At 41.8% G+C, this 531,780-nt stretch overlaps 4 protein-coding genes across 19 annotated transcripts; 1 reads left to right on the forward strand and 3 right to left on the reverse strand.

The window, feature by feature from the left end:
- Nucleotides 1-57,902: 57,902 nt before the first annotated feature.
- BLVRA (biliverdin reductase A) lies at nt 57,903-102,037 on the reverse strand. Of its 7 annotated transcripts, XM_064443837.1 has the most exons (9): nt 89,194-89,333; nt 76,461-76,558; nt 71,520-71,728; nt 71,277-71,404; nt 69,402-69,521; nt 68,710-68,807; nt 67,197-67,304; nt 66,289-66,460; nt 57,903-60,560 (listed from the first exon to the last, which is right to left on the reverse strand). In XM_064443837.1, the coding sequence occupies exons 4-9, from the start codon at nt 71,393-71,395 to the stop codon at nt 60,287-60,289; spliced, it is 891 nt and encodes a 296-aa protein (XP_064299907.1). In that variant the 5' UTR covers nt 71,396-71,404; nt 71,520-71,728; nt 76,461-76,558; nt 89,194-89,333; the 3' UTR covers nt 57,903-60,286. The 7 variants fall into 7 exon arrangements, with proteins under 7 accessions (XP_064299907.1, XP_064299905.1, XP_064299908.1 ...); XM_064443835.1 differs by lacking the exons at nt 71,520-71,728; nt 76,461-76,558; nt 89,194-89,333 and adding exons at nt 101,783-101,839; nt 101,940-102,037; XM_064443838.1 differs by lacking the exon at nt 71,520-71,728.
- On the forward strand, nt 93,226-148,536 carry LOC104050570 (cytochrome c oxidase assembly factor 1 homolog). Of its 7 annotated transcripts, none has more exons than XM_064443841.1 (7): nt 93,226-93,368; nt 124,104-124,303; nt 132,267-132,383; nt 140,379-140,481; nt 143,386-143,537; nt 145,450-145,526; nt 148,204-148,536. In XM_064443841.1, exons 3-7 carry the CDS (start codon nt 132,369-132,371, stop codon nt 148,298-148,300), a joined length of 444 nt encoding a protein of 147 aa, XP_064299911.1. In that variant the 5' UTR covers nt 93,226-93,368; nt 124,104-124,303; nt 132,267-132,368; the 3' UTR covers nt 148,301-148,536. The 7 variants fall into 7 exon arrangements, with proteins under 7 accessions (XP_064299911.1, XP_064299916.1, XP_064299912.1 ...); XM_064443842.1 differs by having other exon boundaries at nt 93,238-93,340; XM_064443843.1 differs by lacking the exon at nt 93,226-93,368 and adding an exon at nt 104,656-104,759.
- Nucleotides 148,537-156,038: 7,502 nt separating this feature from the next.
- On the reverse strand, nt 156,039-182,171 carry STK17A (serine/threonine kinase 17a). The gene is made up of 7 exons (XM_064443840.1): nt 181,818-182,171; nt 174,230-174,442; nt 167,717-167,861; nt 160,999-161,125; nt 160,198-160,246; nt 159,910-160,089; nt 156,039-157,838 (listed from the first exon to the last, which is right to left on the reverse strand). The coding sequence occupies exons 1-7, from the start codon at nt 182,006-182,008 to the stop codon at nt 157,505-157,507; spliced, it is 1,239 nt and encodes a 412-aa protein (XP_064299910.1). The 5' UTR covers nt 182,009-182,171; the 3' UTR covers nt 156,039-157,504.
- Nucleotides 182,172-189,910: 7,739 nt separating this feature from the next.
- Nucleotides 189,911-462,985, reverse strand: HECW1 (HECT, C2 and WW domain containing E3 ubiquitin protein ligase 1). Of its 4 annotated transcripts, XM_064443831.1 has the most exons (29): nt 462,762-462,985; nt 393,472-393,529; nt 372,409-372,733; nt 357,320-357,427; nt 324,113-324,207; nt 296,083-296,158; nt 287,318-287,487; nt 273,939-274,081; nt 271,826-271,926; nt 269,202-270,569; nt 265,683-265,784; nt 260,310-260,460; nt 255,030-255,160; nt 252,163-252,284; nt 249,146-249,331; nt 248,388-248,522; nt 241,389-241,494; nt 241,091-241,187; nt 238,993-239,076; nt 237,805-237,914; nt 235,504-235,624; nt 234,011-234,124; nt 231,251-231,403; nt 212,274-212,372; nt 210,723-210,852; nt 206,526-206,672; nt 205,050-205,164; nt 203,598-203,796; nt 189,911-195,061 (listed from the first exon to the last, which is right to left on the reverse strand). In XM_064443831.1, exons 2-29 carry the CDS (start codon nt 393,496-393,498, stop codon nt 194,950-194,952), a joined length of 4,827 nt encoding a protein of 1,608 aa, XP_064299901.1. In that variant the 5' UTR covers nt 393,499-393,529; nt 462,762-462,985; the 3' UTR covers nt 189,911-194,949. The 4 variants fall into 4 exon arrangements, with proteins under 4 accessions (XP_064299901.1, XP_064299903.1, XP_064299902.1 ...); XM_064443833.1 differs by lacking the exon at nt 393,472-393,529 and having other exon boundaries at nt 270,483-270,569; XM_064443832.1 differs by lacking the exon at nt 393,472-393,529 and having other exon boundaries at nt 269,592-270,569.
- Between the last annotated feature and the right edge of the window lie 68,795 nt (nt 462,986-531,780).

Below are 531,780 nucleotides of genomic sequence, written 5' to 3' on the forward strand. Positions count from 1 at the left end.
CCCTCTGCCCCACTCGTGACACCCCAGCCGAGTGCTGTGTCCAGCTCTGGGGTCCCCAAGCACAAGACAGACACGGGACTGTTGGAGTGGGTCCAGAGGAGGGCCACGAAAATGGTCGGAGGGCTGGAGCACCTCTCCTATGAGGACAGGCTGAGAGAGCTGGGGTTGTTCAGCCTGGAGAAGAGAAGGCTGCAGGCAGACCTTATTGCAGCCTTCCAGTACTTAAAGGGGGCCTGTAAGAAAGATGGGGACAGACTTTTTACCTGTAGTGACAGGACAAGGGACAGTGGTTTTCAACTTGAAGGATGTAGATTTAGATTGGACATAAGGAAGACTTTTTTTTTACAATGAGGGTGGTGAGACACTGCAACAGGTTGCCCAGAGAAGCTGTGGACACCCCATCCCTGCATGTGTTCAAGGTCAGGCTGGATGAAGCTTTGAGCAGCCTGATCTAGTGAAAGATGTCCCTGCCCACAGCAGGGGGATTGAACAGGATGATCTTTGAAGGTCCTTCCCAACCCAAACCATTCTGTGATTCTATGATGTCTCTGCCTCTGTCAGCCGGGCAGGCTTAGCCCCCCTCGCCTACAGGGTGAACCTTTGGCACTTCAGAGGAGAGGCTGTGGCCCCACCCTAGTCCTTCTTTTCCTCAGCATGCTTGGTAACAGCCCTTGGTCATCTTCTCATAAAGGTCTCAGGACTAGTCCTAGACCAGAGCTGGGGTGCTCGCCAACTCCAGCAGTGAGCCCTGTGACATGTTGGCTGGTGTAGTTATGCCCTGGCTATTTCCTTCACCACCACCTTGTCCTGGTGCTTTGAGCCTCCTTTTCCAAGCCTTTTCCCACCCTTTCCACAGCTAGACACCCCCTGTGTTCAGTGGGGGGGAAGCACAGCTGTTCTTTCAGTTTAGAAGGGACCAGAGTTTACTGAGGTCTCCTCCCCTTGCTTCATAGGAGAGCTAGCTAGTCAGTCCTTGGGAGAATATCAAAATAGATAGGGGGACAACCCTCTTCACCTTCTCCTTGTTTCCCTCTGAATGATAGACCTTTGCCAGCAGCATTTCTGAAGGAGGTATACCCTCCCACTGTCCTTTTGTGGGCTACCTATTTAGAAACATTCTTGTAACACACAGCTCCTTCGTTCAGCACTTCCTCGTTGTCATAGTCTTCAAGGAAGAAACTTGCCGTCTCCTGATGCCAAGTTTCCCAGTGAAATGTCATCAGGTGGTTATTATTTCCATACAGTGAACTTCAGGGGAGTTAAGGAGTGGCTTCCAGCTGGCACCATCAATCATACGTCCTCTCAGGTCCTGGGTTATATGCTCTGCCTAAGAAGTGACTGTAAACTTTAACAAATTCCCAAACGCCATGTGTCATGGTGTGCTCAGGGGTAGTGTGTACAAGTCCTTCCTGAATGACCACTGATTTTGATGCCTCTTTTTGTCTCAATTTGGTGCCAACCAATCTGAAGCTGTGAGGTGCGTTTTTCAGATGAACAGTCACATCTCTAACTGAATTTGCTAGAAGATGTCTAAGGAGATGTCACGGCCATCACTTTGTCCAAGTGTGAAGACCGAATGAGGCAACTGTATATAGAAACACACAAGTGTCTAGATATAGTTTGAGTTGAAAAATCATGCTTTCTTACATCTGGGGTGTAGAGAAAGACACATTGTACACTGGGTATCATCTGAGATGGGTCGGTTCATGTTGTCTCAACACACAAATACAAAGTCAGGCATCACTTCAAAAAGGCTCCAATTCATAGAGGTCGAAAAAGTAGTTTTCAGAGCCCTGTCCTGACGAAAGGCTTTAACACCAAACTCCCTTCCCATTCCTATTTTCTGTGTTGCATGACCCAGGAGATGGTGTTTTGGAGACACACCGAGGCACAGTGGGTCTTCATGGAGAAGCCAAATAGCCTGACCCGATTAGCGACACCACATGAATCTGAACATCAGTGCTGAGCACGGGTGCCCTGTGGCACTGCTGTATTTCCCTACAGGGGTGCTTTGGCAGCCCAGAGACAGGCAGAAACCCTGATAGCACAAATTCTGGGAGGACTGGGAAAGCACTAATGCATAAAGAAAAGGTAGGAGAGGAATCTGGAATCTTGCAACCTAAGACACTACCACGCTTGAAGGCCAACACTGCCTGCACTTTCAGCTGATGGCCCACTATCAAACAAGTGTAGGCAAGAGCCAGTTATCAGATACATTTCAGTTCATTAACACATACATTACTACTGAGTTTAAACTGAGAACCAAGGAAGAATTAGATATTTTCTTTCTCAAAAAAAGAAGGCTTCAGCTGGAGCAAGAAAGGGAAAAAAATATTAACACTCTTTATCCAATAGACAGATTAGCAAGAGTGAGATGGAAGCAGTGGCCTGGAGGGAAAGGAAACCACACAGTCTGGAGGCATATGCTTCCCAGTGCATGGTCTGTTATCCAGCCTAGATAAGGGTATGGATATCCTATGCTATAAAATTCTTTCCAGGCCAAGAGATAAGCTGAAAAAGGAAAACCAGTTCCTGATCCAGGAATAAATGGTTTCGTATTTCATTTCAGTCATATCTTGGCTCCCTTAAGTGATGTCTTCTTTCATTTCTGCCTAGCTTCAAGGAACCAAGCTTCTTCATCCCTGGGGAAAGCACATTAGCTTTAATGGAGTTAGAGTACAAATGAACTTAGCCCAGCATGTGGCATTTTCTCAGCAAAAGTGCAAGTTGCAGCAGAGCCCCTTAGAGCTTGTCTAGGCGGTAAATGAACACTTTCTATCCACCATGCTGCAGTTCATTGGTGAGGCAGGCAGGATGCACGCACCGTGCCGGTTTGACACAACAGTGAAATGAGATACGGCTTTTGTTTGAGGTGAGATCCCTAGGTAAACAACCAGCCTCCTCCTTCACATCCTGATTCCAGTTTTTCTTCAGATAGTGTTCAAAGAGCTTAATACTCCAGAGCACCCAGAATCTGCACATACAAACAAATATATATTAAAGAAAAAATAGTTCCAGGAGCAGTAGCATTAATGAAGCTTTATTTCATCTGATCGAGGCTTGCACTGCAGCTAGAATATTCACAATATCCCTCTCCTCCGTGGATTCTTAAGTGTTCCTCAATAATATTGCCATCGTTCTCTCAGTGGAGGTGCTAGTATTAACATTTCTTTTACTCGGCCATCTCTACTTCCTGAAACATAAAGCATAATTTTTGAGACTGCCACTCCTCTACCAAATTTTTTTCAAATTGAGTAAGAGGTACAACAATTCCTAGGATGGACTTACAGTACTTATGTGTACATGAGTGTATCTTTTAGGCCTTATTTCTTTTGAACCCAGACCGGTGAATATTTTTAAAGAACATAGTGGTTATAAACTGCTTTTTATTGAGTGTTTTCTTGTTTATGTTGAAACAGTCATGTCTAATACCATTGAGAAATACTCGATTCCACAAGGGCTGTGGAACACCTGTGTGTGAAGCAGGTAACAACTTTATTATAAACAAACAAATACAGTGTTCTCACTTGCCTCTCTGCATATATATATATGCATATATATAACTGTAAATAATTATTTACATTCACTATTTTGTTTTTATTAAAATATGCCACTACCTCCTTCACACATGCTATTAAATATTAGTCAAATTCTTCTTTGTTTTCCAAACTCTGTATTTTAAGGGTAGGATCACCTCAAATACATTTTGAAATTCTTTTTTCGTAATTATATAAACGGTAATAGCCTTTGTCAGTAAGTAAAAGAAAGCCCTTTTAAATTACATAAAATATTCAGTAAATGTCTCTGCCTTCCAAAATCATCACTGATATCTGTTGAGAAACTACATTAGCATTATTCATTTAAAAACAGATATAAAAAATATTCATGAATGCAGCAATACCCAGCCAAGGCAAACATAATATCGTATTTCTGCAGCTTCCACATCTTGTTCAAAGCACATTCTTTATCTATGGTGTGTTTTTTTAAAGATCCTATAACTCTTTTAAGGCATAGGAGACATTTTCTGAAAAACCATGACCATTTTTTCTAACTCTCTAGCAGTTTACACAAAGGTATAGTCTCTCAGCAGAATAATAGTTAAATTATAATCCAACTTCCCAGAATAAAGTCTAATTTTTTTTCATCACTTGCACCAATAACTATGCATCGCGACTGACTTTAAATGCAACTTTAAAGGAAATCTGACTCAGGACTTGCTTAAGTTTTAACAACCTACTCCAAATTCAATAGCATATTTCTCTCAGTACCTCCATCTTCAATAATTATATCTTCAGTAAGAGTCTGTGGAAGCTTAGAGAGGTGATCCAGACATAGCAGCCCTCCTTCAAATGTTAATGTAAATATTTATACCTCCTACAACTTAATTTTGTATGGAAGGATATTATTGAGCTGAGCAGCACCAGCCAAAAAAATATCTGATTTGTATTTTAGTATTCCATTACATCCAGATATTAATTTTTTTAATCTTCATTAATATCTGCAAAGCGCATGAAAAGGTCAGTTTTCCATAACTTCTGACATCAAATAAAAGTCACTGAACTGAAACAGAATGGCTGGATTGTACTTGGAGTCCTCCAAGTAAGAGTCCATAGTAGTCATAGTCACTATATACCACCACACTGGAAATCTGTGGCCATTTCTGACACCATTTCCAATAAAACGTAACATATTTAACAGATATGCTAAGAAATTAAGGGTGGAGTGATTATAAGCCACCCTGTCTGGGCTCCCAAACAACAGCCCTGCTGCTCACACTCTGTGACTTCCAGGCTTTCTTGGCAGAGTCAGATATTTGTCCATCATATTAAACAAATAATTCTATAGCAAACAGTATTTTGAGAAGGAGCAAGTATAAGATAAGCATTAGTATTCCAAAACAGAAAGCTTATTGATTAAATATGCTACCCAATACAACCAGAATAGCCGTGTCAATCAGATCAAATGCTTTTTTGTTCAGTTTTCTCAACAAGAATGAAGTTTTATCCTCTCGGCAAAGTTACTAATGGTTTGTGTTAGAGAACTCAGGAGCTCAGAGTTAATTCTTTGTTGTTTTTTTTTTTTTTTCCTGTGAGATGGATCAGTTGTAAATGCAAACTCTTTGTTCCCAGTCCACAGTGAAAGGTCAAACATTGGCTTGGTGGAAGGATTAAGGAAGGTTAAGTTCATTCAGAGAATTATTATAGGACCAAAGCTCAGTACCAAAGAAACTTTTAGGCTCTGAATTCCTATTTGGGCTACTATTATTGGTTCTAATGGATATTTAGAAATCTAAACACATGCTGTTGGAGCTAGATGTCATCTGCACTGCCTCAGACCTGTCAAATTAGAGCAGTAACTTTCCAAGCTGCCTTCAAATGGTTTGTACGGAGACAAAGACAAGGTCTGAGCAGATGATCACATCTACAAGGGGAGGAGGACAGGGCTGAGTTGCATCTGTAGGAGATAGGGAGATCAGATGAAACAGTCTAACTTTGTCCAAACAGAACTGGGGTCAGAAAATTAGTAAGATTTTGTCAGGAGGATCTGGAAGACAGGAGAGGACAAGGAGATAAAGAAGGGTGGGACTCCAAAGAGAAAGGCACAGTGCAACAGAGCGTGGTGAACATAAGCAGTATGGTGCACAAGGGTGGAAATGAACTGAAGCAGTGGTGATGTATACTGCTGATGGCCTGCAAGCCATGGAGTGGTAGCAGTATTGGCAGATAAATGCAGTTTGCCTCCTCCCTTGGGAAAGTGAGAGCCTGTGGTATAGAGGCAGGGTAGGGAAGAAGGGGTGGTAGTGCTTCTCCCCCTATGTCCAAGCACAGAACCAACAGCCACTGCCTGCTATCACTGAGGTTGAACAACCCAGCTGTAATTTATATATAAATATGTAATATACCAAACAATTTTTTTTGTTTCAGAGTCTTTATTAGGCAATACAGTAAACTGCAAACGGAAAAAATGATGCTCTGGCTGAATGTCTCTGCATCCCTGTGAGTGCTTGCTTGATCTCAGCTTTGCTCACCACTAATTTCTTCTACAGAGCAGCCACTTGATTCAAAAACATGGTTATTTTCCCTAAGTGTTGAAAGAAAAGGGATGAGGAGAAGAAACGGATGTTGGCAGAGACTAAGAGCTAGAACCAGTCATTTTCAGGAGTGTGTCGCATATTCAGACACTGTCAGTGAGCTCTCTTAGCACTCCGGAGAAAACGCCTGGGGAACGCGGTTCCAAGCACACACTGGCATAATGGAAATGCAAAGCTATCTCCTGTGGCCTCTGAGGACGAGCCCCCTGGAATCAAATAGTCTGAAGCACTTTATTTTTGCTTTGTCTTATCTCATTTTCCTGTCTGCGCTGTGAACAATCTCTCAACCCTTACAGCATCCTCCTAGCCAGAGAATAAAAAGCTCTACCAGGTCATTGGTTACAGTCTGGAATAATGAGACCTCCGTGATCCAATTCTTCTCATACCAATGTAAATTAACATTAATTTCATTGAAGTCAATGAGACAAATATAAAACCAGTGCAAGGGGAGAATCAGGTTTTAGATTTCAGCTTTGAGTCAAACAAAACAGATTAAGTTGCCTAATAGGGGTTTTCCTTCTTCATTTAAAGTAGTAACCATCTCCTGGGGTTTCTTTCCTTTAGTGTGAATTTATTTGTAGCACATTGAGAATTTCTTCACTGCTATAGCCTGGATATTTCAATGTGAGAAACAACATCCCATTAAATAAAGATGGGAAAATGCATCAGTTGTCTGGGAACTACAGGCAATGTGTTTATTAACTAATGTCCCACCAGCAGTCTCAATTTTTTCATATTGTAATGAGACAGGAGAAGGATCAAGCTGTTGCTGGACTGAAAAAAGTCAACACTAGATGTATTCTAGAAATAACAAGGGATAAAATGCAGCTGGTGTCAGAATGACAAGAAATCATAACAATACTAATGGGACATCTGATCTGTAAAACAAACCATTTTCAATAATGGAAAATATGTAGGGCTTTTAAAAGAACTATGCCACAACGCTGTTCACTCAGTCTGTTGTAGCAACCTTACAGAGCATCATGGGGTCTGTTATGAAAAGGAAGATTATTTAACCTTTAATCAATCTTCTTTGAGATGTTTTGTCTCCATCTACATTCACACACATGCAACACTTAGTCAGGGAATATTTGCCTTAACAGTACCGCCAATGGCATCTCCATCCACCTACTCTCCCAAGTTTCACTACTGATGCTACTGCCACCGCCACTGCCAGGGTTGCATACAAAACTAAAAGATGGGATCAAGCATATCTCCTGGCTTCCTGAAAATTCAACAGGGACTAAAACAGTGAACAGAAGGTCAGCGATGGTAGATGTGTAACCTTTCCTTCTCACTCAAGCAATGGTCTGCAAGTGTGCTCAGCCCTTCGATAATACAAAGTGTACTTACCAGCCAAGGTTGTGAAGCAGTCTTGATAGCATGGATAGCTTAGATAAAAATATAGGGCAGGCAGATCTGCAAAACTTGCTGGCACAGACAGCATGAGGTATAGCAGAGTCATGACTCATGTTGTTTAAACTCTGGACAGGGTTGTCTACCATACGCTTGTGTGAGGTAATGAACTGTCAGGCAAGGAAACTTTCAGGGGAGATGATGAGTCAAGGAAGGCAAATGGGGAATACAGGAGGTCAAATGTAGGTTTGGTCCCTCGGGCAGGGTTTCCAAGCACTTGTCTCAGAGTTAAGTTTCATAGCACTAAACCACTCAAGCACACACCACTGATATGAGCGCTGGCATCTGGATAGCTTTTGCTGTCTAAATGGATCCTAAGAGGCTGTGACAAGAAAACTTTAGTTTTGCTGGAATATGAATAGTGAGGTGATTCCTATATCAAGAGTGAAGAAAGAGTCCCAATGGACTGCAGATCCAATAGGTATTAAGATCTCTTCAGTGAAGATACTAGATAGTGGGGTTTTTCATCCTCAGAAGGAACATCTCCAGCCATCTGCTATACCTTCTTCAGGAAACTTGAGGACTGGAGCCAAGAATTTCTCCCTGGCAATAGTGCAAAAGGCGCGTGCATGCAGGCACTGAAGCATGTAAGGCCCTGCATGAGGAAACTACCTTGATTTTCTTTAAGCGTGCATACTGCTTATCATATAAATCAAGCCAACTCCTTCAGCTGAGGAGTATCAGTTCACTAACTCAAGATGCATTCTGGCAGTCCAGTTCGCTGTGTAAATCTAAATGTAAGGGCTTAGCAAATAGTAAAGGCTGTTGAAGCCAGTGATTTATTATTTGCTTGGCCTTAACAAGCCACTAATGCTATTCAGTGCGGACAAACATCTCATACCTACCTAAATTCCACTACAGCATTTATTTTCCAAGACTCTCCTTCTCAGCTGTTCTGAACCACTGCAGTGTGCTGTGCATTGCTAAATAACTTTCAAGCAGCTCTATTTTCAGCTATGCTAGATTTTCTACCAGCAAAACTTGCCTTATGTTAGCACATATTCGCCTGGCCCTCAGTCAATTTCAAGTCTGATCATTAAAATCTGTATTTGTGCTCCCATAGCCCATTTCTTGTGACGCTCCCTGTTCCCGCTAGTCCAGCCTTGAGAAACTACACTACGAGCACACTCCAGGGTGTCCTTATGTTTTAGGAAGTAAGACTTGGATTTTCTAGGCTTGCTGATACTGAAGAAGAGGCAGCGTGTGCCCAACTGTAGAAATAAAGCTGTTTCTTGAGCACACGGGCCAGGATGTGGTAGGGCTAAATAACACTGCTGGGATAAGAGGATGGAAACAAAACAGTCCTACCAAAAGCCGAGGGAAGCTGTTAATCTTACATGGCACTCTGTAGCTACTACTGCTACATAGCTGGATGCTATGAGTGGCAGGTATTTTCATTAATGATTCTCCCTGGTAGTAAAGACTACATGGCATTCAAATAGAGATATCCCTGGAGCATAAACTGGTGAAGCATTTGAGGTTGAAACCTAAGATTATGCAGACCCCATGGAGAAAGAGAAACTTTCTGCTGCAGCTACTCAGAAATGATACAAACACAAGATGGGTTCCTCCAAAAGAAAAACCGAGAAAAAAATGTTTCCCTGTTTATTGCCCCAAGTCTTTCCATCCTCAGTCACCCCATTCCTTTCTCCCTCCTCTCTTTTCAAAATAGCAACTGACTATGCAGAAGGAGGAAGAAAACAGCAGGTCTGAAGTCTTCCAATACCTTTAAGATGACAGCCATAATGCAGCTGTAGCCCAAAAAATAACAAAACCATTCTACAATCAATGCAAAAATCATTCCCAGGTGCATTTTTTGACAGATTGAATTCTTAGTAACAAACAGCAAAGCACACAAAAGAGCAGAAAATAAATTTTAAAAAATAACAGTTTCCACATTAAAAAATGGATCCAAAAGAGAGTCTCTTTGGGTTGCAGCTGTGTTAAAAATTGGCTTGAGAAGAAAGAGTTATAGTCTGATACAGAGTTGTGGGGAATCGCTCCCACATATAGAAGTGTTGATATCCTACAGCTTAAAGCAACAATCTTCACACACCCATGCATTAGGTAGTGGAGTGACAGACACATGGATATCAACAAGCCAAAAAGCAATACAGTGCTTTGGCCAGTGGAGCCAACCATTCAGCTTACCATGCACACAGCAGAGCACTACACAGCAGCAAATTGCAATGTCAACATCAATTATTTACTAATTATTATCTATGTATTATTATTAATAGACCTCCCTTTGACGTTTGCAGGGATTCTGCCTGCAAAGAGTAATGCAGTTCCCAAGGTGAAGTGCTTCTGGACTCCATTCAGGATAAAAATCCATTATCCTCTTGTCCTTTTTTAGTGGTGATGAGAGGTATTTACAGGAACAATAGGGCTGACAGGAGAAAATATCCTTCTTAAGGAGACATTAGTCCGCTTTTCACTGTACAAAACCCAACAGGTTTAAGGGCAAGCATAAGAAGACTGAGCCAGCCGTTATTCCAGCAGCAGCTAAGCCTCAGAGTTTCTACACTGTGCCTAGAAAGAGTCAGACTCAAGATGTTTATTGGCAGATGAGGCTGGTAACATGCATCACCCTCCTTATGTCTGCTGTATTCATACCTGATGAACAAGAGAACTTGGGCCTGTGCTAAGATATGGAGAGCAAAATATCTACTTCTTGCAATCTCCAAAGCTTGGGATAAGATGATCTTTTTATCTCAGGCTTGAGAGGTTCACAGTATAGATGGTCTTAAGAATGTAGAAATATCCACACTGTCAGTAAATTATATTACTTTATTACTAACTATATTCATATGCATTTCAAATGGAATATGAAATCTTATAGCTAAAAATAAAACAGTGGAATTATTATATTTCTGATTGAAATAACCAATCACTTGGTCTTGTTGCATCCTAATAAGGTAACATTAAACCTGTAATTATGACAGTGTAAACTGAGTACCTCTAATAGTTGTCTTTTCATCCAGCCATTCTTACTCATGAAAATAAAGACAAACACAGCATGTTACAGCGCTTTTTCAGATCACTAGGCCAACCTAATCTAATTTATGCTGGCAACCTTTAATTTTAACTAGGTCAATTCACTCTGTGAAACCACAGAGAAAACTACCTTGGCAGTGCGAAATTAAAAAGTATTGGAAACAAAGAGTCTGAAATTGCATGTAGGAGGACAGCAACGTCCGAATGAAGGTAGCCACGATGGAAAATATTGTGCAAAGCTGTCACAGAAAAAGAAACTCACTTTAGAAAAAAATTGTCATTTACTCACATTGGGTGAGGTCCAGCAAGCTATTGGAGTCAGCAGGGGATCTTTGTCTTGGTTTCAGTGGGCTTTGGCTCAGAGCCATTGTTTCTCACAGTTCACGGAATCAATTTAGTTCTTCGACTCTTGAGACTGAGTTGAACAAGTAATACTTATTTTGATAATGCAGAAGCCCTGCTTGACTAATTTGAGGATGTTTTGAAAAACTGTGTGCAGGTCACCTATATTGCTGGGCTTTACTGAGTCTGGACTCCAAGAACTCCTCGTGCCTGTCTGCTACTCCCTGCTCCATAAGAAGCACAGTGCATAGAGGGGTAAGGTATTGACTGGGCGATGCTGCTTTCAGAGACCTTCCACAGCTAATGCACGTTTTAATATTCCTAACTTACAGGTTTTAATTAAACCAAATGTCAGTGGAATCATATTATTTTCTGCTGGTTAGATTTTAATGAAGTTTTAAACTGATCCTTCACTTTAATGAAATAATTATATAACGCAGGGATGTGTGCTGCTGTTCATCTGAATTAATAACGTGATTGCTTTGTGTGCTGTCATTTTCTGCCAAGGAGGAAGAATATCAAGCAGCTTTTTCAGTCTGCAGATAAATGAAGCAGAATTCTCCCTGTTTGTGTTTACTGACACAAGATATGTGCTCTCCCTTATAGATCATGTCTTTCTTACAGTCACTGTTCTTCACCCTCTCTTACTCCCAAAACTCATGGAATCTGTTTTGTTTCTGGCTGAAGAAGCCAAGTGAGCATTGCCAGGGCAAGTGACCATTGCCTGTCTGCTTGAAGCAATGCAAGCAGAGTCCAGAAAGCTTACTCAGTTACAAAGAATGAAGCATTAAAGCTTTCTGTTGCAGGCAGTTAAAAAAATAAACAAGTTCAAGCAGCTCTGTGAATTAGGAGAGTTGGTTAGGATAAAAAGGTATTTAAAGGAAGTGGGCACTTAATGCTGAGATGAAAGGACAGGTCAATAGCAAAGAAGGAGGAGGTGGCAGCAGTGTTCGACCTGGTGGCATTTTTCAAGGGCCTCTGTACTTCATTTGGGCTTTCATCCTTCTTTTTCTATAATTATTCCATTTGCAGTGAAGTAATTAGAAGGATGTTTGGTGCTCTGGTGAGCTTTCATAAGCCATTCATTTCCTGCAATAGTTCGGTCTTTGTGAGGGACACCGATCTTCAGAGAAACAACGTAGAAACCCCATGAGTGCACCCCAGGGAAAATTCCTCCCTGTCCTGGCAGCTGCACACAGTATGCATTGCACTTTTTAAACTTTCATCTCTAACAATGAAACAAAGTCATCAGAAAAGAGACAATTCTACAGTCTAAGTACACATGGAAAACACTGTTGCCTCATTTCACCTGAATGTGGTTAGCAACTCGGTATGTAGGGTCTCACAAGGATATTCCTGAAGGATAAGATTTCTACATGACACTGAGCAGATGAATTCTCAATCTAGTCTTGTCTTATTACAGTGCTGTATGCAAAGATTGCTTTTCTGAGCAAAGCAGAAGAAATTGTCTCCTGTGGAGTGCTCAGAGCCACAACTGATTATCTCTCCAGCAATGCCAAATACAAGAAACTCCCTCCTCTCTCTCTCTCGAGGTCTTGACTTCCTCACACTTCATACTCCAACACACTCACCTGCAGCGGTCATCCTCAGCCCTGAGCAGCTTTGGTTTAGTCTGCTTTTAGCATAGTGCACATATTCTCCCAGTCCCTGGGCTCCCCAGTTCAAGAAAGACAGGGAACTACTGGAGAGAGGCCAGTGGAGAGCTACAAAGATGATCAGGGGACTTGAGCATCTCTCTTATGAGGAAAGGCTGAGAGACCTGGGTTTGTTTAGCCTGGAGAAGAGAAGACTGAGGGGGGATCTTATCCATGCTTAGAAATATCTGAAGGGTGGGTGTCAAGAGGATGGGGCAGGACTCTCTTCAGTGGTGCCTGATGACAGGACAAGGGGCAATGGGCACAAATCGGAACACAAGAAGTTCCACCTGAGTATGAGGGAAAACTTTACTTTGAGGGTGACAGAGCAGTGGCACAGGCTTCCCAGAGAGGTTGTGGAGTCTCCTTCCCTGGAAATATTCAAAGCCCACCTGGATGCATTCCTGTGCCCCCTGCTATAGGTGTCCCTGCTCAAGCAGGGGGGTTGGATGAGATGATCTCCAGAGGTCCCTTCCAGCCCCTATCATTCTGTGATTCTGTGAAAGAGAAAGAGTTTGGCCTCTGGATCTAAGGTCTCTCTCCCATTGCCACCTCTCCATACAACACCCACATTAGCACCAAAGGAGGCTAATGAAGTTGCAGATCCCACACTTTAAACATCGTCAGACCCACTGGCAGTCCTCCTAGGTTTTCATGGAGTATCATCCATCCAGATGAAGGTGCTTTCAACACAACTCACTGTCAGGTTTAGCATGGCTTCACACACCAGCCATAGTCATTTACCTATTCATGTACCATGGCTTATCAATATGTATGGACTGTATCCATTAGCCTAAAAGGGATCTCCTGAGTCATCAAGCCTAGTTTCTTGCTATCTCAGGAATCTCAGTCAATTCAACCATAAATTTACCAAAATACATATTTCCACTAATCAAATTCTGTTCAAAACCAAAGAAAAATTAGTAATTTTAAAGCCCTGTGCAAACTCATTACTCAATATTTGTCTTTAGGAAAGTCATCTCAAATCTAAAGTAGCTTCAAGTCAAATATCCTGCAACTTTTTTGCCATTTTGCCAGCCTGCCTTTCAGCCAAGGTGAGGACTAACGGGCCATGGTCCACAGTCCAGCATGTGCCTGCATTAGCATTACCCAGTATGCTACAGTAATAAAATAGCTGCATGTAACCTTGCTCAGATAACTGAAAGGAGATGCCTTTCCAGAGTTCCTCATACACATCAACTATTTTTGTGGGTTTAATACAATAATTCATTATTATCATGACTCCCAAGCTGCCATCACTGCATTATCAGTTTTCAGTTGCAGGAGACTGAAATGTTTTCCCTTCCCAGGTAGTAGTTATACTTTTGCATCAAGACTTCCCACAGCCTGTTAAGTACTTTTTTTTTTTTTTTCTAAAATCTTCCCCCAGGGGTTGGAAATGTGGGTAGGCTAAAATGGAAATGGTCTCGAGGCTTTTTTGCACTCTGGTAAATTCTGTGTTCCTCTTTTTCATATACAGTCACAATGGTTTTGTAATATTGGTAAAGCTCCTGTGATAAGATCTGAGCCCTGTATGTATCAGTTGTGAATAACTGGGGGCCCAGTTTGCAGTTTTGCATTTCTTTCTGATGGTGGAAATTCCCTCTTTACAGATTGTATGTGCTAGGCAACTTTTACTGTCACAACTCTCATATCTCTGATTTCATTTTCAGAACACCACCATTACTTTTTTCACAATTTGTAAATATATCTATTCCTACTCCCAGCCGTAGCATGTGCTAGAATAGGTAGAAAGATTTTTTTGGTTCTGCTGTGGAGCTGTTGGCAATGTGTCTTTAAGGACCATTCTTGGGTTTTTAGAAGCCCGTTCCAAGTGTTGAGCTTGGATCTTAGAGGAAGAACCTAAAACTTTTCTGGGTGCTGGAGGGAAGAAGAGACCCATCTGAAGTGCCAAAGCATCAGGAGATGGCAGACAAGAGTGGAGGAACTTGCAGAAGTTTCCTTAGAGAATGGAGAAAGGTAGATGAGCGATCAAGCTAGAGGAGGCCATGTTCCAGAAAGCCAAGAGTAGCCCTTGTAAGTGCATTTTGAATGTGGATATTGTACGATCCCAGATGAATATAGCCATCAAACCACTGTAGCAGAGAATAAGTGCCAAGGATTCCCATTGTCAAATAAGAAGTCAAAATAAAGGCAATCATTTACTGTCTGATATTCAGTTGTCAGGCATTTATTCTCTTGCCCACATTTGTCCAGCAGTGCTGTGAAAGGAAAGGCACAACTAGCTAAGAGGGTTTTTTTAAAACTGACTTTAGCTAACTAAAAAGGAAATAGGCATATGCATGAACACATGTCTGGTAAGAATCCAAAACTGAACTGCATGACACCTGGGTTGGAAAGTATAGAGGCTCAGTAATGTACTCTGCAATTACATACATTTCAAGAAGTACTAACAGTCAAAGAGCTCTCTGAAATTAAATTCTGTTCTTTCTCTTTCAGTTCCTGATGACCAGAAGTGGTAAGCAGCTACACAGATCATCCAGGCATCTGTCTGCCACACTTCTGACTGAGCAGCGTTTTTGTTGGTTCAGCAATTTTATGCCCTCAGCTCTAGGGAGAGGAGAAAGAGATTGACTTTAAGGGTTCAGCAACTCCAGAGACCTAGATATTGATGTTGTACTGGTATATACTGCTGTGCTCTGTGTTTGGGGCACATAAAAAGAGCTGTTGCCGTTTCTGAATAGTTTTCAGTTCACAGGTCTGCTTATTTCTGTTGACACCTCAGTGACAGAGCTGGTATGACACATTTCTGGCCTTAGCTGGAGATTTATGAAATTTCATTCTGTTCGGTTGGTACTCTAGGGTTAGCCTGAAACTGCCTCCTGATGGGGTTTTCCTCCTTTTAAAAGGCTGAAATACTCTTCTTGCTCCTAGTGCCCTACATCAGGTTGCACAGAGGGAAACTGTTATGTGGACAACTGGATGCCATTTCCCACATGGTAAAAACTAGTGGTTTGAAAGTGCCAGAGGGCTTGACCCCTGCCTGATTAGTCTTTTGAGTCACCCCACAAGTTAGTCCTTAAGCAGTTAATGTCATTGTCCCTCATTCCTAGGTGATAATCCAGAGCCAAGCAGGACAGAATAGCAAAGGTGGAAGACCAAGGGTCATCTATCCACAGAGAAATCATATCTTAACAACTTTCTTAAGCACTTGTGTTTAAATTAATGGCAAATTTTAATTATAATTCACCTGAGACACCTCCAAGATGTTTTTGTCTTCTATTGTTGTCAGAGCAGATGATTAATTTCTGCTTGTTACGTAGATGTGAATAAGGCATTTGTTTCCTGATTTGAGTAAGGAGGAAGAGAGCTATCATAACTTATGACAACCTGTGTGGTTCTCAAGCACATTCCTATTTCATACATTTTTTCACTTTTAATGAAGTCCAGATCAACTATTTGGCTATCAAATGTTCTTGCTCCCTGGACCCAGGTCTACAGTTTTAGTGCAATTTCCTCCTTTTTAAACAGATGCAAAATCCCCAGTCATCCTTTCCCTGTGCAGATGAATAGGTAGTTCATTTCTAGGTCCCTTAGTATTATCTCATTAATCTATGCATATAAGAGTCCAAAACTCCTGCACATTTCACAGCTTCAAGGGGTGGCCAGCTTGCTATCAAGTTTGTTAGCTGCCTCAGCCTAAGCAAAACTCTACTTTCTGTTTTTCTGTCCCATTTTCCACATTATTTGAAGGACTTTTCCCTAAAGGCTTGTGATGCTTATCCCAGGATTACCTGATATTTCAAATGATCCTCCTGACTGACTAATTTTGTCACAGTAGTGGTATTTATCTGAATTGCTTTTCTCTGCTTTTTCTGACTGTCACTTTCCTGGTTTAAACCAAGTTTAACACTTTTTCCCAACCACTCCAAGCACCATGAAGCAGATGGGAATCCCACTTCTCCACACAACTTGGCACAGTCCCAACGCTTACAGCATTGGCTGTGGTGGGGTCCCATACCCCTTGCTTCCACAGGAGTTTCGTCTTCTCTTGCCAGTGCAAGCACTGTGATGAATAGCACGGGCTCCTAAAACCAGACTTCTCAAGACTGTCTTGCTGAGCCCTACAGCCTGCCTCCAGCTATGTTTGCCTGTACACTACACTGCAATCCCTCTGTCACCCCCTGGTCCAATATAACAATATGCCTGACACACTCATCCCCATGCAGAGGAGAGCTGGCTGTGCCATGCTGTAACACGTAATGCTAAAGTCACAAACACATGAACAGGTCCCATCAGAGGACAAGCTCCCCAGCTGTTTCTACCTGACAGTGTGCTTGGCATCATGGGGCATATGTGCTGCTGCTCAATCAAACTTTGCAAGAAGCATCCCTTGAACCTGAGCTAGCTCCTCACAGATCGGGAAAGAATATGCTGCTGATGCTCAAACCCAGTGAGCATTTATTAATTGGCCCAACAAGAGATTCCCTGTATGGTCTGTATGTGGATACGTGAAGAGTGCAGGGCTGCTCACATCCTCTGCTGTTCTGGGTGGGTCACTTCTCTCTCGTCTACCAATACACTGAAGCTGCTCAGCATCGCAGGGACATAACCAATCTATCCTACCTTTGACATTCAGCCTGAACAGATGTGAATAAGCAAACATTTTCAAAGAATGAAAAGGAAGTGGCTTTGATTTTCTAATCAAGCATTGATTGCCTAATGTCACTTACATTGAACGTGAGGGTGTTTTTTCAAGCTTAACGCATTCTTTCTTTTTCAAGCAAGCAGTTCTAGTCAATAGGTGAAAAAACAAGGAATGGCAAGTTTATACCAGGAGCATACAAAAGACCATATCATGCTTAGTCTGCTAAAAACTTTTTTTTTTCCCCTATAAGTGGGGATTCAACTTGAAGATAGACTTCAGATTTTGTGCCTGTATTAATTAGAATTTACTTTCTTACCCACAGAGCCCTTTCCACACAGGGTTAAATAACTAACAACATAATTTGTCTTTTCTTTGATCAAAGTTTAATCAAACAGTAACCATGGGGATGCAGAGATGCACAGGCAGAAAAATCAAACACCATACATAATACCTCTTAATAGAGGTTCAGCAACCATAAAAATAGACAGACTGTCACTGTTTCTAGGTTTCTTGATCCAAACAGATGAAAACATGAGATTTTATCTGCACTGCTAATGTCACAAGATTGTAACTAGAAGAATACCTGGGCACATGATGTTCTATAGAAATTATTATCTTTGTCTAATTGCTGTGTTTTCCTGGAAGAGAGAAAGTCACTTCCCATTTTATCTTTCATCCCCCAGATCTGTCAAAAAATAAATACAATCCAGTATTAAGGACAGAGGTTTGACTTACACACTGAGGCCCAAATCCTGCAGTTCTTATTCAAAGAAAAACATCTCCTTGCTGCTTTAGGAGCTGAGACTAATAAGCTGCCCTTACTTGCACCACACAAACACACATAAACACAGAAATCTGCAGGCTTCATACTGAAAACAGAACCACAGACTCAGCAAACAGCACATAATTATTTGCTCAATTACTCCCAGAGCAAAACATCCCGTTATCCTTGAGCTGGCAAGGGAAGGACGGTGCTCAGTTCCAATTTTTTTTTTTAAATATATTTTTTTCCATAGGTTTATAATATTGCCAGATGTTGGCAGATGACCATGGGGACAGCAAATACCACCTTCCCACTTCAAACTATTAAACCAAAAAGTTAAATTTTAGCATGGACAAAATAACATGTATTCCCCAGGTAACGCCTCAAAAAAAAACAAACGTCAAACCACAATGGCTTGGAAGTTTTCCAAAACTACTCAGTCTCAGCCAGGTATCTGGTGTGGAAAATTACAGTCCAAATGGTTAAGAATCATTAGAAGTAATTCAAAACAGCTTTTTTCAAAGGAAAGTGTTGGGCAACCTTACTGATAGGCAGTGCAACAAGTTCTGCATAAAATAATAGTGAAAAATAGAATACCAAGTAAACAGTGCTTCTGTTTACATTGGTCTTATCTCCTGCTGAGATGATGAGTGGTAACTGCTTAATGACTTGCTATAGCCACTCAAGTAATAAATCAGAACTGATGGCTTTCTCTTAGAGAAGGTTGTGAGATTTTGTTGGTCCCCACTGATGCAGCCCACCATCTTTTACTTCACTCTCCTCCACCACAGCAGAGGGTACACTAAACATGCCACCGCATAGCTCAGTCTCATTAGCAGCCGTAGCTTGACAGCAATTTAGATCCTTGCTTTCTGAGGCAGGGGGAGAAGAGGTAATGGAGTCAAGCAATACAGTTTAATTGCGCAAGGTGCACAGCCGAGCTGCACCCTCCTGCCCTGGCTCTCATCTTCCCCTGCTCCAGCCTCACGCAGAAAGGAGCTGCTGCTCTGCAAAGTTCTGACAGGCATCACCCTCAGCCAGCTCTTTGCCTTTTATCCTGCTATTTATTAACTGATGCCCACAGATAATTCCAATGTACTCTGGCCTCATTACGAGAAGGCAGACTCTCAGTTCAGAAATCTCCCAAGATAAAAAAATCAAAGAAAGAAGAGGAGAAAGTCATTTGTGTACTTCAGGCACTGCATCAAGGCTCAAGAAACGTGGGCTCCTTTCACAACTACTACAAAAGGTGTCCATGGGCAGGAGAATGGCTAGTCTGTCTCAGTTAATGCCTTGGTGGTAGCATGCATGTAGTTTTCTCTCTTCCCTTCCAAGCTGGGCACTGTCTTTTAGGTGTGCTTGGCCATCCCACTGCTACAAAGGGATATTGGGCTGATTTAGTGCAACTGTAACATCAACAATTACAAAGAGATAGTATTATTATTGATTTAAAAGCTGGAGGTTTACTTTTGCCTTTGTTTTCTCTTGCCCACCCTATAAGCCTCGAGCCCAGCCTCCCCTGGGCAGCTGGCCAGAGGGTCAGAGCACAGACCCTTGCAGTTTCTCTGAGAGCTAAAACAGCCTTGGGGAGAAGAAAAGAAATAAAAAAATATATACCTTTTCCCAGTCTAGGAGTATTAAAAATAAAAAAGAAAAGTAGGGATACTCTTCCTTGAAAAGCTGCAGCCTTTAAACCTTTTTCAGTTCAAATCCAGAACAAGGACTTGTAAAAATAAAACCCCCAGAGCAGAGTGAGCCCTGCCATATATCCAGAAGCTAGGCTCACAGCAGAAGCTAAAAGCCATACCCCACAGCCCGACTTGAGGCAGCTGAGACCATACCCTGCCCTGCAGCATGCTTCTCTTCCACTTATACCTTCCTGACTTTGTAAGGCTCTCCTGTTAAGCATGAATAATGAACCGGTCCAGGCTAAAAATAACTTTCTTTTTCCCATCAGCTAATTTTTTTTTTTTAAAACCAGATCATCCTCACAAATCCAGTCCACAAAGTAGCTCTGCAAATCATTCATCTAGCAGAAGGGCTGCTGCCAAAGTGCAAGGTCAGAGCAAGCAGTCCTGGGCTTAACACAGCATTTGCTGGTGATCCTCTCTCAAGAAACCATTCCTGCATGCAAAAACCCACAGGTTAGCCTTATGAAAGAACTGTGGGGCACCTTGTCAAAGGAAAAACTGCTCTCCACTGCTCGTTGTTGCTTCTTTATTGAGGCCATTACCCCCAAATATCCTTGTCTTCATCTAATTCTGCATCTAAAGTGAAAGCTAGATTCCATGCATATGTTCAAACCCTTCTTGCATCCACATTACACGAGCACTGCTGCAGCTTTTGCAGAACACCTGGTCCCACAGCCACCATTAGGAAGGACCCAAGCCCATACCTTCCAGCCTGGCACTGCCCAGCAGATGGGCTGGCTGTATTTCTCTGTCCAAGCTACTCACCTGCATCCCACCTGCACTTCCTGTGATGGAGTGACCCTGGCTGGATGCCAGGTGCTCAAAGCCACTCACTCCATCGCTCCCCTTCCTCAGCTGGACAGGAGAGAGGAAATAAAACAAAGGGCTTGTGGGCCAAGATAAGGGCAGGGAGGGATCACTCACCAATTACTGTCACAGGCAAAACAGACTTGACTTGGGGAAATCAGTTTTATTTATTACCAATCAAATCAGAGCAGGGCAATGAGAAATAAAACCAAATCTTAAAAACACCTTCTGCCCACCCCTCCTTTCTTCCCAGGCTTAACTTAACTGCTGACTCCTCTACCTCCTCCCCACCAGCAGTGCAGGGGGAGAGGGAATGGGGATTGTGGTCAGTTCATCACACATTGTCTCTGCTACTCCTTCCTCCTCAGGGGGAGGACTCCTCACACTCTTCCCCTGCTCCAGCGCAGGGTCCCTCCCACGGGAGACAGTCCTCCACAGACTTCTCCAGTGTGAGTCTTTCTCACAGGCTGCAGTTCTTCACAAACCACTCCAGAGTGGGCCCTTCCCACAGGGTTCAGTCCTTCAGGAACAGACTGCTCAAGCATGGGTCCTCTGTGGGGTCACAAGTCCTGCCAGCAAACCTGCTCCAGCGTGGGCTCCTCTCTCTATGGGGCCACAGATCCTGCCAGGATCCTGCTCCAGCAGGGGCTCTCCATGGGGTCACAGCCTCCTTCTGGGTGATCCACTTGCTCTGGCATGGGGTCCTCCACAGGCTGCAGGTGGATATTTACTCCACCATTAACCTCCATGGGCTGCAGGGGGACAGCCTGCCTCACTGCAGTCTTCACCATGGGCTGCAGGGGAATCTCTGCTCCAGTGCCTGGAGCACCTCCTCCCCCTCCTTCTTCACTGATCTTGGTGTCTGCAGGGCTGTTTCTTTCACACATTCTCCTCTCCAGCTGTAATAGCTGTAGCACAGGGTCAGGGTTTTTTTCCCCCCCTTCTTAAATATGTTATACCAGAGGTGTTATCACTGTCGCTGATGGGCTTGGCCTTGGCCAGCCATGGGTCTAACTTTGGGCCATCTAGCACTGGCTCTATCAGACATAGGAGAAGCTTCTAGGAGCTTCTCACAGAATTCACCCCTCTTGCCTCCCTGCTACCAAAACCTTGCCACACAAGACCAATACAGCTTCCATTAGGCCTTCCCTAGGAAGGCTGAGGGGATTTATTTGCAGCCAGAGCCCTGCCTGCCCAGTGTGCCTGTGCTGAGTGTAGAAATCTGCAGAGCTGCACTGGGGGATGTGATAAGCATGATCCTGTGATCATTACAAATGTGGCTCCTCATTTCTTCATGCTTATTACCTCCCAGTACCACCTCCTGGTTTCCCCTTGCAGCTTATGAAAGCTTGCAACCATTTTTCATTAATGTCAGGGTGCATAATCTAGAACTATCCTTTGGTTTTATCTGCAGGCAATTATTAAACTGCCTCTTTCTTACCTCTCCTTTCCTCCACTGCTCTACCATACTGGTTTACTACCTCTCTCCTTCCTTTCAGTCAAGTATCAGTGCTATCTGCTCTATGTAGCAAAACTAGGGGAGATCCAGACTATGGGGCTTTTTTTTTTTTTCTCTATTTGCCATTTTCACCTTGAGTCCTTTGCTAAGTCTGCTTGCAGTAAATCAAACCATTTCCCTCTGTATAAGTATCTCTTTGCTGGAATAGTCTCTGGGACTGATGGATTCCCTATCACTTTTATATAATGCCCTTCTCTGAGCCTGTACAAAGTACTTTGTTATCCAACGTGAGGCCAATTTAAATATCTCCTGCTGCACAAATATCTGTCACACATCAAAGGTACGTTGTAGACCTTTATCCAAAAGCGGCTGTGCTGACAACCCGTAACTGATACTGCTTCAGCTAATTTTACAGGAGAGGTTGCTTTGTAGTATGTACCATTTCTGGCCAGAAATAATATCAAACAACAACCACCAGGTACAATTGCTTATTCTTCCCTACAACAGCACTGCTTCTTCAAAAATCCTATCTACACCCACTTTATATTTTCCAGAGGTGAGGCAGAATGCTGGACTCAGTTCTATAAATGTCCCACTGGTTTTTTTTGACTCTTTACTCCTATGCCATAAAACACCAGGCATCCTGGAAGTCATTAATCCATTATTGTTAAATATATAGCAAATGCACTAACTATGCTGTAGGGTAATTGCTCACACCAAAAATTACTTTCATGTACATTCATTGTTAGAAATGTATTCAGCTCTAGTTCCAATACTCACTCCTAAGACACACTAAGTGGGTATAGTTTAGTAAGCTTTACCCAGCCTCCAAGTTTTGCAAATGAAAAAATTTATGAACAAGATATTGATTCATTTCAGCTCAGATTTACAGTGGCTTTATTGCACCCACAGCTCCTTAAGCTGCCAACACTCTTTGGAGTACCTGCAGTCGGTACAGCCCTTCTCAAAAATTCGAAAGATGAAATTATTATGCTCTGCTTTTACAATTTATCCAAGTGCTGTTTGCCAGGCTTTTGCAGCACATCTACTACAGACCTAGATTTGAGAAATTCAGAAATGAGTTCATCAGTATGTGACTGTACTAAATACAGCTCAGCATTTTTCTTTTAAATGTTCCTCACATCCAGCATGTTTGGATCCAATTTCTACCTAATTACCATTACCTCTAAATACCTTTGGACAAGTTACCCTGCCAAGAAGGCTGCTTCAGCTTTGCTTGTTGCTGTGATGCTGTAAAAACACACTCATTTACCTTAAGCTCAACCTAGGGCATTTTCATTGCCCAGTGCCTCCTGGACCCTTGAAAGTCAAGAACTTGGCTGCTCCTACATCTACCTCCATTTTCAGTACCATACTGTGAGTCTTCACGTTAATGACATATAGACATACTGTCCCTCTTTGTACACATATAGTCCTGGGGAGCAACGCCATACCTTTTTAGCCAAGAAACACTTTTCTGCCGAGCATTTCTATTTTTGCATCTCGTCTGGGTGGCAAACAGGGTCAACCCAACCCTGGGCCAGCTGCTCTACGCTGCAGCTTTTCCTAAGAGTGCAACCAAAACTAGGAGTGCTAAGTGCTAAGCTCCAACTCCTAAATACCATGGCTTCACCCATTCTTCTGGATCCCCTAGAATATCCTGCCCCATATTGGGCCCCACCACCGCCTCTTTTTTTATTTTAAAGCCTCTTGCTGAGGCCTTCATTAAGCCAATGATGTTCCAGTATGGAACCTTCTGAGGGTAGCTTCAGCCAGAGCTGTCTCCCCACCTACTGCTAATGACAGCTCCTTTTTCTACACAGGACATTTAATTCTCTCCCAATTCCAAGCATTTTAGCCCAAACTCCAAATGTTATCTTCCTTAAAAAAAAAAAAAAAACAAAACAAAAACCAACACCACAAACCCACTAGGCTACTAGCAGGTGTTTGGTAAGCTTGTCAGAACAACTATCAGTTGTTTGTGACACTGACCTTAGGTTGCTCCATTAAAAGCTGTAGTAGGCACATAAAAGAGTACATCTTTATACTTCATTCCCCGCCAAACTCACTCTTCTTGAAGAAGGCATGAGAAACCTACTTTTTCTACTCCATGACCAGCTAGCGGCTCTTCCTCTGGCTGCATCTTCCATAACAGTTTTCTTCCATCTGCGTGCCAGGTCCACTCTCACAGCATTTAATTAATCAGCCACAATTACACTACATTCAAGCATAGGTATCTGCCTCTAATACCAGATACTGAATGTTCCCATCTCACCTTCTGTCCTTCCACCTTCTCCTGCTGCAATACAAGCCCTACCTACATCACAGGTGTATTTTCTTATCCTCTTCACACTCCTTGTCTTCTTATTAACAATTTCATGTGTTTCTATGAGATGCTACAAAGAATTTCACAGGTGTTTTGCTTGCGTTAAAAGAGAAAGTATTTCTGGTAAGCAATATTACTATTACATTATTCCTACTGGAATAATCATATAAGTATTTCAACCTTTTAAGCAATGCTTTTGCTATTTTTTTTTTTACTCAACAAAAGCAGGTGGAGTAAAGCCCTCAGTTTCTATACTGACTGCATCGCACATGGAAGCAAAAGTTTGGCCGAGCTTTTCCTCATATAGAATACATTTTGTGTGCAGATTATGGCATTACATCCCCCAAACCATGATCAGAAGAGACTGACGTAACCCACTCCTGGGTTGCCATAGAGAGGTATCCACTCTTTCCTTCATCTTCTCCATGCAAATACACATCTACATTTAAGAAGCTTGTTGTGGGCCCAGCTACTACCTACCCATCAATATATTTGTTATCAAACAGGAAAAAGCAGGATTCTGAAATCTTTACCACCACGATGGCAAGACAAACTCCTATGCTGGGCAGGAAGCTCTGCTGACCCCACTGCTGGGCATAACACTATTCTCTCAGCAGAAACAGGCATGACCTCCTCATTGAAACAAAACAATGCAGGTCACACTTGAATTCAAAGCCATGTCCACCAAAGTAATTTTTTTTCTTTTGCAATTGCAAATAGGACATACTTGCTTTTCTAGATGTTCACCAGGTTGCTCTCTCTGTATTGTTTAAGGCCATGTTAAATGTTAGCAAAACTCAGGGACAAACACTCAAGATCCTTTAACCAAAGAAGCCCTACAACTATCCATAGATAGAGCAGGCTCTGCTTTTATCAACTTCTGGCTCGTTATCAAGGGAAAAAAGCTGGAAGATCAAGGTTTAGGTATCACCTGATACAAAAATATCTTTAACGAGAATTGGCTGTGTTGTTGAAGACAACACTTGATGTAGGATGAACTTTTCAAAAGGTCTCAGCAGCAGCCTAACTCAGCTTCCCCTACCTGCCAGATTTAACTTCAAAAAGACTGATGCCAATCAATCCCAAACACTTGGAAGATCTCTGCTATAGGATTTCTAGCTAAACTGTTTAATACAAAATGTTGTATTGTCTTTTAGGAACCATAAGGAACAAACATCTTTTGATAAATAATTGCATACATGGTGACACAACGTTCCATATTTATTATGTTAGCAGTTTCACAGTTAAACGTCTCCATTTACACCTAAAAATGATTCCTTTGGCTGCCAGCATAACAAACGCAGTCTGTGATGCAAGAGCAAAGCTGGCTTTTGGTGATTCTCATGTCAACAGAATAAAAATTTAGCAGATGAGACTCTGCCTTCAGATGAACTTGTGCACGAGGGAGCGTACTTTCCTCCTGTAATTGGCTGCTAATTAGCTCTGCTATACTAAGTAGATCATAAGGCAGAAAAAAAACTTACAGAAATTTTGTAATTAATTAAGAAGTATATTTAAGTCCGCAGCTTGAATTAAAACATACACAGGAGAAGGAAAACCTACCTTTGATAAATTCCAGACTACTATGATAAGTATCTATTTTTAATGCGGTGGACCAAAGCATTTGAATGGTTAAGATCTGGATTTACATTTTGGGGCATAGATCCACCATTATTTGTAAACTTTGGTAGTATCTAAATGATTGAAAAATATTTTTGCTGCTGTTATATAGTGCTCGTAATAGCAAGGAAGAGCCTAAAATGATTTCAAAATAGCGCACTGCAACCGAGTGAGAGTGTTATACAAAATAAAACAACTTCAGAGAACATGGCATTTGTCTCCAGCACAGTAACACAGGATGGTCACAGGCTCTGAACAGTACCTTCACCGTGGCTTGAGTAGCTTGTCATTTCTACTTTCTACTGCAGGTCTCAAATGGGAACACTAAGTGAAGTATGATTGATTTTTTTATCACCTAAGACAAAGGGAAGAGTGCTGATGAAATCTGTTCTGGAGTTTATGGTAGACAGCACACTAGAAAGAAGGTACCTGCAAAGTATGGAGAGGCAAAATAGAGCAAAAGTCAAAGAAAATGGATAAGATAACAGAGGGGAGCATCAATACCCTTTAAAAAAAAAAGCATTCATATGTTTTAGGTATATAAATAGGTTCAGTTCACGACCATGATTCAGTTGTTGTTCCATTGTAAAACAGAAGCATTACGGTTTCTGCTAGGGTCTTAATACCACAAACAAGGAGCCCAAGTTGTTTATAAGTGCCAGCTTAGCAGATGTCAACTGAATATCCTGTATCATTTCCCACATCTTGTTCCCCACTAGTGAGGTTCTCTGTGCCATTACTGAGATGCACTCTCACCAGCTTCAGGCACAAGTTCAAACAGTCTGCTGATGCCAAAGCAGCGGTAAAACCCACCTCTCCAGCACAAATATAGCTCAAGTGTAGCCCAGCATTTTAGGAGGTAGAGTAAAACATTTAAAGGGGGGTATTTTTGAGAAGAAAAAATCTGATTAATGTAATAATTAGGTGGCATATATGTGAGACCAAAAATGAAGTCCCACTAAAATAAACAACCTAAACATGTCGTCTACATTGAAGTCAAGGTAAGGAATATATGGCAACTTGCCCATGGGATACGAACACATTATTACAAGGCATTGCAGCTTCTCTTGCTGTGGTGGTTTATAAGAACTCTGTAAATAAACACCAAGAGAAAATAACTGAAGGTCCTTGATTTGGATATTTCAGTACTTTACCAAAGACTCTGCAGGTGCCAAAGAGTTTTTAACGTGCCTTTCAACTACATAAATAAGATACATTTTTCCTGTGTGAGGAGGAAACTTAAATTCAAAATTATTACTTCAGGCTTCCAGAAGGAGAGTGCTCTGGCTTTCTTGTTCATAAACGCATTAAAAATGTCACATACTGAGGGGGGAAAAAAAAAGCCAACTTAAAGTCTGGAAGTACTTCCCCAGGTATCTTCAAGGACATCAGTGGGCCAAGCAGATTTCAGCATACATATTTTGAAATACTGAAATGCCACTTGCCATTGTGACCTGGATTCTCAGAGACCCTAAACTTATCTTTAAGGATTTTAGGGAACTGTCTAGTGTGCAAAGAGGTAATAGATGAAATATTTAGCTTATTTGCTGGGTGTCCTGTTATTCAAGCTAATAGAAGCTTTGTATAGCCCACACTTAAAAAAAAAAATCTCAGTGGAAACTAATTTCAACAACACAAAACTTTCCCTTTGTTTGTAAATATGATAGCCCCTCACCAACACAATACACCAAAATTACTGTATTGATTTCGGCAAATCTTTCATACGGGCTTAGATCTTCAGGTTACCAATTACTGCACCTATTGCTCCCTTCTTTGTTGCTGTCTTCAGTGTGCTTTGTTCCAGTGTGGCATTAAGGATTTAACTGGCACACTTACATGATATACAACCCCACGGTTTATCTGCTATATATATGTGACTCAGAGTTAACTTGTCCAAGGGAAAGGTTTAGCAAAGATCTCTACTACCGCAGGGCTTTGATGCCTGACAGAAGTCAGACCCAACCCAGTGTTTTTCCTTTTATGAACATTTTACTTTGCCCCTTCCAGCACTAGCAAAGCTCAGTGTCCATGCTTTCGTCTCTTCCTCTGCAGCCTCCTGGCCCCTGGCAACAGCACTGCTGCGTGGCTGCCTCCTGGCTGCCGGGAAGACCTGGGATTTATTCCCAGGCAGGAAAACCCATGTAGTGACTGGAGAATTAATTATTTCCTTTTACTCTAACTGTAAGAGAAAATTATGGCTTTCAGTCTTGTAAGTTGATCAGTTCTACCTGCATCGTATCTCTGTCTGCCTTGTATTTACCACCTGGTCAGTGCACCTCAAACTTCTTGTCAGGTGGCCTCTGATAGGGTTGCAGAGACTGATCCTCAAAGTTTCTGGGAACTTACAAGCACTCTTGCTTATAAAAAGCCTTGTCATTTTTTACAATTGTTTTGTGCTTCAGTCAAATCATACTGAAGGCCACAATCTTCTGTCTCAGCTTCTTACACTGAATTCCTCCTCTGGCCTTAAATGAGCTCACTTGATATCAGTGGTGTACAGCTGATGTGGCCAGACTCCCCTTCACTGTAGCCAGGTGCCAGGCTGCTAGAGAAGCCAGGACTGTACCAGGCTCCTGTTTTAAACCTCAGCCACCTACTTCACAGCTAGATCCTAAAACCCAATGTAAAAAAGCTGAGCATCACTGCACTAGCCCTGTGTGAGACAAGGGCTTCCCATTTCCCATGAGAGTAAAATGTTTTCCTGTTACCTGCCCTGTCCTGCCCCCGATTGTCATCCCCTTCTCTTGGATTGTATTGTTTTGTGGTTTTTTTATACTATATAAGCGAGGCACATTTCTTTCCTTATAAACTGGTGAAACCCTGTGACAGCCTCTTTGTCCTCCTGGATTCTGCATCCTTCATTTTCTCACTGAGCTTGTGCAATGTACCACCAGAGCCACTTTCACCTGCTCCAAAACCTGCAGGTGTTACTCATGCCTGAGGCCACAGAAAGGAGCCAGCAGCTCTGTCACTTCCCATGGCATTGATAGCTGCACTGTGTCTCCAAGTAAGCCATTAATATTCACAAAAGACAAAATGAGAGAGCAGCTGCTTACGCTTCCCCACACTAAGTGCTGTGGGCATGTCTTCCCAAAAGCATTACAACCCTGAAAAATAAATTAAAAACATGTTAATTCTCTCTGTTAAAAAAAAAACACAACACCCTAAATTAACCAGCAGGTTTATTTTCCTTCTGATTTTTGTTATTTCCAGACAGTTGGTATTTTTTCACAAATTAACATATTGCTCATGTGTATAGATTACTTTAAAACTCTGATCTTCTTAATACTGAAAATTCACATCTGCTAAAAATTATGAGAGCAGCTTTAACCCCACACAAAGCTTTAATTCTGCATTTAAAAAAATCTGAACTAATGAGTATGCCATCCTTTCTGTTATGAATTAAAATCCATGCAGTTATTTGGGACATAAATAACCAGTCTTGTTATTTTCAACACAGCAGGAAAATGACAACAACCTAGAGAGAACTCCAAAGACCATGATAGTGGGGCTTTTGCATCCCAGGACCTTTTTCCCCTTTGGAGGCTGCTGTAACTGGCATCCAAGCTTTGGACCCAACAAACCATTTAAGCTTAGGGGTAGCTAGGTGTGAAGTGGCACATGCAGCACCCTGCCAGTAGCTACGCTGAGGCACGGCAATCGTGTGTTGCTTCTTTGGCTCAGCCCTATTGGGCAGGAGGCCACTGCCTTTGGGTTGGATGCCTGCTCTGGTAAGAGTAAGCGCAGTCCATTGCAGTCTGCCAGCTACGTTCCCAATCCAACTCTTTACATGTTCTTGCACAAGCACAAATGTTTATCCCACATAGTTGCTATTCTTCTCCAGTTGGCAACTTCCTTCAAGAGGCCTACATGTTCTCCTAGATTTCCACTATAATGAGGAGAGCTGAGGAAGCTTCTTCTCTCACTGCTCATCAGTGAATACATCAGGGCATACCCAGCTCTCTGCTTAACCATATATCATCTCAGATGGTGCCAGCCTAGCACTTTTCAGCAACAATAACACTAATTTGTTGAGGAACATGCTTATCCGGGGATGAGCCGCTGCTTAGTGGTTCCTGGTAACCCTAATACTTTTGCAGGCCATTGACTCATTTCAATCACGTTTGAAAAAGGGAGGAAATAATTTCAGACCTATCTGGAGTCCTACAAGTTTTGGGGAAAAACAGGGAGCTAGAGAGAGACACTGCAGATCACAGCACACTTGGTCTCTCCTGTGGGAGGCATTTTACAACAGACTTTCCATGTGGAAATGGGAATTAAGGCAGAAAAGGCAAAAACCAACACGGCAAAGCAGGCTTCATTAGCTCTGCTGCTCACAGAACAACTTGTATTTGACTCTGGGCAATTATCTGGCCAATAATGACATCTCCAACTCAGCATAAAGTCTTAGATGAAGACAGGGGAGGTTTAGAGGCTGTTCAGTTACATGCCGTCCTACTCATATAATCATGCTCTAAAATAATCTAGCGTATTGGAAAATTTTTCTTTTGCTGATCCAAAAGAGAGCTTTGGTAAGAAAATCAGCTGTGAAAGTAAGGAATACAATTGTCTTCCAAAGCAGCTGAAAGAGAAAAGTACTGTAGTTTAAACACCTTGAACTGACCAGAGGAGTCAGTAATTTTTCCTTTTTTTTTCTTTTTTCAGGAATACTCACAGAATATGCCATAAAATTCTAATTCTCACAGCTTTCTTATTTTTAGGCCTCAATGCTATTTTGTTTGTTTGCTTGTTTTTAAATTTGATGGAAATAATTAAGGAGGCCGTTAAAAGACTTCTATTGCTTTTGGTTGATTTAATCCTTAGGCGTGTATTGAGAGAAAGACACTTGTTAAAAGCTACTAAAGGAATCTTTTTTTTCCAAAAATATAATAAGAAAAGAAAAACAAAAACAAAAACATGAGAATGTTCTAAGTTTAATCTTTTCTTTTGTGGTTGTTGTTAGAGGTCACTGGAATTTTGTAAGAGTGCTACCACAAGAATTGCTAGGCTGTTCTGCAGCACGGTCCTCAGCTTGCTATGGGGCACACACTCCTCTGTCAACCCCTAGCATGAAATTGAAGAAAGCCAGGTGCAATGAAGAGCAACATCCATGCATGAGCTTTGGCAGACATATTGTTTATAATGAATTTTTGTGTTGAATCTATATGGAACCTGTCCAAATGCCCGGAAGCAAGAAATGTCATTTATATTCATATCTCAGAAAGGAGGAGAAAAATATTTCAAAAGAATTACAGGCTGCTCAGCATGGATGAATGCCAGGCTTTTAGACAAAATCTGCATTGCTGTGCATAGGCACAAGACAGGTATTGTTCCTCTTTGGGAAGCCACTTATTTCTACATGGATGCTGTTTGTCATCAATAACTTTAGGTTTCAGGATGCTGCACTCCCATAGTAAAATAACATTTTCCTATAGGATAAGCAGTTACAATGACATGCTGCAGGGCATGGGAGGGGGAAGAACAATTGGCATGCTACTGGCTTTTTCTTACTATATCCCTTAGCAATGGCATTTGTCCGTATGTTCTGGACCATCAGGTGTTTTTTTCTGACTGGTGCATCAACCAGTTCTCCCTGACTGCCTGTGGCTGTGGCACAGTGTCCCTGAGAGACCTGATGTAGAGCTAGGTCAGGCCTCGGCAAGCCCACTGCTCTCTCAACCTTCCTCTTGTCTTAACAGAGATCTCCTTATGTGTTCTTTAAAGATTAACACACCAGATCTGTTCTTTTGGCCTAAATAATTTATGATTTGCATTATGCATGTCTTTCTCTCATCTGAGTTATACTGTTTGCCTGCAGAACCTCAAATAACTGTAAGTAAGCACTATCCTGCTGATAGGGTCAGGTGTATTTCATTTAAAACATGCAAAAATACACACCTCACCACTGTAAAGGGTTCAGGGTTGCCTTAATTTATACCTGGGAAGGGCACAGGCTGAGACAGACAGAAGCAAATCTCCAGCTGCACAGAAAAGTGAAGGCTTAGCATGCCGATATGATCTTGTCCAAATAACACAGCTGAGAGCTGAAGTCCTGGGCTTTGGCTGTCTCAGACAGGAATGCAGAGAGAAGGCCACCAAGATCAGCCCTACTGTGCTTGGCACCTTCGGAGTGCACAGAGGGCTGCAGACCATGTACATGATTCCCTGACATTCAGGCTGGTGTTCTGAATCAGCAGGACACAGAGGGACAGGCCTACATGTGTGTGCGAGATTAGGACAAATAGGGAGTTGATTTGTTTCAGTGATGTTACCACCTTCACTTAGATCCATTTTTCAAATGCTGACAAACTCTCTCTGCTGTTCCTGCCACTTCTAATCCCCCTTTTGCTGCTTTGGAGGAGCACCCAAGGTAATCCATATGCCAGAAGCAAGCCACATTAATGTGGGTATCTCTCAAGGGTACAGGTTACCGCAGAGCAAAGAAACTGTAATTGATGGGACTTAGGAGATTTGCTTATTTCAGTCAATTAACGCAAATGCACAGCAAGCCCTATTGAGCAATCCGCAAAACCAAACCCTAGAAAACAAATAAGCAGTAATATGAAAACATAATTGTTTGATTCTCAGTCAAGTTTGCCATAGACTATATATGCAAAGCAAGTTGAAAGACTTGGTTTTCTCTAATTACTCGGTCATTTCCCACATCGCCACATGCCGATGAGATCAAAGACCGATTTTGTTCGTTGCTGGGGTGTCTTTCCTGACCTGCAGGCTTGACAAGCCTGGGAAAGCAAAGGCACGCTCTCTTCTTCCAAACGTGCTGCTTCTGACTCCATCTGTAAGTGGCAATATGCGTTAGAGAGAAAAGGGGATGAGAGAGGCAGTGGAAGAGATGTGGGTAGTGGGAGCAGTAGGGGAAATGGGGACACCAGAGGACAAGGCAGGAGGGAGCAGGAAGGAGACCCTAGTTCATCAGTCATCCTTCCCTGAACTAAATGCAGGTATTCCTGGCAAATTTTTTTTTTAAATGGAGCAGGTTAGCCTGGATGTTGAAGAAGCAACGAACATCATAGCTCAGTCTTGGTCTGGCAGAACCAGCCGTAACTGCCTCTACATGCAGTGGGAAGCACACAGCTTCATGTCACCCTGACTACAGGGACTGAAGGAAGGGGAAATCTGAGGATGGAGGATAATTCCATGGTTGGGACTATGACAGAGATGATTCTCTCATCAGCCCAGTATTAGCCTCCCAAATTTCCTAGACCGTTGCTGATTTCAAAGCAGTTGGCCACACTTTGAAATGCCGCATTATATAGGCAAAAGCAAGGAAATACCTAAGCACTTCTTTGCATACAATTGGCTTTTCAAAAATGTTTTCTCACCACTTCTGAGACTCAGCTACTGAGCACAATGAGAGAAGAAAAAAATGCACCTGTGAAACCTTGCATATGACAGGAAGGAAGAAGCTGCTGGTTTTCTTGCATTGTCCAGTTCCTCTGATTCCCTCTCTCTTACCTTTCCCCAGGAAAAAGTGGAAGAGAAAAATCAAACGGGCAAGAGCGTCATATAAGCGGTGTCTGAAGTCAGCACCCATCCAAGGTACAGTCTGCTCTGCGTGTAAAGATACACAACATGTCCAGCTGAAACAACTAACTGAGCAGAACTGGCCCCCAGCATTTTTAGTGCTAATGAAAAGATTTCCATTCATCTCAACTATGAGTTGCAGAGAGATGGAGCCAGCTAGGCTCCACATTGCAGCACCTTTGTTTTGCTACATGCCAGCTCAACAAGTGTCATCTGCCAACCATAAAATCAGTCTGTTACTGGGTTTTGTGCCTCATGATCTGCATTTTGCAGGCTTAAGAGCAGATTCAGGGCCATGCTGGCCCATAGTGTCAACAGAGGATGCACAGCACAAGGCAGTGGGAAGAAATCATTACTAAAGGGCATTTCTATGTTCCCTTAGCCCTGCCAGTTCTCTTGGCATTGAATGCCAAAATGATGCCATTCCACAGGCCAGAAATTGTGGGGGCTGCTAAACTGGCCATTGCTATTTTTTGCAAAGAGAAGTCAAGCCACTGGCACTGTCATCAGTCCAGGGTTTGTGCTCTGTGGGAACTGCTAGATACCATGCTCCCGATTAATCATTTTCTATCTACAGAGGTACCAAGCTGGTAAATTAGCCCCCCATGGAGAGCAAAATAACAAAGTTTTCCAGGTTTGCCTTTCATCTGATCTTTCCCATAAATGCAGCCTCTCTGCTGAGTCTTTCATTCCCTGCTCCCTACTCTTCCAGTCTCCCCTCACTCTGGGCCTTTGCCCCTCTGGCCTATTTTAAACCTCACTGATGCAGAATAACAGTCAGAAGGAGGGATGTTTGCTGGGGGAAAAGAGCAGAAAAGGACATTTCCATCTTTTTCATGGGGACTGATGAGTGGAAGGGAGAATTCACAGCAGGTCCTCCAGCAACAGTCCTTTTTTCTGTCTCTCAGTAAAACAGGCATTAAGAAATAAACATAATAATTTGGATCCCTTGCCTATCTAAATCTTCTTCCTAGTACTTCAAAACCCTGTCTTACAGACATCAGGGTCAACAGCAGCCTACTTTTGCACCCGTCAAGCAAGAACTGCCCCTGGTAAATTTTTACTCTTCTATGTTTTTCCGTATTTTCGGGATAGATAAATAAGACCAGAAGTTTCTTGAGATCAAGAAAGAAACAGGGCACCAACATATAACAAAACTGCTGTTTTATTCAAACTGCTTTCTGTGGAAAAAAGAAACTGGCTACCAGAGTTACTTCTAAGCAACCAGAATGTCATGAGATTCAGAAATGCATGTCTGGGAAAAATATGCATCCCAAGTGCAGCTCAATAGGAGATGTCCAGATGTCATTTTTTTTCCATTCCAGGGAAGGGGAAAAGGTTTCCTACAAAAACATTTTTTTTTTCCCCCTGTCTCAGGAAAAGCTGCATATAAAAGCATCACAAAATGAATCTCTGCCCTGGCTCCATCTGTTAAGCCACTACAAGGCTCCAGAGAGAGTCTTCACACAAATAACTCTAAATATAAATTTCAGGCTGCTCTTCATTTCTCTCTCAGAACGACAAAATCAGGAAGAACAGCTAAGTCCATGCAGCCAGGGTCAAAGATGTGTCCTAAATGGTTACATTTGCCTAGGTTCCTTCATTGTTAGCTGCTAGTATACAGATCTCACTGAGCATTGGTCAGATTTTTTACTGATCAGGTCATGTTTTTTCCATTAATAGACTGTTTTTTTTCCCCCAAAAAAAGGATCCCTTTCAATCCTTTTCAAAAAGGATTTTTTTTCAGAAAATCTGGTCCTGGAGCAGGGAAGTGCCAGCCAGTTTCTGCTTGTCTCAGATAAGTAAAGAGGCTATCTTGAAGCATGTTTTCCCCCTGGAACATGGTTAACAACTTGCAGGACAGATAGCATGGAAGAGAACTAAGGCTGATAAAGCCCTTCTAGGGAAATTTCTCTCCAAACACTCTCCCAGCTGTGTTTTCTGTAGCACTGCCCTGATGCACTAAGGTGTTACACAGGTAGGTGTAGATGTTGCAGTTACAGGACAGGAGGATGATGAGGGATAATAAGCAGATACCAGCACACGGGACTTCTTTGGAGGTGAAATGGTCAACTGCAACTGGAGGATAAACTTGGGTGAACTTGGCCTTAGAGGCTAAACTATGCCTTGGCAGGGCTGTAGGTTGCTATTTCAAGAGCAGGAAGGGACAGTTTTTGGAATAAAGTTCACCACATAAATGAGTTATGGGTAATATTTTAACTGATTATATATAAAGTAACTCACAAGTACAATCTGACAGCAGGAGCACAGTCCTCTGGGATCAATGCCAGGGACTCTGTCTGAGATCGATACCTACTTGATTCCCAGCCCTTCATTATATTAACAATACCTGCTTTCCTTAATTTCCATAATTTTTCTACTCTTTTGTTAATAAAAATCCTAGCTAGTTCACATTAGTTTCAGCTAATGTGCCCCTTTTCCTCCTGAGTTTTCTAACTTTTCTGCATCCTCACTTCTATGGTCCACTTTCTATACATCAGCCTTCTGAAACTTTGCTAACATTCATTCGTTTTTTTTCATAACTGTCCAACAAGCTCTCATAAAAATTCTCCGTATTTTGGAACTTCCAAATCCTTTCAGGGATTCAAGATCTGTGCTTTCCAAACACTTCTTCAAGTTTCTTTCTAAGCCTTCAGCTTTTTGCATGAGAATGACCAGCTGTATTATAACGTCATTTTATTAGAAAAAGCTGACTAAATTCCTGTGCACAGTAGCTACCCTGATCACGTATGAGGTAGCTCTAACCAAGTAGAATTTCCTAGCAAATTTGCGTCTCTATGGAGACATGAACTCCTTAGGCTATCAACTCCTTTAGCTATCTGCTCATTAACTCATCACATCTAAACAGAGTGGAAGGAGGACTCCATTCTGCTGACCCACAGCTTCCAGAGTAGCAATAGCAAAAGGTCAACAGCTGAATATTGTGGGACTTCTGATCAAGGACTTGGTGTCACCTGCTTGTGTTACTTGTTCAATTGCTAAATAAAACCCCTGCCAGTCATGTCAGCGGGCTTCTGCCACACGCTGACATGCTTTATACCACAGGTTACCTCATTCTTGCCTTCTTCAACCTCCGTGGCCCAGGCATTACCGTGCCTCCATCAGCTGCCTTGGATGCGATGCACCATCCAGGGACTCTTCAGCCAACGAAAGTCACTTGCCAGCAATGCGCCCTCCAGTGCCTTAAAGCAGCATCTCCAGGTGCTACCCCTCTGTGAACACGGCATCCAAGGCTTCCCGAACTCCATCGTACATTCCTGCCCTTATCTGTGGAGGACATAGACTCCATGACACAGCCTGAAAAACACCTCCACGGTGTCTGCAAATATGCAGGCTATCCAGCACTGCCACAGGCATGGTGACGAGTGCTGTCCTTTTGAGCCCATGCTCCTCCTGAGCAGAGTGGACCCCTGAGGACTCCTTTTTCCTCCATCAGTTCACATTTATTATTTTGCCTTTTTCCAGTATCTTGTGGTTTATGAACCCAAAAACTTTCCTCCCTCCCCATCTCCATGCTGGGCTTCTCTACATCCTGCTTGTAACCTTGGTACTAAGAAAGATGCTGTATAATATGCAGGAACTTGTTTTCATGTATTTACCTGGCATACAATGCTCTTAACAGCAATTTTAATGCTTCTTAACTGGATGTCTTGCCACTCGCATTTTTAATGGCTTTTAAGTCTTTTTCTATGTCCTTGCACTGAGAACTATTAAAGTCCACCAATAACCTCTGCTCCTCGGCTGTCGCTCACTGCTTTTCCTCCCACCAGTCCCTCTAGCCCACAGAAGCCCCAGGCTGACATCCACCCCAGCATCCCAAATCTCTCTTTCCCTCTGTTTTGTAACATTTTTCCTTCTGGGATGCCAGATTCCCTCACTGCCTCCAATACCATCTCATCTACTGATTACTTAAAACTCATGCATCACTTCTGTCACCATTTCCCTATAAAAGCGTACACAGTTTTTGTGACAAAGCTGTCATGGCAACTTGAAGTTTGTCAGGTTTTCACATTATACATAATCTGCAAAACTGCACATTATTAAACATGTTCTGATGCTCCCAATTACTTACAAATTATTCCATTGCCAGATCCCACTGCTATATTCAGTCAACATTTGTCATCCTGAAGAAAACTTCCAGATTAAGTTGCCGTCGCTTCAGGGCATTGAGGAGGGAGGGTGCTCTTATGTCATGCCTGAAGCAGACTTAGAGGAGATCAAAGTCGCTAATACTTTTTTGGCTCAGCTGCTGGATGGACTTAAAAGCTGCAGTAGGGCAGCTGCTAGGGAGCATGATTACTTCTACACCCATCTAGTGAGCCTTAAAAATGTGATAGAGTAGCTGTTGCCATCCCTTTTCAAACACAGTCCGTGTTAACACTCACTTTTTTTGTCAACTAGTGTCAAATAAATGTATGCTGATAGAGCTAGACATAAGTTAGATAATCCATAACATTACACTGAAACTCTAGTAGGTACTAACGGTCCTGCGCTCCCCTGCTTGGAGCCCACAGAAGTGCTACGTGAGCCTGGCAGAGCCAGACATTTCATACACATCTGTGCTGCTGTAAAGGCATTTCATTCACTAATTTCATATCCCATTTCATTTGACTTTGAACACCTATTCTGAGTCTGGCTCAACCTTCATTTGGTGGCAGATGGATTCTCCTTATTTTTTATGAGGCGATGAGGCTTAGGTGTGGGGACACCATTTTATTTCCTTTCTGATCTTGACTTTAAGTGTAATTACATGCAAGTGTTTTTCCATCTGTTACCTGATTTTCTTCTTCATAGGCTTCAGATATTACCAGAACTACTTCATGTCACAAAAAATTATTGCTCTAAGAAAGAATACAAACACTCCTATGGCTTTTCCCTGTGAAAATCTAAAGGGTTTAATCAGGTAAAATTCATTGACTGATTATAATCTTTATTGGGAGTTAAAAAATTGGGAATTTAAACATTTTTACTGTGCAAAGCCTATATTAATAAATTAATAAATTAATGAAGCAGTTGTCAGGAATTACAACAACAAATTGCTTAATAATTAATTTAATAAAGTAATACATCAACATGCTTTTCCCCCTCTATATGCAGAGTGACTCTGGTTTATTCATTTCTTTGATGACAAACTACATTAGCTCCACCTTCTCTGAACAGCTTTAGCCATTATATTTCATATTTGGTCCCACTGGGACATCCTGGGATAAAAAGCTTGTGAGAAGGTTTAAAAACTCTGTTATTTGTCCATGTTTCTGGAACAAGAGCAGGCAGAATCACATATGTTGCCTTTCCACAGACATTCATTCTCCACCAAGCTTAGCAGCATCCTGAGGTCCTTCTTTGGCATTACTGAGGACAGTAATTACAGTTTTCTCCATCATTTCTCAGGAGCTGATACTATTTTGGAGTATCTGCAGGATGGCCATTGTGATGTGCTACAAATTCATTCCCCTGTTATTGGGTTCTGAATGCAAGAGTGACTATTGATAAATTACTTTCAAGTCAGGATTATCTAACTTGAAACCTACCACTCTAATGAAGTTAGAACTTCCATTTGTTCTTTGCACTCTGTTGAAACACTCCAGGTCATACTTCATGGCCTCATCGCCGTGACAATATCTCTCTAGTCCTTTTTTTCCCTCTCTGATTTTACCAAACAAGCAGGAGAAAAATGGTGTGAGTTCTGGCTTGCTATATAAAGGAATGCCTTTACCTTCTAGCATTTCTATCTTGTAGCAACCCCTATGAACTTTCCATCCTCCAGTAACTACCAAATCACCCATCTGCTTCTTTGGTATGTCACAGCATTTCTCAGCTTTTTCTGCCAGGGCATCAGAAGCAGTAGCATGCGTCAGCTTTCACTTCTGTGATCTTCTGCTCGAGTTTCTGATTTTCACCTTCATCTCTTTCTTTATCTGTACATTGAACTTTTCACATCCTCTTTCAAGGCCTCATTTGGCTCTTCTATAGCTGTAGTTGGTATCTGTCAAACCCTGAACAACTGCAGCTGTGCTCTATTCTTGTCAATATTCTGTTGTAACAAAACAAAATAAAACAGAACAAAAACCCAAACACACACACACAAAAAGAGATTCAGGGATTTCCAGCAGCTGTTTCAAATACATTCTGATTAATTTGTATAACAACCTTTTTGAGGAAGTCAATGCCAGGTGCTGCCAAATACTTACCTATGCATCTTCCCAAAACACCTTGTGTCCTGTATCTCTTACCTACTGCTCTCAATAACTCTAATTCATGTTTTCAAGATCAGTAAGAGCCCAATCTGCAAACTGGCTGCAAATAGCACTGTATTTGTCCCTCTGGGATCATCAGATTTTCAACCTCCTTGAATGTTGCTAACATTATAAACTCTCAAAATCCCTTCCTACATCTATGGTACTAACTGATAACTTTCCCTTTAACTCTTTCAATGTCAGGACAGGTCTCATTAATTTTAATCAGTTATGATTACTTTGCATTGTACAAGCTTTTCTAAGCAAAAGATATAGTAGGGTTTTCCAGTGTAAGTAGCATTCTCACTCAGTGGTCCACTTTAGCCTTTCCCCCTTCTTTCATGATATGGTTCCTCTTGCTTGCTACAATTGCATCCAGATTTATTGATCCTTGTACACAAATGATCTCTTTTTATTGCATTTTCCAGTGACCTGTGAGGATTCCCCAACACAGAAGGATTTCTAGCTGTTTGCAAATGTTGTAAAGAGCTGCTAACAAAAAGAACTCAAGAATCCAGCACTGTTTGGAAGATAAATACCTGTCTCAAATGAAAAGACAGAGACATTTACCAGGAACTAAACCATACAGTATGGTCAAAAGGAAAGCAGAGCACTTCATCTATAATTTACCGGGATTCAATCCTGCAACTAATCCTCTGGCTAAAACATCTGCTGAATTCAACCCAAGGTCAACGTGACACAGGGAAGGTGCTTTCTGAACTGCTTCCCGATATGGATGGATGGATAATATGGCAAAAGTAGAAACAGACATGGAAGATAACAGGAAAAACAGGCATCAAGGGGATGGAGGAAGAGAATAAAATGCTGGTGAGGAGTGTATCCTGTCCTCTCCCCTAAAAACTTATCTTCCTCTGAACTGTCCTACTTTGGTCTTCCTTTTATGCCTGGTTTATTACCCACTCAGGCTTTGCTTCTCCCATTCTCCTGCCTGTGTGATCCTGTATTGTGTAATCCTATCTTGCCTCTAAGCTGTAAGCCCCTTCCTCCTTCCCCTGTATTATTTTAATTCCCTAAAATTCATTGTCTCTCATCAGCACTTTCAAGCCCATTACATTTCCTATTATTTCCACAAGCCTCTCTCTTTCTCTATATATCAAAAGGTCTTCCGAGGACCACAAATATGCTTCTTCCCAACCCCTTCTCTTCATGAAAACATGTACTCTTTCCCATTTTTACCTGATTGCTACTTTTCTGCAAACTGCTCCAGCTTCAGTTCTTCTGCCTTAAAATTACTTGCTGTCTTCTTCCATTTCCTGAATACTTAACTCTCCTACCCAACCATCTCACTTATACTTCCCCTCCCTCAGGCTCCCTCTCAGCCCCAGATTCTCCTTCCTACAGGTCCCTTTCTTCTCTCATTTCTGAAACCTCCTCCAAGGCCTGCTTTCACCAGCTTTTCTTCCAGCTGTTTTTCTCACTGCCAAAACCCTATTTCTGCCGGTAAATCTCAACTTGCTTTAGGTCACTGAACCCTTCCTCGCTCACAGTCAGCTTTCTTAAAGTCTTTTGCTGGTGCAAGGGCAGTCAGAACATTTAGTAGCTCATATTGAGAATCATCCACTTCACGAATCTCAAAAGGATGTTGGCAAAGGCTTCTCAAAGGATGAGTCACTGTTTCTCTGCCATTATTTTACCCCTACCTACTCTAGGACAGCTGATTTAACAAACAAGCAACCATACCAGGGCTGATACCAACAGCGACCAGTAAAGCACAACCAACAGAAAAAGAAGGTAATATGATGGTAATATCAGCTCAATACAGCATTTTGCAGCCCTTTTCCTTTTGGTTTAGAAACCCCATATGTTCTAATAGCGTTGAATGTTTCATATGTTGTTTGTCTTGATTCATCTCTAAGCCCCGACAAACTTAAGTCCGGTCAAACCGTAAACTTTGTGCTTCAACAAACCACACTATGTGGTTTACTAAAAGTCATTTCTCTTAAATTTACATATTGCTACAGCAATTATAAAAGGATCTTGCACAAATTGAGTCAACAGACTGAATTTTATGGTAGGGCAAAGATAACAAGCAAAAAGACACCAGCAAGAGGCAGCAGTATGCCAATATAAACTATGAAGGATGTTTGGGTGACTTGCCATCTATATTAAAAAGAAACTGGTTTCGCAACTCAGAAAAAAAATCTGGTAAAAATAATCCTAATTCAGTGGATTAAAACAGACTACTTCTTTATACTGATCTAATAGCATTCATATGTTGTTTCCATTCAATGAAGAGGTTTAATCCAGTTGTGTTCTGTGTATGTACAAATACAGGTATTACCTGTTTGAAGTGATGGAGCAGAATCTGGTGCCCACAGCACTTAACACTAGCAATTACTAGTCAAAACTCAAGATGATTACTGGATTTGCATACAAGTTGAAACAGGATCAACAATTTCAGACTTACATACTGCAGGGGAAGCTTGCTGGACTGCAAGAAAAGTTTTCTTTTCATGTGTCAAGTGCAACAAATTGAATCTGCCAATACACAATGTCCTTGTTTTGCATGGAGCTTTGAGATACCATTTTTACAGCCAGTCAGGGTCAAGACGAACCTTACCTGTGCCTCTGGGGATGGAAGATCAGTCTGTGGGCTGCATTCCCAGTAAGGTCAATATAGTAAACGCAAATTAAGGCAGTAGGCAGGAAGCAGGGCTACTATGCCTCAATTCCTACATTGCTTATGGCCAAAATAGTACAGCTCAGGAGGCAAGGAGGATTTAGTAATGCTGGACACATCTCTTTTCCCAAGAAAAGTAATTTAGCACTTTCTAGGTTTACCTAGCTTTGGACAGTGCTTTTCTTGCTAATGATTTCTGGTGACATGCCGGTGATATCAGTCACAAGTACTGTGTTTCAAGAGGAAATTAATTCTTTTCTGGTCTCTGCTGCTGGAGGCTACATCTTCCCTGAGTGCCCACCGTGTTGCTCTTTGCTCTTCTAAATCTCTCCCCAGCCACAACCTCTTCCATTTCTCTGAAGCTCTGCTGATTTGGAGTACCAATGCAGAAAGAGGAATATCTTCCTGGGGAGAAAAGCCAGCTCCCGTTTTGGAAACAGTTAATTTTCAGATGTCCTTTTTCCCATACAAGGTAGGGGCATCCATTCTGCTCCTTCCTCCTCCCTCCAAGAATACATAATAAATACAAAAATAGATAAAGATAATCAAATTAATCCTTGTCCTAGATGAACCTTCTTGCAAAACACAGTGAAATAATGCCTCTCAGGGAGTGAAATCAATGGCAGACTTGTATTTCAAGTAATATAATAAATGTTAGTTCTCCTATGGGTTTTTTGTGTGTTGAGGGTTTTTTGTTATAAGAAGAAACAAAATGACCCTGAGATTTAGGAAGAACTATAACATGGTTTTGGACTTGTATTTTCAATAATAGCTCTTCCACAGAACCCACATGAGTGCCAGAGCTAACGATTAGAACAGTGTTTGAAGTCATCAATATATTTTTGGAGAAAAGTTATTTCCAAGTTGCTGTTGCACAGGGAGTTTATAGCAGTCATTCTTTTTGTTTTCTTTTTTTTTTTTTTTTCCTTTTCATTTAGGTGATTCTCCAGCTTTCCCTGTTCTTCCAACCCCCTCTCAGGAAAACTGCTCATAAATGAACATCTCAAAGATCCTAACATGAGCCTCTGTGCTGAATCTTGCTTCAAAACTAGGGACTCCTCCCATACAAAATCATTACAGCTGAGGCTTCTTTTTTCAACCCAACTCAAAACCACAAGTATGAGGAACTACAGGTATGTCAGCACCACTCCTCCATCTAACACATCTCCTTAAAAAACATCTGGAAGGTATTGCATAGCTCCAGCCAGCCCGAGTCTACAGAGGAAATGTTTTTCTCACAGGTCCCAGAGGACTTGTTTTCTGTCCTAAGTCTGCATCAGCTACAAACCTTGTCTACAAATGAAGCTTGATATGCTAAAAAAAAAAACCAACAAACCACACAAAAAACAACCAAAATTAATTAAAAAAAATCCCCCAACTCTCAGCATGTCTTCACCTCATATCCTCACCTCACCTCATATATTGGCTTGCTCAGGGTCAGAGGAAAGGGTCTGGGTGTTGGTAAATGAGGGCATCAAGGCAGCCCTGTGGCCTGCTGCCTTTCCCTTCAGCACAGCTTCGGCTCAAGAACCACTCCTTTACCAAGCAAGGGTTCAGAGAAAAGCACCCAAGCATTGCCTGAGCTGGGCTGGACTGGACTTACTGAAGAGGTGACAAACCTTTCCTTCATCTCCCAAGCCCTCTCCTGGCTTCTGGGCCTTTGGAGGAAAAAAGGTCTCTGGCACAGCTGGCCCATGTTAGCCACAGGCGGAGGGCACAGCCAGATGCAATCCCCAGGGTGCTGTCTGCAGTGACGGGCCAGGAGGGAAGCACCAGGCAGATGGTGTGAAAAGAGGCAGAAGTCTGAATGAAAGGCACAGACTTGATCTTAGAGAAGCAGAGGAGCAGGGAACTTGGAAATCCTTGACGCCACAGTCACTTTATGGAGTTGAAATGTGTTGTTAAAAGGGAATGTATCTTTAGGCACAAATAAATACACAAGTCACATATATATTTAAAAGCATGTAATGCCAATTTCCAAAACAAGACAAAGGGTCCCCCTGCTTTCTGCTTTTGGTTGGCCTGGGTGACATGGACAGGAACCAATTTTTAGGCCCTTCCTTCTGGCAAATTCTAGCTTCCATTTCTGTTTTCCATCAGATTCAGAAAGAGGTGGTGATGCCTCCTAAGAGCCCGTGCCTTCCCTGCATCCTGCCCACACTCACGGCTTGACTCCTCTCCTCGCACAGGTGAACAACAAGAAGGCTGTCATACTTCAAGAACAGCAACTCTTACAAAAAAGCAGGCTAACTGTGGTTCTCAGTCTACAAAATTAAACCCCTCACTTATCCTGTAAGCTTTCCCTCTGCATAAACCTGGACTGTGACCTTAGTCAAAGCCAGCTACATAAACAGGTCACAGGTCCTCACCAGGACCAAATTAACAGTCATGCCCCAATTCTGATTTGTATCAAGGCCTCTTTATGGTGCTGAAGGGATCTTGAAGTAAGTGTCAGCAGTGGCTAGGAGGCAATAGAAGAAAGTTATGTTTCAGCTGTGATGGTGCCTTTCTTGTGTGCCATGCTGCAGGGATGAATTCAACTTTTCCAGACAAGTAATTCCATGTGTTGGCTGTCAACATTCCTGGACACCTCACACAGAACATCCCAAGCTTTACAACTTTTCTTCTGGAGGCAATGGAAATATCCCAAATACACCAGACCCCAATACCTCACTGTGGGGTTCAGGGACACAGGGAAAAACACTTGGGGTCAAAATTCAGCATTCGGGCCATCCCTCAAAAGACTCTTCTGAAGAGTTTTCCATCTTTTTGCATAGCTGGAAGCCAACACATTTCAAATAGATACTAGACACATCACTGGCTACTATAACGAACCAATTTCTCACTGTTTTATTCCCTGCATTATTTGTACCATTCAAAACATGTATAAAAATACAATTTTGCTCTTTACAAGTGTGTTCCAACTTTCTAAAACTGTGACAGACCAAGTGCTAAAATACCAAAAAACAGTTTTCTGACTAAATTTATTACAGCAGAACTACAAATCACATTTCCAGATACAGTGGTTTGAAAATACTGGGAGGTATTTATTTAAAACATGAGAAAAAACAGAGCTCAGTGAAGTACAAGTATTAAAAATAGAACTCAGACTTTTAAACTCTTTGAACAAACTGTGTCAAGCAAACAGTGACCCCAAGAGCCACAAATATTGAAGAAAAATCTCATGATGGTCCTGCAAGATCAATTTGAGGACATTTATAGGGACGGGGAACACACACACAAAAAACCAAAAAATAACAAAAGAGCAGATCAGAAATCAATGTACATTTCTATTAAAAATCTGCTATTTTTTTTAAACTCTGTTGCTCATGGTTCAGATAGGCTCCTTGACTAACACAACAGAGCAGACCATAAGTCCATTTAAACTCATGGGAAATCAGGTGCTAATATTGCCTACCACTGAACAGTGAAACACACCCTCCTGAGGGTACTTCTGCAGCAATATTTTCCATCTCTTGCCCACAACCCCTGCTAGTAAGAGGATAATACCTACAATCTTCATTTTTCAAATACTGGTGGTCTCTTCATTACATTTATGAATGCATGTCACACCCTAGATCAAACATCACAACAAGTAAATCTGGACTTGAACTATACATGTGGCTGAGCCTGGTTTCTGTAATGAGCTCGCCCAAACCCAATTCTTCTCCAGAGGCTGCGTCATTTCCTGCTCATCTTGTCAGGATGCATACCCAAGTCTCAGGTAAATGGAGAAGTGGGAGATGATTGCCTAAATATGCCTGCTAGCCCCTCTCAAGACCTGAGGAACAGTTGGTTGCAGGGGTTGGTTTCTGGCATGGCCTGAGAGAAGAGGAACAGCATGAGGTTTGTCCTTGGGAGCCAAGTGGCAGGGGACATGGCAGGGACACCCAGCAGCTGTGCCCAGTGCATGGCCACCAAGGGCAGGGACAGCCCCCTGGGCCTCCTGGTCACAGGGACTGCCTCAGGGCCAGCACCCCAAAAGCCTTCCTCTGAAGGATGCTCGGCAGAGGGCTGGCGGGTGGGGCTGCACATCGAGGGCCCGGTCACCCCCATGTCACAGGGCCACCACCCGGCAATGCAGCAGTCACAATGCCCTGGGACAGGATAAAAGGGAGCAGCGTCCCAAGGCCTGCTTTTCTTGGAAGCCCCAGGAATGGCTCCAGGTGGAGGGAGAATAGGCTTGGGCATCTCCTGGGAGTCATGACCAGCCTGTGGGATGAGGAGGCAGGTCTTTCTCATGTACTCAGGGAATAGCCGATCACCAGTGCTGGGGTCAGGAAGGAATTTTCCCCCAGGGCAGATTGGCACTGGTCCCTGGGGGTTTTTTGCCTTCCTCTGCAGCATGATGGAGCATGACCACTTGTCAGGGCTCCTCTGGTCCCTTTTAGCTGGGTCACTGCCTGCTGCTCATGCACCATGAAGACATCCCCTGTAGCACTGAGCACAGACACTTGTCAGGGCTCCTCTGGGCCCTTTTTGCCCAGTTCTTGCCTGCTGTCCAAGGCACCACTCATGCCCTGGCTCTTTGGCTCTTTTGCCCATTGCAAGTTTGGAGTGGAAGTGAGCTCTGCCCTTCCCATTTCCCCAAGGGTTCTTGCTTGCGTCAAACAGCCTGTGCTTGGAAGGGTACCAGGCTTGCTGCACCACCAGGAGCTGCCCCTTTTGAGCTTTTCCTGCATGCAATACAAGCACTGGGCAGGCACGAGAGCGCTTTTCATGCATCACTGGTCAAGAAGGACAGCAGAGCAAGTTTTGGATGGCAAAAAGTGTGCTTGTCATCGCTACCTGCCATACTTTGGAAAATACACCATGGTGCCACACACTTCTCCTTTTCCTTCTTCTTCTTCTGTGTGTGGTCAGTCCTGACCCTCCTTGTTCAAGTTCTCACTCTTCAGGAGACATGGACTGCTTCGCCTGTATTCCTGCACCTGCTTTCCGTGGCTCTGTGGCTTTCCTCTGCCAGACTGCAAGGGATGTGTTTTCAGGCTAAACTGGAGAATGCATCAGCCTGCTCCTGGCTACACGTATGCATCGTGTTTATGCTTGTGACCACTGGCTCTGAAAAGGATTGACAGAACTCAAAGAAAATCCTGTTTCCATCTGTAAGTTTCATGATTTGTACCCTTGGAAGTGTTTTTGGAGCTGAAAAACCCCTGGCATTTCAGGCAAAGGAGTTTCATCCTTATTTGACTCAAGGTGAGCATAGACAGAAGAATAGAATAGAATAGAATAGAATAGAATAGAATAGAATAGAATAGAATAGAATAGAATAGAATAGAATAGAATAGAATAGAATAGAATAGAATAGAATAGAATAGAATAGAATAGCTATGCTACATTATGCCTCGGTTTCTTCATGACAAGCTCTGACCTAGGGCAGAGGGCTCCATCCAGGAGGGCAGGTCTCTGCAGTGCAGGGGCCAGGCCGATCCAGGAGGCAGGGGCAGAGATGGGCACACCTACAGCACGGCTCAGGCAGGGACTGAAGGCCCCAGGCTGAGCTGAGACACGTTCCCTGGGCCCTTGGCAGGAGGCGCTGGGGCTGGGGGTCCCAGGGGAGGCCAGTCCCAGCCACTGAGGCCTATGAGCACCCCCAGGGCCCTGGCACAAGGACACTTGCACTGCTCATATGCTCTCCTTTAGATGTTTATGCTTGGCCCCTTTGGAGACAAGAGTATGGGGCCAGGGGGACCTTTGCCTTGAGGGAGTACTCAGTTGTTCTGAGGCTCTTGTGTTTTTGCATGTTTTTCCAAGGGAAAACACCTCACCCAGGCACTTCTAAAAATGCCTACAAGGAGATGAAAAAAAAATCCACAGGGAAATGAAGAGGTATTGCTCACCTCAAAAAGATTTGCAACCCTTTAGTTAAAGTGCTGCTTCAGGCTGAGGGCTTGATCTGTGACCTCGCTAGGCTCAGAGGGATGGGGTTTTGCCATTCTGTGGAAACCCAACTAAACTGGGTGGACACAGAAGACTTTCAAAAACTGCACTTCACACTTACTTTTTGCAAATGTGTTCAGATGGTGAAATGATCTCAAGATGATCCACGGCTGTCAGCCCCAGCAGAAGGTACATGCCTCCTTCCACAATGTGATGGAGCCAACGCCTAGGATGGGACACGACTGCCCATTCAAAGCCTTCTGCTAGCACAGGGCTGGGGAGAAATGACCTCAGAGATTTCCTTGGCATGTACTGCTAGGGAAAGGAGGAGGTAGGAAGAAGAATGGAATGGAATGGAATGGAATGGAATGGAATGGAATGGAATGGAATGGAATGGAATGGAATGGAACGGAATGGAATGCAAGAGTTGAATTGGAAGGGACCTACAATAACCATCTTGTCCAGTGGTCTGACCACTCCAGGGCTGACCAAAAGGTCAAGCATATTATTAAGGGCATTGTCCAAATGCCTCTAAAACACTCACAGGCTTGAGGCATTGACCGCCCCTCCAGGAAGGCTCTTCCAGGTTTTTGCCAACCTCTTGGGAAAGAAATGTTTCCTCATTGCCAGGTCCAAACCTCCCCTGATGGATGCAGCTCTGAGCCATTCCCATGTGTCCTGGCAGTGGGTATCCAGGAGAAGAGATCAGCACCTCCCTCGCCACTTCCCCTCCTCAGGAAGCTGTAGAGAGCAGTGGGGTCACCCCTCAGCCTCCTTCTCCCCAAACTACACAAGCCCTGTGTCCTCAGCCACTCCTCAGAGGACATGCCTTCCAGCTCCTTCACTGGTTTTGTTGCCCTCCTCTGGAAGCATTCAAGTACCAACATCATAATATTTTTATATTTATTAATCAAGCACTGAAGTGATCATATATTGATATCAAAATGACTTAAAATTCTGAAAGTTTGGAATTAAGTCAGCAAGGAAAATCAGCTCAATTTAAACAGCAGACTTTAATCCTGTTGAATGTCTACTTCATACTTATTTTTGAAACCACAGTTGAACTGCATCAGTGAATAACACTGATAACAACACAATTAACTTTACATTTTACTCTTGCTTATCTTCTGCAACTCAGGAAGACAGATACAAATGCTTGTATAACCTATAGTGTATGCACTTAGATTCCCATTGATAACATTCTATTATCTTACAAAAAATGGCATTTTTTATTTACTGAGCTATTAATACTTCTCTCGTGATTTGCTTTGGATGGCAGACGGACTATTCTATTTTATAAGGGGAGTAATCTACACTATGTTGAATGAACTGAGTAGAGAAGAAATATTTACCTTGTACATACACAGAACACAACTGGATTAAACCTCTTCATTGAATGGAAACAACATATGAATGCTATTAGATCAGTATAAAGAAGTAGTCTGTTTTAATCCACTGAATTAAAACAGCTTTATTACAAAGGAAGTATGATTTGGGGTTTGAGCCTGAAGATTTAAAAACTGTTAGATAGACCCTCATACCTAGTTTGTAAGCACACTCCCAGAGAATGAAGCAAATATTTCTACTTTTTAAACTTCCAGCTATTTTGTTCGCTATTGCTTAGTTATTCTTCAGAGGGAACTGTACTGAAATAAATACAGTAAAATTAATAAAGGATTTTATGAGAAGTAAGGGCTACAGAAAGCTATTTTATCAGGTCAGAAAACTCTGGCCCCAGTCATTCTGCTAAGAGCTTCCCACAGTTTCAGCAACTTTATCTTAAACTTAGGTAGAAAACATGCATTGATTTTTTTGTTGGTTTTATCACGTTATTTTATTTTACTTATATAATAACTGCAGGTATTGCATTTAATTTCAAATGCCATTTTAATTAGATTTAGGTTTTAAGTTTGTTGGTTTTTTTTAACTAAAATCTTATTTAACTAATTTAACTATTTTTTTTGTCTACCATCCCTGAAATACACACATTGAGTGGCTTGGAAATATTAAACCTCTCATGGTGTTGCTCAATCCTGGAAAAGTAGCATTCACTTTCCAAATGGTGCTGTTTCCTATTTTCTGTTTCATTAAATAAGAATATTTTCTCATAGAGTCATAGAGTCTATACTGAATGGCAAAAACACTGGCCTGTGAAATGTTGGCTCTGCCTGACTTGGAATGATCTGAGAAAAAGAAGAAAAAAACAGCTCTGTACTGAATGAGGTAAAGCATTACTTCAGGTTTTACAGATCTCGATCACTGTTCAAACTCACTGTCTGTGTCCATAGAAATTGGTCAGAAATTCTGCTTTCTCCCAGTCTGGATAAAAATCAATTCTGGCGCCACAAAATGGAATTACCCTCCTGCCAGCTCTACCCAGATGTGCTCAGGTTGGCGTTTATCGCTGGGCATTTTTTCTGCAACAGCCAGGCAAATGACATGGTTCTATTTCTGCATCCGCACACTTCCACTGAACCCCTCCCTTGAATAGCTCCCACTCCTTTGCTCCTGGGAGCAGTTTTGTTGCATCTTCGATCAGCAGGTGTCCCCTCCAGCTTTGCTTTTCCCTTTTGCTGTCACGGGTTAGTGGTACAGCTTCTCTGAGAGGGTCTTAAATGGAATTCAAATAGGAAAGTAACTAACTCAAGAGGGTCTCCATTGTTTTGCACTTTGAAGAAAGCAGGTGAGATGTGGAATATTTTGATGTGGTTGCCTTTGTATTCTTTTGCACAGATAGGAATTACTTTGTGAGACTTAAGGTATGAGGACTGTTTGCTTTAATCTGAATGAACTGAACAGTCAAAAAGAAAATAGCTGTGAGACCTCATTTAGAACAAGTCTGTTCCCTGACGTGAATGGCTAAAAGCAGACAGGCAGATCAAACTGTGATTATTTAATGCATTAAGAATCAGTGGGATGTGTTTATGGGATAGTCTGAGTTGTTCATATATCTTAGTTTGTGTCCTGAATTTCTAAAAAATGAGAGCTGCATTGATAGCAAGACATTACACTGCCAGTAACAGCTACCTGACTGTGATTTACTGCAGATTTCTGCCTAATAAACAAGCCTTAACATACGCAGTGACCAGAGCATCGCAAGTGACATCTTATTATGAGCTGTTGCAAAATTAACATCAATGCACAAAAAAATCCTTTCAGCTAAATATGCAGAGGATACATCAACGTTGTAGAGTATTTTAATGACATGACTAGAAGTAGAGGTAAAAATCTCCCTATCCTTTCTTTACTGGAATGATTTTGTTTTCTCTCTTTTATCCTTTTCCCGTATACCTGTGTTGAAACAACTCCTCACCCTGCAGAAGAACTGGTCACAGTTTTGTACTGGGGCTGGCAACTTGAACCTGTACAAAATGCACATGAAGAGAGGAGAGAGTTCTACACACAGAGGAATAAGAAAATAGTCAGGTTTACATTCAGTACTTTTTAGTATTTGTGGTGCTACAGATCAAGCTCTAATTTACATTTTACTTGCAAAAACCAGATGCTTACCCAAAGGTGCTGTTAGAGTGTAGGTTTGCCTGACGTAGCAGCATGGCCATCTAAACCCACATAACCAGTCAAGGCACTGCTCCTTCCTTCAGAGGTTGACTTTAGCAAAGCTGTCAGAATGAGAAGCTACAAATCCTGCTGTTCAAAGGGTGATAAGCAGAAGGCAAAGTGATTGTGACCAGCACAATCCCATATTGAGTCCAGAGCTTCACCCTATGTGTAAATATTCAAGTTCTCCACTCCTGGCTTTCCAAAGCCAGAAGGCAAGCATTACAACTGCAGATCATCTGATAGGGATTTAGCAGGCAGAAAAACAGAGCTCAGCACCCCGGAAAAACTCTGCTCCTGGGTGGTTTTCCACCACCCACCTTGCTTTCACAGCGAGGTGTAACTCCCACTTACGGCACCGGAAAGCAGAGGTGGTGCTGGGCCCCACATTGTGCCACTCCTCCATCTTACCTCCTTTCCCAGAGTCAGACAGTGCTGTGGCCTGGCAAGGAGGAGCACCTTGAGGTGGCTGCTAAAATGAACGTGGCTCCTTGCTAAAAATCAAAAGAAAGCAAGGTACATCTGAGGAAGGTGTACGCAAGGTAAGGAACAAAGCCTCTCTCTATCAGGTTTCCCTTCATGACTGATGTCAACCACCTTCATGGACACTTGCCCCCTTCAAAACCACCTCTGGTAGGACACCAAAGAGGAGCTCAAGAGCTTGGGATGTGGCACTGGGTCCCTGAGCCCAGTCCCCCACAATGTTAGCTCACCATGTAGTTGATAGATGTCTAGAACAGAAGGAGCCATGGTACATCTCCTGTGTAAGCCCTTGCCCACTTCAAAGTGCAAAAAGAGTCTCCCAATACCTGACAACAGCTATAAGCCCAGACGTGACAACAACTGAGACAAGATGAGCTACCAGTCAAGGAAAGCAGGCTTGTCTGCAAGAGAAACTTGAGCTCATGAGCCTTTTTTGTCCTTTGTTTTCGCTTGTTTTAAACACCCTCCTGCCACTGGCTCTTTCTCAGCACAGGAAAGGGTGCCTTTGCACAGAGAAAACCTATCAATGCCGAGCAGCCAAATTACAGTGGGACTTTTTACCCATGGGCATTTTACACATGAGAAATCAAGGCATCACCTGCAGAGAGATGCACTCGGTGGGGTTTGGGTTCTTGCAACTCTCTTCAACAAAAAATTGGAGCAACTCTGGGTTTTTCATATACAAACACCAGGAAGAAAGGTGATCTGTGTTTTCTGACTTATTTTCCACCAAAAAAATTAATGTTTCTTACTGGATTTTTTCTTTCTCATTTTCTTTCTTCCTTGACATGGGAGTGCTGCTGAAGTGCTGACTGAGGGTTACAGCTGCTGGTCACTCTCTCTACACTAGACTCCATCTTCCAGCTGCTGCCCAGATTTTGGGTGGAGATTTGCTGCTGCCTGTTCCTCCCTTCACAGCCCTCCCCAGCCCTGTGGTGGTCCCCCCACCAATCACCTCAGGGATGCACCTTGAGGTATTGGAAAAGGGGCTGCAGGAGCAGCAGCAGTGCAGACATCTGGAGGAACCCCAACAGGTAGGGCAGGAGGGGTAGACGGAGGTGCTGCAGTCGCATAAATCCAGCTGGGTGCTTGATGGTTGTGTCTGAAGAAATGACTGTCAAATTGCACCCTAAAACACCACGGCTGAGCTCTGCCGTGTACAGGGCTGAATTTCTGAGAGCATAGTACCTGTGAGGGGATATGCAAACAACAAAAATAGACATTTTTGCTTTACCCTGTCCTTCCCTTCAAAATCCATGATGTTAGGAGACACTGAAAAAGGCCTTTTTATGTGAAGCATTGGAAGAAACATGCTGCCTGCCATAGTTTTTCAAACTGGAAGGACTGCAGAGAAACAGACTGCGTACAAGCACTTAACAAACTTAATCATCTCAGGGCTGTCGGCAGATATAGCCCACATAATGCTATGCAGCAGGGGAAAAGGTAGGGATATCTGCAGAGCCCCCCATCTCCAGTGACAAGTTCACTGAAGCAGAATAGAAAAAAAACCCAAAAAACCAAAACCCTAGCTGCACTGCTTGAGCTATACAAAACCTCATTATTTTCCAGTGAAAAACATCTCCATGCAAAGAGCTTCTCTGATGAGTGAAATCAAGGACATTCCAAAATGATTCATGACTGTGTAACCTGGCTAGAGCTGACAAGAAGATGACTGTGCCTTGACAGGCTGGGATGACAGGGTGAAAGATGAGCTTCTAATGAAATCAAGCTCAAAAGCAAAAGTAGGGAAAGCTGTAATGGCTGATAAATTAACACAGAAAAACTTAAGTTATAACAGCACATGGGAGTGTTCTGGTGTGCAGTCATGACCTGCACGGTCATGTAATAAAGGAGATATGAGCAACAGTCTCATGAGCACATACAAATGATGGTACAACAGCAGGACACAGTATTACAAGAGAAGCAAATGTTAAAACATGGCAGGTTTGCAGCAGAGGTGGCTTGCACTGTGCAAAGCAAAAACACATGCCCAGCAAGAGGCAAGATGTACATAAAAAACTCCATATAAACCCATTCTGCCTGAGTTCACTGCAGCTAGACTAGCAGACAAGATCAGGGCATACACAGTACAAACCGTGCCATAGATGGTTTGGGTCTCGTTGGCGTTTACCATAAGGCAAAATAAGATAAAGATGGTGATAAGGCATTTGTAACTCCCCATCTTAACAAGTCTTAAAGACATTTCCATAACATTTAAAATCTGGACACAAATAAATTTCAGCCTAGTAAAAGAAAAAGGTCTAAACATGAACACTGTCTATGTGAACGAGACTAGGAATTTAAACAGTCCCCATATGCAAAAATGCTATATTAAAATGCAGGTACAGTCAATGATACGAAAATGTCAGTATCCAGGCCTTTTCTATAATAAATGTGTATTTTGCATCAGTACTAGAAAGAAAAGTCTTAAAACTGTTGAACTTGATAACGAATCCACTGGCAGTGGAATTTATAAAATGAAATTTCACATCAGAGGAAACTGAGAAAAGGTGCCCTGATTCATTTAAAATCTTAGCAAGACTTTGCAAAGCCATGTTATCTACAGGTAATGCTAATAATAATGAGCAGGACAAAGGAGACATGTCAACTTACAGGACAATTGTATATTTTTGAAAAGGCAGAGCAGCCATTGGTGTTGGCGAGAGAGAGAGAGAGACAGATGTAAACAGCTCCTCAAGAACCACACAGAACAAGGATATTGCTGCCTACCCAGCCTAGGACACCAGCTATGAATCCCCGCATCAAATACAGGTTTTGGACAGTTTTAAAAATCCCCAGTGACAGATTATTCACAAAGGGACATTATTCCTGACATCATTATTATCATTATTATTGTTATTATTCTGTTGGGCTTTTTTCTTGTCTTTCTGCTAATATTTAACGTAGCATTTTAAAATTATTTTTACTTGTCTGTTACTTGAATAACACCCACGCACAAAACATCAGAAAGCCCTAATTCAGGGAATTAGTTATTCACTACATTGAGGCAATCTAGCTGTTTTAGAGACATGGTACTGGGCTTTTTGTAATTTAACCTTTATCAGGGAAAAGGGATGACTCACTGGAGATGAGGCAGGATGGCACGGTACACTAGGTGTGGTAGACAGGAACATTAGCAGGCAGGTTGTGACATTTACAGCAGCAGCAAAATCAGAAAGTCAGCTCACACTAAATGCGATCTTGGGTGCCCCGAGTATGACGTTTTAGAGAAGTTTCTAGAAGTAGTAAGTGGTTTTTATTAGACTGGGATGCATTTATTGTTGTAAGAGCTAGCCTGCATATCTGCGGGCTAGTATTTGGAACTTCTGATTATGGTATTTTTTACTTAAATGAGTAAAGTTTTCCTCCTTATTTATCTGCACACAGCTGAGCCCCAGTAAGGTGTCTTTATTGCCAAGACATGGAAGACAAGCACTAAGCCTGGTGCTCTGCTAGCTGTAACACTGGGATGATTCCTGCAGCTTTGTGGGCATCATCATACAGCAGCCCTGTACCTCCAGAGCATTATGTTTTGTTCAAGGGCAAGAAAAAAAATTGCCCATTTTAACCAGGCTGGGTCAGCAAGAAAGCAGAAGCTACAGGTTGGAAGCTGTGTTTGGGTTCCCTTTGCTGCCCAAAAGACAAGTGTAAACAGGAGAAAGATACTATCAATGCTGGCAGGCCAGGAGCCAAATGGGTACTTTGGGCTGAGCTCTGGGTATGTCTACACGATCTAATGAATTACCCAGTGCTCCACGCAGACCAGCTAGCTCTGCTGAGAAGCAGGACACATCTGGCCAGATGAAATTACACCACAGGCCAGCCCTTGTGGTACCAGAGGCATCTCAGCTGGAACTCGCTCCAGTGTTTTTGTACAGCACCATATTGTACTGCATGGACATCTCCTGTCTCCCCATTGCAAGGCTTGGTTCTTCTGGGTTAAGGCTGAAGTTTGCACTGATAATACCTGTGATACAACCCTTCTTTAAACAAAAATTCTAACACGCCTCTCAGTGTTCTTTAACCTCATTTAAATCAGTCTCTGTAGAAACCAGCCTGCAGCACTTAGGGCTAACCAAGTATCTTGCTATCTTTGTCAAGACTGGAGTACTATTTTACTGGAGAACCTTGGCTTCCTGGTATTATGTTTTATTACTATTGCACAAAGCATACCACATACAGTAAATGCTACTGCATGAAGCACATCAGCACCCAGTTTTGCAAGTCTCGCTGGAGACACCATTACAGAGCCAGACATCTGGCCAGAATCACCTTTGGTGGGCCACTCACCAGCAAACTGAGGGTGCCCAAGGCCCCAGATCACACTGCCAACCTGAAGGAATCAAACACCGTGAGTGAGAGCTGAAAATATATATACAGTTCAGTCTTTACAACCTTGACCCCTCTACAGACTGCTGGAGGACCTGCAATCCCTGGCACGCTTTCTGTAACTCAGCCTCACAGTTTTACTCAGATGTTATATATACTACTAATTTTAAAACAGCCAGTTTTGACATATTAGGACCATTTAAAAAACAGGCCCAGTCTACACAGCTGCCGCACCTTGCCTTCCTCCTTTCTTGTCTGCTTGATCTGCTCTGGGGGCTCCAGTGACATGCTCCTCTTCAATAATGCCAGCTCAAGCAGCTCCCGCAGTGTCCCCCAGTCCTCTTCGCTTTTCCCCTCATGCTACCTCCCATGTTCCCGTATGGGGACATTCCTGACAGTCCTCAGTAATCACACAGTTAAATCAGACCATTCCCAGCCCCCACAGAACAGGCTCTCAGCTAAACACTTGATCTCAAAATCACATTCACCTTCTTTCCCTCTTGGCCAGAGCTTCCCACACAGCTTTGCATGTTCTCATACTAATACCTAGTTTCTTTGCTCTCTGGAAATTTCCCATTCTCCTGATCTCCAGTCCTCTGAAAAGGCCTTCGGATCAAAGCACCCCTTCCAGGTTTCAGCTAGCATGTTGCAGTTAGTATCTCCATGCCTCTCATCTGCCAGATAAAAGCTTCAGCCTGTGTCAGTGAGCTGAACATCCCTCCTTCACGTAGGAGCATTTTGCATTACAGCAATTTCCATAAAACCCCACAGCATCAGACAGAGCTAATACAGTGTACTGCAGTGGAATTCCTACAGCATCCTACAGGAACAGGATGATTTCCAGCAGAAAGTGTAGAAAAACAGCTACCTCCAAAGAATGTGATATACCAACCTGCCCAGCTCACACCTTATACTTACCTTTTCATACCTCTGCATCTCTAAAACTGTCTGGGTTCAGGCTATGCCAAATACTATTTGAAAAACTCTTCTGATGGTAGTATTTCTGCTATGATAAAGCAGTTTATTAAAAACACAAAAAAACCCCATTTCAATACCTGTTTCAGATTCTACTTAGCAGATTCAAAAAGGTTGCTCAAATACACCAGCTGTTGAATGGGAAACTGGAAGTGTACAGCCAAGATTTAGGCTTGCCAGTACTCCTAGGCAGAAGTCAGATGGAACCGGAAGGGCAGGAATTTTGTGGGAGGGCTCATGAGTTGAGATAAACAAACCACCGAATTTGTATTCAAAATTTTGAAACAGGAGAGGGAGACAGCTGAGGGCTTTAGGATAGGATCACAGCCTGTAGTTGCTGGGAGGATTTTGCAGGGCTTGAGGTGTGAAAGGGGAGAGAAGAACCGGTTGGGACAGAGCCACTTTCAGCACAGGCAATGAGAACTGCTAATGAAGGATAACAGGAAGTAAAAGGAATGATTAAGAGCTCTGATATTTTATTGGTGAGTTTGACATCTGGTTAAACAATACATATGTTTGAAGCTTGACATCCAGTAGCTCTCATATACAAACCATCGCGGTACCTCAGCAAATTCACAGGGCTGAAGGAAAAGCCATATGAATGCTGTAGGCTCCCAGGAGCAGGGCAGACAGCAGTAGGCAAGCAGGTTAGCTGGGAGGAATGGGAGGAGGGTGGAGGAGAGTGTGGGATACCCAGCTTTAGGCATCTGCCTTCCTGAGCTCAAATGAACCAGCTGACTTCCCCAGGCGCCCTCCATAGAAACAAACTTCTCCAGAGGGTGGTTCATGGCACAATGTTATGCTGGGGCTCTACAGAGCTCCCATGAATTTATTTCCCATTTCTTAGAGGAATACTGCTTTTTCCAGCAACTGTACAGTGCACCCTGGGAGACAGGGTGGCTAATTTTGATGCCTATAGATGGGGAGTGTGTATCTCCCTTCCCTTTGCCCTCCCTCCCCAGCTACCCATTGTGAATTAGTTCATAAACAAGTGGTATTCACCCCATATTCACAGCTGAGGAGTTTGTCAAGAAACAGGACCTCTCATGCTGTCATTCATAGCAGATAGATATACACAGCAGATTCTAATTCCATTCTGATCCCAGATGGACTTTTTGCATTTTGCCACAAACCCACTTTTTCCCCTCATACAGCATCAGATCTGCCCAGGCAATGTCCATCACATTGGTAAAGAAGTCCCTGTGAATGCTCAGTAAGGTGTCCTCAGTAAGGTTCAGACAGATGCATGACCTGCCTGCACAAATCTGCTCCCAACCCACATGGATTTCAATCCACTGAAGTCAATAGGAGGGTTTTCACTGATTTTAACAGATAGAGTAGATTTAAACAAATTTCACATGCAGAATTCATTCATGTATCAAGCTCCAGTTGCTCCTAAAATCTGACTGATTTGGGAAAAAAATAGTCTTTCCTGCTCAATTAAATCATGTTCTGCATGAACATGATTTACCCAAAGGAAGACTGTTTTCCATCAATACTGACAGGCTGTCATTATGTATACATTCACAACATATATGCTCCCTCATTAAAAAATTGCCCAAGTAATAATGTGGAAAGGAAATGATGGTGTGTGGTTGAAAGAACAACTGCACAGACCGAAGTTTGCTGCTAATATAGCACCAACAGATGCTGTAATTAGAAAGTAAAAGACAAACAGAGGAATTGTTATTAGTTTTGTGCAGTGTTTAGGCTTCTCCTAAAGCTAAAATGCTTCTTTAGGGAAGTGATAATGTCTTCATACATGACCCTGGGACTACTGTAAAATGCTAAAGACCCATCCCCACAGGTGTCATACACCATAACTGCATGGCTATATTTGTAATTGCTCCATTTTCTACAGTTCTATTCTAATTTTATCACCCTTTATAATGAATTTCACTCTTTCCAGGAGCGCATTAGTTGTTTTTTTTTTTTAAAGACAGGTTTTATATTATTTTTAGCAGTGATCCATTCACATGCTGAATTAAATAACAAACACAAATGAAGGACAATAGTATGCTGCTTCCAGTACAAAAAAAGGAAAATATTTAGATTCAGTAGAAAGCAGGCAGGTGATGTGTTAATTTAATGTACTGTTCTAATCTCTGCTGGAAAAAGATTTCTATGTTGGCACAGGGCACCAGAGAAATTAAGTGAGTGAACTCAACGTGGCATCTATCAAGAGACAAGATATTTCTTCTATTCTGGTCTGATACCAGTATAGATTCTATTTGAAGGTAGATGATTTGCAATGTGAAAAAACCCACCACAAAAAAAAAAAAACCCAGAGAGGCACAACAACTAATTAGAGCAAGCACACAGAACAATTCAGGACATCTGGAAGAAAAGGTCAGGACTGTAGTGGTACAAGTTCTGCAGATCAAGTAAGAGGTGGAAAATTCACCTAGAACTTCATTCTAGCTAATACTTTCTAGATAACACTACATTAATACTACTAAGTAAGACACATCTCATTTTCAGATTTATCTAGAGGGGAAAAAAAATCCTTAGGAGGGAAAACCATATCTAGTATTTGCAGTCCTCCAGGATCTGCTCTCAGGTACGTTTCCAACTGTATCACAGGAAAGCTTGCTGCTGCTAGGTTCCTATCTGCCTGGAAGGACAACAATGCATTGGAGCAGAGTAATGTTGCTTTGTTCTGGTGTAAATCAGAAGGCTCAGGGTATAGTCCAGGCCCTCCAGCCCAACCGGAGAGCCTAGGAATCACAACTAGTCAAAAAGAAGGTAATGAAACAGAAATAGCAACACTGATGGCAACAGTGAGCTCTAAGCCTACAGCTTTCCTGTCTGCCATGTTCCTCCTTCCCAAAGAGCAGTCTCAGGAAGAGATTTTCTCTGGCTGTTCACAGTGCTGTTGGATCACCTCGGCAAGGTCAAGACACCGCAGAATTCGCCATTTCTCAGCAGCCAGCTCCTCCTTGGATACCTGGCCCAGGAGTTTTTTGGCAAAAAGGTTCTGATCCTGCATGAAAAGGCCCACAGCAGATCTTGGGGCTTGAGGGAAGTTCTCCAGGCAGCCACTTGTGAAACAGAAGTTGATTTTCTTTTCACGTCTCATTCCTGGTCCCCTTTCTTCAATCCAAGTCAGAGGTCTAGTGTGGAAGAGCAAAGAAAAAGATGACTATTTATGAAGAAATGGAATCAACAGTTCCAGTTTATGCTTTTTTTCTTGGCGAGTACAGAAAATGCCCTAATAAATGCACCATTTTTAAATTTCAGTCATTGCATATTCAGGTAACATGTTCTTACCCACATGCCTTGTTCTTAGAGTTGAACACCAGGTCATATTCTTAACTCTGCCACTGCTTCATGCCATGACTTTCAGCACACCATCTAAGCTCTCTCCAGCTTTGTTTTCCCTATGCACAAAGTGGAGCCAGCAAAGTCTAGCCATCTCACAGGGAAGAGGGAAGTTTAATCTGTTTCTTTGTGGACTTGGATGAAAAGCACAGTTAAACATCCAAATATTTTGTGCATGATTCAATCACAGCTAAACTCATAAGGCCCTCAATGTCTAGTTGTTCCTCCAGCAAGAATAAATTTACGTCACTCAGGTACACAATGATGACGCAGGTGCTACTGTGCAAGCTGAACACCACCACTTTAGGATGAGAAGGATAGATGGCAAGTTCACTCATGGAGACACTAGTGTCCATACTCTCTGAACATTTCAAATGTATTTCTTTCTCTTCACTGGGAGCACTGAGTTGATCCTAGAGATTACGCCAGAAGATGTCAGTTTTGCTTGTTTCAACTACATGGACTCTCAGGCAGGTCCTTCTCTAATCAGAGCAAAGTCCTGTCCTATGCCAATGTGATAGCCACAGTCTCCAGGCCAAAATTAGTGGTGCTGGCTATTGACTGGCATAGCTCACAGGTCCTCACACTTTCCTCTCCAACTTCCCAGTCTGGCTGAGGAAAGAGGAGCCATGGAACGTGCTGCAACGCTTCAGGGGTCTTAACAGACTCCCTGGCCCAACACTGCAAGTGCTTGCAGAGGCTTTGAGGAATGGTCCTCAACACCAGCCACAGCCATGATCTTCCCTTCCTGCTCTTTTGTCAGCTGCCTAAACCATGCCATTACCTTTCTGCAGCTCATTCATCAGGACTCACTACTGCTGGTGTTTAGAGGATGCACATTATTTTTCTTACTTCATTATTGATGGCCCTTCCACAGTCCTTTATAGCCCACTTTAGTCTGCCACTCACAAGTTATGAGGGCATTGACAGCATGGAAGAATAAATTCTGTCTTCAAGTACTGCCCATTAAATCTTCAGTATCGTTAGATCTAGAAAGAAAGTCCTTGTCAGTCTACCCTGAACACATTCTGCAGAGCACTCAGCTTAATGATTCTGCACCTCTCATCTTTTATGCTTTACAATCCAGTTTCCATATTCCCATAATTGTATCAATTATTCTTTGCTCACCTGTACTGCCACAAACACATCCCCTACAAATTAAGCATGGCCAGATGAACCTGACTGAACAGAATAAAACAACTGGAGGGGAAAAAAACAAAGAGGACATAAATCACAGCCTGCAAGAATGCACCAAAAAAATCCTCAGAGGACTCAAATTCAAAGACACCATGTGTTTCAGTAAGTCCCAAGGCTACGTATCACTGCAGGCCAGAAGGGTGCTTGACAGCCATACCACTCGGTATTTTCTGTATTCTCAGCCTCCTTCCCTGAGGTGCCGGCTGTTGACTTTGGTCAGAGGCAGACCGCTGAGCAAGCTGGGTTTTGCTCTGACTCGACAGAGTCAGTTTTATGTTCTCATGATAGCAACCAGCCACAGAAGTTTCCGGCCACTGTTATTCAAAGCTGCTTTATCTCAGGTAGGCAGGTATGAAGAAACCACTGGGCAAGCATAGGCAAAGATCTCCACCATGTAATAGCAGGGAGTAAACGGTATGATCCAAAACAGGCAGTGTCAATGCAAGGTCACCTCTCTGGGGTGCTCTAGAACAGATGCAAACCAATGATCAGGGTCAAGCACATGCTGGGTTCTGCCCTAGCTTGAAGAAGCCATTGAACCAGAAGCACAATCATGCAGAGGGGGCAGAATTTAATCAAAGTGATTCAAATGACCAAATTACATCAGTGAGCAGGGAAATGTTGGGTATAGTGATAGATTTATCTTCTTCTGCAATTGGATTTTTGGTTGTTTTCCCTAAGAGAGGTTGATTCTACTTGATTGGTAACCAAAATGTATTAATTTTTAATTAACAACAACTTCTATACTAAAATTAGTCCCTTCTTTGCTATAAAGGTATGTATGCCGCAAGTCTGCACACTATTTAAGCAAATTTGTAGCTTAAGAAACAGGTTTGTATTTTATGTCAGAAAATTGTGAAGGGCTGATGGTTTTTTAATAGATAATTTACCCATTTTCATTAAAGATTTGTATCAAACTATTATCTGGCTATGGATGTAGTTAGTTATTTAGAAGTCTTAGTAGTGTTACGTAGAAGCAACAAATCCAGTATTTTTGGTAGCTGAATAAAGCCACATTAAATATGTTAGACAGTTAAAAAAGAAAAAGAAAGTTTAACCAATCACTAACAAACCACTTTTATACTGACTTTTTACAAAGCAACTACTATCTGCAGTGAAGAAACCACCCCGACTTTCTATGGTCATTCTGTCTTTCCAGATTTCAGACTGGTAGAGCTCTCCTAGCTATGTTTTATTCAGAAATTAGAAGAGACTTTCTGCTTTTCTGATTCCCTGTTTCCTCAAATAATGAGTGGCCCTAGTTGGGCTTTGCTAGTCTTTGTACCTGCAGAAGAATTAAGGTTGTTTCATGCTTGAAAGAATGCTAGGTCCACTCAGCTTAATATTTTATGCAGCAACTTCTGCAGAAAGCATGTATTACATGGATTTTTTTATGGATGTTCAATTTGAAGCTATTTTATCAGATTTTGTAAGCTTAGATCTCAATAAAAACAACCTTTCAAATGTTTATTGTCAGAATATGTGTTCAGAAAATGTCTTCAATTTCTTTAAACATCTTCCTTTTCATGGTTTGAAAATGTCAATATTTTTTTACCATGCAATCAAAAGGGGGCTGCCTTACCTTGGATGGGAATTAGACCCTAACCCCTAGTTAACATCAAAAGAGACGTTGCCCAAATCATTCTCTCTTCAGCTTGCCCTAAAAATTAATTTTTGTTTTTTACTGAGTCCAAGCTCTGTGACCCTGGGACAGGAACTGCAGTCCCAAACCAGCCGTGCTGTCAGTAGAGGCTTGGCTTTTCCTGGATTGCTCAATGTTTTATCACAGAGAGGCTGTCAGCTCAACTGCCTTGGAAACACAACAGAGGCAGAGGTCATCTCTCAGATAGCTAGGCGTCAGGCTTTAACACACACCTCCAAAATCCACTCAGAGACACATGAGCAGCCAGCGCAGGCTGTGCAGCGGAGACAGACTATAGCCTTTGCACAAATCCCTGCTTAACAAGCAGAACACAGGCTCCTGCATTCTGCACCTGCTGTATTTTCCAAGGCAGAAAATAGGCTGAATTAACCTGATTTCTCAAGGTTAGTGTATTCATGTATTTTGAAAAAGGATGGGATAGCTCTCAGGAAAGGTGCAGACCTTTCCCATCCTTCAGCAAAATAAAGGTTGGGCAAATTAGAGTCATAACACTACCACCATTACTGCTGGGCCATAGCTTCACTTGACAGAGAGTGGGCCAAATTCTCTACTGTTGTAACTCCACTGACGTCAATGGGGGAAGGTCAGCGGGAAATATGGCCCCACCACCGAACAGAATACAGGAACACTATGTAACTTTCCAGCCGGTGTAAATTATCCCAGAGGCATAAAGCTGACTGTCCTCGAGGTCATTAAAAAGTTCATGGTGACAAAACACTTACTGACCCATAGAAACAGTTAGCACTAGGCTAAGAAAAGTGAGTATCTGTTAGCGGTGTAGAGCAGGAAAAAAACAGAAATCCAGATACGGTTCTGTATCTAGCAAACATCATACAGAGCAGCTAAGGACTACCTAGGAGACAGGACAGCCAGAGAAATCTTTAAGCCATCCACTAGTTCCACCTGCTGGAATTAGTTCAAAATCTCACTCTATATAGATCTTTACAGCTACTCGTGTTACTGGCAAATTGCTAAGAGGGTAAACAGAGTTTGTATACAAAGTTCTGTCCTCTCACAACTGCATTTTAAAAGGAATTGGAAATGATGTTTTATTTAAAGGCAGAGGAAGATTGCTAAGACAAGATGCTAATCCCACGATAAATTGCAGTCAGCTTTGTAGGACTGGCTGACAAAAAGCTTAACTAGACCCGCGGTGAAACTTACAGTTCAAATAAGCCCTGATTATTCACTCCCCAAATAGCTAGTCCTTCAGATAATTACTTTTTTAACTTCACACTTATCTCAAATTCTTGAAGAAGTAAGAATTAATGTTTGGTGTTTTTTCTTTTTTTTTTTTTCTTTTTTTTTTTTTTTAAGCTTTCTAGCAGTATAAGTGCAACAAAAAAAGGGTAATTTATTACAAATTAAGATAGGCCAGAATATTTTCCCATGGGGTCTTATTTTCCCCTGCTCTCCCTAGTCTTCTCATCTACCTCTTGTCAAATGCTTATGAGGGGGTCATCTGTCTCAAAGGCAGAGCATGCTATATGGAAAAAGAGGAAAATAGGAGTGAAGGGAAAGGAACAAATTGTTCCACCACCATTCCTACCTCCTAGGAAACATATAGAGCTTGGGTAATTTCTCTGTACCTTTTCACGTCAGACAATTCTCAGGTTGCATCTATAGCATGTGGCAAACTGTCATTGTAAGTAACTTCAACCTATCTGAAAGGACATGACCTCCATGCGGATGGTCCAGAATGGCCAAATCAGACAGTTTCCAGCAAAATACACCACCAGACTTTGGACCAAGTTGAGTTCTCAATCCACAGTATGAAACACTGATGACTTACTTCATGGTCATATAATATTTAAAGATATACTATTTTATAGCAAGGCCATTAAAAATATACTATTTGATAGCAAGGCTACTGTTATCATGTAATAGAAGGGAGATCAGACTCATTATTATGTAATTCATGATTGAAAGAGTTTTCTGCAAGAAAGTCATAGTGCAATGATCTGAAAAATTACAAGTAATCCTGGCTGCTAGATTCTCACTCAGCCTGACACACTCATGCAACAACAACAAAAAGACAAGAAATGGGAAACAGACTGTTGTCCTACTCAGAAAAAAATCAAGGAAACTTCAGGACTGCAGATTAGGCATTAGTCAAGAGCAAACTTTGCAGTTGGCCTTTCAGTAGTTTATTATACTTCTGCTCAAAATGTATCATTTTCTCTTAACCTCCAGCTAGTACTTCGTATTAACACAAACATTATAGTGTTATAAGCTAAGTATTATAACTAGTGCATTACCTTTTCAAGCAGTCATATATTTTCAGCCTTTAAAGAAATGTTAGATTTCAATGTACAGCTAGAACATCTGATGCTAAACAAAAAATATCCTGCCTCTGAACCATTTTTTGGAGTGCAGGAGAAGGGTCTTTCACTCTTGGGCATAGTAAAACGCATTATGGGCTTATTCCTACATTCAGACATCAGAAAAGAGCTTTTAAACCTCCTCATGCTCTTCAGCAGACATTGTCTGATGGTAGCTCTTTCTACTGTGATTACTATAGCAAGCATTTTCAGGTCTGTTTCTCTTGTACACTTTTCATGCCAGTGTCCACCCATTCTGTTTCCACAAGAGGAAGAGCAGAACTCCTGCAGATGATACCCGAGGAGCCTGGCTCACCTGCTCCCACAGCCATTACTCACTTCTTGTTTGCTGTCTGAAAGTGAACAGTCATTCTGGAATAATTCTTATCCTTCTGCTTTTCTCTGGTGGCAGAGGTAACAGTGAGGTCTCCAAAGAGGTCAATCAGCCAGGTCAGTCGGGCAATTCCACTGAAAGCTGGGAATCCTGTTTTGTTTTCATCGAGGACACTACCTGGTGCGACAGCAACAGAAAGGCCTGAGAAATGGGAAAGAGAATAATGCCCTCTGCACAGGAATGCTGAAGAAACTGCAGTGTTGCAGGCTTAGCAAACAGGTGTAGAAAGGCCATGAGTGGATGGATGGACTGAGTAGGAAAGCCGACAAACATGGTCAACCTTGAAATGGATCCGTTGGCGAGCTATGACAGAGAAGGCTGCACGAAGTACATACACAACAAACCCTTCACGATGTGATGAGGACAGGAGGGTGTATGTGGATTCAACAAGGGAATAAAGTAAGGAGAAAACAATGGCTTGAAAATCTCTCCCAGCTCTTCTGAGGCCGAACACCAGTATGGAAGACTAAAGGTCCCCACTAGAAACTGGAACACTTCCTCAGAGCACATCATCCTCTCTGAGGCCAATATGAATGAGAAACTGGTCACAACCATCAAAGTACAGAAGGGATGAAGAAGAGCTCTTTCCTCCACACAACAAGGCACTGCATTCTTCACCATAGAGCAGAAAGAGATCAGCAAAGCAACAGAAGACGATGACAACTGTTAAGGCAAAGGTGCTTTCCAGACAGTTCTGTAATTTCATGGAAATATCCAGAACTGATACCTGTGTCTAGTCAGTTTATATACAGACTCTCATCCAAAAGGACTGAATGAAGCCTGGAAGCACTGGCATCCCTGTGGAGCAGGCAGACAAATCCAGATGGACTTCCATTTCCTCACACCTACTGACCTGTGAAATGCAATGTTCCCTTCACCAGGTCTTTCCCAGCCACCTCTTTTTTCAGCTGCTTGTATTCTTCAGTCAGAAGCTCAATGTGCTCCACGTGGAGTACTTTACCTGCCATTAAAAGAAAACAAAATAAAACAAAAACACCACACCAAAAATGAGGACAGATTAAATAAGACCCCTCTGTGTGAATCAAAGTCATGTCTAAGCAGTAAAGGCTTCATCAGCCGCCAGTGGGAACTTACTTAGAAATGTTCTCACGCATGGCTGACAAAATGATGTCAGGAAGAAAACCAAACATGGGCCCTGCACTGAGGCATCAGTCTGGGTTAAGAATTTTCAGGAGACAGCCAATATAGAGACTACAGGAACAGTAGCCAATATGTTTAACAGAAACTCTGTAATGAAACCCAATACCCAACTAAGGCTGAAACATGAGTCTTCAAATTAAAAGACAGATTAATTCTTGGCCTCTTTCCCCTCACATCTCCTTGTTCTGCATTTTTCCTCCCAGGGTAGTAGGAAAGAAAAAGGAGGGGAAAAAAATAGCATAATGCTCAGACCCAGATTGTAACAATATGTTGAGGAGTACCTCCCTCCACTGCAATTAATTGGGCTACTTTGGAATAGAGGCTCTCGAATACACATTGAATGTGGCCCTCATTCAGTGTGTGTTTTCTGGAAGGCTTCCAGGAAAGTCAGTTTAGGATGCTGACAGTAACTGCTGCTGCTTCAAGAGAAAAGGCATCAATTCTGCTCAATGGGAAACCATCTGGTGAGCAACAAGGCAGTAAGTGGTGGTGGTACAAGAAAACAGCAAAGCAGAAATCCTATACCTCTGGTTTTTTAGGACAAAACTCATAAAGGAAATTTTTAAGCAGCAGTGGTGTAAATAGTGCAGCTTGCCCAAACAGTTTGCCCTCTACTTCTGCCCAGCACTATTTTGTTTCTTGCAGCCCCATACATCCCCACTGGCTTCAGCTGAACTGCCCACTTCTGACCCTTGGTGTGGATGGGACCACATGCTTTCCAGAAATAAAGAGATTTTGTTTAGAGACAAGCTGTCTTTCAGACAAGGATGCCTTGGTGGCCTACAACAGCATTAGCAGATGTGTGTGACCAGCACATCACAAATGCTAGAAGCAAGGAGAGCTGTTTCCAGTTTTATTTTAAGGGAAAGAGCGGACAGGGAAGTGCAGAAGCCAATGACTACGCTCATTAAGTGCTTTGCTATCACTGCAACAGAAGTTTCCTTCTCTAACTGCATTCTTAGTGTCATAAGCAAAGACCAGTGCTTTTGTAGGGGCAAACGTACCTTACACTTAGCCTTGACATCTGTGTGTTTATTTCCCCATTGGCACACATCTTAAATACTAGATTGACACATCTCCAAGACAGGCATATTCCCTTGTACGTCATGATTAATAGTAGACTGGAGCCCTGCCTTTGAGTTTGGTGCCTTTGGTGCTACCAGACAGGTGATGCTGTTTACATCCTTGAGAACAAATGCCATTACCTTTCTGTTCAGCCATCTCCCAGAGCTCATGGGCCGCCTTAGCAGACAAAGCCATGGGGTACTCAACAAGGACATGTTTCCCAGCTTCTAAAAACATTCTGAAAGGGATACAAGATCAGTCTTTAAAAAGTATACCATCGTAATCATCCTTCTCCACTGTGTAAGCTGCTTCTCACTCCCAGTCAGCCCCATATGGAGAAATGCATAATGCAGATTAACAGAAATAAATGGCAAGTTTCCTAGCAATGATGGTGTTGTGGCTACATCACATATTGAAACACCAGGAAACCTGGGGTTTAATTCTCCTTTTTCCCTCACTTACTTACAGCAAGTCACTGAAATGCCGCAGTATTGAGCACTGCAATTTCTAACTTCCAGACACTTGAGTGTCCTTCCTCTATATAATCCATGAGGAAAGGCTTGAATCCTGTTTTAAGCTGCCTGTCTATGAAACACAGGCCTAGATGTTTGCAATTGGAATTACTTGGGAAATGAATGTGTGTAAATCCTATTCTCTTCCAGATCTTATTGGGTGCTCTGTGGAACTTGCTGTCATTCACTTCAGGCTTCTGGTATGGCAGTTTCACCCAATGTCCACATCCTCTCCTGCAACAGCTTTACACAATTCCTCTATGCTTCTAAATTACAGAGGAAAGGATGGGAAAAGGGTAAAAAAAACCAACTCAAAATACCTAATGGTTTCTTCATGGCTTCTGTTCTCTGTGCTGATGAAGGCTGCATGGATCTCTTCACTTCTTAGAGCATCTTCCAGGCTAATCTGCTTGGCCTCATTAATATTGCCAAAACTTCTCCTGTGTATTTAGCATAAATACAATCAGAGCATAACAGTCACAGTCCATTCTTCCCAACCGCATGTTGTGCAGCAGCACTTAGAAATTGTTCCCATGGACCACTGTCTCACTGGGTTCAACCAGGGTTGAACTGCTGGTACAAAGGCAGGGAGTGGCGTGAGCACTTACAGACAGAACCGGAGTGCACAGAAGAAGAAAACAGATGGGTCAGTGTATAGGTGGTGGTATCAGTACATAAACTGTCCCACTATTGAAGTGTAAAGTGCTTTTTTGTTCTTGACGCTTTGTTTTTTAATAAGCACCACTATGAAAGAGCCATTTTAAGAGAGTGACGAGCCATTTTAAGAGAGTGACTTGGAAGGGGACAGTGGTCCTATGGGACAACTTCCCACCATGCTGGACAACATGAGCAAAAGCACTTGAGATGGCAGGGCCGCATGCAGCAACAGCAGGTACGGACAAGCAGAAGAGGGACAAAGCAGATGCTTGGCTATGATGGCTCATACCTTGCAGCATACACACCATGTCAGTGCTAAGGGGAAGGCTCTCTTGGCCACCACCCTAAGCACATCTTTACCTGAAAATGAAACGCTCACACTTCCCACAAAAGCCCTTTACATTAGGAAGGACTGGTGCAGACACCTTGACAGTGTTTGGATAGGTGACAGAAGGCATGAGGGTAGGTCACAAGCAGGACTTGAAAGCAAAGACAGGTAATGTTTGCATGTGATTGGAATGCAAAGAGCAAGGAAACATATCCAAGCAAGCTGCCTGTGAACCATGCATTTTGATAGCACTGTTTCTCAACAGAAGTAGTGGAAATCCTGTCTTCAGTGTTGCTCAAGGCTAGCTGTAGCACTAGCTAAGGCATCAAGGAACCAAGAGTGTATTTGGCAGGGATATAAACTGGATGACCTAATAGGTCCTTTCAGTCTCAAACAACCCTGACTGCATGATTTAAATATAGCTGGAAAAATATATTCACAGTCTGAGATGCATACATGTACTGCCCAACTATTTAAAACCTTTATGATCCACTGTTATGGGGCAGATGGTCTAGCAGGAATGCTTCAGACAGAGGTATATGTGTGACAGTCCTGCTAAATTACCATGGCTCCAAGCTAGTGAGAATAACCATAAAGTTGCTCTCTAAGAGGCAACCTTACTGTACGTAGTAAATTAGGAGATTTTCTTTAGAGACATCTACTGGTTCAGTATTTGGTTTAAGAAAAATAGAATTTTAGGATAAAGTTGCAATGTTAGAAGCTTTACAACACGAGTTTTTATAAAAAAATTTTTTTAAAACTTTGTAAAACCTCTTATGTTTTCTAAACATTTCTATAAATTTCATGTAGACACTAGCTCATTAGTGTAATTATTGTCTATACCATCCTAAACCTACAGGAAATTTCAGTCAGACAGAATTGCATTTCTTTTTATCACACAGATCCTACAGCTAGAACATATCTCAGCTTTTATTTTAGTAATTTCTGCAAGGTATCTCTCTAAGGTAACTTATTTGTTGCCTCTTGCAAAGCTTTCTGTGCTCATTTCCTAGCTGCCACTGAGAATGACAGGCATATTTGCATAAACTTTCCCTTTTCAGACAGCCTTAATTATAAGAGAAATACAAAACTTTGGATATTCATCCCCTGCCCCCCTCAAATAATAGTCCTCCATATGCAAAGGCACGTGCACCAGAAGAAAGAAACATTACAATATCCATACTAAACATGCTAAGATGAAATTTCTAACCTGGATACAAATCCAAGGAGTTTCAGGTGCTCAGAAGGGCTGGAAGGCATTGGATTCATCAAGTCTCGGATCCGTGCTAAGCCAGCAATTCCAACTCCAACCACCACGGTCCCAAACATTTTGTTATTCTGACCAAAGAAAAAAAAAAAGCAACATTTTTTTTCTTTTAGCAGGGAGAAGAGCAGCTGGGAGGAGAGATGGGAGCATTGATCACTCTTTAACCCTGCTTTCACACAGCCAAACCTTATTCGAGATGTGATGCTATAGGCTGCTGAGCTCACTTGCATCCCATTGAAATGTGGTCAAGCAGTTTAGCCTGTCATAGGACTGGTCTTGAGGCTTGTATTTAACAGCTATTATATCACAGCTCTGGCACAAAGTTCTTCCTTTCCATGAATAGAAGACAGACTTCAAAAGTGAGACATTCTTCTATTTATATCGCTGCTTCCATGCTGGAAAAGAGCCAAAAGGTTCTGCAAACCCAGCAGAGCTTTATATAAACCCTGCTGACTTCCTGAGCATCTGCAGCACAGCCTGCTTCGGGCTGCCACACGGACATTCACAGTGCACAGCAGCATAGCTGGAATACTTTGGGACAGGAAGCAAAGAACATCTTTTCTTCCCCCATGTAACCGCTAGCATGCCCTACAACGTTAGGATGCAGCCAACCATCTGATGATTTGGTCAAGATGCTTGCTTGCCATTTCCAAGCATGAAGAAAGCTCTGCCATCTCTTTGATGACAAGCAGGCATGTCCTCAAGATTTACATCTCTCAGAAGCACACTCCTGCCACAGTTGCATCATAGGAAGGATAAGCCAGGTATTGCACTCACTGGCCGGGCTACTGGGCCACTGGTAATAAATTATTCTGGTTTCCGATTTGCCATTGATTTGCGGAAGCACTGGGCAACTGGTGTAACCTTTCAAACATGCACTGTTCCACCACCCTGAGGACTAGCAACACTTTGTAAAGTAATTTTAAAATTTACAGGAAAAACTGCCTAAAACCAAGCCAAGTCAACCCCTCTGCATTTTTTTTCCTTTTATCCTACGACAGCATCCCTTCAAACTCTGTTTCTTCTGTTTCGGTGTTCTCCTTCCTGCTGCTGCCAATCCCTTCACCCCAGCAAACTCTTTCAGTTGCTACCACTACCTGGCTGCAGCCCTTCAAATCCTTCCAAAACTTAAATGGATAAATGGACAACCCTACTTCACTCCTCCTTGTGCCTCTTGTATGACAGGATCACGGTGCAGCAGCACAGCTGTGACTATTCTGACCAGGCTAGAGGTTGACAGCTACTAAGAAATTACATCAACTGGCATAAAGGAAAAAAAAAATAGCAGAAAGACCCTCTCCAATCACATGTCATGTCTGGATTTTGTTTTTCTCTAAGCTCCTGCCTAAGTATATATTCCTGTTGTTGATGAACTCTGTTTATTTTATACATGTCAAAAGGGTACAACAGTAAAACACACAGTGGTGTTTAATATAAAAGAAGAAATCTGTGATATTGGAAGAGTTCCCTAGGGGGATTACAGTGACATGTCATTACCAAATATTTGAGGTATAACATGATGACACTGCTCACCAGGGAAGAGAGATGTACAGGGCTGAGAAAGAGAGGGAGAAAAGGAGGGTAAGATAACCACACAACTCATTTTCAGTTCCACCCACAGGCAGAATCCTGGTCTGGGCTCTCAGTTACACTTGATTTTCTCTTTGTCCAAAGAGGAAAGAGACAGAGACTTGCAGAATTATGTCAGCTGGAAGGAGCCCCTGGAGGTCACCCAATCCAAACCCCACTTGGCCACACCAGGGCCACACCAAGTTCTGACTGTCCCCACGGATGGGAATCCAGCAACCTCCCAGGGTCCCTGCTGCAGCGTTTGACCACCCTCACAGCAAGAACTACCTCTTAGTATCTACTCAGAGTTTCCTGCATTGCCATTTGTCATTTCCCTGCACATCTTCCAAAACTGTGTGGTTCCAGCTCCTCTACACCCTCCCATCAGAAAGCTGTGGGCAGTAATAATATCCCCCTTTAGCATTTCTATCTGGAGGCTGGACAAGCCCAGTTCTCTAAGCCTCTCCTTGTTCATCATCTGCTCCAGCTCCCTGACCATCTTGGTGGCTCTCCACTGGACTCGCTCCTGTATTTAACTTATGTCTTGGACCAGGGTACACAAAACTGCAGGTGTAGCCAGGTCCTGCCTGCTACACTCTTGTTAATGCAGTCCAGGATATGGTTGGCCTTCTTTTCCAGAAGAGCACACTCTAGCCTGAGGTTCAACGTGTCTACCAGCACCTGCAGGGCACTTCCTGACTTTCCAACCAGGCAGCCCCCAACCTGTACTGGTGCACAGGGTTATGCCACCCTGGACAAGGGACTCTACATTTGCCTTTGCTGAACTTCATGATGTTCCTGTGTGATGTTTCTCCAGCCTACCCAGGCCCTTCTGGTGTTTTGACCACTCTCCCCAGTTTGATTTCATCCACAGACTTGCCAAAACTGCTATCCTCTCATCCGGGTGGTTAATAAAGACATTTAACAGTATTGAAGGTGAGTGCAATACTTGCCCTTTTCCATTTAATCCATTTAATCAAGGACAAATGTTCCTTTTGGAAGAAAATAAAGGAGAGCTGGCAAGAGAAAATAGCCTTGAACTGTCCTTAGGTGACACGCAACCATATATGGATAAAAAGGGTTAGGGTACTTCATCTGTAAAGACCACCAAGGATCCCCAAAGAGAGGAAGGTATGCGCAGAAGGATATGAAGTGGAGCCAAGAGGATTGACTTCATGCCATTTCGCAATCTATGTAGATTAGAATGAATATGTATTAGATAGGCAGAATATGTATGAACTTATTGTATAAATTTATTGAGGTAGCTGGCTTCAGTGTGCCTGATTTGTGGAAAACCCCTGACCACCCAGGCTTGCGCAACCCTGAAATAAATTAGCAGTGTCTCTCCTGAGTGTGTGATTATTGACTCATTGCACACTGGGCAACAAATCCGCTTTTCAGACACCATTTCCCATAGCTCGTTTCAGCTCCAGCTGAGCTTTGCCTTTCCCAGCTCTGTCCCTGCAAGCTTGGCCACTGTCTCTATGTCCCTCCCAGATAGTCCCTCCCAGCTTGTGAACTTTCTTTTTGTGTTTGAGGTCAGTCAGGAGGTCCCTGACGATCCATGCTGGCTTTCTGCCATGCTTGGCTCTGCTTGCAGCTCACTGGAGTGGGGTGCCTCTACTCGGGAGGTTGTCCCTGTAGATCGACCTCAGCCCCTCTGCTCCCCAGGACAGTCTCCCACAGGACCTTGCCAAGCAAAGCCATCAAAAAGCCAAAAAACCAGCTCTTCTGAAGTGTATGGTTGCAATTCTTTAAAACATAGCTTCATTATGAGCTCCAGTGTGAATCAGGACCAGGTCAGCAGAGCTTTAGAAGCAGTCCAGCTGGAGAGCAGCTGATCAGGGGTTTACTTTAAGTTCAGAAGTTTTCAAGGTTACTGGAGTGTTAAGCTGTTAATATTTGCCTACTGCCTTTAGCGGAATTGTGAGTGGGAGTCGCAGAGCAGACAAATTCCCCTGAAGCTCCTAGAATCATCTTGTTTCCAAGAACTGGGTTTTTTTCTGGTGAGCTGCTGACCTCCGCTTCAATGAAATGGAGAAGGTGGGGGAGCCAACTACGTTCTTTCACTGCCACAAACAAAGCACATCTCTTAGCAGACGCTCAGGTTGCTGAACATCAACGTTTTTGCCTCTCCTTTGAAAAACTTTCCTAGTTTCACCTGATGAGCAATTTCTGACCTCCCAAAAGTCACAGTTGAGTGAAGCAAGACGATTTCAACCTAGGAACAAAACCTGTTACTAAGCAACCTGTTGCCACAGCAACCAGCCATTCGGTCCAGGTCAAGGGTTTCCAGGCTGATACAGTATCCACACAGAAAGAGACAGCTACTAAATGTACATTAGAGACCCTTTGCTTATGCATATAGCTAAGAGAAAAATCACTACGTCTGTATCCCTGCTGCTGCTTTTTGTTACCCTCATTTTGCTCACACAAGAAATCCTGGAGCTGCTCAGGGAGAAAAGTAAATTAGATGTTTTTTGTAACTGTCATTAACCAGGCTAAAAGCAGAATAGAGAATATTCATCTCAGAGTCCAGATGAATACATGAATATTTACTCCTTATTTCAAACCTTTATACTAAGATAACAGCCACAGTTATCTTTCAAGAACAAAAATGATGAAAGAAGCAGCCCAAACCATAAACTGCTGTGCCTGCCTTCCATGCTTTTTTCTTAAGATAGATGACCTCAGTTAAAGCTTTGACAAACAGATTTCAGATGGATTTTCAAAGCTGCTGAACTTTAGCTCCTGTTGTACTGAAAACTTGTACAGTAAGTGATATGACAGTATATCAGCCAGCATCCAAAAATGGTTTTCTCCACCCTTTCCCTCACTGGCTGTATAAAACTAAAGGGGCTGGTGAGAAGATTAGGAAGGGATGTCCTTCATGCTCACAGCTTGTGACTGAAGCGTGCCTCCCACTATCCAGCAGCAACTGCCCTGGTCTGGTTGCAGGCAGTCATGCCAGCCCCACTAAAGGTCCCCTCTGAACAGGGGCGGGAGCATGGCGGCTGCTGACTGGTGCAGGAGCTCTTTCCCACTGACAGCCAGAAAAAGTAGCTCCTCTTACTGAGGGAGATGAGCCCTACATGGCAGTGAGAAGCAGACCCAAGAAAGGCATCTAGCTGAAGATAATTTATCCTACACCATTATATCATTGTCCCGTCACCCTTCTGCTCTCTGTTGAGTCTCTGTGCTTGTGCTGCTTATTTCCTCCATTGAATAGACTACTCTGTAGCAAAAGCAGTGCTCTACGCCCAAGTATTCTTGCAGAATTTAGCAGTAAAACAGGAATTCCCACAGGGATCAGTCACCCAGCAAACACATTCCTCCCCAGTGCAATCACATAGAACTGCAGTCCCTACATCTCAAAACTGCTAACGCTCAAAGGTAAGCTTTAGGGAAGTGAGGCTTACCTCCGTTTTGTGCAACATTGCTAAGGCCATGCAAAGCCAGTGCATAGGCAAGATAAAAGGCAGAACTTAAGAATTATCTCCCCTTCAAGACAATTTTTCATGGCATATCTAGACATTACAGGATGAGAAGAATAGGTACCTTCTCTCATGATATATAGAGAATTTCAGTCAGCTTTGTTCACTCTCCCTACAGTTTTCAAAGCCTTGTTCCCACTGGTATGAATGAGCGACTCACATCTGAAATAAAAATATTTTGCAGTTAATGTCACCTGCATTAGCATAACAGTCTTGTGGGAGTCTTTCCTGAAGCACTCCCAGCCTGGTCTTTTTAAGTGTGCTACTTCAAGTGACTACCACTTTACTGCCACACATATCTTAAGGTTAGCAAAAACCTCGCAGACGAGTACTCAATCTGAAAATACTGCTGTCAAGGTTAGTTTACTTTTGCATACTCAACTCAAGTTGAACCATTTCATTCCCACAGTAATTCTTCAGCAATTTTCACTCTCTCCCACACACTCTTCTATACCTGACCAATCTTTGCTTACATTAAATCTATAACTCTACCAAGCCTGAGTGCTGACATGTGTTGTAATTTCCCTCCTGTCACTTAAAAATAGGCAATACGATCCCTATTGACCTGGCAGCCACCTCCCAGTGCTCCTAAGAGTAAAGGAGGACTCATACAGCCAGGGGCCAGCAACTGGGGGAGACTGGGATTCAGGGGCAGCTGCTGGGCAGACAGAGTGTCTGAGCCTGGCTGCTGGAGGGATCCACCTTGTACATATATATATATGTATATATTCTCTCTAGTGGTCCTCCATCTTGCTCGGCCAGACAGGGTGTGGCTGCTGGTGCTGTCTGTGTTCATGTGAGTGCTCTGTGATCTGTGTGATCGTGTACAAGTGAATATACATGGTGTATACATGTGCTTTGTGTACACCTGCTGACTGGGAACACATTTTCAGCCTCACTACTAGTTGGCCATGGAGCTGTGCAGCCTTGCCCCTCTCAGGCTGTCAGATTCAATGTGGTATTTTCCTCTAACATAAACCAGGCTGGACTAAGGAAATTCTCCAAAGCTCCCTTTGCAGTGGACTTGTGGATTAGACATAATAGAAAAATGTTTACTCTGTTATGGCAGGAATGCCCTGAGATGGGGGAGTTGCAGCATCTTCCTCAACAGAAGATTTTAGGGGAACACTGGACAGACAGCAGCAGTCACTGTAAAATCAACAAGTTGAGACCTTGAGGTCTCTTCCAGCCCTACATCTCTGATTTCAAGTACCCAGAGCTCTGGCAGGTGCTGTAGTCTGGGTGTTGGTACATGTTACAGCCTATGCCACCACATCTTACTCTCATATTGTCAACTTGTAGCAAGACACATCTGCCTGGAAGAGAGAAAGCAGAAGCTGAACAGTATGGCTTTTGTTAGTGTTTTTTTAAAAGAGAAGAACTGCACAAATGCTCCAATTTACCAGCCTATTCAAAGGCATAAATATCCTTTGTTCTGCAGGAAACCACTTACGCACTTTAACCTCTGTACATGCTGAAGTATCTTTGGGAAGCAGACCCAACAGAGGCCTCACTAATCCTAACCAAAGGCAGAACTTGAAGAAAAAGAAAAAACAGAAATGGAGCTTTGAAAATAATGGTTTGAATGCTAATATGCTGGAGTGGAAGTCTGTGTTTTTTCTTTGCCTTTGCTGCAACCTAGAGATAATAGTAAAGTCCTTCTGCAAGAAATAGACAGTCAGGAAGGCAACCCCACCATTCTTTGTTTCTTCTCTTTAAAACATTAATTGAACATAAAATGAGAGTCAGAAATTTTATCAAAAACCTGTGAAGACCATTTACAGTCTCCACATTTCAGAGGAAAACAACAGCACCTAGAAGTTGTAGAGCAACCACATACATTTCCCTTGAGAGTTGTTTGTTATGGTCTTAAGTATCAACCCTCCCCAGCACCCCTCCATCTCTCACACCCATCTCTGCCTGTCACAGCCTAGGCCACAGTTCGCTGACAGGCATGCAGGCTCTGGTAGGTGAGTTATACCTTCCAGGCACTAACTCTAGCAGAGGTTTGCTGGCAGAAAACAGTCTCTCATCCCGACTGGCACCACTGTACCTTGGAAACAGCCAGAGCAGGCTTTTCTTCCTGGCTTTTAAACTCTATTTGAACAATACACCTGCACTGGTTTACATTTATATGCAGGCTTATTTGCCCAGGCTTTCTGATTAAATTCTGGTTTTCCAGCTGGCTGCCAAAGCTGAAGTTGATACAGCTATATTGAGATATGGCCAGATGCTGTGTTACAGCTGCCAAACAAGCACCTTTACTATATACAGTGATGGTTAATAATAAATGACTGCACTTCTAACAGACATACTGTCTCCAGCATTAATACTTAAGTAGAAAGGAAAACTTTTATTAAAACACACTTCTGCAACTTAACTCCACTAACTCCAGAATCTGCAACAGTCCAGACTCCTGTCACAGTGAGATTGCTCTCCACTGCCTGCAATTCCATACTTGCAGAAAAAACATTACACAAAACTAATATAAAACTGTGAGAGGTACTGGAAGAATCTGAAGATCTGTTTTTAACACATAACATATCCCACCCTGTGGAGGACTGAATTAGAAGTGCTATGACACGCATGCGTATGAATGACCATTTTGTCCTGTTCTCTGTCTGTAGCCACCCTTTGCGGTTCAGATTTGGTCGCTAGTCTGAAGGGGAAAACCAAAGGCAAATAAGACTTTTGAGATATAGCACCAGAGATGTGTAAAGAAGCTAAGTCCTCAGTCAGGCTCGTTTTGTTTGAAACTCTAAGAGCCAAATTACATTTGGATATCCCTACACTGCTAAGGCTGAAACTATCCAGGAAGGAACTGAGCCTGCTTTGGGGGACCTGAAAATAAAGAGGAAGACATGAAGGGCTCCATTTTTTACTTTATAAAAATATCCCTTTAAGAAAAAAAACCAAACTGTTACTTCTAATGTTAAGTTTCCAGGAGCTACTGTGGAGTGAATTACAGAGTCATGTGAAACTTCAGTGGGTCAATAAGCAATCCCACATAACTGCAGCCTCATCACTGCTATTCTTTTAACCAAAACCCCCTTGTATGTAGCTATTTAGTATATTACTAAAGCAAAGAGAGCCACAAACAGTTCCAAAAATTTCTTTCAGGCTTTAATGTGCTATAACAATTTTTGAAATTGAATTTGTCCAGGGTGGTAGAAGAAGAGTGTTTTAACAAGCGACTGTCAATTACTTTGGAGTAGAGTCCAATTTTAGACAGGCACTCAGGAGAATGAGCTATGGTATGGAGCTATCAGCAATTCACAGATCCTAATTTTCCATGGGATCAAACAATATTATTGCTACAGTACCAGTCTGTGCCTGAACACAGGCTGGAGAAAATAACCCTAAGTAAAGCTAAAAATGGTACTAACTCAAAGAAAAAAATGGCATGAGACACGTCCTCCATGATTTTTTTGATGTAACACATATGTAAACACTAAAGCTATCACAGAGTTGAACTCTGCCAGGTCCATGTGGACCGTGAACTGTGTCCCCTGGCTTCCCTGCAGAACAAAAGTAAAGTCTCTTCCCTGCCACCAAAGTAATGCCTCCACATGGCTAATCAGCTGAACACTAACTACCGAGACTCTGCTTAAACACCCATTTCATACAAAGACATTGTTGTTTTGTGCTGACTCTTACACTTTTTAAAATTGAGAGCTTTTCATGTTCCATTTAAAAAAAAATAGGAGGACTACTCATCCACACCTGTGTTTCTGGGGAAACTTTACTCAGAGCTAATCACAAGAGGTGTAGCTTACAGGGCAGGGAGCTGAGACATGCCAAATAATCTCAGCACATTCCCTTCCCTCCCTATGCTGCTCATTTTGTTTTCGCTGTGTCACCTACTTTTCTTCACCTCACTTGACAGATTCACAAGTGCTTTGCAGGAGTGACTTGCAAGCCTTTGCTGTAATACAAATGAAACTGATGACAAACAATCACAGAAGAATGTTCTGAAATATTTTCTCAGTTCCTATACCTGCCCCTAAGATTGCCTGCTAATTACTACAGTCCATTCTACAAGAATTTTCCTCTTCAGAGGGTGTCACAGATGCAAAACTGGGCTGGGCAGAAGCAGGGAAACTGTGTTTCCAGGCTGTATTCCTACTTTCTCCCATAAATTTACTGGCTTACCTATAGCAAGCAAATCACATCCCCTTTCGCTGTCAGGCTGCCCAGTTCCAGAACAGGGGAAATCTCTCCTGTAAAGCACTCTCAGACCTACCGATGATAAGTGCAATGTAAGAAGTAGGTATTATTACAAACATCTTTTCTTCACTGTAGGAAATCCCACACAGATCAAACATCTAGAAAACGTGGCTATAACAAATGTTTTTACTGAAATATCTCTATAAAACATTGCCATATAATGCATGACACAAAAATATCTTTTTTCTTTCCTTTCTCTTGCTGTTAAATTAATCTGAGACCCGAATCCTACAAGGAATTATATGCATGCTTAGCTTTAATCGCAAGTAATCCCATTGATATAAATGAGAATACTCCTACAAGTACATTAAAAAATAAGGGCTTTTGCTGTTTAATATTAGTAGGCACGAGAACAAAATGCATATCCATCCACAAGTATGGTCTTTCAATATCTTCATGGACTCAACCCAACAGATGATACCTATCTTCCGGTCCACTAAAGGTCACCCCGTGACAGGCTGACCTATTCTGAGAATTCCCAAAACAAAAAAGCATTCCTGCTACATGCTGGAGCCACCATAAAGATACTGCTTACCATGGCTGATGAAACCCTCTGCCTCCATCATCAGCATGATGGCACATCATAACACTCTTCAGAGCAAACAATATACACATAAATTGTAGCTGATCAGAGAAGTGTACTTAGTTTTAGCTGACTCTCTCTTCCCCTACCCCAGCAAAAATGTTTCACCCTTCTAAAATAAACTGAGAGTGATAGAAAGTTTTTTCAACAACTAGATTAAAATAACTTGGTAAGTAGATAAAAGTTTTGCATAATGTTGTAATCTTAGTAATGATGCACGCAATGGCTAACACCTCTGTCATTTTGTCAGTCTACCACTCCTCAGCAGGGCCTGAAAAATGCAATGGATGTTCTCTATTCCTATATTTTGGAAATCTACCAATAGTGGCAATTGCTTGAGAGTAGGAAAAAAAATAGCTCTTGAATGAAGATTAACAACTGAGGTTACTCAAATCCCTCCTAACTTCAGAGCTCAGTATTTTTCATGTTATTGGGCATTGCAAGACTCAAGAATTGTACAGTCCAGCCACTAGCCTGCTCTCTCATGAAAAGTCAATCTGCAATTCAGTGTGATTTAGCAGTCAAGTAGTCCTGACATGCTATTCATCTGTTGAAATTGTCCCAAGTAACTGAAAACATCTTTACCAAAATATCAGACACTAGAAGGGATGTTTGGTATCCTACTTAAATCAAACTGATAAGAAAATTAATTAAAAGAAAATGTAAAAGTTTTTCGCTGTAAAATCATATTTCCCACAGTACTTCAACTGCACATTAGGTCCCATGCAAAGTTTTAGAAAAAGCAATGCTTTCTTTTTGTGTAACCAGATACCTTGCAAAACCAAACTCAAGTCCTGTTCCAATTCTTACATCTAACCCCATCAAACCCTATGATTTCTACAAGCAGAGAGGTAGTTTTATATGCCAAGATGGCTAAACTACCCACTAGTTTTGATAGTTTTGATTAGCCTGTACAGTCATACAATTGAGCATGCCTAAACCTGAACCTTCAAGTGTGCCAACCTAGAGCCTGACACGCTTAGGCTTGACAAACAAAGAATGACCTATAAAATAGTTCCTATTTAAAATTGTCAGCCTCTTTACAGATCTGCCGTCACCAAAGATAGTGTTCCAAAAAGTCTCCAAAAGGACCTAAAAAACAGCCATCGAGTTGGGTCCAACTGCAAGCAAAGCAGAAGATCCTACTTGGCTCAAGCCACTCCAACAACTGCTAATATTAAGAACATGTCTAAAGAGAAACAAATACATATTGCAACTTCCACATCCAGTATTCCCATCTTGCACATAGATGTGTAATGAATACAAAACTCATTAAAAATGATAACCTGACTTGATGGTTGGTCCACGCAATAACATTAGCTGGCGAAGGATACAAGATGAATTGTGCCAGTGTTGTAGGTTCTACGTATTTTGGGACTGGTGAAGGTGCTGGCAGTGCCTAGGAAACTCATGACCTCCATGAAAATCTCTGTTAAAATAATAAAATAAATAAAATAATCTCTGTAAAAATTGGTGAATAGGCTTTAAAAAAGCCTTTACTTCTCATAATCTGCCTTCGGAGATGTGGAGCTTGAAGGTTTTAGCGAAGCTGAATGCCTGCCTAGATGAGTATTTTAAATATACAACCTATTCAGAACCAGCATGGCCATGTCATCAGGACAAAACAACCAAGTGCCACTCTCTTAATTTCCTCTGTGAAATGGATCTACTTAATGTGGGCCAGTATTTTATTTACAACAACTGTGGCTGAACAAACAGATAAAATCCCATCAAAGGCAGGATCGGCACAACCGCTTAACTAAAGCTGCTGCTACAAAGGTTCAGGAGCAGACTATACTCAGTCCACTGGATTTTTTCTGCAATATTTTGGTGAAGTGATTTAACAGTTACTGTTATAAGATAAGAACTTTGCCCCCTCCTCAAGTTCATGCCCTTAACTGTAACATCCCTTTAAGTAACCACAGAAGTCACTGAGTTCTGAAGAGACTGACTGTACTGAACCATCACCATCGTATGTTACCAATGGTAATATTAAAGATATTTCAAAATATAACAGCAATCCTGCTCATTACTTTATTCAGCCTTACAGGCTTTTAAAATACTGTGTAAATCCCTTCTTTCCTCCTTACTTTCTGATAGCATAACTCAAAGTATCTGAGGTTCTGGGAAAGAAACCCACTGTATAAGACTGATTTCTATTATTTAAGTCATTCACATCACAGGCATGACTGTGGCCTCAACACAAATGGGGTTTCGGACAAATATATCTTTTTTTTGTCATTAGAAATGAAAAACACAAAGCATCCTACATTAGTAGGATATTTCTAAGTTGTCACTATTTTATAGAAGCCTGCTTTAGCTATCGGACAATATATCTCTTGTTCTTCCCTCCTATGGTCACACTTGTGTAGATAAAGGCAGCAGTGGAGCCTCAGCAGCTCAGAATACCTAACTGATGACTGTCTGCAATGATCTGTCCTCTGAGTCCACTTGCATCTATTGGCTTTGGTTAGGATTAAATTGAGTCCGAGAAAGAGCATAACAGTGTGGCTAAACGATGGCTTGTGAGCCAGACTTACAGGTCACAAGCCATTTGACTACACTTGCTTTCAGGCTGGATGGTTTTTCCTCCTGACCACACAGATTATAGTTCTGCAGTCTGGAATAGGAAAGTTTATTCCTGATAGGCATATAAGCAAAAATCAGGTGATGTAGGTGCTGGAAATTAAAAATAATAATAATGAGCACACTGTAAAGGAATGTACTTTGAACTTCTTTTTGGTAGAATGACAGAATAGTTTGGGTAGGAAGGGACCTTTAATGATCATCTAGTCCACCCTCCCCCGCCATGGGTGTGATGGTTCCCTTTTTCCAGTCCCTGGGAACTTTGCCTGATTGTCATGACTCTTCAAATATGACGGAGAGTGACTTGGCGACTGCATCAGTTCTCCCTGTTCGTGATGATTCTCTTGATGAAAAAGGCCATCTCTGTCAGCACGGCAGTATTAGATCCCAAAGGCAAAAGATGAAGAGCGGAAGCCTCATTTAGTAGTCATTTAACCAAAAGAAACTTTATCTCCAGGGTATCAGCACCTTTATGCTTCCTTAGGAATTTATAACTTAGCAGCATCTAGGATAGAAGGACTTCCCCTCACATGTTTTAAAAACAGCAACATTATGTTTCTGATATTGCAGGACATTTGATGCTGGGAAGGTACCAGCCAGTTGATGGGCATGGTGGTAAGCTGCAGTGGACCAGCAGTTTTTCTGAAAGGTGCTCTTTCAACCTGAGTATATGAACATAAGAAAACTTCTGATCTTGCATCTGAAAAAAACCAACTGCAACATGCATTTCCCTGGTGCAAAATTAGGCCTTCTTCAGAGACAGCAGGTAATAAAGACTCTGTTCTCCACCTCTGCCCTCTTGAGAAAGCTGCATCCTTTCTGGTGGAATCTTAACAGAAAAACTGGGCTCAGAGCAGCCAAAGAATCACATTGACACATTACCTGCTTGGAGGGCAAGAGGATAAAGGACGTGAAGCTTTTCTCTCTCCTAAAACAGAGGACCAGCTGCCATCAATCCACTTAAGTCCTGTTTATATTATCATATAATACAGATATTTTTATGGTTCTTTTGCTGTGTTTTCATTGTGTCTATATTGCAAATATTACTAGATCAGGTTGTAACCAGGACGTATCCATGAAGGACTGGGTTGGAAACACCTGTCAGAATACTGTTATTTTTAAGCAGTAAGCAGGGTCAGGCAAATGATGTGCTCATTTTAAAAAGATTTATTCAACAGCCCTTAGTCTTAAGGCCTCATTACAGATGCCAGGCGTGTAAGAATATACAGTATGTCTTACCTTTCTAAATACTGGGGTAAGTACAAGGGCAGCTATTCCACTTTACTATGCAAGTAAGTAAATGTAAAATACATTTCATAATCAAAGTTTTGCTCTGCTGTTGCCATTTGAGAAGACTACAAAGTCCAAACAAAAAATGTCCTTCCCAGAGCAAACATTTCCAGCAGCCACCTGTACTGGTTATCTTGCCTTCTGGATGATGAACTTAAGACATCTTGGGGCTCTTTCTAACAGACTCCAGGTTACTCAGACTGCAAATTCAAATACTCCATACTACTGCAAAAAATAGGCCTACTCTGTCTTACCTTAGATGCCAAGAATGAAAGCAGATGAAGACCATGGTCATCTCCAAAGCCAGCAGTTTACTGCTCTAGTTTATAGCCTTATCACTTAACAGTGAATTGTCACCAGTACAGAACCTATCTTTATCCTTTCCTGCAAGTTCCTCACAGACTTTTGCCACTAGAGAATCATAGCTTTAGAATACACAGAAGTCAGGACTTAATTTTGCTACTCCATCCAAACTTTATGAACCTGATTTAATGGGGACAAAAAAATCTCAGCCCTTCGTATATTTTTATCTGCCACCAAGACTAAACCTAAAGAGATCTATACCAACACACCAATCCCACTTCCAGCCATACACAGGTGTGCTATTCCTGAGACAAATTGGCAGATTACTCCAAAGAGAAGTATAAGCAACCACCACGGTCTCCAAATTCATCACCAAATAAGACTAACCAGTCTCCTGCTGCTAATCTGTGTCAGAGCCTGTAAAAGACAGTAAGTACTGACTAAGGGCTGTTCTCCCTAGCAACAGAAAGGTTCACAAAGCTTTATAGCTTGTAGCATAGCTAAAAAACATCCATGGCTTTTCAGCTAGAATGACTGTGGTCTCAACTTTTCCCCTCACATCCTGTACTGCTTCTTTCTCTTATTTAGGGATTATGGGATTTTTTAATAACTCCATATTCTTTCTGGCAGCTTTCCCCTCCTCTCATTCACAGAACAAAGCTAATGAGAAGACAGCAAAGTTCCCTTTCTGCCTACACGTTTTACTAAGGGGGAAAGCTTATAAACACAGTAACATTACTTGAGCCATGAGAACGGCTTGCTTTATTAACCAGTGTACTGCAGCCTTTAGTTTATCATCTAGGATAGTTACTATAATATAACAGGAATGCTAGTTGCCCCAAACAGGGTCTTTCTAACTGGTTTATAATGCTATACTAAGAAGAAAGAAGGAGGAGAATAAAAGGAGAAACTTCTTTTATGCTAACTGTTGAACTCATGTTGTTAAAGTGGTAGATTGCACTCATCTGGAATAACAGGATTAGCAAATGCATTTCATTATCTTTCCCAGTCAGGTGTGTTTTCTGCAATGCTTTCTCATTAGCACAGCAGAGCTCTGTCTAGGTTGCAAACATTAGGGAAGGCTTAAGTTCAGTTAAACAAAATGCTAAAGCTCTTTTTGCGTAGTTAGAGAAGAAACAGGACAAAATAGATTTACATTTTTATCACAGTTGCACTTAAAGTTTCAAGAGGTAGTCCCAAGAGTTTGGCCTTACATGCCTAAGAACACTTTTCATGGTTCAAGGCTAACTTCAGAGGGAAGGGACAGGCCCCCAGCAACCTTTGTTTTAATAAGTTACAAGAGGGCGCGTACATATTTTTTTTTTTTTTTCACTACAGGATGAAGCTGCTAAACGCCCTGGCTTTCAGACTGTTTTTCTTCCCTAAGCTCCATTCCCTCCCCTGTCAGTGTAGTAACCTTTTTGATGCCTTGCTTAATGAAGTGCAGTACAAGCATAGTATAAGATCTTCTACTACACTGTTCACTACTCGCAAGCTTCAGAAAGATCTACCTTTGCCTGAAAATTAGAGGTGAATGAGTTATTCCCAGTCCTGCATATGTTGATGTTGCTGTACCACCATGTCAAACACAGGAACTCTTTTCCTGGAGAGTTATTCTCCCACAGCAAACACCACTTTATCACATCTATGCAAGCTCTTTCTGTTAGTTTCTCTACTTCTTTCCAGTTTTCATTTGTTTTTATCTCCTGTTGCGTGGCTGGTGCTTAGCTAGTCAAGGATGGCAGCACAGACAGAGCTTCAATGGACCACACCAGTGGTAATGGAAAACACCCACTGAAGCTTCCTACAACAAATTTGCACAACATACAGTGCAATATCCTCTCTACAAGCCATATGAAGCTGAGGTGACTTCAGAGTCATCATTAAAAAGCAAAAATGCCAATGTGCATTCCACTCCTGCATGTTACTTAAGTCCTGACACCCAAGTGCAAGATGGGAAGTGAGTCCAGTTTTAATTAAAAAACTGATCAGTTAATTTTTCCATTCATCTTCACTGGTTTTGACAAGGATGGTTCATTTTTTAGTGCAGGGATCAAAGCGGCCCTTTTCTCATCCTGTTATCATCTGCTGAGCTTCTTTTTCAAAGTCTGTGGATGCAGCAGACATTCTTAATTTAAAAAAAAAGTTTGGCTCTTTGATGCTTAAAATAGAGTCTCTCAGAGCTGAATGTGTTGGTCTTTTGGGGTTCCTGGGGGTTTTTTTTGGGGGGGTGGGGCATGGGTGTTGAAACATCCAGTTAGAACTACAATTTGGACAATAATGAGGACACTAAAAATAAGGAGTTTTAAACTACAAAGATTGATTCTCCTTTTTAGCTCTACAAAATAAGCACTGCCATTCCCTTAAGGATAATACAAACCATACTTCATTGACTTAAACTCCAGTTGCTCTAAAAGAGTACTCAATTCACTGCCTAAAGAAACTGTGGGGTTGGTATTAGAAAAAAAATGTTGACAATGTGCATGTAAACTAGGAGGACAAGTCCAGAATCATCAGCCTTCCTCTGTAAGAGAAGTTCCCTGATCCAACAGTAAGAATCATATTAATGATTAATATTTTACTATCAATCATTGAATATAAGTTGTGTGCACTGCTTGTGACAATAGTTTTTAGTAAGACTTTAGCTAAGGCTTTCTTATACATGCTGAAAATAATTTTAAATATTTACCTATTCCTCTATTTTGTGAAGATTAAACTTCAAGTTGGATTTATATTATTGAAACAGATTTGTCTTTATTTTCCCATTCATCAACACAAATGACAGAAAGATGCTCAAACACTATGTCATTGATTTTTGGCACAATGTCATTCTGTGTTCACATCTGTAATAAGAGAACCAACAGCTGAACGACTATCGTCACTCCAAGAAAATTAATTTGGCAAGCCAATGCAAGGAGTGTGATAAAAATGATTTCACACAAAATCACTTCAATAAACTGTTACCCTAATTAACACTAGCTTGATTTTTTTGAACAAGCTCCAACAAGCTCTGCACGATGCCAGGAGAGTTATATAAAAGCTGAGCATGGCTTTTCTCTGGGTGTAGTCTGAGCCTTGATGCATATTTTTTTAAGATAGTTAGAGATGAATGGTAGCTGTGACCAGAGCATAAAGTAATTATTAATAGTGGGTGTGTTTTACACATGGATTCTGTACTGTATCTGAGAACATAAGAACCACCTTTCTCCCACTAAAGGCTGACTGGAATATGGCCCCAGCACGTTCCTTTACAGAAAGAAAATATACTCATCTCCACTTTACACACGAGTAAACTGAGGTTCAGCAAGGTTAATGGTTTGCTGTTTCAGAAGTCGGTGTCAAACACCTGCAGTAAACATGGATTTTAAAAAGATTTGGAGGAAGCTCAGCACTTCTAAAAAATAAGCCCAGAAGCCACTTTGTAGGCAAGGTTTTAAATGACCTCTCACACCCTCACCTTGCAGTTATCTGGCCACCCGATGATGCTACTTGGCTACTTCCACATCATTTACAAGCTAATACTCTGTTTCGCTGCACCTTAGGCATTCTTCCAAACAAAGGGCTCTTCTCTTTCTTCTTTCTCTCTGTCCCCCCCCTCCCGGAGTGTTGGTCTCTCCCCTCTAGTGTGGTGGGTGTCTTTGGGGCAGATAGGGCAACGTGACTTGCAGGACTCCCCCACTCCTTCGCAACCGAGGGGGAAGGCTGGTGGCAAGCAGTCTCGGGACGGGTGGAGATGGGGGTCAGAAGACGAAAGCGGTGCTTCCAAATCCTAGTTACAGTTAGCAGGGATTAAGTAATAGTCACTAACCTCTTCAGCTCACAGAGGAGAAACGTGATCCTGTTTAGTTCTTCGCTCCCTGCAGCTCCTTCTTATACAACACTCTGCAGCTCCGGCACATCAATGCACCGCTCGCCCTGTTGCTATCATTGCAGCAACACCCCCTTGGCCAGGAATCCAATAAGGACACTATAGGGGCGGGCTATAACCAGAAGCAGCTGCAGCAGGAGAAAGGCTGGCAGAGGCACTGAGGCTGGGAGCTTTCACCTAGAAAACACCAAGAAGGCTGCACGTGGCTAGCAAGGGGCTGACAGCTCCCTGGGCACCTGTGCAAGACCCCGGTTAAGCCCACGCAGCGGTCACCCCCGTCAGGCACTACCCAGTGCCTAGTCATGCAGTGGCTTGCAGATGCTGGTACATCAGCAGCGTTCACGTCTGTGCAGCTGCATCCGCAGGGTGCGGGCTGCAGGCTGAGTCCTTGCTCAGGAAATTGGGAGTTTCAGCAGTACCATGCAGAAAATAAATCATTCCGTGCCTAACTTCCCCCAAGCAGAGAGTGTACAGAAAGCAGCCACTAGGACAGCCCAGGCCAGGTGTGACACAAGTTCATACTCAAGGCTTTGTCTCTCTACGTGCAGAAATTGCTTCCTGGCTCACTACATACTGTGCTTAAGTGCCAGCTTTTCCTTGGAGAGCCACTTTTTACCCAGATCTTACTCCCAGCCTCTTTACTTGCTGTGGCTTGTCTACACACAACAGGACTTTCAGCTGCTTGGATAAAAGCCTAGGAGGGTGTAGCTATTTTCCCCCAGGCCAGTAGGCAATAAACAGCCTCATGGTCTGAATTCCACAGATCATTCTATACCATGCTAATGTTGGCCATTCACAGACTATGATAGAACCTAAAACTGTGTCACATTGGGACTACAAGTACAAAGGATCAAATGCTGTACTCATTCACCTCAGATGTAAAGTAGAAATAACTCCGCAGAAATCACTTTTTTTTTTTTTTACACCCAAGTGGGTTCAATTCAACCTGTTTCTGGCAAATCTTGGGGCATGCTATGTGTAAGCAGTTATACTGTAAGTAGTCTGTCTTCTTCCTATAAAACTTAAAAATTCAATGCAGCTCTAGATTCCTTAAATTTTTTATTCTGAAATTCTGCAGGTTGGAACTGTAAGAGTGACACACCTTTCCTTCCTTCTTTCCCCACTCATTTCTTCTGACCAGTTAACTTACTCACCAGCAAGACTTCAGGAACTCGCTTGGCCTCCTCCCACTACATCTGCTTTTCCAGAGTCACATTTTCTGAGCCAGTTATGGAGTTTTAACTTGTACAAAACTTCCGTGGTCTAACATGACCTTGTCTGGACATGGGGTGTATACTGATATTGTTATGCTGGATGTTGCGAATACGTCACAGGATGTTTCAAAATTCTTTCCTACCCTTCTAAAACCCTTCTAAAACATGTATTACCACAGGCTAAAGCACAGATCCACGTATCAGCAGCTCTAATTACAGTCATTATGTAACTGCAATAGGAGGAGCTCCAGAGAGTAACTTAAGAGTTACATACCAGACTATTGAGCAGGAAGTTTCAAGTCCATCAAAGAATGAATGAAGGTCTGCAACATGCATATGGCATTGCACAAAGGAAGATTGGCAGACCAGGAGGTGCAGCATTTAAAGATATACATCATGAGTTCAACATATGGGACTACTAATGACTGGCACGGGCCTGTATGCTTAGCATAAAGTAATGAATCAATTAGTACATGATAGGAAACCATAATGAATAGCAGAACAGATGAAAGAATGCATATGGGAGTGATCAGAGGCAGATGTAACTCAGAGTCTTTGGATTCAGTAACAGTGCTCACATTTGTACAGCCACGTGTTCTACAGGATGCAGGACCAGTCCAACCTCATAAGTAACCTTGTAAAAAAGTTGAAAAAACCCTACTTTCCAGATGGATCAGCTCCCAAAACCAGGTGGGAGTGGCAACATGCAGCCAAAGAGGAGGGCACAACTGCCTCTTTCCACCATACTGTGGAGTTAGGTTTTCTTAAACCAGTCAGGTAACTACTTGCTGTTTGATCCCGGTATACAGCCTCCAACTCGCTCTGCCATAGGTTTGTTTATTTATTCAGGTAGCTAGATAACAAACCCAATGTTTAACTGAACTCCAGACCTGGTCAAGATTGAGGGGGCAGGGGTAGTGGTTCCTCCAGAGGTGGAATGAGACATGGCCTCTGGAGCAGCTGTTTGTGGCCATGAGATGAGTCGCTGGCATGGCAAGAGAAGCTAGGGTCCCTAGGGTGGTGACAGTGGGCAGGGGGAAACACCAGCCTTGGATGAAGCAGCAGCAAACAGTCCCCAGTGGGGACGTAGCTCTCTTGGTGTATCAATGTCTTACACAGTCTGTTTCTCCTTCCATGTGGAAATAGCAGAGAGGGTATCTATAAATAACGAGTACCTTTCAATACCAATAAAACTTCACCAAAATTGGATGGATATTATATAGCTTTCATCATTGCAAAATTACAAGGAGAAGGCCTGCAGGAATAATTAGGCCGACACAGGCATAGCTGAGAACTGTAGACAAGCTTTTGGCACAAAAGCTTCTTTAGGTCTGAAGCGTATGAAATAAGATTTTTCAGAGAGTAATTAGGTATGTAGGAGTCAGACCACCCCTGAAGGTAAAGGCAACCGATTCCCACAAAGAAGGGATGTTAGTGGAAAGGCAGGAGGGGAAAAAGAGAAGTTAAAAAACCTGCTGCTTTGCATACAAAACAGCCTCTTAACAGGACTTCTTAGGAGCATAGGAAGAGTTCCCACTAGGCTGGGCCACCCACTCCCTTTTTTGTCCTGTATTTCTCATTGTTTACTTTCTAGTCATATCTGCACATCATTTTGTTCTGCTTGTTGTCTTTCCACGCCACGTTTGTCCCCACTCTCACCTTCCACAGTCCCACAAGTGTTACAAGTCCTAGCAAGCAGATGTATTAATTAACTTCAGCTACAACCTAGCAACCTTTCACTTCTCAATTATTTCATCAGGAACAACTTAGCAATGCAAAACGATGTAATCATCATTCTGATGATAGGACCACTAGAAGCCCTCCATGGGATCAAACAGTTTTATTTGGGAGAATTCAATAGCAGATAATATTCCACTAAATCACAATGGTAAGCCAAAAAGTGTAAGTATGAAGCTGAAAATTACTTGGATAAGAGAACAAACTGACTTGGCAACATCCGTAAGAAGAATGCTTGGTTCAACTCCTCAGCCAGGAAGTGCATACCATAAATATCAAAGCAGGTATGATGCACTAAGAAACAGCAGCAGAACGCACTATGAAATTATTGGTACACTCATCATTTCATTTCAGATGAATCAAAACTGTGAGCCAAGGCTCAGGATCCTGCAATCTAGCAGTGCTCACACATGCTTTGTGAATGCTACAGCCTAAGTGCTGAGCTCAGTGAGAGCTCTGGACATCCTGCTTAAAAAAACTCTGAGGGGCATCAGCTTACGTAGTATAATGATGAGGGATAAATTTGGAAAGATAAGCTAAAGACAGAAGTAATTAGGTTGAATATGCATATCAGTGTATGGAACCAGGTCATCAGATTAGATCCAGAGGGTTTCATTTGGGAATTGCTGGAAAGACGCTTAAAGAAATTGTTGGGTTTTTCAATTTTATTTTAATGCATAAGGGTGTTTTTATGGCGTCCCTCGGTTTGGGACTTGAGCTGGAAAAATAATAAAGCACTCCAAAAGAGAGCGGACCTCAGGACAAGGCAGCAAGGTCAGGTGTTTTGGATTTCCAGTACGGAGCGGACGGGAATTGGGTCACGGGGAGGCCGCACTGTGGCGGGCCAGCGGGCTGGAGACCCCGGCTGTCTCTTCACAGCTTTCCTCCCAACCCATCCCCGCAGCCGGGGCCGCCGTTGCCGGACACCCGCCACCTCCGGCGAAGAGGAGGCGGCGCAGACCGAGCAAACCCCCAACCCTGCTCCCGAGGAGGGGGACCCTCACAAAACACCCCGGGCTTTAAGCACGGGCGGGCCCAGCGCCGCCGCGACCGCTCGCAGCGCCGCCCGGCAGCGCCCCCTGCCGCGCCCCGCCGGCACCGCAGGCCGCAGCAATGGCGGCCCCCACGGCCCACGCGTGAGTCCTTCTGGCGACCGCCACTGCCGTGAGTGGGGAGGGGCAGCCAAGCCTGGGGCGCGGTTACGGCCCTTAGGACGGGGCCCCGCCGCCCCCCTCCCCGCGCCGGGCGGGCGGCGCGGCACCGCAGCGAACCCGCGTCCGTCCGTCCGTCCAGCGGCGGGCTCGGCGCTGCACAAAATGGCTGCCGCCGGGCGGGAGGGGGCTGTGGGGCAGTCGGGGCCCCACGGGGGCGCGGGGAGGGGTTGCACCAGGGGAGATCGCGCGGGGCTCCGGCGGCTCTGTGAAGGGCCGCGTGACTGTGGAGAGCAGCAGGCACTTACGGAGGTGCTAGGGGTGTCAACAGAGGCGCTAACCGGGCGGCATCGCGGTGGGGAAGCCATGCAGCAGGGTGGCCACAGGCCTGCTAAGCGAGCCGTCTTAGACCCGTAAGAGGATGGAGTGCAGTAATTATACACACATCATCTCGCAGTGTGATCACCAGGACTGTGTTGATGGTAATTGCACTTTAAATATACCTCACCAAATGATGTGAGGCAAATTTATCTAGCAAGCTACAAAGCCTGATACACAGAAAATATTCAAGCTGCTGTAAAGACCTGCTCCTCTAACACTGGTTTCACCCACTTAAATATAATTTCCAGGGGTGATGCTGCCCAAGGGAGCACTGCCAGCTCCCATGCGGGTGGGTTTGAGATGGAGGAGGCATGGGGTGCCATCGCGTCTGCCCTGTGGCCAACAGGCACAGAGGGCTGTGGCAGATAACATCCCTGGGGCTGAGGTACAGTTTAAAACAGGCCCACACCCACAGTACTCTGCACTGTGGAAAACCCAGTGGCAGAAGCACAGCTAGCAGAAATTGGAAGAAGGGGAAGTCAGTTGCAGAAGCTCATCCACAGAGTAAGAAAACTACAGTCAGATTTGCTTCAGGTGCAACTTGAGAAGTGATCAAGTTGTCCAGAGCATGTTTAATATTCTTACACTGCAAAGAAGAGGGATTGCTATGTTTCTTTCTCGAAAAATTGAAACTATCCATTTTAAGACTAATCACTAAAGCAGGCAAGCTTTTCCCTGTCCCTTCTTATTGGTGAGGCTAGTTCCGCCTGCTTCCCAGCCTTGTTGGTTTTGACTCAAAACAATTTCTGCTGATTCGCATGAGCTCTTGAAGTGCAAGGAGAGAGCACGTAGCATGAGGTATAACAGTGGGCTGGATTGCTCCTTTTAGACCCAGTTTCTGATAAACTGAAGTGTAGAAACAACAAAAAAAAAACCAAACAAAAAAACCCAAACCAAATAAAACCAAACAAAAACAAACAAAAAAAAAAACCCAAAGAAAAAACCCCAAACGAATTAAAAAAAAGAGCCTCCCCGTTAGGCCAGCCTCTCTGGCTGGAGTAATAGCAGGCTGTGACAGCAAGATGGCCCTGTTCCACTGCTCAGCTGTACATCGTCCTGTACCTCTTACATCAGGTTTAGGCATCAGTTGGCTTTTTGAAAGTTGGTTTTCCAGTGCACCACAGCTTTCTGGACATGGCATGCACTGCACCTGCACAGCCCTGCAGAAGGGAGGGAAAAGGGGCATGACCACCCTTTCCAGCAGCAACTCACAGCTGCACTTAAATGCAGTGTTAAACAGCTCCTGCTCTTTGTTCTGAGTCTAAGTTTTGACTCAAATTTGAGCAGTAAACTGATGTTTCATATCATCAGTAGCCCATGTTAAGGGTTCTCATGTTGACTGGGGGTGTGGAAGAGAAAGATGTGTGCATACTGACAGATAACAAAATATTGCCATTCTGGCAGCTTAGAGCCTAGAGACTGTTGTTAAGACTTGACAATAATTGCTGCCCTCACTATCTCAACATAATAATTTAAGGTGCTGAAGTATGCAAAATAAGCCAAATTCCATTGACATAAAGTGCAAATAAAAGTTATCTTAAACAAGCAATATAGCAATTTTAAAGTTGTTGCATTTATTCCCCTGAGGAGGAAAGGATTCTCATCAAGAGGGAGGTGAAGAGGTTAGTCAAATGTAATGTGTCATTTTTTTGTTAAATGAGCTTTAATGTAGACTACTGTAAATTAAATGAAAGAACATGGAGAATGGAGATAAGGAGCTTTTGGGATTAAAATAAAAAAATAAGACCCAAACCCTTCATTACTATCTTACAGCTTTTTCTAAGTAGTACTTTGCTGTTGCAGTTCTGAAATTAATGAAGCACGCATGGATTATTGCTGCATGTATTTTACTTCAGAGCTGTTTATTCCTCAGAAGTCAGAGGCTTTGCATGTCTGTTAATATAGTACTTTCCCGGCCACTTTTCTCATACAAGCTCCAGAGGAGCAAAAGGAGCAAAATAACATCCTTACTTCCACAGCTGTGACCACAACATAAAATCAAACAGGAGGAAGAGATGACGCTGGGGTTGTTTTCACTACACTTAAGGCACCTTAAGTGTTGGAGCTTACACAAAAAGACAGGCCTACACACACCCTCTCTAACAACATGGCATTTGACCTTTCTTTTATACCTGCCACAGTTTAGCCAGCACAGGTGAATACAACTTATCTGTTGAACAACATAGCCCCACGCAAGCATTACTGTTGCACGCAGGTTTCTCTTACTTGCCTGTACTACCTTACCTAGTCTGCAGCACAGCCCTCAGAGCAGCTCTGAGGACAGTTTGGTGGCAGCCCAACTTGTGGTTGTTCTGAGAATTAGGAGGGAGCTCTAGATACAGATCTGAAGGCTGCATCAGCTCTAGCCTACTTTTGTAGGCTAGACACCTCATCGCTTGTCCAACACCCAACTGCACAAGTGCTACAGAAACAGAAGTCAACAACTGATCTGAGTGAACACTTGATCTTGAACGCTTGCATATTGAAGTGAGGGGAGGGAAAAGGGAAAAAGGAGACTTAGCTGGATTTTTCTATTTGTCTATAATGCTGTGACTCAGTCTACAGTTTTGAGCTGTGATTTTGCATAACTGAGGAGGTAGCAGAAAAAGGCTGTATTGTTTCTCAGTTTCTGGAAGTAAGCAGCAGTTAGATGACCATAAAGGTAGCGTGGGAGCTGACCACTTGAAGATGCTGTCTTACTTTTTCCTACTGATTATATCATAAGGAATAGAAACTATTTGAGAGTGTACTTCTTAAAAGTTACCTGTTACACAAGAAAACTTGAAATTTTACTAACATGGTTCCAGTTGTCAGTTCAGCATTGTATCTTAGTCTTTTCCCTGCTGTGAGCAACTTGAAAAGCATCACCAGCTACTTATACTGACATTTGCTTTTAAACATGTTTTAGGGATGCTTTCTGGTATTAGACTGTTTTTAGTTAAGTGATAGAATACTTTCATCTGGTGGGGTGGCATGGTTTTTTCTTGTTTAACAACTGCACAGCAGTAATAACAGTTATATTTACACACACACACCCTTCCCCCAGGGCAGAGTAATTTGCTTTTCTTGGTATTTACATATTTTCATTAAGTGTGTGCACAGCATACCACCAGCTAAAATACATAGTTCCTGTTTCTGGAGCTGCCTCAGAGTACTCTGCATATCCTCAGTACACAGCAGATGATTTGGAGGGTTTTGCCCTGCCTTTCTCACCCCTCCCTACACCAAACAAAAAGTAATTCCTGCTATTAATTTGATCACTACACTAAACATAGTAAGCCCAATTATCCATTACCTAAAAATGGATTCTGCCATCATATTATTAGACCTCTCATAGATCAAACTGGAGGCACGTGAACAAGGGATGTTTTCCTTTTTCATATCTGTAGCTGTATCTGCTTTGAAGAATGGCTTTGTAAGCTTCTCCCATTAACTAACAAAGAGATAGAAGTCTTCCACATCCTTGTGTGCCTTCTCCAGATGCGGATCAACTTCATTAATGGCAGCAGTAATCTCCCAGTCTGTCTGGCAGGTGTTGATCTACGCTCCAGCACTTGTGAAGATTCTCACTTTTTTGATTTTAAATGAGTTAGAGCCAAGAGTGTGCTTTTGAAGCCGATTGTCTCCATGTACTGCACTGTGACTTAAAGTTTTCAGATGGACCACCAGAGGCTGCACCATGGGAGAATGCCTAACACACTCCACAACTCATAGGTGGGAAAGTCCATGAGAGCAGCCAAGAGCTATTCTAAATAAACTACACTCACAAAACCCACATGGTGGGAACACAGCCCTCGGCATCAGGTATGTTAATTTACAGACCTGTACTTACTCCTGATGTAGGTATAGCCAGCAGTAAATATAAGAGAGATCAATCTAGCATTAAAATAATTAGAAATTGATGTGTTGAACTCCCCCAGAAGGAAGACCCATAAGGAATGGGAATATTCATAGGGAAGTTTGATCCAACAGAATTCTAACAGTCCCAAAGACAGCCCAATGCTGTCCAGTCTTTTAGCACACTACAGGAGTCTCTACACTGGTTGTGTGGTGTGGATGAAAACAATAAATCGAAGGTGTAAACACAGGGTAGTACACAGAGATCTGGACTACTTGAAAAGAGATGCTCATCTGAAAAACGTTCATTTTAATATGGCATGAAAAAACATTCACCTGAGGCTGGGAAATGCATCTAGGGTCCTTAGGAGATAGGAGAAAATAAGAAGGTACTCATAATGAATGCAGTGACTTTTGTAGATACAAGGTGACTAGACTACTTAACAAGTGTTCACTTTTTGGCAGGTTGTAAGTAGAAGGAACGCAAGTCTTGCCAGAGACACAAATTAACAGAAAAGCAGGGTTTTGTGTCCTGTTCATGGCATAAGAGAACCATGAAAGTAGTGTTAACATTAAAACCAGGCACAGAAATGTAAATTAGAGAACTGCAAGAACCTACTCTGGAAAACATGCTAAGTAAGAGTGATTAAGCTTGATTAGATGCCCTTAGAGGCAATTCAGATGCTTTCCACTTAGGTATGGTTTTTTAGAGATTGCTGCTGGGCTGCTCTTCAGCCTACTGGGGAAATAACTATAAGCCAGTAGGAGAAAGCCAGAGCTAGCCAGGTAAAAAGTCAAGGATAATGTAGCTGGACACACAGTGAGGGGAAAAAGCCATGAAATACCTTATTTAGCAGGACCGTGTTTTTTCTGAAGTCTTAAAATGATGAACAGTATTGTCTTAAAAAGTCCTTCAGGTCTTGTCAGCTCAATGCAGACATCACTAAGTAAAGGGCTTTGACTTATGTACAGCGTTGCATACTCTGATCTCCTATATCATTTTCTTCTGGCCCCTCCACAAAAACAGACCTCTTGAAAACACATAGTAAGCATCTTTTCAGTGGCCTTCCCTGAAAGCAGCCTTGCCAAGCAGTAGACAGAATAATTTTTCCTCTATGCTGCCTGCCCACCATTATCTCTGGCCATAATAAAGGTGGACTCTAAAGAAACATTTGCTATGTTTGATGGGACTGGGTGTCCAGTAAGTATGTTATTAATGAGTATTCAGAGGAAGGAGACACAGCCTATTTATGTAAACAAGTGACATGGCACTGTTTTCACATGACTTCAAGTATCAGGTATTTAACTTTTAGTCAATAAAAGCTTTAGGCATTAATTTTTGCCTTGGCCCCTTGGCATATCTCCGTGGAATCCGGAGAGCTGCAACATGATGTAGGTCATACACCAGCCCATTTTGACTACTGAGTTTAGATGGAAGAATGATGTTGCTTATTCCACCAGGACTGGAAAGCAACTGTCAGCACTTAGAACTACAGCATGAGCTGCTGCAAGAAATACATGAAAATCCCCCATTAAATAGAAAGCAGAGAACTGCATGTGAGTACTTAGAGCTGCCACTACCTAAGCTTAATCCTAGCATCCAGAAACATTTCCTTGGGTTTTACTGGATATGTACATTTGTGGACACAGCTGTGCAAGCACTAAGAGAGAAAACTCCGTACAGCTAGAAAGATAGAGCATACTAGCACAAGAGGGGAAGTTGCTATGTGTGACTTTATCTTTACATTTAGTTTAGGCAATTGCATAGACACAAAGCTGCTTTAGAAGTGCTGGCTTGCTGTCGTACAACATTCCTACATGTAGTGTAGTTGGAAAGCCTACCTTAAGAGATGGTTTACAATAAATAGTATCTCTAAGATTCCCTACACTGTATAGGAGTACATTAAGAGATACTCAGGGGAAGCCATCACACACCACTTGGAAAAAGACAATAGTTTGCCAAGAGTCCCATATAACAGACTTCAATCCTTTAAAAAAAAAAAATCAAAACTTTTATCCTAGCACATTTTCACTTAGTTTCCTATCTAAAGTAGCTGTAGACTCCTTCTGTAAACTGACTCCTCTTAATACTGGAATCTCACAGGTACTTTCTCTCAAATTTTGATGTCTATCACCTGCTACTCTTTATAGCCTTTCTCCTTCAAGCCTTCCAGGTGCAAAGGTTCCGGTTGAAAAATATGCTTTTTAAATCTGTCTTACCCAGAAGTGCTGAGGAGCATGTTTTTCTCAATCTTTATCCTGCTAGATATGGAGGACTGATTCTGAAAAAAGTTAGTTGTCTAAATTTCTGTTGCTTCCTTTTTTTCCTGTCAGGAGTTAGTTACAAATTCCACAGGCTTCTGAGTAAACGTATATGAGTTACAACCACAGTTAAAACACAGGGTGTTTTCTTCCCATCTTTATTACAAAATCTACAGTGATCTCCACACTGCTTCCATTTAATTGGTGTTTTGCCACCAACATAAATAGGTAGCTCAGGTCCAAATTAATTAACAGAATGGAAAGATTTACTCCAAATGTGGGATGTAGTAGAAAGATGATTAGAAGCCGAGCAGTTGTTTTTACATGATGAGCGTGTCCTAGCTTGATGAGGTTATTTCCTGAACCTAAACTGTAAACAAGCAACCATGCAAAGTCGCAAACCTATGTATGGGATGCTGGATGCATCTCTTGGAAATTATGACAAAAGCTACCGATCTTCACCTCACTGAAGTTGGTGAAACATTTTCCGTGTACTTGACTTGAGCCAGGATTTTGCTGTAGGTGTTTACTCTCTGACTTTGCAGGAGTTAATGTACACTGTACAATAAATTAATCTTAAAACTGTTTTAGCTCCTCTCCTTCCAAGTTCTCCCTTTTCCTTTAGGATAACTGAGTTTTTAAAAGCTTTCCTAAACCTTCTTCATCTCTATCCCCCTTTTTAAATGAGAAACTGAATATATGTCCTTTCAGGATTCTGCTTGAGCAACACCATTGGCATCGCTTTTACACTGTATTAGTCATAATGCACACTAGTATGATGTCTTCCATCAGAATTTCAAAGCACTTAACAAATATTAATTAAGTATTGCGTCTCTGTGTGGTATGTAAGTAATTAATTTTATAAGCCAATGCCATATAAAGGAGAGGGAAGGGTGGATTCTCACATTAGTGCATCGCCTCTTATTCATTTACAGTTATTTTCTTCACAGGTATCTAGACCTCAAGTAAGTTCCTTGTGCAGCTTTTGTAATGGCCACAGTAACAGGAGCATTTTTGAAGCTGAACTGCAAGACACCTCTCATATTTCCATTATATGAAAGCCTGTCCTTTCAAATTTGTTGTAAAAAGGGGTTATGGTAAATCAAGTCAGTAGAGAAAATGGGTGAAGAAGTTGAGACTTGAGCTCCAGTCCTGCCTTCAGTTCGTCAGAACAGGTGTTCCTAAACTTCTGTTGTCCTATGTTTGCTTTTCTACAGGTAGCAAAGGATTTTCTGGATGTTGCAGGCTTGCTTTTCTCAGACACATTTACTCTTTCTGCCTGGAAATCACATTTAGGCAGACTTTTGAGGACTTCATAAATTTCATAAATTTGTCTGGGCTTTCCGTATGTCTGGTAGCTGTAAGGAGCAGACACTTCTGAACTAGCTGCTGCATGTCTGGAAACTCTGGGCATTAACACTGTGAGAATGCACTGCAGTTATAGAACATGAGGCAGCCTAGCAGGAGCAGCTCTGTGTGTGTGCTCAGCTGTCCAGCCATGCATAGTCAGTGCAAGCAGACTTAATGTAGACATATTGTGCAGCTACTAAGACTCTGTGTAGTCAGCCCATGCTTTTGTGGGGAAACTATGCAGTTATTTGCACATAGCTTATACATTTCGTGGCTTCTGGGTGTGCTGCAGCTGCTGCCTATGCACATGCTCTTTTCTACCCATGAAATCCTCTGCAGACATATGGGAATCCTACCCCTCTAGTTTGCATCCTTATATCCACACTCCTCCAAAGCAACAATGATCAGGACCCATACCTGCTCCACTTCTCCCTTTGATTCCCCCTTCCCTTCTGATAATATCCTTGCACTAAGACAATGCTTCCATGAGAGACCCTGAGACAACTTCACAGTTTGCTACTGCCAGAAGAGCAAGGTGGCAGTCCCCAGTCCTTTGCCCCCCCAGCAGTTCTTGCTTTTGATCATCCTGCTGCTTACCTTGTGCTGGTTCTGGCATGTGCTGGATCCCTCCATTAGCCGCTTTGACCTATTAGCCTGGAAGAAAAGTAGCAGAAAGGTGGATAGCTTTCTCTGGAATATCAAGGTAAAACAGCTGACTAAATGGCAGATACAAGGTAAAGGATCAGAGGAGTACCTGAGCCGCTGCAAGTCCACAAGTCCAGGTGCAAGGCTGGGAGATTGAGAGACTTGACCTTGTGCTTTTGCAACAGTGGCTTCTTAGATCAGCTTAGCTGCCTGTGAAACAGTATTTTGATTTCTTTTTTTTTTACATAATTCCTATTTTGCCTCTTTTTCGCTTCCCCTTGTCATTATAGCTGTGTCATTCAATCTGGGGAAGTTTGGATGGGTTCACAGTTTTTGTCACACCACCACATAAGAATCATATTTTTGGAAGGGTTATCAGGATTTGCCAAGTCGTGGTCTTACAGACAATTGCATATAAATGTTCTTTAATACACTTCTGTGGCCTCAAACCAGTTGGGTTATTTGTTTTTCCCCAGCTATTCACATGTTGGAAGCTAAAAACATTGCTATCATGATGTTCAGAAACCTCTGTGCTTTTTAAACATGCTTGTTCTGATTCTAAGGTAGTCTCAAAAGAAAACTTTCAATCCCTTGTCTTTCTCCCTTGAACTAGTTTCAGAATTGTACCTAAAGCTAAATACAGCTCACATGTTGTGTGGAAACTGCTTTGAAATTAAACAGAAATTTGAGAAGCTTCTGTTGGCTGCCTCAGTGAGTGTCAAGCACATGATATATTCATTGCAACCCCTTGGAAAATTAATAAAAGTAATCAGGTTTTTTTTCCTACTGCATTACATCCAGCTAGATTTGAACTGGAAAAGCAGAAAATCAAAACACAATGAAATTCTGATTATTCCTTCAGTATTGTTTGACAAATGATGGAAGACTTAAGTACATTAATAAAGCAATTTAGACATCCATCTGCCATAGTGGTGGAGTGTAAAAGATCAAAAGAACATTCTCATCTGCTAGACACACACACACACACAGAGAGTCAGTGTTCATTCATTAATGGCATACTTTTAGCGTAGGTTATAACTGTACACATCGTACAACAAAGCAGTGCCAAGAAGTCCCCTTGTCCATAGGGAACAGAGGGAGCAGAAAAAGAAGTCTGGTTGATTAAAGCATTCTCAGTAGCTGAGAACATCACTAACTCCGACACGGTTTGCTGTGAACTTTGAAAGGGTGGGAAGAATAGCTGCGCACTACCGTCTTTGTTTGATTGTATTGTTCAGAATGAATCCCCCACTGATAAAATAATTCCTGATAAAAGGCGTTCTAGCTTTCAGAAGTTGTGCACTCAAAGCATACATAGTGGGTGTGTGCTAAGGTATCAGTGCTCTGTAAAATACGCACAAACCAGCAGTTTGGGGCTGCCCATCTGTTTTGATGATAGAAAGTGAAGGTCTAAGTAAATGTATTTTAAACCAAATATGACCCATTTCAGGTTCTGAAGAAGAAAGAGGGCCCATCCTTTCCTGACTGAGGAAAGACAAAACCCATTGTGTTTGTCCTGATACTCCTTCTATAGGGGTCTCTCTAAAGACCTAAACTTCAGCTGGAAAGCAGACAGTATTTGCTTATTATTTCTGCATTTTTAGAAAACAAATTTCCTCATCTCCAGTTTAGGAAAATCCCAGTTGTAATGAGGCTAACTGGGCAGACTCCAGATCAAATTTGCTCCTGGCATGGTGGTGTTGACTTAGTGGCAGCATATCAGGAACGAACCTGGCCCTTTCTCTCTGTGAAAGTGAAAGTGTGTTAGCCAGTTGTTTCAGAAGCATGCAGAGTAATATGCCTTTGGATTGTACACAGCTAATCCTCTTTATACTTTGCTGACTGTAACCTGCTTAGACTTACATGAAATATATTCACTGTCTTTTCGTGAGCCTCATCCAAAGCCTGCTGAAGTCAGTGGAAAGAGTCCAGATTTTTTCAGTAGTTTTGGAGCTAGCTCTATATGAACAGCTGGTCTAGCACTGAGTCTTCCAGTTGAAAGACAAGGAAAATAAGCAGCACCAAACCGCATTGGACTCAGCACTGTATTAAAGATATAAATGAAAGTAATGTAAAACTTGTAAAACCAGACTGGACAAAACACACTGAAACATGCTGCAGGGAGCAGCCTAGTGCTAGCAGGGGAATAAGTTAGCTATTTAATGATTTCTTTTCCATAGCTTTTACTTTTCCACATATTCTGTAATGTAACAGTACTTTTTTTTCCTTGGGCAAATAGCTGCCAGACAGCAGCACTGGAATGAGAACATATGTAGTGTTTGCTTTTATCTTACATTACAAAAGAAGTATGAATACCTTGTGTTATTCCAAGTATAAAATTACAGGTGTCAAATCATTTGGTGCTTTAAGTGCTGTGCCAGAAAAGTAATCCAGTAAAAATAGCTATGTCCTGTCGAAGCTGAGCAGTTAGTATTGTTATTGCAGTTCCTTACTTGCATGGCCCCAGCAGTGTAAGATGGCACAAAACAAGTGTAAGAGACCAGCAAGAAACTTGCCTGGAGTGGCCCAGAGCATAGAAAGACAGGAGGGTGGAAACCAGATAAACCTAAGGGCTTGAAGTGAGAATCTGCCTGATCTGCTTTACAGTTGGTTTGAACTTTAAAAATGCTGTTAGACAAAAGCTGTTTAACATCTTAGGGGGTGATTCTTATCCATAGATCCCAAAGAATTAAAGCAAAGGGTGATTTGTGTTTGGTTCTGGATAAGTATGTGATTCACCCTCTGTCCTAAGGGGTGTACCATTTAAAAAGTAGAAAAATAATTAGCTGGAAAGGTAAAATAATTTTTTAATCTCCATGTTACAGGTGAGAGTGCAAAACAGGGATTAAGACAGCTTGGCTGGGTTGGATGATCAGCGACTGTGTTGCATGTGGCAGAGAACCCCTAGTTGCTGTCAAGTGCTTTACAAGTAAGCCATCCTTATTGAGCCGAATAAGCCTTGAGGAAGAAGCTTGCTATGGGCCTGAACTAAGGCAGGAGGTGTGAGAACAGGACATCGAAGAGCACAAAATGGGCTTTTGGTATGTGAATTTCTCCTCAGTAGAGCATGAAGAGCCACACATTTTGTGCGGCTCCTGGAAATTAAGTTAATACTTCTATTGTCTGTTCCACAAAAACTGGTTCTGAAGAAAACCTATTTAGTAGATTATTTCTGTAAAGGGGACAGAAGACTCACTGCATTTAATACTTTTTCCAGGCCTCCAGAGCTGCAGTGAAACCTGAACAGAGATAGTCTGGTTTGCTAAATTGGGGACACGCTGCTTCTGTCAGTATAGATGTTAAGAAGCTTATTAAAGGACACAGTAGCTAACAAATGAATCTTTAATCCCTGTCAAATCCCTTAAGTTTATGATCAGTGTAAAGCAGTTCATGTAAAAAAGAAACTTCTGCTCATCAATTCTTGTGTGTTTCCAGATGAGATGTATTTACTTGCATGGTGATAATCAGAACACATTTTACTTGTAATTTTCAGGATGAATTTTGGATGCCTAAAAAAACTCCCCCAAAACCAGCTCTCTTCCCCTACTTCTTGAAAACCATGGGAGTCATCTTCATTGTCCACACTGGTATTTTAAGTGGCATGTAGGGCGTGGCGGGCTACATAGTATGGCACTGAACAGCAGGCCAAATCCTGATGCTGAGAGGCTGCAGTTGCGTTAGAAGGGCAGAAACAACAACGACATGTAGTGCACCGAAGCTTGCCTGTCCTGATGGAGATAGGACTAAAGGGTTTAAAAGTCACATGTGTCAGTTTACAGAAAAACTTTTAATTTGGTTGCTCTTTTTTTCTTTGCAAACAGCGTGCTCACACTAAATGTAAATAAGCTGCAATCACTAAGTCCATTTTAGGTTCCTTTTTCATATAAGTTTTGTTCCTATTATGTGTGAACAGACTCTGTATCAAAGAAACAGAATCAGCTATGAAGGATAAATTGTTTTTTTTTTTTATTTCTGAAAAAAAAAGAACGCCACAGTAGGTCTGTTAGTAGATCAAAGGATGCATCTAGTGTACCTCGGTATGCTGTAACGTGAGCTATTTGTTCAGGTAGTTAGCTCTAGTTAACTAACATGACTATTCATTTTAAAATAAGCACTCTGGCAGTGTTTGCTCCCAGGCAAATACTTGTTCTGCTACAGTTCTTTCTCAGCTCAGCTGCCTCTGATCCCCTTTGCAAGTGCCGAAGTTGTTAGCCTTTGTAGTCATGAGAGTTAATTACTGCTCATTTTGTTCACTTTTCTGCATGGTCAAAAGCTTTTATGTCCTTTACATGGTTCAGGAGTGGAAAGACTAGCCTGCATTAAGGGACTGTTTCTTATGCAATATATGATTAATAGTTGCCAAGAAGTGGTCTGCCACATGCGTGCTGGCAAGTTGGTGGCTGTGCAGCTGCACACCTAATGACATCGCTGGGCTGGTTGAGCACGGTGCATCTGACAGTGGAGATAGGTTCTGGGGCCCAGCAGGAGATCAAGGTTAGGTACACTGGGCCACCTGGGAAGCGGTGGCTAGATGTGGCATCTGGGGAGGGATGGGATGGATCTGTTGGTGATGGAGGCTGGACATGCGGAGAGGACAGCTACTAGCCGGAATACAGGGCAGTGAGTAAGGAGCAGAGGAAGAAGTCAATAGCAGGCTAAAGCAATTTGTGTAGCAACCAGCTGTGCTCAGCATGGCCCTTTGGTATTGGGTTGGACTCCCTTAGCTTTGGGAGTGGTTGCAGTAGTAGGAGAGGAGCGTTCAGCCTTCATATCAGCCTATTATTGTTCAGCCTTCATATCAGTCCAAGAAAACTAGGTTTATCTCCCAGCCCAAAAGCGTTGTCCCCACCAAAGCAGATATTCAAACACAGTGCTCTTTAAGGTTGTGGCCTGCAGTAGCAGGAAGCTTAGCAGAGACCACCTACTTTTAGCATCTCTAATCTCTGGGGTTTTTTACTTGTATTATGTTTTTCCTTTTCAGCTAAATAAACCATAGCGAAAAGCCTTTCACTGTGTGCTAAAATATTCTCAAGTGCTCTTGTTTCCAAGGGTGACTTTACTGGGGGCAGCGATGCAGTCTCAGAACAGAGTTCTTATGTGTTCCAGTTACAGATTTACTTCCCATGCTGCTGACAGCTTGATTTGTGAAAGAAAAAAGAACAAAATAGCAAAACAAAACTCAACCCACAGCCCGTGCAAGAGAGAAAACCACAGACTTGCTGTGCTACAGAGGAAGTGTCAAACACAAAGATTTCAAAGGAGGAAAGCTTCTAGTCTTCATGTAAATGATAAAAATCAAAACTCCTTTTACAAGAATAAGTCACATAACTGTAACTGGTTTTAAGCTTTAAAAGTTTCCTGTTTAATACCTGTGGGATAAGTCTGTGCAGCTAGCTGGAGGCCAATTTTAACCTTGGACTATTGAAATCTATTGACCTGTGGTTTCGTACAGAGCTGGCCATTGTTTTTTTTTTCCTGCTTTGAAATAAGGGATATCTGGGAAACCTCTGGCACCCCATGCCACCACCACCCCCCCCAAAAAAAAATCACATGACTGACTCTGCGCTAGACCTGTTTTACTTAGCTGCCTAGTTTTGCAGAGTAGCCAGGTATTGAAAATGTTGCATAATTAAGCAGATGTCAGACATCAGCACCATGATGCTTTTATACTGAATCTGGTAGGATGCTAAGAGGATGTTAAGTGCATGTGTAATTGCAGAGCTGTTTCGTTCTGGTTTGAGACTATGCAGCAGTTGTAGAAAGAGGCAGCTGAACTGGGGTGTTCTGCTGCTGAACAAACAATTTTATTTGTAAAGCAAAGTCTCATGTCAGTGCACTGCAGGGCTCATGATTCATAAAGCCAGTCCAGTGCTGAAGGGAGCTGTGTCTTGATCTGCGGCTTATAAAAACAGGAGTTCGCTAATAAATGTGTTCTTCAGAATTACAGCCCAGCACATTCTTAAAAGTAGAGTTCATGGCTTTGTCTTGAAGAGTAGCCTCCTATGATTACTGCATACTGTGCTTTTATGATAGGTGAGACAGCGTCGTCCTGGCCTCTTAGTTATGTCACCATTAAATGAAGAAAAAGAATTAGGATGACCCAGTCTAAAAGGGGTAAAACCAACAGCGGAGCACTGCTGTTGACGGAACAAACTTGCTTTAAGTGCATTCTCTAGTTAGTCTGAGTCATCGGTTTTCAAATATGTTTATTCTCTTCTTCCTCCTCTGTCTTTCCCTAAGCTGTATTAGAAAGCAGTGCTTTGTCTGGAAGCTGGGGTGCATCACTAAATACTAAAAAATACTAAACTAGGAAGCATTGCTTAGTTGTTCACAGTGCACAATTTTTCTGAAAGTCAGCCAAATACACAGTTTTGGGGATGTACTTCTAGTATGTGTTGAGCTGAGGAATCTGCCTTGGCCAATTTAATTCTCTTATCAGAACTTGTCAGAAATGTTTTCTTCTCTTAGCTTGTCTGTATGTGCATGTGTGTTTGTATACGTATCTCTGTGTGTACTACATTATTAACCGTTAGCATTAACTGTAGGCATCAGGGATGAAATGGACCGTAAAATTTCCATGCCATCTGCCCAAACAGCAGACTGGCTTCAGAAGGAATACTCAGATGTTTATGGAAGCTAGCCTGGATGATGAGGATGATGAAGTCTCTGTGTGAGGGAAAAGACTAATTTCACAACTGGCAAACTTTTTTGAAAATCAGAAATTTGTCCTATCTGATATGCTATCTTTCAAGTGCAGGATTCTAGTTTTCTGCTTCGTAAGAACTGTGTTAGAACACCGTGTGGACTGAGCAAAACAAAGTTAATGGTATCACAAAATGTTTTGATATGTTGTCCTAATTCAGGAGAGGATTTCTCACCCCTCCATGGAAGAGAGCTGCCTGTCAGCATGGGTTGAGGCTGCAGTGAGCCCAGTTTTGGTGGCAGCAGCTGTGTTGCTGGATTTGCTCTTCCTCCAGAACCACGGGGCAACAGCAGCACCAGGGGCAGCATTAGGGTGGCAAATCTGTAGATGAAAGAATACAAACTTGATTACAGTATTGGTTATGCTGTTAGTCAAGTTCAGCCAATTGTATTTGTTGAGCAACATTCAGAGCCTGCTGGAGCCAGTGGGAGTTTTGCCATCAGCTTCCCTGGGGGGTAGGATTTTGCTCATTGTTTAAATTAGCTGTATCTTCATGGAAGCATATGGGAGCAAATGTGGAGGTTTTGAAATGAAGGAGCCAGTAAGCAGCTTTATGCATTTACTTTACACAGGTAAAAGCTGAGATAGCAAAACCCATCTGCTAGACCTTCAGCACATCTCTGTAAACCCTGTGTTAGAATCAGAGCATTCTTTTCTACTTTATTTATGGCCCTTGCTGCCTGAATGAGTGCATCTGGAGCTCAGATGCCTTATGCCCTTATTGTAAATTAGTTAACTTGAAAAACTGCACATGCTGTCAGATCTTTGCTGTGGAAATGCCAGGCTCTGTGGTTGAGGTGCTTTTGTGTGTGCGTATGTTTTTTACGTGAAAAGGCTGTTGAACTTTATGCATAAACACTGTTCTCTGTCTTTTTTTTTTTTTTTTCTCCTTCTTTTGTTACAGACTGTGGACTAGCATTGAATATTCAGGGAAGGCTCCCCAGAGAGATTAGGGACATGGACAGATTTTAAACAGGGCCTTAATGCATGGACACGAAAGGACAAATGTTCTAGTGGGAATACTAATGCAAATGCCCTGCTTTGGGGTCAAAATGCATTAAACAGCTGCTTGCATACTAAAGATGCTTTTAAAATCAATAGAGACCGGAAATTATAAAGTTTATAAATAGAGGTCTGGCTATTTCCTCAGTGTAGTAGCCAAAGAGAGTAAAAGTACTTCACTGACCCCCTTTGTTATAAAGCATACAAAACTGCCAAGCACCAGTGCTAGAGAGACGCACATCTATAAATCCCTTTCTGCAGGGCTCAGAATCCCAGATCCTGCTGAAACTTACTTCAGTTGTGAGTTGTCCGTGTCCTTCCTGGAGAGCCATGGGAACTGAGACTTAACAGCAGTTAGAATGAGATGCTTTGACATGAGTAAACTGCCGTTATCATCAGGGAAGTCCGATTACACCATTGTGGAATGTAGCCTATTGCTGTTTTTAATAAATCAATGTTAAAAGAAATGCAGTGAAGCCGTTGCACAAGCAAGCAGTAACGGTACATATATTGGGCCAGCTATGCAGCAGCTAAACTGCAGTCCAGCTGTCAAAGCCGACAACCTAGATGGATCAGCATCTGAAACTGGGTTGCATAATAGCAACAGAGCAATATCAAGCTGCGGTGCAGCTTTAATCACCACACAGTTGGTATTTATCATTAAGCTATGTGAGTATTAAAGGAAGGCTTGACAGATTTAAAATAAATGTAATGAAAAAATATTTCAGGTACCTTATATTTCTGAAACAAATATATTGCCCTACCATTGCTGTATGTTTGCCTTATGGGTCCTTCTGAGCCCCTGTCTCTGAAATGGAAAATCGTAGCATTTGCAGTAGAGGAGTGCAGCAGTGTCTGTATAATACTTAGATCATTTAAGTTCCCATTGTGGACCACATTTCATTACCTGTGCACTTCATATGACCCATTGCTTCTCTTGCCACCACCTCATGTTACAGGAATCCCTAAAAAAGCTGCCACTAAATTGAGGCCCCTTGCTTTAGATGCTGCATGCTTGCAGCTGTGGCAAGCATTTGACATATTTGAACTCCCCATTTCTTAAGCCCCATCTTAGTTTGGGGCAGAAGAAGTCTTCAGTGAGGAGCCCTGCAGTGCTGCGCTCTACAGCCTGCAACTTTTCATTGCTGCCTGCCTTCTGCACCATCCCTGTAGCTCTTTTGGCTCCTTTTTGCTTTCTGCCGATTCAGACATTTCTTTCCAACCTCACAGCTTTTCCTGGTCTGCCACTCCTAATTGTGCTCTTTAAACCATTCCATGGAGACATCTTTGCACTAAAAGTTGTTCCCAAGCTTATTCTGTGAGCTCCTTTTGAGGCTGTCTTGGGTGTATGCATCCTGTTTGCCACTTGGAAGACAGTGGTCGGGACCCACTCTGCAGCTATAAGAAATAGGTAGAACTGCAGATGCTGTCCACGGGAGATGTATTTTGGATTCTTTCAGAATGAGGTGGCCTCTCCAACCTTAGCCTTGCTCTCAGTAATGCCTGTGGTGTAACCACGCTCAACAGTTTGTGGTTTGGATGTTAAAGAGGACAATTCCCTTGGAGAACATGACTGCCGTTGACATAAATGGCAAGACTTCGTGATATCTGCATTCACACATGGCCATTAAAGCTAATTGGACAGCAAGACCAGTCAGACCCCTCTCCACAGACTAGTCCTTGTTGAAATTAATACTCTGTGAGTGCCTGAGATGGTGCCACTAGTGTTAACTAGGGTGCCCTTGCATGCCCCCTGCTCTTCCTCTGTGGCCTAAAACGCACAGATGTCTCTTAAGATGAGCACCACTGTCTTGTCTCTACTTCTCCCATGCTTGGCTGTTTCTCAGAGGTGCTTGGAGAACAGGAAATGCTAAAGGGAGGAGACACTTTTTCAAGCTTGCAGTACATACTTTCCCGCAGAAGGCGGGATGTGCTGTGCAGCCGTCTCGGTTCCTGATGGGGCTGTGCCCCCCGAGTTACATGCTTCACGATGATGGATTAAAAAGGGGGGCGGGGGAGTGGTGGTGGAGGCGGACAAAAAAGCAGGAGTAAGTAGTGGAACGAACTTTCCTTAGTGTTCTTCCCTCCCAAGGGGAAGGTGAATAACACTTGCACATGTGTCCAGAAGGTGGCACCGGCAGCCCGATCCTGCCGGCAGCTCTCCATGCCCGGCCTGCCCTGCCCAGCCCCAGCCAGGCAGTCAGGCACCACCGCACCGGCTGGAAACAGCCTCGCTAATCCGGGGTGTCAGCCTCCTTACAGGCTCTCAGCCCTTTACGACTGCAACCAAGCCTGTGCGCTCCTTGCCTGGCTCCAGGAACTCTGAGCCCACGGGAGACCGGCATGGGGGTGACCAGTAATCATAGGTGTGACTGGGATCTTGTGACTTGGATAAGCAACGGAGCCTCAGGAGGAGCAAAAGCTTTAAGCAGCGGGATCTTTACCTCCTTATTACAAAATTAGTTTTGCTGCTGAAGTGGGGAAAAACCCATCTGAATACACCGTTGAGGGTTTGTTTTAATTTTTTAAAGGATGCCTTTAAAATACACAAGCAGCTGCTAGTGTTGTGTGGGCACTGCTGCTCAGTTGGTAGATGTGCATTTATTGGTGCGAGTTATCACATGTGCTGGCAAGTGTTTCTCAGGTGACTTAATTCTAAATACTAAAAGAAGAGGCAGTGTGTTGTCTTCTCTGTTTGGGGGGAATCTCTGTGGCTGTGAAAGGCAGACCTGGAGCAGGGCTTTGGCAGTGTAATCTGAGGCTTTCAGCCAAGGTATGGGGTGAGGAGACACCTTGGTGCTGGAGAGCCCTCAGCTCAGCACCCCTGGGCAGTGAAACTGGTTTGCTGCAAAGGAGGGGGGATAAAATTTTCAAGCACGCTTGAGAAGCCAGATGAGTTAGGCTTTTATGCAAGAGCGGTTCTGGCTTTTACGTTTCCTTTTTTGAGATGGAACATAGCTTTCTTAATTTAGGCAATGGTTTTCCAACCTCAGAAACCACAGGGATCCATGTTGGGTTTTGGGGATATCCTGCTCTCCATGTTGGCCAGCCTATCCCCATTTTCCCTTACTAGCATTATTGCTCTTGGTTACGAAAAAAATCCTTTCTCCCTCTTTCTTCACCCCATCTCACCTCAGCAGGAGCCAAAAACAGTCTCCCGTGCCTGCCACACAGAGCCAGTTGCTGCAGTGGGAAGGGGAAGACAGCTGGGGAAGGTGCCAGCTGCAGCACCACTGCCAGTCCTCATCCTCTAGCCACTGCCCTCTCCTCCCTCCATGGCAGCCATTCAGTCGTGAACACAAGCAGGCGGGACAAGATACTTGAGGGAAGGCAGCAGGCTGTCTGCTCATCGTGTTCATCACTTTTGAAAAAAAAAACAACCAACAAAACAACAATCCAAAATAACCCCCAAACTCCCAAATCTGTCTTCTGTGCTGGTTCTTAGGCACAGTTTCTATTCTATTAGTTTCTATATAGTGGCATAAAATTGAAAAGCGGGCTGGAATAGACGCCAGTTATCTGGGCACAGTGTGTTTAGTGTGTGCTTTTAGTTTAACAGTGTCCTGAAAGGACCCTTGCTCTTTATAACTCTACACTGAGCAGCTAAAAGTAACTGGTTTTAAAATACAGATAATTAATTCTCTTTAAATTTTAAAAAGGTTTTACCACTAAGGAGGAAACGTGTATGTTGAAAATAAGGAGTAGAGGAGAAATTATTCCAAGCTGTGCAATTGACTTTGCGCTGGAACAGCCTGCTTTTTCCCCAGAGCTTGTGTGCTGTTGATGACTCTTGGCATTATGCATATACAGGAAGGCAGAACATGCAGCTGGACAAGAGGGCTGCATATGGAAAGAAGATTTTTGACCTTGCAGCAGCTTCAGATGTTGCTGTTCCTTCTTATTTCTGTCCATGGGCTTTGTTTCTCATATAGTCCCTTTGCTAGACAATGTTAGGGGCTGGGCCTCTCAGTTTTTTCCCTTTTTTTGTTATTGGTGTATACCACTTCTGATAGCTTCTTTATTATCTGCTCCCTGCAAGGCAAACTGCAGGGCTGCTTCCCTTCTGTAGCAGCTGTGCTGGAGAAGTGCTGATGAGGAACAAAATGGGAGCTACTGAGCAATCATTTGGAGACTGGCTATTAAAAAAAAAAAAAGCCAGCTAATTAGAGCTTAGAGGAAGAGGCAGCACTTTGTGCAAAAACACCAGAAGGTAGGCCCTCCAAATCCCATACACTCCCTGTAAATAGCTATAATTAACCCCACAGTATTCAATTTATTAATTAAAATTTAATTAATATTTTCTGTCCTTGACAGTCATCTTAGAGGCGGTCAGGAGAACATAGTGGCAGCTGGGTTTCCGTAGAACAGCAGTGACATTCAAGAGGGCAGAGGCACAGGAGACTCCTCTCAGTCTCCCAATTGTACCTGTGATAAAACAGAACTGAAGCGGGTCACTGGATTGCTGGCAAAGGAGGGAAGGATGTGAGTGCAGGCCCCAGTCTTTTCCTGTACACTTCCAAGCATCACCCTACAAATGCAGGTTATTTGGAAGTGTGAGAGGGAAGAAGAGTGAGAAAATGAATGTTGTCATTACTTATTTGATGACACCAACAAAGGTCTGCTGTACAGCACTGTGTTTCACTTTGTTTTGATGTTCTACTTGGTGCTTTGTCTGACTAGAGTGAGCTCAGCAGAGGTACCTCTCTTGAACTTCATGGGCCCCATCAAAGCAGAACAGCTATTGCTTAAAAATGCTGTGTCTGCTTTAGTAGCTTGGCACACTCCTGCTTTGCTCCAGGGATGGGTTTCCTGGTCATTCGTACTACCCATGGTCAGTATGTCAGACACCCGTCAGTGTCTGAGCTTTCTTCTGGAACAAATCCATTGGTATCCCCAAGGGGAAACGTGAGTGTCATCAACCATGTAGTTCACTCCAGGGTTTGTTCCAGACAGACAGGGTAGATGTGGAAGGCACCAAATGTATTTCCTTCAACGAGGACAGTGCTTCAGCACTATTTCAGGTTAGGCAATAGCATAATTTGTGCCCTCACCCATCCTTTTCCTAGAGCATGCAACAATTTTTTCTGGCACTGTAATGTTTTTGATGCAGCACTGCTCTGCTGGCCTGCAGCATACACCTGTTAGTATTTTCCATGCTTTGAACTGAAAAAAAAAAAACCACTAAGCCCATGCATAGAAAATAACAACTGTTAGCTACGGTGTCAAGAGAGAAGGTGTGAGCATAGCACTATGCAGCATGGCTGCAGCCAGCCCACTCAGTAGGGAGCAAACCCTTAACAGTGTGGTCATGAGGCATCTGCAAAAACTGGTCCGTGGGCAAGGGTCTGCAGCATAGGCCTAGTGAGAACGGCCATGAGGTAAAGAAGGTCTTTTATTCCCAGGTTAACAGAAGGGTACAGACTGACTCAGCAAGAGAACCTACTTGGAGCATGTTGAAACCAGATCTCCCAGGTCATGGGGAAAAAGCTTTCAGTACAGAACTGTTAGACAGAAACAAGTGGGGAGAGGAGATGGGACACAAGCACTATCATTACCACCATTTTCTTGTCTTTTCTCCACTCCTCTGAAAGCAACATGATGGGTTAGGCAGTTTTTGATAGACCTAGTGGATCAGGCCCTTCTGGTACTGAAGTGGCATGCCATTCCCAATCCTAGGGAGGCAGGTACCAAGCTGTTCAGCGCTATGAGGTCAGAAGTGCTTCTGAGCACACCCAGGAGCAGAACTGGAGGTTCCTGGTTGAACATCAGCATTAGGAAAGATGAGCGTCACAATTTGGAGTCTCTTTGGCCTTCAGGCTTTGGTGCATAACTGCAACTTTAGGACCATCACAGACCCTGCCCTTATGGTCTCTCCTATGGTCACACAAGAAACCAGCCTCACATCTCCCATCCGCTCTGTGCTCCCAGGCATGGCCAACACTGAGGGGCAATGCAAGGCTAGAATGAACAAGTTCTCTACCCTTGTGGGAAAAGAAGTGCCTCTGATGCCCTGCAAAGGTGGTCATGCAAGGCTGGCCCCAGTCTGCCAGCAGCAAGGCCAGAAGGGGAGAGATGAAGATACCATTGCTATTGCAATGGTTCTGTTGGATTCAGGCTGGGGCACCCCGTATGGCAATGTAGAGTCACAGGAGCATTTAATCTGGTGTTGCCATTCAGGGTGAAATGGGCTCAATCCATTGTTATACTGTTGGTAAATCCAGGTAGATTTCAGTAGAACTGAGGGAGATGGAGATAGGTGCTGAGAATCACTGCAGCCTTAATCCTGAAATGAAGCTCCAAATGAGTACAGTAATTGTCCAACAACTATTGCAACTATTGCCTGACTTTGCATGCATCATTTAGCCTTTTCTTACCTTCTTTCTTTCTTCCAATCTAGTAAAAGATTTTAATTGAATTTTTAGAAATGTACTTCCTACACCTCTCCAAAATTCACCAGCCTCTCTGACTTTCACAGAAAGAAGACTGGGGGGAAAACAAACCCCAGGCAACTCACTGCTAAGTTTTGAATTCAACATGCAGAACAACAAATACATCGAAACCATTTTTGCTTTACTGTTAGTCATTTGTACTAACCTGCAAATAAAAGGCTCAGCATTTGTTCTCATTTCTTTCCAAAATTACATTTTCCAATTCCTAGGCCCTGGCCTCAGGCAGTGGATTTTTGAGGCAATCATGCCTTGATAATTAATGTTTAAAGATGAATGTTGCAACTTTTAAAACAGTGTGTTGCTGAGTAAACATCCAGCAATGCCTGGTACCAAAAAAAGAATACAAAAAATACAAGGCTTTTACTGGAACCTGCAGGTTTTGAGGACATTATCCGTAGAGCTCCCAGCTGCAGTAAGTTTGATTACCCCTTCCTCTATGCTTGTGGATGGGGAAGACTGCCATGCTTAAAAAAAGCAGAAGAAAATAAATACCACATCTAACCTGTCAGTTATTTGTGCCACTGACTCATCACCCCAGAAAGCTTGCTGGGAATGATTAGCTCATACAGAGAGGGAGGAGACAAATCTTTGACAAATGGTCTGTAGTTGTAACACAACCAGTGCCATTTTGGATTTTTGCAAATGGGCCAGAGGACAAGGGATGGAGTGGGAGCAGAAGAAGGGGTAAAAATGGAAGATGGGGGGGGCAAAGTATGGTCAGAAGTTCCCTTTCTATTTCATGTCACTTCATTTATCCCAAGTCTACCTTTCCTCTGTAGAAGCCACAGCTTCCAGTCTGTTACTAAGCCAGTTGGTTTTACCTGTGATAGCAGCACATCCTACACGCGGCCTCTGTATGTGACACCAAGTGCTCCTCAGTAGTGTTATCTGAATCTCTCGTTGCAGCACTTTTTGGTGCTTTAGAAATTAAGTTACAGTATCATCCCTTTCTAACAGAAACCCGTAGCAACTGAAAAGTGGGAAAATCAGCAATTTCAGCATTTCAGGAAGGGGGAGGGGTAGTCTGCATTGAGACTGCCTCCTTAATTTAGGCATCTGACTTGGGCATTGCAATCCTGATTCAGACCTTTTGGAAGACACACCTCATACCTAACATTTCCCAATCGGTTGGCACGAGGCAGCTGTCTCTTCATCTGAGACTCCTAAGACAGGAAAAGTGGGAAAGTACTGATGTGGTCTTGTGAGTGGTTTCTGGCAGGGTGGTCACACTCTGCCACCTCTAGAGGGGTCTGGCCATGCCAGGGACACCATACTGCATCCACTGGTTTGGTACAACCCCTTCCAATCTGATCTCTTAGTGCTGTTTCTCATACACTGAAGCCTTTCCTGGTCTGGCAGAGGCCAGTAACGAAATCCTATACAGATCAACTGGAACAGAATACTTATTTGGGCTAGTTTTCCTTTTTATTTTTTCCTTTCCTCTTCTATTCTACCTTCCAGAAAAGTGAAGGAAATTCCCAATCCAACACACAACTGGCAGGTTGGCAAACCAAGTTCAGAGCAGGTGCTTTGGTCTTTGTTACTCTTCAGTGTCCTTCCTGCTCAGAAGAAACCAAAACCCAAAGAGCTCCTGGAAGAAGGGCTCCAGGTGTCTGATTCTGCAATTAAGTGTGAAAATGGAACCTCCCAAATAATCTTGCTTTTCTGGAAGTGAAATTCAGGCTCTAAGAAAGATTAGTAAGAGAAACATTCAGCACTAGTCATGCTCATTTGGGTAACAGGCAAGTTTCTGCCTGCGCTCACTTCTAGTATTCATTACGAATGTGTATTAGTGACTTCCTGAGCAGTAATCCCAGCTGAATAATAAATGAAATATTGCCTTCTGCTTTAATAATTTCCTGTTCTTTTAGCATTGTTACATTAACTGGGTACCCAGTGGTTGGCTTTTTATTATCCATTGCTTTAGTTATCTGCCCAGACTGCTGATCCTAAAAGTATTAAGCTAATTTTTAGACTATTTTGCTGTTGAAGCATAGTGGTTTTTAATTCTTTGGGTTTTTTTGCTCCCTTAAAAGTTTTCCAGTAAAGATGAGGACCTATTTGTACTAAAATTAAGCTTGTTCAAAATAGCTTGCTTGTGTGTTTTCTGTTGATTTTTCACAGATCCTTTGAAAAACAGAGGTCCAGGGAGCACTACTGCAGGCTACAGGGTGCTTCAGTTACACTTCATGGCACAGATCATTCAGCATTTTGCTAAATTGAAGCTTAGAGTCCTATGGAATGGAAAATACTTTGGGAGTAAAAGCAGTGTGTTTTTCAAGGAATGTTTAATCCTAAACAGATCATTAAAATGGAGTGAAATAAAGACTGTGCTACAGCTAATGAAAAGATTTTGTTCAGCTCAGTGGGCTCCCAAACAGACAGAGATAATATGCTTGCCCTTGCTAACAGTATTCATTTAGCTGCGTTTCCTTTCCTAATCTGGGAATTAGATTTCCTTCTCCATTGTTTGTATAGAAATACTAAAACTACTCAAGAAGATCATGTAGGAGCCACTGTGTTTAGAAGAAGGAGCTGCATTTGAATAGAAGATACCTCCAAGCTTCATGTTCAGCCATTTACCTTTAGTCAAAATGAACATCTTTACCATGCTTTTGAGCTGATGCCCTACAACCGACCATACCATTCTACTGCACACACTGCCTTGCTGCAGCGAGCATCTGTAGAAGAGCCCACATTAACGAACAACAACCAGCTGTCTTACGTGCCAGTTCACACAGAATTACAGAATGGTAGAAGTTGGAAAGAACCTGTGGAGATCATCTCATCCAAGCCCTTTGCCTGAGCAGGGACGCCTACAGCAGGGGGCACAGGACTATGTCCAGACAGGTTTTGAATATATCCAGGGAAGGAGACTCCACAATCTCTCTGGGAAGCCTGTTTCAGTGCTCTGTCACCCTCACAGTAAAGTTTTTCCTCATATTCAGGTGGAACTTCCTGTGTTCCAATTTGTGCCCATTGCCCCTTGTCCTGTTGTTGGGCACCACTGGAAAGAGTCCTGCCCCATCCTCTTGACACCCACCCTTCAGGTATTTCTAAGCATGGATAAGATCCCCCCTCAGTCTTCTCTTCTCAGGCTAAACAAACCCAGGTCTCTGAGCCTTTCCTCATAAGAGAGATGCTCAAGTCCCCTGATCATCTTTGTAGCTCCCCCCCTGGACTCTCTCCAGTAGTTCCATGTCTTTCTTGAACTGGGGAGCCCAGAACTGGATGCAGTACTCCGGATGAGGCCTCACTAGGGCAGAGTAGAGGGGGAGGATAACCTCCCTCAACCTGCTGGCCACACTCCTTTTAATGCACCCCAGGATACCGTTGGCCTTTTTGGCCACAAGGGCACAGTGCTGGCTCATGGTCAATTTGCCACGAATGTCCACCAGCACTCCCATGTCCTTCCCAGCAGAGCTCCTTTCCAGCAGGTCAACCCCCAGCCTGTACCGGTGCATGGGGTTGTTCCTCCCCAGGTGCAGGACCTTACACTTGCTCTTGTTGAATTTCATTAGGTTCCACTTGGCCCAGCTCTCCAGTCTGTCCAGGTCTCACTGAATGGCACAGCCTTCTGGTGTGTCAGCCACTCCTCCCAGCTTGGTATTGTCAGCAAACTTGCTGAGGGTACACTCTATGTATTTGTCCAGGTCACTGATGAATATGTTGAACAGGCTGGACCCAGCACAGACCCCTGGAGAGCACTGGTAGTTACAGGCCTCCAATGAGACCCTGCACTGTTGATCATGACCCTCTGAGCTCTGTTGTTGAGCAAGTTCTCAATCCACTTCACTGTCCTTTCATCTAACCCACACTTCCTAAGCTTACCTATGAGGTTGTTAAGGGAGATGGTGTTGAATGCCTTGCTGAAGTCGAGACATACAACATCCACTGCTGTCCCTTCATCTTCCCAGCCAGTCACACCATCATAGAAGGCTATCAGGTTGGTGAAGCATGATCTCCCCTTGGTGAATATATGCTGCTTCTGATAACCTTGTTTTCCTCTACATGCCTGGAGATGACCTCCAGGGTGAACTGTTCCATCACCTTTCCGGGGCTGGAGGTGAGGCTGACTGGCCTATAGTTTCCCCAGGTCCTCCTCTTGCCCTTTTTGAAGATTGGAGTGACATTGGCTACCTTCCAGTCCTCGGGCACCTCTCCTGTCATCCATGACCTTTCAAAGATGATGGAGAGTGGCTTGGCAAGAGCATCAGACAGCTCCCTCAGCACTCATGGGTGCATCCTATCAGGGCCCATGGATTTGTGAGGATCCAGTTTGCCTAAATGATCTCCAACCCAATCCTCCTCAACCAAGAGGAAGTCTTCCTTTTTCCAGATTTTCCCTCCCTCCTCTGGGGGCTGGGATGCCTGAGGGCCAGCCTTAGCAGTAATGACTGAAGCAAGAAAGGCATTCAGTAACTCTGCCTTGTCTGCATTCTGCGTCACCAATGCCCTACCTCGTTTAGCAGCGGGCCCACAGTTTCCCCACTGAAACAGCGAGGATTATTTAATTTTTCAAGAATTTTCACTTTCAATTAACATTCTAATGAATCTGATATAATATAATTATATCATATAATATATTATATAATTAATCTATCTATGTAGATATATATATCACATATACCATATAATAGTAAAATGGCTGGTCAATACTGAACACTGAACGGTACTGAAATACTACTGATGTATTTGAAGAAGACCTTCTTGTTATCCTTGACATCCCTTGCCAGATTTAGATCCAAGAGAGGGCCTTGGCCTTCCTTGTTGCATGTCTGTATACCCTGACAACATTCCTATGTTCCTCCCAAGTGCCCGGTCCCTTTTTCCACATACTGTAAAGCTCCTCCTTCCATTTCAGTTTCTCTAGAAGCTCTTTGCTCATCCATGCGGACCTCCTGGCTCCTTTGCTTGACTTCTTCCTCATAGGGATGCACCGATCTTGAGTTTGGAGGAAGTGCTCCTTGAATACTGACCAGCTCTCTTGGACGCCCCCTACCTTCTAGAGCCCTAGCCCATGGGATTCCTCCAAGCAGGTCTTTGAAGAGGCCAAAGTTGGCTTTCTTGGAGTCCAGGGTTCTAATCCTACTTGTTGCCCTGCTTTTACCACGCAGGATCCTGAACTGCACCATCTCATGGTCACTGCAGCCAAGGCTACCCCGAACCCTCACATCCTCAACCAGACCTTCTTTGTTTAAGGTCTAGCAGCACATCTCGCCTCGTTGGCTCTTCCACCACCTGTGTCAAAAGTTATCCTTGATGCTTTGCAGGAACCTCCTGGATTGTGCACACCTCGCCATGTTGCTTTTCCAACAAATATCAGGGTGATTGAAGTCCACCACGAGAACCAGGGCCTGAAATTGTGAGGCTACTTCCAGCTGCCTGTAGAAGGCCTCATCAACTTCCTCTTCCTGATAAGGTGGCCTGTAATAAAAGCCCACAACAGTGTCACCCATATTTGCCTGCCCCTTGATTTTTACCCATAAACTCTCAACTTGTTCTTCCTCCACCCCTAGGCAGAGCTCGATGCATTCCAGTTGTTCCCTCATATAAAGAGCAACTCCCCCACCTTGCCTTGCTGGCCTGTCTTTCCTAAAAAGTATGTAGCCATCCCTTACAGCATTCCAGTTGTGCATGCTATCCCACCATGTCTCTGTAATTGCAGTGAGATCGTGGCCCTGCAACTGCACACCGATCTCTAGTTCCTCCTGTTTATTCCCCATGCTGTGTGCGTTGGTGTACAGGCGTTTCAGGGAGGTACTTGAGCACGCAGGTTTCCCTGGAGGGGTGCACGAGGATCCACTAGAGCCATACACACCCTTGAGGTGGTTGGTCTTCTGACTGCCATCTCATGAGGCAGCTAAGGCACCTTGGTCGCTGCTCTGTTTGGCCTGGCTTATTCCCCCATTGGATATGATGGCTTTAGCATTGCCACTTTGGACCCTGCCATGCATGTGTTCACACAGGTGAGCATGCATGTTAAGCCATCCAAGTTTATAAACAAGGCTCCATTCCCAGCTTATTCCAAACACTTTCCCCACACTTAACATTGTTCTTACATTGCCTGCTTGGAAGTCTATGGACCTGAATTGGACAGGCTCCCAGCACCTTCAGGTGTCTCTGGACCAGACTTCAATTGGTACATTTTATCTAGAGGACGTTTTGAAAGACATATGACTGTTGACTTCCAAGGCCATTTCATAAGGACCAGGACTTGTAAAGAAGCAAGCAGAGGCACAGAGCCATTTGATCAGGGGTACAGTCACTTAAGTATCAGGGATGAGGGTAAAATTTATGGATCTGGCTTTCTACTTGTGCCAGAGCATAACTTGCTGTCTTTTTTTTGTTTTCTCTTTTGCTCTTTCTCCTTACTTCTTCACTGTTAGAATTAAAATGGCCAAGGTGATTTATGCTCCAAATTCCTTTTCTTGTTCTGAAACCAGCAATGAACACTGTAGGTTTTTCTGAAGGAAAACCTTTCACTAAAGGTGCCACATGCTACAGTTTTCTTTCTAGGAGCATGGGATAGGAAGAAAAAAAGCTCCATTAGTGACCCTTGTGCTATGTAACCTTTCCTTAAAATGCCAGCAACTGAGCTTCCACAGATAGACACAACAAATATTGAAAGAGGAATGTGAAGGACATTATGAAAGAAGAAAGCAAGAAAAGGGATCTGCTCAGACAAGTTTCTCAGGAAAGGTGATGTAATATGTACTGTAGAAAATCCTAGTGGTTGACATAACTTACTCTCTTTCTGAGTAGCTGTGACTGCCAGCAGGCTGGGAGAAACAAAAAATACAGCTGGGAATACAACTGAGCAGAATATTCTGTCCGAAAGAAATATAGTAGGTGTAAAACTTGTTTTCAAAAGATGTCATTGAAGTTTAATTGAAAAGTGTCCTATTAATTAAGGCTGAACAACCAGTGAATGAAAGTCTCATTTCTGTTGGGGCTGTTCACGGTGATACTGTAACATTAACGCCTGCATGCTGGGGGTACTCAAGGGGCTGCTGTTGGGATGCCATGGTATGCAGTTCTGTTAGAAGCACACAGTCCCATTCCTAGACTTTAGCAGATGTTTAGCAAGCTTTTTAACAGGTGTCTTGAAAATTGCCTGGCTTTGTATTGACTGACTTACACATATTTCAGCCTGGATTCCCACAGAAATGACTGTTCTTGGCATGTGTGTTGTGCATGTGTCTGCGTCCATGTACATACAGTTTGGGAACCTCCCTCCCTGTTATAACAGACCTGACAGAGAGGCACAGGGTCCTTGAGATACTGAAGATATTAGAATTTTGTGGAAGCAGGTGGCTGGGTACTGAAGAGGGTCCGGACCTTCTCTGCAGGAGAGGCTGCAGGGAACTGTGCTCTCAGTTGGCCTTAGAGACTCCAAGAGGCCCAAATCTGGAGGATTCTAGGTTTTCTTATTCCAATTCTTGCAGAGCTTACTATTTTAAAGATCTTGGCTGCAGCCTGAAATGTTTCATCTTTAAAAACACTGGCTCCTGTACATTGTTCCTCCTGGTACATGTACAGAGCAAAATGCTGCACATGCAGAGACTGGTAAACACAAAGTGTCATTAGAAGAAGGAATGTATCTCTTTTCAGGTAGGCTAGTTCATAAGAATTGGATAAGCTGGTAAACCAAAAGCCCCAGCACATGGACTGTTGTGGATTTATTAATAATTACCAATAGAGGAAGAGCTGTACAGGAGGAATGTCTATTATGAAAATTATATTTAGCTGTAGGACTGTTCCCTCCTTTTTACAAATACTGCTAGCAGTGTTCAGACAGCCAGCAGCCATGGTTCATGCAAAAGAATGCATGGTTATTTTCATAAGATTTTTGTGAATAAGGTCAGACAAAGCTGCAGGAGATCCCTAATGTTTTTGGTGGGACTGCTGTCATGTGAAAATGTCATGTGCTAACTTCTCGCTTTACTGTAAATTGGTTATAAGGAAAACAGAGGCAGTAGGACTGACAGTACTAGATGTTGTCTTGGAGTGGGAGGTTGAGGAATGAGGGATGCTGTTGAATTCTTAGGAATGTCTGAATATTATTCCTCTGCCTCTGATGCATACCCACTCCTTTGCATTTTCTCTTTTGTTCTAGGTGGAGTCTGGATAAGAGCCGTCAGGAGAGGTTTTTAGCTGGATTGAGGCTACCAAGTGATAGCGATCTGGAACCACCGTTTTAGAGGAGTGGCACCAAAAAACCTGTTATGCCTAGTGCTTTACAGGACAAATAAGACTCCCTGCTTCCTCAGCTGTCTAAAAATCAAGCCATAGATACTGAGCTTCAATCTGAAAACGGTAAGTCAGGCCTCAGAAGCCTGCATCATTGCACAATTGAATTTAAAATAGTTACAGTTATCAGCCTATCATACAACTGTTTTAAACCAAGCCAGGGGAAAAATCACTAGAGCACATTGCTGTGTAGCTGACGCTCACATTTCCAGATCTCTTCCTGTTGTACTAAAACTACAGTTGATGGGGTCTCGTTAGTACACCCTAGCACTGTGCTGACAAAGGGTTGTAAGAACTCCCTCAGTTACAGCAGTGCTGAGGCTGGAAAACTGCAGTGGATCACTGGAAAAGCACTGCCCACTGCCAAAACCAGTCTTGCTTCGTGGCCATGACAAAAGCTCAAGATTTCTTGCTACAACTTCAGCGTAATTCCTAAACTGGAAAATACAGAAGCTGGCCAGTTACTTAACCAAATAAAGTGGCAGTTTACTTTTTCTACTATGGTAATAAAACAAGGATCAGAAAGAGCTTACAGATCAAAGCAACATATCTCTAAAGATACAGTATCCCCAAAGGTTACTATATCCCTAAAAAGACAGTAACCTTTCCAAAACCTCTTTATTCAGGATACAGTATCCTAAAGTATCCCTTCAGGTTACTGTATTCCTAAAGATACAGCAACCTTTCACAAACCTTATCTTGGTTTTTTGTTGCAATTTGCTGGGCTCCATTTAAGAGAAAGTTTCCCCCAACTAAAACCTCGGTGGCTAGAGAGATGGGAGAGGAAGGGCAGTGTAACTGGCTGCTCTCCTTTTGCATGGCGATGAAAACCAGCTGGTTGTTCCATTTGGCCTTTAGGCCAGGATTTGATAAAAATTTGTTCCTCTGCTGTTCCCACTAAATCCTTTCTGGTGTCACACTCCCATATGGAGCCCTTTCCCATTCCCACATAACCCCCATGCATACTCTTGCTTCTTTGTAAAAGTCTGTTTGTGGCTTGAAAAGCTCATATCAAAACCAAAGCTATTTAAATCTCTTGTGATTTCTTATATTTATTCTTTTGGCATCTGAGCACAGTTGCTAAAAGTCTGAGAATTGTTGCTGCTTCCATTTGAATTTCTTCCCCTCCTCACCCCTAAACCAGGTGACATTTTTAGCTTCAAATTGTGTAGCAGGGATCATGTTAAACATCAGGTCTGAGAGAAATAGGAAACATCACGATGGGGCTGCAGCTTTAGGTGCTGCAAACAGCCCAACTCTCCCTATTAAAAATCAATCACTTTTTTGGTTTAAAGTGTGAACAGTCCATCCAAGAGCTACAAGAAGTCCTTTTTCTGGGTGATGGAATGTATGCCTGCCTAGTTTGCTTCCTATTAGGTTATTAATGCTTACTGCATCTGTAACTGCTGGTTATTGAAGGAAGGACTTAACTTTCTACCAGAATCATGGGACTAATTAAAACATTGCCATTAACATTTAATGAGAAAGTTGTTACTTTCCCCAATAAACTGACTTAGGCTTTTAGTCCCATAAAGCACAAATGGCACATACTGAATCATAGTTAACAAGCGGATTTTGGGGAAAACACAGTTAGAGGTGTGCAGCTTGTTGCATGTTAAAAGTGGTTGGTTGCTTTCTTACTTTCCCCACCAGTACTGGATATTATATATGCTAAATAGTATTAATCTCTCAGCAAGGCATTCAGACCTTGTAGGACCAGTTCTTTCTTCCAGTAAGACCTTTGCATCATAAAATGGCCCAGACAAAACATCCCCAGGGGAAAATCCCATGCTTATAGGAACTTCCGAGCCAGGGAAGAGCACCATTGCTTGTCTAACTGCTTGTCTTGTGTAGAGGAGAATGGCCTTTTTTGAAAGGAAAGGCCAACACATGAAGAACAAATAGAACACTTGAGGTTGTGTCTAATGGATCCAAATATTAAGGGCAGGAAAGGAGGAAGTTTTGCTTCTCTTCTGTGCCATCCTCAGTCAGAGCAGCAGATCTGGTAAATTTTAGCTCTGTATATCAGCCGATTCTGCAGTCTTATTGTTGGTACATACACGCAGTAAGCTACCCAATTCTGTCTTCTCTGGTACCAAGTTATACCTCATTTAAAGTGATTGGATTTACGCTGAAGAAACGTCACATGAGCAGAGTAAGATTTTGAGACTATGGGTCCTCATTACTAATGTTATGAAAGTTAGAAAAAATATCCCAAGCCATTTCACAGTGCATTTACAGAGAGAATGGTAAGAGCAGTGAATAGTGCATTTTATTCCAAATGTTTCATTTAACAAAGATTAAATATGCATCTGAATACTGCCACTTTGAGGTACATTCCTAATCTGGCTTTGCTCTTTTTTATAGCTGCATAAATCAAGACTTATTCTACTGAAGTCAGCAAAGTCATTACCCTGTATTAAGCTCAAAAGAGAGCGAATCTGCTTTTCACCTCTACAGCAAATCCCATTCAATTCAGTATGAATACAACAGAACGTTTAAGTGCAATGCAAGAACAGAGCCAATTGGTAAATCTGTGCCCTAAATTCAGTACAGAGTTCTTAGGCTGAATTTTCATCTGACTGCTCTTGAACATTGCAGCACTAAATCTCCTTTTCCTGCAGTGTAATCTAGTTTCTTTTCCCCAGAAAGAATTATATTTTTCTTTCTGTAAACAGAGGCCACTTGAAACACATGGTTGTCTTGTGAGCAAAAACCTCAAACACTGTAGCTTGTATATATATATTAAAAAATAACAACCCACAAACTTCTGTTTTGAAGATAAATGCAGTTTTTAAGTCTATCAGCATTTTTTATTCCATACCAGTTTTCTGCATAGTGGAACATACACACCCTTAGGAGGGTAACAACAATGATAAGTCGTTAAAAAACAAATTATCTAGGAATGTAATTTTTTCCATTATGAAAGTGGCTTGTCATATATTAGTGAAATGAGTTAGTCACATAGCACACCTTTCACAACCTCAAAATAATTATATTATGGCCCATACGTTCCCATGTGTAACAGGAGCAGCTCTCCTCTTTGTACATACACCACTATCACTCCACAGTTTCTGATTATGTTTTATTCATATGTAATCATAAATCAGTCCAAAGCCTAAAACTAACCAAACCAGTTCATATTTCTGGCATGACCTATTCTATTTGCACGTCTTTCCAGATTAAAAAATTTCTTGTTGTGATATGGAAAGATTCCAGGTACGTAGTGTTCAACAGGAAAAGGTGACAGGATGACATTTAGGAGATGTATGTGTGGGGAAGGGAGGAAAAGCAACAGGGAGAGAAAGGCACATTTGCTTTTGACCCACTCAGTAGAAGGAAATAAACTGAGCAAGAGCTACCCAGTTCATCCTTTGATTTAGCACTCTGCTTTCTGGGACTGTTCAGAGCAGAGAAGGCTCAAGGGGGATCCCATCAATGTATGTAAATACCTGAAGGGAGAGTGTGAAGAAGAGGGAGCCAGGCACTTTCCAGTGGTGCCCAGTGACAGGACCAGCGGCAACGGGCACAAACTGAAATACAGGAGGTGCCGTTTGAACACCAGGAAACACTTTTTCACTGTGAGGGTGATTAAGTGATGGCACAGGTTGCACGGGGAGGTTGTGGAGTCTCCATCCTTGGAGATACTCAAAAGCCATCTAGACATTGTCCTTGGCAACTGGCTGTAGGCGACCCTGTTTGAGCAGGGGTGTTGAACAAAGTGACCTCCAGGGGTCCCTTCAGGCCTCAATCCTTCTGTGATACAGTGATGCTACTTTGGTCTCTTGTCAGTGAGAAAGTGAAGTACCTCATTTCCTTGGCGACTCCCTTCAATCAGGAACAGAAAATTTTAGAAATGCAAAGGGCGCTCCAGCAGCCAGGAGCTCTGGAAGAACCCCAACAAGCATGTAGAGTTTGCAGTGGGGAGGAATGAAATGCCTGGGGGGTAAAGATGGGCAACATCTGGCAAATTAACAGAAACAAAGCAGGAGTGCAAGAATTACATATTACTTCCACTTCAGTCACTCCCAGCAACATTCCTATCCTTTTTGTTTCGGGGAAGGAGAGCTGTGACGTAACTAGTAAATATACTTCCAGTGTCACCTGATGACTACAGCTTTGTGCCAGTGGCATTGGGAGCATAGGAGGGATACTGAGAACTACTGTGAAAGGACTTGTCATGTGCAAAAGCAAAGCAGAGAAATCTGGATGCCTGAATTTTATTACATTTAATTTCAGTGCAGGCTACTGAAGCCTTGGTGGTTTCTGGAGTTATAATCATGTATTTCAGACTGATTTACCATGTCATTCTCCTGCACAGGATGAAGATAAGCACATCAAGGGGTCCTTAGGTCCAGGAGCTTTGCAGTGCCAGTTGCCAGTGCTGGAAGCTGCAAGACTTAGCTCTGGCCATAGACAAGAATACCAGGCTTTGGGGCTGCACTGGGGGAAACATAGAAAAAAGGATCACACACCTTCTTCATCCCCTGTGACTAGCTTGCCTTCTTTTATGCCAGCTCTCCTGTACGCTGAGGAGTAGCTGAGCTGGACTTAACGCAGTGGTGAGCAGCAGAAAATATTAGAATGCAAGTTCAGTACCAGGCTCAACACTGCCTTTTCTCAGAACATCCCTTACTGGAACGGCTTCCTGTCAGCATGGCAAGACAAGGTGCATTTAAGTATTAATTAAGTACACTTAGCAAAAGGGCAGGATAGAGGAGGCCAAAACTTTCATAAACATGAAGTCTGTAATGCTAAGCTGAATTCAAGCAAAAGTGCAGAACTTTCAAACCATACTTTGCACATTGGGGCAACCCTGACAAGCAAGATACAAAAGTGCAACTGCAGCCTTAATGTAGAAGTAGCAAGTTTCTGTCTGTCATATTGAAAATACAACATCCTGCCAAGTTACGAAAAAAGGCATTTTTTCATACTCTGCAGTAGACAGCCCTGTTAAATAATAATGCTTTCATCTTTTGGTGGTGCTGTTGGAAGTGGAGAAGGAGCTCTTTTCACATTTTGCTCTATTATGCCTCCACTTCTAATAAATACAAGAGCCTGCAGCTCAAAAGCTCTGTGCTGAAGTGCCTGGGATTCTCTAACGGAGACCTCAAAGAAGCAGTACTGGGGTTAACATATTGTTTTGCCCAGACATATACAAGTGTATTGCAGAAGGCACTATGCAAATAGTGTTCACAGAGTTTATAATTTCCTGTTGGAACAGCAAAGAAAAGAAGGTCATTGATTTAAACCAGAGAATACAAATGATTTCCTGCCCACAAAGCTGCCAAATGCTTGGAGTTATTGATTTTTTTATCCTCCCTGCTGCTAACCAAACACTTATGGTCCTGTCATGGGCATCATCAGCTTATTGACTAAGTAAACATAACCCATTAAGCTGAACATTTTAAAAATAATAGAAAATTACAGTGGCTATAGTAAAAAAACCTGCATTACAAAAAAATAAAAATAAAAATAAAAAGGAAAGAAAAAACAGTTCCTGAAGTTAATTAACTTTTATGTAGATTCCAGTTTCTGGAATTTAGGTTTGCATCCAAAAGAGAGAGAAAGGAATAAATTGAAAGAGGACTGGGGGAAAAAAAAACCTTTCCTAAAGAAGCCAAAAAGGAAGGGGTGCAGGAGAGTCAGTACTTCAAATTTTAAGACCCCCAGGAAAAGAATAAATTAGTGCAAAATTGAGATTGAAAGGGTAGGAAGGTGTGGCAGCAGCATGGTAAAGGCATGCTTTTATTTATTTATTTGCTTATTAGCAGCAGGAGGTCTGTACTGTTGTCTGAACATTTTTTTTAAGCCAGAGCTGAGCACAGCTGATGCCTGGTCTCGGAACATGTCGGTTTGAAGATAGCACGTACGGTATTAATAAATGTAGAACAATACTTGCTGTCAAGTTGGTTACAAGGCAGTAGTTCACTGAAGGGGGCCTGACAATGTCAAAAAGCATTAGACCAGAGCCAGCAAATGCTTTATACACTACAGCTGAACCCAAAAGATGAATTGATGCCCTGGATCTGACTTTAAGGCATCTGTCTGCTCTGGAGATCGTGTGTTTGTCTGAAGAAACAAGGGAACAAGTTGCTTTTCTCTCCTCCAGCCACCTGCCTACACATGGAAAGCAAGGAACAAGACGCAAGGGACCAAATTGTAGTGTGTTGTAAATGGACAGGGTTGCCTTGCAGACAAAATAATCTTCAAAAGTAAGAGCACATGCTCAGGAGAGGTGTTTAGAGGCAACTTGGAACAGCAGGGAGACAGCTACCAGGCTGGGACACTGCAGAGAGGACTGGCTTTCCCCTGGGACTGGCTGGTGCAGGTGCAGCTGCTGGCTTCCCTGGCCAAGAGCCTCGTGGCCCTTTGGCGTGAGAGCTAGCAGTGAGAGAAGAGCCAGCTGGAAGAGACACCGGAAGGGAAGTAAACAAGCAGATTACAAAGTGATGAAAAATAAGGGTATCAGCCTTCTACAGTGACTTAGAAGAAGGTGTGACCATTTCCTCCACCCCCTCACCCTCATACCTGTAGACTGAAGAATACTATTAAGGCAGGTAGTCACAGATTATTAATGACCTGTTAACAGCTTCTTTAATTTTCTAATAAGTGCCAATTGCAGCTGCTGTAATTATTCTGCCGGTCCTACAACACACCCTGTGCCAGGCTGCAAAATACTTTTTTTTTTTTTTTTCTGGAAGACATTGTCGTGCCTCTTAACATGCGTGTACTGCACATGGGCAATTTCGCACCTAAGTCAAATTACATCTTAGGCTGTCAGAGCATTTTGCATCCACTAAATGTCTAACTTCCAGCAAAGTAGGAACCAGGAAGTGCTTAGTCACTTATTTTAACATGTGTGAATTGAGACACCTGAAGTTTATGGTTTTAGCCACAGTGATACAGTGAGTCAGTGCCTGAGCTGCTTGTGAAACCTGGGAGCACCATCTTTTGTTGTCTGTGCTGGTGTTGTATGAACTACAAAAGCCACAGGTAAATTGGAAGTAACACTGAGTAGGGGCTTTTTCTGTCTAAGTAGAGGTCCCTGGGAGTAACACTGTACAGAAGTAACGGTATCTCTTTAGCACTCTTCCTGATTCCCATAAAGAGAGGGCTGCGTAGCATGTGATGAGAAAAGAAACAAAAAACAAATGGAAAAAATGTGTGTGTTTTGGTCCAAGGCAAAAATCTTTCCTCTGCAGCCTCCAGTTTAAGAAGTCTGTGGGCATGGATCCCTGCCAGTGTCCTTAGTAGCAGTGATTTCCCGCTAACTGCTCCTGTTTCCTTTTCTAATGGATCACAGCACACCTATGTGTCTCTTGCATGCCACATTTGTCAAATTTCATTGTATTTAGCCCGTGGTAACCTAGCATTTGATCAACAAACCCCACAAACAACTATTTGAAGATTACAGTAGCAATAAGTTTATGAGGAAACAATGTATGTTGTTAGCAGTCCTGTTTGAAAGCTACTAGTGAGGGTGTCTTGAAAATGCCATAAAGCAGCCTGATTTTCAAAGATCCCAGCACTTTTAGGAAACAATGATCCTGTAAAGGTATCACCTGTTGAGCAAACACAAAGCACCTGATGTTTTGAAAAATCTCACCCATCAACAGTACATAGAAGCGTGGTTTGTGCTTTTGTCTGGCTCTTGGTCTGTCACACCTTCTTGGGCAAAGCCCTGTGCTGTAGCTCCATAGGAAAAGCTTGTTCCCATATCCCTACAGGGAGGTTTGCTGTAGGAAACAGCCCTGGAGTTGTGCTGAACCTGTCTAGGCTGGTATGTTTTAGCCTAAGCGAGGGAACGGTGCATGGGCAGGGACACAGCGCAGGTCTCTGGAGATGCCAGTGCTCAATCTGGCACAGACTTCCTGTGAAGTCATTCCTTTTTTTTCTGCCACAGGTCTGCAAAATTTAAAAAATCCCTGCCTTCCCTAACGGGAGCTATAGAAGGTCCTAAGATTTGGACGATAAACTAGAGACATTATTTAAAGCATTAAACACAGAGATTTTTTTTTTCCCTCAGATCTTTTCGCACACATGTTCTCAGGAGGAAAATATGGATTGCAATCAGCTGTTCTCTGAAATTCCTCTTGCCCTGACTCATTTTTGGAAGTGAAGCTGATTCATGTCCAACTGTCTTGTGAGCATCTTTTCCTTTTTCCAAGGGTGCATGGATAAATCGGTAACTACTCCTCAGATCAAGTTAAAGATCTGACTTAAGATGCTGCGCATGCAAACCATGTGGCAGGTTCCACTATTTCTTTCACCCTTTTGCTCTCTCCGTCTCCATCTTGCATGGCATAGTTAACAAGCTGGCTCTGAATGGAAACCTTCAAGTGTTATAGGAGTTTAATTTCTTTCTTTTTTTTTAATGGTTCCCATCATAACTTTTTTCTCCCCTTTTTGTCTTTCTGAGAATAGTGTTTCTAGGTCAGAATCCCTGTTGGTCTTGTGCTGGTTTTGGTGTACAATGCTTATTAAAAAGTCATGAGTCTTTGAGGTTATTTTTTCCCCAGACCTTAATTTGAGTTAACAGATTTAGCTGATACTGAACCAGTTCTGCTCATATGGGCAAGGACCGACTTCTGGAAATGATCCAGGTATCCAAGATGTTCGAAAGTAATTAGTTTTCCTCAAAGCCTTAGGCTTTAAGTGTTGATCTGATGTATTTCAAAGGGACTTGACTTTCAGAAGAAGGATAGGGTCAGCATTTTCTGAAGCAGGGGCCCTTCTAGGGAGGGAGTAAAGATGGGCACTTGAATTAAACTTACCACATCTGAGAATCTGGGGGGATTTAGTTTATTTATTTTTTGGTTTTCAGTAGGAAGTATGAATAAGACCAAGGTGTTTGTGAAGTGCCAAAAATATGTGCTGCTATAATACTATATAATAATATCAGCAAGATGTTTGGGCTTAGGGCTGCAAACCTTCCTGTCTCTGCTGATAGTTTTAAAGGCTTTGTAAATGGGGCTCCATGCCGATAACAGCAGAGTAGATCACATATTTTACCCCCTCATTTCTGGAAGCAGATGCATTACAAGGGAACAAGCATCATATGATTTACGCTATGTTCCTGCTTTAAACATTTTTTCCCTGTGACTGCCTCCCCTGGCATTCAGTTCCTTTAGGTCACTGTCTACTGTGTGCCTATTTAATGCATGCACGTGGATCGTATTATTGAAGTTACTAAGACTACAAACAGGCATGAGCCTTATCAGGACTGGAGTTAGAAACTGTAAACTTCCAGTCAGGTACTAACTTTTAACATAGCCACATGCAGTTCCTAGCCCAATGACATCTGCAGTACTTCTGTGAACTTTTGTGAGCATTTTATTTTCCCTTTACAAGGTAAAATGTGACCTGTTAGCCAAGAAGGTTATTATAGACCCCCTGTGTTTCTTGATAGTTCTTCCCCATCTCAGGACTTAGTAAGTTGATTCAAGCTAGATAGGTCATTGGTCTTGGCTTTGAGAACTTGTCAGTGTCTTTGGCATAATTGATGTATTGGACACAGATAAACGCCCACAGACTGGCAAGAGAGCTAAGTCGTTACCAATGCATGGAAAGCATTGTACGCTCTTTGATCTTTTCATGAGAAATGGTTTGGTACTCTTTGCTGATCACTTACCTTGCAGGTTCAGTGAACCTATTCTGGGAAACTATATACAGAAAATACACATCACACTATGAAAACCTCCCTGGCTTGACAGTCCACTTCTGCTAAGCTCCTGCTAAGCTCAGAGTGCTACTTCCTCTCATCCTGACAGCAAGAGACGGTCAAAGGACTATATTTGCCATTGCTTTATGTGATTCTTTTGTTTTAATGTGCCCATTTGGAACCTGGGCTGTGACGCATGCTGTGGGGTGGCACAGGTACAGTGTAGAGCAATTCTTTTGAACTTTGGATTGCAGCGCTCGTGACCTCACTTCCAGCGGCAGGGAAGCCAAGAAGCTGTCCTATAGTATTCTCAGGTAAACCAGTCACTGGTAAAACCATAAACACCTCTAGTCTTTTCTTCCTGCACCTCGGATGCAACTTTTTCATTTACCCTACTTATGAATTCTTACTCTTAAATCCTTTGCAGTTCACCTCTAAAACACAAAAGGTGAACATCCACACCTTCCTCCCCCCTTCATGGTGTCCAATTACAGAAACATACAATTAGGGATGTTAATGACAGATTATTAGGCATTAACCTATAATGCCATGCTCCAATAACAGCAAAAAATGGGTCACACTGTAGGTATAATTATCCTGCTTCTCCAATAACACTCCCTAGCCATGCCTCTTTCCTGCAATATCCCTCATATTCCAGTACAAAGCATGGGCAGTTGTAGTTGTCTTGAAGGAAGATCTGGAGTGGGTTGTTGATCTGGCTGGCACACGAGCCTGGCCTTCAAAAAGACTGAACAAACTAGGCTGAAGCATCTTTGCAACTTAGGAGAAAAGCAAAAAAGGCACCTGCCTTCGTTACCTGCAGCTAGGAAAACAGACTCAATTTCACAGAGGGATAAACCGAGGGATGGCGGGGGAGAAGGTTCCTTGGAAAAAGGGAATGCTGGCCCCACTGTTTCTGTCTGCCCAGCACTGGGATGGTGCAGTAGTCTTCAGGGAGAGGCAGCACACAGAGGGGTGAAGGTGGGCAGGCAGGAGGAAAAGAAATGCAATACAGGCGAGCCCACCGGATGAAGTTATATAAATATATAGAAATGTGCAAATGAGAGTGGCCAAGAGAGGGGAAAAAGGAACTGAAACTAAAATATCTGTGGGCACCATGTCAGACTTTGTACCAACTGAGCAAGCCACCTGCATTGTATGTAGCATCTGCCCCAGGAGATGTATACAACTACAAGAAGTCCTTAATCACTCTATTGACTATTTTCACTTTCCTTGTTAATTAGCTAGCAGCAAAGGCAAAAATAAACTTAATACAGTTTTCTGGCTTGCCAGTAATCTTCCTCACACATAAAGTTGCTCCTTTAAAGCATTTTAACCAGGGTAAGTTACACGTTTCTAGGTACTGATCCACAAGGAGACCCTGGAAGGGACCATTTCAAAGCTGGCTGAAAAGGTGTTTTACATCCCTAAATGCCAAAATACCCCTTTTCAGTGCATCTGGAGAAGAACCACTGAGGGGGAAAAAAATACAACTCCTACTTTTGGTTTGACTGTGAATTAAGCAAACTTCTTTCCTACAAGTTGCTGAGGTTTTGATGGAGGCAGATCATCCATGCAAACTCTTCAGTATTTCTGAACATGCTGGTAGGGGGCACAGTTTGTGCTTGTTACTTCTCAGAAATGAGGTAAATAGTATGTTGAGTCTATTTCTGTGAAAAAAGGGGTAAATAATATGCTGAAATTATCACAGAATCACAGAATCACACAGGTTGGAAGGGACCTCAGGGATCATCTAGTCCAACCTTTCTAGGAAGAGCAGAGTCTAAACAAGATGGCCCAGCACCCTGTCCAGACGACTCTTAAAATTATGATCCTGTCGAAACACTTCTGCTGTACTGTCCTCTCTTTGGTGGCAGTACCGATAATGAAGGTATTTTTTAGACAGTGAGTGTCAAGAAGCTGTTTCTAAAGTGTTGTCCTGGTGTGTTATTAATACAGAAATTGGTTCACACCCAGATGCCTTATGGATCTTAGAAGATCAATGGCTGGGGAAGAGAGCATGAAAGTGAAACACAACTGTGTGCTTGTGCTTGTGTGTGGTTTGCCTCATCTCCTGTGACTTCCATGACTACCTGGGTGGCTTGCAGAAAAGCTGGACCTGGGGCTGACTCAAATCCCACCAGTCGAAGGAAGAGCTTCATTGAAGAAGGGTTAGGCAACAGTTCCAGCCTTGAAGTTAGATGCTCAGGTCCTTTTTCAGGCCTATTGCTAAGTTTTAATATAATTATTAGTAGTCTTTTACCACACACAATTAGTGTGTCGTGCCGACACCTCAGGACTACAGTGGTTCAAAGTGGTTTGAGGCTCCCAGCTGCTTGTATTGGTAGCCTGGCAGTATATTTTCTTGGCCAGGTGAGTAGGCAGTGGCCCAGATTGAGATAGCCAGCAGTGATCACACAGAGTTTGCATGGATCAAGCTGCTTCTCTCTGATTTCAGAGCAATATTACTATTTAATGTTTGGTCTGTGATAGCACCCAAAAGCTGGATGTACTGATGGAGCTTGGTAGTGGCATGAAGAGGAGAAGGAGGAGGAGATGCCTTCCCCACAGAATCTGCAGCCCCAGCTCCCTCGCTTGGGTTTGAAGCAAATAAAATTAATGTTTATGACTTGGTGACAATGCCCTTGCTTCATCATTACCTACCTTCGGTGGAGATGCCTGAGACCAACCTCTGCCACCCAAGTTTCAAAGACCAAAACAGAAAATCTGAATTTACTGAAATAAAGGAGAATCTCTTAAGCCCAGTCTGGTTTTAGAAGATCCTTTGTGGTGAGAACAAAGTCTAATTAAAACCAGACTTTATTGTTGCAGTAACCCACCATTTCACATGTGACCCTGGGAGTCTTCCACCTCTCTGGTTTTGTTAAATCTTGTTAACAGCCTGAGTCTAAGTTTCAAAGTCAAGCCTGAATGCTACCTTCTCCACCATATCTTACTATTTTCAAGTCACAAAATGAGCACTGACCTTATTAGGAAGCTCCACTCTTTAATATTTATTTTTAGAGAACAGTTCGTATAACGATTTAATGGCTTGTCTTTTGGTAACTGTAGGCTCGGTGGTTTTGTGTGTGCTAATCTCCACTTAATCTTTCTTACTGCTGCAAATAGCACAGGGGAAAAGATGTTTTTGCAGAACACTGTAGCTTGGAAAGTGTGCTTTTTTAATTACCGGCTGTGAAGAAATCTGTTTTTCCACCAGCTGACTTGCATACTTTTTAGTGGTACAACAGGTTCTGAGGGGAGATCACCACAGATAGCAACATGAACTTCCCTCCTTAGAAGGCAATTGCATATTGTATCTATAAAATTCTCCTAAATGCATTGGCTTACAGTTACTCCCTTTGTGGCAAATGAAGTCGAGGGAGTTTGATCCTTCCCTTTCATAGCCTCTACGCTTCACAGGCTGTAAGTAATTTTGATAAAGGCTCAGGACAGAAGGCATGCCTCTGGGCATGCCTTCCCTTCCCTAGCGAGCCACCTCCACAGCACTTCAGCAGAGCAGCAGATGGGAGCAGCAAACACAGTTGGCCAGAGGGCAGAAATCCTAGTGATGAGTCCTCACAGACAACAGCCCCTTACTACGTTTCAGTCTTCCACAAGCTGACACCACTGGTATCTCCAGCGTCATCATTCAGAAGTCATCAGCAGCTGCATGCTGAGGGATGCTCAAGGACTTGGATGCAATATCCAGACATCCATGCCACTAGGGACCGTGATGGCAGGGAATTGTGGGATCAAAGAGAAGGTTTGCTAGGTCTTGAGAGGCTTGTTAAAATGCATAGCTTGCCCTCTTCCCACAATGTGCTGTCATAGGGCTGGCTTGGGACAGCTGAGAAACAAGTGGGGGGAGATCATCAAGGCTAGCCTGAGGATGGGGTGGTCCAGCCTGCAGGCTTCCTACTGCAACCCAGACCAACCAACAGAGATATTCTCCCTGTTACACCAATGAGGACCTTCACAAAGCCAGTGTGGTCTGCACAACTTAGGTGTACCTCAGCCCCCCACATCCCTGCCTCACCAGGACCAGTAACAGGCAACAGCTGCAGGCAGGGACAGCACATCAGGAGCAGGCAGGGCGGCTGCATGGGGCAGCCATGCTTGCTGGGATCACCGTTTCTCAGCTGCCAAGCTCCCTTGCCAGATGGCACTGCCTTGGCACAGCACTATCCAGGTACCTGTGGCTGCTGACCTGCTGTGAGCAGAGGCAGAGATGAGAGTGTGTGCGAGCATGTGACCGATCAGCACAAAGTTCCTCTTACTTTCCATCCCCCTTGTTTAGGTGCAAGCAGACCGTGAGACCTAACAAACCTCAAACACGCTGACAGCAAGTTTCAGAGCCTCTAATTTCCACCCGTTGCTAGGCAGGTTACCTCCTTGCTGGTGCAAGAGCTCTGCATCTTCCCAATTTACTCAGCAAAGTGCTGGGGCAGCACCCCCTACCCCCAGGCACTTGCGGTCAGTTACCCTGAATTTCATCACAGAAAGCAAATTTTGCCCAGCCACGGGTGACAGCCTGTTATATCCGATCCGCTGTCCAGGTTTACCACCTTTTTTTTTTCCCCTGTTATGTGGTGTTGGTGTCTGATCCTCCCCCTGGCCAACCAGATCTTATGGGAAGCTCTTGGTTATTAATCAGATTTTGCAGTTGTGGGGCGGGGGCGGAGCAGGGGGCAGTGGGAGAGAATGATATTATAGAACACAGTTGAAGGAACACTGCAAACACAAGCAGGCAAGCAGAAAGCTCTCACTGTTCTTGTGAAATGACTGCTGCTGTTCCGTTTCTCTGTAAAAACACACTCGTACTTCCTTCTGCTGCAACTTCTCACGCCACTCAAGTTCCCCAGGGGAAGTGAAGAAGAAAACTTGTCAGAGAAACAGATCAGGAGTGAGAGAGATGATGACAGACTGTACCAATAGCACAATCTGGGGATTTTGGGGCATAAAATAGACATAATACCCACATGCTTCTCTGGGTTGCTACCATTACTAGTTATCCATAAATGTGAAGTAAATTAAACTGTAAACTTAAATATTAGGCGCTCTTAAAATCAAGGGAACTAGTTAACAAGGAAAGCCTTTGACTAAGGGATAGCATGCAGTATGACTGAACGCTAGTTCAATGTGTACCTAGGTTGCATCCACAGTTTCCCTCCAGGCTAGAGGATGCAAGAGGTGGCGTATGGGCATGTCAGCAGAGGGAGTCTGCCTGTGTCACCCTGACCCGGCCACGACAGGAAGGAGTCCTGACATTTGCCTCTCCACCCTCTCTAAACTGTGGTTGTCAGCTGAGCAATACCTGACTAACGCATACCTGAGGTGGTTTTTCACAACAGGACTCAAACAGCCTTGCCCAGGTCACATTTCTGTAACTGGTTTGGGCCTTGGTTTATTAACCAGCTCTCCCAAGTGTAACACTTAAGTCACACCATTGTGGCAAAAGGATCGAGGTGTCGAGCCTTTGGGATTAGAAAGCCCATAAAGCTTCCCCAACTATTCGGATGTCTGTGTGCCTACATCAAAAAAGGCAGCCTTATGCTAATTTTTTTTTCCCGTGTCAAGACCATTCCTCCCTACTATCCCAACTGCGAGAGAAGCAAGAGCATAAGCTCGGATGCTTGGTCAAGTCCCATCCTGCCACAGCCTGAAACAATGTGCTACTCTCCCACTGACGACTCAGCTTGACTCCTACTAACCTGCTGTGGGCAGGAGCGTTAGCTCAGGCTCTTCAGGCTACATGGTCCCCCTTTTACTGAAACCATGGAAGTGTTTAACAGATTGACTTTCTTAGAGGTGTTTCTTATTCTGCTAGGTCATTCATTCAAATGCCAAAATTGTGACTCATTAAAAGGGCAAGCTTGGGCTGGGGGGGCACAGGAAGGAAGAAAAATAGCTTGCAAGGGCCTTCCTGTTTATCCATGGCTTGGGAGAAAAGCAACACATCAGAATACACACACCCTGACTCCATTATCTTTGCTGGCACAAGCGCTGGCTTGGCTCTGTCCCTTACCACTCCAGGCCAAATCCAGCCTTGCCACAAGCATGTTTACTTTAGAGGAGTTTACTCGAGAGAGAAATCCGGCTCCCAGAGCCTGAATGCTTGCAGTGTGCGAGTGAACGCACAGGCACTGGGAGCCCCCATGACAATGTGCTACGGCGCTGGCTGGCCCCCGGCCACACCGGGGAGGTCATTTTCTTCTCGGCAATTAGCAAAGTGGTGGCATCGCTAAAAGAAGTTGAATAAACACATTCAACCCGGCTGGGTCCCTGGTTTGCTCTGTTCTCACCACCCTTCCTTCTGGTAACACCGTGGGGCCCCAGTGAGCAAGAGCCCGATGCCGGTGCACTGTGCTTTCATTCAGGCCTGGTTGGAAAGGGCTTTTAGAATAGAGGAGGAGGGGGGATATAACCCTTTAGCTTTCTTCTTTTACAACAAATGTCTTCCCTTTTTCTTTTCAGGGAGGAAAGATGCCAGCTTCTTTAAGAAAACTGCAGCAAATGGCTGTTTTCATGGGACTGTTCAGCGGTGGGGGATGCATCGTGATGTATAATCTTATGCAAAGTAAGTGCTGGTGCTGTTAGCAACCTTATTTCTCCTCTGCCCCTTTCATTTGCTTTTGTGTAGCAGGGAAAATAGCAGCATGCAAGATGTGAAAAGCAGATGAAGTTAAGGGAAGTGTGGCTGAGCCTCTGGGTTCTGCCTCTGTGGGCTCTGCTTTGTTCAGGCCCAGGGCTGCTGCTCCCCAGGCACTGCTGCACACATGTCCAGAGGTGGGTGTTGCATAGGAAGCAGGCTGCTGCAGTCAGGAGAAAGTCTGGTTTCTGGAGGGATTCCTGAGGGTGAGGCTGAAGTGAAAGCTTAGGCAGGTTTCATTTCTTACTGAGATTTTACAACTGGGCAGGAAAAGAGGACCGTCTGTGAGAAAGTACTAAAGTCTAGTGATTTTATCTGTAAATCTGTCTGTGGTGCTGGCCCTTAAACACAACATGTCTGTGAAATGCTAAGACATCATTAGTTTCTCCTGAATGAAGGGCAAATAAGAGCTCTCAGCATTGAGAAGACCAGGACAAGGAGAAAAAAGCTAGGCAGGTGCCGTTGCTGTTTATAGACAGCTCCAGTTGCTACATGTATTTGGCCAAGAATCCAGATTGTTAGTCCAAATGATAGACATTTATTGTTTTCTAGAATTGTTTCTAGATACTTAGATCAGACCAGAAATAGGCTTTGCCCCTCTCTCGGGGGTGCTATAGGCCTCTTGGCCCTATGCCTCTCCCTTGCTGGTGCTGTCAAATGATATTGCTTTTCACCTACCCTTATATCAGCGGATGCTGCCAGAAAAGTGTAGCCAGGCCTGTTTCTCCAGCCCTCAGATAAACTCTGAAACCTCCCCTTCATTTTACACGTATTAATAACAAATCAGACAAGCTGGAAAGCAGGCTTTAATTGTAGGCAGCTCATGCCCTCAAGGTTTGGAATGCATGACAGATATATGATCCTCTTACGCTTTAAAATATGGAATCTGGCTTTAACAAGGACATTAGCATTTTTTAATTTTCAGCTTCAGCATTGTTATCTAGAAATCTCTGGGGAAAAAAAAAAGTCACCCCCCCTGTGCTATACAGAAAGTCAAAGGACTCATTCCCTGCATCACTTAGCTGTGCAATCAAGTGGCACAACGCGATGGCTACTTCTTGCTCTGTTGCAATATTTGTGGCCACCAAGTAGCTGTCTGATCGCTCAGTGACAAGCCAACTGGGCTGTTGAAAGGCCACTTTCTGCTGCGGAATGTGTCCTTCTGTAGCCTCCAACAGACAGGGGAGCCACACTGGGACCTATCCTCCCTTGGCCATGCCCGGAGTTATCCCAGTTCCTTCTGCTATCCCAGTGCATGGAACAGACACATATTGGGACCTGAGAGGAGCAAGTGGCTTTGGTAGGGGTGGGAGCAGGGGGGAGGGGTGCTTCCTTCCCTTTCTTTCAGGCTGAAGGGAAGTTTACATGTGCGAGGTTTCTGTGAAAGCTTGCACGAACACTCAGGTGATCTTTTTTATACTCAGTCTCTTCACCTCCACACCCTCCTCATGGGAGCAGTCTCCCCAGCTGACCCCAGCATCCTTTCAGCTCTCCTACTGAAAACTCATGGACAAACAAATCAGTCAGGCATTTTATGTCCAAAACATGAGATCCTAACAAGGAACAGCTGAGAAGGAGCACCAGGAAACTCAAACCCGTTTCCCCTACAACCTGCAGGATGAACACAACATACTTTTAATGCGGTCTGGGTGGCTGCTTGCCATGATCCGTAAGAAATAAAGGGCTGGCATGCTGCAATCCCTTTCGCTAGAGCTCCTTGGGATGGCCCAGGGGGGCGGGGAGGACCAGCACAGGCTGCAGCCTAGCAAAGCTGTTTCTATGCCAACTGGATGCTGCCTGCTCACAGGGGATGCCGCTAATTAGAAAGAGAGGGCAGCGTCCTTCTGTCTCACACTCCAAGAGTAATACCAACAGGCAAGAGACTGGGAAGCAAACCTTACACCTTGTTTTAAACTCTTTAGAAGGCGAGAGCGAAGTTGCCAGAGTAGGATTTTCACACATGCACACTCTTAGCTTAACTCTGCCCTTCGTGATGTCAAGAGAGTGAAGTTAGGCAGGCATGGCGCACATCTAGAAATCTCATCAGGCGGCCTTAGAACTGTTTATAAGCAAGTCTCTGCCTCTATAAGGAGGGTCGGCACATTTCCAGGCTCACAGCTCTGCACTGTGCAGTGGTCACCAATGGACAGCATTTCCCAGCTATGCATGGTGACCAGACATTGAGAAGTAACAATTTGCTACATTTGTCCTCCATATGCCAACATTGCAGCATCCAGCCTACAGAGCTATTGTTGCTGCTTGGCCATTAACTCTAATGGCGCTTCTTTGTGCCGCCTTTTTAACGCATCTGTCGGTAGAGTCGCAGCTTCATGGCTGCCACTTGAAAAGCTTTATCAAGACCACAGCAAGTTTCCCAGCAGCAGCTGTTCCTGTCTCACACCAACGTCTGCAAAATATTCTTCATTCTTAAAGTATTTTCTGTACCTTCTTTAAAAAAAATTCAATTACATTCAGAACATTTTCAGATAGTCATCATTATGCTATTTTTTGTTGTTGTTCCTTAAATGTGATATACAAACATATGAAAGGCAGGGAGACACAGCCATAAGCCGAACTGTATATCAGTGTGGAACAGGCTATATTCAGAGCCCTCTTCACTTAAGTGAGCTGAATAACGTTACAAGTCAGCACTGTTTTTCTGATGTAAGGGTGTGTTTCCTCCTTTAGCCAGATTTCTCCTAATTAATAGTTTCAGAGTGTTTTTCAGGGGGGGTGTGGTAGTTTGCAGGAAATGTCTCTTTCTTTTTTTTTTTTAACTTATGTTTTGATTTTAAGTGACAGTCTCCTCACTACCCTGTTTCTCTCACCTAGAGAGTTTTGCCAGGACCCAGTATTATCAGCAGGGTTTGGAGCAATTGAACAGCAACCCTGATGCCCTGGAAGCCCTGGGTGCCCCACCTCTTAAGGTTCACAACATCCGACTGACAGATGGGAGTAATCGTGTGGACACAGAAAGAGCACAGGTAATACTGGGGAGGTGGTGCCACAAGGTGGCTTCCCAAGGCACCAGGTGACAAGAGATTAGCTCAGAAATTTTCAGCAGGTCATGAGTGACTTGGGGCACTGGAAGGCAGTAGGGTGGGATGCCAGTTGATTTGGAAGAGGAATGGATTTCCAGAGCATAAATCTATGCTCTAATGTAAGGGACTAGAAAGAGCAAGAGTGGCATCTTCATGTTGTGCTGTATGGGCACATCACAGAATGCCAAGGGACCTCCCAAGTCAGTTGATCCCCCTCCTGCTACTGTAAGCCACAAAATTATTTTCGGAAACGTATCAAGATCCATCTTTAAAATAGCAGCTGCCTCCCTTTTCTCTCCAGATACATCCCACGGTAGTATTTAAAGCTTTATTCAGAACAGAGGTCTATAGCTGCTCACCAGCTATGCTGTGGTACAACACAAATGGTGGGGTTTTTAAAAGCACCTGTAAGTCTGTGCCACGGAGGACAGCTGCCTGGTATGGGGCTGAGCACTGGGGTTACGCAGCGAATGGAGAATGCCACGCTGGGTGCTGAAGTATTGCACAAGGCTGCCTTGCATCAGTCCAGGGCTGGGGCATGGCAAACCTCGCAAACACAAGTCCACTTCAGCTCTGGGGTGCTGCCTGAAGAGGACTTTCCAGCAGTGTTCTTACCCCTTAATCCAGGTTGTTTTGCTCTGGTTTTGCTGGTGACGTAAAATGTCCCTTGTGACCTCTCTGGGCAACTCACTGAGAGATCTCATCACATTTGAATCATCTTGTTTGTCCTGGTGACTAGTTTTGAGTCCTGTGGACCAAGCAAGGGCAGTGAGGAATGGGGCAGATGGTGCAGTGAAGGAGCGGGGCTGTCAGGGCAAGAGGAAAAAAATCAACCTTTAACCAACTGTCATAAAATTCCACTTTCCATCTTACTCCAGCCAGGCTTCATCCATGTGATACCCCGGGCCAAATAATTTCCCCGTTTCCCAGATTTTAGAGATCCTGCAAGGCAACATGACTAAGGTCAAAAATGTGGGAAAAAAAGCACAACCTCTTATGCTGATTGAAAAGGAGAAGAGAACCTGTCCCACTGATGTTTTCATGTATCATCTTTTAAGAATGCTGATTACTTGGGTGACTTAGGGTGAAGTCAAACCCTGCCTTCTGCTGACCTAACCTAGGACACAAACCACCAACTTTCTTCTCCGCTTTTTCATGCTTATGAGCATTCATGTTCTCATGAAATAAAGTAGTTAATCATCATTAATGTTTATATCAGAGGTCACTTTACTGACTCCACAACATCCCCGGCTCCTGCCTACTGAGCCAGTAGGAGAACCCCTGGCATTTTCCCTTTGTGATTGCAGTACCACCAGCAAATGCTATACTTGAGACATTTCTTTCATTCAAATGTTAGACCGAGTGCAATTAGCTGTGGTCAATGCTGCAGCTCCTAGCTTTGTCTGTTAAACAACTGAGTGGTAGAATTTGTGACACAGAAAAATCATTGAGCATCTCATTGCCTCAGTGCATGTTAACGGACTGATTTGTAGAGGATCTCAACCTACAGCCTTGTTATGGCCATGGGAAGTTCTAGCATGGTGCAGGTCACCTCTGGATTGCCATGCATTCTGGTGAAAAAAGGTGTTTGCTCATAAATATTTCAGAGTGGTTTTCCCTGGGGGCTGCAGCTGTAAAACAGTACATTCTTTCAGCAGAAAAAGATTAATGTGTGGCACAGCAGGCATACTTGTATAGCCATGCACATTAGCCATTTGAAAAGCTTCGTGAAACTCTGAAATATGTTTTAAAAAAAAGTGTTTAAAAGGAGGTGTTGTGTCTTCAATTGTAGAAGGAGTAAATGTCCATTTCAGTAACGTTTCACTGAATCTTTAACATACTTTTACATCGGCAGATAAAATTACCAGTATCTGGAACAAAATCAGCGGGGTACCTCTACATTAACTCAGAGATGGACCACTCCCGTCAATGGTGCGTACTGGCAGAAACATATAGATGCAGGGAGAGAAGTGGTAGGAGGAAAGAGTGGAGCAGGATATTTGCTTTAGTCACCCGTGTTGCTGAGATCATGCACACAAAGGAAGAGAAAATTCATGTCTAAAAGTCTTGTGAATGAAAGGTTATTACCGTCATTATGACAAAGATGTAAATTAGTTGAGAAATGTATTGAATTCATCCCTATGAATACAAACAGAACAACAGGAGCCATTCATTTGTGTGAAATGTATTCTACCAACTATAGCTCAGTATGTATACAAATACTGTGAGCCAAGGCAACATATTGTCCCCTCCCACCTCTCTTCCCCAGGAAGGTGCAAGGCTGTTGAAGAGCGGTCATAGCAGTAGTCTAGTATGTATTGCAGTAGGGGGAATTATCTTACACATTACAGCAGAGCCTATCAAAGTGAGCTAAAAATTATGTAGGATTTTTTTCAAGCTATCCAATAAACACAGTCTTTATTGTTAAAAAAGTGCTAGAATAGATATATTATGGTAGAAGGATGCTCTGACTTCACATCATATAGCAACAACTTTATATTTTTGTATTCCTGAAGCCTGAGGGCCTCTCTTGTCAAGGGTAAACCAATTCCTAGAACTGAGCAAAGAATTACTACGTGAATTCAAAGGCCATCTTCCATTGCAAAAGAGGAAATTTCATTAGATGCAAACTTCCTCACATGTACTTGTTTGCAGAGTTTGTTAGGCACGTCTGTTAGCTCTATTTAGAAATCCAAAGCTACACTATTTTTGCTTGGCTGCCACCAGCCATATGGTAATGTTTACTTTTCATAATTAGATGAGCATGACTTACTATATTTCTCTTCTGAACAGCTATAGGAAGTAAGGTGAAAAATGATGGGAGGAAGGCACTATGCTGGGACTTGAGAGGCTCAGGGCCAGACCTGGCCTCCTCCCTAGTGACCAGAGATACCCCCAGAGGCCACCAGCCACCTTCCTTGCACACCTATGCTTCCCTGAGCACCTGGGCTCTGATCTCCTCATTCCTCATCCCCTCCTCACAAATGGAGGGAAATAACAGCTCCCTCCTGTTTCACTGAGTTACTGTGAGGATAACTGAAGATTGCAAGATGTTAAACTATGGCAGTAATTGAAATGCATACACCTGTCTTGGAGTTTTGTTTTAAAATGAGCTTTCCATGCGGTTCAATCTGCAAGCTTAAGAGGGGAAGAAGGAAAAAAAAGCATCTTCTGCAAAGGGTTTGTGGCAGACAGATCTGCCAGACTCAACCCTCTTGGCTTACGTGTGGGGTCCTGCGCACAGCTCCACTCAGGGCTAGGCAGGACTTAGTGTCCTTGTACCCAGCTGAGGAACTAAAAGGGGTTGTTCCCATCTGCTCCATAAAGAGGAGCTCCTGAAAACTCTGAGAGAAATAACAAAAGTGTAAGCAGGCCATCCTGGAGGGGCTCTGCAGAGCATGCCTGTGGGCGCTTGCTTGCAGTGGAGACCTACAGGCAACCAGACCTATACAGACCCAGTAAAACGGCACCAGGAGGTGAGCTCTCTCTGCAAAAGGACTTGAGGCTCCCAAGCTACTGAACTGCTTCAGACTCGGAGTGAGCAGTCGGTCCATCAGGGGTTATTTATTTATGTAGTTATTAAAAAAAGAGGGCAACTGAAAAGAAGGGAAATTGGGAGCGTGTGAGATGGTTTGGACCTGGGAGGAAGCACTCGCTCAGGTGCAGGCAGCGCAGGGGTGGGGAGGGTGCCCAGAGGCAAGGGTGGCCAAGGCACCAGTCGTGCACAGTGATGCTTGCCTGCCCTGAAGCAAACAGAGGGAAGGGCTGAGGCCCCAGGCCATGCTGAGGGGAGAGACCAGTTGCTCCTTCAAGCACTGTTTTAAATGAGGCAGTTGCTTGTCCTGGGTTGGATGGAGGCAGAAGACTGATGAGGGACGAGCCCTGCTGCAGATCCATCGCACAGAGTTGCGGCAGCCTAATTACCTAATTGTATGTACTCAGCACTGACTCCAGGAAAAGCAGAGCGGGGCGAGTGCTAGGAGCTTTTGGAAAAAATCCTGTCTTAGGATCCTGAAATAACAGCCCTTACCAGCTGTAAGAGCAGCACGACCAGTCTCAGAGAAGTGGGTTTGGAGCAGAGCTTAGAGGAAGGAAAAGGCTTCCTCTCAGACTCCAGTAAATGCAGTTTTCCCTCTCCTTTGAGTAACCACCTTCGTACCCCGTGAGGGTTTCGGCAGTCACATTGAGTGATCGCACAGTGCTCAAACTCCTCCAAGCCAGGATAATTCCTTAGCAACACACTCTGGCTCCAAGGCTGGAGAGGAGCAGAGCAAGGAATGCACCCACAGGATGGAGAGGAAGAAAGGCATTGGGTCATGCCAGGGGGAGGAATGTCCTGTCTAAAAATAGCTGGCAGGATTTTATTTGGTTGCAACAAATAGGAACACACATCCCATATCTTTAAATCTGGGCTGCACTACGCTATTAGGGAAAACAGCTTTCAGAAGCTGGCACTCGCAAACCAAGCTTTAAAACACTTGAGAGTATTTTTAAGAGCAATGAATGCATGGAATTATTTGTTTCTCTGTGCCAGCTGTTTCTACACTGACTTTACTACTATATTAAAAGTGATTGAAACAAGTTAAAAATATCTTTTGGTTTGTGTCAGCTGGTGCCTTCAGGATGTCACCCTGAAACTGCGGGATGGTCAGAATATTCCAGTTTACCACTCCCCGGTGGAAAGCATTGGTGTGCAAGAAGGCTAAAAATCAAAGGCAGCTGTTTCTCCACCTCCCACTGAGCCGAAGGAGCCATTAATCGATTGCATCCTGCTGTGTCTGTGAATGTATGGAGTTGTCACAAGTGACAATTTCACTTAAGTGGGTGCTCTCAAGACAATTTTCTAAGATTGACCTCATCATTGTCATAATTGTAATTTTTTTTCTTTTGCTGGTTTATTCATGCGTTCAGCAGAAGCCAAAAATAAATAACTTGCAAAAGACTTGCTGTTCCAGAGAAGTCATGTGTTATGCCCTGTGTGTGCTGGTATTATGAATTTGAAATAAATATACAAACTGCCAGGAAATTGAACTTTTCTACAATTGCAGACCAAAGTCAGGAGAGTTGGGCTGCTCTCTCATGGCTAGGAGGATTAAGTCAGCTTCTCAAAGTGATTCCCTTGCTGCTTTGGTTTTCCCCCATGTCTCAACAATGTGTTACCTAAAGCAGGAGGGACAAAGCAGTGAAGGTGACGCTCAGCAGCAACCCCCTCCACTGCTAATCAATAAGTTGCACATTAGGTAGATTTGCACCCTCACCGTTATCATTAAAAAGCTCATGAGGTAGTGGAGGCCACCCATCATAACTTATGAATTCCAGGAAGAGGGGCTTGCTGGTCTCATTGCTTATGTGGAAGGTCAGTAGAACAGAAGAAGCCACTGCTTCACACGAGCACTGCCTGACACAAGTTCGGGAGAACAACCTCACTCTCCCACTTCTGCCTAGGGAAGAAAACACTCAGGAGATGCAGGACAGGCAAAATACTGCCCTGGTTCAGTCAGACTGCAACAAGAGATTTGATTGTGCCTTGTTTCTGTCAGTGCAGCAAGCTCAACCAACAGAGGTAGAGAACTGCCTGTCACCAGGAGCAAGTTGAGGACTAAGCAAAAATCCCAATTCCCTCCTGCCCCCAATTGCACGTTCTACCAAACTGCAAAGCCTAAGGCGCAGTCTGAGATGCTGAAGTGACAAAAGTAACTGTCCTGCCTTCGTGCCTTGAAGTAATACGCAAGCCACTAAGAACATCTGGAAGAAAGAGTATCTTGGATTTATCGTAACGGAGCAGGTTAATCAAGATGCAGCTAGTGAAAGGCCAACTCGATTCCCTTTTTTAACACCCTCTATGTCAACATCCAATTCTGGCAACACAAAGCTTTTACAGAGCAATGCGTATTAAATAGAGAAGGGAGAGCCGGAGCAAAGAATTGCTTTTAAACTAGCAAGCATTTTCCTGCTCAGCAGTGGCCCAGCAAACTGCGTGAGGTGGCTTCTGAAGAAGTCTGAAGAGCAAATGCCAAAGCAAATGGAATATTGAAATCACTGCTATCTGTTTTCACAAAACAGTATAGAAACTGTGTGATTTAAAACCATGAGTCTTACACTACTGCAGCCCACCTAGCAAGAAAGCCACCTGGGAGGTGTGGAGATCTCCTGGCCACCCAGTGGCTCAGAGTTTGGTCAACTCTGGCTTTTGGTCACTGAAGAAGTTTGGTGGGGGATCAAACAGTTGACAAGGACAAGCTGAATCAAGCATTTCACATCCACCAATTACCACTTCCCTGGCTGCAGCTTTGACTCATTACCAATCTCCAAAGAAGCTGTGGTGAGCCACCCCAGCCCATTCAGTCCCTCCCTCTGTCTGTGCTGGGAGTATCTAGCACACAGTGCTGTACACATCCCCTTTGTCACTGCTGTGTGCTTAGTAAGCCTGGGGCCTGCAGCAACTGCAAGGTGTGCAAGGTTCTGGGAAACCTAGCCACAGCCAGTCCAGCCTGCGGCACAATGCGTGCTCACCACCCTCCGGTCTCTTGAGCCAGCACACACAGTGTCCCTGGTCGGGCTTCACAAATTGCTGCACCACAATACCACTGCCTGGCCTGGCTCTAACCCTGGTTATCCAAAGCCCGATGGAGATATCGCCATGCAAACTTTACCAGCAACACCAGAGGTTTTATTACCTTGCTTGTGGGAAGCAGAGCTTGTGAGGAGATTCCATCTCTCACTTTGACACAACAGACCTAGCAGAGCACCCCTTTAACTGTAGGCACTCCTGATCATCGTACCCACCCTGTGAGAACGGGCAGTATCATTGTATCATACCAATGTTTCTCTAAGTCAAATCTTTAAAACGTGAAGGAGGAGGAAAGCAGCAGCTGGAAGCCAGCAGACCACTGCGGTGGGACAAGAGAAAAGTCACATTAAAATCCCTACTTTTGTTTTACTACTTAATAATCAGTGAACACAGAATTTCTTACTTCTTGACCTTGAAGAGCCTCAGAAGCCACTTCCTTTCTGTGTTTGAGCTCTTATAAGATGCACCTATTCAAAGAGAGAAAAAAGCAGCAAGCTGGTGTGTTCAGTGCCAAGCTACTTTGGCCATGTGGCTCCTATTAAATACACCCCAGCGGCTGCTTTCAGGGAGGACACAGGTGCAGCCAAGAGAGCTGGAGCATGCCAGGAAAACGGGGAATGCAAAGGTCTCAAAACCACTAGCAGCTGCTGAAAGCCCAAATAACTTCAAGAGGGCACTTGGGCACCCAGGCTCCCCTCTTCCCCTTGCAGTCTTTTCCACTAAAGTATGCTGGAGCAGATTAGGTTGCATTTAACTTCATTAGGTCATTGAAGCACTAACTAATTGTAATTTTATTATGTTGCATGTCACTAAACACCAGTCTGGAGAACCATTTAATTTTTATTGAGAAAATATTAATGTTTTGATAAAAGACTCTAAAAAACCAGCTAAACTCCTTTAGATAGTCATTCTTTTCTAATCACAGAACAGTTAAGGTCAGGAGGAGCCTCTGGAGACTGTCTGGTCCAGCTGCCTCACTCACAACAGGGTCAACTAGAGTGGATTGCCTGGCGCTGCATCCGGTCAGGTTTTGAAGATCACCAAGGACAGAGACTCCACAACCTATGGGCAAGCTATACCACTGTTCAACCACTCTCATAATAATAATAAAAGCAGCTTTTTTTTATGCTTAAACAAAGTTTCCTGTGTTTCACTGTGTGCCCATGGCCTCTTGTCCTGCCACTGGGCACCACTGACAAGAACCTGGCTCTTCCCCCACAGGTATTTATACACACTAAGATCCCTCCCAAGCCACCTCTTCTCCAGGCTGACAGTCCCCAGTCTCTCAGCCTTGTTGACAGGTGCTGCAATCCTTTAATCATCTTAATCATTCTCAGTATGTTAAATAATTTATTTTAAATTGGCTTGAAAATTTGCATAGTTCCATTTCCAGGTGTTGGTGTGGTTAAAACAGCCATCATCTTCATGACCTTTGCTGGATTGCATGTTTGTTTCTTACTCTCTAGTTTGACTTTAATAGCTTCTGCCAGGCAGGCATCACCCTCAAGGAAACTGTCAGGCTGTTTAGGGCAAGAACTTAATTTACAACTGAAGAACAACAAATATTGCTTAGCAGACTCTTACAATGCTTGCACCTATTTGAGTTAGATTCGGCTAGCACACAAGGGCTACATAAAACCAGTTGTCTTAAAAGGATTAGCTTCATAAAGGCTGAGCAGGCTGATGTGTTCCCTTTTGAGTATGTTTCTCTAGGTACTAATACGTTTTTGTCCAATGTAGTTCGCTTCCTAGCTTGGGCAAATGTCTTGCATTGGACAGGGAACATTAGTCATTGGGATTCACCTCCCATTTAGAAATGAGGATGCATCCACTTCTCTTCCCACCATTCGCCTGCGTCTTGTCTCCTTGTCAAAGCAAAATCATTTTCCTGCATGTTTTCTGCAAAATTTGCTACACAGTTCCCTGCAGCATGGCCCAGGCAGACTTGTAACACCAGCAGCGATGGAGACCTGTCACATTCTTGGTGTTACTTTGGAAGACGCATGACACCTGGCTGAACACCTTTTATGCAGCACCAAGTACATAAAAACACTAGAATCCTGTCATTTCTTGACCAATCTAATGCAGTTTCTGTTAATTTGCTTTCCTAGAGGATTTAGAAGCAGGCGCCTTTATTCAATACCTTCTGAGAGACAGCCTTTGCCTCTCGTGGCTTAATAAGGCCCATGACAAGACCTTCCATCCAGCACCCAGACAAGCTGGATCTCACAGGGTGCTACTGGAAGGTGGTGGTCGGTAAGGTGACCCCCCAACACCTCAGGAGATTTTCCAGTAAGGTTTAGTTAAAAGGCACCTGTGTAATTCAGTCTGGACACGGGTTACAAAGTAACTGAAGGGATGGGGTACATTGATTTCAACACACCACCAGCTCAGCTGCGATTCTGATTGCACAAGCAAGCAAAGACTCAATGCAATTACATGCTGTGTTTACAGGAAAAAAGATGATCCCTTCAAGTGGTCAAGTTCCCTTTCCTCTCCTGCTTCTGCAGTAACTGTTGTCCTAACTCTCTGCTTCACTTTGGCAAATCCTAACCTTTTCCTAATTGAGAGATTTTCATCACACTCATATGAACTTTTTCTTCCTGCTTCCAGGCTGTATTTTTATGGAACCAAAATATTTTACTTTTACAGAGCTATACAGTTGTCAGCTCTCTCGTGACAGGAACAATTAATGAAATTAAACAGTGTTAGAAGAGGAAATACTTTTCTCACCCAGCATCTGGTTGATGCTCTGACTTCCCCCACAGGAAGTCACATCAGGCAAATAACACCATTCCGGACACAGCACACCTTGGAGGGGATATTCAAGTTTCACAGCTTTGAAGCAAATGTTTCAGCATGATTTGTCGAACCTGGATTAATGCTGATTTGCCTCTGCTCCACCCTGTCCTGCATACACAGCTGTCCTACATTGCACACCGTTCACTGGCATTCAAATACCATCCTTCCAACCCCACATCTTTAGGAAGGTCATTTCCCACCTGCCAGACTTCTAAAATAACAATCCTAAGTTTAATGGCAATATATTTCTAGGTTCAGTGTACACCAAGGAAAAAACCCAGCCAGATTTACGTAGATAATGTGAGTTTAATCCCAATGACAGCTTAATCCAACATCTGTAAATGCTGTATTGTGAAGATCTCTACAGTGTGAGCATATTGCTTTAGAGTGGAAAAGACTGGCTGAATTTTGTATTTGGTGCACTAATTGAACAAATGTGTAATTCAGAAAACTACAAGATCCGTAATCCTGTTATATGGGTGTTGAGAAAAGTAACTTTACCGAAGTCCTTGGAGAAAAGCAAGGGCCTTTGAACAGGAGACTCCATCTAGCATATTGCAACCCAGTTCCAGCAATGTATTTCCAGCTCATATTCAAAGCCAAGCATGAAGGCGTACAGTCACCGGCCACAGAAGAGGTTAAGTTGCAGTAGTTTGCAATACAGCGCTGCCCTTCCCCTTTGCAGTTGATTCCAGTCATCACACAGTCACCCTGCACTGGACAAACTAGCATAGCTTTTGGAATTCTGTTTCAAACCAGTAATCCTGCCCTGAACAAAGATTATGGTTTCTTTTTTAAAAAAAAATTCTGTTTTAAAGTGTTTCCCAATGTGTGAAGAACGAAAGACCCATCAGCTGTTCAGAAAACAATTTCATTTATTGTAAAGTTCCTGAAACAATAAACACCTTATCAGAAGTACAATGAACTGGCACTATTTCTTTGAAGTGTTGAACTGTCTTCCAGGAACAGCACCTGGAACATCCAAGAGAGATCTGAAGCCATGGCATCACCTGGTGCAAGGCCCACCTTCCCCCACCCCCTGCCAGCACAACCAGGAGAATGGGCAGTTAATTTTTATTTGCATTTTGTACCTAACCGGACCTACCCCGCCCATAGGTGTAGTTCGTGTTGCATCAGAACCCTAGAAAAGACATAGAACTAACTTCTCCAGCCATTTCTGAGACCACCATCACTCCCATTCCTTTCAGCTTCCTGCATTCAAGCAGAGAGCAGCCACACTCCCAGTGTTATGAAGGCAGCCAGCAGGGGCCCAGCCTGGAGAGCGGGGACTGAGAGCATTGCCTACAAGGTCCAAGGAGTTGATTCCTTCTCTGCAACCACCCCTTCCCCACAAACACTTTAAGGCATAAGCAGCTTTTTTCAGACAAACTGCACATGTACATGCAGTCCTCTATTCATGGAGCTGCAGAAAACCAGCTCTTCTTCCCAAGCTGGTGGTTTGTTCCCAGTCTTAACATGTTACTTCACTAGTAAGTCTCAAAAACCATCAACCTCGATAGCCCCTTTCTGCAGTGTAGGGTAAGAACACCTCATTTACAGTTTTACCCACACTTAGAGCAGAACAGAAATAGCTTCAAGTGTGTGGCACTGGCTGATAGTCCTGCAGTTAAACATCATAGAAAATTTTTCCTATTATAGGGCCAATCTAAGATGCCTTGTTTTTAACTTATACTATAAAACTTTCACGACTTTATACAAATTCTTAACGATGTTAGAAAACACTCTACAAAACCACCTTAAGGCACAAAAAGTTAAACAGAAATGCAGCCCGCTTGAAGCCTCAAAGCAGCCAATTGAAGAGAAACTGGCCTTGTAGTAAGTATAGTTCATTTATACATGTTAAGCTTCATTGCCATACATTAAAATCAGTAAATATAGGACAAAATATGTGCTGCTCAGCATCTATTCTTTCTCTAGTACCAACTCCCATCTGAGACATGATGTCTGTGGTTACAAATAGGAATTGAAACTGCTTATAGGTCCCTCCAATGATTTGCTTTGAGCAACCATGAGCTATTACACATTTAGGTATGCAGATATGGCAACATAAATTTGTTTTGCAAGGGTGGGATGTGAGCAGGCTTCAACCTCAGTGCTTTGCTCAACCTCATAAAAGCAAGGAAGTATGGATATGAAAAAAAGAAGTCAAAATGGCAGTGATAGAAGGTGGGAGAGTTTTTATCTTGCAGAAATGAATTTCATAAGTTAATGTCCCTCCCCCAAGCAAACTGTCTTGGGCAAATGACTGAGCAGTAAAAGATGCCCATGAAGAGTACTGTCATGCTTAAAAACTCTGAAACAGATCATTGTAGCATTGTAGGGTCAGCAAACACGCAGTAATGCAGCTACCGTCCACCTCCAGAAATGCCCAGGTAACACAACTACCCTGTTGGCTCAAAGGTTCTTGTTTGACTTCTACAAACGGCCAACCAGAGCTATCCAAGATCTGGCACGGCGGCTTCTCAGGAGGAGTCTGTAGATTACGTCTCAGGAGGGGAAAACCAGGAAATGACCCATTTCTCCAGACTCCAAAAGGCATCTCTGCATTACAATATGACACAGGTCCAAATTCAATTATGCAAGCACTATTGGATGTTTTCTTCTATGAACATATTCAAGGAGTGAGAAGTTGCCCTACCTACATCAGTATTCAACATGTAATTCCATGGGGGAAAGAAGCCTGGTAGAATGGTTTGATTTAGGTGCAATTTTTCTGATACGGCTTCAAGCGAAGGCAACTGGACCACAGGCAATGAAGCCTGATGGAGAAACACTCATTGCCCCACTCAGCATCACACTGCTTTTTGTTCAGTTTTCTTCTCTACCAGCCCTTTTTCACACGTCTTTATGGCAACGCAGGTCACATCACCCCAGTACTGCTTGTGTTATTATAAATTATTTACCTTTTGTGTGAAGGAGGAGCTGTAATATTAGCACAGAGCACTGAACGCTTGTTCACTAAGAAGAATAAGAAGGTTCTCAGTACATTTGAAATTAGGAAAGTCTGTAGCAACATAGAGAGGAAAAACTAGCTTAAGAGTTTCTATTCATTGTTTTATAGCAAGAAAACTTTTGTCAGCGTTTATTATAAAGGAACAGCATAAGGAAACCAAATAAATAGTTGAATAGTTAACAGTATGCAATATAATAGTACTAAACTTCAATTACATAAAAATTAAACTTTGGAACAGCATCAATATGAAAGATTTCTCAGAAAACTAGGACTCAGTCCAAGATCTGTACATTGCAAAAACCAGTCGCTTTTGATGCCCATTGGTCCCAGCTTTGTTCTCTGAGGGACCGTGTCCACTGAGAACTATGACCCATCCATACAGCTCCCTAATCCCTCTCTGCCCCCATCATACACATGCTGTTTTTCCAAGCGTCTAAGGGAGAGTGATCAGGAAGCATGAGGTATGAGTTGTGCTTCATTGTTTCAGAGGAAGCGGTACCTTCTTCCTCATCTGATAGCTATATTGAACAAGGTTACTCAATTTAGCCTAAGGATGCTTCTTTCTTCCTTAAAGCAGCAGTTAGAGGAACAGAAAGAAGGCAGCAATGACCTCATGCTCCCAGTAAAACCCCAGCTGGGTTCTGGGGGAGTTGGAATCGAAGGCTGATTTGTCATTTGTTGGACAAACTGTCTGATCTACCATGGTGAAGTCAGTGGAGAGAACTTCAGTAGAGCTACACCAGACCCTCTGTCATTCTTTTTTCCACTCACCAACGCTGTGCAGTCACACTGAGCTGGATTCTATTAGCACATCTCACCCAGCACAGGAGGGGAAGGGAGCGATCTGTGCTGGCTCTCAGGAGTGACTGACTTAAGCAAATCCATCACCCATGGAGCAGGATTTTACTGTGCTCCCAAATAAAGAGCTATCACCACTGTGACCTGGAATCATTCCCCAGTATAGATTTCCTTACCTGTGGGACACGTGCATCTCTTCCTAGAGAAGCACAGCTCACTGTTTGGCTATATGCCAGGTGAGTCTGTGTCTTTGACTTGATGTAAACAAATATATACACAGCATAACTGTAAAATCTTTATGTCAAAGCAGTTGGATCAAATTCTCCTCATAATTTTTAGATCAGTAGATAGTTCCACTGAAGTCAGGAGTGCTAAAAGGTATGTGAGGAAAACCCAGCATTATATATTTGCATTAAATGCCAGAACATATTCTAAAATATTCTTGACATCTGTCACTGAAACACTTCCAATGTCACCTTCTCCATAACACTGGAACAATTAACAAAAACTCTGCCATCAAGCAACAAAATAAAAATTACAAACAAAAATAAGCTTTTCATCTTTGTTAAATTCCTGTCAGCCACTTGAAATCTTGTTTATCTGTTCCATGAAATTAAAAACTTGGCACATTTTCCTTTTATGCCATTTATCAACATTTTCTTTTATCTAGAACATGTATTGCATATCAGAAATTCACTTGGCTAGGATATATTTGTTTAGTAGAAAACACTGCCTTCAAGTTATAGCTATAAAGCTCCACACAGTTCAGTAAATGAATTCTCCTGGTATTTCTTGCAGCAACGGTTCCTCAAATTTAAATCGTTTGGAAATGGCTTTCTGCTCAGTTACTTTTTCTTTTTCTGACTGCCTACATTGTCCCAGTGTATATGAAGCCACTACAATTAGTTCTTCTGTCACTATTGATTCTTCCTCTTCAGTCTTCTCAGCATCTACTGATTTTTCAGAGGCTGAATCTGCATCTTTCTGGGTGACATCACTGGTCTCCCCTCCTGCACTCTTATGCCAGGCCCTGCAAGCAGGATTATCGCTTTGTTCTAACCATGGATGCTGAAGACATTCTTCAGCAGTTGCCCGGTCCCTGCAGAGGAAGGAAAGCATTAAAAAAAAGTCCAAATGAATTTGTAATTCAATACCTTGCAGGAGAGATCCATACAAATTATTCCAAAGATATGACTGTTTTAAAGACAGACTAATAGAACTTAAGGCCCTGATAGCAGCTACTTTTTACCAAAAACAACCAACAGCAGCCCAAGGAGATGAACTGCTGACACTTAAAATGAAGCGCATAGGTCCTTAAATATCAGTTTCTGCTCCCACACTGCCAACCAACTTCCAAAGTTTACAAAGATTTTTTTTTTCTTTTTCTATAGGAAAATTATCCAATCCTTATGTTCTTAAAGTATTGCCATAGACACACAGTAGGCAATTTCAATAGTTGACATGCCCCATGAAGAACTGGTTAAGTTCCACAGAAAACACCTCTTCTATTTTGAGACCTGGAATTTCCAATTTGCTGCCCACTGAGAAAAGCATGCTAATGAACCAGAAAAAAGTAAGGTACACTACCAACTCATCAAGAAAAAAAGGCTTAAAGCACAGATCATTTAAAAGACATCAGCACACAGCAAGGTACCTGTAAAGAAAGTCAGTATCCTGTACTGCGTGCTACAATTCATTTACAGTCTTCTGTAACGAATCTGAGTTTTAATTACTAATATTTGGACACATTCAGAATATGCAGGTTTGGAAGGAAATGGAGAACTTCTCCCTTCATGTACTTGAAAAGTAATAGCACAATCAGAAAATGAATAATCAAAGTTCCCTTATACTTTAGAAATGAAAATGCCAGCACTTGCTCCATTTAAAATGAATCCAGTCAGACATATTAGCATATCATAGAATCACAGAATGTCCTGAGTTGGAAGGGACCCGCAAGGATCATCAAGTCCAACTCCCATCCCTGCACAGGACAACGCCAAAATTCACACCATGTGTCTCAGGGCATTGTCCAAGTGTTTCTTGAATATGGTCAGGCTTGGCACCATGACCACCCCCTGGGGAGCCTGTTCCAGTGCTCCACCACCCTCTGGGTGAAGAACCTTTTCCTAATAGCCAACCTAAACCTCCCCTGGCACATCTTCCTGCCATTCCCTTGGGTCCTGTCACTGGTTACCAGAGAGAAGAGATCAGTGCCTGCCCCTCCTCCCCCTCCCCTTGTGAGGAAGCTGCAGACCACGATGAGGTCTCCCCTCAGTCTCCTCTTCTCCAGGCTGAAGAAACCAAGTGACTTTAGCTGCTCCTCATATGGTTTCTCCTCTAAACCCTTCACCGACTCTGTGGCCCTCCTCTGGACACTCTCTAGTAGCTTTATATCCTTAATGTATTGTGGCACCCAAAACCTTACACAGTACTCAAGGTGAGGCCACACCAGCCCAGAATAGAGGGGGACAATCCCCCTCTCTCAACCGGCTGCAATACAGCACTTGATGCACCCCAGGACACAGTTGGCCCTCTTGGCTGCCAGGGCACACTGTTGGCTCATGTTCCACTTGCCGTCGACCAGAACCCCCAGGTCCCTCTCTGCAGAGCTGCTCTCCAGCCTCTTGTTCCCCAGTGTGTATGTACATCCAGGGTTGCCGTGTCCCAGGTGCAAAATCCAGCACTTGCCCTTGTTAAACTTCATATGGTTGGTGATTGCCCAGCTCTGTAATTTGTCTAGATCCCTCTGCAGGGCCTCTCTGCCCTCGAGAGTGTCAACAGCTCCTCCTAATTTTGTGTCATGAGCAAACTGAATTAGTATTCCTTCCAGTCCTGCATCCAAGTCATTTATGAAGCCATTAAAGAGTACTGGCCCTGAGACGGATCCCTGCAGAACCCCGCTAGTGACTGGCCACCAGCCCGATGCAACCCCATTTACTATGACCCTTTGAGCCCGACCCACCAGCCAGTTGCTCACCCACTGCATTACAGGTTTATCCAGCTGTGTGCTGGGCATTTTGTCCAGGAGGCTACTGTGAGAGGCAGTATGGAAAGCTTTACTGAAATCCAAAAGCATCACATCGACTGGCTTCCCTTGGTCAACTAGGTGGGTGACCTTGTCATAGAAGGAAATTAAGTTTGTTTAGTATGCAATTGTGTATTTTACTTACTCGGGTTTCTTAACCAGCAGAGTTTTGATGAAATCCACAGCGGACTCTGATATGAGGTCAAAGTCTTCTCCAGAGTAAGTTACATTCATTTGAGATATATTTAAGAATGTTTCTTGTTTATCATCCCCTAAGAAAGGTGATATCCCTGTTAGCATAACATATGCCAGTACTCCAATGCTCCTGAATTAAAAGTAAAAAACAAAGGCAGTTTTTTAGTTTTTTTTTTTTTTAAAACCCACACCTTTTCAGTAAACTAAGTTATGATAATCAATAATTTGTTCAACTTACCACATGTCGGTTGCTGTACTGATTGGGTCATAACTCAGAATTTCAGGAGCTATTCAGGGGAAAAAGAAAACCCAAATTCTATTTTTTTTTGTCATATGCAGATATTGTATTGCAGTTCTGTAGTGCAATAATTGGCATGTGGTAAAATTTAATATAAGCCATTTGAAGCATGACAGCCTTTTTGAAACAGATATTTCTACTGAAGTTACTTAAGTGATTACTATTATTCATTGGTTTTAAAACATTCTTTTCCTTTTATTGTCCTCTTCAGAAGCCAGGCCAGACTCCTTCCCAATTAAGGAAGCTGTAAACAAATTTCTTATGGAAAAAAATGAGAAGTATCCAACATTCCTTATTGCAGCACTGAAACCCATACCAATAAAAATATACTATACAACTTAAAGATATTTTCAAGTACATTTTCAAGGCCTGGAATTATTTCCTTTAAAAAAAAATGAAATGGATACAAACCTCCACAAGCTACAATATTATATACAGAAACTGAATATGTAATTCTGAACTTCTAATCCAAGTAACACTTGTTATCACTGCTGGTAAGAATCATTTAAAGCATGTACTCATCTTCAACACAAGCACACAATTATCACTCATTAGACTGGCAAAGCTTACCAGTTCTAGCTTTTACAACAGTACCACATCCAAGTAATACCCTGATCTTTCAACACAGTAATTATGCAGCCAGCCTAGCAGTCACCAAATTGAAATAGTTTCTCTTTTCACTTCCCCAAAGCCTGGATAGCTCCCTCCTCAGGGTATGTCTCTCATATAGTAGCAACTTACCTACATATTCTGGAGTTCCCATAATTTCTCTTAGTTCCTCGCTGCTTTTCATTATTCTGGAAAGGCCAAAATCTACTATCTTAATGTCTCCCAAAGGGGACTTACTGGTTAGAAGAATATTTTGGGGCTGAAAAACAAAAGGAGACTTTCAGTATCACCCAAATCTACTACGTCACCATAATATTGCAGAATTATTTCAGATTGTGACTAGCAATAATGCGTTCCATAACAAGCAGGATACCCAGGATCATTTATTTGGGTGATCCCCCCTGCAAGGTGAGCTTGAAGAGACATAGTCTAAAAGGAGTGGCAGGATTTTCTGTTACAACTGAGAATCAAACACCTACCTTTTTTTAGCTTAGAACGCATACAGATGACATGCCAGTAGCTATTATTTGACAATAGCATATAAATACCTCCACATTTGTACCTTTAGCCCTTCATATCACCTTTTTAACTCCCCTTCCCTCCTTGCTTCCATCCAGTAGATGGTGTAAAATACATCCTGTTGAAGGACGTACCTTTTTTAAAACCTGAACACCTAAAACAATTTTGACTACACCTGTTTAAAGAAAGGCTGTTGCAACCGACCTCAATCTTGTTCAAAGTACAATTGTATTACAGAATACTAACTGAAGAATGGTTTAAAAAAATACAGCAGCCTGAAAAACAGGTTTTTAAGAGCATCACCTTTGGATAAACTTGTTTGCTCTGACGTCACTAGATCTTGGCTGTCACCCTTCAAAGCAGCTTTGTGGTCATTAAGAAGTTCCTTACCATCTACTTTGAATGGTAGCTCAGTTTAAAAAAAAACCCTGAAAACTAACTTCAGACAACAAGTCTTAAGAGATGTTTTTGTAACAGAAGCACATCTTTGCCAAAAAAAGGTGTGACCCTCCCTGCCCCCAGGCCAGTGATCACATTGGACATTGGGTTCTAGCATTTACTTCTCTGAATGGTATCACTGACAGTTGACACTGTGTTCATGCCTCTGGTGAGCAGAAGTTCTATGTAAGTGAAGAAGCCTTTATTTATTGAGAACCCGGATCATCTTGCATCGGGGCGATTGCAAAGAGAGAAGGGCAAAAGAGTAAGAACATCGAAGCAACCACTAACTGATAATCCAACTGGATTAACACCAACATTTATACTTTCCCCTAATCACTGAGCCATTCTCTCTTCAACCCCTAGTCAATCATAAAGGCATGCTTTCATATGAACAGCCTCGCTTTTGAACACAGAAATATAACCGTGCAAGAACACTTTAAAACCTTGGGCCAGTTCTCCTTGCTGCAAGACCTAAATATATTCATTCCTGCAAAGTTAAGCCATTGTATTTCAAACTAATTCTGTGACGTTGTCACTCTATTTTCTGTTTGTAGATCTACAAATTAAGAACAGTGGTGTGCTTTTTTTTTTGCTTACAAACTGGGAGCTGGTGGCTTTTGGAGCTGTGCATTACCATATGCTTTATAGTTCACATTTGTTATTCTGTATTTGTATTAGAAAAGCAAACATCCAAAAACGCTGACCATGCCTCCCTAATTAGCCTCTCAGATGTTCTTCCCAGTGGGAAATTTAGTTACTTTCTGAAGAGGCAAATAGAAAGCATGAGAAAAAGCATTTGTTCTCTATATTTAAATGAGGAAAAGTTTTTAATGGAAGCGTTTTGTGAAACCCTTAAGCCCTGTATAATATTTTAGTAGATAATGTAGTTGCCAGAAGTCTTTGTCTTTTTTTTAAAGACAACCTCATTATTCAAAATGTACCTATGCAGAAAAAACCCTGTCTACAGAACGAATTGAGGCATAAACCTAAATTAATTCTAATGAAATACCAGTAATTTTCTTCTTTTAGGGAATCTTATGGGGTTCAAGTAAAGTGACAGTCTAAACACAAGCATGAAACCTTAAGAAGCTGTAGCTTTGAATTTACCATAGTCTTCAGCTCAACACAATTACTCTAAAGTTTTAAGAAAAGGCAGATAATTTTCCCACATATGTAAAAGCTGTTTCTTTTTTCGTTTTCCACTATAATACATCTAAGGTTTGCCTAATGCTGATTAGCCCACAAAGGCAAGAGAGACACAGGCCAGAGGCTCCCCCAGTAGCCATTCTAAAAAGGGCCTTTCACTCTTACCTTCAAGCAGTAATGAAACGGCTAACGCAAACTGTCAAATGGCAACATTTAAAAACCTTCCCCTCTACTGCAGTAAGGCTTAAAGGTTCCAGTTTAGATCCTCTCACCTTGTGCACTGAACAAAAACATAAAAAATCCCTGACAATGAACAATCTCAATGGATGTACTTTACTACAAGACTGACATGTACACAGAAACTGCATGATGTGGCCACATGAGTCTAGCCCAGAAACAGGTACCTTTGGACAGATAAAAACAAGACAAGTTGTATTTTTCCAAGCATAGTATCAGCAATCAGAAACTTGGGCTTTAGGAATTTGAGATGTTGGTTATACCTGTATCATCATGTTAGAGTAATAGCACTGAAAAGCATTGTTTGTCATTGCAAACATTAATTAGTCTTACATTTTCACTTAAATTGGATTAAACTACTGTCACGTGAAAAAGCATAGCTTTCCTGACGCTATGAACATCAGTGCAAAGGCCAAACTAAGGCAATATATACAAAGATCTGGTCTTATCTAGAAACTTATTCTGCAAGTCACTCAAACTGTTTGTAATAAGTGTACTTAGTAAAATAGCATACCCTTCAACCCTGCCTTGCCAGCAGGTTTTGGAATCTTGTAAACTCACTATATAATGATAAAGTCCATACATTGCAAATTTGCCATTATTCCAGAAGTTTTTATGAGCCTCTAGCCCTGATATTTCTTGTATCTTTAGTTGCTAGTCACTAAGGGCACATATTAAAGGTCACATTTTTAAACTAATCAGTGCCTCACCTTAACCTGCAACATTGATGAAGTTAGGTATCTAATTTTGATACTACTAAAAAAATCAGACCCCTAGAAGAAGAGACAGGAATTATCCAAGGAATAATGGCAGAAACAAGAAAAACACACTAGCTGGGATACCCCACTTATGCTGTGTCTAAAGCTACTAGAGTAGACTAACCAGTCTGCCCTAAAGAAAAAGTTAAAGGACTCCCATATCTTTAAACAGTTGAAATACAAGAGCAGCATTTGCTTGGGGTTGGGTTGTTTTGGTCAATTTGTACAAGTGGAATAAAAAAATGCAAGTCACTAAAAGAGTAGACATATTAGATTGGCGTCACACTTTACTTCCCAAAATAAGCAATGCAAGTCCCATAAATTAAAAACAAAAAGACTAATCAAAATAGGTTCTGTAGAACCTGGATACTCTATACCTGCCCATTAACAAACAGCTTTTCTTTAATTGCTATAAAGGTTTGAACTCCAGATGAACCTGTTCTTTTGCCTTGAAAAAGTGATATTTAATTTTTAACTCTTTTCTTAATATCCTGGGTGTTCCTTTAGACAAGCAGTACTACACTTCCATTAATACTACACTTCAGCATAGTAAACATTCCACCTTAATCCACCTGGAAAACTCAGTTGAGAAAAATAATCTGTAATGTTCTTGTAACAGGCCACTTCTGTAATTGCATTAGTTTGCTTTCTGAATATTGAATTCTGAATACCCAAACCAATTTCAAATAATGATTTTGCTGGTTGTCCTAACTGAGCACAACATCTTGAAAACATTACAGAGGAGGAAGGGAAAAGTTGTCTGTTGGATAACCACAGTAATATATATTATAGAAGAGTGCTGCTTGGAGCAGTCATTCTCCCAGACCTCAGGGCTATGTAAGGCTCTTTACTTATCTCCCGCTGCAGACAAGAGGCAGCTAGTCCTTCCTCAAGCCCCACGCCTTTTAAAATTCTCCTCCATTCCCAAGTACTTTAAGCTTTTACCAAACACCAATTCAAGTCAAACAGCAAATGAAAACACAGAGAAAGGAGTCTTCCCTTACTCTGCAGCTTTTATGCACCATTAAGAGGAGATGAAAGACTCCTGACTACAATCTATGCACACCCTGCAAATTAAATAGCATCAACACAATACTGTCAAGTGATACTTAATTTGCACTCAGTGGCATTATATTTGCTCTTTCTCCAAGTCAAAACTGGATTACATGACTGTTCTGCTACTAGAAACAAGCCATATTTCAACCACCTTTCAGGAGAACAATGCTTTTGGAAAGAAGTTATCAGGTGGCAACCTTGTTAAGCCACATCAAAACACCCCATTTTTTTCTGCAGCGTTCAGTCTCACAGGAAAAAATCTATTAAGGGGGCAGACAGACACTAAAGCAAGCTAGCTGTCAGTGTCAGATCTGGTTGATTATATTTATAATATAAAACTTAAACAAGCTGAAAATCACATACTGACAGCCATTTTTGACTTAAATTCTTCCTGATATAGAGCCTGACTTCTTTGAAGGTACAACATAGAACATCAGATGGAATATACCTTTCCAATGATATTTGTACCAAACAAATGGAAGGGAAACCTTTAGAGACCCAAAGGTGAAACTAATAGCAGAAGGAAAACATTTTAGCAAGAATTTGTAAACTTTTTGATATTGCCAAACACATTGCTTAACAGCAGTCACTTTTCACAAGTCTTCCAAACATCACCCCAGAAAACCAAGTATTTAGTAAATTCCATGGTGCTGTAAGCCACTAGGTAAAGCAGCATGAGCCATACTATACAGCAGATGGTTTGAGGCCAGTGGGTTAATGAACTTGCAGCTAAAACCAGCACCCAACTTCAATTTTTGTTTGTTGAAAAATGGGTTTTTTAAGTCTTACAAGGCTTGTGGGTCAATCAATCTTTGCAAGTCATGTTTTTTAATCCTACAGTTTCCCATCATCTTTGTTTGCCAATATTCTGAAGACTTCCCTAAACCTTATTTTGCAAAAGACCGAGTCTTATATATCATGAAAGTAATCACATTGCAAAAGGACTCCTATTAATAACCACTTTCCAAAAACACATTGCACAACACAGTAGCATATAAACACATTAAACTCAAACACTAGACAATTTGCCCTGCTAATTAATTTTTATAAACAGCAAAGCAATGCTGGATCTTTCAATGAGAACTGGATATGCTCAGTTTTATAACATAAGTCTTCTGATCAGTTGGAAAGTTAAGTAAGCTTTTTCTGAACTTTGAAACAGCTACCTGTTTGCAAGCTGTAATCAACACCTCAGTCTACTTTCACCATTAAGTACTGTAGTCAAAGCACAAAGCATTTCTGATTACAGATACCCAGCTGATAGTGCTAAGGAACACCACAGCTTTAACTACAAGCATGTATGAGTATATACGGTCCACAAAAGAGATGTTTTAATTTTACAAGCTTTCCTTTAAGGCAATTCAATGGGCAGTCATAGTAGAGATACTGAGTATCTTATACAAGTGTACTGGAAGTTTAAGGAATTCTAACTGCTGATTTTTAGTCCTTCTGAACACTTATTCTCACATCATTTAAGAAAAAATTTCCATTAATTATTTTAGTACAATTATTAATATTCTGTGTATGACTAAATCAATAAGCTACAGAAAGTTTTTAAGGATTCCACAAATAATTTGAATAAACGGTTGGAAAACCAGGCAGGTGAGATATTTGTGTGCAAATATTAGTCATCATCTGCTTTAGCTGATGAATGGTGCATGATGTGCTAGGTTATGTATTAAGTATGCACAGCTTGATACTGGAATCTGTTGGTAGCTTTGTACTACTGCCAAAATGCAATTAAGTATAAGTAAGGATGTCAGCAGCAGAACAGAAGAAACATGTAGCAGCTTACTACGTACTCAGTAAATATGGGAGTTGGACATGTAAAAAAGAATTTGGAAATTTTAATGCAAGATACCTTTTATACTCCTTGCTCAGTAATAATGAAGTAGCTCAAACTCAAAATGAGACAAAATTGCATCTTCCATATGAGTGTATAGATGGAAGCTAAATAAAATTAATTGTAGTTTTCTACCAATGGGAGATTATATTTGTCTGGATCCCTGTTGCAACTCTTCTTAACCATAAGCAATACTCTGGATGTCGTATGGATGGCAACCGTACTTATCTCTTGATTTGGGTCAAAACTATTTTTCAGTAAGAAAAAATATTTACTCCAGTAAATAATGATAATTGATATACCAAGAAGGTGGAGGCCAACTGTTTGGCAGTAAATGACAAACACTGAAATTAAAGTTTTACAGTAATCACAAAAATACTGAAGTGTTACAAATATATTTAACACTGTCTACCAGTCCTGTATGAACACTTCATTTTGAAACATTACACTTTATAATACTAGTGTCTCTGCCAGCCTTCTGCTTATTAAAACTCAAAAGTCAATACAAAAACCCAACCTTTTTTAATGGCCATGTAACACCCAGACATTTCTACTGCACCTTAAAAATGAGCCAGGTCTTACCCAAAGTACTCATTTGCAATTTAAGATGCAACGCAAACCCACTTTTGACTTCATTACATTTCACTTAATCAGATGAAGTTTATATTTGACATAATCATAGAAACTCCCCAAAAGGCTTGCAACTCTGGTGCCTACTGCATCTCAAAGGCTGAATTTTACCATTGGAGGAATAACTAGATAAAAATTACGTTAATTACAAATTAGGGTTAGTATGACATATGACTAATAAGAAAGGCAGCAGATAAGAAATATACAGCAACATTCTTACCTTTAAGTCGAGATGAACCACATTGTTTCTGTGCAAGAATGAAACTCCTTCTAAGATCTGCTTCATAAGTCGTTTAACATCTTTTTCTTTGAAGGCTTCCTCCCTTTCAGCCACACACTGGTCAAAGATTTCACCTCCAGCAGCACTATGGAATGACATGAATTTTACTTTTTCGAAGACTAAGTTGTAGCACAAGCAAGATCAGTAGCATCCAATAGCAATACTTTCAGTTATTAAACACGTGGCAAGCTTTTACAGCCTAGGAAGCTTTTACATACCTCTACAGTATGGCAGCCTTGGAGAGAAGCAAAGATCATAGTCATTTAGGTTAGAGAATACGAGTACTACAGAAACCTTTGGGGCTATTTTAGAAACACTACTGACTATGCTTTAAGATGGATGCCATATTTGAGGGTAGTGTTTACATAAAAGATATGCCTTTTGCCATTCCTATGAAGCTACATGGAAATTTGGCCAAGGTTTTGTAAACAAAGCAAAACAGCCCCACCTCCAATCCTCCTCAAAACACTTCACACATACTCAGAAGACTAAACGTAAAGTTTATAGTTGAATTGTTTGTGAAGTCTTTGGTATGTAGGGACGCATTAAGTTTCTAAATGGCTTTCATCTAAAAATAATTTTGAAAATTTTAGCTCTCAGCTTGCTTTATCTATTTAAACATATACAAACAAAAAAGTAACAAAGAATATAAAAATAACTACAGATTAATGTTTTTAAAGCACTCCAAGGCCATGTACAGTACCACCTCTGTATAGCAGTGACTCTAGAGAACTAAAATTGTTTTACAACATAACCACATAGCATCATATGTAAAATAAGCAGAGCAGAGGCTCCATCTTAAAACAATAGGCACACAAACATTAGAATGGAACCATTTTACATATGGATCGTTGAATTACTATTTGGCAACATAAAAGTGAAATGAACACATACACACTTTGTTCTGCATGAAATTCTACATATCAACCCTTAGCAAAAAATGGTGAAACCCCCGAGGTCAGTATCTTCTCCAGTTACCCTGAACTGTGACATGCCAAACCTGGCTTGGCACAAGCATTAATCTTTATTGATGCATAGCCATCTATTCTGCTTTTACTTGCTCTTTTCTAATAAATTATACTACCTAGGCAATCCAGAAGAGAGGCATATTCAACAAGGATGTAACAGCAAATGAGAGTTCTACAAAAATGGTGCATTTGGATTATATGCCCCAGAAAAAGAACACAAATATACTCCATTATTTATCTTGTCAATACTAACTTTGCTGCTACGGTCCTCATGGTTTATAAAAACCTTCTGCCTTCCCAGATATTCTCATTACTGTTACTTAAAATTCTCCCTGTGGATTGTCTTCCAAGCAAAAAGAATTTAAAAGAGGGTATGTCTTAACTTTAGAAAAAGAGTTTTATATTTCTGTCCTATATGCTGACATAGTGGTACAGAATTAGAATTTGATTTTTTTAAACTAAAATTTTTTCTTTTAAAAAAGAGACGTCCATCAAATAATTACTTTTCTTCATCCTATATCAATGATAGAACTCAAGAATAAAATGAGTTTTCAAAGGAATATTAATACTTTGGTTCCTCTAGAGAAAACTGCATATACCTGACTTTTACCAATCTTTCTTCAGTACTTTTTTTAATTCAAGGAAAAAGTTAGTATTTCAGATTTGAACAGGATTCAGGCATTAATGACATTTTAAAAATTGACACTGGATAGTGTCTTCTAATATTTTAAAACAAGTTCTTTTAAAAAGCAGTATCAATTGGATCTTCAAGGTAGGGATAGAAAAACATCCACTATGATCAATAAATTAAACTTTCTACTTTAAAATGCCATAATTTCGTTCCTTGTAGCAGTAAATTATAATGCACACACAGTGATAAGATCTACTACCAAAATTACTAACACGATGTATTTTACAGCAACAACCCTGGGATTTTGCTGGTATAGGTCTGCCACTTAATGTAAGTAAACCAGTACTTCTGCTATTTAATTCTATGTGAAATAGGATTTCCACCCTAAAATTGCTTTTGTCAACCAGGGATCACCCTTAATTTTTAACAGGCCCAGCTGAAAAATCAGCAAAGGGCACCCTTATAAAGCCATGGTTGCTATATGTCTATTTGGTAGACATTTGTTACAATTAAGTCACACCAATAAACAATTTAACATTGAAGCAGGCACCAAGCTAAATTGTAAGCTACCTAGAGTTTTAATTCTACACTTAAAGAACTTTGAATTAAATGTGTTAAAATGCAAAGCAATAAAAGTTGAAGCACAGTGTCCCATCACTGAAATCGAGACAGCACTACCATATGAGAGGAGAAAACCCTCAATCCAGAAAAATGCTTTTTTTAAAAAAGGTACTTAAGTACCTCCCAGTACTTCTGAAGAAACCGAGGTATATCGGCATTTTAACAGCGAGACAAGCAAATACAGCCCTTACATACACACCCACTTCATGATATGAAGCAGCTATCCTCAGCTGCCACAGACAAATATGCTTAGCTTTACCAAAAAGTTTCACATGGAAAGGTGGTTTCCACATGCAATGTTTCATATTTTTTATCAACTTCACTATGCAGGATGCAGACAGAACAACTTATTCCAGACAATTCATTCTATCCAAAAATTACCGCATTCAAACAAGTAACCCTTTACAAGAAAACAGGGAAATTTGTTACTGCAAGACTGTTTCATGTATTGTTGCTGGGAAGCAAGCTTAACTGATTCCCTTCAGCAAAACAGTCAACTAGCTGCGAGCCAACCCAGTCACAAGCGGTTGGAAGTACAATGTCAAAATAACTCCAAATTGATTCTCCTGCATGTCTATGCCAAATTTTGCCAAGCTCCTCAACAACACTTTCAACACAGTTATTTTGCATTCCCTAGCTACAGTTCAGGGGAAAAAAATTAATCAAAACACAGAAGGGATTAAAATACCTGCTGGAAAATTATTACGGGCATGTAATTGATATGATTTCTGTATACATGCAGACCAGGAATTCTCTGGTGTTTATAACATTTACCTATTTTTCCTCTAAGAGCTCATCCTCCATTAAGCTGTAGCTTTTCTAATGGTCATTATGAAATAACAACTTTGTAAACCACTAGGTACCCCCACCCACCTCCACAGAAAACGTTCCTAGGGGATAAAAGCAAAAAATTGTCCTTAAGACAAGAAAGTCTTTAGGAAAACAAGCCATCTTAATCTGGAAAAAATGGGTAAGGAAATATTTAAGAGCATGTTTTGAAACCCAGTGTTACTTAGAATGTGTTATTTCTCTAGTACACACTCCTTTAGCTAGGTGTACAAAAAAAAGCAAGACAAAAATTCTTTCCAAACTTAAAAGCTACGGCAACCAGAATTCTTTAGCTATTTTAATTTGTTCGTGAAAGTACTGTTGTACTATTAACTTCTCTATAGCTTCAAGTGAAATCCAACTGCTCTTCAATGAAAAGCATGCTAATGTTTTATTACTGCTTATCAGCATAAGTGACCTAAAAGTTGGTTGGAAATCTGGAGCATTAATCTTGGTTACAATTATGTTGACTTTAAATTCAGTGGAGACTGCTTATCTTCCTTCAAACATATCTTAATGCACTGCATGGAATTCAGCATCCTACTTCTTTCAAGTGCACTTACAATATACTACCACACTCATTTAGCACACCATTAGAAAAATATTGAACCAATCAATTTCAGTGCATCTGAAAAAATTAAACATTCCCCCAGCTTTAACAGATCAGACATTAAGATAGTCTTCTGAAAGACTAAAGTACAAATCCTCGGAGTACAGAGAGTAGATAACGAGTTCCTAGAATACACTTAATTTCAAATGCCAAGTGAGAACATACACAGTCTGCAAGGGCTGAAAATTTACTTCCTGAGTCTTATGCTCTGTCAAGTAGGACAATAAATAATGTCCAAGGCAATAAAGGTAGTAACATTATCCAGGTCCAAAAAACTAAGTGAAAGAAAGCACTTCATCCGGCATATCAAATAAACCCTGACTAGGTCTTCAAGATGATAAAGACAACTGTTTTCTTTTTTTAAAGTAAGCATATCAAAAGTCTACTATATCTATGCAAGACCTTAGCAGGTAATTACTCAGTTCAGAAGCTCTTCACAGACAAATATGTAATGGCTTAGATTTTGAAGTTACCCATACAGGTTTCTTTAATAGCTGACCCACTAATATAATCTATCCCTTCCATAGATGTGTAAACATATAGTGAAGAACACTTCTAAAAGTGCCAGTCATTAAGCATCAGGTGCTCTGTTGCTCACTCTTTCAAAAGAAATTGGAAAAAGCCAGGTAGGTTGCAGACAAATATTGAGCCCACAAGTTATAAAAGGGACAAAAAGCAAGTTTGGTAGCTGATGGGTTAGGTTTTCCAGACTGTATCTCTACCCTTTCCAGCAAAAGTCCAGTTTTCTTTTTCATTCATTCCATTTTCACTGATACATAGAAACATGACTGACCTGCAGATTAATTCCAGGTGTTACATACTACCCCTTCAGACTTACCCCTTCAACTCCTACTTCAATCCTCTGAGGTCCTGTGTCAACAAACAGAACTCAGACTGTTGTCAGGGTAGATGCAGACAGCCACCAATTTGGTGTCCTACAGTTGAAGCCGACACTGTAATGCCTCATTGCTTGCCATTGCTCAGAACTTAATATTAACAGTAAGCAGCCAATTAAGTTTGTTTTATGTCAAAAATTGATACTGCTTGAAAGGCAACCCTCCATGTAAGTATTTTTCTTCATGAAGGCAAAGCACTAGCTGTCCCCCTGCCTTGACAGATTTATCAAGACAAACTTTAAAACCTTAGCAGATAAAAGTTAGTGGCCAACAATTAAGTATTTATCTCCTTCCCAAGATAATCTGCCACAGAGACCAAGCTTAATAGAAACTGAAAGGCCCTAGAGAAGCTTTCAGTCTAGGTATGTTCTTTAATCCTCTGCATGCAGAATGTCAGAACTTTACTAACGTTCATACCTGTTTTGTTGCAACATGTCTCTGGAACATGCTGACATTAAAGCAGCATCCAGACATAGTTGCTGAAATCAGGGAAAGACTGTTTTTGTAATTTACAACTCTAACACACAGCTATTTATCTGAAACAAGGTATGACTGTTCAATGCATATAAAAACATGTTGCTAATTACTGAACAACATGGTGACTACTGAGCAACTTATTAACTACTTTGGATCAAAAATGTTTTGCAATTTTAAGAGAATCAAGTTCTAAGAGAAAACTAGCAATTTTGCATTAAAATTATCACAAAACCCACTGCTCATATCGAGCTTTGGATTCTATCGCTCATGTTCTACCCCTATGGGATCCAGGAATTTAAGCTCTATTCTAGTTAGATCTGTGCTGCTAGTGTTTAAAGTGTGTATTTATGAATGTTTCATAACAGCAGTTAAAACTCTAGAAGCTGTCACGCCTTTACATTATAAAGATACCTGCATATTTCGTAAGTCATTAATTCCATAGGGGCACAATGAAGTTGAAAAAGTGTATTCTAGAAGTAATTTTGCCTTAGCAGACATGGTCTCATTCCATGAACTTTAAGATGCAGTTTCTTTCGACTTCTAAACAAGCTCAGATTAGGACACAAGATTTCTCACTGTTCATTTTTGTTAGCGAGGAAGAAAACTGTACTAACTAGATTTATCTTAGACAGGTTAAGTCACTTCTGAACTATTAAGCCTCACTGTTCCTCTCCTAATTACTTAAAATCCATAGAGCCTGAACAGGATCTTAACAGAGTTCGATGGCAACAAACATTTGGCTGCCTCTTAGAACCTAGACACCAAATATCTAAGCCACTGGAGGTATTAGATGAACAGTCAACAGCTGCAGAAACTCTCATCTGGACAAATTCAAGGGGGTAAAACCACACAGACAAATGTACAGTCACAAGTTAAATGTCATTTGAAAGAAACTATTCTAGGTCTGAATCATCCTACTCTTTCTTCCCAAAAAAGGTAATGATTTAGAGAGCTTTTCATTGTAGATTATAGGGGTTTTGATAATTTCTTTAACAATGACATTGCTTTCAATACCTTTTTCATAACTGGTAAAAATCCCAAACAGATTTTACCCCATCTTTGTCACTGTCAAGGAAATAACAGCAGTTTTTGAACAGATACTCATTGCTTTTTTCTTCTTCTTTTACAATTAGGGAATGTACACAGTTCATATTTCACTAAAGATTTTTTTAACTAAATAAATTACAGTTCAGCTTTGAAAGATACTATATAACTGGAAAATTTATTATAATCTGTAGTAGTTACAAGACTCCACATAACTTCTAATACTGATTTTATTAGCAATTCTTTTTGAACTCAAGCAAGTGTAATAGGCAAGCAATAAAATCTTTTCACGTTATTCATATTGACACACCACACTTTTACATTACTAGTTTTAAGCAAACTGCAGAATGTTATTCAGGAATTATTACTAGTACTTACTATTCCAGGACTAAAATCATCTCTGTTGCAGTTTCATAAACTTCATGCAAGTTAATGACCCAAAGGTTGCATTGTGCCAGCTCCAGGACTGCAATTTCATGAATTATTTCCATACGACAGTCTTGGCCCTTTCTTCTTTTTCTCATGAATTTTGCTGCAAACTCTTTTTCAGTGTCTTTCTGGATACACTTCTTCACCACTGCAAATTTTCCTCTGAAATTAAAGAAGAATTTTAAGTTAATACTAAGTCCCTTAGTGATAGCATTAGTATGGATCTTATAAATTCACATTACAGGAAACTTAACTAAATCACTATTAATGAATACATTTAAAATACACTCTAAATTTAGAAAGATGCCTTGCTGAGTGATAATCCTTACACTTAAGTTAGGCACACCACAAGCCAGAATGTAATTTAACCTCCATTAAAAATAAGGACTTAAACCCTTTCAATTCAAGGAACATGTATTTCAGAAATATAGAATAAACAAGCTGTGCTAGTTTGCAAGTTTAAGGTACCCTCAAACCTTTCATTAAAAAAGCTGGCAAAACCCGAAGGGTACAAACAGGCAATTTATGCTTTCTGTGACTACATTACAATAACCTAAGTAATTGCCCAGCTACTGTTTTCTGAAGTATCCCACCATGTTCAAGGCAGCAGCAACCAGCACTCTTATTGAGTTACTGCTCAAAATCTTGTTCCATTTGCCATGCAATATCCAGACTCCACTCTGCATTTTCAAAGATGGCACTTCATTTTCACTAGTATGTGGCTCAAATGATAACAGCCAGAGTTTCTGGATTGTTTAACAGTCCTCAAAATCCCTTATATTCTTAGTCTGACTTTGTAAGAAACATGGATCTTTTAAAAAATTAAGCAGCTTGGCCAACATAAAGCTTTAACAATTTTTTTGCAACTATAATGTGAATACAAACACACACAGAGCAGAACTGAACATGATGCTTCACCCACATTAATGAGCGTCATTTCTGACACAACTCAACCAGTGAGTTACACCAAGCCAGCCAGAGAGCTAAAACCACACTGCAGCACTTACGTCAGAAGACTTCCCCCACAGCATTTTGGCCTGAAGTGTCTGCTCTAAACTTCCTTGCAGTGAGTCCCAGGTCACCTGCTCCGCTCTGTTCCATTCATACAGTACAGATTTTTAGACAGGAAAAAGCCTATTATTTAATAACTCATCTAACGCAATGATGATTTCTCATACTTTGAGGTATAGGAATCTTTTTTTAGATCTTACCATAGAGGCATAATGTTCAACACAACTATATTTTTATTTATACATATAAATTTTCTTATAAAGCTGCAGGTATAGCTTGGAGATCTTTATTTTGGTTTCAGCAACCCTGCAATAAGAGTCCTCATCTGGGTTTTGCCTCTCCTACCTCCAAGCTGAAGTTCACAGAATTAACTAATTCAGCTCAAAGTTTCCAGTCTCACAGCTCCTAACCTATTGGCAGACTTACATTTCCATGAATTGCAACTGCTAAAAGAAGTTGTGGTCAGCCTGCTTTTAATAGGCATTTGTTTCAAAATTACCCAGTCTAAATGAATTAAGTCAAATAAGCATCCACAAAGTGGGTATTTGCTAGGCAATCTCACTAAAATAATCTGATTTCTAACCACTGATACAGCCACAGTTATTCCTCTAGGAACAATATTTTGGAAAAGCACACATTATCTACAGCACAATAGGTATTAAGAGTGGATCAGAGCACAGCCCAGATGGCTGTGAAGGTAGACAAACAGTTAAAATACACTTTCAGTGCCTTGAATCCACTTTTAAGGGAGAAAGTTCTTAATTACTAATATATACATGAAAACAAATTTTGCTTTGCAAATGCTTGAAAATAATATAGGATTTTGTAGCACTAGGAAGGTGTGGTCAAAAGACCACTATAAAATGTGGTAATCACTACGGAGTTACCAGAGAACACCACAGGAGGAATAGACACCTAAAGCCTCAAATAAAGCCTAACAACCCGCTAGGTGCTTGGTACACACCTATCAAAAACCACGTTGGAATAAACAAGTGTGTATAGAAGAGACAGCTCATCAGGGAACATTGAACACACTAACAATGCTCCTGATCCCAAAAATATTTCAAGGACTGTTTCTTTTAGGTGGATTTCTAGGAAGTTTGCGACATTAATGTTGCACCTACAAGTATAAACATCCCTATGATACTGCAATCCTAACCACGACTGCAGAGCAACACTCCTTATGTAGCCAGTGAAAAGGATCTTAAGTTATTCCAAATGAAGACATGCATCTGTATGATTCATGTACACTCTACATACATTCACATACAACATAAGGCTATGCATTTATCAAAATGTGTTAAAATCCTTACTGCAGTTTCTAGCACCAAAACGAGCACAGGAAAAAACCTTAGCGACTATGCTGGTAAGAAGAAAACCCAACAGACAAAACTAAACCGGGACTAACAGATAAACTCTTTAATAGCAAGTTATTTTAATACCTGGTAGAGTCTAAGCCTTTATATCAAAAAACCCTACACCCCCAGGTTCAGTCTTTTTCTTAAATAGTCTCTGAATGCACCATTTTCTTCTAGTTGAATGTCACCTTAGTGCAGTCAAAAGCTTTTAATTCTACCACCAGTGAAGGACCTAGAGAAAGTAGTTTAGAAAAGTTTGAAATCTCTATGACACAGCCTTCAGGAAGGACAGTGTTTCACATTACATAGAAAATCTGTCTGGAAGCAAGTTAATTAGCCTAATGAGTACCAATGTTGCCGATTCATTGCACATTAGTCACTCTGAAAATAAAACAGCATTCACCGGGCAGCAAGAAACATTAAGAGCCACCACTGTGTGTGGCCACGCATGTCCTGTTTAGCTGAGCTGGCCAGAAGCCTGATAGGTGATGTAATTAAAAGGACAGGTTACACAGGAGGTCAGCAGGCTGACAAATACTAGTTCTTAGTTGTTTAAGACCAAGAATCCTGCCTAGATTCTTTATGGTTATACCTACAATTAGAGCTGTTATAACTACACTCTGTAGAACTCATCTTTTCTGAATACCATCCCCAAAAAGATCAAACTTGACAAACCTGATGCTAAAGCTAATAGAACTAATTACTGTGCAGTGATCCAGGATCCAATGATACCATCCACTGCGTGGCTAAGCCAAGGATAAATTTGTGAAGAATTTCTTTTTGATAGTGACAGAACAGTAGATAAGACATATATAAACAAGCTTTCCCATAAAGTACACACTACATATGCCTCATCTTTTGTTTTCTTAAAATCCCAATTTTCAGAGCTCCTTATTAAAAATATCTATTAAATAGTGAAAATAGTATTAGATCAGAGCACTGTTAGTTTAGCTGTATTAAGAGCTAGCAGCAAGAAAACTGCATTGAAGGAAGAACAATTTTGAGAGGAAATACTTAACATGCATTTCCAAAGTTAGAAACTGACTACCAGTCATCCAAACACAAACAAAAATGCTTTGAAGGGAGACAAGAATAGGAAACTAGTAGTTCTCAGCCCTCACAAGAGTCTCATTGAAGAATTATGATTTAAGATAAATCATATCTGATTACAAAGAGGCTCAATGTCATCTTTTCAGACTGCCAACAGAATTAGCATTGTTTCATCTGGCATACATCGTGGCTTAAAGCAAAAGCCTCAAATCACAAATCAAATGTCAAATCAGTAAGCAGGAACATTTGTCACACCAGTTAATTTTGGTTGTCATAGGCTAAGAACAACAGAGAACTAACCTTACTTTAATAATTATTTTTAAAGTGACCTATAAAACCCTGTTGCTGTAACAAATGCAGGAATAACAGCAATTCCTGTGAAGATATTTACTTTTTTTATAAAGTTCAGAAAACTTCTCTGACATCCACAAAACTATATGAAATTTATTACATAACTTATATAAATTTTTTTTCCTGAAGTGTGGGGTTTATCCCTACAATTTTTGATTTCCAAACAGAAAGGTGCGAGGACTCAATTTCTGATGCTCATGAATAACTTACTCAAATTTATTCTCAAATGGTGGAAACAACTACTTGCAACTCTTCATTTTCACCTCTTTTCCACTTTCACTTAGTTCCACAACAGTTTCATCCTAGTTGTACTACTGTAGAGAGCAGTCGAGGACAAAAGTGAGACAGCATATACATTCTCACAGACACACAAAATTGTGTAAGTGATGCACAGTACTGAAAGCCATCTGAGAAATAAGCAAGTTCATGTCAGAGTTGGGGGGGCAGGGGAATTAAGACATGGGTTATCTGCACTGGAAACTACAGCCAGGACACTAGAGACAAAGAATATTTGTTTACTTTGTTCAGCCCCCTCAGATGATTAAAATACTTGTTATTCCTAGCTCTGGGCAGAGAATGAGCTTGTCTGCTTTAACAAAAAGCTGGGAATGAGGAGAATCAACTGAATTGCACTTGATCTACATTTACATATATGTGCTGTATACATTTTGCTACAAGAAGTTTGCCTATTTTAGAGCAATTGTTTAAGGTAACCGTTATCTTCCAGTGAGAAAAGCACCTTGGAATAATTTCCTTACCAGAGTAGCCATTATAACCAAGTTTTTAGTATTTTTCCTATGTTAACCTGGTTTTCCTAGCAGCTGTATTTCAATAGACTTGCAAATGCTTGTTCAGCTACTGAATAAGGTAGCAGCTTTTTGAAGCTCAAACTTTACATTCTCAAAGCAGGTTTTTTCCCCATGAGCAGAACTAATGAAGCGTGATTTCCAATGGCTTTGCACCCAGATCCTTCCAGTGACACTGACCAGGTTCCTCCCAGGCGCACCTATGATTTCCAGCAGTATTTCCCCAGGACTTTCACCTCTAACACACCACCAGGGGCCAGCAGCCCCAGTACCTCCCTTCCCTGCATTGCTACAACTCCTCAACCTTTTCCCATGTTGCCCCCTCTTCCCACCTCCCCCACACATAGGTGACAAAGGAACAGAGGCCCCAAGTGCTATGGCGAGTTCAACATAAGTGTGTTGACTGACTAGACTGGAGGCCAAAGAGTACACAAACCTGCTGGGTTCATGCAGCAGCCTTACTCTCAGCAACACTGCTAAACCTGCTTTCTTTTCACTCCCTGCTGTCAGTTTTAAACTCAATTTATACAAATTATGTTATTCTCAAAACCTTTATTTAAGGTTCAGCTTTCAAATTGTTTCCTCAATTCTGGGACATGGGATGGACAGAGCATCTTTTCATTAGCAAATTCAGCCCAAATTAGAATTAAAGTGGACTATGTTGCGTGCACAAAAACTGCTTTTCATCTGAGACAAAAACCTGTCATACCTGCGTGCTAATTTGTCCAAGTCCTTTGTAAAGATAATCTCTACACCTAAGTAGAGACTCACACACTTTATGAACAGATAAAAGCGAAAGAATTTCTGCTAAGCATACATTATCAATAAAATGATAGAGACAGTTACAAGTGGCAGAGAGACTTTTCATTTGCCACCTATGCTTTGTCATGAGTTACCAAAAAAAACCTGTTTTTAATGGGAGTACTTGAGCTGAAGTATCTACTTGTTTAATCAAAATGTAGTGAAAAAGTAAGCATTCAAAAACTGTTGAATAAAACCCCAATCATATACATTCAAATGTATTGATTTCTATATTCTAAGAGAGAAGATAGTAAAAACATTCGTCAAGTTGAGGAGAGAAAAATGTAGTTTGAACCAAATTATGTGCAACAGTTGCACATAATTTGACAGTCACGTAGCTCACTTTAACATAACTACAGGTGTAAAATCACAACCTGCATGCAAAAGTCATCTTTAAACATAGTTCTGCTCAAAAATTACTCCACACAAAAAGCCATGCTGAGATTACTTGTTTAAACTGCAGACTAAGATTTGCTGTAGTACTTAATTCTTGTTCATAGTGTAAAGCTAATCATTTCAGTTGTACTTTTGTGTGCCAGAAGGAAGCTTCACCTAGTCTATTTTCTGATTAGGCCAATGAATATCACCCAGCTCTAAGAGAAACTCTTACTCTGTGGCAGAAGAGCAAAATTTTTTCTGAAAAGTCATCTGATCTTCAATTAAAAAAACCTGAGCAGCAGTGATACCAGGACATCCTGCACTACACTGCTCCTACACCTTCTTGACTGTTGGTTAGAATTTAGGCTGGTTTGTAGCCGGCATTTAGTTGGCTTCAGTTTCCTGGCCATAAACACTGTGGTCACATCATGCTAAAAAAGCTTTCTCACTTTATGGGATGTTTCTCCCACCTGCTTCCCATGTGAATGCTTTAGGCCACTATGTTTAAACAGGTATTATTCTATTAGTACCTCAGAGTTACTAAGTGAGCATTAAGCTGGCATCTAGGCAACCTAAAAATTTGTAGAGGTACTTAGAGCAGCTACATTTGCTTTGAAGCTCCTCTTTCCTCTTTAGCTCCAAAGGGGTTGTTTTTGCTGCTGTGTAAACTGAGCTACACAGCTAGCATAACTTGCAAAATAACATACATTAAGGAGGTATCTTGCCATGTGTCCTGTGGTATTTCGTCTTTTTTATCTGAATGCTCTTTAGATAAAGCACATGTGATTCTCAGTAAGAACACGATCATTCTTTTCGTAAGTGGCAATTTCAGTCAAAAATATTGGTTTAGTGGTGCTGAAATACCATATATATAGTTCCTGAGAGGCAAAAACCTTTTAATGATATTTTCTGCCTCAAACCTTGCCTGCTATCAGTCAGGTATTGAAATTATACATGGACTAAACTTTACAAGTGGAGTCACTTTCAGAACCAAGTTTATTAACCAGCTTTTTAACTCTTCGAAAAGTTCCACCATTAGATTATTCTCAAGCATATCGACAACAAACTAGTCTCCTCTAGACTTGTTTCTCCCCATGTGACACCTTACAAAGCTCAAGGGGAAAAAAAAGGGGTAGGTTTCCATCTCCTATGGAAATCTAGAGCAATACTCCGTACTCCACACCGGCTGCCAGGGAAGAGCTCAGTATCTTCTCAAGGTTGAGGGCGATTTGTTGGCTAGGAGGGACAACCAGCCGCGGCCAGCGAGCAGCTGGGGTGCAGCTGCACTGACAGCTGCCTGCCAGCACCCCTTCCAGCCAAGCCAAACACTGCTCGGCCAGCGCGACGGGCACGTCCTCCGAGCTGACCCTAAGCAAGGCCAGGCCGGCGAAGGATGCCACTGAAGGCGGCTCTGGCACTGGCAGGGCAGCGAACCCCCTCGCTCCCCGCTCCCACGAGCGCCTAGCTCGGCTCAAGCGGGGCTGCGGGGGGACGGGGCGGCCGGTGAAAACGCCTGGCGTCGGCCTGCCGGCCCCACACTGCGGTGGGCAGCGAGACGAACGCGGAGCCGCAGAAAGACACCGGCTTCGCCCCTGGCCCGCCGGTAGCCGAGCGGCGGGCTCCGCCGCGGGCACACGCCTGTGCTCGGTACTTGGGGCCAGCTGAGCTGAGCCGACAGGGCGGCCGGGGGTACACGCAGGGGTCCCCGCTCCCGCCGCCCCCGCACTCCGGAGAGGGAGTGGCAGCGCCCGCCGCCCGCGCGCCTCCCCGCAGCGGGCTCACCTGCCGAGCTCCCTGCCGGGGCTGAGGCTGTACCGCTCCTGGAAGGGCTCGGTGCGGATAGGCGTGCGGATCTCCGTCAGGAAGCCGCCCCGCCGCCGGCCTCGGCCGGGAGCGGACTGGGACGGCGGCGGTGGCGGCGGCGGCCGGTCATCGCGGGAACGGCTGGATGGCGGCTTCTCCTCGGGGCTCATGGCGCTGGGCTTCTCCCTCAGGAGGGGGAACCCTTTCCCCTTCTCCTCCTTCCGCTCTCGGCCGGGCGGGCGGGCGGGCAGGGCTCCCCGCAGGCTCCGGAGCGGGCTGCCTGCCGCTACCGCCGCTGCTGCTCGAGGAGGGCGGTGGGCAGCACGCGGTGGCAGAGGCGGAGCCCCGCGGCGTCGCCCCGCCCTTTAACGCCTCACCTTGGTGGGAGGGAGGGAGGGGAGCGAGGGGCGGGGCGCCGCGCGGCGGGACGGTTGGGCAGCGCCACCTGCTGGCGGCCCTGGGGAGCGGGGGGAGGTGGGTGGCCGAGGGCGGGAGGCGGGCGCGGTGGCGGCGGGGCCTCCCGCAAAATGACGACGGTTAAATACTAATAAACCTGAGATGAGGATTTGAGTGACGTGTGGCTGGCTGGCGCGGCACCACCTCTCGGACCTTTCCTGCGCGACTCAGGAACTCACTTTGTGGGCGCCCAGGTGTGCCCTGAGGGAGCCTTACCTCAGAATCATGGAATCATTAGGGTTGGAAAAGACCACTACGATCAAGTCCAATCATCAACTTAACACCACCATGCATCCTAAATCATGTCCCGAAGTGCCACATCTACGGTTTTTTAACACCTCGAGGGATGGTGACTCCACCACCTCTCTGGGCAGCCTGTTCCAATGCCTGACCACTCTTTCAGTAAATAAATTTTTCCTAATCATAGAATGCCCAGAGTTGGAAGGAACCCACAAGGATCATCGAGTCCAACTCCTGTCCCTGCACAGGACAATCCTAAATTTACACCATATCTCTGAGGGCATTGTCCAAGTGCTTCCTGAATAGCGTCAGGCTTGGCACCATGACCACCCCCTGGGGAGCCTGTTCCAGTGCTCCACCACCCTCTGGGTGAAGAACCTTTTCCTAATAGCCAACCTGAACCTCCCCTGGCACACCTTCCTGCCATTCCCTCGGGTCCTGCCATTGGTCACCAGAGAGAAGAGATCAGCGCCTGCCCCTCCTCCTCCTCCCCTTGTGAGGAAGCTGCAGACCACGATGAGGTCTCCCCTCAGTCTCCTCTTCTCCAGGCTGAAGAAACCAAGTGACTTTAGCTGCTCCTCATACGGTTTCTCCTCTAAACCCTTCACCGACTTTGTGGCCCTCCTCTGGACATTCTCTAGTAGCTTTATATTCTTAATGTATTGTGGCACCCAAAACTGCACACTGTACTCAAGGTAAGGCCACACCAGAGCAGAGTAGAGCAGTAACATCCAATCTAACTACAAGAGCTGGTCCTGAAGTGGGAAACAGATGCCCTCATGGAGAAGCAGGGCTCAGGCCCGTAGTGGACATGCTGGGACACAAGGCTAAAGGAAGGCAAGGACAAAAGGGGCAGCAGCAGCTCTGAAGGGGACTAGTACACCTGAGCCCACCTAATGAAGCCATGGCATCTAGGGTGTCGAAGGTACAAGCTGCAATTAAGGCTTTCTCACAGCTGGGGCGTACTTGGCTCCTCTCCTCTGTTCGTGCCTGACCTCCAAATATTTTTACAAGGTGTGTTTAGGAAGTGCCTCCCAGACATCCATTTGTCCAGGCTGGTGGAAATTGTCTAATGGGTTGAGGCTGTGCTCCTCTCACTTCACTGTCCGGCTTACTTAATGCACATGTTTAAGAGACCTGTTCTGTGTGGCAGTCATTTATTGAGGCGATGCTGTGGCATTTGTCTCCATTGAGGGCACAGATCTTCTCTGCCATTGCCTGCCAATATCCAGAGCATGAGGGCGAAGAGAATAATGAGGAAACAGGTCAAAATACAGGAAAGGATTCAGCCCAAACCCTGGTCATTGATCAGGGATAGGAGCACAATTGCTGACAAGGTTTTTTTCTGGAAGCCCCTCATTCACTCAACACAAATCCAATTTGCAGAAATAATTAGTTTAGGAATAAATTCCAGAGCCAGTATATAGAGTAATGGAGAGTTCAAGACTTACAGTATCAATGTGCTTTCCACTCAAAGCGTTGTTTATGCTGTAGCAGGGCCAGATTGTTCCTGCTGAACAATAAAATTTGGATTAAACAAGGGTTAAGAAATTGTTACATCTGAAAGAACAGGTCAGAGGCACTTACTACTGGGAAAAGGCTGTTGCCTGAAAAATAGATTGTATCTTAAAAGCATGTTAATCCTAAATGAAGATTTCAGATTCTTAATTCTTGTAATATTTTCTGCTTCTTCACTTACTTTCACAATCATATTTTCCTAGGGTGGAGGGAACCTGCAAAAAACTTATGGAAAGGAGTGCAATTACTGATTCTGGAATATGAATAGACCTTCCTTTGGGATATTTAAGGTTCTCTGGCCATATTTTAAAATATATCATAAGTTTTATATTCTTAAATGCTTTTAAAAATCTAGCAGTTCTGTATAAAACAAAACATGGACATGTATTTTCCCACATATGGTTATTTTATTCATTCATATTTTTATTCAGATAAAATTAAGATACATTTTAACCTAACTTACTGAGACTTCTGAGCATATTGCTTCTTACTACCTGGAAAGAATTTTACTCCATATAGTATGTATCTATTTTTCTTCCACAGGGTAGAAAATACCACCAAAGACATCAGAAGTTCAGTGTCTTAATAAAACAGGAAGATGGATTTGTTGTGTTCTTAAAAAGAATTATCCACAGAGTAAGAAGATGATGACAAAAAGAAAAATTGAGCTTTACTCTCTTGAAAACTGACCGAAATTAAATCTTTTCCAACTTTACTATGCACTAGCATGGCACAGACTATGATTTGCTCTGTTGTACCAGAGTATTATGGAGCTGATATATGTTACATTAATTTAAATCTTCCCTGTAGAAAGAATAAACATAAGTATTATGACTCCCCTGTGTATTAAACCAGCACTGATCTTGGTCTTAAATACTGCAGCATAAGCTTATATATGCTATCCACACAGGGAGAAAGAGATGTGGATACGAACAATGCTTGATTTATTTAGAGATAAACTAACAGATACATCCAGGCTGATTACTCTCATACATTACCTACTGAAAAATAATATGTATTTTTTTCTGTTGTTTGAATATTTGGCTTCAATCACTGAAATATTATTAGCTGCTGTATGCTCAATTGCACTCAGATGACATAACAAACATTGATTTCTGCTTGTACAGATAACTTTAACTGGTTTATACTTCAATATTTCTTTTTTCTTTTCTGCCAGTAGCATCCAAGGAATTCATTCTCATGAGCTGTGTTTGGCCTGCAAGCTCAGGAGAGGAGGTGAGGTGGAAAACGTTACCATAAGTACTCTCTTTAAAAGACTGTCCTTTTTAATTTATGTCTGCGTGCACGGGAGTGAAAGAGCAATTTCAGTTCTGCCCTGAAGAGGTGGATCAGACTTGTTGTGTAGGGACATAAGCTTTGCTCAGTTATATCAGCCTGACTCTAGCTTGATCTTCACAGGACATTCCTCTCCCCAGTATCAATGCATTAAGGCAACTTGTACATGATGGAAGAGTTACCCTAAAGAAGCATCATTGACATGGTCCATTTATAACAGAAATATGAAATCTAATGATCTGTAGCTCAGCACGCATAACTTAAGATTGTTTTTCAGGCACTAAATTAATCATTTCAACCTTTATAATGATAGAAAAACATCATCTTCTGTGGCTGGAATTTCTTCAGGCTGCTTAAGTTTCATATGAAGCTATAATTTTTGCATTGAAGAGCTACTTATTTCTTGATGTGATTGTTTTACATATGAGGCAGCAGGAAGAGTACACATTCCTCACCTGAGGTGTTTCACTTCTGTATTCCTCAAGTGCTTCTTGTCATCACATAAAGGCACTTACACAAGAGCTCCAAGTACGCAGCACCGCTGAAAAACAGTCCCACTTTCGTACAAACAGGTTTCTTACTAGCTAAAACAAAATCAATCTTCACGTTTCCAATTTAAGGAAGGTCAGCACAGCTCCACTAAGTGGCAGCACTAGGCGTCATTAGTGCCAGCTTTGTTGGATTATTTTTGTGCTTGTGAGAGATTTAATATAAACTACTGCTCATGTGGCAATAATATGTATGCCTCTTTTTTGCTCATAGCTTTTGATTTCATAATTTCCAGTCCAGATGAATAAACTTGTGCTCGGAGAATCTAAAAGTAACCTTTCCAAACACTTTTACAAGTTCATATTTTGCAGACATTTCCATTTGTCCTGGTTTTCGCTGAGATAGAGATAGTTTTCTTCCTAGCACCTAGCGTGGGGCTATGTTTTCGATTTGTTCTGAAAACAGCGTTGGTAATGCAGAGATATTTTAGTTGTTGCTAAGTAATGCTTACACTAGTCAGGGACTTTTTCAGCTCCCCATGCTCTGCCAGGTGCACAAGAAGCCAGGAGGGGGCACAGCCGGGACAGCTGACCCCAACTGACCAAAGGGATATTCCTTTGCTGCCATATGACGTCATGCTTATCATGCTTATGAGCATTCCATATGACATCATGCTCAGCATATAAAACTGGGGGAAGAAGAAGGAAGCGGAGGACATTTTGAGTGATGGTGTTTGTCTTCCCAAGTAACCGTTAAGCGTGATGGAGCCCTGCTTTCCTGGAGATGGCTGAATGCCTGCCTGCCTATGGGAAGGAGTGAATGAAGTCCTTGTTTTGCTTTGCTTGCGTGTGTGGCTTTTGCTTTTCCTGTTAAACTGTCTTTATCTCAACCCATGAGTTTTCTCACTTTTACCCTTCTGATTCTCTCCCCCATCCCACCGAGGGGGGTAGTGAGCAAGGGGCTGGGTGGTTCTTGGTTGCTGGCTGGGGCTAAACCACGACACCATTTGAATATGAGTTTTACTTATATTGTAACAATATTCAATTACAAGTTGGAAAACATATTGGAAAACACAATGCATGGGTCCCCATGCATTTTCCTGTGGTTTCTCAGACCACTTTCACAGCTTTTCTGCAGTGCCAAGGTGGTCTCAAAGACTGATTAATCTTTCACAAATTAGGTGGACTACATTTTATGAAATCGGGATGCATCACTTCTTATTTTATGTCCGCATCCAGAGCATAATGATAACCTGTTTTGGTTTGTACGTTAAAAGGACTGAAATATGTAGTTGAAGCACAACTATGATGTTCAAAAGCAGTGTTGTAAAAGCTTTACATACCATAGTGGTAGGGGTTAAACTCTAAGGTCCCAGTTCTATTAATCAATGCGCAAATTGCTAAAGCTGTTAACTTACATGCCAAAAGCAGGGAAGCTTATATTCAAATGCTAAAGATGCCAAATCTGTCAGTAAACATATCCTCACACACTGTAGGTATAATCTTATACAGTAATCTGTATTACTAATTTCAGTCATTCTTAAAAAGTCACTGATCGGATTTAATACAAAGACATACCTAAGAAGCACTGAAGTCAAATCACAGCTTGTAACAAAGTTCCAAAGCAGATTCCAGTGCTGCCCCAGCTGCATTCCTGGAAAGCTGTTACCTAAATACAGTGACTCCATGCGGCATGCTGGCTAGGTACCCGTACTGCTTTGTCTACAGCCTGAAGCACATTAAGTGCTGAAAACAGAAAAATAGGAGCATGTGCAATTTATTTTTTTGTGATGTTTTGATTCTGGAAAACCAGCATTAGGAGATCACACCCAACAATAGTTCTTCAGCTGCCCTCTGTGGTCCATTTCGAAACAGACTGAACAGATTTTCAGTGTCACACTGCAGAGTATTCACAGCAATTTTTTTCTTATGACTGATTAATTTTGTAACTGGGAAAGAAAATAACTGAAACCAGTCTTTTATTTTCATACCGAAAAATTCAAAAGGTGAAGGTACGTCCATGAAGTCCATTACTCTTCACCCAAGGAAAGGCAAGTGACTTTAGTACTACTATTGTTACTCATCGACACAGAAAACTCTCCCATACAGCTCCACTCTCTTCTTATACCATAGGAGTTAAGTATATGACATCCTACATGCCATCAATTCAGGAAAAAACATCATTAGTTTTACATATATTAAAAAAACCCCTACCGTTCTGTGATTCTGTGATTAGTTGCAGTTTTTATGCTCTCCAGTGACTTCTGTTCTATTCAACCTCAAAAAGCTGCCACACAGCACTGTGAGAATGAGCTTCATTTACACTAGAGCTAAAACAATATAAATGTGCTTTGCACCAAAGCCTAATACAAATAAGAATCAAGGCTTGTGCTTCAGATGGAATAATGTATCCTTTTTTTCTTCAAAACTTAATTTGCGGAGGGTAGGAACTAAACAAAGCCACACACTCTTTTGATATATCCATGAAAGGTATTTTCAGGGAAATTTGATTTTGAAGGCTATCAGAATTAAATTAAAAAATAATAGAAGAGCGTGGCTTTGCAGCTCAAGAAGGATTTACGATTGGAGGAGACACAGCGGATCCTTTGTGGCTTTATTCTCCATTTTTCTCCAGGAATGATGGCTATTGTCCAGTCTGGCCTCTTATGCAAGAATGAACGTCAGGCCACGAGTGGATTTATTGTCCATGGTAGCAAAAAACTATGACTTTCCTACGACGGGGTGGGAAGGGATTATTATTGAATTGTAATATCCTATATGTTTATGGAGTTCTGTTAGGCACACCATGTACGTATGGAGGCTTCAGGCAGACTGCCACTGTATATGAACAGAAATTCAGTAACATATATCAGAGAATGGGTTCTGGTAAAAGGTGTAGTTCCAGCCACAGAAACAGATCACTGCTGCAGAAACTGACACCTCTGATACAGCCTAATGATCAGCAGCTCATCTCACTGCTTTTTAGTAAATATTCATTTTTCCTTTCTCAATACATGACAAATTCAGAGAAACGTAGCTTAGTATCATGAATACCCTCTCCCCCCACTTCCTCCTCACACACATGCACAACCACACAAGTTTTGAATAAAGGCTGCGCTATGAGACCCGGATTTCTTGAGCACGTGCATGGGTGTGTGCTATTCTTGCCACCCTTTCATTCCTGCCACAGGAGACCCAGTGCTGGCCTTGGGCTTGCAGACCTGTGCTCCTCCACACATGGTGAAACACACCGCCAGCTGTAGGTCTCTTAAGAGTTGTCACATTCACATGGTTTCACATTTGCTACTGATTTGTCTTGCGCAAGATATGCTTACCATTTCTGTTGGGAGTGCCTTCCACAAGTTTAAATTCTTCCTTATAAACACTGCTCCTCATATTTAAGCTTTCCCATCCTTCATATTGTGCCATGATCCCTCTTGAGGCACCATTTATGTGAGAAAACAGGTATGGTCAGCAAGGTGTCTGCTGACTGTGTATCTGAGGCATGTTAATCTATCCTGGAATGCGCTAATGAAACATGCCTGAGATATTAGTGACGAGCAGTAGAGAAATGGGTGTGACATACTGAGAATGCCAGAGCACCTTGCTATTTATTTGCTGTCAACACTTAATGCAGACCCAGCATACACTATTAAGAAATCATCTTTGCACTTGCATTTCATACCTATAATGCAGTAATTATACCTAGAAGCGAGGTATGCATAAGCAGTATATAGGTCCCTCTGTTTGTCTGGACATTTTCCATAGTGAGGAACAAGCTCACATGCTTTCAAGGCAGGGCTGGCTTTTGGGTAGTCTAGGAGAGCACAAGGGCTTTGGTTATGCACACTTATGTAGAGAACCTCAAGTTTTAGATGTGTACCCTGTTGAGAAATCAAACAAAAGCAGTGGAAGGGCCTGAATGCAATGGTCAGAAAGGGTAAGACCCTGGAAGAGCAATTCCTTAAATCAATGGACTTTCACTAGCGCCAGTTTCCACCCCCTCTAGTAACATACAACCTCTATGAAATAAATTATTTGTAATAGACAGTCCACACAATGCCATTACAAAGTGATTTTATTGACATTCCTCTATAGTGATATGGTTGAATAGAAAGCACAGCCTGAGTATCATGTGACATTTTTCTGTCAATATAAGCAAAATCAGTCCAATAATGAGGACCTTTCCTGCCATTGACTTTATGTAGTCTTTAACAAAAACCATAACAGACATTTCTGTTAGATAAATCGGAAGCTGCAGGGAATTTGGCTAATGGTTCAATATTTACTATACCTAGTATCTACTATCTACAGGCATCTGTTTTTCTACTAGAACAAAGGTACTACATGACTCACTAGAGAGAAAGTAACAATCCAATCTTTTGGACCTTGTGATAACTGGAAAACCTATCCCAGATTTAGTATATTGCAGTCATTGTTTTTCTTTTAATAACGAACACTGAGGTACAGCAAGAATAATAATAAAAAAGCACCGCGTTTGTTGTAGAAAGATCTGTTGGTCTGCGTTTGACTGAAAGTGTTTAATCTTGACTGGGAAGCCTTATTAATATTACTATGGCGACACGGCAAATAATTACTATTTCAACAGAAATTAAACAAATCTCCAGTCAAATTTGTCCCTCTGGAATTCCATAGACTGTCACAGGATTAATAGCGAAAGACGAGTTTATCCCGTCCTCTGTGCGTGTATATATTAGCTTATTTCTTATTTGATTTCCATGTCCAAATTCGGTATCCTGCTGCTTTCAACTAGAGATATGTCCTCGCTTTCTTACAGTGAAACTAGAACAACAAAACACAAAACCAACGAACACCCTCCTCCTCACAGGCTGTCTCTCAGACTAGACTATGAACTCAAACCTTAGCTACATTTCATTGAAAAGTTTATGGGCACTTGAGCAAACTGGGCAAAAGAAGTCCTCTGTCAGACCTGTACAAAACTCATGATTTCTCCGTTATGTGTTAGACGTAGTTTGGCTCACTCCTTGCCTTGTGATAGCCACGATCGCCCTCGAACATAAAAGTCAAATTCTGAATATGCACAGCCACATGATTGAAACTGGACGCTCATGTAACTGCATACTGACGCACAGCATTTGTAAGGTTTAGACCTGATGCAATTAACAGTAAGGTACGGTTGTTTGTACTGGGTCAAATCCTGCATAGCTTATGTGGTTGAACAGTCGGTGAGACTACTTCAAGGTGGAAGACGTACCGATGATTTAAAATACCTATTTTCATTCTCATAACTTCTGCTTAATGATAGTATGGCAAGAGGACTTCATAAACAGAAATATCCCTTTCCCTCACTCTACTATTAATACCATCACAACAGATACTTTGAGAAAGATACGTGCCCTCTGAAACCAAATGTACAAATTACCAATATTCATTGCTCCTATCAAAAACTGCAGTCCACAAAAGCTGTCAGATTGCCTATTCCATTTTTCACTTACATTTTAAAATCTATTGATGTTGGTGTCATATCTTAATCTAGCCACCACCATGTTTAAAGGGAACTGAGGTGAAGGAGCTGAACAGATTGTTTCACTGCAAATCTGCCCTATGGAATATCTTCTAGTTTTTCCTGTGGGAAAACAATGAAACCAGAAATTTTGTAATTAACAGTCAGTGTTTTACAAATGAAAATGCAGACCTGGGGAGAGCACAGATGAGTGAGTAACAGCATTTGAATCAAGAGGTGAACAAGGAAAGATAGATGCCTTGCATATGCATAACTACAACAACAAAGTCAATTAATTGCATAATGCACAGGTTAAATAACAGGGCAAGGGAGATGGGTTCCTCCCTCTCTCCTGTTGGCACCAGTCACTGCCTCACTCTAACACTACGGTGCCACTTGGATGCATGGCTTCCCCTTCACTCTCGAGTGGGGCCGGATTCAGCCCATGGTATGATGCAATGAATGGAGAAATACACTGTGAAGCGTTGATCCAGCTATCCTAGAGGTGATGTCAGGGTTTGAAAACCTATTGGGGTAGGGCATTTGGGACGAGAGAGGGATAGGACTGGAATGACAGAATGCAAGAAAAGCAGAGTATGGCATTTTCTTTTTCTCTGTTTTATGAAAATAGTCAACTGTCTTCCTCTATTCCTCTATTCACATCCAAAAAAACTTTCAAGGAAATCTGCATGACCTTCTTACTTGGATGGCATCGCAGTCACCTAAGAAAGCAACCTTTTAAAAATACTAGGCTGTGTGCTTGGAAGACAGCTTGGACCAAGGAATTTGATGGGAAGTAGCTGGCTATGCTATGTGTTTCCCGGAGCAGGAACCTGCAAGGTGCTTGAGATGGCATCTGCCAAACATGGAGATGCGTAACACCTAATTGAGCTTAGTGCATGGCAAGTGCCAGAACGCGTTGTGAAGAATTTCAGGACAAAGCCTTCCTTGTTTCAATCAGTGGGGTTTGATGCTGTCTCTGAAATACAAACATCTTTTATTATGCTACAAAAAATAGTTTCACTTTTTCTTAATAAAATATAGTTTTTAAATACTTAAAAAAATTTAACTATACAGTATTGTAAAGACTGGATTTTTTTTTTTTTTACTTTTTTTACTATCTTAATGAGACAGCTCTTGATGCACTATTTTCCTTGGCCAAACATCGACCAACAAGTTGGATACTTCTCTTTCTTTTCTTCTACTGTTAGAAGACATCCAACATTTGACATAGTGCAGGTAACGTTGTAACATCTCCAGGAATAAAACAGGAACGATACAGGAATCACTGGATTTTGGGGCCCAGTGGTGAAGAGGCAGCAGTTACGTACATTGGAAGATTTTGTTATTCAGTCTCTCCTGGTGTGACTTGCTCTGTTGTATTTCAGGTGCATGTGACAGATGCACTCAGAAAAAAGTTAAGGTTTCTGTCTCTACTGTGCAGTGGGGCTGGTCATGTGAAAGAGATGCCTGAGAGCTCGTTTGTGGAAATAATTTTCAGTGCCTGGTACAATGAAACTGGCCGGTAGCTGCAGCCTCTGTATGCAACTGTAAGATGAGTACTCAATAAGAATAATAACATGTACTATGAAATAGATTCTCAGTAAAAAACATAAAGTAAATTACTACAAAAGTGGCTGAAAAGTCACAGAAATGAAACAAATGGGGCAATTTCATATATCATTAACGAAAGCTACTATTTCTGCTTAGAAACATGTGTTTGGGTCCATCACCTTTCAAATACCTATTGACCTAAGAATCAAAGCAGGAAAACAATCTAAAACTCTCAGAATGCAGTTTTTCAAGTGTGATGACTTTCTGTATAGCAACCAGAAAAATACATGGGAAAGCAGGGTCCAATCCTTTTCTCTAGAGAGAAAACTTACGGGACTTAGATGTGTCAGACATTGAACTGATCTCCTGATTTTCCAGTTTTCTGAAGCATACCTAACATAAAACTACCAGTACCAAGCCCCCAAGGGGTGTGGTATTTCATGTGAGCTGCTAGACACTATGATGTTACCTTCTCACTTACCTTCAATTACCCTTCACCAGTCTCTCACTTCATATTTTATGCATCCTTTAACATATTTAGTGTCAGAAGTAAAGATACTCTGTATTTCCTTTTCCCAGTTAAGACAAACACTTTCAATCTGAGATTAGTCTTGGAAAACAAGGGCAGCAAAGAGTAATAAATAGGAAACAATCAGTGTGGTTGATTTTAACAGCCTCAGTGTTTCCTCAGAATTTGCCTCAGCAAAATCCATCTGAAGACAAGCCTCCGGCTGTTTTCCTTTCATTCCCTGTCTTCATAGTTGGAAAGCAAAGTACACCAAACTGAAGAGGGTTAATGTCTGCCATAATAAGAGCTAGAACTTTAGTTTAGTGGCACCTAACATGACTGGAGGGCCTTTGGGCTTACTACAAGAGGAAGTACAACAAATTCTTAACCTAAAGAGAGTTACAATCCCCTTCATCCCTGACAAGCACCCTCATTCACTGCAGCTTCTCATTTAATAGACCCTAGACGAAAACCTTCTGTCTACAACCACTCTTGAGGTTATGGAGATTCGCACTGAACAGGAAAAGAAATATGACAGAACCGAAAACCGCCCCCAGCAACCATAGATTAGCCCAGTGTGACGGAAAATAAATGGCTTCTGACACAGGGGATGGGATTGTCTAGACTTCTCATTTGGAAAGGAGCATTTTAAACACCAGAAGACAAAGATCTGGTAAACAGACCCAAGGGTATTCATAAGAGTAGAACATTCTTCTTATTTCCCCTTTTCCTTGTCATACACAATACTAAGGTAAGGGAGCCTTGTCCTTTATGCTACATAAGACATCCTTCTTGAGTGTGCACAGCCTTGTGCTTCTTGTGTGGTAAACATTACAATGGAGATGCCCCTCCCATTATCTCTGAAGTGCAAGTTCTCTCCAGTACTGGCAAGTAACAATCATAACAATTGCTGTTATGCTTTGCATTGCGTTACAGGTTGGTTTTTTTTAGTTTTTGAAGGTCTTATCTGCACCATGTATCTGGGCCAGTTCCAGCTGATGCAACTGATGTGGATCATGAGTTCGTATATAAAAATTTCAGTTTTGCTCATAGGTGTCTCTCAGATGGACAATACATACAGGGAAAACAAGGATGGATGAAGACATATTTGATCAGCTCCTAGTACTGGATTCAACAGTTAAGAAGTAAATGGGCTGTGAATTGGTTTAGAAGATGTGGGCATATAAAAGCTTGGAATGCTTGATGAGGTTTTTTTATTTTTTAATCAACGTAGGTGGAAGTAAACATTTATTAACATTTGGTCAAGTGTAGTGTAACTTGCATTTGTATTTTCATTGTTATTAATGGAGGTATGTAGAGATATACAGAAACCTTGAGACAGTTGTTTTTCTATTGCATACAGACTAGCAGTCCATTTGAAACAGGATGAAAGCATGAAGGTTAGATCTTAGAGGGCGGCAGTTCTTCATGCACAGCTTTTGTCGATCTTGATTTTGTTTTTGTTTTGTTTTCAAAAATAAAAACATGGGAAACCGAGATCAAATGACAGTGGACAGGAAAGGTGACATCATCAGCCAGAAAAACACCAGAAGTGCTTCAACCCCCTCATTCAAGTCCAAAGGTGCTAGTTTCTTCAACAGCTGTCAGCAGCTTTTCATACAGCATAGAATATGAGGGGTAAGGTGGAAGATCCAAACGGTTGAAACATGTGTGTGCCCTGCAAAAGGAAAATATCCTACATGTTAAGTTTAATCTAAATAAATTGAGAAAATAAGAGTTGAGAAAACAAGTTCCTACTGAGACTCAAAACATTCAAGTTCACTCAAAAGAGATAAAAATAAATTCTATTGAAGTAAAACTCTCAAATTCCACCAAAATCTGAGGTACTGAAATGTATATGCACACACACATGAATATTTCAAATAGAAGACACAAGCTAAGTATCATCATCATTCTCTGCTATCCTTGCATTAGATGTTGCAGAGATCTTGCAGGGATCTTCACAGAGAAGAACACTGGGGCCACTGAGGAGCTGGGGTATAGGCCCTCATGGAGAGAAATCTCCACTACTATAATTTCGGTTGCTTTGAGTTTTTCCAAAACAAAAAAGCAACTCAGCTGTACATCCAACATGAGCACCTAGTAACTTTTGCACCAATGGACAAGCATAACACGATGAACTATACTGACAGAATGGGCTCAGCATGTGTTTATAGTGAGACAGGGCTGACTGGTAAAAGACCATTCAGGGATCTGCTCACTGAAGAAGGAAGGTTGCTGAAAATGTTCCTGTAAGTCAGCTGTTGGCCATCTGCTGCAAGTCTGGTCTTTAAATGTTATTTATTTGTAGTAGCCAAGGCAAAAGCTAAATATTTTGTGCAGAGCAAACTGCCAACTTGATGACCCTCTCTTCCCCCAGTTTTATCATTATATTTACCCCCAATTGGCAGCACCCTCAAAAGAAGCTGTGGAACGGGTTCCATATGTGCCTCCACCTTGTTGCAGCTTTTCTGGTAGCAGCAATTAGACCCAGATGCAGACTGCACTTCACTGTGTGAGGTGCTATACAAATGTGGAACAAAGAAACAGTCCCTGCCCCACCAGTTCATCTGTTTCAACTGACCGAAAAAATGTAGAACTCATTTGACAAACAGAGGGGGCACATTTTCATTAAAATAGTTTCATTTTTTTGAGTTAGCTTGGAGCTTTACACGGTGCTAGAAATCCTTTTGTTTCCTCTTGCCCCTCCAGTAAATGTGAATTGACAAAACCCTACAGAAACAAACGTAGCCTCAAAGGCTAACAATGTCTAAGCTCCCGGCCCCTAGTATTTTTAGAAGCCGTGAAGTTATTTTACTTTTAGCTTTTCTATCTCATACTTTAATTCAATGTTATTTCTTCAAAACTGAAGTGAAGAGCTACCTTGGAGAAACTATTTGAAACCATGCTAGTCATCTTTTAGGCCACCCACCAAGTGAGAAAAACATGATACTTGTTGATGGGCTGGCCTGAGACTTGCAGATTCAGAGGGAGAGTTTTATCAAGCACCAATGGTGAATCATTAAAAGCAATCAGGCAACTGAAATAGCCAGAGGCACGTAATCTTCACTGCATCGCATAATTTCAGTTAGGAGAGCTTTTACCATCCTTTTCCCCTTCTGAATGAAGATTTGTTAGCTGGTCACTCTCAGAAAGTGTACAATAAACACAGAATTTGTGGAAATGAGCTGGGAACACATGTGAGTTAGTGAAAAAGAAACATTAATAAAGTCATTATTTAATACATCTCTTGAAATTAAACATGGCAGCTCATGTATATTATCCATGAGTAGCCCTGCACTGCTTATTGTTATCTCAGCAATCTTTGGCAGCGTAAGTTGTTTCTACAATCTGTTGCCAATACGTATCTACCACTGGGAATTAATTAACTGAAGGGTTCTTGTAGTCCATTCAGAATGTGTTTATCATTTATCAGAGCACCATTCAGAGACAGCCAGTCTTGAGGAGCTCAGCTGCCTGGCTCCAGGACTGGAAGAAGCATAGTCATGGTGGCTCAGGTGTGGATTCTCCTAATATAACTTTGCTGAACCTAAAGTAATATCTTGGTATGGTACTTAACCGTGGCACATTTAACCGTATGAGACCATAGCATCTCAGACATCGCTGTCTTGCATCCTAGCAGACATATCCACAGCCACTGACTCCAGTGTTAACTTTCTTGCAGACATTCATCTTGACTGATCATCATCCACCTCATTTCATACTGGTTATGAAACAACCTTGCAATGCTGTTGACTTTTAGTCATTCTTGACCTAGCCAAACTCAGCAAAAAGATCCATTCCTTTTCCTATTATGAGATTTATAGAAGTGGACTCTTCTGTAGAAGGTCTCAAGAAATTTATTGTGGGGAGAAACTATTATAAAGAAAGGAAGAAAAAGTTACAGTGTCTAGAAACACTGAAGCATTTTGCCAAGCAACACTCTCGTGTTCTCCAGTTCAACAACTTTATAGAAAAAAAGCCTTTCGCTCCAAAACCCAACATCACATAAAAAATGAAAAGTAATTTTCAGGAGCCCTATGCTGGTTAGGTTTACACTTCTACCTACTTACGGTGCAAACCACAATACATTGCTAAGGGCAAAACCTCAGTTCAAATACTGATCTGTGAAGCTAATGTGGATCAACTGCAACTCCAATGATGCCAGTGAAGCCCACTCAACCTTAAAACAAGATAATTATGTGCAGAATTGGCTGGTATACATTCAGCAATGGCTCTGATCGGTTCTTTGCTGCAAAGATCAGACATAGTGCCTACTTGTTTAACTGAAGAACATATTCTGCCTCACCTGAAATAAGAGAGAGGGTTGATTGGGACTCATTCTCATTCAGTGATCCCTCTCTCCTCAGTATTGCTGTGCATAGCGCCTTTGCCTCTCACAACTGTAACATAAAACCTTTATTTTCCAAACCAGACTAAAGACAAATTGCTCAGCCTCTAGTCTGTTATACCACATTGCTGTGTGATGCTGCAGTACAGAGGGCAAGTCAGAGGCAAGGATATTTTTCATAACATCCACTGTTGCCTAACTCCATGCCTTGTCCTCCAAAGGGGTAAGTTCCTCCCGAATAGTGTTGACCCCTCACTACTGATCCCAGTGAGAGTGACTACAGTAAGCATAGTCCAGGAGACGCTACTTTGTAGTACTGGGCTTGCTGCACATATTGCGGTGAAAACAGTACATCAGCAGTGCAAGAAACAGTCACTGCAATGAGAAAAGTCTTTCTTCCCTTGATTAAGCCTCCTACCACATAAGCCTGCTGACATTTGAGAGGGTGTTCAAGGAGTGAGAGATCTGGAATAAGAATTAGACTGGTAAGAGCTTTTATGGAAAGTATTCTGGCTTCTGTAGAAGGAAATGCAAGACAAAGTCATGTAAACCAACTCTGACCCTCATGTGCCCTAATCCTCCAGTAAGTAAAGCAGTAAATAGACCACTTAACATTTCATTCTTCCTGTGTGCTGGTTTTGGCTGGGTAATTTTCTTCATAGCAGCTGTTATGGGGCTATAATTTGGATTTGAGCTGGAAACAGTGTTGATAACATGGAGATGTTTTAGTTACTGCTGAGAAGCACTTACTCAGAGTCAAGGCCTTTCTTGCTTCTCACCCCACCCCACCAGCGAGGACGCTGGGGGTGCACAAGAAGCCGGGAGGGGACACAGCCAGGACAGATGACCTCAACTGACCAAAGGGATATTCTATACCATATGACGTCATGCTCAGCATATAAAGCTGGGGGAAGAAGAAGGAAGCGGAGGACATTTTGAGTGATGGTGTTTGTCTTCCCAAGTAACCATTAAGCGTGATGGAGCCCTGCTTTCCTGGAGACGGCTGAGCACCTGCCTGCCTATGGGAAGGAGTGAATGAATTCCATGTTTTGCTTTGCTTGCATGCATGGCTTTTGCTTTTCCTGTTAAACTGTCTTTATCGCAACCCATGAGTTTTCTCTCTTTTACCCTTCTGGTTCTCTCTCCCATCCCACCGAGGGGGGAGAGAGCGAGCAGCTGCGTGGTGCTTAGCTGGTGGCTGGAGTTAAACCACAGCATCCTGGCAGTCTGTCTGTATTGCTCAGGGTAGTTTTGGTGGGTCTGAACCGTTTATCCTGCTCACTGTTCACAGTGCCGTGCTATTTCTTTTATGAATTCTCTTTAAATATTATAAGTGTAAGCTTTTAGGATTTTTGCACTCTTTTCTTCGTCACTTCCTTGTTTTCACCTTGTTTTCTGGAGAAGAACCCACAAACCCCTGTTTGATCAACCTCAGAACCCACAGGTATCAACTTTTGTTCCTTTTGTAAGAAGGAACACTTATATGCTGTCTGGGAACCACTGCTTAATAGATTAATGTAGATTTGTAGATGGTTTTTCTGTTGTATGTGAGAAAAGAGGAAAGAGAAGACGGATGGGAGATAAGGAATGATAAAAGGCAGCAAAGCACACACACAGAGTCCACTGGGAAAGACGGAAATTATGAGAACAGAGTTCTTTGTAGTCATACACAGTCTTTGTTTAATTGCTATATGGGATTCTGGGGTGATTAAATACTTGATCATCTAATAGAGAGGAAGAGAATTCTCTTACAAAACATCAGATATTTGCTAGCACTGGTAATCTTTATCATACATAAACCACAGACAGTATGGCGGTAATCACTAATATTACTCTGCTGAATTAAAATCTCTTTTGATGAAAGGGTAGTTGCAGCTCAGCACTGACAAGGCAAGTGACCTCATTGCATCAAATGTGATTATTTGAATCGCTGGGTTATACGCTGAGGTCCTTACTTAACCGATACTCAGACAGAAATAACCTTGGAGCTGACAGGAGTGGAGCACAACCTGAAGATGGGGCAGTGGCATTTGTAGGCACTGAGCACTTTTTCAGGCTGAGGTTTTAAGAAATGGGAACTGTTGTCTCCTCTAGCTATAGTAGAAAACACTGCTAGTTCTTTGCACAGGTTTGTTTTGAGCCAGGAGTTCTGCTCCCACAATATCAGATGAAGCTATGTTAATCCAGGTAGAATGCCAGTGTCTGTTCACTAATGTTTAGTAGAGAACAAAGAATAAGTTCTTGCAAAACTACTGCTAAAGCTGGTTCCACAGTAAATATCTGCATGACCCAGGAAAGGTGAAGAGGGGCTTCCTGCTTCAGAAGAGGCTATAGCTGGAAGAAGTCTCCATCAATCCCTACTCAAGTAACCTGCTAAAGGAAGTAAATTTTGTAACTGCTTTATTTTGGGAGAAAGTTCTGCATATTAGATAGGGAGAGTAAAACTCAACCTTGATGAACAAGTGGTTGAAGCTGTTACCTATTTAGTGTTATTTCATCTGACAAGCTACCTCAGTTAGGAAGAAACCACACTGTAGATGTACGCTGCCAGATAAGTAAATCTGGCAGTCTCTTTGGAACCTGCTTTAGGGTCATCATCTACAGATGTGGAATTAGAGCAGCATCGCTGAGCTGTATGCACTTTGACTTTCTAACGTGTGTGGACTCAAAGTAAATATAGATAGGAATAATGTGTCTGGTACACACTCACACTCCAGAAACAATCCACTGGTGTAATCTAACTCTTATTTGCCTCACATGAACATACTACACCACCATTACCCTGCTCATGTAAGGGAACTGGTACTGATGAACAAGTGCACCAATTTAGAATGAAGTTACTGGATTCTCAACCTTCCTGAAGAAGCTTTGCTTATCCTCAGTGCTTTCAAGAAGCACTCTAGGCATTATGTATTAGTGATTTTTCTTCAAAAAGTGTTGTGTTTTAGAAATTCACACCATGTCTCTTTTCTGGGAGTGCCATGTTGCTGTCACCAGTGCAAAAGCATGGCTGGTTTAGGTATTACCGCATCTTTGCTCACTGTAAGCAAATGGCAGTTGCATGCTCCATTGCCAAAGTGTAAGAACAAGATGAAAGGGAGAGTCACCTAACTACTTCAGCCGTCTGGAGCAGGACTGAGAGAATACAGAAAGTGTCCTGGACTCTCCTGATACAGCTAAAAGTTATCCCAATACTTTTTAAAGCAGCTGAAAACCCAAAGGTGAGACTAACCAATTCCAGTGACCCACCATCTACCTGGATGTCAGGAAAGCCAAATGCATCAGCTTTATGCAAGCCTCCATAACACCTCTCACAGCACCACGTTTATTGGGTCAGGGCTTAAGAACTAACGCCAGTAATTAAGAGGTGCAATCCACACCTATGGACATAAACAACTAAATGTGATGATTGTTAAGACATGAGAAAGCTGGTTTTTTTTTTTTTCCCTAGGACTTTGAAAATGTGGAGCAAGGGTAACTCTCACTGTGGAATTGTAGGAATTTTTAGAAGGACAAGGGAATTTGTTGTGTGTGGTTTGTTTTAAACAGCTAAAGTTAGTTACACTCATATCACAGGGGCCAAAAGGCCTACAGGATATGACATATGACCTGTTTTAGCCTCTAAGGCTAAGTAAATATGGAAGTAAATCTAAATAAACACAAGCAAACCATAATCAGGCATTTAAAAAAAGCTTAAAATAACATTTATTTAGTTGCTTAACTAAGGATTTAGGGAGCCTCCAGGTTTAGCCTGTGTGTTTTATGTATTTCTTAACACTGTGTATACTTGGCAGCACCCCATAATTTTATAAAAATGCAGGTAATAATTCATGGTGATCAAGCTGTGTTTATTCCCCATGAGCAAGTGTTGTTTCTCTTTCCCCTGGCTAAAATGAATGCAAAGCTCTAAGACTTCTAAAAGGTGCTAACAACTTTCACCTGGAAAAGAGGCCTCTTTGAGGGAGAGCAACAAGTTCGGTGATCAGCAGACAAACATAAAGTCGTTAATGTGAATATCTTGGGGCTAACTGAATCTAGGTCATAAGTAATGCCTAGGTTCACAAAGAAAGTTAAGCAGAGCAGAAAGAGGCCAATTACCTTTTCAGAACTTGATGGGTCAGCCCAGGGCATTTTCTGTGCACACGCCAAGGTCCACCCTCCCCTCTCGCCCCCTTCCATCCCAGAAGGAGTGGAAGCGAGCTCTGCAGAAATGCTGCACAAGTCTGTGACTCCCATTTGCTGCCTGTTTACAGGCAGAAATGCCCTTGGTCAGCTCTGAAAACCTTACATAGAACCAGACTATATATATAGGAAAAGGACGATCAGGCCTACGCATAGCAAACTGTAGCTCTCAGGCTTTCTTTCGCCATTACTGGCTGAAGCTCAGAGGGCATGAGTCATCTCATGACCTTACATGTTTTAATCTGTTTTAAATCTCAGTGCCTACATCTAGGTTTCAGGTAGACTCTAGCTATCCGTATAGTCTCCATAGAGTCTTTATGGTCATTGGACATAAATCAGAACGTACCAGGTGTGATTCAACTGAGCTATTTTAAAATTCTGTGTTCAGGTGAGATGAATTGTGCCTTAAAATCACTTTCCTTTTCCTGACTTTAGAGGGAGTCAGTGTAAGATGCCAGTTTAGAATGTCTGCAGATGTAGTGCCCTAGTCCAGCTCCTGTTCTCCCCACCGCATAAGCATGGACTTTAGCAGGCTTGTACTAAGAAGGTGACCATATTTGGACTTTCCCTCTCCAGAGGACTCTGGAGGTCTGCTCAAATCCATGCCTTATAGTATCCTTCTTGGTAAATGACATGCATGTCAAGTAACTAGAAAACTGGACCAGACCCATTGTTAATTGATTGTCTGAATATATCTGCAAGGTCTGTGAGAAGACATTTTTTTTCTGTGTCATGAAGGTAGCCTATTTTGGACTGTAGCTGAGAGCAAATGATAAGAGCAGGAAGAAAGCATGCTTTGGAGGGAAAATGTTATGTAAAAGGGTCACGTAGCAAAAGATCTCAGGTGCTGAGATGTGGCCCCATGAAAAATGCTCTGTAATCTCAGTGGGGCAGAGCCTTGGGCAAATGTAAGGACATTCAATAGAAGGTACCTCACTTCACTGAGGAGGGATGAGTGCTGGTCGTGGATAAAGTTCTGGAGCAGAACTCAAAGCTGGCTGTGCCATGACTCTCTTGGGTGGCCTTTGGCAAGTCAGACCACCCCGCTGTGCCCCAGTCTCTTTGTTCCGGAAAGGAAGACGACCCCTCCTTTGGGAAGCACTGTGAAGCCTGTTGACTCTGTATGACATTATGGCTCATTTGCTCCTAGCTGGCTGACTGAACTAGATGTAACAAATTGGGTATTATCACCACATGGTCTGAAGACCCTTTACTAAGCTTCCTCATGATTTAAAACTGGAGCCATCAGAACAAATGAAGGGATTACACTCAGGTCTCTGGCCAAAACTCAGAGACAGGTTCTGGCTTTCATGGCTCTGTAAACTCACAAGTATTTTTACTAGTATTTTGGAAGTAAAGGGAAGAGTGTCAGCTTACAGGCTCCTGCTGGTCTGGATCTGTTCAAGAATCAAGGGAACTAGGTTTGGACCTATGGAAATCTTTATCTTAACCATTTCCCAAGATTCAAAGCAGCTTAAATTGAGCTTGCAAATCCAAAAGGCAGCAAAAGAAAACACTTTTCTCTGAATGTAATTACAGAACAAACTGATAATTGATTCTTTGCTGTTTTAGGATGTCCTTACTGTATTCATTGTCTTTCACTGGCAGAGATATGCAAAAAAAAGTACCAGGCTCACCTTTCTCACAGAACTTCTGTTTTTGTATCCTAGTTAGGACATACCTTGGGAGGGAGGTTATTTTCCCCCATTTCTCTATACAGAAGCGCCGTAGCCCATTGCTCCCTCGGAGAGCTGCAAAGCCCTCGTATGGCACGCTTGATGTTCCAGTGACAAACTGCAACAACCGGAGTCTCTGCTCATTGTTAAATCTCTCCACTGCTGCCCAGAACCACCGTATTACTATGTGTCCATCATGGTAACCTAAACCAAGAAGCAAGAGAGAGAAATTAAAATCACTCCCTCCAAGTGGGAAGTGTAACATCAAAATATGTTCCCTCTAGCATGGGGCAGCAGATCTTCTGCTGAAAAGATCCTAACCTAACAATAAAGCTTGTTCTTGATAAGCAGTAGGTCCCAGCCCCCATCTTGTCCTAGTGGTGGATACTATAATATTACTAACTCATTTGAAACCCTGAAACTCAAATATATGTATTTGAGGTACACTGGCCTCTGACAAATCCCTTGGCAAGAACTGGGGCTACCTGCATGAGATGTAAAAGACCAACTGCCATATGCCACACAGTGCGAGTCCTAACGACTTAACAATTTCTGGTTCCCAAATAAATTTTGCTTTGGACAGCAATAGTGTTCAACATATGGAGAGGAGTTTGTTGCCGCAAGCTCTTCCCTGGCAAACTTCCCACCTGAGGGGCTCTGTGCCTTGGTTTGTGCTAGTGAAAGCCAGCATAAACCCAGGCTGAATCTGTTTCAATAGCTAAACAGAAAAAAGGGGGAGGAGGGTAACTTGGGATACCAGCTGTGCTTGTGGTAAGCTGTGTATTTCAAGGTAACGCAAGGGCTGGGCAGGGAGCAGCAAAGACTTAAACCTTGTATTTCAGGGGAGGATATGTGACCCTCAGGGACTTTCCTTTTGTACTGCAGGACAGGTGAATTTCACATTTATCCATCTTCCAAGACAGCCTGGATAAATCATGCTCAGCATTTAAAGCAAAACCAGGCCAAACATTACAGGAGAAGGGAAAATATCCGACTTGACGCATTTTAGGCTTAGGGGATGGTCTGTAGTTTGATCTGTAGTTTGTCGAAGTGTAACTGGGAACCATGAAATTCAGCTCTTGAATTCAGCTCCCTGCTGAAGCCAAGAGGACTTGTCATACTACATTCAGCAAGGCCAGGAGTTCCTTTACAGTCATCTGAGTAGTAACTTTTAGATCTAATACTGCAAATCCTTTTCAGTCCTTAATGGCCAAAACTCCTGTTAGGAGTTGAGTGGGTAAAATCCGGATAGAAGTAACAGAAGCAATTTCAGTATTATTACATCTGTTGATCCAGACCTGAGATCTTACTTATTTAATGAGTTATTCTTCACAAAAACTTCCTGAACAAAATGGGGTATTTCCCTCAGGAAAGACAGAAGGAAAAGATGGACCAAGTCTTCCACGTTTTGGACTGAAAACAGTCAAGATACTAGTAAGCATCAGCAGGCAGTTTACCTCCACGATATTCTGTGTTGTTACGCCAGTCATTGAGATCTATTTCTGCAGTGCCAGCTATAACCAGCTCCAGTTCTCTGGCATCAAAAACAGAGACAAGCCTGGAGTCTACAACCTGGAACAAAAACCACTTGTAAGCACAGTTTCAGAGTGGAAATAAAGCAGCTGCAATGTCTCATAAACCTATGGCTCTGATAGCCAGGTCTTTATTCTGACGAAGTCTGCATGCTGACAGCTAACTTCCACTCCTCTGCTGATAAATCTGTGCTCTTCTACGGGGAGTCTGCTGATGTTTTGAGCTGCAAACAACAATGACAAATGAGATTTGACCAGAATGAAACAATGCAAGTGGCAGGGCATAATCTGTGCAGAACATTCTTCATTGTTACATTCATTCTGACAAGTGATTTTGATTTATAATATGGACAATATATTTTATATGTTTTGCATTGGAATTTGATTACAGTTGTGTAGAAGTGCCCTCAGGTCTTCATCCACTGAAGATGCAGCTGAGGTTCACTTTCTTCTCTATGTGAAACCAAAAACCTGCAGGATTCACTGGGAGAAAAACCTAGGTAACCATATGAACACTTTAGTAAACTGTATGGACTCACTTAGCCAACCCCTTTCTACAGGAAAGGGCTGATCAAGTCTATTCAGCTACAAAGCCACCCTCACTGGCTTCCACCCCAAGTAAATGTCAGTGCACGACTGCTTGGAGCCATCAGTTACCAGCACTATTCTGTGTGTCCGTATCTACTGTTTCATTTTCCAGGGTTGCCATTCTTTCAGTTTACTTCCCTCTGCGAGACAGCCCATAACTTTTACTTATATTACAGAACTGCCAGGGCAAGATACATGTCTGAATATGATTAATAAGGGGGGCAAGAACAGGTGACTACAAGATTTGGTCTGCAAAGCCACAGGTTTTCATCCAGTCTTTGGCAGTCCTTGTAGCAGCACTGCCAGAAGGATGTTCTCAGATCCAGGTCTTAAGCAAAGCAAAATTAGCAAAATCCAGGGACAACAATGGAGCATCATCCATGATAATAAGATAATAGCTGACTGCATCCTAGGACCAACTTTACTGGAATGAGTCCCTAACTACACAGTGTGTCACACCAGCTCTGCAGTGAAGTGTACAATTCTTCACCATCTTCCTTCTATCATAGCAGGGTAAAACAAAATTTGCAAACGCCTACTTCTCTTACTGCTTGAAATGGAAAGCAGTGTCTTTCTTGACTCTTGATCATTATGCTTTACCATATTCAGAACACACGTTTCTTTTCTTTCTCCCTTAATGATAAGCATGTCATATCCAAGGTCCCTGTCTCTACAGATCCAGGCACTCAAATTCCTTGCCATCTGTGTCTGTTTAGCTATTTCCTAGGGTACCGATGAAGCATAGCTTAACCACGGGTATATCTCATTCAGATGAGGAACGGAAGACTCTGCGAGCATCTTTTTGTTACTTACTTCGTAGAAGCCTCGGACCAGGGCCTCTGTTTGCTGAACCACTCCTCGTTCCACTCTCCACTTAACCATTCTCTCAATGTACTCTTTTTTGTTCTTCTCTGTCACTGCTGTATTTGCCCCTCCAGATTTCAACTCTCTTTCTGTCACCTACAGAACAAAGATAAATAGTGGCGTAACAACATATGGATCATAAGTTGTATTTTGAAAATGTAAGTGAAAAAATAGAACAGTCATATTTCTAGTTCTGGACTTTCGACCTCTTGTCCATTGCCAGTAGAAACAAAAAGGATAATGAGGGATACCCCCTCAGCCCTGGCGCTAGCCTTATCCCTAGCTGAAGCTGGACCTACCAGCAAAAATTGATTTGGAGAGCACCATCCATAAGCCATGTACGATGTGCTGTTCTGGCCCATCTTTTCAACCTTCTCCTCTCCCTTCCCTTCCAGGAGCTGCAGAGAGGGTGACAACCACACCAGCTTGCTACTTACTGTAGATTACCCAAGCGACGGTATGGGAAACAACAGTAGGGAGAGGCAGTCACAGTACTGGAATAGGCAGACTGTTTCGCCAAACAGAAGGGATACCTACTTGCCTCTAAGGAAAAATTGTTACCCTTTCCCAAGTGCTAATAAAAGTGTTTACTCAGAAATGCCAAAAGCCAAAGAAATTATCACAAAATTAATATTCCTAATACACTACCTAAATAAGAACTGTACAGCACCCTGCACAGATGAACAAATATAGTCACGGGGGGGATTCACAGTTTTGTATCAGCCATCCAAACCTGAGAAGTGTTTATACTGTGAATAACATTTTTTTAAAAAACAAGACCTACAGCATTTCATTGCATTTTAATGGTTAATTTAGTCTGCTTGAGTTACTAAGGCTTAAGATTGAGAAGGCATTTAAGGAATCAATCTAGATTCTACCCAGCAAGTGCATACTCCTCACATGTGACAGAAAATAATATTTATCTTGCAATTATTTTCACATTCAATCTAGTGGATTTAAAAGGAAGAATGTTTTGCTCTCTTCAGTTTTCTGCTGCTGCAACAATGTGTCTAACAGAGGTAGTAAATGAGCTGCATGAATACATATTCATTATTTGTATTATTTACATATTATTTATATTATTATCTATTTATTAGCCCAACAGACAGCAGACAGCATATATAGTATTTAGGTCACTTTGCTTGAGGGACCTGTTGTAACATCATGAATTATGGAAACACTCAATGAGTCATCTAATCTGTAGCTTTGTTGAGAAACAGCAAGAACAAGTAAGGTTGGTTGTAATGAGTTAGGAATTCTCAGCTGGTTCAGGTCAAATTCCCAAATGTACATCAGTGCATCACCATTATATAAGCAATGCTGCATCGTCCAGAGGGTAAGACTCTGGCCCAGTTGCCATGCTTCTTCAACACTGTGCAGCATTAAGATATATCTGTCAAAACCAATGACTAAACACTGTCTAGCTTTAAGAACAACTGTAAGTCCAGGTGTTCTAAATCTCCTGCAAGACTTCCCACAAACACCTAGACATGCTGGTGATTTCTTCAACTTCTCATTATCCATATAATTTCAAAAACAGTTATCTAGAATTGGAGGCAAGCAATCAATAGCAATGTACCCCTATTTTTTCTTTCTTGTTCATAGAGGCATTAACCACAGCTGCAAGCTAGAATTCAGAGTCAGGTATTGGTGTTAGCAAGGAGACTTTTCAACCGATCTAGCCCATTCATTTTACCTGACTAGAGCAATTGCCAGGGCTCAGGAGACAGGCCCTATCCACATATAGAGATCTAGAGCTCGAAGACAGGCCTGGAAGAACACTTTCTACTGGGTAAAAGCATGAGAAAGTACTTAGGGTCACAAGCAAATGACACCTCTCTGTCTTACAAGCAAAATTCTCAAATTGGCATCCAGTCCCCACCAGCAAAAATGTGTGATGCTTGATTTGACATGGTATCTTCGCTATTACAATAATGCTCTGGCCTCCAGTATGCAAGAGGGCTAGAGCTTCTCAGTAGTAAACTCTAATAAAAAAGGTACCAAGAAAGAGGATTTGGCCAAAAAGGTCTAAAAGCTAAATACACATCAGCGATGAGATAAGAAAGAAAAAATGAAAGTAGTAGTGAGTGGTCCATAATTGTGGAAGCAGGACAAAAGGGCTGTAACCGATCTACCACACAGCTTCTCAAACAGTCACTACTTCTTGTTTCCCTTACCCAAACCTTAAAATCCAGCTTCCCAAATATTAGCAGAGCTCCCACTGTGACCTACACTTGCACATGTATGCAGCAAAGCAATGTTCAGGTGGCATTTAAGTGGTCAGATACTCTTGGCATGCAAGAATTTCCAACTGAGACCCATCTGTGAGCATAAAATGTGATCGTGATTTCTTCGTTATTTTGTTGTCAACACTCAGCAAATTTCAGAAGGGGGAAAATCTCACTTTCATTTAGGACTCCTGGTTTTTGACTGTTGTAATGCACAGCAAGAACCACTTTTTCCCCTATGACTAGATCTAGCAAGGTTAGTGTCTAGTGTCTATGAAATAAAGTACTAGACAACATGTGAACTGGGATAAAAATCTGGCTTTTGCTGTTCTTTTGCTTTCATATAACAGCACTTACAACAAATTGTGATTTTGTTTCTGTTCTCTTTGGAGCCATCTCTTATCTTCCACAACAGACTCCTATGTAATTGTCCAGCTCTTTCCTTTGGGGAGAGTATAACAGGTAACCAGTGTGCCAAATGTTACCTTCAGATGCATCACAGTTATTAGGCTAAGATTCTTATTCAACTTTGTAGTCTTCCAATATAAATACAAAGCCTCATCTGTCTTTGTGAATATGTCTATATGTTCCTGTCTGTCTTTGTGCATTAGTCTTACATAGCCATACCTTCCAGGGAAACTGCTGTACTGTCAATTGAATGTCATGGAAGCTCTCAGCTCAAAGCCAGTGAAAAAACCCTGCATTTAAGTCTGTGGAAAAGCAGTGGTTCCTTTCCTACAGATGCTTCTTACATCAATTATTCTGTCCCATCCTTTTCATTTCATCCACTTTTGACTCTGCTCATCTGTCATGACCTTGTAATATAAGCAGACTAAATTCAGTTTTGAAAATATCCCCTGAAGTCTTGCTTGCTTTCTGTTACTTTCAAGCATATAGCGGAGCAGCCCTTTTACTCTCAGGGCCAGAATTCCTCCCCATAGAAACTAGTCTAACTCTCCCATAGCTTGCAGAGCTACCCTAGCATTGCCCAAACTCCTCCTGTCAACTTTATTTTCAAGGGCTATGGGCCACTCTGTATATTCCACCTGGTCCCTCTGCTCCTTTTGACACTGTGTGCCTGCTCCACTTCCATCCCTTGAGCTTCTGCATTATTTGTTGAGCTTGATTCTTCAGTCTCTCTAGTTTTCAGTATCTCTGTAGAGGTCCTTAATCTTCATCTGATTATTGCTTTGGGTCCCTTCAAGGCTTTCCAGAGACAGTTATAATCTAGCATGGGTAACAACAGCAAAGAGTACCAGGGCTTCAGTGCAAGCTGAAGAATCCTACAGGAGATGCTTGTTCTGGTTACCAGACTGCACTTAAGCCAGGGTTGTGCCCTATTTAAGGCTATAGTTATTCAGATGAGCTAGGTTAAAGAGAATTGTCTGACTAAGTTAGAGTTGAGTGGTAGAAAGCATAATAAATGGATGTACACACATATAGATAAAAGTTGTTAAGTAGGTGCAAGGTAAGAAAGAGACACAGAATCTAACAGGGAGATATCAGACAAAATAATGGTGAGAGTTGCCAAGTTTTATACCACCTGCGAAATGTTCTTCTTCCCTCCTAACGCCCCTATCCTTTCAGTCATATCAGCTTTAAGTTACATTGCTTGCATTCACCAAATGCCACATCTGTTGAACTACACCCTGGAGAGAAGAGCTGCACTCCACTTCAGAGAATTCCTCATGCTCATCAGCGTGTGGCTCAATAGGCCTGTAGGGGGGCTGGTATTTTATATTATACACCCTAAGAATAAACATCTGCATTCAGACAGGTGGCTTGAAAGAAACAGAAAGTAGGAGAAGAAAATGTTATTGAAAGGCTAAAGGATCTGTTCTGACAGAAAGATGTTCATCATGCTCAACCTTGTCAGCTTCAAATTTGCTTTTCAGATGTTTTGCATAGCTGTGCTCACCTGTCCAAACACCTCCTCATTCACTGTGAAAGTGAGATCCAGGATATCTGTGATGTTGTTGTCCTTCATCCACTGCAAGCTCTGGTGGAACTCTTCATCCAGGTACTCTAAGTCGCTTAAATCACACGGCCTGATTGCGAGGCAAAAAAACCCCCCATGTATATGACCCCATGACTATTGGCAGAATGACTTTCTACTAAGAATGTGAACAAATTTATGCCAGAGATCCAGCATAAAGCTGGTATTCTTTTGTTTCTTTGGTTTTTTTTTTCACATCAAAGCATGTTACACAGACCCTCTTAAAGCAGTTCTACAACTGTCTGCTTTGCATGGCTGGGCTCAAGGCCAAATCTGTTGGCTGCCTGTACGATTTGCTGTCGGAAGGCACCCCTGGGGCTCGATTTTATGTGAATCTTCAGGATGCCGTGCATTTCAGAGCACATGCTTACCTTCAGTCCGGATGGGCCCCACCACATTGTGCCTGGCTGCTTCCATGTATCTATCATCCTCAAGGTGAGCACACAAGACTGACATAAGGCAGACCAGGCAGCCTAAATTTCTGCTAATAAGGAGCTGGCCTTGTTTGCTGAAAGGGCAGGTGGATGTTACAAGCAGTCTGGTTTCAATCCCCTAAGGGGCAGTAAGGATGCAGGGAACACTCTAGGTTTCAAGATATTTCCAGGCTAGCTCAGATACAATATAGATATGAGTGTTTGGACCCCAGCAATACTAATTTTTCTTTTTTAAAAAAATTGAATACAGTTAAAGAACTTGAAGGACTGTTATGAAAAAATGTCTTTGCTGGTTTGGAAATATCCTAAATGATAAACTATTTTAGCTAAGTTTTATTCTGCTCTTTGTCATTTAATTGCAGTCCTGACTTAATACTTACGGCTTTTCTTATTGCTGCAAATTTTATGTACCTTGTCTTATTGCAGTCTATTAATGAAAGAGGGACAGATTGTCAATTAAAGTTAACCTTATAAACTTGACATTGAAAGTAATATATTACTGGTAGCTTCTGCTTAGTAGTATAGAAGACAGTAGAATACCAACAAGAAATATTCATTGCTTATATCTATATTAGCATTCCTAATTAATACAAGTTGTGTTTAGAATGAAAACCTACTCTACCAGTGAAGCATGAGAAATTCTGGTTTTTTTCTTAGTATGACCCTCCCTCCTTTTTTTGTTGTTTTGTTTTGTTCCATCAAAGATGCTTTTTAATATTCCAGGTAGTTGAAGTTTGATAACTCTTCATCAGCAGTAAACTCTGGAATTATGGGTCAGTACTTTCATATGTGTGTTCCTAAATGTCATACTTATTATGCACTTTTATCAACATAGTCAATATTTATGAAGGGCATGTTCTTGGAGAAAATAAAGACAAATTAAAACACATTTGTTTTCTATCACAGACCAATCAGCAGCGGAAAGCACTTGAAGGTCAGAGTGCTCAAAGCAACTCTTCAAGGGTCTGTGTCTCTGTAGGACTCACTGTGGGATCACAGTTTCTGCCTGGTGTCTGCATGGTCGCCTGCTTGTACTTACAGCCTTAGTAGTGCTTTGTAGAACGGCCTCGTGAAGAAAGCATCAAGAAGGTACTGATGAATGAGAGCAAGGCCAAGAATACGACCGCTGAACCTGAACCTGGGACATAAAAATGCGGAGTAAACAAAGTGTAACTCAAGACATTCAGCATAAAAACTTACACAGGTAGGCCCTGTTCTTTGTTTCTGACTTAATTTCTTAATTATTCATTAATTAATTACTCATGACTTATTCATTTATTTCTTTTTTTCCGAGCAGATACCTAACACCACCCCTTGCAGCTCTGATCAATATTGGATCTCTTCTTGCTCCATCTCCTACAGTACCCATACATGCAGCTAGCATGTTAGATGCTTTCCTGTGTCAAACCAATGACACACTGGAGACTCACAATCTGTGATCTTTAGTTGAATGTTCTGATACAAACTGACTCCATCACACGCAATATTTAGCTAGTGAAACACTGTAATACTCTACCTCAGCAGAAAACATACTATCAAAACAGCTGCAAAGGATATCTGGTGAATCAGTATATCCAGTTCCTGACTGGTTACAACCCTTTCAAAGGTGATGCTTTAAAGTACTTTAAAAGGTTAATGAGTTGACTTCATAGTGGGGAAACTGAAGTTCAAATAAGGTAACTGTTGTGACCAAGGACATATATTAAAAGCAATATCGAAAGCTCAGGCAAGCTGTCTCCAGACCACTTTCTTAATGGTGATGCTCAGCTGTCTTCAGTATTTACATACTCTTGTGTTTGTTTCTGTTTTCTAAGAACAGTCTCTAGTACAGCTCCAAGTACACTCAGATAGTGCCCTGTGATGACAAGGTATTAAATTTTTCTTTCTATTATTTCTTCTATGACTTATTAGATATTCTTCCATGAAATGTGGCTTTAAATCAGTAATCTCAGATAGAAAAATATAGAACTGGTGTGAGTCCGGGTCAGTCTGTTTTTTGTAAAAACAACCCCCATCACCCATCCAAAACTTGCTTATTTGTTAAAAAAGGAAAAGAAAAACCGCCGACATCCCAAGTGTGAGCACACCAAGCCTGAGCTGACTGACGTCATAGTAAACAGATCAAAAAGCCAAGAAACCATTCCTTCCACTACGGGAACCAGTGCAAGGACCCCTCCCACATATGAATGGAACATGAGACTCGTTGTAATAAAAGCAGCTCAGAATATCTTTTCATTCAACTTTATCCTCATGGGACAGAGCAACAAGTGCTCAGTATGTCAAATGGGGCACAAAATAGCATGCTATGGGCCCAATTAGCATTTACATCACCACAGGAGCTGCCTCTGGGTCCCCTGCATCCAAGAAAGGTGCTTATGATATGCAGCTGACTGGTAACAGAAGAGTGATTATATTACCCCCTTACAGCTGTTTCCACAGCAGCAACAAAAGGCAGCTGTTTGGTCTAGTTAGGATCTGCTTCACTTCACTTGTGCTCCAGTGCAATGTTTCCAGCAAAAAGCAATGAAAAAAGAGGGAGCTGACACAATGAAAGCACAGTGGAAGCCAGACAGCTCAAATCCCAGAAATCCTGAGCCTGTAATCCATCAGTTTTATAGCACCTTCAGGATCTATAATCAAGTCCGTTTGTCCTAAATAATGCATGTCGGCTTTTTTGGTTTTGTTTTTCACCACCCTGCTCCCCCATCCATCCCTATACATTTTGAAAACTAACGCTGAATGAAAATACTATGAGCACTGGGTGTTCCTCACCACAGCCCTCACCCCATGGCTATGTGACTGTGCAGGGCTGGGCAGGCAGGAGCCATTTGGAATAAAGTGAAGCTGAAAGTAAACTGCCAAGAAAAGTCTCATGGATTTGGGAATGCTGTTTCTGCTAAGTAGTTCCTTGAATGTGTGAACAGCATTGGTTTTCTCCTTGCTGCTTGTATCACTTCTGTACCTCTATGTGGCTTTGAGGGCATTAATGCAAAGCTGACATGAAAGGGCAGTGCATCTAGATCAAGGTGTTTACAATCACGAGCACACGTTATGATAGCTGTTAACGGCAAGTTTAATTTGAATCCTTACGGCAGAACTGCATCAAACCATCCAAAGGCCATGGGCATTGTTTCTGTGTGAAATGACTAAGTCCATTGGGTCAGCCTAAGCAAACATGGACACAGCAACTCCACATTGTGTGGTTCATCAGTCTGGCCTTGCACTTGCAGCCCTCTCGGTGTTCTGGTTTTGGCTGGGATAGAGTTAATTTTCTTAATAGAAGCTAGTATGTTTTGTATTTGTGCTAGAAAGAGTGCTGATAATACATGGGTGTTTTTCTTATTGCTGAGCAGTGCTTACATAGAGTCAAAGCCTTTTGTGCTTCTCACCCCACCCCACCAGCAAGGACACTGGGGGTGCACAAGAAGCCGGGAGGGGACACAGCCAGGACAGATGACCTCAACTGACCAAAGGGATATTCTATACCATATGACGTCATGCTCAGCATATAAAGCTGGGGGAAGAAGAAGGAAGGGGGGAATGTTCAGAGTAATGGTGTTTGTCTTCCCAAGTAACTGTTAAGCGTGATGGAGCCCTGCTTTCCTGGAGACGGCTGAGCACCTGCCTGCCTATGGGAAGGAGTGAATGAATTCCATGTTTTGCTTTGCTTGCATGCGTGGCTTTTGCTTTTCCTGTTAAACTGTCTTTATCTCAACCCATGAGTTTTATCACTTTTACCCTTCTGATTCTGTCCCCCATCCCACCGAGGGGGTAGTGAGCAAGGGGCTGGGTGGTTCTTGGTTGCTGGCTGGGGCTAAACCATGACAGGCCTTTTTGGCACCCAATATGGTGCTTGAAGGGTTCAAGATAACGATAGATTTAATTGGAATGTGCTGGATCAAATTTATGGCTGTTGTTGCTGTTTTGTTATTAATTGGCAGGCTCCTGTGCTTGCCATGGGGCTTGCTTGCCTTACTGTATATTAGAGTCTAGTGCTCGTTAGTAGCTGCTTTTTGCTTTCACTGCTTGCTTGCTGTACTGCTGGTCATCTTAACTCTGCTGTGCCTGGGAACATTTTAATAACAGCAATGGCCAGGTGCCTGGGCTGGCAGATGGCCAGGACATCGCTGTTGTTTCTGTGCTGCTGGACTGTATAGGCTGGAACTCCAGTGTTAACTTGATTCAAAGGGACTGTCACCTGTGGATGAGTCCACATGGGAGCAGGACACCCTGAAATGTCTGTGGCTGTGGTTACGTCTGTGCTGCAGCAGGTATGCCTCTGAAGGGATTGTGGCCCAAAGGTAAGTCCATGCTGGAGAAGGTACACCTTAAATCACCTGTGGCTGTAGATAAGTCCCTACTGCAGCAGGTACACCTTGAAGCACCAGTGGTTGTGCATGAGGTCATGCTGGAGCACCTCAAAACATGTGGCCATGGACAAGCTCACGACAGAGCAGGTACAACCCTGGAGGGACTGCAGCTGTGGGTGAGGCCATGCTGGAGCAGGTATTATCTCTGAAGGCATTGTAGCACATGGAGAAGGCCGTGCTCAAACATGTGTACCTCTAAGCAACTGTGGCTGTGGATAAGTCTGTGCCACAGCAGGTGTACCCCTGGAGAGACTGTGGCTCATAGATAAGGCTCCACTTGGAGCAGGTACAACCCTAAGGGTCTGTAGTCTGTGGAGAAGTCCAAGCCGGAGCAGGAGTGAGGGAAGGAGTTCATTGCAATATTAAACTGTATAGTCTGGGCCAAAGAGACCAGGGGTGGAGATTGTAATGGAAATACCTTTAAGTTGTTGTAACCCTTGATTTGAGTTGCATGTTATGGGAATTACTATAGCAGGAACCACCTGAACCAGTGGAGGACAAGCCTTACAAGCAGTGCAAGTGCAGCAGAGACCTGACCTGAGCTGGCTTTGGTGCCCGCAAAACACACCACTTCTCCTGTTCTGAGTGACCACCATAACAGATGGAGCCCAAAGTCATGGACTAAATGAACTCAATGGACATTTATGCATGGACTCAATTTTCCTGGAGATGGCTGAGCACCTGCCTGCCAATGGGAAGTAGTGAATGAATTCCTTGTTTTGCTTTGCTTGCATGCACGGCTTTTGCTTTACCTGTTAAACTGTCTTTATCTCAACCAATGAGTTTATGAGTTTTATCACTTTTACCCTTCTGATTCTGTCCCCCATCTCACTGAGGGGGAGTGACCGAGCAGCTGAGTGGTGCTTGGTTGCTGGCTGGGGTTAAACCATGACACTAGGACACACCAGGGCTTGCTCAAGCTGGGGGCCTGACTGTAGTTCCACAGTCCCAGCCCTTGCAATGGTACTGTGTATGGAAAACAAGTCCAGCACTAACTAGTCTGGGTAAAGGAGATGAAATAATTAACAAGAAATTGCCGCTCCTGACCCATACCAACATAATGGATAAAAAAAGCTATGTTGCAAACTCTATTTCTTGGCAGCTCCGTATCATCCCAGCAGACACAGGGCTTTGTGGCCAAAGTGTGTGAGCTCTCTGGCCCACAAACCCTTCCTCCCCTGCACATGGTTTTGTTTGTCTCAGCAGAGACTCACTATACCTGAGCCCCTGATCTGAAGAGTGGTGTAAGAGAAGGTCCTCTGGCGTCTGGTCCATTCTGGAAAGAGCCTGGGACCACAGGCAACACCTCTATGGTACAGCAGTGCACTGAGAAACATGGACTGTGGTAAGACAGTGGACACCTATCAAAAGGGAGGTGTTTGCTACTTACTCTCCTCAGAGGACAACTACACAGTCTATCTGCGTGTATGTCCATACAGTCCATCAAGCTGCCACCACAATCATCCAAGCATAACAGTCCCACTTAAAATATATCAACACTTACAAAAAGCAAGAAGAAATAAATTATGCTCCTTACAAAAGCCAGTTAAAACAAAACCAGACTTTCGTGTTTGAAGGATTTAAAGCACGGGTGAGATTGAGAGGTGGGTGAGAAAGTCCCTTCAGAAAAAAACAAGTTTTCTTGACAGAATAAGCAGCACAAAGGTAAATCCTGGCTGGAGGGCACATACCTTCCTTAAATCTGGCTTACATTTATCTTTCCAAGGAAGTGTAAAATGCTTGTTCAATTTCTTTCTAGCAGGAAAGATAGCTTGGGAGAGGTGGGGAATGCAAGGTCTTGCTCTGGCTCCTTCTTTCAACACCCTTCCCTTTCAGAGACAATGATTGAGTCTGAGTAATGTGCTCCGGTGGAGAGGGGAAACACAGGAGGGAGTTAATGAACAGGAAATGGTGAAATGAGGGAGGGAATTAATGAGCAGGAGAGCTGCTCTGGTTTGCCTGCCTATTGACACTGTTCGTCCACTCAAAAAGGACATTGTGTGCACCTGCTTTCTGGTTTTTAACAACACTACTCTTTGACCCATTTGCAGAAGTTTCCACACTACCCAGCTAACTCCCTTTCCTTCTGGAGGCTGCAGGTGCCCCTGAAACAGCCTGTTTTCACAACAGCCCTCAGTGAGACTCTGCATACTTACTGCATGTCTGTGTACACAGGGAGAGGCAAATCCATATGCTGTAGCAGCGACTAAGCAATAAATTTTCTTCCAATTGCAGGTGAGTCACAGGAAATTTAATTTACTCTGGTCCTTATCATATAGCAGCAGAGCAAGGCACGACCCATAATGACCCTTTGTTGCAGGGCTCTCTCTTAACTGGTTGAACTAACGCAGCTCTACTTTATATGACAGCCCTTCCTTGGATTCAGATGGATAATGATGTACCTCGACAAAATTGCATACAGGGGAAGAATGTTTTTTATCACTCTAAAGGGAATGCTTTGGTAACCATGTCTTGTGGGCTAAATTGGCTATGGTAAGAGAAACTTTAAATTCCAAACAGAGGAAGCACCTGATGGGATTAAAAAGATTGAAAATCTTGCAAACCTTATCTCAGTCAAACACATCAGCTACGTTTAAGTGCGTCCTTCTGGATGCAGTAGCTTGTAAAAAATATTGAAAGAAGGGCTCAAGAGGGGTGAATATAATATGGTTCACATCCAATTTGAAAGTCATTTTCCTTTCACAAGACTACTGAAAACTTGCTCTCATCTATAAGACAAACTTACACCTTCTGTTGCATCAGTTTTAAAGCTTTTGGCTGTTTAACCATGCAGATGAACTTTTGGCCACCAGAAAGACAAGCTGAACAAATGAGGCCACATTGCCATACAGGATTTCTGCCCTTGGCAGCTTTTCTAAGGGAGAAGGATATTTGGCAGGTGGATGCAGCTGGAGAACCTATTAGTCCTTCCACAGTGGGAGAGATTGGACCTAATCTCAACCATTATTAGATACCAGAGAATCTAAAATGGGGAAGGTGTTTAGAAGGGCCCAGTCATGGGAAAGGCTTCACTTTGAACACACATCTTATTAGACAACAGAGAATTCAGTTATGAAACCCAGGTTTCTAAGACAGAGAGCAGGCATCATGGGTTTCAGAGGTTGCTACATTGCTACAAATGTCTACATTTGTAGACATTGCTACAAATCCATTGCTACAAAGACACTTGTGAGCATCCTGAAGGCCAGAAACTAGTGATTAAATGAACTAAAAATCCATTCCTATAGCCTAAAATATTGTGATTTGCAATCTTGTGATTTGGAGGGGGGGAGGACAACGAGCAGAGGAAAATGTACTGATTCGTGATTTCTGGATTTTGGTGGAATCACCAGCATTAGCACTTTTTAAATGAACAATTTTTTTTTTTTTTGAAATTCAAGAAAGTTCTAAGAATGTGTATTTTGCAAAAAAAGGCTGACCAGATGGTTACAGCAACTCTGCCTGGCCTCCTACACTATGAATTTTAAGCTAAACTGGCAGTGTGCCAGGCGTATGCACCAGAGGTGTGTGTGTCTATATGCTAGTAGCACATATCCTTGTGTTGGCCCAGTGCAGGCCATGATCAACATGCCCTGTAATGAGCTACATCTACAGAGCAATAACTTAGCAGTAGATCAGATCATCTTTACAGAACCTTGGCAGTGGATCAAATTCACACCTCTATCAGCCTTCATTAACAAATGTCTGTCTTTAGGTTGGTGTGCACATTCAAACCCTACTCACATAAATGACAGAACATTTGAACGGACTAATGTGATGATGTGAAGCGACCTATTGTCAGAAAGGTTAGCCATGCAGGTTGGGATATCTAACACTGTTCTGTTTACCTGATGTGTATCTGCAAACTTTGCAGACTGCCTCATTGCCACCGTGTCATTTGGTGTTGTGACAGATTTGCTCTGCATATCTGCAGACTCGGAGGTGGACACTGTGGCATTCCAGCACAATGTCTCTTCAGTTCAGGAAATCTGATGAGCTCATTAATAAGAGCTCATTAATAAGAAAGGAATGGCTCTTACAAAGGCAATAGTTATGGACTACAGGGATTTACCCCTGCAAACGTTATTGGAACTTAATGGAGGATACATTCCAGTTAGAGCTAAGGCATTTCATTCAGGCATCAAAAGATGAAGGAGCGTATTCCACAAGTCCCTCTTTGAAAATACTCTGTCTGCTTACTATTCCTGTAAAACTTATGAGATTTAATTTTATTTTAAAGGAAACTTGTAACACTCATTTAAGAAAGCACTGGCCTTTCTTAAGTAGCCCTGATTGTAAAGTGGCCGGAAAGAGGAACAGTCCAGCAGGCCTGCTTACAGATTGTCATTAAATATATAAAAAGAGTGTTCAGAGATGCGTGAAATATATGCGTAACACCCAAGAACTGAAATTGAACAAGGAAAAACAAGAAAGGATGAAAACTGATTTTCAGAGGGAAAAGGAACATGGTACAAATAAACCTCTATTAGGCCTCAAATCCTGAACTGGTAGTTTTATTCAGGTGAAGACCTATAGGAGTGAGCCGTCTCTTGCCAGCCTTCCTTTAGATATTTTTACTTTTCCTGAGCACCTGAGTTTCATATGCTGAAGGTGTTTATGTCAGTCAACCTCTCAGTTTATTGCTAAATTGTGTATAGATTTTCTGCTGCAAAAGGCCAGTGCAATACTGACATTCCAGTAAGTGCTTCCTCTACTTTTATTTTCTGGATCTATCAGCAAACAGAACACAACATTTCTGTTTCTCAGTGCTAAACAGTAACCACATCAAAAAGAGCTATTGCTTACACATGATGAAATTGTGAACTATCCATGTCCTTCTAAATCTCTGGATCTCATGTACCCTGAATTAGCAACTAAACCTCAAACCATTCCTGAAGCTTAATTTACCAGTAACTGAAAAACAATGAGATAATGCAAACCTTATTGCTTCTTTATTTAACATAATCAAATTGTTCAAGTCTTTTACTTGTCTCTAACTTAGCTATGTTGCATTTTCACTCAAAATGTCTTTTCATCTTCCTAATATCCTGGCTACACCCACCATAAAAGAACTGTCAGGAAAGGTTAAAAGACTAAAAGCATGCTTTTATCAGGAAAGCTGCAGGCTGTTCTGCTTTATCCAGAAAAATGAGGGGCAAAGATAATGTAGATAAGGGAAATTCACAGCATCCCCTCAGGTTTCCCTAAACACAATCTATCAAACAGCTACTTTCAGGAGGACTCCTTAGTTTAAGCTCACAGTGGCTCCAGGTAAATGCTCACACAGAGAAACAGTTACAGCTGCATTTGCACAGCACTGCATCCAAGTTAATAAGGCCCTCACTGAGGTAGCTGCCTTGGCTCCTGCACATCAGCTGAACTGTGTCAGAGGTTGTTACTGCAGATACAGAACTGACAAAATCCAGCTCTGGGACTTCCACTGCGTGGAGTCATCGCAGGCAGCCCAGCCTTGGTGTCATGGGTTGTCTGAGCACCAGACACTCAGGCACAGGAAAAGGAGAACTGATTTCCAGTTCTGTCTTTAAACTAATAGGAAGATTAATAAAGTAGATGGTCTCTCTATAACAAGAAATCTGTGCTATCTGTCATTTACCAGTAACAAAGACGTTCCATGAATGTAGTGTTTTGGAGAAGGAGTGTGGCCGAGTGCGGGAGTGGTCATCTCTGCTTGCAGAGCTATCAGCCTCATGGACCATAATGTACAATCACCCTCCTCTGGGAGAACCCCTGGCAAAATACAGCAGCACAAATATGACTAACCTTCAACAGAAACTGGGCTGCTTGCAGCATTTAGCTTCTCTTGCTGGTACAATGGAAAAAACACTAGCGTGTAGGAGTGTTGGAAAAGTCTCCTCCAGTTCTGCCCAGTAACTACAGAGAAGATGCAGACTGAGGTATGAACTATTGGCTAGAGGATTACAGACCTCTACGTTTTGTGATTCCCATATCCTAGACTGTATTTTTGACTGGCAGATATCAAAGCAGCTTACAGAGGAGATCACTGCCAATATTTCTTTTGACAAATGAGAAAACTTAAGTCCAGAAGTGAAATGACTTACCTAATGTTATCCATAAAACACAGAGGCAGCAGTGGACTCATAGTCCTCTGAGCCCCAGGCCCATTTAAATTGTTTATTCTATTTGGCATTTTTTACTTTCTTGCCTTCTATGAAATAATATGTAATTTTGTGAATCAGCTCTAGTTTATGATCAGCCCCTTATGGATCAACTCAGTCTGATGCATATGGGTTGTTTTTTTTAAGCCAGCAAAAGACCATTTTTATCAAGAGATTTTGATTTCTCAGTCAAACCTTTTGGAAAAGCTGAGGGGAGGCACTTTGTAAACCTGTGAATTGGTAAAGTTTTATACATTGCATGAGTTATGTTTTCTTTCCATAGCTTTGCCATGTGTTGAAACAAACTAGTCAAGCTACATGGGAAAATCCATAGTTTTAGTCATCTGCTAGATGAGAGGGCTGTAAAAGCACAAGCCAAATGACTGCAAATTTCCATCAATGGCTAGCTACGAACACCGAAGCCACAATAACTGACTTATTCTCAGTCAAAGGAGGCACCTCCTTTCCAGCCTGTCTGGGGTATTCAAGCACAAGAGAGACTGCTCATCATAAACTCACTGGTAAGCACCCAGGAATGTTTACACCATGTGATGAAGCACGATGCAGATATCCTTGAGCTAACTGCAAGCAGGTTATCTGCAGTGCAGAGCCATGTGGACTTACCACCTGTGCTCCAGGAGACATACACTTGGGTTTGCGCTGTGCTGCAATTCAGCTAATGATCCCTGCCTCTTGGGATGAGGTTCCTCAATTGTGTAAACTCAGAAATCTGTGTGCTAAAATCCAGACATGCTACTAATTGTTTGACAGTCTATTTTAGGTCTTGTTTTGCAAATCATTGAACACCTGCAACTTTTATTAATACCACTGCAAACTGACATCTCCGATCCTGTCCTGGGAACATAGGGAATGCAGCAGACCCGGACCTTTGCATTGCTGTTCCGAAGTCCAAGAAAATTTTTGACTTTTCCTTTATGAATCCTTCCAACACAATTACATGATTCCGGTTTCTAGTCTGTCTTTTCCAGAATGCAAGTCATAAGTCACAATTGAAAAAGCTTCCTTCAATCAGACACAAGACACTGAATTTACAGTTCTGTATTCTTATTATTAAAGACATTTTTTTTTTTCAGAGAGGGTAGATAGGTTAGGATTTTTCTCATCCTCCATAATTTTATTGAGATTTTGAAAAATATTCCTGTCCCAGGTTGGGGCAAATTGACAAACTTGATATTGCCCTTCTTCCTTTAAATAAATTGATCTGATTTGAATGTAGATCTTTAATCTTCCCTTCTTCTGCATTTTAATGTAACACTGAGGTAACATACTGAAATTAAGAATAATTTTCAATGGATAAATAAAACTTCTAACTTCAAAAATACCCCAGGGAGAGACCTACACAAAGAGAAACGCCTTTCCTACTCAAAAATACCCAAAATGAATTTGGGTGTGTTACTGAAAACAATTCTGCTCTGCAAGCGGTCTTTCTTTTGAGGTATGAATTGTGTTTACTGAAAAAAAAGGTTAGCTTGGGAATTTCTGCACCTGCTCTAATTGACTTTTCTTTACCTTACCAAAGTCTGAATAAAATGCAGTGAGAAATAAGGAGGGGCAAAGATGACTGAGCAATACTTCATAGTGACAGCTCAGCCTTGCCATTCCAGTGTGGCTGGAACAAGAGATATGAGGACATTCATCACTCCCTGGGAGTTTTTTGCCACTACAAATAAACACACAATCACTGCCCACCCTGATGCTTCCCTGCAGGCCCACATGCTCAGAGACAGCATGCATTTTACCCTTTTCTCCTCTACCACATGCAAGGTGGAGACACTACAGAGATCTTCATGCGAAGGCTCTCATCTCTGGGAAAATTTAATCTGCAGTGTTGCAAAAGACTAAATAGCCTTAAGCAAGGGAAAAAACCATAAAGATGACTTTTGTGAAAACACAACAAAATAGAACACCCGCCTTTCCCTCAAACCAAACTCTAATTATGGAAGCAGTGCTGGACAATATGAGAGTCAGAGAAGAGAAAAGGAGGAGAGAGTGAGAGACATCTCTTCTTTCAACCTGTGTTATATGGCCACTCAAATCCTCAAAAGAACTTGAAAAAAATCCTCCAGTAGGAGACAAAGTCAAGGATAAGGTAAATATAAAGCAGAAATTTCTTTGCTTTTTTTAAAAATAGTTGCTGTAGAAGCTCAGTTAGGGAGAATGTTTTTTTTTCTCCTTCACTTTGGTTTGCCTTTAATCTTCCAGTTCCTCCTGACCCTTAATAAATAATTAACCAGATTTTGAGACAGGCTTTATGTGATATAGTTAGTTATACATCAAACTTAATAGGAAAATCAAAGTTTACTTAAGTACAGAAGGCATTGAGAGAGATCACAGTGCAGCAGCAAGAAGGCATTTCAGTAAGGTACCTTTTTCACATAGTGAAAAGTTCTTATAAAATGATTTCAGCTGCATATTTATTTTAATATCATTCTTGTCCAGAAGATTTACAACAGTGCTTGAAAATTTCTCATGCAAGTGTAATTTATTTAAAATAAGATATTGCTAGTAATTAAAATTTATAGTGCAATGTAACATTAAATGCTTCAGTTTTCTACGGTGCCTTTCATCTGAGAATTTCAAAGCAGATCAGAGCATTAGTGTACATCAAGTTGATTACATAGTAGGAAATCTCTTCAGATGGAAACTGAGGCAAAGAGGTAATCATCTAATTTAAAAAAGAACTGGATTGTCAGTGGATGCCTGCTCTGGGGTGCTACATCTGATCTGATTCTTAAGAGCATGATTTTTCAGTGTTTAGCATAAACATGCTCCTTCAAGGTGGTTGCAAAATTGGTCTTCTTAATTAATTCCTCCCCCAAACACAGACATGCACAACTGGCCCGTTTGAGCCCAAAACCAAACTCAGTGTTCCTGACTCCCTTAATAAAACAGGTATTGGGCCATATGTAGGTTGCCTGCCACAACAGTTGAAACATTAAAGTTATAAATGAGTAATTTGGGCCACATATTCCCCAGGGCTGCTTTCAGTCAGGGGAGAGAAGTAATGGTGATTTGCAGACCTCCTGCTTAGATGCTGTGACTACATTTCTCCACTGTTTCTATAAAGAGCCACAGAATGTGCCTAAATCCATCCTGTGAGCTGGTCAGCACCGGAATACAACCCATTAGGTCATGAGGCAATTTGTCACTTTCTTTAAAAAGACTTTAATTGAAATAAGTAATTATCTGTGTAGCAGGATTAATGGAGCTTTGTTTCCTATAGATCTGCCTTTGATGGCCCTACATTACCATACTGCAACAGCTTCAGTTCCTCCTACACATCTCTGCAGCACTTCCCACACTTTGGAGTATCTCCAGTTACTCCCGTCTGCCTCCCATGAGCTTTCACAGCTCTCCCTCACATCCTCAAGCTACCAAGTGAGATGATACAGCTGGTTCACAGCCTGCACCTGTGATGGACCTGTCAGCTTGCTTGTGCGAACTGGGCAGCTGAGAGGCCAAACGGAACATGTAACTGTTGAGCTCACCAACCCGCCCTCACTTCTGCATATCTATCCTTTACCCAGCCACAAGTTTTGCAAAGCTTTTAGGAAATTAGTATCTTTGAGACATTTACCTTCCTGTCAAACAGGTCTCAAACTGATTAGGAAACTGTCTGACAGATAGGCAGGGCAATTGCAAAAGGCACAACTCCTAAGGAAATTTTGTTAAGAGAACCAACCAAGCTCTCTAAGGAGAAAGGACAGCTGAGGTTGCAACATTCTTGGTTCTTCTTGGGTTTATTAAAACAAAAAAAAGGGAAAACCAACACCCTGCATTCTTTGGCATGCCTGAGATGGATAGTGATGGCTATGTGGTTTCTCATTTACACGAAATAAAGAAAAGGGAATGTCAGAGTTTGGCTGGGGGTATACCCACACAGCATTGTGCAGGCAAAGGGAGCTTGCTTTACCCATGTACCAAGCTTGCCAGAGCACGTAAAAGCAATCGAGGCAGTGCCAAGCCCGAAGTAATCAGCCCTGATGGGAGGCAGCATATATTTTCTCAGCAAAATGTTGCAGTAACTGTGTCAGTTGGCTTGGAGCACAGAGAAAGCAAGTTCGTGTCTGCACAGAGAGTGGGCGCAACAGGCTGGCATCTGCCTGCAGAATACGATGTAGAAATACTTAAAAATTTTCTCTTTGACTCCATTCAGCAGCACGGACTAGGCACAAGGGGTATTGGAGGGCAGAAAGAATGGTTAACTATGGGAACTGAATGAAGAAACTCCTGCCCCAAAGCCGTTCTAAATTAGCATTAAGTTAATGGAGTTCATTAGGACACTGCAGCTGGAAATCAATCTATGGCTTCTGGGGACCTGGCCCCTGGGTCTGACTATCTTTGTGGTCATCAGCAGGGTTCTGCACAAAAACATTTTACTCACAAATCTTAAACTTTCTAATAAGGTTCTGCTAACTAAACATATTAAATTTCATTTAAAGAAAAACAAACAAACAAAACACAACAGGACTTTTCTGAGATGGATACAGCACACTAAGTATGATTAGCAAGCTGTAAATACCTCTAAGATAACTGCGACACTGGGGTACTGCTCTCTGGCTGCATAAATGTCACAGCAAGGTCTGCAAATGGCTAATTGTTAAAAAAAAAACATGCTGTCATTAATTCTCTATGAAAACACAGCAAAAGATGTTTCAAGTTAGCATCCCTCAGATCTCCAAATGAATGTCTGTGAATGATTTTATCTGTCTAGGCCATCTGGTCTTCTATGCAAAGACTGGGCTTTTCACATTTCTGGCTGTGGTCCTACATTTACAAACATGCAATGAACTGAAAATTCAAAACTAGATGATGTGAAAAGGATTGCTGGGGGGAGTCAGACAAAAGACCAGGCAAGTGATCTGGGGACAAAATGTCTGGTGTAGATGAGCGTGCTGTGAGTACAGAGCTGTCTCCTGAAGAAGAGTGCATTACATTATCATACTGGATTACTTCTTGGGGCAGGACTGCTGTGAAGGAAAACTCTGGCCTGCTCAGAAGGCATGAAAAAGAGAGGCTGGATTTCTACCTGACAGCAGTTTGTGAACACAGTGTTTCATGAACTGAAAAGGCAACAGTACTTTTGTTGGCACTGTCAGATTAAGTACTCGGAGCAAGGAGGGAAAGTTCACAAGAAAACACTAAGAATTGGTTTATTCTAAGAAGTAGAACTTCTTACGTGATATTATGATGACAGCCAAATCATAAACATCTGAAATTGATAGCTACATGAACAATGAAACAGCACAGAGATAATACTCTTCAAGTTTGGTGAAAATGATACAGAAATCACCACAGAAACAAGCATCCAAATTACCATTTTGTGTAGCTAGAGGTGAGTAGGGAACTACTACGGAAAACGATAGACAAAAAAGACCTGAGGAAAACTACAGTGTATCACAGTATGATTAGACAAATCATTACGTTAAAATCCAGAATAAATAAGATGCAGTGAAAAGATGCCAGCAACTTTTTAGACCTCTTGAAAATGCACCATGAAGAAGACAGGGAGAGTAACCAGTGACAAAGATTTAAGGTTATGCAAACTCTGGAGCTAGATGTTTTGTTCCCAGAATTTAGAAACACATTTCCTCCGTCTATTATGCATCAGGATTTTTTTTCTCTCAGGATTGATATACGCATCCAACCTTTTATTATTTACTTATTTTTGGTGAAAAGGAGAACTACAATCTCCAGTCAAACCTTCGTCATTCAAATCAGAGACAGAAACCTTTTTCACCCCAGTGTAAAAGTATCTTTGTATACCCTCTAATACTGGGCATCCTGGACCTCAGTGCTTCAATGCTGCAGGGAACTGAAAGTCAGTTTAAAATCTTTCAAAGGACTGTTTGCAGGGAGAAAAGTGAGAAGCTAATGTGGTAAGCTGTTGGGAGCCATTTATTAGTATGTAAGAACTCAGCATTATTTAGCTGTACTGAATATTTCACCTCTAACTTCATGTAAGTTTGTGACAGAAACATTTAATATTCCCGCTACTCTGCCTCCCAGCATATTGAGCAACACTTGAGAAGGATTATTCAGTGACACAACCTATTTCAGTTGCCCAAAATACCTGACCAAGAGCAAAGACAGGAATTTTGTCTCTGGGCTAAACCATATTCTTTTCACTGAAATAATATGTAGTAGCTGCCACCACTTTCTGCCCACTTACCTGGAGAAGGGCAAACCACCTTAAGTGGGGGTGTAAACAGTATTTTAGAAGATGTTTTTGAACATCGAGGCAAAGAACTAGACACCTTACCTAGATCAGATAGAACAGCTCGTTACTGGCATGGATTAAAAGCAGCTGTTCTGTCTATGAGCTTCAGGTACATCCTGTAGCATGCAGATAAAAATGTGTATCATGAAACTTCCTATGTCTAGAGAGATATAACTGTCTCCTTCCAGATACAGGGGGATTTAAAATAAATTTTTTAAACTTTGAGAATGTGTGATATCTTATATTTTGTGTGCTCAGCATGCACATATGTTAACTGAAGGAAAAAGTCTTATTCAATGGAAGCTTGCAGGAAAGGTGTTAAATCTCAGTTTCTCCATAAATGAGAAATATTTTCCAGTCATTATGTCTCTTTTTAAACTTGGCATACATACAACTTCTCTGTGCTTTGATGTGCTCATTTTGGACTCAGAATGCTGTTTGTACAAAGAGCAAGACATTAAATAAGCCATTAACGGGCAGAACTGTAACTTTTAGACTGGGGAAAAAGCAGTGTGTTTCTCAATTCTGCCAATATGAACAAAACTTCACATCTTTGCATTTTGTTGTATTTATCTCAAACTCACCACTGTTTGCTTAAGGAAGAGAAAATGTAAAATAATTTTGAGGGAACTTTTTGCTAGCCCTGTTTCTTAACATAGCCGTGTCTGGATAGGTCTTGCAGGATTGCTATACAGAAAAACATGTCAAGGGAAGATTCCATATAAATGATAAGCCCCACAGCACCAAGAGGCATACAGTTCAAGAAATCTGCAAATCTAAACCAACTGTAGCTGTTTTCAGGACTGACATCAAACTTCAAGTGTTGAAAAGACTGTGAATGTTAATTATCTGTGACTCTGTGACTCTATAACTGATTCATCCATCTATGTTAACTGATGCCTCAACAGATTTGGGAACAGGAAAATAATCTTTGTTTCTTGCATGTCAGAGGGAGGAGGCTCTGTTGGAATCATATCAACAAGTAAACCTGAGGAAAAGAAATTTTAGCACTTTGATGAGAACAAAGTTGGAGAAAGACAGAGAACTTCAGAAAACCCCATTCCTCATGAACACATAATGACAAGCAAGTTAGTACAGTGCCCTCAGAGAAGTTAGACTATAAAGCCTTTATGGGAGAATTGTACTCTGAGTTTTAAAAAGCTTGGTCCAAATCCTATCTTAGCTGGCTGCACAGACTTGTGAATACAGTACTCCAAGTTTACACATGAATAGCTGAGATCAGTCAACATAGACAGCATAAAAACATTTAGAATGTCTAGATACCTACAAGCCAATCATGAAACCTATCGGGCTTAATTGTAAACTGCTGGTCTCAGCCGGTTATTTCCATAACAGGTTCAAGAAGTAATTCCAAGCACTTACTGGAATCCTTATCTTTCCCTTGGGTTTTGTAATCTTGCCCTATTTACACTACTTTATGTACAAACCTCTTCATTCATAGCATTTATTTCCTTCTGCAGGCCAAGGGACTTCATTTCTTTTTCCTAAAAAAAGAAAACCAAAAATGCCCAAAGCCCAAATAACATTCTGTATACAAGAAGCCTGTACGGATATGTGTAGTCGGAGGAATATTATCCTGTCTAACGGCTACTGATTTCTGAGTTAAATGCTAGCTGCCACAGAAAATCATATTAGGTGTCTTTCTGCTGTTCTATATGCCCAGGATACCTTTTGAAATCTGCCTCTTCCATGCTGAAATTTCTCAATGAACAGAAAAGCAAAATGGGGGCATCAAACAAAGCATATATTTTTTGCAGCAGAATTTATCCTTGAGAAAACTCCAGCTGAACAGTTCCCAACAACAGTATTTGTAACAGGTAAGAGTCAGAGCCTATTTTAAATACTACTGAGATAACATGGCAACACCATTTCTGAAGAAAGAGGCCCGCATCCTGTTTGCTCACAGTAGTGGGCAGAACGATCTTAGGTTTGCCCCTGCCTAAGTAGTCCTGTGCTCTGAAATCAAAATGCATCTTCACAAACACAGCCTCCTAAATCAAAACTTTATCCATGCTGCCTGTTAAGCCAAACAAAGGACAGACTATATTTCTTCTTGAAAACTGGGAAGCCACTGGATAATGTTTAAGGGTTGCAGTGGGAGGACAAGCTGTATAGAACTAAGCTGCTCTCTTCCTGCTAATGTCAGCAGAGAAACAGTCTAACACCAGGATCATTGTTAGCATAATGCTCTACTGCTGGAAGTGATAATTAAAAAAAAAAAAAAGTTCAGAGACCATGCTAAGTGCCAGCAACATCCCTTTTTTTCCACTGCAACCTTAATAGAGGTGATGGTACAACCATTTAGTTGTTCTTGATCTCCTGCCCACTGTAAGCCAAAGCAAAGGAGGACCTGTTTACAAGAATAGAAGGGCATGTGCTATTTGCAATTTAAAAGGGGCCTTAGCTGCCTTCCATTTTAAAAAAGGAAGGAAAGGAGCCAGTGAGATTGGTTAGACAAAGAAAAACATCATAGGAACAAACCCATGTGGCAGTATTACTTTGACAAAATGAAATCCCACAAGGGATCAAATGATGCCCAGGGCTGGCAGCCCATGCTTCACCGAACCACATCTGAAACTATCAAAGTAAAAACAACTCCCAAAGATGGACAGATCTGGAGGCAGATAGAAAAATTAGGAGATCACAGTATGCATTCCGAATTTTTCATAGAGAAACAAGATCAGCAGTTTGTCTGTTTGCACACACCCTTGGTAAGGTGAGGTACCTGCTTGCTCTGTTGTCCTTGCCACACACAAGCAGGGACACTGTCACAGGAGAAAAGGGAAACAGCTCTCACTGGGCCTTTTTTAAGGCCTGTGGTATGTACAGAGCAGCAATGTGGCTCTTAGATAACACTATATAGCTTCCAAGGACAATACTACTTGATGTACAGAAAGACCACACTTGTTATTCTTAGAAAGGAACCTAGGAGACAAGGCCTGGATTAAGCAGAGCTCTTCTCCCTGTCCTTTTCACATTCGCACAGAAGTATACAAACATGAAGTCCCAAGAAATGCGAGCGGGACATTTTAACAGTAGTACCTTATCACAGCTCCCTTCTCCTAGCTGGCTGTTGTATTTACACTTACTCCCTCGCTTCCTTCCCCCAGCCTACTTCCCGCTACTTCCCAGCAGAAGCGATGATATTTGTAAGTAGTCTAGTCTAAACTGGCAGCTTCTGTGTTTTGCACTTCCATTTCTGTATTACTCTAAAAGGGTTTTTTAATTCTGCATAAAATGGCCTTACCATTCCAGGTGATTTTCAACAAAGGCGGACATGGGGCTGATCTGTACAGTGTAAGTGTCATTGGCTGAATACTCAAACAGCCCGTAATAGGGATTGAAGAGCTCCTGAGACAGAAGGAAGAAGAATTCTCGGGAGGGGCCACTGTAGTCCAACCTGGAAAGGAAAAGGTAAAAAAGATAAAATGAGGCTCATTCCCATTATTTCAGTGAATTTCCTGGGTTTTGCCTACATTGGCTGCTGTCTAACACCTACCCCTGGGCAGTCAAGTGTTTCTAACATGGTGTATCTCCCCTCTCAAAACTTGATTCTGAGCCCTATACAAGTGACGATGCTGAAACCTCACCAGCATCCAGGTTGATCTGGGAGGAATCATAACTCGAACACATCCCTTAGTAAGCTGCTTTTCCTTTTTGCCAAAGGCTTAGTAAATCGGAGGTACAAAGCTCAGTCTTGCCTTAGCTGGCTGGCTAGCAGAGGGCTAGCTTTTCAGTGAGTGGGTTTGAACTGCCTATGAATACCTGGGTTCACAGCCCAGACTGAAGTAGAAGTTGCTCTTACTCTCCTACACTGAGATGTAACCAAAGATACAATCTAGCCATAAGGATGCTTTCTTAGCTATGGGTATAACCTAGAGGTCAATGCTGAACAAGACCAAGTCCCAATAGAACCACGTTTCTTACGATAGAATACTGATTCCTCAGTTGCTCCATCCAAGCTCTTCTACTTTTCTGATAGTTTCAAATACATGTGGTACACCTTAAGCTTAAGCTGTGCTTTGCTGTTGCATGCTTTTGCTCTGTAGAGTCACCTTTTTCCTTGGTTTTGTTTTTTTTTTTTTTTTAATTAAACTTATAAATCAAGCTGTTTCCAATTATCTCAACTTGAAAAAAAAAAACAACAAACCAGAACCAAAAAAGCTTCATGAATGCATTAAACCCAACTGTGATGGATTTATTAAAAACAATTCATCCTCTAATAAAGGTAGCTTGGTTTTTCAATCTAAAATAAATCTACACATAGCATTATGAACAAATGATTTGTAGCCATATATCGTGTGAGCCAAAAGATGTTCTGAGGTGGGCGCTATTCCTTCTACTTAACAAATGTAAAGTATGTAGAAAACTCTGCAGCTGGATCAGAATGCTCTGTATTATGTTTGAATTTATGGAAGCATAACCACAAGGGGTTGGATGATTGATTTGTGCAAATAGATGATAAAGGGCAGGCTGGCCCATCCTCTTTTGTTTTACATCTGGAGATTCAGTACTTTTCTTTTTGAGCAGCTTTAACTCCAGGATCATGCAGTGAGACTAAAGCCGCAACAGCAAAAGGGGGTGGTAATCAACCCACATGAACCACTAGTGCTAATCATGTAACAGATCTGGTTCAGTGGACGTTATAATACTGGGCTAAGCCTGATGATGGCTTGTGTAAAGAACTACAAACAACACCTGCCTACATTCAAAAACCTCCAAGGAGAGACTAGGTATTGGATTTCTGGGCAACACACTAACTCGTCATTAAGCCTTCATAGTTCATGTTCAATGTCATTTTAGCTTTGAAACACGTGGGAAGCTGTGCCCATACAGCATCATGTGGCCATAGAGCATCAACTCTTCTTTTCAGTAGAGAGTTGGTATCTTGGAGTCCCTCCAGCAGAACCTATATTAGCATTAAACAGGAGAAACCCTGGGGTAATGTAAGAGTTAAGAAAACCCCCGATACTGAAGCCACTGAGTGACTCTCTTTGAGATTGGTGACTTCTGTTTTCCACTGGACCTAACATATCCCAGGCAAGCTCAGCTCAGCAGAAGCTCTTTACTTGACGTGCCACCTCAGAGCTGATAGTGTCAGCAGTTGCTGGACATGCCAAGAGCTGCCCTAGAGCCTTACTGCTCTGGTACCTTTGGAACTGAAATCCTGTCCATGTGGTTGTTTTTTTTTAAAGAAACTTTATATACAAAGCTATTAAAATATGATTTCAAGCCTTTGTTATATGGAACACTGGAAATACACACGATGGTCTTTCCATTATAAAAGCATGTGGATTAAGCCTCAGTTGCAACGTAGCTCTTGAGGTGAGCCAGGATGGCTTTGAAAGGTTCTGTTTAGATTTAGAAACAAAAGGTCAGGGGCTGGCTTTAATCATACAAGAATGGCTTATGGATTTGTAAGGCTGGCAGAAAGTCTCCTGGGAAAAGGCCTTCTCAAGAGACTTCTAAAACTTTCAGCTTCCAGCTGGGTGAACTAAACTCTAAGGACTGAACGGTATTCATGTTTTTCACTTCAGCCAGAAACAAGAAGTCAACATATGGATAGCAAATGATCATTAGATGGCATGCAAAGCAAAAATTTTCGAAGCAAAATCAGATCCATTTTGAAGGGCTAGATTAACAAAAGAGTCAAAGTCCTGGTCTTTAATTATAGCCCCGAGACTGATTCAGTGTGTAAACATGGGCCTGTAGTTCAGTTTTGCCTTCCAGCCAGTCAAAATACCTATGGCAACAAGATGACATTAGATTTAACCACTTAAATTGTCTCTTTGAGACATCTAAATAGAAGGTGCTACAGGAAAATGGAAGCATTATTGCTATTGTTATCTTTAACAAATGTTTGAGCTGAATAAGACAAATCACTTACTCAGAGGTAAAATAAAACCAAAGAAACATTACATAACAAAAAGAAGCTCAGCCTTAGTCAACTTTGTGTTTTGCAATTTAACAGCTACTTCAAAACTGATAGCATTTAGTGGTTCCCTACCCTTCCTCGCCAACAAACGTGACGTAGAGTTTGTTCCGCTGGAGCTCCTTGCGTGAATATGCCATTACCTGGTTGAAGGTGCCTTCCAGCAAGTGGTCACGTCGTATAATTAACCTGCAAAGGGAGGCAGAAATAGAGATCTAATGATTTGGTCTTGTGCTAGCCTGTGAGGCTGAAGGTAAAAAAGAGCTGGTAAAGAGACATTCATTCTCAGAGAAGTTAATAACGTTGCATCCACTGGTGCACATGCTACTTGACCATTATGGGTTTTGAGTGAGTTGTTTCATTAGGCTTTTCTGTATGCCTCAAAGGTGAATGTCTTCACAATGCTGTGATTAGGTTCAAAGTGTTGCTCTACTTAAGACTCTCTGTAACACCCTCTGTGTACAAATTTGTATGGGCTGTGAGCTTCCTGTGTACCTGAGGTGACAGCTTTCTGGGATTGGCCCCAAACTCTTCCTGGATTTAATCCAGTGAATGTCCATGGAATTACTGCTTCTGTAGCAGGGTAAGCAAAGGGAGTATCAGCCTCTGTTTATACAACACACCTCTCACTCCCCTGCCAACCTCTAAAAATGCTTAATGAATAGTATATTTAAACACTATCTATGCAACAAATCCTTCTTGTTCATGTTCATGGACATTTTGGGACAGACTGTCTAAAATGTATTTCATGTCTGCCTTGGACCCACTTAGCAGGACACCAGAAGGTCTAACCAATGGCTAGGACTCCCCAGCTCTGTAAGAATATTTTGATGATGATGTTTGCCTGGATTAAATTGCTTGATTTCATACTTCTTTTTTCCACAACAAATGCGATTTGGTAGGAAGCCAACCCGATGCATAAACTCAACCAGATGCCCATGAAACACCTTAGAAACATATAGTCCTTTGGCCAAGTTGGATAACTAGATCAAGCACAAGTAGGTACAGACTCAAAAGCCAGCTAACAAGGTGTTTGGAAAGCAAATGCCACAACCAAGTGACCCATCCCCCAGATATATGAAAAGAGGCAGAAATCTCTCTAGTTCAAATCCAGGAGGGCTACCAACACAAAAAACTACTGGAAGTTAAACCTGCATGTACAGGCTAACTTCTGTAGGGTCATACTGATACATAGATCTAAAGGATTTGGAGTCAATCCATCAATACAATGATGTAACTGTTAATAATCTCTGGTGGGTGTTTGCCTGAATGGATGACTTTTCTACTAGCAAATGATAGGTAGGAATACCAACATCCCTGTTAAATAGGTAGGGAATGGGAGTGTAAGAGAATATGAATCTATAGGAAATAAAACGTCCACAAAAAACCTCTTTAAGGTTGCTCTTTTGCAGGATATATTAAGATCTTATCTCGCCCTGCTGGTTCATGTACAAAATGCAATTCCTGGTGTGTTTCCCACTCCCTATCCGTGTCTCCATTCATGGATAATGATAAAAGACAAAGCTATACCATGTTAGACTATTTGAGTGACTTGTCATAATACTCACTTAATTTTACCCGGACCTTGCCCATACCCTTTGGCTTCAAGTTTTCGATAGAAATTGCGCAGCTTGGCTTCAAAGTCCCTCCTGTATGGAGAAGGTGCTCTTGCACTTGCTCGCTGCAGTCCTGGTGGGAAAATGAACAGCATCCTAAAGTGCAAGCGACTTTAAACTTTTCCAAATTATGCAGCTGATGTTTCCAGACAGAACTGGCTAACTAATGCATTAGGAACTTTTTACAGCTATACAGTGCACTCAGTATTATTTTTGTTCTACCTGGCATTAATGGGGTTGTAAGTTCCTATAATTCAGTGATTGCAATGACTTCCAGGGCCTATGTCTTCTTCACCAAAAGAATTGTTAAACTTGCCTTGTGTGTGCCTTTGTGTTACCTCAGCTTTAACTGTGATTGATCTGAACGGAAATTCAAGGATCAGAAAGGCATGAAAAAGACTGACATGCATAACTCCCACTCGCAGTAATTGGTATTTAGGTTTTCTTTCCCTTTTGTACTTTTAAGAGATATCTCTCCTCTGCACTGCATAGGACATCTCCTTACTTGGCAGGGTTAAACCTCTGGAGCTCAAAGCAACGCTTCTCACTGGAGCCTAGCACCCTAGCCAAGCTTGGAATAGTTTCCCTGCATTCATCCAACTGCATATTAAACACTTCCAACTATCAAGAAAAAACACCTTTATGGCATCAAGATGCATTTCTGTTATCAAGAAATGCTACATTTTCCTATTATGATTCACACATACAGCAGATTTTTAGCAATTTGGGACCTGCTTTGTCTTGAAGTCTGCATTCTCAGAGTAGCTGATTACTCCTTTTGTATAAACAAGTGCCGTGCCGTAAAGGGTCAAAGAATGGATCCATGAAATCCCATTTCCATATCTCATTACAGAAGACAGTAAAAACAACCCCTTTTATGAGAAATCTGGCAGAAAATCCTCCACAGGAAGAAAAAAAAAAAAATCATATTTAGTGGGAGCACAAAATATTGTGGTTGCCAAGAGGCAAGGACATTACTAATTGTCTCTGCTGGTAAAACAGAAAGGCATATTTACATGCAGTGCAGAGAATACCTTGCAACACTTCTTTTCATCTGTTAGACTTTTTTCACCCAGGACATAAGAGAATGGGTGTTCTCATGGGCTATGTAAGCAGTAGCAGAAATAAGCAAGCAGACAGTATGTTGCCGGAAATGAGTATTTGCCCTTCTTGTGTTTTCACAGGAACAGGTAAAAACCAGTGGGTTTTTTTTAACATTCTCCTAAGTCATGTTATCACGAAATACTTATATTTTTGTCTTGCAGGAGACTTGTTTTTGATCTGTCCCAGTGTAGGGGTGGGGAACTACATTAACAATGGTGTTAAAACTCATTAATGAAAACAGGACATTCTGACAAAACACTGTCCTATAGACAAGGGTTCAGCATTTAACTTCTTCACTTCAAAAAAACTTCCAATTTTCCACAGCTACCTCTGAGTTTTTAATGTCTCTGGTCCATTAATTTTGTTTGAAACCAGGTAATTTAAATGAATGTGTAAAAAGCTCTGCCAAAAATGGATTTCTTCAGATCACATTTCTGTCAATTTTCTCAAAATGGCCACTGGACACAGCCATGCAGTGAGACTGTGGTGAGGGTTGTATATCTTGGCAAAAGGGAGACATTAGCTCCTCAAATTTCTATAGCATAAACAATAACTGCAGAGACATACCACAGCTGGAAATAACCTTCTCAGACAGCATGTCTTTCTGGAAAATATGTTTCCCGTCAAACCTAAGTTAATGGGCTCAACACGGGAGGTCAGACTAGATGATCAAGATGATCCCCTCAGCTCTTAAAATAGGTGAGTCTTGGGAAGAAGAGGTCTTTGGAACACTAAGTGAAGGAGACTGAACCTTAAAGGAGTACTGGAAGTATTGCAACACACCTTTGATTTGGAGGCCGCTCTCTGCTCCTGTCACATAACATGAATGTGCTTCCATGTCAGTGAGTTATGTTTGGAGTGTACCATTCTCTTATTCTAATCCTTTCTAACCATATAAAAAACAGGAAAATACCTTCTTCTATATGGGCAATTTCTGATCTCTGTGCTTCATCTACTATTAAACATTTCAACAGATAACTAACAGCAATGACAACTGAGGCAGCAAAAAATAGGTTGAGGTCAGATTTGGAGCAGGCACTGGAATTATTAAGCTGACAACTAATGCTGGCTCTGAATCTGCCCCTTTGTATGTATTAGGCGAAATACCACAAATGCAAGATTTTTTTATTATTTTCCCCATCCCCTTACCTGGAGAATTTTGGGGTGATGAACAGGGTGAGCAGCGAGGAGAGAAACTGTAACCAGGATGGAAGGCAGCCTGAAGTGGTATGTAGGACATAATATCCTCTTCAAAAAGGCTGCATGGAAAAAGTGATAGGGAGAGGTTTGGTTCACATTCATCACATGAAGGAATGTAAATATGCAGTATGGTGCAAGTCTGCTGTGGTCGTAAGTTTAAATACATCTCTGAACTCATGGATTCATAAAATCCACAAGTTTCCCAAATCAGGCATGGTCACCAGTAACAAAGAACAACAAAATGAATTTTGTTAGACATTTCATGCTAACACAGTGCCTCAATCTACTGATAGAGAGTAAAGATCTGAGGCTATGTAGTAAACAGGGACAATTCAACATGTTAGAAGTGAGAAGCAAAGATGCACGCATCTGTCTCCCAGGCTGTTTTTCTTGGGTCATACAGTTTCATATAGCTCAGCTCTTTGACCATTTGGATTAAGTTGACAGGAATAAGCTGTAAATTTCTTGCATTAGGCAGTGCTATATAGCATACCAAAACCACCTGGGCAATGTGTTGTTTTCCATCTAAGACCAAGACGATAAAATAAGTCCTTATCTGTGCTAAACAAAAGTAGCTAGGACCTAAAGACCAAGCTCTCTGGTCCCAGTAAAAATTAATGCCTCATCTACATTACCCAAACAATGCTCAATGTACTGTACATTGAGGTTTCATTAGTGTGACATGACCCTGAGCATGTGGGGAGCACCGCTGCAGTAAAACTAGCAAGTTAAAGAGCAGTTACGTTATTTACTTGTACTGAGAAAGACAATTTCTTTCCTCTTTTTGTTTTTTTAAAAAAAAGAAGAACAAATGGAAACAGGAATTCTTCAATTAAAAGGAAACATTTCGTCCTGATTCTTTTTTTATCTGCTACTTGATGGTAACAGCTATATTGATTGAACCGGCTGGGGATGGAGTTTACTGCACTGATAGAGGCTGCCTTCCAGGAAGTAAGAATTGACAGATATATACTCTGGCTGAATTATTTTGTGTGACTATCAGTAACAATGAATCCTATTCTAATTGCAAATTACCTGGAAGATTTAACAAAATCTTGTCAATTATGCTAAGAAAGAGCTGGCCAGCTTCTCTGGTACTGTAAGTAATCACATTATACTTTTGATCAAATTGATTACCTCAGCAGAATGACTAAATCTGCATCACAGGACAACTTTTCAAGCCCATGTGTACCCTCTGTCCGAATGTAATGGATCTTCTCCCTGAAACATAAATGATATTATTGAGGAGAAACAAAAGAAAGAAGAAAACATGCCATTATCAAGGCATGAACTAGGCACAGAGTTATTATTCATTGGTATTTTGCCAGTTCCTGTTCCTCTCCTTACAAAAATGGCAAATATCTTAACTGCCTAATCTAACTAATAAATTTGCAAAAAAGAATCTATTTATATCACTCAGTTTCCTGATTCAAAGGCAAGAGATTTCATACCATATGCAGAATGACGCTTAGTCCTACAAGCTCACGTGTAGCCTATAGCTAAGTTCACTGACAGATTTTTTTATTTTTTAAAGCTACAACTAATCTACCACCTTTCATTAACAGAATTTCACATAATACCACTTCCTTTACCCTGTCAATTCTATCTGGCAAATAACACTCTAACATATACTTAATATTAACTGGTCACACAGAGGTTATATAGTACATGTGTAAAATCATACATTTTGTTGTTTAAATGAATGCTAATAGGAAGTAGGAAACATAGGATAGGATCCTATCAGCAGATTAAGACCATAGAAGACACAGATCTACACCCCAATCCATCAGTGTGTTTCTAAAGTATTGCAGCATCCAACAATATTTATTCTAGTATCAAGTCAAAGGATTCTACCTCAAGTCAAGGATGTGCTTTAGTACCTTGCTGGGTCGGGCTGCAATATATTGCAGAATCAAACCCTGTAAAAGATGGATTTTTGTCTCCTACAGGTTTGCTTCATACCTGCTGCATAAGCATTAGACAGTTGCTTGGGATCACTCCTGACCTAAGGTATAATTAAATCAATGACCTGGAGACGAAGGGCTCAATATCCTGTTGCAAATCTTATTACGCACTGGCTAAGCTGTCTAGTCCCTATCATAGTCAATTTTGTTCTCTGCTCAAAAGGAGATAAAAGCATCATCTGTTCTCTGAGAAATGAGAATTCAAATTACAGCTGAGAAAAAAAAATTCTGGAATAATTTGATGGTGAAGATAAAAAATTCTCACTTACAGAAATGTACATCTTGAATACTGGGAGCATTTTTCATTCTGTCTCCCTCATTTTATTTGAATGTATTAATTCCTTCAGGAAGGAAGTCTAATCCTTACACCCAAAGAACTATTTGTCTGGCCCTCACAGGTAAACAACAAGTCAGTAAGGCTATCAGCAGACACTGCACTGCAGGAGCTTGAAGGTCCTTCCCTTGCTCTTCCTTCCCCTCTTTGCCAGTCCCCCAGCCACACATTTTACTGCACAGTACAAACTAAATCCTTGGTCAGACTCTTAGCTGGTGCAAACTGGCATTGCTGAGACTGACTAATGGTAGCTTAGGTTCTTGGCCAAAACCATTAATTTAACCTTTGGAATTTGAACAAGTTTAAATTGTACTGGCTTTTGGTTCTGTTTTTTTCTTTTTTTTTTTTTTTTTTTTTTTTTAAACCTAATAGGAAAGGAATGGGCACAAGAAAAAAAAAAGATACAATTTAATTACTTTGGAAAGGACTACCATTAAGTCATAAGTGAGAAAGATTAAAGACAGGAGTACAATCTACTTCAGAATGTTCTTATTTCTTTATAAAATCTAGGGTGACTATGTCCATGGCATGGGTGTAAATCCAACTATGAGGTAAAAAAAATCCTGGTTCTGCTGAAGTGACTGGGGTTTTGCTGCTGACTCCTATCCAAACACAATTTTAAACCTCTCTTCTGAAAAGCAAAATGATAACTGTAGGTTAAGACAGAGTTTCTGCTGTTCAGTAATACTTAGAATGGAAATTAGATATGTCATTATTTGTCCATAGTTATTTTGCTGCTTCTTACTTCTTGAGTGTCTGTGGAAAATAACTATAGTAACTACATAGATTCTAGTGGTTCACACCAACTCTTTAATGGTGACAGTTCCACATGGGGCCCAAGCTCATCTTTTGTACTACAGTTACTAAAATTTGTTTTTCCCGACTATAAGAAGTCCTTCCAGGAACTTGGTTTCAGCAGTCTGGAAAAAAGCGGTACCTGAGTGCATGGTTTCTGGCCAAGCTGGGCTGCCGCTCCTGCAGCATCTCGAAAATGTTGGGTTGGCGTAAAAATGCAACAATCTTGTCATTGTAAGCTAGAAAAGGAAAAGAAAAATACAGAGGCTTTATTTACCACTGAGGGGGCCTGGTCACGTCACCGTGACTGTGCAGGGGCACACTGACTGCACTGCTAGTGAGGCACAGGGCAACATGAAGCAGTGCATGTGGTTGATGAGAAGTTCTTAAAAGCATCTTTGTGAGCACTGCTTGGAAAAGAAAAGAGAAACTTGGCTTACCCAGAGGTAACGTCTCGTGATGGTGCTGGTTTCGAATAGCTGTTACGAGACTATTGCCTGGTCTGGCCAACAGAGTAACTCCTCTGTTTCGAGAAACTTCAGAGGCCTACACCATCAAAGGAAAGGGAAAGAATGATCAAAACTGACCGTTGGTAGCACATCAGTCACTAAAAAGGTTTCTCATCTTCTGAGCTCTTCAGAATGGTGTATGATGCTGACTGACTGAAGGACAGAAAGCTTGCATGAAAATGATAGCTTTATATTTCAGCCAACTTAAAAAAGGCAGGTAATTCTGTGCTTCCAAATGGAGGGACTCCATTATCCACAGCTATTACACCTCTTTAATGCTGCAGTGAAGGCACCAGAATCCACGAGTAAACGCAAGTCAGTAAAGGTATTGCAGTGGCGGACTTCTCTGGTTCAGTGAAAATAAACCTCTGTAATATCATACAGTCTCTTGCTCTAGCATAACTGCATTTACTTCAAGGTTTTTACAGCAATGTTAGTTAAAAAAAGAAAAAGCCCACAACACTGCACCATGTTCACTCAGCATTGTTGAAGGGAAATTTAATATTGGAAATAACATGACAAAGGTATATCTGTACATCACAGGACAGAAAAAGGCTACATCATCGCAAAAGGGGGTTACTTAACTTGCATAACCAGAAACAGAAGTTAAATTGTACACACTGAAAAAAGAACATAATCCAAATAGCTGATAAAAAGAGTAGAAAGAAGGAGATTTGTAACTACTACTTAACTGAGGCACTTAAAGAATTCCATTGTCCTAAACACAGTATCTAGTGAATTATGTCAGGAAGGCAGTTACAATAAAAGGTAGGAAAACACTTATGTATGAGGATATTAAAAGCCATACAATGAGGTCTGGCAATCTGTCTTCAGTAAGTCATTACTTGCTGGGTAACTCTTTGGGGACTTGTGCAAGGTGAGGGGAACCCACCTCTCTCTCATATGTGTTCCTCCAGAATATGGCCACGGTGAAGCCAACAGAGGAGCACTGCTACAAAATCAGTGTGAGGACACCCTGTATCAGGACAAGATTCATTAGGAATTCCAATTGCCATTCGACTGGGCTAATAGCTGCTGCTTTCTCACTGCACAAATTCTGGTACTTGGCAACCACTTCAGGAAGAAATTGCCCCTACTCCAATATTTTAAATGCTTAGCTCTGCATCCAAGCAAATGGTGCCAACGCACTTTCAGTGGTATGGCCAAATGCCAAGCCTTCCAACTGGATATAAATGAAAAACAAGAAGCTAAATGTGACTGGCAAGTTGCCTTTGGAGCACATAAAGCATAAAATGTTTATATTTAACAAGATACCAGTCAATGCACTTGATACGTGTCAATACATAGGTTAAACAAAGAAAAATCTTAATTATTCTAATTAAACATACTGAATTGAAAACACAAAACTGCTGTGAAACTGATGTGTGTTTTGTGACGATGTGATTCATAGAAAGCGGTGAATATTTCACTCCATCATTCAATTATTATTTCACTTGCACCCATTTTGTATTGGTATGCATCTGCTGACTACAAAAGAGTTATCCCAGTGTCAGGCAGAACAGTCAAGCCTGCAGTATTTAATTGACTGATGTACTAACCTTGGACCTTCTTACCTTTAAAACAGGAAGAACTTTCAAGCAGGGCATACACAATTCACTAAGTCCCTCTTTGCTGTGCTAAATCTTCTGCCTTTGTCTCCTTCTCACATGCCCATGGGTCAACTGACGCAGCAAGTTTAGCTCAGGCTTAGGCAGCTTTTACCCTGTGACCCAGGCATCCACCCTGACAGGCACCATGTAGCCTTTATGGCATCCGATCTATGCCATAGGAGGAAGCTTAGGTGCAAGAGATGCCCTATAATCCATTGCCACAGTGGGCATGAAGCCCTTATGGGAACAGCCATTTCTTGGGCTGCCTGTGGGCAGCACAGTTGAGATCCACTCTGGCCTGCGATCATAGAATCATAAAATGTTCTGAGCTGGAAGGGACCCACAAGGATCATTGAGTCCAACTCCTGCCCCTGCACAGGACAGCCCTAAAATTCACACAATGTGTCTGAGGGCATTGTCCCAGTGTTTCTTGAATAGTGTCAGGCTTGGTGCCATGACTGCCTTCCCTGGGGAGCCTGTTCCAGCACTCTACCACCCTCTGAGTGAAGAACCTTTTCCTAATAGCCAACCTAAACCTCCCCTGGCACATCTTCCTGCCATTCCCATGGGTCCTATCATTGGTCACCAGAAAGAAGAGATCAGTGCCTGCCCCTCCTCCTCCTCCCCTTGTGAGGAAGCTGTAGACTGCAATGAGGTCTTCCCTCAGCCTCCTCTTCTCCAGGCTGAACAAACCAAGTGACTTTAGCCACTCCTCATACAATTTCTCCTCTAAACCCTTCACCAACTTTGTGACCCTTCTCTGATCGGTTGTATTAGCAAGGATGTGTGGGACAGTCCTAAGGCACTGTGTTGTGCTCAGCTTCTTCACTTCCAGGGAGCTCTGGAGATCAGGTGAGGATGCCTCTTCCCCAGCTCCTTGTAGAATTGACTTGCATGGGAGTGTGGATGGTGGGTGAGCCTGGTTTAAAGGTGGTCTCTGACTCATCCTTGACAAAGACAAATCCTAAGCCCTTGTTGTTACACAAAGATTTACTGACTAGAAGATAGGAAGGGGGAAAGGGAGCAGTAACAGAGGAGTTAAACACCTGTTGCCCACAAAAATTAGTGCCAGTTGGTATTTGCTTGACACTTGGGAACTGCATGGTACTTCTGCCCAGCCTGGGGCTGGATCCTCCCCTTGCTCATGTCACCTGATCTTTTTTTTTCTTTTGGCCAGCTTTTCAGTGCTGCTGAGTTGTTTGCCTAAACATATTTGTCCTGAAGCAAGAATTCTGAAAGGAGATGTGTCTGGAGACCATGAAGAGAAACTTTCACTTCCCCCCTTCCCTTCTTCCCAGTTCTGGTTTAACAGCTAAAACAATCTAGATTGTAAGAATCCAGTTTTGTACACACATTAACATAATAAATTGCACACTCTGTGGTGCTGTATTTCTCTTCATCACCATCATCTGGCATCGCTAATGCTGTGTTTTGATCATGGTCTTTACACATTTACACCTCTAAACAATTCTTCTCTGGCAACACAACAGGAAAATTCCCAGCTGTCTAATTAACTTCCTTTTTGCTAACACTCCTCTTTCCAATCTTTTAGCTAATATAGTACAATTGATGGCTCCAATTCAGTGTTTGATCACAATTGCCGTGTCTACTTTGACTTTCTAACTGAATAATTTAATTTAGATTAGCACATTATTCTCTAATTAAAGGAAAAAGAGTGACCTCTCTAATGATTTAGTGACCTGGTTCATCTAGTGCAGGATAATCTGACAGATTTATAGCAGGGTTTAACAGCTTTGCAATTGATACTGGGATGTTGCAACCAGCACGGAGAGTCCAGACTATCACAGGAGCCTTTCAATGATATAACATCCTTTCCTGGGTTTCATATCACTGCTGGATTTGAGAGGCTTCTGACTGATTGAATCCTGCTACTTGCTTGTTGTGGTTTGGGTCAATAAGGAGATTTATATATTGCTATATTCCAGTATGTCCTCTGCTTTCCTTGCTAGCCAGAAACTCTTGCTTCTCCATTATGGATACCTGATTCTTTCTTCTTTTTATTTTTAAAATCTCTACCTTGTAATCATACATGTTGATTTCCATTGCAGATGAAAAGTCTCTTAGAGGGAATGGAAAGTGCTTCTGACCTGTTCTGTTTATAGCAGTGGCAGAAGGAAATTAAGCACTTAGTGACCTATGCTCTTTTAGTTACTGATAGCCAGTAAAGCTACCTGAACTTTTCTTTCAAAAATCAGGTAATCAAGAGTAGCATCAACCACTTTTTTCCTCTAAAAGATTGATACCCTTCATCTGTAGCATTTTTGTAAAATTTATATATAATAACATTTAATATCAAGAATCTACTCAGGTGGATATCAAAAGTTTTTGCAGATGTCCTTCATTTAGGAGAATACTTCAACATGAAGAAAACCATAAATATTACAGATTACTTTATGAAATGGATGCTTTCTTTCTTGGAAGAGGGAAATGGAGTACTATTATATGCACAGATATTTTTTTTAAAAACACAGCCCACCATATAGAGGTTAAGGGAAAAATGGCAGTTTTAATCTCCGCTTGGCCTGTTAAGAGTTGGGGTAGGCCTTGAATAAAGTTACTTGGAAGCTACAGCCAGCCTTCTATAGAAGCTGTGTAATTGCTGTTCCTACTCTTTACTGAGAATGTATTTTAAATGTTATGAAGCAAAGAAAACTGCCATATTTGAGAAAGCATATTTTTATGTTCCAATTTCATAAGGAAGTTTTAAATGTACATTTGAAATACTAAAAATAAATTCTTTATTAGTATTGCAAGGTATTCTGTTCCACACCGCAGATTATTAGACAGGAATCAAGGCCACATTTTGACGGGCCAAAAGGATTTAGAAGATTCATGGATGTCAAGGAATGGAGGACAGGAGATCACTGTTTTTACTTCAACACCACAGCCTATTCACTGCACTGCCCCTGCCCCAGGGAGCTTGTAAGCTTGTTGGTGACTAAGAAAACACTGGCTTTTGCACTATGTTTTGGCCTGAAAGTATGAAGGGATGGAGAGCCAATGCCCATGTAATCATTAGTTCCTACAGTTAACTATTCTCACCGAATTTCAACCCTGCCTTATTTTGATTGAATTCGTTTGGCTTTTACTACCAAAACTTAGTTCTGGTAATGCCTGTCCTGTCCTAAATTAAACAGACCGTTCTATTACTTTTCTAAGAATTCCAGACATTACATTTTCTTTTTTGTCTGCTGTTGAATACTGAGATCACAATTTATTAGAATGATAATTTCTTTATGGTGACTCAGATAAGAGCCATCGCTGAGTATGTAAAGCCAGGGTATTTCTTTTTTTCCCACTTTGGGCTCATCTGCCCATGATTTTTGTCTGCTTTTTTCTCAGCTGACCACTCAGTGTCACAAAGTCCCTGGGAAGTCTGCATGACACACTGGCAACTCATTTTGGCATGTGGGCAGGATGTCAGGTGTGCATGCCAAGGCAGGGGGTAGAGTTTTTCCTCTCATTACCCTGCATCTTTTCTATATCCTCTCTGGTACCCACAAGCAATCACGACCGAAGCTGCACTGTTCTGCTCTCCTTCAGGCTGTTTGACATCTGTACAGAACCTTCAAAACTGGTGACTGTCTTTCTTGGTGCTTCATACTGTCCTGGTGACTGATTCCAGAGGCCACACCACCTGCTCAGCAAAGAAACCAACTAGACTGCAGACAGCTGACACATGGCCAGGACAAAGCCCCAGGTGTGCCCCTACAGACATGATTTATAGGACAAAAGCACATCCAAATATACTTGGAAGAAACGGCACGGAACATGCGGCTCTTAAAAAAAATGGGCTGAGTTGCAAAGGGTTGAATCTTTTCCTTGAAAATAGTGGGCTTTTAGGCACCGACCTGAATTCCTTGGAAATCAATGGGAGTCCTTCTAGCAGATACTTCCAGAGGGGAACCTACTAACTACGACAAGGGTGCAGAAGCACTGTGGGAGCCAGGCCACTGAGACTGTGAGATGAAGGTGCCAGCACTGATGGCTCCCAAGACAGAAGGCCCTGTTTCATTGGCTGATCACGCCAAATCAGTGGCCTCAATTTGCAGTTTCCCCAGAGAATCATCAGCCTAAAGCATTCAGTGCTTTTCACTCCCTTCCCTGTACTTGGTATTTTCGGTTTATTGCAAATTGTTCTTTGCCAGCCTTGCCAGCATTTGCAAAACCAAGCGTATTTTTTGGGCTAGGTTATCTGACTTGCTCAGTGGTCTTTCTGTTCCTGACATGGTGAATTTGTAAGCAAGCCCCAGGCAAGCATGGGCCCAAATATGAATCATCATGCAGGTGACTTTCACATTCACGTCAATAATTCAGTCACAATAGCAAGACTGAACTGCAGGCTGTTGGCAGAGGGAATTTGCTAAGTTGGTCAGAAGATATGATTGAATCAAATCCATTGATATACTTCTACCTTCAGAAAATATGCTGCCGTATTCACCTAAGATGATGACAATGTACCTAAGCTACTCATGCCTGGTCTGCCTTTGGTCTTGAAGTACTGACCTCACACCCTAGCCAGCTCCTCATCCCAACCCCATTTGGCTGTGGGAGGTGTTCAGACTGGTCCCGCTGCAATAAATTTTAATGTTAATTTCACAAGCATTTCTCCAGATGTTTTTCTGGAAGAGGAAGATCCTTTGGCCATAATTAATCTCTACTACTATTCAGCTTCAATCTTTACAAATCTTCAACTGTATAGATTTGCTATATGAAGAATCTGATTGCTGGTACTTTCTCCTCCTTAAATCCACAATACAAACCCCAGATTTATGCTTCTATCAATCCTGCCCATGACCCTCATGATAAAAATCATCCCTATGAAACACAGGAAAGACTTAATGTGGTTGAAAGCTAGGGAAGCAAACCTCAATATACATTACTATGTTACTGCTAGGGAATATATCTTTTCAGAGCACAGTGTCACAGTGGGGAATGAAGAAACATATGAGGCTGCTGAAGTATCAGGCTATAAAAATAATGAATGAGTTGACTTTACTACAGCAACACTAGGATGTCAAATATGGATTCTTCTTTTAAAATCTATTTGGTCGTTATTTCATTTCGGTTATTTAGTTTTACTTGTTTATTATTTTATGCTGAAAATGGTCAAAATATAAACCTTCATTACTAGCAAGTTCTGAAATAAACCCCTCAGAAAGAAAAAAAATCCCTTATTTCTTTTGGAAGATAAAAATCCTTAAGACAGTCTGCTTAAATCTATTTCAAAGATAAGAAGTGCCTTCAATTCTATGAAGATTGCTGTCAAAAGTAACTGTATTGATACTAGCACAGTTACCTCTCCAGCACTGTAGCTACGAAGTCGCTGAAGATGTTGCCTGTGAGTCAGATGATTAGGGAGACGACCATTCTGCAGCGGGATCCTGGGATCTATGAAGGTGGTGGCACGGCTATTGTGGTCAACGAAGAAAGACTGAAACACACAGGAAGAATGGGGTGTTTTTTAAGACAACTGCCAACACTGTGATAGTATTGTGGAATCATAAAGTGAAACACCCTGGCAATTAATTGTGTGTCAGAAATATCCTTTTTTAGGTACAGTCCATGGAAGGTATCTGCCAATGACAGGACTTTTTTAGTTGAAGCTAGAATTGCTCTTGGAAAGTACCTTAAGCTACATAGGTCAAAATCACATGTAATGGCCATGAAGGAAACAAGAGAGAACAGAATAAAATTACTGGGGAACATTTCTTTAGCCTATCTGGTGGTTCCAGAAGTCACTCAGCAAAGCTTCACTGGAGGCAGAGACACTAAGCCAAATTTTGCAGTCATGACAGATCTAAACTCTGGCTTAAACTTTTTTTTTAGTTCAGTGCTGCCTTGGCTATAGTGTGAAAATCCACAAAAACCTAGACAGTCACCACTATGCTTTGAAACATTTGTTCTTGAAGCTTTTTTCTGCTTCTATACTCTGCTTGCTGCTTGTGTTGTTTAAACCAAACCTTCACCACTTTCATGTCAAGGACGAAATCTTTAGTAATCATGTAGCCTGATGTGCTGTGTTAAACAAGTGATTAGTTTTGTTGGCATCCTTACCTTGCCCTGCTGGTCAGTTTTAATCTCCCAGCCACGAGGAAGCTCCAGTCGGGTATCAGCAAACATGTTGATAAAATTCACCAGGTCTCTGTTGTGCTGATAACGCTCAAAATTACGAGCATCTCTACGGATCTTCAGAATCATATGCTTCAGGCAGGTACTGTTAGTGAAGACTCGATAGGCACTCTATGAGATGGAAAACAGAAGTGAGGAAAACCAGTTCTGATATCAAAACAACGTATTTCATTATTTCATGGGAAATATGCCCAAAGAACTTGAAACAAATCCTGTTAGAGTCAAGAATAATTTCCATCTCATCATTTTGATTTGAATAACTACTTTACATGAACACCTAGAATTAAGAAATACAATCTGGAAAGTGAAACATCCCCCACACTATGCACAGTTAGCTTGTGCATAAACTGCTTTTCTAATGCACTCCGAAAAGATGGTCAGCTAAAACACCACACACTCAAGATGCATGCAGTGTGCCTATTCACTACTTTCATTGGTCAAGAGAAGCCTGGCTTGTGTGACTGGGTGATGCCAGGGAGATGCAAAGACAGCTGTGAACATGTATGTATGCTATAACACAAATCAAGATGCATGTGATAGGATCAATGAACTTAAGAAGACTGCAGTGCAGATGCCTACATCTAAGCTTGCTACCTTATTTATGGTCACTTTATAGCTACGTGACAGAAACAGACACTTTCAATTGTCTGTTTTTGGAAGATATGAATCATTTCCAGGAACTGTATATTTGTTTCTGCAATGACTACAAAGGATGTCAGATGGAGATGTTTTCATGAGTCAGATGAACGCCACCCCTCAGGCAGCTAGCTGTATCTCACAATAAGCATTAAATACACCTCTTAGAGGAACATGCCCTGATGCAGTTCTGAGCGAGTTAGTGCTGATTTGTTTGCAGAAGAGGGGCCAAAGTGAACTATATTTGTTGCCACAGTGTATTCAATAATAGAGCACCACAAAATACACATGTGGTGACAACACTTTTTCTCATCTGCAGGCTACTCTTGGGTTCTTTTACTCTAGGGGAAAAGCTCCTCAAGACAGGGTAGGAAACTTTACAAAAATCTGCAACCCTTCTGAGCATTTCACTAGAGAGAAAATTAGTGCATCGGTTCTGCTGGTCAGCCCAAAGAATTTAGTTGCTCACTAGAGTAATAAAGGATGACTGGAGGACTCGTGTCTTCAGTGAAGTAAGCCCTAGTGTGTGCACCTGTAATCTGTCCAGAGAATCTGACCCAACAGCTTTAATTCTCAATTTCTGTGTACTTTTAATGCATTTTGACCACTGTAATGCAATAAAACATTTACAAGTATCTTTATTATGTGGTGGTAGCACTGAGAAAAGAATACTCCCTGCAGCACAGGGTCCCTAATTATGGCAAGGGTTGGTAAATGTTATGAAATCACTGAGATATGATCTCTGCCCTGAAGATATGACCTGGTTTTAACCCAGGAAACCTTCATGGTCACAAATTGCTAAGATCCCAACCTACTCCATGACAAAAGTTGTATTTTGAGCTAATGTGCAATCAATGACTGTCTGAGTATTTCTCAGCTGCATTAGGGAAACAAAAAATGTAATGTAGTTTTATCCCTCCTTGGAAATGAAATATCTGAAAAATGAGATCCTTTCCCTTTTAATTCTAACTGCTGGATAATATTTTCCAACCCCAACTTCACTGGCATAATTAATAGCTTGAAATTTTAATAGGGGCTTGTGGTTAAAATATTACAACGGTGTTAAGCCAAAAGTTATGTGGGCCATTATTTCTGTACAAGTGGAATCTGTATGACCATTTGACAGATTTTTCAAGAGATTATTCTGGCTCTCCTATTACACACAACTTTATAAGCTCAAACTGAAGGCCTCTCTTGGCTTTTTTTATTTCAGTGAGAAATAAAATTGGGATTCAGTCTCTTGTGAGTTGTTCCTTAACACTATGCAATCAGTTGCTCATTTTGCAAACAACTATGCAGAATGAAAATGATATTGCTCCCATTTATAAATCATCATATATCACCCTGTCAGTGGAAGAAATTATGTACACTCCATAACCTAGTCCAGGTAATGTCAGATGAGCTAATACATCCCTTCCTCTGCAGGATTTCATGGGCAATAATCTCTGGCATGTCCTTGGAGATGGACAACTGGCTTCAGCCCGCAAAGCACCACAGCCAAAACTTAATGTTTGTAGTTATCTAAAGACCTGTACTGCAGCAACTCCTGAAGTGTTTTAATTTTTTTCCTTTCAAAAAGAAAGGCCACCCCTACCCAGACATGGATGACTTTCCAAATGTTCAGAAGTCATGTGTAGATAGTAGTTGAACTACATTCAAGATGGAGAAAACTAAGACTGCATCTCCTTGTGAGATTTCCCTATGTGCTTCCTCTGGTTGACCTATTACATTTTTTCCACTCCACACCAGGTTTGCAAGAAAACATGCAGATTTATTGCATTAATGGAAAAGAATTATTTGAATTTTGAAAATTCAGTATCATTCCTGTTTTTCCAAAATAGCTACACTGACTCAAGTCAGTATTTCTTTCACTGCATTATGCCCACCTGCTTCTTGGGAGTGCAAACTGCATGAGTTAATAACTTTTTCCCTCTATTTCTCTGAGACTTAGTGGTATCTGAGTAAGATTTTTCAGGAACATGGCTCATAAAGCAACAACCTCACTCCCTGCAGCAACAGACACCAGAATCAACCAAGCTGAAACCAAGGGTTCCTGCTCATTCTGGAAGGATAACATTAATGAGCTTCTCTGTACCAGGGAATTCCTTGTGTGAGGCAGAATCCCAGCAAGAGTCTCCTTGCAGCAGCCTGCCTGTATTGTCTCCAACCTGGTCTGGTGCTCAGAAAGGACAATTGAGCACCGAGTCATGCAATTCAAATTCACTACGCATTCTCCCCAAAGGCCTGGGGCTCAGCATTTGGATTCAGAAATCAGTAGTGTGAGAGAGCAAATCATAATTACTCACATAGTTTGCATGCAGCACAGTGAAGAACTCGGGATTAGTGATGAACTTCACAGCTGGAGACTGCAGCAACAAGGTGATTTTTTGAGAATTCACAGGAGAAAGGGAACCTTCCCTCCTAATCTCTGGACAAAACAAAAAAGCAGTACAATCTTACTCATGTAGTGGCAAGCACGGTTTATTATTTAACCTTTAATGAATGGCTGCAAAATTTATGCTATAAAACAGTCACCATCCTGCCCAATGCACCTACCTTCTTTTTGTTTCCAAGCCAAGCCTGCTGGCAAACTGGTAGATGTTCTCCTCGTAGTTAGTGGTGCAGTGCTTACAGTAGCAGGGCAGGAGCTGGATGCCTTTCTATACTGTATGTTATAAAACTCTTGTGTCATACCTACTGCTGTCTCTAAATATCAATGTGACCACAAGAGTTTTTATCAACTGATGGTTTGGTTCAATACTGTCACCCAGGTCCTGATGCCTGCCCCTCCTCTCCTCTCCTCTCCTCCCCCCCCCCCGCTTATTTTAGGGAGATCTTATTTCCCAATCCAGCCTGAGGGGTTCACCAGCAGAAAGCATTTGGTAGCAAGACTGGGTTAAGGAAGCCCCCTGTTCAGTCACTCACATCCATGTTGGTGCTGCAAAGCACTACTCTTTACTTGTAATTGCATTATTTTTGGCAAGTCCATGGTTTTGGGGACTCGTATGGTAAAGGAAACAAAAACAAATACAAAGGGATTACTTTTAATGTGTATTGATTCATGAAGCACAGGAGCAGAACTGAGCGTTTGAGAATGTAAACTCTCAGAGGTGGCAACTCCTTGACCTACAGCAACCAGAAAAGTGCTTCCTACCATGGAATTATGGTATAATATATATACCATATATAATATATGATATATATAATATGAGCCAACTTTTATTTGCAGTCCAAGGAAATTGATTGCAGACATCAACAGAGTAAATATAGGTTCCCATTTTTTTCTTATCAACTATAACTTCTTTTTTCTTCCTGCTAGACACATCATATTACTCTATCCACTTAAAACTGCAGACTAGATCCATTGCTGGAGCTAAATTGATTTATACTGGCTTACAATCTAGATTAATGTGCCTAAATTGTATTCCTTCTGTCATTTTTCATTTAAATTAATAGGCAAATAGCAAATGTATCATACTGCAGCTTTCACTTATTCTAGTGTGGTTTACATCACCTTTGATCTTTTAATTCTTGGCATTTTATACAATATTGACTTTTTCTCCTAAAAGCAAAACAATTATCTATAGCAGAAACCATTTCCTAATCACTTAAGATGACATATATTATAATCATTAGCTCTTCAGGGTTAAAGCAGAAAAGTTAATGTTACGTAATAAACTGACCTAAATACTTACTGGTAGCAATTCCTATTAGATTACTATTTTATTATGTAGGCTATGATAGTAAATGATTACGCATATTACAAGTAATGACTACATTACTTATAATTTAAGTACTAAAAATACAATGTGTACCTCATTTCCATTTCAGCTAGTAAAAGAGAGGACTGCGCTCTCCCTATAACATCCAGTGTAGGTAAAAGACTCCCATAAATTGCAGTACAAAGGAATGCAAAGAAGCTTTGAATAGCAAACATTAAACTTTCCTGGTCAAAATTGATTTTCAGCCTAAAAACACCTAATGGATCAGGAAAACAAAGAGGCAAAATTTAGTATTTTTCTAAAATTATTTTAAAAAAGAAGTAAGTTTACTATTTCTCTGCAATTCTTCCTATTCAACATGGAACATTAAGAAAATTCAAGCAGACACTGTATTGGTTCTTCCCCTTCGCCAATGCTATTTAGAGAGGGATGGCAAAAGGATGGCAAGAAGTCAGATTTACTTCTAGTAGACAACATAGAACACAATGTTAGGTGGAGGTGAGAATTATCCAAAGGAAGAGAACTGGCTGTTCATTTTGGTCGTGCAAGTTCTCAGACAAAGCAGATGATAGTTATTTTTGTGTGTCCACAAGTTGTATAGTGGCCACTAGTCTGATTGCTGGTGTTTCTTACCTGAAACAAACACTGAGGCTATGGTTTCACAAATGTTTTAAGAAAATATGAATATGACTACCACCAAAAAGCATAGAACAGCTCCCTGTCCATCCCATCCTGCCCTGGGTACACATTCTCCTCTTCTCCTTTGTAGTGACACTCACTCTTGTCTGATTATCTAATGAGCCAGATGAAAGATCTGGTCTGGCTGTAAACAACATTAAGTTCAAGAAACAAAGTTATTTTTCAGACAGATCAGTTCTCTGTTCTGGTATGGGGTGTTGTCATATGAGTTAGCAAAAAGACAGCTATGCCTCCTTCAGTGACAGCCTACACTTAGATCATATCATAGCTATCACAAAACTGAAGCTTTAAAAACATAAGCATTTCATACTTGGTGCCAGGGCCACTGCAGGTGTGACCACAGGGGCAAATGTGGCAGCACAGAAGCCATGCCCAGAGAAAACAAACTGCAATGCCCCAAGATCAAAATCACACTGCATCAAAAATAAGCATCGTTTTTGCAACTACTAAGCTGAATTAAAACCAGATGCCTTTTCCATTCTAATTTCAAATAGCCCTTTACTAAAGTAGAAATGCTTTGCCTGTCCTAGCAGTTGTTAAAAAAGAACTGAGGCCCTTTGTATTTAGCTTTGTGCCTGTAGCTTCAGGTCTAAAACCTGTAGCTTCAAGACGAAACCTCTTTTCTTTTAATTAGCTTTTGCACCCCAGTATAATGAAGTTCCAGTCCCCCATGGAAATGCAGATTTCCCCAGAACTGAATGCCGTCAGTGAGTGGCACTGAACATGCCATTCAGTAGCTTTTTTTCCCTTACCTGAGCTTGGCTGGGAAGGCTCTGCCTCAGAGTCACTTCCTCCTCCGGTGGGAACTCTCTCCATCCTGTTATTTACTACAGCATCGTCTTCAGTCCGCTCTGTTGCAATAGTTCGCTGGATATTTTGGTATCTACATATATTCAGAGAAAGGAACAACATGCTTTAGTTAACAGAATAGCTTTCTGGTTCTTTCTACCTTAAAAATCAGAAGCGTTTTTGAATTATTCCAATACTTGTGTCTTCAGCATACGACAGAGTAAGAGCACACCTGACTATTCTCCTTTAACTGATGCAGTGACTCACATATGGGCCAATCATTACTCTGCAAATATGGCATTTTGCACTGAATAACAAAGAGCTACAGGTCAAATTTAGACACGTATGTAGGCTACAGGTTGCTACTAGGCTTCCCTTTAAAACATCTGGACGTCTAGAACCTAAAGCTACTGGTGGATCAGGGTTCCCCCTCTCATTTAGTCTTATGGTAGCATAACCCATGAAATAAGGATCAATCCTATGATGCCCTGAGTACCTTTCAGTCTTTCTTATGACAATACTGGATACACATGCTCAACCCTAAACAGGTAAAGGCTATTAGGAGTGTTTACAAAATGTTTATTACAATACCATATGGCCAGCAGTTGGGAACACTTCCATTTTGGTAGGCAATATGGAATGTAAACTGGTAGGCAGTGTGACCTCAGAGAGCTACAATCTAATTGATATGACAGCCACAGAAAAATAGAATAGGATGTAACACATGAGCTGAGCGAACAGCGTGAGGATGTGATACGTCCCTTTTTGGAAATCAGTAGGACTGGGCATCTAGCTTGGCTGGTGACTAGTTGTAGAACAAGGAAGAGGAAACAATTGTAGAGATAAGCAAAGTGAAGAGGACGACAGAAGAAAATTTTCAATAAAAACCTGCAAATGCCTTAAAAAACTATAATGTCATTTCCATAATAATCATGGAACTAATTGCTGCATTAGTTGATGTCAATGGTACTGATCACATCTTAGGGATGAGCCCCATCCTAAATACTTTACAAGATCAGGAACAAAGTATATACCTGGCTGTGGGAATACCCTGGAGTGTTCTGAATTCCCACTACACAAAACACATTCTAGTTAACTTGTTCATTCACATAGACAGATGAATAAGATGAGAGATCAAGATGTCTTTGGTTCTACTGGCAAGCTATGAAAAAGTCTTATATATTGAATAAGAAAATATATTTTATACACAGAGAAAGAAAACAAAAATAAAGCAGAAAGGGAAAGAGAAAGAAAGAAGCAGAAAGAGAGAAAAGGAAAGGAAAGAAAATAGGCTCTCTTAATTATTTTAATTAGCTTTTACTCCACTCCAAAATTTTTAATCCCTATTTCTGGATTGCATTTCCATATGTATATAAAACAGGATGGCTTTACTACCTGCATTTAATCTGATCCAGCATTGTTTGTCTCTCATTTTCCTGACTTATACCCTTTTTTCTTTCCTCAGCTCAAGTTCTGACTTACAAATTACTTACTTACTTTCTCCCTCTTCATTTGTTAATGCATACTTTATTCCAAATGAGGAATTAGTCAGGAGTTAGTTCCTCAAAGTGACACTGGACCATTAAAGACAAGCAATTAGGATTTGGCTTTTACATCTCTCAACAGACGTAATCTCCAGTAGCTCCCTGCAACCCAATCTTGTGCAGAAGGGCTGGAGATAATTAACAAAAATAGTTAAGGTTTTAATAGATTTATACTAAACTTTCGCAGTACTATGTGTGTCCCCCAGTACTCAAAGTCATTTCAAGCTACATTTATTTGTATATTTTGACAGCTCAATAAACAGACTTTTTAGCAGTTTTTTTTTTTAAATGGGGATTCTGTGTGTAAGTAAACATCCACTTTTACAAGGAAATTCTGATAGCAGGTTTTGTAACAGCATGAATTTACTGCAGTTTTAAACCCTCTGTTTTAGACCCACATTTTAAATTTTTATTCACTTAACTGCAGGCAATTGAATGAACTTTCCATTCCAGTACTGAAGGAGATTTACAACACCCACATGCAACAGAAAAGGGGGGGGGGGGAAGAAGTTCATATAATCAAGGGATATAAGCACACTTATAAAAAAAAAAAACATGTAGCTTCAATTTAATTAGATGGCAGAAAATCCCCATTGGCAAACCTTAAAGAGTAACACTAGCTGTAGGCCAACAAAAGGCTACACTTTTCTTTTGGGTCTCAATATTATAAAATCATCTTATATAAATACCAGAAAATGCCAAAGTAATTGGAGAAAACATTGAAAGTGCAAAAGTTATGGGAATGCCTCTGGAAATTTCAGTCTCCTTTCAAAGTGATTTGTCAAAGAAATGGACGTTTAGAAATACCACACTGTGGCTGTCTTAGCTATTATGGTTATAATTTCTTATGTTCTTATGTTACTCATTACCTTTTAAATTAGTGCAAAGACAAATCTAGATATACATATGCAACAAAGCATCTTTCCAACAGAGCTTGAACAACAAGAGCTGTTATCTGCTTTGCTAACAAGTAAGCAAATCAGGTAGTGTGGTAGAAAATGAGCAAGAGCCTTTAAAATAAGAACTATGCATGTCTCTTTAGAGTTTGCCCAACACCTGGATTCTCGTTTTGCATGCCCTGTATCCTCAAGTGGCTAGTACAGCTAATGGGAAGCTTGGAGCACAGAAGGAAAGCAGGTCTAGGCTCAATCACAGCTATGGGGTTTTTTTCAAGCTGAATTTCCAAAGCTTTGTGGTTTTGGCTAGGCTGAAAATACCAAGCTTCCTTGTAATATTTAGGTCTTTCAATTCCCTTCCACAAATAAAACCAGGAAGCCGAAAAGTGAATAGATTGGTTTAAAAAGAAAAGTTGCCAAGTTTTTTCAAGCTGTGAAGTGATTTTGAGTCCAGATTTCGTTTGAGGTTACAGCAAAAGTTCAGGCTGTTGCTAATTCTATCAGCAAGGTCTATGTTTGCTGTTGCCTCACCTAAGACGATTCTCAGGTGTCTTTGCTGAAGAACATTTCAAATAATGAAGCTCGAAATACAACAAAACAGTCTTTCTAAAATGGGTGCTTAAAACAAAGCCCGATCCTCCACAGTGCTGATAATAACCATTTATGAAAAGTGTTTTTCCTCGCAATCCTGAAATCTGGAGACAGGAAATATTTGAAATTGGCTTTAGGACAACAATAATTAAAAAAATTATAACAGCCAGTTTGAAAATACAGAAATGACTTGACATTGGACAAACACTCAAAGACTCAGTATGAATCTCTTTTACTAGAACTGTAGGGAATGCTCCCAAACTTGGGAACAACAGGAGATGTCTGTATTCCAGTTCTCAAAACACTAGCGATCTTTGGCAGAGAGTAGGGAGTCATCAGCTTTTTTCCTCTGTCCCAAGAAGCCATGACAGTTCACTTTTAATAAGTTGCAAAGTGCTTAGTCTCCAGTGGGATTCTGGTGAGGAGAGAGAGGCCATTGCTGAAAACCCTCTATACTTCTCATTTTGTAATTAGGTACGTGAATACTAAAAATAGAGAGTTTCAAAGAATGTCGGTCCTATTAACTGTCAATTCCCAACCCGAACCAGTGATAATCAAGTCCTAGTCAAGAAAGCCAGGCAGCCTGCATAAAAACATGGAATAATAAAGTTTGAAGCAAGGAGGTCACAATGACAATGCCTACCCTTCAGTTTCTGCTGAGATAGCTGGTTTAACGATTAACCTGCATTAACTAATAGCATGGTAAATTCCTACACAGACTCTCACAAGCACCTATTCCTTCTTATGCCTTTCCTGGTTGTGCTGCACTTAAATGAGTTCAACCTCAAAAAAAAAAGAAAAAAAAATGGCTGGTGTATGCCCACAACAGAGCCTTCTGCTTTCTGTGGCAGATAACGTGCTCAAGAGGCAGCCAAATGGTCTCAGCTTTGACATGGCCAAAATCCCTCTTAAAGACAAATGCTAAATGGAGGACAAGTCATGTAAATCCCTTGGAATAATCTACATTAAACATTCACTTTCTTTAGTTCTTTTTTTAAATACTAACATGGTAGCTTGACAAATTCTGAGGAAAGCTAAAATGAAAACAAATACTGAGCAGGTTCTTTCACCTCTGCAAGATATAACACATTATGAAATGCTATCCAAGATAATGAATTTTGGTGAAACAAAGGAGAAATTCTTCAAGAGTGTGTTGATGGTGTCAACTTACACGGCAAAACAACCACTTTAAGAAGCCTGGCTTGCTCTCCACAAGCCACATTAACTTTCTAGTCATTGTCATTCAGGGCCCAGTTCTCTTTACACACAGTAACTCCCAAACTATTCTGTGCCCTGAAAAGAGTGCTTTGAAACTCTGCATCCTTTTCTCAGCTGCAGATCTTTCTCTTAGCACAAAGACCGAAAAACTTCAGTGGCATTGTGCATGCTATGATTAGAATATAATTTCAGTTTTGCTTGTATTTTTCTAGAAACCATATCATTACAGTAAGCAGGGAATAAAAAAATACCCTTCTCTGAAGTAAAAAGGGAGGATTTTTGACAAACTGTTTATTTTCTCTCTTTCCTCTTAAATTGAGTCCAAAAAGCAAGCATGAGAAGGAAATGATACACAAATCTATGTGTGGACTAGTCAAAGAAGGAAAATGTGCACCATGTTAAGAGATATCTCAGCCAGCTCAGAATGAACTGACAGATTTACAGGGCCCAATGCAACATTAAGCAGATCTGTCTATGTCTAGAAATGTGTACAGTCCTATTAGAGCAGTGCTCTGCCCTGGAAAAGGAGACAGACCTTTCAACAGGCCTAATTAGCTTGAGTAGAAATGCCACACTGATATGGCAACACACTTTCAATAACAGCTCAGAAAGCTCCACAGTGTAGCACTAGGTGCCAACCCATCAATACCACTCTTACAGTTAAACAGCCCAAATGATTCCATCTTTTGAGAGAACAGTCCCTTCTCTTCTGGTAGTCATTTCAAAGTTTTCCAAAATCCTCTTTTGCAACATCTTTCACTCAACAATGCTTCTAATGTGGGCAAGTTTGGGTACTGGACACCCACAGCAGGCACAACAGCAGGCTGAAAGACATCATCAGCAGGGACAGGGACGTGTACATTGGACTTGGACAAGAAGGAAAGTTAAATCCTTAGGGAATGAATGTGTTGCACTGGGGAAGGAAGGAAGGCAGTAGGGCAGCGTGGAAAAAAGGGAGAGCATATCTTAAGGGAATATAGGTGCAAGTACTCACCGCCGGTTCAGCTGCTCCATTTGCTGGATGGAGCCAGACCTGTGGATCCCGTCTGGTGTTGCTGCAGCTGTGGGGCGCTGCCACGTAGTGGTTCGGTTGACGTGATCAACGTAGAATACCCTGCCGTGGCTGTCTATCCGAGCTTCCCAATCTAGGGTTAGAAAAAAAGGAAGGGGTGATGCTGTCAGTGTGATGCCTTCCACAAAACCTATATGCGGGAGATAGATATATACACACACATACATATTCACAGACAGGGTATATACACATGAGAGATACTATATAGTCTACATGCATTTAATATATATTATGTGTGTATATTGAAAGTATACATTCAAATGTGTATATATACTATGTGCTTGTCTATATATATGTATATGCAGTATATGCACATACATAAACATTTCACACACAACACATAGGTAGCCTATGGAGTTCACTACCATAGACTATGAAAAACAAGTGACTTAGTGGCTACATTTTTTAAAGGGCTGGATAATTTTACAATTAGTAATACTAATTGGTTGGATTCATTGCAGGTCAGGGTTGCCACACAGAACCGACCCTTAGTAGAAAAGGATTAAGTCTGAAATAATATGTCAAATCCTATGTTTTCTTTTTTGTTATGTTTCAGAACAAACATGTTTCATTTATCTGTTTTTTGTAAAATGGCTTCGAAGGCTACCATACAGCAATTAAAGGCTCCCCTGAAAACTGATCACAGCCTGGTTGGATATATCCTTAGAAATATCTGTAAACAGATGAGTATCATAAATTTACTGCTCTGATGAATGCCAACTAGACTGAAAGTTTGCAGCATAATATCAAGCCTTCCATCACTATTGTTTCCTAGTAATGTTAAGTTGTCCCATGATTGAAAACTAAAAGTTATTTGACATATGATGGCTTGTGGAAAATGGTAATGTTGATAAAAAAAGTGTTTGGAACAGGAGAAATTCAGAAGTGAGTTACCTAGCAAAGCCACGTATTAAATTGGTTTGAATGTATGGAGTAGTGATGTAAATTAGACTTGCCAGCTTCTTATTTCTACATGATCCATCAACTGATGACATATCTATGTAAATATATGCACATACTTTCTACACGTTTATATACCATCCTCACTCACATTCACACATAAATCCACATACGGTGATTACCTTTGGGGGCAAACACTTCCTCTTATTCCCATACTCTTACTATGATACACTTCTCCCTGATGAGTCCATTCCTTCTTCTATGGTTTTCTAAGATCAAATTCAGGATCAGGTGGATTTCATACTTCATGTATTTTTATCTCCTACTCTCTAAGAGGAGGACTGAAGTTGTACCTCTTCCTGCTGTGCCTGGAAACTTCATGGCCAGTTCCCGTCCCCTGAATGCTGGCCCTGGCTAAACTCTATTCCCATACCTGTCCTGATCCCAGCCAAGTGCAGGCTGTCTTCAGTCTATGTCTGCTACTCCTGACACATTAATCCCACAAACCTTAAAAGACAGACACAGGGAGTCCTTGGTGGAATTTTCTGTAAGACTCTGAAACAACAGCCATATGCACATGAATTATTTCTTTTAAAGCTGACTGTAAGTACCTCAGTCCTTATAGACGCAAAACCTACAGTCACACCACAGGTACACACACAGTGTCTCTCACTGTGAACATCACTATATAATTTTAAGGGGAGGATTCTCTCTTCCTCCCACCAGGTAAAGTCTCCCAAGATGTTGTAGCTGTTTCAAGAACAATATCGCAGCTTTGTGAAAACAATGCCTGAAACACAAGACGGTGAAAAACAGCACATCAAGTACAAAAGATGCACATTGAAGGAAATCAGACTGACACATAAGGCAGGTCGAAGGCCAGAGCCTTGGTGAGCGCACTGTCACTGGTGGCAGGTGTACCACTGTGGGTCGGGAATGGTCTTTCTGGAGCTATGCATTATCTGCAATATCCTCAAGGAAATAATCTTGGCCAGATCAAAGGTGACATGATGCATCTTAACATCATGAAGATATTTGTTTTCTTTGCTGTTGTCTGACAAAGGACAAATCCTAGCACTCACCCCACACTACTGTAGTACACATGTAACAAGTTGAGAATAATGAAGGTCAATGGATGATTAGAAGCTTGTAGGCAATGCTGTAGATCCACACTCCAGATAGCCTACAGAAGGCACCAGCTAGTCATATTGGTCTGAAGCCTGCTGATGAGAATGATGAGAATAATACTACCCCACTACACAGTCAGACAAGGGCTTCTCATAATCCAGCCCTGTGCACTACCAGCTCTAGAGGCTATGTTGCGGTGTCGCTCTAATAAAATGCAACTCAGAGTTCCTAAGCTCCTAAATTTAATACTTTAAATCTAGGAGCAACAAAACTTGTCCAGAGCTTGGAGGTCACAGTGAAAACATCAGGTCAGGATCATGCAGACTGGATTGGAACTTCAGGAAGGCTACCTCTGTTGGATGTATCAGACATCCAGCAGCAGTATGTACAGATGTACATACTGTGTGTCCCATGGCTTTTGAGAAACCTGTAGCAGTACTGCTCCTTCCAACAGCGTTTCTAATCAGCTGAATGACTCTTCTTTTGGTCACCTGGGAAGGATGTCAGAGGGTGGCAGGGGCCGATACTTTTGATGTACATAGGTGGCAGGTGCACTTTCTGCCTTCCCACAAGACAACCTGTAAGTCACACAAGTCACTGAAGCTGCATATGATACCAGATTTGTGGACAGATGGATGGATACCTGCACAGAGAGACGAACAGGCTGACAGGTGAACTGACAGACAGAACTCTGCTTCTGAGCTGTGCTCAAGTACTTTCATGCTACTTCAGGGGCATACGTGATCTAGGAAGCAGCCAAACCTCCTCAGGGTCTTTTGTTAGTTTTTCAGGCAAAATAAGACTGTGACTACAACAGAGACTAACCTCCATCTAACCTTCACAGTAAGAGCATGCTGGAGCACAGGCTGGGCACGGGGCAGTACTGGTTCTGTTCTCCAGCGATCTCCCTCCATCAGCCGAGTCATATTTCACAGCAGCCTCTGAAACTGCTGTGATTTATACCAGAAGACACAACTTTTTCTGGCAGGACCAGAATCCTGGCAGGGCACAGTAAATATGCTGTCTTTTCCTTTCCAAGCCATACCTTCGGCAAAGAGCAGCTCTGAACCGGGCACATCTATTTTTCTTGGCTTCAGTTCTGAGGGTGTCCAGCAGTACTAGCAAACACGTGCATAATAAGGGGTGACTATTAACGCTGTCATGAGGCCATACAAGCTCTGTAAATCTTCTGTCAATCTTGTATAGGCCTTAACATTCAGACTGGTCTTTATGACATTCCTACAAAAATAATGAATCTGTTCTACCTTACTTTCCTAAATAAAACTGTCTGAAATTAAATTTTCTCCCTGAGACCAACTGTTGTGGGGTTATGATGAAACAGCTATTCAGATAGCTATTGGAAAGAGAAAGACGACTGTCCAGAAGATTCTCCATGACCGAAGTAAAACCAGTCAATGCTGAACTTGCAGCACTGGCAAATTATCTTCTACCTTACTTATGGACAGAAGCTATTAGCTGCAGGTGAGAAGTAAGCCAGGTTTGATCATATAACTCAGGTTTAAAATCAAAGTTTCCTCCTTGCACATGATTGCAGAACTATTTACCTAGGATTAAGAGGCATTGAAAACACTGAGATAGTGATACTGAATGCTAGAAGAAGAAACATTTCTAGATCAAGTCTATAGTTTTCATTCTGAAATGAACTAAAAATTTAATGGAAAGTTTGTGGAAACAGGTTTTTTCCCCCCAAAATTAACTTAGTACAGTGTATTCCTATTAAGATCAATATATTTAAGCCCACAGTGTCAGCCTTTATTGTAAAAATGATGTTATATGCAAATGCTAAATTAAAATCCTACAAAGGGATATCTCTTCTGTACTGTATCATCACACATTGCATTTCATGTCCTTAAACCCTGCTGTGAAAGCACTTGTGAAAACCAGTCGTAGAAATACTTGCCTTTTGAGGATAATTACAGAGAAAAATGTATTAAATTGAGGATGGAAGAATATGGAACAAATTGACAGTATGTTTTGTTTACCAGAGCTGGTGTCAGTGTCCTATCATTAAGTCATCTAATGGGGAATGTGCTCTATTCACAAAGTGTTGAGGTAAGAGTGGGAGGAAGAGAAATATTTGCCTGTTACAGAGGTAACCATTCGCATTTCAATATTCACTGGCAAGCCACAGTGGGACTCCAATAAGACCACATTGGGCTAAAGGCATTTGAATAATTCATGCTACTGTGCAGCTGATGCCAGCATCGGGACTATTTCCGGCTTAGGGAATACTGACAGCATGGTTGGTAAATGATGAATTATTTGTCAAGGGCATCATAGGCCAAATAAGTGTGTTCCTAACTTGGGCTTTGAAAAAAATAGGGTGCTTTGTTTATATGCCTGGTTGTCTTTCTGAGGCACTGCACATATTGGGTTGTTAAATCATGATGAAGTTGAAAGGTGATCAGCAGCATGTTGCACGGCATAGAGTGCACTCTGCTGGGCACTTAATGCCAATGCAAAAAGCAGGGTAATCCTCCAGGAATAAACAAGGGTAAGGCTACGAAGACAAGTGAAAAATCTCTAGTAGTTGATTTGGTGGTAAAAATCCAGTATTATCAGCCTGCTAATCGATAACACTACTTAAAACCCTCTCAGTTTTATCCAACGCAACTGCAGACGCCATTGCAGTCCATAATGAACATAAAATTCACTGATTATCAAATCCAAAGACAGTACACAGGACCACTCTATGAGAGCTGCCTTTTCCCAGCTTCTGCTGGTTTTGCTCAGATTTGGACCCATCTATCCCAGGAGCATCCTGACTGTGAAAGGGTTCTTGCTGGACCTGCAAGCAGAGCTGAAAGACCACAGGGACTGCCGTCCCAAATCATCTTTGAAGTTGGTTATGGAAAGCCTGGAGACAAATGTTCTAGAAAAATCAGAGTACTTTGCTTATACACCACCCAGAAAGCTTTATAGTAAGGCTTCTGAAACACCTGGCAGATACCCACTCACTCCAGTCTAAACACACTGACTGGAAACATGGAAATACTATTTTCATTTTATGGTAGCTAAGGAAGAAGACGGACCAAGGCAGAAGGAGGTTATGGAGCTTGTCCAAAATAGCATGACAACACTTGGAGTTAGGATCAAATAAGGGAAACAAAAGGGCATATTGCTTGGGTTCTGGAGAATGTACATACAGAACAGGTGGGGTTATTTAGAAAGACATACTGACCTCTACACTGTTTGAGTTAACAGGAAAAGCTGAAAAATGCAATAAATTAAAAAACTAAAGCTTACTTGGTGGAAGAGGCTCATCGATAGTTGGGTAGTGATGATGGTCAGGCCTCAGAGAAGGAAGCTGGCTGACTGGCTGAGAATTATGGAGTAAAGGACAATCACCTATGGACAAGATATTCAAGACATTGACAATCATTCACTGTTTTTGCAATGTGGTTCAAAAAATGTGCTACTGTAACACAAGTGTTTATTTTTTAAATAGGTTAGCCTGGTGTACTAGCTCTGGTTATTCCTATTTTCAGGCACTATTTTAATAACAACTCATATGCCAAAGAATTATTAAAATAATGCAGTCAAGGCTCTGATCTCAGGTTTCAGTCAATGTTAAATTATTATGGGCCAGATTCTGGACTCATAGACACACAAGTGTAAGCGAGAGAAGAATCAGGCTTGATCTCTGAGAAATACTGTGCATGTACAACCAAACTCAAGCTTCTGCAGAAATTGGCAGGAACATGCAAAATCCTTTTAAAAAAGTTTTAATTCATTCCATCAGTGAAATACAAGGCTAAAAGCTGCCTTGGGTCTTCCTCTGCTTTTCCAAAAGATCATTGGCTGTATAAGTGGACCAGAATGGCAGGATTTTGCAGACCCCGCAAAGCAGAAGATCATCCCCTCCTTTAGGTATTCTTCAAAATTCAAAGAGTCCATCTTTGGGTGGAAGGAGGGAGAATGAGAGAAGGACCAGAAACAGGTAGGAGACAGGTGGTAGAAGAGGAGGATGAAAGATAGTGAGACATAGTCAGGATCCGAGATAAAGAAGGAAGACCTGAGAAATAGAAGAGGCAAAGAAGAAGAGAGAGACACACAGTAGACAGTGCAGAGGAAGTTTTTAAACACTAACATTGTATATATGTCTATATATCCAAATATGAAATAAATGAAACCTAAGCAAATGTCCAAACTCATGTCCTGTTGAAAGGAACAAGTAGCTTAAAGATCTAGTTGATTTATAGAATCCTTTAAGAAACTAAGAAGTTATAGTAGGGATGAAAAAGCATTCCTTATCTTAGACTTAACTGTGAGAATAAGGCATATGCATGTTAAAACTTCACAGGTTCCAGAATTGAGATTCCTTCTTGGTCTGTCCTTAAAACCTTAGAAACCAGGACTATTTATCCTACTAAGGGACACATTTTCTTATTGTTTGGTAACAGTTTTTCACTATAACCTCCAGCTCCAGGTGGGCCTGTTAATACAGATACAATCTGAATTGCATACATATAACGTTTAAATGCATCAGAAAGATGCAGCTTAGGCAAAAAAAAAAAAATATATTTAGTGCTTCCAACATCACTAGATAATTACACAAAGATACCTCAAAATTAAAAACCAGACCATCCAGCTAAGCCAAACTCACTCTGTGCAGGCTGGTTTAGCTGTCTTTAACATCAGAATCTTAATAGCCTAAGAATGAACATTTTGTAGAAGAACCACATAGCTATCAAATGTAAAAAAAAAATTTAGCAAAAAGTATGTTTTTTCTTTAAACAACCAACAGCTAGAAGGCAGCAGCCAATTTTGTATAAAACTGTTAAGAAAACCTCACACCATCCAGAAGAGAGAAAAATTGCTTAGACAAATGTACTCCCTTTTCTAGGTGCTCTGATGATACCGTATGGCCTGTTAAATGTCTTCATTAAACCACTTGTGTATAGGCGTATCTCATAGTTGCATCTGCTGCATGTTTTGAACAGACAGCAGAGTTATGTAAGTTATTACTCACTGCTAAAACTCCATGTCTCATAGCCTTAAAAACTGTGCTGTTACTACAGGTATTGTAGCACCAACTACCAGATCATCCATTTTTTTTATTTACTTACCTCACCATAATTGACTCTCCCCTAGTCAAGATAGTTACGCCAAGCCAGCAGAAGCATGGTAGTATCAGTCACCTGGAGTGGATGGAGGTGACCACATCTAGAGTATTTGTAACAGCTGCCAAGTCATGAAGCAATGTGCACATTTACTGAAGCACCCCCAGTGATATCAAGAGTGCTAAGAGCCGGGCTGCCCTTCAGACATACTCTCTCTCAGCTAATCAAAGCAAAGCCACTGTGAACACTGCAGTGCCCTTTATACAGGCTCAAGGGGCACAATATTGGAGCTGTACCGAATCCATATGCAGAAGATACCCTCTCCCCCCACATCCCCTCTCAAAAGTACACACAGTCCAAAATAACCATCAAATCTGTAAGCACGGTCTCACACACGCTCGTGCCCCCTTAGGTACACTTGCACATAAGTGCTATCCACACACAAAGACCCTCGCCTGCAAGGAAGGAAACTGGGTTTCTATACCTCTGCGTACTTCTGAGAATTTAATTATTTGGGCTAGATTCTGCTCTGCAGAGCAAATAATTTCCTAGGTCCAGCTGTCTAGAAAGTCTTTACACAGTTCAGTGTGTAAGGCCATCCTTACACCTTCCTTTCTGCTGGGGTAGGGTCTGTGGAGTGGTAAGGTGGGGGTAAATAAATTGGGAATAGAGAAAGAAATGGTAAAAGGATGTTTCCCAGTGATCCCTAAACATGTTATCCTTTTGGTGCCATTTTAATTTGGTGTCACTGACAGTGGGATAGACAGATGACTCAGGACTTGGGAATGCAAAGACTACCTCTTGACCTTGCTGCATACTCCTTAGCTGCTGCTGAGGCCTTTACTTCTTTAGCTGGAGAAAAACTATACACTAGCTGAAGAAAAGATGAGCGATCAAACCCACCCTTCATGTAACTCCATATGACATAAAATAAGTTACCAAGGGGAGGAATTTAATGTAATGTTTTGGAGGGATTGGGAAAAAACAGTACCTAAATTATGAAGACAAAAAATTTCTTAAGAATGTTTTGTCTCTAGAGAAGCGTAAGGAGATGAGAATTTTGTTCGATATAGTTCAATTTTCAAGGTGTCTAAGAAAAAAAAAATCTCTTTTGAGTTGGCCTACAGTCTGTGAAATCTGAGGTACATTTGTTTGATAACTGGGGAAATGGAACAAACAAGGCTAGAAAACTGGGTTGGTAAGAGACAAATATTTGCATTCCTTCATGCTTATGACTGTGCATGGCTACCAATTGTATACAGACACTGGCCCAGATCTTTATCTGGCGTACATCAGCATATCTGACCCTTGACAAGCACAAGGTGGTCCTCTCTCTGACTATCAGAGACATGGCATCACATCAGATATGTGAAATGGAACAACCCCAGGAAATAAGGAATGAGTTGGTGGATGTGATAATGTTGATCTGCCACATAACCACGGTAGCTAATCTTGATTTTATAATGATGCATGTATATCTACAGGAATCCATAAGTACAGATCCCCATCTGATTTATTTGGTTTTGCTGGGATTTTTAAGGACAGGCTCAATTATCCAACCCTCCCTGATATCTGGCCCAGCTTGCAGCCCCCAGATTTGTATGAAATAAACCGTGAGCTATTTGAAACCTTGATTATCTGATGCCTTCTGTGACATCCAGATAATCAGGGTTGCTCATCGCATTGATTCTCAGGATCTAACCTTCTCTTCTGCTGCTTGGACCTGCTATTGGGGTGTCTAGACTCTCTGTGGCTCTTTGTGGACTCCCACCATGAGCTACTAGTTCATCTGGCCACTGGGAGGAGCCATCCACTTGCTCCCTGTCCAGCTCAGGGCTCTGTACTGAATCTGGCACTGACTCAAATGCACTGTTCTCCTCCTCATCATCATCCTGTGAGGAAAAGACTGTGCTCTCAGAAATCTTTGCACTGTCGACGGAGGAGAAGCGAGTATGGCTGGAGAAGCGATTGTTACTGTCATAACAGGAGGTGCTGTAGCAAGAAGTGCTGTAGCAGGAGGTACTATAGCATGAAGTGCTGTAGCAAGAGGGACTGTAGCAAGAGGTGTCACACGCCTCGCATTCATTGTCACCATTGAGCCTGGAGCTCGACTCGCTTTCGCTTCCTGTCCTGGGGTGTTCCCCATCCAACAGCCCATCATTTAAGTCAGAGAGTTGCTCATCCAATGTCCCTGGAGGCGCTGTGCTCTGGCTGAAGTTCTCTTCAGCCTCATTTTCCAGAGGAGGCTCTGCTGCCACTGTCTCACTCTCACTGACCACCTCCTTCTCCAACACCTCCTTGACCGTAGACGACTCATCATTCTCCCCACCATTGCCACCATCTTGCTCTTCTTCCCCATCGCTGCTCATCTGTGCCGAGGGCAGGCTGTGGAGCAGGTTGTGGATTCGTATGTAGTGTGTGCGAGGGGTCTCTGGCTCACCACAAGCTGAAGCTATGACTGTCTCAAGTTCAGACACAGGCAGGGAGCATGGCCTGTTTTTCCTCTTTGCTGTGGTCCTCAGTTGAAGCTTGTTGTCTTCCTCCTCCTGGGCTGAAGCCCCTTCTTCTTCCTGACTCTTCTCTAGGTCCTTGCCAGCATGCACATCTGCACTCACCTCATCAATATCTAATGTTTCTATGCTGGACAAGACTCCACCATCTCCCTGAGTACCAGAATTGACTTTGTTATTTTCCCTAACTTCAGTCTCAGGAGGAGACATGCAAGCCAGCAAAGCCAGCTGCTCCGTGAGGTCCGTAGCACTCAAAGAAGGCAGCACTTCTCCTGGGATGGATTCCAAGGGCTCAGGAACTGGCACCGCATCAACCTCCCCATCTCCTGCTAGCTCTTCATTTAAGCTGTTCTGGTTGACTTCCCCAGGTGGTTTGACAGCCCCTGGGCTATCGACACTGTTCACACTGTATCCATTTAGCTGTTCTGGAGCTGTACTTTCTGAGGTCACTGTGTTGATGCATGGAGGCTCACCGAGGCTTTCTTCTGTGGGGTTGTTCACAGGGCTTTCCTGGAGGTCAGCTGGCTCAGGATCTGCACTAATGGAGACCTCTTCATCATCTGTATGAGACAGGAAAAGAAATTACTTACTCCTTTAGCAAGAAGTGTTGACTGAACCAGAAGCTTGGCTGTGGAGGCACAGGCATCCACAGCAATCTGAGAAAATTAAAAGCATAAATTACAGTGTGAAATGAGCGGGCAACTGAGCAACTATCAAAAAATGCTGCTTTTTTTTGCTAGGCAGTCTTTGTACAGTGGATTTAACAACCATGGGTCTTACTCATGGTGATAATCTGTATGCAGCACCCTGCCTCCTTGCAACGCAACCTGAAAGTAACGCCTTCTTGAAACTCCTCTTTGAGCCAAACCGGCATTGGAGGAGTATAATGGGAATGAGAAGGAAGTCTGTCCTGAGGTTTTAATGACACTTTTCTTGTCATGCTGAAACTGACAGGACTCCACAACAGAGAACTTAAAAAACTGGTTTTCACACCCCTGAAAGGCAGAAACTTTTCCCAAAACATGGTTTGGTGTGATCCTCATCTGTACCACTTCCTCCTGGATGCCAGACAACCTAGGGTCTTTCATGCTATCCGAAGAGTTAAAAGGCAGAAGTCAGGGTTCTACAGCAAGGGGCAGGTCATGATTTCCAACCACTAATGCAGCTGCTGTTGGCTTGACAAAGTGTACCTGAGAAGGTACTACCATAAAGAGGCAAAACGTCCCTGAGCAACACTGTTGAGAGTTTGACATGAAAACCAACGTTCAAACTTTCACCGTCATGACGGTGACTTTCTAGTAACTACAAGAGAATGTGAACCAAAAGGGAGGGAAGGAGGGGAACATTGAATTATTTTTTGTTTTACTTTTTCCATTAAGAATACTCAAAATGAGAAAGTTTCTAATAATGTCTACTATTACATTCTTTGTTTTTACTTATGAAGTGCTCAAATGCAGAATCTACATGATGAATCTACAAATAACAGCCCATCTAGCACTTCTCCAGGACAGGTGACAGAGAAGCAGATGAGACTTTAGTTTTCCACCGTCATCTTCTCCAGTGATGTGGCAGAGTACTTGAAGCAGCCAAGAACAGGGGGATACAAGACACCAGTAGCCCTAAGCTGGGGGGAAACAGGGAAGAAGTTGTGACTCATGATGCACCCTCTGACAAGGGACTTTATGCACTTTCCTTTGTTCATGACTGTATCTAAAGTCCCAGAGCAGCCAAGAATGAATTCAGATTTCTGAGGAGAAAGAATGTAAAACTAAAAAATCAAGTTCTAGATAAATGATGGGTTAAGGCCGGGAATTACCTGGATGGATGGAAGAAGTTATCTCAAATCGAAACTGCAGCTGGCCACTGACATGATCTGTAGGAAGCCTGCGACCCAGAGTGTAGCTTACAACCCTGTCCCTGAAAGAAAACAAATATTGTCACAATAGACTATAACCTACCCAATGTCTACTGTGCATAGATAAAGTTGCTGAGTCCTACAAAATACATTTTCAAAAGGCTATTCAACCCAGCCATGAGGGCATGTTGACTTGCATACAAGAGAACGAATGGCAGAGAAGGAGAGGACAATGTCTTCAATTACAATGGAACAGCTGAGTCAGTGAATAAGACAGGCTTCTGGGATACACAAGCACGTATGTATATATAGAGAGAGAACGGTGGGAATGGAACTTCTGCAGTATGGGTATGAAAATACTGACATGGGAAGCAAACAACTCCCACTTCAGCTACTGTAACAAGACTTCACTTCCCTGCTGATCTGACCATAGCTACTCTTCTGTAGAACCTTGCGTTTCTGTATGTCCTTTCCTTCATCATCTGCATAAAGCTCAGCTTTCCTCTCCTTTCTTCCAAAATCCTGTACAGGCCAGTCCCCACTTACCACCTTCTTTTTTCAAACTGGCTGAATGACTGCTCTTCTTCTATTTCCACCCCTCTTACCTCTATGAAGCTGAAATATCAGGAGAACACCTTCCTGACAAGGTTGATCAATGACTCCATTCTGTCCTTGTGCAGGTCCCTCCCTTTGCCACACTTCATCCACCCCTCAGAACAGAATGAAACTACAGAAGAGATTAACTTCCCAGCTGCCCAAAATGAGGCTGAATCAATGTTTGCAAAGCATTTTTTGAGTGTAAAGTGTTCACTAAATAGTAATATTTATACATCTTTTGAAGAAACATAGTTCACTTCCAGTTGGGCCCAATATATTTGCTAGGATAGTTTCACATGCATCAGAAACTCATATAAGTGAGATGATCTCAAGATTTGTGTATGATCTTTCTGAACTTGTGTGTACATTTCTCATTGAGCCTGAGATTTAAAAACCACTACGGTATTAAGACAAAGCCAGATCTAGGTGTAGGTTGGAGGCACTGCTCTTGGCAAAATATATCCTTAGATAGACAGTGTGTACAATAAGGAAGTAAAATAGGAAGACGTAATCAGATTATGAGAAATCTTCTCATACAGAGGGAAGCCAGTGACATCAGTTACAGGCCTCTACCTTCCCCAAGCTGTTCTTTTCCATCTGGTTTCTAAAAAGCTACTCTATCTTCCCTACTTGAGAAACAGGGAGGTAGCTTAGTCCCTTCTGGTAGTATCAGCTGTCAATATCACAGCCAGTTTCTGAACCAGCTGTTGAAAAACACTTCCTACAAGCTCAGCCTCCTGCTTTTCTGCTGAATTGAGATCCAATTTTCAAAAACGCCTTCTGGGGAACTGCATTGCCTGTGCTCTCAATACACAACTCTTTCTCTCCCTGCTCCGCAAGGTCTGAACCTTAAAGTTTAGAGCTAACTTTTTGGCTTTGTCTGCATGTTATCCAGCTTCCTAAAATTGGTTTTGTTACTTCGGCAGCGTACAACTTCCCAGGACTTTCATGCAAAGGGGAAGCAGGGCAGGGCTGGTGAGCTCAAGTGAACTGGTTATTCCTTGGCAGCAGGGTAGGATCGAAAGATTTAGTTACGTTACAACATGCCACATATATTTTTTTATAACATTTCCACTGTCCAGAAATTAAAGGGAGGAGGAACAGATCTGGCATGATTTTAGCCCATAGGTAATTCCCTGAAACATGAACACAGCCTGCTGATAAGATTAAAATAATATCCAAATTGAAAATATTGCACTCTCCAGATTCACAGCCATGATATACACAAAACAATTTTCTTTCCTAAATGCCACCTCTCACTTTTCAAAATGCAGTGGATAGGGTTATAGAGGGAATTCTTTGTTGGGCCCATAGTCCTATAAATTCCAATTAAGACCAACATCGTTCGTCAGACAACTGTCAGTTTAATAACTCCCCCTTAAAATCATTATATCAAATATAATGAAATATCACCAGAGACTTGAAAACAGCAATACGCTTGTTAAACAATGGAAAGTAACATAAGCAGCAAATTTACCCTATGGCATGTCTTTCCAAGAGGCGTTGAACCGGCATAGACAGTTTTCCCAGGAAACGTTTGATGATTGGTCGGCTCTTTGCAAATTTGTCTTTAACTTCTATTTCCAGGACATCCGTGGGCAGGGAGACAAAGCTGAATTGCTGCAATAAAGGAATAGCACAGAACATGAAGCTGGTGGCTGGGGCAACAACAACATACAGCTGGTAGTGGCTTATCAACCTCGGTAAATATCTAGCTTTTTCACAGGACAGAAACAGTCCTCGGATTCCAAGGCATGGGCCTGCAAAATAAAAAGAGCTTGGCCTCAAAGGAGGCAATTGAAAGCACCCTACAGATACTGTGTAATGTTGCAGAATCAGGCTTGGGGAATGCAGGAATTTCATTTATTCATGTCATGGCAGCATCCAAACACTCTAAACAAGGCTCACCAATGGTAAGAACAATACACCTGCAGAAATATAATGAACTCTGCCCTAAGAATGATTACTGATCTAAATGCAATTGCACAGCTCATTTTTTTTTCCTTCCCCCCCAAAAAAAATCTAAAAACTTTAAATAGCTGCATGTAAGTACAACTGAACTAGCAGCCTGGAGAGATTTTGAGTCAGCATTTCTGTCCAAGTAAAATTAGTCCTTTTTGCATTTCACTGGCTATTTGAGGTACTTCAGCTGTGAAGTACACCTCAGCTATTAAGAAGGGAGGATCTAGTGAGATGAAGGATACATGATCAGCTTCCAAGCATGGGAGCATTAGGGCACCTAGAGATGTCAGGATTTCCCCCCAGGGAAAGCAAAGCTCTATTTAAGAATAATAGTGAAAAGCAAATATATTAGATAACTTGGCCTTGCTTGCTCCTAGACTGGCTAAATTCAGTACAGAGTTGGAGCTGGTAACACAGGTCACTGAATCATTTTTCCAAACAGATCTGCCACTACTAGAATATCATCAATCAAAAATAGCATATCTCTGCTGTGGTGCGCAATAGTAGGGAAACTGTAGGACTGCTGTTCACCTAACTGAAAGGTCAGTATTGAACTGGAAGACAACTTCTGTAGTAAGTGAATATTGAGATGGATGAAAGGATTTTCTAGCTTTCCTGCTGCCAAAACTAATCTTCACAACAGAATCATGCTCTGGGTTATCAAGGCCTGGAGTTAAGCCATAAATTGCTTGCTCTACTGAATCAAGATCTAATTTTCAGAAGCGCTTAGTTCAAACAGCTTCAAGTGAAACCAATGTGAGTGGGATATCTGTTAATCAGGCCCTGCAAAAATGAAAATAATCAGAGAAATACAATTCAAATAACAGCTAAAGTGTTGTTTTCTTCTCATTTTCTTCTACATGTTTGTAACAGGTTACCAAAGAAGATAAACCCAAAGAAGGGGAGAACATTAATGCCCCATGTATATTGAAAGTTGCCTTATAAAAATAAGTTGCCTTTACTGTTTGACCTGCTAAAAACCTTGGGTAACTGCCACTTCATGACACTTATAAGGAAAGCAAAAGAAAGGAATAGCTTTTAACTGAATGAGGTTATTTTAATGTACAGCAATTTACCATTTAATGAATTCTCCATTATTATGCTGTTGACACCTATACTGTAAAAAAGCAGAGCATGCACACACATAGGTGGAGACTGACCTGATCATAAGTGGAAAGTAAACCACTGTTTAATGATCTGCACCTTCCTATGTTATTAATATTTTGTCTTGTGGTACAACTCTGAAGCAAATCAGAATCTTCACAGACATTTGTTTCCATATGATATGGCTTAGGTGGAACCAAGCCTGACAGTTCCTTTCTTGCACAAGAAACACACTGATGTTTTCCAGAGTAATTATCAGCACCTGAGCAGAGAGTTTGGATGCATGGAGCAAGGCGTGGTGGAATCAACCAAAGGAAATGTCCTTTTTTCCTTGAACAGCTATGCCTCTCAGATGTACAAACATCGGGATATTCCATACAATTTGTAAAATCAAATTGTATTCTGATTTCATCACCTGCCAACCACGTTGCATTTGGGGTAACACGACACTGCCCTGGGACCAGCCCGTGGTCCATGATCACAGTTCCCCAATGCTTCTTCTGGGAGAATGTTCTCATGCATAAAAATAGCAGCATCCTGGAAACACAGTTAAGCCTTTAAGACCAGAAGAGTCCTGTGGCAGAGCTCAAAGGTTTTGCCATTTAGAAACAACTGCAGTTTGAGATCAAAAGTGAACTCAGTGAAATGGGTTTGGAGACAGCTTGTGAAACAATGGTAATTTTACATAATTCAGTTTTCCGTTATCTAAGGACTTGCTCCTGCTGTTGCTCTCATCTAGTTTAACCCTTAATGGACAAGATTTTTCTAAGGCAATCCCTGACTGCAGATGCCTCAGGCTCAGGCCATCCACACTGAAAAGCCTGCAGGAATCCTTGTTTGTAGAACACACTTGGCCTCTGGCCCTTTGAAAAATGGATCCCAGGAAAACACCTAGGTTTGAGAACTCACATACTTTTAAATTAATTTTTTAAAAGTCACCAATCACTTTTGAAAACATGCAGGTTCTTGTGATTTTTAAAGATGAGACTGTCTTCTTTGGATGCGAAAGCAAATCACCATCAAACCCTAATTTCTCTCTTCCTTCACCTTCTCTTCTGACAAGTGCTACCCCTGTACCTTAGCCACAAAACACTGGCTGCATGTACACCATTCAAGCCTTGGCCTTTACTATCCTATCTATCTGGAAGAGAAAGGACCCTGCATTTCATGGTCTTCTCCAATGTAACTAGCATAACACATTAGTATTGTATTACTGCTGTAATAAATTATATCCTTTCCTTGCCTAATATTTGCTAATTCTCATAAAGCAACGGCCAGTTTGTGAAGATGACAGTGTAAGCTTCATATCTAAGTTGCGGAAAAAAAAAAAGATACCTATTATAAATTCTGCAGTACCATTGGGTTCACACTATGTGATGTTGTGATTAATAATTCATCCCAAGGAGGGGCGAGAAAAGGAGGCTATAAGATCACAACAGAGATACAAATTTACTCTCTTCAGGACGAGGAAAGCTTGATGGGGCTTCCTACATGTGCCCAGAAACTACACCACTGATAACCAAAAGTGCTGCATTTTAAGAATAAGTCTGCTGCCATTTTTTGATGTTATTATCACAATTTTTACTGTAAGTCTTCCATTATTTGGAACTTTTCTCATCACAACTCTTACTATTACAGAATTAACTGGGGAGTTAAGCTTTCACATTAAAAAGAAGTATAACATCATGGTCGCAGAGAAAAACAAGAATACAAAAACTTCAGTACAATAAGCCCAAATATATTATTTTAAAAAGATTTCTGATTTTTCTGACAGTCGCTCCTTGAATTCAGATTCTTGTATGTTTTGCAGCTAGCATTGGCCACAGTGTATTTTCTTTCACAGTCTAAGACAGCAATCTTTGAGCTGTATATTTTCATTGGGGTCACAGCTCATTTTGTGGGCTTGTTCATTGGTTGGAGTTTTTTCCACAAAAATTTAAGTTCCTTGAATTACAACCACTAGTGCAAACTCTGCAAGACTGGACAAGAACTTCATGGAAGCTACTGGAATCCAAAGTCACTAAACTAAAGTTTACACTGACACTAACTGTAGAAGGGTGGACTGAAGTTTACATAAATAGGCTTTTTTTCACAGTCAAAGAACAAAGTGGAAATAAAATTTCTGGCAGTTTTAAAATTTTGATGTCCTGACTTAACTTTTTCAAAAGGTTTAGCTTCTCCACCTGTCCAGAGGTCCACTAAACTTGACAATGGCTGCATGGATGTGGTTTGTGACTTCGTCTGAGGCTTTCTTTGTACTTTAATACAAAAAGTCTCAAAGGAAGTAATGGATTTCAACACAGGTGCAAACCCATCTACCAAAACAGCTAAAGTTTCAAGGCTAAAGCCTCACCCAGGGAAAAGACTTTGTCTAATGACTGGTTATGCATTTGTTTGGATAAGAGCAGAAAACAGGACACTTGGGAAGAACAATCCAAAACAATTGTAAGTAATGGCTAGAACTTGATATTTTTAGTTGATCCCTAAACAAAATTCAAGTAAAATGCATTATATAAAATGTGGGGAAAAAAACCTCTTACAGGTTATCACTGGACCCAAAATATATAGTTGATCTACAGCAGTCAGTGGATGAATCGATAACAAACAAGAAGTTAAATCTCTATTCTCTGATTAGCCCAAACCAGTAATTACCTACAATGTTGCATTAGTCACAGTGCGTTACCCTGCATATCACATCAACTATTGCTTCGTACAAAATGACTCTTGGAACTTAAGATGACACATGACACAGCACACTTCACAGAGGCAGATTGCCTCAACAAAACTGCCAAGAAATTACCATTAGGAACAACCTGTTTCTCACAGGCCCTAGAAACAGTCTCAGACCCCATCTGGTCCATGTAGTGTATCAGCTGTCCCCTTGTCTGATCCTTACCAGCTAGGGATGAGATGGCTCCTGTTTATAGGTTAGATTTAGATGAGTGGAGATCATGGACACTCTCACAGTGAGGAGCACTACTGGAAGGCGGAGGTGGTCAACCAGCTGCTCCTATGTCCGGTCTGGAAGAATCCCAGACTGGAAAACCCCCAGAGTTAGGGGCTTTGGAAGAGAGTGCAGGGAAGCTCTGAGTGCTGAGCTCCAGAGGGGGAGAAGATCTTTTCATTTTCCTCTAGAAATGTATCAGGACCGTTACAAGAAATGGATATCTACCAGGTGTATTCCTAAAACAAACCTATGTGCAGAAAGTCTGAACACAAGGAGTGACTGAAGATCCCTGGCATACTGGGGAAAAATAGCACATGTCATGAGTAGTGGTAAGGAGGCCCTGTGGAGACCGATGTTTCCTGATCCCTGGAATACATCGGCCATGTCTGCATTAGGAAGACATGTGGTACAATAGAAGCGGATCTGGAGAGCACAGGGACATCCAGACATGTTACAAGGGTTTTACCATGAAGTAACTCCAGGATGGTGCCCTGGCCTGAACTCCCATTATTGTCTGAAAAGTGTCAGGTGCACTCCTGAAGCACAACTCTTGGCTTACTTTCTGCTGAGAGTAATTAATGCACTTTAACACTGCCAAGCGGTGTCTTTAGTGGGAAGATCAGATTTGCTTTGAAACTGCTCTCTTGAATGGAATGAAAATACTATTGTAGATGGGCCCCCTGAATCATTAAAAACCATGACCTACAGAACAAGTTAGTATTTGTATTATTTTCTCAGTGTTGTCTTCAATTATTTCATTTCTGGGATGTTCTTGCATCCCTTATTATGAGGGCTAGGAGGAAACAGACTTGCTCCAGAAGCAAAGCCACTGCGTGTCTCTACTTTCCCGACTTTAGCCATTTGCCAATGCCCATTCCACTTAGAGCGGCAGGAGATCCAATGATGGCTTTGTTCCTACATGTTTAATGCTAAGAGGCAGTAGGATAGGAGAGTGAGACCCTGTTAATTTCTCACTATGAGAAAAGCTGCAGGATTATAGCACATCTTATTAGACACTACAGAATCTGTACCAGACACAGCCTTAAAATGCCCAAGCCGCAGGAAAAGCTTTAGTTGATATTTTCTCAGGCACCAAAAATCAGCAAGCCATAATTAATTATTTCCATAGAAATACAGAGAAAGTAGGCAGAGGGTAGAGCAAAAGTGATATGATAGAGAGAACCACATCAACATATTAAGTCTTCTCAGGCTAAGCAGTTTATCATCAGTTTTGGCTCTGGTCAGAAGTCAGTCATTAGGATTCTCTTCTCATTTACAAAGATTTTGCAAAGCTGCCTCCTGCAGATTCACTCTCACGGAGACACAAAACAGATTCAAAGCTACCTAGGAACAGCTGACATATTCATACTCTCACACCACCTCAACGACCTAAATCTAAATCTGATTTTACTTTATTGCTGCCCTCTTCAAGCAAGATCCAAAAAACACTGTAGTAAACTCCTTTGAAGGAGTTTCAGACAGTAATCTATTTTTCAGTACCTATTTGCTTCCAGACCCAACAATGTTTTTACATACACAGATGATTAATTTTCTCAATGTGAATAGATTTTGTCAGGGTTTAATGCATGACCTATATGGTAAAGAATGAAGGCATATGCCAACGCTGACCCAGCAGAATACATCTGTATCCATTTATAAGATAACAGAACCATTTCCAGAGCTTAAGAATAGTTTTCATAGAAAGCCAACTAATGATGATGACTAATTCCCATGTTTTATTTTTACCAATATTATTTGCATCCCTGAATAGGGATATATCACAGTGAGCAGCTCTCAGCAATGCTATCAAGGAAGCTGTTGAAATGAACAGAATATGTCCATTAGCACCAATTAGATAAGTTAAGTGCAAGTCAAGTTCTTTAAAAACCGTCAGTATAATAACTGGTGAAAGGCAGGTAAATTAATACATTGGTGACAGGAAGAATTAGGCTCTTGATTTGGAGTTTGTCATGGTTTCAGCTGGGATAGAGTTAATTTTCTTCACTTTAGCTGGTATAGTGCTGTGCTTTGAAATTAGCATGGAAAAAAAACCTGTTGAGATAACACACAGATGTTTAGGCTGTTGCTGGGTAGCGCTTATACTAGTCAAGGACATGTCTAGCCTCCCATGCTCTGCTGGGTGCACAAGAAGCCGGGAGGGGAGGGGGCACAGCTAAGAGAGCTGATTCAAACTGACCAAAGGGATATTCCATATCATGTAACGTCATGCCCAGTATGCTAGCTGGGAGGGGCTGGCCGGGGGTGGGGGGAAGCAATCGCGGCTCGGGGACGGGCAGCGTCGGTCAGCGGGTGGTGAGCGGTTGTATCGTTCGTGTTTCTGCATTTTTTTTTTCCTGTTTTCCCTTTCCCTTCCTTTTCCCTTTTATTATATTAACATTATTGTCATTATTATCATAATCATTTATCATTATCATTTTATTGTAATCATTAAACTGTGCTTATCTCAACCCACAAGTTCTTCTGCTTGTCTGATTCTCTTCCCCATCCCACAGGGTGGGGGGGGGGGGGGGGTGAGCGAGCGGCTGTGTGGTGTTCAGTTGCCAGCTGAGGCTGAACCACGACAGAGTTGAATAAGAAACAGAATTAAAAAGAAAATTTGTGATATCCATCATGCCACAGGGGCACTACAAGCAGAAGTAAATCTTAAAGGGCTGTAAATCACATTTGATGGATGAAGACAGATTTAGTCTTTCAGCTAAATATTTCATTAGTGGGTTTTTCATTTCAAATACTTCAGTGAAACAATTACACTCTTAATGCACTCGTCACTCCCCATCTGTATTATACTGCTCCCCATTCAGAAACTTCCTCTACATATCACTACTATCACATACAAACTACTCAAAAGAACAAGTGGATAAACTCGTGGGGAATTCCAGTTTCTTAAACATACTACAGTACTCCTCAGTGACAATATAAAATATTGCAGAGTCAGTAGGATCAAGCACAAAGCTCCATGGCTGTCAAAGGCTGGAACATGCCTACATGTCCTCTGAGAGAGTCCTGGAATTCAGCAGTGACCACAGGGTACCAGAACCAGTGTGGTACCTTATTCTGGCATGGCACAATAGGTTTTCTTCTACAGTAAAAGGGGTGCACATAAATATGTGTTGCTGTTCTAAGGTCTGATTCAATCCTTCTACTGAACTCCTTCAAAGTTGGATAGGGCCTTTGGCAAATTGCCTTCCTAGATTTCTCCCTCAGATTCTCTACCTCTCTGTATTGGAAACAAGGAATAAAAAACGCCCTTCTGTCTATTTCATGTATTCTACAACATTTAGAGTTACTAGGCTCATCATGAATAGTTTTGCAAGATATCTCTTATTTTATTAAAGGCAAATTTCAGCCGTAAGACATTAGAAATTTAGAAGAACTTCTGGGTAAATCAAGAGCAAACACCGCTTAAAGAGTCAGGGTTTTTCATCATCCTTCACACATTTTCTACAAATTTATTAGCACAGCACAGACTGAAAATATTTGAGGACACTCATGAGCACTAATATACAAGATTAGCAAGGCCATTTGTCTTCTAGATGCAGAAATTGGAATTAAATAAAAAGATCTAAACAATTTTTTCACACCATAGCCCATTCCTGAAGAAACTGAAGTCTTGGGCTTTCACACTTCAACCATCACCAGTTATTAAAAAAAAAACTGCAGCTGTAAAATCACAGCTTTTCTGTGTAGTCAAACTATGTGTTACACTTAACTCCGGCTATGTATGCCAAAATGTTATATACTGAAACTACCACCCACAAGGCTTTACTCAGTCCTGGTGACACCTTTGGCAAAATCATACTGATTCAGGATCTGGATTTCACTGCACCTATACTGGATTTACGCCTCTAAGTTTCTGCAGCAGATTCTTTTGTGTTTGCCAGTAGAAGGGTGAAAAGGTTAAGTTAACAATAAATACATAGTTCAATCGGTGTGATGTTCTTGGGTTTTTTTCTTTCATTTTGGACTTCTGGTGAAATCACGCAATGATTCTGTGAGGTAGGACTGTCAGTATCCAGTGCTCTGAATTTAACATCAAAATCAGGACAAATATAACCTGCCTTAGTTTAAATTCATACTCTTGATTCAAATTTATTAAAGCCTGTTTAATGGTTTAACTTTGTTCTGGAAAGATTCATCTTTGATCAGGTGTCCCCTGCTTGCATCACTCTAGGTTTGTGCTACATCAGGTAGCACCCATCATATCAGCCACAATAAAGCCTCAAGAGAAGCAAAGAGCTAACATAAACACCATGTTGCATGGTCTGGCTACTTTGACAAAGGTCTTTCAGTCCCAGGACTGCTGGGTGGTCCATCATGCACCAGTCCAGCATTCGTGATCACAGAATCAGTGCCTGAGTTATAAACCTGCATCATAAGAAAAGCAGTTGCAAACCAGCAGTCAGTCAGTTGCATTTGTGTCATCTTGGCATTCTTGCAGGCAGCATCGAAACTCCATCTTTCTATCACTGATGATGGTCTGCATTATAGAAGCCCTCTCTCCCCAAACCACCTCTCTCTGACATTTGAGCCCCTGACTGTTTCCTCCTTCTGATTTTGTGTTAGTAATCTGAAGAGACAGGTTATGTGACAATTTATTCAAGTACAGATTTTTGAAAGGTTGTGGGTTATCTGAGGTACTGAGAGTACAAGTTACACGTGTGAAAATTCTGTAATTCTATTTATCAGATCTGACACATTAACTACTATTTGTTAAGTGCTCTTGCAACAGAGTACTGAACACCTCTGCTTATACACACCAATTAATTCATCAGTAAAATGCAGCTATCTTCAGAGCAACCAAGCAACCACCCAAAACACTATTTTGTGTCTCAGCCCTAATTTAACAATATTTGTAAAGGTTGAGGCAAAGAAACAAACAGCAAAGCTGCAGGGAGTTGAGATGGTTTTTATCCTAGTACTGGGCTCCCACTTCAAGGCAACCTACTCTTCCAGAGCTAGAATTATCAGGGTTGAAATTCAACGTGTCATTTAACAGATGACACTTCCTACTACTTTAAATATGATGGATGGTTGCAACAGCCAATTTTCATAGTCACTTCACTGCCCATTCCTTGAGGCTTTGTACCCACTCACTAGTAAATGAACAAAAAGTGAAAAAGCAGTTAGCTCAAACTGCCACAGTTAAGAAAGAAATGCCATAAATACATTTAAGGGAAAGTCTAGAGGCCTGAAGTACTTTATCTGCAAAACCATTGAATGAATTTGCTAACCGGCTGGAGGTATGTGAACTACTTTTTAAACCACTTTTTTTTGTTGCTTATGATCCTCAATGATGTCTATTGCTTGCCTGAATTCCCATCACCTTACTGCTTGCTGACAAATTAAATCTTCTTAAAGGAGCTTTTTTCTAAAGAATGTGACAGCAGACACATTGTCTTAATATGAAACAATATGGGAATAGTGTCATTATTTTTCTAACATCAGTATTAGAAGAGATAAGATCAACATTCTCCCTTCTCAATTCTACTAGATGTACAGAAGATTTGGGAAGTGGGCACTTCTTTCTGAGATTTCCTCTGCATTTTACATCAGATCAGCATGGTAGGACAACTCACCTGCTATGCTCTTGCAACTGTGTGGAATGTGAGCACAATGTCTGCCTAACCTGGGAGTTTACAGTCAAGCTGGCCAGTGGCATATGGTTTCCAGGAATTCACTTATTTCATTTAATAGTACAGATGTTGCTGAAGAATGCACCAGTTTGAAAGTAAAGCCAGGAATAAGAGAACAAGCAGGACCATGTAATAAGAAGTTCCCTGTCTGAAGACACTTCTTTTTATTTTGTGCAGCTGCCTACTTCTCATTGACCCTGTAGAAGCCTAGGCACCATCAGTAGCTCATCTGGATCTCCCCCAAAACACTTACTATTTGTCATTATTACACATGGCAATATTCAGCACTTTGGCTTAGCAGAATCTGATCTTCTGTGAGCATGTGAAAACATACAGAGATATCACAAAATGATCCCTCTCTACCAGCAGAGCATACCACCTGGGCTTTAACCTGTCTCAGTGAACAATTCTCAATGTGAGGGCTCTTTCGCCTCATGCAGAGCCCTACTACAAGTGTAAAAATGTCATATATTACTCTTCTTAGTAAGAAATTTCCATTTCCTTATGTACTATTGTACAAAGTACTGCAAAACAGAGCAATGGAAGTATAGCTTTAAGTTAGGATAACTCATGTGAACGGGATTCAAGCTGTCTGTGAAATGAAGACGATCATCCATATTACATGATACAGATGAAAAATTGCCTGAGGCATCATGGTGCTCCCAGAGTGTTCTTATAATGCAAGTGGTTACTATGCAAATAGAACAACCCGGTAATACCAGAAGGAATTAATATAAGTAAATGAATTATCTCTCAGTCTGTAGGACTTTATTTTGGTGTTGAGGCCCTACAAAACTGAGTCAATTCTTTCACTTATGAATTTGCTCAAGGGTAATCAAGAACATATATAAAGATCCCAGTCTGCAGCTATTTATATAGTTTTATTTCCCTATTCCATTTTTTTTCAAGTTTAGCAGCCAAAACAAGTTAGGTATGTCATTCAACTGGAAAAAAAAAAAAAAAAAAAAAAAAAAAAAAGAACATCTGGCTTCTATTTACATGTGGTAACAGAGAAGCTTAGGAAAGAATCACCTTCTGAAATAATATATTGCCTCTTTCTTCTGGATCTTTCCAAAATCCTTCTTTTGGAAAACAACTAGTGACTGATGCATTTAATGAAACAGTTATGATTCTCCAATATTTTTCACTTCATATATTCACATCCATCAACGAAAAGGGTGGACAGAAGAATGGCTACCACTGTGATTCAGCAACAGTTTGCAGTTTTCCTTCTCCCCTTGTCCCATAAAGGGGCAAAGTTGAAGAAAATCAGGCCTAGGATCTTCTGTGCAATAGAAACCAATGTGGGTTTTCAGTATGAAAACAGACTTCAGACCAGCTGATGTGCATAGACTGCAACACAAATGCATGCAGTTAAACGTCTCTATATCAGCTGAAGAGAACTCAGAAGAACATGTTGAATGAGATCTCTGCTGTTTTACACTCCTTAGCCACTAACAGGCTAACAACAGAAGGGGAGAAGCAGTGTGTTTGCATGCAATCAGGAAACCCAGGGGGCTGAACAGAGAAGCTGGAAGCCAGCTGTGCTCTTTTGCTTTCCAATGTCCATAATTAGTCTATTTCATTGTTTCATTGTTTGTCCTTTTCTCACTGCCAAACTCCACTGGCAAAGAAATGTCAGCCCAAAACCTCAGCCATCCCACATGGCCTAAGAAGAAGACACCCTTGACATTTTATCAGGGCCAGATTCTTACTCTTTGGTTATTTTATCCTCTAGCAGTGCAGAAGGTGCTTGAAGTGAGAACAAATTACGTTGGCTGGTGGTTGCCTTTGTCCAGAGAAGACTTCTGACTAGTATTGAGTGCCTCTAAAAAGCCTATTTTCAGACTCCATCAGCACAGCTACTACATCCCTCTTTGGATAAGGACAGCCTTGTGTCGCCTCAGCAGTTAACTGGCTGATACAGAATGGTGGGACCACATTCATATCTTGTGCCTTCCCTTTGAGTGTCAGCTCCTGGCATCCACACTTGCTGCCAGCTCCCACAATCACACGTACTGTGACACACATACAGCAAGTTTCCTCTTCATGCCTGCCTACCTCTAGGCCTGTCTCTTATGCACTTTACCGAAAGATTTCTGTCAGCTCCCTTATCCTCCATGTCAGTTCCAGTTCCTCAGCTTGACCTGGGACCCCTCAGCCAGATATATCTGATGCTTGGAGCCACAGAGAAGTTACGACTTGGTGGATTCCTCATGTCAGGGCCTTCTATTTAATTAAGTCCTATTATAAGGCATTTTTCTCAGACTAGGTTCAAGATCCCCCATGTAGGCTCACCTGTTGCACAACCTGATATGGTACTTACTTTCCTGACTATTCTCCTCCAGGTAGGAGTATTCAGTGATATTTCTGCTGTCTGTTTTTCCCACTCACATTTCCATGCCTATACAGTTTGACCTAATTATCCCTAAACTACTTTACAATTTTCATTTTAATTTTAATAAATCTATTTAGTCCATTTATTTACTTTTACCGTTTTCTGTAGTGGAAATATTGGTCTGACAGGGACGACCAGTAAATCACACCCATTATGTCAGGCTCCTTTAATTCCAAAGATATCCCTTATTCTCCGCTTTCTGTTGCCATTTCGGGTATACATATATATATATATGGGTATATGTATATAAAAACAGCAGGCAGCAATTGAACTCTCAGATCTCATTAATACCTACTAAGTCCTTCCAACAAGAAATAACAGACTGTAGAGTATTTCTTCAAGGTGATGGGCAAATGTGCCAAAATTGCCTTTAATTTATATTGCCACTGACAGTTTTCATTAACATAGACTCTTTTTATTTGCATACTGTACTTGTTCCGCTTTATATAATGTCTCCTCTCTGTGTAAGAACACTATGACAATCTAGCAGCAGCCTTTCATGCTATCCAAGTTTATTTTTCAATTCTGGGTTATGCCTGCCTTCAGTAAATAACAACTTCATAAATTACATCCCCAAAGTACAACCCACACTGAAAGTTTTAAGGTATCATTCATCTTTGTAGCTAATTAAGCCTCTTGCATTGAGACAAGAAGTCATGAAATACATCAAGCACAGTGAGGTCACAACTACTTAGCCAAGAAAGGAATTTTTTTTTAAAAAAAGGAGGGATATTCCTAGAGTCATTTCCATGTTTTAAGAAAAGTCTCAGCACAACACTCAAAATACTTACCTCTCCTTGCCAGATTGGGTTAACAGTATTACACATGATCTTAGATCTCTTCTCCTGTCCATGATGAGGAAGCGCTGGGAAGATGCTATGTTTTCCAGGCTGGATGGAAATCTTCAGATAAGGATCTGGATTGAAGAACATTCCCTTCTTCAGACCAAAAGCCTGGAAATCTGAAGGAAGGTAAATAACCTGATTATTTTTCACATTCTAGGTAGCTCTCTGGGATGTTGGGAAAAGCATAGAGGAAACTGGTAAGGAATTCAAATAATACAGCAGGAATATGAAAAAACTCACTATGTTTCTTGTGAGGTAATGTAAAGCCAAATGATAACGATCTTGTGATTTAGGATTTACAAATGATTACATAAAGAAACTGCAAATTTTACAAACTGATTGTGCAGATTGTGATCTGGTTTCTGAATCAATATTTATGTAGCGTAATTTAAGCGATCTGCTGATTTTTCTAAGGAGCTAAGCACTTGCTCAGCCTGATTCCAGTGGCAGGAGTACTCTAAAAAAGAGATCCATTCATCTAATTACATAGACATGGCATTCAGTACCCACTGGATGTCACTTCCCCTAGGTATCAATTTTATCTTTCTATCAGTCTTAGCTTTTAGACCACTTTTTTCTACACAAGAAGTCATTTTACATTTTTTCCACTTTAAAACATTTCCTTCTCTGCATGGGTTAACTTTACCTGTTGTAACTTAGGAAAACTCTTGTATATTATGTCCAAATTTTAAGCAGGGCTTTCTAGCTGCAGAACTGCCAGGGAGCATAATATGAGTCATGCAGACAAAAAATCCCCAGGCACTTATTTCAAAATTTACTCATGATGTTCTGAAGAAAGACACAAAGTCCATTACAATTTGTCCCTGTGAAGCCAATGAAATGCAAACCAACCTACAGGTATATTATTAATTTTGGTTCAACAGCTACAAACTAAAGCCTCTGGCCTTCTTTTTTTTTCCAGATGCATTTCTAAGCGTTCTTTGGAAAATATAAGCACTTATTCCTATTAGTGAGTTCAGAAGCTAATTTATTTTTCACCACTCTTTGCATGGAGATTCTCCTCTGTTTAAAGTTTTATTTCACATAAGGCTATAAACACTGAGTCTGGCTACTTTCTCTTGCTGTATTGAAGAGATATAAAGCATCAGCTGAGATAGTTTCCAAAACTGCAGATGTATACATAAATATTTGATTTAAACTTATATTTTTTCTTTCAGGCAGATTTTGAAACCATTAATTTTCACAGCCTTTTAATTCTCTTCTGGTTAAAAACCCAATGGTTCTGGTAGATTGCAGGAGACCATGTAAAACCCTCCAGGCAGGTATTTTGGATGAATCTGAAAATCATACACATTCCACACCAACATCAGCATTTCCTCCAGAAAACAGCTATATCGAGAACAGGGATATTATTCACCGGGTTGTATTTTGCTTCCTTAACATATGGTAATAGCCAACACAATAAAATGTGCAAGTTAAAAAGAACTGGTTTTGCTCAGGTTGGTTTTAATCATCTATTCCAGCACACAATTCATGTTGCAGATATTTAAAAGCTGTTGGGCAGATGGTCCTGAAACAGATTGTATTTTAAGAATCTCATTCTTGTGACATTCTCTAACAATTAACAAAAAATACAGCATACCACTACTAATGGCCTTTTTGAAAGTACTTCTGACAGTATGCACTGCCACAGTCCTAGCAACACTATTACACAAAGAAAATTATCTGGTTCAAAGTGATAACACTGATTTTTTTTTCTGAGTGTACAATCCCTATGTAACCAGCACGTATCTCATCTATCAGCCCTGCTGAAATCCTATATGGCAAACTCTTTTGCTTTGGAAGTTGTACTGTTAGAAATAGAAACCAAGATTGCAAAAGCAGTATGAATGACAAGGCTCAGCAGTGTAATAGTGTGAGGCTGCTAACATATGAGAGAAGAGAAAGACCTTTGGGATCTTATTTTCTTTCTCTCTGATGTTTCCTCAAAAGATTCTGAAACTGAAATATTTATTGCTGTATATGTTTCTGATTTTTTTTTCCTTCAAAGACAGACCGCACTATCTTTGGGTACCACTGTGCAAAGAAATGGTCTATTGATAGACAGAGAAGAAAATAACTACTGCTCAATTATATATACTTATATATTATGTATCATAAAGAACATACATATTATGATGACATACCAGCCTCTTTCCAGTTATGGGAATTAAGCAAAGTCATTAAGGTGACCTTAGTTAGTAGTCTAATTTTTGTATTTGGAAGAGAAAAAAAAATTAGCTAAGCACACAACAGGAAATTTTATTTGTGCCATTTTCTTGCTTAAATTTCATAATACAATAAATTTTTGTTAAAACGTCAGTTAGATACTTCGTTTTCTAATGTCCAAAGCACGCATACGGATAGCAGAAATAGATTTCTCAAGGACAGATATCCCAGTTATACTTGCGTATTTCACCACAAATTCTCAGCACCATGAAAAACAGAGCATCAAAACCACAAAAGCTCTGAATAAAGCTACATGGGTATCTCCAGATATCCAGAAGTCATCCATTTAATTTGAAGTGGAACCTATGGATGCTGTAACTTCTTGTAACCAAAGGCTCAGGTACTCTCTTACCACTGCTGTGTAACTTCCCAACAGAAGAATCCCAGCTATTCTGCTTCCCCATATTAAAGTATTTATCTCTTATCTGTACTGTCTTCAGAAAAAGGTTCTGAAGACATGAAATAGTTAAGTGATGGTTTAAGGTTAACTGAATTTAAATTTTTGCTGAAAACAATGATTTCCAGAAGGCTTGGATGTGTCTTGCTTTACACTGTAGTTTGACAGTGTATTTCTTGGAGGCATATGAAGAAATGCTACTAAGATAACTCATCTATGCTTTGCAAAGATGTATTTTCATCCAGTCTTTTTTTAATAACTTAAAAAATGTTATTGATATACCATATGTCAGTTTCCCATTTACTCATAAATCACACTTCAGCGTGAAAGAGGTAACCTCTTACATCCATCAGTTTAATAATATCAGGCCATCTCTCATGAAAGATGACAGAAGGAAGGAATCCAGGTGGAGGTACAGCAATCACAGGTTCTTTCACTGCTGCAGACTTCCAGTAATTGTAAGTACACACATCCTAATCCACCTAGGTTCACTTCCTGCTCCCTGCTGCTGCCCCCAAGTGAATTATGAATTTATTGCAACTTCAGGGCTTCCTTACCATATATGCTGATCTCTGGGTGTCTGGATGAGACCTAAGGAAGCTCTGCTGTAGGTCACTTGCATGTACATAGCCTCTGTCCCTAAGGTGAGCCATAGACTTCCCTGTCTGCCTTGTAAAGGATCATTCTGCATTTTCCATGCAGCAACACAAACTTTGGGGCACTGATGACTGGATAGTGATGGAGATTATTTTTGTGACAGTCTGGAAACAAGCATGTATTTATTTTCAGAACATAGAAGCAGGTGGGAAGATCAATTCTGACAGACACAGCTCGAACACAATTGTGCTTTACCATGTTTGATTTTGCCTCAGTAAAAGTAACTGAGCTTTCAGAAGATCAGGGGAGAGGCATGATTTGGGTTTGCAAGTCACATTTTGTCATGGTCAGCAAGGAGATTCTTTGATGGTAATGATCAGCAAAACTATTATGAAGACGGTATTTCAGTTCCCTGCAGACATAGTAAGGTACTGGTCCAGACCCCTGCTTGTAGAAGCATGACAGAAAAAGATGGAGAATTAGAGCAAGAACCAGAGTCTGGAGCAGTCTGTTTCTAAATTAATTCCTTTTAGTCTGGACATCAATCTATCAATTCCAAGTTAAAGAATTTAGAAGCTGTTCTCCCCAAGGGATGAGAAGCTTTCATGAAAAGCTTTGCAAGAGCTTTTATAGAAATAATACACAAGGATATTCTGTGCAGTTTATAAATGTGTCCCAAGAAGACTGAGTCCACCTAGTCTCCTGATGCTGCATAGTTTACTTCACTGAAGTAGACACAGTCTACAAACCAGCAGATGGGTAAAAGACCAATAAGTAGCAGAGCTACTAGTTTTGAGAAACTGATACTGATATTCTAACACAGTTAGCAAACTCTTTCCAACAAAGGACAACAAGTACTTAATGTCCTTCATGTTTCTAAGCACCATCCCACTGATTTCAACAGATGACTTGCATCTAGCTGTGGGAGAGATCATTAAGCCCCAGCAATCCTATGGTCAACTCACTGAATTAACATTTTTCCTATTTAGTGTACTAGCCATGTGTTTTCAGAATGAGGAAATGATATGTGAGTCATCTGACTCTCTGAGAAGATGAAGACATATTGAGTTAGGCCAAACTTGCCCAGAACATATCTAAAAGCATAACGCATGAGGGGTAACAGTTTTAAACTGAAAGACAGTAGATTTAGATTAGATACTAGGAAAAAATGCTTTAACTGTGAGGGTGGTGAGACACTGGAAAAGGTTGCCCAGAGAAGCTGTGGATGCCCCCTCCCTGGACATGTTCAAGGCCAGGCTGGATGAGGCTTTGAGCGATCTGATCTAGTTGAAGGTGTTCCTGCCTATGGCAGGGGGGTTGGAACTAGATGATCTTTAAGGTAATTTCCAACCCAAACCATTCAGTGGGTCTAGGATTCTACTGTTTAAAGATCTGAGATTTAAAAAAAAACAAACTTAAGTGGAGCAGATAAGCCAAAACATTTCTGTCACATAAGGCTCCCAGGCAAAATATTAAAGACAGTAGAAACGAGGAGAAAAGACTTTTTTCCAGCTGGAAATGCTACAAGGGAAAATTAAAGAGATTTTCATTTGTGTAAGGAAGGGGCAGCAGAGGTATCAGGAAGGAAATAGGTCTATTAATAAATAAAAAGGAGCAGAGAAATTAATTATTCAAAAATGGCTGAAAGACAGGCTACTTTTTAAATTGTCTTCATCAAGAAGGAAAACACAAAAAAAGTCTGAAGAGCTAATGTGAACTGCTTGGCACAGCAAGGGGGAGTTTTTATCACTGCAAGCAATTAAACACTGGAGCAAAGTACGATCTCTTGGTATCCTCAGATCTAGACTACATGCCTGTCTGTAAGATACTGCTGAGCCAAACTCATACAAAACTCCACATGATGGAGCAAATTGGCCTGTGTTATACAGGATAATGGAGTAGTTGAATTCAAAGACTTCTGAGGCCTTTAAATCTGTTAGTCTAGTGCACTGAAGTACCTCATAGGCACAGGTGTACTGGAGGTGGTAGAAAGTCACCTCACCTTCACACAAGCTCTGAGAGGTAAGAAAAAGTCGAGTGATGAGTAACTCCGGCTTATAAAGAAAACATCTGGGCAAGTTAGCTTGAGTTGGGGAGGGCAGAAGAAGAGGCATGTTTACAGCAATACTAAATAAACAAAATTTAGTGGCTAGAACTCCTGTTATAAAGTCAGTCACTAGGATTTAAAAAAATGGTTGGAAGATAATATGTATTATATATCTGCATTCTGATCAAGCATTTCATGGTAACTACTATTGTCAAAATGACCCTTAGCAGACCTAATACTATTTTCAGTTTTGATTTATACTCTGACTTCCATGAACTGACAACGGATGTTACCTGAATGTTTGGCCTGAAAGCCACACCAAAATAACTAACAATATTTCTAAGAGAGGCATGATGAGGATAAATGCCTGAATGTTTGGGAAACATTTAGATCTTCTGCTCTTTTCTTCCACAAGAACACTTGTAAATAAAGAGTGTGCAAATACATAAGATATGTGAAATATTGAAGCTTGAAAAAGTTATTTGATGCAACATACAGCTAGGAGGCATATCATGCAAACCTCATGATAACAGTTTCTAAATATACCAGCCAACAGAACGGTTTCAAGGGCTATCAGAGAATGCGTTATACTGTTGCTAAACCATGAAGGTCCAGTGAAGTGGCTGGTACATCTTGGGAGGCTTAGCACATTTCTTCCTTCTGTACTTCATGTGAGAGCTCTGACACTTTCAGCCACCTTATCAGAAGTGTGACGTTCACTGGTAACAGCAGAAAAGTCATGTTGGAAAGTAAATGCAAAGTGCCTGCATAGCTTTCCTTAAAGACTGTATTTAATCTAGCTCCATTAGGCTTACAATAGTTCTCTTGGTATTTTAAATAATGAAAGCAGTAATACTATAGCCATCATATAAATGACAAAGAAGCTTCATCATGGGAAATTATCTTCTTTGAGATCAGTGTTGCTAACGAACCTATTAATCTGAACTAACCTTTCACAGGACCAACTTCCAGTCTCCAAAGAAGCAAATATGAGGAAAACAAACCTCACACTGATGTAATGCAAACTCTCAGCTACTCAAGTTACTCAAGAAACTAGTGATCTCCTTTTGCCCTGAAGCATCAATTTATCCTATTTTATTTGTTTGACTTTTTAATTCAATCCAGAAATCTTTTCTCAGACAAAACTTCCAGTGAAATCAGTTGGATTTTGTCCAAGAAAATACTCAGTAAAACTGCAGAAATAAAGCACTTTGTCACCAAGTTTTAGAAATAAACTGTTTCTGCACATTTCATTTTAACTGAGTCTTACTGGAGTGTCTAGGCAGTAGAGCAAGTAATACAAGTCAGCTGAAATGGACTGCTGTTGTACAGCATTTCTAGGGATTTGGCCTACTTTGAGACTTTTCTCTCCCATTCTAATAATTTTTCATTTTTAAAAATTGATATGGTAGAAGGCATAGCTCTTCTCACATTCTTTAGATGATAAATTGTTTAGGGCATGATGGCTCTATGTTGGTGCAGCGCCTAATGCAATGGTCCCCAGTCAGACTAATGATCTCATACTCTTTTTTTTTTTTTTTTATTACAATAAATCAACCATAATTTGGAAACTTAACTTTTAAGTAATGACATAGAAGGTGACGGTATACCATAATACAGGTATTGAAAAGGACAAGTCTATATGAGCTGAAAGGACTCATGACAATAGAGAGGTTATTGCTGTAATAGAAGTGCAAACAGAAAGGAATCCCAGTTCCTTCTGATGCCTCCGGAGGCCTGGCTTGATCTGCATTTTATTAGCTAGCATAACAGGTATAGGAATAGCAATAACTTTACTTTGAGAGAGACAACAACATTTTGTTGTTGCTGTTGACTAAAGAGGAAGGTGATAAATAAATCTTTGTGATGTGTTACTATGTTAATTTCAGAAAGACTGAAATTGAGCTATTTGGGTACCAAAGATTTTTGATAAAATAATTGTGACCTCAAAGCCTTTCAAATACCTGGCTGTAATGATGCGGTTAATATGGATGTGATATAAATGTAAATGAATTGCTTGTGAAACACTAGAATAAGATATCCCAAATGTATTATGTGGTATGGTCTTTGTATACTTTGAATCAAGCTGTAAATTAGTTTAGTTTATAAAAGGGCCCACTGAGACAACATTATTTAGCAGTCTCACAAATTATTACTCTTGACATCTCTTGGTCTACTAGGCCAAAGAATCTAAGAGAAGGGAAAAAATGTTACTAGTTCTGGACAACATTTTCTGTGTAAAATTATTTAAGAACATTAAAAAATATTAACCCTACTTCTTCATTTCTGTTATGCTAAATCGATAATTTTATCAATTTAATGTGACTGGGTGGGTTCCCAGTGTCCAACCCAGCAAAAAGTAAATGATGTGTTAAAAGAGCCCCAATGTGTTAAAAGAGCCCTGTCTAACCTGCCAAATAGCATACGTAACCTCTCAAGAATGACACTAGCCACCTAATTTGGCAAAGCGCTGACTTGCATGCTTAATATTAAAGAAATATGGAAGTCCTAGTTGACTTCAACACAACTTAGAGGGAAGCTTGAAATAAATCATACAGTCAAACCAATCATGTAACGCGATGTTTGTCCGAGTATAGAACTTCATACAGAAAGGCTTACGCTTGTAAGAATTTTGAGCTAGAGTAACTCTCTTGTTCTCTGTACTACTTCCTCAAAGAATTTCCAAGTCAAGTTCAGCATCTTGCTCTTTTTCTTCCAGGAACTAAAAACATGGAAACCAAGAAGCAAGCATGAAACTCCAAAAAGAGAACCTTGCTCACAATTACTCTCTTTTGACAAACTGAATTTTTCTCTGCAGAAGTGATTTACAGTTTTTTTTTTACCAAAGCCAGATCAAATGGGCTGTAGCTGCTTCATGGAGCCATATTAAGCCTTTAAAACCTGCAGTGACATGCCAAGTAATGAGGCTGAATATTCTTCAGAAAATTTAGAAGAGTGAATGCAGTCTTCTGGCTCAAGAAGTCTGAGAATCACTGTTGAGCAATACAGACAAGCTTGTACACCATGGCGCATGGATCTGCCTCAGGTCCAGACCAAGACTGTGGAACATGGTCTCCAAGAAACAGAGGACTACCACAAATCACATTTTGCTCTGTAAGTAAAGTTCATGCCTTTGGTCTTGCTTTCCCTGACCTACATATAAAGAACCACATTTAATCGTGAACAGGAAAACCTAACATGGCCCCAAAATTCTATTTGAACAAGACATTTCACCACAAAACTCTTGTTGAAGGAAGAGTTTTACAATTATAATAGATACTAATTCTCTGTCTCAGCGTCATTTCTAGAGCAACAGGCAAAAAAAAGTGCATAAATATATACCTCAGTACATATATATTCATACTCATGTACATGAAAGGGTTTAGTAACTTCAGTTTCCCCCCCTGTGGGTTTAAAACCTTCACATCAGCAGTAACTTACCTGACAATGAAAAACTTATCAGTCTCCGACTTCCTTGTCCCTGGATTGAATCTTCATTGGTGATGCTTTTAAAGATCTGCTAGAATAAAAATAATGGTGAGAGAGAATAGACTCCAATAACTCTTGAACAGACAAATTGCTTAGTAGCTGTCTTTTTTAAAATTAGAGGACCATTAATCACGAACAACATTTTTATCCAGGTAATAATTTAACCACTAGTGGCCTAAGTCATCCCTTCCTAGAGGTTTTTCCTTAAGAAAACAGAATGATACAAAAATACTACTCTAATTTTAATGTAGCAGTTCCTCACCCAGAAAGGAGGAGATAAAAGTAGTGCATAAGAATGGAGGCGTGGTCTCACCTCTGGAAACAACGCCTGTCTTTATAACGACTTATTATTAGTGTAGAAAATCTTGTTCCAGAAAGTTTATTGCATACATGTATGAAAGACTTTTGAGAGTCTACTAATACCCTGTGCAAAAATACAACTGTGGATTATAATAACAATAAGCATTGAGCGTGATCTGGGGGGTGGGGTGGGGGAAATCAATAAATGACCCTTTATACTCCACAGTTTAGGTTTTAATGTCAGTCTTTGGTTAGCAAGTTTATTGGTGGGCTGCTGTTATGCAAATTAGAACCCAGGCTACCTTCTGGCCATAATCAGAACTGGGAAGCAAGAACGCCTTTGAGCCAGTGTCTGGGGCATCAGCAGGAACCCACCATCAGCAATTTTCACAGCTGTTTCCCTGAACAAAGCAGAGGAGATCCCATCAGGATTCAAGCTCCAAGTTCAGCAGGGAGGTGGTGCTACTATTACTACCTCCCACTGACTTTGGAGACAAACCAAGTGCTGCTCTGCTCCGGGGAAGCCGCAGCTCCTCACCACTCTTGCCATTCAGCTTTCAGGCGAAAAAGAAAAAGAGCATTTATGCAGTGAAGTTCCAATTTCTGCCAGGAAACAGTAATTGAAGTCCCACTCAACTGTGACTCATCACTCAGTATATTAAATATTGTGTATTCAAGCTTAACTTAGAAAACAAGCTGCTCTTTGCCCCAAGAGAGTTAAAAACCTGGGCAAGAGGGCACTGCTGCCCAGCTAGAAATGACAAGCACAGCTAGCAGGTCAGGACACAGATGAGGCCTAGATCATAAATATACAGGTTGAATTTAGACACCATTATGAAAAAAATATGGGCTCTGCTGGACTTGGCTTTTTGTCATAATCATTTTGTTTCTTACAGACTATTTAAATGGGAAAAAGGGTACTGAGTACAGCTGGACTACGGGCAAATTCCAGTAGAAATATCCCTGTTGGATCTTGGCTAAGCAGTTACAATTGCACTTTTGGACTTCTCATCTAACCAGGTTTCAATCTATTCATTAAAGCCACCACTCGTTTCTGGATAGAGTCACGCTGAATTCAAAACATCTTATGTAACTATGAGAATTTTATGACAAGAACTCAGTAACCTTTACCAGCCAAAGTTGTAATCCCACCAAGAAACAACAGTGTTTCCTTGTCAAGATGTATTTTTGTACTTCACTACCTGGCATTTATTACACATTATCCTACTACTTATGGTCTCATTCGTGATTTTGTCCAGGACAGTAACTGGGCAAACTGACCTAGATATGCGCACATCAGTAAAACATGTGCTTTTTTTTCCAGTACTTAAACATTTCTCTGGGGTTTTCAGATCTGCGATGAATCAGTATGAATAGTTTAACAGTTTGTGCTTTGAACAGACTGGGGTGGATCTGACGGTGTCCTGTAAATACTGCCTGTTCAAAACTTAAAATATGTTGCTATTAAATGACTCTTTTTGTGCCACATTTACATTAGTGAAATTGTATTGAGACAGTTATACTGGAGTATTACACTGGCAAAGCATCCCCAGGAGGGCGAAACCTGCACTGGCAAAGCTTGGCATTATACAAAGAGACACATATAACATATCCAGCCCCGTAAGTGAAACAACAACAAAAACATTTATTTGCTCCTAAAGGATCCACCTATTGTGTAAAGCAGGTATACCCCACACCGTACTGTCAGGTGTTCACCCCTCAGTCATACAATCGCAGGGCCACTGGTAGTGCTCCCCCAATTTCTGCGTGCCCCATGCTTTTCCATGGAAATCAAGGCAGAGGAAGGCTGGAGTGGTGTGAAAAAGCAGGGTACATCCCAGGTCTCAGCCCAGTGATAAGCTGAGAGGAGACCGGGGTGCACATCTGCACCCAGGAGCTGGGAGGTACTCCTGCTTTTTTACTCCATTTGTGTGTTATATCAGGGTCACATTTTTAAATGACCTGAGTGCTAATAAATGTTCCCCCAGCTTTCATTGGAAAACAGCTCAGGTGATTTAATGCTTTGGAAATCTTGACATAATTTTCCTAATCCCAGATTTCCTGATCTCAACTCAGTCAGAGGTTTGAGAAGGATGCATCCACAGCTTCCCCTACAGCGCTTCCCCCAGTGAAGACCAAAAGGCTACTGGAGCCAGCTAGGACTGTCTGTGTTTAGTACAGGGCAGCCCTGGCCTCTCCTTTCATCTAGCTCCTGTTTTCACAAAACCAAGAGATTTACTTGCAACACCCTTAAGGATTTTTTCAGAGACCAGAAAGTCAGACAGTGTCGTAAAAGCAAATCAAACCTGACGAGTACCTCCTGCTGAGAAGAGTTTTGCACACCAAATTACTCCCGCAGACACCAGCGGGGTGCACCAGGCAGGTGGCTGCTTGCAGAAGCAGGCACTTGCTGCATCGGCAATGTCTGAAGTTGTGACACAAAAGTATGGCCTAAAAACCAGCCCTGCTGTGTAAATGAATTATATACTCCCTACTTTATCTCAGCATAACTCTCTGAGATGCAACGCTACATCAAAATGCTAGGCATTTTGATAATGCCTAGCACTTAACCTTAGTAATCTGAAATGCATCACAACACTTCTTTGAAGCTTTTCCAATTTTCTTCCTGTCCAGGCTGCCAAGAAAGGGAATGCATGGCAGAAAAGCTGAGCAAGAGAGGCACTTACCGTTGGGCTGAGACCTGGGATGCACCATCAAAGACTGTGCAACTGAGCCAAACGCCTCCTGTATAGCTCTCATCCCAAACCTGCGCTCCTTTGTCCTCCACTGGTCTGGTGGCACTGGTCTGCTGCTCCCCCCACACGTATGCTGCACCTTCTCACCCCTGATACAGGTCCTCAGGCAAGGCAGGACATGTGCCAGAGGGGGTCATGAGCAGGTAGATGTCCTCTTTCAAAGGAAGGAGTGACTATGCATGGATATACCCAGGCAAGAATATTAGGAAGGCTGGGAAAGCGATTTTACTTTAATATTGGTGTTTCAATGAGTCAGAAGGTATGGCGGGAGAGGAAAGGAAGCTACATAAGGAACACGCTGTGATTTAGCTTGCTGTGCCAAGCAAGCGGAGCACATAAGGCTTCTCCCCTCAGTGCCCTGACTAGTCAAGGTCACTACATTTGCTCTGCTCTCCATCTGAAGGGAAGTTTTTGGGACCAAACTGAACATCACAGGGAATTAAAAACAATGAGAAAAGTTTATTGACATTAAGTCTGGTTTTCTGAAAAGAAAAAAGCTTTTTGCTGCAGTTTGGATTCACCATTTTCTAACGCAATACCAGACTGTACTCAGTAGTGAGGACAAGGCTAAGAATGCTTTGTGCAGGGCAGATGGCATGGTCACCAACGCTCGCCAGCCACCGCGCCGACCAGCGTTCATTGTGTCTTGAGGCCTGGGATGGGGAAATGCATGGGTCATGCTCTTCCTGCTTGCCGTTTATCATGAAAGAAATCGAGACTGGTTTTAGTGGCTACAATATAATTACATTGAGAGTTTCATCACTGTAAGTAAACCTTGAATTTAGTAATCGGGACGTAAAAAAAATGCCCTATCTTCTCAACTGCCACTTAAAACATATTTGGTTGGCAGAAAGACAACATTCATCTCGTCACTTGACATCCTATGGTCTGAAGTCCTTGGTATGAAAAGGAACAAATGTGATTTTCCCTCAATAACTTTGGTGCTCTTTTATGTCCTTGAAGTGAGAGATCAGTCCGAATTAGTTTAATATTTTTATTTTATAATATCATGTTTGCACATTGTGCAGCCCAGCCTAATTATTTTACAAGTCCTGCTGATACAAAACAGGATGAATATGCTTTTATTATATGGTTCTGTCATATCCTGACATGAAGAGATGAGACATGGGCTGCAACTTCAAGCCTAAATGAATCTCTCAGAAAACCAAAGGCTTCCTGAACCACATTGAAACTCCTTTTCACTTTCCTTGCTTGTAATCAGAGCCGGTGTAATTGTCACTGATGGGAGTGCATGCACTAAAGCAGTAAGAGAAGTTTTGGTACTTCCTTTAAAATATTCTCCAGTAAACACACACTGTAAAATATTATTGTCTGGTACAGAGTTTCCCAACCTCTGAAGCATGGCAAAAGACAACCACCAGAGCCCATGATGGCTATCCGCAAAACATGGGGAGGTACTTGAGGCCAAATTCAAGCCTCTCGGGACTTGCAGAGCTCAGGAAAAGGTCCACATTTGGTAGTGCTTTTCATTTTTTCAGTAGACAGAAAAAAGAAGACAGAAGAAGATGACTGAAAGCTAAAACTAATACAGTCTTGTCCTAGTATCACTTTTCCTTGTGAGTAGTTCCTGCAAATGCTGGAGGGAAGTTATGTGACCCTGAATGAGAAAGGAGGCAGGCTTCACACTAGCAAATGGAGCCCTTGAGACTCCCTCCCTCTTTAGCCACGGTATGTGTTATGAAAAAAAAATAAATCCTTAGAAATTCGAGAGTACTACGGATCATCAGCTCTTGCTGAGGCAAAACGCCAAGTGCATCACTAAAAATTTTTCTAAGCAGAAGCAAAGAAACAGAGACTCTCACAGCTAATTAAAAACATCTCGTAAAATACCTTATCCTTCACCAGTCTACCTAGATACGTGGAAGAGTAATAAAGACAACACTCTTGCTCCTGAAAGTAAAGTCGCCTACAGAGCATACCTCAGATGCTCCTATTCAGCCTCCTTATACCTCTAGCTTATGATGACGCAAATACTTTTGGACACACGTATAGTGTAAACTCAGGTCTGGAAGAAGCTGCAACCATGTTTGTCTAGTGCTGCACTACAAAATCTGCATTTGGGCACCAGTGACCAGTAATAGAGGAGAGTGCTGATAAAGCATTGTATTGGGTTTGCATGGCAAGGTTTGGTAGCAGGAGGGCTACAGGGGTGGCTTCTGTGAGAAGCTGCTAGAAGATCCCCCATGTCTGATAGGGCCAGTTGCAGCCGGCTCCAAGATGGACCTGCCGCTGGCCAAGGCTGAGCCCATCAATCACGGTGATAGCACCTCTAGGGTAACAGATTTAAGAAGGGGAAAAATACTGCTGTGCAACAGCAGCCAGAAGAGAGGAACATGTGAGAGAAACAGCCCTGCAGACACCAAGGTCAGTGGAGAAGGAAGGGGAGGAGGTGCTCCAGGCACCAGAGCAGAGATTGCCCAGCAGCCTGTGGTGAAGACCATGGTTGGGCAGGCTGTCCCCTGCAGCCTATGGAGGTTAATGGTGGAGCAGATATCCACCTGCAGCCCATGGAGGATCCCATGCCGGAGCAGGTGGATGTGCCCAAAGGAGGCTGTGACCCTGTGGGAAGCCTGCACTGGAGCGGGCTCCTGGCAGGACCTGTGGCCCCATAGAGAGAGGAGCCCACGCTGGAGCAGGTTTGCTGGCAGGACTGCACCCTGTGGGAAGGGCCCACGCTGGAGTGGTTTGTGAAGAACTGTAGCCTGTGGGAAAGACTCACACTGGAGAAGTCTGTGGAGGACTGTCTCCTGTGGGAGGGACCCTGCGCTGGAGCAGGGGAAGAGTGTGAGGATTCCTCCCCCTGAGAAGGAAGAAGTGGCAGAAACAACGTGTGATGAACTGACCACAACCCCCTTCCCTCTCCCCCTGCACTGCTGGTGGGGAGGAGGTAGAGTAGTCAGGAGTTAAGTTGAGCCCAGGAAGAAGGGAGGGGTGGGGAGAAGGTGTTTTTAAGATTTGGTTTTATTTCTCATTACCCTGCTCTGATTTGATTAGTAATAAATAAAACTGATTTCCCCAAGTCAAGTCTGGTTTGCCCGTGACAGTAATTGGTGAGTGATCCCTCGCTGCCCTTATCTTGGCCCACAAGCCCTTTGTTTTATTTCCTCTCTCCTGTCCAGCTGAAGGAGGGGCATGACAGAGCAGCTTGGTGGGCACCTGGCATCGGCGAGGGTCAACCCACCACAAGTGTGTTTTGCATCACTAAGTCACTTTCAGCATGTTTGTATATTGTGCAGCCCAACTTCATTATTTTAAAAGTCTTGCTGATATAACACAGGATTACTATGATTTTATTACATGCTTCTACCACAGCTAGACATGCCCAGATGACAAATACAAGCACATACTCCTTTTCCCACACACAGTACAGAAAAACATGGCTATGCCTTAGACTTATCATTCTGTAACACACTTTCCTCTGCAGAAAGGCATTTTTTGGCCCCTACAACCATACAAAGAGATTCAACAAGGCTAAGAAAATCTTCCTTTCCTGTAAGTAGAAGCACATCCAGTTCAAGAAACCTTACTCTTCACTGACAGCCAAAGCACTTCTGTAACAGTAGCTTCTGTCGCAAAAGAATGATAATATTTAATGATCATAACATAAATTATCCAGCATAGGCCAGTATTTCTTACATTTAAAATAGAGGAAACTGCAGTGACATTAGAAACAATGCTATATTAGCTGTTTGTATTTGCTGACTTTTTATACGATGAACATTATTGGCATGACCTAATACTCAATCCAATCAAGTTCCAGTTTTAAAAGGTGCTAATTAAAACCTAGAATACTTTACACGGGCAGCACAGATTGTAACTACAGTAAAATTCAATGCAAATTAAATAGTCAGGTACTGTAAACTGGCAAAGCTCTAGCCTGGACCATGATATCTATCAACAAGAGCTTCTCTTTAAAAAAGCAGGTCTAAGAACTTATCAAAGAATTCAGAGGGGCTCATGCTTCCAAGCAGTACTAAACCTGTATGGAAGATGGAAGTCTACAATGAAAGAAAAATAGAAATAACAAAAGTAAATCAACAAAGTATTTTCTGTTTGTATACACCAGCTCTGAGGATGAAAAGCAGATGAGAGCATTGCAAAAAGGGAAGGCTGTAACCTGTGCTTGATTCAAACCACAAGTGAAAAAGAGCTTCAACCCAGTCCCAAACTGTGCATCAGCAAACAGAAAAAATATTGCTAGATGTGTCAGAGCTAAAGACGTGGGGTTGCACAGCTCGAGGAAAAGGCAGGCTATCCAGGAACTGCCTGCACTGTGCTTGCTTCAAGCGCCAGTTGTCTGTTCTCTGCTTTTCAAGAGCATTAAACTTGCCTGCAGATTTAAGGCAAAATACAGTTAATAGCCTTAATTCAACAGTCTAGTGCAAAAGAGGAAGCAGATGCTTTGTCCCACGTCCCCTTTCATCTGTTTGTATCCCTTAGTTCATCTGAGATGTAAGACGGGTCCAAAACCCAGCCCGACGCAGGGGCAGAGTACCAGTATTCACTCTGCACAGCTTTGCTAATGTCAGTTTACATCAGTTTGGAGCTATTGTTTTAACAGACCTGTGTTTACATAGCACAGGTGTCAAGAAGAGTTCCTCAAAAAATTATGCTCCCCTAACCTAGTTCTGTTGGCTTTCACTCTTGCCCTCCTGATTTCACCAAACTCTTAACATTAGGACAAGTTTTTAAACAAGTGGAGAATGGTTTACATTTGCCATAGCTCAGCAGTGAAGGGTCTTTACACATTAAAAGAATATAAGACATCGTCCCAAGTTCATGCTTCATATTCTACTATCCTCTCTAGAGAGGGAATAGTCCTCAGGAAATCTGCAAATGGGTGAATACTCCCATTTTCTCCCAAGTGTTGAATTTAAAAAGAAACTATCTGGGGAAAAAAATTGACTAAATAAACAGAGGTGGAGTGAGTACTTCCTTTTTCCTCATCACTTGACTTCTTACACATCTTGGGAACACAGGGCGCACTGAGACATAAGGGGTGAACTGTGAAAGGAACAGAGACCTGAGCTCCATGACTGTCACTGACAGAATTATGGCTATAATCCCAGGCACCACTTTGAAAATCTAGCCCTAATTAATGGCAGTGCTTCAGCTACAACCCTCACTGTTAACAGAATTATCCAGCTCTTGAATGCAATACATTCCACTTATCCTGTTAGCTAGTTAAGCTACAGTGCTGGCACCATAGTATTGTTCTATCAGGTACTCCCAAACAGCAGCCAGTTTCTCCGGCAGCAGCCTAACTCCCTACTGGGCTCTCCTCAGCCAGATCACATCCCTGAAGGACTGTGACCACACACACAGAGTCTTCCCTGTGTGTCACGGTCAGTGCCATTCTAGCCTTGCAATACATCACCTTCTCAATGCCATTCCCTAATTAAGGGGAGAATTTGCCTTTTGCGGGCATATGGCAATTGCCCTGTCTGCAGAAAGCTCCTGTTTTCTCATCTTGCAGAAGAGTTTATCGGTTACTTCATTTATTCCCAGGAGACAGAAGTTTTTAATTCCAAAAACTTGTCTCCCAGAAACCCTTAAAAAAGGTAGCAAAAAAGCGAGTAAACGTTTTCTTCCCATTGAAAATATTACAAATCCTTTCAGCAGATTCTAGATAACGAACCTTGGAAGCCAAACTAAATTACTGGAAAAAATTGCTGTTTAGTATCATCAGTAAAGTCCTCAAAAGGCAACTATCAACAGGCTTATGACAAGAGGACATTCAATAATAGCACATACCAAGTGTATGAGGTCTCGGTCTTGGCATGAAGATATTTCATATCTACCCTACATGGGTAGAATGCTATTTCAGCATAACCAGCAGCTAGAATAGGGATGTTAAGTGCAATCATTTCAATTAAAACAAAATCTAGGATTGAGGCAACAATTCAGTATCTCTCACAGAGTCCAGTATCTTTTTCTTCCAAAATTTTATTAGATTCAGCCTTTTCATTGTTTCAACAGTTCTGCCTAATAAACTTCAGCTATCCTTTGGCAGCGGAGGAAAAGCTTTGATTAGAGATTCTGACCTTCCTTCACTCTTCGAAACTTTCTTTAAATAAACTAGATTTTCAGATACTTAAACACAATCACACATTCATGTGGATAGGCTTTGGCTTGTGCTTTCTGGATCGATGGCTGGACTACATCTAAGCAGCAGCCATTTTTTCTTTGTATGTAGCAAACTTCTGGGCAGACTGCTTTGTGCAGCACCTTTCACCAACTGCTCACACATTGGCTCTGAGGCTGCATGCTATTTGGTGCCAGTGAGCCTTTGAGCGCTAAAAAGTCTTTCAGCAAGTTTTAAGTGGTCCAAAGGATGAAAGTCGTTTGCAACTCCAATGGGCAAAACAAACTCTGGTCGAGTTTGCAGGGAAGAAGGCTCCTTCCAGTTGCTAAACAGCTTTGTGCTTCCCAGAGCTACCATCATCCAGAAAAAAAGCCTCTAAGAAAATCTGGGTTTATGATCAGATTTACATCAGGCAGCTGCCTAATGCAGGACAGGATCAGCCCTGTAAACCTGACAGATCCATACACAGAGTATTAATGTGCTTAAACACTCTGACAGCAAGAACTGCTTGTAAATATTATCCTCTCAGGAACAGCTAAGCAAGACCCTGCAACCCAGAGAAATAACTGGGAGGTTTGCCATTGACAGGTGAGATAGGCCCATCAGGCACTGTTTGGATCCTGTAATTCTGCACAAAATTTTCTCCTGTAGTCTCCAAATTCAAACTTTTCAAGAAAACATTTCGTTTGTATGGAGAACAACAAAAAAATGCTGCTAACACCTTTTCCCTATTTGTACTATGAAATGACGGGTGATGAAAATGTAGGGCACATATAGCAGAAATACTCTAAACTCTTACATATCCACAATGTCTTTGGAAGGGAGGAAATTGCGTTAGACAGCAGTTCATGCCTCCAAGCAGCCTTCATTAGAGCTTCAGAAACTCTTCGCTTTTCTAATGTAGTTTGGTTGGGACAAGTACGTAGATGAGTAATGCTCACACATGAGAGAGACAACCATATCCTTCAGCTAAGCTGTATTTGAAGAATAACTCAATGCCTTAGTCTTGCTGTCAACAAGTCTGGATGAGGGATTCGAGTCAATGACCCTTTACGCCATAAAAGAAGCAGCAAGGCAGCGAACAATGCCCTTTCTTCTAAATGAATGCCACAAGTATCAATTCACTACGAATATCATTCTTTCCCGAAGTGAATTACAGACCCTTTACTTTCAACCTTGGATCCTACTTTAAGCAGAAATGAGGTGACTACAGAGATTTATAGTCTGACTTTAAAAATGGAGAAATATCCCTGGTACTTCAACTGCCCCTCAATCTTGCTGAATTACTAATGAGACATTCACACTGCACAGAACATTTTTCTAGTTATGATGGCACAGAAAGGGAAAATACCCCAAACCTTCTCCTTTTGCAGTATCTACAGTCACTTAGTTAATGCAGCCCCATTCATACTCAGTGTATTTCCTGTGTATCTTTTGGGAGATCCATCAGACCCAGGAGAAACTGCTTATCCTAACTCAGTAAACTCATGGGGGGGGGGGGGGGCGGAGAGGGGAGGAATATGGTTTGCTTGTTTGTGTGGTTGCATTTTTTTGATTTTTCTTTTTCAGAATTGCCTTCATCTTCCTATTTGGCTACTCCTGGCTACAGCATTCACAGTTTTGTTTTTCTTAGTTTGCTGCTCTCTAGAGCAGTGGGCTTGAAAAAGTCAACAGCCTCCTCCAGTGAAGTGGGCTCGGGGAATACTGATTGTAATCAAACCGCCATAGAATAACCAATGTTGGAAGAGATCTGAAGTCATCTGACCCTTCAGTCAAAGCAGGACCAACACAGAGCGGGCTACTCAGGGTCCTGTTGAGCTTTGAGTATCTCCAGGGATGGAGATCCCACAAGCTCTCTGGGCAACCTGTTCTAAAGTTTGACTACTGTCTTGAGAAAAAAAAAAGATAATCCTGAGGTCTAATCAGAATGTTCCTTGTTGCAACTTGTGTCTACAGCCTGCTGTCATTTCACTGCACACAGTGAGAAGGGTCTGCCTCCTTCTTCCATTCAACTTCTCATTAGGTAAAGGCATCAGTAACATCCCACCGAAGACTCCTCTTAAGCCTGAATAAATCCAGCTCTATCTCTGCTACTCCTCATATGTAATGTCAATGACCAATCTGCAGGATGAAGAAAACAGGGGCTAGACTCATCCTGAAAATGGCTGTGGTGCGTGTTACAGCAAATTGAGGTATGGCAAAGACTTCGGGAGGGGGAAGCAGCATTCATGAAATCTGATCTCCAATAACAGCTGAATTGACTACAGCAATTTGGTCATCACAGAAAGCCTCATGAAGGATTCAGCCTGTTGCATATTGGATGCAAAAGACTTCCAAACATAAAGTTATTAAATACAACAGCAGGGGAAAGGGATGTCAACTAAATGCAGGAGTGCTGTTACTGCAGAGAAATCATTAACTACAGTGTGTTTAATGATATAATTCTTGTAGATCTTAATAAATAAATCACATCTTATCAGCAACAGAGGTGTTTTCTGTCATATGTGTCAGTTCTGATGAAAATCAGTGCACAATTAATCTCAAAAACTTCAGTCAACCCTGGGAAAGCGTTCTATGGAACAGAGCAAGGCAACACAGAGGTTCACACCCCACACTACACACACCACCCATATCATCCTCATCCAGTGTGCATACAGGAGAGAAGTGGCTCCCATTCCCAGGCAAACTTTGTCCCCTGCTCCCCATACTCCTCCCCTTGCCAAGCACATGTGCGTGAAAGCAGGTGTCTTCTGCACAAACCATCTCCCCCTTATCCCCACCAGGAACATTTCTGTCTTCTGCCAGGCAAACAGCACACCCCTTCCTTCCTGCCCTGTGCAGGCAGCCCCCATGATCAGTTATCTGCATCTGTATGAGCAGCGATGAGCAAGGAGAGGAGAGCAGAGCTGGGCTGTTGCTGCGGCCTTTGCTGGAGCTGGAAGCCATGGTGAGCAGAGGCTGGTGCTCTGCCACGAGACTACTCTTCCAGAAGCAGATCTCACTCTGCTCTTCTCTTTCCTGCAGTAGCAGGAATAAAACTTTCTTGGTCAGTGTCTAAAACTTTGGGCTACATGGAAGCAGGTCTGATCCAAGCCACCTCCTTTGACCATTCCTCCCCCTTAACCAGTTGGAAAGAGAAGAATGAGACGATGTTTTTCCTCCCATCTTGGGCACACTGTGTTGCCAGTCTACAATGAGACACAAAGGATGACTGTTGAATCTGGAAGTCAATTTCGACCCCTCTGAAAGTGGTAAGAGTTTGGCCACTGGCTTCACAGCATTGATATTTTATTTTCTTCTGCTGCTGAAGCATTATATATCCCTGAACTGCAGGACACTGAAGCAGCCTGTGCTGACTCCCTGTCAATGATGCATCGCTCATAGTAGAAAGCAAGGACATCATTAGACAGACTTGGCAGTTTCCCCCTCTGTTCCTCACCCTCAAAGGCACAACTGAAAAATAAACATGCAAACCCTGAGCATCCTCTCACGGTGCTGCTGCACGGTGTAGGGACACAGCTGCAAAAACAGTGGGCCTGTAAGCTGAGCCTCAGGCGTAGCCATGGCTCGCCCTCACAGCAAAGCAGGTCTCACATGCTTGGGCATGCCTGGCAGCTTCATCCACCCCACTCTGAGGCTCACAGTGACTGCTACCAGCCAGCTGTGGCAGTCAAGTGGTCCTAAAGGCTCTTTGGGGCCAGAGGACAGCATGCTTTTCAGGCAACCTGGACGCCCTCGTCAAGAAGCTCTTCAAAACTGTGAGAGCAAGCAGCCAACAAAAATGTGAAAGGGATGAACTGGAAAAGGAAAGAAAAAGTGTAAAAAGAAAAGGGGAAAAGAGGAAAGGCAAGGCTTTATGGAAGAGTGGAAAACAAAAAGGGTAGTTGAGGACGCTATGAGGAAAGAAAGCAATTAATTTCTAAAATGCCACATCTTCTACATCCTAAAAAATTCCCTCCCTCCCCTTCAGACACAACTCAAAACAACCAAACCAAGCAACAACAACAAAAAAACCTCAACAGTGATCAGTACAGCTTTGTTAGAACTCAGAACTGATGACAGCAACTTACAAACTGGACTGCTAGCAAGGCTAAGTTAGATCCTTTTGGGAACAACAAGAGAAATAAATAGGCTGCTATTAAAACCAGGGTTTCCTGACAACTAGTGGCACATCCTGACTTTTGCCATATTAGGCTTAACTATTCCCATACAGCTGAATTGGCTTTAAGGTAACAAATATCAGTTGTCCTCAAATACTTCACCTGTGCAATCATAGTCCATAAATGTGTTGGTACCTCAAATAATATAGTCTATTATATTTTTTGTGAACTCAATTTTAATAATTGCCCATAGTTAGGTAGTATGAGCAATGTTGGTGGTCCTTTGCTAAGAATATCAACATATGGTCTAATTAATGTGGTTCATACTTACATTCACCATAAAATCCTACTGCATTGCCATAAGGGCAAAAAGGACCTCAGTGTAAACATAAATCAGACCCTTTGAGTTAAAAAGGGAGCTGTGTAGGAACAATTTAGTTGCTTTCCATCAGACTTTAGAGATATAAGAATTTAAACCTGCTTTTAAACTGGAGATATTGAGTGGTGAGGGGCTGCATGCTTTCAGTATGGATAGAAACATGCTTGTCTGAGAACTCAGCTAGCTAGCTAGCTGGGAAAAAATCCAGATATTTAATGGAAGTGGAAAACATTTCTCAGGAGAGTCAAGGATTAACAACAAACAAAGGGTCCAAAATTCTATTAAAAAAATATTCTTCTGCACATCTGCAGATATATAACATACTGACCTACATTGGTTTCCCCACTTGAACATCTTTTGTTCTTAATCTTTCATACAAGTAATAATTATAGCAGAAATTATTTAGAAAAGTATGCAATATTATATAACTGTATTCCATCAGCAAAAGTACGTTAAGGGAACATGATTATCCTGTCGAGCTCTTAGAAACCAGGAAATGTAAACCTAAAATATAACTGAAGCATTAAGTCTGCTTCTTGATGAATATAAATTGTAATGCTTCTTTCTTTTTTTAGCTGTCTCTGATCATAACCTTTTCTCAATATAATGTTATAGATATATTTTTGGATCACCTGGATTTTGTGAGAAGTCAAGTACAGACAATCCAAGCTCTACTCACGATTGAGATAAAACATAAACCTAAAAGCTGAATCACTGGCAGAAAAAATGGGAAATAGACAACTGAAAAGTAGTAGTAGAAAACATATGAAGCAAAAAAAACCCCAAACCAACCAGCTAGGTAGAAAGGATGACATGATCATGATAGGGCTTGCATGCACGTACAAACAGACATTCACACACAAGCACATACATGCACACTACACTTGAAAGGCAGATATCCGCAGGCACTGATGTGTGCTGCTTTTTAGCTTTCAGTCACCACCTGCTCTTCTCTTTCACCTATTTAGGTTGTTTCCACTGAAACAACCTGTGAGTTGTGCCACAAACACTCAAAATGACCTACATATCCTCAAGTTACAAATGTGTGAAAGTTCACCTCAAAGTCATGTCCGCAGTAATGTCTACTGATTTTATATAGGTCATTTGAGGGTACAGGCTATTTCAGGACAGATTTTAAGTACTGGTTACTTTTATAGAGGGTCATGCATTGTGAAGTTACACTAATGTTCTTCTGTCCCCAAATCTTCCTACCATCCCCCTTCTTCCCTAAACTAAGGAAAGCAGACAAGGAAACAAAAGGAAGATATTTCAACAAAAGTTATTTTTCTCCTTTACACTGGCTGCTGGAAAAGACTTGGTTATTGAAAATCCAGTCAGCACTAAAGTCGATGGCATCTATCAGCTCCAGTAGAGATGAAACTTCATTGCAGGATTGCAGTGAAGGTTCAGTGAGGCTGCAATGAGGTTCAGTGCAGGCTCTAGATCTGGCGTTGTTGAGTTTTACAACCTCTTTCTTTCCCTCTGCGTTTCTGACTCTTTGTCTGGCTGCTGTTCTGAGGTAAAGAAATCCTCCCAATCCTTGAAACAGTCACTCTAGGGAATGCTAGTTGCTGAAATTTGCTGAAGGATGCTGAGTGAGAGACTGGGTGTGCAATTGCCCACCTCAGCTTAAGTTCATACCTTGGCTTCAGACACAAGTGATACGGATGTGCGGACACAAGAAGAGGACTTGTACCTATTTCCCTCCCATTGTGTCAGCTTTCCAGCTGGCCACAGGGAACATGGCACCCTTTATCTTAGGAATATGTGGTTCCAATAAAACTTTTCATTTGTGGGTGGGTCAGAGACGTTACAATCTGTACATCTACCCAAGAATTTTTCAGTGTTTTCAACAATGCATCAAAGCTTTGTAAAATTATACTTTGTATTTGCACAGCAAATTCACCAGTGATATAGTAAGTTCATTTCTAATCTGTCTGTCCCAAACATTACCCTCCCATCTGTAAACCTGCAGTCTACAGCTCTGACTGCAACACAGCACAAAGCAGCTTGGTCAGTGCATCAGGAGTCCCCAGACAGAGACCCAGATAAGTCTCCACCACCTTTTCCGAAAAAAAACCTGCAAATTTTACTCAATTCTTATCAGTTATTTGCATTATACTCCAAAGCAGCTGTCCAAAGCATCATGCTTTAAGGCAAAGTAATTAATTTAAAATAGCCAGGCAAAGAATGATAGAATCATAGAATGATAGAATGTCCTGAATTGGAAGGGACCTACAAGGATCATCAAGTCCAACTCCTGACCCTGCACAGGACAACCCCAAAATTCACATCATGCGTCTGAGGGCGCTGTCCAAGTGCTTCCTGAATAGGGTCAGGCTTGGCGCTGTGATTGCCTCCCTGGGGAGCCTGTTCCAGTGCTCCACCACCCTCTGGGTGAAGAACCTTTTCCTAATAGCCAACATAGAATCGTAGAATGATAAGAAATGCAATTGTTGTGTTGTATACTATCTTGTAAAGGACAAACAAATTGCTTCTAGCTTATATTTGTGCAATAGTTCACCTAGGCTTTGAAAGAAAGTCCCACGGAATAGGCAGGAAAATCTCAATTGCTTCAGTGGATCTGGCTTTCACATTACCATGATCTACACCAACAGACTTAAAAACCACAGCCACACCTTTTTTAAGCATCTCTTCCTGCAGATTAAGCTTTCTTTTCCCTTTTCACTTGGCAGCGTGTCTGAGACCCAGCAGCAAATACCATTGCACAAAACACCATCTTCAACAAATAAGATGAGCCTCTGACATCCTAATGTTGTTTTAGAAATCACCAATCTCTTACAAACATCACAGGCATTTAAAAAATAAACCCATAAGCTGGTAATGCTGCTGTATTTACCAAGTTTTCCTGATGTCCTATTTTAATATCATGACAGAGCTATTGCAAGGGTTTTATAGAACACGTTCCTTCACTGCCCCAGCTCCATCTGCTTATTTTCCCTTGTTCATTGTAAACTCTTAAAAAGTAATTTGGGATTTTATTCATTGCTTTAAACAAGCAGTGAGTTGATGTTTTTCCCTGTACACCTTTTAAAATTTGTTCAAGTTCTTTGGAAGGCTTATCCACACAAACAGTTGTCTCTCAGCTAATATTTGCATTCCTTCCTCAGCATAAGTCATTTCTACTTAATTCTCATCTAATGCCCATGGCTTAGTATGCTAATTATCTTGATGAAAATTCAATGACCTCCCAGAAACACTGGGCTCAAAATTACTTCCTGGGTCATGCACTCTAACAGCTGCAGCAGTTGGTACATCTCACCCCAACTTATTCAGATTTCTTAACTAATTAATACCATTCCTGCCTCAAAAGTCTTCTACCTCAGCTGCAATTCTACACAAAACCACATGGCTGTCATTCACACTCAAAAGTTCCTATCTCTTCCTACCTTGTTATATGAAGACATGAAGAATTTCCTCAGCTCATGAGTACCAGAGGCTATCAGAGGTCCTGAAAATGCTTGCTTATGCCTTCGAGAAGAATTTAATTTTGTATTAAAAATTGTGTGAGAGAAGATGCAGATCAGAGTCATCCATCACCTGATAAACATGCTTTTAAAGGACCCTAGAATAACTTGAGTAAAAGGAAACATGGTGAAGTTATAAGCAATGCTAACTGGTACACAGAGGGAGATCAAGAGGTTATCTCCATCTTCACTAATCCTGGAACCTGGGAGAAGGCAAGAAAATTGGACAACAGTAAATGAAAAATTGAGGAAAGCAAGGATTTTTTTCTTGCAAGGCCTAACTAAAGGGAAAAAACTGTTACTGTGGGGACACAGCAAGTGTACAACTGATAAGCCCCAAATTATTTCCCTGCTGCAATGACTTGTAGTCATCAAGGACCCACTTGCAACAGGGACACAAGTTTTTCCAACAGCTAGCCCCCTACACCTATCCAGTGCACACGAAGAAAGATCAGCTGGTGAAAATGTTATCGGCCAGTAAAGTCATGATGTAGATAAGCACTCCTGGAAACACAACAGAGCACAGAAAAACAAACCCTGGATGTTTCCTCTTTATGCCTCAAGAGGTAGTACTGCAGAAGTACCCTGTTGGACCTAAAGGATTTCATGCCCATGCACTGCAGGATTCTTGTAGCTTCCATGGTCCTGAGTGTTGGACTAGCTGGACACTGGAGAGGAGCCACCCTGGCAGCATTCCTACTCCTTTTTTTCCCCCCTCATTGAAAAGTGTATTTTTAAAAAAAAATCAAGGTTGTTCCATGTATAAATGGTGCTTTCACTAAATAATAGTCAAACACACACAAAAAATGGCTAGAACACAACGTTCTCTTTTTTAATCAATTAGCAGGCTTGTAGAGCACCCAGTGAGAGTTATGTGAGGTCAGTGTGTAGAAAACTGGCAATAACAAATCAAACTGGTAAATGCAGGGGGAAAGGGCTGAAATAATCTATTTTGTAGAGCAACATCAAAGCAAATCTTTTTGCAACTTCTGAACTGATACGTCCTGGAAAGGTGTGTCATGTAGCCTAAGCTACCTCTAGTAATTTATCTGGAGTTCATCCACAATCAGATTCATGCCCTGTCACAGCAGGAACTCTTAGAACGGAGGAAGCAAGAGGTGCTTCATTCAGAAGTCTATCAACTTCACCTCTGAAGTTCACTCCACAGGTCTAAATCCTTCCTTCCTTTCTCCTTCAACAACACAAAAATATCTGCCCTCACACCCACTGTAAAATTTCAGGAATGGCACAGTTTTTCATTAATCTGACCAGATGCAGGAGGGAGTATGTACGAATGTAAAAGGCCAAAGCACAGACCATTATATTAGTGCAGTGTGCTGATCTTTCCATAATTTACTAAACTACAGAAGGGAGTAATATGATGTGCAGACTATTAGTACAGCTATTATGTGACCATAACAAGATACATTCAGAAAGCAAGTGGCTGGGAAATACCAGACATGTATTGAACCCATTAACAAATAAATGGCTTGTGTAATGATCTTGGTGTTGCTGAAATAAAATCACGCCGGTTCCCATCTGTCATGTTTTTTATTTCTTCACTTCAACTCTGTGCTGCACTACAAGTCCGCTAATTAAACCACTCTAAAGCTACATTTAGAAGTTCATATAGGATGAGATGCCTGGTAAGGTTAAATTTGACTCAAGTGTTTTCTTTGAAACAACATGTGCAAAGAAACTAGGGCAACAGGGAGAAGCCCAAAATTGGTGCAGCTGATCTGCAAAGTGAAGGGTAGGCTGTGGCCAGTGATACCTAGGGATGGCTCAGCAGCTCCAGAATTACTGCTGCTTAATTAGAGTCCATGAGAGGACAAGAAGTTGACAACATTGTAATGGGACATGTGCAAATGGTGACCCTAATCCTACTTTTTATTCTGTCCCTACTTTGCTTTTCTGACTGCACAATGGCACATTCAGGCTAGCACAGTAGGAAGAAGTCTGATGGATGAACACTAAAGAGTATTTTTGCTTAATAATTTAACAGATGGCAGCTTTTTTGTATGTCATCTCTTCCCTGTTTAAAAACATTGCAGCTACGCCTACAGCAGTGTATTATGTGTGAAGCTACCAGGTGCTTAAGCATGCCTGCACTGGTAAAAGAGGACTAAAGAAGACAACGTCAGGACCTCTGGAACTTCCACTTCAGATCACTTACGTTCCACTCTTCAGTGCACAGAACAGGACACCTGCCCCAGCTACCCTGCCTGTACAGGCACACAGCCTTTCTCTGGTTCAGGTGTTCGGTACTCTGCCAGGGATACATTACATTTGATATATAGGACTGATTCTTTCATGCTCTAGTATACTACCTGGATTTATCACAGGATGCAAAATGGCACTGGATTTCAATGCATCAGCAACACGTGCAGAGTCGCTGCTTGACACACCGCTCTGCGTTGGCTGCTTCAAAGTGGCACGGCCAGCGTGCTGAATGTCCTCCTCAGGGACAAGTACCGCGTTCGAGAGGAGTGCTGTGCTGAGCTGTGCTGACTTGCTGCCCTGCATTGCACTCACACTCCACAGATGGCTCTTTTCCCTTCTTTTCTAGATGTGCAGTCCTTGAAGATGCATGTGAAATACGCATGTGATTTAGTGCAGAAAAAGCACTGAAGAGTATTTTGAGTGCATTTCTTGCATAAAGTCTTTCCCAAGCCGTTCTGATTTTTGGCACCAAGCCTAATTATAGGTGCTTGTATTTGAAATTCCATTACGATGATCAAATACACTACATGCCCATCTTTCATACAGATGGATCAGGAAATTATGAAGACTGCAATATTAAGGAACGTTTAAATATGCAAACAGCTGTGTGCTGGAAAGCAGAGACATTACTCCCGGGTTGGAACAATAAAAAAAGAAGATACCTGTATGTTGAGAGTTACGGACTGCTGCTTGGGAAATCAATGCTGATGCTCACAAAGAAAATTGTTTGTACCTTCCCTACTAATTTGTCCTTGTTAGATAATAAATTCTGAGCACTTACCTCTCATAAGTAGTGTAAATCTATGAATGGGTGGTGACTGGAGTTTGAACCACATCAAGCTGAAAAAGTTGATATCAAGAAAAAAGCCACCAGACGCACAGAACTGGATCATTTGTCACTTCAGCTATTGACATATCTGAAATCTGTCACGAGGAAAATGCTGCTTGAAGTGACTCTACTTGCTAGTTCTATTCCATTTTGAAAGATACTGCCAATTTGGAGGAAAATTGTTAAATATTTCCAAGTTAAATCAGTGGGGTTTCAGCATGTGCTCTGCACCTTTCCTGGGTATGGACTGTAGAAGCCAGTATTACTGGACTGCATTCAGAAGAGGCCTTTGGTGCAAAGAAGTTTTCTTAATATTTAAAGAAAATCTCTTGGCAACTATCCCAATTTTAAATGTGAGTAGAGAAAGAAAAAAAAAGGTAGGAAAGGGTTATTATTTATAACACAGTGACTACAGTTATGCTACAGTCAGAGACCAATTAGACCCTGGTTACACTTTCAGACTCCACTAATTCATACAAATGGAGTGCTTGCTACATGACAGGCTAATTGCACTGTAAAGACAATAGTCTTTATGTATCTGGATACTGAAAAGCACCCATGTTACTGAGGTGGCAATAAGAAATAATTTGGACATGTCATTAACCTTCAAATTCTTTGAATTGGTGCTAATTAGGATCTAGAAAAGCATAACCAAAAATGTAATTACACTGAACTAAGGGCTCAACAGTGCAACTATTAGGAGGCTGCTCACATGAGTGAGTATGCTTGAATATAACTGAGTGTCACCAAATCAGGCTGTAAAAGACTACCATGGTTTTATAATGAAGCAAAATGGAAGTGAAAAAAATGAATTAGTTACTTTTTTCAGCTGTAACAAATGTGCTAAAGGCTGTTCTCACACTGAAAATAATTCCTTTGTATTTTGTAGCTAGGGGGGTCAAATTCGGTCAGGAAATCCTCCATTCCCTCTAAATGCATGTTAGCTGTAGCTTGTGTAACGGTTAGTCTATCCATTCAGCGCATACTGCCCTGAAGCTCAATCTTAGATTAAGGCTTTAGGTAATACTACAATATAAAGTGTTGAAAACAAAAAAGTATTAATGAAAACCTTTCTGTATTACTCCCGGTCTTTTCCTTGCTCTCTTTTTTAACTTCACCTCTCTAGAACATTTCAAAACAAGTGAACAATGAGTGCAGACAGAACTTCGCAACATGAATGTGCTAATGTTTCCTAGGCACGTAGCAAAGTCTTTGCCAATTCCCTACTGGAAGGTACTACTACATTTCTTTCTTCTACCTCTGATGAGCTTGCTGTGAGCCGTTACACCTTCTTAACCGCAGACACCATAATTTCTTATGTACTCAAATGACCAAATTGCTCCTTGCATGCTTACAGAAAACCAATGATGTACAGAACTTTCTGTTAAAATGCTGAAGCAACTCCTCGGTCAATGTAATAGTTTCTTTAAATTCAAAGACTTATGTTCTCATGTTAGAGCACTTCATCATGTTAGCCTACACCAGTGGCAACGTATGAGCACATAAGGCAAGCGGGATGTGAACAGCATTGCTGCTATTGTGAAAGAAGTATCACATGACGAGAAAACCAAAAATGCACAGAGATTTCCAATAGATCAGAAGCCTACACAGATCACCTTCCTCCCACAGTTTATGTATGGATCAGCTACTTTTTTCCGGAATTAGTCACCTCGAATGATTAATCAGTGGAATCCACTCTCTTTCAGCAATTATTCCTTAGCACATACATTTTTTGTTAGATGCCCTTTTATATTGCAAAGGGACTGTACCCTGGCAGAGAGCACTTTGTATTTGACTGCTGAAGTCTTCGCTTCCTTCCAGCTGAGTGAGTATTTCCAGTCATTTCCCCTGCTCATTTTGCCTCACCTTTTTCATTCCTGAATGCCTCCATCTCCTTTGCAGGTAATAGGGGGAGGCATATATGGGGACGGGTAGAATATAGGTGGTACTAACAATGCTACTCCTTACCTTGCATTCGAAGGCAACTGCAAGTTGGGGGAGCTCCATCTACTTCTCATCTCAAGATAAGGAAAAGGGATCCTCTTACTCACTCCTGACAAATACCCAGTCACCTAAGCATACCCATAGCATCCAGAGAAGTGCTGCTTCCCTCCCTGGAAATGCTGAGCCTTTCAAGGTACACCACTTAGACTTGTTAAAGATGTACCTGGCTTGCATTCTTTGCCATGATTAATTGCAGCAGCCTAATGTTGTGTTTTCCATGAACTATTTTTTTTTTAACCTCAATTGCTGAACAGCACAGAGGGCCATAGAAATTTCTGCTCCCTCTTTACCTTGTTTCTTGAAGTATAATTATTCTTACACTCTCAAAATCAGACTGTTAGATTTATTACATAGCAATGCCCCAGAAACACAGAAGACAGTTTTAAAACTCACCTGTCACAGAATAAGACACAAAGTGAAGAAGAACACACAGCTGAGATTTTTAAATCCAGCCTTTGGAAAGAATGAGAGATACAGCTGCTTGTACATGCACAATGTCATAAAATCACGGCTTGCAGCACATACATGGAAATGAGGCAGAATGCTTCATTATCAAACATCCCTCAGCAGCCCACGCTCTGACGTGACAGCACATAATGCAAATATTTACAGCAGGAAGTCCTCAGGAATGATCAGTCACCACCAAATGGCAGCAGCTTATCAAGCAGTAATTCCTGCTGTGGGAAACCCAGCTGAGGCAGCATTTCCACACAAACACAACACAGAGAAGGTCTCTTTCAATCATTAGCTCCAATTTACATAGATTTCCCCACGATGCTAAGTGTATTTGACGAGTGCCACCATGATCTACGAGACAGGAACTGTGGCACGAAAGCTCTAGAGGTTCGATCAGCCGTGGTTCTTTGCATCTAATACACAGTGAGTGAATGCACCCAATTTAGTGAAGACATTTGCCCTGAGGCTAAAACATTGATTCTCCACTTACTGTCTTTTAATTGTGATGTATCCAATTTATCTTTTTAGGCTATAAACTCCTAGGGGAAAAGGTTCTTCTTTTTCATTCCGTATGCTGTTCTCATGCCAGCTTTATTTTACTGCAAAAGAGCCACATTCAGGTTAAATCATTTTCACACTAGCAAGATAACACTTCCCCATTGCTAGAGTTAATTGCTGTAACTTGTATTGTTTTTCTGCAACAACATCTGATGTAAAGATGAATTAGTGGTGACAACATTATGAATAAGTGAAGAGTAGCAGAGGAACATTGCAGATGTTGTGAAAAATGTTCTTTTCTACTGAGAAAACTGTTTGCTCATCCATACCACTCTAATGCTTATGCTTTAGTAGTATAAACTACGGTGTATAAGCAACCCAGCTTTCAGAGTACCACCAGTCCAGAAAAAAAGAAGCCAGCCATGATGTTCCTTTTTTCCAGAATTGCAGGTGCTCCACTTTACTGCCATTGCCTGCAGGCCTATCTGCTGCCCCCAAATTCACATTTATGCTCCTGCCATGTATGAATTGGCCAAAGTGCACAGCCCTTCTTACCCAGATACTCAAGCTTGATGATTCACAGGTGATAAAATGTGACAGGACTTTTCACTGACAACGAACCACAGGGCATCCTAATCAGCAGGCGAGGCAGCTCTAATAACAGGGTTACAGTGTAAGGAGATAAACTCAAATGGAGCAGAACATTCATAATACAAGAAATGCGAGATGCTACTCAGCCTAAAGCACTATTGGTGCTATATAAAGACATCCAACTTACACAGCAACTTTTTTTCCCCTTTGGAAGCAGGATTCCTTTTAACTGCCAGTTAAATACGGTCTCAGCAGTGCCTGAACAAAAATGGCAACTGCTTACAGTCCCCAGCATGACTACCTCCAGCTTCTTTTCCCTTTTCAATTGCAGTGAACTCCAGTCAGACAAAAAAATGAAGTGTTTGTTGTTGTTGTTGTTTTTTCAGATTGTGGTGTTAGGCTACTGCTGGTTATTGGTGTTTGCAGGTCTCATTGACAGACAGGACAGGACACGGTCCGAGCAGCCAATATACCAGCTGCTGCCCCCACTGCGGGAGGTGCCACACAACTGGAGGCTTGGACAGAATCTGCTTGGGTGGCTCTGGCATCAGCTGCAGATGAGTCTGTGCTAGCAGTGAAAACACTGTCCCAGAAGGTCACCTGTCCCCAAAGGACACCTGCTCCCGATCTTTTTCCCAAGCTGTACCAAACAAAAAGGTTTGCTTGTGTCAAGTACACAAAGCCTCAGTCCCTCTGTGCCCCTACTGACAGCCTAAGCTTCAGGGTGAATTTGTGACGCCATCACTACAATGGCAAAATTCCCTTTGGTTCAAGGCAACCAGCTCGTCAAAAAACTTCAGCCCCTATAGCCACAGCAAGATGCCTATTGACATTTTCTCCCTGCAAAGCTATTATTTCTAACACACTAAGGTCCCACAGGCACTGCTAAACCTCCTACTGACTGCAAAAGAAGGTAAATTTCTAAGCACAGACTACAGGATTTCCTCTTCCAGCAGAAAGGATGTGCAAAAACCTGCCTCAGGATCTGAAGAAGGTTCCCTCTGAGCAGAGCCCCTCTCTGCACCCAGGCCACAGCAGTCAGAGAACTGTGGCTTTTGCTGGTACTGTGAGAAATGGCATCCTGGGACCCTGGGGCAATGCTCTGAATCACTGGAGCAGTAAAAACAGCTGAGGAGTTTGCTGCATCCAATTCAATCACAGAGTGCCCCGGTGCATCAAGTCTCACTAGGTTAAGAAATCTCAGGGCTCACAGATGAGCTATAGGTGTGGCGCTAGACTGTCACGGCCCCTAACTGATCATACAGAGGAACAGGGGAAAATAAAATAATCCTCCTTGCTCAGCCATGCTCAGATTATGATTCAAGACACAGGAAAAAGAGATAGGACTGCCCACACAGTATATTTCACTGTGGAGTCACTGCAAAGGGATGGGGAGGGACGTGGCAACATGGATAAGGAAAGCTGTGCATTTACTCTCTGGCTGCTGATGGATGAGCATAGCAAAGTACAAACCAGAATATCTGCTGCTTCTTTTGGATAACAATTTTCTGATCATTGTTCCAAGCCATTATTTAGAAAAAATATGCTTTAAAATAGATATAATGGTTTATTTTGGGATTTCTTTAACACTTTCTCCCCCTTTCCTTCCACTAAAAAAACCCCCTGAGTCTGGAATTTACCATTAGTGAAATTAGTGAGGTCACAGTGCTTCTGTGTGTTTGCAGTTCTAAGCATAATGTCTGCATTTTGCACGGTGTTACCCATACCCCAGCAACAGCCAGTGAAGAGGCACACAAGAACCCAGGAAAAGGCAAGGGCTGAGGAAATCCCTTGTTATGCCCTTCTCCATCTGTGCAGTGAGGGTAACACCACTTTCCAAAGGCACAGCATGCTGTGAAATATTCAACAAATTTAGTAGTAAAGGTTGGACATGTACGGCAGAGAGGCAGATGGGGAAAGCCATCTGACGGTTTCAGCTGGGACTGGAGTTCAGAGGATCATACTTAGCTGACAGCCTTCACATATGCAAGAAACAGTCCATTATTTTTCTCTAAACTCTAAAGGAATTTTCAAATCTTCACCATTTTTTTTCTCTTGCACTCTTACAGGGGCGTCCATCCAGGTTTATATTGCATAACCTTTGTTGCTATTCCTTTGCTTTTGTTGTCTTCACTGCTTAGTACTTGCCTTACAATGCACCAAATATTTCTGTCATGCAGCGAATAATTAAGAGAAGACAACAGAGACATTGATGCTGCACCTACAACACTGCTGGCCTCCATGGTCTGCAAAAGAAACTGCCAAAACCACACAGACTATTCTGTAACCCAGAAAGGCAGGAAAAAATAGATGATATGAAGAGAATGCTATTTCCAAGGACACTGGTTTGGCCCTCAAACTGAAAACTGTTATCTGATACCACTTTTTATTATATTTTATTTTTCATCCATGTACAGTATACTCAGCTGAAGGTCATAATAGGTGTTTCTTTTTCTCATCTGATCTCTATGAAGACCATGAATACTGCACAAAGAGGACTTTCTTTTAAACGTGAGTCCTGCTCAGCTGAAAGCGAATGGCTGCTTAAGGCACTTTATTTCCTCATATATATACGTATATATGTAAAGGCCTCAACCAAACAACTTGGAGGGATTACCTATTTGCATATCACAAAGGCACAGGTCCTCATACATTCTTCTATTAAGTTAAAGCATACTGTTGATACTTAATAATGATAGAGTAACCCTTCCACACTAGACCTGAAAAATTTGCTTAACTGGTTCAAACTCAGGTCTATGACATGGATATGAATTGTGAAGAAAGATTATTCTTATCTCTCAGCCTACTAGTATTTATTGCCTTGGCTTACCTTTCAGAGAAGACTAGGACTAAATCAATGCACAGATTGTCTCCACAAATTGATGATAACCAGGAAATGAACAGTAAGTCCTGAGTCAACAAGACACCACTCACTACAGACTTAAAAAAAACCTTTCAGCGTCCCACAAAATGAAGATATCCAAGGCCACATCATAATGTTACTCTGAAGACACGTGAAAGAAACTCTCCAGGCTTCCAAACTGTCAAATGAATTCACCGTGAGCGTGTAAGAAGGGCTTATCAAGACATGAATCCCTTTTATTCTTAAAAGACACACCATCAGGCCCTACCCAGCATCCAGTTTGCAGCTATTGTGCACATCAAAACAAGGCAAAGAAAAACCATCAAATGTCTCTGTATCTGTTAAGGGTGAAAAAAAAAATCCTTCCTGGCCCTGGTACAACCAGACACCATCAACACAGCATGTGAGACTTTTCAGTGGTTTTAGAAGTATCAACTGTTAAAAAAACCAAACACCAACCCCCACCCCCCCCCCCCCCAAACCCAAACTTTCAAAATTTAAGCTTCAGTGATGTCCACTGAAACCTGCATACACCCACAGCTAAGACAGACCTTTCCTGAACAGATTAATTTCCAGATTAAACAACATCTGAGCTAGTCTTTTTCTAATGCTGGTTGGACTAAAACTCTGCAGCTCATGCAGATCTCTGCCAATATGAGCCTAGCAGGCAATGAAACTCTGTCAGCAAGGCCTGGAGGTCAAGTTCCCCTGCAGGCTTCTAAAAAGTATCTCACTCTCAGGGTGACCAAATTTTCCAAAACCATGCAACATATATAGCTGTTTAGAGCCATTTGAGCCCCAGAGCTTGCTAAGCTCTAGCAAACCAAAATTGCTGTCAATGAAGCCTCGGTCTGTCAAAAATGATCCTCAGTACTTTGATGGATCAGGACCCAAATGCCCACTTCTTACCACTGACGGAGCATGTCACAGCATAGCTTTTCCTGGAACTTAGAAGTACTGCCATGAAAATGCTCATGCCTTGATTTTGAGTAAAAGCACCTTAAAGCAGGAAAATCTTACTCCTTTTCTGGACATTTGTTGTATTTACAGCCCAAGAATCCCAAATCCTCCAGAGGTATCACCTAAGTCTCGCAACACTCAGCCCAGAGAAGATAACTTTACAGAATGGGATACAGCTAGGACATGAGACTTTCTCCAGATCAGAGAAGGTATTTGTGACAGATTGAAAGCTGAATCTACATTCCCTTGGCATACAAGCCCACATCTTAACTGAAAGACTACCCATTTCTCTGTACCACAATGCACTGAAGAGCAAATATTATGTTCAGTTGTCATATAAAAGTATATAAAGCCAGCAGTGAAAGCAAGGCATAGCATAGTGACAGCAGGGAACAAACATGTGAAAAATAAAAGGCCAGCATAACTTACGGGAGCTGCATTATTTTTCACTGTGACACTCGGAGTTGTGGCTCGTAGCGCCCCACTCACGCCATGGTAGTATTTGAAGCAGATCTTTGTTTCAGCTAAAAAAAGAGAATTATTTTAGATTAGAATAACTGCCAGGAAGAAGCTGAACAATTGGTTGCAGCTCACAGGCATGAGGCTGGCAAGCAATTAAATTGCATGTGGTTTGTTCCAGGTTGGTTGGCACAACAGAATACCTCCTGCCTCCAATCCTCCCCTTTGCCAGAGTGAAATTTAGAGTTCAGTTCCTGCAACTTAAAACAGTTAAAACCCCATGCTCTTTTGAGCAGCAGTTATGACAGACAGACCTTAGAGTACCTGATCAGCATCCTTTATCTATACTCATAAGAAGAAAGTAGGGACGGAGGAACCCTCCCTTTTCAGACACACCAAACACTAATGTGCAGAGAAAGTGAGAAACTTCCTTAGGACAAGATTGCATAGTTGCTCACTGTCAGGTTTCACTGAACCAATTTGTTCTGGCCTTTGTCAGGGCAAGGATGTAGCTAGACAGATTAACCACTATGACAGTTACTGCATTTAAACATTTTTCAGAAACAGCATGGTACCACGAGACTCCATCTTAGTGTATTTCCACTGACTTCCAAAGATTTGGTTTAGGTGAGGAACACAAGCAAGACCATGATTTTGGAGTCACAGCGCTGCTTTTTACCACATGCATTGATATTCAGACAAATGTATTAAGTGAGGGAAACCCATTTGAATAACCGTATCAAGGCACAGAAGAAGTGAAATCAGCTTCTTGTTCAATGATTCTCTTATGATCCACCTTCTTGTCTGCTGCAAGGAGGAGACATTCTCTGTTGGTCTGTAACTCCAAATGGATAAAAGTTGCTAATATGCATCATAACCCCACTCACTCACTTGCCTAGACCTGGTGACTTGCTGGAGCACATCCTGCAGGCAGGAGTTTTCTTCCATAGTAAACTGGCATGTGAACTGGGTTGATATTTGCCTACATGCGGCCAGGACACAGCAGGTATGCACCATATGTATGTAACAGGCATGTTTGTGGGATCTGAAAAATGCATGCTTAAATAAAAGCTGTATTCACATCTTGCAGTTCTAACTGGATAATGCCATGGAACTTTTCAGCTGCTCCATAATATACTTGAAAGTACTTCTCATAATCAAGTTTTTCCATAACACCTTGCTTTGCAGCTGCTGCTGATGCCCAGGGAAAGCACCAACCTTTGCCTCCAGAGCTACAACACCACTCACTGTAACTACAGTGCCTATGTAAAAAAACTAATACAGACATGCCAATCTTTTAATGTACAAATTGCATTGCTCTTTTAATACCAGTAACAAAATAAGCGAAAGTAGTGCAGCTATGACAGAAGATTATGCAACGTTAAGAGCTGGGACCTTGGCCATAGATTATGGTGTTGTGATGTGCCATTTGGTAGATCCAAAAAAACAACTCTGCAGTGCCCCTGGTGGAAGCAAAATGTGGGGACATGAAAAGCAGTGGAGACCCTCAAAAATGCAGGCCTGAATTGCTTACCCTGACACATACAGATATACAGGAGGAAAAACAAATCCTGATTTGTTTTTTGAAAGACAAAATAGTTTTAGGAATGTAAAGCCTTCCCAATTTTCAAATGTGACTTAGGAAATGAAAACCAAAGAGCTTATGTTCCCAAGTAGTTTGAGCGCTTCTCATTTCCAGGTGGCCTCTGAGCACTCCTCCCTGAGGAGGCAGCAGGGACAGGCAGAGAAGCGCTGTGCCAGCGCAGTTAATCTGCCACCATATTTTCCATCCCCACAGCTCATTCTTCATCAGGCAACCAGGTGCACATTTCTGCTCACACAGTGAAAACACACACCTCTCCCACTATAGGCACAGATGCGTACATGTGTCCTTTTTACTACACAGCACTCTACAAGAAGTGGAACAGGCTCCAAGTCCTTCAGCACCTCCACAGAGGACTTTGTTGCCCATCCTGGGGTTTAATTTGCATCTATGCCCCAAACAAACTTCTGCAAATTCAAGAGAATTACTTGAGATGTCAGTGCAGCTGAGCAAGAGACCCTGTTGTTGCACCTGGGAGCAGAAGTTGTTTCCTTTTGGCAGCAAAAAAGCTGGATGAACCTGTGGGACTGAAAAACTGCAAGTCCAGATTGAATTTTCACATTGCAATTTTCTCAACAGGACTTTTAACAGCTCAGCAGCTAACTCATTTCCTCACTGAGAACACAGCAAAAGCTGATGATACCACAATAGCTAAAACATGCAGTTCTCACCAATTATTCAAATCTTAATTTTCCTCTCCTGAGATTTTTGCTACAGTTTGCATGGAACATTGAGAGCTAGAATAAAGAGAAACTTTTTTTTTTTTTTAATTTTTATTAACTCATGTAGTTAATAAAATATAACTCCAGCTACTAGCCTGTATGACAACCTTCAGACCTCACAGCAGGAAACCTCGCTGTAGGTTGACAGAAGGAAATCAGTTACCACATACATTGGGAAACTATGGCTTAAAAGAATCAATTAAACTAAGAGTATTAGACAGAGAGAACAGAAAAGGAAAGAGCATATCCTTATGTAGGTATTCTGGATATTAGTATTGCTTTCAAGGACAAAGGATTACTAAGATGATCGAATATGTAGTTGGGAAGAACCATGTGGGTATTGAAGATTTCTCTCAGTCTCACACAACTATTTCTAATTTAATTTTCAATGAAGCGCCCACATACAGATGCAAACTGATATGAAGGCAACCCAGAGAGATGCAGGTGTCAAACCCAACTCAAAACAGTGGCAGATGTAGAGCCATTCATCATGCAGTATTTGAGGTGGTGATTAATGAATGTCAAAGGTTTCATTCAGAGAGCAGATCTGATAGCAAAAGGTCTTATGGGGCCTTCCCAGCTTAAGAAATTGCTCCAGAAACATCAGGGGAACAGCATTTTCTTTTTTCTTGATTCCCCCTCTCCCCCTTTTTCCCAGATCTTTTTCAGCTTGAAAATATTAGGAAAATGGCTATTGTCAACAGACAGATAAGACTTTAACAAGTATAAAGCTTGCAGAATTACATAAGGTATCCTTATGTGCAAAAATGGCACTTACACCCTAGCTGGGCTCTTTTTGACTAGAAGCCATTCTTTCCAAATAACATCATTGGTGCCATGTTTTTCACTTCAATAGAGTCCTAACATTTTAATCCGCCTGAAGATTGTTCTTGTATTCCTGAATCACCTCTAAGACATTTCGAAAAGGGATGCAGACGTTCACTGGCTTGGTACCACTGCCTCTGCAGAGGAACAGAAAGCACTGTATAGATAAGGCAGTGATATTTATTAACCTATTATCCAGTTGGCATTCATATGTAATATGTATTTATAAGGGCTATTTGCATTGTAGCCTTGTAGATGAGCTTGTTGTGGAATAAAGGAGACCATTTAACTCTGTCCTGCTGCCCTAGCTACATGGCACAGCGCACAGGTCAGGAGTAGGTGTTCCCTAGTTAATCCCCAGTTATAAATAAATATGTGCCATTGTTATTTTCATCTCAGTAATTATGAGTAGCAGCTCACTGGATCAGGTAATGAAGTTATGATGTTAAAGTCAGGAAGTAATGAGGTTAAATTCTCCTTTCAATTAGCATAAATGGCAGTTAGACTGGTAAATCTTCCAGAGATGAGATGTCCAAAGATGCTCAGAAATATTTGTGCCCATGACAATTACCAAACTACTCAGCAATTTTCACGGATCAAGAACAAAACAGCATTGTATTCCCTTTACACCACGCTCGGTATCTCCATTATACTATGCCTGTGTTACAGCCTTCCACTGCATTGATATAAACAAGACAGTTCCCAGTTGTGTGTTCAGACCCACTGCTGTAACCATCACGGGTGCAGAAAATACAGCTGCCTGAAAGCAAGCCCCCCCAAGGCAAGGCAAGGCAGGGTAATCAGAGCCAGGCAACAGGAGAGGTGATTCAATTTTGCTCCTTGCACCACAGCCTGCAAGCACCTCTGTGGTCCCCATAGGAGGGATGCACACAGGGAAGGGAGAGGAGCCAGGATGTAGCCCATCCCTGGACAACAGAGAGACCACTCCTTGTTCAGAGGAAAACTCTGAGAAGTTTGAGTTTTGCCAGAAAGCAACTCTGCAACAGAGCTTCATCCCTCTCACAAGAAAAAAATCCAGTCTGCAGAAAATTGTTTCTCTATCAAAGCCCCAAGTTATCTCAATTACCAAATCAGTTTTGCAAATTAACTGGAAAATTAATTTACCAGCTGAACATTACTCTTCTTGGCAATATTCTATACTGCCTCCACAACCACCCAAGCCCTTGAAAACACCCTACCTCCTTACTAAACTGAAGTGAGAGAAGATAAAATCTAGTAGGGTCTGCTGATGAAGTTCAGCTGTAGGTATTGAAGGTTGAAATCCTCTAAGAGGTGTCCTAGTTTCCATCATCCACCCATTCTTCTTTTCTGTCTGTGTTATTGCTCCTGTTGGTTTATTTGATAACCCTTCCCTGTAAAATACCTCCATTCCTACTCATCTTCCTCATTCCTTCAGAGTTGTCAAAATTGCCCCAAATCTCTCCTCAAAAGGTCACTTGCTCTTACAGTCCTCTGCTTCACACTTACTAAGGCTAGTCTGGTCTCAGGCTTAGCTTTCATTAAGCAGTTTGCCTTGTTAAACTAAAAACAAACAAACAAACAAACAACCCCCAAACACCACCACCACCACCCCCCTCAAAAAACTAAACCCAACCATTCTAATGGGTATTTCAAGGAAAGACTAAATTATATTATTTGGGGGGTGCAAGAAGCATCAGTTGGTGTTTAATGCGAGTGTGTGATGCACCTGAGGCACTTCCACAATCTAGTTGTGATTTACTCCCGTGACACTTTTTGTTTCAGTTAAATAGTTGAGGTGACTGGGTATTAGCTAAGCATTTCTCAGCACTGAACAACCTCTCAGGGAAGTAATGCCCATCTTAAAAACTGAGTCTTTTGTGATCAATTCAGTCTATTACTAAAAGAGCTGTTGCTCTTTTGGGCAAAAATTGTGCATAAAAATGAGAAGTGTCAAAAATCAGTAATGAAAAGGTAGCTGCCTTTGGTAAGTGGGTGGAAACGAAGTGAACCAAATTAGAGCACGAGGCAATTAAATCACAAGTCCATGTTCTCCCTAGAGAAGACCCACAAGTGGAATACACAAACATAGGATACTGTGCTAGAATCGTATTGCTATGGGACCATCTTGAATTAAAGTAGCCATAGTGACCTCTGGAAGCAGAGAAAGAAGGTATCAATAAGGAGTCAGTGGAGGGGAGAACTGATTGAATACAATGGGGAAACTGGGAGAGGCATAAAAAAAAAAAAAAATGGACAAGGAATTACAGTGGGAAGCCAAAACAGAGAGAGATTAATGACAGTTTATATGAGGTGTTGCAGCACTCAAATTGAGTAAGCAACGGCACTGATGTGGAAATTGAGGGAAGGAGAGGACTGAGATTAGAAGGGAATCACTGTGCAGAGAGAGTGGGACGGGGAGAGGGGGGAAAGACTAGGACTGTCTAAATGAGACTAAATTAGAAAAAAGCAGGGAAAAAGAAAGAAGGCAAGGAAAGGCAGAGAGGGAGAGAGTAAGAAAGTCAAACCTGAAGAAGAATGAGGAAAGAAGTGCCCTCTGCATCTGCAGCTACATGTGAAACCCAGTGTGCAAGGCAATGTCCTGTCCACCTCTCATGCCTGACCACCCATCTCTACCTGCATCTGCCTCCAGCACCCATCACCTGCTTTTGAATACTGCTGGATGTGTAGATAGCAGGAAAACTGTACAACCCAAAGAGCCGAAACCCAGTGCTCCAGGGTGAGCCTTTCCCTAAGCATCAACGGTTTTTAGATAAATTTAGGTAGTTTCACCCAATACTATACCTGCCCTGTCAGCAAAGAAGGCACAGAACAAAGATAAAAGGTAAGGTTGTTACTGGCAGATCTAATTTGTACTTATAGCATCAATACATGGTGCCGTTTATTTTCATCGTGTATGCGTGCTGCTGCTCCATGCAAACAATGGCTCTTACTTCTTGTGCTGTAATCAGAAAAAACTGCCTGTTCCAGGAATTGCCTGTCCAATATCCAATGGTGACACTACAGCCATCAAGCTGCTCTGCTACTCAGCCAGCTATGGACTGTGTATTTCCTTAAGATGTAAAATGCATCTACTCACAGTATTTGTTTAGTATCACAACCGCACCTACAGTTTTCCGTAAGGCACCTCAGTTTTTAGACAGCTAATGGTTTAAAACCAAATGAGGCCTAAACAGATGTGTTTCTTTAACCCCAGTTGCAGAATTTCCTCCGATTTTCTGATTACTTTTTCCCTGCCCTGCTCTAAAATGTGCACAAACACATGTGAACAGACTGTTGAAAGACTGGTGAGAAACTGCGAGATGTGAGATTTTAAGATCTCACCTTTCAGATTATTAGAATGCTTCCAGGCAAGAAAGGAAAAGGCACCTGGGGACAGAATTAAGGCTGACCAGTACATATCAACTATTTCAAGCACAAACCAAGCAGTACAACACCCAGAAAACTTCTAAACAAGATTAAATTTAAGCAAAAAATCCAAACTTGTCAAGGTGCAGAAATGCACAGTTATAACAGTCAAATAACCTTTACTCTCAACAATAAATAATGCATTTCAGTATTTGTAACGGATATTCGAAGAACAGATTAGATGATTTTAGTAATTTTATTTCATTATCAGATGGTGTTGTCACAGACTACTATTGCTTCACAAGGACTGCACATCCAGGGCTGAAGTTACCTCCTTTATAACAGGAGAGCTGATGGTTATCACTTATTATGTCATTGATTCTTTGTTCTGTTGTTATTTGTGATCTGTGGATACTCTTTGCTATTGACTATCACTTTTGTTTCCTTTGCTTGATAATTTGATTCAGCAGCTACCTGCCTCCAACCACCACAAGGCAATACAGCAAATTAGTACACTAATAACTAACGGGTAGGAACAAATTCTCACAGTCAGTGGGCTAGCCTCCTCTGCCCTAGTTTCACTTGTTTGAGCCTCAGTGTTGCATGCTCCATACTACATGGATTTTGGGCCTAGCTTTGTGTAACCCACCTCTATTACTATGCTGTTCATATGAAGTGACATTCATCTGCTTACCCATGTATGCACTGTGATTAATTAGCATTATTCAGAAATTTTTCATGTGAGACTCCTGAGCATAAGACAGACAAAATCACACCATTTTTACCCTAGGAAAATAAAGCTATCTGGGAGTTTCTAATTACATTAGAGATACAACAAAGTGGCTCTGTAAACTGCTGTACAGGAAGAACATATAGATCTAATTTCATTAGGCTGTTGCTCATGTGCTACCCTCGTAAAAACTGTCCTAGTGGCAAGACTCATTACTAAAGATTGCTCGCAGTTGGAATGGATGTGTGCTTATACATTCATTTCCAGCATTTGTTGATATTTCTCCATACAAGCAGGACACCTAGCATTGTTGATTACCAAAGTTGCTTGACATTTTTCATTATAAACCTTGTTTTCGGTTGCTTATACATTTTCAAATATACATACATTTGGAATAAAATATTGTGTGTTGGATGTCCGCCTCAGATCTACAGACGATGCACAGCAATAAAATTTCATCCAGGAATCTATAGCTGTGTGGGTAAGGGAAAACCATGAGGGTTTACCCATTAAAGATTTCTGAAGACCCTTCCTTTTACCCCCCATGTTAATATGGTGCAAAAGTCACTATACTAAGCATATATCTTTTGCTGTTCCTGTAAAGTACATTAAAATTCAGCTCACTTATAAGCCTCTTCAAAAAATTCAGTTTGATATGCTCATTTGAGACACCCTTGATTTTACCGCCTCAATGCCCAGGAAATCCTATCTGTGCTGAGTGTGTTCCAGACTGGCACTAAGACAGGATTTTTCTGCAATACAGATCTAAGCTCTTCCTGGCTGTGCCATGCCGGGGTGCCTCTCCCGGGAACAGAAGAATGGTATCCCTGGATATCTCCCCATTGTGCCAAGTGGCATGGAAGAGGAGAATATGAACCCACTTCCAATTTGCCCCTTTTGAAGGAAGAGATGAAGGCAGCTGTGGGGATTAGGAGCATGGGGTGAGGAAAGAGAATCCGGGACAAAAACAGGAAAATGGTGAAGAAAAAAAAATACCTGTGATTTGTGGTGGCCATAGGCTTGAGTTAGAGAAGAATTTTGGAAGAGCAGGTAGCAGAATACTGTTTCAGTCTTGCTGGGACAGATGAGCACTGCCAGCTGCCTTTACACTGGGAATACCATGGATGTACTGGGGGACTTGCATTCAAGCTCCCAAGTAGGCAACCACGGGGAGATGGCAATGGGGTTTATGGTCAGTCTATTAGCTCAAATTCTGTCCAGACAGGCAGGGGTTAGAACACATTAAAACCTACAGACATCGAGTGGCCCTTGTGAAAGTCCAGTTCATCATGGACAAGGGTCTGTACCAAAGTGCCCAGGAAGTCTGATGTTTAGATCAACAACTAGAGTCGAGGCAGAGTAGAGCAAGGCAAAGCTTCTACAGATACCCACCACAGGAAAGGTCAGTGGAAGAATGCCACTGCCCATCCAGTAGCAAATGATGCTAAATGTCTTTAATAAAAAGGTGTTTTAGCCCTTGTGTAGCTAGGTAGAGAACCTGCAGTTTGGACTAGGGCATATTCTCTGACTGTTACCCACTTCTTAAGTTTTATTGTATAACATAAGTAATGAAATTGAAATTTCGTTTGCTTAGACAGTTCACATCCTTGAAAATAATAATTTCCTCCTAAAATTATCTTCCAAAATGTGAGATGGAAGAGGGGAAAAAAAAGAAGGACTCAGCCTTACCATTCATGGCACTGAGTCATCTCTCATCCCATTGAAAGTAGCAGAACTATTTGTTCCATATTCATAAAGACAGTGGGAATCAGCCCAGATCAGGTGAGAATTTTATCTATTTACTTACAGTGAAACTCAACAGTGCTATATCTATCTGCTCTGCCTTTATGGACTTCTCTAAAGAAAGGACTGATAGGCACCAATCTGAGTGAATAAGAGTTGGGAATGGGGGGGTGGGGGGGTTTAACAACTTACCTGTCTCTCAGCAGGAGAAGGAAAAGCTGTTTGAGAGAGACATTTTAGTCATTGCAAACAGCAAATTCTAAGGGCTGCAATAAGACTGAGACTTTAATGAAATTCCACAGCCTACAGGCATATAATGTTTTTATGTAAATCAGCTTAACGATGAGTTTTTCACCACGAGCACTAGCAAGTGAGCAATTTATTTGAGAAAAACTTGCAATCATCAAAGCATTTTTAACTGTGTGACAGTTGAGTCTGTAATAACTGGAAACCATGCCTAAAGTTTGCTCTCTGATCCTAAGCACTCACACACATTGCATGAAAAACAACATTGCAGGCAAAATCAAACACATGGTTAATCTATTTATGAGGGAGATGATCTAAAGTAACTTCTGATATGTAACAATTACATCAGACTCAGTTTTAAAATAACATTTCTGTTTTAAAATGGCTCATCATCTTGGTTACAATGGTCTTGACAGCTCTTTATCAAAATTGAATACTAGAGAAAAAAATATCTACCCTTCCAGTACACTGGAAATGAGCCTTGCTTCACATGCAGAAAGCCATCTGTTTCACTGTATTCATGTCTCCTTAGCTACCTTAGTATCACTAACAATATTCAGGAAAAGAATATGAACTAGAAATATAGTGCCTAACTGTGTTCTCAGTTACACCAATATGTATTAAACCACAACATAAACAGATAGAAAATAAATATACAGAAACACTGACACCCCTGAGCTTTGTTCTGAGTGTCAAGAAAGCCACTGTGAAGAAGACTGAGAGATGACAGAGAAGGGTATAAACTCAAAACTATATAATAGCTCACAGCTCAACAACAGAGGAGGGACGGACAGAGCTGGGGACTCCTCTCCTCTCTTTACTGTGATGTACAGCCACTGGGTTGTCCCACATAGAATCATTAAGGTTGGAAAAGACCTCTAAGATCATCAAGCCCAATCATCAATCCAACACCCCCATGCCTCCTAAGCCATGTCCTGAAGTGACACATCTACACATTTTTTTAACAACTCCAGGGATGGTGACCCCACCACCTCTCTGGGCAGCCTGTTCCAATGCCTGACCACTCTTTCAGTAAAGAAATTTTTCCTAATATCCAATCTAAACCTCCCCTGATGCAGCTTGAAGCCATTTCCTCTCATCCCATCACCAGTAATTTGGGAGAAGAGACCAACACCCACCTCACTACAACCTCCTTTCAGGTAGCTGTAGAGAGCGATAAGGTCTTCCCTCAGCCTCCTCTTCTCCAGACTGAACAACCCCAGCTCCCTCAGCTGCTCCTCATAAGACTTGTTCTCTAGACCCTTCACCAGCGTCGTTGCCCTTCCCTGGACATGCTCCAGCATTGTCTCCTCAATGTCCCTCTTGTACTGAAGGGCCCAAAACTGAACACAGTATTCGAGGTACGACCTCACTAGTGCCGAGTACAGGGGCACGATCACTTCCCTACTCCTGCTGGCCACACAGTTCCTGATACAAGCCAGGATGCTGTTGGCCTTCTTGGCCGCCTGAGCACACTGCCGGCTCATGTTCAGGTGGCTGTCAACCAACACCCCCAGGTCCTTTTCCTCCAGGCAGCTCTCCAGCTACTCCTCCCCAAGCCTGTAGCATCGCATGGGGTTGTTGTGACCCAAGTGCAGGACCCGGCACTTGGCCTTGTTAAACCTCATACAACTGGCCTCGGCCCATCAATCCAGCCTGTCCAGATCCCTCTGCAGAGCCTTCCTACCCTTAAGCAGATCAACACTCCCGCCCAATTTGGCGTTATCTGCAAACTTACTGAGGGCATGAAGCAAGATCTTCTCAGCTGCCCCTGTCACAATATATTCTTTAGGCTTCCAGGTATTATGTCTTCCTCAAGTTAAGTGTCTCCTAGGGCAGGTGCCTATGAAGCATCAGCTCCTTGCCTTTACCAGGGTAACAGTAGTTTGAAGTCTTAATTAAATACATATGATTGGATTATGCCTTCAGGCACAGCCTTGAGCAAGAGGTAACACATGAACTTCAGAAGCCAACTGTGTTAAACATAGCCCTCTACATCGCAACATGTTTTCATTCCCCTTGATCTCAAAACATGGGTAGACCAGGCATTGCTTTGGATTTACAGAGGCAGAAAATTACATCAGCCTTATGATCAATGACTAGTATTTAGGAAGGTGTAAGCCATAACTTTACCTGGTGCCCGCTGTGTGAAGGGAGACGACAGCATGAAAAAGGACACCTTGCAACTCCAAACCCAGCCAAGTACTGAGATTAGGGAGGATTAATGTTTTCTTTTATATTAGTAGCAGTTTAATTTAAGACACCTGCTAAAGCACTTCTTGAGATGGTCTTTAACTGCACATCTGATAAGCATAACTGAATTTCACGTTAGAAACAGAACATTCCCTTGAGTCAGTCTTTCAATTTTTCCTCAAGAAAGTTTCCTTTGCAGATGTTAATGCCAAAACCAGCCACGACAGACTTCACCATTCCCCCAGCTCCTCTTACACGTTACGTCCTTTCTCTTGGCACACTGTAGACTTCCAGTCAGAAGCCCTATCTATGCACATTTTCAAGTGCAAAGCTTGCTTCAGTCACTATAAGAATGCTTTACAACAATAGTTTCTTTGTGTTTAGCAGCCAGACCATGCAATATTAAAACTCACAGTGTTCACTCTGATTGGGAGCTATTACAGTCAGTCAAGCATGTGTCATGCAGTACACAAAGTGAGTGTTGCAATTAAGTCCTTGGGCATCAAGATGTGAATATTACCAAGAAGAAATCCTTTGCACTTGGATGTAAGAGAGAAGCAAGAGCTTAGCACTATTACTCACAGACTATAAAAAGGACTGCTTTTCTTTTTTAATACATTTATCATTCTTCAGAATCAGTACGCACACATTCCTTGTCTCTACTGCATATCTAAAGGTATTTTTAGCCTAATATTTCCATGACAACAAAGCAAGAAATGGTCAATTTCAGAACATGGCTGAATGAAAATTCAAAATGCTTATAGAAGTAGCTTCCTAGTGCTAAAATTGCTTCAGTTACCCACTACACTAAGCACATTATTTTTTGTTGCTGCTATTTCTATCCATCAAATTAAAAAACTAATCTTGAGTTATTAAGAGAATTACACATCATGTTATCATAAAACAAAGACTGTTCATTGCTATCATAGTATGAACACCCTAATGCAAGTAAAAGAAGACATGAAAACACTACTTTAGGCCGAAGTAAGAGCTCACAGGAGACTAAGAAGAGATGTCGTGGTACTCTCTTAGGCAACTGGTAATAGGTTACAGGTACCAAGAATGCGATGGCAAGTATGACAATTTAAACCCTTGGCTTTCCTGACTCTACCACAGAGCAGAGCTATTTGCAGACAATTTTAGAACAGAATCATTTGCAAAAGCTGGAATACCTGTATTCCAGGCAGTGGCATTAAAGGCAAGGAAAATGTACAAGGGAGCAACCCAAGGAAAGGCATGCACCTCTCCCTTCACCCCAGGATTATTTGGTTTTATTTGCAAGGCACCTAACAGGCCTACACAGTGTGAGGAGAAAATGACGACAGTTGCACCTGTGTTCTGGCACCATAACTCTAAGGAAGGCAAAAGCCAGCCACAACATAATGCTGCAGCAGAGGTTGAGATCTTTGGCACATTGGTTCCTGGATTCACATTAGCATCTTGCAAACATTTTGGTTTTTTCCACATTACTTTCTCCTTCTTTGTGGAAAGGAAATGAACAGCAGTTAAACAATATGCATTTTTATCACTAAATACTTGTTACATTATTAAATACAAGTGTGCGACAAACAGCCTTGCATTGTAATTACCCAACAGCCAAAATTCCCCAAAGTTCAGTTGTTCTGAAAAACAGTGTTCTTTGAGGTCTTTTCTTAGTATTCCAAAGACTTACCTGGGTAGGTCTTGTGAGCATTAATTAAATGAGGAAAAGAGAGTTCTGTGTCTTCACAACACAGATCCATTCTCTTGTTTACACATCCAAAGCATTCATAACTAATTGGGTTTGCCCACTCAGAACCATAAGCCTTGAAAAAAAGCTGCATGCCAGCTATGCTACCAAGGTATGGCTTCTTTCCTCTCCTCTCCTTTTAGTCTTATAAATGCTTTGCTTTACAAAAGCAGGGCCTACCTGTCTTCCATTTGCTGAGAAATCACAGGCATAGAAAGTGTGCTCACGTCCTTTGGTTCTTGCAGAGACTTGTGAGCCACGCTGCTGGTTGGCAAAACCTCGTCAGTGTGACTGCTGTGCAAACACAGTGCTGCACCAGGGGTATATTCCCATATACTGCTGCTAAGCTCAACAGGGATGGGACTGTGTTTACTTTTTCCAGTGAGGACTGGGAAAAGAAAAATAAACTCAAAGCCCAGGTTAGCTGGGAACACAGGGACACACAGGGACACACAGCCCTTTTTCAGGTCTCCTCTTTCTCTGTGACCATGCAATCTCTGCAGATCAGAGGATCTTGGATGCCCATTGCCAACAAATGACACACTGCCCTGGGTATCCCAGTATCACGCACTCTGATCAGCCTCATTATCATGGTTTCTTCTCCAATACCAGCTCACATACTGACTGTGGCCCACATGTTGCAAGTTTCAAAATCACAGCTACTTTACATAGTGCTGTGTGTATTTGCCACTACCTCCGCTTTGAGGGACAAAAAAAGGGAGGAGGAACTGCAGCTGGCTCCAGGGAGAGAGACGCCCACAGCAGTGCCTCTGCACCTTCTTTCACACATGGTATGGACCGTTCTGTCCTCAGACCTGGCTGGGTCTCTGACAGTGAAGGGAAAGTAGTGCATCCAACTTCTTTTGTAGGAACGGTGACTGTGCTTTAGGTATGTTTTCATATATTTGCATGCCATTGATAACACCAGCACCTGTCTATTGCTGCTGATATCATATGGACGGTGCACAGTAACAGGCTGTGTATAAGCCAGTTGACTTGGTCCTACAAGGCTCAGAACGTGACACTGCTTTTCAGGAAAGCAATTCTACTCGAGGTAGTTCTGCCTCGAGAGGTAATGTCAAGTTCTGCCCAAGATCTCAAAGGGACAGAAAGAAGCTGCCCATGCCTCATGAGGGAGGCTCTGGAGGGCTCAGGATCAGAATCAACTGAGGAACATTTACATAAGAATGAGAATTAAGGCTGGAGTTCATCTCATTGAGATCTACAGCTCTGTTAGATGCTTTCTGAAGATTACTAAGAAGGAAAAACCTGTTCCTTAGAAAAATTACATTTTTAGCAGGAGGCATGAAACGGACTTCTGCTTTTGACTGTGGTTGGATTCACAGCCATATGGGATGTTGGAACACAGCACTGAGCCTCTCTGCTCCCTTTTACAAAGACGAGGACAGACCCATTAAACACTGCTGGTCTTCTGAAGCTTGCCCACAAAGTCATCTTCTACAGGAAGCATACTATGACACTTTTGTGATTCACTTTACAATTTCGACTGTAGAAGTAGAAAGCAGGTAACTTTGTTGCATTTGGACGAGCCCCTCTACAGTGAAGAATTTCTTACATTTTCGCTTGAGATGGCCCGTATGTGGCTGCTAATCTGTTCAGAAAACAACTATTTACAAGGGCATTTTGATTAGATGCAGCTGCTTAGGTGCCTATTGTTAATTTCCCTCTGAATTTATAAAACAAAGCACAAGCTATCAAGAAGGAAAAGATCAAAAAGCTGCTAAGAAAGAGGTATTATACCTGTTATTACTTCTCACCTTAGAATTCCCTCTGCAATCTCCTATTGCGATTTTTTTTTTCTTTTCTAAAATACCGATTTCTCTTCACCATTTATTTGCAATCTAATAATTAGGGAGGAAAATTGCTGTAATCACAAAATGAAACATGACTTTTTAAAACTCAGCAATTCCAAAAATATCTGACTTGATACCAGTAAAAAGAAGGGGCTACAAATGGGTTACATTAAGTTGAAAGGCAAGATAAAATATCCTGACTGTAAAAAGACCAGTGAATCTAATGGCGAGAGCATCGGATGAGTGTATTTATTTTCAAGTGCAATAAAAATATGGAACTGTGGGGAAAAAATTACTATGAATCTCTTTGTGCAGGTTAAAAATTACTATCTTGTAACATATACTGGGATAACAAGGAATGGAATTACTATGTTTAAACAAGCAAGGGGACAAAAAATCATAGGCAGCCTGGACAAGATACTGCAGAGTGAGAAAGGTTTATTCTCTCACAAAATATATCAAGATGTACATTGGGAGATTGTAAAAAATGGTCTTCAAATCATTGTTAGTTCCTGTTGATTATAAAATTGTATATAGATGCCAGTATTTCTGCCATCTGAAGGTGTCTGCCAGGTGGCTGGTGCATTCTCTCTGCCTTTGAACTACGCTGCTGGGACCCATGGTGCAAGCTGCAGACATTCACTTAGTTGGCTTGGGCTGACATTTGCAAGCCTTCAGAGCTGCTGTCCCAACAGCACTAACTCCCGGCTTGCTCAAGCCCGTCCAAGCTGAAGCTGTTGCAATCACACACATAGATGACAGACATGAAACATTATTTTAATTTTTTTATAGTAAAGGCTAAGGTCTCCAAGTGCAGCACACTTAACTCCCACAGGATTTGCTGCACTGTGAAAAGCAAACCCTAACGCAAATCATCAATAGCCTGAGCAAGATCTAACAGCTGTTATGTGACAACACACAGTGGGATGACTATAGAATCTGCACTGCAGATAACCTAGAGTATTTTTAAAACATTATTTTTCAGAAATAAGCTTGCAGAGAACCTAGACAAAAGTCAAAAGCAGAGGCAAGGGGCATGTGAAAAAAGGAAGCAGTAGTGGAGAAAAGATGATTCTGGAGCAAATTACCTTGTAATCTCCTGTGCATTTGTAACATACTATTGCTAATTTATACTTAAGTGTATGTTATATGTGTGTTCCCCCCTAATTTTCCAGTTATAAACATTAAAATATGACACTTAATCCTAATCTTGGCACTCACATTCATGCCTCCTATACTCCCAAGATATGTGGCAACATTGAAAAAGGAAAATGCTGTGTCTCTTCCCTGCTGTCTGGAAGACAGATGTCAACTTCCTGCACCTGGGGCAAGTGTGAGGACTTCAAGTGTCCTGCAGAACCTGGGCCACTGCTTTGCCATCTCTGGGCAGAAACACACTGACCATTCGCATGAAATGCTTCGACACCAGGAAACCTGGGTTCTGTTTGAACCTCTGCCACTGCCTTACTGTAGTAGTTTCATTCTTTCCTGACTTAATTTCCTCCACTATAAGATGAAGAAAATTATACTTCTGGCAACCCAACCCAAAAGGGAGAGGAATATGAGTGTTTGCTAGTCCTTCCATACGCCAGTTTTCATAACAACAGGGTTGTTCTTCAGCCACAGGAGAAAAGTATTCTCTTATGCAAAACAATGCTTATGATGACATTCAGTAGGAGCCCTAACCAAGTGTATTAGCATCTGGGAGCATAGCAGCTCAGTAACAGTTAAACTCCCAGCAGGTATATGGTGCAGCTGGTCAATCTGCCTCTGTAGAGGTAAGGCACTACATGCATGCTTCTCTACTGACCTGAAGGGATTGGACTGAGCAGGTCATCACAGGATTTAGCTCTAATTATTACTTAAGCTGCAATCAGTCAGGTCACACTAAAAGTGAAAAGTACATTTCAAATTTCTTCTAAAGTATTTGTTTGTTCAGATCTAGCCTACACCTATTTTCCCTTACCTCACTGACAGGTTTGTACTTTAAAAAACTCCTGCGCTGTAACCCTGTTACTCCTGGTGTTATAAATCCCAGCATGGCATTCAGACAAGCACTGTATTTGGCACCGTGCCCAGCAATCACAAACGAAGAGGAAGGAATGGAAAGTGAGACTGAAAGTTACTGGTCTAACTGGCTGGCTGTAGGTGCCTATAGCCACGACATGAAGGGAAAGGGCTGTCTACTATGGAAGGAGAGCTCTTTTGGGATACAAATCATCATGTACAACTAATGCGATGGTAACAATAACAGGCACACTGCTACACAAACTCTGTCTGCCCTTTCTACATAATGTACTGCAGCTGCATTAACCAAACAGTTTCTTTACATATTCTGGTGGGGCTCCACCAACATCAGGGTAATTGTGCCCTTCTTACAGAAGCTGTAATAGCCTCTTGAAACCAATCTCTTTTGCTGAGATGCTCAAAAACACATCCAGGACATCCCCCATCCACTCTTTATGTTTCTATAGCTTATATGTTTTAAAACACAACTCACAATGCCAAGAAGGTCACACAAAAGTATTTGCAGGTAACATGTTTTAGTTCACTCACCAGGTCAAAAAAGAATCTGTTGTAAAAAAATAGTGCAAATGTGAGGGGTTTTTTTGCAGGTGCCCTTCTTATTAACTATCACCAGTAAACATGACTTTTTTGGCAGCATTGAGAGCTGAAAACAAAAGGGCAAACAGGTACATGAATGAAGTTTTGAGACCACAGGAGAGGAACAAGGAGTCAACCTGGTTTGTGTTTTTCAGTTCTAAAAGAGAGAATGATTCCAGGATGGGTTTGCACTAGATTGGTTTGTAAGGGTTTTTTTTCCTCTGCTACCTCTGGGAATTTCTAGTCCGAAAACCAAATACTTGAACTCTCACCTGCTGTGAGCTGATACCACCTCACATAAACTAATGGATCCGTCCTAGTTCATGCACACAAAATACCCAGCCTCTTGTTTTTCAAACACATATCCTTTACTAGCACATGTACATTCCAGATCTGAAGGCTCAAACAGGTTCAGAGGACAAACAAATTTACCTCCTAGCAAAAAGCCAACATAAGATGGGCATTTTTACCATCTCAATTTGGTCTGTCAAAGAAAGCATATGTGCATGTATGTTGTCCACCTGTATAATGCTGTTGTGGACATCCAACCGCTGAGTGCCACACTAAAACTCCAAAAGAGGTAAATATATTTCCAGTGTTGTTTTATAGTTTTGATGGGTCATTTTTCCACCTCCTTGCTGGTTTGGAGAATATATCTACCATAAAGTTACTGTCACGGCCTCAGAGAGGGCTGGCAGATACTACTTTGAGTCAGCAGCCAGCATGCAGGAATCTTTATGTCAGCCTTGCCAAGCTCTGGCTTCTAAAATGAAAGTGTTTTGAAGGACTAAGTAACTTTTAGCCTACAGCACAGGAAAAACTACTTATAAATTTTGTGTTTAATTTATCCTTTTAAATATTTTCCAACATCTAGACTATATGCCTCTTCCACACTAGCTGTCAAAAGTCTGATTCATCTTGTTAAAGCCAACAGAAAAACTCCCACTGATTTCGGTAGCCAGAGACCACACCTACCTCTTCTCATTTTCCTTCCAAAAGAAATAGTCTTCTCAGCTGGAATTTGTTCATTTCAGATTCACATGCCACTCAGTCCTGCTGCCTTTCTCCAAAATATTTCTAAAGCTCCTGAAATCTTTCTATTTGAAAATAGCCAGGTAAAGAAAAAAAAAAAATCTGCTAAGTGCCCTACCAACCGGATTTATATTCCACAGCACATTACATGCATAGGTCAGCTAAATCATTTATGCATCTCACAGAAGGATTACTTAGCATTTCACTGCATCTCAAATGCAACAAATTTATGAAATTTAGGAAAAGAAATAGATCTGCTAAAGCAAAATCAGATTCTATTTTCCAAGCTGCACAAAACCTAAATGGGCTAGTTGAGAGGCAGACTTTATCTTTGCATGTATTATATATATTTAAAAGGTTTCCACTGAGTCATTTTCTAATAGAAGAAAGCACAATATGAGATTTTTAATCCATCGTAGAAGCTCAGCACACTTCGTTAAGAAGCAGTAATTACAGGGGTGCCTTCTAGCAGTGCTACTGTTAAGGCTGTGTCAAGGGGTTCATTATTAACCCAGTTTTCATGGTTTCACAGCTCAGTCACAAAACACCCATGTACTGGCCTTAAACCACCATAGAAAATTTCATCCCAGAAGCAATTTATTTAGTTACTTTTCCTTCTTGTGAAAGTGCAAAGAGAAAAGGGAAATTATATCAGATCTTAATGCTTTTTGGCGAATATATACCAGGGACGGAGTTAATAATTTTTAAATAGCAAATTCTGACACTCCTGGGTAAAATCCTTGACCTGTTTAAATTAACAGCTGGTTCTCTCGACTGCAGCAGGAACATGATTTCAGTCTCTGAGTTCTGGAGAAGTTTGGATCCTGCTGTCCACAGACCTGCTCTGCAAGAGCAAGTGCCTTCTCCCATTTAATTTATGGCCTTCTTAAGCCTGTTCCGGTTGCAACATAATGCAAAGTAGCTCAAACCCCACTGAAAGACATCGGTGTAGATTATTACTTTTATGCACTGCCACACATCTCCCTGTTTTGAGCATTGCTAAGTGTTTCTGATACAACTAGAGATGGGATCTTTTGAAAGAGATGTTCTAGAGAGCAACTGGAAGCCCCCTCCGGATGGCTGCTCACAGCTGTCAAAAGACACACTTCACATGCACCAACACTGGCTTAAACTCCATGCCTTCCCCAGACACAACCACCACTGACAGCGTAGTATAATATGCACAGCACAGGCCACTAGAGCTGTTAAGAGCTCTGCTCTACTACTGACCAAGTATAAGGAGGACTTTACAAACAGTACTGAGACATTTAGTCAATCTTTTTGAAAAAGGACCATCTTTCGCAACAAGGTTGAAAGCTGGCATGAGTTTCCAGGATAAGGCTTTAAGCTTTTAGTTTGCATTGACTCTGCCTATGAATCCTCTGCCTTTGTAAGGTAGAAATCATGGGAAACTTGGGTGATCTGCTCAATTGCCACCTACTCTTTGGTCAGGGAAATCAACACAGCTGATATTTCTCCTGGCTGTTTCATTTCCTTTCCCTCAAAAGTCAGAAAGAAATTCAAATGGAAAAGCAACATGAACCCACATGAAAATTCCCTCTGCACCAGAACATCATAAACAAAAACCACAAGTCAGAGGCTTTCTGTTAAGGTCCCACAGCTGAGACTCACACGTCTGAAGTCTCTAGATAACAAGAGCTGATTCAGCCCCAAATGTTTGCTTACATTAGCTAGCCTAGTAAGACGCTGAGGCCTTCAGGAATAGCACCTGGAGATGATCTAAACTACCAGAATTGGAGCAAGCAATCCAGCAATGACAACTGATTACAAGGCCAACAATCAAATGGTCACTCCAAAAACAGTGAGGTGGTGAGATACGACTTCTGGCATAGAGTCAACACAGACAACTAACTGAAGTAGCATTGTCTTAAACACCACAGATGACTCTGCCATGGCTGCCTCTGAACTGAGCCCCTACAATCCAAAATGTCACTACCTGTCTTTTCTTTTACATTTTCACCTTAATACAAAAAAGGTACACGGTGGGCTCTCTGAAATCTAAGGAGTCAGGCAAAAGAAGAAAAGAAAGGATAAAGCCAAACTATATTGGTATTGAAATTTATTTCTCATTTTTGTGACATGCCATGCATATACTTTGTGCAGTTCACAACGGGAAAAGAAAATGGTGAATCTATTACCTATGTGGAATTAATATTCCTCACAGGCAGCTCATAAGCTTACCATAATATCCTGTAAGCAGGACAACACCCAAAAGCCTGAATCCAGAAGCATGCTAATTACAGAACATCACTTATATGTAAATGAAGAAATCCTAGGCAAGCAGAGGGAAGGAAATAGATCCATCTCTACCCACAACCACAAGGTGCCTCAGTGACAAACAAATAAACAAACAAAAAAAAGTAATTAGTGTTTTGGAAGGGAGCAGGGCTGGCTCATTCCTCCTCAGGCAAACACCTTTATCAACAGAAACAGGAAAACTGCACCTCTTGGAGGTCTCTAGGCTAACATAGGCTGCAGAGGTTCAGAAGTCAGAAATAAACATTAGCTACTATACCTGAGATGCTAAGGAGAATTTGTTGTTGTAAAGCAAAATCTTCATAATGCACTTGTATTCTGTTTTAAAATAATATATTCTTTCATCCTTAAATCTTATCTAGCAATTAAGCAGACTAATCTAACACACTGTAGGCATATCACTTTTTGGTGTGGTAAATCTGCTGTTCAAGTGTTGCCTGGCAATCCAGGAAGGTTAATCACATGTCATTTTGTGTGGGTTCCCAGGTATCTCCGGAGTAACCCAGAGCTGCCAGGTTGTAAAGCGATTTTACCCTCAGGAAGTGCTGCTCAGCAGCTTAGATAAACAGCAAGTTAGTAGGAAGACAAAACAAGGCTCTGAAATCTCTATGAGCCCCTGATAGTCCTTGAGGTGCTCCAACTGTAGGCTTATTTTAACGCAGTAGAAAAGGAGAAGCAGAACTGAAGTCATATACCTGTAACACCTGTGCTTGACAACAGCACTGTTAAGAAACTCTTCTGTGCATAGATTGATTCTTGAAGCCAGAGGCAGGAGAGAGGGGTGTCCACAAGATGTGGGCTGCACCAAAAGCTGCTTTCCTTTCCAGGATCTGCCTGCTGAGATCAGAGGGACCCTCTAGAAACCAAGAACCCAACAACCCAAGAACCCACAAGCTTCCTGGGAAAGCTTCCGGGTGCTCCAGTACTGCAAAAAGATTACACATCTGTTCTAAGTGCTTTTCCCCCATTGTGTTTGCACTACTTTTTGCTGGTTCTGTACTTCTACCACTCAGAAGCCCCTGTCTAGGGGAACACTGCTGGCCAGTTAAAACCATCAGAGCTTAAATTGATACACATGCATTGCCCATCTTATTTCTAACCCCAGCTACACCTCATGCTTGCAACATAGTGGCAATGCACTTCATAATCAAAATCGATTTTGTTTCTTACAATGTGACTCATTTTCTTAAAAAAAAAATAAATTCCTGATATCTTTGTGCATTTTATTTAAAATTATTTTTCCCTTGATATTTTTTAAAAAGTTATTTTTAACTTTTCCTTTTTGGATCTTCCGATCAATGAAAATCACTATTGAACTTGTAAGGTATCCCAGGCATGCAAAAGTCAGTAAAAAAAATAAAACTAAGAGTCATAGAGAAAGATCATCTTTAAAGATTAAATAAGATTTGTTCCACTTTTACATTTGAGGCCTGAGATGCATTTACATTCAGGTTACATTTTTATTATTATTATTATTGTTGTTATTATTTCCTGATTAGGTGTAAGAAAACAAAAATCACACTGAGGGTAGTCCAACACTGAACAGGTTGCCCAGAAGGAAACATCATCCTTCAAGACAGTCAAAACTTGACTAGACAGGGTCTAGAGCAACCTGTTCTACCCAGGCCTGCCTTGAGCCAGCAGTTGGACCAGACAACCCAAGATTATTGAACGAGCGTGTTCATATCTTTCTTCTAGAGTGAAGTGGCCACTAAGAAGAAGCAAGATTATCAGCATATGCAGTCCAATCATGGAAAGCTGCCTTAAAACGGCCCCGGAGTCAGAAGCAATCAGACCCGTAGCTCTTAGTGCTCAGGAATGAGTCTAGAGCTACAGATGAGCTGTGACAGCTCACCCCACTTAAGTAAACACCTCACCTCCATGTATCTCTGCTTCCTGCCGCTTCAGAAGTGAACAAGTACCTGCCAGGCACACAGGCTCTGCCGCCAAGGAAAAGGAAGGGTCTGGAATAAACACTGCTGTCTACTCTCAGAGGTCTCACTGCAGCAGCTGTTTTTGGTAAAGGAGACTCGGAAAAAGTCTGCAGGCAGGACAACTTTTAAAGAGAGAACACATAATGAAATCAGCATAGATAATTTAATGGAAGGGGAAGGACAGAAAGAAACATCATTATGGAAATTTAATTAATAAACAATTACAGCAAAAGTATCTATTTCCAGGTTGGGGGGTTTTGTTGTTGTTGTTATAAAAAGCTATTAGCAATGAGATATGGGAGGAAATTATACCTGCTACTAATGGGGTAAATTATTGAAAGGGTTGGAGAGTAGCTTGGATGTATAAAACACTACTAGTCTGAGGCACTCAAGATCCTACTGCCAGTATCAAAGACCTTGCAGAGAGATGGTTCTGCTGGGCAAAAGTGTTTGAACTTGGCAGGGAGACAGTAATTCATCCCTGCTGACCTCCTGCCCTCTGACTAAGTCTATTTTGGATATAAATGGTGTTCTTGAATATAGCAGTCCTATAGCAGGAAACCCTGGACCGGAAGTAAGATGACAACAGGGCTAGATTTACTAGTTAGCAAGAAAAGCCAATTATCAAAAGGCTTCCTGCTGTCATATGTGCACTTTTTCAGAAGCAGGATGAGCTATTACAGGTCTACACCATAGATATGATTCTGCCTTCCTCATGGAAGGTCAAATAAGTTTTTCTATCTAATAAAATTGTCCAAACACCATTGTATGAGTTGGATAAATGCTGCCATAACCACTAGAAGGAATGAGAGGCAGAGGGGCTGGCCATCACCAGACAATGACATCACAGGGTTACAACCAAATTTCTGTATTATGCAAAGGGATTTATCCTGCTTTATACCTGGGGACCCTCCCTCCCCTCCATCATCAGAAGCATTCAGGTTGGATGGTGTTGAGATCTGACACTGACAAGACAGCCTCCTTGTCTCCTGCATAATGTTGCATCCATGAAGTGAACTTATATCCTTAATTATAAAAACCTGAATACAGTACTTTTTCTTGTATTTAATAAAAAAGGAACTGAAACAAGGCTCAGTACCTTACCACTTTTTTGGAGTAAATATGACCTTTTGATGCATGTGCTGATACCCTTCCAATCACAGCTGCTTCCCATTTCCACTGCATTTCTCTTCTGTTTTTCTACAAAGATAAAACCACTTGATCTGAAGTCCATACCTGGGCTCTCTGTACGTGGTTGTACACAAAAGGTGCTGGGCATGACAGCACGCAGAGGCTGCATACGAGCAATTCTTACTGAACTCGGTGGGGGCTAACTTGGCTTGCAGCAGCTTCAGAAACATGCCCAATGGAAATATCCAAGGGGAGAGCATAGTGGCCCATGTGCAATGGAGCAAATAGAGGGGATCTATCTTCCCGGGAAATTCCACTAGATCCCTAGACAGCATCATCCAAAACAAACTTTCTAGAAGCATTTAACAGTGGCAAGGACTAACTGATTTGTGAGTCAAAGATGACACTGTAATCTCTTACTGTCAAGAGTAGAAAGATTATTTTAATGGATCGATACAGCTTAGATAATGTTTTGTGACCGATAAAGTATGTGACTTTAGCACCCACTGTGCAGGATACTAACATCCAAAGTTCAAAGCAGCAAAACAATAGGTATCTGTTCATGCATTTATCAAATACTATGTTAGATGAGAAAAATACAGCTACTAGCCACACTGCTGGATTTCAGGAATATCTCTTCATTTCCTCAAGGCATGATAGTCACTGTGGTATCCTGAGTGATACAAAAGCTAAAGCAGATAACACATTACATGCACAGGCATTCTGAATCTAAAGCAAGTACATGTCTGAGAATACTGCTGACATGACAGGAAAAGCAAAGTGAACATGTACGTGAACCTGTATTTTCCAACTTTGGCACCTACAGCTAGATTCCTCCAGCTCTGAAAGTGAAGGTGTACCATCCCCCTGGCATGCTGCCAGGTACAGAGGTGTCTGATGGCTTTTACTTAAATTATCCTGTCCCAGGGAACAACTACGTGATAAACAAGTGACTCTAGAACTGCTGAAGGATGTAGGCCCTACCTGATATCTTCAGTAGGACCTGGAGAAGAGAGAGTGGTCCAGACCAGACCAGAAACTATAGCTGCCCACAAATTTAATGCTGGAGCATGGAAAGCCACGCATTCCCAGCTCCTGACAGATTCAAGCACGAACTGCTGTAAGGGCCACATAGCCTCTTTTCAATCTCCTGGCAGTGGCAGCACTACTGGCTGCTCCCCAGTCCTTACCTGTTTCTTGTGAAGGGTATTAAGCAACAAGCTCCTGCTTGGAAAGGGTGAACTCTTTGTCAACTTCTCCCTTACTTTAAGATCAAACGAGCCTGAAAGAAGGCCAATGTCCCCCCAAAAACAGTAAAAATTTTCTGTGTCCTCCCAAATCTCCAAAGTTAGGAGAGTTAGAGCAATTAGGGACTGAGCAGATGTGTGCAACAAAAAACAGTAACGGGGATGAATAAGACAACGTGATAAATGAAGGAGAAGAGAACAGGAAAGTGCCGTGATTTTTTTTCCCCTTGTTATCAAGCATCTTCTTCCCAAGACACAAAATGACATGGTTTCACATCTCACAACGAGAGGCACATCTGGTGCCTCAGGTACCACTTGGCAGTAGGTTGCACCTGACCTGGGGGCTGAGCACCCTCACAAGGCTGTGCTCTTCTACCACTCTGGGACACAAGGTGCCAGGCACAGCTGGGGGTTGACTCTGTGGTCTCTGTGCCCAGAACACAGGGTCACCCAGCAGCACCAGCACAAGTGTCATTCTGCCTCCAGATGTGAGACAAGCCTAGCTGCAGGGGAATGACAAGGCTGTAACCAGCTGCACTCAGCCAGTGAGATGCTTCCACAAATATTTGTCTTTCCTAGCTAGAGGATTGGCCAGACAACAGTCAGACTGTTGGACTGCAAGGGAAGTTACTGCTGTCCCTTGACCTGATAACGTCTGAGAAAGAAAACAACAAGCAGATCTAGCATGCTCACAGCTGCTTAAAAATAAAAAGTGGAACAGGAAAGAGGGGTAAAAATCCTGGTTCCTTCATTACCACCTTTTCTGAGGCTCATTCTGACTTTGATAAAGCCGTAACAGCCCTACACAAACCCCTCCCTTCTTTCCAGCAGAAGAGCTTTCAGAAAATCTGTTCCTTAAAGATCAAAAGGAAGAGGGACGTACCACATAAAGCAGGGTACGTGTAGTTTCAGGGTATCACTTTTAAATAATTCCCAGTAGTTCTGACTGCAAACAGAGTAGAGGTGGCCTAAAATTACCAGATGAGACACTAGCAGAGAGTATGGAAACTGAAGTATTATCTGGCAAGTCACTTTTGACTCTGTGCCTTTGTTTCCACCTCTCACCTTTTAATCTATCTTTCTATCTCAGCTTTGGAGCCTGGCCCTCAAACATTTGCATTGAACTTATACCTTCAAAAATCTGGCCTTAGCTCTTTAGGAAAGAAACTATATTAGTACACAGAAATGAACACCTGCTTTTCATGGGAAACGGTAGACACTACCATAATAAAAAAAAAAAAAAGGCAAATAACAAATATTTGAAAGTTAATAAACAAGAATAGATCTGTGCATCCAAACCAGGTCCCAAATGCCCCAAGGCTCAGTGTAATTATCACTAAAACGTCAGTTAAATGCTACGGCAACTTCTTAACTATTGCCTTGGGAATTAGATGATGTTCAGTCTCTGATGCATTGATACAATGTCTATGCTTGCTTAAGGTTAAGTAGCTGAGACATGAGACCACGTAAGCTGTGGTCTCTCTGACTGGAAACTACAGCTTAGTGAAGGAAGGCTTACTCTGACTTCAGCGTGCCTAAGATCAGGCATTAGTTCTCATTTAAAGCTTTCCAGTTCACCTTGAGAGTGCTTTCTGAAACTCCTGTTACCAACCTATCAGAGCTCTCACTTCAACCTCAGCTTTCTGCAAGCAGAGATTTTGTAATTTCTTTAAGCACTGCCATGAAAAGCAGAAAGACTTTGTATGAGAAAAACTAACAGGAAATGCAACAATGGCAAAGATTAAAGGTTTGATCAAAGGATCCAAAGCAAAGGGTTCTTGAGGAACCTCAACAGCCCTGAACTGGGAAATGCCTTCATCCAGGCTCAGACTGTGCTCCTCTTCCCAAAGCTAAGCCTGGCTCAAATATGAATATTAAACTACTATAAGGGTACCAGGCTGAGGAGAAGGAGGAAGAATTTAAAAATTGTGTGTAGGATGGAAGATAACAAAAAAGCATTGATAAGACTACTACATGTGCAAGGAGATGAAGAGAAAGAACCTCAGAACCATGGTATGTCTTCCTTGGGAGAGAGACAAGTAGTAGATGCACCCTTTGGGGCACAAATCTCTGTTATTGCTTCATACCTGGTTCTTCTCTAACACCTTTAATTGTTCTGCTAAATAGACTTCACACTGTTGAAGATGCTTCTGTGTTGCTCCAGTTTTTACCATCTGTGGACTCCTGAAGGTTAAAGTCATGCAGCATATTCTAATTTGCTTAAAGGTCTAGCAGGATGCACTTCAACAGCCTTATCTTTATTTTCTCCCCATACTCACTCTTTCTTAAAGCAAAATGCATGCGATTTGAGAGACAATAGGGTAATGAAAATGGAGACAGGAAATTATTTTAGTGGGCTAGACTTGTCAACAGCCTGTCCAGAAAAAGCAAAACTTTGCAAATACTCCAGCTTCATTAAAACTTTTGTTGATATGAGTGTGACTCTTTTATTTGGAAATATCTAAGACTGCAAAATCCTTCAATTACTCATACTTTGAAAGCGGCCTTTATACTGCCTTCCTAAAGCAATGCAAAAGGTATATTTTCTAGAGAGAGGCCCAGGTGAAAGGGCTGATTGTTTATCAGTTTTGGGGGCACTTCTGTACATATTCCATAAATGCACACATATATGGCATATATTGACCATGACCTAGAACATATGCCTTCTACCTGCAGATGCACCAGTATCTCTCAAACCTCTGACTGTAGTTGCATGCTTTTTTTACCATTATTTTCTTGCTAGTCAATAGGAATAAATAACTATAATTTCTGTTTTCTGCAAGGCCTATCATCCGTCTTTGCTATTAGTAATTTGCAGCAACAACAACAGCAACAAATTTCAGCAAACAACTGCTGCATAAGCTTCCACATGAAAGTGCTGCACAGACGACTGGTTACACTTGGAAATGGTTTTCTTAGCTGCAAGGTAGTCAAACAATCTACAGAAAAGCCAGTAGATTAACAGGGGTCCCATGTATTTGACTATCTTCAATGCAATTCTGAACAGTGTCAAAACTTTTCTCATTATTTTAAGGTTATGCTGGTTTGATACTGTGCTTACAGGACAATGCTACCTCACACCTCAGTGAAATGGTCTCTTGCATGCTCTCTTTCTATTGCTGTGTAAGCCAGAAGAGAGTGCCCGAAATTGCATTGCAGCAGAGCATGCTTACTTTCCTGGAAAACCCATTATAGGCTGGTTCTGTCACTGCAGTGCCTTCCAAGTCTTAACACAAAGTATACTCCCCTAGTGGCACATAGCTTCTCATCCCTCTTCCTTCCTCTTCCCAAACCCCAACATTTCATGGTTAGAGTGGATGGTTACTGTTTATCACTGACTGTCATAAAACCCCAAATTGCTAGACTTCTGCAGAAATGCAAAACTGGCCATAGTGCAATGTTGTCTCGGCAGCTGTTAAGGCTTTTTGTGTGCTGGGTATTAATAGGAGATGAATTCTGTTCTGCCGGCATTCTTGCTGTAATTTGGAAGCAATTCCCTCTCTGGCTCACACCAATTACATATCTGTCTGGCAACATTATGTTGCAAGTTTGTGATATGCAAAGTGGAAAGCCATACACTTCTCTGGGAAAGATATTAGTCCCTTTCAAGGTGAAAAAGTAGATCTCTATAAAACAAACCCAAACTTTAAATGGCTGTGGTATCTGAAAATGCTGTATGGGTATGCATTAAGAAATCGCATTTGTTTTGAAAAGTGATGGGGCTTTCTAGATGGTCTTAAATCAGGCTATCAGGAAATTCAAAAGCAACATGTATTTTGCCCAAATATGCCCAAAACATAGAAGCATGTTCCAAAAAACTAAAGCTATTTCGCATCATCGTTTACCTACCATACAAAAAGCATTTTCTTAACCTAGTGAGATTTTAAATATACTTTAAAAAGTAACCTTTAATGACTCAGACCGCACAAGCCGCTGAGAGTACTGTGAAAGTATAGCTTAAGCAACTGAGAAGCATCTGAAATTGTTGAATTTCAGTTGTATAGAAGTACAAGAAGTGCAGTTAACACACAAAATGGTTTCAATTTCTTGCCGTGCTTTCCTTTGTGTTTTCCACTCCTGATGCACTTCTACAAATCTCTTACAATATTGCTAGTTTCTTTTTCCCATAGCGGCAACTTGCGCACAATTTCTATCTAGTGTGGTCCTCCAGGTTGGTTTTTGCCAGTAATTACCATTACAACGGCATCCGATGGAAGATTTCTGTTGTGATAATCTGCCACTGTGAAGAAATTACCTTCCAGCCACTTTTGCCGTTACTCACTCCTATTCCAGGTCCCAGACCATTGCAAGCAAATTATTATCTATGGTGGCTAGATGTCAGTATACTGTTAAGGACCTAAATAGTGGGTTTATGTATAATGACTACAGGTTACATAGTTAGACTGTCATATTTCACTCGCTTGTTAATTTTAAAAGATGCATGAAAGAAAGGATAACTAATTGGGGAACATTAAGGCTTTTGAACAAAACACTCTCAAACACATTATATATGCCTCCAGATTCAAAATACAGAAAATGAGTAATAACTCTCTATTTACTTGACCTCATTCCTAATGCTTCTTTTTTCATATAAATGGGAATTTCACTGTTGCAAATCAGCCAATCTTTAATACCTTTTGTTTTTTAATTTCCCTCAGATAGCTCTGTAATTTAAAAAAAAGTTCAAGAATGTCTAAGCTCTTTACGTCAAGTGGCTGGCTGGTCACAGCATAAGGGTAATGTCCTTAAACGTGGTACAAAAAGACCCAGTGGGGAGTCCTAAAATCTAAGTGTTGGCAAAAGAAAAACCTTGACTTCTGAGGTTGGAGAGGATGATCCCCATGGTCCCTTGATAAGAAGCCTGTTTTACCTGATGTAATAACACCACCAAAAATGTTAAACCTTTATGCACTCCAAAACCAGGAACCGAACCAGTCTGTGTGGGGTGCCTGAAGTTCTTGGGAACTTTAAATTCTTTAGGTAAGTGTGGCCAAATAAAGAATCAGCCTATGATTTCTCCTTGTATCATGGCTCCTGCCAGCTATGGCGGGTCAAACACTGAAATGTATACCATAATGTTTTCTAAAGCCCTGTGTAGTTGATAAATTGCCACTATAGACTCATGTGGTGAACAGAGACAAGGTACAGATAGTTACGGGAAAAGAAAAAGCAGAAATTAAGGGCTGCCTTCGCAAGTGAGCTACTTTGTATTATACAGCATTAATGCTATAATCAGCAAGACTCCAATCAATAGCAAGTTAAGGGAAGTATAACGTAATGCATAGAAAAACATTATGGATACCTTGAAAATAAACTACCACATGGTAGCTACCTACTATGCACCTTGAGAACCACTAAATAAAAAGACTACGTATCTCAGGAAACGTCTGAGCTACACATTAACAGAAGCTAAGAATACTCAGCTAGAAGACTCAACTAACACTCGCTTACCTTTATAACCTCCTCAAGTCTATGCTATTGGCCATTTTTGGAGACAGGACACCAAGTCAGGTTAACTTTGGACCAACATGGCAATTCTTATACCACATTACCACGGAAGATACCCTTGCCCTCTCCTCCAGGTTCTCTCAGTTCCGTAGTGAATAGGAAGAAAAAGAAAATAGGTAACTTAGGTGAGCTTGATTTTGATGACCAGTATCTTTCCGATTCCTGCAAATGTCACCATATTATGTGCTATGCAACATAAAAGGAAGATCTGATCTCTGTCCAAAAAATGGAAGTCTGAAGGACCATCCTCTTTGGATAGAAAATACCTGAGGTTTTCAGACACTGCAGTTTTTAAGATAACATTTAATCACTGCAAAGCTGTGTACTTTTATATCTAAGTCTCAACAATGAGCAGGAATCCTCAAATATGCCTTTGGATATATAAAATTCTCATACATCAATATTTTTCACCGCTTAACTTCCCACTTCAAGAGTCAAGTGGCTGTAAGAGTATCCTCATGTGCTGTTATTTACTACTGCCTACTTCATTTTCTCCTATTTTAATTCTGGACAGGGCAATGATTTGTCCTTGATGAGTGCACTGGTACATAATCTCAGGGCTGAGATTCACAACCTAACCATGGCAGCATAACAAATTACCAAGAGGCAGCAACTCATCAAGCGTGGGCTGCCCAACCACAGTGTAATACGACTTAGTTTTAAGCATCAGTGAAGGATGGTTATGCTAAGTTACATTTTCTTACAGTAGGGCAAGTGAAGAATGTGCATGCAATCAATTAACAACAGCTACTATGTCTCAGCTAATGGGGGCAACTTATTAAGCTGACATAATTCATTGTGCAGTTGAGCTCTCAATGAAATGTGGGCCACCTGAAGAGGCTTTCTCCTAAGCATTTCTCACAACGCCGCTATTTGCTGTTGTGGATTAGGCAGGAAAGCTACCAGCAGCCCACTCCCACTCTTCCTCAATACACCAGGGTACTAAGGCCTCTTCAAAACCCAGTTCTGGGATTTTATATCTCCTCCCCAGACTTCTTTAACAGCTAAAAGAAAGCATGATCAGTCTCATGGATTAATAACAACAGCTCAAAGAACCAGCTGCAAATTAGAGTCTGGTTGAAAGGTTAGATCCTGTAATGTATTTCTGCTCCTAAACCAGGATAACTAAAACCAATATTCTTATATATTAAACAATTTCCAATAAATGTATTTTTCAAAACACAGGATATAAGCATCTTGTATGTCCTGTAGATGTTTCAGCAACTCCCTTAATTCTTTAGAAGACCATTCTCAATTTAACTTAACACTAGGAATTACAGACCATCAGCAATGCTTCATACTGCAGAGAGATAACCTGTTCCTAGGACTGAGTATCTGTAGAACGTCTGCATGTAGCATCCTTGCTGATACCAGATACTTAAGGTCAAAATCAGAGATTAATCTAATCATGTGTAACTCATATTCGTTCCAACTCCTTTAGAATTTAGGTTATCTCAAAGATTCCCTTGATTGCTCTCAAATTCAGACTGCCTTAAACAAATATACCTGACTGTGATGCAATTTATATATGCTTTTACAAAACTTCTGAATTTTGCACAGAAGGCTAAGGTAGATCATTGGAAAGATTCAGTGCAATTGAAAAACTGAAATTGTTGCATGCTAGACTCCTTCACACTTAACTCCTCCTTAAGGAGTGTAGCTCTTTCACCATAGATATTTTGCTATGGATGTCAGTCCACTCTTTTGAGTACCCTGTTTCTGTTCTCCAGGGATGACCATTAATTCCATTCACACTAGCACACAGTAAGTCTTTGAAAGAAGAGGAAGTACTCAAATGGTCAGGCTCATGCTGGTCAGGGACAGCCAAGCCTGGAAGTGTTAACTTGCTGTACAAGGTACCTCGTACTTTGCAGAAGCAAATTTAGTTTGATCCCTAAGGGGCTGGAAAAGAGTTACACTGCATTGCATCAGATGCCCCAGGTAATACATGAATATAATGAGGAACAATTAATTTGAAATCAGTGTACCTTGCTGCCACTACATATTGTTATACTTTTGTCAGTCTAGATGATGATCAGAACTCAACCCATTTTACCTCTGAATCCACCTGAACCTTGTGGAATCCGCATGTACCATAAAGTTTTCCAGTTAAAAGTCAGTGTGAATCTTCCTGGAGGGAGATTATGTCCCCGAGTTCCTCTTTTCCTTAATACCATATTAAAGTGAATGCAGCTCATTACTAATGATATAGCCCAAATAACGGGAAATGGATTAAAACTTATTCATAACTGTATTTAAAAAAAAGGTAAAGAAGTCAGTGTCCACAAAATTTATTTGCTTGCAGAAACTGTAGTTTTCTACTCCATAAAATTTTCAGCTCCTCTCAATACATTCAAAGATTTTGGTAACATTTTTGGCCTTTCTTAAAGAACATATTTGGCATAAAAACATCATAAGAACAACTTAAGCACTTCAAATATCCTTCTGCAGTGAGTGAATTATATCATAGCAGGATTGGAAAAACACTTACGCTCCACAAAGTAAGAGCTGGCATCAATCTTCCAGATAATCTGACCACGGTGAGAGCCATTGACGCCACGGTTCTTGTAGTCCAAAAAGTTTTCGGACAAGACCTCATCTATAAACAAAGAAAACAGTCTCATCAAGTGCCTGTTAGGACAACATGCATAGCAGAGAGTCAGGCTAAAAATACGCCTCTGGCTTGACAGCACATACTAGAGCTGCTAGACAGCTTGGCACCATGTTGAGAAATAGGCTTTTTCACTCATTTATATTTTTGAAAAGTGCAGCTCTTATTAAAAATCACAGCTTTTCCTGAAATGTAATTTTAAAAAATACATCCCTATATAATTTTCAAAAATGAAACCATCTAGCTTAGCATGGACAAACCCCTACCTAATTAAACATCATTATCTAGCTGTAAGACAGAACGGTAAAAAAAAACCACAAAAAACAGTTACGTGTAGGCATCTGTACTAACTCACTTGTATCACAACACATGTGGTTATTTCTTGCAGTGTATAGCGAAGGGTATTTATTTTCAAAGAATCCCACTCACTGGGTGCCTTCACAGCTCTTGGTCTCCAAACCTGAATGATCGATCACAAACACTGTCCCCTCACAGTGTTTTGAGACACCTACCAGCTGACAGACTACCAAGGTGACCTTCAGAGAAGTCAAGGAGTAATCTATAAAAATTAATAAGCTCTAAAAATTTGTTGAAAATCAAGGCTGAGGAAGCAACCGCCCTGCACGCACAGGGCTATGTGTAAATAGAAGACAGGCAGGCTGTGAGCCTGAGGAGTGGCCTTCTGGTTGTCCACACAAATAAGTTTTTAGTCTGCTTCCAAGTTTCACTTTAGACTGCTTCAACAAGCTCTTTTCCAAGCTGATCTGCAAGCCCTAGGCGGCATAGATGTGAGCAAACACATCCTGACCTGCAGGCAAGGGCCTTGTTCTTCACCCTTTTTTATCTAACAGCTTAAAAACCAGCCAGTGAGACAGTGCTGCAGCCTTAGGGCCACGCTTGCTGACTTACTAGCTTACGCCAGGCTTTCAAGCAAACAAAAATGCTCATATTGCCACCATACCAGGCCAGCACTTATAGTTTTGATAGTCACTAAATACAAACAGTGCAGCAAAAATAAAATAGACTTATGGAGACATTTACAGCCTGTCACAGGGAAGCAGGGCTTATGGGCAGTGGCCTCTGTGGGAGCTCAACATGGCTGTGAACTCAAGCAGCAGAAGCAGTGACCCAGGATGGGCCTGCCCATGGCCTCATTGCTCTGGCTTCAGGGGGATGAAATTGATTTTGCATCTGTGACCTGCCAAAGCAAAAGGCTGTGATCTCTACCTGTGTAGACCAACCAGCAACCTCCTGGATTTTTCCTCTCAGCAACGAGCACAGTTTTAATTTTAACAGAGATTTGTACAAAAGCACTTTGATCAACTCAGCCTTGCCACAGAAACAATCCTGTGCGGGTGCTGAGACTCAGTTCTGAAGACAATTACATTAATTATTTGTCACCCTAAAAGCTGAGGAAAAATGTGAACCACTCAGTCTGAGATTAAAATACACCAATGGTAAACACTGTGAAGCTATCATGCAGGTCAATGGGAAAACGAAAATGATGCCATACAACAAGGAACACTGTGCCTGATTGGCAGTGTGACCAACTGCTGAGCAGAAGAGGCAGTGCAACAGACAACTCGAATTCTAACATATTAAAATATATAAACACAAAAGTTAAAGTAGACTTCTAAACCAAAGGAAACCACACTTTCACTGAAAGAATAAAGCAGCAAACGGACGCCAGTGTTGTCCCATTGGTTTTACACAGTTGTGCTCTCAAAGAAGGTAGGTAAGTGGGCTACCCACACTAAACACTGTGGTGCCACCCTCTTGAGGGATTTACAACAGAAATCCTTTTAAAGAGATCATTAATGATTGCCATGGATAATTATTAATGGCAATGCTATCTACAATACTTTTCCCCATTGGTGACTTGCTAATTGTCAGTAATTATTTCACTAGCTGTGTTTCATGCTCTGTATTGAAGTGGAAATCTTTCAGCACATTCATATAGCACTTCTCTGCAGTAACCCTTCAACGGTAAAATCCTCTGGTATGATTTCTGTTCTTCCTATGTACTTTATAGCTGTTTGTGTCTTCTTTTAAATGCCAAATTATATATTAAAAAAGCGCAGATAAGTACACACTATTGCTCTCAGAACTTTGGCTTACTAATGACTACCTTCAGTAAAGGACCATCCTGGATACATTTTATCCAGAATTACGCCCATCATTCTGTGGAAATAGGGACACTTATATACACATGAGGAGATTTAAACCTATGAACTGCCCCTTTTGCTCTGGCAGGGAAACACTTCATACTTAAAGGTGAGCATATACTGAAACATTGCAAGTGAGCTGCAGCCTGGGAGGCCTGCCCAGCCCCTTGTCCTCATGGGAGAGCATTCCTCAGCTCAGGCATGCCGCTCTCTGCCTTCATCACTCATGATGTTTATTTGTCATATTTAGCCTCTGTAAGCTGCTGGAGATGCTCCAACATCTGCCTTGTTATTAAGATTTATGGGTAATTACTGTTCCTTACCATGCTTGCTTAAGGAGGGTTAGCTGAGCTAGACTGGATGGCCTTGCTTAAGAAATCACAGACATTTTAGGCCAGAGTTTAGTGGCACAAGAGATTCCGGAATCAGATTTAAAATGCTGTGTTCATACATAGTATCTGTGGGGGCCAGCTGGCACTTCCACTGCATCGGCTATTGTCTGCTTCCCACAGCTGGCACAAAGGCAGTGTGAACTCTGCATCATGCAATCTGTCTAATTTGACAGAGATGTCGACATATGCCCATACCCAAACCAAATCACATCCCTATTGCGAGCTGAGCCAGCAGGGATGACTGCAGAAAGTCCTTTCCTCCTTTATGATGGAAACATGCAGGAAGCCTGGAAAACCAGGCTGAGAAAAAGGACCATTCTCCAAAGGAAAGGGATAAGCAAGCCGGTCTATGGTTACAGCTGACAGGTGAGATCATGGGAAAACTGGAACAAGCTGCTTCCACCGAGTAACATCTGCACGCTGCCTCCTGCTGCGGGGGGCAAGAGACAGGGGTGTGCAGGAATGACAGCGTCCAGAGCAAAAGGTCAGGTTGCAAAGTGCATCAGGGAAGGGACATGCACATGTAGCTAGTCATGCACACACAGTTTATGGACAGCGGCCACTGATGAAATACAGGCTTAGGCCGTAGGAAAGATATTTCAATATGAGTTTATGGAGCTCTGCAATATGCAGGTCCCCCCAAGTAGGAGCAGTGGACCCTTTCAGTATAAAAACATATTTGGAAATGGAACATATTTACAGATGTCATGATTTAGAAATTCAGTATGTAGATCCTTCTCATGGCCAGATGTAAGCCCTGTCTGTCTCTTTTAAAAAGCTAGGTAATTCCCTCTTTCCAAAGAGATAAAACTTATTTTTAGTCCAGTAAATATTTATGTTAGTTGGGATTTTAAAGCCAGACAAATTTTAGCTCTAGAAAAATACATGCAGGTCCAAAAGGGAAATCTTTCTCTTTCAGTTTTTGAAGGCATGTATTTTTGGAAAGTGGAAGATAAGAAAGAAATAGCCCCTGGCAAGTTAAAAATAGCAGTAATTGAAACTAGTCAGGAGGTTGGAATGTATGAATACGCCTGATCAACCTGTTTTAGTTGGCAGGTGATACTATTCCAGGCATGCTATTCCCTGAACATGAACATTATGTGTGTAGCACATTGACAAAGAAAATTGTGCATGTGAAATACACAGCTGTTAAGTGCACTACATATATGTGCATATTTGTGTACATATATTTATCAACATTCATGCCATATGTAAGTAAAGAGACAATATGGTATGTTAAAGAGTATGTGCAAAGGAAAACAAACTTTATTTTCTTTATTATTCTCTACTGAGAATCCGTATAACAAAGGAACTGACCTTAAAAACATGTTGCATCTTAATTCCCAAAGGTAGATGGTGAAATGCTTCATTTCACCTCCACATGAAATGAAGAGCAGAATTAATGATGCTCCCTTTCATATATTTCAGCCAGCAGCTAATGGCTTTTGACATTTTTCCAATGAAGCATTATAATGCATCTCTCTCGCTCTATTTTTGAAATGAGATTAACCTTTAAACTAGCCCTCTGCTTAGTTGGCAATCCACTGCATATCCTGGGTTTGGCTCTGCCTGGCCTAAAAGCAAACACTTTGTGACCACTCTTAGATCTGTAGCTTCATTTCCCTGGATGGTAAACAGCTGATTAATTAGGAAAGTGTCAAAGAAAGAGGGCCTTTTGAACATCATCGGCCAGTCCGGGAGCTGGAGACGGAGACAGCGAGGGCATCTAAAATGGGGAGCCAGCAGACATTGTTCTCTGCTTCTCCCCGCTCAGGGACACACAGAAGTGTTGGTTGCCTCTCACTGGTGAGGGAAGGCAGCTGCAGACCCGCAAAGCTATGCTGGATCAGCAGCAGTCAGACCTCCCACATCTCATACAGTCCCTAGAGGAAGCGGAGAAGGTGATACACGACCAGGCGCCAGGCAGCCGGGGCCTGAGCAGCAGCCAGAGGGACCAAGGCACACTAGAGGCAAATATCAGCAAGTGCTTTGGGAACCAGCAGCAATTCTTTGATAGAGTGATTGTCCTCACAGAACCAGATACCTCCAAGCACAGCTTTTTACTGCTAAAAATATTCTGCACTGTCACTTCCATGCTGAGCAATCCCAATATACTTCACAAGCACTATATATAGAGAGAGATAAAGAACTATGGCCACCAAAGAAAGCTATCTTTCAGATGAAAGACAGTAACCAATTGACAAAAGGCATTCTGTTCTTCAGAGGAATTAGCGAAAACGTTGATAAAGGCCACCCCTCAAAAAGATCTGTAAAAAACATAATGGGGACTTCATGTGCTGTCAGCAGCCTACACTAAACAGACAGGACCTCGGTATTTGAAAGCTTGCCTGAAATGCCCACAGAGAAGCAAACAGATAGTCAATACATCTTCCTCAGAAGGGCTGATGGAGTTCAAGTTACAAATAGCTGAGTGACCTTTTTGGTCAGTTTGGTTTTACTCAATAGGCCAAAATGAAAAACTCCCCTTTCTCAAGCAGTATTTTGCTGATATATATGATCAGCCTCTCTTTCCTCATTCTCTAAGAGTAACAACTACAAAACAACCTGGGCTATGTTCAAAGCAACAAGTAATTAACATGAGGAGACAGGAACACAAAGTCAGACAGGTGCCTGAACTTGGTACACTATTCCAGTCTCTTACCCATCGCTAATTTGATTTAGCACTACATATTACAACACTTGCTTTCTATAAACTTAATGCAATTATGGCATAAAAAATAGAGGCTACACTTCATGTCTTGATCCCTTATGAATAAGAAATGCTGTACTCCTGATATTACAGAAGGACTTAAGAGTCTTTACCTGAACAAATTTCCTTTAGCTTGAAATTTAAAAGTGCTTTTGGCCAATATGTATGTCTATACTATTGACATATAGTTAGTAAAATGCTTTTAAAAACAATTTTTTTGCACAAAGAAACAGAGGTCTGGTTGATCTGTTTTGTAATTTACACGGAAAGCTGCAGGAAAGCAACATTGTAAAGGACAGAATGTCAATAAAATAAAATTATTTTGCAAGATAATACAAGCGTAAGCCATGGATAAGCTTCAGGTTTTTATGTTTCTTCTCTTAGCACCCGATTTATCACCACAAAATGATGACAACAGCCTCTACAATTCCCAAGTGCAGCTCATAGTGAGTTGTATCAGGCCATGCCAGTGTTTCCTTTTGCAACCCTTTAGCACTGCAAAACCTACCCCTTGGAAACTGCTTCCAAAGACTTGTACAATACAAGTGGTCATCATTCTGCAGAAGAGGAGCTATTAATGACAAATGTATGCAGAAGATGCAGATACCAATTTCTTATTTACAAAGATACCACAGTAAAAAAATGAAAAAAATCACAAATAATGGCTATAATTATAGGCGTTGATAGGAATGTTTCCACTGAGTTCAGCAGCTACAGATCCAGTTCTAACATGGATCAAAATTTCACTGTTAATTCATTTGCCAATTTCTGTTGCAGACAATGAATAAACTGATTTACAGGTAGCATCCTCCTTCTATAGGCTGTTAGGGAGAAGAGTTCTGGAAAACAAGGGCCTAATCCTTCATTGGTGCTGAAAGTGCAGTCCTTGATCTAAAAGCTATGCATGTGCTTTTTTTTAAATAAATTGATAGTTCCATTTTAGTCCCACAAAAATTAATCCCTACCCAGTTAAAGAAAAGTAAATTGGGAGGGAGAAAATGTGAACGAGTAGACAATAGGAGTGAGAAGATGATGTGGCTAGAGAAAGACCAAATGAAAGTAGGGAGATAGATAAAAGAGCATAAACTGTAATAAAATAGGGATAGAGTCGGCAAAGTTGCAATAATTCTTGGTCACTGAGGGCAGAAGACACTGACGTAAGTAAAACTGTTCCAGGCACACGGAAAGGAGGCATGGTAGGTTTAAAACCTGAACCACCTAATCTGAAGCAGAAAGAATTACACGTAAAACACAAAGGACACCTGTCATCTACTCCCAAAATCAAGGAGTTACAACTTTCAACAAAACACTTTTACGTTTGAAGATGTGGCTTAATTTCAGAGCCATATATGACATTATCCTTTAGCAGTTCATCAGCCTCCAAATTACTGCTGGGAGATACCATTATGATCTTTCATGACACCAATACCAATAAAAAAGCAAACAAGACTGCCAGTTCCAGAGACCCTATTAAATCTTGGGACTGATATGCCCATGGGTTTTCAGAAGGCTCTGGATGAACTGTGGATCCAGTCCTTCCTTGCTGTCCTGCCCTCCTTGCACTAGAGCTAACCACACTGAGAGTCTGAGCGCTGCCATTTGAAGGACTTCCTCCTTCTTCACTGCAACAGCGGAGCCTCTGGCTAAAAGCAGAGCTGATGGCAATGGGCCCTATTCTTCTATGGTATCCCTGAGGTGTTTGGGATCTGTGCTCCAGCACAACCCATGACTCATCTATTTCTCTCCCAGCAACCACAAATCTTCTGCTGAAAAGGTAGACAGAATGAGGAAAGAAAAGAGCTGGGCTGGAGCTTAGCAATAACAGCTTGTGGGGGCTAAAACACCCATAGCAGATGTTAGGTTGCAGTGGCATAGGCATCTATCAGGTAATACTGGTGTCATTTGGTTCTGCACGCACTTAAAAGTGCGATAGTATCCACATAGCTCTCATTGCTATTTCACCTATGCCTGTCCCAGCTACAGACTTCTGCTTTAAAGCTCTTGCACTTCCAGATTTCTTCTCACTGCTGCAGCAGATGGACCACATCTGAGTTTTAGCACAGCAACAGCTATACCTCAGCTATGCATTGCACAAAGTTCTCCACAATTAATGACATCCAGCTTGTGCACAGAACTGAAGACAGGAAGGAGGAATCCAAACAAAGATGATCAAGACTGCCTCAGTGCATACAGAAAAAACTGAAGATATGCAACGTGTGGTGAGGTACAGCATGGAAGAGTTTTCTTTGCTTGTTTTTAATATAGCAACAGTCCCAAAGTGTTCGCAGTCAGTGGAAGCCTCCCCATTGACTACAGCACAATTTGGAAAAATGAGGATTAGGAGGAAACAGTGCTCCCATGAAATTTGCTAGAAGATACTAAAATAAGAGATGCTACAGGCCCAAGGCAGTATAAAGATATGATATAAAGGGACATAGGACGATCTAAAATGTGAACAAAGATGACACTTGCCCAGGTTAACAAAGTACTTTAAATAGGGGGGAAATAATTTGCAGTATTTGAAAAATGGGCTTATAGCAATGTTGAAAGACATAACAGCAGACAGTAAATTAAACAGGCATTTGTGATCTGATACAGCAGCAATTAAAAAAACCCGAAACACAACCAAACACAACTCAGATGTGTGCACTGAAGCACCACAGTGCAAAGAACCTCTTGAGAATCTGGAGTGATTTTATCTGAAGAATGGTATTCAGTTATAAGCTTATTATAAAGTGGAAGGTCTTCAGTGAAGAAAAAATGTCTAGGGCTGGAGAGATCAATGGATGAGAAAGATTACAAAAGCTAAATGTATACACAGTCATTACAATAGTTGTGAAGGGCAGCATGGGACTATTTAAATGTTATGAACAGCGTGTTTAAGTGTTATAAACAGTAAGGATTGGGAATGATTTAGTTTGGCTTAGAAAACTAAGAAAAATATATGCTGAACCTTCAAAATCCACATGGCTAGCTTCACAACCTCTACAGAACAAATCTTTCTGCTTTAAGCCTTATCCTGCCAAGAATTTTATGTTTGTGCTGTCCACTGTTTGAGCTGTGATTGATTCTACCCAGTCACTGGTCTGAACGTGCTGCATGGATTATGCTTCTTTTGCAGAACTGAGGCTAAAACCTGGTTTTCTGTGAACCAATATCCCACACTGACTGATTTCTTCAGAAATGCTTTAGTGGGTGGTCATTACTGGCTTCATTATCAGTCTGGGCTATATAGCAATATGGGCATTCCTTGCACAGCACAGAGGCAGTTTTATCCAACACTAAGAAGGCATGAGGCTGCTGTACCCCCCCAACTGCATTATTTCCCTCTCCTGATATTCAGGATGACAGCTGAAGTGGAAAACTCTTTTCCACCTGTTCACCTAGGAAGAGGTCCATAATACCATAGGTGTTATTTTATGGAGAAATATTTTTTAAAAATGGGAATCTTCTGGCACACAGTAAACACTTTTACCACGTAAAGAAAGATATTTAAGGAAAAGAACTGGCAACCTACAGGCTTCTTTACCACAGCTTCCCTAAAAGACCATAAAGCACACCACCACTCCACTAACTCATCTACAGAAGCTTTTTGGTGCATTGCTACTAACAACGTTAGCACCACACAAATGACAGAGGTCAACCTTGGAAGCACTGAAAGGGAGAATGGCTCAGAAGCCACGCGTGTTGGGAATATTCAGAGACCCTTGCATTTAAGTGTTGACTGTGCCTACTAGTAAAGAGGTGAACCAGAGGGAAAAGCTAACTGTTTTCATGTCACACTTGGTGGGTCTGGAAACAGCATATCCTGGCTTCATCTGGCTGAAGTGGTCCACCAGATACAGAACTGGGAAAGGCAAAAAGTGACTCAGCCTGATAAAGAGAAGTCACTTTCACTGGATTCAGGAGCAGCCAGGCAAAGGCAAGCCAGGTTGGAGCAAAGAACTGATATCGCTGCACTTAGGTATTGTAGGCCTTGGCAGATATATAATACCCTCTCTGTTCAGCATTTGTGCAGGCTTTCTATTGTTGCCTTTTTTTTTTGTTTGTTTGTTTTTTTTATCTTATGACAGGTTTGCTCCTCTGACACTTTCTGTTCCTGAAATAAATAGTGCTGTGAATACTGTCTGGCCACTGGGCACCTCTGTTGATGTTTTAGAGAGAGGGCAGAATTGCAGGTGTTGAACAAAACTTAACTTGCTGAGGTGATCACAGCCATCCATGGCCACCATCCCCAGCCTGGTAAGAGGCCCAACTACAAGATGATATACTGAGGAGAAGCCCTAAGAGCAGAGCAAAGTTCTCTTCCAAAGGCCATAAAAGGACTGGGAAAATGGGTAACCCCAGGACACAAAAAATCCAAATATCAACAAAATTCACTCTAAACAGGCACACTGTGATGAGTTTTGTTTTACAGATGGCTATATCTGAAGCAGAGAGGTGGAGCAACCGTCCAAACATAGAAGAGCCTGAATCGGGGACTAGAGCTTTAAAACACGGAGCCGCAACTCCTAGCCTTATATGCACATTACTATTTCCAACATTTTCCACCTCTGCTGGCAACGTGTGACACTTTCTGCTTGTATGCATTGGATGTTTGGCAAAATAGCTGTACAAACAAGTCCTGATCCAAGTCTGGCGGCAGGAAAAATGTAGCTCTTTCCACTTGCCTCAGTGGGCAGTACAGCAATACAAGGCCCTCTAAGCCTAACATCAACCCGGAAAGTTTTTAAACAAATGTTCAAATGTCTATTAACCAATAACTTTAAAAATTAGATTTGTCAGATTACGGCAAATTGCCATTTTGGGAGAGAAATAACATCAAAGGCTGAAACAGAGGAGGAAAACATGCTGTTTTAAAGTTAAACTTCAGTCACTAATTAGGTCAAGACATTCCTACTTAAATAAATTTGAGAGGAACTACTCTATCAAAAGCCAAACACGGACAGGAAATTGGACCCTATGAGATTTGTGTATGAAGAAACTTTTAATAAATAGCCTTTAATAATGTTTTGCTTTCCCACAAGGAAATGCTGAAATAAAAAAAGCCTAGTGTATGGGTAAGAAGAGTATAATGTTAGCCCTGATAAATTCCCAGCATCAGTGTGCAGACCCTGGAGCACACGATTCTTTCAAAAGTCTGGTTTAAATGTTTCTCATTTCTCATTAGCTACTCTACATCAGATATGGAGATGATGACAGAAGTGAAATCTACTAGCAGCTAAAATGCTACTGCAGTAATTATAAGATAGCTCTTTATCTACAGGCAGCTGCCAGCAGTCCATATTAATTTATCTAAGAGGCTTCATACTGTAGCAAATAGTAATAGTAAATGAGATAAGAGAAATAGAAAAGTTTTGAGATAAATAACTGCAAATATTCCATCTGTCTCGAAGTAGCCATTAAATGAGAGTTCTTTTAAAAAATATACAAACACACTATCCACAGTATTTATAACTTTGGTTTGTTTTCACTTTTTTTCCCAGTGTGCATTTTCTTTACACATAGCTTTTCTACAAAGAAAACTCAAATTCCTGAGATTTTTAAATAGCAACAGAGCTGTGTTATGTTCAAATTTCTCAGAGAACTCTTTTTGACTGTTTATGTGTATTTTTGATTGTGGATATGTCTCTGAAAGACTGATGTTCATAATACTAGTTCTTTTGGGGGAAGGCAAATGCACATCTCAGGTGAGTTGTTACAGAACTTAGAGGTTCCTCTGCATATCTCAAAGCTCATATATAGTATATACAAGGGGAAGTTAAAACATCTCTAAAGTTCAAGTTTGGCAGGAATGATATGTAATTCCTACTCCTGAAGTCACAATATGTCTTAAACACACAGAAAGGCCCGTTCTTCCAATTCCCATATGCACTGAAATAATAATGTCTATATTTCAAAGTCAAAATTTACTATTCTTCTTTCAACTGAGGAGTTTTTCTATGACCCTTCATCAAAATCACGTGTGTATGGATGTTTTCAAGCAGCTACAGGTAGATAATACTCTTTTTTGCCATGAGACACATGACCACCTTTTTTTTTTTAACACTGTTTTAACAGAAATTGACTGGCTGCCTAGTACTTTTCCTGATAAATGTTAAGTCTAATAAACAAGTCTAAATTCTTCTGCAAAGACTGTTTTCCAGCTGGCCACCCTTAGGATTGTGCACATGGGCTGAAGAGGATAAAAACAAATATCTTGTGATAAAAGGAGCTGTGGCTCCTCTACATGAGGAGCAAGCAGACACAACTTCCATGCTGGGCAGACTCCCTTAACTCGTCTTTCCTGCTACTTTCACCTTTGAATAGCATCCCAAAAATGCCCCATCTTATCAAAACATATAAGCTACATGATTTTTGCTCTTTTTCTTTTGGAAGCTTTTTATATCACCTATATTTCCCCACATTTGGATCATCTTTGTTCTGAAGCCTACAGTTTATTGGATATCATCAAAATTTTCGTGATGGCAGCGGTGGTGAGAACGGACTAAGTTTTATGCATTTCAAAACCAACAACCTCACAAAATTATTTGGAGGTACTTCCTGGAATACTACAATGGCAATGATTAAACTCCCCTAAGGTGAGAACTGCCTTCTGTTTTGCTTTTGTTTAGCCCCTTCCTGGGATACCCAGCAGCTCCCACAAGACAAATAACAAATACCAACTCTAATGCTCCCACACCGAGTTTTAAAGAAAATCCACAACACACTGCCTGATACCCCAAGGACGCAAATAATTTCTTGTTGTTCTCATGACTCACCACAATATTAAATAGTGCTACATTCAAACCTTTCAGCTCAAATTTCACCAACCCAAACAATCACAAAAAGGATTGGGCTGTATCCACAAGCTGGCTTTGAGACAAACACTAGAATGACCAGCAGCAACGCAAGAGTTAACAGTGTTGCCATGCAAGTGGTAATAATAGGCTTCAACACTAATCCTCCATTGAGCAGACTGGGAAAAGCTCATAGTTTCTTTGGTTCTTTTGTTCCAGTCTGGCTGCTAATTCAAAACATAGTCATATATCAGTTTACATTGTGAAGGTCATACCCACAAGGCCAGGAACAGGAGTGCAGGCTCTGTGCAAATGCACACACAAATCTAAGCCATTAGGGATCTAAGCCACTAGGATCTCCTAACCCTGTGGGCTGGTCACAAACACTGAACACAGGATGCATCAGTGTTTTCTTTTAGGTCAGAAGCATGCTTTTGTAGTGACCCTTCTAATTATCCCCACTTGGTCACCACCAGACTGTGTGGTGACCTTCAGGCACACAAACTGGATTCTGCCCTGATAAAGCTAAACTGAAAGACGCACTACAGTGTCTCAAGGGCATTCTGTCTGCCAGACTGAGACTGTTCTAAAGCCAAGCCCCCGAAATGCATTCAGCAGATGTCTGCTTCTACAGACCCGTTCCTACTGGTTCCCCTTACTTTGTTAATGTGGATATACCCATAGTGCCAGTTTCCTTCCGAGATTCTGAGTGTTTTCATTGTCAAACTAACACCAAAAACCAAGTGATCTTCAGAGTCTCCCATGTTCTTTCTTTAAGGGAACGACGACACCAAAGCTCACCTTATGTTAGCTTTTGGGAGGGGAGGAGTGGAAAGACGGGAAAGGAAGAGAAAAAAGGGAATGAGGGGTTCTGCTGCCTACCATTTTCTCAGTTATTTAGATTGGAGCCTCAGAGGCTGGAGACAAAACACCTTCAAAGCCACCAAGGGTTAGCTGTTGGTTTCTTGGGGACTAGACACACTATTCATTTTTCATTTGGCAGTGATGTTGCTTGGAACAAGCCATTGACTATTGCCATTAACACCAGGCATTCAGCCAGCAGGGGTGAGGATACACTTCACAATTTGTACTTCTAATTTAGTGGGGTGTCTGGAGCAACATCGTGTTTGATGCAGTAAATTAAGCAGGAGTAGCAGGGCAGATTTTTCTTTTGCCCAGTTAAATCTCTGTGTATTCAGGTTACCTATTAAAAAAATTTACAATGTGTCTTCACAGCCCTTGATACCATCTCTGAGCAATGAAACCCGGCTGAACAAGTTCATTCAATGTGAAACAGCTCTATGCACTTTCTGTTGACTTCAGACCACCAGAAGGTACACTTTGCCTCTTTTTACTGAAGCATCATGGTCTTTCAGGAGTTGCCCATGCTACTGCAGAATAGACTTAGAGTGCTTCTTAGTGCCTAGTACTAGGGGTTGCTGTGTCTTCTCATCTGTTCCAGTAAAACACTCAACTGCAAGCTTAAACTGTAAACATGAGTAATTCTGTTACGGCCAACAAACCAGACTGCTTTCAGAGCATCTGTTTTAAATCCAGCCTCTGTTTTTTTCCTAGAAGATTTTAAATTTCAGAAACCTACTTTTATTTCCAAAGCAGGGTATTTTATGAGGTTACTCACAGGAACAAGTACTGCAGCCTGCTTGCTGTAACCCCCACTCCTTTCCCTCCATGTCCTAAATAGCTATCCTCATGCTCCCCTTCTCCCAGTCTCTCCAATACCCTGAACTCATTTTCCAGTGCCTAACACTGTGCCACCAGGGTTCCAGGGTTGATCTACACGCTCAGACCTCCCATCCAGCACCTTCTCATATCCCCTATGTCACCAACACCTGTGTTCCCAACATCCTCAGCATGTGATGCCAAGCCTTCTGGTCTTACCCACTAAAGCACTTAAGTAACACCACAGCTCCCTATGATGCCCCCTATGATTGCTCCAAAACCCCAACTCACAACATCATATGCTTTACCTGGTTTTGGTTTGCTATCTGGGCAAGATGAACCAGGGCTATAGGAACTAAAATACCTCCTTAGTGCTAGGCACACTTATTCAAACAGGTAAGGGCCAGGTTTTACCAACATTTCCCTTTGTGGGGACACCAATTTGAGTCTGGCTTCTTTTTTGAGACACTGGTTTTCAGGAAACATTTAAAGAACTTCACATTTTTAAGAACTTTAATCCACAGACAAATGTGTCTGAAACTGATCCACCATGTTCAGAACTTACCAGAGGGCAAAGAGTTAACACAGACTTCAGTCTAGGCAACAGGACTATTTCCACAGGAACCAAACCCGGTTAAAAAATTTTCAGTTTTATAATGGAGTGAAACAATCACGTAGAAGTGGATTGAAACCGTTTCTTATTACTCTTTTGTGGGCCTGGATTTACTAGATGGAGATGCCAGAAATGTGCTAATGCACCCCAAAAAAAAAAAACCACAACACTTTCTGGGACAACTCCAGACTGCCTCAGTCTATAATTATTGTTTGTATCAAAATATCCTTTGGCTATACAGAAAAAGTCATTCAGTTTCATGAGTTTTTAAATGATTCATATTCTTGACTTGTAAAACCTCTCATCTGTCACAGATTACTCAAGGACTCACAAAAGGAAACCCTGAAAATTTTCCCAAAATGCAAATGGCTTTCAAACGAAAATATTTTGAAATTTCAAGAAACTTAACAGAAAGCCTTCTCATATCTTTGCTGAAGAAGAAGTGAGTGCCAGGACTGCAACCAGCAATTCAGGAGCAGAAAAAGAATCTTGTAATATATAAACCCACTTAAAGACTACACTCAGTAGAGCTGTATCAGCTCATTATTACCCTTAGCCCATGTTACCCAAATGCTTACAACTAAAAGAAGCAGCAAGAAACCCAAAGGAGAAGGGGTAAGGGGGACCTACCTATGAGATACATGCCGATCCAGTCCCCTGCATCCACTTCCTCCTTTATATCCCAGTATATCACTAGGTCCTGTGAATGCCCAATGGAGTAGTAGGAGCTGCTGACCATCAGGGTAGAGCGGCTGTCTGAAGTGACAAGATCTGTGTCACTGGTGGACCTAGGAATGGTGACCGTCTCATGGGCATTGTTCCTGATGTCCATGTTATGGAACTGGTCAGGGTTATAGCTGTATCTGAGAGGCTCTTTGCACCGGCGCCGATTTTGTGAATTTCTAGATGGAGACGCCATGGCTGCCAGGCCCAGGAACCTGTTTTGGTACAGATTCTGCGAAGAAAAAAAGAAAGGATCATATTTACGGTATTATTCATTTTTCAGCAATGTCAAAGCTCAGGAAAAGTTGTACATCAGAACGAGAAAGTAGATCTTTTTCCATTTGGCATTGCGAAGAAGAGGCATGAAAAGGTGTAGCAGGATACACAGTGGAACTCAATTCCTAGTCCATAATTTTTACCATGAAAAAAAGTGTAAGAGCAAGCCTTGCACCACCAAGCTCAGCCACAACTGGCAGTGTGTGAGGAAATTAATAGTAGCTGGGCTCCTCCATGTTAATGCACGCATCCAGACACAAACATCATATCAAACTGCTAGCCAGCCATTCCCTTTTAACATCAGGAGATAGTCTTCCCACTTTTGACAACCAGAGTTAAGTCTTCTCCCCAGTAATTCTTGTTAGATTTGCAGAGGAATCTTTCTTAAAGCACAGTCACCCCAGAGACAGTATCCCATCTGGAGAGACCAGTTAGCAGTGAGTAAGAGCTCTTTCTCCCTGCTGGATATCTGAAGAGTGAGAGCCAAGAAAATGGAGTTATCCTGTTACCAAAATAGAGATGTCTTCACTGAAGTGTAAATACAAACTAACTGTTGCCATGCCTCTCAGTACAGCTGATAACATCTGATGCTATTGCTCTGCTCTGTTTTTTGCAGTAGACTATGAGATACAGTGCACACACTCCTGGTAGGAATTTGGGAATGCACCGGACAATTAATGGTAATCAAGGTTACTGCAGAATAGTCATCGTACTACCAGCTGAAAAAATATTTAAATTCCAACCTACCTTCCTTCCTCAAGGCAAGATGAGTGACACGTACAAATGTGTTATGGTGCATGAGTTAAGAGCTCTTGCGAACTAGCAGATGGAGGATGCTTAAGTTATGACTGGGTTAAATTTTGATGTGAAGACATGCTCTGATACTGATCAATATACTGGTTATTTCTTACTTCTGTGCTGTTTGTTTTTTCCATTTTCTTTCCCAGCTTTCCCTCTTCTGTCCCTGCAGCTCTGCTATTTCAATCAGATTTTCATTATTCATTAGCCTTCCATTATCCATCTGTTGCCAGCCATGCTGTCAGGTCCATTAGATACAAAACCAGACAGCTTTCCAGTATGCTATGAAATACTTTTCACATGATCATAAGTCAAATCATCCTTTTGAACTCAAACAAATTAAGCGGAAGAAAAATCATAGCTCCTTTGTCCAGCCAAGCAGTTATTTAACCCTGGCTTTATTAAGGCTATGGTAGCACAGAAGAACAGTAAGTCCTGAAAAAATAAAATATTTTGTTTATATTAATTATTCCACAAAAATTGGTATTAAGAGACTTATTATTGTGTCTTAGGATTCTGTTGCACAAAAACTGTACCGAGAACAAAAAATGGCATGTTTGTACCCCTAGAATACGCTGTCACTTTGCAGACACTGCCCTACCACGCTTACAATCTGTTGACCCAAATCCTCACTTACTGCATTAAACAGGGTTTATAAGCAAAAATAGCTCCAGCAGGAATACCACACCTTATATTAAGTGCTGGCAAGATTGAAGCTAATAATGCAAAAGGCTACACTAGAGATACAGGAATAGAAGGAGGAAGGAAGCATGTGGGGGAACAAAGTACACGATGTTGTGTTTGCTATGCACCTAACTATGTCTTTGCTGCTTCTTTTCTAAGTTATATTTATTCACTGCTTGATAAAAGAGTTCACTTCATTGTATAAAGACCGATATTCCCTGTAAACAGAAAATGCATCTTTTTTATCAAAAACCAGGGTCTCACATGCTGTGAATATTTTCTAAGCTGGGATGCATTTGTGGACATGCACAACTACCACACTGTAGGCAGTAATTTAAAATCAATGGGAGTTTCTGCCACTTAGCGAAGAAGGCATCTTCTGTCACAGCAGTACCTGAGATAACTACTATTGGTTTTATAATGGTGAGATAGCATTGTGAAGAACTTCGAGCCCACTCTTCTGGATTAGACTGTGTCATTAACATGGGTTCCTTCACTCATAGCGCGCTACAAGAAAGCTACTTCAGTTCAAAGGCAGACATTTTATTTCTGGTGACAAATTACTCCAGGGATTAGCGGTTCTGCAGATACTTTCATTTTTGAATGTTAATGGATGTAGAGTATTAATTAACTGCATGCTGTCAAATTAAATTAGACTTAAACATTTAATTTTTTCAGCTTCAGCGTGACTTCACGCAGTTTTGATGAAAATGGTAAATTCATCACTATATTCTAGTTCTGTAGGTTCCCATTTTCCTGTATGTTGATGCCAATGGAACAAACGGCATAATCTGAAAGTAACCCAGAAGGCCACGTTCTCAAGAAATCTCTGTGTCTCTTATTTCCAGCATTGATTCTACACAAATATATTACTCTGCAAAACAGAAAATCCCCCAACTGAAAAAAAAAACCCAAAATAGGACAGCAGTCACACATAATTATATGGATTAAATGATACAGCATGGCTGTATGACTAAGTAGAAAAGAAGTTAGGAAAAACAGTTACTCTGCATTTCATTACCAACTTTGCATGTTTTCCATGCACCTGTCTAAAGCATGCACACAGCCCCAAGCCCTAGAGATAGAGTCCCATCCATAGTGAGACAGCTTAAAAAAAAAAAAAAAAAAATCACAAAGACATCCTCTCAATCTCTTGTGGAAGAATCTCATCCATCATAGATACGTAGTGTATATATATGTATTAGTACTACATATATATTATATTAAAAAAATATAGGGGCTTGAGATTCATATTTATTCTCTCTATCCCTCTGCCGAGGAGTGTACACTATACATACTAAGCTATACTCTCATTTCCAATATACAGGGTAAATTATAAAGCAAGAACAATGAATGGCCAAATGTTGACCCAACAGATCAAGTCTGGTTGTCAACAGAAACAAATCCCTTTTTGCTCCTGGCTCAGAACAGTCACTCCATAGCTGCTTCTACAGTCAGGTCTGTCCAGGGGTCTTTCTACCCCGGGGGCTCTCTGTACCAAATGATCCCCAGGGTTCACTTTCCCGCTCACTCCCCTCACCACTTGTATGATGGTTCGCAGTGAGGAAAGCCTTTGCTGATCAGGGTATCTCTGCATGTAAGACAAAAAGTGATTGTCTCCTCACACCTTTTAACCTTTTTGTCTCAGATTATCAGGTTTTGTCCTAAAAGGTCTCATCTTGCCACACTTAAGTACAACATGGATATGACATGTTCAACACGTGAGCTTAAGATTGTCTTAAATTGAGGGTGCCAATACTGCATGGGTGACTGATTCACTCTTTGGCTATTTCCTACACCTGAACTCATTTAGGACAGGAGGAATAAGGTGACAAGGATGTACAATATTTCAGTTATATCAGCAATGCCCAGTTACTTTAGTTTTCAACACCTGAAGAAGCAGATGTATAGTTCTTGCCCTTTACATTCCTCATTTGGACATACATAATATGTAATACAACATGCATAAGTAATTTTCAGCTTACTGTATAGTAGACAACTTTTAAATTAACATCTGTCAAGAAATGCAAAGATTGCTATTGGTGGAAAATACAGGTTTCCTACTACTAGCAGCTACTCTAGCATAAACAAGCATTTACTCCAATAAATTTAGTAATTTTCTTTTTAATATCAGTAACAGCCCTTTTGTGTACAGATAGCTGTGGCAACATGTATTTAGCTATAAAATGTTAGCGTGCTGAGCAAAACTACCTAAACGGACATTTTTTCCCCTCTCACTGTGTCATGGTTTTAGCTGGGATAGAGTTAATTTTCTTCACTGCAGCTGGCACAGTGCTTTGCTTTGGACTTAGTATGAAAACAACGTTGATAACACACAGATGTTTTGGCTGTTGCTGGGTAGTGCTTGTACTAGTCAAGGACTTTTCTACCTTCCTGTGGTCTGCCAGGTGCACAAGAAGCCGGGAGGGGAAGGGGCGCAGCTAAGAGAGTGGATTCAAACTGGCCAAAGGGATATTCCATATCATGTAACATCATGCCCAGTATGTTAACTGGGGGGAGCTGGATGGGGGAGGGAAGCAGCAATTGCAGCTCGGGGACCGGCAGCGTCGGTCAACAGGTGGTGAGCGGTTGTATCGTTTGTGTTTCTTTTTTTTCCCCCTTTTTTCCTTTTTCCTTTTTATTATATTATCATTTTTGTTATTACTATAATAATAATCATTATCATTATTCTAATTATTAAACTGTTCTCATCTCAACCCACAAGTGTTTGCTTTTGCTCTTCCGATTCTCTCCCCCATCCCAGAGGGGTGGGGGGAGGGCGTGAGCGGCTGCAAGGTGCTTAGTTGCCAACTGGGGCTGAACCACGACACACTGGCACTCCCTCTGATCTTCACAAAGTTCTGGAAACCTTTGTCTCTAGAGATCTACCAGCTACATAAAAGTCCTACTCAAAATGAGATTTCTGGAGGATTATCTGTGGGTAGAACTTGCCTCTTATTTATGTCACTTCATCCATCTAATGAAAACAAAGGTCAGAAAAATTAATTTAGGGCATTTTTTCCCCCACATAAATGCAACTGCAATCCCTAACAAGCTAAAGTAGGAAGAAACAGCTGAAAGTAAATGATAGATGGGATCCAATCGTAAAGAAAACCGATCTCAAAAAGGTACACATAGAAAAACCTGTAATCAGTAAATACCAAGAAAAAGTATTTGACAGATTTTCTTCCCATGTTGTCTCCCTTTCACACTCACACCCATCTCCTTGCCCGATCACTATTTGGCACTGGGACAGCAGAGACCTGTTGTCACCACTGCCTTCTCCTTCACCACCTGAGAAAACCATACTGCCTCCCTCTCCAAGACAAGAAGAATCCTCTGGCTGGAAGGCTTCACGCCATTATTGCTAGCTAAATTTCACAAAAGGATTCAGAGCTGCCATGCAGCCATTTCCCCTGGAGAACTGTAGGGCTTAATGTTAGGGATTTTTTTAAAATTTGGTATTATTTTAAATCATGCCAGAAAGCCAAATGATACTTTAGCAATACAGAGATAGCTCTCAGCTAAGCATTTGCAAGGATCTAGCTCAATTCTCTGTTCAGAAAATAGGAGCTGTCTTTTAGATACTTGGACTGATACCTGTTACTTCCTATTGCTGCTTTGTCAGAGAAGATGTATTTGTGCAGGTCAGGATGGTCGTATGACGGACTTTTACTATCCATACCAAAGATACCATATGATCGAAATACAACCCATCACTGAGCGCTGGCAGATGAAGAAATTACAGGGAACAAGGTGGCAATATTAGCCAGCATGACAGTGGGCTCAAAGACAGACATATGTAGTAATTCAGATGTCTGTAAGCATCATTACAACCAGAATTTCAAGGGCAAGTACCAAGAAGGACATAGATATAGCTCTGTATGATGGGAAGCTTGGGACACAGCACATTTATCTGTCTGAGTCAAGTCTGATATCATAGGCAAATCAGATGGGGAGTCAGTCTTTCGGTTGCTCCACCAGAGATGAAGGTTCGCCTGATAAGCTTTTAACCTTCATTTGCAAGGCTTATGTATTTTGTAAAAGACAAGGAGGACCCAAGACAGATTCAAAAAAAATTAGGGTAGCCTGATGAAAGTGATAAGTTATGACAGCAAAAGTCTTCTGACCAGCTTTCAGGAAGATAAGATCATGTGTATCAACAAGGATATTGTACTAACAGAAATATAAGGTAGTAACCACCTGTATAAAAGTTTTAATTGGATGGATGAGAGACAACATAAAATTATTTTTAAAACTTAGTCACAGCCCAGGTGTGAACACCCAGAGCAAAATCCTGAGGCTGCGCCAGAAAGACGAACAGGAGAGCAATAGTGCCTACAGTCATTGCAAAGTAATGTAATGGGACTCTGCAAGCCACAGCTTTGAGGCAGACCTTTAACTTGAAGGTGAGCCTACTGAAAGGGCTTTCAGTATGTAAAACAGTTTTATTAGAGCATAAATTAGAATCAGGTAAGTTCTGAAAGATTGGAAACTCAGCTCTGTTGGGTGGAAGAGTAAAAAAGCTGGATGAAAGCAAAAGAATATGAGAATGAATCTTGCTGCTACTCATTACAGGGCAGGACCTTCCCCTCCAGCGTTGCTCTCAACCCAGCAACCTGAATTCCTTCCTCAGAGCAAAATCTCCTTCTTTTCCTAGCCCTAAAGACTTGTTGCAGGATCTGTTCCCTGTTCTTCCCAGCAACCTTCTCATCTCCACTCCCACCGCAAGCCTGCTGCTCTCAGCCTTTTCCCCATCAGCTCCCCCACCTGTAGCCCAGAGGGCCCCTTCGCTGCCACCAGTCAGCAGCTTTCAGGGGAGGCACACTCTCTCTCTGTCGAACTCTGAGCCAGGAAAAGGTAAATAAAATACACAGATTTCTTCCTTTTTGCCTAGGGACAGCCCTCTTAATGCAGGACATGGTACCTGTGCAGCAAATTGTAAACCAAGAGAACATTTGCATTTTCCATCACTGGGCACAGTACAATTGACTACACAAAATGCAGGGCAACGCAGAGGTAAGAAGAAATACAGTTCAAAAGTAAGCTAATCAAAGTTACCGTTTCAGCTATCATATCTGCCCCCCATCAGCCTACTCCCACCTACCACAACTATTTACTTGTTTATCATCATGTGAGAAAAATCCCTTTGGACATTTGAATTTTGGAATAATTGTTAGCATAACTCTTAGCACAAAAAGGATTTTTAAAGCATAGCTTATAGTACAGCCAAATTCACTAAACAAGGCCTTATAGTGCAAGGAGCTATATAAAATCTTCTCCAAATGGTTCCGCATCTGACTTGCTGAAAACATAAAACCCAACAGGAAAATCATCAAGCTTCAGACTGGAGAATGCAATGAAGCCAAAGATTTGGAGAACACAGAGAACTTCACTGGATTGGGCCATTTATTTGAGAGGCACAGGAATGGTTTCTCAGAGCTCCAAAGGTATTATTTAATAGCATGAGGGAGTCACAGACTTCCATGGTCTACTGATGCCCTTTTCCCTGCAAGATATTACAGAGCATATAGATGAAACTGCTGCTCTTGGGAAAACTGAAATGAAGGCTGCAAATGTTTCAGAGGGATGCATGCCATAATAATACTGGACAACTAAGTGCGTTTGTCTCAATGTTGCACGTCTATGGCACAATACATATATTTATGCCTATAATAAACACTAATCGGAAATCAAAGCCATTATACATCAACAATGGGGCAAATGGATGTTATTAGGTAGTTCATTTTTCCATTTCCTGACCTTTGTGCATTTCCAGTCTAGCTGTACTACTATGTTAATGTATCCTCTTACATTTAACTTTGCTTCAGCGATGTGCAAATCATTGCACAAATCAGAATCAAAATGAAAGAGTTGGCCTCAAGGACAACCCAGCAAGGTTCAGTGGTGGTGGGTGGGATTGATTCCCGATGCAGGCCTATTAGTCATACGCAGCAAAAGCTGGCAGCGCACTAACCATAGGTACTCTTAGCATCTACAAAGAAAAAGTACAATTAAGAGCAGTCCATATTTTCTGAGAGCACTTAAATGGTTTCCTTGGCACAAGCAGATGGAAGCTGGAATAAGGGGCAATGATTGAAGGGAAATTCTTGGAGTTCAGAAAAAGAAAGAAAAAAAATTAACTGTTTTTTTTCTTCTCTTTCTGGAAGAAGTAAGAAAGAGTGCTGTCTAATAGAACCCAAGAGAGCATGCTGAAAGATACAAACATTGCATTTCCAATGAAATGATTCCAAGAATTAAGATTTGTACTCCTGTAAGAATATAAACCAGTTTCTGAAAAAAAATGACATTTAACCAGTTTTAGATGAGGTTACTCCAAGCTTCTACATTGTAGACTACTTCTGCGTAACTAAGAGCAATTAACAATCTTACATTCAACACATTTGTACTGACACAGTGATAATTCACTCACAGTTCACTACATAAAGCACTGGGAAGTTTCTGCAATAGAATGCAGCTAAGGACAAAATTAATTTCTTAATTTCTCTTAAATCAGTAGCAGAAAAACAGTCTTGTCTCAGCAGTTTGGCACAGCAAGGGATGATAAACAGCCATCAGACTTACCCACTACAGAAAAAAAGATGTGGAAACATTGCCAGTATTTTTAAATGACATATTCAGGTACACAAGAACAGGTAAACATACAACATGGCCTGAATATAAAAATCTCAAAAATATAACCATGACAAAATAATAAAAGGGCCAAAATGGTAATATCTTAAACCAAGATAAACAAAACAAACTTAATTTCCTTCTATGACAAGGTCACCCACCTAGTTGACCAAGGGAAGCCATCGATGTAATGTTTTTGGATTTCAGTAAAGCTTTCCATACTGCCTCTCACAGTAGCCTCCTGGACAAAATGCCCAGCACACAGCTGGATAAACCTGTAATGCAGTGGGTGAGCAACTGGCTGGTGGGTCGGGCTCAAAGGGTCATAGTAAATGGGGTTGCATCGGGCTGGTGGCCAGTCACTAGCGGGGTTCTGCAGGGATCCATCTCAGGGCCAGTACTCTTTAATGGCTTCATAAATGACTTGGATGCAGGACTGGAAGGAATACTAATTCAGTTTGCTCATGACACAAAATTAGGAGGAGCCATTGACACTCTCGAGGGCAGAGAGGCCCTGCAGAGGGATCTAGACAAATTACAGAGCTGGGCAATCACCAACCATGTGAAGTTTAACAAGGGCAAGTGCTGGATTTTGCACCTGGGACACGGCAACCCTGGATGTACATACACACTGGGGAACAAGAGGCTGGAGAGCAGCTCTGCAGAGAGGGACCTGGGGGTTCTGGTTGACGGCAAGTGGAACATGAGCCAACAGTGTGCCCTGGCAGCCAAGAGGGCCAACTGTGTCCTGGGGTGCATCAAGTGCTGTATTGCAGCCGGTCGAGGGAGGTGATTGTCCCGCTCTACTCTGCACTGGTGTGGCCTCACCTTGAGTACTGTGTGCAGCTTTGAGCGCCACAGTACATTAAGGATGCAAAGCTACTAGAGCCTGTCCAGAGGAGGGCCACGAAGTTGCTGAAGGGTTTAGAGGGGAAGTTGTACAAGTAGTGGCTGAAGTCACTTGGTTTATTCAGCCTGGAGAAGAAGAGACGGAGGGGTGTCCTCATGGTGGTCTACAGCTTCCTCACAAGGGGAGGAGGAGGAGGAGGAGGAGGGGCAGCTGCTGATCTCTCCTCTCTGGTGACCAGTGACAGGACCCGAGGGAATGGCAGGAAGATGTGCCAGGGAAGGTTTAGGTTGGCTATTAGGAAAAGGTTCTTCACCCAGAGGGTGGTGGAGCACTGGAGCAGGCTCCCCAGGAGGTGGTCACAGTGCCAAGCCTGACAATATTCAAGAAGCAATTGGACAACGCCCTCAGACACATGGTGTGAATTTTGGGGTTGTCCTGTGCAGGGACAGGAGTTGGACTTGATGATCCTTGCGGGTCCCTTCCAACTCAGGACATTCTATGATTCTATAAGGTAACACTGCACAGCTTCACTCTATTCTTTCCACACTACAAGATTAAAGAAATAACCTTAGGATCTGCTCAGATTCTACTCTCAAATACTCCGAAGTCCACAATGCTCACCTTTGATGGTGCTTTACAATGCACATAACGGGAAATTTTTATTTTTGACTTGGTTGGTTTTAAACATCAGAAGCAGGCATAGAAGTTCTACTGCAGTACCAGACAGAGTCAGGACAGTTATTACCTCTCAACAGGTTCAAGGTGAAGCATTCGTTGGTAGGACAACACACCCTCTCAAGAGAGCATCCTCCTGTCCCTAAAGGTCAGTGTGGATCATGCCAGCTTCACAGATACACAGTACTAGTGAGCGTGGTGCCAGAGACTAAGAATCTCCATTCGTCATCTTTCCAAACTCAGGGACAATATTTGTGAATAATAATCACTGCAAGAAGGAAAGAAATCATTCTGTACCAGGCACTGGTACTGGTTTGATCTGCTATTTAAAAGTAAAGAAGCATCACTCAGCAGAGAGTTGTCCCAAAAAGCCTGTGCGACCCACACTGGTCTATTTAAGAATCATCACTGCATTCATCAGGTCCACTGCACAGCTAGACTCTGCTGGTCTCCCAGGAACGTTACTTACTCCAAAGGGCTTTTAGGAGTGAGGTAAGAACAGGGACGCTCTTCAGCTCTGCAGGTTAAAAACATTGCTGCTCTTCTGTGAAGCTATTAACTGACACTCCTACTGAGAAGCCCTGACCATGTTGGATGCCCTGTCTCAGATTCTGCACAGCACATAATAATAAACAACTCTTACCTGACAGATTTTTATAACCAGTGGCTTCAGTTCTTCAAGTACTTTGTCCATGCAAAAGACCGATGTCTTTAACAGCACTAACAGGGGCCCAGATTCATCCAGCTCAATCATTGAAGACTTGAATCACCTAATTTAGGAATGCAGGTTCCCAGGACTCCCTGTGTACTCAGGGGGAAGAGACAGGCTCATACTTAAAGACTTGAGACCCAGGTAAGGCTTTCTTTCCTAGAGAGGATTCAGCTCCACCTCTCTTCATCACCTTTTTAAGGAGTCAATGACTGTTGGGATCGTAGGTTAGACACATTAGGTGAGATAGGAAGGAGTGAGAACTGTGTATGAACCTCTGAAGCTATAAGATTTTATATTATATAAAGATAAGTGGCCAAAGCACTCCTGAGGGTGGCAGAAAATGTGTATTTTAAGTACATTCAGGCATGTGAAATAGAAACATAAGGCATATTAAAAAAAAACATACTGAACTACAACCTGATTATTTAAGAATAGTCTCATTTTCTAGCCAGCTATAAAATTGCAAACTAGATGGTACATCCAGAGAAAGTCAAAGCAGAGAAAAAGAAAATACTCAGTATACTGTATCCACTTTATGTACAGATCTTTTCAAAAGTTTTAATACCAGTAAATGTAGCAGAGGCTTGCAGGAAAAGCTGAAGACATCTTGCAAAATTTAAGAGACTACTAACAAAATGCTGTAAATACGAGTTGCAGAAAGATACCCAGTAATGTACAATGTTTCCCAGAACTGTCAGGTACAGTCATTTCTCTGCTCAGAAGTAGTCCCACATTTCCCATATCTCTTCCCTGGAGTCCAGAGACTCCTCTGAAAATTTTTTGCAGAAAAATAATTTCTTATGATATGTAAGAGTTATAAAAATCCCACCATTCTCTACCATTAAGAATGTATTATACTTTCCACCCTGACAACTGTTTTACTAAAAAACAAAGCTTGTGTGATGTCTGTAGTGCATATTGCTACCAGATGGAGGAAAAACATTATCTAATGTATTGCATAGGTATCAAGCATAGCTTATTATGTATAAAACACACACACGCAAAAAGGGCATCAGAAAGCAACTAAGCACAGATATAGAAAGTAAAGTTTTTAATATTAACCTCCCTTCAGACACGAGTATGCATCTTTGCAAATGACAGGTTCACATGCATATGTATCAAAGGATTTATCCTGCAGAGCTCAGATCTACCCATGTAGTATTCCCACCATCCATGGTTCCCTCTCTGCCTGGATGCTCCTGTGTGCAGCACAAACCGATCCATAAACACACACCACAAGATGTTCATGACCTGTAAAATTTCTGTCAACACCATGAGTACCATTCCCTGCAAGAGCTGCATATAGTTTCCCTCCTGTCTCCCTCTATCCCAGTTCGTCAGTAAGTTCCCTGTTCCTCTGTGCCACATCCCTCGCATCACACCCAAGTCATGCTCCCAGGTGACGGTGCATCTTCCTCTCCTCCCCATCCCTTTTTATTCTCAAGGCATATCTCTTCTTCCTCACTCATCTCTATTACCACGCTCCCCTCACTCATAGGTAGGAAGGGATAAGGCACAAGGCATCACTTGCTGTACCAGCCACAGGACAGGCACTGGATTAACACGTGGGGACAAACAACACATGAAAGGAGGGATGGAAGGAGGCTCTTCACTTATGGTTCCTTCCAGCTGCCCATGGTGGCTGACCCCCACTCCACAGCAAAGAGAACATTTTAAATCTCCTGTTTAATTCATTGCCCCTACACTCTGCCATGCTTCTTACACCCATTTGTATTTCTTTAAAAGTGATTTGAAATGTTGGTATCTTAACCTCCGCAGGCAGTGAGGCAGGGCTGAGGCAGGCAGGTATTATTAGAAGGCTGTTGAGTATTAATGCCTACATCAACCACTCCTTTGATCTACAAACAACAACAAACCATTGCGATAAACCAGTCTCTCAGGCAGACACCAGCTTGGGAGCATGCCCTCAGCTCCATCTTCTACCTTTCAATGAAGCCTAGAATATTCCCTGACATTTTAAAATTAATTGGCTATAGAGGTCCTGTTATTACCATATTACCTCCAGACAAATACAGAAATGCCATCCAGTTGAGTGTGCTTGATCCTGCTTCTGACAAAATTAAAGGCAAAACTCCCCTGACTTCAATGTGAAAAAAAGTGACTTTGTAAAGCAGAGGAAAACCCATATAGATGTCAACAGCTGCAGTCAATGAGGGCTAATCCAAACTAGAAAATCAAGAGTTCATATTTTAACTAAAGAACTTCAAATGTTTTCAATCCATGCTACAACCTTTTTCTGTTGGAAAACACATTAGACAAACATTTAGAGCAGCAAGTTGCATTTCAGGACACAGATCACAACAATTACTCTTAGAACGAGTTCTCAAAACCTAGAAACAAACCTGTCATTTGATGGGTTAGGATTAATTTAAAATATAATCTTATTTTTAGACCATGATATCTGAATATTTTTCCCATGCAATTATAACCACAGGATTCAACACATTTTCAAAAGAAAAGAAACCTCTCATGGATTTAAACTGGAACAGATGACACTGAAGCATATTCATCATTACTGCATGTTTTTTGTCTGATGTCACTGGAGGGCAGAATGAAAACCTCCCTCCAGTATTAGGAGTTCACCTGCCACATTTAAGCATACTTGTTCTCAACAGACTGACTTCTTATGTCTGTACACTCTTGGGGATGTTATGACAACATCCCTGTAATTTTGTAATTACATTTTTAAAGATATAAATATATAAAGCTCATTATGTGTTGGGTTTGTTGGGTTTTTTTAAGAAAAATCTACTATAACAAAGGTTTTAAGGATCAAGACTTCTTATTTTACACCAAAAAACAGTAAAGGAAAGCTGATCTATGCTTGTTAATGCCTCAGATCCAATATTTTATTCTTTAAAATCATCCTGACGCCATTAAAAACGTAATACTACTGATAGAACTCACAAGGCATAGGTCTAAAGGGTGAGATTTCCCTATTCTTGGGCAGGTAACACTAGCCTCAGATACATATCTCCAAACAAGATTGCTGCTTACTGTTTCATCTTTCTTAAAAGTTGTTTATGTTTCGATTGTATAAATTACAATAAATTGCTACTATAATTGTATTCATGAGAAAGCAAAGAAACCGGGAAAACTATCCCAAGAGGAAATGAGTAATTCTGGTATTACAGCCTCTGGTTGAGGAAATAGATTCCGATTTTATAAAGAGAACATGTGGTGGCTTTATCTAGGGCACCAAAAAAAATCCTACATGAGAGAAGAGGTGCTGTGTTGAGGGACTCTGTTTTCCTCTGGATCCCTGTAAGACATTTCTGAGCTACATGTCAGAGGGAATTTCTGGGGAATGGCTAGCCAAGGTTAACTGAAAGGTAGCCTGGTAGTTCCCCCCAGAAAACAAGTATGGGCATAAAACAGATTTTCAAAGCAGAAACCACCCAGAACAACTGGAGGAGAACTAGATCAAGGAGCAGCAAACTGGTGCAGGTTCTTCCAACCAAATGTAAACACAGAAGAGGGACAAGCCCCACTGACTACCATCACCAAGAGAAACTGGACCTGCACATAGAGATGAGCAAGTGCCATTGTGACAGTATGACTTCTGAACTTCACCCACACGTACTTTGCTGCTAGTACACTTCTAACACGACAGTTAGGTATTACAATGTTGTATCACATAATCATATGTACAGGCATGTGCATCTGCTCACATTACTGCGTGAGGTTCCAATTTACTTTTTTTCTTTTTTACTCCAGTTCAAAAGGGCTCATGGTCCTGTGTTCAAAAGGTCTCATGAGGGTTTTCAAAAAGGAAGAACATCTGTAACAGTGACCAAAAAAAGCTATTTCACTCACTCACAGACAAAAGCACAAGAATGGTTCTGAATGAAGGTTCAAGCCATAGTTTAATTTAATTTTAATAAGGACTGTTAGTAAGACTTAACCCAATGCTTTTTTGCTGCCATTGAATCCTCACAGAAGAGAAGTAATTACAGTTTTTAAACACTGCACTTAAAGTAAGGCCCAAAGGAGAATTTTTTAACCTATTTTTCTGGTAACATCGCCTCTATCAAGGAAGTGTCCTAAATCATCAAGGATTAGGTTCTAGGGCACTGCAAGGAAAATCTATGGCTTAATTAATTAGTATTTATAGAAGGCTGCACAAGTAAGCAAGTTTGAAAACTATTCAGTTCTGCAGGCATTAAACCTGAGTTCTGGAAGAAAGACCGAGACACGCACATCATCACGCAGCAAGGCTGTGGCCACGTGAACTGTCATACCCTGCTTGGCTGTCTTGGCGTGGGGCTTGGTTCTGTTCTCCTAAGGACAATGAAAACTACCTGCTGCCCGATTCCTGCACACGTCAATGAAGCACGCTTTGGTCCATGGATGCTACTTTTGAACTGATGGTATTACTTGCTGGATAAAATGCTATTCAACTTAACCTTAGGCAGTAAAACTGGAATGTCACTGAGGTTAAAGCTTGACTTTTTAACAGGTACTTCCATAAGGGGTTCTCAAGCACTGTAAGAATTTGTTTGAGTGCAAGACCTGAAAACAGAAAAGACACTAATTTGACCAATTTATCACTTGTAACGCATTAGCTTAATGGCCACATCCTAATGTTTCTGGTACTTTTTCTCTCAATATGAGTGATAAATTAACTTGATTGCTGTATTTTTCTAACCTTTAACCAGAAGCCAAATCTTTGTATTAAATACATTCAGGTCTGATTCAGAAAGCATTCCTGGAAACAAAAACAAACAGCCCTGTTAGCAGTGGAATTAATTAAGCTGTTTTTCTGCAGAGCTCTGTCCTTCATCACCACCAAACCCCTACTAAAGCCCAGCTTTTTCCTGTCCATTCCTATGAAAAAAAAAAAAAAGAAAAAAAAAAGAAGAGCACCACCCAAAGCAAAGGTACAGACAAATCCCAGCAACTGTCCCAGCTGCTGGAGCAGGTGATAGATGGGCTCTACCTGTGCACAGAGACTTTCCCCCAGCCCCTACTTGGGTCTCCCTGCTCTCTGCAGCCCCTGAGACCTGTAGAAACTTAATTATCTCAAAGACAACTACTCCTCTCTGTTTCCCTTGAAATTAGCCAACAGCTTCAAAAGTAATTAGGTAGAAGAGTGACAGATAGAAAGTGTAGTTGGAAAAGTCTGATCAGCCCAGGAAGATAGGCTATTAAAAAATTACAGACAGCCTCACCAATTTAATTGATTACTCGCACAAGGGAATTTCCTCACATGTAGAGGTCTGCAGAAATAGATGCTGTGGTATTTCAGAAGCCATTAGAAAAATGTAACACAAATCTAATCAAAGCGACTTCAGTGGGAGCAGGACCTGATCTAATATATAACACAACACTGTTGCCTTTCTGGCACCATTCTTCCTAATTAGTATTTTGTCATACAGAGTCCAGTATGTTCTCGTCCTGGTGGAAAATTTTAGTTACAAATGAAACAAAATATTTTTATATTTTCTGTATGGACTTTGTACAGATTTCCCTTACTAAGTAAATCTGGTGTGAATTTTTTCTCCCATGTGAAAGTAGGTATCAAGTGTATAATTTATCTTCAAGAAGCAAAGAAATTCATAGACATGAAAACTTAGTGTCATGAAGAATGGACTAATATAAATTGCAAAGCACACACAAAAAAATCTCATTTATATTTTTCGTTTTTAAATTCCCAGTGCAATTAAAGTATATATTCACATAACGTATTTGACAGAGCTTTCCCAGTGTATTGTAGAATAGTTTTTTCATCATGCAACTAGCTCTGTAAATGGCTTAATATTAATAAAATTAAACATTCATTGATTTTAATTAGTATTTTATCATATAGCATTTCACAAAATAATGGATTTTTATACCCAGTGTCTCTGTTGGCTTTAAAGAGATGGGCCACATTTTGAGAACAGACTTAAATTTCCCAGTAAAATCAAAATATTGGTGCATGCCAAAACCAAAGTATTTCCGCATGTCACGCAAGGGCAAAGCCGCAAAATACTATGGAAGCAATGTAGGTGCCCAGTATGGAAATCCTGAAAGCATGTTTTTGTTTTACCAAAAAAAAAAAAAAAAAAGCCTTTTAGCTCAGAATTTTTGAAGGCCCATGAGTTCTTAAGCTGACAGCACCAGAACAGTGAGAAATTTTAAAGCAGCACCAGCACTCCAGAGGCACACAGTGCAGACATTGTTTCCAATGTCATTAACGTACTGTCCTCCAGTACGGACAGTGCCTTACACACATGGTTACGGATCCAAGTAAAGCTTTTCTGTTCCTCTGAAGTGAATTCAGTCTAGGCCTGATTGTGCATGCCCTGGATGCAATGGAAAGACTCCTATTGACTTCAGCAGACTTCGAAGCAGATCCTGTCCCACTGGGTCATTTGGGGTTCTTTTAAATTCCTAAATACCCAAAGTTAGAGGGAAAGCATCATCTTCACTGCCTTCCACTTCCATGATATAATGGGAAGAATGGCAAACTTATCACCAAATTTCCTTGAAAGTGCTCCTTTCCTAATAACGTGAATGGTAGCGTTATTCAGCTCTGCTGTTTAATGCATGTCTTTGTTTCTGCTGCAGCACTCAAACCCCTTCGTGCTCTCCCAAATGTATAGTTATTCCCTTACAAAGCTGGCAGGTAATAAGCAAATACAGAGAATTGTTCCTTCAATTAAACTGGTGCTGAAAATAAGGACCGATGTAAACTGGAAGAGGGAATTGTGCCAGAAATTAATAATTTCATAATTTCTCTATTAAGAAATAACTATCATCCCAGCCAATATTTATATTACTTTAATTAAGAAGACATTAGGAGAGCAAGGACTCTGGCTTGCAGCTCCACCTCTCCTCCTACCACTGCCTCCCATCTGCTGCCTTTCCCGGGACCACTAGCACCTACACTGAAGGTCTATGGGACAAGTGGAGGGGTTTCTTTCATGCTTGCAGGTTGGCTAGCTGCCATCGCTTTTGCACCTAAATGAATTTTGCTGGGTCTGTTGGCTTTTCTGCCTATCAGACAAACATATGAGAAGAGTTGCAAAAAAACCACACTCTTTACATCTTTTTAGTTATCATTAGCAAAAAGAAAGGCAATGCAAATGCATAAGGTACGGTATAAAACAAAAGGGTTGCAAAATGCTTTATTTTGGATACGTGGGAAGGTTTTTGGCTGGGAAATAACTTTCAGTACAGGTTCTAGATAGGCTGTTTTATTAAAAAAATAATTCCTGTAACTGATTTTCTGTTAGTTATTTTTGCTCAAGAGCTACACTGCAAAAGAGTGTTTGAATGGTTTCTGTATGCTGAGATGCTGAGTCCTAAATAAACCCCAGGTAACAACTACGCACTAACCATGTTTGACATAGGAACACCAATAAATCTTTTTTACCTAAGTAACTTGTGTGGTTAAAATGATGAACTCCACATGTGCTAAACCCTAATTAAAGGCTTTTCTTTTAATAGAACATTGCTGTGTGTCTTAATGTAAACACATAGCATACTAAAAGCACATGTGCTATAGTGGCCACAGAAAGATCAAATATAATGTAACGCTTGCACAGGAGATGATTTTTGTAAGTGATGGATCAATGTAAGCCCTCTTCCCTAATGAAGTACTAAATCCAAAGTGAAAGGTTAACATGCTGTTCTTTGCCTCATCTAGAGAAGAACTTTTGAAAGCCAGAAATTACTTGCAGGAACCACCTGAACCACATACTAGAGCACTAGCTCCCTTCTAAATGAGACCTTATTTTGATTGTGCAATAACTTTTTTTTTTTTGGCTGCATTTCTGCCTTTTCATTCCAGTCTTTTATAGCCTGCATTGAGATTTCAGCATGAGAATGAGGTTAACCTCTCTGTATTGGTTATGGAGTTATGGAAAAGAAAAGGGTGCTCTGAATTACCACTAGGAGCATGACTTTACTCTGTTTATACAGGGCATATGTAGGGAAACTAATTTAAGAAACTAAATAAGGTACTTAAACACAGGGCTGTGAATAGTGCTCAGGCCTACTCAAGGACTTGGAAAAGTCCTGCACTCCCTGTGTCCAGCAAGTCTTCATACTGCTAACAAATACCGGCACTTATCTCAAACACCTACACACAACTCAAAAGACTTATCTGCAAGGCCAAGTAAATGCCCTTGTAGACACATACAGTCCATTGCCATAGACTAAATCATGCATCTGGTTTGTTTTTCCTGCAGTAGTCCATGCTGAGACTGAGGGGTAACATTTCTTTTTTCTAATAATGACAATAAAGGAAAAAACAAGTGTCCAGTAACAGCTGAAAGTATTGCTACAAACTTAGTTTAACATGTTTTCCATATGAGATGAGGAGAGGGGAGGTGGGGCAGGGGACTGAGTAATGACTTTCTTCAATTTAAAAAGTGTTTTGGTTTTTTATCTCCATACATAGAGAGTGGGAGAAATAGAGCCAAAGCTGCATTTTCAGTAAATTAATACTGTCAATAAAAAGTAGATGATATATCTAATGGACAGCACTTTGTGACAAGTACTTATGATTTGCATCACTTTGGTACATCTGAATACAGCTGTCCATGTAGACTGAGGACTAAACTCATCTGAAACAGAAGACTCGCCTGAGAACACAAAGCATCACAGCCAGTTGAACATGCTGCAACAGAGTTAATTTACTTTCTTCCTGCCGTCATGTCAGCTACTTATTTCTGGTAGGATTGTTGGTGGGAGGTATTTAATACATGGTGTGTTGTACATAAGGGCCCAAATTTGTTAAATCACTTGGGTAGCAGTGAGAGATGCACTTGTTTAAAACTTCGGAAGATTCGTCACCACAGATGAACCTGAAATTGCTGAAAAATGTATTATGCACTCTGCTTTACTTAAACCCACTTCTCAATCCTTTTGATATCTCTTCTGCTATTAAACTTGCCCTTCCTTTAGAGACTCTTCACTTGAAAAAAACATGCAATCCTACAGTGACTTGCATCATCTTTTTGAGGCAATATTTCATTTAGTTTTTGGACTGTGGCCTAATTGAAATACAGGGTTTTTTCCAGAGTAATAAACGAAACTGCCAAATACCTCGGAAGATGTACTTACCTGATGCAATAGCTGCAAAATTCAAATGATTGTCATGTGAAACATCAGGTAGTGAACAGTTTCCATAAGCTAGATCATTCAAGGATTACTTTTCACCAAAGAGTCTTCCCATGACTCTTACCACATTTTGAGAGACTGTATGCACTGTATACAGCACATACATCTGGGAAAGTTTCACACATTTAGTATAGAATACCACTGAGTTTGCAGCTATGGAGAGGTAAAAGCAGGAGTGGTCTTGGACACGGTCACACAAATTCTCAGTTGTCATCATCAAGAGGCTGCATGTATTTCCTCAGCAATTACAGCACTGCTTAATTTGCACAGAGGCTCAAAATACCTTCCAGCAACACTGCCAGGGCCTGAGGCTCTCACTGGCTACTGCAAAGAGCAAAACTTAACACAGAAAGGATACATCCTCACGATTCTGGAAGAACATGACCTATTGCATACATCGCTGTTCACTGAATTCTTACTCCTCACTGAATTAATTAGATGATTAGTAACAAAGAAAAATGTAAAAGCAAACACACGAACAAAAGCTCCAACCATAGCAACATTTCAGTGACAGAAATAACACTAGATAAGCTTTAATGTGCATTCTGTCTCTCTTTGATAAGGCATGACAATTCAGAAGACTAAGCTGTGCAGGAAGATGCATACAGCAGCAGTGTGTTATGCATGCACATCATCTCACAGGTTCCCCCTCGTAAGTGGTTAGTGCCAGTCATACACTCCTGCACCTCACGCATTAGTGTCTACCGTGATGGCTGATTTGTGTGTCGTGATGACTCAAAATTAATTCACAGTTAGAAGCTGCAGGTTTCAGAAAATGCCTTGTGAACGTGAGTGGTTGATGCATTCTGTGCTTTGCCTACACATGGATGCGTGCAACTGCCAGGTTACAGTTGCCTGCTGCTCCCAGACCTCCTTGCTATGATCTTATAATTACCATGTCTTGATTCAATAAGAATTCTTGGGCAGGCCACACAAAACAAAACCAACACTAACATCAGATGGGTACTTAGCAGGTTACAAAAAAAGAAAACAAGACAGAAAACAACAGAAGATCACTTCAAATGAAGCTTGATTGGACGTGTTGTTGAAAAGGTGCTCAAATTACCTGAACCCGCTTTGTTTGATCTTAAACATGGACCGGGGGCAGCTGCAACGAGCTCTGAGCTTTGGCACATTCCATTATATGAATGGCAGTGAGTTTATAATGGAATGGTATGGATGGTTTTTATAATCAGAAAAACACACTGACCTTAACACTACACAGGTGGAGCAGCATAATGACCCGCCAATTGTAAGCGCATCAATTCCTGGGGAAAAGTTCAATGAGGTTAACTCAGCATGTATCCCATAACCAACATAAGTGACATATTAAAACATTGTTTTTTTCCACAAAACTCTGTTTGTCTTTGCCAACGTTTAATTGACTTGCTTCACTGTTCGGCACCGAGTATCTATCTTACCCACGTTAGCAGTGTACTACATTATGCTCCAGTAGACCTGGACTTTGTCACATACTTCAATGCTGAAATACATGTGCTTAAAAAAAAATAAGAATGGTGTTAACTACAATAGACTTTTCAGACTGTATAAGATTAAGCATCATATTCATTTAACTTAAAATGGAAAGAGAACAAGAGGCCTGGATACAACAAGAGACACCATCATTGGAGCTTCAGCTTCACTGTAAAATCCTCACATTGAGTGAGCTTAGATGGGTAGCAGCCAATCAACATTTCCACTTCCCACCAATTTACTGATACCGTTGGATACTTGTGAAGACCAGAAATAAAAGGAATTTAATTGCAAAGTATCATACTTGAGAGCTGACTGGGTATCCAACATAATTCTAATAGTCCACGATCAAACCACAAAATACAGTGAGCAAACCTAATCAACCTCAAACAGTATGTCAAAAACCCACGCATTACAAAATTACACAGACAGAAGCAATGAAACAAAGAGAAACTTCAATCTGAATATGGGAGAACTAATGAGCAAGGACAGAAGGCTCTCCAAACATGCAATAACAAAACTTTAAAGTAAGAAAGTTTCCATCCACAATTCAGCCACAACAGCAACATTTACATCTGTATTTCAGCTTATTCTCCCTCTTTTGTGACCAGGGCATGCCAACACTTCACAGCTTCTCCGTGCTAGCAGAGAAAGAACCTCAGCAACAGAACAGTCCAATTACCCCCTTCTCCTCACGTCACATGCCTCTGGAGACTGCCATCCCACCCTAACATTCCTCCCCACCACCAGTTTCTGCTGTGTTCTCTGCGACAGCTGAGAAGGCAGAAAAAAAGTCTTATGACATGACTGAAACCACTACAAAATTGTCAATTCAACAAAAGCACAAAATTAATACAGGAATCAAACGTGAAGGGCAAGACGGCAGATTTCGGAAGAAGTTCTACTGTTTGGAAGTCTTCAGCTAAAAAAAGATTTACAAAATAAACAATGCCATTTGATCATACTCCCCTGAGATTAAAAGACATTCAAAACACATAATAGCCATGAAATTAAACAAAATAAAAGTACACATTGCTTTGTCATCTCCATGTTTCAAAAGGCACTAAATCACATGGACATAAGCCATTTTAGTCCCAAATCTACTAACTGTCTACAATCTGGTGGCCCTTTGCTTTTATTTAAAAAGCGTATTTACATCAGAAATAAAACAGAGTGATCCCAAAATTGGGCAAAGAGCCACCTAATCTTTGGAGACAAATCTCAGAGAAGTTAATCCACACACGCGCGCTTTTTCCAGCTGTCCATTAGGAGCACAAAAAAATGCTTCCAAATAACCAGGACTGTAAAACCGCTTCTCACAACCACAGTCACCACGTATCTTCTTCAGCCACACAGAAGCCTGTTTTAGACCTACTAGCTTCACCCCACAGCAAGAATTAATATGGTAGCATTTTCCTTGACATAGTCCAGGAGTTTTGTTTTCCTGACAAGAGACAAAACCACAGAATGTCACCTGAGGCTGCTCATGCTTCAGTACCAAAAGCAACAGTATGGCAACCTAGTGCAAGGTATGTGCGGTACTTTCCTGATCTCTGCCAGGATGTCCACAACCCAAAATTACACTTTTCAATACAGGGAAACATTTTATTCTCCATAGGAAATTCGAAAAAACACACAGCCCCGCTCCTACCCAGACCGTACCACCAGGTTACGTAGACCAGGGACACTGCATGACCAAAGCAAAGCTCTGGAGCGAGGAAGAGCTCCTGGACATGCACTCCACTGCCTTCTGCTGCACTGAGCTTGGCTACAGCAGACAACGCAGCCCTGAGGTGTTGTAATAAACACATTTCCCCTCTCCCTGTTCATCCAAGCGTCTCAGCATCACAGACCTCAAGTCACTTTGTGAATGGGAAGCAGGTGTAAATTGATATATGTAAACCGCCTGGCTCACAGACCATGCAAAACCTAAACTGACTCATAGAAAGAGTTTTTTGCATGGAGGTAGGATGTATTGTGATGCCTTCACACATTTAATCCAGAAAGAACAATGCTGCTTAGGGTTTATAGCAAGCCTGACAGAAGCCCCAGCTGCCATCACCTTGTCCGGTCACGAATGCCCCATGGGGCCAGGGAGCTCCAGTGCTGTGCTGGGGATGGGGCTCTGGCCACCTGAAGTGTATTTACACCCCTGGTCCGGAACAAGTGGCACAGATGCCTGTATGTGTTCAAACTTTAACAGCTATAGATATGTAAGGTAGTGCTTTTCCTATGAATAGATTTACTCAGAGGTACATTTATGTTAAATGAAGTGCTTCAGAAATGCAATTACAGCTGAAGTGCACTTCAGGTGAATTGGAGAGCCTATGATCAGATAGACTATCATTGCTTTGATGAACAATGTTTTCTGGATTTCTTTGTTGTCTGTCTCTGCTCACCTAGGAATTCCTATCTTTACATTTAGATTACACGTTTCCTGGCACTTTTGTTCGGTTTTCATGTGGCACTCATACAGCATTTGCCCTCCTCTTCTCAGTCCATGACCAGGTCTGCCAGTTGCTACTGCAATAAAAATCTAAAAAGCACTTGTTTTCAGTAAATGCGTACACAAACACATCACCTCAAGGGCCAGGAAAATCAGTTGTATCATGTTTTGAGACTGTAATACACTGAAATGAGAGGAAGACTAACGAATCCAGGAGCTGCGCTGTTTGTATCAAGACTACTCACAGCCTGAGTACCCATTCATTTTCTGGCTGAGAACAACAGAAGTTGTCAACAAAATTAGCCTTGCATCCACAAAAGATGAGTAGTTTCTTCTGAACTCTCTGTAGAAGACTAGCATGATTCAGGAGGAAAATGAAAAGTAAGGAGGAGTCCCCTTGGCAGTGGAGTTTTCCTAACCTGATTTTCCTTCTGAAAACATGGGGGAATTCAAGTTGATTCAACTGATGTTGACTCTCCTGATTTCTGTTTTTATCTTTCTCACCTCTTCTAAAACTTTCTCTTTCATCACCCATCATCTAATATTAAGATTTCTTGTTTGCTTTCCGACTCTGACAAGCCCAGCTGTGCCTCAACACCTCTCCCTTCAGGTTTCTTATCATCTCCTTCATTTTTGCTATTATTCCATCCCCCCTTCTCCTCCTTCACTTTTCGTTGCCTTCTCATTTGTCCCTCTCTGTACAGAAGCCACTGCTAGAGTCTGCAGGTTATGCTTGACCCCTCTGCCCCCCATCTGGCCTCTTAAGTAGTGTCTGAGTACCTTCTGGATTTTTCTGCTTATCATACAAGTATATTAACACAATCTTTATGCATGCCATGTCCTGCCTGAAGCAATCTTAAGACACACATCCTGCTGGTATCTGCCATCTTGGTTCAAATCCCTATTCAAAAAACACTTTTTGCAGTAAGTGTTTAGGTAATAAAAAATAAAACCCTGATCATAGTAAAGCTGGCATGCAAACAGCTTAAATCAATACCCATTTCACATGTCTACCTACGTGTGCATTACCTACATGTGCACACACCTACTTGTACATGATTATGTTTCTATGGTATCCTTGCCCCCTGCTGCTGCCCATGCTTTTTTATATTGCTTGCTTTTAGCCTGTGAACTGTTCAGTGCCTTGGGGTAGTTTGTATAACAATTAGCTCAACATCTCCAGCCATGATGTGCAGTACAGGTTAATAACACTACAGCTGCTGCAAGAAAATACATGCAAGGCTGAAAAATTATTTCACTCTGTGGTCAACAGTTTGTTTCTAGAGCTGCCAGTGAACACTTGCGCTCAGCTCCGTGAAGGCTTAATGCCACTTGCGCAGGGGTTGATCTTGTAGCACAGAGAATGGGCAACTGCCCAAATATTGAGCCACTGCTTTAGACTAGGATGGACTACTGCACCCAGGCATGCTAACAGAAGAGATATGCTTTTCTGTCAACAATAAACAATTTGCTAACAATAACAGAAAAACAGATACGCTTTTCTGTTTCTCCATCACTTCCTTCTCCCTTCTCCCCTGCAAGCATCAGCCCCAATATATTGTTAATTAACAGTTGCCTGCTGCATGGTTTAAATATTGCCTTTGGATTGAAGGGATCAAAATGACACTGAAGAGATCAGAATGACTTTTTTTAACCTCCTCAGACTGATATTTGAAAGGTTTTTCATTTTTTATAAATATCAGAGAAAGAAAGGTAGTAATGGTTATTTATTCTGGAAGTGTTTCTTCCTTCCACATCAACAAGTGAAAACACGTAAAAGAAACTCCTGTATTTTTCAATTTTGCTAGTTACACCTGCTAGCTAAAGTGACTATTTTAACATACCTAGCCACAGCAGGAAATATCCCTTGGAAAAAATGTTCCATTTTGTGACTGCAAGACAAACCTTAACGAATTCTCACGGGTAAATTAGCTAAATATCTCGCAAACCAGTATACAAATTAGGCATCTTCTTTTCCCTTCAGTAGGCAAAAATAATGTAATGTCATTAAGAAAAAGTATTAATATGTTATTTGAGGATTTTAGTTGCATAGAGACAAACCTCAGTTGCCTTGAAATCTGGCTCAAAATCAGAGTTGTATCTGCTGTGGAAAGCACTCCAGCTATTTCATGTAAAGGCATAAAATCTCTACATATTAATATAATGAAACCTCTGCTTGTTTTACACCAAAGGCAAATTAAAAAGAAAGCAACATCTTCACGCCATTTCAGGTCAGATCTTCCATTTGCTAATCTGCAAATCTACCGCGTTGTTCTCAATTTGCAGCCCAATCTTGGAAGGCATCAGGTAGTAATATTAATAACAAATAGCTGACATGATAGTTTGTAATACAACAGCATTTGTAGTATTGTCTGGGGGTTGGACTAGATGATATTTAAAGGTCCCTTCCAATCCAAACCATTCTGTGATTACATGCTGATACATTAAGGTGAAGTTCAGAACCGGGACCCTGAACCAAAACACTCCGCGAAGCAAGGCGACATATGAGCACAGAACATATCCATGATTTCAACCCACAACAAGGTGACATCTCAAACACATGCCCACTAAGGCCTTGAGATGAACAGAGACTGAAGAGAAAATGAGACAGTATTCACTACTGTAGTAAGCTGTGGTCTCGAGACAAACAGACCCCAACTGTTCATCAGATTTTCTATAGGCACTGCAGAAAGGAGGACTTTTAAAAAGATGGAATAGAAACAGGATGATATAGTATTTCCTTTGCCTGACAAGCAGGAAGGATGGCAAGAAAGAGCCTGTGAAGATTAACTGAAAAGGGGGATGTTGGCAACAAAGACTGACCAACAGTGGTGCTGAACTCTTGATGTGGAAGGAAAGGTGGTAGGAAGGGTGTCCACAGGCCATTCATTCCTCTGAAGAAGAACAGCTGATGTTTGATATAATCTGCAGAAGCAGGAGCCAACAAGGGGCGGGGGGGCAAGGAGAGAGAAAATACAGTCAGAGGAATGTGCTCTGTAGGTAGAAGATGTTTCCAACAGTACTGTGGATAGATACAAAGTGAGGCACGTCCATTCCTACAAAGGATACTGCAATAACTGGGGCCCCAGGCAATGAAACACTGGACAATGATGAGCTGGAGAGCTTCAGAAAGCCTGTTCTCCTGCAGAGCCCATCTCAACCAATCAATTTATTTCCAGCATCATTTCTTATTCTCAGTGGAGGAATCAAGTTCTGAAAGAGCACAAAATTCTTCTTGCTTTGACAAGCCTCTGGGAAACTAGGCTTCTTAGCAACCTCTCCTTCCTATTCTGGATTTTGGCAGGCTATTCACCAAAATCCTTGGCTGTATATGTAACACTATGGCTACTGACAGCACTCAGTAAAAGCTAAAGCAAGTTGATGATATTGCACCAATAGCCTTGGTTAGGGTTGACGTTTCTGCATCATCAACATTAGTTATCTCCTTCTCTTCAGTGGTGGAATTACGCACATCAGCTTCTACCTAATATTTTGGTTAAAATGACATTTTCCAGGAGTAGCGGTCCATAGATATTTTTGATTACTTTTTCCACTTTTTTTCTTTTTCTTATGTCATCATGCTGATGACAGGCATTGGCAGTTCAACCACAGGGCACAAAAGACTTCTGCACATTGTGGGACAGTTGCAGGAACAACAGCTGTCAAACTCCTCCTAGAGCTCTGCCACTGGGACTTGGCACTGGCCTGAGTACAAAACATTTTGCTTGATGAGGTGGAACTGTGTACACCACCACATCTTCAGATGGAGCAATTTCTCATCTCTCCACTGGCTCCAATATATTATAATTAACAACTGGTTGAAGGGGCTGGCTTCAAGTCTTCAGTCTCTCCCTGACAATCGTGATTTTCCTAGTGAAAGGAACGGGTACGAGAACCTGTAAGTCAGATATTTGGCAGTACACCGACTTAAGTGGAAAAACAGTTCAACACAGTCCATCAGCCACTTGTGAAATGAAGTTGGATCTGGACTGCGGTCCTAAAGAATCAGTAGACTACTAATATCTGCAGATGTGTTAACACTTACCAAAAGAAGTTTACCACCGAACAAGCTGTAAACAGAGAGCACAAGGAAACCAGACCCATCTTCCAAAGAACAAGGCATGAGTGAAAAAGCATTTGCATCCCCTATCCTGTCTCTATAACCCTGTACTCACAAATGCAATTTCAGGGTCTGGTCTAGAAGCATCCTTTTGCTAGAGCAGAAAGAGATGGGGGAATAAAGCAGACCTGAACAAACAGCACACATGACAGTGATGTGGTAAACTATTATGGTATTTTGTATTTGAGCAGGATGTTAAAGCTATTAGACCTACAGTGGGAAAAGGTACAAGACAGAAAACTTCATCTAGCACTGCCTAAATGCCATTACTCCCCTCTGACTGCAGCAAACCACTAAAGCCTGTGTCTGCAAAGCAGCATGCTTCAAGTATAAAAAATTGCTGCTGGACCTCTCTGGAACTGGCAATCTCCTCAACTTATCTGATGAATTGTGACACAGAAACATCCAACTATCTATTAGCAGCACCAGTAGCATCTTCCCCCAATTGCTCAGTGCAATGATCAGTATCTGCAAACTACAGCTTACATTTAATTGGCAAAAAAAGAAGGGGTGGGGGGTGGGTGGGGGGAGGAAGGCAAGCAGCAAGCCCAGCAATAACAAGCTTCTACTGTAAATGATAAATAGCAGACCCTTTTTCTCCTGTTTCTAAACTACCACCAGAAATCTTAAGGCTGCACTGCCATGACACTAACTCTCCTCACTACTGCAGGCAGCAGACAAGGCTCAGCATCCTTATTATTTCAGTGGAACTACCCTGCACCCCACTTTCACCCTCTTTTCACTACAGATATAATCCCATTCTTTAAAACAACAAACTGGCACTATCTATGCCAGAGTCATGAATTTACTACAGCATTAAATGCTGTGTTTGGATAGTTTACTAAACATGGAAGTTACAGTAAAGAGATGTTTGAGAGGGGGATCCACTATATAAAAGATTTTTGCAAGCTCTCGGCCAGGCTGTGATACACTAGACTTTTATTTGCTTTCCCGTAAACACGCAGGCAAAGGTTAACACAACAGCATCCTAATGAGTCGTATTTAGAATTGCACCATTCACTTCTTCAAAGCAATATTCACAGACCAAGATGTTAACGGATGACACAAAAAAGAAAAGACTGAAAATCTGTTTTTTCTTTTGTGGAAAAAAAATTCCCCAAATAAAGCATTACTTGTGCTGACTGGTTGGCTCCAGCTCACTCTGCATAAATCCCTCGGGGAGCACCTGCACCACGTCTCAACAAGCATGTTCTGGGGAACCCAAAAAGTAGATAACCAGGGCCATCTCTGAAGTTACAAGCAAGCTAAACATCTACACAAGCTGAAATTTTCTACACATATAAAATGATTACTGGATAAGAGTAGTCACTAATTATTTATCCAGCAGTCCACTTTCACAGCATTTCAAGCTGGCTATAAGGAAAAATATATTTTTATACTCAGTAGAAGTGATAAATAGGATAATCAATCCAGCAGATAAAAGATGACACTAGGCTTTATAAAAAGCCACTGAAGAAGACAAGTGCTATTTCTCAAGTAAACAGACTTGAGAAGGGCATACCAAGACGAGCAGACACATTCACCAGAGAAAAACCAGCTTATCTTCATGGAAACCTGCCCACAGGGACAACAGCCCAGTATGTCCTACCTAGACCGCTAACCTTCCACTACTTGCCAGGTATCATCTTCTAAATATAAAGAGCAAGATGGAGCATGTTTTTAAAAATGGACAACTTAGGTAATTCCCATCCAAAGAGGGTCAGACCAGCAATGTTTCATCTTCTCCTGAAGTATCTCACACAGTCTTCAATACGTGACCTGGATGAAAAACAGTTGCTTGCAATTGATTATGTCCTTCTATTTTTAATAAGGCCTAGGAAATAATAGGGTGAAATTCCTGTACTGCTGCAGTTGATTATAGTTTGCTACTATAATAATTTCTATGGTGAAACATTGGCCCCATTAATTACACCTTGCTTCCCCATTAATTTTACCCTATAAAAAGGGGCAGTAGATTAAATTAATTTAAAAAGAAAACCAAAGCAAGGTCTTACTTCCATATGTGTCACAGTAGTTGATTTTTTTTTCATTTTAAGAATTGAAATTAAGTGACTAAAACTCTCAGAAAAACAGATATCAAAGATATAAGTAAGATAACGTTTCTATCTCTGCCTTCCATTCTATTATTTCCCATACTGGATTAAGAACAAGGGGCTAAGTGAAAATAACTTCTGAGTATAATCTTTTCCAAAACAACAGTATTTTCTTGACTACATTTCATCACTTCTGTACCCCTGAGAATTTAAGGACAGTCTTACCTGAAAAGGTCAGCAAATATGTAAAGAAATTATTTTTATTTTTTTTTTGGTGGAGGAACTGATTTATTTCCTCTTCTGCTCTCCCGGGACCTGCTTAAGATCACTTCTATATATAAAACACCAGCAATGCCATGAGGAAGTTGCTAAGATTTTCTTATAAGCTTATAGTTCATATGACCCCTGTGGACTACATGTTCTCTGAGAGTTCACCAAGGTCTCTGAACCGACCGCAGCTGAGCTGAGGATTTCAAGAGTATCCATCTCTGTCTCTTCATGGAACACCGTCTTAGAGCAGTCCAAAACACTTGTGCAAAGCAGGAAAAAAGAAAACACATCTTTTCAGAGAGGAGAATTCTGTAACTATTAAGGAAGAGAAGAAATTATTCCCAGCTCCTAAACAACACTGTCAGGTGAAACTACTACTCCAGATTAAAAAGTTCCCCTTAAGAATAAAGTAATTTTGAATGCATGTTTCCAGTGCCCAGTGATTGCTGTCTTAAAGAAATATCCCTAGTATCATTATACTGGTATCTTCTGTCATTGGTTCTCTGCCTGGTTTGATTCTAAAAGGCATGTGCACTTACATGTATAACTTCTCCCTGCTCATGCCCCTGTTCTCTACGCTTGGAATTTACAAAGGCTCCAAAGACTTATTTTCCCAGTGTAATACCTTCTTTCTCTGCTTGTAATCATTCCACCTCAGTTGCATGGACATGATTTCAGAAAGACAAGTTTAAAAGCCCTGTTGAGCATCCTACTCATTTATAGCATTTTTCTATTACCTTGAAAATGAGATTCCTCCACAACTTACAAAAAAAAAAAAATCATCAGTGGTGGACAACAAACAAGCCATCGTCTGATGTTTGTCTCATCACGCATATTTGACTGTGTCTATAGTTTAAACAACATACTACTATACAATATTTTTACTGGATGCCATAGCCATACAATACTTTGGCTTATTCGTAACTGAAGACAATATATGAACAACCATCTTATTAAAACAATCTGATCTAAAAAATCTCCAGTATACTCATTTTTGGGTTACACTAGTGGCTAAGATGAAAGGATCGGTATTCCATCTGACGCCAAGATTTCACACCACAATCTGACCCTAAAGAACATTAATAATATAATGCATGATAGAAAAATAAAAGTCAGATTGACAATTCTCATTCCTTTGATTCAAAACAAAGAGTTAATCTCCTGTTTCTTAATACAAATAATTTCCTTGGGTTTTGTGTATTCTTCTATTCTTTGGGTACTCCTTAGCTGTCCTAAAAATATGATACGGTATAGTAAGAGTGCTCTTTCCTCTTCTGACATTAAAAACCTCTGGAATTGCACATGGTTGGATCCGAAGGCATGATTGGAACTGTCTTCCAGTAACAGAAAATGAAATAACACCACTGTCTTGCGTAGGCTAGTCCGAGTCTAATCACAAGATTTGTTAAAACTAAGACTAGCTCTGTCTCCAGAGACCACATCATTGTCTGTCTGACAATCAGACAGAGGATTCTGCAGATTGTTCCTCTGGCCTGTGACAGGAGACAACACTGGGCACTGTATTATCTCAGCCTAGCCTCACCACTCATGGGGACACAGTACGTAATCCTTTAAGGGCACAGCCAATCGATGCATATCTGCTAAGGGATGGATAACACCAGTGGGAATAGGGGATGGCAGAAGGCACTACAATGGGCTCTCTTAAAAGCCTAGCTCCTGTAGCAGAGAGGGAGCATGGAGGGAGTGGGGCAGGAGATGAAAAACTCTATCCAAATCCTTGTGCACCAGACAGTCTGGGGCACCAAGCTGCAGAAGATGCTAAGTATGAAAGTGATGCAATATCCATTTTAAATCAGGAGACGGGTTTTTTTGCCCCTCTCCCTCCAGCACTACACTTCAAGCCTAGACATTCGACTTGACACAAGACATCAGGCATGCTTGTTGAATGTCATGCAGCACATCAAGATCCCATCCTCTGGGGCCCACAATGGCTGGCAGCTATTATTACTCTTAAAGTGCATGCTATCATCTCGGGGGGTTTGAACTGAAGTGGCTTTCTCCTGGAAATAGTCCATCTCCTCATTTGCACAGCCATTGCTCGAGCAGCATGGAGTGGAGGGGCTTGAAAAAGAAGAGTGCTCGGGGCAGTCCTATCTACTGCCTCTTACACAGCCTAGCCTGTTTCTTCGCATTACACATGCACCAAATTTGTGTTGATGACAGTCTTACCTGATGTATCAGCCCCTTATCTCTAACATGTACTTTTACCTGATGGCATGCGATTGTTGCAGCTACACAGGTTCGCAGCTAAAACAGCCTGCGCAGACCACAGCCTGCAGAGGTGGGCATTTGTAATGTTAACGTATATTACATAATTATAAATAGACTTGAGAGCTAAATCCTGGAACTAGCCCATGGTATTAATTTTAATTTAGTTTGGGCCTGATTCCAAATGGGTGACTATGCATGCAAACATTCGTCTGAGTGTACAATTGGCTGTTATGAACACAAAATTATTTCTTGTGCTCATGCATGCATAATTTACATGCACTAATTTAGATACCAAAGTAATTCCCTAGCAGAATTCCAGTGATCAGATTTAACATGAAGACTGCTGTTAAAAAAAAACCATAAGTCACAGTAGTATATTCTCTAGCTGCATAAAAAGGAAGTAACTGAGAAATTCATTGGTGTTTCTACAAGTAAAAAAACCTTAACTACAAACCTATCATTTTTCAGCTGACTGCTTTTTTTTTCCCCCTCCCCAAATCCCCCAGTTAATTTCCCCCATACAGCTTAATTTCTACTAATACATATTCTAGATTGGGGCATATAAGCATAGTCATCCATTAAAAATAATCAGCAGGATACAAATACTGTTAAGTAGCATGCTTTCTATCAGGTGTATCTGAGTTTCATGCTTACATGCACAAAAACCAAAACCCCTCTCATGAGCCAATACTTGGCTTCTCAGTTTTGAAGTGAAATACCAAACGAGTGAACCCAGTGAACTATGAGTGACCTATGAATCTAAGAAAGATGTAACTTGTATTAAGGAAATGAAGAAAAGGAGGTTAGGTAAATTGCACTTATGAACAAGCAAAGTAGAATTATTTCTCTCCAGGTAATTCTCATGATAAAGTTGTTTGTGTCCTTTCCAAAATAAACTAATAAACATGGATTAAACAGATCTCAGATCAGCAGCCTGGAATACTGTGTTTTGTAACAAGATAATATAGAATAACAAGATCATAGAGAAATCATACAAAATCATCATCAGGCACAGAGTTAGCACAAGAGTACCTTGGGAATAGGACCTACACAAACAAAGACAGACTGATTTTTCCACACACTGTTGCTACACTGATTTTTCCCCTTTTGTCATCTTTATTTAAAGGGGAAAGGGGGTATTTTTTAAGTTACAAGAGATTTTTAAGAGAATCTCATACTTTGGAAGGTATGAGGCTTGTTTTTTATTAACTCACTTTTTAGGGAAGCAAATGCTCAGACTGGTAAAGGTGCTTGGAAAGTTAATAAGTTTTCTAAATCACAATGTTCATTCGTAAAGTAGAATCCAAAGACTGGTCTTTGTTCAAGTCAAGTAAATTTGTTCTTGACTATAACTCAGGTAGAAACAGGCCTTGTACATGACAATAGACATGTATGGGAAATGTTTTCAAAAATAACCTCTCACAAAATAGGCTTCCAGGAGCTACTCGTTCTGAATACAAGCAGCAAAATACCATCTGGAATTTCCCCTGCCTCTTTCTCTCTCCTTCATTACTGTTCACTGTGATCAGAAGACACTCAGAAATGGGCTAACACCCTTTATATTCAATTAGCAGAGGTGGAAATTACCGTACCAAACCCAAAGATGTAGCAATTTTAATTCAGCAAATTATGGCTTGTTCTTATTATATGAATAATATGAATAACACTATCAAAGCTGGGCAATACAATTATACATGTATTTGTAATCAAGCTGTCATTTAAGAATACAATCAATATTACCTGTTAGAGTTTGTTATTTGTGGGGATTTTGGGAAACCTATGCTGGAAGATTTAGTCTGCATTTCAGCCTTTCCAAGGAAACAATCCAGCAGTAATTCATTTTGCAATTTGAACAAATATTTATATTACTGAGTTGCATGACCCTTGATTTATTTTTTATATATAAGTAAAAAACATGTGTGTATACACACATATATGTATGCATTTGTCAGCATTACTTACACGATGTCCCTCTACAGATTTTTTTTTAAATTAAAAAGCACTGCATACCATGAGAATAGCTCATTAAAGCGAGACTGTATTTATGGTAACTTAAAAGATAATGTACAGTTCATTAAACGAATTGAAAGGATGCATTTTTCCATCAGAGAACACTCCTGAGCATTTCACCTTGTCTTGATTACTACATCTGGCAGTTTCTCCAGCCAACATGGTGTTTTTCACTCTAGTGGAAATATACTCTTTAGGTCTTATTCAGAAGCAACAAAGGAAAAGATCTGAGTTCTGAGAAAAAGTGCTGTAAATATGTGGCCAGAAAATGCTGTTATCTATTTTGGACTGTTCAAGGGATTTGGGGGTGAAGGGATAAATAGCAGATTTAGTAACCAAGACTTAACTGCAGCTTTTACAGTATTTGGTATTCTTAAAAAAAACAACCCTGGAGTGGTATGAACAAGTGAAAATCTTTCCTTTTCTACATTGTGAGTTTCTAGCTTTAATTTTTCAGAGAATCTGGAAAAGGTCAACCCTAAAAGCCACATGACAAATTTAAAAGAGGTTTTCCTTCCCACAAACTTCATTTTCTGGTAAGACAATTCCTTGGCTTCTGGTTCTTGACTCATGTTTTTAAGCACTTGGGATATGCAATAAAGAATTAGAGATAAAAGAGACCAAGATGCAAGTGAGGAGCTTGCAGAGGAAGAGGTTTGTGCATTGGCTTGCGTGCTGCATGGCATGATGCAGAACCACATACCAGGTCAGTGGAACTGCTTTGGCCGCCCCTCTTGCAGCTCACAGCACAATTGCTCCTGAAAGCCAGGCAGATGAAGAACATGAGCACATCCAGAAGAGGCTGAACGGGGCAGGCAAGAAGCCTTACGACGTTTGTCATTCATAGAAATGCCCTTTTCCTAACCAATTCCCACCTTGCAAACATCAAAAAGGACAGCATAGCATTTCTCATCTAACCATCAAATGTAACCTCAACTGAAAATACACTGTATAAGATTAACACCACCTGTGAGAAGCCTAGGCAAGAACTTTTTCTTCATGAGAGATAGGCTAACACCCACATTGGAAGAACACACAGCCAAGAAGATGCCCTTGAGGGATACAGATTTAGGTGATGGTTATTTTTAATATACTTGAGCCTAAAGTAATTCTCCTCCCTTTGACTCTTGGATTGTCTGCATTCTTGGAGATTGATAACTCTGTTGAGAAACAGTGCATCCCACTGAGACTCCCTGAATGCACTCAGCCTGGGAGTAGATATTCATTTGGGTTCTGCCAACATCTGTACAGGTGAATAATTTAGGACATGCCTGAGTGCAAAGCCATTTACTTGCCAAAATGTTTGTAGGAAGGGGCAATGGGTATGAAAAATACAGGAAAAAACAATATTAACAGTTTATCTCTCAAACAAACTTTAGTGGAATTTCATGTATGGCAAAGACATCTTATTACATCACATGCCTTCTCCCTTCCACAGAATCACAGAACGGTAGTGGTTGGAAGAGACCTCTGGAGATCATCTCGTCCAATCTCCCTACTTGAGCAGGCACACCTAGACCAGGGGGCACAGGAACGCATACAGGTGGGTTTTGAATGTCTCCAGGGAAGGAGACTCCACAGCCTCCCTGGACAGCCTGTTCCACTGCTCTGTCACCCTCACAGAAAGACGTTTTTCCTCATGTTTAAGTAGAACTTCCTGTGTTCCAGCTTGTGCCCATTGCCTCCTGTCCTGTCATTGGGCACCACTGGAAAGAGCCTGGCCCCATCCTCTTGACACACACCCTTTAAATACCTATAGGTGTTGATGAGCTTACCCCTCAGTCTTCTCTTCTACAGGCTAAACAAACCCAGGTTTCTCAGCCTTTCCTCATAAGGGAGATGCTCCAGGCCCCTGATCATCTTGGTAGCTCTCCGCTGGATTTGCTCAAGCAGTTCCGCATCCTTCTTAAACTGGGGGGGCCCAAAACTGGACACAGTACTCCAAATGTGGCCTCACTAGGGCAGAGTAGAGGGGGAGGATAACCTCCCTCAACCTGCTGGCCACACTCCTTTTAATCCAGCCCAGAATATTGTTGGCCTTTTTGGCCAGAAGGGCACATTGCTGGCTCATGATCAGCCTGCTGTCCACCAGCACCCCCAGGTCCTTCTCTACAGAGTCACTGTCCAGCAGGTCAGCCCCCAGCCTGTACCGGTGCATGGGGTTGTTCCTCCCCAGGTGCAGGACCTTACACTTGCTCTTGTTGAATTTCATTAGGTTCCCCTTGGCCCAGCTGTCCAGTCTGTCCAGGTCTCGCTGAATGGCAGCACAGCCTTCTGGTGTGTCAGCCACTCCTCCCAGCTTGGTATTGTCAGTGAACCTGCTGAGGGTACACTCTGTCCCTTCATCCAGGCTGTTGATGAATATATTGAAAAGGACTGGACTCAGCACAGACCCCTGGGGAATACCGGTAGTTACAGGCCTCCAACCAGACTCTGCTCCACTGATCATGACCCTCTGAGCTCTGTTGTTGAGCAAGTTCTCAATCCACTTCACTGTCCTTTCATCTAACCCACACTTCCTAAGCTTACCTATGAGGTTGTTAAGGGAGATGGTGTTGAATGCCTTGCTGGAGTCGAGACATACAACATCCACTGCTGTCCCTTCATCTTCCCAGCCAGTCACACCATCATAGAAGGCTATCAGGTTGGTGAAGCATGATCTCCCCTTCATGAACCCATGTTGATGACTTCTGATAACCTTGTTTTGCTCTACATGCCTGGAGATGACCTCCAGGGTGAACTGTTCCATCACCTTTCTGGGGCTGGAGGTGAGGCTCACTGGCCTATAGTTTCCCAGGTCCTCCTCTTGCCCTTTTTGAAGATTGGAGTGACATTGGCTACCTTCCAGTCCTCAGGCACCTCTCCTGTCATCCATGACCTTTCAAAGATGATGGAGAGTGGCTTGGCAAGAGCATCAGACAGCTCCCTCAGCACTCATGGGTGCATCCCATCAGGGCCTATGGATTTGTGAGGACCCAGTTTGCCTAAATGACCTCTGACCCAATCCTCCTCAACCAAGGGGAAATCTTCCTTTCTCCAGATTCTCTCTCTCTCCTCTGGGGGCTGAGATCCCTGAAGGGCCAGCCTTAGCAGCAAAGACTGAAGCAAGAAAGGCATTCAGTAACTCTGCCTTGTCTGCATCCTGCATCACCAGAGCCCCTAACTCATTCAGCAGCGGGCCCACAGTTTCCCCAGTCTTCCTTTTACTGCTGATGTATTTGAAGAAGACCTTCTTGTTATCCTTGACATCCCTTGCCAGATTTAATTCCAAGTGAGCCTTGGCCTTCCTCATTGCATATCTGCATACCCTGACAACATTCCTATGATCCTCCCAAGTGCCCGGTCCCTTTTTCCACATACTGTAAACCTCCCTCTTTCATTTGGGTTTCTCTAGAAGCTCTTTGCTCATCCATGCGGATCTCCTGGCTCCTTTGCTTGACTTCTTCCTTGTAGGGATGCACCGATCTTGAGCTTGGAGGAAGTGCTCCTTGAATACTGACCAGCTCTCTTGGACGCCCCCTACCATCTAGAGTCCTAGCCCATGGGATTCCTCCAAGCAGGTCTTTGAAGAGGCCAAAGTTGGCTTTCTTGGAGTCCAGGGTTCTAATCCTACTTGTTGCCCTGCTTTTACCACGCAGGATCCTGAACTGCACCATCTCATGGTCACTGCAGCCAAGGCTACCCCGAACCCTCACATCCTCAACCAGACCTTCTTTGTTTAAGGTCTAGCAGCACATCTCGCCTCGTTGGCTCTTCCACCACCTGTGTCAAAAGTTATCCTTGATGCTTTGCAGGAACCTCCTGGATTGTGCACACCTCGCCATGTTGCTTTTCCAACAAATATCAGGGTGATTGAAGTCCCCCACGAGAACCAGGGCCTGAGATTGTGAGGCTACTTCCAGCTGCCTTCATCAACTACCTGTTCCTGATCAGGTGGCCTGTAATAAAAGCCCACAACAGTGTCACCCATATTTGCCTGCCCCTTCACTTTTACCCATAAGCTCTTGACATTTTCTTCCACTCCAAGGCAGAGCTCGATGCATTCCAGTTGCTCCCTCACATAAAGAGCAACTCCCCCACCTTGCCTTGCTGGCCTGTCTTTCCTAAAATGTATTTATCCATCCATGAAACCATTCCAGTCGTGCAAGCTATCCCACCACGTCTCTGTGACTGCAATGAGATTGTGGCCGTGCGACCGCACACAGGTGTCTAGTTCCTCCTGTTTATTCCCCATGCTGTGTGCATTGGTGTACAGGCATTTCAGAGAGGTAACCTGTGTGCTGAGTTTCCTTTTTCCAAACTAAAACAGCTCCTTCAGAAAAAAAGAAGTGGTTTCACTGTCTTAGAAAAGGTTTCCAGAATATTCTTAGAATGGAAAGTTTTGATAAAATTACAGAGATCACACAGCCAATTCCTACAAATCTTTCTTCTGCAATAAATGGACTACAAAAACAATATTTACTGGCCATTTTATCCACTTTGTCACATTAATTTTACATCTACCTGTAGATTTCCAATCAAAGCAATTACATTGGTTTAGCAGTGATGCAATGAAGTAAGGAATCAAACCCTTCACATTTATACATGTTCCACTCCAGCAGAAAATAAAATGAGCCCTACATTTTCTAAAGGCTAAAACTCCATGTTTTTTTCCTAGTAACAGTTTTAATTACTCATTAATTTATTATTAATAGATATAAGCAGGAAAATTCTAAGAGATTCATTTGGCATACAGAGATCAAAAAGAGTCCTTTTGGCAAAAAGTATCCAAACTTCCTCATTATGCAGCTTTTGCCTTTCCCCAGCAGTAGTTGTATTTTAAAAAATATGTCCACATATGAACCAGGTTAAAGAATGAAGAGTGTCTGGAGAAAACTGGAAAAGCTTCCCATCATATTTAATCAAACTAGGAAGATCCTGAGCTCCTTAACTCAGAAGCAGCATACTATAACAGTACCAGAAGCAATGGTTAGGATCAGGACCCCATTGTAGCAGCAGTTACAAAAACACAGCTGAAGAGAAAATAATTGCTCAGAAATGCCTGATTTAAAAGAAAAGATAGAAAATGGAAATATGAATGATCCTGAATTTGTAAATGGTTAAGTACCGCACCCCTTTGCACACCATGTTAATCTGACCCTCTGCAAGCGCTCAGAAATAGATCCCTTGTCACTTAATCACCAATCCACTGCCTTTGCTTTCATATCTTTTAAAATATTTCTACCCTCCGAATTACGAGAGCTCTGACCTCTAACGACAGTAACAGAAAGCCTGTCAAAACCCAACATATATTCAAAATATAATGTGATAAAGTGACAAAAAAAAGTTCCTTGAAAAAAAATCATCTGATCATGCAAGTCATAGAAATTCTTGTTATCCTCGAAGTATTTTTATATTTGGAATCAAAGAAACCACAAAGTGTTTTCAAGACATTTACTCATCTTATTTTGAAAAGGTTATTTATTCATAAGTGTTATAAGCTGAAATGATAATGATGAAAAATGGCTCTGTTTCCCCATGCTTATTCCAAAACCTCTTCTGATCACTTAGTAGTCAACCACCACTGATGTAAAGCTTTAATTATGCCATCACATAGTTATCTCTTCACACCTCCCCCCTCCTTGCTCTTGCTGTGCCAATAAACAGAGTGGATTCTAACTCCCAATATTCTCCATGAGAATCAGCTATTTCACAACTGGCTAACTGAAGCCATGACAGATCCTTGTATGTTACAAGCTATTATGAACTACACCTAATTAAAATACTCTGAAAAATTACTTACTATTGGTTGACTCCAGCTCAGATATGGAAATCTCCTAATTTTGTCCTGGTGAAATCCAGTAAGTCAACGGACTTTCCTTGGAAAGTCACCTATGAGTTCCCTGACAGCTGCCAATCATTCACTTGGGATTGGGGAAATAGATTATTCTTTTTGACAAAATCTTAATGGTTGCTTCTTCTTGAGGTTAAATGGATTTTACCAGACACATTACACACACAGGCCTTGGCCTACCCTCCAAGTTACTACAGTTCATGTAGCAATGGCTAACACCATACTGAGCCAGAGCAAACATGCTCTGCAACCAACTGTCTTAATTCTCTCTACTTATGAAGAGTCATAGGAATACAGAGAAGCCATATAAATAATGTAGCTCATCCACCAGCTTTTTTATGAATTGAGCACAAAGCATGTGGAAAAGGCATAGCTTTTATAGGGACTCTTCAGGGCTGAAGGCAGCCTTTTGATCATCAGCAACTGGCAGGACAACATCTCTGCTGTTGTGCACCAACACAAAGGCACTTGACTTTTACATGAAGCCTCCCCTCTGCATACAGTATTGATCTGGGGCTGGTTTCATTTAATTTCATGCTGAATTCTCACTAGGGTTTTTGTTTCTCTGTTTTGGGTGCCAGATCTTTTTTGCTTCTCAAGCAGATCTGGAGAATGCACTTGGGGTTAGCAGCTCCCTGTCAAAGTTCCTGGCTCAAATGCTTGACTCAGACTGCCTTTGACTAAAGCAGTCTCCACCTATGGCAACATAAAAGCCACTGTTTGTGAAGGGAAAGAAACCAATTGTCCCATGTAAAATGAAACCAGGATTTCCACATATCTGTTTCCCAAGATAGAGGCTACAGAGTTTCTGAAAACTTCTTTTTTACCACAGAAAAACATAAATTAAATTAATTTCTCCTTTACAAACAACAACACAGACAAGATAAAAATTAAGATATGATTATCAAAAAGAAAAGTAGGAGGCCAGAATGTAATCTGGTAACTACTCTGAGGTTAATAAAGTTGTAGAAATTAATTTGGCCCAAATTCACATGTATTTAAAGAAGACTGCAAAAATTAGGCTCCCAGCAATTTAAATGTCAGTGGTTACAAACACTGAGCTTTCCTTTTTCTTAAAATTACAACTTGCAGACACACAAAATTACATTCTCACATGCACAAAACTCTTAGATTAGCTTCATCGCTATCCCTTTTTCCTTGAAAGCATAAAGTGGTGATTTGCATGTCTCCATGGAAAGGAGGAGTAGCCCAAAAGCGAAGATACAAGCTGGTGATTTTACAGATTTCTCAGATTTAAAGTTCTGCAAAGCAACTCCAAAGCAACAGGACCCCCAAGTTAGAAAGAGATGAATAACCAGAAGCGATCAAACCTTCTGACTTGGCTTTTGTTACACCCTCATCTTTGTTGCTGTCACAATGGTGTTGGAGGAAGACAGAAATCAGGATGCTTTGCAAGCTGACCCCAACTCAACAGTGCAGGCTGGACTAAAAAGCAGCCCCAGGAAACTGCCCAAGAAACAGTCCTCAGTATCTCACAGTAAATCATTAAGTGCTGATTAAGAAGCCATCCCTGCTGAAGTTATTAATCTGGCATCCTTACAGAATCACGAAGCCGAGAGTTACAGTGTGTAGCATCAAGCACCTTTAGCTTTGCTCCAGCCCCAGGCACGCAGCCAAGATTCAGTTTTATGGGGTCATCCAAAGGCAAGGGGCTACATTTCTTCAGGGTTGATTTAAAGCCCTCAAAAATAAAACTAGCAAACAAGTCAGGGCCTAGTGAGACACTGCATGCCTTATGACACTGCCCAACTTCTATTGTTCTTCATGTCAAAAGTCAGCACAGAGGCTTGGGTTCAGCTTTTATTCTTTGCTTCTCACAGCACCTGTCAAGCTGACCAGTGATTTTGCCCACACTATTTTTTTTGCACGGAAGAGATGGCAATACCTGGCACAGACTGCTCTCCTGATCCAGATAGTGGGAGTAAGGGAATTATTTAATTGGTAATTGAGCCCTAAAGGACGGATCTGAAAGAAGACAGCCTAAGGCTAGGTAAAATTTAATTCAGTCTCTGAACTACAGAAAACTTCCCTGATTATATTACTCCAGACAGTGAACTCACCTTCCACAACGATAAAGCATTTTTGTGCAAGCCTCAAAGAAGTCACCCTGAACGTCACAGACAAGTCATTATTTTGAGGAACTGTCACAACAGGGGGCAAAAAAGTAATACGAGAACACTGATGTGAGCTTTTTTTAAGTGCCTCCTACAAATCATGGAGGCGGCAGAAATAGCAATAGAAAAAGACAAACTCAGGTTTTATTTTAAATTTGGATTTGAAAGCAAGTCATATTGAGATCCAGGCAATTATTTTGTAAGTGATACAAGAGAATGGAGCTTTTTTTCTACTCTGATAGCCATCCTTGTTGTTTTTCCTTCCCCCCTACACACACAGCTCGTCACCATCCAAGCTATGCCTGTCCTCTGAGAACCGTAACTCTGATAAACACACCTAAGGAATGCAGCAGCCCCTAACACATATGGAACAGGAACCCCTGTGCCATCTCCCGCCATCCCAGAGGATCTGCCCGCCATGGTCAGCCAGATCAGCTGGCTGGTGAGAAAAGACGACTAGAACTTAAGCCTCATGATGTACCAGCATTTGCCCAGACCCATTCTCAACTCTCAGGAGCCTCCAGAAGAATAGAAGAACATGCTCTGTCCCTTGTTGTACTCATACTCCCTCTTGCTTTCTTCATCGAAAAAGTTATTTTGAAAGCAACTTTAAAGGATCTGAGGAACAGGCACGATAACGGCAGTCACACCTCCCCTGTCCTACCTCCTCACCAACTTGGACCTCCACTCAGACGCTATAGCTTGGACATGACAGAAGACTGCTGAACTGTGGTTCTTCATTATCTATGTAGGACAGAGTGGCAAAATTCACTGCCTCTGCCATCTTCTCTCTAAATTTCACACCTTACACTGAGCTGAGAAGAAAGTAGATAGGTCTACACCAAGCCCCATCCCAACATTGAAAGAGCACTGGTTAAGATCCTCCAAGGAAAAGCAGTAAAGACCAGCTATCTGGACTGTGATGATCTCTTAATTGTAAATGACTATTTCTAAAGATGCTGCACACCAACTCCTCTTACCTCAGGGGTAGGAGTTGTAAAAGTGTTCAGCTGGAGGTGCTCATCATCTCTGCCATCGCTACAGCCAGTACAATCACTTACCCTCCTGTGAGGACTGTTACACAGCAGGATGGAGGAGGAATGACTGCTTTTTGTGGAGGTTTCTGGAAGTTCCAAACTTCTCAAAAAATAAAGTCCAAGGAAACAAAGACCCAGAGACAACTATTACAGGATCACAAATTACAGGGGAGGAATATCCTATAATACCACAGGGCCATTAACCTCACATTTTAAGAGAAAGTGATAAAATACTGCCTGCTGTGTGACACGGGAACAATAACCTGAAGAAAACTCATACCATTATATTTTAGAGACTACCCTGAGAATCACAGAAAAGTGTATTCCCTCAGCATTAAATTAAGAGAAGCAGACATCACTGTTTTTCAACTGTGCAGTGTCTCCAGTGTCACATAAAATTCATCTTCCTTCTTTTCCCATTTAGGTCATTTCACTGAATATCTTCTCAATAAGAAAACTATAAATATTATCTCCATAGCATTCTCTCAGCCTCAAACCTGTTCAAGGTGGCAGCACACTAGCTTGCATAATTTACCATATGTAGTTGTTTCTCTAACGATTTTAAGGTTTAATTCCCTTCTGCAAGAGTTCAAACTTCCAGCCGCTAGCACAGTGGCCTTGAGGCAGATTTATGTACTGTTATCCATGCACGCAGGTAAAACTGTTTGAATTCACAAATTGCTGCAGAAGACCTGGCTCCACGTGATAACAAGTACCAGTCAGTATCCAGACAAATGGACCTTTTCTTGATAGTGAATGGATGTTTTGCTCCACCAGAAAACCCAGAACATCTGGCACAGTCAGTTTAGTGTCTGTGCTGCAAAATTAGGATAATCACAGTGTTTCTATGATACTACCACTTGTCTGGCATCTCTCCCGTTTAGACAGTGAAGACTCATAGCAAGGGTCATGCTTTACTTTGTGCAACGTGCACAGAATACAGGGTGATTCTGATCTCTGCCAGCATCTCTGGAAGCACCTTCCATACCATTCACAAAACCTCCATGCATATTTTTAGAATACTGAGGTAGTTCACACAAGTGTTTCTTTAAGTAGCAAGATCCTGCAAATGCTGCCGTTGTGCATCCGGCTGCTTTCCATAGTTTTGCTCTGTGGATTGTATCTTCAGCGACTAAGTCTGATATTCAAAGCACTATATGAAGAATAACATGAAGTTTAACTTACATAGATGAGTAAAAATTACAAAGGGGCTTAAAAATTGGAAGAGATTTTTAAGCTTTTTAAAGTTTCGGAATATCCACTGCCTCTATAAAAAGCACGGTGTAGTGAGACAGGGATATTTATGTCCAACCAAGACTGGCTATCAAAATTACTATCTACAAAATCACTACTGGTACTAACATGAACAAACCGCTTCCAAACCAAGATCACCCACTTAGAGGTAACTTACATTGTTTTGTACTTAAACGCATCATCCCGTTTCCCTATTCAATCCAGTCTAGATCTCCAAGGTCCATCAGAAATTGAGAAAACTTGACCTGAAGCTGCTTGATCTGTTACACATATGGCTCTCAAAATGAGCTGTCCAAGGCAGTAAGCTATGTACATCATTTCAGTAAAACTAGGTTAAGCAGTTTAGCTGACCTCTTTAGGTGAAATCATATTTATTTTAACATTTATTTATCGGCTTCTAAGGGAATTTAACCTCACTATGATCTATTTAAAATAAAAAAAAAAAACCCTACCAAAACACTAGCAGCTCTCTAAGAACAATAATTTTCTATAAAGAACAGTGAAGGCTGCAAAGAACTAACATGGCTAGAGTAAACTACAAAGTCCATGGTTTGAGCACAACAATCAGCATTGAAGGATGAGATAAAAAAGTTCAAGGGTGAAGACATCAAAAGTGTCCTGTTAAACTGAAACAGTGAAAATGGTTTTAACTAGATCCTTGCTTAAACCAGACAAGTACATTTGAGATCTAGATCTCAGCACTTACAAACCATCCCTTATGGGTTCAGTTCCTTCTCCCAGGAGCTTGTAGGAACAAAACCCAGATTCCTCCCTCTGACCCCAGGTTAAAATCAGGCTCATCTTGGCCTCTTTCCTCCAGTACCATGATCACAGAACCACAGACTCACAGAATGGTAGGGGTTGGAAGGGACCTCTGGAGATCACCTCATCCAATCTCCCTACTTGAGCAGGCACACCTAGACCAGGGGGCACAGGAACGCATACAGGTGGGTTTTGAATGTCTCCAGGGAAGGAGACTCCACAGCCTCCCTGGACAGCCTGTTCCACTGCTCTGTCACCCTCACAGAAAGACGTTTTTCCTCATGTTTAAGTGGAACTTCCTGTGTTCCAGCTTGTGCCCATTGCCCCTTGTCCTGTCATTGGGCACCACTGGAAAGAGCCTGGCCCCATCCTCTTGACACACACCCTTTAAATACCTATCGGTGTTGATGAGCTTACCCCTCAGTCTTCTCTTCTACAGGCTAAACAAACCCAGGTTTCTCAGCCTTTCCTCATAAGGGAGTTGTTCCAGGCCCCTGATCATCATGGTAGCTCTCCACTGGACTTGCTCAAGCAGTTAAATGATCTTGGGCTGCACAGTAGCTCTCATTCATTGAGAGGGATTTCTCTTGTACGAGGGAGTTTTGTTACCCAAATCTATTTCTAATTTAATGGTTAGAAATTTCTCTGATGAAACAGGAGACCGGCTTTAAAGAACACGAAAGGCAGGCAAGCAAAGCACCTAACTTCACCCATAATTAGGCCCCTTCAAAGCACCCTGGCAAACAAATGTATGGTTTCTAGATCTTTAAGATACAGGTGCTTTAGTGTTCTGCACAAGGTAGTTCTGAACAGGGACATAAGCAGAAATCGGTGTAATTTCAAGGTCACACCAAACTACTAAGCTTATAAGACTCCATGCTTAGGGCAGCAGCCAGTCTGTTATTGAGCTGGGTACACTCAGCAGTCTCTGAGTCAGGCCAGCCTCGTGCTGCTCCTGGCTGCACGCATCTTAGGGAGCACCAGCTGGCCACCCTTACGTGGGCCTACCCTTAAAACAGAACATGTGTCCCAACGCAACGCGCAAATGCAGAACAGGAGACCAGTTCCAGTCCCAGCAAGCCCCTGACAAACACAAAGTAGACATGTAGAAACAAAGGGGAACAAAGGGTCAGTGAAGCACACACTGACAGTGAGAGGAACCACGGCTACTACGGACCAATTGCTACTTATTTTTGGGTATGCCACATGGCAAGAAGAAACATAGAAGAGGAGAAGAGGTGGCTTTACAGTGGCTTTGCTTTAGCAGGGGGGATTCTCCCCAGTATGAGCGCAGAATATGAGAAAGAATAAAGGTCCTCATTAAAAATCTGAGGCCAAGTAGCACCTTTTAGTTCCTCAAAGGAAGCAACAATGCAAAGCTTCTCCCATTCAAATTTTATTCTCTACTTCTTCCTTCCACTCAGGGGAGAGAAAGGGCAGGATGTTGACAAACACACACTTACAGGAGCAGTTGGCATCTTAAGAACCATATACCTTGAAGGAGAAATCCCAAGATGGTAATAAAATAAGTTTTAAGGGAGACTTTTTAGGTTTTTTTTAAACGTTACATTATCAATGGTGGGATTCTGTAGAGACACACTGGAACTCTGCCTGAAAAGTCTGGGAAACAGAACCTGGGTCCAGATTTAAAATATATGTAAAGTAAGATCTCAGTTGTCGGGACTGGAATTATCAATCCTGATCTGGAACAAGCCTCAACACATATGGGTAAACCGTTGTAAAAGCCTGATTTACTACCTCTCCAAAAATCCCCCCCTAAAGCCAATCCACACTGGAGCTCTGAATAGTGAAATAACAAAAGATTTATTTGGGAGTAAAACGCAAAAGTTAGAGCTTCACAAATGAGACTGCAGGATCCCTCAATAAGAGGCCACAATGGATTTCCCTCCCACTTTCTCTTGCAGAAATACTGAGGATTGCTGGAGGATTAACCAATCCCCCAAGAAAAGAATCACAGCAGCCAGTCAGCTGGACTAAATCATTTCAGTAGGTCCTAGCTTCCAAGTGACCGTGGCTGGCCGAGTTGGCCATCACAGCTTATTTTCCCATTCTGCCTTCATTCATCTCCAAATGCCCCAAAGTATTCCTCAAGGCCTACCTTCAAGCAACTGCAGAAAGGAAATTTTTAAGATTAATGGAAAAGAGTTCTCTACTTTCTGCTCTTGTACCTCCCAAAACAGATGTTTTCATCATCACCTTACACTGTGTAATGGTGCACTGTAAGAAAAAAAATTGTTCTGATGATCTGCTATGCCCTTGCCATGACTTTGCATGCTAGGATATTTTTGAAAAGGACAAATTGCCTTCATTAACTGAAGCTGTGCATCCTGCATTTTACAGGGAAGATGCCACACCAAGCATGACCCCACTTTGCAAGGAATTACAAAGTTACCGCACGAAAGAAATGTAACAAGGAGAAAATACAAGGACCCAGTAAACAACCCCAGAACTCTACAAAGTTGATGAGAGAAGGACAAACCATTCAGGATGGTTCTGAAGCAGCCACTGCCATGTGGACACGGTTGTGAGAAAGTGTCCAGAGGTATGCCAAAAAGTTTTATTTAACGTCCTTATTATAAATCCAGCTGAGGGGCAGCAAAGTACATTCCTTCACTCTGCAGATGTCCGTAATGGAGAGGTGCTCTGAGCCTTGGGGTGCTGGTGCTGTGAAGTACACAAACCTAGCCTTGATGGTAGGCTCACTCACATCGATGGCAAATTTCTCGGAAATCCCAAATTCCTGCACCCTTGTGAGGATCAGAGCTTTGTATCAGTGGAGTTACCAAGGTGCTAGGGGTTAACACACACTTAGGTGTTCAACTCTAGATTCTTAGGGAGACTGATCTAAAGTCCCTTGAAAGCAACAAGAGTAAAGACTTGATCCATTGTCTTTGGACAGGCCTCCAATAAAATTCACATGGGAAAGCTAGTACTTCAGACGGAAAATAGACTGTACAGCAGAACATCCAACATTTCAGCTCATTCAGGCTGGATAAAGTGCTATAAAATGCGCCAAGGGTAAAGGTAGGGAACCATCTTGGACTGGCTTTGAGATGGATGAGATCATCTGTTGGGTCATTTTCATCACCATTTTATATGTTTTCCAGCTTAAAATCAGTAACCCTAGACAGCTCATCTTTGTACCTTTAAATAACTTGCCTCAAGAAAAACACACAGGTAATGCCGCCAAAGCAGCAGCATTTTCTTTATAATAAAAGCATGAATTGCAAAGTACCAGTTACAGCTTGCAAATATGGGAACAATGTTTTTATGAAGGCATTCCCTCAAATAACTAAAATTTCTCCAGTAGATTCAGCCACACATAATTTTCTTTTACATATGTGTGCTATGTATCGATACATGCGCACATAGATATGGACATACACAAGAGAAAGGAAAATAGCAAGCTTTAGATAAACAGATACAAGCTTCAAAAATCAGATCCAGTTCAAAACTTTCAAACACAGAGTATTCAAGCTCTCACCCTTATGAACCATCCACAGGCATGCTGTATCTAAAGCAGAGAAGCCTCACAAGACAATATTTAGATTCTCTCTTCACTATTCATTCAATATTAAAATTGTGAGACTCTGCAGGCTTCCTGACCACCAGAGAGATGCTGATATTAAGCAACAGGCTAAGAATTGACTGGACATTTTTAACTTGCCCCATGCCAAACACACAAAGGGTATCTTGTAAAACCACACAAGCACAAATGCTGAAAGCCTGAGCAAATGCAGATACCGAACTCCATTTCGAGCCTGAATAGCCAAGATGATTAGAAAATTCAAACATCACATTCAGCCACCAGACAGAGGTATGCTCCTAACCACGCAGGTGTACCAAACTGGGGTGGCACACCAGCATGGACACAAAACTACAGGAAAGTGTTTTTACAGAGCAAATGATAATAGAAGTAGAAAGACAATATAATTAAGAACCATGATGTTGTGGTAACTGTTTACGGAGTATATCCTTGGCTGCTTTGTCTTGTTCCACACAGGACTGATTTGCCTAAACATCTTGCTGTCTGCTGGTAGGGCACAGAGCAGATGATTGTTTTTTTAAAAAATAAAAAAAATCAGACAAACCACAGAACTCCAGCCTTCTGCATGGAGGCAGCTGTTTGTACCACATAACCTCCTGCTTACTGATGGGGCTGTACAATGCACAAGCTCCAAGTTAGAAACCATCCACTAGGCTAAAAATGTTGACTATCTGGTTGCTCTTTCTTCTCTTGCTGCAGCGAGGGAGGGAACTTTTTTCTCCCTTCACAACAGCATAAAGTGCTGTCCTCCCCAAAGGCATCTTTGGCTGTGACTGTAGCTCTCACATGACACTCTCCTAATCCTTACCTGCATGAAGATGTTCAACAGCATCTTCATTACCCTAATATTTCAGGGGAAAGACCCCAGCCCTCAGCTGAGCAATCAAATTTAGACTATAAATCCCTTAGGTTCCCAAAGCACAACTTCAAAGGCACTTGTGGCTTAGAGTGTGACCAGCCTGAATAGCAATGCAGGAGACTTGTCTTGCACATGCACCCTTCCTCCCCTTCCTGACAGCCTGCCTACCCATTAAGTGACTCTCCTTGAACACCTTGAGAAATCCACTTCAAGACCGGGAGAGCCAGGACTCTTTCCTAATAGTGTGAGACTGTATACCTCAGTGGGAAGACATGAAACTGCTCCACTGTCAAATTAATCTCTTTTCTCTGATAAGAAATCCTTAAACCTTTTTCTTTACTCAAGCCTACCCCATAACAAATTGTGGTCTCTGTTGCCCTAGAGCACTGCATTCTGCAGCCCAGCTGCTCACCGACAGAGAAAGGACACAAGTGTACAGACCTGCTCTCTTTAGCTATACCACACTTTCAACCTGGCAAAAAAGGTAGATGTTCTGTACAGCTAGAAAATTTGCATTTGAATGGGATCTGTTAGAGCAGTAGGTTCACATTTCTTAAAAATTGCTACTTTTACGTTAACTGTGACTGGTCAGGCATTTGGCTGTAATTTCTTGTAATTCTCACACCACTCATGTTTTACAAACACAGTTTACTTTTACAGCAAAACTGACACTTCACAGTTGGTCAAAATCCTGTCAGCATACCTGGCAGGTCTCACTTTATATGCCGTGTTACAGGATATAAGTGGCTGCTCTTCGACTGGTGCATTCAGAAAATAAGCCAAATCCTCAGATAGCACAGACTAATAAAGATCAGCTGAAATGAATGCAGTTATTTCAAACTACACCTGCTAGTGGTTTGGCCAACTGATATAACAAGCAGTCCCATCACTTAGAGATCTACGTGACAAAAACACTGATGTGTGATCTGGGAAATCAGATATGCTTCTCTCTTCTTAACATCCAAAAAAATTAATGTCCATGGTAAAGCACCCCTTTGAACAAAGACAGAGGCCTTCAGTACATATTTAATTCAGTTAATTTTTCCCTTAACACACCTCACTAAGCAGGACAATTATAAAATGACATCTCTACCAGCAAAGGAAGGCCTTTGATGGAGTACACTGGCTGGGTAAGAATCGGAATGAATGATTTCTTTCTCCTTTGACCAGTAAGTTTTCCTCTTAAACCTCAAAAATACCACAACTTTTAAACTGCAGTTATTTGCCATTATGACAGAAGCAATCAACATATTTAGAAAAATGAGCCAACCCAGTCCACAACAAATAACCAGGCTTGATAAAGAACAGACTAGAGTAAGCACTGGAGTAGTTATGACTTACATAGAAGGTCAAACTGCATGATCACATAGCACTCCTACTGGTCTTAAAACTTCACGTATTACATTTTGGGAAGACCTCTGCATCAGTACCCTTCCAACTACCGAAACAGCTAGTTTTAGTGTACTTGTATGCCCTCTTACCAGCTCCTACTGCCTACTGGCTCAACCGGTCTTGTTCTTAAATGCAACACTGCAGGAGATCTGAGTGGCAATTAACATCCTTTTTGCTCCAAAAGACTAACACATTACTAAAGCGACAGATATATTTGCTTAGAAGAGTGAGGAACCTGAGATGGTTGGCTTTGACTCACACAGTGACTTCTCTGAAGAATGCGTCCAAAAAGTATATCCCCCAGCACTATGTGAATCTGACCCACACCATTTTAGCAGCACTCTACTGGAATGAAAGAGGAAACCCTAGCTTGCAAAACTGCTGGTGGTGAGTGTCTTCAGTTTGCCCAATAGCCCTCTAGCTCTGGCACTCGGTTAGGAGGATTTGAGTTCAACTCTCTCCTCTGCTCAAGCAGATATTCAGCCACCAATATCTACACTTCATACTACAGGACAGTTAACAGTAAGTCCCTCTCAGCCACTCCAGATTAAGTTGTTCCACTATAGACAATATATTTAAATATAAATAGAAAGAAAAAGCAAGAGAATTAATCGGGCTTTCATCATCACCAGTAAGGACGTTCACTTGTCAAGCAAGAAGCTCATTCTTGGTTTCTGCTCCCATGAAAATTTAATTGTTTATGTAAAATTTAAACAGAAGGGATTGTGAAGACTCCCCAGCTTCAGAGTAGCTTTCAGCTTTGTGGTTAAAGTCACTAGTGTGACACACAAGTTTAAATGACCCCTCAGGAAATACAGGATGTGAATGCTAGTTTTCCACATCCTAGGAGACAGCACAACTGTCTAAACTACAAGAAAAAAGGTGTCATGACCATTGGTGATTTTGTGAACACAGGAATTTCCTTCCTTTATTTTCCAACCAGCTGCTGAAAATGGCGCTGTATGCTTTATTCTGGACTAAGTAGAAAAAATGGGTTTTAGAGAAATGGGAAAAACTTTACATTTAGCATAGTCTGAACTGGGTTTCTTTCTTTCCTGATTAATTTCATTATTTCATTATTCAGTTCATTTGCCATACTTTAAAAAAAACAAATCAATTGTCTGGACAGGCCAATTACAAACATTTGGCATATTGATACGTCTACCCTCAGTCTTTTCATCAGACATGCACTAACATCAACAGATGTCAAGCATGCAGATCAAAGACTAATATTAATCTCAAGGGTAGCCCTGAAGCAGCTCTGATTCACTGTCTTTGCAAAAAGGTAAGAATCTTCATTATTATTGTAAACCCATCTGTCACATCAGAACACCTCAAATCTGCCATAAACATGAATACCACTGTTGCTGTACGCTTCTATGGGAGAACTTATCTTGGGCCGCATATCTCCGGGACACAGGGCTCTACCCACCCTGGGGACAGTGATGCACAGACATCAATATGATGGATACAAAATGTCCGTTTATTTAGCTGCGTCACACGCTTATATAGCTCTTGCGCTTCCTGTTCCTGCCACTCCTATGGGGAGGAGTCTATCTTTCCGTCACATCCCGTGATCTTCCGGTCGCCGATCCCTGTCTATTCCCCTACAACCACAAATGAAAACATACATGAAACCATACTTGAACAGATTATAGACAAAGAGCGGCTCCTCAGTTACGGGGAAGGCTGTATGTGAAAGAATAAGCCATGTTAAAAATTCTTTGATGGATTCACATCACGAATTATACCTGCCTCCAGTAACACATATTATGTTGTTTTTCACCCAGAAAATAATTCAACTTTGCAAAACATAAGTGCAACAGGATAAGCCAGCTCCTTTTCATATAAGTTTTTGCAATGGCTATACACCCAGCTGGACTTGGTAAATACTGTAGAACCTCATGAAATTCAACAAAAGCAAGTGTAAGGTCCTGCACCTGGGGAGGAACAACCCCATGCACAACTACTGGACAGTGACTCTGTAGAGAAGGACCTGGGGGTGCTGGTGGACAGCAGGCTGATCATGAGCCAGCAATGTGCCCTTCTGGCCAAAAAGGCCAACAATATTCTGGGCTGGATTAAAAGGAGTGTGGCCAGCAGGTTGAGGGAGGTTATCCTCCCCCTCTTCTCTGCCCTAGTGAGGCCACATTTGGGGTACTGTGTCCAGTTTTGGGCCCCCCCAGTTTAAGAAGGACGCGGAACTGCTTGAGCAAATCCAGCGGAGAGCTACCAAGATGATCAGGGGCCTGGAGCATCTCCCTTATGAGGAAAGGCTGAGAAACCTGGGTTTGTTTAGCCTGTAGAAGAGAGACAGAGGAGGATTTCATCAATACCTATAAATATCTAAAAAGGGTGGGTGTCAAGAGGATGGGGCCAGGCTCTTTCCAGTGGTGCCCAATGACAGGACAGGAGGCAATGGGCACAAGCTGGAACACAGGAAGTTTCACTTAAACATGAGGAAAAACGTCTTTCTGTGAGGGTGACAGAGCAGTGGAACAGGCTGTCCAGGGAGGCTGTGGAGTCTCCTTCCCTGGAGACATTCAAAACCCACCTGTATGCGTTCCTGTGCCCCCTGGTTTAGGTGTGCCTGCTCAAGTAGGGAGATTGGACGAGATGATCTCCAGAGGTCTCTTCCAGCCACTACCATTCTGTGATTCTGTGAAATCTGAGGTTACGATCCCAGCTCTGACTAGGTTTGCAATATTCCACACACCCCTCAGCAAGGCCCAAGTGGCACTGAGTTATATACAGTGGATAGGTGAGCCCAAACAGCCAATGTAGTTTTCTTGAAGCTTAAAAACATACTTCCATTTGACAATGAAATTTTGTATAGCGCGCACATTTATGTACCCAAGTTGTAAGACTTAGATTTTACATACTAATAACTGCTACTCATGTTTTCTCACTCAGGAGTACAATCACTGGCTCTCCTGACTGTTTAAAAGATGTTTGATGTATTTGTATCTATTGTATGACTCGTTATTTTCATTGTCTGAGTAATAATGTAGACATTCACTAACATTCAGCGTTCACTAACAGAATCTGAATGCAATATCTTTTTGTCACATGGCATATACATGTGAGTAGTCAAGAAAACAAGTGTAAGGCTTTGATTGCACAACCTTAAATGAATTTGATAATTAATGCCCAATTATTGAGAAAAATGAATCTGCTATTTGTCTTGTGGTACTGACTCAACTTTCCTCCTAAGGCATCCAGTACCACATTGCAGTATCTAGATCACTCTGAACGTTACAGCACAATTTTTACCCTTTTTGTTTCGGGTTTTTGTTTCACCTTTTTTAACCCTAATTTCGCAGGTGCCTGACTTCCATGTTAGCAGAAAAACAGCAGCTAGAGCAGGCAAGACAACATCTGCAAACTTCGCTTCTTCCAGTGCAGAGAAAGACTGGAAAGATCTCCACTTGTATCTTGAACCACCTCCAGGCCAGACTTCTCTTGCCTGTTGTTTCTTTAAATCTATTTTAAGCATCACTGCATGTTTTTATTTGGTATTTAAAAAGAAAATATTTGTTAAAAAGAAAACAGAACCTTTAAAATATACAGAATAAGCATTTAAATGAGCAGTTTGGTTGCCAAATGTTGTGTGGGTAATAATTATGGGAAAACTAAAAGCCCGGGCAATGCAGTGAACACAGATCCGAAATACAGTACTTCTAAACATTGGCAGTCTCTATTATCACAGCCAGTGTTATTTCTAGGACTTGTAGAGGAAAAAAAACTTATATTACAGTCTGCTCTTGTCTCACTGCAGTGGACTAACTCAATTTTGATGCTGAGCAAATAACACTGATCTCTGTGAACAAGGGACTTCAGGTGGAGTTTATCAGGAAAAACTTGGTGATGTCCCACAGTGCTTTACAGCCTCCCTTTCACTGTTGGAATACAGGAAACCCAAATGTCCTCCTGACTTCCAATATCTGAAATCCTTCACTCCCCACTACAAGGGGAAACATTATTCTTCTAACAGAGAAAGCTTTGCTCTATTCTTCAAAATACATCTGAAAAGCCAGGCAGACCTCTCAAGACAATGACAAGGCTGCTACATAAACTCATATGCCCAATTGTATTTCCAGCCCTTCAGCTCATTAAGAGAGTCTATCCCACGTCACAATATATTACGACAGCCCACGTTTCCGACTATTATCATTTGACAAGTGGGCTCAAGGTATGCCAAACCAGCAGCATGGGTCCCAGTGCAGCTTGCACATGCATTAGGCAAATCTTCCACTTAAAACACCTATGGGGAGGTGAATCCTGTGGTCTGCAATTCAGGTGGCTATCTTCTATTAAGCAGGGATGGAGAAGGGCAGAAATTCAGATTTAATAAGAGAACTTAGGGAAGATAAATCTGTGGCATGGGGACAACAGGGGGACAGACTGTTGTGATATTAACATCTGGCGCACAAAAACTGGGTGCTTAGTCCAGGCACTATCACAAAGAGTATTTTACAGTGTTTATTCTGCTCTGAAGAACAACACTTCTCTAAGTGCTTGGCTTAAGAAATAATTGGACAGCCGGATTATGGTTTAACAAATATAATTGATGGAACAATCTGTCCTAAATCTAAGAGTCAGTGGATGAAATTTCAATTCCAACACAATCAGATACTTTCTAGTGATAACCAGGAGAGGCATATGAGTGTCCAATGGCTATATTTGTTACACCTCATAGGCTGAATGCAGCTTTCTTCTTTGCCTCCAGGTAGCAGTTGTACATTTACACGGCTATCTCATCTTCATGGATCTTTGCCAGCCTCTTCCTGAGATATATTTTTCCTACCTTCCTATCAGAGCTCAATAGAGTCTCTAGGGGAGGGGAGGAGAGGGAAAAGTAGTCTGGGCACGCCAAGCGTTATCACATTCAAAACGATAAGGCACAAGCACAGATCTGGGTGGAAAGAGCTCTGTGTCAGATTGCTGCAAAACTGAAAGAACAAATGATATAGAGGTATTGCCCACAGTGTTAGCAGTTACCAGACTCTGTATGTGACATTTACACTTGGTGAGAGTTTAAGACTCATGCTCAGGGCAAGATGTTTCATGTTGCTTACTTACTCAATTAGAGTGTACTGTAACCACATTAAGGAGATTGCTGTACCCTTGATTACTAAGTATGGTTTTGTTCATACCATTTATAAAGATTTGGGCAACTCGGGTGATAACTTTTTCTGTTACTGTTCTCTTTCTTCCAAAGAAATATCCCAAACTAATTGAAACCACATTTTTTTCAAAAACAGCAAATCATACCTCTTTGAGTTAGAGCATGCAATAGCAGTTTCACGCCATCCTATCTCTATGGCAGCCAGAAACTGCAGTTTCAGAGTAGAAACGCCTCAGGATGGAAACTTCATTTTAATGAGAAATGTGGTGGTGAGATGGGGAAAAGAGTTAAGAGGGATAAAGTGGAAAAACGCAACTGTATTTTATTAAAAACCCCTTAAGAGTTACTAGACAACACAGACACACAGAGTACTGCAAGTTAGGAGAGTACTGGCAAAGGACCATTACAAAGCCTGTGATGTTTCTACCTTTCATTAACTAAACATATGTTACTGGCTCATGAGACAGGAACTGCACAAGGGGGACCTTTCCTTCTGATCCAATACAGCTGCTCTCACGTTTTCATAAGGAACTTCATTACTACACACCATGCTGATCACAGTATCTGTTACTAAACTTACTCAAACTGCTTATCATACAGAGCATTTTCGATTGCTCTAACCTTGAACTACCGTAGGAGGGACTCATGAAAGCAAGCCCAACTTGCTAGTTCTTCCCGACTCTAAGTCCTTGAAGCATTTTTTGGCAAATCAAGAAAGAAATTGCAAATGTATTAATTTTGCTTACATAGCCAGGCATCTCTTCACCTGTAAATAGGACCAAAAAATTCTTCTTTTTCAGCAGCATTAGTATACAGCTATTATGCATACATACATTATATGAATAGACATACATACATGTATTTGTTGTCGCCTCAAGGTTTTTCAAAAAGCACTTTACCAAAATCTTCTCCCAGAGAAGTCAATGTACAAAATTTCTCTGACTTTGGTGATAGTGCTATTAAGCCAGTCATTCAAAAAAATCTCTACTCTGAAAAGCATACTTTATACTGGTTACTCAAAATCTCAGCAGAACTCTACTTTTGCAGTTTTTCCCCTCTCAAATACGTGCATAAGTAGACATCTGTTCTGCATTCTGATGGGACGTCAATTATTTTTGCCCAAATAAAAACACTGCATTCGGGAAAATACAGTTCATTGGCAAATGAATATCATGCACCATTAATTGGGACAATCACTGTAGAACAAGCAGAGGGGATGTTTAAGAAACCTTTAAAATGTTACCTACATAACATTCAGCCAGTGATGCTCTGTTTGTATCAAACAGATTTGAGGTACTGGACCCTGCCAGCCAACTGCCACATGACAGCCCTCTTGGCTAACTTGCCAAAGAAACTGGAGTACTGTAGAGGAGATATAGGAAAGCAAAGATATTTCAGAGGTGGAAAAGGTAAGTTATGTGGGTCTAGAAAAATTGGGGGTAACAGAAAACTAGAAGGAACAGTGGGTAGGTTAGAACACAGGGCATTGCAATCAGAATTTTACATTGCAGTGCCAACAAAATACTATCCATTTATTTGAGTTATATGCTCTACCTTTTTAAGGCATCCTTGATGGTGCATCCTTGCCTCTAAATGGCACATTTTACAAGTCAAGATGAACTTCACAGTTATTAACAGCAGAATTCATATACTCCTCAGCGTACTCTTCTACCCTTCTACTACTCATTACTTTGCTGTGACACTGCCCATCTGCGTAATACACTGCCACAACTTATCTGTCAGCTTTCACATCTTACAAGCCTTGCTGGCTTAAATGATCACACCTTTTACCTTCTGGTACAGGCTGGGGACAGAGTCACCAGAGTTCAGGGCAGGCTGGCACTCAGGACAAAGGAAGGTGCACATCTTTTTCTGCCTAACTGCAGGGGAGCAGGAGGGCAAAGACAATTTCTGGCCAGAAGTACACAGAAGTATTTGTCCGTATAAGAAACCTACCACATACACTGCTGCCAGTCAGAATCAGACCACACGTCATTGTAGCAAACCCATTTAAGAGCCACTGGTTATCAACGGATTATTAGCTCCATCTTTTGCGGACACAAAGCAATGTTTTTACCCCTCACGGCTCCCTTCACCAGCTAGCACCACAGTGAAAAGTTGCTGTGTGGGCACAGCCTTTTAATTAAAAGCCTTGTTATGCTCTGCACAATGCTTATTTTTAAAGCAGTGCATGAAATGAAAAAGGAATATCTCCCAGCACAATGTATTCCTAGGAGCCTCTGATAATTAGGGCAGTCACTTAATTTTCACATTTTTGTTTCTACTGGGGTATGTGCCAATTAGGAAGCTTCTGTGACGTTCCTGCCTCCCAAACTTCCCACACACACCTTAAAAATTCATGCAGCTAATGTTGCCTGCAAACTCCATTTATACTATAGCAAACATTAAATATTAAAGTGCCCATGAAGAAGTATTATGTAAGCTGTCGCCAATTCACTGGCACTATCCCATGCATTTTTAACCCACTGATCCTGGTGCATTATACGTCCTCCCATTTGGTGCCCAGCTCACATACGATACAGATTTAGGACAACACCCCAGTGAGAGCTCAGCCACACAGCCCAGGCTGCAGAGACAAGGAGATCTTCATCTGCAGCCCTAGCATCTGTCCTGGGAACTGCCCAGGACATTGCATCCAACAGCGTCTGGGCAGCACAGGCAGAGCATCTCCCTTGTCGCCCCACAAGCACAGCCAGGACTCTCTCAACCTAACACAGCAAAAGAGATGCAGGACTGTCTCAGCCTCATGAGCTGCTCACCCACTTTGTACCCTCTTACCTTCAGTGGTGAACAGGTCCAATGTCTTCAGTATTATCTTGCACTCATTGGGACTTTACTGTCCTAGATATGCTGTGCTCTCTTCTCAATGTGCCACTGCCTCACCTGTCCTCTCAGCCTTCTTGCACATAGAATTATTTAGGTTGGAAAGACCTTTGAGATCGAGTCCAACCACCAACCTAACACTACCAAGTCCACCACTAAACCATGTCCCTAAATGCCACATCTACACATCTTTTAAATACCTCTGGGGATGGTGAGCCAACCACTTCCCCAGGCAGCCTGTTCCAATGCTTGATAACCCTCTCAGTGAAGACAATTTTTCTAATATCCAATCTAAACTTCCCCTGGCATAACTTGAGGCCGTTTCCTCTTGTCTTATCACTTGTTACTTGGGAGAAGAGACCAACACCCACCTTGCTACAACCTCCTTTCAGGTGGTTGTAGAAAGCAATGGGGTCCCCGCTGAGCCTCCTTTTCTACAGGCTAAACAATCCCAGCTCCCTCAGCTGCTCCTCATAGGACTTGCATGCACACAAATAGGGCAGAAGCTCATTTTCTGAAACCAAGCCCTGTGCTGAAGTATATGCTTAAAATTAAGTAACCCAACTGAAGTCTAGTGTTTAAAGACAGGCAGAAGCTCAACTGTCTTGATGAGGATTATAAAAGAGTAATTCTACCTGTTAAGGTGAGCTTTTCAGTAAAAATTAATAAAACACAGAACTACCAATCCTCAGAACATCCTAGTTTTGACATTGGCTTTCATCTCTAATTAGGGCAAAAATTCAAAATATCAGCATTTTCAACAGAATAAAGCATTTAAAAAGCACTAGTTTCAGATTATGAAAGATTTCGCTATTCCCCAGCTGAATGCATTAGCATCTTGGACTAAATAGAGAAGTCTTAATTTAAACTAGTTTGACATTAAATTGAATTGGGTCTAAACTGGCCCTGAGGCCACATACAATGCCGCGGAGCCTCCCAATAGCATCTCCTGACCTTATTCTTCCCCAAAGGGCTGATCATCCCAGCCACATTACATCTCGCTGCACTCAGTGTAGAGGGGAGAATGGGTGGCCTAATGGGAGGCAGTTCAGCCAAGAACCCAGGGCTCACCGCAGGGAACAGGGTTAACTTCTCTTGCCAAAAGGGATGATGGGGGTTTTTAAAAAAGTAATTCCTTTATGCCTCCCTGAGTGTATATTTTAGAAAAAATATACAAAAAGGACTAAGATTTCAGATGTGGCAAAAGTCATGCAAACCTTGAGAAATTATTTAAATTGTTAATTACAGCATAAATGAAAAACACCTGTTACAATCTCAGTCCTCAGGGTGTTATACCTTTGCCTTAGATTTCAAATTTCTATTTTCTCTGTATGTATTTAAGACTATGATCAAGTCACCACTTAAGTTCTGTTTTAAAAGATACACATATCAACAGATTAAAAGTATCTCCGGTTCATCACTCCTCCTTGTGGCTCTTCTCCAAATTCTGCTTTCAAGAAAATTTACCTGACCTGTGGGCACAAGAAGAGGATGTAACACAGAAGGGATTGATAGCCTTCCTTATGTCAGCAATGGTTTTTCCTATTTACCATTACATTTGGAGACCTCAGTTATATGGTTTTTATCTATTTAACGTGTCACGTTGATTCTGTATCAACCTAGTGTCTCAATCAAAATGTTGTACAGCAGCAAGAGAAATGCCTCATAGTAGTCTTGGTGTATTACATCAATTGTATAACTTTTCTTAACCAGGCTTAAAATGTCATAAAGAAAAAATAAAAAAGGCCAGTTTTACATGTTTTTTTTTTTCTGTAAGTCAACACCCACATAGGCTACCTTTCCTTACACTATCCTTCCTTACAGCTGTATTAATGTCATCCCAGGCATTCCATCATTTCTGCTTGGTATAAACAACAAGTAATGGACAAACAAGTATGTGGGTTGTACCATTCATCCTTCTTACATACCTACAAAACAGTTCACTTTTTCTAGTTCTCCTGAACTCTCCAGGGCCCTGATCTATATTAAAACTGACAGTAGTGGCCTGCAGAACACCTTGATAAGCTCTTTTAAAACTATCAAATGCAAATCTCTGGATTTGTTGACTGACTTAAGTGTAAAAGTTCCTATTTTCTGTCCCCCATCTGGTAACATATAAGCAATATGCTTAAGACTCATAAACAAGACAACAGATTTGGCTCAATGCTGAGGTCAAAATGTTTTGATCTGGATAAAGTAAACTAAACTAAAGCAAACTATTTTGCTCAAATTGTGCAGGTCAGACATCACAGTATTCCCCCTCCCAATACTGAAACCTTGTTGAGGAATATATGTTATAGACACTAACTTTTCTGAAAAATAAACAAACAAAAGTTCCAGATCTCTATTCCCAATTAATGGTTGCATCCAGTTAATCTATGAAACCTTGCTAATTTCTTCCCTTATTTTACCTCCCTACTTTTTGTTACCTCTCCATCCACATTTAATTTTTAAATGGTCTCTTGTATGTTTTGTTAGTGGATAGAACAGGAATCTGTGCAAGGTCTTTCAGCCACTACAAGCTTTTTTCCCCAGATGTCTTCCCTTGACCTTAACATCATTCTTTTTTCACTTATAAAATTTATGTATATAAAAGTTATTCACGTTTGGTGCCCTGCAGAAAGGATTATCCTCTTGCTCTGGCCATGTCCCAATGCATACCAGTGAAAACTCTTTAGGATGTTTTTAGTCATAGAGAAAAGCTCCCATTGTGCATTCCTGAGGCTAAAAATAAAAATTGCTGTCAAACACTAAAAGGTAGAATCAATACAAAATTTCCTTTCTACCTACTTCTGCATTGCACAAAAGTGTGGATAGCCTGAACAAAACAAAACAAGCTGTATGTTCTGGGCTGGTCAAAGGGAAAGGAGCTCAGTCAAGGAGAATGGTAAAAAGACAGTAGATGTTCCAAAAATGCCTCACTCAACCAGAATGCCAGAAGCAAGTGGGAAAAAAAAAGACAGAATATGGGTCTGAGCTGTACAAACAATAATAAATACAGTTTCAGTGGTTAATCTTAAACTTGTTTTCCATGAAGAATGGGGGAAAGAGACCAGAGTTCATTTTACGAGGACAGGAGTGGTGGCCCCAGGCTTCCTGCACAGGACAAGAAGTCAGAAGATGGCTTAGCTCCTCCTAGATTTCCTGTGGCGAATCTGAGCTCATGATCAAAAACTCTGCCTCAGAACCTGCCTACAGCCTTACCCAGGGAAAGAGAGAAAAGACAAGTGCCTGAGCAGAAACCAACCCATTAGTTTAAGAGGAAGAAGAGCAGTGTAATTCTTGCACAAAGCTACAGCAAGGTACAGAGGCTGGAGTAGTCTCTACCATGCAGGTGATTTTTGTTCTCTTTCAGAAGATAGCAGAAAACCCACACTAAGAAGGACTATCCAGTCCTTTCCCACCTCTTCCCTAGCCTATTCACCCCTTCTTGCCCAAAGAGCTGTACAAAAATTCAACCTTTCACAGGACTATATGTTATCAGGCATGCACGGTGAAAGAGTGGTATAAGTTTTCTGGACCAGACAAGAACCAGACTCACCTCTCCACCCATTAAAGCCTAATTTATTTTCTGCAGTAAAATGGAAACAGGCTCCTAAAATGAGAATAAATATTTATCATATTCCTTGAGATCCTCAGATGAAACCAGTATGGAATACACACAGCAGCCATACCTATGCAGTTCTTCTCATACTGATGTAAATGGCGTTTAAACAACTCAAATCCCTGCAACACCCAATCAAGCTCCTGCAGCATTACCTTCTTTTAGGCTTATGTACCAGTGTTCACAGTGGGTTGCAGGGATTTAGCTAGTTGGGGTTTGTCGTCTTCGTCGTTTTAGTTAAGCTAGTGCAAAAAACCCACAGGGTGGACAGGGGGCAGGAACCAAATACACCACCACCCCCAGCTACAAGACTGAAGCACATATACACTATACCACCAGTCCTATATCTGCTGTGATAGATGGGACTTTGAAGAGGTTCACCACCTAAGTGTGTGCCATTTTACTGGTGACTTTTGCAGCACCAACTATGCCACTATGATCACACTGCCAACAGTACCTGGAGAAGTTAGATAAAACCTAACTTTTGTATCTTCACAAACCAGTCCCTGCAGTGCCTATACAGTGTACACAGCTTTCATCACCAGCTGAACTCCCTTGCTGTCACTTAAACTACATCTTTCTCTCATCTAACTCTTGACACTTTCCATACTTTCAAAACCTTCTCTATACAACAGGACTGTTCAGAGATCTCATCATTTGTTAAAAACAACAATGCTTTTAGGGGTATATTGGCAAAAAAAAGATGTGAAGTGACAATCACAGTATCTATTTCAGAAACCTTTAGAAAGCAGATAAAAGTAAATCCAATGTGTTTTGGGACTCACCACTGTTTGTGAATTAAAAAGAAGGAAGTGAACTTTGAAATTCAAGGGATCCCTTTGGTCTGCATCAAAAAAATTTACATGTAAAACCACACCGTTCCATTATATACGCACACATGAACTAGACCTGTGCCAACCTGACCAGCCATCCACAAAATTCAATTTGGTTCAAATTTTTCAGTAGAGATAAATTACATTGGGAGGTTTATTATTGACAACATCTGTGTTTAAGTTTTTACCAAAACTGAAGTTTCTTTCCCTTAATCTTTTTTAATATAGTGCAGACATTTTGGAAGATGAAGGCAATTAGAATATGCTGCCTAGAGACTTCATGAGAAGTGCAAGATAAATAGGTTAGCTATTCCCTTTGGTGTACTACTCATGTTAGTTCAAAAAAGACAGGAAGGAGAAGCAGAAAAATAAAAAGTGTTAAAAAGTGATCTATAAAGTCCAATAATAGCAAAATAAGGTATGCAAATGACATTACTCAATAACCAGCTATTCCTAATTGCTATTTGACAATCAATGGGGGAAAAAAAAAAAAGCATTGACTTATCACTGATGACCACATCTCTCTTTAATCATGAAACAGCCTTCTGTTTCAAGAGGTCTGGAACCAGTCACCTTGTCAGTTGTTAATTAATCCCTTGAGATAATTTATCTTCTCGACCAAGAATTCAGCTTTGCTGCCTGTCTATTGGGTAAGTAAAAGACTCCAACTCTGGGAATTTTTCTTAGTACCTGACCAACTTCATATATTCTGACACACATCTAGTTATCCTCCCTACAACATATGCAAAACCACGGGGTCCAAGGCCCGTATTGTGGTATGCAGAACGAGTATAAGATGAATCTTGGGACAATGACTTCCCATTCTGCAATGACTTGGTTTATAGGTCTTTGAAGGAGGTGTAATTCAGCTGCCTTTTCAGCATCAGACGTTCCCATTCTACTTGTTGAATCCCTAAGCCTTAGGCAGGAAAAAAACAAATCCATTGGAACAGAAAAGCCAAACCAGAGACCTTTTATTTTGCAGTTCATTCAAGACAAAGATGACACTCTGCTAGTAGTTCCCAGACTACATTTCTCGAATGACCAGTGTGGGGTGGATGAGACTGGCTTTAATTCTTTTAAGAATCTGAGAATAATCCAAGATGGTCCATAAGAAATTGAGACTTGAAGTCATCCGTTTCCAAGAGGTTTCAGAATCACTGCTACAGATTATGAGCAATACTAAGTATAATTACAGCCTCCTGACTCTTGCTCACAGGTTCACGACAAACTCATTCAGTATACTAGTACAAAGAATTCATTCCCTCCAAGTAAGAATCACATGTTGCTGCTGAATAGGAACGTAGCAGCTGCAGTAGGTGCACCTCTTAGAAACAAAGGGGTGCCTTTAACAACCATTTGCCTCACAAACAAATCTAATTCTCCAACTGCTTCCAGTGGTGCTCCTGCTCCACTCTGTATTATAAAGTGACTCTAATGTAATTATGGCATACATAGTCCATGCTATTGACATATTTCCTGACATTGCCCTTGCTACATCCTATCCCTTTGTCGTTCCTTTTCTAGAGAGGCCAGCAGAGACAGCTCAAGAGGAGCATACTCTGGGGATAAAATCATACACATACATTTATCTACTTGTGCAATGGGAAGCAAATTCTGCAGGTTTACAGATGCGGTACATACGTCACATGCAGTACCCCAGAACTCGGGACAAAAACCATTACAAAGAGACACACAGCAAAAGATAAAGCCCTAGTCAAAATGACAAAGTCTAAAATAAAAATGCCTTCATAAATCACCTTGTTGGATTCTACTGGAGTCAGAGGCAAAACACACTTGTAAAACGTTAACTCCTTTCCCTGTTAAACTTACACCACAGGAGGTATACGGAGTAGAGCAATTTATTGTGTTTTGTTAATAAGGAAGCTTCCTGGTAAAACTGTAAATGAATCTTTTTTGTTTAATAACAGCAAATGGAGCATCACAGAAATACATATCCTTTATGTGTCTATTGTAAGGTAGACAAGGAAGCCTGGCAGTTGCTCATTATTATTCCTCATGCTGCTTCTAATGAACAGATCCATGCTCTCACTTTTCATTGGCTTAATCAAGGATTCTCTATGATATGCAATTAATCTTTAATATGAAAGTGATTAGGGAGAATACAGAAAATGCAGCTGAACATCCTGACCACTGAAAACCAGATTAAGGAATTATTCAAAATCCATTTCCTTTATATTGCACTTCTACATTTGCAAATCTCTTGATACATGAAAGCTCAATGAAACAAGTTTATTTTTACAACCCATGGAACAAATTCACAGCTTTCATTCAGATGGATATGTTGGTAGTTCAGCAGTGAGCCCACATTGCAATTTTAACACTCTGAGGCAAAGCAGAAGAAAGCAAGGCATTACCACAGTTCACAGAAAGGTATTGGGAATACATATTGAAATCATAATACTGGCAAACCATCCACATCAATCCTGTCCTGGTCAAATATACCAAAAAATCAGGGGCGAGTCTAGTTTACCCTGCCTCACTAAACCTTGCCTGGATCACAGGTCTTTGAAAATGAGCTTAAAAACATGGAAAATGATAGATGGAGAAGCTGCTCTTGATTGGGACAGGAAAACAGCTAAGACTCATGAGGAAGATGGATGGGGCTGACCACCACTGCACATCTAATTCAAGCTTGAGAACCACCGATTGATTTTGGGAAGACTTAAGGGCAGGAAGGAGGCTGAAAGCTAAGCACAAATCAAAGACGGGTTCTGTGGGTTGTAGGTCTGGAAGAGACTAAGCTCCCTGTGATGCCTAGGCAGGGCACAACATAACCACCATGAAAGGGTGTTAAGTAAGAATGTCTGAATTTCCACATTAACCCTTTTAAGTGTTTTGAGATGACACCTCAGCTACAGAAAAATTTCAATATTGGTATTTTGGAAGCTTAGTAGTATATCACAGGTTCACTTTTTTTTTTTGGTCATAATCAGAAACAGAAGCATAGTGTAGGCTGGTAATACAGTTAAAACTGCTATAAGGCAAGCCTTTTAATATGGGTAGCGCCTGCATGCATCTTTGTTTCACCAGAAACTTCAAAGGACTTGATTTTCAGACAATGGAGGTCCCCTAAGAACTAGCTTTTGAGGAGATCTAGGGAAACCAAGATCTTTAAGAGACTCACTAGTGAGATTTGAAAACAACAGTAATCAGGTAAAATGGAAAGGTAGGCAATAAGTCATGACTATGTACAACTTTGACCATTTCATTTAACTCTGTTCAACAGACCATTTCCACTGGGATCGTTTCCAAGAATCAGAAAAACAAAGCAATTCTGGAAGACAACTTTTTTCCTTTCTTTCTGAAAGAGTATCTTGCCACAATAGTACTTTGTACAGGGAGCCGAGGTCTGCAGGGGCTAAGTCACCTCTGAACAGTAACGTATTAAAAGACACAGCCCTCTAGGATCAACTGGAGCTGGATCCCATTTTTGGAGAAGGGCACTGCCCCCAGCCACAAGCCACATCTCCAGAACCTGCCTCTACCCCTGGCAGCTCTCCAGCCTAACACTGCCTTCCATTTGCCACAGCATCACCTACAGCAATCCTAGTGTGGTTTATCTGTATTTCTTTTAATCAAAAGATACCTTTGATACTTGAGTTCCCTCCTGCATTTAACCCTGTACAGTCATTTCTGTAATGTAGCCTAATATTTTTAAATAAAAAAGAAAACTATAAAAAACCCTCCCATCTTCCCATAAAAGCGCACATGCAAGATAGCATGCCATACTAAGTTTGATGGGAATCACTCTGAAGTGACAAGAGTAATGTGGTAGCCTTGCACTTCTAAACCAGGGTCAATATAAATCTTTAAGCTCCTTTCACTTTCACTCCTTTTTTTAAAACCATCTCCAATGCAGCTGAGAAATACACTCTGCAAAAACACCACCACCCTTCCAGTGACACAAATGTAATCATGCAATCTTTATCATGCGTGTAGAACTGCTTCTTTCAGAGACAGGGGAGATGTGTACAGCCCGAATAACAGAGCAGACTACTGAATACACCAATTTATCCATGCCCAAATTCCCAAACAGTCTCATTACAAGTCTTCTGTCCCCCAACTACACCTTCTGTTTTCACATTTAGTTGCCAGTAGTAGCCTGCCAGTACACGGGAGGGGGGGAGGAACAACTGCATTTTAGCTTCCTGACCAGACAACACGCAACACAAGCACAATGCAACAAGCCTATTGCCTGCAATCTTTGCATTGTACAAACCTGAAGAATGGATTATATTCAGTCTATAACTGAAAGCCTCTTCACACCTTGCAGTCCTTACATATTTTTCCCTCGTGTCTGCCCAGTGCCATTCTCCTGGAAAAGAAGTAACCTTAACTGTTTCCAAGAGTATCAGCCTCTTGAAGTTACCATATTTTACAGTTTAGAAAAGCATCTCATGAGAAAAAAAGACACTAAGCATGTGCTTAAACATTTTCCTGAATTCAGACCATCAAAGGAACTAGGCTTTATAATTGCTTATTATACCCATCTAGCTTAGATGCCTGTAATTCTCCAGTTCTCAGTGCCCACAGGCTTCTTCCAGGGACTGAACAGGGAGCCAGAACATATCTTTAACAACACCTAGAGGAACTTAATTACCTCCTCAACTTTGGCCCCTCTGTCAAATTCAAATAATCTGATCATTGGGGTCAAAAGCTGGGGGGGGTATGGTAGGAGAGAGACAAAGAGACAGCCAGAACAGAGGACTGTTATTCTGTAAGCCTCATTTCCTTCCAAAACCAGGCTAAAGAAGTGTCTTGGGACAAAAGACTTGTGACAGCACATCACTTACCTAGTCATGTGCTGGAATGCAGCTGGGTAGCACAGTAATTATGGGCTGGAGAATTTAGGGGTTTGGGGTTGGGTTTTTTTGTTTTGTTTTGTGGTGGTTTTTTTTTAATGATGTGCCTACCCTGGAGCAACAGCTTTAAAAGGACAAATCACAAGAAGTCATTATCTCACCCAACCTCTTTGCATGTTTCCTCCCTTCCCCCTCTTTAATTTTAACCTTGATCAGAGCCTGCTCCAACAGTCGGGCTCTTCCTTTTGTTTGACACTGTAGTAAAGTTGTAGGGTTGTTTGTGAAATATGTTGCCATGGAAACTAATGTGTGCTGCCATGGAGATCATGTCAGATCCAGCCTCACATCTTCACTGAAGACTCAAAGGAGGAAGAGAAGCCAGGGAGGAGAAATTCTTCCTTTAAAAAAACCAATTGTTTTGAAACATTAGCAAATCTAACAAGAAAAGTGACAAAAATTGAGGTCACTCTTAAACCATCAACATTTACTAATAATTCACACAATGTTTTCCACGATGTTACTTCTTTTAACAATGTTCTCAGAACCAATGTAGTTAAGGGCTTCAAAGTGTTGAACAAATGTGAAAAAACTAAGATTCATTTTTAGACTATCCAGATACCAAAACACCTTGCTCTACAGTTTTTCCAAGTCAAATAAATTCAAAAAGCACAGAAGGAAGGAAAAAACTCTTAACTGTAAAAGCTGCATAAAATGCATGTGGTTTAATAAGATAAATGAATCAAACAATGATCCATGCCATACATACGTTGTCAGATTAAGACCTTGATTAAAGAGACTAAGGAACTGAAGTTCATTCTAAAGAAGATAACTAAAAAGTCATCTAGGCATCTTTTTAAAGTGAATCGTGGGTACAGAAAACTTGTGTTTATTTCCCTGCCCTTTAAAACTCTGACGTTTCTTTTTCCTGCATTCTTTAAATGAAAAGGAGAAGCTGTAACTAAAAGCCACCACTAAATTACTTTAAGGACTTATGAGGTATCTTAAATCCTCCCAGTAGCCAAATCCTAAGCATTTAGGCTCCCTGAGCAAAACCTGATAGACACAAACTTTGTTTTAGCCCATTCAAATTAATTTTAAGCAGTCTCTCTAATCAGCGAGCATAGCCTTCTCGCTGTCAAAATTAAAGATATGTCTAAATCTTTGCCAGATCAGGGGCAAAGTAAGTTTGCTGGTTCATGAAACAACTTGAATCACTGATAATAAAACCTCTGAATGAGAAAACATATAAATGAATGTTTAAAGACCCATCATGAAGAGCAATCCCTTCCTGAATTAATGATAAATCTTGTCAAATAAAATATCTATTATGCTTTATGCAAGATATATTGCATCTCCTAATCATATCAGTTCTCCACACTTGATGGTTCTGCACAGAGCACTGACAATTTGCAGCCTTTTATAATTCACAAGCACAAAGATTTTTGTATTTTATAAATGCATTTGAGTGGAGACTAAGACTACAGAATTAAAATTCAACCAGTTAATTTTCTCTGAAAGAAGTGGAAACAAACACTGAAAATATGAAGACACATGTCTTCTTCCTCAAACTGACAGACTTCAGAAAAAGAAAATTAAGAGCTTAACTCTTGACAAAAAATTTACACCAGGGGAAACTTTGCAGGTCCTTCAGTCCATAGGCTTTGTCAGAGGAAAACAGTACAGATACCCAAGTGCCTGAAACCCATCCTGCTGTAACTCCACACAGGTTGCAGAGACCCTCCTCTGAAATCTTCATTTCTACACACTTACATGTGAGGCCTACATGTTTTCTTGTATAGAGAGGGTATTCCAACATGCTTTTCGGAAAACTAAATACATAATCAACACTTCTATACTTACAGTGTTAACATGCAGGCAGAAAACCTGCCATACATCCAATAAACCATGTTGTGGGGCATGTAACACTATTTTCAGAGTTCCAGCAAGAAAGAAACTGAATAAGGTAGTTACGCTGCACTGTACAAAATGAGGAGGACAAGTAGAAGCTTTCCACAACTACACAGTGATAAAATAACTTTCAGTAAATAAAGTGTATTTTAGGTGGAATAACATTCATTCAGTGAATAAAGTAAATTTTAGATGAGAATCAATTTTAGGATTCATAGATCCAGCTCACAAAAAAAAGTCTTTAAAAAATGTGCCTTAAAAATAGATTAATATCCTCCAGTGCTCCTGCTCTCTGAAAACAGCCGTGATCCAACCGCCACCTTGATGGGGACAGGCTGAAGCCCTGCAAAACACCCGTGCTAAGACCTGATTCACTGAGGTGCTACAACTTTAATTCTGTTTCTCTTTCACACATCTATTTTCTCACTATAAACAGGTATCTAGAAAACACTTTGCGACTTCTCATCTGCAAAGACTTTTCCTCACACACAGCAGGGGAAAAAGCAGATCATAAAACCACAGTAATTTCATTTTAACCATATCATGAATAAAACAAAGTTTATGCTGTATCTTGGATTTCACTTTCTTCCTATCTCATTCATCTGGCTACAAATGCATGAGGTAGCAGGTGGAAAAAGAGATTCTGTTTACCTGCAGTAGCAGTGTTTCTTCTATTTGGGGGCAGTCTAAATAATAGAGAAAAAATTCCAGGTAATAGTACCAAATATTCTTTTTCTGGCTGGCAGCTGCTGCACAGATCATAAGGACCAGCTGACACACTCTGCACCTGGCCAGTTTATTGACTTTCTGGATCTTACAATAGTCCCCAGGGAGAGGAAAACAAATATCTTAATTTTTTATTCCCTTGACATTGAATTTGTACAGTCTTACTATTCAGAAGGGCTCAAGATTTACCAGATACTTCTCCAGACCATGCAGGTCAACCCAGAGCCTGCCCCAGAGACTGCAAAGTCTAGACAAAGAAGAATAAACCTGGACTATAACCCCTCTGGCAGGCATTTACCCTGGTGAGAGATCCCAGGAGCTCTTTGAGTGGGCCAAATCCAAAAACAGCATCAAGAGATTGGGGATGGGAAGTAACAAGAAACAGATTCATCATGAACAAATCACCTCAAACCAATTTAATTTCCTTCCGCAGCAATGTAACAGTTTTTGTGGCTCAGGAATAGCACAAATCCTTTATACCTTGATTTTAGATAAAGTTTTTTGTATAGTCTCACATAACATACTCTTAAGAAAGTTTGAAAAACATTATACAGGTGAAGTTAATTCAGGCTGGATGGAGAGCTGTATCCAGTAGTTATCACTGGTTCTACACGAGCGCATAGCACGTACCTGGATGGATTCTTTGGGCTAGCCCTGCTCTGTTTTTAACTGGATGACAGGAAAGAGACAACTTAAAAAAAAAAAAAAAGAGCAAAACTCAGGAAAGCACAACCCATAGAGCTATACATATAATTGGGATTGGTTAGCAAAAATGTGGGGAAAAAAGACAGGAGATGGAGCAGGAAGAATGGTGCAAGTGACACCATTTAGTATAAAAGATTCTACTGTGAAGAAGAAAGAATATTTTTCTCTTGTGCTCCCAGTGGATGGGACTGATTACACCACAGCAAGAGTCAGCTTACATGTTACGAAAAACTTTCTAACAATAAAGAGAGCAGCACAGGTACATGCTTCCATGGGAGTCTGTGGACTCTTCATGCTGAGCAGCCTTTGAGAGCAGGCACCGAAGTTCCTGGCAAGCGCTGCAGGTATTGTTGCTCCTTCCTCTACAGGTCACTTGCAGCTCTGTATTTCTATGCCCTCCCATAACAGACATAGCAAGCAGTCATATGTGCTCAATAAAACTTATTCCCCAAGAACAGGAATGGTAAAGACTCATCTATAAGCAGTACATTTCAAAGAACAATGGCCAACAAAAGAGTACAATAGGATTGACCAAGGGGGGGGGAAGCTTATATCTTGGAATACTGTTTTAAACCCAGAGAAGATGATACATGTCTGTAAAATCACTGTTACATTGCAGTGAAAAGACAGTGGGAGAGGTATGCTATCTGTAAGCAAAATTTTTCTTTGTCTTACATAAGAGATGGCTTGCAAATGGTCACTGCTCCATTTTATCAAGTAACTATTTTAAATATCACTTCTAACTGAAAGATAAATAAATAAAAGTCAGGTAAAATGACTGTTTGTGATGAGAATCTGCCTTCTTGCAATTGAGGAATTACACATGGCGACAAAGTAATTGAATGTGGGGGTGTTTTTCTTTTTTCACATGGCATTTTCTATTATTTGCATACCTTTAGTAAGCTTTGCAGAAAATTGTGGGACACAACAAGATATGACAGTTGCTCTAATTTCTTGTCAAATTCTCCCTCTATTTTCAGCTGCAGTAAAAGACAAATGGGACAAAAGCAATGACAGGTACCCTCCTCACCACGTGAGGAGGGGGAGACAAATTGCATACACAAGTCATCCATTAGTTTAATGCAAAAGAGATTATGGAAGCAGTAGTCACTCAAGAGCAAAGGGATAAGTGATGCTTTTGCTAGCCATTACGCTAATGGTGAGAGCGAGGGAATGCCTGCATAATTGCCAGAGAGCAGGCTGAGAGAGACCTCTGGGGATCCAGACAGGGCACAGGGCACAAGAAAAACTGCTCAGCCCTAGCACAGGGATGACTGCTGACTTACAAAGTCACATGCGTCATTACAGACATCACACCCATCCTTGCAGCCTTTATCAGTTAAGCGTCGTCCCCTGGTTTGTTCAAGACCCCGTGAGTGAAATGTATTTCAAAAACATTGCCTAGGGGACCCATAGAGGGCCCCTAAAGGGTCAAGTGTTAGATTCCCTATATCCCCTCCTCAGTTCATATGCTCTTTCCAAAGAGCTTCCCAATTCAACCTTCAGTTGCAAATCAGGAAACTGTTCTCACCTACAGAGGCAAGAGCAGAACCTGGATTCACCACCCTGCGCTTTGCACACAGTCACACAGAGGCAAGAGGTGAGCTGCTTCCAGTGCTTCCAGTGCTTCCATGCTTCCAGTGGACCTGGGGCAACAAGAGTCCTTCTAAGCAAAACAGCCTTTACTGCTTTCTTAATAGCTGCCATCACATGTATGTCTCCACTCCTCAACTGATCTTCTGCCAAGCAGTTAACTGCCCTTGCACCTCCAGGGTTCAGTCAGTGCAAAACCACTTCTGGCCAATGCACATGAAAAACTAACTCCACCCATTTAAAGCAACACAAACCTGCTGAAATCTTAGTGAACTTACTTACCCACTCCACTCCAGGTGCAACTTCAAATGAGGCTTGCATGGCTGTTGCACAGGACTCTTCAACAGATGCCATGCACCAGACAGCAGCTCCTTTTTAGCCAGTGAAGGCTGGAAAGAGCTGGTATCTCTGAACTGCAGGTGACTTATTAGCATGAAGTCTAAAGCAAGGCATGAGCAGAGACCCATGCACAGCCACATGCTGTGACCAGCCCTGATCCCCAGAACTTGCAAGCCATTTCTCAGACTAGATGTGCTCCCTGCAGTACTGAATTTAAAAAGACAAACTTTATCAATCTGATAATTAAACATTACTATAAGCCACTCTATTGAGCATCATCTCTCACAGGCTTGGTACACTGCGCAAGCTCTTACTGGTAGGCAGACACTGCTAACAAATTTCTCCCTCATCTGTTGGCTTTTTGTCAGTCCTCAATGGTCACTCTTAATGCAATTTCAATTTCTTAATTAAATCTTCCCTGAAGTATCATTACAGGGTATTATTTCCCTTTGATTCCTTTATTTAAGATTTCAGAATAGAGACAGTCTCACCCTGCTTTCATGGGTTAGAAAGTTTCTCCCTTGATTAACCCTCAGAGAAGATGAGAGGGGTTTTTTTAAGTGATTAACATTCATGTTTGTTAAATAAACAACATATAAAAGGCCATATAACAAGGCTTAGGAGACTATAAAGGAAAAAGTGAGGCACAGCCTAGTTAAAAAAAAAAAATCAATGAAAATAAAAGGTTGTTTCTTGTTATCTTAAACTTTTCAGAGCAGAGTTTGTTTGCAAAAAGGGAAGAAAGACCCCCCATATCTAACTGCCACCCAGTGGGAGCAGCACTTTTTTGAGTTTAATAAAAACCAATGCTTTTCCTAGTGTACATAGTACCTGTAGTCACAGGGTCAAGGAAGAAATCTCAGCTTTCCTCCAGAAATAAATCTCCAACCAGCATGTACTGAAAGTTTTCAAATCATGAATCCTGTAAACACCCTGATCCCATAAGAGAAAGTCTCCAAACCAGAAGCCTTGAAAATTCCTACGCTGGCAGGGAGTCCAACTCCTGATTTTTCAATACTTATGGACAGAAATATTGGCTGAATACGTGATTACCCTTTGTACTTACAAAAGTAGTACATTGCTTTACATAGTTACGTGCTGGTGATTATGAATCAACCATTACTGCTTGTGACACCTCCCGCCAAACATAATGATACGCAGCCCCTCTGTTAAAGCAAAACTAAACTCTACAGGAAGAGAGACATGAATGATGTTAGCAACATACACTTCAAAAAAATGTTAATATGAACCACCACTAAAATATTGACCAGTAATTCCAGTCCTCTATTGCCACAGTCAACCCTGTAGTACAGATATAAGGTGAGATTTACATCATCCAGTTCTAGCTGTTTTGCTTAAGTTTGCATCGAGGCTCTCTCTTGAGAGGGCCAGCTTACCTTAAAATACCAAAAGGTTCACCCAAAGCCCACCTGCCTGCTACAGAGAGCCCATTTTTTCTTGGCTCAAGAGGGCTCAATTCTAGACAGCTAAAGTAAGGTGAGATATATGTAATACAACAGTGAGAGAAAGATCCTCAGAACATCCACCAAAAAGGACAGGACCTGTCAGCAGTCTCTGATAGCCATAACAATCCCAATAACCAACTTATACATGAAAACCCCAAGCCAAACTCATTGAGGTCTTCTGCATTTTGGAAGATTTAAATATTGTATCATGTACTAATAAGGCAAAGTCAAAAAAGTCAGAAACACCAGAAACACTTGTCTCACAAATGGCTAACATCAGACACAATTTTGTGAAATGCAGGGTATAGCACTGAGCTGCAGATCATCCAGTCAGCGTCTGTACACCAAAAACCTGATAACCATATATTAACACAATAAATACATAACAGCAGTCTACAGGTATTATTGTAATAGCCATTTTGTAGTAGTAAATACTTGGGAAGAATCTGAAGCAAGAAAGTAATAAAATACTCTGGCAACCTCTTACTACTGGCTCAATGAGTACAGAAAGTAGTATGAAGAGAGTTGCCATACCAATGGCAGAAACTAAGTACTTCAGTCATGTTAATTATGTAGACAAAGAAGGGACAGAGGCATGAGAATGTGAATTTTAGGATCAGCAGTATTCAGCAGATCCATGAAGACAGAAATAAGATGAAGAGACAAAAACTTGATCTGGGATTCAAATAAAAAGGAACAGAGGAAAAGGGTATTCACAGCAAAATTCTAACTTGCAGAAAGCTAGATGAGCTAAAGACTAAAGTAAAAAAGGATAAAAAAAATTACCAACATGAGAACAGAGCTGAATTTGGTCTGGTAAAATCAAAGACTAAACCCAAGACTAAATCCAAGACCTAAATATGGATGGCAAGAGGAAAGAAAGAGGAAGGGCAGGAAGGGGTCACATACAATAAACTGCACTTGATCCAGGTGAGGTATCAGCAAAACAGAACCACACAGGATGTACAGAGGTACAACTAGAAATGCAAAATTGTACATTAGGGGTTGGAGTTAGAAGAAATGTTTAGGAGTTAACACAAAAGGAGTACCTGAAAAAGAGGAACGTATAGTATAATGGTAACAAATTAGGAGAGGAAGGATATTGCAGGTACCAAAGAGGAAGGTGGGGTGAAGATTAACAGAAGATCTAGGGAGGATAAAATAAAACTGCAGGAAGATATCACAGAGGTTCACAGATTAGCAAGTGGAAAAGAGAACAGAGGATCGTGCACTCTTTTTTCCCCCACTACAAGGAGAGGGCACCAAGAGAAGGTACAAAGAGTCAGGCTCACAACTGACTAAAGGAGGTGGCTCTTGATGGATAGTTGAGCTGTGAAACTCATTTTCAAATTACAATAGAAGTGTAGATCAGTTCAAAGGAAAGCAGAGAAGGTTTCATGGAGCAGGTCTTTATTGAAGGGTACTAAATCCACATAAACACAATCAGTTAAGAAAGTTCCTGAGCAGAAAATGGTTGGGGTGGGGGTAAAGAAATAATATAGAGAAGTGATTTTCTCATAGCAGGCAAAAATCCCTGCCAAAAAGCTATCTCCGTTGTCCTGGTTTCTTGGGAAATCTAGACCAAAGTTTGTTACCCTTAGGTCTTCAGATCTGTTCACAGTCCACACAGGTGACTACTGTCACAAACACTTTAAGCCAGCATAAACTGACACTTCCACAAGGAGAAACCCCTTGCCTTCCTCCGCTTCTTGTTCCCAGCCCCTGCTGGGTGTTTGCTTGCACTGCCATATGCCTTCACGGAACAGTCAAGTGGACCTCATCTGGGTTAAAACCACATGGCATAAAATAACAGGTTACTTCTAACCCAGGTCACTTCCCAGACCCAGCTCTCCATGCAGCCACACAAATGCATGTCGTGACCCAAGGAACTGACTCACATATAGGAAAGAGTGGCTAGAAAAGCAGAAGGATGCACTGAGATTGTTTAGCCTGGAGAAGAAAAGACTCGGGAAATCTTATCAATGCGCATAAAGAGCTGGTGGGATGGAGTGAGGCAGACTGAGCAAGGCTGTTCTCAGTGATGTCCACTGACAGGACCAGAGGCAATGGGCAGACTGAAATACAGAAAATTCCCTTTAAGAAAAAAAAAAACCAACTTTTTTTTTGTTGTTGGTTTTTAACTATGAGGCCTGAAGAACACAGGTTACATAGATAAATGACCAGCAGATATGACATGACTTTCTACAAGGGCGTTTACATCACTGCTAGAAGAACATTTAAAGTCTGAAGATTTAGGGTCCACAAACTGAAAATGCTAAGCATTCCTGGCAGAGCATGACCAGGATCTCTAAAAGAGTCCCATTTTCATCCATGGACAGCAGCATACCTTAAAGGAAAGGGGAAAGAACTTTTCAAAATATAATTGTTCTTCATATGTAATACTTGGCTATCTACACGCAGCCTATAAAAACATTAAGCACAGTGATAAAGTTTCTGCTGTTCCTCTCTTGCTTCATCCACGGGCAGACAAGAAGTTTGACACCTCCAAGTTTTACCCCGATGACAGAACACTTGAAGCCTAGTTCTGCCTCTGGCTATGTGGATACCTGGCACCAGGGAACCAGTGAGACAGCAGAGACCCCCCTCCAGCCTGTCACCCAGCAGAAGGGGTGCAGCACCAGGGAAAGACCAAAGGGTAGCTGTATACACAGGATGCAAGGCAGGTGCTAGCAAATAAGCACAAGAAATTGGTGAACTGAACAGAATGAGAAATAGTCTCAGGCTAATAAAAAAATCCATTAACCTTCTCTTTCTTCATCTTACTTAGGAGATGACAAAGCTGCCATGTTATTGCTGCGCAGCGTGCTCTGAACAAGGAACCACTCAGTTGTGAAACAAATGCACTGTTGGGTGTTCACACTAAGCAAAATGCATTTTCCACATTCACGTTTTGACAGACTAAGCAGCTGGAGGATGGCCATCAACACACCAGAGCAACCCACAGGGCAAAGGGAGAAAATAAGTCTTTGCAGGAACAAGACAGATTGCCACAAAAGGGGAGAAAGAAAAAGCTCTTGAAATGGTAAAACTTTAACTGAAGCCATCATTTTTCTGTCCATTGCACGAGTGCCCAGTTTGACTGCCACAGGCAAAGCGAAGCCAAAACAGGACATTTCTTTCCTCGAAGGCCACTTTTTAACAGTAACGCTTTTCTGCTGCAGAGAGTTTGCCTTTGCTGTACCCTAAGTAAGAGAGCCCAGCTGTGTCAAAGCACAGGCCTTTTTGCAACCAAAAATATGGTCCCAACACCACTGAAACTAGAGGACCTAAAAAGTAGCACTATGCTTGATTTGCACCAGCTTTGGCTGGAAGGCCAAATGTCTTACAGGCTTGCTACTGAGGAAATATACATATGAGCCTCCAATGGTCATAAAAAAGGTATTTGTGAGGTGGAGATAACGATGAGGGGGGAAAAAATGGCTCCCAGCAGTGGTAGGGGGTGGGGGGTGAGGGGTGAGGAGGAGAATCTTGCTAAAATAACATCAGTGTCTAAACTGGAAAAGCTGAATTAAAAAAAAAGGGAGTCAGGACCCTGTTCAAGGTGATCTTTTAAAGCCAAAAAGCAAGCAGTGGAGGTGGGGGCAGGGAGGTCCCTCACTAACTTGCTTTTGTTTTCCAGTGCACAAGTGCTACCAAACTGTAAGCTGAAAAGTCTGTGTGGTCTCTGTCCCACATAAATAAGCAGTGAATTTTCCACAGTTATTTTAAGACCTCACAGGCCAAATCCATCCCTAGGTGCAAGGTCAGTGATTTAAATGAACTCAGCATCGCAATGAGATCAGCCCCAGACTTCCACGAAGTAAATACGATAGTACAACACTGTAATGATGATGTGCACTGGAGACAGTAGATTTTAAGGAATGGCTGTGTGAAGCAGAGAAGGTCAAGTCTCATTTTCTGCACTGTGGGAAACTGAAGCATTTTGAAGTTTTCCTTAAAGCTGAAGCGTAACAACAACCACCACCCTGCCACACCTCCATCTCTGATCTCTCCCAACTGGATCTGATCATTAAACAAGACTGCAGGGCTCCAGGTCCTCTGAACAGCTGCCAGCTGCAGTACAGACACATTCTCATGAGGAACATTTTGATTCTGTTTAAAACAGCACTTTTTTTTTTTTTTTTTTGACAGAAACCCATTCCACTGGCAAATTTTCATGCAGCTCCGCTACTTAATATGCCTCCCCTCCTCCCACACATGCATGCACCAGAGCTACTTCGAGAAGATAATTATGCTGCATGTTTGCAGTGCATTGGATTTGTTCCTCCCAGGTCACCTGTCTTCACTGGGAGTGATAGAGTCCAAAGAAAGGAGTCATCAAAATGAGGGTGATTCAATGTATGCACATAAATGACATGTATTCCCTAAAAAAATATGCAAGGAAAAAAATACATGGTTTGTTTTGTTTTTTTTTAAAGAGGCTTGGTAGCCTCAGGGTGGCTCACATGGCAACAAATTCAGCTCTTTACTCAAGCAGCCAGCTATTTGAAAAGGAACATTGTAATTATGCCGCCAACCAATCTCGATCAACAACAGAAGTGCATGTGATTTGTGGGGGTCTCTAGTTTTCAGCAAATAATCCACCAGTGCTCTGCAGATCTGAGTAACACTTGTGTCTCCAGCTCTTCCCTGTGACTCAGCATTCAGCAGGGCTGCCAAGGGCTGGTCCAAGCTCCTGAACCACACCTGAAGCTGGACTGTGAAGACACCCCAGCAGGATAGCACTGCAGGGACGTGAAGTGTGCACGGCGAGAGGAGGAGCATCACATTCTGTTAGAGGTCTCTGAGAAAGTCTGCTCAATGCCAACCCTCCCTGGCCTAAAATGAGGTTTTTCTTTTCCTCCAATGCAATGACATAAAAGTGGTTCTTTATGAGACAGAAGACCTGCTGCCTCCAGCAGATGCAGAATTCGATTGCTGACTTAAGCACAGAAAGTTTTTTACCCCCTACTTCCTTTACAAATTTGGGGGAGGCGGGGGGGAAACCCTAAAAGGTCTGAGAGGAAGCTAACTTCTTAAATTCGTTTATCATGAACTGCAATGTTAACTATGTTCCTCTGATGAGAAATACTTGGTTTGTATGAAGTCCAGCTGAGACCTCTATGGCTGCAAAGTCTCCCTCCTGCCATACCACCTATCAGAGACCATGAACATAGGATCGTGGGAAGGAGTTTATGGAAAGACAATGGTTTTGACCAAGTGGTGCAGCTGAAAAGCATTTTTCCGTAATCTCTCATCCACACCTTCTCACTCTTAAAGTTAGAGGTGAGCCCAACAACTTTCTGAGCTCTGATCTTAGGTCCTCTGAGGCTTGAAAAACTGGTTACCACACATAATCTGTTGCTTATCAAAGCTCTGACTGAATTATATTGGTATCCTATCACATGGGAATTTGTATCTGAATTCATATTCACCATTAGCTACCAGGATTCAACTCGGAAAACAACTGCATAAAACAAGCCAAATGAACATGCAGATTCCCACTGGACACATCACTGAGGCATGAATAAAAACAGTTCAGAAGACTAATACTGAACATAGATATTTTGGGCCAGATCAAAAGAATGGGATTTATGCAGAATTTAGGCATTAAAGTTGCAAATGGTACTCACTGCTACTGAGCCCTGCTTTCAACATAACAGGATTCAGGAACCTCGTGTTCTTGTTCTGCTCCTGTGCATCCCAGAAACACCGGTCTTGACATCCCACTTGCTACTGTGCATATAAAACACATGAACCGGCCCTTGGCAATGGAACCCAGAAACTCCCTCTCTACCCATTAAATCAGAGTTATGCTCCCTCTCGCGCTCTGGCTCAATGAATCTTCAAATCTTCTATGTAGAACATAACGACTTTGGCCAGATGGGTGTAAATCACATCCCATACACACTTAGAGGAGCTCCCTGCCTGTTAGGGCACGTTCCTAGAAAGTCACAGATCTAGGACTGATCTAAATCAGGTGCAAGAGAAATAATAACACCCCTTCCTGGAGAGGGCAGCTCCTCCCTGAGCAACAGGCCCTACCCAACACACCAGTTTTGGAGTATCTGCTTCCGAGGACCCGCCTCCCTTCAGGCACTGTTAACCAGCTTTGCAACAAACCCAGGGCACAAGCATGCCAAGAGGGCAGAGATGCAGCAAGCTGCTTTTGCCTGTATTACACTGGAAACAGAACCCCTGGGGAGTGCAGAGCAGGAACACTATTGCTGCCTGCACACAAACCAGTCTCATGCAGTCAACTCAAGCTACTCTGTTATGCCTCTCTTTTGGTGCAGTGCTGCACAAAACATGGCTCTAGCACCCTGGGTATAAGCTGGTAAGCTCATAGACTGCCATGTAGACTGAGGACCTTAGATCTTCATTTGCTTGACGCCTGCTTATCACTTTTCATTTCAGCATGGGGGTGTCCCCTCTCATGGTCCCACAGGGACTATTTGGATTAGCAATGCTGCATTTATATCCCTTTTGGTCCAGGTAGCTAAAGGAGATGAACTGGGTTTTCCAGTGAGGAAAAGAAAGCCTTCAAGTATTAGAAGGCCTTCAAGTAGATTGTTCTCCTGTCCATCTCTCAGAGCTATTATGAGGAGGTTAGAAGTCAGCCAACCACATTATTCATGATGACCCTTCCTGAGCTACTAGATGATATGGTGTTAAATCAGTAGACGACTCCTCAAACATCCTATTCTAGTCTTCCCCTTGCTGACCTAACCTGACAGCCCTTCTCACGCAAACCCCAAGCCTGCTACCACCACTTATGTACCAGCTTTCCTAAGGTGCATTGTCTGTCTGAAGTCAGTGGGACTCCCTAAGCAAGTAACATCATGCTGTAACACACAGAGCTGGCAGAATTAGGTTGGGAAAAATAGGTCGAAACAGGCATATATTTTACTTGGAGTCCAAACCTCAGAATCGTATTTTACCAACAAATAATTCATACACACATGCACAAAATCCCCATTTGATAACAATTAGAATGTCATTCTGATATGAGCTAGGCAATCAAGATACTTTACAGAAGCAGAGGCTCTGCCAGAAACATTTCTACTCCCACTCCAAGTAGAGGTTTAAACCTACAACCTCTCCCTCACAACCCTATATCCATTCTTTTATCTGTAATCAAGCAACTTCTTCCTGTATGATCTTTTGGGAAATTATTTCTTCCTCATTTCCCACTAGAGGCTTAGATATTTTTTGGTTTTTTTATCAAGATGGTGAGGGTGGAGGGTTGAGACACCCCTGCAGACAGCCTGGCCTGGGCCACTATCCAAGCTTCAAAAAGCCACCTTTGCAGGCAGGTCCAGGCAGACACACAAGAAAAGGGGAGAGGGCACAAGGGCAGTTCGCCCCTTTCTAGAAGTTCTGCAGCAACTTGCCTGGGCTTGTGATGATGACAAGACAATACAGCTGATGCCTAGAAGTAGTTACCATGTGGCTCCAACAAGCAAATCGAGCAGCTGATCCTCAGACCAGCTCTCTAGAAGTCACTGTCTGCTTCCCCCCGCCTCTAGGATTCACCTCTAGGCAAACTTCAACAGCACAGTTGGCAAGTTGTCCGCTCAGAAGTGCCCAGAACATTTTATCACACCTTTGATACAGTTTTGCTGAATTACCTGCAGCATGATTGCTTGTTATTTTGTTCCCATGTCCCAAACTTTTCATTCCCTCCCCACCAATAGTAAAATCATTCTAACACTAGGTTTGTAAACTGTCCTAAGCACTTTAGGATAAGCAAGTACCCTCTCCACACCTGCTCCTGCTTTATACACAGTTGACTGCAAAAGACACAAATATTTAAGAATACAGACTCTTACAATTAGGTGATATATGTTTTTAATTAGAAATGCCCTAATATAATTGCTCAAATACAGACACTAAGGTTTTAGCCTACATCATGCTATTGGGTATAGAGAATTAGTCTGAGTTATTAACCCATGTTTTAATTGCCTGAGACATAAGATTGCATGTCCTAGGAGCAGCCATCTGTGTAGCAAAGCACATTGGAAAGAACGACAGTACTTTGCAATCATGCAGCTCTTGCGGAGTGGGAAGGCTGAAGGGGGAAAGGAGACTATCAAGGAGAATGCACACTCGTGTGCAGAGAGGGATAGCCTTTGAAAATCTGCAGAGAGGATACTTTGACAGTGACAGTTCTGAGAAGCATGAATGAGTAACATAAAGCCAAATTTCAAAAGCAGGTAATGGTTCCACACCAGTGCAGAGCTCCTTGACCAACATAAGAAGTTCTGCCTTTAGGCAGGTGGGAAATGTTATTCTTTAATGGGAGCTTTGCTGATATGAAAAAAAGGGTAATTTCACATACAAAGCAAAATCTTTAAGGAACGTTAAGAAGTGGAAACCAAAATGAAGGTAAATCAGGTAGCCTAACACCATAGTGATGGGTCTCGGAAAGGAGTTCTACCACAGGACCAGGTTCTTCTATGTTGGAATCCTTTTCTAGCCTAAGAAGAAGAGGAGGACAAACATAGTTCAGCTCATTAGCCTTTAATACCTGCTCTGGTAGTAGCTCCTATGGTTGTTTCTGCTTTAGCCTACTGATAGAGCAATGAGAAAGAAATGTCAGTGCTTCACACTGGCACAGCAAACAGCCAGCTTCCCTATGATGCACAACTTGGCGGGGGGAGAGGAATCACAAAAGGCCAGACAGCACTGCCCTTCATCAAGCAAAGTTCCCAATAACTTTAGGAGGAGCACTGTTCATTTTTAGACCAAAGGGTTTGACTCAATAATATTTTCTCAGCATCAGGTCTCTACTGACTCAGGGCATGTATGTAGTAATTCTGACTCATGGTATTGACCCCACATTGACTACCATTTGAGAGCATGGTGCAGCCAAATTAGGCAAAAGTTCATCAAAAGACCTGACTCCAAATCTCTACATAGCTTCCATGGGCCTGTAACCAAGGCAGCAGACAACTTAACGGCTAATGGGCCTTTCATGAATCTTGAACCCCATCATCTTGGAAACATGTGTTCTGACTCCAAGATAAAACATTTCATCCACTTGCCCCCCTCTTCACATTAAGCATGTAGCGAGTAAACCTTGCTACTTAAATCAAGATGCTGCTTCAGAGAGTAAATATGTTGTTGCCTTTGTCTTCTTCAGACAACCATGCAGTCACACACAAAAAGTATAGATATTTTTCTATTAAAAATTCTAAGGCCTCTCCCATAGAATTTTTTTACCACATCATTAAAGCCACTTGACAAATAACCAAACATTTTATGGATGTTCTGCATTAGAATGTGAATTCTAAGTTTAAATTTTCCTGAGACTGCATTAAGATGCATGTACAAGACAATGTCTCCTACTTCAACAACACTATCAGTCTTCACAGGGCCCAGATTTCAAAGGAAAGCATCTAGCTGCCCAAGGACCATCCTCGGACATCAGATGATCCCATCCATCCCACTAGTTTGTCAAGTACTTGCAAGCATACCCACAGACGCCCAGGCAGGTAGCCCCACACACATTCATTGTGCCCAGTTGGAAGGACTGCAGCTCAGACGGTTCAGGAAGTGCCTTGCAACAGGCATCCAGCTCACAAGCAAAGCTCGATTATCTCCAACTTCATTTCTTCTCACCTAGCTTAGCAAAGTCTGTACAACATACAACGTGTGTTCTGCCAGAGACAGACTTTGGCAGGATAGTTTTTTTGCAGGGAGGAAGAGGAGTCACAGCAATGCTTAAGATCCAGAGAACAGCTCCTTGACCCATCTGCTCCACACAACCAGCACTCAGGCATCTCACCAGCATACAGCAAAGAACAACTTGTTTGACCATCTCGTCAAGCATCCTCCCACTCTTGCTCTCCTCTCCCCCTTAGGAAAAGCAATTTCCTGCTCCACCTCTTCTGCTTAGATATGTTTGGGAGTGGTATCCACCAGTCTTCCCTCTGCAAAAGGTATGCAGTGGGTAGCACATCATCAGATCTTCCCAAGCTTGCAGAATGCCACCCGAAATTTTACACGGAGACGTGTGAAAGCACTTTCCTGGCATAAGAACAACAGCATGCTCCTCCTTTCTCTTAAACAATAGGCCTGCTGAACCACACATTTCAGGACCTGAGAAACCTGATCTGGTAATTGAAGGTGCACATGGTACACGTTTTCCTATGGTATGGAAAAATTAATTATACCACATGACAGATTTCGTTCCTGGTGTTCAAGAGCTCATTAAAAAAACTACTTTAAAAGGTGCTAATCGAACAAATGCCTTTAACATCACAGACTTCCCAGATGACTCCTGCTATGGAGATGGATGACAAATCACTCTGTCAGTCATCTTTAAATTCCATATTGACTACATTGAAGCAATTACCCATTTATTTTTAGAGCATGTTCCATTTTAAACACAAGTGATTCAGTCCAAGAGACATTCTATACTGCATCACTATTTCACGGGTTAAAAACTCTCCAATTTAAATGGATTTTAATTCTGGGACAAACATTTGCCTTCCCCCCCCCCCCCCCCTTTTGCCTCTAGACATTGGTTGGGAATTTTAATTCAGGCTTCAAACCAAACTAGTGCTGGTATTCTACAAGCATCTGCAGAGAAATATAAAAATATCTGGAAAGTGTGAAAGAGCGAGCCTGTTTTGCTAAATGCATAAAATGAAACCTCAGCGAAGGTCTCAATAATAGCCTCCCTGACTGCTGTGCACACGCTCTCTCCCACAGACCTTCTGCTCTGCAGCAAGGGAACGCTGCCTGTGCTGCCGCGTCCTCAAAGAACTTTGCAATACAATGGAGCGCAGCAGTTCCCTGGGGAGTACGGTACTGATCATTTATTTCGATATTTCAAAAAAGAGCACCAGGGTTTCCCCCTTTTTTAAGGTGTAAAAGGAACAGCTTGCCGTATCACTCCCCTCCAGCCCCCAAGCCATCTCAAGGTTTATCTGCATTGTAGGCAATGTTCTGGACAAAAGGATGAGGGGCTGTGATCAAGCTTAGGTTGCTCCTAACTCATGGAAAAGGAGGGTGAGATGACAAAGTAGAGAGCTGGGGAAGGATACTCCTGAGCAGCAGAGGTTTCTGTTGCTACCGCCACTGGAGGGAGGGGACAAACGAGAGCTGCAACAGGTACTGCAGCAGGGGAACCCTGCTTCAGGCTCAGCTCCTGCCCTGCTTCAACCCAGCTCCTCCCTCTTCCCAAAGTAAAAGCAAGCTGTGGGGCTACAGCCTGCCTCTTGCCCCCAGCAGTCTGCTGCCCATGGCAACAGCCTATTTCACCTGTAGCTTGGACCAGTCTTACCGGTCCATATTCTGGCGAACCCACAAACATCTGAGATGAGAACATCTTGCCAAGGGAGAGTCCCAGCACCTCCTGAGGAGCCCTGCCTGAAGAACCTAAACCTCCTACTTCAGAACTGACAATGGGATACCCTAGCCATGGCACAGCTGATCCAAAATTCCAAGACTGAGTCACAAGCCCATTATACAGCTACCTAGCCACCATTCATTAACTGTAACTAAAATGACCCTGGGCTCCCTACATTGGAGAACCTTGCCATTTCTTCTTAATTAACACCAAAGATCTTGCTGGCCTCAAATCTCAGCTGGAAAACATCAGCTGGCATAGGAGGCATCTTAGCCTGCCCTTTGCTACTGGCTGTGCTTTTATTTTTCCTGTGTTGCATGCCCACCCCCCTCCTGAGATTAAGAGTAGAGACCAAAATATTGCTGTGTTTTAGGACAAATCCGAATTAGAACTTACATAAGTATGTAAGTTCTAGCCTGTTTTAGACTTCATTAATGTTCATTGTATCTAAGGCCAATAGAAATGTATTTCTAAGGAATTAAACCAAACCCCTGCAGTGTTTGCCACTCAGCCACTGCAGAATCACAACAGCACATGAAATCTTACAAGACAAACGGGTTAAAAAAAAAAAAAAGCTTTAAACAGAAGCAAAACTGACTCATCTCCTTATTGCCAAAACCGAGAAAGCCGCTGAGTGTAAACAAACAACAGACATCCCGAAGAAAAGGGGGCATTACAATTCCTTTTCATGCTTACAGGCAGATACACAAACTGGTATGAGCAGGACCATCCTCCAGCTACTCCCACAAGCCCATCCCAGGGAATCTGAGGAGCCGGTGACTCCCAGTGCACAGATAGGTCCTAGTTATACATGTTGGAAAGCTGTGACAGCTGCAGGTATGATCCACTCATGGAAGACACAAGTGTATTTGGATACCCACTGAACCTGTTTTGGGCGGTATTCATAAAGGCATACTTTGGCTTCCCCTCTACAGAACAGGAGGGAAAGTGAGCCAGTGCACTTATATAAGGCTCAAGCTCTCCTCCCTGTTATGGGGTGATCTATGGATGCTGAAGCCAGACCTTGCAGGTACTACCTAAGTAGTTTCCCCCAGACTTAGGGGTAAGACTAAGGACCAGAGAAACAGGGAGATTGAAAGGAAAGTAATTGTGAACACAAGTTACATTGTCCAGCAAAGCCCATAATCACAAACTAAAATACTTTGGAATAATTACTTTTTTTAATTAGTAAAAGCCTTTCTGTTTGAACTTTGCAACTTGCCTAACTGGTGGGGGAATGGGGAGATTGTCCTGGAGGATTTTTTTTTAAAAAGTAGCTTTCAGAGTTGAAACCACAGGGGCAACCTTAATACTCTAATGCAACCTTAATACACAACCTTAATGCATCCACAAGACAGATTTCCAACAACTTCAAAAAACAGGTAACCCAAACTCTTTCTTTGAACAACTCTTGGCCTGACACCAGCTATCCAACACCACCACTCTGCCCACCTGAATTCCCCCCCCCCGCCACAACCACATATTTTACAGTATTTCAAAAAGCAGCTAATAAACTAAATTTTGCTTGTGCTATTTATTCAAGTAATTGCATTGTTTGTAAGAAGACTGTTCAAGAAGAGGCAAGGAGAAGGATTTAACATTGCCTTGAACCACCGCTACTTAGCGCCAGACAGAGCACGTGCGAAACTCCACGAAGCTTCACAGGGATTATCTCACATTCACAAAGAACGCTAGATCGCGCGCCATGTACATGAAACACAAAGCCACTGAAAGACGCACTTCAGTAACAAGTGTTAGCCAGTTATTTATTGCACTAATATAAATACCATGTTGTTTATTAGAGGGCATTTAAAATACTGAGTATATGGATTTTGCATCAGTTCTTTGGGATGCTCTGAGCACATGTACACAGTTTGCTTTCAAATAAATCACTGCCACATCTGGATATTGATAGTTCCTGATAAAGTCACTGAGTGCAGCAGTTCACGCTCTGGCCTGCTCTGGTTCCAAACGAGTAAGCTGATGAGAAGGAGCTGATTGCTACTGAAAAAGGTTAGGAGTCCAAAGCTCAGGTCACATTAAGTCAGCAACACATTAGCCTATGTATCACACGAGTGATACAACACGTTATCCATCACCAACTTGCACACCGCTCGCTCCTCACAAGCGCCGGCCGCCTGACCAAGCACTCTTTGTTCTGAGCTAACTCCCCACTCACCCTCCTGAAACAAACAAGCAAACAGACCCAGCATTTCCTCTGTAAGGACACATACGCGCTTCCCACCCCCCACACTAGAGTGAGACTGCATCGACAGGATGTGTGTTGTGTGTTGAGTAAGCACGCACTTCTTTTTACATCTAATTCTGGTTCCAGTGTGAAAATCAACATTGCACCTGTCTGGTCCAAATGGGCGTGCGTTTCGGAGACAGAAAGAAGAGAAGCAGAGAGAGCAGCCAGGACACATACCGTACTCCACTTCTTCATAAAACACACGTACTACACACAGAAATGATAATCCCTTCTTAGTGGAAAATCCAAATTTTCAAAATGAATCCCCAAGCTAAAATGAATTACTGTAATAACTGCAATCCTTGTGTGAGTGCTCATCAGAAAGGCGCAGCTGACCACCTGCTATGTGGCACTGCTGGCACAGCAGCACCCTGCCCCAAATCGCTGCCATGTTCAGACAGGGCCAGGTGCCCTACAAAATGAGACAGTAGTGCTGGTAAATACGTGGACAGGAGCACAGCCTGACTGACTGTTGTAGAGTCTCACTACGCACTTCTGCTGAGTGCAGCATTTAAAAAAAAAAAAAAAAAAAAGGCACTACTGCAGCTCCAAACAGCAGGATGCAAAAATCTAAACCCAGGCCAAGCAATTCCTTCTGCAACTACAGAGAAACACACGGGAAACGATGCGAGAGGCAATAGAATGAATTGTATGTTCCTGTGTCAGTACAAACCCATTATGTACGCAGGCTGCGAAATGAGAAAAGCAGCATTTGACAACGCTACAGGCTGGGGCGATGTTCTTAATCTACTTATAATAAGTTATTTTATTTAATTGCCAACGAAAAAATGCAGTTACATAATAATGCAAGATAATAACCAAAATATGAAATCACAAGATTGGCTTACAGCAATAGAGCGGGGGGGGGGGGGGGGTGCGGGGGGGAGAAGGCAGTTTGTGCTTTAAATTTTGCTGCATTGTCAAGGAGCCAAGAACCAAATCTGGGGGCTTCTTTTACAGGGAAGAGATGTAACCGCCGAAAATTCAGCTCGGGACTCTTTCGCCACCGCCTGCGCGCATCCACATCCCCAAATGATGTCAATCCCCGCTGGCACGTCGCTCATCATAATTCTACACTATTTGTTTGCTAGTGAAATTCAGCCGACAGGGCTGACGGCCAAGCCCGTAACCCACCAGGGCCCATATGCTCCACGGAGAGCGCACCCCCACCCGCCGACCACCCCCCACCCGCGGAAGTGCCCACGGACACGGGGAGGGTGCGGGGGGGCGTCCCATTCCCGCGCAGCCCGGCGCCAAGGCACAAAGGCGGGCACGCGCGGGGCCGGCCACGGATGACAGCGCACACCCACGACCCGCCACCGCATCCCGCCGGCCCCGGGAAGGGCCTTTCCCGGGTGCGGGGCTGCCGACAGCCCCATCCCGCCTCGCACTTCGCCGCCGGGAGGCAACACCCACCCGTGTCACCCACCCACCGACCCTCACCCGGGAGCGGGCGGCACCGGCCCCCCGTACCTGGACAATGCCGGCCTGGGCACAGCTCATGCTCCCCCGGCGAGGGCAGGTCTCACATCCCACACGTGGGGCTCAGGGCTCGCCGCCTGTCAGCCGGCAGGGAGGGAGGCAGGCAGGCAGGGCGGGCGGGAGGACGGGGTGCCGGCGTGTCAGCCCCCGCCGAGCCGCACCATAGTCCAGCACCGGCTGATACGCCCGCAACGCCGCCGCGCTCCCTCCTCCTCCTCCTCTTCCTCCTCCTCCGCCCCACTAGCCTCCTCCCACCCCGCCGCCTGTCGCTGGGTACCGGCCGCCTGGAGCCACCCACACGCCGCGGCGGGCGCCCGGCAGCGCCGCCCGCCCGGGCCCGGCCCGGCCCGGCCCATCCCGCCCCTCAGGGCGCCGCCTCCCGCCCGGCCCGGGGGCGGCCCGGCCCGCCGGGGGAGCGGGTGGTGACCGCGGCCGCCCGGAGCAGGCCGTGCCCCGGCCGGCCTCCCCGGCCCCTCAGCCCCTGCTGCCCGCCCGGGGGTCGCTCAACCCCCGCACAGCAGCCCGGTTCCCCTCAGCTGGTCTCGCAGGGACGCCACGGTGCGCAGTCCCGCGCCCCGGCAGGCACAGGGGGGAGCTGCCATGCAGCACGTGGGCATGGAGGCAGGATAATTCACCTGTTCTCCTTTTCGCTCCTTCGCCCGGGCCTGCAGCCCTCCCACCGAGTCCCCACCAGCGCCCAGGTCTCTGGGGTGGTCGTTAGTGCCTTTCCCCCACATGCTGAGACAACTGCTTGGGTAGCACTGCGGCTTCAGCAGCTGCGCCTCCTCCCCTGGGGAGCACACCATTCAACACCCTCAGCTCCAGCCTCTCCTCTCCTGTCACTTCTCCTGGGCAGTGCTTTATGAGCAGCACCCCTGGACAAAGAAAGCCCCGGTACTACAGCTGGGAAGAGCACAAGTTTTTCAATGCAGTTAAGAAATGGGCAGAGCTGCTATAGGCTCGTTTCTCCCACAAGTCTCCCATTTGTCCTATCCCTGGACAAATCTGCTTACCAAAAACAGACCAGGAGTGCTGCTGGGGCTGCAGGGAGCAGCAGCTCCTACCAGCAACAGGCTGTCTCTTCACCTGCCTGTCAAAAGGGCTGAAGACCAGCTCTTCATGTCAGCTGGAAGAGGAAAAAGGTCCTGCAGAGGTCTGCTAGCCCCCTCACCTCATTTTTCTAGATAGATGTTTTCAGATAATAGTTGTTTTTTTAACCATCCTGCTGGAGTGGATTTTTCCCCCCTATGCTACTAAATACATAAATTTTTCAAGAGTCTTCTAAATCTTAGGTTGTATCCTGAAGCAAAGACATGTTGATAAAAAAACACAAATATACCCAGTACCATAGAATCACAGAATGGTAGGGGTTGGAAGGGACCTCTGGAGACCATCTTGTCCAACCCCCTGCTTGAGCAGGTGCGTATCACAACTGCAGCTAAGTTTCTAAAACCATCTTTGCATCCTCCACTCATACAAATTTCTTTGGAACCAAAGATTTACTGTGGTTGGTGCCAATGCAAGAACTATTTTTTCTTCTAATTTTCTAATTGACACACTTTGAAATATTTTCAGAGACATTGTGGCCCCTAATTTCCACTTGATGATCTCATTTCCTTTCTTAAAGAGGTGAAACAGGAGAAATTAGAACCTTGTATCAGCAGAAACCTCAGAAGAAAAATAAAATTGAATTTGAGAAGGAGAATGGCTTGGTGTTTTATTACATTAGTGAAAGAAGAAATACGTCTACAATCAGAATTACCAGCACACAAGACCAGTGAGCAAGCTAGTTCCCCGTGCAGAGTGGGGAGAAAGGGGGCCCTGTCACAAAGCCAGCTCACCAGCTCTTCCCCAGGAACAAGGCAGATCAAAAGACATACCAGGCCATGAAGGCCACACAAGCAAATTAATATGCATCTCAGGACATGTCTCTGTGCAAACACACTCTTCTGCAGGTGTTTGAGAAATTCAGTTGATGTTTGGGCAAGCACACTGTCTCTCCTCATCCAGTGAAGCCATCCGCTGATCATGGATTGTGGTAGATCATGATAACAAGTACCTACAGGAGCCCTCCAGCCAGACATTAACCTCCTAGTTTTAAAGCCGTGTATCAATGCTTACACTGAAACTGCCCATGGTAGACATGCGATTTTGCTCTTGCACTGTGAAAGTCTAAATAAGAAGGAAAAAAATAAAGGTGGGGGATGAGTCAGAGGCGTGGAAAGATGAAGTAGTTTGACCTCCTAACCACGATGATGATGCCGACGAAGTGATATTTGGGGCACTAAAGCAAGCTTCTGGCCAACAGAACCTGGTCCTGATGGGTGACTTCAACTACCCAGACATCTGCTGGAAGAACAATACGGCAGCTTGCACGTCATCCACCAAGTTTCTGGAATGCGTAGAGGACTGTTTCCTGATACAAATGTTAGATGTGCCAACCAGGAAGGAGGCACTGCTGGACTTGCTATTCACAAACCGAGAAAGCCTGCTTTGTAATATCTCAGTTAGTGATAGCCTTGGCTGCAGTGACCACAATATTGTGGAGTTCGGGATCCTGCTGAGTGTGCTGAAGGTCAGCTCTAAGACAAGGATTCTGGATTTTAGAAGAGCAAACTTCAGTTCACTCAGGGCTCAATTGGGAGGGATTCGATGGGAAGCTTCCATGGAAGACAAAGGAGCTAGTGAGAGCTGGGAATTCTTCAAGAACTCTCTGTTGGAAGCACAAAGCCAATTTATCCCCTACAAAGGAAAGGGAAGTAAGCAGAGCAAGAGGCCCCCATGGCTCAACCATGACCTCCTGGGTCTACCCAAATCCAAAAGGGAAGCACACCAGAAATGGAGAAGTGGAGGATTATCCACTGAGAACTACTAGGGCATAGTCAGAGAGTGCAGAGACGCAGTTACAAAAGCAAAAGCGGAATTTGAATTGAAACTGGCTGTAGACATAAAAAATATCAAGAAAGGTTTCTTCAAATATGTCAACCATAAGGAGAAAAAGAAGGAAAACATAGGCCCACTGTTAAACGGAAAAGGACAGTCAATCACCAACAATGCAGAAAAGGCAGAGGTCCTCAACACCTTCTTCACCTCTGTCTTTACGAGCACTGTCGCATCCCAGGCTTTGGGAACAAAATTGCCAATTGAACCAAACACCGACCCACCATCGGTGAAGGAAGAGTTAGTACATTAATTACTACAGGAGCTTGACCCCTACAAATCAATGGGCCCTGACGCCATCCACCTGAGGGTGTTGAGAGAGCTGGCTGGCATCATTGCAAGGCCACTCTCCATAATCCTCGAGAAGTCATGGAGAACGGGGGATGTCCCAGAGGACAGGAGGAAGGCAAATGTTACCCCTAGATACAAAAAGGGCTCGAGGGAGGATCAGCCTTACTCCAATCCCTGGGAAAATTATGGAATGAATCCTCCTGGGGGCCATCATAAGTCAATTGAAGCACGTGACTGGGAAAAGCCAACATGGCTTCACTAAAGACAGATTGTGCTTGACAAAGCCGGTGGCCTTCTGTGACAAAGTGACAGGCCTGGTTGACATGGGGCGGGCAGTGGACATTGTTTACCTGGACTTCTCCAAGGCCTTTGATACGGTCCCTCACAGTCTCCTCCTGGAGAAATTAATCCGTTATGGCCTAGACAAGTGGTCTGTGCAGTGGGTGGGGAACTGGCTGACAGGCCGCACTCAAAGGATGGTGGTAAATAGCTCTTTCTCAAACTGGCAACCTGTCACAAGTGGAGTCCCCCAGGGATCGATATTGGGCCCAATGTTATTCAACATCTTTATAAGTGATCTGGATAACGGCATCAAGTGTAGCCTGATGAAGTTTGCTGATGACACCAAGTTGAGTGGGCAAATAGACACTCCAGAAGGGAGAGCTGCTTTGCAGGAAGATCTGGATAGGCTGGAGGAGTGGGCCAGCAAGAACCTTATGAAGTTCAACAAAGAAAAGTGTAAGGTCATGCACCTGGGAAAACATAATCCAGGAGTGCAGCACAGACTGGGATCCACCTGGCTGGAGAGCAGCTTTGTGGAAAAGGACCTGGGGGTCCTGGTGGACAGAAAGCTCAACATGAGTGAAGAGTGTGCTGCTGCGGCCAAGAAGGCCAACAGGATGCTGGGTTGCATCAAAAAGGGCATCGCCAGCAGAGATAAAGAAGTCATTATCCTGCTCTACTCAGCACTTGTCAGGCCACACCTGGAGTACCGTGTACAGTTCTGGTCCCCTCTATACAAAAAGTATGTGGACAGGCTGGAAGGGGTCAAGAGAAGGGACACCAAGATGATCAAAGGATTGGGAAGCCTGCCATATGAGGATAGGCTGGGAGAACTGTGTTTGTTCAGCCTTGAGAAAAGGAGGCTTAGAGGGGATCTTACCACTGTGTACCAGTACTTAAGGGGCAGCTACAAAGAAGATGGAGACTTCCTTTTTACACGGAGTCACATGGATAGGACAAGGGGGAATGGATACAAATTGCTCTTGGGGACATTCCGATTGGACACGAGAGGGAAATTTTTCACAGTGAGGACAGTCAACCATTGGAATAATCTCCCCAGGGAAGTGATTGACTCGGCCATGTTGGACACCTTCAAGAGTCATCTGGACAGGGTGCTGGGTAATCTCATTTAGACTCTGCTCTTCCCAGAAAGGTTGGACTAGCTGATCCCTGAGGTCCCTTCCAACCTGTGATTCTGTGATTCTGTGACCAAAGGTCACACAGCAAGTTGCTGGAGGAGAGCAAAGAATTGACCCAAGCCTCCTCACTCTTGATTCATTGCCCCCTCTGAGCTTTTCCCTGACTCCTTCTCCTCATGCTGGTTACTGGTGTATCCTATGTCATGTATTAGTCTCAGACATGAATCTCATCTTCAAAGGTGGGTGCATACATTCATTCTATCAAAGACATTAAGTTGGCTAAAACAGGAAAAATTGATAAATGCACATGCTCTGAAAACTGGTCTAAATCCTGCAACTCAAACTCCAAGCTCAATTCCGAGTTGTAGAGGCAGCCTGACATTATGGGAACCAAACCCCCCATCAGCACATTTCAGGACCATAAGACTTGAAGCACAAGGCCTTGCCATGCTCTGCGGACCTGGGGAGAGAAACCTCTTCAAGGAGGACTGGCACATGCTTTCCCCTCTTCACTAGCTACCACCCTGGCTTTCCTTTCAGACTGAAAAGAACATGCTAAATATCCTACAGGAGAAGGAAGGTGAAGATCATCCCCTGCTGGAATTTGAGCAAAAATGGGGAGATCAAAACTAAGGTCAAGAGGCAAACTGCATACCCACCTCCTGTAGATACATTCAAATACTGAGCAGAAAGTGAATGTGGCAAGTGATTCAGAAAATGAACCAGGCTTTGAAGAGGACATTTTGGACCCCTGTTCCTCAAAAGAAGGAAGTTATACACATTGGAAATAAAGTGGTTTCCATTGTAACTGCATTTTATTGAAAAGGAGTGCTGCATAATGCATAAGGAGCTTTAAAATTAGACTAAACTTTGGCAGTTCAGATGCTTATCTATATTATAAACAAAATTCTGAATTTTATATGCCTACCTATTATACACTCCCCAGCCTCCCACAGGCTAAGCAAAACAGCAAGTTCCACTGTCCCACAGGCATGTCAACAACCTCTGGTATCTTTTCAGCCATAAGCTAAGGCATACTCCTGCCTCAGGACAGCCTACAGACAGCATAAGGTGAAGATGATTTGGGCAGCCAATGACCAAGATGCATGTCTGTTTTGCAGGGAATTTTGCAGAGTTTTGGCAGCCAGAGAGTAGTCCTGCGAAACTAGGACATGGGAGCAAGAAAAATTTGGCTTGGAGAGGGTGGAAAAAGCAAGATGAAGCAACTGTATGTTTCCCTACCAAATATTTCTGAGGGATGTAGACTTACACTCTTTAGTTGGCACAGGACGGATTCCATTGCATTTCCAAAATCTGTCATTCTGCTGGCTCATTCACACCTGATATATATTAGAGGAGCTTCTACTTAGTAGAGCATAGTCTTTTGAACAGTTTGGAGTTATTTAAAATGCTTTGATCAAATAAGTGACAAACTGGAAAGTTTTAGTTACTCTCGACAAATGGCAGGTACACCATCTGGAAAAACAGACAAATATGGTGGTTGTCATGTTACAGCTAATAAAAAAAAAACCAAAACACTGATGTCCTTCTCTGTAAGACTCTTGACTTGAGCTCATCTGGGCAATGATGGAAGGACTGAGTAAGGCTCTCACAGGGTTTATTCATATCACAGAATCATAGAATGTCCTGAGTTGGAAGGGACCCACAGGATCAAGTCCAACTCCCATCCCTGCACAGGACAACACCAAAATTCACACCATGTGTCTGAGGGCATTGTCCAAGTGCTTCTTGAATATCGTCAGGCTTGGTGCCATGACTGCCTCCCTGTGGAGCCTGTTCCAGTGCTCCACCACCCTCTGGGTGAAGAACCTTTTCCTAATAGCCAACTGAAACAGCTTGCATTTGTAGGGGGCCAGGTGCAAACAGACCAAACTTTCCCCAGAAGAGCTTTTCTGAAGGAAGAAATGGTCAGCCTCTAAATCCTTTATTAAGCACACTCCTGCCTTAAAGCTGTATAAAACCTGTGAGTAACTTCAAGCTGCTTAAGCTTTATATTGCCCTTTTAATCTGTCAAATGTAGGAGTGCAGCCATTATCCTGCCACTGGCCCTGGGTGGCCATTGATAAGAAAAGACTGGATGCCTGATAAATGGAAATCCACCACCTTGGCAGAACTGGCAGAAGACACTGCTTTCAGATGTACATTCGGGCATATCCTAAGTTTTTATGCTGGATCCATCTCCAGCTGAGCTAGATGTCATGTAAGTACTTCTCTTTCCTGCAACATAGTATTTACTGAATTTTACCAATGAACACAATTTGTGCCTGATAAAGAGGCTGCCACACAGATGATACAGGACAGCATTTCTAGATGCTAGACTCATTTATGTCCTCTCAGGATATTCTCATACCTGGCTCACATGGCTTCTTATTTTGGATTATTCACTCTGTTGGGACTCAGAACTCTGTTACTGACTTTGACAAAAACAGACTGTCTTTAAAGAGGCACTTGGCTGATGCTGTCTAATGTCTTTTACTATATTTTGCCTTACACAGATGGGATTGCTCATATCTCAGCTGAATGCTGTGCTTATGCATAGCAGTAGGTACTTGTCTAATGTAGGTCCTAGGACTTCAGGCTCTGTCAGAGTGCTTTCTTTAAGCAGATCTTAGGCACAAGCTGCCTTTTCCTTAGACACTATATCCTTCCTTCCTGGCAGCCCAGATCTGAGCTTTTGGGGAGGCCATGACAGACACTCACCTAGAAGAGATGACCAAGAATGATAATGGCTGGGGAATGACATGGGACAGGTCCAAGAGTGATTTCTGCCTTGGCAGGACTGCAACCCTGTAGCTACCAGCCCTCTTCCTTCCAGGAGCCAGCAGCATGTGATGCAACAGCCCGAACTCCATCCCTGTTTCATCCTGGGTGTACAGAGGAGTTTCTTTACACAGGTACTGAATTACTGGAGCATTTACCCAACTTGATCAAAAGAATTCCAGCCCTTCGGCTGCAATCATTTGCATGGCCTGATTTTTGCCGTTTCACCTAATTGTTTTACATGTAGATATACACTGGTTTGACGTTTGTCCCCATTAAATTCATTTTCTTCTACCTTGATTCTCTTTCTGGAGCAAATGATAACCAGCTTCAAAGTAGAAGGAGGTTAAATATTAGCATCCCTGGCAGAAGGGATGCACAGCAATTATGAAACATCGTTCTACATGGGCAAACACACTGCATATTTTTTCCTGCATAAAGCCTATGCTAATCCTACTAAGAGGCTAACTATTTTTACAACTGTTTTTACAACTAAGGCTCCACTTAAAGAAAAAAAATTCATAAGGCACGTTCAGTGACAAAGATTGAGCTCATATCCCAACAAGTTGTTCTGTCAGCAGTGAAATGATTTAGATGAGTGTCCCTGTAACATCTTTGATATGTCCAGTGAATGGTGAGTTCACATCACAGCTTTTTCTCCCACAGCAGGGAAGTGGGGGCAGGAATGCACATTATCAGGGTCTCTTCTCCTCTACCTGGCTGTCACAAAACTTACAACAACTTGGTATGTTTGAGCCTCCCCCATCTAAGGGGCATGAGAGGTCTCAGCCAGTTTAAAGAGTACATGGATTGCATATAGTCAGACACTCAAAGTAATTATGCAAGTCCTATTCTCTTAGAAATCCACACTAAAAGAGGGAGATAATTGTCTCATTGTCAGGGCCTACAGTATAATCACAACAATGAAGCCAGGAGAGAAAAGGGATGAATGAATCCCTTCTGAAATGGATGCTTCTGGTTTTGCTCTGCACCCAGTTCCTGATCTGGTGGTCCCAACCCTTCCTGCCAAGGCTTTCACCTGGCCCTTTAGTACCCACTGTTTTGCTGGGTTAATTTTCTAGTAGCTGAACTGGAGTCAGACCAACACATGCCACTGGCACATTGGAGAAAGAGGTGAAATCACTTGGACAGCAAGAGAGAAAAAAAAAAAGATATTTCCTCTTTATGGGGCAATTAAGCCTGTTGGATCAGTTCAGACTTCTCATGAGATAGATCTCTCCAGACTGAACTGGAAGAGGATCAAGCCCGAGATGAGCAGGGGTATTCCTCTTACCTTGTAAAAGCATACTAAGCCAAAATCACTGTGTACTCAGTAGGGTGAAGATGAGATTGTTGCTGCCTGCATCCAGGCCTTGGAAATTTTTTGAAAATGCCAAATGCTCAGTTGTTCTGGCCTCCCTCTCAAAGGTTTCCAGACAAATCATTTGCAATTTACATTTTTATCCATGCTGGCCCACCCCTGAGTAGCAGGCCTGTTTTAACTAGGTTGGAAGGAATAGAGGAGCTCAGTGTCCACACTCATTTGGCTGATAAACAATTCAATAGTAACAGAGGGCTGAATTAACAGATGAAGGCAGATGGGTTTATGGAATAGGGAGGGACTGGGAGAGAGGTTATGTTGAGGGAGCAGAAGGATTGGAAAAAGATCAACCAAAAATGGGCCAGCATGTTAGGCCATATGTCTCTTCTAAACATTTTTTCTGCTCTTGTTGTTTGATTGTCACAGTGCTTCATAACTATCTGTTGTTTTGTTCTGAGATTTTCAGGGTTTTTTTTTAAAAGGCCATGATTCCCAAGAGTCCAGATGAGCAACACCAAGCACACTGCATTTTGTGTGGGTGAACACCTTTGTTATTTTTACAAATATGTATGATCACGATAATATGAATACAGCTATAGTAAGTACAGATCCACAGCCGCCCTCAGTAGTTCTGCAATGTCATATCCACCTCCCCATGCAAATACTGTGGAGATAAATCTGGCATGGGTTCAGTTGCCACTGTCTTCCCTCATCTGTCAATCTATCCTACTAATAAAAGGAAGAAGAAGTGGATATGCACTTAAATAACATATCCCTTCCAATTGCAGCCAAAAGAAACTACCATGAAATGTCTTAATCACTCAGGACAGATGTCCTGAGTTCGTACGCAGACCTCTGCAACATTTTTGACAGCCTTTGATTGATATCAACATGCCAGGTTTAAACTTCAGTGGCCAATAATAAAACACCAGCTTGAATCCCCAGTTGAAAGCTGGAAAAAATTAAACTAAGCTGCTGGTGCTCAAATGCCTAACTTTTCCCCACCTAAAAACATAACAAATTTCTTAATAAATTGTTACTTTACTGAATGGGAGAAAAGGACAATGGGAAGACAAAAGCAGTAAGATGCAGTACCTCTCCCAAAGTTGCATTATAACTGTTTGCAACCTTCCTCTCTAGCACCCTGGGGTAGCCATTTGGCTGTTTCCCCGTCTTCTGCACTATCACTCCCTTTTCAGTTTGCAGTCAGCAGGTCCCAGGGCTTTGTCACCTGAACAACAGGATAACAAGGCTTTATCCAAGCTGTTGCTGGTCCCACAGCATTAGCTGTTCTTCCTGGCTGCAAGTGCTACCTGCTTTCCTGGTTGAAACCTGCAGCCATTTGAGCCTTGTCTGCTCCTCCAGCTCTGCTCTTGCCCTTACTCTGCCAGTTCTTCTAGCTAAGCATGAAAGCTTTGCTCTTTTCTATCAGTGTTTCAGCTCCAAGGTCTCCCTACCAAGGTCTCTGCAGATACAGCAATTCCTTTTAGTCATCACCCCCAACTGACACCCGAAATAATGTAGACAAACTTTAAATTATGCCACCGCATCACTGTACCTGCTGGATACTAAGAAACTACTACTCCATGTACATAATTTGCCTACCTCTGCCTTTGAGCTACAAGTGACATGACTATGACAGCTCTCAGGTAGGAAGACTGAGGGCCAGGTTTGCAAAAGTTAGATATACCAGCTTGTAGGGGCTCTTTGGCATCTACTAGGTTTACAGAGCACCTTTTCCTGCCTTTAAATACTCAGACAATTTCTGATCTCTAGTTAAAACTAACACATACCTATACAAGGATTTCTTGCTGCAGACAAGTCCCTGAAGTTTTCAAGCATAGCTCCCTTTTCTTGTAAGTTGCATGAATTACACCAGGGATGCTCATTAGCCCCAGCAAACATTTCAGCAGTTTTAAACTTAAAGGTCAGACTGAAAAAAATCACAAGCAATGCCTTTGTGCTCAGTGAGTAGTACAGCTAATTCCTTTGCTTTCAGCAGTTTGTCTTAAAAAGATATTACCGTTAGACATTAGCCGTCTTAGTAAAAGCTAATGACTAGGAAACAAAGCAAGGTTACATCCATACATAAAATAAATGTGTGTGTTATGTACCACCAAAAAATACATCAATATGAGAGAAACATCAGGTCTACTGCATGTACACAACGACAGTACAAATCCTGTCTTCTCTTGAATGCATGCAAAGTAGCAGCAAAATTTAGGCCTCGGCAGTTCTGTGCAACTTGAGTTACACCTGGGATTTCCTTCTGTATTTACGCTGGGCATCTTTAATCCTATCTGTTCTCTGAATCACAGCACTGAGAAAGTCCACATTCATGACTCCACATCTAAGGTAAACCTCAAGAGAAGCCACTCCTTGCCCAGCAGCTCTACATCCAGCCCAGCATCAGGGAGTTAGGAAGGGTGCACATGTGGCTCGCACAGGACTAGCAGAGACTATTCTCTATGGGGAACTCAGCAAATGAGCTGTGAATAATGCACCAGCCTTGCAATTCAGCCGTATTGTCTCTGCAAAGCTAACAGGAGTATAAAGCAATAAAAACTGTTTTGACACTGTTAGCAGATGTGACTGACTGCATACTTTTCTATTAAGTAGGAATTGCACATGTTACTACATCCTAGAGCTGAACTATACACAGTTTGAAACAGAAGAAGCAGGGACAGAGTTATGGACAAGTCATATACAGCAGCAGCTGAAGTCCCCTGTGAGCCACGTGTACAGGGCAAGCATCTAGGATTGGTTTCTGAGCCCTGTAAGTCAGTATGAGCGGTGTACCAGTGTCTCTACAAAGCACCAAGACACCTGTGAAGAGTCACCAGACATTATAAAGTAGTGGCCTTTCATGCTTTGCAGTTATAAAGGGGCTGTTCTCAGGTTCTCCTGTCCCTGGATTTCCTCTTCCTTTTGTTGCATAAAGGGAAGGAGTGGTCTATACTGTAGTCCCATTGCCGCCATCACAGTTCACTTTTGCACAAGAAGGAAATTGTGTTGCAGTGGTTCTTGCTGTAAGACTAATGATACAGAGTGCTTACATTTTACTGCCAGCATAAGAGTTTTTACAGAAGGGACAAGAGTGAATGCCAGGAGCAAGGTCTGAATCCAAGGTAAAAAGGGCATCTGGTAGGAAAAGGAGGCTTGATCCAGAAGTGGTATTAGAGGACAATTGATGCATTAGCAGGAAGAATGTTCTAAGAGTCACCAAGCACCCAGAGCTTGAGTACATTCATCAAAGTGTTCTGCCTTTGATATCCTTCAGTCTTAAAAGCATTTTAACCCGTAGCTGAAATTAGCATTATCCCTCTAGGGCCAAATTCAGGTATATCACTGCTTTATAGCTAGAATAATTCATTACTGAGACCAAAACCTGTCCCTAATTATTATGACAAAATATCAGTATCAAAGTTCAGCATTACCTTGTTTGAGATACACATAGAGGAATAGACTCTTAATTCCTTTATGAGTACCCATTCTAGTGTTCTTGTGCTTCCCAGCTAAGCAGTAAACCATTGCTGGTTTCAGTTTTAATATTTGAGATAAGCTGTAATGTAACTGTAACATTTCTTAAATGTTTTTTAATGCTTCATAAAAAGTCGAAAAAATTAATTTCCTTGTAATTAACATCTCCCAGGCTTCATACTGCAGAGCAGGGATAAGGAAGCAGCTGAAGGAGGATGTCTGGCTTCACTATAATCCAATGATTTTCAGTAGAGCTTGTACACATATGGCCATAGATGGATCAATGTTGTGTATATAATCAAAGTATTTAAAGAGCAGAGAGCAAATACAGTTTCCGCCAGTTAGCCAGAGCTGTCTGGATAACATCTGTGAAGACCAGAGCTCCTCGTGGACTTCAGGACTCACTCATCTTTGGCCCATATCAAAACTCTCCAGGGTGCAGGGTGGCACACATGTTCTCAGCTGTGGTTTGTATGGCAAGGGTTTATCCTACAACAATTTTTCAGCTGCAATCCATTGGCCTAGGGCAGTACACTTCCACACAAATTTTCCTTAGTTTACAAACCCTTATGTTCCTTGCTGCCAATGCAAGTTGGTACTCCCAGGAAGCAACACCACTTTTCCGGGTAAATTGTATCCCAATTATAGTCTTTTTTTTTTTTTTTTATTTGTGGCCAGGCTGATCAAATCCTAAGCCTGACTGACCTACAGAAAGCTGCAAAATTTCTCTTGGTAAGTGACTCCTGCCAAAAATAACACACTACCAAAAATAAAATTAATAATGCAACATCCCTTTTACTCCTAAAGCTAGCTGAGACACCCTGCCTGACGTTCAGGCATTTCTGGGTAATAGTGCAAGAGCCTTAGGACAGGAGTTATTTTTTCTATAGCTGCTTTAAATAGTGTGGTGATATTTTTAGTTTTGCAGTACTCTGTTTAAAACTGTATTCTTTTAAAATAACCACTGCAGTACTGGGTTCCATGCTATGGAAAGAAAATTGAGTTAAACTTCACACTAAATATTTGTATAAATCTGATGCTTTATACAAAATATACTGTGCATCCAATTATTCTTCTCTGAAATTTCTCCTTTGATGACAGTGTTTCTCACAATTTTCAGCTTTTACCCCAAATAATATGACTTATGACAACTAATATAGGTCAAAGCAAGCAAACTAAATACAATCAGGAATACATAAAGGGAAAGAGGGATTCTCGCAAAAGAATCCCATAATGAGTTTGGCCAATATCCAGCACCAGTAACAGAATTATTCTCTTTCTACAGCACTGTATTTCAGTCTCCTAGGAAAAGTGATTGTTTCACATATTGCAATACAGGAGGAAGATACCACAAGCAGATGACAACAGATGTCTGGTGACCATGCTGCAACTCCAGATACTGGCTCTGTCAGACTTCCCATATAGCCTTGGGTAAATACTTCAATCTACCTACTGTGTCTGTTCCTTATGTGAAAAAATGAAAATACAGTTTTACCCAAAGAAATGGCACTAAGCAATAAAAAAGAAAGGATTGGGAGAATGTCAGGTCAGATGCATGTTACGAACAGTGAGGATCATGGAATTGTTTGGACAGACAGGCCAGGACAGACTGAAGTGCACAAGAGTACAGGATATTAACATCTTTCAAGGATATTAATAAGGTAAACAGTGTAGGGGCAGACCTTGCCTTTCAAGGTCTGAAATGAAAAAATTATTACATACTGCAGACTTTTAGTTTCCAGTATTCTTAAGATAAAAATTTATTAAATACCACAGGAAAAAAAGATTGCTTTATGACCTCTCATAATATTTGCAAGTATCTTTAAGAAGAAAACAAGCGACAGGCACAAGCTGCAGAATTGTAACTGGAGAATAAGCATCACTGAATTTCTCAGTTCTCCAGTGGTGGACCTCTTGTCAGTTAACTGGGTAGTTCTGATTTCACTAGCTTAAACCCTCTTGATTTATTGGAGTTATCCCAGACACACCCAGCTGTATTAGAGGACAAAAACAGGGAGTACATATAAATTCTTCAGGGAGAAGTGAAGGATAGAGATTGAGCTATCCAGTCCCTGGCTTTTTATTTTAGTACTTGAGCTCTTTCAATTGATAAAGATCTACAAATCCCCCAAAAACCTCAAACCTGGGTACAAGCAGGAGGGTCACTGATGTAAGAGACCTAGATTCTGAAAGTTTCCAGAGTGGTTTTATATTAGACAGAACGGACTAGTGCAGCCTCACTAAGTTAGGCAAGTTAAATGATGGTGTAATTTTACTTTCTTCTGTTGGATGTCTTATTACCAGATGACCAGATAGGAGTCCTTTAGAAGCACAACTGCTTATATTAATGTAACGTACCAGTGTGAGAGCATTTATTCCTTTTGCACTTTGGGGTTTGGGGATTTTTTTTCAGTCGTGATGTTGATACTTCTGCTCAGTGGTTATCTGTGATTATCATCCATATGGAACATACAGCCAAAGAGGATCAGACCAAAAGCCAGCTAGCCAGGTGTCTGCTTTCTGACTATTGTCAGGAGCAGATAGGCAAAAAAGAACAGAGCAAATGGGGTAAACGCCACATGCAGTGCAGATCATTGCACTTCATGACCCAGTGATTCAATTTCATAGACTGTTTCCGTTTGTATAAAAATGCTGAAGTCTGTACGTAGGTGTGCTTATTCCCTTTCAATCCCATCTCTGCAAGTATGTGCATCCCTCCTGAGTGGACGTGGGTGTTGCCATAATTCCCTTCTTCCTTTAAATGTTCTTCTAATGTTTCATGGGGAACATACAAAAGATATCCAAGGACCTACCCAATGATGCTTTCCTGATATTATTCTAAAAGTGTGTAGAAGAAAGTGTTTCTAAAGAGAAGAGCTAAAAAATGCATCAGATTCTTGCCTTTCTTTCTACTGCTGAACTCCTGTCTCTGAGACAGGTTCCTACAGAATTTCTAACAGGGAAAGCTTTACAGCAAAGATTTAATAGACCCAAACTACTGGGAATCATTTGGATTATGGGGACATCTGGGACACATCACAAAACACCAGCAGCACAGGGCACAGTAGATGAGCTATTTCTAGGAGACAATGAGGGGTGAGAGGAAGAAAACCCTGTCAGTAAAATCCTGCTCAATTTAATGCACCCCATTCTGAACAGAAACCTAACTTGCCCATGTAGCAACTTACTTTTCAGTTTGCCTGTGTGTGTATATAGATTAAAATATTTTCTTAGCTTAGAATATTACAGAATGCATCTACGGATATCTAAAAAACTCTCAGTGCTGTTTACTGTACAGAAATTATTTTATATACATGTTCTTCCTAAACAAAGTCATTCTGTGTAATCCATTGTTGTCATTACTACCCAATCTGCTATGTCTCATAATACGTTCCTAATCAGGAAGTGCCCTATTTTATGATTAATCCACAGGAGATATTTGAAAGTGTTTTCTCTGAAGTACATCTTTTCAACTCCTTTCTCAAAACATTTTTAAAGTGTATCACAAAATAAAGATTTGGAAGTGAACAAACTTCAGATTCAAGACTAGCTTTTACCAGGCTAACTTTTTCATGGCTTGACAACAGACTTCTTTTGGGGTTTGATATACATTTTTGGATGATACTTCAACACTTGTTTCACAGCTCTTAATCCATTATGAAGAGATGTGCTAATAAAGTAGGGAAGTTGGAGTATTTCTCTGTATTTAAACAATTTGAAAACTTTCTTCAGTTCTAAAGAAAATATCTAAGTTTGGGATAAGCTTCTTGTTTCACAGTTTAATTTTTATTTTATAAAAGCTTTTAAGCATAGGTAAATAGCCAGGCCAGAAGTACTACATCTAAACATATGCTGTTAAAGTAAAATATAAAACATTGACATTTTATTGATTACGGATCTTTTCTTGATTATTGCTCCTCTTTATATTATTTCCCTAACTACCTCACATCACTGCTACCGCTTACATTTCAGTCTGTTTCAGTAGGCTTGAATTCTGTCTTGACATTTCATTTACTGATAAATTCCAAATCACAGGAGAGGATGCTACTGCCATTTCCTACTTTCATATACATACAATTCTTGCACTTGGGCTGTTCTAGAAAACTCAAATTGAACCAAGCTAGCAGTTGCGCTCTTTGTAAAAAGAGCTGTCCTTCAGCTACGGCTATCGTGCAAAGTCAGAGGCAGTAAGACAGCTGAGGAAATAGAAGATGTGTTATAACAAGAATAGGATGCTATTTTCCAAAGTTCAGAGCAAACCTTTGCCAAACAAGAACATAATTTTTTAAGCAATTCTTGTTATTACTGACTCATTCAAGAACCAATCAATTTACCTCAGCAAGGAAAGGTTATTTAGAAAGGAATACAGTGTTCATAGTCTTGAGAAAAGACTTTGAAAGTCATGGCTACAGAGCAGCAACAGCCACTGCTCAGGCTGCATGCGAAAGTGTTTAAGTGACCCTATTAACTGCCTGGAAAGCCAGCGTACTTTTATAGCAACCTTATGTAGGGTCAAGAAGCAATCTGTCAAAAGATAAAAGTACACTGTGAAATACCTAGTGGATGTTACAGTCATTGAGCCTTCTGACTCAGCTGTGATACATGCTGCTGTGTGCACTACAGAATTTCCTCTAGTATTTTAGTGGTTTAAATGAGTTTGTCGTGAAATACTGAATGTCACTGACACTCAATTTGAGCAAAACAACAGCTTTTATGTAGTCCTGCATCTACTCTATTTCCCTCCTGAGCATTCCCTCCACAGATCCACTCCCTGTAAACAGCATACACATTCTGATTGTCCCAAGTGGACTTTATATAGTTGTAGTGTAGGAAAAAATACCACATGAAAATGAAAGATTATAAGAGTTCTGGAATGCCAAAAAAGTTTGGAAACTGAGGTGGAAAATGGGGATGGTCTCTTAGCACTGAAAGGTATCATCCTTTCAAATACTGCATGAAAGTGAAATGGAGAGTCAAAAGTGGAAGCTGAGATCTTGGTCAAAACCAGTCCAGGAACCCAATACAGAAAATGCATGCTAGTCCATACTCAGATATAAGTGCATTTTAAATGGCCTGGAGTTCTGTAAGGAGCAACTTTCAAACAAATTGTACTCAGCTGCACATACACAAGAGAAAGCGGAGCCCATATAATTACAGGTCACACTGAAGCCCAGGTGTGGTACACTCTACTTACATTTTCTGACCCTGTGGTACTTAAAGGCATGCCCAGATACACAGCAGCCAGCTCTTTGGTCAATCTGATGCCTGGTGGGACAGGAACAGTATATCCCACAAATAGCTAGTTATGCTTTAAAATCCATTACAGTATTTTAAAAGCACAGGTAAGATGAAAGTGTATGGCAGAACAGTGGAGCTGTGAGTGTCACCATTAACAACAAGCTTCCCATTCCCAAATTATGTACCCATCCCAATTTCCTTTATACTTATGTTTGTGTCACAGATAAGTATAAATATGCCAGGAGTAAACCCTTGTATCTAAGAACTTCCGAAGTGTAAGGATTTCTACAAGCAACCAGCAATTCAGTGGGCTTGCCTGAAAATACTTAAAATAACTGGGTTTCTTTAAAAAGTGCAAACTTTGCAAGAATCCCCTCTCTTTACAATGTCTCAAGGTGAACACCCTTGCATGGAAAAGCCCTGCAATACCTTTCCCATCAGCTTTGCATTTGCACCATCTCTGGTCCACTTTTGCAACAGCATTTTTTTTCCTTGGCTACTTCAAAATATCTTCCCTACAGAGGTCTGTTCTACAGTTCCATCTTTATGAAGATGGAATAATGAGAGAGTTTCAAACTTCCTCTTCCCAAGCTGTTAGACCACTTGAAGTGTTTTATCTCCATTGGTGTCCCAGATTCAGGACAAAAGAAAACAAAGAGCAAGAGGAGTATTACAAGGGAAAACAAAGGGGAAAAAATCCTGTCCTTACACAATTTTCTCGACTCTATCCCTTAATTAGGAGATATACCTCTTAGAGGATTGAAACAAAAATCTTCATCACAATTTGTCACCTTCCAATGAATACAGGTAAGCAGGTCTCAACAGGAACCAACAAATGGGGAAATAACCTACTAACACAATTGTAGAATTGAATAGTCCTACTTCTTGGTTATTAGACTGACATTTTGGGATGAGGGTTGGGGGTAGGGAAGAATAATGATTCTTGGGAACACCTGCTGTTATCATCCTGTCAACTGGGGGCTAGGTTAGACTTTAAGGCAGTCAGTCACACCAGGAACCTGTGCTTTCCTGCCAGAGTGGCATTAAAATAATGTGTAGGCAGGTGACTAGAGCTCTGCGTACCACACAAGTCTGACTATGGGAAGCAGTCTCTCCCCAGCATCATGTTCCACCATCCTTCAAACCAAGTAAAACTTTGTCACAATGCTGCCTGTCCTGTGCTGATGCAGAAGTTCTTCTAATGACTTAGACCTTCCTGACACTTTCCTCATAAGTCTTTAATCATATTCCTCTCACAAAATTCATGGCCCAGATGTCCTTTAGGTCCAAAACTTTCTTGTTGTTGCTTTGATACACATTGTCCTAAACTAAATCCCCAAGAAATGTAATGTTAGGATTTTAATATTTCAATAGATATTTAAGGCAGGGTAAATGAGCATTTTTATATGAAGATACCAGTTTGTACAAGTTCATTCCAGCTGGATAAGCTGAAACAGAAATTGAGAAAAGTGTGCTAGCCAGCCCACAGAGCCTTAAGATAATTGATAGCTGTGAATTGAGGGCAAACAATAGTAATGTGCAGTTTGGTTAGCATCTCAGTTTAATATCCTTCCTGTAAGTGACTGTACTGAGGCACATACTGTAGCCAAGGTCATGCAAATAGTTGGCAGAGAAGTTGGAACAAGAGCCCAGAAGTTCTAATTCTCTAATTCGCTTGAGAGGGAGTTCATTTTCCTCAGATAGCATTTTAAGTCAGACAGCTGAAAAGTTTTGAAAATATTGCCTATTCTTTTCAAGACACATAAAAGCCACACATCATATGTTTCTTCCTTTCTTTTCTCTTCCTTCAGCATGTTCTTTCTGTGTCTCAAAATGTGGATGTTTGTTGTTTATTCTAGCTTGCAATGTAGTATTGCAAGAGGTCATAAAATTGTTGAAATGAAAACAAATCCTTCAGCAGTTTAGTGGGGCAAAACCTTCATGGATATCAGTGGTACTGCTGATGTAATAAAGGTGAGTGGGATTTAGCCCAGTACAGATACGCTGAAGAACATACCACTACAGCAGCTAGGACTTGAAAATACCATAGGAATGGATAACATAGTGGAAAAACATAATTCAAGTTTGCATTTGTTTTTCCAGCTTATAGGTAAGACTCTTCAGGAATTTTTAAGTCCTAACTACTGCTCATGGGAATCGATTTATAATTACAGTTCTTTAACTCTGCTAGTGAAGTATGTGTGTCACAGACTCCCATCGATATTGGTTAGTTTGCTGTCTTGCTAGATTATCCAAGGCATAACAAGGTATTTTTGTCCCTTCTGTTGCTTCATTTGATAAAAATGCAATTTCCTTCCAGCAGTCATAGTACTGACATGTAACAGTAATGGCTCATAATACTACTTTGCAATACATTTTCCATTACCTATACTATAACCACTCAGCTCATTTGTCAGAAAATTATACAGACAGCCACTTTTAAAACCTCGAGTAGTTTCTGTGATTATCAGCTAGAAAAAATCCCAAGCTGTATTTTTAAGCTATTTTCCACAATCTCCCTCACTGTCATCCCTCAAAGACTTAATCTTAGCTTCTTCAGCCTTTATCTTAATTCTTCAGGAAACAAACCCAGAATTTGCTTTTCTTTTGTCCTCCCCCCTTTCAAAGCAGACTAGCATACTTGAAAGTACAGTTTAGCTTTACAGAGTTTGGGGACAATGCTAGAGAGAGCCCCCACATCCCATACTTCATATGCAGGCTAAACAACTGAGGATGTCAGCAGCTGCTTTGACAACACAGTATTTGTGTGGAAAAGAGAACACAGTTTTGGATTCTCCTGCTCAGATTTGCCCTTCCTCAAGTCTGGCAGAGTGCTCAGCAGAGGAGCAAGGCTGCCCAGACCTGTCCTTGCTCCACCCCAGCTCCAAGCCAGAACAACACAAGCTCTGCCAAGGCACTGCAAAGAGCCTTTGGAAACACAAAGCCTTTGCATCAGTTTGGTATGTCCGGGTGGTTCAGAGCACAGGTAGAACAAATTCCAGCCTGTCTACAGAGGGCTAAGCAGGTGGATTGTCCTACAGTGTAATCTAGTTTAAGCACAGACTTCATTTAGACATAAGAGTCCAATACTTGGTGCACAAAGTTATTAAAGGTACTCAGTGACAGCAATGGCTGATATAAATGCAGCAGGTAAGTTTTGCCTATACCTTAAAAGATGAGTCCATTCCAAATTTGGGCAATAGTGTCTAGCATGTTTATGTTACTTTCTTCAAACACTCTTTCATAGTCCACAAAAACCACCAGTATGAGGATGTACCAGAAGTATTACAACAATGCTGCTTGAGTCTTTCCCCATCCTTCTAGAAATCCTGAAGGATGTTTCAAAACACTAAAAACATTTTTGATTAAAAGTAATTCCTGTCAGCATAACTCATGGCATCACAAGAAGGTAATGCACAATTCCAGGATACAGCACAAGAGTAGACACAAGGTGGCTAGGTTGTATGTAGCAGCTACTACATACAGGATTGAAAGAAAAGTGCTATTTGTGAGCCAGACCCTCTCAAAGTCTTATAAGGGAAGGATTCCTAAGAAGTCAAATATTTCTACAGTCCTAGCAATTAATTTCCGATCTATTTATTCCATCATCAGAAGTGCCTTGAGAATGTGACCATCTTCAATCCATTTGCCCATACTATCTCAAAATGAACTGGTGCAAACAAAAGCCTGGGGTGAAAAGGGATGTAGGTTACTTCAATCAGTGATATATAGAAGCACAGAGAGCTTCTACCGCCACATTCAGAGCGCAGAAAGTCTCAGGTCTTTGACAGTCGCTGAACCTTTTCATGAAATGCAACAGCTCATCCCCAGAGGTGACACATTAGGCACCAGGCTTCTGCACAAGTCCTTCTCAGACTGAGGAGTGCGGGAACCAAACTTTCCCTTCCACCTTGGAAAGGCTCCCTCTAGATCATGATAAAAACAAAACATACACAGCCTTCTTGGAAATAGGGATGGGATTAGGGGCTCCATACTACTGCATTATCTGAAGAATTGATAGAGATCTGTATGTGTAACAGCTTTCAAAGCTCTGGAGTTAGAGTTCTGCTTTAGTTTATGCCTGAATAAATCTAGATACGGCCTTAACACTATAAGGTCTATTGTACCTTACAGCAGTTCAAGTGAATTTTTCCCATTCACTATCTACAGAAAGTGTACCAATGTGAAAAAGGCACAAGTAATCTATTTTGACAAGAGCTGCTGTAATGAGTCACAAGTTCTTATTGCACCTTTGAGCCACACCATTAGCTCCAGGATACACTGATTTCAGAGTGGTAAGATGCAGCCTGTACCCCTGCAGACTTTTCAGAAAAAAGGATGTTTTCTGTCCCTCTTTGGAATGATGATTATTTTAGAAACTGTCTCTGAAGACCTCTTCATGGTCAACTATACATGAGTAAGGTGTGCAGTCACTAAAACAGATGCTACCCCTCCCCTGGATATATCTATACTTACACACCGGGCAGATATTCTGTTGAACTTGCACTAAAAAGCAACATGTGGTTCTCTAATCTTTTGGACTATTCCTGTAGAAACCCTGATCCACCTTCTTGTTGGATGTGGCATCACATCTTGATTTTATTTGATGGAATTGGCAATCCATTTTTTTGAATGGCACTAGCTAGCTAAATAGCAATATCTTGTAATTGTAAAATAGCTCACAAAGTTCTGTGATTTTGTTTTGTGGGGTTTTGTTTGGTTTGTTGTTGGGGTTTTGTTTGTTTGTTTGTTTTTAACAAAACAACAGTCCTCAGATCATTGTACATTAAGCCAGGAACTAGCTTTTCAACTATCACTAGTGATTTTGAATGCCCTGTGTGAGGCACTTTGGAGGATCCCTTTTAGCAAAACAGGAAAATGTTTAATACTGAATAGAAAACACAGAAGCACTAAACTGGAAACAGAAGTCATCTGAAATAATCACCCACCATTGTAATCATTTGCTGATGATACATCATGTGATTGCCTTCTTTAGACAACTTTTATTCTTGTTATTCGGCTTTACTTCTATATATTACTAATAGCTTTGAAATACTACTTCGTTGCCTGTAATAAGTCTTGCAGATCTCCCTGGAAGCATAATGGTGGTAAAAAAAGTAATTCTCCTTATTTAGCTGCATGGAAAGGTGGGATTAGACAGTTATTTCCTTGGCATCCCATGCATAGCTTGGGTGGAAAAGTGTAGTTTAGGTAATTAGATTAGGTTCTCACCTCCATTAGCCTAGCACTATCCTACATTACCTGTGGCAGGTTTGCAGCAGCTAAGGACCAGCTCAGTGAATTTTAACAAAACATTTAATTAACCTGGGACAGATTCACATACCTAGGTCTCACCACTGATTAAAAACATGTAGCAGCAGTTAAGTGTTGTGTTTAAAAAGCCTACAAAAGCAAGGTTAAAGAAGCACATTAGTTTGACTACCATTTTGTCACTCATTACTGCAATCTTGTTTTGTTTCTGGTCATGTCTAAAAATATGCAGATCCAAAAGTATTGCTTCCTGGAAGAGCAGTACAGCTATGCAAACCAGTGACCTTTTTGTGTCTTTCACAGCAATGACAGTAGCTGTGAGCATCCAAATGTTTTGGGGTTTTGGTGGGTTTTTTTGGTTTGTTTTTTTTTTTTGCAGCTCAGGAACTCTAATTCAGCTTTTAGGTACAAGAGGTTGATTAATAAAAAGCAAGGGTTTACATGGACACTTATGCAATTGGTTTCTGGAGCTTTTATGCCAGATTTTGTTTCATGTGAAAGGAAAAGAGATTTAGTCTGACATTTGCTGTCATGAGGGGGAACGAAATGACGGGGTAGGCTGGTTCAGAACTGAGTTTTGCAGGAAATCTTGTCCTTTCCAAGGATGTAGTGGACTCAATCACAATTGCCGCTAGAAAAAGAAGCCCCCTTTTTGGGTGGGAACAGACAGCTCCTTTTCCACAGCATGACGATGTATAATCAGAATTTAAACTGCTCCTTACAAAAAAATATCTTCAGATTAATTTCTCTACCCTCTCAAGTGCATTTCCTTTCCGGAGAACCATCTCCTTTGCTCAAAATATCAGAAAAATAATGCCAACATACAGAAGAATTGCTCTTGAGAGTAGCAAAGATGGGGAGTAACTAGGCTGACCCAGCCATGTGGGCAAAAGACAGGGAGCTCCCAATACCAAAGGAGAATAAAGCATTTCAAAAGCAGGAGAAATTTAGTAAGGCAGGAAATCTTAGCAAGAAATCCAGACAATTCACTTAGAAAACTACCATGATGTTCTGTGCATGCTGGGCCAGTTCTGCAACTGGTTCATTAATAGAATTAATGATCAATATTAGCCAAGGATCTGTCCTTTTACTTTGATTTAAATAGGAGAATCTCAGGGAAGGTGATCTCAGTTTGCATGCAGACTGTGGATATGTGATCTGCATATACAACATCAGAGAACGCAGATCAAAATCCATTTTCAAGAACAATTAATTGCATTTAAAAGACACATTTGAAATATAAGTTGTTCAGGAAATGGTTTTTATTGGCAGAAGAGCTATTTAACAGAAATATATATCCCATTTGAACATGAGGGTTTCTGGATCTCACCCTTTCCCTGAAATAGTTCATACTGCATCTCTAGAAGCATGGTCCACTGCAGCCTCTTCCACTGGCAGAAGGTATCCTACATGACTGACATCACCCAGGCATGCTGGGAGAGCATTTGTGCTGTTAAGATCCTGAAGACAATCACACCGGGTATCCTGTTTTTCCAGCAGCAGCAGATGCTCAGGCAGGGCCACAGATACCTCCTTTGGACGTCAGAGCAAGGCATTATCTTCCACTGCTCCCTCTGTGCCCTGATAGTCATGTTACCTCCTTGACCTCCCAGCTCCCTTCCCTTCACTGCACTGTGCTACTTTCCCGCACTTTTTACTTCTCCCAGCAGCAGGTTTTTTTGTCATTGAGGCTTAGCAAAAGCAGTATAGAGAGCTGTTTCTCCCCATCACTTGCCTCCTAAGACTCTTGCTTAGGTAAAAATTAAAAGAAACATGTCAAATACACAGTATCCCTTTCTCCAAATGTGCCCCGCCAAGACAGTAAGGAGTCCAAGGACTTCTGGAGCTGAAAAAAAACATCTGCGTGGACACCATTATGTTCAACATCTGCAGTTGGTCTTGTTCTCTTATCACTTTTTCTTAGCCTTTCCGTACTTCTGACCTCTAAAGCATCCTCTACCAATGAGTTCTGCCACTTCACTATGCCCTCCCTGGAAAAGTCCTTCTCCTTTTCAAAGCCACTCTCCATCAGAAGAGCCTGATGAGTAGATATGAGTAGAGATTCACTGCTGACTCGCTCCAATCCATCCATGACTAAGTCTGTACCACATTCAGCTTGTGAGAGAAAACAAAAAAAAAAATCTCAGTTTGTACCTCCCTTGAATGGAAACTATTCTGTAACAATCCTGAAGTGGCTTCCCCCTGCCTTTTCCAACAACTGTCTCCTCAGAGGAGTGGTGAGATCTGCAGATCTGCACACAGCCTACAGGCACACCACAGTTTATCTAATGGTATGATGTTTGCTGGGTTTGCTCACAGCTCCTTTCCTACCAATTCCTAACACTTAGATTTGCTTTTTAATCACTTCTGACACTTCCAGAGAAGCCTCCAGGGTAATACCTGGGCAGTAGTTACTGAGAGCTTATTTTTCTTCCAATACATACACTAAAGGAATTTCTTCCTCCTATCCTATTGTCTTCCCTATTCCATTAAGTCAAATGCTGTCAAGCATCAGTATTTTTATGCCTGACCATGAACCACAGCCTGTTTATCTTTAAGCCACTGACTCTACCTTGGTGTCCCTAGTAGGTCCAGCCTCCACTGCAAGCTGAGTTGCAGTGCCACTGTGCAGCATGGATAAGCCAGAAAAATGCCAGAGAGGTAGGGAAACTAATAGCGTCTTAGACTGCTTTCAGCTGCTCCAAGTAGCACCAGTTCCTTGTCCTTCTTCCATGCAGTAGTGCTGAAGGTAGCTTCACATAACTCTACCTGCCAGTGAAATAGGTAAGGAATATTCACATGGTCATAGTCCACATGTGCAGAGTTGTGCCTTTATTTATATTGCAGCATCAGTTTTCCTAAATTTCTCACCTGACCTCCTGCATAACAAAGGCCATGAGACTTCATTGAATTACTTCATGTTCAAATTAGAATTTAATCTTTCAGGCAAGCCTTCATTCTTTACTTAACAATGCTCAGAGAATTCACAACAGATTGGCATCAGCAGTACTCAGAATCAGAATTCATGCAGCTTTTATTGTTGTTGCTGACATTTCCTGTGGTCTTGTTTGCTAGATTGATGAGTCTTCTAATTCTAGTTTTAGTTCCTGTTAAGCTTTGCTAAGCTAAGGGACTGTCACTATAAATCTTACTTTCTAGCCCTTCTGTCACTCTCACGGCTCATCTCATCGTCCAGTTTCTTAGGATCTTTTGAAAGGACATCCTATATTTTGACACACTTAAATGGCAGAACCACCCTTGCCAGCATAAGAGCTAGTCTATCCTCACAGAAAAGTCCACGCTTTTACTCTTGTTTTTCAAGCAGATTTGTAGAAGCTCTTGTTATAACAGCAGCTGGAGCTTGCATTCAGCCAATTGGACTTTCCTCATACCCTGCACACCACTGGCTCTTAAGTCTTAATTACTTCCTAGGCTGCTTCATCAGTTTGCTCAGCCAGGCCCCCTGGTCAGTGCCTGCTCTCCCAGGTTAGATCAGGGTCATCTAATCCAATGACCACCCTGATGGCTGATAACTGATTCCTAGCAAGGAGTAAGAGAACCTGGCATGCACATAGCCATACCTTCCTAGGATAACTCTCTTCACTTCCACCAACTTCCAGCTTAGGGACTGCCAAAGCCAGTGCCTGCTTCTGACAGTTTCGCTGAACTACATGGCCAAAAGGCCAAGCTTCACATTTTATACTGTATAAAGCAAGAAAAACTAAGATTTTTCCTCATTTTAAGACTAATTTACACATCTTTCTAGGTGACATTTTAAGCAATATATAGAAATTAATACATATACACTGGAGTGATATAGTGAAAGAACTAAACTGCATTTTAAAGTTCTCTTGAGGACAACTCTGCAGCCTTTAAAAAGCAGCTAGATTAACCACAGGAGAACAATCTTCTTAAGAGTGCTACGAAAGAAAATTATTAAGCTGTCAATTTGTTCTAATCCAAGTCTTACAGTTTAGCACGACTCCTTCAAAACATAACAAAACTTGAACAACTACATATTCTTGACATTTTACTAGATTTGCTATGTAAATTTTACTGAAGCACTTGAATAAGCTTAGGATGTTTCAGCATGAAGTTCCCTGTAGCCTTGGGCATACATGAAGTCCTAAGGTGGCTCAGTGTTAGGGGGAAAGAGTATAACATCTTATAGTAGCTCTAAGATTGCTATTTGACCTGAACCAGAAAGTTGGATTATTGTAAGGATTATATTATTAGAAATCAGTACATTTATCAAATGTTCAGCAATACCATCTGCTTTATTTAAGAGACTGGATAACTGAAATACATGAAAAGAAAATGGAGTTTAGTTTACAGTAAACTTACATGAAGTCATCATGAGGACTCTAGCCATGATACACTAGATCATAAGTGCTGCTAGTTCCTAGAACCATGAATTTCTCTTGCAGACTACCTCAGCTATTGCAAGAGCCCTCTATAGAGACTTACCAAGCATAGCTCTTAACATAAATGATTTAAAACCTTGTGATTGTCTCCAGTTAAAAAAAGCATGCTGTTTTTTATCCAAAGCCTTTTCTGCTTCTCTAGTTTTGAATCAGTGCTTAGAAAATTAAACCCAAACAAAAACAGCAACTAAAAAATAAGCAGTGTTGGCCAATTTTGATCAAGTTTGAGAAGGGCATGTATTAATGACCTCCTAGAGCTAAAGGCTGAAGCAAGAGCTCATGCCTGCCAGGCAGCAGCAAACCCCAGCAGGAAGAGAGGCTTTGCTTCCAAGTCCCAGAAATTTTAATGTGAGTTTCAGTGAGGTTCTTCACTGCCGTTTTTACATAGCTACTATCCAATTCCCAATGCCTACATTTCTCACAAGACTCAACAGTTTCAGCCCTGCCATAAGTTTGTTTTCTGGAGTCATAAGGTAGTAGGAAACATCTTTTTCACTTAAAGCAAATGTGAACTTTTGCCATTGAACAGGAATCTACAGATGTAAAACACTACAAAGCAAGTAAAACCCAGTCTTCCCTTTAATGTGGGAAATAACTCTGAGGGCCTGAGAAGCTGGTATTGGCAATGTTGTCTTTCATAAAGTATAAAAATATGCTAAAACATTTTTTTTCTGAACTAATGGAAATAAATTTATATTTGCACATTTAAGGTGATTTTCGCTTATTTATTGCAGTCCTCGTCCGTTTATCCAAATTGGTAACTACTTCCTTATCACAAAATATTTTTAAGACGTCAAATACAGCCCAGAAGCCCCAGGGATCTGTCCTCCAGAAGATGTATGTCCCTTGCCCCATGAGTACATTTATAACATTTGACTTTCATTTAACCTTACCCAGTTAACGTGAGATTTTAAACATTCAAATGCGGGCAATTTATGGCACGCAACCTCTTTATGAACACTGGCAAGAAACATTACTAGTAACCTCTCCAGAGACGACATTACCAAGTGTTACTAACCAGTTTGACAAGTGGTACTAGCTTCTCTGTAGGTCTATTACCTGCCAGATGTTGGTAGTGCCTTCCCACAAGCAATTCAGTATGCTACATTGCAAGTGTTATTATTTCTATTCTACCTGTAATTTTTTTTTCTAATTAAGTATTTAAATGGTGACAGATTTTTAGATTAGGATATTTATTTCTAATTCATACACTAATGGTGTAAATAATTCAAGTCAGAGTAGTTGGATCCAACAGGTCAGCAAGAGGTCTTGGCAACCCAGGCAAACCATGGGTCTGTAAAACAAAACACAGCTCAGCAGGAAGGGGAAAGGATGGCCCATCTGTATTTTCCTCCTACAGTTTATTTCTCTATCAGTGGATTCCTTCTGGTGCCTCAAAGGACTACCTCAGATTTGCACCTTCTTTTACTACTGCCTTATTTACATGTTTCAGTTAAATCTGACCATAGAAGTCTGATGAAAGTCAAAAAAGGATTTTTTTAAAAATGCACACCCACAATAGATATCTATTTTAAAGCCAGATCTCAGTACCACTTGCTTGGCTATGACTCACATTAGTCATTTCAGTCCGTGGCAGTTATATTTATATGCCTTGGTTTTGATGCTGCTTTACCTACAGCAATAGGAAGCCACAAAAACTCTACAGTGAAAGCACTGGATTTTAGGTAACCTGAACTGTGAGACTTCCTAGCAATAGGAAACATTTAGGACCCAATGCAAACAAGGCACACCACAGAAGCTTAGCAACCAAATCCAAAAATGGCCAGTCCTGAAAGATTCATCCAGAAAGTGCCTAACATCCATCAAAAGGATCTGGTGTATCATAAGGAAAGCCTCACAGATGCATTTCAGCAGCAGAGAGGCTGCTGCCTTTTGTAAAATGCCCAGATGGCTACAGCATTCGCCCTGGAAACAGAAGATCCAGGGCCTTTTGGCTTTGGTTTTTTTGCTGACAGTACTTCCAGCCACCTTGCCCCAAGCTTCGACTTAGCAGTATTGGGCAGGAAGGGACAGGGAGATGCTTCCTGCTGCTCCTAAGGAAGCTGCATTGCTGTGCAGTGAAGAGTGCAGAAACACTGGGCCAGCAAAGAGAGACAGTGACAGTGTGGTGAGAGCACTAAGCTTGAGGGGAAGACCTATGTTGTAACCTCAGCCAGGATAGTGCTTTAGTCAATTAATATTTTAGTGCAAAATAAGTAGCTGTGGGAGCAGGGATAGGAACCCAGGCTTCTTGCTTGGTGGGTGTCATATCCAAGAGATTAGTCATGGCTCCTCATTTGTATTTCCCTCCTACAAGCACCTCTTCCTACCTTTCATAAGACGGGGGAAAAAAGCAGCTTTTTGAGAAAGGAGAGTTGTGGCTGTGATTACCCAGGGGATGCCAACCAATATGAATCAGAATTAAGGCACCCAAGATGCAGGACTCAGAGCTCAGCCCTACACTTAACACTTCCTATTGGGTACCCGCAGACTGGTGCGTATTGATTTTCAGTAGCTCCCAGCTCACTATGGTGGCAGTCATGAGCTCTTCCATGCAGCACAACTTTCCCTGTGCCAGATGCATGGCAGGGCTTTAAAATACACTCCAATATTTGGGACCCCTCTCCTACAGTGCATGCCACTTGCCCAAGGTGGACAAAAAGAATGTGACAAGACCTTGTTGGAAGCTCTAGGGAACTGTTCCTCCTTACTCCTTCTGCATGTTCTTCTCAAGCCTTTCTTCCTTGAGTTTTGTGCACTGGACATATACTGCCAACACATGGAACATTACTTGTTTTTGCCAGCAGAATGGCAAGGCTGATAAGAAACTTCAGGAAAATCACCTCTTTGCCCATCTAACACATGTTCCTTTCCAGCCAGGAGGATTCCTGACACTAGTCCTTAATCCTGGCCAGAGGAAAACAATATTGTGCATAATTATCAGACTGTAAGTCGAAGATGGACAACCTCCTACTGTTCATCTTCACACCCACATGCAAACAGGAGTTTGCAATCTGCCCGCCTCACACAGGCAGTAAACCTCAGTCTGCCACTCTAACTCACCATCCAGTCTACCAGGCTAGCAAAGGCTTTTGTGTTCAAGAGGAGGAAAGATATCCCTTTTCCCTTTTAAAGGGATATGAATTAAAGGTCAAGGTTCTGTCCTCTGGGTTTTCTTTCTCTTGTGAAATACCATATTAAGCTTCACCAAATAGACTGAAAAGACCTTATGCAATAATGACCAAAGACGTCCAATTGTCATAACAGTGGATGTAGAAGAAATGTGCAGATTGCCCCTATTTATTTAGCAGCATGAGGCCAGGTTGATGACAGGAAAAAGCTAAGTGGGACAAAAAGAAATATATTTGTATAGCTTGCTGCATTTTAGAAATTAGAAGTGCACTTTTTCATTCAGAAGTCCAGAAAGTTTAGCCAGATATCAAAGGGATCACAGGCAATAACCCCAACCATTTTTCTATTTAAATAAAATAGAAGATCAAAGTATTTCCAAATGAAACATTCACAAATGCTGTCAAGATTTGAGGCCTATGAATTTAATTCTGAAAATTTAAATAATTATAAATTATGCATGCACATGAATTTTAAGAGTAGTTCCTAACTGCAAGGGATAACAGGCAAAAGTGATAGCCAGAAGTCTTTGAGAATAAAAGCCAGGCCCTTGAAACACAGTATAAACTTTGGAAGTATCTGAATGAACAACTAAAAGAAAAGGAGCAGAGGTATTTAGGTACATGAAGCCCCAGAGGCATTTGAGATCTCCCTTCTTAAAGCTTAACTTTCTGCCCAGACAATATAGCGTTTCCCATGGCCCAGCAGAGGTAGACATGTGGAGAGTGCCAACAGCCTCAGAAAGCCTCTCCCATGCCCCAGAAGCATATGTGACTAGATGGCAAACAGCTCATAAGATGCTAAGAAAAAAGCTTGATTTAAAAATAGCTTCTAAACCTCCTTGTAGCTTGCCTTTAAGTAGATTTAAGATCTATTTAAAAAGCCTACCAAGTGTAACTCCTACATATCATGCATTTCAAAGGTAGCTGAAAAAAATATACTCCTTCTTTCAGCCCAACATTTTCTGTCTCAGATCTGAGACACTTATATTTCTCTGGAATTTCACAGGCACAGGAGTCTAGGAAAGACTTGTCCTGCCCTGAACCATGCAGTTCACCCCTATGGACAGCTTTCCCATTCTAGACTTTAGGCAGTAGATATGAATTTAGGTGGACAGTTGATATCTGTGTTCCCAGCTCTTACATTTTCCAGACTTCAATATCTGCGGTTTTTATTAAAGCTGCAGCTATTGCTGTGAAAATATCACCTTCTTGTTTTTATTTAAGGGATTTTTTTGCCCTTATTTGCAAGAGAGAGAAGGCAGGACAAGCCAAATGAACATGATTTATGGTCTGAAAACCAATGTCAAATAAAAAAGGGGAATATATGTGTATTTTTAAACTCATGCTTTCTGGAGCTGACTCAGTTCTCAAAAATGCCTGATTTAGAAGTGAAATTGAAATATGATTATCAAAGTACTATCTGAAAGGAAGACACAGAAACTGCTGCTGGTGAGCCTCTTGGTGTTTAATTAGATTTCCTGGAAGTGTTTCCCTTCCTTCTCACCTCTAGACATTACACTTGTGTTTCATCAAAGAAAGCGCACAGCTTTCCTTCCCCCAAAGATTAGCAAGTTCCTCACAGAAACATTTAGTAGAGAACAAACACTGGGCTTTCCTACCCAGTTGCCATCTTCCTTTCCTCCCCAGCCCCAGGGCTACTTCTGAGATTTCCTAATCTCTGCATCCTTGCTGGAAAGAACAACAGCAGGAGTTATTTCGCAGCCTACTCAAAAAGCACTTGGTCCACTTTCAGATGCTTCCCTGCAAGCAGCAACTGAGATTTTCTGCCCTGAGTCAGCCCTTGTGTTACCCACATTGGATGTCCCTGGATTTTGAGGGGGACGCTGTGGGATTCCCTCTATACCAACACTGGATACTCTATCCCATCCCCATGCCTTTGGGGTGTTGATGCAACAACTTCACTGGCAGAATTAGTCCTTGCTGCAGCTGTGGAGGCTGCCCAAGTGATCAAGGATAACCCACACGAACGAACTTAGCCTGAAGCAGCAACACTGAAACCAGTCTGCAACACTGCTTAATACAGCTGAGAAATAAGGCCTCAACTTCAAGTTATGTACTTGAGTTATCCCAATAAATTCAGCTCTGATAAATCCTGTGCAGTAGCTTGTGGAGCAGTAATTTAGCACATTTGGTCTGAAATGGTATCTCTGGCTGCTGATACAATTGCTTAATTAAGGAAAACAAATTAAAAATTTAAAAAGCCCTGAATCTGAAATAAGATAGTGGAATCTCAGTCATAGCTGGTTTTTACTATTGAACTCTGCTTGGGAAGATCCTCTCTCCTCTTATTTATGGAAGTATTTAAGAAAAAAAAAAAAACAGTGTTATAGCATCTGCATGCCTTTCACTTATATAAAACCGGTATCCATGCACCTCACTTCCTCGGGAGCAGTATGTTCTCCCAGGTAGATTAATATTCTTAAATCAGAAAACTGATAATGGTTTCAAACTGAAATAATCCAATTGCTTTCACAGAAATTACCAGACTACTATAATACATAGATGTGGCAATATCAGTTTATTTTTTGAGGGTCTTAAAATAAGAAGCTTGCAAAACAGAAGAGAAAGTATCCAACAAAACACTCAGTGATGTCCATTGAGGGGTGACCTCTTCACGTGATCCTTTGGGGTCACAGGGTGTCTTCCAGCACTTCCAAATAACATTACATTCAAATTACATTGCATCCATAAGCATCTGCACATTCGTGATCACACCACTCAAGAGGGAAGATTTTTCCCTTCCCAAAGCTTAAAGCACATTGGATTATTCTTTGAAATCTTTTTATTGATTAATTTTGAAGTCCCTCCTCCATAAACATGCTTCTGCCAATTTTCTTTCTTCTTGGCCAAGTACATCTTAACTGATAAGTAGAGCAGAAGACCAAATCTGCTGCTTCAGAATATTCAGTTATTAGAAATAAAGAAAGCCAGACCTATGTGGGGTGACAGCCAAGAGCTAGCAGGCTTTTCTCATTAAGTCAAAACAGAAATTGCTGCAAGTTAACAGGGCAGTTTTAGGTTTCTAAAAACCTGAATGTATTTAGCCTTTATCCACCAATTCAAGTACTGAAAAGAGATTGATGCTAGGGATCTCCCCCACCCCTGTTTTTATCCTGTGGTGCCTGTTTTCCTAATGCCCTCTTTGATTTGATTTTTTAAACTGTTGTTGTTACCAGCTCTCCTAAGTAAGTCTCTGAAGCTGGCATCTTAGCAATTGTAGGGGTTATGGAGAAGAGTGGATTTTGAAACATGGACATTTTTTAAATGAGCAAGTTTTCTTCTCCCAACCCTTGTTCACCACTGGTTTCCTAGATTTCACAATAAGGTAGAGGCTGCCTGCTTAGTGTTATTCTGTTAAAGCCAAGAAATCATGCAATCTCCCTCAGTAACTGTATTCTAAATGCATCTTAAGTTAAGATATAATATTCCAATTGTACTATCACTCTGAAATTGTGATTTTTGTGGCTAAAACATCTCTAACATCAAATAAAATGCATTTATTCTTGCAGGTAGAAATGCAATGCTCCTTTTTAAGGGACAATTCAAATTAACATTGCTTGAGAGTTACAAGGTCAGGGAGACCCTAAGTCAGGCACTCTCCCCTCCCCTGCTGCATGGTATAGATTTTCTGATTAATGTTCTTGATTAGAAGGCCTCTCCCATGCTAACACTCTGCTTCCTCAGTCCTTCCCTTGGTCCTTCTAACTTAGGAGACTAAGTTTTGGGGAGCTCTAAACTTGTGCCAAAGTGCTGGCCAGCATGGGGTCGAACAGCAACCCTGTTTTGGATCATTGTCCTGAGGAAAGAAATCCCTCCAGTTTGCAGGCACCCAGAAATTGCCTTCAACACAAAGATACTGAAGTGAAAATAAGGACATTTTACTACAGTGCAAAGCATGACAAAAGTAGTTACTGTATTGAGAGACAGGTACCCAGACAGAAATGGTAAACCGTGTTATATTAGCTACCAGTAACCATGCAGGAGTTCTGTGTCAGAAAATTCTTTCACTTAGCTGCCAGAGCACTTACATAGGTTTGCCAAGTGGTGTTTGATCCAAGACCTAGCCTCAGGCTACCCTTAATGGAAATAAGCCTGAGCTGAGCACCGAAGCAGCAGGTTGTCCCCATGGTCCACCCCCCAGATCCCACTTCAGCACAAAGCCTTCCTTCCTGCTCATCCCTCCAGGGGCTCCTATAACACATTTATATAATACTTTTAATGCTTGTGCAAGAGACTGTTGACTTAAAGATAAAATAAAGACATCCACTGGGATAGGTATCATCTGGCCAGACAGTAAGCAAGCCATTTATTGAAGGAGAATAAAACTCCTGGCTTGATACTTGGCTGTACCAAAAAAAAAAAAAGCTATAGAAAAGTTATACTTCAGCTCCAGACTGGTGGGAGATGGAGTACAAATCTTGATTTGGAATATGGGTTTTCATATGATTCGGAAAGTAATAAGCTGCTTTTCTTGTGTTAAGACCTAAAGCCTATTTTAGGGTAGAGAACTAACATCATAGCAGCCACAACGTTTCAGGGATGAAAGCGTGCCTGATGTGAGCATCCTTTAAACATGGGCTGCAGGACACTGACTTTTCAAGTAAAATATATACTTCTGTTTTTCTATTCCTGCGTATCCTGGGTCAGGTATAGCTTATATGTAATGTTGAGAAATGCTTCACTGGGATGCATTCAGAGGATTCATTGTCTCCTGGCCTATGAGATTTGGTGTTTACAAAATACTTGGGCCTACAGCCATTCACGCTGGCTAGAGAGAAGTCAGGAGAAACAGTACTCCATCGCATATAGCAATCACTATCTAGATCAGCTAATTTTTTTTAACAAGGATTAAGTGTTTTATTAGGCATATCCAAATAGGTTCTTTGTTTCCTTAATTAACACTACTAAAGAGGTAATTCTCTGGCAATACTATAATGCATAAACTTACATTGTAGCACCATTTGCTGGGAAAGCCGCAAGTGATTTGAGGGGGAAGGGATAGATGCTGAGTGCCCAAGAGAACAGGAGACTTATCCTCTACTTTCTCTGTGGTAGGTATGACAGAAAGTAACAGAAAAAATGCCCTGTTCAGTTGGATACCTCTCCACTGTAGATTGATAGGTCCAACTGCATTGGAAGATTTAGCATGCACGTTAAGACAGCAGACATAACTGGAGGAATGAAACGGACACATCCATTCTGTTGCCCCTGCTCTCAGCAGAAGCTAGTGCAGGCAAAGCAACAGTACACTTAATGCCTACACCAAACCCAACAGAATACATCAAAGGTGTAGCAATGGAAATAGAACAGCAGGAGAAGGGCTTGCAGCTGGAGAGAAAGTTAATGCTGTTCTTCCTTACAGACTAGCAAAATTATTTGAAGTATCAAGAATCACAAAAAGGGTCAGTGAATAAATTTAATATTACAGTACAGCCAAGAGTTTCTAATGTTGTATTTATTACCCATAAACTGTAAAAACCCAGGTAGACAACAAAATAGACAACAGAACCTGTAGCAAAACCAAAGATAATTTCACCATAAATTAGCATCTAAAGACATAACTTACAACCAAGAACTCTCCTAATGCCCAGGAAGCCCACACTTCCTAAACACATAATGTTTACAAGGCTTTTTAAGAAAGGATACAGGGAAAACTTGTTTGACCTGAATCAAAATAGAAGGGGAGAAACATACCTTGTACAAACAAATAGCCAATGTCATATCAACTACCTAGTTAGTAGCAGTGTTTGTGTCTTGTCCAGTTCAACAGGAGCACAGTTTCAGAAGCTGGAGGCCCATCCTGATAGGACCTCTGCAAGGCAGTAACCACACCAGACTCCCTGGAGCTCTTTTCCACTTGGCAGAACAAGACCCTGCTGAAGAGAAGCCCAAACTACTGAAACAAGGAGGGCCGTGGGAATAAAAAAAGCTGCACTGAGTTCTAGGGAAGTCCTGCAGCACCATCCTCAGCTGTACCACCACAGTCCTGACACTAGCAAATACAAAATCCTGACCTCAATTCCTCTGCAGGGGTAAATGCTTTTAATTATCATCTGCACTGTATGATCACACCCCTTACATGGAAGTCAGTTACTTGTCCAAGTTATCCCTGCTGTGCAACCTAGATATCACATCCAGAGTGTCCCTGGCATGCTAACAGAGGAGTGAAGCCTGCACTTACAGTCACAATTTCAGCCCAATCACTTCACTTAGGGAAGTCAGGCAAATACAACCCTCCCTATTTATAGACAGAGCAGTTAAATGATTTGATTGTGGCCTGCTCATGCCAGTAAGCATTTGCAGGATTAGACCACAGATGTTATGCCAGAGAGAAGAAAAAAAAAAAAACACAACCCCACAGTCCACTTTTACTACCATTAGGAAAAAAGGAAAATAGGGGCAGGGAAAAGATGTCTGAACTTGCTCCTGTTCCTCAGCAATAAAAGTGCCCTGTTTCTTGTTTCCATGGAGAAAGAACAAGCTATTCACCTTAGGACAGAAGATTGAGATCTGAACTCTGTTCATGGCTACAAGACTTTCTGCGTGACCTCAGGCAACTCACTTATGTCTTTCCATGCCTGAGTGTCCATGTGAGTAAAATGAGATTCGATTTGAAATCCATGCTATTCCCTTTGTAACAAGCATAGAAACATAGATCCATAGGAAGTACTGAGCAACAGTTAACAGTTCTGGACAAAACCCAGGAAATGCCTACTTAAACTCAAAGAGCAGAGCCTGGCCCCTTACAGTATTTCAAGTTAATAAGCATTTATCACTGAACTTTTCATATATCTTCCATCTGAGATTTCAGGAATACTTGTAACTCCCAGACAAAGTTCAGCTTTTACAAGACACCCATGAACAAGGAGCTCAATTTTCTCCTTGCAAGAAAGGGATAGATGTTAAATCACTTCTAGAAGATTACAAAATAAGACTATGTAAGACAGGAAAACACTTCTTGTAGGCCAATCCTGCCTGGCAATGAGGTCTCTAGCAGAGTTCCCACATGTCTCAGGGGCATCAGACCAGATTCTTAAAAGCTTTCAGATTCCATTTCAGTATTAAGCAAATTATAGAGTTTACTACAGACTGAGTGGTGCTTGATCTTTGAGGAAAAAATTATCTACAGACACTTAGTGTTCTGTATTCTCTTCAGAAACAGACATCTGTGCAGGAGGCACTGTTGCCTGCTTCTGACATATAAAGTGGAAGCTGTTTTGAAATGGTAAAGTGATTTCATTTAATTTTTATTTAAATCTCCTTTCCTTGTATTACCATGTTGAAAAGATCTTGCACTAAATTATCTTTTACAATAGTCACTACCCAAGTTTGTTCTTAGAGCTGACAGGTTTCTCAACTGAACTCCAGGGAAAGCAGGCCGGCCCTATGTCCCAATTTAATTGTAGTTCTTTTAAATTAGTACTTGTAGCAGGAGAAGCAACTATGAAATTAATAAATCCAAAAATTCATGGAATAACTATAGGCTTTCTGAAAAACAGCATGAATGATTCATTGCTTTAGTTAAACTACTTATCATTAGCTCAAGTGGCAAAAAAAAAAAAAAGAACATAGCAGCTGGTGCATTAAAATCTTAAGAAAAATGCAGAAGATAAGGCAGCATTTTGTCTCTTGGGAAAGGAACTTGACTGTAGTGCTCCCTCCCTCAAGGATTCCACTTCTAAAACCCCAAGAAGAAGAAAACACACACTCTCTTCTGGGTATGTCTAACTCTGCATCCTTTTGATAAGGCAAACTTTTTACTTCGTTTGGGTTAAATTGGGGAGTTATAAAACCACACATCACATTTTCACTCTCCTACTTTAAAATGCAGTCTGTAGGTTCAAAGAAGGGAAAGCAATCACTCAAAATCTTCTAAGACCTTTCAGAATAGAATATATTAGAAAGTTACTAAAAAGATGCTCAATATCCAAAGCAGCTTAAAGCACAAAAAGTAGAGATTATAAAACCCAAGATGCTTACATAGGTTATCACAGTTCTGAAAACAAAGCCTTTTTTCTCCTAATGAGCCTGAAGCAAGCTATCATTATTGTAGCTGTTCTTTCTACCTGTTGGTACTGGCCAATAGCTTGGGGGATCCAGTCCTCCTAGTATAAACCACCCATCCTGGTGTACTAACTGTTCACATGACTGAACATTACATTTCATTATCCCAGCCAAGAAAGCCTTTATTTCTTAAGAGAAGTTTGACTTCTGAATAAAAGAAAAAAAGGGGCAGCTGTACTATTTTGTTACATTGAAAGAGAATGCTTCAGTTGATAAACACCTTCCTTCCCCCTCCTTCAAGGAAGGTATAAAATAGCTATTTTTGCAGGAAGTTTCAATTAAAAGGCAAAAGATAAAATTCGACTGAGACATCTAGGAAACATAAACACCTAGGAATGTGTAAAACCAATTAGCAGGTATCCACTGTTAGCTAAGTGGTTCACATTAAGCATTAGAGCTTTGTACCTTATTGTTATGAAAATACTTCCATCTACGTTTATTCTAGTCTAATAATAGAAAAGACATTTCTATTAACAAGCATCTAAGCAACTCTAGTGAAGTCACATAAACCAGCATTTCCACATGCTTAGAAACAGATCAAAGGGGGACCAGAAGCCAACAGTTCATTTGTCCATTTCTAACCCACTTAGTACTCACTGAAATCCTATTTCATTTGGCCTGCCATTAGGCCTGTGTGCTGGTTTTGGCTGAGAAGGGGTTAATTCTCCTCACTGTGGGGGTCGGCTGCCTTTCCAGCTTCCCGCGCTCTGCCGCGTGGCGGGGGAGGCTGGGAGGGGCAGGGCCATGGTGGGGGCGGCTGACCCCGACTGGCCAATGGTAGGTTCATTCCATACCACGTGACACCATGACCAATATATTGAGGTGGGGGCAGTTGCAGCGCCAGCGCGGAGGCGGCGCGGGCAGTTTGTTCCGGCGGTTCGTTCCCCCTCTCCCCTCCCTTCCCCCCCCCCCCCCCCAACCCCCCGGGGCTTTGCACCTCTCGTTGTTCTCCTTTACATTGCATTTCTACTGTTGTTTTCTTTTAATTTTAATTATTAAACTGTTCTTATCCCAACCCACGAGCGTTACCCTCCTGATTCTTTTCCCCCACCTACCGGTGGGGAGTGAGCGAGCGGCTGTGTGGGGCTGAGCTGCCGCTAAACCACGACAGTCTTTTTGGCGCCCAACGTGGGGCTCAAGGGTTGGAGATAACAACAGCTGCTGGTCACAGCACCATGTTGTCCTTTTTGCAGTTGGTGTTACAGATTGGTGTTGGTTTGTTGAGTCTGCTGTGTTCTGCTGTGATTAGTAATGTTTTGCCTACAAGATTTGTTATACAAACACTCGTTTTCAGCTTTATCTGGTATTTGGGGTTTTTGCTGAAACCGTTACTGTACTTTGGATACCACCTTGTTGAGGCAATTAGCAATTATACCTCCTCCTCTGAGAGATTTTATATGGAGGAAATACAGAATAATACCTTTGCAACTTTGTTCTATGATGTCTGTGCCTTTGTTACAACAACGTCTTTGTATCTTGAACATCCTTGGGTGGTTAAGGTGCACTTATTGTTAGTTTTTGGGCAGGTTGTTTTGGTTTTGACTAAGCAACTTAAGAATATCACCCAGAAATCTGCCCCGAGGCTTGATAGTTACGAGTGGCAGGGCATGTGGGATAGCATGGGCAAATACCTAGGGCAGTGGGCACCCCCAGTGTTTTGGAGTTTCACCCCCGAACAAGTGCAGAATCCTAAAAAACTAGTAGAATATTTGGAGAAAGTATGTTGTTACGCTGGGAACTCCAGAGAGACACAGATAACTGCAACATGCTGGGGTCTGGCCCATGCATACCGAGCCCTGCTCAACAGCATTCAGTGCCCCCAGGGGGAAGAGAATGTCTCTGGATTGAAATGCAAAGTGACTGGCACTGTAGACAATCCAGCCCGGACGACAGGCACTGCAGCCACTCAAACCCCCACAACAAGTACCGGAGCTAGCTCAGAAAATAAACCCGTACCAGTATCAGTTGCCCCCATACACAAGACAAAATATTGGAAGCGGACATCAACTCGTTTAGAACGGGATGATGAAGAACCAGGGCCATCGCGGGGAGAGGAGGGAGAAGTAATAAATGAAATAGAGACCACCCGATCCCTGTCCTTAAGCGAGTTGCGAGATATGCGAAAAGATTATAGCTGTCGTTCAGGTGAGCACATTGTCACCTGGCTGCTCCGATGCTGGGATAATGGGGCCAGTAGCCTGGAACTAGAGGGAAAAGAAGCCAAACAATTGGGATCCCTTTCTGGGGAAGGGGGCGTTGACAAAGCAATAGGAAAAAAGCCACAAGCCCTCAGCCTCTGGAGGCGACTCCTGTCTGGAGTGAAGGAAAGGTATCCCTTTAAAGAAGATGTTACATATCGTCCAGGAAAATGGACAACTATGGAGAAAGGCATCCAGTATCTAAGGGAATTAGCTGTGTTTGAGGTGATTTATGGTGACCTGGACGATCAACGGTCATCCAAAGATCCAGATGAAGCCGAGTGCACACGACCCATGTGGCGGAAGTTTGTACGGAGCGCACCATCTTCGCATGCAAACTCATTGGCAGTGATGTCCTGGAAAGATGACGAGACACCAACGGTGGCAGAGGTGATAGATAGACTCCGAGATTACGACACAAATATCTCTTCCTCGCTTGTCTCTGCTGTGGAGAAACTATCCCAAGAGGTCCAGCAACTCAAAGAAGATCTGTCCTACTCCCCACCTCGACAGAGCAGTGTCTCAGCTGTTAGGAATAAGCGTCCTTTGGCTCAAAGAAGGGGATACACACCACGGGCCACCCTATGGTTCTACCTGCGTGACCACGGAGAGGACATGATGAGGTGGGATGGCAAGCCTACCTCGACCCTACAGGCACGAGTGCATGAACTGCAAGGAAGAACAGTCACTCAGGGGGGCTCTTCCAGGAAAGCCGTTGCTCCAATTTCCAGTGAACAAGTCCCCAGACAGAGGAGTAGAAGCGCAGATTTTATTTCTAAGTGTAATAGAGGGACTCCTGATTCACATTTGCAGGAAGTGAGTTGTGACTGCCATGATCAGGACTAGAGGGGCCCTGCCTCCAGCCGGGTGGAGGAAAGGGATAACCGGGCTTACTGGACTGTGTGGATCCAATGGCCTGGCACGTCCGACCCACAGGAGTATAAAGCTTTAGTGGACACCGGCGCACAGTGCACCTTAATGCCATCGAACTATATAGGGGCAGAACCCATCAGCATTGCTGAAGTGACAGGGGGATCCCAAGAGCTAACTGTATTGGAGGCCGAAGTGAGCCTAACTGGCAATGAGTGGCAGAAGCACCCCATTGTGACTGGCCCAGAGGCTCTGTGCATCCTTGGCATAGACTACCTCAGGAAAGGGTATTTCAAGGACCCAAAAGGTTACAAGTGGGCTTTTGGTGTAGCTGCCTTGGAGACGGAGGAAACTGAACAGCTGTCTACCTTGCCCGGTCTCTCAAAGGACCCTTCTGTGGTGGGGTTGCTGAAGGTCAAAGAACGACAGGTGCCAATCGCCACCACAACAGTGCACCGGCGGCAATATCGCACCAACAGAGACTCTCTGATCCCCATCCATAAACTCATTCACCAACTGAGGAGCCAAGGAGTCATCAGTAAGACCCACTCACCCTTTAACAGCCCCATATGGCCAGTCCGGAAGTCTAATGGAGAGTGGAGACTAACAGTAGACTATCGTGGCCTGAATGAAGTCACTCCACCATTGAGTGCTGCTGTGCCAGACATGCTAGAACTTCAATACGAACTGGAGTCAAAGGCGGCCAAGTGGTATGCCACAATTGATATTGCTAATGCATTCTTCTCAATCCCTCTGGCAGCAGAGTGCAGGCCACAGTTTGCTTTCACATGGAGGGGCGTCCAGTATACCTGGAATCGACTGCCCCAGGGGTGGAAACACAGTCCTACCATTTGCCATGGACTGATTCAGACTGTACTGGAACAGGGAGAAGCTCCAGAACACCTTCAGTACATTGATGACATCATTGTGTGGGGCAGCACAGCGGAAGAAGTTTTTGAGAAAGGAGAGAAAATAGTCCAAATCCTTCTGAAAGCTGGTTTTGCCATAAAACAAAGTAAGGTGAAGGGACCTGCACGAGAAATCCAGTTCTTAGGAATCAAATGGCAAGATGGTCGTCGTCATATTCCAATGGATGTGATCAACAAAATAGCAGCCATGTCTCCACCAACTAGCAAAAAGGAAACACAAGCTTTCTTGGGCATTGTGGGTTTTTGGAGAATGCATATTCCAAATTACAGTCTGATTGTAAGCCCTCTCTATCAAGTGACCCGGAAAAAGAATGATTTCAAATGGGGCCCTGAGCAACAACAAGCCTTTGAACAGATTAAACGAGAAATAGTCCATGCAGTAGCTCTTGGGCCAGTCCGGGCAGGACAAGATGTAAAAAATGTGCTCTACACTGCAGCCGGGGAGAATGGCCCTACCTGGAGCCTCTGGCAGAAAGCACCAGGGGAGACCCGGGGTTGACCCCTAGGGTTTTGGAGTCGGGGATACAGAGGGTCCGAAGCCCACTATACTCCAACTGAAAAAGAGATATTGGCAGCATATGAAGGGGTTCAAGCTGCTTCAGAAGTGGTTGGTACTGAAGCACAGTTGCTCCTGGCACCCCGACTGCCAGTGCTGGGCTGGATGTTCAAAGGAAACATCCCCTCTACACACCATGCAACTGATGCTACGTGGAGTAAATGGGTTGTACTGATTACCCAGCGGGCTCGAGTAGGAAACCCCAGTCGCCCAGGAATCTTGGAAGTGATTATGGACTGGCCAGAAGGCAAAGATTTTGGATTATCACCAGAGGAGGAGGTGACACGTGCTGAAGAAGCCCCACTGTATAACCAACTGCCAGAAAATGAGAAGCAATACGCCCTGTTCACTGATGGGTCCTGTCGCCTTGTGGGAAAGCACCGGAGATGGAAGGCTGCTGTATGGAGTCCTACACGACAAGTAGCAGAAACTGCTGAAGGAGAAGGTGAATCGAGCCAGTTTGCAGAGGTAAAGGCCATCCAGCTGGCCTTAGACATCGCTGAACAGGAAAAGTGGCCAGTGCTCTATCTCTATACTGACTCCTGGATGGTGGCAAATGCCTTGTGGGGCTGGCTGCAGCAATGGAAGCAAAGCAACTGGCAGCGCAGAGGCAAACCCATCTGGGCTGCCGCACTGTGGCAAGATATTGCTGCCCGGGTAGAGAACCTGGTTGTAAAGGTACGTCATGTGGATGCTCACGTCTCCAAGAGTCGGGCCACTGAAGAACATCGGAACAACCAGCAGGTAGATCAGGCTGCCAAGATTGAAGTGGCTGAGGTGGATCTGGACTGGCAGCATAAGGGTGAACTATTTCTAGCTCGGTGGGCCCATGACACCTCAGGTCATCAAGGGAGAGATGCAACATACAGGTGGGCTCATGATCGAGGGGTGGACTTGACCATGGATATTATTGCACAGGTTATCCACGAATGTGACACATGCGCTGCAATCAAGCAAGCGAAGCGGGTAAAGCCTCTGTGGTATGGGGGACGATGGCTGAAATATAAATATGGGGAGGCCTGGCAAATTGACTATATCACACTCCCACAGACCCGCCAAGGCAAGCGCCATGTGCTTACAATGGTAGAAACAACGACTGGCTGGCTGGAAACATATCCTGTCCCCCACGCCACTGCCCGGAACACTATCCTGGGCCTTGAGAAACAAGTCCTGTGGTGACATGGCACCCCAGAGAGAATTGAGTCAGACAACGGGACTCATTTCCGAAATAGCCTCATAGACACCTGGGCCAAAGAGCATGGCATTGAGTGGGTGTATCACATCCCCTATCACGCACCAGCCTCTGGGAAAATTGAACGGTACAATGGACTGTTAAAAACTACACTGAGAGCAATGGGGGGTGGAACATTCAAGCACTGGGATACACATTTAGCAAAAGCCACGTGGTTAGTCAACACGAGGGGATCTGCCAACCGAGCTGGCCCTGCCCAGTCAGAATCCTTACGTACTGTGGAAGGGGATAGAGTCCCTGTAGTGCACACAAAAAGTATGCTGGGCAAAACAGTCTGGGTTCTTCCTGCCTCCGGCAAAGGCAAACCCATTCGTGGGATTGCTTTTGCTCGAGGACCTGGGTGCACTTGGTGGGTGATGCGGGAGGATGGAGAAATCCGATGTGTGCCTCAAGGGGATTTGATTTTGGGTGAAAACAGTCAATGAACTGCATGGCACAATGTGAACTGCTATATAATACTGTGGGTCACCTCTGTGTTGTACCAATGATATCAGAGTACGAGCCTCCCAACCCATGGAAGATCAACTATGAAACAAGCCGTGCAGCAGTGATGGAACGATGACTGACTCGGTATGCAGCGACCCAACGCCACACACCATCTCTCCCACCCGGAAAGACTGATACAACAGATGGAGCCCAGAGTCATGGACTGGATGAACTCAATGGACATTTTTAATGGACATTGTACAGGGAAGGTCCATGAACTAAGGGAAGGATGTCTGTGTATTATGTTAAAGGATGGGAAGGGGAGGGGTGGTGGTTGGTATGGTTGTATTGCATCATATGGGACCTGGGCATGGTGTAAATGGTATGGAATAAGGGGTGGAGAATGTGCTGGTTTTGGCTGAGAAGGGGTTAATTCTCCTCACTGTGGGGGTCGGCTACCTTTCCAGCTTCCCGCGCTCTGCCGCGTGGCGGGGGGGGCTGGGAGGGGCAGGGCCATGGTGGGGGCGGCTGACCCCGACTGGCCAATGGCAGGTTCATTCCATACCATGTGACACCATGACCAATATATTGAGGTGGGGGCAGTTGCAGCGCCAGCGCGGAGGCGGAGCGGCGTCGGGTCGGCGGGCGGCGCGCGGCTGCGGCGCGCGCGGTTTGTTCCGGCGGTTCGTTCCCCCTCTCCCCTCCCTTCCCCCCCCCCCCCCCCCCGGGGCTTTGCGCCTCTCGTTGTTCTCCTTTACATTGCATTTCTACTGTTGTTTTCTTTTAATTTTAATTATTAAACTGTTCTTATCCCAACCCACGAGCGTTACCCTCCTGATTCTCTCCCCCATCTACCGGTGGGGCAGTGAGCGAGCGACTGTGTGGGGCGGAGCTGCCGCTAAACCACGACAGCCTGCCATCAGGCCTGCCATCAGAGCCTCACCTACAGTCAGTCCTAATTTGCTTTCTCAGTGTCTCTCTTCCTTCTGTTACAGTACAGATCTTTGTTGTCCTCTCCTACAGTCATCTCTCCTGATACCTGAAGACTCCTAGTCTACCTAATCATTCTTCCTATGGAAATCCTTCCCACTGCTCTCTGAGCCCTCTCCCACTCCTGAGGCGGAGGAAGGAGAGCAGAACTTCACATGATATGCTGGAGACGGATATTACAAATTTATACAAGGCATAATTATTCCCTGATGTTTTGTTCTCCAACCCTTTTTAATAGTTCCAAAGCATTTGGATTTTGCTGGTTTAGTCACTACTGAGCACTGCAGTACCATTTTGATAGGGCTGTGTATTGAAATCACTCCAATATCATGAATAATATGAATCTAGAACTCTTTTTTATGAACAAAGTTAGGATTGCTTTACTTTCCTTTGTACTGAATTTCCTCTGCCTTTCGTTGCTGAGCTGGACAGTATTTTGAGGTCCTTCTGCCTGCCCTCCTAGCCAGCCCTCATCTTCACTACATTGACTAACTGAGGATCTCTGGCAAAATGTGTTCCCTGGCTATCCACTCCCCTGTTCTGACCATAGGATATATCTGCCTTTCAGGCCATTCAGGCTGGGAGGGACCTTATGGTAAAGACGTTTGGCAGGGTGGTTGCAAGAAGACTCCACCAGCAGCAGACCTGAATCCTAGCCCTGCACTGGGATCTGTGGGCACCCCATCACACTGTGGGCCTGGCAGCAAGGGATGCAGTGGGGACAGGAGTGGTGTGACACAGAGTAGTACAGAGGTACTCACAAAAGGTCATAGTATTTTCTCCCCTCACTGTGTTAATCCACCTCTGTATTGCCACTGTTTCAGTAGAAATGATGTGCCTAGCTGGCAGGCAGAGGTGTAGGAAGGAGACATTTTTGAGCTCTGCTATATATAGCACAAGTCTGAGGAACTGTTGCTTTTAATCTCTATCCCAGCTGCAATTTTCCTGCAGCAGGGGAAGAGAGAAGCCTGGGGGCCGTGCAATTCCCAGGATACAATACATACATGCATACATTATACGTCCTTATGTGAAAACTTTAAGTTTGGCTTTAGGCTTTACCCTGGAGAAAGCCTGCTCCACATCTCTCATTCTCACCTGTCAACCTTTTGCTCCCTTTGCCCATTTCTTTCAATGCTAGTTTCCATTGATTAGTCTCTTTACTGTGTTATCTAACAGGCATTTACAAGTTTTGGCTTGTGTAGGCAGGTCACCCTCTTCTCTAGGTATCAGTGTGAACGCACGAAGCCTCCCCTTTTAAGCTTTCACATCTCTTCCAGCTGAGGAACCATCCCTGGATAGTCCCCTTCAACAGCAATGAAACACCTACAGCCCCAGCTCCCAGCCATTTCTGCTATCCCTGCAGCACTCTAGGCTTCTTCAGTGCTATTTTAGGAGTGATTATCACTTCCCCTAGGTTTTCCACGTCTTTGAAGGTAGGCAGAAGAAAAAGAACAAATCCTTCCATTACCCCACAGCTCTCATTTGCCCTTGGGCTTCTTGGAGTTTTCATCCTTTTCCCTGAGTCAGCCTGTTTTCCTTCCCAGTCCCAGCAAACAGTCTGCTGAATACTTAATTTTTACCACAGGTTGCAAAATGCCTGCCCTGCTGAGGACATGTAGTCTCTAAGCAGACTGCAGACTACAGCCCAAACCCTGTAATTTACAGTTTGTGGTCAAACACACCACCAAGCAACAGACAAAAAGTCATGTTACCCCTTGTGCCCCCCCTGTCCCCAAACACTCATCATTGCGTGGCTATCAGCAGCTAAGCTAAGGCACACAAAGACCTGCTAGGTATTTGGAGTATTTCTTCTACTCGTGTTGACTGCATTAGAAGTTCAAAGGCACAAAAAAAAAAAAAAGCCACTTTTGCATCTGTTGAGAAGAGCCAAGCAAAAAAGTGCCGGAAGCAGATCTTACACATGGAGATCAGAAAGCTGTTTTGCAACATTGCCCATAATCATGCTTCTCCGCTGATCCTACCCAAGTGCTGGAAATTGATGTTCATAACATGAAGAGACATAGAATGAAAACAGTCAAGAAGTCACAGGCTAAAAAAAGGTAAAGTTAATATGCTCCTGCTCTCCTATCTCTCAGGCAGTGCACTCCTGCCATGAAGATGATCTGACAGTTCATTTCCATAATAAATAATCACCAAAATCTCTCTTCACTGGTCATCTCTTTCCCAGTCCTGGCAATGATGATTTTTTACCAGTGCATATGCTCCGACACCAGGGTTTCTTTACTGTCTTTCAAAAGCTACCTCAGGATTAAGAAATCTTACAGAATCTCAATCTCCATTATCTTTTATTAATTTATTTTCATTCTTCCAAGTTCTACATCACATACCAATTAAAGTATCTCCCATCTAAACTGATACAATCTTCACATCACCTCTTTACCTCTCTTGCCAGAGCACTATGCTATACATATTAGATGCTTCCAATACAAAAGATTTTAAAGGAATTTACTCTCAAAAATTTGCTAGGTATTTAAAATTATGTTTTCCTCTTTCATAAACTGCCTGAAGTTTAAGCAACATTTCAGAGTTTAAAAAAGTAGCTACTGTTACTGCTGCAGGTGTGGTTTGACTTTTCTATTCAGAAATTGCAGTATTAGGAGGAGTGGGAACAGAACTCTAACATGAAGTCCACTGTCATCCTTACATCTGTTATCAGGAACAATGTCTTTGATGAATTAAATAATCTTTTCCGTTAAAAACAAACCCACAAAAAATTATCATCCCTTTGCTTCAGAGACTGCACTGCAATTTTCCTCTCTGAGATGGCACTGTAACTTTTATTTTTGCTGTCCCATAAGCAATGTTATCCTTTGCTGACAGCATTCCTGAATAGCTGAGAAATGGCTTTACATGAATCCTGTAGGCAGCCAACACTAGCAGGAGCCACTATAAGAATGGAAAGAGCAATGCTTGAAGACCTGATAGTACACGGGCCTTATGAACACACATCACCATGTTTATGACAAAGGCTTACAGAAGACACAAAAAAGACACATCTTTCCTTCAATAATAAAAAAAATTATATATCACATAAAGCTAATTCAGCTGGACTGTGAAATAGTTTCTGGGAATAGAGAAAAAATAGCCTGCAAAGCGACACTTTCCAGACCACCACTTTGTTCTCTGCTCTTTCCTGCAGCAACTTTCCCTTCAGTGTGGAAGCTGAGTTGCAGGATGGGTGCAGAGGAGAAGAGAATGAGAAGTACGGGAGCATCCTCTTTATTTACTGCAAAACAGTAAGGTGGTACCATGCCTGTGGAGCTTAATGTCCTCCATGACAGATGCCCAAGCAGTAGACATTAACTCTCAACACTTTACCTCTGAACATACAACCAGGTGGTTATTTCACTGACAGCTTATGTTCATCTGTTGTTTGTTTGCTGAGTAAGCTGTCAGAAATATAACCCTCTGATGCTGTGAGCCATGCCAAGTCAAAACAGTCTTCTGCTCTAATATGAAAGGGGGAGGAAGTATTTTCCTCATGGTATGTCATAAAAATTAAAGATGGGCAGGCAAATTTGTGTGCTTACAAACTAAACAGCTGCAGGACCCATCAAATGATGTGCTAAGTTCAGGCTATAATCAGTTGGGAAAAGCTGTTGAATAGGTACAGAAGTAGAGATAGGGTTGGTTCTGTGGGCCAGTATCAGGAGAGAAAACGAATGGACCAGAAACTGTACAAGCTGCTGAGAGGCTTTGTTAAACCAAGGCTGCTGTTTGTTTATTATGAACATAATCCTGCAAGGCAAAAAGTACCTTCCAAGACATGCGGAGCACATTCATTATCGCCGCTGTCCTATCTGAACTTCTCCCAGGTAGGTTTTTTGGGAGCGAGGGAGATGCCACCTTAGGAAACCAGAAAAGGGCAAAGTTTGTCCCTGTGGGATGGAAAATGTCATGAAAACCGCCCATCAGGGGTGTTAGGATAAAGCTGTGGGAACCTTGGGTCCAAAACTGAGTCTTGCTGCTTATACTTCATAGCAAAATAAAATAAAAGTAGTATTTTTAATGCTTTCAAATTAAACATGACAAGATCTAGAGAAGGATTTCAATGCAAAAATCCCAAAATAGCTTGCATAAGATTGTCCTAAAAGTATACAACTTCTCAAGCTGTCTAAAGATATCTGATGACCAGCAAATATTTGCCTAACACTTAAAAAATTCCATGCAATTCTTTTGAACTTTTCAAGGCTGTACTGATGCTGCCCCTGTAAGTATGAAAACATAAAAAATCCTCAGGATTTATATGTCAAATATAGTGATAAGACATTTCTGGATGTTTTGTGGTCCAGCAGCTTCTTTTGGTCCAACCAATTCATCTTGAATTCAGTCAGATTAATTTCAGCACAAATACTTGCAGGTTTATCCTTTGCTTTTCAAGATCAAAGAAATATGTAGCACAAAACTTCATGAATCAGTCACAGAAGTGAATTTATGCTTATCAGGTGGACCCGTTTCTCTTCTGTCTTCAAGTGAAACAGTGAAGGCTCATTTTCCATTTCCTATAGGGCTGTCCGTTTCAGCTAACGACAGAAACATCCTAGCTTGTGGACAAATTATTGGCATACTCAATTCGGAAAAAAAGATGGATGTGCAATTTTCAGCCTGCATGGCAGACATTTGTCTTCTATTTTCACCCCCAACATAATTTTTGCTATGTAATTCCAAGCAAGTCACTTCACCTACATCCTGCCTTCGTCCCCTACCCCACTAAACCATAACCACACCTATATCTTCCTATCACAAGATGCCACTGCAATCCTCAATGTATTTTTTTGTGCTTATTGGGCCCTACCTAGAATGCTTCCTAAAAAGCACAAAGGTTTTAAAATTCTCTGACAAAGGCCAGGAAATGGTAAATGATTGTTTGTAATTAAAGACCAATGTATAACTGTTTTATTTGCAACTGTGGGCATGTGCAGTTACATTCCTCAAGCTATTAACATACATAATTAATATAGGCATGCAATGCCATGGCAACTGACTGTGAGAACAACAGTATTCACCAGTAAAACAAGAATGCATGTGCGCATATACGAATATATGTATTTAATACTGGAGATTGCATCATTAGTAATGGTAATATGATAATTAGGTTCTCATTATTTATTAAAAACCATAGAAAATTATACAGACACATATAAAATCAATAAAATACAAAGCGTAGGGTATCAGCCATTTCCTTCAATAAAAGACCCTGTAACAGTCTCACATTCCTTCTTTCACTCTCTTAAGCAGCACTACAGTCTTCCTGGGTAGGAACAAAATGCCTCGCACAGCGTTTTACCTGGTGACTGATACACTTTGAAGGGGACTTCCATCAATTCACATGTACTTGCTATGTATTTGTATTTGCCTTTATGCTGAGGTAGAGGCTATCAGGAAAGCAGCAAGAAAGGGAGCTGTGAAGGAAGAGTCTGCGCTCCTTGCCCTGCTCTCCTGAGACTGGAAGGTGGTTTCTGTATAAATACTGTCAGAAGGCACATTGTCATTTACTATGCAAAAGCAGAGAGGAATTTCTCCTGTCTTCCTCTCCCATTAAGCTGGAGTGAGCTTGTTCTCAGCCATCAACAATACACCAAGGCACATGTACATAGAAAGTGTCTGTGTGTTTTTGAGCTGCCACCTACAAGTTCATGGCCTGTGCTCTTAGCCTTCACTCTTCTGAGAAACATATAGCCCCCACAAGGCCTGAGTGAAAAGACTAAAGACCAGCTCATTCAGCAGTGTCCTTGCACTCCCTCCATCAGCACGAACCAGCTCATACATCACAGCAAGCAATGGCGATGAACAGAGAGTGAACATCTCCTCAGCATCTCAATTGGTCCCATGCACCGAGGAAGGGCATGAGGCTGCAGCTTTGAGCAGGATCACATGAATGAGGATTATGTGTAGTTCACTGCAGCACGAAAGTCTGGCATTATCTCAATAGGTATGCCAAGGATTTTCATCGTGCAGATTATTTTTTAATAGAAATGCCAAGTTCTTTTCCATCTCTGTCTCCTGGGAACGATCAGAATACCCATACAAAGCCATATATTGACATTCCTGGACATTAGATTTTTTCACTTACTTTCCGTATCAAGTACAGCATGATCAATCATATCTTGCAAACATGAATTTTACTAGGTTATCCATAATAATTGCCTTTATTCCCCTCCAATTCCTATCTTACAAGGCTGCTATGTACAAAATTTTGCAGTCCACGTTTTGGAGAAGGAGCATGTCACTACTGGAAACAATAAGGTGGTCCTCAATTCCTCCCGGACTGGTCAGACATTAACTTTTTTAAACTCATGCCATCATGAGCTCCATTCAAAATGGCAGCCTCAAAGACCAAGTTTTATATTCAATTACTGTGTTTAAAGCTCATTAAGTAAAAATTTCAATTTTGTAGATTCAGGTACTTTCAATACAGTAATTTGAAGATGTTTTTCCCCTTCTGCCTCTCCTTTCATGGTTCGTAATTTTCTGAGTATTTTAATATAGTCATAAATGTATGGTTTTACAGACTGTTGAAAGAAAATATAATTTACCTTCTATTTGACTTAGAAATGAGCTGATCTTTGAAAGGTTTTAAACTGTAACACAGGAGATTTGTTTTCAGTTCCTGCTACAAAAGCTTTCTGCATTATACTAGGCAAGCCATTTGATTGCTCTGTCCCCTCCCTACTTGTCTGAATACATCCCTTTTCTCTGTCAAATTGTCTTGGCTATGTGCTGTGACAACACCTAGCTCTCTTCTCTCTGTGTGCCCACACTCAGTTAGGAATACACAAACTTGTACAATACCTAACAGTAAGCCCAATAACCTGGCAGAAACACAAAGCATGTATCCTTATCCTTCAGCATTCCTTTGACTTCTCCATACAAAACATAGCTTGACATGAACAGATTAAGCCCACCTGCCTTGTTGTAATAAGGAGAGTATTGTAGGGTTTCCTGTAAAAAGAACTTGTCTTGAGCAGGTGTAACACAAGCAGATGGATCTGATTACAGGAAATCTTGCCCACCAATCTGTTAGATATGAAAATAAGGAAGGTCCCCACCTTTCATGTTAGTCTGCACAAATGTGCTCATGTTTTCACATACAGCCTTGTTGATTTTAAAGGGACTTCTTGCATGGGCAGGCTCTGCCCATACAGATTTCATTGCAGCTTCAAGATCCAAATTCATGGAGAAATCCAAAAAACAGATTCTTGCAAAATGCAAGGGGAAGAGGTTGAAATGAGGGATGTGGAAGTCCCCATATCCATATCCTGCACAGGGATGAAAAGCAAAGAATTTCTTTCACTTGTGATTACCGTTAAATATATACAACTGCTTTGACTAATTTCTGTGCAAAGGACAACTGCAACTTTAAAAAAAAGCTTAACAGAAGATGATGAAAAATTATTTGCCTCTGAGAGAAAAGCTCTGAGATAAAACCATTTTTCTGTAGGTAGCTACAGAAGCCATTAAGACCATGAACCACAGAGTTACCAAGGTGCATCCTTATGACCTGAACATACAGTCTGCCCCGGCACAGGTCACTGGAGCTTTTGAGGGAGGTTGAGATAGTTGGTTTGTTCCCCTGGGGCAGCTCCAGATGCCAGTCTGAGGCCCTGGGAGCTTGAGCATCTGCCAGTGAACCCTGCTGGTCTTTACCAGACAGTGACTCACAGGTTTTATCTGGCAAAAGGAGAGAAGGAGTCTAGCTTTATGCTTTGGAATTGCATACACTGGCCAAGTGGTTTCCTTACCTGTGCCTGTATGGGGCTGACACTAAGCAGACACGCGTTGCACCATACATGCTCTTGAGTTACAGCCAGCTCAGTCCCACCACCCAAATCCAGCTCATTTTCTGAGTATACGTTATACCTCAACATCCATGTGTTTAAACAGTGGCACTACTTTGGTGTATAAACATGAATTCTCACCAGCAGGGAAGCTGCCAATAGAGAAATCATGAACAGAGAAGTGATGGATGATGGATAAGAGCGGATTTTACATAAAAAGCATTGCAGGTACAAGAAGAGGAGCTATTTCCTCACTTCTTGCAATTCATGTACAGTAAAACTGGTGAGAAAGAAACAGAAAGGCCATACGCACTTCTCCAAACTAGCTGCTGTCACATGCTCTGTATTTATAGTAGGTTATTTTGGCAAGATAATCTTTAATTTTGCATGATGTATAGGGCTTGAGGGAATGGCCCGGGAATGAATACATATCCACATACAAGGATGCTCTGACTCTTCCCTTATGAATGAGCCAAGCAAGCTATCTTTGTTACAAGTGCATTTGCAGAAACTATGCTCCATTTCACCACTTTTACAATACAACAAATGAGAGCTGACGGTAGTTCTCAGCAGCCCATCTTCCAAGCAGAAATCAAGCAATAGTGTATTTCAGGTGGTTTAAAAGGAAAACACTGTCTCTTGTGAATGACTGTGCACTTGAAGATGAGTGCCACTTTGAGTCAACAGAAAAAAATGGAACTATGAGACATTTGCAGGTGGTGATTTTTTTCCTGAAATAAGACTTGTCAAGGTATTAAGCAGTACACCTGGTAGCAAATGATTGCTGGATCAGGGCCTAAAAAAGATGCTAATTTTAGAGTGTCTTTATCATGGTTTAAACTGAGGATCACCATGAAACCAGGTGTACAGAAATACCAGCTGAGAGATGAGAAGGAAAGTGTGCATCAGGTCCTGTTTCAGCCAATATCATCAGGCTTTAAATAAGGACCCAGATTAGAGTGAAGGCAGACCTAACATTGTGAAATATCAGTACTGGTACTGCATTTATCTAAAGGGAGGTCAGTGCAGATTCACAGAAAGGTAGGAAGTTCAACTTTGTAAATATGCTACTGGCCTGGGACTTGGGCTAATAATTCTTGGCCCACAGATCATCTGCATGTACTTGGGCAAGCCAGCTATCTGCTCTCTCTGTCAAAACCACACCTGTACAACAAGGATGCTACTTCTCTGTCTCCCTGTTTGGGGAAGGGGACAGGGATTTTTGCATACATTGGAACTAAAGTCCCCAGGAGAAGTAGCCAGGAGAGCAGCGCTGCCTTACGTGACTGGGGACAGGGAGAGGGAACTTGCCACCACACTGAACATAAATGACGTGGCTTCCAGGAAAAGGGGGAAGCTTGCCAGAGCTGTATTTAAACAGGTGGTTTTAAAACACCATCTGTGATTTCAACTGCCAGTGCTGAACCAGAATGAACTGCTTTTTGGGAGGAGTACATGAAGATGGAAAACCATTTATGATTCAATGGGACTGTGACAGCAAAGAGCGGCCAAGATGCTTTTAGACCTTGTTCTCCAAATCAGTTGTGTTTTGACACCGTGTCACCAAGCTGTGGCACAGAGGAAGGCAGCAATAGTAACATACATGTTGTCACAGCATCCATCATGGTAAAACTGATGGTCTAAAGATATAAAAGAAGTGGGACTTGGAGGAGGAAGTCACACATTTTATTAGCGCAAGGAGTACAGTTGTGGGAGGAGAAAAAAATCAGACTAACTTTTGATCACTGAAGTCCATGTGATAGGCCACCCCATCAGAGTCCCCAGGGTGTGAAAATCATGCAGCAGGTCAGGGCTGTGACACACAGACTGCAGTTTTATGAACACAACAGCAAAATCTAGGAGAGCTGGTCAGGAGTGTTGATTTGCATGACCTAAGATCCAGTCATTTCTCTAAAAGCAATTATAAATAAAAGACACAGCCCAAACTGGTGGAAGTCCTTTGCTTTGGGTACAAGGGCAACGGCCTTATAACAGCAAACATTGCACTGGGGGATGGGGTGGGGAACGTCTATTGAAGCAAATAATAACTATGCCATGAATTTAGCAGCTATGCGTAAAACTGATCTGCTAAAAAGCATCACCTCTAATTAGATTATCAGACTCTCGTATGTGTATTCTATGAAAGCCTCCATCATTTTAATTACTGTAGGCCACATGTCAGAGGATGATTCAGGTAAGAAGAGTATTTCAGGTAGGGGAAAAATGAATTCTCCCAGTTGGGGCTAGAAAGGTAGGCTTAAACACAGCTGTGTTTTGAAAAAAATTTTAATAAATTGAAAGGTATGAGGTGCCAATTGCCTGCTCCTCTTGCAAGGCTTCATATAAAATGAAGGGAGGAGGGAATGAAATAACAAAACCCACTACGCACTATTAAGGATTGTGCTGCGAACACTGGAAGTGTTATTAAACTGCTAAGCAAACATGCAGGCTTTCATGCAAGTGTTTAAGCAGAGGGAACAAAGTAATTTATCTAATTAAAACCTGAAACTTGACAAGTTTTCTTTTCTTGAAAGTCATGAGCACTCAGAGCACCTCATACTCAGTTTCAGTAGCTAAACTGCCTCAGGAAATAGAAAGCTTTTAAAAAGTCACAGGCAGGACAGCTTTGAAATTTCAAGCTGCCCCTATAAAAAAAGAACAAAGGAGATATAAAGCATCATGGTTTTGCAGCTTTAAATTTATTTTTTCAGTTCAACTGGCATAATGTTCATGTCTCCTTCTTTGTACATTCCCCTAAAATCCTGAACAGTATGACATGGAAATTTATGTTTCTTTGGGCCTGTTCTTTTATAAAAAGCTTCTGGCATTGCCCAGTAAGGTTGACTGGCACTTCGCATTATAGGACACAGTTGCTTCTGGCTTTGCCAAACGTTATCCATTTGGAGTAATACCGCTTCTACTGAATGTTTGCCTCAGGCTGATTATCTTTAATAAAAAAAAAAAAATCAGTCAAAATGGTTCAACTGTTTCTAAATAAAATACTGGGAAAAATGGTTTGGACATTAGAGGAATATTATTTTTCCTTCTTTGAAATGCTAAGGTGACCTGCTACTTTGAAACAGAAAATTGAAGTTTGGCAGAGATGGCTTCTGAGTCAGGCAAAGAAGAGAACATGGCCAGGTTTCAGACATAAAGAAAATAACATTTCAGAAATTCAAATTGCTAAAAATTACACTCCTGACTGAGCACGCAGTGCCCCAGCGTACAGCCAAGCTGCCCCAGTGCCATCATCCCAGAGGATTACCAAGGCAAAACTGGTCTTTCCCGTAAGCCCACGCTGGTGCGGAGGCAAGCGGTGGAGCAGAGCCCAGACATGCCGCCTCTCTCAGGAGCGGGTGGCCGGCGTCCCAGGAGCTGGGAGGAGGGAGCCATCTGGTCCAAATGAGGTTAACAAACTGGCTCAGGTGGGAAGTGGAGGAGTGCACTAAAATAAGGAGCAAAGTGAGGGCTAGGAAAGACAAACCACATTTCAAAGCAGCAGGGAAAACTAGACTGCACAGGGCTGTACAGGCTTAGGGTAGAAAGTGCAGCAGATTTGTGTGGCTGCAGTCGTTTGGTGGAGGGAGGGGAAGGAGAGGAGGTTGGACAAGAAACTTCACTGAGACTGGGGCTAATGGTAATAAGAATGAGAGATTAGGTCACTAGGTTTCTGTTGCTCATAATTTAACTGTTTGGATGGATTTTCAGGGATGGTGAAGGATGTGCCACCTCCTGAAAAATCTCACTTCCCTGCTCCAGAATTCAGGTTAACTGCAGCTGGCCAAAATGCCTGCAGCATCCTCACGCAGTATGGTGTGGCCTTGGTTTTGCTACGTTATTAGCACGTTTATTGTGACCCTAAAAGATAATGCTTCGAAAGCACATTAGGACTCTGCAGCTATGTTCCTCCATTTTCAGGGTCTACTAACAATTTTCTGGTTTCTATTCATACGGTAAATTATTAGAGGCAAGCGCTGTCTTAGATTATGTGTTGAGAGCTAAATATGAAAAGTCCCACCTCTTGATTTCTAAGCGCTACGGTAATAAAAACTCTTAGGAATGCATCCATTTTTCTTGCCATACTGCTAATTTTAAGGTAAAGAAGTGGCAACAGGGCCACAATGCCAGTCCCTTCTGAGCACTGATCAGCATAAAGATTTATTGCATCATGAATCGTAGCTCACTTTTTCCATCTTCCAGCACTGCTTTCAGGCACGATATACCCAATATGCCCACTTAGAGATTCCATATGCCACTTGGATTTTAGTTTGCTTTGCCTTTTTAAGAAGTTTTTCCACCCTGCACTTTAACAGCACAACCAACCACAAAACTTGCATCAGTGAAGTCAATGACCACATCAACTGTTCTGTAACTACACTTACCACTCCACAAAACCTTTTAAAATGCTACTTCTTAAACAGACATACACGGTGGCATAAGGTCAACGGAATGCTCTTGATCTGATGGTGGAGAAATGTGAACATTCTTGAAACAGTTTCTGTGAACTCTTTCATTTGAGCTTCAGCACAAAGTTTTGCTGAAGTCTGGTCAAATGATTTATTGCAACAATGTGCTGGTTTTGGCTGAGAAGGGGTTAATTCTCCTCACTGTGGGGGTCGGCTGCCTTTCCAGCTTCCCGCGCTCTGCCGCGTGGCGGGGGAGGCTGGGAGGGGCAGGGCCATGGTGGGGGCGGCTGACCCCGACTGGCCAATGGCAGGTTCATTCCATACCATGTGACACCATGGCCGTATATTGAGGGGGGGGCAGTGGCAGCGCGGAGGCGGCGTGGCACCGGGTCGGCGGGGGGCTGTGGCGCGTGGGGTTCGTTTCGGCGGTTGGTTCCCCCTCTCCCCTCCCTTCCCCCTCCCCCCGGGCTTTGCGCCTCTCGTTGTTCTCCTTTACATTGCATTTCTATTGTTGTTTCTTTTAATTTTAATTATTAAACTGTTCTTATCCCAACCCACGAGCGTTACCCTTCTGAGTCTCTCCCCCATCTACCGGTGGGGCAGTGAGCGAGCGGCTGTGTGGGGCTGAGCTGCCGGCTAAACCACGACAAACAACAAGCCCAGCCCATTAAAACTATAGTTCCTCCATCTCTGAGAATGAGGACCCTTTAATGTTACATTTATATATGATAGTTTTACCCCAGCTAATCCATTATATAGCAAGTCCGTAATTTTTGCAGTGCAAGAGAATTCCCCTTCAAGTTATGATGATTACTAAAAGAGCCAGATAACTTTAAAAAACAAAATGTGTGGTCATGCACACAATCTGAAGTCATATGGTCAACATATGATGATTTCTGCCAAGTGTGCAGTGTATTTTACTGTAGCTTGGTTTCAAATGCCTTTGATTTCTTCATCCCTAAAAGCTCTGACATTTTCATGGCAAAAAAAGCAAAAATCTTATGTTACCTTTAGACACCATATTGTCACAGTGGAAACCCCGAGACCACCTAACTAGCAGCTTTCTTCATCCCAAGTCCATTCATACTATGAATTTTTGACACTATTTTGTACTCTTTGAACAACTTTATGTAATATGACCTTCCTGTCACTGTTTGTTCCCTTCAGAGCACTTGAGGTTTTAATAAAGACATAATTCAACATAATGCATTGGATAGAAGCTTGAGGGTACAAACGTTTTAAGGACAGAACAGATTAAAACAAAAACCCACACTCCATGACAAGCATAGATAGAAAAAGGAAAAATATTTCAAATTTTCAGAAAACAGGGTTTGATAGCACAATTCCCAGATATCTTTGGGCAATTTCTCAACTTGAAGAAGGCACTGCTCCCCAGACAAACACTTCCAGGAAGCTAAAATAAAAGAAGCTACTGATTTATTTTTCTACAAAAGCTCATGTAGAATAAATATGAATATGCTTCAATCTGCACAAAGAAGCAGGTGGGCTTAGAGGTCCATCCTGTGGTTCTCAGCACCATGTGTTAATATCGTCTGCCAAATTTAACACCTTCCACATCCCCATCAGGCAAAGATTATCTTCTAGGTGACAGTCAACAGCTGGCAGGCACCCCAGTTGTGCTGTTGGTATCCATCCCTCATTAACAGCCTCTGAACAGTTGGCTCAGAGGAGTATGTATTTCCAAGGCAATTACTTTTTTTAAAAAAAATTAATGAAAATGGATCAGCATCAGGATAAAGCTGAGAAAAACAAAATTAGTGACTTGCTGAAGAGAAAATGCAGAGTGTGTCTGTCCTTCACTCCCAGGGAAGTGAGCATGGGGCATGGGGGCAACACAGAGCATGCAGATGTCCCCTGGATCCTGGTGGGGCACAGGGGACAGGGTGGCATTACTGGAATGGGAGGAGAGGAAAGAAAGAACTTGAAGAGGAAGGCAAAGGACTGAAATCCACAGGAAGTTGGGCTGCGTGAATGCCACAGCTGACAGAATTGCTTTTCAATATAGGCCAATGAAACTTATCTCCATGTCTTCCCAAGCAAGTGTGAAATACACCTGGCCTGCAATGAGGTGTTCTTGGAAGGTTGCACACCGTACAAAAATGTGTGGCTTACAGAGGCATGACATGTTAGAAATCTCTCTGAGGTTCAGAAAACACTTGCTCTGTTTTTGGTACTTGCCTCTCATTAGCAACATTGCACTAAATAACCAGTAGTTTGCCTAAAACCTTTATAAGTATCTCAAACTAATCTGGAGTAAGAAAATTCAGTCCTTTCAAATCCTCCCAATGCCATTCATAACCAAGAATTCAAGTCCTGAGGAGGGATGCTGTATAAGATAGACAAAGTTGTTTATTAAGATTAACCTGATGCCTCTTATGAACTCTTGTCCTTTGATAGCTTCATTAATATTGTCCTGACTTGTCTCCCTTGTAGACAAGCTATTTTTCAGCAGTAAAAGCAGTGGATTATTAATTGACTGGTCTCCAATTTTATTTTTGCCTTTCACTTATTTTTAAAAGCAGTGCTTCAGCATGTAAATGCAAAGAAAAAACCAAGTATCTCCCTCCTCCCTCTGCCCCATCAAACGTGACCACAGCTTTGGATCTTGGATCAGTCAGGTAATGACAAACTCCAGTCACCAGCTAGGAGAGATGACACAGGCTCCCCAGCTGGGTGCAAAGCTTTGCTTCATTTGGTCTTACTCTGTAAGAAAAGACCTACCGGACAATCATTCTCAACCCCATAAAAATTTCTTAACTGAGCTTTACCTCCTCCTGGCCAGCTGCCTGGGTAATTCATACCACCACAATATACAGTCTCTGGTGAAACATATGCTTCTCATTACAAAGATTTTGTTAGGATTTTCTTAAACTGTTTAAAGGCTTTGGTTATAAATATGTACAAGCAGATCAAAGTGACAGTTTGCCACACCCATGAGTAAGACCGTGCATTAGCTGGTTTATTATTTTGTGGTACTGCAGTGTTATGTGATAGTACATTTATGTTAGGGGCACATACTGTATTTTCATTATGCTAAATGGGCTATTTGAAACAACCAACCCTCTGCATTACAGCTTTCCCCGCTGCTGAATGACATGTCAGCAAGGGTAACAATACAGGAGATGTTCGCTTACTCTCAATGCTCTCTGCTTTTCATCATGGTTAAAACATCCTCATTCTTTTATCTATATGGGAATAACCAGAGCATGAGTTATTCCTGAAAAAGTATGGGGGTTTAATCCCACTGATCACCTTCCTCCACCTAGTAGTTGTAATTTATTTCTACATAAAAACTGTAAACCAAAAAAAGTTTCACTGCATGTAACACTATTTCATTCCATCCATGAGAAAATATTTAGGACTCCCAAGACAGGTGCACACGGTTTACCCACCTACATAGTCTGTTCAAAATAAAGATATATATATATGTCCAGTAATAGTTGTTACATCCTCCTTACTCTTTGGTCCATAGGGGACCAAAGACAGGAGGCAAACATTAAAAGGAAAATTTTCTCTACATTAGAAAAAATCAAAGAATGCTACTCCTTTTTTATAATTTTCAGATCCTTCCACAAAATCTCCATGACTTTGCATTTGGCACTAGCCCAGTAACTCATCAACCAACTATCTTAAATCACCAATGATTTTTTTCATTTTTAATTTTTTTGGCTGACCTTGAATTTCACAGAGTCTTACTCAAATCTGGTTGCTACTATGGCAAGACCAATACAAGTTAGTGATTTAGAAAAAGAAGCACCTCCTCTGCAAAGACCACCCAGTTCCTGAAATATTTCACATATAGTTTAGTTCTTCTTGCATTATAATCAGTGCATGAGTTGTGGTACAGCAATGAAGGGAGTGAATCAGTTTTCCATGCCTGCAATTCTTCTTTAGAAGATCTTATCCAGGTATGACCTTTTGAAATATCTCTGACCCACTCTCTGTCTTCCTGCAGTGCAGACCTACAGTGTTAGCAACTCTAGGATCCATCACTGTAAAAGAGTCTCCAGGTTTTGTACCATCCAGTCAGTTATTAAGGACACTGAATGACCCTCTGCGGTGAACTTAAGCAGACTGAGAGTAGGCTTAAAAATCAGTGAAAATCTGCCAAATATTTTAAGAATATTCCACAGGACACAGATTTATTAACATTAATTTGTACTTACTCCAGCCATGATCACGTAACATGATGACACAGAGTATTAATGACAGTGATGCTTCAACTGCAGAGGGAAATTTATGGAGATGACCAGTGCAAACACCTACTGGGAATTACACTTCTGGATTAGAATAAGATTTTGAAACTTCCATAGCATGACTATTTATGGAGATACTGTGTTTAAATGGGAAAGCATTTAAATACTGTATTTAAACTGGAAATACATAAGTCACACTGTATTGTGATCAAGTCAGCTGCAGGAGGTGATTAAAAAGATAGCAGTGCTGGAAGTAATATCCACAATCACTTTGCTTAAAAAAGCAGTGGCACCAAGGTCTCCTGCTGGGAGCAGAAGTCCTTCTCTCAGCCGGCAAGCTGCAGGCACACTTTCTGTGAACAGACCATGAATCCTATGGCAGAGAAGGATGTACCCCAGTGTGTAAGATCAGTCACAGATGCCAGGCCTTCATGGCATTGATGTCTGTAAATAAAAGGAATGTTGCCAGGAGGGACACAGCATCGGCAGCTCTGTAGCCACACCGCACCCATGAGATGCAAAATGTTGTGTTAGCTCTGCTGCTGCAGAAAGGAGGGGAACTGCGTGATTGCTTTGGCTGTGCTGGGCACAGGCCAGGACCACGGCTCTTGGCTAGCATCAGTGCGATCCTGAAAGCCAACACAACGTTAGGACAGGTTCTTTTGGCTCCTGCTGTTCAAACAGGTTGTGCAATCGAGGAGGTCTGTGTCCTGGCAGAGGAAGGAATGGGCTGGGCAACAGAGAAGCAGAGGACCTCCTCCCCACCCCAAGTGAACACACCTCGCTCCTCCAGTGCTGAGCAGAGAACTACAGGACCACAAGTGCTCGTGGCATAAATTCAGCTAAATCACTTAATTCCTTCACCTTTCCTTCCTCTCCCCTTTCTTCCCGAAATGATTTAACAGCTATAATTAGGGCAGTGCCAGTGGGAAGTGGAAAGCTTAACATCTTAACATCATCTTAACATAGGCCAAGTGCTATTACTTTGATGCCATAAACCCATAAAAGAATAGCAGCCCAGGGTTAAAAAAGAGCCAGAAGATTAAGTAAACTGTCTAAAACACTGTTCTAAAAACTATATAGAATAGTCTAATACTCAGGGAGTTTACACTTCTTTTCTCTGGCACAGCCCTGCCATATAAACTAACTACAACCCCATACCCTTTTGGAGTATGGGCCAGCTGAGTTAAAGACAGTTTTGCAGAAGCACTGATTTACTAGTTTCTCCACTCTTCCAGTGTTCACCTCTCATGCAGCAAGATTTGTGTCACATATTTTTTAATTATCACTTTAATCATTAAGGTTTCTGAATGAAAATTGAAGACAAACATTCACGACCAGTAGTAATGTAGTTTATGGAAAAAAATGTAACGTTCTTTAACAATACTATTTTCTTCTGCAGCTTTTAATAAATGTAACTACTTAAAGTAGCTAACAGAGTATATAGTATAAAATATAAGTAAAGACTATAAAATATATAATGAAGTATAAAATTAGTATGCGCTAAATGCATACCAATGTTAATATTACTGTTTCTGAAATAGAACCTCTGTACTGACTTCTCGTAGCTTCACCTGATTTTTGCCCCCTTCTGTTGTTTCCTCCTGGGCACACTATGATCCCTGTCCTAGCAGGAATGTAACTCCCCTACCTGACATCCCTTCCTTCCCTTCGCAACCCATGCTGGCAGCACCACCCTCTCTCTCAAACTTGAAATTTTTTAACCCTCTTTCCTTTGTCTCATACAAAAAGGGTCACAATGAGGCAATATAATCTATTTGGCTGTCTTATCCAGTCTGTACCAGTAAGAGACCTGGAACCTGAAGCTTGGGTCTAGAAAGCATGTTTTCTATCGTCCACTCAGCTTTTGGCCAGTGAGAGGACTGAAAACACTGCTGTTGTGAGGATCTTCAAAACCATGGAGTTCAGATGCATCTCCAGAGATACAGATGGATGAGTTGATTCTTCTGTTCTTATTTTACAGATAAATTTGCCAATTTGTAAAAGAGCTCATCAGCGAGCCTCTGGTTTAAACCAGGCCCGTTTGCTTAGAATCAGGAGCATAGCTGTGACATCCCTAGATGCCCTGAGGACCGCAGGACACACAGGCTGCAGGCTGTTTTCACAATTTGTCCAAAGAACTCTGTCAGTTACAGCTGAAAAATCCCACCTCTGCTGTTTTCTGTGCCTAGCTCATGATAGGCGGCCAGCACTGCATGCAACACAGTGCTTCATTAACAGAGCCAAAAGTGCAGTTTGGATTACAGCTTGTGGAGCAGTAGTTTTAACCTTAGGGCCTGACCCTTTTCTTTAGCCACAACAAAATGAACAGAGCTCTCTTAGAAAGAAGACAGAAAATATATTTGTAAGCATAATAATCAGCTCGCCCCCCTTCTCCCCCCACTCCTGCAAACACAGCCTGACTGTGAAGTCCGTCGTGAAATCCTCATGTGCTGTATTCTGGGAAGGGAGTGATTGAGGAACATCCTTTTCATTTCCTAAATTAAAAGCAGCAATTGAATTAGCCCCCCTTGGCATCACTGCTGCCCTGCGTAGTGTGTGACCAAGCTGGACACATCTAAACAATAGGCCCATACAGATGATGCACAATAATTCTCTGGCTGAGTTGGGATCTGTCTTTGTGACACCTGCTGCAGCTGAAGCCCCCATCTGTGCTCTCCGGAGAGCTACAGCATGTCAGTACTTAATGTGCTTGGTGTCACTGTGCTTCCTGAGCTCTTGTTTTATATGAATGAGAGAATTTCGGGAGAAGAGGACTGGTGGGGGAAGGGGCTCACAAAAACACGTGTAAAGAGCGTGAGTTTTCATTAGAAAACAGGTCAGGGGGCACTGACACTGTGGGCAAACACTTAGTGCAGTGCAGAAGTAATCAGGTGCACAGATTTCTGTTGTTAACAGACTCTTCAACACCTATTATCCCAAGCACAGCACAAAAAAAGTGTATCCCATGTGTGAAAAGGGCTGGAAAACTTCATTTTCACTTCTCTCTGTTCAGGTGGATCAGTGACAAGGAGGGAAGGAGCACCAGGAGGATACAACTCTGGGCAACCAGAGTATATGTGCCCCTTCACCCTCCCTGCCCCACTCCCTCTCTCCACTTACCACACCATCCTCCATTCCAAATAACATTCGTTCACTTCTCCTAAACTACAAGCTTATTTTGCTACAGGTCTGTCAAATGTTTCGTTCTGGTTTTTTCCCCCACTGCCAATGCTTTCTTATTAAAGTTTTCATCATTCTACTTCGTTACTTAAACTGTATCCCCAGGCTTTGCTGACAGATAGGAAGATGAAGGCTATGTCTTTATTTAATTTCTCCATATATTCAGTTTGCTTGCAAATCTGGCCAACATGTGAGGTGACCACACTGCACTGGATATGCAAAACAACACTAAGACACCCAGAAGCATCTCTTTGGCACCAGTTATTTCTTGTCACTGTTAAAAAACCTTTCCTAATATTTCCATTTCAGGGACTCTCAACTGTTTTACAAAAGCAGCTGTGAGGGTCATTCCCGTTCCATTAAAACTTGCAGTTGAGGGTAGCTATGAATATATGGTATATGCATTTTAAAACTGCCATAACACTGAGAAATGATCTAGTGCAAATTAAGTTATCAATTACCAGATGTCACATCCTGCCCCCTTATTCACACTGAGTAAGCCAAACCCCCAAATTAGGACCTTTCATATACTCTGATGATTCTGCTCTTTATATTCTGCCAGAATAAATCAGAAGCAAGTCCCCTGAAGATACGAGACAATACCAGTTTCCATGAGATCAAACATACAAGCAAGTGGTGTTCTGGATTCACATGATTAAATTCCACATATCCCCCAGTACTTTGGATAATTTTTCTCTCTATTTTACTAAAAGGTATATGAAATCTCAAATATTTTTTTTTCTGGATTTAGCTAATGGAAGTTAAGTGCCTGCATCTGCAGGTTGGCACAAAAATGAGTGTCCTCCTTTCTGTCTTCAGCTTGCACTTCAGAAATAATGATAAAAAAATCTGACTACTCACCCATGATCTGCTCTACCACCCACTGAAACATGAGAACTGTTTCTTTCATATCAGTAAGCCCTGACTCATCTCCTGTTGGACCTAACTTCAGTCACGGAGGTTTGGAAATAATAGGAGGTCCCTAAAGGTCACAGAAATTGTCATTGGAGGAGTCAGGAAAAAAGCTGAACAGCCTGGTCTTCCAGTTCCTTGTCTCACTGTCGCAGAGCAATAGTTTGGTGTGCATAAGTGAGTGTAACTTCCCCCTTCCCACATTGTTCTGCTCTTTGGTTTTAAGTTATTTCTTTATTTTGTAAGCAAGTTCACTTTCCTAGGTTAAGAGGAGGGGGTCCCATAAAAGAGGTAAGATACCATTTATGTAAGAACTGAAGGTAAAAAGTGTTTCTCAGACTGTGAAGATACTTACATGGTTGCTGAGGTGAGTTCTTATGCAGTTGCACAATATAGTACACTAAGGTATGTGTTACACTCCAGCAGCTTTGCATTGTTGTGATCCTGACCACCGCTCTGATAGCTCTCTCCCTTGGTCACATATTGCAATCCTAACGCCTGTGCCCACCATCTTCAGATGCAAGTGTGGAAGCCAGTAACTTCAGTACACTATTGGCCTAAGAACTGCTCACAAACAGCCTTCCCAACACAGCAAATACCACAACTAGGATTGAAAGTCTTAACAGAGGCTGTTGCAACGTGCTGCAGGGGTTGCTTAATGCTGCCCAGCGAGTGCTACACTGAGGTCCATGGGCACCTTTGCCTTGTGTCAGGGGTGTTTTCCCAGCAGGAAATATTCCCCCTTGAATCCCTTGCAGACTGTATTATTTCAATACTAGAAAAGCTGAGTTCGTGCTATCAATTACATTTTCAAAGCCGCTTTATGTTATTTGAGAGAAGTGCTAAGCACATAATGAAAAACCACAAAAGTGCTTTTTTGGCATTCTTTAACTTCAGAAGAAATGGCTATGCTAATTTAAGGTTGTTGTAGCCATCCTCAGACTGAATTTTATCCCAGGGAAAAGTTATTGTTATGTGCATTCTGAAAAAAAAACAAACAAAAAAGGGCTTATTTCAGGTAGCTAAGATGACCTTCATCAGAAGTAATAGTCACTGTAACACCATCATTCTACAAATGGCACTCACAGAAGGGATGTGCTTAGGCGCTAGAAAACAGAAATAGGAAATCTAGCAATTCAATCAGTCCTCTGTTCTGCGACTGACTTATTTGGCCTCAGGAAAGTCCAGGGAAGTTAGTGGAAGAATTTTCTTCCACTCAGTTGCTTTTGGGTGAGACTCTTAACCACCCTCTACGCAGGCTTAGTTGACCTCTCTGTAGAACTGAGATACTGAATACTCCCAGAAACTAACTGATTAATCTTTGCAAAACACTTTCTAATCCTTTGGCAAGACTACTTGATAATTATTGCACACATTAAGTGATATATATGGATATACAGATATCAATAGCTATATTTTTGCAGATGACACCAAGCTGGGTGGAAGTGTCGATATGCTGGAGGGCAGGAAGGCCCTACAGAGGGACCTGGACAGGCTGGATTGATGGGCCGGAGCCAATGGTATGAGATTCAACAAGGCCAAGTGCCGGGTCCTGCACTTGGGTCACAACAACCCCATGCAACACTACAGGCTTGGGGAGGAGTAGCTGGAGAGCTGCCTGGAGGAAAAGGACCTGGGGGTGTTGGTTGACAGCCACCTGAACATGAGCCGGCAGTGTGCTCAGGCGGCCAAGAAGGCCAACAGCATCCTGGCTTGTATCAGGAATAGCGTGGCCAGCAGGAGCAGGGAGGTGATTGTGCCCCTGTACTCGGCACTGGTGAGGCCGCACCTCGAGTACTGTGTTGGGTTTTGGGCCCCTCACTACAAGAAGGACATTGAGGTGCTGGAGCGTGTCCAGGGAAGGGCAATGATGCTGGTGAAGGGTCTAGAGAACAAGCCTTATGAGGAGCAGCTGAGGGGACTGGGGTTGTTTAGTCTGGAGAAAAGGAGGCTGAGGGGAGACCTTATCGCTCTCTACAGCTACCTGAAAGGAGGCTGTAGTGAGGCAGGGGTCGGTCTCTTCTCCCTAGTAACAAGCGATAGGATGAGAGGAAATGGCCTCAAGCTGTGCCAGAGGAAGTTTAGGTTGGATATTAGGAAAAACTTCTTCACCGAAAGGGTTGTCAGACATTGGAACAGGCTGCCCGGAGAGGTGGTTGAGTCTCCATCTCTGGAGGTATTTAAAAGAAGGGTAGACGTGGTGCTTGAGGATATGGTTTAGTGGTGGACTTGGCAGTGATAGGTTAGCGGTTGGACTCGATGATCTTAAGGGTCTTTTCCAACCTTAATGATTCTACAATTCTATGATTCTGTGATTCTATATATAGGATAGGCATTCTTCCCTCTGTGAAATATTTCCAGATGAATTATTGATGTTGAAGCATAATTGCTTAAGAATTATTGATATGAAATATATATGGTTTTATTAATAAAAAGGCAAACACTTAAGCATACTTTCATCTACAGGACCACTTCTAAGCTACATGGGGACAACATAAAAGACAACTATATCATCTCTCAGTGGGACGCTTTCATAACCACTTTAAACTGGCTTAATGCAGGCTGCCACCACCAAAAAAAAGTAGTTTCATCCTCTCCCCTACCATGTTTTCCTGCATACACCCTTGTGCTGCCAGTAATGCACTCAGAAATCTCTTTTTATTCTTTTTCCCCTCACCTGAATGTTTTTTTGGCCACACCTGTTCCTCTCCATGGTTGCGTGGCTGCATGGCAGCAAGAGTGCTTTAAAGGTAAGGCTCTGTGTCAACCCTAAGCCAGCCTGTCACAGACGGTGGCTTTGGGACTTGGAGAGAGGTTGTGATTCAGAGCACTGGAGATCGGGAGTCACTGAAGTAACACACCAACCATTTCCTAAACCTCCTCTGCTCG

The sequence above is a fragment of the Phalacrocorax carbo genome, chromosome 2, assembly GCF_963921805.1.
Source record: "Phalacrocorax carbo chromosome 2, bPhaCar2.1, whole genome shotgun sequence".
NCBI classification, from domain to species: Eukaryota; Metazoa; Chordata; class Aves; order Suliformes; family Phalacrocoracidae; genus Phalacrocorax; species Phalacrocorax carbo.

Coding starts and splice junctions, on each gene's coding strand:
- BLVRA (XM_064443834.1), bottom strand. CDS start 93,723: ATGGCTTCCCCACCGCGATGCCGCCCGGTTAGCGCCTCTGTTGACACC. Junction 71,405..93,663: donor TTGACACCCCTAGCACCTCC/GTAAGTGCCTGC, acceptor TTCTTTGGTCAG/AATAACAAAATGTTTGGGAC. Junction 67,305..68,709: donor GGAGATGGCTGAACAGAAAG/GTAATGGCATTT, acceptor TTTTAATGGCAG/GTAAAGTACTCCACGTGGAG.
- LOC104050570 (XM_064443841.1), top strand. Junction 143,538..145,449: donor TGGACACAGAAAGAGCACAG/GTAATACTGGGG, acceptor TTACATCGGCAG/ATAAAATTACCAGTATCTGG. Junction 145,527..148,203: donor ATGGACCACTCCCGTCAATG/GTGCGTACTGGC, acceptor GGTTTGTGTCAG/CTGGTGCCTTCAGGATGTCA.
- STK17A (XM_064443840.1), bottom strand. CDS start 182,008: ATGAGCCCCGAGGAGAAGCCGCCATCCAGCCGTTCCCGCGATGACCGG. Junction 174,443..181,817: donor CCCGGCAGGGAGCTCGGCAG/GTGAGCCCGCTG, acceptor CTTTAATTTCAG/AGGAAAATTTGCAGTGGTGA. Junction 161,126..167,716: donor TGGTTCATCTCGACTTAAAG/GTAAGAATGTTG, acceptor TTTGTTTTTCAG/CCCCAAAATATTCTTCTAAC.
- HECW1 (XM_064443830.1), bottom strand. CDS start 462,791: ATGAGCTGTGCCCAGGCCGGCATTGTCCAG. Junction 274,082..287,317: donor ACCCAATCTGGCAAGGAGAG/GTAAGTATTTTG, acceptor CCTTTATTGCAG/CAATTCAGCTTTGTCTCCCT. Junction 260,461..265,682: donor CGATGAGCCTCTTCCACCAA/GTAAGCTTTAGT, acceptor TTCTAACCCTAG/ATTGGGAAGCTCGGATAGAC.